Source organism: Thunnus thynnus, chromosome 3 (assembly GCF_963924715.1).
Source record: "Thunnus thynnus chromosome 3, fThuThy2.1, whole genome shotgun sequence".
NCBI lineage: Eukaryota > Metazoa > Chordata > Actinopteri > Scombriformes > Scombridae > Thunnus > Thunnus thynnus.
In genome coordinates, this window is record NC_089519.1 from 25705044 (window position 1) to 26198820 (window position 493777).

The following is a 493777-nucleotide window of genomic DNA, read 5'->3' on the forward strand; positions in this document are numbered from 1 at the left end:
GGATGTAGTCCAATCCAAGCAGCACCCCCCTTCTCAGGAATCTTTGACCGGGCACCAGAAGTTCAGCAATCATATTTTCTGTTATTTCCTAAAATGAAGGTCTAAATGTTGCTAAACAGCGCCAGGAACACGATTCTAGAGGAGAAATGTGTTGATTTCAAAGTGGTCAAATTTAAGCATCGACATAACGTCATATAAGTCTAAAATACTGGAATCAACCAAGAAAATATCGTTTTAAACTGTACAACCTGCTGAGTTAGTGAGGACATGAACTCAATGCCCTCAAAGGCAGCTGTTTAACAAAAGTGATTTTTGTTGAATTTGGTGGCAGGAATCCCTTTCAGATACTCATTCAGCATGAATATCTCCTGATCAACTTAACTGATTTAACACGGATACACAATGGTGTCTGCTCACTGATATTTACGTTTTGGATAAGTGCAGTTCAACTGCCCGTCCACCAGGTGTCACTACAGACTCATCCATTTCGTACAGTCTGCTTTATTGCTTTTTTTAATGTATACATTTGATCCTAATTGTTTAAATTGTGGTCTGTATAAGCCTATATTTAATCAAGCATCACACATACTGGTGGTATCTTTGTATATATATCTATAGAGTATGGATACAAGATACAGATGGATTTAGAGACACTGAGCTGGCTTTGTACAGAACCAGTTATTATAGAAAAGGTGATGTGAGGATAAAAATATACATCCTACATCTTGCATTTAGTTTAAAAACAGAATTTATTACCAACAACGAGACGATTTTAAAAACCTGAGAGTGTTTTTTGGGGGATTAGCTGGACATGAAATAACAGGAGACTTTCCCATGTTTTTAAAAATCAATTTGACATTCCTTTTGCCTCCATTAAACGATCATATACTGTAGCTCTTATTCGTTGAGCCTCACTTCTTCGTCCAACAGGTGGCGACATATTGTAGAGATTTACTGTATATCAACTGTGAATGATCTAATCTTATCTGGATCAAAGGAACCTACTGTATATGACACCTGTTTTTAACTTGCCTCAAAATCAACAGAATCAGACTGATCTCGCAATTCAGTCAAGGAAGACGATGAAATTTCTGGAATTCTGATCCAAATTCAGATTTTAGAAAGTGTGTCATGGAAAACTTGTTGCTTTTTCAGGCAGGACCAGACAGATTAAACAAACGGTGTTTGGCTGGATTACGATAATACATTACCATAATATTTATATAGTTTCCCACATACTAATCATGCCCCTGAAGTGATTCATACTTTTATTGAGGCCACTTATCATTTTTTCCATATCGCTATTTTTCATAAGAGAGACTACAGCATGACATATGAGAATGAAAACAGTGCTCGGGTGGATGTGGGCCTGGTTTAACGCGCAGTGGGAGGAGTTCAAATGAGGATTAGAGCAGTTTCACCTTTGTGCGCTGTGGACCAGGTTAAGGAGCTTGGTCACGCATATAATACCTCCACGCACTGTTAGGCTACTAAAGGGGGGAATTGTACAGCTGTGACCGAGATCGAACCCGGTGATTTAGTCCTTGGGAGGACATACTGAGTGTGTGTGTGTGTGTGTATGTGCGTGTGTGTGTGTGTTTGTGGTGGTTAGAAACCTGCAGATCGACGGCGGACCGACTGCTGTGCGCTCTCTCTCTCTCCGTCCAACCGGAGGATCCGTCCGTCCGACGGTAAGAAGGAAAGAAAGCTCGAAAACAACACTTAATTACCGTGTTTACACTTGTAGCTTTTACTTACCTGTGAAATTATACTTTCACCGTGACATTTCTGGCTTTTATTGGACCATGTGTGTTTTGTTGTTTTTGTTTGGCTCTGTGATTGACATGTGCGGGTGCGTGGAAGTGTTGGGTATCTCCAAACTGCTGTCAAGGGGGGGTAACCAGTGGTCTGCTTTGGTTTATTGAGGGATTCCCAGTAAAAATAACGACTTCATTTTGAAGTTGAGGCAGTTTAAAACTAAACTGCGTACTTACTTTTCTGGTCGGTTTGGCTTTCCTGTTGTGTCTTCACCATAGAGACTAAGTAGACCCACCCTATCTGTAGGCTATATTTACAATTTCAGAACCACTGCCAATATATCAGCCACTGCTTAATGACATGTTCTTAAATGTATCTGGTTTCATAATCTTGCAGAAACATGTTATGTCCTCAGTGTCATTCCAACAAAAAATATCCACGTATTGCTTTTGTTAGCTCCTGGTTTAAGTTATTTTACAGCCTATACAGGAGAGGCCTGGAGTACCTGTACCTGTCCTGATTCACCGTTCAGGCCCCGGTTCTAATGAGCTTTGAACTCAAATATCCATTGTGAGGGAGGCAGAACGGTGGTGGTGTTGAGTTACCAGCAAACATCATCAATGTTTCACGGCTGACCATCTTCTGTGTGTGTGTGTGTGTGTGAGTGTCATTCCTCTACAGGTGTTCTCTTCCACCTGCTAAATCAATGTTTATTCTCACCTGATGAGCTTTTCAAGCTGGTCTTGGGGGATAAAAGATGTCAGACATGAATGACTGAAACTAGTTTCTGTCTGTAGAGAAACCGTCTTCTGTCTGATTTATAACTCTGCTGCCAGGGAGGCTATTTTTTCCATCCTATTTGTTTGTGTGTTTGTTAACAGATGATAATGACATTAGGTGGACTGGACATTTGAATAATGAAACATATGGCTTTTTTCATGAACTTTTCCCAACATTTTTAAAAACAATTTTCTCTTGGTTTGAGCCTTAAGGTTAATTCTTGAACTTGTCTCATGACCTTGGTATGGAATTATATAATAAGTAGACCTTTTCTGTGACTATAAAAGGATAAATATATTATGAGGATTGTGCACTAATACCTTCGACTTCAGCTAACCAACCCCTAAAGTTATCCCCTAAAACCATTGGTTTCCAACCTGGTCGGGATCCCCGAGGTGTCGTGAGATGAATCTAAAGGGGCCATGGCATAATTATAGGGCTGCAACTAATGATGAATGATTTTTTTTATTCACAATTAATCGTTTTGTCTATAAAATGTCAGAAAATTGTGAAAAATTACCATCATAATTTCTTAGAGCCCTTATTGACGTCTTCTTTTTGGTCTGATCAGCAGTCCAACATCCAAAATTGATCATGTATGACACAAAGAAGTTTAAAATCCCCACATTTAAGAAGCTGCAACTATCAAATACTTGCCATTTTTTCTTAAAAATGGCTAAAATGATTATTTGATTCTAAAAATAGTTGCCTACTAGTTGACTAATCATTGCCTCTCTAGATAATTATCAGGGTCAAAGACGAAAAAAACAAAACAAAGATAAAGCTACAAAAAGTCTGTCAAACCTGTGATAATGGGTTTCAAGTATTGCATTGTACAAGAGGCCACAAGTTTGGGAACCCACGTGCTAAACTGTCCGTTGCTAATTATGAGAGCACGTGTCCTCCACAAATGTCTGCATGTCATCATCAGATGTGGCTGATGAGGTCATTGAGCTGGTCTTGAAATGCTCTTCATGTGGAGGCTGTTTAAAGCTCTGACGCACTGAGTCTTCCCTGCACTCTCACTGGAGACGGTTTGCTGCGAGGGGACAGGATGTAAATACATCAGGGTTCCTCTTTAGTGTGATCTCATAACAGAAGGTCTTCAGGCGGTGTTTGTTAATGCCGGTACTTTTAAAGGATGTGAAAATACAAAGTTTTGATGATTGTAGGGAAGTAGTTTACTGTGGTTTCAAAAAAAGCTGCACTTATTCAAGACTTTTATAGAGAAATCTCTCTGATGCTGCCTTAATTTATACAGTGTGATCTCTGCTGTTTGTAATTGGTTACATGCTGCGTAGGCTCTGCTTCATAATCTGTTCCACTCCAGAGACTACAGCAAAGATGTAAATCTGAACAATTTCTCCCACTTTTCATAACGGCATCCAAAACATGAACATAAATGCTTACATGCAGCAAGCAAACTTTATGATGTGAGTGTTTTGATATAGTTTCTGAGGAATGAAGGGAATGTGCAGCTAATCAGTCATCTGTGTGATTACTGGTGATGTTCAGATGGGACTCAGGTCTTAAATAGTGGCAGTGCTCGGACCTGCATGAAACTAAGATATTCACACACTGGATCTCTGTTAGTCTGCATCACAGCATGCTAGACTGTGAATAATGGTCATACTAATGTGATTACATGTATAGGTTCAGGTCACAAGTTAGCGATCTGGATCTGATTAGCTTCACCTTGCTTGTTGCTGCCCATAGTAAACAAAATGTTACTGAACACGGTTGAATTTTTCTTAATAGTGGTTGCTCTTAAATTAGAGTTGTTTTCAAGAATATTTGGTCATAAACAACCGGCAGTCAACTGGTGTTTTTTTTTTTTTTTCAAATATTGCTAAAATAGATTAGCAAGGAACAGTTTCTTTTTAAAATCAGTCAGAAATGACATAAAACGACAAAAACCTGTTGGTAATCCAAGTGGAACGGGTGCTGTTGTCAACACAGCAGCAGCAGGTGTGTTTGTGTGTGTTAACCTGTTTCTTCTTTCCCACCGCAGACACAGCCAGCTCAGCTCTGTCCCGTGTTGGGGATTAGCTCCACCAACCCTCCCCGCTCGCGCCCCCACACTGACCCTGAGAAGTAACAAGCAACCTATAAACTTTGTGGCAATAACATTAATGGGGGAAAAAGTGTCAGCTTTTCATATAACCATTTTAAAATTGTAATAAAAGTGTAACATTTTGGCAAATATGCCCTTTTGATTTCTTTCCAAGATGAAAAGGTTGATACCACTCCTGTGTGTGTGTAAAGTATGAAGCTGGATTAGCCTATTTTAGCATAAAACCTGAAGAATTTTACAAATGTTAGTTTTTACATTTATGTTTAGAGGTGCTGGTAGATGTATTTTTGAAGTTTGGACAGAGCCCAGCTAGCTGTTTCCCCTTGCTTCCAGCATTAACGCTAAGATAGGCTAACTGCCTGCTGGCTTTAGCTTCATAATTAATGGAAAGACATGACAGTGGTATCGATCTTCTCATCTAATTCTTGCAAAGAAAGTGATTACATTTATTCCAGTTATTTCAAATGTCGAACTATTTTTAAATGACATTTAAAGCCTTGATTTGATAGTCAAAAGTGGAGTGAGGGACAGGAAACATGGGTAGGGTAGAGAGAGGGGTATGACGTGCATCAAAGGTCTGCGGACGTGGCAGTTATTCAACTGTAGCAACCATTAGTCCCAGCCCACCGGTTAACTCACACACCACATATACTATATTGTGAAAATTCTTACAAATTCAGATTAGGGATTTATTATTGTCAGCAACTGAGATATTGCCCAGTTTGTTGGCTTTTTTTGGCTTGTGGGCCCTTAAAATGCATGAACGAATGTCTACTTGTGACCCCTTGTGATGCAAGCTGTTCAATTTGTTTCATTTGAAGGATTTTTAGATCCTTGAATAAACAAAATTATGCAGTAATTCACAAGAAGAATAAAGAGAAGAGTCAGAAAAGATCAACAAAATTTTGTGTAACAGAAATATTTTTTTCTTTCCAATGCCTTTCAATTATCTAGTTAACCCTTAGATTTTTCTAAGGGCCCCTTGGGGGCTGGGCAACACCATGTTCCAGCTTAGTACATAGAGTTGCCCTCTTTTCCCTCACAAACTCTCTGTGCTATCTTCAAAGGCCTCTCCTTTAGAGTAATGTGGAGAGAATAGAGATTGTAAGAAAATCTGGTTGAACCACTTCTGTTGTTCAAGAATGAACTGGAATGAAGGAACGTGTTATGTTCATGGAGCCTGTTGCTCTGTTTTATGTGTAAAGTCACTGACGTGAAGTAAAATTGTCAGAGGAGTCATTAGGAGTTTGCATCTCTTTTGCCTTGAAAATCATGAGGAAAAAAGTCAACAGATGGAAAATATTTTAGATAGACAATATCCATGGCAGGAAACAGATAGAAGGGTGAAGTCACTTGAAGGGAAATTTAAACATTTTCTTTTCTCAGATAAATTCTTTAAAGCTTTAAAGGTAACGAAAGTTTAGTCCTCACAATGAAAAAAGGAAACAGAGCAGAGAAAAAAAAACAGGTTCACAGTTATCCACACCCAAGCAAATATTTGACACAGATGAGCCCGAGAGGCATTTTGGTATGCACAGCATTCCTTTTTAAAACTCCATGTTTCGAGTCAGCTGTGTACCATAGATTTTTCACTCCGTTACATATCAAAAACCCTCTTCACATCCATTTGACTAATTACACGGGTGTAGCGCTGCAGCTCACTCTCGTCTATCTGATAAACATCTCTGAACTTCACAGACACGCTGTATCGTCTGTCCTCCCCCTTCCATTCCACATGCAAACACGGCTTTTTATCAGTAAGTAAGATGTGATGCAAACGAGCTACAGAGGAAGTAGCAGGAGCACAGATAGGATGTACCCACACTAAACACATTCTTATCACAGACAGAAGTCTATTGTAGAGTCGGAAAAGGCTGAGGTCTCCTCATACCAACATGAAAGTTAGAGTGATGTCACCAGCCCCGCATTGTGTACATACAATATAGTAATTTAGCTTGTGTGAGTCACAAGAAAACAGGGAAAAATTTATTCAAAGCAACACAGAGGACATGTCCTCAGTAACATTTCTGGAAATTTGTGCAGGTTTATAATGACTCAAAAAGGAGTTTCATTCTACGATGACACACATAGATGTTTTTTAAGACTGATTCAGTGTTTTTTTTTTTCAAATTTTGACACTTTTTAACCCTCATATTCTGAGCCTTCACAGTATCTCCTCATAATTGTTCTCAGTACCAAACTTCTGAGCCATAAATCTTATTTTTCATTCATAAATACCTCATCAGACATTAATAAATGGGGGATTAATCCTTAATGAAGCTTTCAGAGACCAGAGAGTGTATTCTTTAGGTTTTATGGAGAAAAAACATTCACAATCACACTATATTATGGTTTAACGTTACCTAAAACTAAAGAGAACAAAACAGCCATAATGATTTCAAAGAATGTCATTGAATGTGAAGTATGTTGTAACATATTTGAATAAATGAGGCCTTAATTTACCCCTAAATGAAAGATTGCAACTAACAGTTATTTTCATTATTTCATTAATTGTTTCGTCCATCACATTTTCCCCAAGTTGTAGTTTCAGATTAAGTTTCTTGTGATGGACTAATTGATAAATTATCTGATCATGGCAGCTCCAACACGAATAAATAATCTTATTGTTAAATTGTTATTTTTTAGAGGCTATTGCAACCTTTTTTTATAATGTGATTTGGTTGGTAACTTGGTAACTTGGTTGGTAAGCTCCAAGGTCATAGGTTACTCCCTGGGCGGTGAAGTCATAAAATCAATACACACATACTATATACACTATACACTGTACATGAATTGACAGGTGCAAACATAGATAACACTTAGACTTGAATATCCATGGCAGGAAACACAATGTCCTTAGCCCTTCCAAGTCTTATCTCTTCACTGTAGACTAAACTGAAGGAAGTTGCTGCACGTGAATCTGACCAAGAAGTCTTTGATATTAACAGTGGTGCATGTGGCCTCTCGTGTCCTCTGGCTGGCCTTTTATAGCCTTTATCTACTTCATAGAGAGCTCAGTGTTCTCTCCCCTTTCTGGTTGTTTGGCACCACTGCTGTACCGATTGAACTCTTTTACCTTCTCCTTTTCTTCCCTCCCAGCTAAATGAGGCACCTGAGTGTGTGTTTGGACATGTTAATGAATCTCTTCCTGTGATGAGTGAACAGTATGGTAGGAACATCTCTTTGAAACCAGTTTCGAGGTGAACACACCCTGTTAGCCTTCACGTGCATGTGAAAATCCACAGACGTGCAGCATGGAGCAACATGCTTACGTAATCGGTCTTATCAGCTAAGCTAGTTACAGTCATTATTCAGCACCTGTTGGCCTGGTGTTGTGTTGTTTAGGAAACAGCCTTTCGCAGGTTTTGAAGGGACTTGATATGGAAAATTTTACTGTATGTCTGATACAATGACATTCATTGGAGGCTCATTTCAGTTTCCGTACAACAGGTCCCAAACACTTGCTATTCTTACAACTATAGGAGATATAGTAGGGAAAGCAATTTTCAAATAATATTATATATTAATTTAACATTCTTTACTCTTAGGTGAGTAAAGAATATTTCTGTTATTGTCTTTTGATGGAGACCAAAGGAGAATGGATCTTGTTAACCTGTAACTTTTAATTTTTCATAGTAATCCTTTAAGGTTCTTCTCATTTTTTTGCATCAGACTCAATGCCTTACACAGACTTTAAAGCGACCATAATTTTTTTTATATTAACAATGTATCAAATGACTGTGTAATGATGTGTAATGTGAAGGGGTCACTCATGGTTATGGAACCACAGAAGAATTATCAGTCCACTCTGCAGTTTCCTTCAGCTCTGCTCCTTCAGCTTGTGGCTAATTGTTTTGATTTTCCAGCGGACAATTTTACTGTTTTTGGTTCAGCCATCACTGCTCTCTTAGTGTCATTTTTCAGCTGCAGCAGTTTTAGCAAAAAAAGCTGTAAAAACCTACTGTACTCTACCTTCAAAGCACCAAATAGCAAAAAGACACAGTAAGCAACTAGCTGGTAAAAAGCGTGGAGCAGTTTAGCAGCTAAAGAGCCAGATTTCCCTCAGGAGTTGGTGGAGACCAAAAACAAAGCTTAAAAAAACAGTGAATATTGGACTTACATTCATCAGGTGGTCAGAAACATGACTCCAAATGAATAGTAATGCCGCTCAGTATCTTCAGTGTAAAATTCTACTAAATAAACCACGTCTTCAACAGCCTTTCATGTCCACCTCCAGCTTTTTCATTGGTCAGAAGTCCTAAATGACCCAAACGATTCAGGACCGATTATGCTGCCAGAAAAACAAACAACATTTATTTGCTGTCATGAAAATGAGCTCGGTTAGTAATTAGTGAAAAATGTTTAATCTGAGCGTAAATTGCTCCTTTTGAAATTTAGTAGTTAAAAATAGTTAGATGCTGTCCAGTCATTTACGATATTCTTATCTATTTCAACTTTGGAATCTGCTCTGACTATGAATTCAATCAGAGTCTGTCTCTCCTAAAGATGAATGGTCCATCATAGAGGTCACTGCCCCGCTGGCTGAAGGGAATAATAGAGACATAGAAACTGAATGGCTTTTCCCTTCCTGCTGTGTTTTTGATTAGATAAGGGTGGTGAAGACTATAAATAGTAAGGACAGGCGCTCTCTGGCCCTTCAGTGACTTCACCTGTAGCCCTAAATATTTCAGCAGCTGCTATCACTTTAATGGGCCTGTCTGTCACTGGGTTGCCATGGCTGCCCCCTGGCCGCTGTGAATTTCTCCTCTGTGAGAGAAGAGACTGTAAGACTGGACAAATGAAACTCAGAGGACTGGCTTATGATCAAATATTTATTATTCAAAATGCCTGACTGAAGACAAAAGACTATTTTATAAAAGAAAAAGTGTTTTTGTATATTTTAAATTTCATATCTACTCTGAATGCTCATAAAACAAGCTTCTGTTCTGGAGGTTAAAACACTCCTGTTTCGCAAGAAAGATGATCTGTATTCTGAGTCAAGGGTGTGTGTTGCCTTTAAGCTGTTTGTCCAGACCACGCCTGTGTGTATGAAACCCTCAGGGATGTCAGAAAGCTGACAATGCCTGAAACCAGATAAAAAAAAAAAAAAAAAAGATGACAAAATCCCTAAAGGCGAACATTTCTCTCTCATGTTTGCTCTGTTCGCTCCTATCAGCCTGGAGCTTTATGTGTTTGTTTGTGTTTTTTGATTCGCCAGAAGCCACTTTGCCAAAACACAGAGGTGCAACACAATAGCCCACATTCTCATTTTGTCATTATATTTACCTTGGGAGTGAGGAGACGAAGAGCCTGTTGCTCTTTATGCAACACCAAACCATTTCCATTGATGTTGAATAGAATGGGGAAATTCCAGTTTTCTGCCATATTTGTATAGTTGTAAATAATTACTTAAATCGATGCACCAATTTGCTGTTGGCAATGCAGGAACAGTAGACATGTTTCAGTAAAAAATGCATTGTGTGTGACACTTGCGCTGTAATCCAAACAAGACGAGTCGGGCTTCTAAACAATACCAGAGCCATTATAGAAACAACACACAGTAAGTGTAAAAGGTTTGGGTGCATTGTATTTAGTAATTTACATGTAAATAAGACACAGAGATTTAATGAGGGCTTTATGTTTTTGTTGTGCTTACTGTCAATTACCTTAGACTCACAGATAAAATAACAAAATAATCCTCAAAAATGGATTATTTTACAAATTATGTTGCATTTGTGTCTTTTTATGTAGTCTGTATTTGAGAGCTTGAATGTCAAAGTAATTTCAAACTAAGTTTATGTTTGAAGTCCCCCTCTTCTCAAAAAAATATGATTTCCCTTCAGTTGGATGTTTGAGCTGCAGAGTTTGACACTGAAAGGCTGTTTTCATGTTTATCTGCTGAAAGTGGAAAGTTTCTCCGTGCTCATTGAAAATCTGATTTTTAAGGGGCGGGTCTATGAGCAGGATTTGTGACATGACATCACAACTATTTTGTAAGCCAATCCCGGTCCATTATGCAACTTACACAAGTGTGATGTCGAAACTTGATGCGTCCAGTGCACATACATTGAGAATGGACTTTCCAGAGAAGTAGGACACATCTTGTGTTCAGCTGTTAAACTGCTAAAACAAAAAATATTTGCATATTCATAGATTCAGAAGTTTAAGCCATAACCATATCAGACATACATTATTATTCCAAGCATAGTATTTTTATACATATCTGCAGGGGATCATTAAGTTTGAGGAGTAAATAATAAAATATTACATTTCATATTGTATAAATAGAAAATTATTTGGGAAAAGGTCAAATAAACAAATGTTGTTTATGCAAAGCAGCAGCCATTTTCCCCTCACCTCGTTGTGAGGGGAGAATTTTTTGAAGAAAAACATTGTGTCTTATTCATCTTACTGCAATGTGTTACACCGAGTTTATTTTCTGACTGATAGTACATACATCAAGGCTCATTGTTCGATTTAATATCATGATATGTAAAATGCAACATAAAATGCTGATTGGCATTGGGTGGAAGAAAGGGATTGTTCAATTGTCAGTAGTCCTTAATAGCAACATACTGCAAGGTGAGAATGAATGAAAAACACTGACAGAATGACATTTATTAGCATTAGCATTGTGCTTTCCTAAAAAATGTGATCCTGTGACATCTAATATGCTCTCATGTAGGAAAGGACGGATGTATAATGTACAGTACTGCCTTTTCTCCTGTTCTGTTTATTGTGTCCTTGGCCGTGTAGCCTGTGGAGATAACAAATATGTGTAATCATCAAATTGCCTTAATTGGATAATTGGAAATGACCAGATTGGAAGAATCCAGTGAGAGCTGTATAATGATGAGACTGGCATGCCGGCAGTTAGAGACTGTAAACACACACACACCCACACACACACACACACACACACACACACACACACACACACACACAATACTGTATTCTCATATAAACCTTCAAATAGTTTAAACTAACTCTGATGCACACACACAAAAGATGTATTTTTAACAACCTACATTTTGATGTGCGCTCTGCTTGTCCCATTTCTGGCTCTACTGTATTTTAAGCTATTTCGAGCAAGTAGAACAGTGTCTTGTGGGTAACTGTAGACTCTCCCTCTGTGACAGCATAACAGTAGGTACTGTAAATGAGAGCACGATTTAGGTCATGACTTCCAGTAATAGGCCTGTACTAGATTTGTAGAAAAAGCACATTTTTATCCTGCAAAAACAAGAGGCTTTCTTGTGCCGGGTGAAAAAAAAATGCATATTTCAAACCCTCATTGGATAATTTAGAGTATTATAAGATGTTGGTACATTGAATCCAAGTCTTGACCTATTTGGCTCATAGTTCAAGAGAAATATACTTAACTAAATGGGGCATATTTGTGAGTAGGAAGGCAGTTGTTGCCAGTGTATTGTTGTCTGAGAGGGACTAACAACTGATTACATCAGGCTAATCTAGCAGTCTGTTGTAGCACTGACAAAATAAAAAAGAAAATTAAAAATGTATTCAATATTGCAATATTTCTCTTTCTGTCCGTCAGTCCACTGCTTAAGTCAAGACAGAAATATCTCAACAATTATTGGATGGATTTCTGTGGACAAACAATCATGGACCTTAGAGGATGATTCCTAATTCGTGATCCCGGACTTTTCCTCTCTCCATCAGGTCAAAACTTTAATTTGTCAAATACTCGAGAGCGACCAAATACCTGCAAAACTAATGACATTGCATTACATTAACATTTGTCAGTGAGCATATTGACGTTAGCATTTAGCTACATCCTCACAGAGGTGATCGGCTAGCTTGTTTTTAGTTAAATCCACTTATGTGAGATGTTTAACAGAGCTGCAGGCAAAATGTGTTTTTCATCTGTTTTTCATCACTGATATTGGAGGTATGATTACACATTATGATTCAAGTTATAAATGTTTAAAATATGGCAACCATTCTGTTAAGATTGGCAATCAACAGCTGATGATTGTGGATGATGTCTTAAACCTGCTGCTTTAGATTGGAAAAGGAGTTTGGGGCGGCTGTATCTCTGTTGTTAGAGCAGGCCGACCATTAATCACAAGATTTGTGGTTCAATTTCTCTCTGTCCACGTGTCGAAGAGTCCTTGAGCAAAGACACTGTGCTTAGAAATGCTCCGAATATATGTGCATGCAACAAAAAATGTAAGCAACTCACATTGGATGTAATGCATAAATGTAATTTACAAATGAATGTAATGAACATGGGTGGCCTAAACTGTGCTGCTAGCGGAAAAAATGCATGTATGAGTCCACAGCGAGGCACAAAATCAGCCTGAAAAGCCGAAATGAGTGTTTGATGACTCGTCTTAGCACACTCACCCACACACACACACATCCCTCTCCATCTGTCTCCCTCTCACTCTCTCTGTTTACACGACATCACGCTTTTATGAAAGGGTGCTTGTTTTCCAAGAAACCCACATTTTTCAATTGCTACCGCCCAAAACATCAACAGCCGATTAAAGCATGCAGGTTCAACAGTAGTTTTATGCAGTCAGTGTATTATATTGTACATGAAAGTAAAACCTAGGTTCTGAGAGTTTTAAAGCTGCAGGGTCATGTGACATGATTCCCACGATGGATGGTGCTGGTGCTGGAGTGGGCAGTTGTATTGTTGGTTAGGGACGGGCCTCTCACAGTTGAGAAGGACGCCAATTGCATCACGGCACTAATTGGAGGGGACAATAGTGTTATTCTCCTGTGAGAGAGGGATCATGAGGATGTGATATTGATGCTAAATTCCTACAGAAATATTAAGTGCTGACATATGATTGGTTTTACTTATTTATGCATGTCAACACTGTTGTCATTTTTCTCATACCTGCTCCTTTCTCTCTAGACTTTCTATCACCCTGCTTTTCCTTTTTTACTCCTCCCCCTCCTCCTTCTCTCCCCTCCCTTCCTCCTCGTAACCTCCTCCTCTCCATCCAAGTGGCGTTCGGAGCAGCTTACTCATGTCCAGTCACTTCCCACCATGCCTCGCCTCTCATACGGACACTCACTTCCTGCGCCTCACACATCTTTGTCTTTTTTTCTTTCTTTTCTTTTCTTTGTGACAACAGGACAAGAAATGAGCTCTTCGTCTGCTTTAGCGGCCCGTCCCTGTTAAAGATGCTTCAGCAAAGGTAAGAAAAACCCATCGACACGCTCTCCACGCTGCTTTAACATTCCTTTTCAGGAATCCAACCAGCTGGCATTCTCCTTTAACCAAAAGCAGATGTTGCAAGTTTGACTGTGTGCCTTGTTATGCCTAAACTCTGCGGTTGTTGGGGATGTTTCTGTGGTACTGGGGCAAAGTGAATTCAAAAGAAGGGGGCTTGCTGTGATTGGTTTAGAGGAACATTTAGGGGCAGGAACCTCAAAGCTCTGGTTTGGTATTGTGGTGTGCAGCTGCTGCTTGTTTCACAGTTGATCCCCTGCGGTGACAGAGTCCATATCTTTCTGTATTGGGTAGTGAGTGTTAAAGTTTGTCCTGAGTTTGTGTTTGTGTTCAGAGACAGATTTGTTTAGCCACTCATTGGGAAGTTTGTTGTTAGCCACGATAGCGGTGTAGCTTAAGGGATGGCAATGTCAGTCAGTCCACCACTTAGGTGTGAAACATCTCAACAACTGTTTGATGGATTGCCATGAAATTTTGTACAGACGTTCATGGTCCTCAGAGGATGAAGTCTACTGACTTCCGTGATCTGTTGACTTCTTATCTAGCGCCACCATGAGGTTTACGTTGATATTTTGAGGGAAATATCCCTGCAACCATTGGATGAGTTGCCTTGAAACTTGGTACACACATTCATGTTCCCCACAGGAAGAATAGTTATAACTTTGGAGACTTTTAGTAGCCCAATATATATATAATATGACTGAATACATGCCAAACCAAAGACATCTAATGATATCCCCTTCAGCGTCAGTGCTTTATAGCAAACATTAGCATGCTAACATGCCAAGCTAAGATGGTAAACATTACCTCCTTAGCATTAGCATGTTAGCATTTGTGAGCGTGTTATCATTGCTACTCTTAGCATCTAGCCCAAAGCACCGCTGTGCCTTACAGAGGTGCTTGCATGGCTGTAAGCTCTTGTAAAATGTTCTTGGTTGTAGGAGGAATCATGTGTAGGATCTCTAGAGCGTGACTGCGATTGTGTGATTTCAGATTATGATGATAGTCATGAAAAACATTCACTTGTTGCAAGCAGATAAAACACATTCTATCATCCTTCCTCCTGAACTGAAAACATGTTATATTATGGAACCGGATTTAGCTGAGATGTTGTTTTAGTTCTTAATCCTCTCATATTAGGGATTTTGAAAAAGCACAACTCTCTCTGTTCCCAGTGTTGTCAAAGAAAACCTCTGTCTTGTTTTAACAAGAATCAATCTTTCCAGTAACGTCCTCTCCAAGGGAAACAACAAATTAAGTCCTTTCTGGGGCAAAATATGGGCAACTTCCAAATTTCCATGATGCCAATGTGAGTGTTGGAACTGACTGCAAAGCTGCTCTTAAACATATAAAATATAGATCTATATAATCCAAACAAGCGGTGTGAGGAAATCAGACCTCGCTTGCTTAAAATCTTGTCAAATATTTCCTCCAGAAATGAAAACAGCACATACCAAAATCATGTCTGATCTACAAAACAAGCAGTTTTCTTTTTTTTTCCTTCCCTCTCCTTACTTTTTTTAACTCTCCATAGTCAGCCAGAGTAGTTCACACCCAGTTGTTGTTCGTCTTCTGATGTCAAAAAATGTTTCTGTAATGAGAGTGATGTCAGGGGGCCTGCTGGAATCCGCTTGGGCGTCTGAGGTATTCCAAAAGCAATCTGACAGCTCTGTCTGAAGTCCAGAATGCAGGAGGCAACTCTCCGAGCCAAAGTCGAGCCTGATGTGTCTCTTTCTCTCCTCTACTGAGTCATCTGACATTGCCTGTTATTGTTCTCTTTCCTGCATGCCTGTCATAGTTGCTGTCTAGCCATGCAGAGGGAGAGAAGGAGAGCAATGTACAGCAATCACCAGTCATATCACTGCAACTATGCTGCTATTTTATGAAGCAAAAACCTTCTGTTGATCTGAGTTTGATGACGTGTTTTTTTTTGTTTTTTTTTTCTTCCTCCTCAGGTCCTCTGTGATTATTCCTCCTCCTGTGGTTATGGTTGCACCCAGTAAGCAGTCAGGAATGTCTTCCTTCTCCTGCCTATGACATGGTTTAACTCACGAATGATCTGGTCACCATGATGGCCTCCATGGTTGCCAATGGAAACCAAGACGGGCAGTCTCTGGTCTTGAAAGGGGTGGATCCAGAGACCTGCATGATTGTGTTCAAGAACCACTGGGCTCAGGTAAACTCCAGCACCAAATCAAGAATCCCACAACTTGAAGAAATAGTTTTTGGATATACATTAGAACATTTCCAGATATACGCAAATCAGCTTTCTTGCGGAGAGTTGAGGGAAATTTATGATAGTTCACTCTACACTTTTGATACATGTCACTCGACAGAAATTAAAGAGTCACATGACGTTTTCGATTTATGCTTCAGCGAAAGGTTACGAGCTAGCTAAAGTAATTAAACAAGGACGTTCGTTGCAAGTAATTTAAAATTACAAACCACAATATCAATAAGGAAGTTCAATGAAAACTACAATCTCCATGGCGACGTTAGCAACACGACCCAATCACATTGCGCGACAAAATATGACGCTGTCTGCAACATAGCTAAATTCTCCAGGTGCACAACATGAAAGGAAAATGTTGAAAATATGTTATTTCTGTCATCGACACTTATCAAAAGTGTTGAGCAACCTACTATAAATTAGGCTTTAAATGAGAAGATCAATATTACTGTCATGTCTGTGCATTAAGTATGGAGCTAGAGCAGGGAGACACTTACCTTAGTGAAGCCTAAAGACTGGAAGCAGAGGGAAATACCTAGCCTGGTTCTGTCCAAAGTCAAAAAATCCTCCTATTAACACCCCTAAAGTTCACTATTTAACATATTGTATCTCATTGGTTTAACATGGACACAAACATAAATGTAAAAATGACAATTTTATCCCATTTACACCTGGTATTAAATGTAATCTGGATATACCTGGATAAGGAAAAATGTATGTTAATGCAAGGTGTAAATTCACTGGGATCGGCTCAGCCAGACCACATTTGGAGGTGGTCAGGCTCGTGTTATGATTGGTTCTCAGCCAGGTGTAAATTCAATCTGTACAGTCACCTAGCTCTGCCTCTTCCTGCCAGCTAAAGCAAGCACCACAAAAGCTACAGCTAAGTAATAGTAGCTAGAAGTCTTCCTTTGCAAAAAGTGATTTAGAAATGAATGACTTCCAGATACAGATCACATGTTAATCCCAGGTTTAAATGGGGCCTCAGTGCTTGTAGAAGGAATTACGTGCTAGTGTTAGTTTTTCTTCACGAAAAACAGTGGTTCCCAAACTTTTGACCTTGTATTCGCTTTTAACAAAACCTCTATGTAATTTCCACTTCTAAGTGACACATCACAAGTTACACTAAATCTGCATCAGCACACGCAAAGAGTGTCAAGGTTGTTCTTTTTAAGACTCATATTCTACTTAACTTGTGCCTCACACTCTGACAGTAGAAACTGACTCCAGTGCTGTCCCAACAACACTAAACTTTGTGCGGTCACGGCCAGTGGAATCTTGGCAGTGAGACGCTGACTGTCTCAGACTCCTGGCTCTTTGCAGCAGCAGCAGCATGTGTCCCTGTTCACCCCTGTGGGACCTGGCAGCCTGCTAGACCTACTCCTCCCACACCAACATGAACAAACTTTATACGTACTGACATCAGTATAACACTAGCCAGACTTTGACGGGATAGAAAAGTGTGTTGGTACTTTAACTAAGTGTCAGCTGCATTTATGTCTACGGTAGTGGTTGTCAGTGTGGGGTCTGTCAATGAGGAGGCAGCATGGTGCTCACAGTTTTAATTAAGCTGAATTCCACTGTGGCAAGCTTGTGTGTGATTTGGTTGGAAGTTGTGTGTGTACTTTAAACTCTTTTCCTACATTCGGCTGCTGAAGGCAAAAGTTTCACTGGTTTAAGACGTACGAGCACGATTTGACTATTCTGGAAACCACTCCCGGTTCAATATGAAACTTGCACAAGTGTGAGGTGGAAAGTTGAAGCCTCCAGAAGCACATACACTGAGAATGGACTTAACAGTGAAATAGGAGACATCTTGTGTCCAGCAGTTAAACAGAAAATTACATTCATAGATTCTGGATTTTGCAATGCAGGAGTAGATGTAATTTTAAGAATATTTAACAAGGTAATTTAACTTTTTTGATGGGAAAAACTATATCATACACAAATTATTATTCCGAGAAGAGTATTGTAGTATTGGAGGGGATCTTTAACAGTTAAATTTGTTTTCAGTATTCAGCGTTTTTTTGGGTTTTCTGGTGTAACTCAAGTGCCTTCCTTGGTTTCTTGTGGAATTATATTATTTTATATTACTTTGATCAGTTGGTCTTGAAGGTTTATTATTGACCTTAGAAATAGTTCCTAAGCACACGGTCCACTTAAAGGAACTTATTTTCCATGTAATTACACAGAGTGCTAAGAATTTTTTGTCATACCAGTTTGATATTTTTGGCGGGGGTGTTGGTGAATCACTCTAGTGACAAGCGTTATGTTGGATGTATCTGTTAATGTCGAGTTCAGATTGATGTGGAGGCCATGTGCTATAAGTGAGCTTTTATTGTTTTGATTATAAACTAACATTATATAGCAGGTCACCGTGTTTAGCGGGGTTGACATTGCAGTCCAGACTAGTGACAGACTATGTGCTGAATATGATGATTGATATATATGACTTTTATTTTGCTTTTTAGGCTTCTGTTGGTGTGAAATAAAATGGATATGCTTTATCTATTATAATAATATAAAAAAACATTTTTTGTGTGTGTGTTAATAACTACCTGAATTGAGCTTAATAATAAACAATAAATTAGTTTGTCTCTAGCTGTCTGCTTGGTTTTAATTTTCTCCTTTAAGCTGAGATTGACATTGTAATCAAAAATACAAGAGACTGACTAGTCCCAGCTACTGACTGTGAAGAGAAAAAAAAAGAGAGAACTCCCTGTTCCAGATTAAAGCTTGTTTTGCTTTAGGCAAACTGGCAGCACAATTTCACTCCTGCAGAGTCTTATTTCCATGCGTAGTTAATCTGTAGCCTGATAAGAGTGCTCTTGACTTTGGTTTTAGTTCGGAAAGCCTTGAAATCCAAGTAACATGTTGTAAGTAATATTGGCCTTGCACCCTCGTAAGACACCCTGCTTGGTTCATCTGAAGATTAGGTTTATGTTCATTTGCTGTGTCTTATCTGCTGCTCTCCAGGCCTCACAGAGCTCATTGTGTTTGTTGTGACACGCAAAGTGAGCTGTCTGTTGCTGAGGCTGCCAACAATCTTTAACTATAGACCGTGCATTGTGGGCAGTTTGCTCCCCGTCACTATGGCTCTTCAGAGTGACTCACTCATACCATTCATGATTAATGCCACGTAACCCCCTAATAAATCTGTCAGTTTTATGAATGTGCTTCTGATAACATTTGTGTCACAACACCCCCATCCAGTGTACATTTAAGAACATATTCAGACCTCAGCTTTAGCTCTCAGACCCCAGACTAAACTGGACCATTTGATAGACCAAAAGGGTCAGGATCACTTAAAATGGCTTTGTCACTACTCCCATCCCTCAGGTGAAGTTACGTTTGTGGGCAAGAAACAAACATTTTCTGTTTTCTGTTACAGACAGGAAATGTCACCTAATTAATATTTGGGGTTTGTTTGTAACTGCAGTGTCTGCACCTGCAGTATAAATCAATAATTCAGTGCATTGTCTGAACGTGACACTGTATATGTCATCTAGTATCGAAAATGCACAAGATGCTTATCCAGGCTTGCACTTTACAAGCATATTAATATGTAGACCCATGCATTTTAATGAGAAACCTCCAAACAAACAGATAGTGCCACATTTTAAATGTTAAAATTCCTGTTAAGAATGTATTTATGCACGTTGTTACCTACTTGCTTGCCTGTGGCGGTTTTTCTTTAAGTGTTAAGCTCAAAATATGCTTTAAAGTACAGACTTTGGTTTAAAAAAAATGACACATGTTTCAGCATTTTCATGATTTTTCTGATATGATTATAAATCACTTTCACTTGTATTTCTTAAAACTTCTCATTTATTCAGGGAAGTTTCATAAAGAGCACAGATTTGATCTGCTGACTACTGAGAAGTTTAACCAGAGCGATTGTGGTTAATGAGGGAAGAGCAAAAGCTGCTCTTTCACTTTCCTGCACTCAGATTTATACTGCACGTGGTGTCCTGTGATGATTAAATATGAAACAAGTTGGTTAGTTTTAAAGGACAGAACCTCAAAACAGAAATATTATTCTGTCTGGCAGAATGAAACTTAATTTGAATGGCAAGAGTGGGGAAGCAGAAAAGATAGAGTCCATAAATGTGAGACTAATTTCACTGCTCTTCCTTCACATCTACAATCTGAAAAACCTCCCATGACTCACCCTACTGTTGTGCCAACACCCATCATTCACCTGGGTATGGTCTGTAGAGAGAAATAAAACTCAAAGCCAAGACCAGCCAGAGCTGACGTTGATCCAGCCTGAGCCAGGTGCTTGGTTGCATTTGTAAAGCCGTATAAACCATATTCTGACAAGTGGTACAGACTATTAACTGGCCTGTCAGCGCTCCCAGACCTGCAGCAAGAAAAAAAATCACATTTACTAGCAGCTGTTTTACAAATAACACACATACTCTACGCATCAAAGTTTAATAAACCTGTAAGGGAATGCCTGATTTTCATTTAATTGCACTTAATACTATCCCTCATACTGAATGTGAATATTTTCTTTCCTTATTGTTGAAGGTTATTTGAAAATATGAATAAATATATTGCTGGACAAGAGGTTTATTAAACCTCAACCATATCTGCAACTGACCTTGATAGTGTCAGTATCATACCAGCAGGCAGATCACAACCACAGTCTGACTCCTGCAGATGTCCAGGAGGTAAAATCCTTGAGTGAATCTCAAACTTTGGCCCCTACCTGTCACCGCAGTAATGGCTGGAAAGCCTGAACTGGACTGATGCCCGAGGCTCAGGCCACTGGGCCAGGCCCCCTCGGGCTTAGGCAGGGATTATAAAGTCTGTTCTCCTGTTTCCATCAGCCAGTTCTCTTGTGCACAGCCAATTATTGTCATGGCAGCAGTGGTAGGCTGGGGACACTGGCTCCATTATTGTTACTCTGGTTTCTACGCAGCGGACACACAAGGGAAGGGCTGGATACACAAAGGACTGTTTCACTCTGTGCTACCAAACTGAGTTTATCTGTGCTGTGCTGCTGGTCTGTTTACACTCCATATTTGTTGATAGTTAACCTGTTAGGATTAGGAAAAGGATTTTACCTGTTTAATGAATGTATTAGTTTTACTTTAACGTGGTATACAAGCGCTGTCTGAACAAATGAGTCAGTGGGTGAATTTACTGAGTAGTACATCTTCACACAAAGAGATACAATTCTACAATCTGGCATTTTTCCCATTCTGTGCGGGTGTAGTAATGTTGTAGCAGAAGCATAATTTAACTCTTGACATTCACACTCTTGTAAGGTTCAGTTCAAGTAATATCCTTCTTGTCTCTTGCTATAGGTGGTGAAGATCCTAGAAAAGCATGATCCCCTTCGCAGCAGCTCTACACTGCCCTCCCTAAGTGTCATCAACCTCAGCGGTGGCTCTAGCGGCGGCTCTCGTTTCGGCGGCCCCATCCCCGGAGACGAGGCGAGCGCTGTGCAGAACTATGTGGAACACATGCTGTTCCTGCTAATAGAGGAGGACAGCGGTCAGGTCGGCGCCATGGGCCCCATCCTGGAGTTTGTGGTGATGGAGAACGTGATGGAGCGTCTCTTTGTGTGGAGCCTCCGTAGAGAGTTCACTGACGACATGAAGCTGGAGCAGCTGAAGATGTACGAGATGCTGGTGGGCCAAGCACGCCAGCCTCTGTTGCATCACAAGCCCATACTGCGGCCGCTCATGATGCTGCTGTCATCATGTTCGGGCACGGCAGTGCCAGATGTTGAAGACGAGCTGGTGCTGCTGCTCAACCAGCTGTGCTGCGTTCTGGCCAAGGACCCTTCAGTTCTGGAGCTGTTTTTTCACACTAGCGAGGATCAGGGAGCCACCAACTTCCTCATCTTCTCCCTGCTCATCCCCTTCATCCACAGGGAGGGCACAGTGGGCCAGCAAGCCAGAGACGCCCTGCTGCTCATTATGTCACTGTCTGCTGAGAACGAGCGAGTGGCCAAACACATAGCAGAGAATACCTACTTCTGTCCGGTCAGTCCTTAAAAATAATAAGATACCTTTCCCTCTCCCTTCCTCTTGCTCTCATTCTGTGGTTTTTTATCTGTAAACCTCCTCAGACTCAGGCCCTCCCTTTTTTATTTCCCTTGTTAACTGAACCTTTTTGAATGAAGGGTTGTTTGGACTTAATAATCATTATTTACTCCCTGACCTTTCTGTGACCAGGGACTTAATAATCAGGATAAAATATTTGACAAATTAATAGATCAGATAATGAATCAACACACTCAAACTCTTGCCTCTCCTACGGACCCGCTCGAAAGATGGAGAGATAAGATATAACAGGAAGCCAAGTTTAGCATCAGCAGAAAGAAAGTGAATGAGAGAGATGAGTTAATTATAGAGGCTGATATAGGGAAAAAAAGGACAACACAAGAACATAGAGATTGCTTAACCTTTAAGGAAAAATCTTAAATTGCTTTTACCAACATGGCCATCATTTTCTCCATCTGCAGTCCATATTTAACAGTAAATCTAACTAAATTGGACATGACGTACACTTGGGGGAAAGACAGAGAGATGAACTAAAACATCTTTGGCACTGAACGTTACAAATGTCTGGCATTCATAGGATTATGGCACGGTTGCAAGCTAATCCCATGTAAATAATGCCTATTACCCACAGCCGCAGACAGCGCAATGAAAAATTGCTTTTGATGCAATGCCAGTTTAACAAGAGGAGTCTGAATTTAATTGGTTCCACTGGCAGGCAACAAGGATAATCCTATAGAGGATGTATACATAAATGCAACACTAATGATGCACTCATCCTACAGTTAAATGAGACTGCGACGCTATAGGCTCTGTTGTTTGAAATACTGCTCTGTAAATATTAAGAATTACTTCATTAAGAACAGACAGAATGATATCAACACTGGCCCTGAGTTATGCTGAAAGTATGTTGACATTAATGCATTAATTAGTGACCTAATTACCATATCACTGTGATTATGGGAAGAGCGTTATAGGCAGTAAAACACTCTGCTGCTCAAATATTTATTAAGGTCTCGGAGTTGACATGTAGGAGGCATAAATCCATATGCATGCAGTCTTACTACGCAGGGAGGAACAGGTAATATACTGTATGTATGTGAAAGGCTGCTGCAGTGCTATGCTTACATCTGCATTACATTATCCAAAAGGGGAAAAGAAGAAATCATTTCCCAAAGTGTTTTTGCTTTGTAGTGAGTAATAAAATACTGTAATAAGTCTGTTTTGTGAAGCTGAAGGTAAAACTGACTGCAGAGAAGCCGTGTATATACTGCTACATTAGACAATATACAGATTACATATGCTGCAAACCCTATGTTTACAGTCTGTTTTCTACAATACATTTAAAATATCTTATCGGTTGAATCTTTTTCAGAGAGTAGTTTTGCTGAATGGCTGAATAGCATTAAAGACAAATTAAAATGGGATTACAGTTTAGCATTAAAACACATTTTCGTAAGTGCTCTGAAAAACCTCTATAACAAATGGTGACATCTGTGTGCCGGTTCTACTGGATAGAGTTAAAAGACTTGTAAATTAATAAAGATGGTTTCCAGATTCATCATGTGGAAACTATGAATTTCTGATGTTCAGATATCTCACTGGATAAGTGCAAACTCTGCTGCTGGTGGCACTAGAGGAAAGGTCTGAGGAACACCAAAGTCATTAGAATTCATCCTTCAGGGCACCATGAATTTCTGTACAAACTTTTGTGGCAGGTTTTTTAGATAAGAGTGGACCCAAGGGTGGACTAACCAACAGACTTTCTTACTAAATGAACAGGGGTGGAACGTACAGTACCAGTAGTCAATAACATTGACATTGATGTTGACACTTCTCTTCCTCCCCCAGGTGCTGGCCACAGGGCTGAGCGGCCTGTACTCATCTCTCCCCACCAAACTGGAGGTTCCCAATGAGGAGTGGCACAGCCTGCACAGAGAGGACTGGCTACAGATGCCGTCCCTCGTCCAGTTTCTTAACTCACTGGAATTCTGCAACGCTGTTATTCAGGTAAGAACATGTGAGAGAGCTGCATGCACGATGACTCTGCCCACATGAAAAATTTATTTACACGTGATAAATGGCTACAGCCTTCTACTTCACTGCACTCTGAACTAATATGTGCTGTTCCCAGGTGGCCCACCCTGATATCAGAGACCAGCTGGTGAGCTACATCTACAACGGATTCCTCGTGCCTGTTCTCGCACCAGCACTCCACAAGGTGGAAATTCTTTCTACTCCTCTCACATCCGTGTAATTCCCCATAGACACCATGAAGCCCAATTTATATTTTCTGCATCCATGTTGCTAACGATCATGTGGGCTGATATATGCAGCGTGGAACGGATCACAATTTATCTGGTTTTAGTGCTGTTACGCATTCACTGAACGGACATTCCTGGTGTGGTCACAAAGATGGTAAAATCAGGCAAATTGTGACCTATTCAACACGCCCTGTCTGTGCTAAAAAAACATGTGAATACTCAGATATTCACTGTTCAGAACCACATTTCTTTGAGACTGTATCCATCCCTTAAATAATCCAGGGCGAAGTTGTAATCAAATATTTGCCATACTCCTCAGTATCTACAGTCCACTCATTGTTCTGGACCGCATTTTGGCTATTGCCAAAATACAGGAGGGGGTGTTTAGAAGACAAGGAAATTCCTGTGGAAAATCATGTGACACACTTCAAAGTACATTATCTTTGTCCAGATGAAACTTAAATCATAAGACAAGCCATTTTTGGGGTAATTTTGGACTTTAATAGTTATTAGAGGGACATTAATTAGTGTCTTTTGCAGTCTGAATGGGATTAAAATTCTAAATCAATGCATGCATTGTTAAAATTTTCCCCCCAGAGGAATAAATCCTGTTCTAACGTGGCTTTACTCAGTAGTTTCATTTCCAGAAGACCATTTTAAACTGCTCTGTTTGCTCTGAACTCTGCAGTGCTGCAAAAATAGGGCATGCAGATTAATAAACAGTCTGTAGTCTAATTTGTTTAAGAAAATCTACTTAACATGCAAAAATCTTGCTTTATAGACACATGCAACAGATTCTTCTCTGGCATCATGATCTTATTTGTTCTGTAAACACACACACTAACATACTCACACTTACTGCTGCCTAACGAGTCCTCCCTCTGTGTAGCTGACGCTAGAGGAAGTGATGACCACCACAGCGTACCTCGACCTCTTCCTGAGAAGTGTCACTGAGCCAGCCCTGCTGCAGACTTTCCTCTCCTTCATCCTCCTGCACCAACATGAGAGTGTCCACATCTTAGATACTCTGGTCAGCCGCATCAACACTCCCTTCCAGGTACGGGATGGACCGAATGGGCAAAAAAACACTGATGAACTCAGGTTTCTAAGATTTGAAGCTACCCCAGAATCCCTTGGAGAAACTTAAAATGTCAGCGCCCAAGCTGGTAGATTGTTGCCATGGTGATGCTCAGTTGCAGTGGCTTCTTCTGTTAATAAAAGCAGCTGATAACAGCATTCGAAAAGATTCCTATATATTGAAACATCTTGTTCAAATATTTTGCTAAAAATGAATCATTGACATGAATAAGTAACGTGTTCTTTACATTGCTGTTCGACTGTGTAAATTGCTCAAGGAGTTCCCTCCAGTGTTTGCCGACAGTCGGCTTTGACGCGCCTGCAATTCAGTGAAAAATAAGAAACATGTTTGTTTTTCACATTTTTCTCCCCGAGCCAAATGAAACTTCGATTAACATGCAGATGCTCCACATTTAAGCTAGTTTTGCTCTCCTGTTTGCCTTTACCTTTGATGCACAACAGCATTTTTAAGGTAGTCATGTTTGTTTTCCAGGTTTATGCTGCATGAGATGTTAGGTTTTTAGAGGTGTTGTGCCTCTGATTGAAAGGAGCGCTTAGAAAATTATTGGCAGATAAATATATTTAAACTTTATACTTTACAAAAATGTCTCAAAACTCAAGGCTAACCAAAGGATAAATGCCTGTACCACTGAGGATAACAACTTCCTGAATAGCTGTATTTTACAGATTGTATTTTCAATTTATTTATAATTTATTGAAGATCCTTTAGTCTATAAAATGTCAGAAACCAGTGAAAAACATCCATAAGAATTTCATAAGTCCAGAGCATCACCAACTGTCCAAAATCCAAATATATTGAATTTACAATGGTTTAAAAAGGGGAAATCCAGCAAATCTACACATTTGAGAAGCTGGGAACCAGTGCGTGTTTGGCATTTTTGCTCGATAAGCGAAGTAAATGATTCATCAATTATCAGAATAGTTGTTGATTAACTGGCTTATCATTTCAGCACTAGTGTCAAAGAAGACATTTGGAACAGTTTGCTGTCATTCACATTTGTCTCATTGTATCTTTCCATTCACCGGTCCAGCTGGGCATTGTGTCACTGGCACTTTTCCGCACTCTCATTGGCTTATACTGTGAAGACGTGATGCTGCAGCTCGTATTGAGGTGAGTAGCACACGCACTGCTCGCTTATCCCACTTATGAAGCGTCGGTACATCTAATTGGTTGTACGACGTGATGAGCTTTTACTCTCTGCCTCCCACTGTGCAGACTTGTGCTACCATCTGTCCGCTCACCCCCTCCCAATACCCCTCCCACAACCACCCGTCGGTTTTCCTAACAGGATCTGTTCCTATCTGCCTCCCCAGGTACCTGATCCCCTGTAATCACATGATGTTGAGCCAGAGACGTGTGGTGAGGGAGAGGGACTGCTACTCGGTGTCAGCAGCCAAGATCCTGGCATTAACGCCGTCCTGCTGCTCTCCCGATCACAGCCCCCCGCCCCTCCGACAGCTGGACTCCATCCTCTTTTCAAAAGGTGCAGAGACTCCCAACAACATCGGCACCACAGGTAAGAGGGGCAGGACATTGAAGGGACATTTTTAGTCTGGTTTATTACAATGTGGGTCTTATTTTTGCAGTTTTCATTGGGTTATCATAACATTGTAATCACTAAAATAATTGCTCTGATCTGAGAACACGGAGACATTGCTATAATGAAGTCTGATGAGACAAGAAACATGGACACTCAGATGATCATACAGGTTGTAAACAAGCCATCAGTTTTGCCAGATTATCTAAACCACTTTATTTGACAGTAAAACAGAAAGTTTGCACACCTAAAATGTTGGTAATAATCCCTCAGTGCACAGAGAGTTTATCTGTAATAATTTTGCCTTCTGGCCTTTGTTTAGCTAAGTGGTATTTATTTACAACCTGCCTGATTGTCTGACTGCTTTTGTTTTTTGCCATGTTGGGCTTTAGTGATGTCTCTATATTTTCAAATCTCAGCAATGAACTTCGTCATCACAATGATGTCAGATGAATTATCCAGCCAGCCATCACTTAAAGAGAGTATATGGTGCACTATATGGAGTAGAGCTAATTATTATCGTAGTTGAGGTGTCCTGAACAGACTGCAGGAGAGAGGAGAGCTAGATTTTAATAATGCCCTTGGAGACTACTGAATATTTTTGAATTTTAAAGTACTCTATGTGCTACAGAATAGTCAAAATATATGACTGCTTTTCAACCATATTTATAATCGGCTTTTATAGGTTGTTTTTTTCTTTTATTTGCTGCTTTCAAGTCAGCTGCAAGGCTGAATTCATCCAGCAGATTTGAATATTCGTAACCCCATTTGATTGTGTGCATGTTATGACCTTGGGGTGTGCAGTCAAAACAAACAAAACAAGTGGAGGATAAATGCAAAGTCATTAAAAGGGGCAGTTATATAAGTGCTGTCAAAAGCATAAGCAAAATATTTATTTACTCATATTACATTTTCAAAATCTGCACACAGTTCTGAGTTTAGTGCACTGCAAGGTGTTGATGTGCATTTCATGGGGACATGAACATATAACATGGATGAATATAAGTATTCGATCAAGTAGTGAGATTTCCTGCTGTTTCCCTGTATTACATCACTTTACCCCCTGTAGTTACATGTCAAACTCATTAGTTCTGCTCTGTGTTAGCGCTGTGCTGAAGTGCTGCACGCCAGCTTTTATCAACATATCCTATCTGTTTTTCCCAGAGGAAAAAGAAAGCTTCTCAGAAGAGGATGATGACTCGGGTAACTCCTGCACCATCGGGTCAGAAATCTACTTGGATGTCAGTTATCTTCATTACCTCTACGATGCCCGACTGAGCATCAGCAGCTGCATCCGGGCCTGCCGGGTTTGGTCAGCCCTGTACGACGGCGAGGACCCGCCTCCTGAGAAATACCAGCCGGGCGTCCTCGAGGAGCCGGTACTGAAGAGGCCGCAAACCCAGATAACTCTCAAGAGAGCTCCACAGCCGCTAGCACCGCGCCCTCGACCTGCCCCGCCGCCGAAGTCAGAGCCGCCCTCCGTCAACCAGCTGGAGCTGGAGTGGGATGATAGTTACGATGCATGCCCGGTGCAGACTGCTGAGGCTCCTGTTGAGAGTAAACCTCCACAGCTGCCTTCTGCCGAGCCTCCGAAGCACATCCAAGAGATGAGGAGAACAGCCATCATGTTGGTAAAAGGCTCATACATTGAGGAATCTGAGTTCCAGGACGACGTCATGGTTTACGATCTTGTTGCAAAGAAAGATAGCACAGATGTTGAGCGTGGTAAGCACAGACCCAACGGGTCAGAATCAGAAGAACCCCAACCAGGTTCACCTGAAGCTCCCCTAAAAAACGGACTCAGTCTAACGCTTCCAACCTCTGTGGTAGCTGATAATGGTAAGAATAGCTCGGACATAAAGGCCAAAGGTCAAACAGATTGTAATTCCAACCTCCAAAATACCACCACAACCGCTACTGCCACTGCCGCTGCTGCTGCTGAGCTGGGTGAAGACCTTTTGGCTCAGTATGAGGAGCTCATTCGTACGTTGGACACAGAAGCAGGTGGAAAAACGGTCAAATCTGATGGAGAGTTGAAAAAGCCCATCACACCCGTGGAGGCGGAGGAGGAGCAGGAGGAGATGGATTTCACCTCCTTCTCTGCTGAGACACCAGAGCCAGAGAAAGTGCATTCACCATTTGGCCCCGCGCTTCGAAGCGGAAGTACAAGTAGAAACCATTCAGTGCCTTTTACAGGTGAGTCAGAAATCATAGTGCTGCAGCAGCCTCATTATTCACCAAAAAAAAAAAAAAATTACATTCAGACTGCACAATTAAAATATTGTTTATAATTATTCTCTCTGCAGGGCCGTTTGTCAGTGTGCTTTTGTCTCGTCTGGAGAACATGCTGTCCAACTCGCTTCATGTCAACTTGTTGTTGACGGGCATACTGGCCCAGTTGGCAGCCTTTCCTCAGCCTCTGCTGCGCTCATTCCTCCTCAACACCAACTTGGTCTTTCAGCCGACAGTTCGCTCCTTGTACCAGGTAACAAAAACTTGTTTTGTGTGTGCATGTGTAGGCAGGAGTGAAGGCTTTTGTATTATCGGGTAAACTGCAATATGTTGAAACATACAGTTTACCTTTTAGAAGGGGGAGTGGAGATATGATTACAGTGAATTGTTTGAAATTTGAGCGTAGTACTCCGGCTGCTCTTGATTAACTTAACATAAATGATGGCGTGTAACTGAATAAGCGATCCTTGATTAAGACAATCAGGCTGCAATTAGATTTGAAGGTTGTGCTCATTAGGTTTATTTGCATCACTGTAACCAATGCAGGTGTGAATTGGATCCTCAGTTTCTTTTCTGTGTTTACCTTCAGGTACTAGCCACCGTGAAGAACCAGATAGAAGAGCTGGCTGCCACCAGAAAGGACTTTCCAGAGCTGATTACTGCCGCCCAACACTGGCTCCTGGCCAGGGAGGCGTCGTTCGGAGCAGCAGGTGATAATACACCCACATCTACGATCTTTGTTTGTATGCCAGCGTTATTCACACTCCTTATAACCATAAATATTTATTACTAAATGTGGTAAATATGCTCATTTTCTTTCGTTAGATTAGGAGATTGAAAGAGCTCTCATGTGGTGTCGATAATTTGAGATTGTGTCTCCACTGATTGCCTGGCTACTGATTTTTAAGGCACAGACATGAGAGTGGTATCTTGTCATCTAACTCTGGGCACTGAAGCAAATAAGTGTAATGTTTAAGTATTTGTTTAAAAAAACAGGTTTCAGTGCTTTTTAACAGGATGACTCATACATGAAAAATCCAGTATTTAAAACATTCATATTCAGTTGTAACTCTGGGTAGCTGTCATGTATTTGCAAATCTTTCATTAACTTGGTTAATTGTTACAAGAAAGGCTCATGCTCTATATTTTGACTTTTAATTAGCATATTAATATCATCACTAAAATACTCTATAAGGTTCCGATTTATTAAACTAATGTAATTGGACACCAGATTTCAAATTAATAATGTATTTTTAATCCAACATTTAGTTAATAATTAGTATCAGTGACCTGAGATATCTTTCATTATGGTTTTGTAAGATTTTGGAGCATATTTTGGTGGGACCCTGATGATTGAGTTCCTCATTAACTCATTAACATGCTGTCAAAATGGTTCGAGTTCAAAACAGCCGCTGTATTCATTGTCGGCTGTGTTTTGGTTTCTGTTGGGAAGCAGAATAAATTCTACTTGATTTTGTTAAGTTGTGTCTTTTCAGTCGAGCCCTGGAGTTTTAGGCATGTTTTTGAACTGGATTCCTCTCAGTTTCAGAGCTATACAGACTACAAAAAAATGTTGTTAGAAGAATGTTTGTGGAAAGATAAGAGGCCACGAATTTAAAAGAGAATTTTTAAGTTGGTTAACTGGATCACTCTCCTTTCTTCCTTTCTGAGAAGCAGCACTTAAGATCTTACTTTTTGGTTGAACTTATTACTTATACATGCAGAAATCATTAACAGGAATATATTATGTTTACAAAATGTCTTAAAGGATTAAGCTAGAGAAATTTTTACATATTTCTTATTGTCAATGAAAAGACCAAAACCAACAATGAACTGATCCCACTAACGAGTGTGATCTGTGTATCAAAGCCCGATACAGTGTAGATTATTCATTTGTCCCATAGAGCTCCATTGTTGTTCAGAAACTGTTAAAAACACATAAATTAGCCACACTGTTGCACTCGATGACATGTTTCACTAAATGTGTAGTAATCTGTGGCTAAAAATTGTCCCCAACAGACGCGCCATTTATCTATTTTTTTAATTGTCTGACATTTGCTAAAAACTAAAGTGCCCAGCTGCCTTTTTTAAAACTTCAGCCTTCAGGACGACCACATGGCTTTGGAGCTGAGAGCCACAGACAGGGTAGAGAACTCAACATATATTTATTATAGTTTTAAGATTGTGTGCACTGTCTTATGTTATACTGTTTTATGGCTAAATGCACAGAGCAATACTTTGTCTTCTCTGCTTCTCCTATGAAAATGTTCAACTACCGGTTAGCAGCAGGTGTGGATAAGTTATCAGAGGCGAAGCTGTGATTAAGCCTTCAACTTTTTATGCTAAGCAGATAGAAAGGAGGAAACCTCCCGGGGAAGAAAGATAAATAAGTAAACGAATTATACGAATGAACAGAAGGAATATTGTCTATTAATTAAAAGACACCTGTTTGTCTTCGCGGGTGATGAATACGGGATGTTTTGTGGTGCACGCAGCTGTACGTACAAATATGATCATTGAACTTCACCACAGCATCTTTTAGCCTCACAAGCTGTCTGATCCATTTGCAAATGTTGGTGTTGATATTGCAATAATGACTTAAAGACATCGGGCTGTTTGTGAACTCTCCTTTAGGACAGAAAATTCCCACAACAGAACTAACAAATTGTTGGATTTGGTCCTTTCATGGGAAGAACGTAGAATAACCTCAGCCTTATCCTTCAAATTCAAACATATGCATAGCATTATTATAATCACATATGAACATACTTAATGTACTGCATGTTGTTTACATTGTCTTCCTCATATTCTCAGACAAAAACAGCAGTGGTGGCTCAAAGCATGGTGATGTGGGGAGGATGTTGAAGAGTTCCCCGCCACCGAAACCCAAAGCCATCTCTCTGGACCGGACAGACGTGTTTGCCACCGTCCTCTTCACGGAGTTCCTCAAAGAACTGGCTGCCATTGCACAAGAACACTCCATCTTATCATACATTCCTATGGAAGAGTAGTCGTGTCCTGATAGGCCTCTGTGATGAGTCAAACTGAACTCTGAAAGATTTTAAAACTCTGTTTTTGGATGGTTTTCTTTTTTTTTTTTTGTTGTTGTTGTCTTTTTCAGGCACTACTCCATGAAGAAACCTCTTAGATCGAGTGATTTATACAACTATTTTTAAAATGACTATTTATTTTCCAAGCAAAGATAATCACTTTCATGTGCTTTTTAATTTCATCATTCTAGCTCTGTATAGTGTCCGGCAGCCACGGAGGAGGTCCAAACTTTTGAGCTAGAAAATCTTGACCTGCATGAGCAAATAATTTTCATAAAAGTGAGCTCCAGGTCCACCAACCAAAGACTGTAGGGAGACGATTTTTAACAAAACAAAAAGAAAAACGGCTATTTTTTAAGCAATCATCAGCCCTCGATCTGAATGTTTTCTACAACCAGCTCCAACCACAGTATGATGTCTGCTGCTCAGTGCGGTTCTATAAAAATACTCAGGTGGCCTTTCTGGAGTGTTGTTGCCTCATTGCCGTAGGATTACAGTACAAACTATAGCTGAGCACAATGTGGAGCCTCTGTTTGGCTTTGAGAGGACGAGCCTTTGAATTAGCAGCATGAAAATGTAATTTGATTATAACTGTTGTCATCACAGAAAAACATCCAAACTTAATTATTATGCAACCGACTATTTTTTGGGGGGGGGGCAAAACACGTTTGGTCACTTAAGTCTTTAAACCTCACAAAGGGGTGTTTTCACACTATCATTGTGTGTTAGATGTACATTTCTTTTGGTGTTTTTCTGTTGATTCATGATGGTACCTCAGGAGTCTTTTTAATGCACATTAACACATCTGTTCTCAGTTCTTAAACAGCCTTTGGGTAAAGCAATTTACACTACAATGCACGAGTATCTCACACTTATGGGCTCCACATGTTCTCTATATCCATACAAATTAACAGACCAGAGCACCAAAACCAGGATTATTGATGCTATATTTAATTTGCCTTACATTAGTAAAGCTTTACAATGTACATATTGTAAGAAAACAACTATGCAAATCAAGGATATTTTGGTTATAATTAAGTTTTGAATATTTTCAGAATGGGAAGGGGTATTTAAGCTTTTTTTCGAGACTTTCTATTGCCATATTTTTTTTTTTTCAACAATGTTAGAGGCTTTTTAGTTGTTGCGGTTTGTCAACACTACCTTCTATTTAGGCATTGTGTAGGGTGTTGTTTTAGTTGTGATAAGTCTTAAATATCACTGTTGGGAGAGTCGTAGTTTTGCATTTATTGAAAACCATCTCAGACTGTAACTGTTACCGAGGGCAACCAGTTGTAAATTGCCTTTATTTGAGTCCAGGTGGTGAGCACAGTTGTTATAATGAGATAAATTCGAGAGATGTATTTTGTTACAAAGCATGCCTCTTTTAAATGAATTTACCAGAACAGAAAGACTTTTAAATTAGTGCCTACATTAGGATTTTAGTTCACATTATTGCCTGATTTTAGAATGGGTTTACACAGGTGTAATACAGGCTTTCATAGGTTATGCTTACAGTTTATAGTGAAATATTTCCTTTCTTACTTAAAGCTGTCCATTGTCAAAGTGTAACGGCTGTGGGGACTGAAGAAGTGCAACATGTATTGTTTTGTCCTAATATTTCAGCCGAGTTCTGCTTTATATTAACTTTTAACTGTGTAGAAGACAAAAACTAGGAGTAGGAATAAAAAAAAAATCACTTTCCATTCATAACTTGATAGAATGATATGGTTAATATCATGTGGACAATTATCTGGTAGGTTTACCTTTTAAGAGAATTTGTTGCATGGCCATCATTGGATCCTAAAGTTTAAAGAGAAAAATATGACATTAATGGTTAAAACTGATTCTGAGATCATGGACTGCTTTGAGTATATCTAACAAAAGGTAAATGCACTTTTGTACAAACAGAAGTTATCAGAAGAAAAGAAAGATGGGATGAAAAGGTCTCTGCATATCTGGCGGTGCTGTAAAATTACACTGAATGATGGATGTTGTCATCTCATGAGTTCAGCCAACAAGATCACTTTAAATCTGGTTTGTTTTTGTTCTTATTTAAATCCATTTGGTTTCTATTTGATGCTATGCAGACAATTAATTATGCAGTAGGATCCTTGTGTGCTCGTATTTTTCTACAAAGATGGCTGCAAATATATTTCTATCAATCTATGCCATTTTCTGAATTGTTGAGTAAGTTTTTCTCTCTGGCAAAAGAATGTTGCAGAGCACTTTATCAGCCTTTATATACTACAGTGCCACTCTGCACTGAGTCATGCTGAAACAGCCCCTCAACCAGAACCGGTTCAGTCTGTGTTAACACACCAAGCACAGTATAACAATCACTGTTTGAGCAAAACGGGTATTGCAAGTTGGCAAAAAGATCACAGAGCAGTTTTTGTCTCAGTAGATTCTTATATCAAAGGTTCTTTCTGACACCATTTGGCCTCAGTTTTCTGTCCCAGATGTAATCAGGTCGCTGTTTGTTGCTGGTGTCTGAGACACAAAGGCATGCCTCTTTTAATAAAGACAACTTCTGGTAAATGAAACTGTATGCATTTGTGTGTTGACATTTATTTTCACCCCATAAACTAAATTAAATACTGCCAGATTTCCAAACCAGAAACTCAGCTACTTTGCCTAACAGCTTTCAGCTGACACCATCAATATATTGTTTCCCTTTTGACAGAGGTGGTTTGGGGCTGTTTACTCTGTGGACGTCCTCATTTAATCTACATTTACTTTCCCAACAGCCCATCCCCCAGAGAGGTTTTGTTCAAAACAAGGTCTTGTTCTTGGGTAAACACAGGAGCTTACACTCTCGCTTCATATGCACCAACTATGACACATTAGATGAAGCAAACTGTGATGGAGATGCTTTTGACAGCTCGTAAACATCCTGTGCATCATTAGTGCACAAGAACATCCTTTGTAAAGAGCACCACTTCATGCCTGGGCATGCAAACAGGTTATTACATCGGTCAAAAACAGCATGACACGGCAAGATAAATGGTCACATCATAGACTATAGATTCAGTCTGCTGGTCACATGCATCTGGCAGTGTTACAGCAGAATGTGATTTGATGTAACTCAATATTTCTGCCATGTCAAGTGAGGTAAACCAAGTCAACCCTCAGGCTACAGCTGTTGTCTTTGAAAACAAGGTCTCCTGAAACACATACAATAATTTGTAGCTAATGCAACCAAAACTGAAATCAAATTATTTTGTAATGAAAAAGCCCCAACAGCCCTCAGGGCTCTGCAGTTGCCTTGCAGACAGTCTGCACACAGTTACAGCCAACCAGAAAACAACACTGAATGACACTCTTGCTTATGAAGTTAGTGTTATGTGAAAGATTTCATTTTCTGATCTCCATGTGGGATCAGCTGCCATATTAGTTTTGGAATTACTTTGTTTGAAAATGAAATTTGAGTAAACTCAATTGAATGTACGCAATATTAGCAATTTGAAGCCAACTGATGAGGTCAGGGAATTTCCTCTATTACATATAAATCGACCACAAAGTAGAATAAGTGCAGATAAGAAGATAGAAGTGTTAAAAAAAAGTGTTGAAGATTGTGCAAAGGATCTGCACCTCTAGAAAAGAGGAAATTCATATTAAATGTACCATAGTGTGAAAAGTAATACAAGCTCAATAACATGTGTTTCAACCACAAGAGGGAGCTCACTGCTTGCTTACCTGCTCACCTCGCCTCTCTGGACAGAGAGCATCTGTCATGTCAACAGTTTTATCTTCTGCCTGTGTGTTTTTCAGGCATCACAAATGACCATAATGGCCAATATGGCAGTGGCCAGTAGAACATAGAGTTATATGGGAAGGGTTTTATTAAATTATATGCATGTCTGTTTAGACAAAATCTAAAATTTCCTGACTATCAGGACCATTTCATTGATCTGAAACATTAGATCTTTTTTTTCCACTGATGATCTTTTTGCGTCATTTTTCAAGCAGAACTAACTGTTTCAGCAGAAAAATTCAAAGTATAAGCCTAATGGTGCGTTTAATTTCATCACCTGGTGAGAATATCAAAACATACATTTACTGCATCTTTGGATTCATGAGTGCCTTCTTTTCCCTGAAAAAAATTCAACCAAAGGATGGTACAGCATTGCTACAGAGAGTAATACTCTGAAAAGCTTTATCATTTTTTTTAAACACATAAATACAGAAGATAACAGCTGTTGTTCAGTGAACACATTGTACAGTTTTTACAGAATGTTAATCTCAGAAAGTACAGATGGTCAATAGTTTTATCAACCCACAGAAGACCAAGTACCTTGTACCACCATGTGACATGATGACTGAATATCTGCATTTTCACACAGACAGAAAACATTAACGCCTTGTCTTTTGTCTTTCATAAAAGCACAGGTCACATATGTCATGATTTCACTCTCAGTCTGTGATGTAGTTGTGTCTCTAAGAACAGTCCAATTTTTATGTAGTCTTCTCCTGTAGAATCGTCCGTACCAGAACTGGATCAGCTCTGCCTTTGGTTTCTTTCTGAACCAGTCCCATCAGCTTGTTCAGAACCTTCTTGTTCCCATTTCTGATGGCGTTAACCTACAAAGAGGCACAGCGATACAAAAAAAACCCCATTTTAAACAAGATGCAAAAATAACACATATAATTGCCTGTGAGATCTTGCATTTGCACTCTCACCTCATCAGGATGCGAGTCCACCACCTTCTGGCAGATGCTGTGCAGCTTTGCAGTGTCACTAACAAGTCCCAAATCCTGCTCTTGGATGATCTGCGGGGCAGTCTTACCCGATGACCTCCACATCTCCTGGAACACCTGAGGGCGGTGCAGGAGGCACCGAGGAGGACGCAGGTGAGAAGAGGAATACAAACGAGTTCTAGCTGCTGTGTCTGTATTGAGTAATAGACAGAGGGGGATAATTGTAGGGTCGATGCAGCTGACTGACCTGCTTGGCAACTGAAGAGGAGATGTGTCCCGTTTCCTGGAGTTCCAGCAGCTCAGCGAGGGCGGGAGGAGAGACTGGGCTGAAATCACATGAAGGGAGAATTTAATTACACTTTAATAGATGGACTGAAGAATTAGAGATATAAACAGAGGGGGGAGACAGAGCGAGAAAGAGTGAGTGTCAGACTGAAAGAAGGAAAAATTCTATCAGCATTTGTGATTTGACTAGAATGTGTTTCCTATGTCTGCTTGTTTATTCCCCAGGCTACCAGACAAACAGATTAGAATATATTAAGTGCACTGCAAGCCAGACAATCCATCTCCACTCTGGAAAAAAACTGATGAAAAGTATCCATCTTTACAAGCACGCCTCAGTTTGGCCGAACGTTTATTTGTCAAATAGAGAGCTCTCATGATATTTGTGTTTTCGAATCGTTCACATTTTTTAATGTGACATTAATATAGACCTAGTGAGATATTTCACAATTCTGTCATCACGCTGTCACCATCCTGCCACAAATCTGCCAATGGACCTGCAGTGAGTTTCCCCACATAGGCAGTCATGGGTGAAAAACCCCTGGAACAGTGACTTGTCTCAGCTGGTGGAAGAGCACGGACGAGCTTTTAATGACATGTCTGGAGTTTTACCTCTCTGGCTGTCTGACCATTATTCCTCCCCAATTTCTTATTTCATTTATCCTATTCAAGGCTTTGGAGTCAGAGGGGTCACACAAGCTTTGGGCAGACTTCACAGGACAGACAAAAACAGACCTTTTACTTGATACCCAGAATGCCAGTTATCTCATTGAACTCAAAATTAGAGCTGCAACGATTAATTGATAAGACTCAATGTGCAATTTTTAATGTAATTTTTTAAAGCAAAAATGCAAAAATGTGCTGCTTTAAGCTTCTAAAATGTGATGATTTAATGCTTTTCTTTGTCATACATGCTAGTAAACTGGTGATATTTAGGTTTTGGACTGTTGGTCAGACAAAACAATACATTTTTCACTATTTTCTGTCCTTTTTTTTCTCCTATTTCTTTATTTTTTGGCGTGAGTGTGGGGTTGACCTCACTAGCACAATCCCTGTCAATTATTTATTATATATCTTGGTATTTTCTGCCTGTGCAAATAAAAACAAACAAACAAATTAATCAATAATGAAAAAACCTTATGTCGCAGGTATTCATCAGCCCTACTCTACCTAATGTTTCTTTAAGTACGTCTGAGTCTGAGTTTCTATGATTTCTTCCCTGCCTGCAGCGTTTGACAGTCCTGCTGGCCACTCTTTGTTTTTCTGTAACTCTCTCCTCCTTTCAACAAAAGCAAATGCAACATTATGCATAAATAAACACCAGCTACTTTGAGCTTTATTCGCAAACAAATACTTCACAACAGTCTGGTAGATAAAGTAAAGCTCACAGCATCCGTGCTGATGTCAGTCCATTACTTGTTTTAGTTTCATACGCTCTCTAATGACTCACCACTTTTCATTTGAAGGAATTACCATATTGCTAAGAGATGGACTCAGCGGGGTGAAGTGAAGTTTCAACCGTCGTGATCTTGCGACTGACCCTCAATCACAGCTTCACAACTACAACTCAGATGTGTCCCACCATTCTCATTTTTCTTTTAGCTGCAATCTCAATTAAACTGACATTTTAAGAAAACTACTCCAATGAAATGAGTGTTTGTTTTTTTAGTGTCACAGTTTGCCATAAACAGAAACAGTGGGAGACAACTGGTGTTATTTTCTCATTGCCGGTGGCAAGATAGGCATCTTTGTGGGTGTTTTTTTTTTTTTGGAAGCACAAGTGTGAAAGGAACCATGGCAACTTCTTTTTGCTACTAAATATTAAAAAGACTTCATTCAATTTCTGGAGCGTTTTGGAAGATTTACAAAACCCAACATGTTCCAGCTAACAGCCCTTCAGCAGGGAGAGATCAAAATAACATCTTCTCCCAAAAAGGTAATGATTTCACAAATGTAATTGGATTTGTCAAAACAGGCTTTCTCTCCGACAGGCTGTCAGGACTGTCGCAGGTGTTCTTATGAACTCACACCTTATATGGCATGTGATGGTTTAATCAGTATTTGTGAACATTAAGAATCTAATAATCCTTGATGTCAGTCACACTAGAGTATGGCGTAGAAATGGATCATGAAGAATGAGAAACTAAGGAGTAATGCTATCTAACTTAGGTTGATGTGCTGTCATTGTTTCATTGCAGCATTGTGCAGCCTGACTATAAAAAATATTCTGAACACTATAACACAGAAAAAAATCTTTATTTTCCTGGCCAAATGCTCATTAATCCAGTGCAAATCATCTTGGGGAATTGAGAGGAAACAGTTCAATAACTTGGATTTTAGTGCTATTTCATACTGAGCCAAGAACAACTGTGAGTGAATGGAGGCCTGAAATTAGACTTTTACTAAAGTGAGTTTGTTGTCTTGATTCTTGTTAATTTATACATTTGCTTCCACTTAATTCAGTGGAGAGCTACTTATTACATTTCCTAGCTTAGTAAAGTGAATATCTTTAGGATCCTGGCTCTGATTTTATTCAATATGATGTGACCTTTGACTGCTGAGCATACAGAAATGTCAGAATATTTACCGCCATTAAGTTAGTGGTACACCAATCTGGCTGTTAGACTGTAGAGGACCATATAAGACATCTATGCAAAACTTCTTTCTACCAACTCAAAAACATCTCTAAACCCCACCCATCTCCAACTCTGTCTGATGCAGAGAAACTTGTCCAAGTCTTTATCTCCTCAAGACTGGACTACTGCAATACGCTCTTCAGAGGGATCCCTGGCAGGAGCATCCAGAAGCTCCAGTACATTCAGAACAGCGCTGCCAGGATCCTGATGAGAGTACGAAAACACCAGCACACAAACACCAATTCTGTTTTCACTGCATTGCCTCCCCGTCTCCTTCAGGGTTGACTACAAAGTCCTGCTACTCACATATATATCCATCAGCGGACCTGCACCTCCCTACCTAGTGGAACTGATCACACCACAAACCTCCACCCGCATCCTCTGATCTGCCAGCAGCTTGCTCCTCCGGGCCCCCCAGTACTGAGCTCTGCACTATGGAGGATTGAGCCTTCTGCTCTGCTGCACCACACTTTCCTTATGTTGTGTGTTCTATGTTATTAATACTGTAGCACTTTGAGTTTCACAACAAATGAAAAGTGCCGTACAAATTAAATGTATTATTATTATTATTCATTAGATGTGGAGCATTGCGTTAGCTCAGGCAGAGCCCTGAAGTTGCACTTGTATTAGCTAATTGGCATCAGCTGCTTCATTTATGCCTCACAATCACTGACTCATTCATCAGCTGCTTGACTACTAGCTGACTAGTAACATTCAATCATATTCATGCAGGTGTAATAGATTAAAACTTAATGCTTCTTGTAACCTCCTTATGAGCTTCGTTTTTTGAATTGTTGATTTAACTAAGATTTAATATTCAGGTATGTGTTTTTTAAGAGGGGGGGATTAGTTCCCTCTTCAGAAACCTTGTTGCCGCGAGAGCACAGCTTCTTCTGCCAAATATAACTGAATAACCATTTGCTATAAATGTTCAACTCCTCAATGCGAGTGTCACTGACTAAATTTCAGTCATGAGTTGCAGGATATGGAGCTGATATGCCTGATATCAGATATACTGAATCACTTCTAGTTACCAATTTAGCTTAACTTGACATAAAATCGCACTTTTTCGCATGATTGAAGATTGAAGTGGTGGCTTGTAACACCTTAAAATAAAGTCCTACAGACACAGACTGTGCCAGGGGAGAGATGAATTGTTTAAGCAAGGCGGATTCATTTGATTAATTATGCACAGGATGCACAAAACTATCTAGTATTTCACAAGAATAAAGCAAATGTTTGAGACAAAAACAGTATCTCATTACCCCTAAACTCTCAAGTTAAAGGCAGCTACACTGAAAATTCAAAACTGCTGAAAAACCTAAACTGCGAGACAAACAAGTAGACGTAAATGTAAAAGCAAAGTGAAGACATGTGCCTGTATGTGTCTGTGTCTCACCTCTGGCTCACACTCATGTCTTGTTGTTTGAGGTGACCCAACAGCTCATTTGTCACCCAGCCAATCACCTTCCTTGGCTCCCTCTTGGTCGCCTTCAACACCGCCTCAAAGTACTCCACAAGTCCATCCTCATTCTGCAACAAAACGGCAAGAAAACGCTTTAATCATTTCACATGCCCATTATCTAATTAGGATCAAATTAGCCCAGCAGAGTGCTGGACTCAAGCAGAACAGCGGCCAAGCTAACTCTGCTCGGACTTGATCAGATGGCACTTAAAAGAAAGATGCATGAAACAGATTTAGTGAGGAAATCAACTTCTCTCTACCCGGTTGCTTTCGCCGACTTATAAACTCACCACCAGAGTGAAACTGTGCTCAGGCAGGATGCCGTACGTTTGCACCAGCCTGTCTCGTTTGATGCTGGGTAGCTCTGGCAGACTTTCCCTTATCTTCTGCACCACTACCGCCTGGCATGCATCAGTGCCAGGGGGCAGCGACGCGTTATCCTCATACACAATCAGAGGGGGCAGGTTGGGCTCCGGCATAAACCTGAAAGGAGGACAGGTGGTAAAAAAAAAGGAACAAGAGGAAGGTGGAGAATACTTTATCAGCAGTACAGATAAGCTGGGAGAAGAGGAGGTAGGCTTTTGTTGAGCTACTTATAGTCCTCGACATCACACTTGTCACATTTCACTTACTCCCCTAATCATTTGACACCATCATCTGTCATTCTTCTTCCCAACACACACTAAGGTCCGGACCTTGAGTGCTGTCTGTTTATTTCTCTCTATCTTGCTGTCACTCAAAGGGTCTCATCAGCTTTCAGTCCTAACTGAGGACAAGATCACCTTCTGATATCATAACTGTCGATAAACACAAGTTGTCAGGAGAAGAATGAGCACGTACATGCAGAAAGTCCACAAACTCACACTCACCTGTAGTCCTGAAGACCCTCTTTGTCCCTCATAGGAATAGTCTCCCTAGAAGACAAGATGCAAACATTATAAATGAACATGAATAACATTCTTTTTTAAAATAAATTGTTATTCTTTTTTTTAAATCGATTTTTGGGGTATTTTTGCATTTAATTGTTGGTATATAGTTGAGAGGCAGGTAGGAAATGTGGGAACAGAGATGCGAATGACAACAAAGCTCCACAACCAGTTTTGAACCAGGGATGTTGCGCTTACGTTAGATCTTTGTTTTCTATAATAGTAAATTAAATATCTTTGGGTTTTGGATTGTTTGTCGGACAAAACAAGACATTCGAATAAGTCAACTTGTGCTAACATTGAAAATTGTAAAGGGATGGCAATGTTGGTTTGTCAATCAATCATGGCCAAGACTGAGATATCTGTAACTACTGAATGGATTGCAATGAAATTCTGTACAGAAATTTGTGGTCTCCAGAGAATGAATCCTAATAACTCTGGTAATCTGCTGACTTTTCTTCCGGTGGCATCATCAGTTTATTACTAAATATCTTCAAAACTAAAGACATTCCCATCAGCCTCAGTTGTACTTTGTTTTTAGTGCTAATTTGCAAATTTTAGCATGCTAACACGCTAAGATACTATGATGGTGAACTATGATAAACATTATACCTGCTAAACATCAGTGACAGTTAGCACTGTCATTATGCGCATGTTAGCATGCTGACATTAGCATTTAACTCTGATAATTTATAGATCATGTAGTAAAGTATTTGTTGTATTTTGAACTTCATTGTATTTGTATTGATTGCATTAGTTGTATTAGTGTTGTATCTGTTTTGTCTACCTGCCCAGGGACTGCAGATAGAAATGAGCCAGTAGCTAAATACATCTCTTCTCCTTATGTGACATGGATGTCTTTTTGTTCATGGTGCCTGACAAATAAATTGGTCCCAAAACCAAATAAATTTGGTTTTATCCAAGCTGCTACACTAAGGATTGCTGCCAAACTGTATTTCATTGTTAATTACTACAATAACAATAAAGTATCTATCTATCTATCTATCTATCTATCTATCTATAGATGTAATAAACTAAACTAAATTAAATTATTTATTAATTGAGGGAATAATTGGCAAATTAATTGATAATTAATCGAAAACAAAAAATATTTGTTGCAGCCCTGCTAACTGGTAACCTCAGATGTACTGTGTATTAGAGCTGCTAATTACAAATAAATAAATAAGCGTGGGAACATATGTGAAGTGATGCCTTCCAGTCAGTCTGGCTCTCTGCAAACCAATGCAGTCAGATCTGTAGCCACCTTCACAGGAACGAGAAGAAAGAACCAATCACAGGCCATCAAACACACTATTTAACACGCTTCACCATGTAACTCGGACATGCAAGGCCTCATGGGAAGGAGGCAGAGAACCAGAAGATGATCAAGGCCTCAGCTGTGTGGGAGCTGGCTCATTGTGTGAGCTCATAAGCCTGTGAGTAGCACATAGCTCACAGATAACAGAGGACGACAGCGGCATCCAAATGACTCTATTCATCATCATTATCATGATGGTTCCTCCTCAGCAAAGCTTGGGACTAATGAACCAGACAGAGATCCGGGTGTTGTAGCGGCTAAAGCTTGGCATTACACGGCGCTGCTCTTTCATCCTCTTACCCCAATTTGGAATCATATGCCCGGGTCTCATTTTGTACCGTTCCTCCTCTCAGCAGGACATCGATCTGTCTCTGGATCTCATAGTCTGGTGATGTAAGGGAGAACATGAGCAGAAACACAGACACTTTATCCAATACAACCAGTACACACAAATATAATTTTGTGTTAAATGCCAAACATCTGCTTTCGAAACAGTGGCAATCCACAGGTCTCCTACTGCTGCCACGTTATAACTGTGATAAATGATGTTTTTCTCCATGACTTTTAAATACCAGCTCTGCAGCAGAGTAAATACAACTTTATTGATAAATAATTCAAGCACAGCCCCGTGGTATGTCGAACCTGCCTGTAAAATGCTGAAATTTCTGGCCGTTGCTCTTTGTCACCTTTTTAAGTGAGGCTCAATCAACAGTCAGTGAAGTTTGAGTTGACAGAAAATCTATGCTTTTTTAAGTGAGCAGCTGCGAGAAGCCAATTAAACCATCACGCGCTGCTTTCACATGGCTAATTGTTTGTGATTGGTTGTCAGTCCTTATGCTTCACAAGTTACTGTCAATACTAACTACGCTCCCTGTCTTAATATTTCTTCATAAATCTACACATCTTATTTTTAATTCAACAACAAACCCCCCCCCCCAAAAAAAAACAAGTAAGTTTTTGATACATGTGACAGATAAATAACTGCAGGAGTGTGTGTGTGCATGTTTTGGGCTTCTTTGTGTATGCAGGTGCTGCTTCCCTTTGACTAACAGTGTGACTTGTAGCACACTCACAATTACACACACACACATATATTGTAAGTAATTCTTTCAGGGTGACACAGCGTGCAAATGTCAAGTCACAAAAAGGTCTTTAATTTCCGATTGTGTGTATGCGAGCAATCATGCAGCCAGTTAAGACCCAGTCATTTGAAACATTGCTCACTACCTCCCTAAGTGCCTGTAGCACTCAAAACCATGTTGCTATCCGTCCTTAAACCATTAAGTTTTGAACTTTTTATGGTGCTTACCTATAGCCCTGGCCAAGTATCGGGCACTGTTGATGTTCTTCACCTCTGTCCTGATGCCAAGCGGCTCATCTGGTCTGTGCACGGACACGTTGGCATCTACCCTCAGCTGGCCCTCTGAGGAGAAAGAGTAAAAAGATGCACGCTGGGAGGGAGATAAGTTCAGGTTAGCAGCTCAGAAAAAGAGAGAGAGAGAGAGAGAGAGAGAGAGAGAGAGAGAGAGAGATAGAGAGGAAGGCAGAGAGACAGAGACGGAGAGTGATTTCCATACCAGACATGTTGCCTTGACAGGTGCCCAGGGCTTGCAGGATGAGCTGAAGCTCTCTGACAGCTGCTGCAGCCTCCTCTCCACAGCTCATGTCTGGCTCCATCACCAGCTCCATTAGACCTACACCTGATGAATGTGAAGACAGCTGTGTTTTACATCTCTGAGGTATCCATCCAATGGAGCTGTGACAAACTTCTCTCTCGCTTTGCTGAGAATGATGACATTTTCTTTCAGCATTAAAGGATAAGGCTGATGTTTTTCAGTATTTTTCTAAATCTCAATAAATTCCATGAAAAGACCAAAACCAGCAATGTGTTAATACCTCTGGCAATACTTTTCTGACTTCCCTACCCTGTGTGTGGCTTCCAGCCAGAATATATGTTTTAGAAAATGTTATTCAATCAGGAGTAAATACTGAATTTGTTGGGCACTTTTTTTCAGCTGCAGATATCAGGCTTTGGCTGAGCAGACAACACTTGTTAGTAGGATTCAATCATTGTTGGTTTTAATCTTTTGCGATTTGTTGAAAGTAAGAAAAATATAGAGTATTACCGGACTCACGCTCATTATCGTTACCTGCTCTATTGAGGTCTATGAGTGTCTGGCTGCGGAGGTCATCGTGGAGACTCTTGCCGCTGTCCTGCTCCAGCTGAATCTGTTTGATGTGGACATTTTTTCTCATCACCTGGTTCCTCTTTTTCCCTCCAAGGAAGCTGTAAGTCAACATGCCATCTACTGCAATGGGCCTCCGTTGTTGGGTGATCTGGTATCCAGCCTGATAGGAAAAATACAGCACTATAACATTCTGTACCAAAACCACAAACACCTCAAATTGCTGTACTCAAATGTCCCTAAGGAAGAAACGGAACAGTTACAATGCACCTTGCAGTTAAAAGGCAGGACGTTTGTCTGTATAGTGAGTGAATGAGGAGAACGGTGACAGCAGTATTTGCAAACTTTTAAGCCGTTTTGTAATTAAGATATAAAACAGTTCCATTCCTTTCATGTCCTTAAAACTCAACAACATCCTTTGTCAATAAGAAATACATCAAATAATGTAAGTGATAATGTGATATCTTTGAACCTGCATTAACTAATTTTTTGGCAGCAAAAGCAAGTGGCAAACACAACCTTGACACATCATCACCTTTCAAGGTTGATATGGCAAACTTTTTAGCAAACAGTTGCCAATCTGCACATCTAGCAGACACAGTAAGTGAGTAACATTCAAAACAGTACAGATGTGGGCTGGAAAATCAAAACGATGTTCTGAAAGATGCTGAACTGCACTTGCTTTCCTACCTTTATGGCCAAAGCACTTTACATTCACACAGTCATACACCGATGGTGGCGGAGCTGCTATGCAAGGCACCCACCGGGAGCAACTTCGTGTTCTTGCTCAAGGATACTTTGACAAACAGACAGGAGGAGAGGGAGTCAAACCACCAACCCTGCGGTTAGAGGACGACCTGCTCTACCTGAAAAGTACTTGTGTGATTCATTGTTTATGTTTATGTTAATTGCAGTGAAACTCCACCATTGCAGTGGAACACCAGTAATGAGGATGCTGCAGTCATGGGTCTATGTAAACGTGAGGCAGGCAGGATCAATTAAACACAGCGTCGGCTTGATTGGTTGGGCTTAATTATAATGCGGCAGGAGTGCTGCTATTTCACTCAAGGTTTCTTCTCACAAAAGCATAAGAATAAATATTTCATCTGCTCCTGTATTCCTTAGGAATCTGCTACCCCAAGTATTAATTCCCCGCGTTACTATGGCAACCACATCACAGGAACTAAACATTAATCATACTTATGCTAAGAGAGCGAGGGCGTGGGAGAAGAGATCGGGGGGGCTGTTAGTCGCTGGCATTCTGTACAATGTGTCTGATCGACATAATCAATCACTTGCACACCTCCTCCTTTTGAAACGAGTCGAAGGAAAAAACAGACAACTGGGGAATTTTCTTTTTCAATTTCTGTTCCTCATGGTGGATTCAATCTTTAAATCTTGCCGGATTTTGTAAATACTCTTGCAGCTTATCAGAAATCCCCTGTTTCTTACTTAATCTTTTCATGCCATTGAAAATGTTGTCTCTGCTGGCTGAAGCACGAGCATACCACTCTGTATTTTAGTGAGCATCTGTGTAAGTGGAAATTATTTTCATTTCCTGCATAATAAATCAACTACTGCTGCCTACATAATGAAGGATGAGGCAAGTTTGTTGTTTATAAGATCCAGGTAGCCACATTAAGCTCTTCCAATTACACTATGACAGCAGATTGAGCCCACTTCGCCCATTTTATATCCACAGTTACAGATCCATGCCTGCGCACATACTGTACACACTGGATCAGACACACATACACACACACTACAAACTAATTTCCTTGCTGTGAGCCGCTGAGTCATTTTCTGACTCATTTCAAAGTCACTAAACAAACCAGACCCAGTCGGTGGCCTCACTCCTCTCGCCTGCACACTGATGTTCTCCTCAGCTACCCACGGAGGTCACAAAGACATTCATTGGTCTCATTAAACAGATTTCAGAGATTGAATAGCCAGGCATGTTTATGTTATGCATGTTTATTTGGTAACTTAATATCTCAAGGAAATTGTTATTATTTGCTTTTGCTGACAGATTAGTGTGGAGCTGCTGGTCCATGTTATTAAATGGCCGTTAAAAACTTAACATGTGTTTTGCCTACCATTTCAAGAAGGAATGTTGTTTGGACAGCAGCATTAATCATTTAATGAGCAACTGTGGTGTTTTACAAAATGCAGTCAAGGATTTCCAGTGGAACATATCAATAATGTACAATGCAATTTACAAATGTATTTTTCAAGGGCGGAGTAATTTCTCCCTCGTTGCTGCCGCTGGTTTTGGTTTTACAAACGTTGATTACACTCAAAACTTTAGGACGAATATGAAAATATCTCATCATCTGTATAATTAAAGCCACACTGACTTCATCTTATTGAGCTGTTTCACACAACACTGGGGAAGGTCGTTCTTTGTGAGCAGTTGATGAGACTCGTGCAAATCAAATAACTATGAAGAAGGCAACAGCGGGTGTGGTGCGCAGCGTATACAGTAAATCTAAAACCTCAAATAAAGGTTCAGCATCGACCTGCTGGTATGAGTTGTTGGGGAAGTCTAAGAAAAAGAAAAACTATAAATCGGGTATTATCGTCCTTGCTGTGTGTGTCAATTACTGAAAATGTGCATCACCAAAGGAGGTGATGCACATGAGAGAACAACAGGGACCCAACAATAATCCTGACGCTTCTGGAGGGGATTTTGCTGGAAATTCAAGATATATGGGCTTTCTGGGGAGATAATGTATCTCTGCTGTGGTGATTAAAATGAGTACTGCTGCCACATTGTGATAACCAGTAAGTCTATGAAATATTAAATGGGGGGAAAAAGCTATCAAGATCTACAGAAAACTGTTGTGCACCATCAAGCCTTATCAGTCACAGTTTCACAATAGCGTCACGTTAGTTAGGAAATTAGAGCAGAAACCAACCAGAAATATCAAAGAAAGAGATTATTTTTTCAGTGCAATACAGTAATAAAAATAGCCATATAAAATAGCACAAAAAGCCTTTATTCAGTGTACTGCTTGTTACTTCATGGAGGTACTCTCATCTTAAGCCACTTCTTTCGGCAGTTTCAGTGAAATACTACCAAAGGAAAAGAAAATCTGTCTCTTCATTTCTTCTGTCCATAATTATCGTTCTCATTACCTTGCCTTAAGCTATGTTAGCATAATATCTCACCAGAGAAAGACTGACTTTGACAATTCAAAATGCAAAATTCTCTGTGACCCTTTCCCTGAGATTTTCTAGATTTATTAGAAGAAGTTTCTGCAGGGCAAGTCACCATAAAGTTCCCTTGACATTTTGTCTTTTCCATCTTAAAACATCATTCTGAGGGGTAGTGAGACCTTGCCTTACGAGCACTCGATTACAAAGGGCAGAGTGAACAACACTTGGACTGACTGTTAAATTGAAATATCAGTGTTAAGCAGGTTTTTTTTGGAATACCTTTACCACTACCTTATCAGACTGGTATTCAGACCATAGAGAAAGTTTGCCAAGAGTTTTAAGAGCAATTTAAAGTTGCACTAATCAATATTTCATACTAGCAATGGGTCAAAAAGTTATGAGCCATGTGAAAGGTGTTGCTCTAGTGATGAATCCATGGAGAATTATCACCACACTCTACCATGCCCCTCAGCTCTTCAGAGCATTTTAGTGTCTTTTAACTCATTGTTTTGGTTTTACGGCTTCCAACTTTTATGGTTTTGGTTTATTCTTACTGCTCTCATTGAACCCTATTTCAAACCACAGCAGGCAGCAATTAAAAGATCTAAAAACCCACTGCATGCCAATTGCCCAGCATTAAACTCTCAGATAGAATAAGTTAGCAATTAGCTGACATGTTAGTCAAGCATTTAGCAGCTAAACAGCCAAATATTTCCCTCAAAAGTTAGCGGAGACCAAAACAGAGCTAAAAGGAGAGAGAATATTGGATTTACATTCACCAGGTAGCTAGAAACACTGAATGAAAGCTAATATTGCTTCATATCTGCTGGATGTGTAAAGAGCCAACTGTTTGCAGTGTACTCACAGGCAACTTTATGAGGAGTTTCAATTAAGGATGAGATAGCCACCGTTAAAATACAGAGACCTACTGTAAGGAAATGGCGGGTATCTAAATGAAGTCCATTATGGGTAACTGCTGAAAATAGGAGTTGTCTTAATAACCATAAAAATAGTTTAGTTTTCAATGAACTCTTTTATTTTCATATTTCCTAATGAGTTCAGACAGTTCATAAAATATGTATTATATATATTATATGTCTGGGTGTAATATATGACACCCAGAATTGCTCAGTTAAGACAAAACTACCTGGGGTTTTTATGACTCCAATAATGATTAAAATTATGTGAATGAAAGAAAGCTATCCCCAAATTATCAGCAAAGGTATGGAGAGGGAAATGACCTGTAGATAATGTAAAACTAGAAGTGCACTGGAGGAAATGAGCTGATAAGTGAGGAAACACAGATCATTTTCTTTAACAGCTTTCTGTGTCATTCATCTGTATGTCTGGCAAACAGCATTTTTGCTGCTTCAGCAAGACTTGCTCACTGTTTCAATTAGAGCTCATGGCTGGGAGAGTTCACTGGGAGTGTTGTGATGGAGAAGCTGCAGGCAGATGAGGACAGCTTATAGCAATGCAAAAAACAATGATGCAGCATGATGTGCAGGACAATGGTGGCTCCAAAGTGCAGTTTTCAGATAAGGTACCACTACTAACACCAAATCTATTTCTCTCCCATCTATTAAACACTAGATGTTGCAAAGAAAGCAACAACTGAAGACAGGGAGTGGAAAAACTCACAGGGAGATCAGCATAGAAGTAGTGTTTCCTGTCAAAAAGTGACTTGCTATTTATGGCACAGTTGAGAGCCAGTCCTGTCATCACTGCTGCCTCCACACATCGTCTGTTGAGGACCTGGGGAAACACAGGGACATTATCGAATGACCTGACAAGAAAGGAAACAAAAAAAAATAACAACAAGGTATCTGTGCTTGAATGGAGACCCCATCACTTACGGGTAATGTGCCAGGTAAAGATGCATCGAGGAATGACACCAGGGAGTTTGGGGGTGCTGAGAAACGAACCGAAGAACCAGAGAACAGCTTGGTGTTGGAGTGGATCTGAGCATGGATTTCTAAGCCAACCACACCAACCAGCTGCTCGGGAGCACTGAGGCAGAGAGGAACCAGACATGAGACAGACATAACTTAACTTCTCCCAAACAAACAAAACTTCTCCCATACATGTGGACAAAATCAGCCAGAAATGTAGCTGTATACAATGACTAAGGAAATTATTTGTTTTCTGATTGGCTGGCAGGACGTCTAATAAAATCAGGACACCTCACACAGAAGCTATGTCCCAATTCCATATTACACACTGAAGTAACTCTAAGCAGGTTTTGAGTATGTAATGTGTGTTCACACTGCAAAAAACTTGATTTTTGAGTGTGCTGTTGATGTGAGGTACTGCTCACAGCTGCTAAATATTACAAATAAATTGTAAATGGTGGTGAGACACCTCCAGTAAGAAAACAACAGTATTCAATATTTAGAATGGTTAAATTTTGTATAATTTCTTTTAGTATAACATGGTAAAGTATATTGTTTTCTTGTAAATTGACTGCAAAAATAGTATACTATAAGGATTTGCATATGGTACACATATAATTAGCATGTAATATGGCATTGGGACACTGCAATAGTTCCTGTATGGTGTTGCAGTCTGTTCCCTCTTCAGATAAGTTGGCTGGGGTTCAGGCTTACAGTCTTTGGGGTTTACATGGTTAGGTGTTGCAGAGATGACTGGTTTAGATTAAGGCTAAATTCGGGATCAGGTTAAAGGGTAAGTCAGCAGATTTTACACATGAAGATCAGTCTATTCATCATGGGGATGGAGAGTACTATTCAGCCTGTGAAAGCAGCTGTATAATGTCCTCTATGGCTCTGGTAGGGGTGTTCTAAAGTTTGAGGAGAGAACCTAACTGATGTCATCCGTGTTATCTCAGTTTGGGCTACGAGACCACAAATGTATGACAGGAAGCTGTGTTAAAAAATAGGAGTGTGGAGTTTAAAAGGTGTGGGCTTATTGAAAACAATAAATGAAGTCATTCGTCACTTCTGGGACCAAGATTGCGGCAAGGTAACTCTGTAACATGTCCAGGGACTACAGATAAAAAATAGCCTCTTGGCTAACTCTGGCGCATTTACAGCAATGTTTACTAATGTGCACTGTAACTGTTAAATAAACCAACAAACAAAAAAGGCAGAGTAGTCTATGCAACTGATTTTTGTTGCATTGCACTGTATTCATTTGGCAGAGGATTTTGTCCACAATCCCCCCACACAGTAGGAGCTATTTTTTAGAGGTTGAGTGTCTTTCTCAAGGACACTTCATCAAATGGACAGGAGGAACCTGGGATTAAACTACCAACAATGATGACATCCACTGGACAACCTGAGCCTCGGTTGAACTATGGGAAGTGTAGGATCCAGTGTTTTTTGGGATTTGGCTTAAATTACGTGTAAAAGTCAGACTCTACTGCTTCAGTTTTCTTTTTTTTTCATTCTGTCTTTTGCAAGTCTCCAAATTGTACGGAAGTATTATACTAAATTCCTGGAGTGCCCCGTTAAGAAACACAAATTAGTGCTTCAACAGACTTTTAACGGTTCAACCAGCGATCTAATACAGTGGCACAGTGGGTAACCATGGCAACAATACTAAGTTTAAGTTGGTGCTAGCTAGTTAACTCACCAGTAAAACAAAACTCAGCTTGACAACCTGTTTTTATAAAAAGTAAAGACCATTTAACAGCTGATTCTGCTTCTCCAGTAGGTTAGCCAGTAGCCACAGACTAGTTTAAGTCCGAGGTATTTTAATATACAACGAAATATACCAGTCTCTGCGGTAGAAACGTCTTCCCATCCTTCTCGTCCATGCTTTTGAATCGGACACCTCGCTGTTTATTAACGCCTACATAGAGGTAAGTAATTCAGGTCAGTGGCGATATAACATAAACTGTTCCACCTCAACAGCTTCACATACCTTTTTGCTCTCGGCTGCGGTTGACTGTAATGTCGAGAGCTTCGTGTGCTTATTCTCCTGACTATACACGAAACCTTTGGATGCAATATTAATATATGTTTCTTCATATTATATAGCAGCTCACTTGCTGCACCAGAGGAGGCAGCCATGTTGTCCTGAATGCGCTAATGATCACAGGAACTGTAGTTTTTTTAAAAGGACATTTAACGTGAACATCATCTGTTTAAAACTACAAAACCCAGTCGGATGGAGCTTTCGATTTCCGGCATCCGCTGCGTCATATCCGTTTTGACAACTGGCGGGACTTGTCCGCATGCACAGAAGAAGAGGGGACTTCACATAGTAGCTGGTGTGAGTCTTGTTTACAGAGTTTGAAATTTGTTTGTACGTGGCACCGTTGATAAAATCGTGACAATATGATGGCTACAGGCGGAAAGAAAACTTGTGGACTGACTAACGACGAGTCATCGGTGTCCTCAAACGGCGGCAGCAACGGCGCTTTTGCCAGCAACTCACACTCAGCTGCGGTGAACGGAGCTGCACCGGAAGCTTCAGCCCGCTCCAAACTGCAGAATGGAGGAGCTGGGACGGCGGAGAGGTTTACCTTCAGCTCCGAGCCCACCATGGAGGATATTCGGAGGTTGCAAGCGGAGTTCACGGACGAGCGGGACTGGAACCAGTTCCACCAGCCCCGCAACCTGCTGCTAGCCATGGTTGGGGAGGTGGGCGAGGTGTCGGAGCTCTTCCAGTGGCGGGGGGAGGTGGCCGAGGGCCTGCCGGACTGGACCGAGTCCGAACGGGAGCAGCTCGCCCAGGAACTCAGCGACGTGTTGATTTACCTGGTGGAACTCGCCGAGAAGTGTCGTGTCGACCTTCCCCAAGCGGTGCTCCGCAAAATGGCCCTAAACAGACTGAAATATCCCGCCAGCAAGGTGCACGGGTCGGCCAAGAAGTACACAGAATATAAGGACTAAGTTTTGTGTTCAGCGACAGATGTCAATGAGGGGACGCTGGTGGCAATGATGGCTAGAGCTGCTACTATCTTCACTGAAAACATGCTGCAGCCAAACTATATATACTACTGCTGAACTTTTTATCCCATGGTTCCAATGTTTATTTTCCTGGGTTACATATGCTCTTAACTTTTATGTGTCTTTGTCAGCCTAGTTGCTTCAAGTCACATTCAGTAAGTAAGGCAATTGAGGAATCTTTTGGCTTTATAGCGGTTAACTTTTAAATCCAGCTTTTAGTCTGATCATTGATCTTCTGAACCTTTTTAAGAAGTTACTTAGCAGCAAATTAGCGCTTTTGGTTCCAATATAGAAGAGGAGTGTGACAGTGGATTGGGAAGTTGTTTTTATTGATGTAGATGAATGTTCTCCTGACCATCACCGACATGGAAAAAATGTGGAAGAGGCAAAGGAATACTTGTGAATTGTTTTTATTTTGGTATATTTTTGATGTATCCTAATATCCCATCATGTCTGGTTTGGATCAACTCCTCTTCAGTTTTGTTCATATAACAGTTACACATTTTACCAAAGTAAAAGCTTCTCAAATTCTGTCCTTTTTGTATTTTTTATTCACTTGTCAGTTTGTTTCGAACGGTTGTGGTGGGAGCAGTAGCCTTTTTACTGGCTACAAGCGAGCTCAGTCTAAATACAACAGGCTTGTAAGAGATTTACAGTCTAATAATACAACATCATATTTTAAATTTATAATGTTCTGTTTTCATTTAACCAGTTTTAGAGAGGTGCTGATTCAACTTTATGGTTATTTTGGAGGCTGTAGTTTGTGAAAAATGTTGTATTGCGTTATACGGAGAGGTATTTCTAATAATTGCTCTGCCCTCATTGATGCAAAAAGAGATGGACAAAATATTAGAGACACCTCTCAGTATAATGCAATACAATTCAAATGCACCTCTAAAACACTTTCATCATAACCTTCATGAAGGTTGGATTCATTGCAGGGCTATTGTAAACTGAATTAGCTAGGTGTATCTAATGAATTGGAGATTTAGTGTATTTCTTACAGTAATAAAACTAGCTATTGATATACACTTAGAGCCTTCTATCTGCCTTGATAAGATTCAACATTACTGGCTCCCTGAAAATGGCCAAACTTGAGTCTAACAGTAGATGATTATAAACTCACTTGCGATGTAAATTGCAGAGTGATGATTTATTTACCGACACAGAGTTTGTAACCATGATGATGCGCTGACTCGACCAAAATATTCCCACTTGGAATGGGACTCTGCTAAATCTTTCAACAAAGATTTGAAATGCAAAACACTTTGGTAAAACTATGTATGTGTGTGTGTGTGTGTGTGTGTGTGTGTTCAAGAGAGGAAGGGCATTTAGTTTAACACAGTGATGAAAACGTCAAAACATTGCCCTCAGCTGTGTATCATGGTATTCGCTCAGAAGCATGAGTCATTCACAGGCTGCAAAGGAGAACAGTCATGCATCACTAAAATGTTGCTCTGTGTGCAAGTTGAGCCTCACTTCAAAGTAAGCAGCTTTTTACTTAAGCAGATATGACATGGCATGCCACATTAAGAATGAGCAATTGTCCACTTTCTTGGTGTGTATCCAAAAACTCTGATATGCAAACTCCCCTCCTTTTCTGGCTCTGTAATGTGTAAATACATCATTTTGAGCTCCGTGTAGTGAAGGGTTATAGGAAAAAACAAGGGCTTTCCTGTCTTGATCAAAAGTAGTAGCCCCCTAATTCATGATCATAAATCCTCAGCTCCTACACCATTCCACACAAATTCTGAAAAGCTTGCTCTGCAGCTAAAAGTGAACTTATTTTCAGCATGACTTCAATCAATACAGTTTGAATGTCATTGCAAAACAGGGTGCTCTATGTCAAATGGGAGTGCGTGACACTTTGTAGGTGCTATCTCAATATACACCGTCTAGATGTATGCCAGACAGGCAGCAGCCTACAATTACAGCTGTCTCAGGAGAGTAAAATGTGTTTTTCAGTCTGCATCGCTGTATTTTTTTTAATTTATTTTTTTTTTTTGCAGTTTTCTGTAGCACTGCTTCTCTGAGAATACATAGGCACTGCCAAAAGTTATCCTGAAAAGGTTTGGCAAGAACTCTTCACTTTCGAAAAACCCCTCATGCCTTTTTTTTCAGATTGAAATGTTACGGGGATGTAGCACATTTCCACATTATGGTTTATCAAACTACTCCACATATAGTGAGTCAGATATGAAATAAGACTTTATAAAGCAGTTCCTAAACCTAGCTCTAACATGAAATTACTACCACATTACCTTTTCACATATCCTTTCCACTACACCAGACAGTCACTTCAGGCCTTTGCAAGATGAAACTTGTTCTTGTGATACTATCCAGTCACCAGGAGGTTAATTTCTGTTAGAGCCATTTGTCCTGTCAAAGTTGGGCCAATGACTACAAAACTACATAATGGCAGCACCTGCTAACTTGTGTCACAGGTGTGGTTACCAGCTGGCTTTGTCCAACCAGAATTTCAACACAAAATCAGTTTGTATCGAGTAGACAGTCACATCCAACATTTATTACAGATCTAGAGCAGTGTATTTCCCTAATCAGGGTGTTCATATGTAAAGTGCATGAATATGCACTATTTAAAACAGTAGCTGTTATTTATGTCAGTAGATGGGGGAACATGGGATCTCATTGTGTTCATTAATCTTAGGCTGAAAGGTCAGTGTAAAGAAAGCTTTGTCAGCAAAGTCTTTTGTCATAAATGAACAATGTTCTCTCTCCATGCACAAAATCTTCACTTCTGCATGTAATTCTTCATGCCTTTAGCTGCAGTGATGAGGACACTTAATGATATCCTCAAGACTTTAAGCACACTTGAGACTTAATATGTAAAGATGGATCACTGTTGATAACTGTACTTGACGTACGCTCTATCTACTATTTGATGGAAGCCGTTTATTAATAGGCTAGAGTGGGCAAAATGGCTCAGAAATGCAACAACACATTAAAGTTCTCTGAGAGTGGGAATCACCTTGCAAATTGCATGTTTGCAAACAATGCAAACATCATAAACAGGACAGAGAGCTGTGAGGTGCATCACTAATAGCATCTCAAGAGTGCATTTATTGTTAATGTGATGCATTTTTACTCAAACACGTTCACTTGTTATCTTGAGGTGCAGGCTCATGTCTCATGGTATATTTCTTGTACATATCAACATTTTAAGCTCAAGTGGCCACAACAAAAGGGAGACACGCCAGTGTTAGGTTTAAACAAAAATATGTTTTATTAAACCGAATTGAGCCAAATTAAAGAGTTAACTAAGTATGTTAAGCAGGGGGTGTGGATATCAGTAGCATCAGTGGTGTATGATGTGCATGGGTGTAAGATGTGTGCGTGTGAGTGTTCTAAGATGCAAGAAAGTAAAGCATGATAAAACTAAAGCAACATAACTAACCAAACAGATGCCTGTAGGGAGAGAGGAAAGAGAGCTGCAGCAGCAAGTCAGCCAAATGTCAGAGAGTTAGAGCGAGCTGTGCTGCAGCCAGGACCTAAACAACAGTCGCGCTAACGATCCCCTGCAAAGACACAGCAAACAGGCAGGTGAATCACGCAGCAAAACAAAGGTGACATCAGGGGTCATCACAAAACCTGAAAAGCTGTTAAAAATGTTTCTTTAGTAGCAAAAATCTGGCTGTGGGGACGTTTGCTGCCCTCAATTTCTTCATGTTTTCATGTTTTTGGAGAGTGTTAGGAGGTTCCCATGGTGCCATTCCTTGTCTGAAGATGGCGCTGAGGGCTTAATTACATTTGAAACTTTTGATGAGTTTAAATCTTACATTTTATTCTTATTCATAATGGTCAGCCCAGCAGATATCATTATTTTTTGCTTGTTGTGGGTTTCAAAGGATGTGAGACGTCTAGTTTTTTCATGCTTACACAGATAAGCTTTCAAAGAGGCATTTACTCGAGTGAACGTGTTTATTATTTTTTTTGTGTGTGTGAGTAAGCTTTGGTTTTTCCTCTTTCTCTCTGGCCACTTTCTACTTCTTTTCACTATCTGAGTCACACACACATAGACGCTCTTTTATCCTGTCATAGAGACAGCAGTGGGAGCTGTCAGATCTTACACAGTGGGGTTACCCAGCAGCAGGGGTTCAACATCACATCGCATCCCACACACACACACAGACTTTTTTTGGACCATTGCTAATGGCTAAGCATGATTTTATCCCTTTTGTGTGGTTCTGTCAGAGATAATCACATCTTAAATACCCCAACTGACCCATTCTGAACATCACACTTGGCAATGTTCTTCCCTTTTCATAAACCTCACAGCTGAGCCAATACAAGTCAAATTCCCTGCCAACCATTAAGAATGTATTTGAGTATCTTCATAGTTTACAATCAATTAAATCTTTATTGTCTGCAAGGAGAAATTTGGTCACAGGCTGTTGCTCATCTATAAAGTTCATTGCTGAAAATATATTGTTGTTCCCATCTCTACATTTTATACCTCATAATAAATAGCATCCTGTATAAATTGTGATGTGGAAAATGACTAATTGAATATAACTCTTATTGACAACCAAATGAAAAAATAAAACTTTTCTTTTTGTTTCGGGGAATGCTGGCGGGAAAATGTTTCGTGACTTTCTTTCTTTCTAATGTTGCCCATCCTGTTTTTCACAACTTTTACACCAGCTGGCACCTGTTTTAGATCACCTGTAACAAATAACTTACATTTCTAGCTTTAATTGTCCTGTATCCTCATAGCCAATATACTGTAGATATGTTTGTATCTGTAATTGGCCTTTTTAATGGCAGACACAGGAAAGGCACAGGTGTAATCAATAGCATTAATTAAAACTGCACTTCATTAAGGTGTGCTTGTTCTTGGGCCCTGGTGTTGTGCATGCTGCCTCACTGGCATGTGTTAATGTTATTAGATCCACCTGTGCTTGTCCTTATTTGCTGTGGACATGCAATTTACTTTCCCCCCCCTATTCTTATTGCTTTGTTGAACCAGCAACACAATGACAGTGACAGACTTCACCTGAGCAGATAGACAAGAATATGTAATATACAAAAAAAAACTTTAACTTAAATAACAAAGCAGAGTAAATAACATAAGCAGAGAAGTATAGAAGAATGTTATATTGTGTAATAGACCTTTTTCACAGCAGACATTTCAAAATTTCCAAGCAGGAAAAGCACAGGTGCAATTAATAACATTAACAAGGGCTGAATCCAATTTAGTTTTTTCCAAATTCAGGACCCTGGTATAGTGTGTGATGATTCACCAGTGTGGCTTCCTTGGATACTTGAATGGAAGCGGGTCATCGTTAATGTTATCAGTTCTACCTGTGCTTTTCCTGCTAATGACAAGTGAAAATGTCTGCTATGAAAAAGGTCTATTACAGAGAGTAAGTTCTTGTCTTCTTTACCAGTCGTAGTCTACACATAAGAGATTTGAAAAAAATATAAATTCTATTCTTAAATGCTACCAAAAAGGGCTGCACTTCATACTATTTGAGCCAGCCCTTGCTGCTATTTGCATTTGTGAATGAATAACCTAGCTAAAATAACTAAATTGCTCATGAGAAACTGATATTTTACATCTTTCTATCATAAGATGTCAATTCTGGCAATATCAGTTTAAGCAATATTACGATAAAAGTACAAATGTGGTCTGGAAAAGCCCTTGTTTGCGTCCATGGAGTCAAACCTGCCTCTGAGCTTGTTCAGGTAATCAGATCCAGTTGTGCTTGTCAGACTCAAATGTGACAAACTCCACTCTGGGAAACATATATCTAACGCACCCTTGATTGAAGGGCGGTCATTTTAAGCTAGCTGTGCTCCTCTCACTGCTGCCGCCTACTGCTTTGTTAATGCTTCACCTGTACTGCTGCCATTGCTCATTTTGACGTTTATAAACATGGTAGGCCGCTGAAAAAGTCTACTTTGTCTTAACTTTATCTGTGTACCTGACTTAATTAGCTGGTCATATTAGCTTATTTGTTAGCAACAACTGCACTTGAACACTGATGCATCCCTCCCCATCCTTTCCTTTCCTGTCATGTCAGTTGGCAGTTTTGGACCAAGACTCTTTCTAAGGATTGATTTTTCACTCAGCTGAGATGTCTGGATCACTGCTTCACTTCGTAGAGTTAAGGTAAGAATTTAACGCTTGTGTCAACATCCTGGCTCGTCTTTGCTCTGTCCAGATGTGTGCTTGATAATATCGGCTGTTGGGTTGTTTCTGCTGGCTGTTTGTTGGCAACATATTGTGTTAAGTTGGTTGCTAATTTCTGCTCTTATACAGTGGTGGAAAGTAATCAAATTTACACAAGTACTTAAATACAGTTTTGAGGTATTTGTATTTTACTTGAGTATTTCCATTTGGTCACATTTCAGATGTCTATGAGTTGTTAACAGCTCCGACAAATGGTGACCCTTTGGAGGGGCCCGACCCCTAGGTTGGGAACCACTGGACTAAACTAGCTAACTGTATATAAAGTAGTTCAAACTAGCTCCACCTCCAGCAGCTACAACAGTAACATGCTGCTTACACACTGATGCTTCAGTATTAATAATCTAATGATGTCATAGATAATAATATATCAGTCAGAGGGACCAAATCACTACTTTTACTGCAATACTTTAAGTACATTTTGCTGCTAATACTTACATACTTTTACTTAAGTAGGATTTTTCATGCAGGAATTTTACTTGTAATGGAGTATTTTACATTGCTGTATTGGTACTTTTACTTAAGTAAAGGATCTAAATACTTCCTTCAACGCTCTTATGCTGCTGTCATATATTATGTGCAGTATTTGCATTGGTATCATCAGTTGTGAATTAATTTCTTGTAGTGATTGTTGGTTCTTGTTTAGCAGATGGATTATGATGCTTTTTTGGAAATATTTATTTTTAAGTGTTATGGGATGAACTGGTTTAGAAGCTTATTTACCCCCCTGGTGTTGTTTTTGTGGAGTTGCCAATTGGCTCACAGCAAATTTTGTCTCACGTAGAGGATGTTATTGTTGAATGGCTTCACGCAATATCATTTATTGTATAATGGCTGTAGAAATGTAAACATAAGTCCTGCACACATCACATTCACTTAATAATTTTTCCTGTAATAATGGTTTTAAGGGAAACTCTACATGGTTTTTGTCACACATACAACACAGTCTTTTTTGCTCTACATACTTCATATTTAACATTAGAGAAGTATTTAAACTCAAAAGTATTAGCTGTGTGACAGCTTGCTTTACAATTCTTCATATTATAATTAGATTTAAACAGCTCAGCTCCTATTCAGCGGTGCACACTGCTGATACTCAACACAGCTGCTTTCATTGCCAACTTTAAGCTGCCATTTATAACTCTTGGTGACCTGCTGCTTATTAACACTATTTAAAATCTCATAGTATAAGAGATTTGTCTGCTTCAACCCATGAATTGTTGTGCTTTTTATATAGTTGCTGTTGAATAATTGACTTGTCACAAGCTCGCTGCTACATGGAGATGGATTGGTGGATTTAGACGTATCTATCTCAATTCACGGACCACAAGGTGCAATGTTGGAGAATGGCCATATGGTGAAACTTGGTCCACACACGCGAAGCTGTTCATCTTGTATTTTTTTAAGCCCGAACCTCCCTCCAGCATGCTCCTGTAGGCTCTGATTCCCCTGTGAGGGAGTCCATCATTGTCGCTCCCCAATCGTCTCTGTGCTGAGGTTGGTGTTTGCTCGCAGAGAGTGATGAGGTCAGAGTCTATAGACGCCAAATAAACTCTGTATTAATCTGTATTCATTTAATAATACACCCATTCCACATGAAGCGGCTGATTGAATGAACTTTCCTTTATTTATCTGCTATGCACTAGTGTATTTACACATTCACACAATACATATATTCTATCTAGTTTTCATTTTTGAGTTGAATCATAGCCTCCAAACCTCTGTTGCTCTGTTGAGAGCCATGTGAGTCTCTTTTACTGCCTATTGTTTTTCAATGCCAATTGTTTTGCATTGTATGCATTTGTCAGTTTTGTATTGTGCATTGATCTGTATGCTTCATGTGCACTTGATGCAAACAAATTGCCTTCTTGGACGAATAATACTAATTGTGAATTTAGCTAGAATGAATGAATAAATGAGTGTCAAGTACAGGCCAATCTCTGATTATGCCATTTATGGATTCTGAACAGTTACAGTTAAATTAATATTCTCTATTGTTCCTTTTATAGCTTTTTTTGTGGTATTAAAGTATGTTTAAATATGACATCTTGAACTTCCTGTACTCGTCTGCCCTCTCTAGCGATGAGAGGTAACTGAAATGATGTTTCGGATACCCACCAGAGACAGTGGAGTTGTTGTGGATGGTTTGTGTAAGCCTGCTGTTTATTTGAAGTGTAGCAAAATTTGGGAAAATGGGCCAGCTAGCGAAGTGTGAAACTGATGCTGTTGGTTTTTCAATGTGTGACTGTACAAACTTGGTGTGAAAAGCATTGCTGCCAATGTGCTGATTTAACAGACTTTATTGCAATTGTCAACCAGGACAAGTGTGACTGGACAAGCTGTTCACCATTTTTTTAATAGCAGAGTAGAGAGACAAACTACAGCCACAAAATATTATTATTGTTATTATTATTAAAAACTCTGTGCATACAGCTTTCATGCCAAGACTATGAGTGAGGAATAGTGCTCAATCATACAGCCTTACTGTGGTTGTATCTGGTTTTTACAGCAGGTAATGGGTACTTTAATTATGCTAATGAATTGAATTGCTGGAAGGGCTGCATATAGCATGAAGCACAGAGAAGGAGCCCCTCTGAATGCCCTTGGACTTAACATTGAGCTGATGGTTGTACCAAAAATCCATTCCAAATATATGAGGCTGAGGGTTTTTTTTTATTTAGATAAATGGGTTTCTTTCTTCAAAAGCATCAGATGTACTGATTAAATTTTATTTTACTGTTTACTTTATATTATGAGAGAGTAGACATAAAATAGGATGCATCAGTAATGTTGGTCAAGGACGAAACAATACAGTCAAGACCTTTTTTCTGTTGTGGTCCATGATGTAAAGAGAGTAAAGATGACACCAGGAAACATCACACATCCACTGATTGAACATCTGATTTTAGCTTCTAATTTAGTTTCTTCAATTATAGTATAACAGTTGATATTGTAATATTATTTGTGATTTTTTAAAAAAGCATAATTTATTTGAGACCTTATAATACAAAGTAACTAAAAGAACTGAAAAATAACCATAGCTTATACAACTGTTCTTTTCTTTTTAAAAAGCTATGAATTATCTTTTGTATGGGCCTAACATCATCAGGAAATGTGAATCAACAGTTGTCAGAACAGTGAACTTTCCAGAATTGTATCTTTTGTCATTAACTAACAGTTGTATGACTTTACATTTGAAAGCAGATGGTACAGAGACATAATATAGAATATCTATACAGAAGTCTTGAATCTCTCAAAACAAATGTAGCTGATGATGGAAAATGTCTGTCCAAGTATTCTCAAACGGCTCACCAAGATAGTGAAGCCATCTTTCTATTGATTGAAGCTCTCAGATCTGTTTCCTTTGACATCCTCCTATCTCTCTTTGTGTCAGTGAGACCTGCAGCTAAACGGAAGAGGAAGCATCAGATAGTATAGGAGTGATGTGCAGGTGAGCAAAGTGAGATAAAGAATTGCAGACTTAAAGTATTTGCAAGCACATCGTATGTGTTGTTTTTTTTTTTGTTTTTTTTTAAAGTATCCTCAAAAATGTGTTTGGCCTTCAATGTACAGGATGATGTGTGTGCAGAGTTTGACACTAGTGGTTGTTTTCACATTCATCTGTTAAAGTGGAAAAGTTTCTGTGTTCATCTTAAATCTGAGTTCAAGATGTGTACCTACAAGCATGATTTGTGACATCACAACTACTCGAGCCAATCATAGTCCAATATGAAACTTACACAAGTGTGATGCATAACCTGAGAATAGAGTTGGACCTTCCAGTAAAGTACGACACATCTTTATATCTAGTAGTTATCAGTTGAACTGGACTTGAGGACTTTGTTTTAGAATCGGCAATCATTCCTTGAGTGGGGGTAGGGGTAAACGCTTCACTAGGGTCATCAGGTTGGCACCCTCCTTCCTTGGTGTTTCGTCGATAGGCCGCCGCAACAACAGAACTTCAGGAGGATCAATCGAGTCCGGGTTTCTTCTGTCAATGATTCAGTAAATTTTTGAAATGAACAATATTTGCATATTCATAGATTCTGATTGGTTCAACGAATGAGTAGATGTAATTTTAGTCGGTGGTAGTTGTTTCATGTACATGATGCAACGGCAAAAGTGTGGTGTGATGATGCCTCAAAAATCATATCGTGGAACCCCTTCACAGTCTCAACAAAAATTAAACATTATCTTCAAGATCAAAGAGGAAATGGATTTAAAGTACTTGTTGCAAGGCTACTGCACTAGATTGCATTAGATTGCACAGGTGTTGCCGGTGTTGTGTCCAAACCCTGTAGATACTTGACATTGTGATTTGCTGCAAGTACTAAGTTGTATGAAACCATAACGGTGAAACACATCTGTCAGATGTATCTGGCGAATGGTTAATAACAGGAATGATCAAAGGTTGACAGAACAGGCACAGGTCCCATTCACGTAATGGCCACAGGGAGCCAAGAGCAACAAAGCTAATATGTGACGGTGAGAGGCAGGAGGATTGTCTTTTGATTGAACAGTGAAACATTAAAAAGATTCATGACTAGCTGACTCACACTGCCGGTCAGTGTATACACATTTCATGTGGAGTAATGGACATAAAACTGCTATCGATGTTATGTTTTAAGGATAAAGCTGTCAATATTCTGTATTTTCCTTATTGTCAACAAAACCCAATGAAAAACCAAAACCAACCATCTTTACACACTTTTTGACTTCTCTGCTCCAAACCCATTTGTTTCTACTGACGACATAAATCTTTGAAAAGGGTCTTGGTTATATACTTTAATTAAAAAAACAAAACAAAACAGCAAGGCAATGTTGTTGTTGTTGTTGTTAGCAAACATTATTCAAACATGAGTAAATAGCGCATTTGTTAGGGACTATTTTCAGCTGCGGATTTGGTGCTCCAGTGTAGATCTGCAGCGATTAGTTGATTAATCAATTAGTTGCCAACTATTAAGTTAATGGGCAACTATTTTGATAATCAATTAATTGTTTGGAAAAAATATCCAAATTCTCTGATTCCAGCTTCTCCAATTTGAATATTTTCTGGTTTCTGTAGTCTTCTATGATACTAAACTGATTATCTTTCAGTTGTGGACTGTTGGTTGGGACAAAACAAGACATTTTATTTTGCATTTTGGGTTTTGGGAAACAGTGATTAACATTTTTGACCATTTTTTGACTTTTTTTTCTGACTAATCTAATTAATCTAGAAAATAAGTAAGAGATTAATTGATAATGAAAATAATCATTAGTTGCAGCCCTACAGTGCTCATGTTCATTGTAATAGATATGTCACCCAGTGCAACAGTGTAACTCACTGGTGTGTTTCTAATAGTGTTCGGACAACAATGGAGCACTGAGGAAGAAGCTACAGTAAACTGGATCTTTGGCTATACAGGCAATACTGGTTAAAGTCTGTGTAAAGCAATAATAAATATGTGTTCTGAGTTTGTCACACCACAGAAAAATGTATAATTAACCAACCAGCCAAATTTGAATGTTTAAACTGGTTTTGGTTTCAAAATTGTGGAAAAATAAGCAGTATTCTCTGCTCTGAAATGCTGGGGTCGTGTCCGCTGAAGGCGCTGACAGCACTGCCCAACTGAACAGCCTCTGACTTAACAACACTCATACCAAACTCCTGTATAAAATTAAACAATTAAAAATATGCCTTGTTTTTAGGTGTAAGGCAAGCAACATGGATGATATTTTAAAAATAAAGTAACGTTAGGAGCCACTGTTTAATTCGGCACATATTTTGTAGGTAAATGTGGACTTATTTCAGTAAAAATGTAAATTAAATGACTAGTTAACAAGCGAACCATCACCAATTATCGTTATATTAAATTGTCGTCTTTTTCAATTGAGTTCGGTGCACTCACTTCTCTGCTGGAAAGTCCTTAGAGGCCGAAGCCGAAGCCGAAGCCGCTGGTAGCCACACCCATCAATGGTTGCTTCAGCTGGGTTTGAAATAACTCCTTGAGTGCTAAAGTTGACCGAAAATGGTCCTGTTCACCAGTAACAGCGGATTATGCAAAGAGAATCCCAGTTTTCTCCCTCTACCTCACAGATCCACCATTTCACGCCTACGCAAAAAATTCTGAACACAGAAATGGTGAAAAACAACAGTTTAGCACATTAACTCAATAATTCAGTACTACATAGTTAAGTCTTTTCACATGTTTTCAGCAATTATTTTCTAACGTGTAATATGTTTAAAAAGAAATCTCTGATTTTCCATTACATGGACTTTAATGGGATCAATTCATTGTTGGTTTTGGTCTTTTCATGGGGTTTGTTGACGATAAGTAAATATATAATATCACTAGAATTGACTACAATGTCATGACCAAACTGTTATCTTACAATACAGGTCAGTGTTTTTTTGTGTCATTTTGATTTGTAAGTCATCCACCATCTACCATCACCCTACTCCCGATTTCCTGGCATGTCCCAAGCCCAGCGCGCTCAGCTTGACTGCTCCTGGAGGGGCTGTGTAGGAGTGATAGACAGTTAGTAGTGACATACTAAATCAGCCGTATAGACTGATCAAAGCACTGCATTGTTGGACTGAAATTGGACTTTGGCCGGCTGCAGCAAGCTCAGTATGAGGCAAGTTTCTGTCCTGTCTGCTCTCATTTCGAGCTCAGCATTTTGAATGATTCATCATACGGAGTGTGGAAATGACGAGGGAAAAGTTCAAATAGAGAGTGACAAATTCCTGGTTGAGATGTTTCTACCGGAGGGGGCTCAGAGGTGTTGTTATTCAAATGCAGTCTTAAGTCTTTGAACGCTCTATACTAGCTGTTGGTGTTCTGAGTAGATTCCCCACTTTTTCCACTTGAACTTTCTTTTCTCAGACTTAACCATAAATTAGAAAGCAGCACCTGACTTTTTCCTTTTTCAGAGCCTGAGTGATACTCCTATAATATAGCGGCATGCAGTCACTCGTATGAACCATATATGAAGCCAAAAAAAGACCACTGAATTTATCCTAAGCAGCTTGCAAATGATACAATACTCCTTTACAATGTCCCCTGTTTCTAAGGACTGAAGATACACGATACTCTCTGAATGGCGTCCAAGGCTATCTTTATTCAAAGAGACTGTTGCTACGTAGGACTGTTGCTATGGAGGAGTCTTTCACCCTCTCATTGAGATGGACAGCTGTAGGCTCACCACAGGGAGGAGCCCTTTCTCTCCTCTTCCTGTGTGATGTATCCTGAGTAGTCCAACCAGAGGGAGTCAGCGGGGGTTCCTTTTTCACAATGATAAAAATAAAATGGTGACTCACTCACACTGAGAGAGAGAGAGAGAGAGAGACAGAGAGAGAGAGACAGAGAGAGAGAGAGAGATGGAAAATGACCAAGTTCAAGAAGTGACCAAAGTATACAAGTTTACAGTAATGCAGCAGATATCCACAATGGCTCTGAGCAGGTTATGGCTTTTTTAAGTGCCAGTGCTTGTTTTTCTACTTTTCATTCTCTTCTTTACATTTACATTTTGAACAGTTGCTTTGTGAATATTAAGTAAAATCCAATAGTTTATTCATTTTAAAGGCCTGAGGGCATGTATGATGTTCATAAACTTGGAAATATGCTGTAGACACAATAGATGATGTTCTGCTTGATTGCTGTTGATTGCAGTTCCTGATATTTTGTGAGCTTGTGCAAGAGGTATATATGTGTGTAAGAAGAAGCTAAAAATATGGCAGAAAATTGTTTACTGCAATTGTAAACTAACGTAACAGTTGGATGGCTGTTAACAGTCTGCACTGTCAAAATGTTTTTAACATCTGAAGCAGTTGCAGCATTTCAGCATATTAAATTTTACTGAGAGTGTAATGATTAATAAGATTGATGGTGTTGGATGTTACTAGCATCACTAGAGTCACTGTAATATTCTGTTTCTACATGGTCAGCCATGTTTTTAAATTGAATTCTTACTTCATTTTCTTTTTCATTACGACAAGAGAGGTAGTTTTTATTGGTTAGAGGGCTGGTAAGTCTGTGTCTCAGTTTCCTCATAGTTATTGTTTTACTTTAACTAAATCTATTATGGGTGCTGTATGTAAGTATTTAGTTGATTGCTATCTACAGACCCTGAACAGTTTGCTGTTGTTTAATGCTTAAGCAACAGGGTACAGGGTGACCATTGGTTCTTCTTGTATGGAGTATGAAGTACTTTTTGTATGCAGAATGAAAACAGTAGCTGTGGAGCACCTCTATGACATACTGTGTGTAGCCAACTATCTGTCATGCTTACACAGAGAGGAGATTTATTGAGTCTGTGAGAACATGTAAGCTGAATGTGGGAAGTGGAACAATTGGCCGATATAGTTAAAATAATAATAAATCGATATAATAATTTAGTTTACAAAGTACCAAAAAATTGTAAAAATTGACCATCAAAATATCTTGTAGCTGCTTTTTTCCTGACCAACAGTCCAAAACTCATATAGAATAATTTACAGTGATTATAAAGCAGTAGATTATCACATTTGAGAAGCTGGAATCAGAGATTGAACAACTTTATCCACTAAAACCATCTTGCTTTATTGTTGTAGGCTCCCTACACCACAAAATAGTGAGTATGTGTTCAATCTAATATCGTAAATGCTTTCACTACATGCATAGGGGCAAGGACTTCCTGCAGGAGCAGTAAATGTGCATTATATATTGAAGCAGGTGTTTTGAGCATTGCAGCACTGCCCCTCCACAGAGACCTGAAATCAGAGAACATCCCCGGTCATACCACTGAGAACAACCTGCTGTTGCACTCTGGCTTTTCTGCTGTGCTCAAAGATCAGGTCTACAAGGACACATTCAGCATCCCAGGGCACCTACCTGCGGCAGCTGTTGAGACGGAGGCCAGCGCTAAGCTGTGCCAGCAGCTGGGGATACAGCTTTACCCCTCCGTAGTGAAACCAGCATCGTCAAGGCAATCCTCCACTTTCCATGTGGAATAACCAGAAAATGTCCACACCTGATTCACTGGTGCCTTGCTGCCAATCCACACAGCAAGCCAACCATTGAGAATATTCAATGGATTCACTGTCTCAAACTATTTCCAATTATCAGCTATTGTTTTGTTAAATGACTGCTAACTGGAAATTGAAGCTCAAAACATAGCAAGCTGTTGTGGTGAATTTAATAACGAGTGCGTGGTTGTGAGTGCGTACGTGTCTGTTTTTTAAGATTTTATACTGCAAGTCCTCAGATGAAGTTTCCCTCAGTGAAGTTTGCCGTTAACCCCTGCTGCGACGCGCGTTTGAATTCTTGATCTCTCACGGGGCAGCAGCTGTGGGCTGATGCTCTTTGTATGAATACCACCCGAGTGTGTTTCACCAAACAGGTCTAGAATACAGATGAGCCCCGGTTAAACCCGCAAAGACCTCCCTATTAGTTCCCCTGCGATAATGTGTGCTTCCCCGCCGTAAAAGCCACACCTGCTATGGGTGTTTTTTAGTCCCTGGGTCCATTTGTCTTTCAGAGTCAGACCTCCTTCCCTTGTTTTTCTTCTTTGGTTATTACGCTGTTGCATCTCTTGCTCTTTACCCTCCTCCAGTTCCTCCCTCACTTCTCTCTGTTGATCCCCGGCTCCATCCTCTCTCACCTCGCTACTTGTCTAACCTTTGAGGAGCTTCCTCACTTTGGCCTCTAACAGGGGTCATCTGCTCTCTCCCCGTGTTTCCACTGGCAGGCTATCACTCAGCACCACCGCAGGGAGAAAAGACAACTACTAATACCAGCCACACAAAAAGGTACTAGAAGTTGTATTAGACTTTAAATAGGGCACTTTCACTTGAGAAGACTGGAATAGGGTTATGTTTTCAAACAATATTGTGCTTGAAGAGCAACAATAAAAGCCCTTTTTATGGCTCAGTTGTACCATACTCAAGAACCACTTAGCTTACCACAAGTGTACATTAGCTCTGCCAAGGTGAAGTTAGCATTGTTGCTCCCTTTTTGTGGCAAGACTTTCCCTCCCTAAGAACCCTCCATAAGAATTTAAGTGGTGTTTAAATGATCCATAAATACTTTTAAAGGGGACATATCACTTTTTTTTCTGTGATTTTTTCCGTTATTTTTATATTGTTGGATGATGTTTGATGTCTATGTTAAACATGGTCAAAGGTCCAGAACTTGAGGTGTATGTATGTAAAACGCCACAAGTCAAAAGCCCAGGCTTCATCCTGCTCTGAATGCTTTGTTTGCAATGTTACCTCGACTGCCTCCTCGTGATAATGTCATATTGTTCGCACATACCCACAGACAGCCGTACGATCCGTAGCCTTTGTTGCCAAGGTTTTTTCATGGGTTGTTCGCATTGTCCATTGGCCATGTAAAGATGTATTTGGTATATTTAAGTTTCTATTTCGAATCAAGAATGCAAAAAAGAAGTGAAATCCTGCCACTACTGTTTGTTTACGTAGCCTCCCGAGATGCCAGAAGCTGGCTAATCAAAGTGGGCCTGTATCAGACAGAGGCTGAACTGAGGAGCTGCATAAAGGGCTGGTATAATATTAAACTGTATATCATGCAAAGATATTCCAGTAGAGCCCCAAAATATAAATATAGACCTGGAAAAGTGCATAATACATCCCCTTTAACGCATCACAATGTAGCTTTAAGCACATGAAAGCTAGTTTTTCATATTGTGCATTTAAATATAGCTCCCATTAAGCATCCATGCTACATAAACAGCTTCATAATCCATTAGACCTTTTTCACAGCAGACATTTTGACTTGTCATAGTAAGCAGAGCACAGGTGTTACTAATAACATTAACAATGGCTCTCTACTATTCAAATATCCCAGTAATCCATCCGACAGTATGACAGTGAGCCAGCATGCACAATACCAAGACCTTGAATTCAAAGCAGCTAAATGGAATTCAGCCATCATTCATTTTAATATTAAAGCTACACTAATCAAAGTGTATACAACTGCATTACGGCCATTTATTGACTGTTTATACTTGAATTACAAATCCCTTTTATGGAAAGGTTAAAAAATGGTCTTTAGTCTGTTCAGATCGTTTCCTCATCTGTTCCCTTTAAAAAAAAAAAAAAAAAAAAAAGTATATGAAAGATCAAGCGGTTAGTAAATCTGGCAGAAGCCACCTCCCACCGGCCTGTGAAATTCTACGTTGGGTTGGTTGTCCCGAAGCGTTGGCCGAGGAGCACAGCCATCCTTATCTCCATTCAAACATGGCAGTTCATAGATTATGTATAGTTCATGCAGTATGAGGCCATGTCCTCCCACAAATCATGGGGAGGTAGTCACTCAAAACACACCAAGTGAGAACCTGCAATATACATGGACCACAGTCATTATTAATGGCCCTGGATATCGATGATGGGTACCTGCAGCACATTGAACCTTCTGGTGTGTAGAGTGGAATGGATTAGAGGATTGACAGAGGCTATAATTTATATAATTACAAGAGCTTAGTTATGATATTATAAGGGATATTTACTCGTATTGACAGGTATACATTATAGTTCTTTATAGTTCAAATATCATTAATGATAATTATAATTTCCTCTTCTGTTAATTACTATTGAAGATACAGAAACAGCATGGTGTTCCTGCATATTATCATGCAAATTACTTTTTCAGTCTGACATTAAAGGTTACAGTAAATTTAAACCAAACCATCAAAAATACGTCTCTTTTCATTTGACCTATTTTAAATGTGTTTCCCTGTGCTCATTTTCAAAATTATATTCCTACTTTTTCAATATAATATTACAGGGTATTTGGAGCTTCAAAGCTGTTCATTTATTCATTCATCTAAGAGCCCTCAGGCTCATTAGTGATTTCCTGTTTGAAAAGAGAGCTTTTGAAAAATAAGAATCATGTTTCTGCTTGGAACAAGAGTATTTCTCTCTTCAATCTAGCTTCATTACATCTCCAATTTGATTTTCATACCACCATCATAAGACAACAAGAAGACATTAAGTTACGATCAGTGTTTTGGTTATTGGGAAACGGGATCAAGGGAACTAATTTCACACAAAAACTTACAGGCGTAGTTGCACTCAAACATGATAATATCTCTAAATTTCTCCTTTTCTGTCAAACACAAACAAATTCTTCCATTCATTTATCAGTTGCTCTGTCTGGCAGGCTCTATTGTCCATTAATGGGTGCTGCTTAGACACCGCCCCCTGCCCTCTTCCATCTACCCAAGACCCCTACGGGAGGGGGTAGTATGTCAGCCAAACCGCAGGGCCCCACATCTCTATAGATGGGGATAAATCAGCCCTCATCAGGGACTTAAATCACTGTGGTTAATAGACTTGGTCTGTGTCAGTATGTTTTGGACCACTGGGGCCAGTAGTAAGCCCCCCGCAGGAGGACGCAGAAAGGAATCTGGGCCAGCCCTCTATTCCTGATCGAAGTGACCAAGTCCAGCCCTTCCCAATAGATCCCAGCTGCCAGGGCAGCCTTTCTGGAGAGCTGCTGAAGAGATGACTAATTATTAGACACAGGCTTCCACACACTGGGGTTCCACTCGTCTTCTACCTCTGGTCCTGGCAATTCCTTTCCTTTTGCAATTTGTGAGGGGAAAATGTCGGAGGATGCATGAAAAAGAGGAAGAAAGATAAAAAAGAAGGTAGTCATAAAGAGGCTGCGATGAGTGTCTATGAGAGAATAGAATAACAAGATGAGAGTGAGAAGAAGAAAGAGATGGGCCATAGCCTGTTTGCTGGCAGGCCCACTTAGGGTGCGCCAAGGGGCGAAGGCCCCCTATTCAGGACGTGCCACCAAGTGGTCTGTTCCCACAGCTGAACACAGGCACAGCCAGGGGCACCACAGAGGCAGAAGAGAGGAGTCCTTTCTTTCTCTGAAAAGAAAATGTCCTCCAGAGCAGGAGTGTGTCTGATTTTTTTATTTATTTTTTTTTTAAACTTTTCTTCTGCCCTTTTTTATGTCTCTTACAAGCTCTTGTTTGAATTACTACCATGGCTACTTGTTCAACACCTTTGGAAAACAGTGTTTTCAAGAGACCCTTCTTAAAAGCCCTTTCATCTAGTGGAGAAACAAATAGAAGTACTGTACACGTTTATTGCTAAAATGGAGATTTACTGTGACCATGACATATTTTTTGTGGATTTTCTGTTGATTAGGTTTGGATTTTTGGTATGTGTTATTGGTAGAACCTGAACGATACAGGATTTTTGAGGCTGATATCAATATTTGGAGGTTCTTTTTTCTTTTTATTTATAACAAAAAACAGACATTTATAAAATGTTGAAATGTGTGATTTTCTGTGTGTTAGACCTATGGGGTATTTAGTGGAACAGTATTCTGTAATCAAATTAGCATATTTGGAGGCTTAATTAAGAGAAATGTATTTACAGTACAAGCACAGTGTCTTCCTGTAGTATTAATTCCTGAATAAATATGAGTCCAATTTATCTAGCTCTCATTAAATCTATACATAAACATATAGAGTTGAGAATATTAAGATGTGTTCAGCATTTCAAAAGAGAAGCAACAGATGGAAAATGCTCCTTTTTTAAGAAAAGTAAAAAAGAGAGTAATGAGAAATGGTTGGGGAAAGTGATGGAACATTCACAGTCATGTGGAGTTTATGTTGTCATCAAATGTCCTGTCTGTCAAGGTCATTGACTGTCTATAAAGATGGATGTCATGACAGCTCCCCAAAAGTGAATCCAAAACATCTTGATCACCCCCTGGTGGCCGAGTGTAGTATAGGTCATAAATCCCGCCCCCTCCATGTTAGCGGAAAGGACATGGGCCAAACTAAAAAAAAATCAAAGTACACATCAAATAAATTTTTCCCAAAGATAGTTTCTGTCATTTTAGGTAGTTCTTATCACGCTGATGTTTGTTCAGGTGCTCATTTTTCTGATGAGTTTGTTTTTAAATAGTTATTTGACAATATAAAAAAAGGGGGTGTGACATCATGATTGACAGCTGTGACAGCCTGCTCTCAAACCTCCATCAGACAGTGGGGCGGCTGAGGGGGACGTGTCCCATGGGCTGTCATCCCACTGCCCGGCTCTACTCTGCAGACTCTGGCTCCAAATGATGTCACACAAGCAAGATGGCAGCTCCTGGAAAGGAGATATTTTGGCTTCTCTTTTGAATGTGGCAGTGGAGGCGCATCGTCCATATTTATATACAGCCAATGGTCAAGGTAGGAAGCTGGAGTGGAGTAGGGCTGCAATTTCACAGAAATAATTTTTGAACTCACTGGGGTCAAATATCCATTTTCAAACTGTTACAAGTCCCACACACCATTCTCCACTTTTATAAATGTCATCTGCTAATATTTTGTAGGTACCCCATATCATACACTGGAGTAGAGTGCAAACAGCAAGACACTGTCCCTCAAATTCTGGTTATAGTTTTTGGATTCAGTAAAATATGATAATAAACCCTGATTCTGGCCATTAATTCATCTCCTTTTGGGACTCTTATGTCAAAGATCAAACAGGAGCTTTCTGCCTCTCGACTCAAACAGCAAATTTCTGGTGTCAGCGTTCTGTGGAGAACCAGACTGTTCAGGAGCCGCTGGGGATTTTACAGTGAGTTACTGAAGAGTGTCACTTTCTGTATTGTGGATCAAGTTGAAATAAGGGTGAATGTGGTACCATAGTTCATCTCAAATACAAATCCGAAGGAAAATATTAATACTTACTTTTAAAGGCAGGCATACATTACAAGTGTTATCATTTGGGCATCAGACCAAGTTTGTCCAAGTTTGTTCCAGTCTGGACTAGTTTGTATCAACATGTTGACGTCACATAGTGGAAGAAATAATTTTAAAAACTCTTTGAAAATTGCTATGGTAAAATAACATGGTATGTTGTAAGTGAGACTGATTTTATAATACAATTCGTCCAAGACTGCTTTTGGTGTAAGAGCTCAGCTGAAGTCCTTCTCCCTCTTCGAAAAGTTCACGCTCTTCCAACCTTGTTGCTGACCAGATGTTGTTATTTTCAACATGTGGTCCTTTCTGTCAAAGACTAATAAATCTGTGTATGTGGTAGAAATATCTGATATGTCTAAGTTGTCTAGTCTTTATATGTAGGCTTCAATGATCTAAAGGTCTATTAGAAGCTTTTGGCAAAATTAGGTGGATGGTAACTTGTGATACTTCTCACTTCAGCTTGGGAGCTCTGCCAGTATGTTGCATTGTGCGACCCAAAGAACGTGCATCACTGTAAGTTGAAGTATGTCATTACTATGACACGACGGCAAGCTTGTGTCAATGTTTTTCTTAAGTATCTGTCTGAGATGCGAGCAGTATAAGAGTTGCAATTACTAACAAGGCCATAACATTTCTGTTTGCCAGAGATAGGAGGAGTTTGGACTTGAGTGTTTAAGATGTCATGCTGGGATTCATGTTTTCCAAAGGGATTCAGTGGAATGGAAAGAAGTGATGGAAACAGCAGGGAGAGGTGAGGAATAGCCTGCACTAGTTGTTACTGAACTATTGAACTGTTGAAGTTTGGAGATCCTCCAATGTCTGCAATGAGATATTTCTTACAGTCCCTTTTAAGTACAGTCAAATACAGCATCCAGACTGTGTGGTGCACACAAGTTATTGATTTATGTGTACATAAGTGCAGGACAGTTACCTTGCACTTCTACTGCTTCTATAAAATATCCACAATAACTGTTGAGTCACTGCTTGTTTTGAAGGCATTCAGACAAATTTTTCTGTTGAAAGCTGTCAATACACTCATTAATACTCAAACCAGAAAGTTTTGAGTGAGTGTTTCAGTCAGATATAATTTGATAGTTTTGAGAGGCAAATTTAACTCTTATTAATTCTACAATTTTAAAATTTTTGTCTCAATTTTGTTGGCACTTGATAAACATCTTAACCTATTCATCTTCCCTTGGTCATGTAACTGATCATGGAGAAAGGTCTAAATCTGCATCAGGTATGTCATGGCTCTGTGAAACAGGTAGATGACTCAAACGCACGACTCAGGGACTAAATAGTAAATACACTGCACTTATATAGCACTTTTACAATTTTTTTGCCTCTCATTCATCCATTTACATACACAATCACACACAATAGCACCAGAGCTGACATGCAAGACACTGGCTTGCCCAGTGGGAGCAACTTGGGGTTCGGTGTTTTGCAAAAGGACATTTTGACATGTCAACATGTGAACACTGGGGTTCAAACTGCCAACCTTGTGATAAATAGGATAACCTGCTTTACTTCCTGAGCCACAGCTGGCTCAAAAGCTGCAGAACAGGTTAAGACCAAAGTTTACTGTGTCGAATTTAAGAGCATGGTTTTGTAACAGACGAGCTAGAAAGGCGAAGCAGGCAGGAAGGCAAAAAGCCCAAAAAGACAGGTCAAGGGTCACAACAAGGAAAGGCAGCAACATGAAACAAGAAGGCTGGAGACTGCAACTGGAGCGCACAATATAACAGCTAAAGGACGTGTATACATCCTGTGGAGCTGATGAGGGGATTGAGAGCAGGCACTCAGGTGGGTGTGGCATCAGGGAGGGAATGGCAAACCCTGGAATGACAGAGGGGTTGGTGGCTGGCAGACAAATTACAGGGGTAGGAAAATTATAAACTGGCTCTCGCCATGATAGGATAAGCTTCAGGGCTCAAGCTTAAGGACCTTCTGTCATCCCAGGGCCAATTAAAAAAAAAAATAGGATCAGGGAGGATGTAAGTTAATTTTGGGACGAATTGGGGACGAGTGTTGAGGAAAAAACCCCTGCTAATATTACAATGAACAGCAATAAAAATTAAACTGCACGTTTTGTGTAGCAAACACAGTTCTTATTAAACCTTCTTGGCAACATACACACACACACACACACACACACACACACACACACACACACACACACACACACAAACGTTACTAAATAACGTTAGCTAGACCCGAGATGTAGCTACATGTTTCCCACCTGCTGAAACTTCAGTCTGAACAGCCAGAGCATCGTGTTAGTCTGCTGCAGTGTCCAACCTGAAATCATCCCCCTGCTGTCTACAAAAGGTAAATGCACGTGTATGCATTTTTAATACTGTGCCAATTTTATGCAGTTTGTAAAAGTTGTGATGCCAATCGCATCGAGTGCGTTACCGTGTTAGCGACAGTAGCATAGTATTGTATTAATGTGTGTTAGTATTGTTAAGTTAGCTAAGAAAGTTAAAGTTACAACTACATCAGTATGATGTACATGAAATTTGGGTTTATTAAAGTGACTAAGGCTCTTTAGAGAGAAAGGACCATTGACATGTTTTATCAGGATATATTTTATTTATCATAATTATCACAGTTAAAGTTTTCTGCCCCTTGAAAGCAGTTTTTATTTCACTCGTTTTCCTCGCTTTGTGAGAGTCCTTTGTTTGTGGTGTGACTGAATTAGTCCCTGATCTAATTTTTTCAGATTAATTTAAATAAAAAGGTTGATGATTGATCTAATCATTTGTATGATGTTTTGTTTATGTTAAAGGTCACTTTGAATGATTTTAACTAATGATAATGTAGAAAAAAAAAGGTTTTAAATTCAGGATGGTCCACATTAATTTCGGGAAGGATGAGATTGTATTCAGGATGGTTTTGGGAGGATGGTGAAAAAAGTTAGCTAAGAGCCCTGGTAAGCTTTTTGTCCCTTAGACGGGCACTCTACCAATTTTACACATCAAAGTCTGTTTACAGGTCTTGGGGAGTACTACTGCATATGTTGGGAAAAAAATTGCATGAAATCTTTTTTTGCTCAAGGGGGAGATGCACAAAGTCTGATAAATTACCTTAAGTGATGTCCCATCATTTAGGACTTAGATATGAAAAAAAATTGTGATGTGGAGTTGGAATGAAGTGAGGTTACCAGACCTTTTGAAGACCGCTCTTCATCTCTGCCCAAGGCTAGCTGCTTAAGGCTACATTAGGAGCTACTAGCACAACATACCTGAATGTGTACAGTCGAGTGAATCGAGTCAAGATGCATTGTGGGCCAGGTTTTGACAAGGAGACAAGGAGGAGAATGCATGGAGAAAAAAAATGTGGGTGTGTTTATCTGATGTGGGCAAAGCTGCATGGTAGAGAGGCTGAATGGTAGAGAAGCATATGGATTAATTGTAAATTATCTTGAGAAACTGCTGAGCTACCCAAGTTTTATTTTCATCTTGCGCAAAGATTTCCATTCTCATTTAATGGTCTCTCAAATTTAGAACCTTTGCTCTGTTCTGTTTTCTTTTCTTTGTTCCTCTCTCTCTCTCTCCACCTCTCCCTACCTCTCTTCTATTTTTCCTCATGTTCCAAAATAGTAATTAGTACAGAATCACACTGGCGCCAGAACACAAAACCACAAAAACATGGAATCTGAGGCTTTGGGGGCAGCTGCCTCTTCAGCAGCAAGCATATGGCAGACACCCTTTTTGGAATGCAACACACTGATTTGGGGATTGATCCTGCCTCCCTCTTTCCCTCCCTCCTCTCACTCTGCTCTTCATCAAATTAGCCCATGTTTGCATTCATCACCACAACTATTAGCTTTTTTTTTTTTAAATAGATTCTCATTAGGCCCAAATACGTTCGAATCGGTTTCTATGCTATGTTTGTGTGTGTGTGGAGAATGGGTAGGTATTAATAGTTTCATTGATGTGTGCTCCAGTGCAAGGGTGACGTGATTTTGGAGAAGATCAAGACAGACAGAAACATGCGCACACACACACACACACACACACACACACACACACACACACACACACACACGCACACACATGCTTTGGTTTGTGCATTCCCCTTGGCCTGTATGATAGGGGAATGTTAATGAGTAGAGCCTGCCTTCAAGCTGAGCTCTGTGCCATATGAACCTGCCACAGGAGTGGCACTAATCCTGCTGGCTAATTTAACCCAGGAGCATGTGTACACACACACACACACACACACACACACACACACACACACATGCACATTCATACCTATATCAGACAAATATCAGAGATTCTTGGCATCTTATTAGTGAATAGAATGTATCCATAGCTTTGCTAAAGTGTGCTGGGGAAAAAAAGATGAAGAATGATGATGAAAAATGTACAACAAACCTTTTGGTTAAACATCAGATCAAACAAAAGTTTGCAACAATAACTTACATAAATCTGTATGCGAATTGTGTTTTCATAATACAGAAACGAAGCAGTTTTGCACACACATACACAACCAACACACTGGCTTGATAAAAGTTAGCATTGTTATAGTGCGCTTTGATTTGGAGAATTTCAAATCAAAGCATTTCAGACACATCCTTGGAATGCAGAAAATATGTCCTGGATGAATAATAGAAATTCTTGCAGAACATTTGAATTTTTATGTCTACAGTTGAGTTTTTAATTCATATCCTCCTTCTCTTTCTTCTCCTTCCCAAGTTTCTCTGTCAAAGACTTAAAGGCCTGGCAGGGGGCAAGTTCCCCCTTAGCGGAAGCCAAACTCACACACTCCAAACACTTGTTCACACTGAGTCTTTGTGTGACTCACCCAGCGTGACATCCAAAGACCTGAATGTGTCGGTGCCATCATGGTTTAACTCAACTTAAAGATGTGCTTAAAAGGACTTTAAAATAGATCCCAACGTTTGGTTAACATTTAAAAGTGAATGTTGGCAGAAGAAAAATATAATGCACAGCCAAACGCTATATGTGGTGTGTTTTTGTTTGTTTATGCTCGACTTGTTTTCATTTCAATATATGAAATCAATTCTGCTATTTCTGAAGGATTAGTCACTTACCACTGAGCATTTATGTCTTAAAGAAACAAATTTGCCAGCCAGCCCCTCTAAAGCTCATTAATGAACACGTTATATCTTGTTTGTTTTTAATCCGTACAAAAACTGAAGTGTAACGAAGTGAAAAAAGTGCTTCACTATGACAACAACAGTGCAGCGAATAAGCTTATTTTCCAAAATCTCTAACTATTGCTTCAATGTTTTTTGTTTCGGTCAGCTGTGTTACTCTGAACAAACAGACCAACAACATGTTTCTAAGCTTAATTAACAGCTATGGAACTGCAGTCTGTGCAAAAAAAAAAAAGAAAAATGAACTGACAACCTGACAAATGTGACTAATTCCCACCTTTCCTCTCCGACAGTCAGTCAACAGGCCATTTGCCTACAATATGGTGTTGATATGACTCTTGACAGCACTTCAATTTCAACTTTAAGTGTATTGTTCCTATAAGGAAATTCATCTTGTATCCAGGTGAAATAAAATACACACAGACCTATGATACATATAATATAAATGTATAGAACATGCTAAAACCTACACACACATCACATAAAATGTACATAAAGGCAACAACATAACATAAAACCTGGACTATATCACCATCCAACCCAGTCTAACCATCAACCCACACGTTTCTACTCATCAGTGACCCATGAGCATGTAACAGTTGCACGGCATGAAAGATAAAGGGATCTCTTACCCTGTAGACCTGGTCTCTTGGTGGTAAAAATTCTAGAGAGGGGAGATACTCAAACTCTTGATACAGAAGATTGGAAGGACACTTTAAAATGATTCAAGCCTTTGAAATTGCTCTCTTGGGAAAAAAAATGTGAGGCAGATCAGACAGTTTAACACCGTTGATCTTACTGGCCACTCTTACAGCACTCTTTTACCAATGAAAACAGAGTGTCTGGCTTTCATCATGAATTGGTCGTCTTGAACTTTGTGAAAAACATGTGAAGTCAGTGATCAGTTAAGTTTGTAGTAAATATATTGAAAGTCATCGTAAGTATATTTTGACCATGACTGTGAAGCGTTTTCTTGCAAAAACACTTAAAATGATCCATGTCTGTTTAATGAGCACACAGTGGCAAAACTGAGGAATCCACATTTTTTTATTCAAATAAAAACGAAGTGGAATAGATGCTAATGCTAATGCAATCAGCATAAGTAAAGTTTAAAGCTGATCATCGGGGACTGCCACTGATAGTCGAAAACTGCTGAGCTCTAATCATGTATTCATCCTGATGTAACAGGTTACACAGAGCTGGGGGATAAACTGCAACATTTCTGCAAGTCAAATTTCTGAAAACTGCAAAAATATGCAAAACTGTGAGGGAGGGTTTGGCCCTTTGAGATTCTCTAATGAATTCATATTTTCCCATCTCAGTTTCATGTTAAGATATTTTGTCACTTAATTACACAGCAAGATTGCGTTTATCCTCCTCCCAAACTTTTAAATTCTAAAAGGGTCACTGGCTGCTGCACAGATTGTCGTTTTCCTTTTTGACAATAGAGCTGATTTTTGAGGTTAAGAATTAGTAAAAATCCAAACATATAAAACATTTGAAACATATGCCACAGTTACCGCTGTTAAGTCTTTGAGGCATGTAAAAAAACAAAAAAACATTTCAAGGCTGCTCTGATGAACAGGCTGGTGACACTGATGTCAGAGGTTGCATTAGTTTTTCTTCTTAGTGCTTACACAATGCACTTTTTAGTCCACAATGAGCCGAGGGATGTTCGAAATGGCAAACATTATATCACAATCATATCAAGATTTAAGTCACTATTTTGGTTAAACTTCAAGAGTCCTTTTAAGATTAAAACTCCTCAGTAGTATATTCAGAACCAGAAAAATGGCCAAGTTAGCAATGACTAAATGTTGGTCATTTTTCTGAGCTGAAAACTGAAAATCAGTTTAAAAAATAACTTTGAAAACGGAAAAAATATATTTATATTTTGTATATCTAAATCCAGTGGAGCTCATATTTTTGGTGAGTCAAGTTTATTGGTTAAAATGTCCCTTCTGACCATGTGTATCAGCAATATGTCTCATGGCATTGAAAAAAGCAACAGCATGTGGGATTTATCTATTAACAGAAGAAGAGCACATGGTAATGTTGCAGTTTGTTGCTGGGGTGTTTCCCATGACAGCCTTACTATTTGTTCCAGGGGATGTGTCTAATTGCTGTGTTTGACACTGTTTGCTTGCACTCTGTGTGCTCGATTGGATGGTGATGCTTCAGGTGATAAACTTGGTTTGTGGTATTTCCCTTCTTTGTTTGCACATATTTTGGGCTTAACAGATTACACAACCGCTCTGTTTGTTTCATGTCAGTCTTTCTAGTCCCAAATGGGACTGTTTCAGCTTCATGACCAAACAGGCTTTTAAGAAGCTAAAGTATAGCCATACTGCAGACGTGCCTTGTTTATCTACAACAGCTCTTTATGTTTAAGGTTGTTTCTGTTGTTTTCTCTGACACAAAAAGTCTTTCTACTCGACTTTTGATACCAAAACAATAGCATGTGGTGTTTTCAGCTAACTCAATCAATCCTGTTGTCCCCATTTTGGGGCCATCTTTTTCTGAAGGACTGCAATATAATTAGTTAGAAATAGCTTCTGTGATGTGATTGGTTGTTAGTACAGTATCAAGCTAAATAATGTGTCAACAGTATATCAAAGTTTGTAGTTTTCTTATTAAGGACATTTTCTGTTGCAATCAGTGTTTGTATCGTTTATATTGCCCAGCATTAGTAGAGACTATAGTAAAATGTGCCCTTGTACACAAGGCAATTTAGTTTTAATAACAAAAGAATGAGCAAGCTCAATACACAGTATGGTTTTTTTACTATATCAGGGAGTGTCTCTGTTATTTTCTAGTAGCAGTAAAATATGATAAAGTAAAAGATAAGTAATAAGTTAAGCTACCTAATTCAATTATCGTGTTAGTTTCAGCCATCTGTGCTGCCTCAGAATCACAGAGTTAATGTGAAGTTGATTTAAAGCAATTTAATTCACTCCAGTCATATACACCTCTACCTCAACCTTGACCTGAACGTGTTGATAGCATGCTTATTATATCAATGTTCTGACCCTGACGATGTAAAAACCTGCGTCAAATGATTAAAGGCACCATTCAAACACCTTCATCCTCACACTCTAAACCCTGACATGTGCCTCGCATCTATTACTGCTGATACTGCCTCTACTGGAAAAAAAAAAAAGCCTCCTTCACCGCAGCCTCCACCTGTTTCGGTTCTCCTCTGTGTATACGCACCCTGGAGAGTTTTTATTTCCAAGTTGATTCCCACCGGTGGATTTTTTTTTTTTTTTTTTTTTCAATCCTCACTGTGTGTTTGCTATTGGTGTGCTGTGGAGTCTGTTGTTATGCAGCAGGGAGCATCCCCAAGAGTACAACCATACTGCCAAGTCAGACGCTGACTGTATTGGCATTATGATACGTGTTTCTGACAGACCCACTATAGTCGTATATTCATATCGCTTGTCACAGAAAAATACACTTGTGTGTCTTAATAACTTGATTCACTTCAGTTTATTTGGTTTGTTGCTTTATTCAGTTTACAGTCGATTTTTTTCTTATGTGGTTTTTTATAAGAGTTAGTTGTGGTAATGGTTGAAGTTTTTCCAAATATATATACAGTGAAGAAAGATAATCAGCAAATAATCAAATTTGTGATTCTAGAACCAGCCAATTTTATAGATCTCTAGCTTTAATGATTAATCGGTTATCACAATATCTTTTGAAAGTTTATTTTTATGAATGCAAATCCATATATTTCTTGGATAGTTTATTTCCAAAAAGTGTGTTATATTTACTTATATTTTACTTATCAGCTACTGTGTATGTGGAAGACTCGGGAGAGATGGAACATGGATGTGGTAGTTTCATTTAAAATTAGATAAGGAGAAACGAAAGAAGTTAGAAAATTGGTTAGGAAATTGTAGATAAAGAGAATAAAGGGAGAGAGTAGATTTGAAAGAAATCAGATTGACTGGAAAAGACACACTGGCTCACAATGTAAGAAACAAAGAGAAAGACAGAGAGAGAGAGAGAGGGGATCGAGTGAGTCATATGATGTTCTCTCTGGCTGTCACACAGCCTTGCAGTGTTGCTCAGTCACAGACAGAGGCTGTGCACCCATAATTCAGTCTGATTTAGGGCTGCGATAGAGCGCTCAGGGATAATAAGCAGTATAATTTGCAGGAAGGTGTGACCAGACTGGATGAGTAGAATACTAGTGTTTGCAGCACGTCTCATCCTCTCCTTCTCATTCTCTCTTCACTTCAACGTCAATTCAGTTAAGTTCTGTTGCATTCAGCTTTGTCCAGTTCATTTCACTTTCTAATGACCATTTAATTTCAGTTCAGTTCAAATCCCTTAATTTGAGTTCAGTTCAGTTAAGCGCAGCTCAGTTCACTTCAGTTCGTTCAGTTTAGTTCAACTCAGTACAGTTTAGGATTCTGGATACAGAATACATTTTAATCGCAGAGAAGCCGCAGACTGCGACTGCTTTTCCTCCGTTTTATTTTGAAGTTATTTCATGTAGCGGAATTGAGTGGTAAACAACTCTGCGCCTCTGTTTCCACAGGAATCAAAACGAATGCAATTTTGCTCTCGCCTGGTTGTCGCTCAGACGGCATTTGCATAAAATTGAGCCTTTCTCAACTGTCTTGTTTTGTCCTTCTAAAGCCAAAAACAAAGAACAAAAGTGTATGGAATGGATTAAACAGTGTGTTCATCTGCTTTACAGGGTTACGGGTCGCACGAAAAAAAGCCCCATTCACTAGAGCACATTCACTGTGTTTCCCCACCGTCTGGAAGCCAGTCAGTCCTACATGTCATTACAGTGTAGGCTAACGTTAGCAGTTATGTCCTCCTCCTTATTGGCTTTGGGAAAGTTTACACTCCAGTAGACTCAGCCAAACTTGTTACCTGTGATAGGTTTATGTTTGCTGAACATTAGTTGATTAGTCCTCATCCCTAAAAGCCTTTTGGAAATATGAACAAGTATGTAAAGTAGTAGCAAGACAGGGTTATGTTTGAATTAAATCATCACGCTCATAACACGATGGCTAACTAGCTCTACAATGCTGTTTCTTCATTTCCGTGGCTTCTACACGGATCATCTTGTAGTACAGCATGATGTATTTAACCATCAAGTGCATATTTAAGATCCCTTTTACAGAGTTCTCGTTTTAAAATGAGCCTGGAAATATTAAAAAGTCAACCATAGATTTTGTTTTCTACCAACTCACAGAGCTAAAGTTACTTATTAGCTACACCTAGCTAGATCTGCCAGCCACAGTTGTCTTTTCAGGCTGGCAAGATTGATGGTTGCTGGCTGGAAGTGAGATGACCGCTTTTAACTGCAAAGATTTTCAAGTAGTAAATCTTCAACCGTTAGTACTATAAACTGGATATGTGCCGTGTAAAGAAAATGAACACTTGATGGATGTAGCAACCGTAACTAAGGTGGGTGGAGCTTAGAAAATGGATAATGGTAAAATGTCCAGTTAGAGTGGATAAACACTGCAAATCCAAGTCCAAATCCAACAAAATGTAAGACTTTTTTTTCACATAGTCCTCCAGGTTTATGTGGGCTGACCTATTTGTAGAGCAAACCTAATGAAAATCCCCAGCATGCTTTGACAGTTACAAGAGATCTTCAGATACCAGACCAGTGATCTTTTACTATACATGTATGCAGTCCTTTGATTATTTTGGGGATATGGTTAGAAGAATCTCAAAAAGTGCTATGCTTCCTGAGACATATTTTTGAGTAGTTTCCCTGAACATTTTATACCTCCGCTGGAATATTTTCTCCCCTCTGAATCATTCTCACATCCAACTAATTCATTGACTCATTCTTTAAATCTCCCCCCCCCTCGTGTGATAAACTTCCTTTGGCATGGCCTGACTGACTATGAGCACTTGCCACAGTAATTGCAGCTCGTTCAAGGATGGGACACAGCAATAAACTTGTCAGCGCATATTCCAATGTCGGACAGATGAGCAGGAAAGAGCATTTTGCCTTCCTGCCCTCTCATCTTAATGGCAGCCATCTCCTGCATAGCCTGTCCCCAGACAGACAACTCATTTCATCTCACCATTAATTCTGAACAGCGAGGTGACATTGTGTCCATCATGACTGCTTTATGTAAAACAGAATCCTTTGTGACTTGCTTCATAATAGAGACTACTATTCAGCTTGCCCCTGATAAAGTCATGATGATGATGTTTGATGATAATCATTTGGTGCTGCAATCTTGTTAAAAGTGAAGCTAAGGTGTGCAGTATTTGTTTGGACATTTACATAAAATGATAAATGACAAACACCAGTGACAGTGATGACAGTGAACCACAAGCCAGATTGTAAGACTTCTGACAAAACAGCTGGTGGATGTTATATTTACCTCCTGTATTTCATCTCGGGCCTGTCCTCAGGAGTACTGCTCAACTGTCCAATGAGGCTTATGCCCTCCTGTTTTACAGATGCTTTCTCTGCCTTCAGTTAACACAATATCAGCACCTGGCCTCTGAGAATTCATTAGGGAACACCTCAATCATACAGCCGAGCTGTACCAAAGGGACAGGCAGAGAGGGGCGAATCAATTTGGAGGCATGCAGGTGCCGGTGGAATTATCTGCCCGTGTGTGAACGGAAGGCCAGCCGGCTATCAGTATATTCTGTCACGGGCTGAACAAGGCGGTGGGAGGTGATTGAGCATTTTGGGTGTCAGCAGATTGGAAGGCAAGCAGACAATGTATATTGTGGAGGTGGGGAACGACTGCACATCAACATTGGGTGAAGCAGTCACCTATCTCTGCCCTGCAAGAAAAGGCTGAAATTGAGCTTGTGTAGGTGAAGTAGGGTGATGGTGCAGCACAAACATGCACAGCCTATAAACCAAGCTCAGTGTCATTACTTTAATTTTAACAAAAGATGAGCATACATGTAGCTCTTAAAATATAGGAAAGAGTAATTAAGGACAGAATGAGAATAGATGGTAAACATTTTCCAGTCTAAGAAATAAGGATGAAATCATAAATAAATGATTAGATATAATCTCATAATTGTGTTCTTTTATTTCTTAGCATTTTCCAGAGAGACTTTCAGTCTTTTAGAGACTAGAGTTGCTCCCAGCAGTCGGTCCCATCATGTTATCCCATTGAAACCTCGCTGTTCAATTTGAGACATACAATAATTCATAGCCCCTTGAAGGCCTACCTGCAGATTTTTAAAATTGAATCCTATCATCCCATTGTAGGGGGTACATATGAAAATCTAACCTTAATATTCCTGCGGCACTCCAGAGCTCAACGTCTTCACCTCTGTGCTATTTGTGGAGAGTGGTTTTGTGTTTTTCAGTAAGTTTGTGTGATGAGCCTGCAAGCGAGGGCTCAGGTGTCTCTGAAATCACACAAACCAATCCTAAATCATTCTGCCATCTTCTCAGCACACTACCTTGTGGAGGCACAATAGGAGCTTATGCTGCGTTCACATCTATGGCGCCATATTTATCAGTTTCTGACTTGTAAATAACATTTGATTCAATGTTAAAACTGGGAAATTGTGTAGTTTTCTGAAAGCTCTGATATAAATCACTCGGCATCACAATAATGCAATGCTGGATAATAACCGCTACCTGCACACGCACGTATCGGCTCACGTTTCGCTCCATCTTTTATGTGTGTAATCATGACCCCAAGTGTATTTTCTACTATTTTGTTTCGCTATAGGCTGTGTAGCGAAAGCAGCATTTTAACAGAACAGCAACAAATTCAGTTGTCCGTCAGTGTCTAGACAAGATACATTCAGGCACAATATTATATATAGTGTAGGTCACCCGAGTTTTTGCAGTGCTCAAAGGCCAACACATGATCACTGCAGTTTTGTGTGTAAAATGGAAGAAAATGGACTTTAAGTGTATTGATGGAAAAAGAATCAGATTTTTTCTATCAGACGCTCGTGAGATGGATGAGTGAAAAACGTGGCTGAAACACTTTCTGTGTAGACAAGTTAAAACTTAATTTGCCTGCGGGGAGTCTGTCTCATCGCTACTTTTCTTCCCCAGTGACATGATCGAGGCATTATCTCACAGCCTGCCAGTCAACATTAGTTTCTTCTACTTTACAACTGCTTAAAAAATCACTACAAGACCTATATATTCTTGAAAGTATCTTCTTCCTAAAAGATCTTTTGTTATTCACATTACTAAGTGTAAAAACAGAGCTTCACACCAGTGCTCTGCCTGGCTTCAAGCTTCCTTGAGCAAACTGTGGAATCCTGCTAAATCACAGCCTGTGTGTAAGCAAACATTTCACAACAGGTCGGACTGAGTTGTAGATGTGAGATTTAGTGTTTCTTTTTGTGTGTGTGTGTGTGTAAAAGCTACATTTTCTAACTTTTCCCACATGCAGTCAGTCAGCTTTATCTGGAAGCTAATCTGCCCCTGATGCACTTGACATTTTCAGCCTTTATGAATGAGAATGAAGAATTGAAATCATCAAAAACACATTGGTTATATTAAAGGAATTATTGTGGAAAACAAAATGAGCTTTGGGATAGATTGGGGTGAAGGTGGGGGCCCTCCTGTGCTGTAAAATGACTCAACTCTATCTCCTTGGTCTTAGTTAAGTTATTTGAAATTTTGAAATCTGCCACTCAAGAGCTAGCAGCATTGAGGCACAACCTGCTAGTACATCACACCAAAAGTATAATCAAATATGCATGTCATTTAGCTGGATGACATGCAAAGCAGGACACTGGAAATGTTGCTGTTGCTGGTTGTTCAGCAGCTAAAAAGTCTTTACAGCCTTCCAGAGGATAGACATTTATGTCAGGAATGGCAGAAATTCATGAGACAATCTTTCCTCCTGTATTGGCAAGTGATTGTGTGTGTGTTCTGCACATTTTACAGCCGACTGTCTGCTTAACGAGACTCAGTACACCGCAGGATTTTCAACTTTTTCATCTTCAATCGTGGAATGAAGTTTTAAAACAAGCGCACTCATAAACATTGTTTCTTTCTGTTACTCAGCTGAAGGAATATAATATATCTGTGCTAAAGCTGAGCTAGCGACCTCCTTCGTTTTGAAAAAGTTACTTTTACTTCGTTAGGAAACTTAGACACTATCTTACCGTTGGGAAACATCCTTTCAAAATCTCAACTGTGCAACATCAGGTTTTTCCCCTTCAATGATTGATCACACTCCGATTCATAAACCGGAACCTGAGGATTAATTTGAGATGCAGCTCAGTTTTTCTAGTCATAAATATGTAATACACATTGTGTTTTGGTTAGGTGCCTATTCAAATGAATCAATCAAATGAAAGTTTAGAGTGTATAAGGGCTTAGAACATTATGATGGAAGTATATGGTGGCCATTCCCATACTCAATTATGTCTCATAAGTTGTTGCAGCTATTTTTGGGTTGATACCATTTGTTACACAGCTTTGGTGCAAAATTTAATCATTTTTGACCACTCGAGCGTTGATAAAATGGTCAAAAATACCACATTAAGACACCAAGACCTTGAGGAACACCATCCATGCTGTGATTTGATATCAAAAACTTTTGACATTTGGAGATTGGCTGGCAAGCACTTCTGTTTTGGAAGTTGCTTAGAAACCCCCTTATAGTCAATATACCTATGAAAGCCATACATCCTCTGAATGCCCTTGGTATCTAGTTTGTGGTTGTAAAGTTTCATGAGGATGTGATTATTCTAGTGGTCACAATAGGTCATTTTATGCAGTGAGTTCAAGTATCAAAAATGGTCTCACTACAATGAAATGGCTACTATGAGGACTATTATCATTACACATTAGCTTTCCAGTTATACCAAATTTATGCAATTCCAAGACCGTTTAGGTACCCAAGTATGCAGAAATATTCAAATACACCATTTTAGAATAGGCGAAAATAACGCATTTATACTGTATGCAAAAAACTGCATGGTTTTTGCTCAAAACTGCATGAGATTAGGATAAAGTGGGCATGCCTGTAAAGGAGAGACTTGTGGTTACCCATAGAACCCATTTTTACTCATATCTTGAGTTGAGAGATCAAGGGACCCCTTTGAAAATGGCCATGCCAGTTTTTCCCTTGCCAAAATTTAGTCTAACTTTGGAGCGCTATCTTCACTGTAGCTTTAAAACCGAGCCCGTTACAGCCTCCGAAAGACAGTAATGTCGGCCGAGGACACCAGCGTCCTTGGTGAGTTTAAGAGATTAAACTACAAATCAACACCGGACTGTAAACTATAGATCTGTTAAACTGCATTTATCTCATCACATCTTATGTTCACTAATCCATTATCTGCAATATCTATACACATTACCTTACATTGTTTATTGACTGTTTATTATGATATATATTGGAAATAGCTTGAGATTCAGTCGGGTATGAAGAGATGATACAACATTTAAATTGTTGATCTGTCATTGTTTGGTTGTGATACCAGCTGGAAGTGTGTAGCTGCATGGCATCATGGATCTCACTGTGTGTCATTGGCAATGAGTATTTCTATTGTAGGAACAATATCTATTTTCTGTAAGCACAAACTGGCTTCTTTTTCTGACATTGACAATAAATAACTATTGAAATTTGTTCAAAAATAATGCAAAACCTTTCACTGTACACTAATATAAAAGCCTTTGTGCATGTGCAAAAGACAGAAAACATTGTGAATCCAAACTCTTGGTTCTAATCTGGTGTCTCAAATTAGTAACATATGGCCCCATATACAATGTTTATGTGTGGATTCAGAAATAACTGAGTGGCTGCACCAAGACCTCGCTCCCCTCAGAGTCATGTCTCATTACTCTCAGCCTCCCATAAGAGGGGAGGTGGCAGTGTCTCCATCCCGCCAACCCATCAAGAGAGAGAGCGTGCATGGAAATGTCACCCCCAACGAGATCTTAATTAACACACTCAATCATAATGCGATCGTGGCAGCCGGCACATAGATCCATAAAGAACCATTTTACTATTTAAATGAAGCACATACTAGGGCATTTAAAACATACCTTGTCATTTAAATGATATGTCAGGTCTTGCTATAACAATTTGTACAGAGTAATCAATGGGAAGTTAAAAAAGATGTGTGTGTGTGTGTAATGTGGTAACAAAGTGTCTTTCTGCCCGGAGAAATTGGCTTTTTCAGCTCCCTTTCCATATTTCTTCACACCCACTGTATCTTTCCTCTTGCTCGGTCATTTTTTAAATGTTTGAGGTTGAAGGCAGGGAAGATACATCACTTGAAGGCCATCGGGTCTCTTTCACTCCCCGCTTGAGAAGCAATAGTCAGGGTGTGGGCTTGTTGTAGGTTTGGGTGTGGATGCCCTTTTACACCCTCTCGGCCATCTCTGCTGCCTCTTTTTTTTTTATCCTTCTCTTAGGAATTCAACAAGGCAGGAAAGATTGATGTTCAGAATGGTTGAAGGAGTTTTTCACGTCCCTTTTAGAGCAAATGGATGGATGCAGTGTCGCCCATAGTCATTTAGCATCAGTCAGCCTATTGTGATGTTTATCGCATACAATCAATCACACATACAGTATAGATTCGGAATTTAAATATAAAGCAGTTCTCATTAACCATTGGCCATTAGTTGTAGAAACAAACTGAATAAATGTATTTCTTTTGCCGGTAACCACACTGTAGTGAGACATAAACCCCTCAGTGCTTGATGCAAAGAGGACTTCTGTTCTGCAGTGCACTCTCATTAAATGTTTTATTCAGCTATGCCAATTACTGCAGACAACCCAGTTAAGGGACCTACTGCTAATGAAGATGAGTCTTAATCTACACTGTCTGTATCAGATATCAGAAAAGTTTTCATTTCCCACTGCTTGTTTCTCTTCAAACTTCCTGGGTCAGTTTAATGATGATGGCGAGAGGATTTAAAAAAAAAAAAGTTTTTGTTTTTCAATTTGTCAAAGCAGGAAAATTGTTTTTAGATGCATTAAAACACGAACGCCAACACAGCTCCTAGAGTGTAATTTATGATGAGTGAGGCAGGAAGGAAGCATAGTTATTGTTTATGATTTGATTTCCAATAATTCCAAGGTACAGCATCCTCCATGGCCTATGGCTTCAGAGCACGCTTCAGTCTGTGAGAAAAACTAATAAAGGCTAGTTTTATGTCCTGTGAAATTAAATTCAACTTATAGCCATATTTTTTTTTTTTCCCCATTTGTTTCAGTGTCTTCCTCGCTATCCCGCCTCCTGGAATACACATATATCAAAAAGCACCTTTGGATTTCTTTATCAGCTGTGCATATTTTGTTTTATGATATATTCAGTGGCCTGAGAAACACAGAACAGTTAATGTTATGGTCTGGTAGTAGTTTGTTGATTTATGGGTGCACAATAGGCCCTTGTAGGAACGCCGGGGCTGTAAGATATTTGTTGTACCCCTGCTGTTGTGAAAGTCATCGTTAGCTTAGGAAGAAAGTAATCAGATGGCTGTCTCTGTGGTCTAACAAACTGCCCGCAGCAGCTCTCTCCATTCCTTTCTCTCTCTGCTTATCAACTAGTCTCGGGCCTGTAGCTGCAACATGAGCTGCTGCAAGTTCAGCCCTGATCTTTTCCCATCTATCCTTCACTTGCTTTTTTTCGAGCACAGACGAGAAAACTCTGCGCCGGTACATTAATAGTTCCCCAATAACAACCTGGCAACCCGATAGTGCCGTGATCCATCATAATGATGCGGTTTCATAATGTGTTTAGAATAATATAATCAAAGCTTTAACAAAAATGTATGAACGTGTTCTCCTTACCTTACATAAAAATGAGCTCCATGCAGTTCCAGATTTTTGTATTTGGGGAGCATCTGTATTGGTGTCATAATCATTGCAGGAGAAAAATGTGTTTTTGTGTGAAATGTCAGTGCAGATAAAATTTACACATACAGTATAGACCATGGATGTATTAAGAAAGCTTTTTTCCCCAGTGGTCAGTATTGCAGCGGAAAAAAAATCCCCTATGGCCCAAAAAGCATTTTTCCCATAGACCACCATTATAAAAGAGACGTCTGTAAAACTGTTGACAGGGCACCTCCAACTGCAAACAAGGTCAGTATTACTCTTTGCATTATGAAAATTTAATACATAAAGGTTTTATATTTGTAAAACTTTCCCAGAGCCTAGAAAAGCGAGACGTCATGCCAATGTAAAGTCTATGGACCGGGTGAGGAGAAACACTACTGTGCATATTCAGCGGGCCACACAATGCAGAAGAAAACCCGGAAGCCATAAAACGTTTTCAGCTTATGCACCAGGTGACCAATTTTCATCTGAGTGAAGAGCTTTTCTTATAATACATCCATGATATAGATTTTTTTTTTTCTCAGCAAATTTTTTTTGACTTGTCATGGTAGGAAAAGCAAACATGTTACTAATAACATTAACAACGGTTCTGTTTTATTCAATCGTCCCAGAACACCTTTGTCAGAGTGACAGTGAGCCAACATGCAGAGTAGCAGGACCCTGAAACTGAAGCCTCATTTACACCTGTGCTCTTGCTATTGTGCCATGTCAAAATGTCTTCAGGGAAAAACCTATTGCTCTGTTTTATTTTTAACCACTGCTATTCGTTAGTGGTATTAGTTAGTGGTGTAGTAGTGTTGGTGTTCTGCTGGTCTATTTGGATCTCCTGTGGTCGACCACGCTTTAGATTCGGGTCTTCCTTTCAGGTCATTTCTCTTTTTGTTTGCACATTCTGTTCAGGTTTTTCACAGGTTTGTTTCAGATTGAATCTAAACTTTTGACCTCTACAGTTCGTTTGCTCTAACCGGGCAGCCCAGCTATAATGATTACCGTGTTTACTGCCCATTAAGGAGGCCTGTTAAAAACACAAATGTTTCATCTGTTTTGCTTCCTGATCCTAAATGATGTGACGAAACAGTGAAGATTCATTCTGGTGTCAATGAAAGTTCAAATCACTGTGACTTTTACCACAAGGTTGTATAACTAAATTCAACCCTCCACATCACATGGCATAGGTGCTATGATGAGCCCAACTTTATAATTTTTAATTAAAGTGTGATTTATTTGCTGTCAAACATGAAAATTGAAAACACAAATCAGGAAATCCTTGAGAGAGAGAGCACTCTCTTTCTGTCTCTCTCTTTCTTTCTCTCTCCTTCCTCCTTTCCTCTCTCTCTCTCATCTCTGAGCTGTGATCTAACGTGTAATTTCTAAAACAATATCTTGTGAAGATGCTCCAGGAGAACAAAAACCTATGGAAGGTCTCTACGGTGATAACACTCAGCGATGATACCTTACTGTTGCTTACATCTAGCCTTTGAAGTTGACCAGATGTGATGAATAATACATAGTCTTCATTACTTCTCTCAAAGATAATATTACCTTTGGCAAACTTCTGCCTCTGACTTCCTCCCAGAGGACAAGTAGAAGTTTTGCACTTTTCTTTCGTAAGTAAAGCAGTGTTAGGCAAACACAATTATTCTTGGAAACTCTTTCGTGTAACCCTCCTTACTGAGGATCAAAGTTTTTTCTTTTTTTAATTTGAGCAGTTTTAACTCCAGCTCTCTTCAGGTCCGAGCTAATCCTCAGATGTAACGCTTGAAACTTCTCTTGATTACGCTGCTCTCATAAGATACTTGACAAAAACAATCTTGGGAGCAAAAGGGAACGTGGTGATCAAACACACCGTCATACTCTGGAGTCTTGAGCTGAACTGGAGTATATGTGTACAGAGAGCTGCGTACTTAATATTATGCCCTTTTGTAATATTTTACCACACACTTGAACTTTATTGCTCTGCTCTATTCCTACCGAAATAAAAGCTGCATGAACATCGCTCTGGTTTTTAAAAAAAGAAAAAAAAAGAAAAAGAAAGCATGATTCATTCTATCTCTGCAGCACAAATAATTACAGCTCTGCTTGACACGGTGATGTGGAAATGTCTCACCATCAGTCAGTTTTAAAGAAACAGACATGATTGAAAATCTGTTTATTTCTTGGCCTGTTCCTGTTGTGTTCACATGAAAATTGGACAGCTACTCTACATCATTCCTGTTGCATCATTACTACAATTCCCTTTATGCCTCTCTGACATTATTGATAGCTGTGAGTTTGTTTACTCAGCTCATCTAAACATCCCAGTTAACAAGCTTGTGTCTGTGACGTTGAAATTTGTTGTCCTTCATGGCTAATTCTCCTGCCTTTTGATAGCAGATGATATTAGCACTGTCATTATGGCCCCTCTCAGTGTGGCATGGGCAAGGATGTGTGTATGTGTATCCGCTGAGGTGTGTGTGTGTGTGTGTTGTGGTGTGTGCTGCCAGTCTGGCCCTGCCTGTCTGCAATTACTCCCCTCAGTGGAAACATTAAAAATCTACTGCCATGGAAAGATGCCACGGCTGAGACACTCATGCCCGTACGCACGTACTACAAAGACCCCGGAGTGGGCTGGATTCTCCACATATGCGTGTCCCATCCATCGACTGAGAAGCAAGAGCAGATGCCAAGATGGGAATTACCACTCCAATCAGAACAAGTGGTGCAAGAATTCTGAGTGCAGTAATGTCCTGACTGCAGCTTTGGCTTACTGCAGCTTTGTGGGTTTGTGTATTCAGGGATGTGCCAGTTTAAAAGCCCCCTTCAGATAAGAAGCACATGGGAGGCACATTGAGATTAGCGTTGAGATGAATAGGCTGTAGATATTCAAATTTTGTTATCTGAGCCATAGTGGGTCCATTTAAGAGACTTGATTATACAGAAAGAAAACAACTCTGCGTGTCAGCGAATGTGTTGATATCTCATCTGTTTTTATCACCATGCCTAAAAATTAGATTTTGATCGGCACTGATTCATCAAATTTCATCAAAAAAAATTTTTTTTGGCCTGTTTCTGCATTCACTTTAAGGAGTAAAGAGGAAATAATGATTACGCTGTCATTTTTATATTCACTCGATATGAGGCTGCCCCACAAAAAGCCAATTTTCAGTTCTAACTATCTCAAAGTGTAGACAAACATCAATTTTAAAATGTTATTTCTGTTTGTTGCCCGAGGCTACAGCTGCATTAAACTCATCTGAGTGGTATTTGCAAGTTTTGCTGCAGGTCTGTTTAAAAAAACTCATTGAAACATAATGAGACACTTGCTCAGTCTGGTTTGTAGCAAATTCCTAGTGAAGCTCTGGAGCAGTCTTTCATACAGCTGAAACAGTTGGTTTATTAATCAATTATTTAATCCACCGAAAATTAAAGGTGCTCTTTAGAGTTTTGTTTTAGAAAAAAAAAGTTTTTACATTCACATTTACATTCATTCATTGAGGTCTTAACATTTTAACAACATTTTAGTCCTGCGTTGTTTATGTATGTTTGCTAGCTTGCTGTCTTCTTCACTGCATTTGAGGGCAAATTGCTGCACTTCTTTTGAGCGTTACTGCCACCAACTGTTGATCAGTGGAATAGTGTGAAACCGACAGGAAATGTTTATCACGTCGCTTATGTGTGTGAGCAAACAAAACAAATCAAATACCCACTTCTAAAATACCAAATAGCGCTACTAGTGGTGGAAAAACTCCCAATAGGTACCTTTTTTGGAAACTATTTTGATAAACAGTTAATTGTGGAAGTCTGTTTTCAAGAAAATCTCTGGCTTAAGAAAATTTTAATAGCCATTTTTTCTGATATTTTGTCGACCTAATAACTAATCAACAAATCAATAAAAAACTGTCAGATAATGAAAATTGTTAGTAGCAGCCCTTCTCTTGTTTTCTTAATTCTTAATTCTTCTTAAAACCTGTTCATGTTATTCTGTATTTCTTCTTCACTAATCTGTTGATGTGTTTTTATGCTGTTTCACCAAAAATCAATGGTTGCAGATAAATGGATAACAAAGGAGATACAAACTTTTTTTCCTCAGGCCGACATTATATTTGAGTCAGTTTAGAGCATCTCTATCTGTCTCACATATCCAGTGTTTCAGCATCTTTGTAAGAAAACACAGCCCGGTGAATTTATTGACTTTAATACATTGTGTTGAAGTCTATACCTTTTTGCAGTTTCCTGGCAATAGGGCTGCATCGTCTATTACATCCATTAGAAAGATGTTAGCAACATAAAGACAAGCGGACAGATTTACAACCGTTTATATGAACTGGTGGTTTTCCCCACAGTCTAAAGCCAAAGTAAAGGATTCTTGCTGTTTTCTTTATGACTTGACAATATAAGGCAGACTCTTAAAAGCAGAGGGAGCCTTTAAAATGACAGTGATTGCCTGCATGGTCTTCTGTTTGCTTTTTCTTGTGGTCATGGTGGCTACCCATGCTCTCAGACTCTGTCCTGAGCAATTTGTTGTCTCCCACATCACAATTATAAAGTCTATCAGCAAAGTGAGCCTGCTTTGATGAAACAGTCTCTGTTTCAATTTATGTCATCCTACAAAACCTACATTTCTCTCTCTCACAGACAAGGAGGTGTCCAACACCTCGATGTGTAATTTCCGCTGAGTTGTGATGTGTCACGAATCAGAACTCCTTAATTGCTCCTCTGTTACAGTACTGATGACACTGTGATTCTGATGTATTCAGATATTAGTGAGTTTTCACTTTACTCTCTGTTTCTTGTCTTTGTTCATCAAGGCGGGATATTGGATGAGGCAGTAATCCGGGCACAGGTGATTGTGCAGTCTTGTTTTACTTCTATCTCCCTACACAGTTCATAAAAACACAACATGCACATACATATAGAGACCCTTACAGTCCTTCACAAATCCACATAATAACATCTGTCTTCTGCAATTTACCACTCTGCTACCTTCTCTTCCCTGTGACAACAGATGTGCTGTGCAGTTAAGGACATTGCAATAAATTATTTGCTGTGTTTGTGTTGCACTTGATGGGACAGAGCGACCACATTTCAATGAGTAAATGTGTGTCTCCTGCATATTATATATATATATATATATAGTTTCTAACACTCTTGCAATAAATCAAGTCGGTGATACTGTATGTAAACATCTTTGTGTTTCTAACATTGTGATTTCGTGAACACGTGTAGTGTGATGCACTTTAACAGAACCTCAGACTGAACTGTTTAAAATGTACAAATGTACATGACATTCACTTTTTCACTTATCTCCGGATTATGGACATTTCCAATCAAGATAAAAATGGCTGTAGATATGATCACTAGAACTGAAATGAGTAGATAATCAGTTGATTGAAAAAAAATTAAATAGTAACTATTTTGATTATCGCGTAATCGCCACAGTCATTTTTTATACAAAAATGCAATTATTTACTGCTTCCAGCTTCTCCATTGTGTGGATTTGTTGCTTTTCTTTGTCATGTATCATTGTAAACTGAATATCTTTGGGTTTTGTACAGCTGCTTGGACAAAAGCAAAAATCAGCTCATGGGCTCTGACATATTGCATATTTTTGTGTTTTCGGATATTTTATACAAAAAACAATTAATCAAGACAATAACGGCAGATTAATTGATAGTGAAAATAACCAGCCTCAATGATCATCTACATCCAAGTTTGTGTCGGTGAAGATAAACGCTGAAACGATTAATGAAAGATTAGTGCAATTATATATTAATTCAGTAGTAATTTATTTTAATTAATTGTTTAAGTCATTCATCAAGCAAGAATGCAAGACATTACTGGCTACATTTGTCTTTTTTTGTTTTATATAACTGTTTATTGAAAAGCTTTGAGTTTTGGAGAGTTGGTTGGACAAAACAACCAATTTGAGGAGGTCATCTTGATCTGTGGGGCATTTTCTGATACTTTGTAAACCAAATAATTAATTTGATGAATTAGAAAAATAACTGTCAGATAAAACTAATGAAATAAACATTAGTTGCACCCCTGCTGAAGTTATTCCACACCTGGAAGTTATATAGTCAACAGACATGCTGTGAAAGAAAAGAGTCCTTCAGCTGTAGGTAATGTAATTAGAGACACGATGTGCTACAGTATCAACTCACTGAGTCTTGCAATTCAAAGCCTGGGCTATTATTCACAGTAAATGCACATTTGTACTAATGTAATCTTACATTTGACTGTTATCAACCATATTTCACAGATGATCTTGTTAAGATTCATTAAATGTGCTGCCCATGGAGCCTCCAAATATCACCTCAGGTAACTGACTCATATTCTCATGTATAACCGGTCACATCTATATCCTAATTTATGTATAACAAGCTAGATTAATAGATAAACAGTTTTCATTATAGAACATGCTGTAGGAAGATGAGACTGAAACTTTGTCCAACTTCAAAGTGACACAAGTGAGGCCCAATTCAAATCCTGCATTTTTAAAATATGTATTATCAAAGATTTATTACAACGTGCACTACTTTTTTTTTAATGGAGAATATATTTCTGGGTTAAAAATAGTCTTGACAATAGCGATAGCATCAATTGAATGTGTTGCTGTAAATTGTGGGCTGACTGGAAGCTGTGATTGAAAATGGCCCCTTACAGCAGAGACAGGGTGGAAATTACAATCCCCATGTATGCAGCCTACACGTCTATATCAATCAAGAAGCACAGCTGCACTCACAATTGAGATATTTACATCCATTTTGCACAATCGCCACCTACCATAGGTCATTTTCTTCATCTGAAGTGTACAGTAAAGGGGAAGGAATAAAGATGGTGATTACGTATGAAAAATACATTTGGCTGTACAAAAGGGTTGTGATTGCTACTGTGGGTTGACAATGAAATGCTTCGGTGTCCAAGTTTCTGCTGGTCCACAGTGTAATGAAGCATGTGGGTTGGTTTTTTTTTTTTGTGATGGACAGAGCTGAAGCCATTACACGGCACAGATTCCCTAATAAGAGCTCATCATGTCATTGTTTGTGTCAGGGAAAGGGCAGAGTGGAAAGAGAAGCTACAGGAAAAGCATGAGGATCTCTGTCAGGTCTAAATTGTATGATGATGATGTCTTGAAACATGTTGGGCATATTTAGATGGCAAAAGATTAAAAGTAAACTACTTTGGATTGACTATTCCTCCAGCAAGATTAACAAATGTAGAGTTTTCCAGTAGCCACCGGATACAATCAGAATCAGGATTACAGACATCATTTATGATATCAGAACAGAGCCAGATAACAAGAGAAACATTAACATAAAAGCTAAGCAGCTACGTGTGTGTGCGTTTCTGAGTATATGTGTGTGTGTGTGTGTGTGTGGAGCATATGGGTAAAGGGGGGCGGTGATGGCTCCATAATCATCTTTCCTGCAGACAGGAAATGTTAATATTCGATGTTTTGATTCACTGTCTAAGGCCTGTAAAAATGAGTATGCAATACATTTGGCTTGGAAACGCCTGCTGCTCTGTCTCTGCACCATCCAGCAATGAGCACACGATGAAATGATTCATCACAGCAGAGACAGCTTCCAGAGAATGAGATGAGATGAGAGTGGGAACTGTGTCATTTTATATTTCCCAGAGAAATACACAAAGCGAAGATGAATTGTAGCTGCTGGAGGCCGATGGAACACCAACACAGTCTGGCACTGAACCGGGCGGCGCCCCACAGGTGTGATAACGCTACCGTATTTGTCCAGGACCTGTAATTAAAGAGGCAATACTCCCCTGATGTTGCCCTCTCCTCTCGGCTGTACAGAGCCCTCTGCTCAGCTTGGACAAACTGAAGGTCACTGCGAGAGACTCAGATTGGAAATGATCTAGATCTTAGCAGGTCATGCGGTCCCGTGAGTGCTGCCCCATATCTCAGTATAGGCTAACTGTACCCCAGCTAGTTCAAGCAGAAAGGGCAAAGTTTTGTTTTTGTTTGTTTTTGGGTTTTTTTTTTTTTTTGTTTTTTTGTTTTTTTTTTGAGTTTCGGATCTTTTTAGTGATGACACGCTGAAGCAGTAAATCACACATGAAAGCTCCGGGCATCAACAGTACATAGAAGTGATGTTCATTGCTTTTCTGTTTGTTCTCCATCCATTTGTATCTAATGAAACAATATCACAAAATGAACAAGGCTCTCATAATGAATTTGGGGGTGGGGGGGGGCTCACAGTGTTTTGTTCTGGCTCTGTGTTGTAGAACCAAGAGATAAATTTCACATGACTCCGACTGGATTGTGGAAGGTGCCCTCTGGTCTGTTCCATTCATTAATGCATTCCTAAAATATTTAATTTCCGTGCATGCGTGTCTTTGAGAGGATTGTGGTTAGCTGCGTTTATAAAGCTAAGGCCATAATAATTACTTTACTAATTTGCAGCGTTTGTGCTAAACCGATAAGACGCCCTCTTTCATGGGATTCAGAGGCTGCCATCAATAATGTGACTGCTTGGGGTAAAAGTGATTTAAAGCCCATTTCACACTTGGCTTCAAAAAGAGAGTGATGGCTCGGCATTCTCTGATCCACACAGCTACCATCATGACCACATCCTACCCACAAGCTCTGTATTTAATGCCAACAAACAAACAAACTTGAAGTTGGAGGAAATGTTTCTCTTAAAAGTTCTCTCGCAGTTTTTCTGCGACTCTGTTTGTTCATGTGAGACTGTAATCAAAAAAACTGCACTGCGTCTCTTTCAGTCGCTTAATCTTACATACCAGCTGAGTATCCCTAGAAATCATGTTCACATTGGAAAAAGTGTGCCCTATATGTAGCAAGACGAAAAGTAAGGGTGCAGGAGTCAGGGTGGTGGAAAGGTAGATAACTATAATTACAATCTTTCCCTTAATATGAAGGGTCACTCCACTGATTTTACACATTAAGTTCAGTGTCCTTGTCATAAGTACTATACAGCCTGTGGAAACAGTTGTATAATGTATTATGTGGCTCTGAAGGGAGTTTTTTTAGGGCATTTTTGCCTTTATTGGACAAGGGAAATGAGAGAGAGGTCTGACATCCAATAAAGGTCCCCATCTGGCATCAAATCGGGGGCGTAGCAATTATATAGTATGTCTACTGGGGCTTAGAAGGTCTTAGAAAATAACCGTCATGGTGTCATCAGGGCTGTCTTAATTTTAGCTTGCGACTTCAAATTTATAACAGTCTGTGTTACCAACTGGAGGTGTGGAGTTTGAAAGAAGAAACATTTATTAAGCTGGTGGAATCTACTGAAAGATGTTATCAAGTTGCATTATGGGTATTGTAGGATCAGGGTTTTAAGGGTGCAACTCATATCAGGAGTCAGGATATATTGGCCACTGCTGCTTCTATTTTGACCATCTTTTTTAAAAATCCAATTTTAGAGCTGAAAAATAAATCGACAAGTCAATAAATCATCATGTTTTGATAATCGATTAATCATTTTTGTTAATTTCTTATGAAAAAATGCTATAATTTTCTGCTTCCAGCTTCTTAAATGTGAATATTTTAACTCTCCCTCTATGACAGTAAACTGAACTGAAAAATATCTTTGGGTTGTGGACTACTGGTCTAGGCAAAACGAGACATTTTAGGTTGCATCTCTGGCTTTGGAAATGGTGATCAGCAATTTTCTAGAATTATATAAACCAAATTACTAATCGATTAATTGAGAAAATTGTCAACAGATTAATCGATAATGAAAATAATCATTAGTTTGCCATAACCATCATCCTCCATAACTTTAACCATACCACAGTTGGCATGAGCAGATTGTAGAGGGCAAAAATTAATCTGCAGTTTTGCAAAATTGTCATTCTTGAGAGAAGAAGATGAGAGTGAAGGACGGAGTGACTGTGTCTCAGTGAATGTACATGCTGTTGTTGCCTTTAGCAAACAAGCTGGTGGGTCAGTGACTTCATTAACGGGCTGATGGTACTCTGTGGAACGCCGAACACTGATGATCAACACAGAGCTCTGCTGATTAAAGTCCCATTCACTCAGTGTAAGCACTAATTATCTAGATTGACATGCCACTATAGCTTCTCTCTGTGCTGAAAGGTCTGGACACTCTGTCCTCTATTGTCTCCGGTCATGCACATAGGCGGCACAAAATGGATTTTCACAATGCAGCCAATACATGAGCATAAACAGTTTTTAATTTCACACCATTAGTTCAGTAAGACATTATGAGTGTGTGTGGTTGTTGGCATGGGAGGTGCAGTATTTACACATTACAACAGATTACCCAAATATTTAGCTACATATTGCAGTAGTTCATGACCTGTGCTCCATAGCAAGTCAATTTTTATTTGTTTAGCCCAATATCACAAATTTGCCTCAGGGGGCTACAATCTGTACAGCAATACAACATCCTCTATCCTTAGGCTAGACTCTCGATTTGAATAAGGAAAAACTCCCTAATAAAAAACCCTTTAACCAGGAAAAATTGGGAAATTCTGCCTTTTGCCGAAAATTTGTCCCCAATTTAAAGCTGCACTAATCAATACTTCCATATTAATGATGAATTGTAAGGTTTCTCTTTTAGTGACAAACCCACAGAGAATTATCACCTTACTCTACAGTTCTCCTCAACTCTATGGGGCATTATAGCATGTCTTAGCTCATTGTTTTGGTTTTACAGCATTGTCGTTTCAAGGCCATTTTTGGCAGAAATGATCTCATAAACCAACTGTACAGTACACTACCTGCCCAGCACAAAATGGAAAACAAACAAAGTTAGTGACTGGTGAATATTGTTGATTGGGTGCGTAACATTAGCTGCTTAATGCTCCAGATATTCCCCTCAGGAGTTGGTAGAGACCAAAACAGAGCTAAATGGAGAGCAAATATTCTTACATAGACAAAAACACAACCTCAAATGGATGCTGTTGTTGCTTCATGTCTGCTGTGTAAATAGGCAACTGTTTGCCATATTAGATTACATTCACTTTGTCAGGAATTTTATTTTTGCATCACAAGAACACTGTTTCGTTAAAACAAAACATAACATGCAAAAACATTCAACCAGACAACAGAACATATCAACTTTGTAATAATATGTCGGAGCCTGACAAGCCTGGGCAAAGCCTCTCTTCCTCCGGGCAGCTGTCCTGCTCCTGCCACCGTCTCAGACTCACACAGGTCGACGGCTGCCTCCCCAGCCTGCCGCTGGGTGTGCAGCGCTATCTACTTCTTATTTTTTCCGATTTATGGTGGGTGGCAACCAGCATTAAGGCGCATTACCACCACCTACCATGTTGGAGTGTGAACCAGAGTTATCTACTTCCACAAACAAACACAGTGCTACCTTGTCACCAAACTTTTGGGGGTTGGAAGCCCCAGACGCAATGCCCAGGATGGGTCACGTTGTAACACCAGCAATTGTCTGACCAATGAGAATTTGGTCAGACAAGAGCATATCGACCAGGAGACTACAGCCCTACTGGAATCAACAGCAGACATCAACCCAGGATGTTAATTGAATGACCCCACAAATGCATTACCGCAGCCCATTAGTGTCCATGCTGCCTTGACCTCCATCAAGTAGACACGATATGACGTCTTTAGGCTATGAAGTGTTGAAACCCACAGGACACATTTTGACTTTATCTAAACTGGAAAGCAGAAATAACCTTTTCTAAAAGTGTAGATGTCTAAATAATATGACTATCTATGCATGTATCGTTAAAACGATCACACAGACCTGTGAGGAAGAGATAAATAGAAAGATACAGCACAAACACCATCTTTGTGTAATGAGATTATGTTCACTTGGGCTGATTAAATTTGGTTCCTCCAGGCATCAGGTTCTTTGAACGTCTTGTGGCTGAGATGTTTTTTTTTCTGCTATCATCACAGAACATGCAGTACTGTACACATCACAATGTGACCAATGTTTGTAGAGCTGCAGTTTCCTAATAAGAGAAAGTTTCTGTTCATTTCCCTGAACCAAGAGTTTCCACTGATGGAAAATATGTGAGCCTTTGAAGGTGTATATTTCATCAGACAATAAGATGAAAGGGCTTCAAGCTCAATGACAGAAATGGAGAACTGATTTTCTTGGACATGTCTAAGTCTGTTGTAGGTTGAAAGGACACAGAGACGGTTCATAATCTGATTAGACATCCATTACTCCCTCGCAGGGACATGGCACCAGCACAGAGCAGGAACTCATTGTGTAAGTACAACAAATACACAATCTAGTCCATGTGCTGCTGTGAGAGAGTGTGCAGTCCCTACTGAATGTTAAAGTTACTACAAGGTATTTTCATTTTGTGTTGATTTTAGTGGCCCCTGTGGACAAAAGCAGTTGTGTTTTCCCAGATTGAACACTGCATTTCCCATGAGCACCACCGTCTCGTGGCGCAAATATCTTGACTAGCACGTGCATTTGTTTTGGAAGCAAGTGAAAGAAAGGCGCTTCTTATTTTTAATATCATTTTTCTGTTTTAAACACAGCTGTTTACTGGATGCATAGGGATGAGGTAAAGTATCTGTTTGTGGATATGTAAGATTAATAATTGTGATATGACAATGGTGAAACAAAGTAAACTTTGTTTTAGTACCGTTCATACACCTAGGTCACATGTAAGGCTGCATTCACACCAAATCCGGCAATGCGGCACCTTCCTGCAGGGTTGTGCGGAGCTGGTGACGTGTTTATTTGTGCTTTAGAAAGTAACCGCTGATTGTGACAAATGATGGTGTTGATTTTGTAGGCCTGGGACGATATGCTTATATCTCGATTTGATACCACCATGATACTTGGGGCAATATTTTCAGTCTCTTGCTCCAGTATACTGTGTGCCAAACCATTCACTGGTGTCCTTAGTCCACTGAAATACAATATGAAACATTACTGGCAGATAAGATAAATGGTCAGCAGCCTTTTTATTTTAAAAAAGTTAACTGCTCCGGGGAAAAGCCATAGCTGTCCAAGACACTGAGTGGGTGCAGCATTTTTGAGGTGAAACAGACTGAGCACCAACTTATTTTCTTTGCACCAGAGTTGGTTTAAATTGTTTAATGCTGCAGTTTGTGTTGGTCACCCGGTCTCATATGTTACTGCTGGAGTTCGCTGCGCCGCTAATGTTACTCTCTGAGTTCACAATACAGGCTACTTCGCGTTCATCTCGCAAAGGTAATTATTTAGTCATTAAATCAAAACATGCTTGCAATCGCTGCCTTTTTTGAGGATGAATTAAAAGATTACTCTATCGTGTGTGCGCTGTAGGCTGTCCGGGTGCTACGCTGCCCTCGCAGTTGAGTACCATCTTTTTCATTTCATCAACATCACATGTTGGAATTTACAACAAAGGCGGCAGCCAGTAATACAAAGGTGGCCCACCTTAGGCAGGGAAAACCCTGTCATCTTCATAAGCCAATATAATCTTGAATATAAGGCACGTTAAAAGTGTCTAATCAAAGTCTTTAATTTGATTTTTCAGAATTTAAGGTCATAAATGTCTTAAAAAGTCTTATTTTTAATTATGATAGGTTTTAAATTTTGAAGTGATGCCTAGTTACATGAGAAGTATCTCCTCACAGGATTCAGTTATTTTAATATGGTTTAGTCTTCGGTAGCGACTCAGTGCAGTCCAGCTCTTTGTTATTCTGTTAATGTTTTAATTGGTTCTCCACAGACGAAGGCAACAGGATTGTTGAAGTGCACGAAACAGTACAGATGACGCTAAGCTTAAGACTTTTGGTCAGGGGGTTTTAGAGAAGACACAAAGGTCTCTGTTATTTCTGATAGTTGCTAGAATCTGGATAATAATGTTTTTAGTGGGGAGCCACAACGGCCATTATGCAACACGAAGGAAAGGATTGGACTTTTAATTTGGTCACTGTTTGTGTTTACAGTTTAATGGACTGTTAAAGTGGATGAAAGGTAGATATACTGTAATGTGTCTGTGTCTTAATGTGGAGATTTAACTATAGCCGACTCTGAGTGCGAGAACGACCAGAACAGCCTTATTGTTTTACACAATGTTGTCAAAATGAACAATTTTAAGCAAATTGTAATTAAATTGTAAATTAAAATGCTTTTTTTTTTTTCTTTTAAAACACAAAGTTTTATCTAATGTAAAACATAACAGTGGGACACAGTCCATTGCATTTGCCATTAATTTGATTAATTTATGACATTTTTACATATGATTGTTTATATGGAGATACAAAAATATCCCTATTAATATTGTCAAGTTCAAACATAAAGCTCAGCCCTAATGTGCATTTTTTTTTGGTGTGGAAAGGGTATTAAACTTTCCCTGTCAAGGTCTTACAAAGGTCTTAAAAAACATTAAATTTGATTTCAAAAAGTTTGCAGCAACCCCGCTAATGGATTCTGTGAGACTTAATCATTTTAATGGACCAAGGAAAGTATGTAAAACAAATATGAATTGCGTAATAGCAATTTGTCCTTCAATTTATACATGGACGTGCTGTAATAAGCTATTGTGGTCGCCTTTTCTTAGTTTAAAAGTAATTCCTAAATAAAACAGTTGGAGATAATGAACCCTTTCCCTTGAATTATCATTTATATTAAACTGGCTCTGTTTTTCTAATAATAAAAAGCAGATAATACATATAATGATGTGTTGTATTAGCTTGGCAGTGAGGTCTATGAATGTGTAAACAGAGGAAAAATAATCACTATGTATACTTTAAAGAAAGAAACTTCTAATATTAGAAACTGATCTCTCACACCTATTTCCACTCAGAAACACTGAAATTACAGTCCTGTTAGACATGAAGTGAACTGCTGGTATATGCTTCAACTCATTAAACTCAACCATCATTGCTGCCATTTTATCAGCAGGTGTGTATAAAGCCGACTCGTCACGTTAAAGAAATGAACCTCAGGACCAAGGGAAGGGAATAATGAGAATATAATAAGAAGCAAACATGACAAGATGTCTACTACATGACTGCAAAATGTGATTTAGAAGAATTAGATATTTTAGGAGTGTATAAAGCTATAGCCTGCTATTTAAAAATGCACACACCAACATAATTTATCAAACTATCTTCAACCCTAAGATGGGCTTTGTACTTGTTGGACCAGTGCTGGAAAGCCAACCTTAAATAGTTATGCAGAGGTGAATCCCTGTGCAACAATATCCAAAATCCAGCCAATTGTTTTTCTGTGAACCTCTACTTCAAAGTAATATCGATTGCGATGCCAATCAATGACTTCTCCGGTTCAGTTGGCATTTCTGTCAACTTTGTAATGGAAAAGTAACGCACACCAAGGGTTATAGTGAGGTGCTTATCACTGGAAGTAGACTTGAGAGTAAGAAAAAAGTGTCGCACACTCTGGCTCCACATGCATTTCTCTTTCATTCAGATGATGTTTTGGCGCTCAGGTCTTCTTCAAGATCAACAATCATAGTAAGGCGCAGGCACTGGTATGTTATACTACACCCTAGTAATACATCTACTCGTGATTAGATGATCATGTTCCACCATTAGGGTGAGAAAAAGCAATCAAGAGGCCTTCAGTGAATTAAAACTTATAACAAACAGTGACAGGAACTACAGTTCCTGTCACCAATCAATTCTCTTCAAATAAAGTGACAAGAACCACTATGTTTCATACCACATATAGAGATTTAAACTTTCTATTCTATTTTTTTGGTTAAGTATATTCAAATATGTTAAAAATACATTTATTTTGAATAGATTTCTAATATATAGAAAAACATCATAACAACTTAATCTAAATATCCAATTAATCAAGGTGCATTACAGGAAACACTTCAAGTCATAATCTATACTAAATCCATGAGGTGACAGGGTTCTCAGATGAAGGATCCAATAGTGTTCCCTCCTGGAGAGTAAAACATCCAAGTTACCTCCTCATGGAGGGAGTGATACTTTCTCAATACCAATATATCTGAGAAAGGAAATAGGATGATTAAATTCAACAGAATGTGCTGCTACTGGATAATTTATGTTTTAGCATCTAATATTACTTCCATGTTCCGCAATACGAGTCTTCAGTGCTCAACTCGTCTTTTCAGCATATGACTTACCAGAAGGGCAAGTGATAAGATAAATGACTGACTCAGTGTGACATGAAATAACTCCTTTCATAGGGATCTCTTTACTTGTGTGAGGATATTTAAAACTGTTACAATAGAAAGTGTCATTGCAAAATGATGTCTAATCCACTCTTCTGTGCCAGACATTGCCTGATTCTTAAGAGAAATACTCATGAAACTGCATTTTTATTTGAGTGCTGATTGCCACCCATAAGTCAGCCTTTGACACATTGTCATTTCAGAAAGTCATCCATTGAGACGCCCCTAATGGCCCATGTGCCGAACCATAACATCCATGGTTTGAGTTTGGCTTTGGGACCTTTGTTGCATGTCGTCTCCTGTCTCTCTCTAACCTTGTTTCCTGTCGTACCTCTACTCTCAAAACAAAAACAAAATCATCCATTAAGGGGAAAACATCCAAATTATCATTATCCAGACAAATTGGCCACAACGTCAGCTTTCTGATCCATGCTTTATCAGAGAGGGTGTAGAGCCATGCATTTTTACCCTGAAGTCCTACGTCAGATCACTAAGGCGGATCAAAATGTAAGCTAGGTAGGCTAGGACGGCAAAACTTTGCAGCTAGTGGAACATTTTTTCTTTATTTTTCCAAAAAAAGATCCTTACCTCCTATTGGAGCTTGTAAATCTGACTAAGAACATCGCTTTGCATCACTTTGCTATGTTACAGTAGCTGCTGGTGTGCTGCTCCCATCTCGACAGAAAGGTTTGAAAAGTCTTATACTTGTTGCTCTAGTTTTCATTGAGATGGACCCATTGATCACTTCTTTGAGGTTGTATTTGTCGTCAAAAAATCTATTAACTTTTGAGGAACTTAAACATAATATGAGCAGAATGTTTAATAAAAGACACTAATTGCTTCAGCAGAAAGAGCACAATTTAAAAAAACAAAAAAAACCCCAAAACATTTCTTTAATTCAATTTCTTAGGCTCCTCAAGCTCTTTCATAGCAATGATCTTGCTCTCTGCTTTTGTCTGATGTTCATATGATTCTGGCAATCTATTGAATAAATCTGAATGAATGAAGTGCATGCTATTCATTATTAAAAAGAAACTTTTGTTGATGTTCAAGGAGACCAAAGAATGAATGAAGATAATAGCAATCCAGTTTATATACAGTATTTCTATGTATTTTAAAAAATTCTAAAACTTAACTAGTAATACCTTGTCTTTCAAAACACTTTTGAAAATATTTCTGAATACCAAACCATCACAGCAGAGAATGGTACTCTTTTACGTGTCAGTGATGGATGCTGACATATCTACTGTATGAAGTAACAAAGCTAAATTGTCCTTGAATATGTATGCTATGTATTTGGAGGCCTTGACCCTGTCTTCCTCCTCGTATCATCCTTCTTTTTTATGAAACCATCTGTGATCCAAATATATCAGAGGAGCAGGTCTCTGCACCAGTGATCACAAGACAGTGAAGTACATTGGCTCCAAGCCCAAAGGCCAAAAAGAAATTAGTTACCCATGATCATATCATTTATTCAGCTGACACTGTGTTCTCGGCTTTGTGGGGGTTTTTTCTCTTTCCCAGTCTCTTTCTCTATTTTCCTTGTTCATTTGTGAGGAAATGCTTCTTCATTTGTTTTGCGTGATTGAGGAGGGAGATGCAGGCGAGTCAGTACAGCCTTGGATAAGAGAGGGAATCCAGTCACAGCTGGTGTGTCGCTCTCCCATAATGAGCAAACGTGACAAGATGAAATTGTGTAGCATCTGCCATGTGCCACAGCCCAGGCATTTTGAGGAAAGGACAATTTAAAGGTATTCATGTGGCTCTGTAATTGTTGATGGACACGAATAGAACTTTTTTTTTTTCCTTTTCTGTCACCTATAAACTAAATTTAGAGACAATTACACAGTTGGCACTCTCTCACATAACTCTTATCCTCTGTTCCCTCTGTGTGAGTCATATGAGATAGTCATTCATGGGTTATTATCCAAGATAGCTTGCATTCTTGTCAGTGCACTAGAAGTGGTCAGAGGTGTTGCCAAAGGGTGTCTGAGGATCGAGGAACTCAATCATTTTCCATCCACTATAAACAGGTGTAATGGGGCATAAAGCCTCCTACCACCAAGGGCAGAATATCTTCTTCGAGTAAGCAAAAAAACATGCAGTAAACAGAATGCATGTCGCATATGGCTAACAGCAGCAATGCTCAACTGAAGGAAAAAGGTTTTGAAGTTTTATCCTTTCAACGGCTCAATTGTAAGACTTTGGATGTGTGAAAATAAGTATCACAGAACATGAAATGCAGTATAGTCACAAACATGGACTATTATTAGTGCTCTCAGGGGTTCCTTTTGCCATGCATTTAAAGGAATAGTTCTACATCTTTAGGGAATATGCTTATTTGCTTTATTTCCAAAGGTTGGATGAGAACTATTACTCTGTCTTTAAGTCAAGTATGTAGCTACAGCGGGGAGGCAATTATCCTAGCTTAGCATACAGAGTGGATGTGGGGTAAACAGCTAGCTGACAATAATGAGTCGTTTTGTGTAACAATTTTTTTTCGAACACTTTATTTTCATTTTCCCCATATAATAAAGAAAAGCAGCATTAACAGCAATAACAATAACAGACAAAAATACACCCCCCCCCCCCCCCCCCCCCTTCCATAACACCCCCACTGTTGCGGACAACATAAAGTACATTTGAATATTTTAATGACAGAGTAAGCCTAACATATAGCAGTGGGCTGTATCTGTCACAGATATAGGTATGGGAGTGTATTGCAAAAAAAAAACAACCCAAAAAAAACCCCTCAAAGATCAAGGCCAAGATAAACATACAGAAAATAACACTAAGACAGAATCCATGAGCAAAGATTAAAAGAATAACACCAGCAACAGCTGTACAGTACAGGAAATGTATACAGTGTAGCAGTTTCTTGATGTACAGTTTAATCATCCCAGCACTACACTACAGATTGTCTCCAGCTATAGAGTTGCAAAGTATGAGAAACTGTTTTGAGCGCTCCTGGTTAGAGACATAAAAGTCCCGTTCATGTTCTTAATAGACAATGTTATGTGAAGTCGGAGAACATTAGAATGAAACTCTCCCGACTGAATCATCAGAAGAAAAGATGAACAACTGAATATGAATATCTGGTTCTTTGATTAAAAAAATATAAAGTACAAGATTGCATACTTGAAAATGAAAGATGAAAAGTTAACTACGACTCTGGAGGTGCATTTCAATAAGAAACATCCAGTCAAAGAGCTCAACGTCCTATAACATGAGCCGGCAGGCGGAAGTTTAGGTAACACTCTTTCATTATCAATTAATCTGCTGATTATTTTCTCAATGAATCTATTAATCATTTGGTTTATAAAATGTCAGAAAATAGTGACAAATAACCGTTATAATTTCCCAGAATCAGAGGTGACATCTTCAGATGTTTTGTCTGACCAGCAGTCCGAAATCCAAAGAAATTCAGTTTACTGTCAAGTATGACGAAGAAAATCATTAAATCATCACACTTGAGAGGTTGCCGATTAATTTTCTGTCGATCGATTCATCGGCTAATCGTTTACTTTCGGTTTATGGATAAATATTTGATTAATTTGGCAACTACGGCATCATGTTTTGTTTTTGTGGTTTGCTCATAACTGCAACAGCGAAGCATTTTGACTTTGCTACGGCTGTGATTGGATACAACTCTGACTGGCTTCTTCCTCATTGCATCAGTAGCCAAGGCTTATGGGTATTGTAGTATTGAGTCATACACCATACCAAACTGATGGAAAAAAAACATTATTTCACAGAGACAAAGTTGAAGTAATTAAAACAGACTAGTGCTTTCCCCCTGCTTCTAGTTTTTGTGCTAAGCTAACGTGTGGACAGGAGAATTTCATCAGTTTCATCATATTTCAAAGTGAATAAATATATCTCCCAGAATGCCAAACTATTACTTATAATTGCCAAGATGGCTGCTGGCTTTGGAAGCTGCAGTTTTTAAAAATCTGAAATTGCCAACTATATTTAACATGCCAGTTTCTCAGCCTTTGCTGCACTTAATTGCACTCCCCTCGGTGGTGAACTTTGGCTCAAGCAAATCTGCTTTGACTCTGACAACATGTTACAAAATGTGTAGGAAAGCACTGCATGCCTGGAAATTGCTGTCCAAAATGCGGCTCTGAGCTCTGATAGCGAGACTGAGCTCTGGTGAGGAAAGTAGAGAACAAAACCGCCCAATCCCTCCTGCAGTTGGTCAACTATCTACTCTCTCCAGACATCCAATATGTCAGTGGATGGTGGAAGAAAATTGTTACAGGTGAAACGGGTGGATGCAGTGTAAGGCAGAGAACAGTGGCAAGAGCTGTGGACATTATAGATATGCAACCCGCATGACTAAAACAGGGAACTGGTTAAAACTCCACCAACTACTCCTTTAAAACCCACCGTCAGTGTACTTTAGCTCAGAATTAATCTAACCAATTTCTCTGTCTGACTATTATGAACATTTTCTCTGATACTTACAGAAACAGTTCCCCTTTAAGTAATTTGCATTTTTCATCTTTGCGAGCAATCTACAGCGTGAGATCAAAGTCCCTCTTTAACTCATTAGTGGATAAGATGGAAAATAAAATTCCCAACACTCCCGTACGTAGCTTTCTGTGATGGCTGCTATTAGCACACGGTGAAAAGGCCAACATAGAAATAATTGCTCAGTTTAATTTCTGAATGTGTGAGTTTGAATGATATTACTTTATTTTTTTAAGCAGGCTTTCCACCATTTCTCTCCCCCCCATCTATATATTCCTCCTCACTGAAATACTGGATTCAGAAGCACATAGAAAATGTATTTTTATTCAATTAATGCTGCATGTATCGAGCTCCATTCCTACACTGTAGCCACAGAGCTGACAAGTGGCTCTTGCTCAAAATAGCACCCAGGCTATTTCCCCAACTGTCACCCAACAGCTCAACAGTAATAACAATGAAACTATTTAAAACGCTCAAATCACAACTAAATCCGATTGTTGTCACACGTTCCTCCTTACATGACATTTTTTAAGTGCTTTAGCTCGAGTTTATTCATTAAACATTGGAAAAAAATTCACATAGATGTCCTGAATCAGACCACGCACGGGTTTTTCTCTTTTCTGCATCTCGTGTACATAATGCTGCTTTTCTAGGAAGAGGACAACATGGATTTTGTTACAGTATGTGCTCACATGTGATCTCATATATATTTATACAAACACACACACATCAGATCATGGTCACTTTTGGGGACATTACATAGACTTACATTAATTTCCTGGAGACTTACTCTAACCATAACCACTACTTACCTAACCCTAACCTTAACCACTGACCCAAAAATCAGCTTTTTCCCGACTACAGACATTGCTTTTGTCCCCAATTGGACAAGCCATCCCCAAATAACTGGTCTTTAGTCTGAAATTTGTCCCCAAAAGTAGCCTATGGCAGTAGCCTATGACAGACCACACACACACACATACACACACAAACATCTCATTGGGAGTTTTACCATTAGGACCAGATCGGTTTTCAAATATCTCAGAGGAAATTAAATTGGGAAAAACAATATTGATGTTTGTGTCTCTCTGTTCATGTAGCAGAGTCTCTTTTCAGCTCAGGCTCCTTCGATATAAATCACCAGAAAGAAAATCTCTTTGCTCAGCTGTCACTCTCATGTGGTACAGTACATGAGTGTTCAATCTTCACTTCTGGTACATGACAGAAACCTGAAAGTACTCAAGGTTAGGAGTATTCTGACTTTCTTGTACAGTATAAACTGTAACATGTGTTTCTGTATGGAGTAGCATAGAGTAATTTATAATGCATTACTGATCACCTGCGTTAAATTAATAATCAGTAACCAGTAGTTGGTTTCAGTTTAACAATCTGTTACCAATAGCAACCCCTACTCACACAGTTCTACAGCAGTTTAACATTTTACATTTAGAGTCATTGTGACCCAGCAAATGTCAACAAGAATCTTTTTCTACACCCGGGTTGGAGAATTGTTTGTAGGTACTTTCTTATTATTACTGTTTTTGTGATTATCAATTGGTGTTTTAGTAGAATGTAGTATTTCTGCAATCAGGACACTGCAAGCTAGCAATTATACTAGCTGTCTGAGACTGATGTGTCGCTAATACAACTGTAAAGTTTTAGTCGGTGAACCTTTACAAACAGGATGAAAGCCAAAAGTATCGAGGTATATAGAGTGGTAGAAAAATGAGCAGCATCAGTACAAGATGGATTTTTTTTTTTTTTTTCCATAGCTCTGATTTCTACCCGTGAAAATAGGAAATTACAAAGACTTCCAGAACACGTACTAAGATGTAAAAGGTTTGTGGACAAAAAACCCAACTTACAGGTTCAGCCAATTTTTAGCAGCAGAGGTGGTGTACAACCTGACCCCCTCTCTCTGACACTCAACACTGCTTTCCCACCCAGCATTTATAGTTTAGGTCCCTACCAACCCCATTACACAGTGAAGGGTGAGATACCTGCAGCAAAGACTGGCAAAAATACTGCAATTAATTAACTTTACAGTCAATGTGCATGTGTGTTTTTCACTTTTAGAGAGGGGGATGCTTGTGATTCACAAGATTACATCCTTGATAAGCATATTAAAAAACTGAAAGCAACAGAAATTATAAAAATATTAAACTCTGAATAATAGACTGCTAAGGTATTAAGCCTTATGTGCAGTGCTTGTATTGGCTTGTTTTACACTGAACTGTATGTTACAGCTTGAACTAGCAACAGACCAGACCTGAACGTCAGGCCATATGAATGGTGATGCGTTAGTTTACTGTTTTACATACTGAAGTACATTTTAATGGTGATACACCGGAGAGCCTCTCATAGTAGCCCAGCTACAATAGAGGTACCCACACAGAAACTCTCAAAAGGCCATTAACGTCTTTCTTGTGACTGTCGAGGCTCAATCAGACTCCCTGTCGTTTCAGAGTGACAGTGACAGTAGCTCCTCATGGCTGGTTAGCATTGTATAACTATTCGTGTTACACTGTGGTAGTCAGTCAGTGTGCCTTACTCACATGTGTCATATATTTGTGGCCACACCTCCTACAGCCATTTGCCCCTAGTCCTGTTTAAGGATGTAGTTATCCTTTAAGTTCTAAGTAGTCCTATTTTTGTTTTTTTTTCAAAATTCTCTCAACTAATATTTTTAAAAACAGATTTATTATGTTTTTGTCATGAGATCTCAAAAAATGTTTATCGTCTGTGACTTCCAAACTTCATCCACATTATGAGAAAAATGATGATAGAGAAAAAGAGATATAGGCCATCTTGTATGGATGCAATAGTGCATTTTCTTCTGTTCCCTTGGAAACCACAATACAGTATAACAGACAGCACTTCCTTTCATTGACAGGATGGGTACTCATGTGAAGGTCAGTCATAGTGTTTCTCTTCATCTGACGTCAATGTGACTCACTTCACTTCACACTGTATTTACACAGGTGAGAAAAGGGGAAAAAAAGAGAATATTTTTGATTTGAAATATCCATTCAGTGTAGAGTAGCTTTCACAGGTTGGTATTAATGGATAGAAATCGTCATCAGACCTTTAGAGGTGTATGAAGGTGCGTTAGTGTCACAAGTCTGAATCAGATTGGAGCCAAGTCTCTCTGAGACATATTCACAAACTGGCATTGTCCACTTATTTTGGAGAAGACTGGTTATATTTGAACATTTATAATATATTATTCTGATTTTTAGTTGAAGGATTTTCTAAAAGTTAAGTATACCTCCCATTATCAAAAATGGACTAAGTGCTAGAGCTGAAAAGTTAAACTGTGGAGGAGTCGGGTATGTGTGGATACAGTATTACTTCAATGGTAAAAATCCCTCTGACTGTTGGATGAGAGCTTCAACTGCTGTACACCAAGGCTGGATCACCAACCGGGCAAAGTGGGGAAACTGTGTGCTAATTGATTTGTGATAATTTTGTTAACTGATTGCTCTTGAGGGCAACCAAACTGAGGATGCAAAGGTGGCTCCTGCATTCTTACCGAATCTTGAGGCTCTGTGTCAAAATTCATTGTTACAGCTGCTGTCAATCAGATTTATTTGCCTTTTTTAATATCTACCAATGTAGAGCAGGCTTATACTTGCATCATTTCAAGTGTAAGTCATGTTACATTGTCATTAATGCCACAAAACCAATGAAGGACTTCAGGGTGGATGGATAATGACATTGGTCACAAAGGAAATTTTCATTCAATTTTAAGTAAAAGACCATTATACAAAGATCAAAGGTCCCATCCAACTCTACAAAAGACACTTATATTTTTACTGTAGTGATGTTGTGTTTGTCTTACTCTTGGTGTGTCTCTATCTTCTAGTGTGTGTATTGTTCTGGTGTAGTTAGCTAGCCACTTAACTGACTCTAAAACCATTCTTCATATAACTGTATTAGTATTCACTCATTCTTAAGTACTCATATCAACATTATCTGTCCTCCGTTTCAAGTGATATGATGGCCAAGTCAAAGAAAAGTTTTCCAGCCTGTCCGACTGAGCCACACTGGTTGTTTCAAAACCAGTTTGTCAGGACACCGTAGAGCTTCTGATTTCAGTTCATTTAGTATAAAAAAGTTAAGGTCTGTTTTTTTTTTGTTGTTGTGGTCCCTTTGTAAAGAAAAAAAAAAGCATCTGTTATTATCTTGCAGTATTTGATATTTACCTAATTTACCTTTGTATCTAACCTAAAAAGCACCAAGTTTCTCTGACTCTGACTTTGATCGACAGTCAGCAATTTAATGACAGCGAAATTAAATTAAGATACCTCACCATAAATCACCAGGCAGGGCCTCTAAAAGGGACACGGGAATATGGATAATAAAATAGCTATACAATACAATGTGATGGAATGGTCCAGAAAGTCATGGACCTAGGGGCTTTCGTTATATTTACTCTGGTTCAAACGAGTTCACCCGTAAACTGCTATTTAACCCCATCTCTTTGAGTCATGACTGAAAGTAAAAGAATCTGATCATCCGTGTAGCGAGTCTTCCTCGCTGGAGCTGATGTGATCTTATCTAGAGTAGCTTCCTGACTGTTGCTCAGATAGCAGCACTCCTGGCGGTGCCCTCAGATAAATGCTGCCACAGAGCATGTGCTCTGCCAGACATAAAGCTACATCAAAGCTGTTTGCAACATTAGCACCACTGGCTGCATGACTGCGCACATTAGTTATGGTTGAGGGTGGTTGATATGAAGGAGATGAAGGGCGAGGAGATGTAGATGAAGGAGGGAGGAAGGAGATGAAGATTATATGTGGGAACAATAAGGGCTCTATTTTTGTGATGGTGCATGCTGGGGTAACTGGGTCAGAGAAGTGATATTTTTGTCAATTGTACACAATTATTTTCTATGTTTGTACATGTTTGGTATTGATGTATTGATGTGAATTGCTGTGGAATATACTGAATGTCGCTGAATTTGGAGACGAGATGCAGCAATGTCGTGCTGTTTAAGATCTTAATTTAGATGAAAATGTGTATTTGATTATGTACAAAACAGTGCACCATTATCTCAAATGAAAATTTCTCAGCCATAAAAAAATGACAAAATAGACTGTGTAAGGTGTTACACAGTGTAGTAAAAGGTTTCACCTTAGTTAGGGGGATTTAAAGAATAGATTCACATTGTTTCAAATCAGAGTTATTGGTCACTGTAATTCTCCCTCCTGTCCAACCATGAAATGGTTCCTTCTTTAACATGATTCCAATGTAAGAGATAGGGATCAAAATCTACAGTTGTAATTCTGTACAAAAATGCAAGTTCAGCCAAAGGTGAAATGAGGCTTCAGCAGTCTGAATTTGACAAATCAAGGTTACAGCCATTTTATTATGAAAGTCCCTCTTTGTGTTTCCTCGTACTGTGTTTGCTGAGTTGCAAAGGAGGAATACAAACACAAAGACGCACAAAGAAGTTATTTCATACTAAATACTCATATTAGCTGTGACTGAATTTTAGAATGCCTTTTTATACAGACCAAGGATTGTGGATTTTGACCCCCCATCTCTTTACGTTTGAAACATGGTAACAATTGATTACAAACCCGTAGACTACACACAGGTGATGTGCATTTAACTAATTCTCAAACCTCTCAAAAGTATTCACCTGTTAAAGGGGGTGAATACTTATTCAAACATGTTGTTTATATTTTATACTTGTACTTGTTTGTAAGTATGTTTAATTTAGATCAGTTTGTGGAGGTCTATTTTTCACTTTTAAATCTACCTTGATTCGATAAAACTGAAAAAATCTGATTACATCTCAAGTTGTTTTTGTAGGTTAATGTCAAAAAACAGTTATTTGCTGAATATGCCTGTCCTATAGCTACAGCCAATTCCACTGAAGAATATTTAAAGTATTTGTTGCTAAATCCTGTTATTTGCACTATTGTTGCAGTCTAAATTAATTTGGACCTCAGGTTAATCTCCAGCCAAACATAATTATCAGTTCCCTCATGAAAAAAAACCTGGACCATTTACTATAATGAGCCCATTGTGCAACTATCATGAAACATGCTAAATCAGCAGAGTCAGCACGTGCTCCGTTTGTCAGACAGGACTCCAAAGCTGCGTCGTCATTTCATTCTTAACAAGCACGACAGTGATTGGCAGGCACGTCCAATTATAGCCGCAACTGGCTGACACCAGCTCAGGTCATCAAATTCCCACTTGGACCTCCAGTTGTCAAATAGTCCCATTGATCCGTGAGCTGTGGTATCTATTGAAAGCTGATGAGGAACTGTACAGGTCAGGGGAGACGAGCCTGGGTGGGTTCAATTAATGATGCATCATGGGAGATTGACGTGATTAGTTGTGGTAGGGAGGAAAGCCCTCTGGTCTTATTATGCGATACAGATTTGTGTATGTGTTAGAGAGAAAAAGAGGGCTCATTATGAATCTAATTATCATTTTATGTATTTGAAGCTGTACTAGTTAACATTTTATATTAACAATGGATCAAATTATTCAAAGGTGAATAACCAACAGAAAATTATCACCAGACTCTGCAGTTCTTCCCAGCTTTATGGAACGTTTTAGTGTCTCTCAGCTCATTGTTTTGGTTTTACGGGCAGCAACTTTAATGTTTTGGTTCACTCACCCACTGGTGTCATTAATGTCATTTTAAGACACAGCAATCAGTTGATTTCAGGGGGAGAAAAACACCTTACTGTACCTGCCCAGCACCAAATGGCAAGAAGACAAAGCTAGCAACTAGCTGGTGAACATAGAGATGCATTCAGTAACTAAAGAGGCAAATTCCTCAAGAGCTGAAACCAAAACAGCCAAAAGGAGACTGAATATTGGAAATTCATTGGGTGGCCAGAAACATGACTGATAATTTTGCCATGTGTCTGCTGGATGTGTCAATAGGCAAGTATTTGCTAACATGTTTGCTATAACAACTTTATAACAGATAATATGTCAATGATGTGTTTATATTTATTGTGTAGCGCCCAAGTGGCAAAAAGGAAATATGATATGAGACTATATTAAATTAAAAGTAAAACCCCATGAAACCAGTCTTCACTGCACTCAACTCTGTCAGGAGATGGGACATGACTCACCAGCCTTCACAAACAGAGAAAAAGACTAATAAGAGTAAAAAGGTTGAATGTTTTCAGCTGACTCATGTGTGTTGTACACTAGTACCTTTTTTAAATTGTAAGTTTATGAAGAAATCAGGGCAAAGTGGCAGCAAGCAGGCTCAGAGTAAGTGCTTTGCTCCTATTTTTTTCATTGAACTTAAATTTTCTATTGCTGTTTAACCTGCTGTTGAACTCTGAGTCTATAACTGAAATGACCACATTTGACTTAACTATTACCCTCTTGCCCTTACTGTTGATTTACAGTTATTGGGTGGATGAAATGGGGGAAAAAAGTATTGATTTCCAATATTAATATTCTGATTATTCCATTTCATTGAATTTTGACAAGCATAGCTTCACAGAAAATTGGTTTTATGTGGATCAACCCCTTTGTTTCATGTTAATGACTGACATGAGCAAAATTATTTTCCTAAACATATTTACTCCCCATTCTCTGCAGCCTTTTCACTCAAACAATGGACGCTCTGCAATCATTAGTGCAGTTCTGTCTGTGAAAGTCACATATCCCAGTGTGTGTGTGTGTCTGTGTGTGTGTGTGTTCATGCACATGTGCATATGAGGAATATTCTGCCTTTTCCAAATCAGTACAATCATGAAGAAAATACAGAAACTTTGCCCCCTCAACTTTCATGAAAATTAAATTGAAATTAGTAAACCAGTTAAATATATTCCACATAAACATGATTTGGAAGCTCTTCAGTTCTTAGTAGTAAAAAATTCTGTAAAAGATAGAAACCAAAGTTAATAAGTCACTAATTTGGCACCAGTATGAGGTTCCAACTTCACAATTTCTCTATGATTGATATCAACAAAAATTGCTACTATGCCAGTACACACTGCACAAGCCGTTCATTAGTGAGTGTGAAAGCCATTTGCAACAAGTAATTAGCTGTACTTTCTCTAAGTGAATAACAATCATTTCAAATCTTTTGGCCATATATAAGATCTCTCACTGCAGAAAAGAGTGTAGTGATATTTATTCTGTAATTTACTTCACCAAATGTAAGCATTTAGTCTCTTTATCTGTTACTTATCAATAGTGTCCTAAACAATTCAAACAAGGTGACCGGTTCAACATTTTCACGTTACAAAAGCAGGCTCAAAATAAACATTTAAAAAACAGTTAAACATCAAATTTTTCTAATTTGATTTTTAAAAGTTAGACCACAGTCTTGATTCCAAAATGAATCAGCAGCCAGTGAACAGAGAAGAAAAGACAAATGGTCCAGTTTAGGGGTGGGCGATCACAATCTTATCATGATTCTTTTTCGTGCTGGGTTTTAAGACTGTTTTGTTACTGAACAGTACTCAAGATTCAAAAAACTTTGTCGTCTATAACATGATAGACATTTTCAGGTTAGGGGCTCACAAACAACATAAAAACATACACCTACGAAAAACTCGCATAACTTTACTTTAAAACACAAACAATTCCATAAATAAATAAGAGCAGGTGTGCAAAGCTGCATTAAAAAGTAATGACAGTCTATTTGGACTTGTTTAAAATGGATATTGCAGTGGGAAACCAAACTAACAGTACAACCAGACTAATTTTACAGGTGAAAAAGCAAACAGCTTATCTTGTGTAGAAATGTTAGTGTGTGATTGCGTTTTCCACTAAAGGGGAACATGTTCAAGGTCCACTTTGACTCAGGTCAAAATAGAGTTTACAGTAGTCTAGACCAGATGAGATGAAGGCCTCTCAAAGTTTTTATTTTTATTCTAGAGATTCTCCTTTAGCTGCAGGAGAGAGGACTGAACCCTCTTGACCTGATCAGTGAAGCCGTGGTTAGAGTTCTGTGTCATATCCTGGTCTTTAATGGATGGTTTAACATACTGTAGCCAGCAGGCCACAGGCCCAGATTATCTTTTGTTGTGTTGTTAGATAGAATTCGGTGGATAACAAAGAACTAACTCTGATCCAGTGTCTGTTGTTTATTTAGAATTGTTCAGAAGAATTAGCCGTACTTGTGCACCATCCAGCGCTTATTTATTTTAGGGATTTGGGAGCTGCTGTCAATGAGGAGTGATATCAAAATACTGGCAACGCTTGCAAGTGCAAAACAGCACTGTAACGTTCACTTATCACAAAAATGTACCACTTTATTTTTGGCCTACCTACATACACATTTGTTTGTTACTTTGTTCAAATAGACATTTTCTCTCTTTGAATATTTACAGTGTTTTATTGTATTAACAGCATGACTTTCTGAAGAAGTCATTGCTTCTAATCAATCATTTATTAATGACCACATGATTGAGGTTGCTGGAATTTGCCTTCGGTACAATGACATCAAACAGGCCGATATCAGCATCACATTATGTCATGCACACAGTCATGTGGACTGTCACAACAAACAATATTCACAGATTAACACAAGACAGAAATCACAGACAATATTTACAAGACTGACACAGAGGCTTTAAGTGCAGGTGCATCTGTCAGGCTTAGTGAGATGAGTTCGGAGTCCTTATTGCAGTGGGGAAAAAACTGTTTCTAAATGATGTGGGCAGGGACCAGTAGCGCCTCGTAGAGGGCATCAGCTGGGAGAGGTGGTGAGCAGGGTCAGAGATGATCTTTTTTGCTCTATTGATTGTGTGTTTGTTGATATAGTGATTCAACTGATAGGAGAGAGGTGTCAATAATCCTGGATGATTTATTATTGACTATGCGCTGCAGTTTTTTGTGTGTGTGACTGTCCGTGCTGCCGTACCAGACTGTTAGGGCTGAGGTCAATGATGGGTGTGTTCAACTGAAGGAGGGGGTTTTGTTTTACTTAGGAAGAGCAGTCTTTGCTGGGCTTTTTTAGTAATGTATTCTGTATTGATGTTCCATTTGATTGTGTTGCTAACATTTGTGCCAAGAAATTTGAATGAGTCAGTGATGAGCATTAATGGGCAGTTGTGTCCTGAAGTACTGGTGTGAATCCAAACTGTAACTTTACGTCATCAGATCCCTGTCACATGTGCCTACACTCAAAGAGGACACGTACTGAAACTAACATCGCTGACTAAGCATGTGCTAGAAAAGCAAAATGGATGCTTGCTTTGAAGAGAGACTATGTTAGCAGATTTGTCGCTATCTACATCTCTATAATTCGTCTTTAAGGGAGTACAAAGACACACAAATGGCGTTGGAGAAATCACACAAATCTTTAGAAGAACAACTCTGCAGGCACCAGACGGAGTATCTGTATGCGTATGCAGACCTCCAATTGAAAATGGAGCTTGAGTCATCCGCTGCTTTACTTTGATCCACCAACATCTGTCATCCAAATAAGATTAGATGGAAATTTGGTGTTTCAATAATATCTTTCTTTTGGGACTGTGAGCCAACAAGAAAAAGAAAAGTTTAAACGTATCTCCTCAATGCTGATGGATGACTACAATAAATCAGTTCATTTGAAATAATTACCACGCTCCAGGTCTGATTAAGCCACTTGTTAAACAGTCTATTTGTCATTTTCAGATTTTGCACTCGCTTTCTTCATACAGTCACAAACATTTTGCCTCATAGCTGAACTGTAAACTAATATCATATATATAGAGGTGAAAATTTGACCCGTTTTCATTACTGTATGCCAATAATGGCATTTCAAGGTATTACATTAATGAGGTTTGGGTCAGTACATACATTATTATTCAGAATGGGAACACACAGGTACACACAGATGCTTAAACCTGCATTGCGGAAGTTTTACATATAAATGAACGTCCATTACATTCAAGCCCTTGCCATACGAGTTCACACAATGCTGATTAAGCCTAACACTGCCAGATAAATCTCTCTGTATTTCACATTATATGGAGTTTTTAAATTTCATGTCGGGGGCGACATTCCCGCGCTGGCCATTTGGCCGTTAATCATGTGGCTCTTCTAGACTTTCCAAATGTTATCTGACCGAATGGATCAAATTCTGGTAGTGAAACGAATCATTTTGTGGTGGTTGTGTGATGATAAAAACAATTTATCCACCGTTTTACAGATGCAACAGTAGGTTGTGGCCAGTGGTGTACTGGCTATCAGGCATACTGCTTTGGGACAAATCCCAGCGGGCTGGTTGACTCTTAGAACATATGTTTTTACCGGCCCTCTCTGTGTGCCTGTCATTCAGGGTGCGCCTGAGAGCGTGTTGCATGCTTGTGTCAGATAATCACAGCAGAGCGCCCCCCTTTACTCTCATTGCCAGAAGGGGGAGACAAAAGTCCTGCACTCCAACTTAAAATCTCAGGAAAACTGGAGCAGATTTTGGCAAGAATTCCCAGGAAATACTAGGACCAAAATTTCCAGTACTTAACCCTTCCCCCAATTCAAACGTCATTCTGTAGATGGATCATCTGCCTTTTTTCCCGCTACATCATTGTACACAGAGCACCTAAGTAAAACATTGTAAATTTATACAAACATAGTCTTGTTTCAATGAAAAGTGATGAAAAGCAGGGCAGATCATTGCGATATGTGACTTGTGCCTTGACCCTCATTTCTGCCCCCCGCTTCGGTGTTCTCACATCGTCAGCTTGTGAACCAGTCACTGTCACAGCTTCCCCTACCACTGTCCATTATGATCACTTCAGCTGACAGTGCTCCCAGGAGCTGCACAAGAGAGATGCTCCATAATGCACCAGGTTTTATTACTCAACTATGACGAGGATACACACTTTATACCCCAAATATTTGAAGCATCACCTCCTAACCGGCAACTCTGAGTCATCTTGGAAAATTCTGATTTAGGGGAAGCTCTAATCACAACCTTACATCCATTCTTCATACTGATACAGTGACCAGACCAACAGTCCAATACAAAACATTTATATATGACAAAGAACAGCATCACAACATTACCTCACATTTGAGCAACTGGATTTAATGAATGTTTGGCATTTTAGTTGATGACTAAAATGATCAATCAAGCATCAATTAAGTTGCTGATAAACTTTCTGACGACTAATTGATTAATCAACAAGTCATTTCAGCTCTAGCTAAATGTATATATGAATATGCATTGACCTCATAGCACTTGGTTGGGGTAACAAATAACCAATAAACAAACAAGAACAAGCATTGAGGCTGTTCTTTAATGTTGGGGGGAATTTTAAAGACATGACAAATCTGGCAAACAGTATCATTTCTTTCATGTTTTCATCACTGATGGCATGCTGATATAAAAAATGTAGCTTGACTCATTCAGCACTCTACTTAGAATCAGAAATTCGTTATTGTCTCTGCTTTTTGGGACTGGGATCCAACAAGAAAAGGAAAAGTTTAAAGACGTCTCCTTGAATCTGATGGATGACTGCAATAAATATGCTCATTTGGAATAATCACCACACTTCCTCCTGTCGCCTCCAACACCTCATTGGACAGATAAATTGCTTGTTTTTCCTGTTTACCATAGCTCCTTATTCTCTGCCAATTATGACAGCTATTGCTTTTTTTTTTTTTTTTTTTTTTACTTTTATTTTAACTTGATGGGTGCCTGCTGAGAACACAGGCTACATTTACAGAACTTTGTAAGTTAAATACCATAAGTCATGTTTAAGAGTTAAAAGAAGCCTTGCCTTGAGAATTACATGGACTACCTAAGTTCAGTCAGCAGCATTTTGTTAGACCCCCTGGTGGTTAAAAGATCAAGACATGAAAGATTAGGAGATCAGTTTTAAAATGCATTATTCCAGGCCTACATGGGTTCCAATTGAAATTTATACTTTGGAAAAGCCTCCTCGTTTCATGATTCTCCATAAACCATACTGTAAAAATGATGAAAATGTTGGAGATATTTGTGGGAATTGAAGCTTCCAGTTACAGATCTGTTGGGTGGGCAAGGAAGTGTATTTACATATTGATTATTATTTGGTCCAAAGGATTTAGAGAGAGGGAGAGAAAACTCGAAGATACAAAAGTTGTGCTTTATTATGTATGTTACATATCTCCATCACCTGTCAGTTTATAACCAGACCACGGTTTAATGCAGGCGCTCTATGCTACTGTCATGGCTGCAGGTGGGGAAAGCCCCCCATAAAGCCTGCCTAAAATCACATCTCCTTTCATGTGCTTCACTTCAATGTAACTTTTTCAACATTTACATTCAGATTCAAAATGTATTTAAGCGTTTAAGACAATAATGCCCCAAAGGCAGAGTCTAAGCAGCTAGATGACATGAAAAGGTTCTTACAGGAATTTGTCATCTGCAGCTTGTCTGCAGGCTGTTATAAAGGTCATCATGGTTGAGAAAATCCATGAAGACAGCAGAGCAGGTGTATGTGGTACTCTAAATTGATGGATTTAATTATTTTTCATGTGAAACATAAAAGATTCATCTAATGTAGGTACCTAGTTTGGCTCAAACAGACCCATGAATGATGCATGTGGTTAGCAAACTGGCTAGCATAACTCATCATCTTACACGGTGCCTCTGCCTCTGTAGGGGTAGAGGAATCTGAAATATGGATAGTGACATTCTGGTGAAACTTTGAAGGTCGACATGACTCCATGAAATATTATAAAATAGCATAACGTCCTCTTTCCACTCTGTTACTGAACTCAGGATCTGTTCCCAACAGTCCCCACTCTGTATCCTCATCCACGACAGCCAATTTACAGCAACTGTATTTCCCACGGGTTGCTGAAACTATGACTACATGATGAAATTTAAACAGATGAAGGCATGTGGATGTAATTCTATTGTATTGTCCTGACTGAGTGAGTCTCTTCATATTTGTGTACTTGTTAAAGTAGCCAATGGAAGAATCTGGGGCCCTTCAAGTGTAAAAAAACTGCAGGAAAGTCACCAAATATAGATGCATTTATTTTGACTATATAGTTGTAACATCACATGAGATTATTGTGTGAATTTCCCTAAAACATGAGACTGATTAGGCACATAATTATTTATAAAGGACATGACGACAAGGATTTAAAACTCTCCAGAAATGTTAAGTCACTTTAAAGCTCCAACCCCTCTTGCTGATTTGTTATCCTAAAACAACCCCTTCAGCTACTGCAGCACTTGTCTGCCACTGCAGCGCCAGAGTCTGTTGTAATGAAATCTCCTGAAATCCATCAGACCACACCCAGCATCATGAGCTTTCATCCCAGAGAGTCAGTATCCAGTCTGTTTGCCTTTTAAAGCGCTCTCCTCTGAGGGTTATCAATGAAAATGTTCAATGTACAGTAAAATGTATCACTTTTCTACCTAAAACTTATTTACTTACTTGTAAAATACAATCTGAAAGTTAGAATTGAACTTTCAATCAATCTAACAGCACAGCTGGAAGGGATCACAAAAGGATATGAAACTTCCATCTTTATTCTTCACTTCACTGCAGAGCCCCATTCACTATTGAAGCCATTCATTTTTCTATCTGTGCATCTGCCTACGAAGCCATGCTGTTTGGTTGAGGGCTGCATTGCCTCTTGATTCGTGCATCTTTGAATGCAAGTGATAACAGTAATTGAAACTGAGCGGTGTTGCCCAGCACTTCCACCGTAATTGACTCGCTACACCTCACAGCAAACAGGGCTCATACAATTCACAGCAGCATTTCAAATCCATCTCATTTCAGTCACAAATCTAACCAGTTTGAGTGTATTGTGTTTGTACTTACAGCATACAATATTATGCCTTTGGACGGCCAAAGCTGGCTTAGTGTAGTGAACGAGACATCGGTTATTCAGTGTGTAATGAGCAGAGCATTAAGTAAGTCAATGAACTAATCAAAAATAATTAAAGAGGGCATATAAGAGTTTTCAGAGAGCTGGCAGGAGGTTTTAATGGTTTCAGTTTATAGACAAACTGTATGCTGTACCTAATGCCTATTAAAAGTTAGCATTTAAAGAAGTGTTTGTAGAGAAAAGGTCATCAAACTCCATCAATTTACTGGCGGCCCATCTAAAAATGAATCCACTGGCACAGTGAGAAAAAAAACAGTGAAGTCGTTCTTCAGACTCTCCAGGGAAATGTTAATATTCTTCTCTGAAGAGGCTACACTTGGGTGAATTTTAATATTTCATCAATTATTAATAGTTACCTAAAACAATGCATGAATTCCATCTTGCAGTATTTTACAGTGATGGTTTATTTTACCATATAAGAAGGAGAAAAGTAACCCAAGAATCCTTCTGCGTCTAGCCGAAAGTCTCCGGATGTTCACTGAAGCTGGTCATTTTATACTTATTATTATCAAGGGTATATAACATCATAGCATGAATTATAACTTGCACCTACATTCAAAATGAGTAGAAAGAGTTACTTGTGACTCACGGAGGTAAGGTTTTGGTCAACAGCTGAGTAAATTATATTTCTCAGCTTAAGGGATCATTAAACAATTTTAAAGTGCTTTATAGTTATGTTAAAACGGACGGAGCTAATGGTTGGTGAGAACGCCACATTAGGACAGTTTATAGACGAGTCAACTCAGTAAATCAATGTTAATAAAGTCAACATTCTCGAGACAGGCTATCCGAGCACAACTGCTTGTTTTATAGTAGGTCCACCTTGTAAAGCAATCTGACGTCTGTCCTGAGATAACTCCTGAAAGCGCTTCTTGTTGTAAATCTTGTTAAATTACACATTGTTGGTTTAACCTGCTATCGCTGCGGTTTGCTTATTCTCATTCACTCACATATGCTCGTTTATACATGTTTGCCTCAGCTAAATGGCACATTTAATCACACGCAGGCATGACAGATTGACTGGAATCTGTTTATTATCTGTTTATGACATGTCCGCTTGCATGACCTTTTCTGAACCAATCACAGCGGTGCAACACGCTAACCAACTGCTTTATAGGCTTTACATCCTTACAAGGCATAAACAAAAACAATGCTGTAGTTCTCTAAAAATAGCTTTTGGCTGTTTTTTTTAAATTGGATTTCTGTTTCTTGTTGGTATGTGTTGGTCCTTGATTCACACCTTCTTGTACAGTATCCACCAGTCTGAATGTGTGTGTATTTACTGTGGTTGGATATGCTCTCTATTAGTGAGGGATCTATAGCAAAAGTATTGATACTGTGATACGTGCCTCTTTTGTAAACGATTGGCTCTCAGCAATCAATCAGTTAATCTTTATTTGTATAGCACCTTTTGTACAGGTTAGAGCAAATCAAAGTGCTTTACAGATGACTGACAGTACAATAATAAGACAGAACAAATGTAGACAGTACAAACAGAGACTAAGACTCGTGAAGTCGTATCAATGTGGATTCACTCCTCTGTTTTACATTAAAACAATCAAAAAATGTCTTTTATTTTATGCAAAATTTCAACTATACTACAGCGTTAACACCACCTAGGGTAAAAAAGAAAGATGTCACCTGGGCACAGTCCTCAAATCTGACAATAACTGATTAAAAAAGTAGTTTAACTTGCTTCATTCTACTGCCTGTTTAATAAAAACACCACTGACTATATTTACAGGAAGGCTGATCACTTCACTGGTTATATTATATAGGGTAAAGTTGTAATTTTTCTAAAAGAAACAGCAAGCTTCCTCACAACTCTCCACAACTGCTTCTCCCTCTTAGCTGTAGACCCTTCACTATTGACAACAGGAAGCAGGAACTCCATATCCCACCATATCCCTATGAGTTTTCCAATTCAGGATTTATATCATACTGAGTTCCCAGGAAAAAAAAAGGTTATTTGAGGTTCTTTCACCAGAGACCCCTTGATGAGAATACTATAAATATTCACTCACCGGCCACTTCATTAGAAACACCTGTGCAATCCAATACAACAGCTCTGCCATAAATTCTACTTTTATGAAGCTTATACATTTTTGTTGACATTGTCAGAAAGGTGATAATTCTACTTTATGTTTATTATTGAGGTCGTACTGGGTGATGGTGGTGTACTGGAGTGCATAAGCTTCGTAAAAGTAGAATTTATGGCAGAGCTGCTGTATTGGATTGCATTAGATTGCACAGGTGTTCCTTATAAAGTGGCCTGTGAGTGTATATTGTAATTTCTGAAAGCATTGAGTGATCTGTCCTGTGGCAGGACATCCTGAGCTTTAATTGAGGACACCACACTTTATTGGAGGAGTGAGATGATTTTTGTAAACAACAGCATGATAAAAGTCATAATATCAAACTTGGTTATATTTGTGCAGAAAAAATGCATTCTGTCTTATTTGGTGCATGTATTGACCTTCAGTGTCCTTTAGTCGGGGCACACTGTTCTCTGTTTCAGCACACACACACACTCACTCAGTGTGTCGCTGGAGAGAAACACTGATCTTCTGCATGAGCAGAGATGGTTATGCAATGGTCTCACCACAGCAGGTGCGACACACTGACAGTGGCATGTTGTGAGAAGTGAGGAGGGAGAGGCGGACAGCCAGGGCTATTTTTAAATATCGTAGCCATCAGTAAGGTCGGCCCGGATGCAGCATTATTAAGCGTGCCTGCTGACTTCTAGGAGGGTTTTTAAGTTTCCTTTGCACCGCTGTAGTTAGAGTGGTGAGCTGGGATCATGAAAATAAAATGCATAGAGATGAATATTTGAAAGGAACTTTTACTTTGATGAAAAGGGACGTGCAGGGCCACAGCTGTCAGGGATGAAACACTTCTAAGTTTCAAGTGGCGCTCTTAAGAAAAGGACAAGATTATACTGACTATAATACTGTCTTGCAGACATTATTTTTTAAAGATGCTGCATAATAAATACTCAGGGACCATTTGTTCTAGGCATACTGTCTCCCCAGCAGCATCATTTGGTGTATTGAAACCATCAGGCATCTGTACACGCTGCATTTATCCATCTATTCTTACAATAGCCAAAAGCAAATCAAGCATCTCACTGAGTTATGAGAATTAAACTTTCCTTTTGTACAACAGAGCAGTTGATTTACTCTTGTATTCGTGCCAACAGCCGGTAGCATCCAGTATCTAACCTCGGTTGCCTCATGCACTGCCAGCAGGCAACTGTGGCTGAGGACCCATTAGTTTACTCCCAGTGCCGAATTCAATTAAAGCTAGGGTAGGTCATTTTAGAAGCATTTTTTGCTATATATGTGCCTATGTGCACACACTCTGCCCGTGCTGCTCGTTCGTCGCTCTGGGTCTTGGTTCAGAGCTGCAGGTCCGGCTCTCTGACGGTTTTGGAGGCTGACAATGAAAGAGACTCAATATCACTTCAAGCAGGGGGATGGGACACTGATTACTTTGTGGTGGACTTCAAACAGGTGAGAGGCGATCCTGTTTACCGTTTTCTGTTTACTAAAGGTTGTTGTGCCTTGAGAGGAAGATATGTGTGTTTGTGAGTGAGCACAGTTGTAAACACTGTGTTGCGTGCAAGTATCGGGGGGGCGGCTTAACACTTTTTTTTTTTTTTTGCCTTTTCCAGAACACTGCCTATCCCAGCTGTAACTGCCCAACTGGAAAATGGGGGTTTGGAGAAATATAGCATGAATAGAACAAGGAGGCAAATAAACAGGGACATTACGATAGATGATGTTGTCCTGCATATTTGTTATGATTTACTGGAGCAAAGTAATGGACAGAGTAAATGTTTAGCTACAGGAGGTAGCCGTAGCAACGTCATCATGCAGAAACCTACGTCAGCTCATGTGGGAATAAGTTTTTGGAAGGACTTGGGGAAAATGGCATTTTTACGCTAAAACATATGTACCTCAACCCTTTAGCTGCTCATTTAATAACAATAATACTGTTACAATAATAATATAACCATGCACATAAATTAATAAAATAATAGAACATGATTTGTATTTGAACCCTACCTTCAAAACAAGAGAAAAAGTGTTGTTGTTTTTTTAAAATGGAGGTTGCGCATGAAAAAGTAGCAGGTCCAGATGAAATGATGAAAACGAGAGAGCTATTGACAAAAATCTGAAAAGCTCTCCTGACCACTTTGCACCCAATTTTTAGACAATCCCTAACTTCAGTTTGTCAGCTTCCTGTCAACCGCATTTTCACTCTGGTGCCAAGCTTCAATAATGGACCACGAGGTAAAAATAACACCTGTGCAACAACATCAGCCAACCTAAAAACATTCAGTTTACTATCACACACAGTTAAGACAAAGAAAATCAGCAAATTCTAATGAGGATGTAGCAACTAGGGAGACTTTCTTGATTAAAATGACTGCAACTATTAATCAGATAATCAGATTATCAGAATAGTTGATGACATTTTTCTGCCAATTGACTATTTGCTTAATCAACTAATTGTTTCTGCTCTAATTCATTTACATCCATACTACAAGGATGGAGGCTCTTCTCTACTGATGCACTTTTATAACCTCATTCCCACTGCAGACAGCTAAACAAAGCCCTCGAGCTATTAATTAAAGGACACACCTTTTTAGAGACGGTAAACAAGCTCTGTCCTGACAGTGAAAGTGATGTACATTGCTACTGTAAGAGACAGTCGACAACATCGGTGGCTGCAGGTGCTTCTCTCTGTCTGTCTCCTTGTATCTTTCGGCGGGTTTTATCTCGTAGAGGAGCGGTAATGAAACAGGATTGAAGTCATTTGGAGAAAAAACTGTTGATAGTAACACCAAAAACCGAGACTGCGACATGATTCCTCTGAGGGTTGTTTGACAGTCGCCACAAGCCGGGGACAAACAGCTGTAAAGCACGCTCAGAAGGAGAAATGCACTGAGAAATCGAAACTCTTTTTCCTCTTTTGCTACCCAATCGTCTGTGTGTTTTTTTTCTCTGCTAAACTTCTGAGTTTTGGAAGGGCAACCGACTGTGAGGTTTACATTGTAAACTTATGGGACGATAATACCTCTATTTCATCTGAAACACATCAGAAAATCTCCCTCCCTAACTCTCCCCTCTCTGTCTGTCTGTCTCTCTCTTTTTGCTTATCTGTCTTATTGCCCTCATGGTTGACCAAAAGAAAATCTCTCACTGCCAGAGGAACCATCCTAGCTTGTCCCAAAGCAATTACAAGCCTGGCTATTTCTTACTCTCAGCTAAACATATTGCAGACTGATATTGCATGACTTCCTTCTCCTACCTCTTCTACCCAAAGATAACAGTGAAAAGTACACTCATACTGCAGTGAAATTGTCTGGGGAACTTCTCAAAGACTTTGCCTCTGAAGTTAAGCCTGTGGAAAACCCTCCCTTTGATTGCGGTTTGAAATTAAGAGCCCTTACTGGCAGCCTGCATGGACAATAAGAAGAAAATCAGACCGTGCTAGTGATGGGAAAGTTAATAGGATTGCAGCAGTGACAATAACTTCTTTCAGACATGCACTTTGTTACGTAAAACGCTGCCAGTTTTATACGTCGGTCACATGTTTGATTAAGCCCCTGAGTCATTTTTCAACCCCGTCTCCTTGAAATCACACACACACACACATATATGTGTATATATATATATATATATATATATAATATATGACTCATTTGTTTGCTGGTTTTGTTTACATGCTGGTATTGTGCTTCAAGTCACAGTTGACATTTTCAACATTTAACCAATCTTCCTCTAATATTAAGTGTTTTGAGTGCATAAACATAACCATAAAAAAGTTTAATCATGCTTTAGTTGCTATGAAGAAAACTAGAGAAATACGTTATCTGTGAACATTAAGAAGATATGTTCAGTATCAACATTTTTGTGACTTGGCAAATACGTTAAACATCACATTTCGGCATTATTTTTATTTATTTTTTTAAAACCTGGGTGTCTTTATGTTGTTAACAAAAGCTGTTTGCTGTTGCAGGTTATATAAGTGTAGTTTCTATGAGACAGGGTTGCATTTTTCATAGTCTAACCCTAACCCTCAGTCTGAAGTCTGAGCTGAACACCATCACATTAACCTCAAGGTTACAGCAGCACAAGGTTGAATAAACAGAGATCTAAGAGCACTGTAATAGTTTTGTTGTTTAATTATCATCTCTTACATGTTAAGAAAACTAAACCACAAAGCACAGTGAATTAGCCACGTAGAGTAATAAGACTGTAATGTGTTTTCGCTCATCTTTTCCCATGTGCATATCCAGTAAAACCTTTTACATAAAGCATGTGAGCAAATATTAATTAAGAGTCACAGCCTAAGGTCTCGTTGCTGTTGGACTATTTATATTAGAGTGATTCATTCTGCTGCCTACCTAAGAAATGATGACTTAGATGAGAATGTGTTGGTGGATTTAAACGGTTGGGTGGACTAGTGAGAAGTTTCCATGCAAATGTAGCACGAAGTTTAGTTTCCATTCACTACTGGTATGTGAATATTAGGAGAAAAATTTGGTGTTGATGTTCCAGTCCGATGCCATTAAACCATCAAAGAGAAGGACGAAACGTGATGATGTAATTAATGGAGTGTCAAACCTCAAATGATGGATATAACCATGTGGAAAACATGATGGAAATATGGCATTTATGTTTATTACATGTATTATTTTTGAGAGACGTTACAGTATCCTCGTCGGTCTGCACATATGTGATGATTTTGTCTGCAGCTATTTTTTTTCTCTTCAGTAGAGCTGAAGTTAGAGTGATGTTTAGGTCACATGCTTCATGGTTTATTCGCTGTTTCCATTGCACTTGTTAGCATTTTGTTCTTATTGATGCACATTTTCATCTCAGCCAAGTGTAAAAACTTTCAGAGCTGCAACAATGAGTCGATTAATCAATTAGTTGCCAACTTTTAAGTTAATCACCATTTATTTTGATAATCAATTAATCGTTGAATCTCTGATTCCAGCTTCTTAAATGTGAATATTTTCTGGTTCCTTTGACAGTAAACTCAATATCTAGTTGTTGACTGTTGGTTGGCACATTTTATGGATCAAACAATTTAATTAATCGAGAAAACAATCGACAGACTAATCGATACTGAAAATAATCGTTAGTTGCAGCCCTAAAAACTTTATTGCAATATTTCACTTCTTTTTTTTTTAATTTCCAGTGTTTCCACTCAGGTTTTTTACACGCATATTGAACATTTCTCCCATGTATCTAACTATTGTGAAAGCACTGCAGCTCTATCCATAGCAGCCCTATTATGTTTAAATATATGTAGCTATGACAGAAAATGTATGTAATGGGGACTTTTTTTATATGAAAACCTAAAAGTGATAACAGATACATGAAGCTAGAAGTGTTACATATTCCATGTCTGAAACAGTTTTTTTTCACAATAATAGAGGTACAGAGATATGTTGGAATGTGGTTAAACATCCTTTGGCACAAAACGATCTACCGACATGCAGTCTAGCCTGCTCTTCATTATAAACTGCGCATCTAATTCACATGAAGGTCAGCTGACACCAGCTTTTTTCATTTACTCTTAGACTAAACAAACCTCCGGTTTCTTCTGTTTCCCGCTACCAGGTGTTGACTTATTGTTCAGGAAGACAGTTTTCCCCCGAGGGGGACCGGGTCAGTCGCTGTGCCAAGCCTGAGAGTATGAAAATGGAGGTGACAGGATGTTGATGAGGAGGCCCGAAGCGTTACCTCCAACTGCCGTGCCCTGGAGTGCTCCACTCTGCCAGCCGGTAATGAACCTGTGAGGCTCCGCTCCACTCACCTGTCACCCAGTCACCCAGTCATTCTTCACCAAGCGCATTTTCACCCCAGAGGGAGACAGAAACAGGCAAATACGCAGTATTCTGTATTAACTATCAGATGTGTTGTTTGTTTTCAGACAAACAACACATTGCGTATGCTACCTGAGTCGGTCTGACTGATTATATGAAATACATGAATTGTAAACAACAGTGGGGAAACATGGAGTCAGTAAAGAGCACAAAACAGTTGAGTGAGTGAGAAATGCAGTGTGGAAATAAAGAAGCAGTGCAGGGATACGGCAGAAAAGTGAGTACAAACGGGCATATATTCCACCAGACTGCAGGTGTGAGTTAAGCTGATAGTGAGGTGTGTGTGCGTGTGTGTGTGTGTGTATGTGTGTGTGTGTGTTTTCTCTTCTGTGTCACCCCTCTGAGCTCATGTGCCCAGCAGACTGGATCTTCCTCTCTCTCTCTCTCTCTCTCTCTTTCTCTCTCTCTCTCTCTCCTTCCCTCTCCTTCCTCAATCCCTCCAACCCACTGATGAGGAACACAAACTCGATATGTAAGCTTGACAGGATTTTCACTTTCACTCCATCTCTCTTCCTCAATATTTTCTCTTTCTCATTCCACTTTTTGGTGAGCCATATAACCTTAAATAATTCCCATAGAGTAGCAAAGGGGGGGGGGGGGGGGTATATTTTTGGGCACCCAGTGTTCTTTAAGGAAAGTCCTGTTCATTTTCATGCATAAAGATGGAGATTGGCAGCTGGAGCACTTCCAAGGCTTGGGTGGACACAAACTATACCCAGTTAAATTACTAGCGCAGAAAATGACCAAATGTGTTAGGAAATATCTGTCTTTGGTATCTTTGTTAAAAAGTCAAAGGTACATAACTGTGTATATAAAGACATAAGAGAAGCCTCCTCCAAGTCCTTCAAACTAAATGACAAAATTATCATTGCCCTCTTAAACAACCAATATGACCAATATGTGGTACCTTCCAAAACACATATGAACTATAATAAAATAGTCTTAACTCAAGGTCCTATTTATTTACAATTTTCCAGAACTTCAGTCATGTGATAACAGGTGGTTGTGCATTGGGGGTAAAAGTTTACCCCTATCTCTGTTTTTTTGGGGTGACGGCATGTGAATGAATACATATCTCTGTTTCAATTTGCATGGCTACGTGAGGTCCTTATTAGGAAAACATAAACATTTCTTTATTATTATCATAGTTATTTCTATGGTCATTTTATGTGTTCTATCAGGAAGACAACAATAGAGAGATGACAAGAAATGAGGGTAGAGAAAGATGGGGAATGATGTACGACAGTGATCTGCATCTGGATGCAAACAACAGATGTTCTGGTTGTCGGTCTGCACATAAATCTGTAAGCCACAAGGGCTTCCCAAAACCACCATTTCTGTTGTTTTTCTGGTGGAGACAGACTCTGCATTTCAGTAAAGGAACATCCAATCACCAAGCACAAAATTCTGCACAACGGCAAGTTGAAGCTAAAGATTACACATTGTAGAAACCTGATAAAACATTCAGCAGCGTAAATTAATTTATGTAAATTCACTTTCAGATTTTGGGTTGGTTTTGTTTGAATTTAGCCGTATGGTACAATTATGTTTTAACAGCAATTATGTTTTTCATAATTTCATAATTGCAACTCACAAGCATTCTGACTCACTTCCTTGCCATGGCAACGCAGGGTGAAGCTCATGGGTATAGTATTTCAAGACAGATCATTTTTGAGAATTTTAATAGCAAAATCTATATATGCATATCCATCATATGGGATTTGGGGTGATTAGCTAACCGCAGCCCATCATAGCAAAACCACATCATTAACTCGTGGATCATAGCTAACAGAGCGATATAGCCGGAGGTGTGTGTTTGGATCTTAAAAACTTTCTTGGCCCAAACTTTATATTTTCAAAGAATGCGTTGTATAATTGTTTCATTTCTCATTCCTCCAACTTCTGATCTAACAACAGGGGTGTGGGAGTTATAGATGTGGAATATTGAGGAATTTCAAGTGGTTAAAAATACATCTCCCACTTTGCAACTCTACTGCTCTCTCTCCCTTTGTCCTTTTAACCTTGTCCTGTAGCCGAGGTCTCATCAATTTTGAATAGAGAAGTTAATAGAGTAGAAACCACACTGGCTAGGCCAGATAATCTCTGTTTTTCCACATTCTCCCAGTTTCATTCTCATGTATTTCAACACTAGACTCTAATGTTGTATTAATATCAAGGTCTGCTTGAAGCCAAATTATTTCACCAGCATGGTTGCTCCCGGTAGCACTTTGACCCACAGTGAAGCGATTGATGAAGGACTGTACGCAGGAAGCCACTTTTGGCTCCGGTGGAAATGTTTACCTTTTCATAAAGCATTTTGTCCAGACAAAGTGAAATGGAATATAAATTAAGAAACGCTCTGAGATGCAAAATATGACTTGGAGGTGATTTAGTCCCTTCTGAAGAACAGTCCAGTTTACCATCCTTGTGATTTACCACAGCACTACTCCATCTGTATCTGTACTCCATCAACTGGGATAATTGAAACGTATTTTAATTAAAACATTAGCTATCAATCAAAGGCAATCCACAAACAGTAAAACTGATGAAATACCATTGCGGTATATTAGTGTCTTTCAGTGAGGTTATATGTCGTAAATAACATTACACTGTGTTGTAATTCCTAAAATGTTTTGACAAAAATGAAATTCAAATTCAAACTACACCCACACATGCAAGCTGGACTCGGCAATGCAAAGGTGTTGTGTAATTTATGGTGACCACTTCATTAACAGCTAACGCATCTATAGCAGTGACAGGGACTCAGGGTCTCCCTATGGCAATATGTGGCACTAAAATGGAAAACAATACATGCATTGGGAGCCGGGCCAGGCACTGGGCTCAGTGCAACCAAAGGTCGTTGTCTTTCAATAAATCAGTGGAGGCAATAGCAGGGATGATTGTATAGGCTGGCGGCCATAGTGAAGCTATTACTTATCCCCTTGTCAGCGTACTGGGTCCAGTCATTGTGCTCGGGCCAGCAGCGGGTCACACACGAGAGCAGGAAGAGAGACACACATTTAAACACACATACATGCACACTGTATGTGCACGTTTCATGCTTTCATATGAACACAAATGGCATAAAACTACCACTATGAATATAACAATAGTCAATTTGTGTGTGTGTGTGTGTGTGTGAGAGAGAGACTCACATCAGTTTGCTGCAGTTCCTCCTGACCTTATAAGGCCGCAGCTCATCTGCAGTCAGTCTATACTGTCATTAGTCCTGTCATTTGTCACTCTCCTAGCAGCTCATACCATCACATATTCATCAATTACTGTCTAACAATAGCGTAGGTGATTTGCAATCATAATGTAATTATGAGACGGCATTGGTGTCATTAAATTTTAATATTCCATTGCCAGACAAAGGCTGTAAGTTGTTCTTATGATGTTGACAGCAGAAAATCCCAGAGAGGATGATGTTGCACCTCCTGAGTATTTCAGAAAAAGTCACAGGAAGAGAAGAGATCGCAAGAGAATGGAAATGAATGAAGGGACAGATGTAGCGATGAGGGGGTATTAACCTACAAGTAGGGCAGTTGTCTTCCAATATCGTGGCCGCCCACACTCCCGCCCACTCCGTGTAAACTGTCCTTCAGGAGGGTCTGTACTACCAAGGTCATTTCTGCTACATCAGAGTGATTCACGACCAATAAAACCAAACACCCGAGCGCCACGGTACTGAACTGAGAGGCAGAACATGATTTTTTCCACTAGCTGGTTTTCAAGACCATTCAAAGCCCAGTGGACACAACCAACAATATATAAACTATAGAACTCAACAAGCATACGATCTAACCCACTGGAGCTCAGTTCAGTATTACTTTGAGCTTTACATATACACAGCACTTCAGTTTTTCATTTTGAGATAAATGACTAATGAAAACCATGTGGATACTGCAAAGTCATAGTTTTTGAAATATCTATTGTTAGTAGCGGTGAAACAATTGGTCAATTAATTGATTTGAAGATACAGACAACAATTTTGAATATTAATCAAAGTCATTTACTAAACAAAGTCTCTCAAATGTAAAGATTTGCTGCTTTTCTCTGTTTCTTTTCTCTTTTTTTTTTTAACATATGTTAAAATAGAATATCCTTATGTTTTGGGCTGTTGATCAGTCAAAAGAAGATTTTGAAGATTCACCATTGACATTCAAAATATGGGCATTTTTCTGAGACCTAACCATTAGATTAGCCGATAACCAATAGATAAATAGGTAATAATTAGCATTTCCATTTACACAATGTATATTAATTGTTTGTAGTTTTATAGTATATTATTTACTACTGTATACTACATCAAAAGCATACCTTCAGTATTCCCCTAATTTAACATTCTCATCTACCACTTGCCAATTATTTATGTTTTTATAAATGTGATCCACAAGTGAAGATTCCAGTTTGTGTAAAATTATTTGGCTAATAAAACTGATTTAATTAGTTTCAAACTTAAATATTATACAAACAAACCTATTAAGTATGTAATCAGGTGGGGATTTTTAAGTCAAAGAGGCAACAAAAGTCTATAATTATCTCATCTTAGAACAGTCTAGTTTAAATCACTGATGTGATGGAAGTATGTTTTTCCTTCTCTAAGCTTAATACCTCATCTATGTAAACAGCCAATTTGATTTGACTTGTGACAAATCAATGGCATCTCCAGTGAATAAACACACACACACACACCACATGTACACTCATACACAACTTGTGTGTTCAGTTGCAGGTGTTAGTGGATTAAAAAATATGATTCAGTTAAGTTAAAAACTTTGAATATCTATCCATCCCCCAGTAGAATTACAGTGTGCAGTTCAAATAGCAAAATACAATAAAAATGTTTGCTCAGTCCTCAGTGGCTTCAGGGAACCATAATGAATGTGTCACCAGTGTCATTTCTGCACTGATACAAACTTAAAACAAACACTGTTATCGAAATGTTATCACATCCATCAAAACAAAAAACAGTAGCGCTCCGGAGCAAGACATCTCAATAATACAATACATCATAAAAAATACAGATTCACATCAAAATTGCATCCTGAGGATATAAAGTAAAAAATTCTCATTACTTCTGGATCACAATCTAACTTTATCTCTCTTTTAAATATCAGGTTTGAATAAAAATTGAATAAATTCATTCAATTCATTGAAAGAATTTAATTATGGAAAATCATTACAGTGATCTGATGAAGGCTGTTAATACAACAAAAAATTGGCAGATGGAGGTCACCGTACTACAACATTTATTTTTCATTTTGGATAACTGCTTTTGAATTGCTGTGCTGTTGGGTATAGTGTAAAGTGTAATATTGGATTATGTTCTTTTTTTGTTGACATTTGGTATAAATCAGATTAAAACTGGTAGTAAGCTTTTCCAAGGAACACAAAAGTGTATCTGCAAACCTATGCAGGGTAAAGTGTTGTGGGGAAACGTAGGTTACAACACGAACACCTTCCAAATCTCAGCGATATGTCATGCAGCACTGCGCATTATGCTAGTTGATTGGTTGATTCAGTTCCTGTTGGGAGGCGGGTTATAAATGGTGAAGAAAATAAACACAAAAGTACTACATACAAATATATAAAAGAAACATCCATGAGAAGCATAATTCCAGTTTAAGGAAGGTTACAGACAACCTAAGTTAGTCATACTGTAGTTTCGTTTTTGAATTGACATAAAAAATGTAAAAAGGTTCATTTCTCCAGGTTTTACTGTACGTGACACAATTTGTCTGTAAATCCTTGGAAAACACTGATGTACACTATGAGTGTCTTTAGGAATATAATAATTATGGTAATTCTGCTGTAAGTGGGCCGGCAACCTGCAGCAGGACTGTGAAATTAAATCAATCAATCAGGAAGTCCTACAGTCTTGACAAATGTAATAGCTATGAGTTAGTTTGATGGTAAGAGCAAATATACAGGATCTAAATAGTTTTTATTTTAGTGATCAGAATATTAACTTTCTCTCCCTGGTGGCTGAATCATGGTCTCTTATAACAATAAAAATAAAATCATCATTTCAGAGATTATACATTGTGATATCTGGGAAAGTTGAGATTTATTAGATGGGAAAACACAATCCTGGTTACATCATAAACTATGGGTTGAATAAGTATCACTTCTGAATTAAATATGCTGCCAGTGATGAAAAGAAATCCTAAAATGGGGTCAGAGTGACTCAATGACAAACTTGGATCGCCTCTTTTCTTCTCCAACTGTTGCGGGAATCTTTTCTACCTCCTTAAGCTTTCTCAGGGGAGGCCGGATTGAAGTGAAGGCTGGGCGTACTTTACCTCTGCTGTCAGAGGCGGTTTCAAGATGCAAGCGTCGTGATCTGCGGTGCATTCCCCTCCCACACAAGACATTGATGCTTCACCTTGACTTTTAAAGGGGACACGTCATTGCCAGCAGTGACAGCAGACAGTCCTCGGGCCTCGGCTGCATCGAGGAGGGAGATCAATGATGAGTCTAATGATGCTGTGCATTGACTGACTCTTTAAATGCATTGAAGAGGGAGGCAGTAAAAGGTGGTAATAAAAGTTACACAGGTCATCTGGTGCAATATAGTCAGAGTTATAAAGTTAAAAGTCAAGTGTAGCTCAAAAATTAAATGTAAATAGAAAGGCAGTATAGAAATATAAACAGAATATTCAATGTGGCCAAAAAACTCAAGGGAAATTTAATGCTACAGCATACAATGATATTTTAAACTGTGGGGGCAGTAGAAAAAAATGTAAATACAACATTCACATGTCATCAAAGTTGATATGGCGAATGTGTTAGCGAGCAGTCACCTATTAACAAATGCAGCAGAAATATAGCAGCATTAGCATTTATTTGGAGTCGTGTTTGTTTCCAACTATAAGTCCAATATTCACTCCAACTCCTGAGGGAAATATCTGGCTCTTTAGCTCACTGAACAGCGTTCAGGTGATGATTAGAGCAGTGAAAGTGAACAAAAACAGTGAAGTTGAGGGATGTAAAACTAAAGCAATGAGCTGAAAGATGCTAAAATGTTCTGTAGAGCTGAGGCAAACTGCAGAGTAGAGACTACTCTCCACGAATGAGTCCTTTCACATTACATTTAGTAATTTGACCCATTGTTCATATAAGAATATTGATTAGTGCGGCTGTAAAGACAATAATGAAATTGACTCAAAGGTCAAATTGATCTACTTATTATAACATTTCATTAAAATAGACTGTAATTACGTTGTCATGGCAAAGCAAGACCAAACCACTAGTGTGTTATTGAGGTGAAGACTTGATGACGTCACTCCATTGAAGCAGCTCTTCAATGAGGAGGTGAGGACTGAAAGGTTAATGTACATGCGTGAAGCCGCTCACACATGCAGACACACACAGACACACAGACACACACAGACACACGTTCATAGACCGACAGACAGGTGAGATCAAAGCCTGAGCAGCTGGTGGTCTCCGTCCTCTGGAGACAGACAGATGGCACGCCATTAATTAAGCAGAAACCACTGTGGAGTCAGCCCACCTGAGATTGAGTCTCCCTGCCGCCCTTAAATATAGACCTCTGTGAAGAAACTGATGGTGTCTCTTCCACATGCACACACACACACCCAGGATATAAAAGAAGTCAGGGCATCAAAGAGCACCAAAAGATGCTAAGTGTTTTATCCAATTGTTCAGCGCGTTAGACACTTGCAATTCCGACAGCATAACTGAAAATAATGCTGGAAAATGTAAACAGCCTTGCCAAGAATGAATTAACTGATAACCGAATAAATGAATTAAATGATTTTGTTAATGCCGTGCCTCAGTTTAAGCGTGAAATATTAAATATGCTTGAATGCAATCCAAGCCCCAAAGTAATGATTATTTGGGAATCCAAAGGAACATTTGAATATCCATCATTGAAATGATGTGCACTTAGAATTTTATAGTCAACCTTCAGACTGCAATCATCTGTTTCAGCCAATGAGGTGTGAGTGGTAGTGTGTGCCATTTTGTTTGCTGAATGATTCCCAGTTACAAGTGGTGGCACTAATTTTGGCAGTAACATATTACTGTTACCATACGAACATGCAAAAAATGTTTCTTGAGTAACAGTGTGAATAAGCGTATTTCAAAAACCAAGCTGGTGCCTTGGCTCACTCTGTGATTGATTGATGAGCTTCAAAGGTTAACAGTTTCAAATGGATGAAAAAGGTTAATGTTTGAGTTGACTTTAATATTCGTATTTTCTGAAACTTTGTTATAGTTATACACTGAACTGAAGTAGTGAATAAATGTCGAACAGAATATCTCTGTTACAGGTTCAGGATTTGTTGCCAAAGCTTTGACTGTTTGGAGACTCTTTGAATTTCACTTAAAACTTACAAAAGAAAAAATCCCTGGTATCACAATGTAATTTGGGCAAAAATCGATGGTAACAAAATTAGAGTGATTGATGCATTTTACTGTTGTTGCCAGTGTGTTATTTAAGCCAATGAGATACTCATATATTTTGAATAATGCATATTACTTTGTAACCTTGTTAAGAAAGGTGTGCTGTAATTGAGCCTCTGAGTCAGTTTCGGTTTCAACTGGAGTTGTGCTGCACTCACACATGACACACTGTTGTCACTACAATACATATTGAATGCACACTTTGTAAGAAGGCAGCGTATTTAAGCTGACAGTGCTCAGACACTTTGCTCTGGTATATTGCTACTGCTGCACATTAAAGATGATTCAGACTTAAGCGATGACATTTCACCAAGAGGTTGACAGATGGTGGATTTTCAGGCTGATACCAATATTGAAATTTGAGAGAAAATCCAAGAAAAAAAAAAATCCAGTAACAATGAATGGCTGCTTTCTGTCATAAATATACCAAATGTTCCCAAAAATCAGTCAGAAAATATCATCAGGAATCCCTAAGATTAGTGATCCAGATGCGTGCGGAGTGGGAAATTTGACAGTTTAACAAGTGGCCTCAGGTGGGCAAACTATATCATAGAGACACTGTTTTGAAACATACTGTATCTTTGGCATTTCTTTCTTTGGCATGTACGGCAATACTAATATATTTGCAATACGCTAATATTTGCCAGGCTTTTTGGGTTGGGCTTTAATTTCACCTGTCTTTTATAGTGTATGTTTGTATCTATGAAGACTTTTGTATGACAGACTCACTAACCTGAAGTGAGTCAAAGCTTCATACACAAGAAGTCCTGGTAACCTTGTCATTACTTCTCCTTTCTTAAGGTTGGTTTATTCTTGCTCAGCACTAGTTGTTCGACCACATGAGTATCAAAAGCACACCCCAGTAGTCTACTGGTTAAGATGCATGCCATATGACCACGGATGGTGCGAATCCAGCTGTTGACCCTTGTTGCATGTCACACCCCATCACTCTCCCTTCAATTCCTGTCATCTCTGCACTGTCCCTATACTTAAGGCATAAAATACCTTTTAAAAAATATTTTAATAAGAAAAAAAGGCGGAGTGAAAAGTTGACTGTCAGAGAGGGGGGACACATGATATTGTTTAAATGTAGGGATAACGGTGCATATTCTCTCCTGTAAGGCATTCATAGTGTTGTACTCGGTTGTTGCATGAAAATTGACAGAAATAAAATGATTCGACCATCCAACAAGCAGTTCTGACAGAGTATACTGGCCCCTTTATTTTCTTAAGAAAATTACTAATTATGCATAAAGTTTGCAACAACATTCATACAGTATAAGACTGTCTGCTAGCATTTCAGTAGAAGACTGAAACACTGATTGTTTGTCGTTGCCCCACACATGTAAGTATTTATGACAAAGTCATCACCTTAGACGCAGAAGCTGAAGTCTTTGAAGTCCCGCCTCCGCCCAGCACCCACCTGTAGGTACTGATTCCCCTGTGGAGGAGCGTGTTATCATCACTCCCCAATCTTGACTGTTCTGTGTGTTGTTTCGCATGAGTTGGCTAACTGTAGTAAATATCATTATTACTAAGAGCTATTTGAGGGAAATAATAGACAGTTTCAACAGAAATGTTTGTTATGAAAAGAAACTTTTAAAAAATACATTTTGAGGTAAAGATGTGCAGTCAACGAACTGAATAACCCACCCTCCCCACCCCCAAAAGCGTGTAGGAGAACCTTTGGTAGCTGCGAAACTCGTGATAAACGCAAAAGGGCCTCTCTAGAGCCAGTGTTTGGTTAGTCCGTTCTTGGCTACTGTAGAAACATGGCGGTGCAACATGGCAGGCTCCATGGAAAAGGACCTGCTCCCTATGTAGATATAAAGGGCTCATTCTAAGGTATCGAAAACACAGCAATTCTTAGTTTCAGGTGATTATACACTAATTAAAACATATTTATGAATATTATATTCCATTTCTGCCAAGTCTGTTCTGCTAGATGCTACACACTGCACTTTCAAAGCTAGGTCATATTTGTCAAGTCACCGCTATATTTAGCATCCTATGACTACCACTCACCGCTGGCTTGTGTCTTGTCGATGCATGCTGCAATCTATCAGCTGCTCTGCTGGAGGAAAGCGCTGCAGTGAGCCCCCCCCACCAGCCCGGGAGCTCCTGCGGTGGATTCCCCACAGACCGAGCCCGTCGACGCCCCCTCGGTTACCTACAAGAGCCTGTCTCCTCGCGTCAGCTCAGAGCTGTGCAGCCCAGCTTGAAGGCTTCACCCCCCTTCGATTCTCAATAACAGGAAGGCTATTCGTGTGTGCACATCTATCAGGTTGGTGAGGAGTCTCCTGTCAGGCAGTAAACAATACGTCAGGTGGTGTTGAGTCTGGACACTGTCAGTCTGGGGTTGATGTGAGAGCAAAGGCCATGATATGACTGAGCTGTTGCTTTGTCATCGCTGAAAACAATGTGTTGGATTGTGTCATATTTGAATACTGAAAACATCTATTGTATATCAAGATATTTTATTATTTATGCTGTATTAGCTCAGACAGATGGGAATAATTTCAATTAATAAAAATATGGTAATATCAATATCTATATAATGAATTCACAACCACTCTACCTCTGTTGGTTCTTGAATACTGTATCTTGTGAAAATGTTTTTTATTTAACTGGTCATTCAAAAACCAATTATTGTCTGTCATTTGCCCTCGAATGACTCTTTGAACCACATCAAGTCAGTGATCTGAGCTGTCTGATTGCCAACACTTAATGAAACACTTCAAAATAATGGCGACTTCTTCAATGAAGCGACGGGGGAAAGAAAAGAGAGGAAAAAAAAAATGGCAGGCATGAACTGGCAGCAAATGAACTTTTAAAATGAACAGTAATTAGTTCTGCTGAACTAGACTCCCTGTGGCCTTGACGGAACCAGCCGCACACGTCGATTCTGTCAGATAATGTGGTGAGAGCTCCCACAGGTTTCGTGGTTCTTAACACTGCTGTTCTTGTCATCGCCATCACATCACAAGTGTCCCTTCAGTACCTGCCCAATTAGAAGACACTGTGGGCCTGGACCTCGAACAGAGATGTTTCAGCAGTCTGCAGCTGGAGTAGGTAGAGGACTTAAACTTGTTGCAGTTTAAATTGCATTCAGCCGGGAGAACTAATGCCTACCTTTGTAAACATACATGAACATTAATACTCAGTTAAATCAGAATGGAGTGATGGAGGGAGCTGTGGCAGCAAACAGTGTTAGAATGAAGGTATTAGCAGAGTAATTGTGAGAAGTGTCGGGTTATAATTGCTGCTGTGTATATCTGTGTGAACATGATTGGATCAAGCAGCTGATGAATGAGCCGCTGATGGTGAAGCATGAATGAAGCAGGTTGTTTACCAGTACTGGTAGCAGGTTGTTTTAACATTTAACTTGAGTGTTCTGCCTGAGCTCATACTATGCTCCATTCAATCATTTCATGAACCCAGATCAGACTCTTGCAATTTAGGGTTGCAAATAACGATCATGTTCATTATTGATTAATCTGCCGATAACTTTCTTGATTTATTTTATGATCTTTTGGCCTGTAAAATGTCAGAAAATAGTGAAAAATATCCATTAGTTTCCCAGAGCCCGGGGTGAAATCTTTAAATGGAATTTTCTGTCCAGACACTCCAAAACACAAGATATTCAGTTTACTATCACATAAGGAAAAGAAATCCTCACAATTAGAGAGCCTGGAATTACATAATGTTTAGCAATTGTATTTGAAAGATGAATGAATTGATTATGAATACAGTTAGCAATTATTTAGTCAATTGATAAATCAACTGACTAATAGTTTTATCTTGAATAAAGTATCACTCTGAGTGCCAAAACTCTGCCTTACCAGTAACACTTTGTTTTACAGGTACCACAATTAATAATTTCCAAGAAAGTTTTTTAGGACAAAACTATTTGATTTGGTACTAATTATAAGGAAGATGTAGTGTTGTGTTCAGATGTTCAGAGACAGGCGCCTTAATCATTTATTTGGGTTTTTAAGAGAAAAACAGACATTATGTAGTAGTTAGTTAGTTGAGTGAAGTGTATAAGTGCCTCTTGATTTTTCAGAAGAAATTCCTTGGAAGAATTCCCAAAATCTTTCTTTCATTTGTTGGATCTTCTTTCTCAACACATGTAGAATTGTATGCTTGCCTGTAATTTACATCTACACAAAAAGACACATTTTTATATTTTTGCATATGCTAATGTTCAATTGAGCCCTTTCTCCATTTCCTCTGTAATTAGCACCGAATTACATAGTCTTTCAAAGAAACTTTCCAAGAAACTGCAGTTACATATCAGCTCCTTCATAGGAAATTATGAGGACACTGTGTACACAAAAACATCAGCTTTCATAAGCAACACAACTACATACTGACTCAAAGGGTAAAAATCAATCAGACATAGCAGGCGGGATCCAAAATAATCCAACGTTACGTAAATTCTGTGCACAAATAAAGAAATGCAGACATAAGTCAAATTTAGTGGGCAATCTCTCTCACATGGCATGACCTTTCATGTTAAGACTGAGTCATTCACATTCCAGTGCTAAATGTCACCAAATGTCACATCAAGGCCTCGGTATTCCAGCTCGTCAAGTCACAGGCGGAGATGTGAAACATGATTATAAAGGAAAAAAGGTGGTTCATCTGCAATCTGCCTCTCCGCTGTAGACAACATTAAAAGCAAAATTGTCACATTGCTTGAAACTAAAACTTTGGTTTAGCCAATTAGGGCCCTGCGATGTTGAGAACTGTAGGGAGATGTTTAAGGAATCAATAGCAAGCTAATTTCATGCAGGGCACAGAGTATGGAGCCAAGCCTGGTGATTATGTTTGAGAACACTGAGGTAAATAAGAGTGTTTACCAGTGTATTTATACATCTCAAAAACAAAATTCCTGGCCAGGAACACAGTGGCATTATGCACTCTTAATTGAAAGACTTGACAAATAGGCTGTCCACATTCACAAGCTTAGCATTGATTCACAGGGAATGGGAATGGGACTGGAGCTCTACTGCAAAACACCGTTTTATAAGGATCATTCTCAAGAAAAAAGTCTTGAGTCGAGAGTGAGAGTCTCGTGGGCAATTCACAGTCAAGTCAGGTTTGCTGTTCAGTCTCTCGATGAGACCTTGGCTTCACAGCCTCAGATGTTTTCACACTCTAAGACCAGCCAAGAATCTCAAGTGGTCATGAAACACATTTTGATTGACAGTGTTTTGTCACTCCATCACTTTGCATTTAAACCTCAAAACAAGGAGGAGAAACATGTCAGAGTGGCTGAAAAGAACCTGGGTGTTGAAATGTAGGACAAGAGCATCAGAGACAAATGGTAACTGAGGCTTGCGGTAAAAAGGTAGAAGGCTGTTTCTCCTTCGTCAACAACTGCTTGATTGAGCTTTGTTGTGAAACTTCTTCACAAATGTTAATTACAGTATGTACCAGAAAACAAGATTTATGCTCAAAGAGGTACAGCTTGCCTCTGTTAGTTAAAGTAGCTGATTAATTAAAAGTAAATTGGGGCCAAAATAACAGATACACAACATGCATAGGACTTTTTTTTTTCAAAATAACAAAATCCTTTTTGTAAGTGCAACTACCCAAGCAAGTCATCAGGCAAGAATTCCCCACAGCATTAAAATATGTCTGATATGAGACTTTTCAAAGAAACTAACACAGCTCCACAGAGACCAAATATGTGGTGTCTGAACTGCCAGAACTTAGGTTTCCACGTCTTTCATCCATCAAGGAACAAGAAGTTTGATACTTGAAAAGTGTTCTCTGCTTGAAATAGCTTAAGACTTTTACAGAATTACAAGAAGCTGAGGAGGTAAAGGTTAGCCCCACTGCTGTTTAGATATTTGAGAACAAAATATTGTGTGTCAGTGTATGTGTAAAGTGTTTTGGTTGTTTTGTTCACCCTGTGTATCCATACCATACTGTGCCAACACACCGGCACCACAACAATCTGCCCTTGGGAAGCTTTCAATTAACACTGCAGCATGTCTTGTAGAGCGTGTGGGATGACAATCAAATGATAAAATGTCAAGACTATTGAGGTGTCTGATGAATTTATTTTCCAAGGCTTAGATTGGGATGCCTAAAATTACATTTCTTGACTTTAAATCAACTAAACAGAAGGGAAACAAACAAAACAATTTCACAGTTATTCTGTCCCAACATTCATGGACACCTGAACATTACGCCTTTTGGTATATGTGATTGCCGAGCATCTCATTCCTTAAGATTTCTGAACCTGGCTGTAGGGATTTGCTCCAATAGCTACAAGAGCATTAGTTAAGTCGGCCACTGACGTTGAGTGACATGGTCTGACTCCTTCAATTTATCCTAAACTTGTTGGATGGGGTTGAGATTGGCCAGTGGAGTTCATCCACCTCAAACAGGGAAAAACATTTTTTTATGAATCTGACTTGCAGAGGGGGCGTTTTCATGCTGAATCAAGAAAAAAGGCCTTCCCACAAACTGTTGCCATGATGGAAGAACACTATTAGAGCTGTGGCAAGTTGTCTATTAATCGATTAGACAGAAAATTACTCGGCTATAATTTTGATGATTGATTGGTTAAAAAAAAAAAAAAAATTCCAAGTAAAAATGCCAAAAATCCACTTGCATACAACTTTTAAAATGTGAAGATTCACTGCTTTTCTTCGTCTTATATTATAGTAAACTGAACATGTACTATATAGGCACTACGAGGGACTATTGGTCAGACTGAACAATCAATATGAAGATGTCACATTAGGCTCTTGGAAATTATGATGGAAGTTTCTAGACCAAATGATTAATTGATCAATTGAGAAGATAGTCAGCAGATTAATCAATAATGAAAATAATTATTAGTTGCAGCCCCACACATTATTCTCCAAATATGACTTTATGCTGTAGCAGGCCTAGACTAAACCATTAAAACAGCCCCAGACAAAAAGTACATAAAAGTATATGGAAAGGGTTGTCCACATTCTTTTGGCCATATAATGTGTTATCTGAATAATATCTTAACCTGTGATGTAACATCTTCACAACAGCACTCTAATGCATTAACGTGTATCACTTCTTATATATAATCTTTAATATATTTCAATTCATAGCTTTAAATAATTCTTATGTTTCTGAGTCTAAGAAAGGCATCTGAATTTATTAATGTGTTCCTTCTCTCTTAGGTTCTGTCCTCATGCAGCCTATAATGGCTGTGTGTGTGTGTGTGTGTGTGTGTGTGTGTGTGTGTGTGTGTGTGTGTGTGTTCAGAAATGTCAACCAGGAGGCTGCATGAAAATCACATCCAGCTGTAATTATGAAAAATGACAGCGTGTTCATCCTGAAGTGAGGCGTCATTACAGGCTTGAGTCTGTGAGACAGAGCGAGAGATGAGAGAATGAGCAGACAAGGGACAGAGAGTGGAGAGCGAGGAGAGAGATGGAGGTAAATGTGCATCCATTATATGAAGAGCGTGGCGTATTAGCTGTTGTGGCTTAGGTGCAGACCATTATGTTTCCAGCCACTTGGAAAATATAGAGCTAAATACTGGACAACCAGAGTGAAACTGCATTAGATTCTACAGTTCTCGCTACATAAAACTGATGCAGAAAACATTCACAGAGAAACAGAATGAAGAAGATGTTATAGTCCCAGAGCTGGTGATGTCAGGTCATGTGAAAGTGATGAGGAACTTGTAGATTTGGTGATGAAAAGAGCAGCTACCATGTCACCACTGTCATCTGTCTTGAGGGTAAAGTCTGGCTGGTGCTCCCTGAATTCAGAACAAAAAGCCTCTGGATTTTTAGTCAATTCAATTTTGACTTTGTCTTCTGAGTTTGCCCTCACCCAAGATCCAGGGAATTGAATGGTAAATAATTGTTCACTAATGCTCATCTCCTTACTGATACTATGCATGTCAAGCCTTCTGTAAATGGGTCCATGATTTCAGACAGAGGTAGACAAGACGAGTGCTTCTCATTTCTGGTCAGCAACCGTCCGTTTTTGCTGAAACAACAACTGTCGCTCATAGATTTTCACAGCTGTGGCTAGCTAGCAATTTAAGCTAACGTTAGCTCAATGAGTTGGTTGAAAGTATCGTCTCCAGCTGACCTTTTAATGTTTCCAACTGACTTGTTTTAAAACGAGAATCATGTTAAGGGTCTCAAATATGCAATTGAAAGGTACATACATGATATAAAGCTTAAAGAGACTGAGGCTGAATCTGCATGTCCAAGACAAAATGTCTGCATCCTCACCAGTCGATGATGATCCAAGTAGAAGAATTAAGAGGGAAATACAGAATACTTATTTTCGTTCAAATATAACCATGTTTGACTCCTCTTTATTGCTTTAATGTTTCAAACATTATGTTTCATATTTAACGTTACAAGTGAAATGTCATTTAGGATGACGTATATCAAAGCAATGTGTCTGGCAAATGTAACATCTCAGTTTACAAATTTGGCTGGGTTTGCTGAAGTACAAACTTCCCCAAATCTAATAGGACATGCTCAGTAACATTAGTTTACTCTGATTATCTAAAGCAGCTGTCATGCAGTAGGAAAAAGTACATATTTGATGTGCTGTCATAAACAACACTTTTTAAAATCATAACCTGTAACCCCAAAAAGTATGAAATGCTCCTTGGCCTTGGCTTCAATGTTAGGTTAAGTCATTATTATAGAGAAATCCACAGCTTGACAGGCCGTGCCTATTTGTGACAGGAGGTTTAGTGGATGGTCAATTAATATTATGTTTATGATACAACCAGGACAAGAGGGGGAAGGGGTTAGATAGATAGAAGCAGAAATACATCCCTATCCATCTCAGATATCATTACCTCAAAGTCATTTGCCACCTGTCAAACGAAATTGCTTTCATATTATTAGCACACCATCACTTTCTCTATTTGGAAAATTCTTCATAATGTATTAATGATCATTTTTCAAATCGCCCATTATTTTCTTAATACCAAATTAGATTTTATAACTCGCTATTAATCGGTGTGAATGAATTACTGGAAGACACATCTGACACACCAAAGAAATTTGTCAGGTAAGGAAAAGCTCCAGAAAAACTCCCAGATATTTTCCCCAAAGTTCAAGATCAAATATGCACAAAAAAGCTTGCAGTGAATATGAACTTGCATGTATTAAATGCCCCGGTGGATCTATTTGAATCACAAATAACATCATAAATTTGCAGAGCACCAGGAAGGCAGGGATACACAATGAACCATTGACTGGGAGCTAAAATCCCTGAGACAACATTTGCATCTCAATAAAAAGCCCTTACATTGCAGGTTAGGGCCTCTGTCTATCACAGCATGCAAAACATCAACTCATAACACATTGTTGACAAATAATTTGTTGACTAGGGCAGTAATTATAGAGACATATGTTCATAAACACTCGACAGTAAGCTGCATTTGTACATTATTACACTTTTTATTGGCTTAAACGTCACAACCTCAGAATCATAATAAAGACTTAAACAGTGCAGACTTACCTATTTTATATTAAAACAAATAAGAATAGTAACAGAGAAAGAAAGTCATAGAAGTAGCACACAGGCGCCATGGTTGCTCTCAGCACACTGATAATATAATGAAGAAAACTGAGAGAGGCATTAGCAGCAAGTGTTCCTCTTATGTCCCTCCAAATGTTATGAACCCAGTTATATCATCACTGGTGCTAACTCATCTTTGTTATTGCCCTGCTGTTTGGGCTGCAGCCAAAAAAGAGGATATATATATAAGCTGCAGTTACTTTAAAACAGAGCTGCTGGATTAGTTCTGCATGGTCTATATTACATTAACATTGACAAAATGTATTTCAAACAATTCAGGCCTCCTTTAATGTCAAACTTCATGTTGTTATCCTGTTTTGTTTTTGTGTTTTTTCATCAGGAAAACAATTCCTCATCTTAAATACACCAGCAGAAACATCAGGGGACGTATTCACAAAGGATTCAGTCTTACCGCTAGGAGTCCTCCAAAGTGGTGCTAAAAGTTCCTACAGTAGCTAAGAGTTTCCTTTTAAGACCGATTTCACAAAGTTGCTGAGAGCAACTACACTCTTGCTATGGATGACATCATGTTTAATCAATTAATCTGCTCACTACAGTATGTCTACAGGTGACAGGTGACCAGCCTGTGTCAGTGAATATGAACTAAAACAATATACAGGAGCAGAAATAAAGAAAGATATATAGATAGATTTAAACAAGAAACTACATAAAATAATGACATGTCAAGTAGATTGTGTCTAGCATCAAACATCTGCTTGTTGATGTGATTGTCTTTTACAGTCGATTCAGCGAATCTTCATCCTTTGAGTTAATGCTATACAGCACCAGTTTCATTGGGTAATCCAGCAATGACCATGAAATCAGCTTTATTTATTGCAGTTGTTGATCATTTAACGTACACTTGAAGAAACTACGAACAAATCGGGTTCTGAGGAGCATTCTTGATTTGATTAATAATTCTGACAGATGTCATTTCATGTGTTACTGGATTGTTTTGATTTGTTGATGAGCTGCTGAGATCCTTATGAACTCAACCACCATCTACATATCCTTTTTAAAAATGTGTTGTTGTGTATTTTTCAAAGGCATTGAGGCCAAGCAGCAGCTGACTGATTGTGAGAAGATCTCTAAGTCTAACTTCTCTCGGAATTAAAAGCCACTCTCATCGTTAAAATGTTTTGTGAATTACTTCTAGACCAAAAACATTGGAGTCCTACATTTAGTACTGACACGTCCTTATTTTTAGGAGTTTCTCCAAACACGGCCACTTGGAAGCTACTTTTAGTCTTTGGTTGTTTTTGTAAATACAGTCTCTGGTCTTTACTTGGAATACTAAGAATAGTCAATTGTCTCAAACATAAAACAGGCACACAAAACAATCTCAAGTCAGGGACAATTACAGACACTAAAAACCCTTTTAGTGTACATATAGTACATAAAGGCATGATAGGTTTACATTAAGATAGACTTGAAAAGATGTGAACCTATTCTTAAACTACAACAAATGACCTGAAAGTGATTATTCTATACAAAGCCTCTCCAGATTGTAAATGTTAAAAAAAACATGAGAATTCATCACATTTGGAGCACGTTTTGTCACATTTGTTTCTCTTTATCTTGCGGAAGGAAATATGGCCTGATGTAAATATCCTTTGTAAGTTTGTAATAATAAATCTCGGGGTTCTGTCCCTCCTTTTGTTTCTTGTTTATATATAATCAGTCTTTTGTTTTGTTTTTGTTGCATTTTTAATGGCCAGAATCGTCTTTAGGAAGACCAGAAACTCCACTAGCCGAGGTTAATGGAGATCTTACATATAAACAATAATAAGTAGCATATGATTTGGAGCAAAATGTTTACATTACAAGTAAAATAACAGAAAAGTGATCCCTTCTGTTTTTGAACCAGGTCCAACACCACCAGTCTAACAAGTCAAAGTTAGACATGATTGATTCTGAAGAACCTGTGCTGGATTTGATCACATTTGGCCCATAGCGACAATATTTCCTCATAGGAAGGAGCAAATGAGTGTGCCGATGATAAAATATTAATATATGTGAAGAGGTATAGCCGGTTCTTCCAACTCTCTCAAAGGAGACTGTGAGCACATCCTGCAGGCGCTTCATTTCAATGCCTGCCACCGCCATTGATTTAAGGCCCAGCGTCAGCAGAAGCCTCATTTAGGAAAGTCATCTGTCTCGCCTGCCTGGGCGCGCTAAAAGGTTATTTAGCCGCCCAGTGCTTAGTAGCAATAGATGGAGGCTACAGAAGAACACTGCCGTTATGTGTTTGTGTTGGCTATTGATTGCTGTGGCTTGTTCGTGCAGAGCTGTGTTGCTGGTGTGTCCACCTCTCCTGTCAGGAGGGGAGCAGGACACAAGTTGCGACAGCAGGGCCTGATTGGATGATCAGCGTTAAACGGTAAACACGATGATGATGGCGCCCATTTGCAGGGGTCGTGTTCCGATGAGGAGTGGAGTGAAAACAACACAGCGCTGTGATGCGAGCTCGTTATCATTGTAATCTACAACTGAGCTTTACAATTACATAAAATGCAAGCAGAAAGGCATCACTGGCTACTGAGAGTATCGTGTTAAATTATGCAAGACGTAATACAGAAAAACCAGAGCCACAACAGGAAGGCATTACTGTCATATGGCACTAGGAAGGAGTCTATTCTCTTCTCCATTAATAAAGAAATGTATGCCGTCTGTCAGAATACACTGAGTGCTAATGGATCAAGTATTCAAGTCTATAGAAAGTATCATTTTTCAAAAGAAAAGGAGGATATTCCTTCATTTTCATTCAGAACTGTCTGCTTCAGGTTGAAATGTGTTGTCAGCTTTCCCTTTTTATGCAGCAAACCATTTCTAGGAAATAGTAACACTCTGGTCCGTGAGTTAAGACTTCTGTCCTTTGAAAAAAAATTAAAATGAGATCGTGTAATGACTTTTCTTGAAAGTAGTTGCAAAGCAAATAACTATCCTTGAGATTGTGGCAGCAGAATTTTTCATTTGTAAAGTAATAAGAAATCTGTGAGAAACAGTTAGTCTGGTTCTTTCTGAAGTTAAAATAACACATGTATCAACAAGTCTAAAGCTGTCTTATTTACATGCTGTACCTTGTTTAACCTGTACATGGATAGAAATAATGACAAGTTGTGATTTTAGGAATAGTTTCGTTGAGCAGCTGTTCATTTGCTCAGTACATCTGTGCAGCATCTCTGACTGTATCACACTTACAATCAATGAGCTCTGCCAGTGTCGCCATGTGCCGCAAACTAGATAATAGCACAAAAGACTCCAGAATTATTATATTTCTGGGCAAACTATTGTACATTCAAATCCAGACTCTTCCAACTCTGAACTGAGTGTGCAGCATCCAGTATAAATCTGTGCCATGGGTCACAGTAAATCTGTGGAAGTTGACAGCAATGGGCTCTGATTAAAGGGCCAGGGTACATTATGCAGACTATATGGCACACTGCGTCCAAGGGTGTAAACAAACAGGTTACAGGTAGAGAGAATATTATCATAAACTGTACCAAACAAAACAGTTCAACTGAAAGTTACAGTACAGCCCCAACAGTTTATATAAGGTTGTGTGTAGTTACGGAAGCTGTGGAGAGATGTGATTGAATCATTTATGGCAGATCCAGTGTCAGTATTCCCTAATACATTATTGACATAGTTACCTACGATGATCAGGCTGGTTTCACAATATCACTATTATGGGGAAAAAATTGAAAATATGATATTAAATATGATATATTTTTAATTATTGATCATACATCACACAAAGGGCCTAATTATGGTAAAGATACAATATTTATTGTTCACCTGGCAACACTCTGCCAGCTGCTGTTTGCCAAGAAATTAGTTTCAGCAAACAAGCCCCCCCCCCCAACACCACAAATGATCTGTTTATGTTTGAGTTAAATAAACAAGATATGTCATGTCAATTGGTGAGCTGAAGAGGTGATGGTAGGCGTATTTTTTTCAGAACTAGGGTGTCTGTTTCATCCACCCACACACCCTGAAGGCACAGACATGGGATTGATGTCAATCTCCTCATCTCGCTACCTGAAACACAGAAAGAAAGTAGCACATATTCAAACATTTTGAATCATTGCTGTAATTGTTTGTTTTTTCGCAGTCAACAATGTTACAGTCAGTAATGTTATACAAATCCGTCACAGCTTTGTGAGTCTTTATTATTATTGAATTAACCACTTGGATTCAGTACGCCGGCATGTAAATACATGTTGATGAATTCACACTAATGTGTAATTCTTCTATTAGTGAAATCGGTTCGTGTCAGGATATAATAAGGAAACTATTAACCTTCATTTCTTTCTATGAATTTGGCAGTACACATCGTGTTTTAAGTTAATTGAAGCAGCTGAGTTTCTGCAACACAAATGCAGGAATCATTTGTTTGTCTCGTGTTTTCACTGAAAGTATAGGCGCTTAGATAGAAATGTGTCTATTTAAAGGTGATAGCTATAGGATTTTCAAGAGTTATGTTAGAAAACACTTGGTGCAATGTGGAACAACCACTGTTAATACAATCATTTAAAAACACAACATAAGAGATGATCCGACAACATGGAAACCAAAGTTAAATCTGCTCTGTTATTTATTTTTAAGATTAATTGGTTTAACATTTAGTCTACAAAATGTGTGGAAAAAATGCCAATCACAATTTAACACAGACAACATCTACAAATTGCTTGTTTTGTTTGAGCAATATTCAACTTACAATGATATAAAACAACACACATTTGTGAAGCTGGAACCGGTGACAATTTGACACTTTTGCTTGAAAAAATGACATGAAGGAATTTGTTGCCATTTAATTTTCTGTCTACTGAATGATCAGTTAATCAACTAATTGTTTCAGGTGTCTCAGTTCCGCATGCTGTCACACTGTCTTTTTTATTTTCCCAGTAGTTAGAGCTAATAATTAGAGCGCAGCTGAGCCACAGCTGCTGTACCAGAATCATTCACCTGACACTTCTCTGCAGAAGTGCTGAGCTGTGTGAGGTGTTTTTTTTTTTGCATTAACGACACAGTTATTAGTTATCAGATTGATTGCACTTGTATTTGAGCCTGGACAGAAGGAGATATTTGAGACCGACAAGCTGCACCTGAAACATTAAAATGAAAACTCCACCTGTTATTTCAGCTACCCCTCGAGTATAAAGAAGTAAACGCTGAACCGCTGTGGAGCTGGTGAGGTTTGTAGTTCAGGCAGCTTGTTGTAATGACCCTCTTTGATTTGCCCCATCAGCTATAGAATCTAATCAAAGACTAATCCATCCCCCAACATCCTGAAGGAGCAGGTGTACATTAATCTGTTAGGGAAATTAAGCCTCTTGTTAAACCCCTGCTGTGTTTATCTTTTAATTAAAACCTGATAGTTCACTACATTAATATCACACATACAGTGCATGTGTGATTCAATTACTGAACCTGTGTTTCCTTGTTTAGCAGGGATAAGAGGTGTCCTATTATGGTACAATTCCTACAAAGCACGGATTTAACCGGCTTTGAGAGGCTCTGCGCCGGCATGGACACTGAATGCACACGCTCGGTGTTTTTTTGACAAAGAACATTTTCTTTGTGTCTCATTTTGGCAAACAAGTCCGTCAGTGTTGTAACCACACACACACAATGCCAATATTCAGATGGATACTGCACCTCTTTGAAGATGGGAAGCAAGGCTACATCTTTTGATCAGCTAATCGCTTACTTTGCCAAAAGTAAAAAGGCTAATATGATTAGATAACAGAATGCTTTAAAGAACTCTGGCAAGTATCAGAGAAACACACCGATAATGCTCTTAGTTGATTAGGAGTGGATGATATTTATGAAAACCTCTTCAATTTAATATCCTGAAATATATCAAGATAGTGTAACAATTCTGGAAATTCTATTCAAAACATTTATAGATAAAATAACCAGGTAGGAAAATGTGTTTTTGCTAAATAAGTGAACTAAATATCTCACAAATTAATGTACTTAAGTCAATATTGCCTTAATGCAATCCTGCTTATTTATTTGCAACATTGACAGTAGCGTCCTGAACAGCCAGCAAGATATTAAAGGGAGAGTTAGTTTGGTGTGAATGATAGAGCTAAATCTCAGACGGTTAACAAATTTATATAATCTCACTGTATTCATCAACATATCACCCAGCTCAAAGCCTGTACCAGGCAAGAGTACAGGTCTTACAATACAGGTCTCTGTCGAACTCTGTTTCCCCGAACCCCAACCATGAAGGGGTTGGGGTTCAGGTTTAGGTCAGGGGGGAAAAACAAAACACAAAATCTGTACATTAGATCTCAACAACAGAGTACTGTTACGTATTATGCAGTACTGCTACTTTCATAGGAATTTAGGTACTTATTGTACTAAATTCCTACTAATTATTGTAAATGTTGGACATAATAGGCAACAAAGGATGCAAAAGTGTGCAGCTGTGTGAGATACACTATGTGCTCTAGTTCAGTTCTGAGACTTCTTGTCAATAAATTTTCTGTACAATACTTTTGATGATTTATGCACATTAATAAGTATGCCTCCTTGAACACGATGTGCCCTCGAGTGTTGATTGTGTTTGCTCTGTAGGCTGGTGTTTTGGAGCACTGATTCCCAACCTCAGGGTCAGGATCCCGCCAAGGGGATCCAAAATAAGTCACCCGATGATTAAAGGGATAAGAAAGAGAAAGAAAAACAACATTTCTTTTAAAAAAAAAGTTTCTCTAATTTTCGCTTTTCTTGTGAAATGCTGGATGCTTTCACCTCTTAAGCCCTCTAAAATCCTTCAAATGAAAGTATCTGAGAAAAAGAAAATCCCCCTTTTGGTTGAAATGTTCACAGCTCATGTCCATAACCTACTTTTACGGGGTCACAAGTAGACTTTGATTCACTTTTAGGGGTCACAAACCAAAAAAAAGGATGACACAGTTTTGGAGTACTAGCACCATTTTTATTCCAGTTCAAACACCGGCTCATCCCTAGTTGTTTTCAAAATTTCAGAAAACATGCTGCGAGTTTTGACCTTATGGCATCGCTGCCTCATTTTCCAGCTCTTTCCTTTTCCGAAACCGTTAAATCTTACTCCAAACTCAGTAAAGACAAAAGTTGCTTTATATTTACATTCAGCACTGATCCATGTTGAAGCCAGCGCTGCAGATAGAGGCTGGCTTTGTTTTACTGCGGCTCTGTTCTGGAGGCGGATGTGGTTTGTGGTGGACAAGCCATTGCCTGTGACTTCCACTGATGGATCATGGGATAATAAGTTTAGTGTGGAGTAAACTGGCAGTTATGCGGTTAGGATGAGAGAAAGGAGGATGTGAGATGCAGGTTTTGAATGGTAGAAGGGGGGAGATGAAACCTTTAAATCGGAATAACCTTAATTAAACTCGTGACAGTGATAGAACAACATGCACACAATGTACAAAGAGTGAGAAACTGACAAAGATACGTCTCGCAGAGGCTCATTAGTTCATGTGGGACCAATGTTTTCCAAACCTATTAATATTTAATATTTTCAGCAGTTGCTCAGTAAGAAAAAGTGTAAAATGAACGCCTGTAATTAAGGGTATGTAATAAAGTACTTCCAGAGCATGAAGTTTCTAACTGCAGACACTAAACTTTGAAAAGAACTGGTACCACTGCTCCAACTATGTTAGATGGTAGGAAATTTACAGTGGATCTGGAAATAGTTCACAATTAAAGTACCGCGGGAATAAATGAATTGGGCATGAAATTGTTCTGCAGTATATCAGAAGAATCACTTTCAACTTGGAAGGAATCCATGGGAGCCCTTTTTTTTTTTTTTTTTTTTTTTTAAAGATATATACATAGTCAAAGATATTTTTCATTTTTGCTGCTACAGAGAGGAAGTGGGAAAGGAGCGAGGGAGGAGAAATGTGAAACAAAGGAAGGAATCAGGGACAGTGAGGGAGCAAATGCATCTACTGTGTATGAAAAGAAAAGAGGAGAGAGCTGATACAAGAGGTGCTTTGCTCATTAAAAAAAAACAGATGCATGTCTGTATTAGAAATGGCTGCCTTTTTATGATTTGTTGGACAGATTTTTCTGTTGCTCGCTCTTTCTGATGACAAATGTTCAGCTGTGACTAGCCCCAGGTTTTGGCTCTCACATATTGCCATTTGATTTGTGTCACAGTGCTAAGGATGGTTTTTTTTGGGGGGGAAAATAAATAACTGTTGCACTCTTTGTAAAAACCCAGAAGGACATTTAACAATTCTTACTGCTGTTCTGAAGGCATTTTTATTGTCCTCAGACATTTCCAACCATCTGGATGAAAAAAATATTAAGTTTGCTGTGCGATTACAAACTATTTGTAGCTGCTTTCTCAAGTTGTGACTATCTTTCCTATGCAGGTAGCCAGAAATAAAATATCACCTCGCTTGTTTTGTATGACACAAGGAAAATAAAAACAGTACAAATAGTTATTTTGTATGAAAATATAAACTAGTACAATGTAACATCAATATAGACAAATATAACTGATGTACTACTATGTGTAGCTTTGTATTAATGTTGAATATTGTACATGGTCCCCTACAAATACAATAAATAGATGAATCCTACATCTTTTAAATTGTGCATGGACAATCATTTCTGGGTACCATCATAGTTTAGGTTAGATAACAGTGGCACAACATAGAAAAAGTGTTTTATCATATTATTCTTAAGTCTGATCATGCAGTGGACTTTTTTTTCCCATCCAGATGGTTAGAAGAGTCTTTAAGGATTTTGGAATTACCATCACATCACTAAGTTTTTTGCCAAATAACCTTCTGAGATTTCTCAAGATCTTATTTTTTATTTTTCAGAAAAACGGATGCTTAGCAGTGTGACTTGAATGTAATGGTGATACATGAGAGGCACAAACTAGGGCTAAGCTTTGACCATCTGCTGCTACAGCACAGACACACTTCCTCCTGCAACAACAACAACATGCAGATGTGAGACTGTGCGTGCAGACACTTGTTGCCCTTACACACATAATGAAATGAGTGATACTGGACCTCATAGCAGGGCCTCATGACTTTGCAGCGGCCGTCGTAGCGTCAGTGAAAATGGGCTTCTGTCAACAGATGGCTCAAGCAGGGATTCAGACAGACTCATTAGTTACCCCAAACAAAGTTGTTGCCATCAACCGCTGGACCGCTGACACCAGACCCCCATTAGTGTAGCTTAGTGGTCTGGGCGGGAGACTGAACGTGAACTGACGCAGCAAAATGAGCAAAAAGGACATCCATCTGTTATTCCCCTCTTGTGCTACAGTGAGTGCATCCATCCATCCTTTCCTCCATCCACTCTGCTTTCCATTATTTATGAGACATTAGCTCTGTATGTAATTAATTGGTACTGTTAATAGCAAATGCATCAAGTTAATGATTTTTAATTAAGGAGATGTTTTGGTGTTGTTGATTAGGCCTTCAGGGCACATATCTGCTGTGGTTTATGTAAACTGTCAAGCCCTCTTTTGTCCTCGTCTAATGAGCTAAGTCATGGTTCGAGCTGCCATACCGAAGGTGATGCAGCACGATGGTCTGTTTAATCTGGTAGCAACAGTTTATGTGTGTGTGTGTGTGTGTGTTTGAAATGCCAGATGAAATGAATATGAAGACGAGGACAAAGCAGATAATTTACTGTCATACTTCATCAAAACAAGTGGAGCAAACCATTCGTTTGTGAACATCTGAGGAGCCCTGTGACATCTCGCTCTGTTCACTGTGGCATACGTCTCGATTTTTACGCCTCCCCACCAGAGGCGTTATGTTTTCAGGTTGTCTGTCCTGAAACTTTTCTTCAATTTCTTCAAATTTTGCACAAATGTCCACTTGGGACTCAAGGGTCAAAAGTCAAGGTCACTGTGACCTCACAGGCCATAACTCAAGAATTCATACGCTAATTCTGACAAAGTTTCACACAAATGTCTAAGAGGATAAAATTATGAATTGATGACATTTTATATCCTAAAGGTCAAAGGTCAACTTCAACAATGGCGATCTGCTCTTTATGAATGCACCTGACCAGTGCCTAAAGAAGTTGGATACTGTATACCGCTTACTGGCCGTGTTATTGGTGGAGTTATTGGTGTTCCCAATATTTTGTCCACTCCATTGACATACATGAGGGGGGCAAAATATTGGGAATACCATTCAATATAATGCACCCCAGTACACCACCGCCACCCACTATGACCTCAATAATAAACATAAAGTAGAATTATCACCTTTCTGACAATGTCAACAAAACTGAAAATGCATAAGCTTCATAAAAGTAGAATTTACAGCAGAGCTGTTGTATTAGATTGCACAGGAGTACCTAATAAAGTGGCCGGTGAGTGTATATATATATATATAAAAAAACTTAACTGTGACATCATGTTCCGCAGAAACACTTTCGTGACCATTATTCACTATACACCATAACTCAGGAACAGAAGGGGAGATTGGGACCATATTTCACATTTGGTCGGAACCTGACTTGGTGACACAAATCTTGGGTTCTCACCTTGAAACTGTGGTGATTGTTTAGATCTTCTGTGCTGCCGGGTTGAAGATGTATGTGAAGTGTCCATGTTTTATGAATTTGTTGCTTTTTTGCAGCAACATCCATGTCTGAAGCATCGTCTACTGTCGTGGCTACGACTTCGTGTTCTATCAGAATCAGTTTTACTGGTCAAGTATGTGAACACATACAAGGAAAATACACTTAATACCTTTTACTAAATTCTTTCAAAGTCTTTGCTACAAATATTATGAGTCTGGACAGACATGGATGTACACCGCAACTCGACTGGTTAGCGGAGGCATACAACTGCGATACAGTATTTCTAGTTTATTTTTTTTCGCCTCGCTCAGCAGGACCGCTCTGACCTTTAGCAACAGACAACCAAATAAAAGCCCGCACACAAACACTATGATGACTATATTTCTCTTTCTCACATCTGCAGGGACAAAATTCTCATTCTTTTGCCACAGATCAAAGACTCTTGTCAAATACAATCACATCGGATCTTTTTAACCTTTTTAAAACTAAAAGCATAAGGAGGTATGGTAAACAAGGGATGGACTTCCATCCCGAGCAGCAGCAAAGAAGCATTTAGGCTGGTTTACATGAGATTAACAATTTCACATCCTGCAGGTCTGTTTAGCTTAGAGTGCAGCTCTGTTCTGTTTTCCTAGGGCTCAACAGAGAAGCTGGATCATAGAGTGAGCTGTGGGCTTTTCATCTGTGTCTCTGTGCAGTAGCTCTGTGCCTGCCTGCCTGCCTTTTTTTTTTTTTTTTCTTCTTCCTCCAGCGCAGCAGTAGTAGCAGCCTATATGAGGACAGTTGGTGCATATCAATCAGGATGCAGGGTGCTTTCTGATGAAGACCACGTCCCTCTATCTCTTGCTGTTGTTGATACATGCAGATGCATCACAGAGCCAAAGAGAGAGGCTTTGGAGCCCGGTGCTACCAATTGCTTTTACAAATGGAGTGAAGAGCAGGAAGAGTTCTGTAATTTTGAGATGATAATAGAGCTGTCAGAATGTGTGGGAGTAAGTATTAGGCTGAGCTGGTGCAAAAGACACTGTCTTGTTGGTAAATGATGGCTGTGCATGGCAGCGTGGTTGCAGCCAGGAACAGTCAGTCAGCAGTTTCCAGAATGTTCTGTGGTGTTGGTCTGTGGAAGTAGAGGCCTTGACTCCCACCACACCCCTCGTGTGTGTCTGCAGGACTGTTTGTCTTTTTAGCATTTCAGGAGCATCAATGTTTAACTCAAAGAGACTTTTTTTTTTCTCTCTTTTCTCCAAGCGAGAGCACATTTCTGCTTTCATGCTTGAATGTCTGATTCTTGAATTATGCACCCGAGCCTTGTTTGCTCTAAAATGAAAACTTCGATCTACTTGCTCCTGGGAAGCGACTCGAGCCACAGACTTTAAGTAGAGGTGCAGACGTCATACATGTGGTCCAGTCTGTGACTCAGCCGTGCTGCCAGCATGGTGGCGACTGTTTATGCCCAAAGTGGCGGCTGCGGTGGGAAACCTTTCCACCGCTTTTGTGTCTACGTGCGTCATTCAGGGCCCTGCATCATTTATGCTGCACCTCAAATGAGAGCCTTCTAGGTCTAAATAAAGGCTACTGAGTCTTATGTAACCAAGGTCCAAGTGTGCAATAACAGTATGCTGAGTAGAAGAGACACAACTTGTTCATGTTGTTCTGAAAATATCACAAGGGCGTCACTCTGACAGGCGCCATGGCTTCACTGAGATAGGTGGTGATTTAACTGATTTGACAGGAACAGCTGAGTCTCCTCTCTCAGTAGATTGTCTACTTGTACATCCTGACCAAAACTATATTTAAAGTTGAAAATGTAAAACAGGAAATTTTGTCCATTTTTTTACGGTTGCTTAACAAATCCCGAGTAGCTGGACACACGATTAACTACAGAGCACATTATGAGGCCAACACGCTGCTCTATTTTGTTTCCCTTGTTAGCATCAGTGTCACTATTAGTGCTGAGAAGCTAATGCTAAGTGAGCGGCTAATGGGTCTTTGAACAACGAATGTAGCTGCAGGATGCTGTTTTAATGTGTTAATTCTGTGAATGAGATAAATGAGGGGTAGCGGCCAGCAGAAACCTGACCAGATCACACAGACAACAATTACACCACTTAGAAAAACAAAGGGCCAGGAAGCAGAAGCTGAAGAGAAACAGGCGGACGCTTATATTCATGACATTATGGATATGAGGGCATGCTGTGGCATAAGGCTCCAGGACAAAAAAGTTATTAACAGGAAAGCACAGTGTTTTTTTTTTTTTTTGCACGAATGGAGGATTAAGGTTGCAATGAAAGCAAAATTTGGCCAGGTAATTTTTCAGTTTTCACAGAAGACTCTTTTTAAAAACTCCCTATAGTTTATTTCAAGGAATATCTTTGTGCTTATTTCCTTTTATTTGTTTTATTAAAGCTGCACCGATAAAATTATATGTAATAAGAAGTGAATCAAATACCTATGTGTAATGTGAAATGGGTTGCTCATAGTGATGAACCCACAGAGAATTATCACTCGACTCTGCAGTTGCTTACACGTTTATGGAGCGTTTTAGCACCTCTCAGTTCATTATTTTGGTGTTATAGCCCCCAACTTCAGCTGCCATACAACACTTGCTCAGCACCGACAACGACCGTCAAACTTTGAGACTATCCTTTGAAAATAGCGGTGCATTTATCAGCTAAAGAGCCAGATGTTTCTCCCAGGAGTTGATGGAGACCAAAACAGAGCAAAAACATTGAACGTCTTTCACCAGGTGGCCTGAAACATGTCTCCAAATAAAAATGAATAAAAGCTAAGTAGCTCAGTATCTGAGGGATGTGTAAATAGGCAACTGTCGGCTAACATGTTCACCACGACGACTCTATATGGTGATAATAGGTCACACTTGTTCCACTGCCCCCTAGTGGCCGAAACATCAACAAGAACAATTAATGCTACTTTAAAGGCTTATATTAAAAACTTCAACCAACAACAGCATGACAGATCTCTGAAGAATCCCCTAAATCTCCTTCCTGCATCATACAAAACCTTTAATTTCACCAATTTCAAAGTGAAGTTGTTGCACCATCTGCTCCAGTAAGCAATAAGACATCTACAATAGAGACAAACCCTAACAGGCACTTGTTTATGGTCCAACTCGACTACTTTTCAGTTGTCCCTTTCTTGTTCAACAAGAAAGAGACCATCAAAATACTTGTGACTTTAAACTGTCACGTTAATCCGCTATCTCATTCACACACACTTTAGCTTCAGCCTCTGTTTAATCTTTTCCGCTTGCGCTACTTTTTTTCCACTTAGTTTACAGTATTTTTCTACATAACCTCACATGCACTTGAATCGGAGCAATTACTAGCTTATCCCTCTGTAATAACAGTGGTTAAGACAGAAAACAAGCCCTTTCCTCTGCCTTCCTTTCAGTCATGGGATCAAAGATGGCTCGAGAGGATGTGGATGGGAGCAGCACTGACAACACCGCACACGTAAAGACTGAACTAACAGCTCTGCGCTGTCACCACCTGCCGCTGCCTCACATGGAGAATCCAGCTCGGAGGACTTCAGCGGGTCTAGGAAAACTCTGTGCACCAAAAAAACACCTTGATAACCTCTCAACTCTTGGAATAGGCTGCTGTCACCTGGCTGGTAATTACCTGCCAATCAGGGTAGTAGATGGACTCGCAAAGAAAAAGGGGGTGGCAGTCAAAGATCAGACCCAGTCACGGAGATAGAGAGAGAGAAAAGTATGAGAAAGGGATCGAGGGCGAGGTATGTGGGGAAAAAGCTGAGATAGAGAGGCTCGTAATGAGGCCTGTGAAACAGACAAAGCTGCCAGAGCAGCGGAGGGAGACGGGTCGTGCTGGTAACACACACCCTTGTTACTCATCTATGGATGCCAATTTGGGGGCTTTTATCTGGGGATGCTATTGTGCTCCATTTAAGGGCTCTGATACTGTACGCTTGCTGTTGTACAAGACAAACTGCAAGGGATACAACAGTGTTCGCTGCTGTCAGGCTGATGATTAGAAAGGAGAAGAAAAGAAAGGGGAATATGGAAACAAGGAGTACAAACTTGGCCGAATCTTGTAATAATGTTTTGCCATTAGACCGAGACTATTTTAGGAAATATGGGAGAATATCATGAATGGACACTGATGACATTATGCTCGTACCAGCGAGCTTCCTTTCAACCGTTCTGTCAGAAAAGACAGCAGTTTCTCCTCTTTGACGGCCCCGCTGATGTGCAGCAGCGCCACGTTCTGTTGTTCTGTTGGATTCATTATTTAGATCCGAAACATTAATATTGCATTGCTCATAGTTCCTGGAGTGTTGATCCCAACTGCTCATCAACTTTCAGGCACTGTCACCAAGTTTGTGTTGGCTCGTGTAGAAAACGGAAGCTCGCTCCGGCATTGTTTTGAATCAAGATTTTCATGGCTGCAGGCAGTGAATTCTAATATCAATATGTAGTCAAACACAAGAATGTGAACTTTTGCAAAATAAGAAAACTCTAAACAAAGAAACTACAAACAGATCTTCCGTGCTTGAAATAGCAATGTCGGATTAGGGATGCACTTTTCTTGCAGAAGCGAAACAAACAGATGAAACCACTTATCTCCCACATCACACGGGTCTTACGAAACAGGAAGATGGTGACCGTGAGAAGCAGGTATAAATAATGAATGGACGTCCCTGTCCTGTCCTCAGTGACACAGGCTTACTTGCAATGTTAGCACATATGAACTCACAGACTTTTGACATATGAAAACTGAAAACAGTACAATTTTAAAATACCAACACTGGGGTCTCATTGAAATAAATGTAGTGCTGATGTCTGTCTAAGCACAGTGTATTTCCACGAAGGCTCAGGGCTGTCCTGTGGTGAAATCAACCAATGCTTGAGGGCTCTCTGGTCAACTTTTGAGCCCTTTCTGCACTTTTGCAAATCATAACATTTAATTCATAGTGTTCAAAATGATAAAAAGTAAGAGCAGGGGAAATCTGAAATAATCAAAACACATAAAGTATTTTAAAAGCTGGCCTGAACAAGTTTACATGCTTATGTGAACCAGAACTGCTCTTTATTATACTGTATGAAGGCCTGATCATGTGGCCACAGGAATTCCTCTTAACATGTGATTTCACAAAGTGCTGTCCCTGTCATGAGGCATCTGGAGCCCTCTTTCACTCAGGCACTTACATTGATCATGTATGTGATGTTGTTTAAAAGAGACATATGCACATTTCTGGTCTATATTTTTATCCTGGGGCTCTACTGGAACATCTTTGCATGATTTACAGTTAAAAAAAAAACTCCTTATTTAACTGATACTGGCTCTTTGTGTAGCTCCTCTGTTCAGCCTCTGAAACAGGCCATTTTAGCCCGTCTCCCAGTGAGCTCACAATGTTCCGACTAGTTAGCTTCTGCTGACTCAGGAGGCTACGTAAACAAACAGTAGTAGTATTTCACTTTTTTTTTCTCATTCTTTACTCGAAATGGAAACTTCTCAAATACATCCATACATGTTCAAACCCGAATCTGATCTGATATATGCAAGTAGACAATGTGAACAACCCATGGAACAACAATAGCAACAAAGGCTAAAGAACAGACGGCCGTTTGTGGGCATGCATACAACAATCTGATGTCAGTTTGAGGAGGAAGCCCTGGCTTTTGACTTGCAGGGAACATTTTTACATACGTTCACCTCACGTTTTGGAACTTTGACCATTTTTAACATAGACATCCGACATCATAACAGTATATAAATGACAGGAAATCACAAAAAGCATAACACGTCCCCTTTAAAGTCTGTGACACTCATAAGAAGGGAAGGGAGCAGCATTTTACCTTGTGACCTCTTAGCCTGGTAGAAAGAGCAGCTTCCTGTTCGCAGCCTTGAAGGTGGAAAGACAGGGAGCAGGTGGACAGACTGAGGATCAGTGACCTGTAACCGACTGTGGATACACCTGCCGAAGCTGCAGGCAAAACAGGCTGGAAGGGTCTACAGGTGCCACTGATTTATGTGGAGACTAGTCTGAGCCTGAATGCGCAGACATGAAATGAGAACAGGCGGGCGGGGAGCATTAGAATTGATTCATTTTATTTCAGTGCTGCAAATGAATAATTTCATACCAGCGTTACAATAGCCAAAGGCAATAACACTCTGGAGAGAATTAGCAGCAGTGAGGTTCATTTCACCTCCCAGTTAATCACTCATCGCTTCAAAATCAGCTACGCTTGTGGTCGCTATTTTAATCAAATAACACGCAAAAACAAGTGTCAGTAATGTTGTTGAATCTCATCACATCTCCACCAGAGTGGTAAGTGGCCATGTTTAATTCATAGTTTTTCTCTAAATGATGTAGAGAGCAGAGCTTGAAATTACTTTGGACAACGACAGTCTACTTTTAAAGACGGGAAAAACTCGCTAATTCTCGTTTTCTTTCGTTTTTAAGTTCACGATCCTTTGCCGAAACCTGCGCTGGTGAGAAGTGACGGCGCTTCATTTTTAGGCCGTTCCAGCTGTTCAGATCGTCGCACCGTCTCACTCAGTCACTGCCATCTCTCCACCCTCCGCTTTGTTATCGTCTGTCTCATTATGACCGCTGTTCCTCCTTCCTTGTTCCGCTTGGCTTGCCGGCTGACAAGCTGAGCGTAATGGAGATAGGTTGGAAAGGCTGCGAGCGTCACCCCCGAGCACCGAGATATGGAAAAAAAACTGAATAGCTGTGAGAGTTATGGTAATAGATTCATTTGGACTCATGATAGTTTGAATTTGCTGCTTCCGCGTGCTCTCTTTCTTTCTCCGGTGAGACGCCAACAGGATATTGGAGATGGGTTGTTCTGGAAATCAGCAACAGACACTCTCAACAGACTCGCTGTGATTTGGAAGATACACAGAAAAAAAATTATGGATCCATTTTCCCTGTTCGGGATCTGTCTCTTTGGGTTTATTTTTTTTTAAAGTCCGGCGCGCTGATGGGCATCGAGGCATGAAATAATATTTTAACTATACATCTGAGCTGATTGCACAGTAATGTAATTTGCCACTGAGTTTGTGTAAGGATAATACACACACACACAGATGTAGAAGATGCTGCAGGAGCTCAAATAGTGAGTATTGATCAGTGGGACAGATTCACTCGCAGCCCTTTTTCGAGATTGACTGGTGCCTCTCATTAGGCCTTTAACATTTTGGCAGACTACTAAGTCTACGCCTCCTTTGTCCAAGAAAAATTGTCTCTACACTCTCTCTCTCTCTCTCTCTCTCTCTCTACACAAACACACAAACACACACACAATCTCCTCCTCTCTCTTCCTGTTTCTCCTTCAGCTTTCTCTCCCTCAGCGCCCAGGGGTGCTCATTTTTCAACAAGCTATAGTTTGCTGAGGCCGGCCTGTGCATCACACACATGAGCACACACATACACGTACGTGCAGCCGTTGCAGAGTGTTTGCATTATAGATCTGCAGAGGAAAAACAGCAGTGCCGGATACCTGGAGGTAATCATTGGGAAATTAATTTGAGGCGATACGGGCGAGTGGCGATTGATTGTCTGCCTCCTGTGTCGCTGGGATGCCCACAGGAAGCCAGCCAGCCTTCATCTGAAGCACCTCTACAATAAAAACATAGATCCACACGCACACACACACACACAAACACACTCACATATATACCTCAAAGCTAAAGCAGCAAGATGAGACGTATGAGGAATACTAACAGACCCTCGCTGGGGCTCGAGGTAAAAATAAAAGCATGCAAGCTGACATACTGCTCTCATTACATCAGGGAATACAGAACTCATGCTTCATGTTTCTGGATGGTAGAAAATAAGCAGATTGAAAAGGTGGGGACTCTGCTAGTCCCCCTTTTTCACCCGCTAATGGATAATTTAACACATATTCTGGCTTTGCATCTTTCTCTACTTTGCAGAAATACTTTGTAGAAATAGATTGCTCATTACAAGTGTCCACAGCTTTGAAAATAAGCGCTAGATTAACATTATGAGCCCTGTTTGTGGATCTTTGATTAATGATGCTCCTCCCAAGCCGTCTGCTCTCTAATGCAATATGTATGCATTGTTTTTCCTCCGTTTCCTCTGTGACTGTGAATGGACTGCAACTAATTACACACGCAGCAAAATGAAAAATACAAACTGCTCTCGCGCATTCAATTTGCATCAAATCAGTCACTTCATTTTTTTTTTTAAGCTTGATAAAAAAAAAAAAAATCAAAAAAAAAAATCTGAATAAAAGCCTCTCGTGAAGATTTTGTTTCCACAGGGGTTGTTTGTGTGAAAATTCAAATGGCTTCGTCTTCGCTTTGTTCCGCGAGACAAGCCTGACGTGGAACCGGGGTCGAGCTGGAGTGCTTTAGCCGAGCTCGGCTGAACCTCATTATAACTTTTCAATTAGAGGCTGATTGAAGTCTGGGGTGACTGCAGAATCAGAAACTCTCCAACCAATCTGGGCCTTTTTAATCATTCCCTTTGGTTCAAGGGGAAACTATGAATGAGAGAGGGTAATGAATGGCCCTGTGAACTGCATTGCCAACTGAAAATGTTTTTTTTTTTTGTTTTTTTTTACTACTAGAGATCATCCTGGTTTGAAACAAAAACAAAAGATGGTTCGTTGTCATTTGCACCCGCATACAAAATGCTCTTCCTGTCTTCCTGTGGGTATCTGAAAATGTGATCCTGCTTTTTATTCATTTGTGAGACAGCAGCAGCAGCGGCAGCATCTATCTATTCTCCTGATTCCATCTGCTCTGCGTCTGCCTCGTCTCCGTCAAAATAATTTGATGGAGTATTGGACCAAGTTCAGTCTCTAACAAAAGATTTAAGTTAGGTTTGTGCAGCCGAAACCAGGGCACCATTCTGCTTTTTCCTCTGATACAGACAAGATACACTATGTTTTATTATGTCAACTCATCTCATCTGCTGGCAAGATCGTCTCATCCCACTCACTGTCTGTCTGACTGACATCCCTCTATACAGCTTCCTGCCTCTTTGGTAGCAGCAGCAGGCCACATGGGGAAATATTGCACGTTTTAGGTCCAAATGTTTTTGCCGTTCCACGTGGGTGTTTTTTTTTTCTTTCTTTCTTTCTTTCTTTCTTTCACACAAACAGCCTCCTCCGCTTCTCTCCCACCTCTCCTTGTTCTGAAAGACTCGTTCTCCGGTGCAGTTGGTGTAAGAGCCCAGCTCAGACAACACAAGCCTGCCAACTGTCTGCCGCAGATTCCTCCAATCCCTCTTCACAGTCGTCTTATCCCGGGCCTCATTATCCCAAGGCTCTGGCAGTCACCAGCTGCACCGCAAACGCCCGCCGAATCCGCTCTGAACGGGCCCACAGCATCTTCATTTTATGTCCACCAAACTGATAGCATACATCACGGTCCACTGAGGGAGATCCTTATGCATGCCTTATTTCACAAGGATTTGATGGAGTCCTCCCCGAGAGAGAGGAAAGAGTCTATTTCTGTAAAACATCTGATATGCATTCATTTGCTCATTTGCCGTTTCTATGGTGAAACCGGCCTTCTTTTCTTCCAGGATTTCTCTTTCTTTCTCTCACTCTCTTTTCAAACGTTAATCTTCACATTTCATTTTTTGGGCCTTTGATCAGTTTTGTGTGGTGCACATCACCATGCAAGTCGTTTCCCACAGCCGGGGGCTACCATCATTATTATCAATCAAAATAAAAGTCCAGGGAGTTGCAACACGTCAACGTCCAGCCACAGTTTTCTTAATTATACATCACAAACAAAGACTTTGCAGGCTTCAAAAGGTGAAGGTGTGTTTGGATGGTGCACTGTGCACCCTATGTAAGTAGACTCGAGCACTCAGGTGTCTCCTTGACAGTGTTTCAGGGCAGCAGTCCTCTCTCTCTCTCTCTCTCTCTCTCTCTCTCTCTCTCTCTCTCTCTCGCCTTTCGGCTCCAGTTTAAATCCTGAACCTTTATACTCCACTCCCTCAGACGCCCTCAGCCTTCTCTCTGTTCTGACACGTTATGCCTGCCTGTGTTTGCCGTCTTTCTCTCTTCTCACTCGCCCCTTTGAAGTCGTGCTTTCCCGACAGTCTGAGAGCTCCTACACTTGTCATTAGGAGCAGCACTCCCCTCCTTCTCCCCCCTGCATGTCTCATCTCACCCAGGGGGGTTTAAAGCCTCACCCAGCGACTAGCTGATCTACTCCCTGGGGGTGTAAAAAGTGAGATATTGATGTGACGCAAGCCTGTAGTGTCACTGTAGAGGAATGAAAGCAGCACAGTCTTCTTCTTCTTCATTAGTGCCTAATTATATATCCCGCTTATAGAGTGAGACTGTTCCTTTGATGTAACACTAATTAATTGAAATTTCCAAAAAAAAAAAAAAAGGAGGAAAATACAACATTTCTACAGTAGCTTTGGAGAAGGATTAGCAGAAGCACCGGCGTTATTATGGTTGTGATTATCTGCTCTCTAATAAAGTATTTTACCAATTAAGGTGATTAGACAAAACGAGAACAATGAGAATCAATAATGATTACACAGCGTTTCAGGGTAAATCACTTGTCTTGGAAGCTTTATCATTCTGCTGGAGAAATGCATCACATCCCGCAGACTGACAGAAAGCTGTTTGGCAGCAGAAGTAATGTAGCAGAGCCCAGAAGTACAGTAACTTCAGGTCACGGTGAAGTCACAAGGGGGGTCGGGATAATTTATTGTTCTACTGATGCTCCTCTATCACCTCTCGTCCTCAGCTAAAGTCGCCTTCTGCTACAAGATCACAATGTCATCATAACAAGCTATTAAATTAAGCGTGAAGGTTTGTTTTTTGACTTTGACAAACAATCTTCGCTCATTGTCAGTTTACCAGCTTTTCACATAAGCGGTATCAGTACCACATAACCTTCCACAGCAGATGTAGGTTTGCCTACTTTTCCTCCTATAAATCTGGATTTATACATGACACAAAGGGAAATCCTACCATAATAACTAAAGTGTAGGTTTTCACTCATAGTTCATCGCCAGCGCAACACCAGACGGATGTATCGTACATGATCAGGCCATATCGCCCATTAATTATAGACCCTGATATAGATCAGCAATGGGAATATTCACCTTGTTTCACTACTAAACAGACTTCTGCTGTGTAACTGTGTTGTTTCATTCACTGTGATAGACAGCGGCGATCGCAGCAAGCAGAAGGTTTGCAGTATCTTTGCTAGATATGTGTTACTGAGCCTTTCTTCAACTTGTTGTTGTCCATGCTGTTAACAATCTTCTATGTTGACAATCCAACTTGTGGTAGAAAACATGAGCAGCTCAAGCTGACCTATTACAGTTATAGCAGTCTTCATGTGGTATCTCATAGCTGCTGTGGTCTTTATATTTTTTTTAGGAGGTGCATGTCCGCTATGGCAGATACATAAGCTTTGAAGCTGCGTTATGACCCCTTAATGCACAACTATAAATACCTCTAAGTTTGAATCTTTAGTCACTATAGTATAAATAGATGAAAGATGATAACCCCCGTCTCTGATCGAGGATGGCCTCCGTGATCTTTCTCTAGCTGCCCCCTGACTCCTTCCCAGTCGATGCTGTGTTCAGTTTCGGTCTGGTGTTCACAGACAGCTGATGTCTGTTTCTGCTGTTCATTCAGTTTCATTCAGGGTCCTTGACAATGTAGAGTTCCCCACAGCTGCAACTAATGATTATTTTTACTATCGATTAATCTGTCAATTATTTTCTCAGTTAATCAATTAGTTGTTTGGTGGATAAAATGTCAGAAAATGGCGAAACATGTCAATTGCTGTTTCCCAAAGCACGAGATGACGTCCTCAAATGTTTTGTTTTGTCCCATCCAACAGTCCAAAACCCAAAGATATCCAGTTTACTGTCATAGAGGAAATATTCACATTTTATTTTCTTTAAAAATGATTAAAAAATGACTCAAAACGATCATTTAATAGTTGACAACTAATCGATTAATTGACTAATCGTTGCAGCTCTAGATGTCATACACCACACCAGTTTTCATTGGGGCGTGAGATCAATTAACAGTTTATTATGTTTGAAATGTAAAAACAATAATCTGCGGTTTTGAGTGCAACTGTTTCTTTGCCAAACTAATCAAATCACCCTCTGGCATTATCTTATTAGCTTCCGGCAACACACAGGAGAGAGAATGATATCGATCTTCTCATCTAACTCTCTGCAACAACACAAAAACATCCAGCTGTTCCTTTAAATATTTTTGTCAAATATGCTGTTAAATGTTTAAAATCATTCAGTGCTCTCTATCCAAGTTAGATTGACTCTTTTCCAAACCATCATCTAGATTACCGCAGTTCTCCTTCTCGCTGGTTATTCTTCACAAACCATTCATCGGCCATATTATCCTGACTGGGACTGACAATATCAGCCATAACACTCTCAAACATCTCCACTGGCTATGTGTTAGTCACAGAATTGACTTTAAGATCCTGCTCCTGGTTCTTAATGGTCTGGCTGCAGATTATATGTCTAAAATGCCTCCAATTTATCAGCTCAACAGATTTCTGAGGTCAGAAGACAGATGTCACCTCCAGATTCCCAGAGCTCATTCTAAATTTGGCGATGGAGGAATCAGCGTTAATGCACCTAAAGTCTGGAGCAGCCTGCCCGCTGATTTGAAGTTTGCACAATCTTCCAGCTTTCAGTTTGCATGTATCTATGTTTTAAACTCTTTTTTTATTGTTATATCACCATGCGAAGCGCTTTGACTTGCTTTTGCATGTATTGATGCTCCAGAAATTAATTTGAAAACGTGTATTAAACTAATTCAATGCTGCTGTGACCTCTAAGAGGATAATAATCATACTGGTACACTGCAACACTTGACAGGAGTCATTTGCAGTCTGGTATTGGTCCCAAGTTGGATGGAAGCGTTCCTCCGTGGGGAAAAGTGTGATCATGATGAAAATGGTAGTCTTGGGAATCAGTGCTGCACAGTATTTTGCAGATGGTGAGTAGAATTAGTGTCCTGGTATTAAAGGTACTTCCAGTGGCTGCTCCATTGCTTTCTTCCTCTCTGTCTTGATGATATTCATCCTAGATAAAGTAATTTTAAGCATTTTCTTCATTTATTTCACTTACACACTTGAATGATTTTTGAATCTTGCTTCATCTAAAAAAGAAAAAATCTGATTTATTTTGATTTTATTTTTGTAGTTTTGGCCATTATTTATCCGTAATGATAACATTGGAACTAATGGAGTTAATTTACGTGATCATGGGTGAGTTTGGATAAAAAGGCTGCTGGTACTGTGAACCATCTCAAAATGACTCTTGGAGATTTTCTTTGAGTAAAAAAGTCGGTTGATGTACTACAAATGACCTCACTGCATAAACTTTGAATCATTTGGATCTGCTCATTAGTGTGTAGAAGGTCAATTACCGTCCTGGTGCTGTGTTGGAAGATTTAAATAATAAATGGAAGTATCCTTGCCGTGCCAGCTGTGCATAAAATAAGTAGTTGATCCCTTACAAATGACTCGGTCTGAGTGTCAGAGATGCAAAGGCACATAATCCATTAAAAACATTGAAGGTCCTTCACAATCAACATGATTATTGAAGTTTTTTCCATTTTTTTTATTGATTGTACTTGTTTTTTTATTTATTACAAAGACATTTTTGCAGGTTTTTGTTTTTTCTACTCTGTACTTTATACTGGTGTGTACCAACCCAGTTCAGTCACTAAGTGATCATTCAGGTTTTAAACAAATCCTCAGGTTAGTCAAACTTATTCAAAAGAGGAAAAAACAAAGTAAAAAAAGTATAATTTTTGTAAACATCCATCTCAGACTGACTTCGTGGTTCAAACTTGACCTCCTGTACTGTAGTTGTCTTAGTTGTGTGTGTGCTCAGTTTTCCTGTGCAGTGAGGGGTTATTATCAATACAATATTTTTTTTGGATGCACTCAGGTTCGAGTTCACTGCCAAATAAAGTGGTTAACTAATCTGGCTAAACTGCTGGCGTGTTCACAACCTGCGTTATCGTCTGACTGCTTTTGACCTCATGACTTTGATGTCTCTGTGGTCGCAGATCTCAGCAATTACTTTTGATTACGACAACCAGGTGCCTCTTATGTTGGAGAACGGGCCAGCTGATTAGCCTGGAGACTCCGAAGCTGCCAGACGAACACGAGTATTGGCATTGTTGTTGCCTGTTGGATTGGTGAGGGGAACAGATTCACCTTCGCGGTCCAACACAGCATGAACTTGTTGCTCTCGTTCTCTTTGTGGCTGTCGACTGGCCCAGTTCCTCTGGCGAGCCGGGCGTTTCATGCTGGCCAGAACTAGCGGTGCTTTGTTAGTGGTTCAATTTTAGATGCAGACAAAACTCAAAATAAATCTTTACTCTTCGGGAGCAGCTTCTTTCATGTTCTAACCGTCTTACTGTCTCGTCAGTGTCGGGGTCTTGTGCACCTGTAAAATAAAAAGGGTCTTATCCACACTTTGGTGAGTAGAATTTTATCATAACTAATAGAAGTGATGGCCCAAACTATAAAAAAAAAAACTGGAATTATCCTTTTGAAGGGTTAAAAAAATATCAGTATGGGACACACATAGTTTAAAAAATTATGCAGGAGGTCAGAACATTAGGAAGCAGTTTTTGCATCCGGACTCCGTTGAGTCATAAGCGTGCTCCAGAAGGGTTTGTCATGCCCGAGCTCTGCCTGCGGCACTCTCCTGCTCAGTAGCTGTCAGCGGCAGTGTCTCCCTGCCAAGCCACAGCGGGCGAAGGCAGGCACATGAAAGCACCAGCAACAACCTCCGCGCACACAAACAGGAGCACACAACTGCACTACATTAAAAAACCAACTTAACTGCATTTTTAAAATCTCAAATCACTTAAATCCTTGAGTTTCTCTTCTCCATATTCATACAAACATAATAAATCTGTCTCTAAAGTGCTCACCCATTCTGTCCTCTGTTGCAGAAAATTGACCGCATAATTAACACTTGAGGACGACACCACAGGTGAATTTGCTTACTCATCTCCTCTGCAGATAAATGAGAGCACACACCGTCGCACACCTTGTGCTCATCAGTTACCCAAGTGAGACAGGTGGTGCTGGATAGTCGGGTGTGTGTGTGTGCCCTCTCCATAGCAGTATGTGCTGGCATCCTCCCCTGCCATACTCTTGCCGCCTACGCACACGAGTGTTGCAGATGGGCTCTGTTGTAGCGTGAAGCCGAATGCTCCTTTACAGTCCGCCGCGCTCTGAGAACACACACACACACACACACACACACACACACTCACTTTACCACCTTTAAATCCTACAAACCAAAGGTCACAATACTGAGAGAGGTCATTAACAAAACACTAGTCCTACTGCTGAAACGATTAGGGAATTACTCTGTGAATTAACAACCAGCTGATTCATTGATTTAGTCATTTATCAAGACAAAAGCCAAACATATGACAGTTCCAACTTCTCAAATTTTGTCAGTTTTATATCTGCGTGAATTGAATATCTTCAGGTTTTGTACTGTTGGTCGCACAAAACGAGCACATCAGCATTTTTCACTATTTCTGGAACAATTAATTGGAAAAATAATCAACAGAAGAATTAATAATGAAAAAAAATCATTAATTGCAGCCTTAGCTTGTCCTGAACAATCATTATAAAGTTCACAGTAGATCAGTGGGTCAACATGATTTAAATTGGAAGCAGAATGAAACGAGGCGATATCAGCGGCAGCATCGGTTTCACCAGATCCAGTATGATCTTAATAGTGACTTTAATGATTTGAACATTCCCCTTAAATTTATCCTTTGGTGCGTAGCCTCATTAGATCCGACATTTTTCCAGACTCCAACATCAGACATATGTCCTATATCTGCTCGTTCCAGCCCTTAATTTAAAGTTACCTCTGGTTTCATTTAAATTACAGACTGAGCAAATAAAACCAAAAGTATCTACAGTACAAAGAGTAAGTTCGGAAATGATATTTCTCCGAACCGTTAAACCTGCAGTGGGGAACTTTTGTCTCCCCCTTCTGGTAGTGAGAGTAATTACAAAAACACTGTTGACATGCTTACATCACAGGCTCCTCCGTAGCCTGCTCCATCGCTACTGTTGCTGCTGTAAAACAGCAGATTAATTGTTTTGAAAGTCACACAACCTCTGCGAAATGACTCAACTCACTGTCAGAATTTGATCCATTCAGTCCAATAACATTTGGAAAGTCTAGAAGAGCCGCATGATTAAATTATTTTATCCCCATTCAAGTTAGCAGAGAGCTAATCAGAAGTTAGGCGCTGGGCTGGTGAAAGTCTCTGGTGTGCATTCGTTCATCCAGCCGGCGCTGGAATGTCGCCACAGACACCAGATTTAAAAACCCTGTATACTGTGAACCACAGAGAGATTTATCTGGTGATAGGATTCATCAGCATTGTGTGAACTCGTTTGGCAACGGCTTGAATATAACGGATGTTCATTTATATGTTAAATTCCTGCACAATAGCTTTAAGCTCTGTGTCAATTGACACACACTGTGTGATAACAGCGATCTTGCAGTTTCATGTGTCTAATAAAATATAATCTGTAAGACTGCACAATATGAGCTTTGAGGCTTTTCAGGTTGTGCGATGAATGTCTGATGAACTGTTGTATTATGATGTGGATAGAAATTAAATATACATCATCATCAACCTTGGCCCTTTCCCCCCCAAAACTGATGCTTACAGTGTTGACCGGTGTGTTCTGTGTTACCTCCATAGACTGTATATAAAGATGGATGTATTAAGGAGAACTGGATGTGAAATAAAAATAAAAACAGTCTACCATGTTTCTGAGGGCTTTGTCATGCTTCAGTGTTTTTGGGCCCATGTGTACAAGAGTCCTTCTCCAGCACGTCTGAAACTTCCACTGACCGAGCCAGCAGACTTCCTGTTGGACTTCTCATTGAGACCATAATGACCGAAAAAAATGACTGACTTTGTAGTTCTAGAAAGAAGTTGAATGGGAGTCATTTGGAGCCAGGGACTTTTTGGAGTTGGTGACATTGCATTTAAACATCCAGCACTTCAGAGTTGACTTCAGCTTCAAGCAGTGGTAGTTACAGCTCGGTCGCTTCATGTTGTATTCCAGTTAGTTGGTTTGTTGGTCGTGGCAGCCTCATCGTGGGATTTTGGTCTTAAATTTATGAAACTGTCAGAATTGTGATGCAAACCGTCTTCAGTCACAGAAGCTGTAAATCGGTTAGTGGACACGTCTCACAGTGAACGTTTGACCGCGTCTCTCTCATGACTGTCTGCTGCGATCGTCCGGGATAACGTAAAGATACCTTTAGTCACCCAGGTCACAGGATTACTAGAAGTACTCCATCACAGATATTATCGCCCTGACGTCTTCTTTCCCCAGGCAGCTTTATACCAAATCACACCATTATTCATGTGACTCACATGACTGCCATCAGAGTCACACGTGACCTCGATGACCCTCGGGTGACATCGACATGTGAACGCCCCCAAAAAAGAGGTCACAGTGTTTGGGAAACTGCACCAATCAGGACGAATGAAGAAGCCACTTTCTGTATGTACTGGTTGAAATATTAAAAGATGCCATATTTGTGTAGATGTATCTTTAGGGCGAAAAACATTTTTTTGATGTCTCCTACATTATTTTATACATTTCTCTTTAGTTCAGCTTGATATCTTTGATAATTTATTGAGATACTGGAGTCTTGACTATAATATAAAATACACGTTTTGCGTTGGAGGTCCACGGGACTGACAATTACATGATTGAATGAACGACCCCTGCAGTTTTACCTCCTGCTGTCAGGTTCTTGATACTGAAGAGGTGGCAGTCAGGCATGAATCCCATCAAGGCAATCAAAGAGATCGAGCTGGTCTGATCTGCCTCATATACAGCCGGGTGTTATTAACTGCACCTGATTTTTTTTTTTTTTTAAAAAGAGAGAAAAGGTGAATGAATATTTCTGCTTCTAGCTTTCTTGTACAGGATTATTGTACTCGGGAATGCCTCTGACACATCTCATTACGAAACACAAGATGTGATTTGATGTGCGGCTGAGCAGTGATCAAATGCAGGAATTCATTCGAATTTTCCAATTTTACAAATGACAAATCTGGCATTTCAATAGGTTTTCATGAACTGCAGCTTTTTGTTGTTTTTTTTTGGTTTTTTTTTTCTGGTGCAAGACGAGTGAAAAGGAGAAAAAGGTCAGACTTGTCAGAGCTGGACTCTCTCTCTCTCTCTCTATCTCACACATACACACACACTCTCAGCCACAAGGGAGTGATCCCGCTGACCTTACAGCCTTAAATGTATGTGCTTATCCAGAGGGCAACCGTCAAGATTAATAGCTGACACCAACATCAGCTCATGGAGGAAACAAAGACATTTTAGACCTACAGTATGTGTGTGTGTGCAGATCAATGCTGAGCTACAATACTGTAACGCCATTCCACATTATCCAATGACAGCGATTAAGTCCTTTTTCCTTTTTATCAGTTCTCAGGCTACAACAAAGGTCCAAAATAGGATTAAGCAGAGACGTGGAACACTACCACTAATGCTACAGCCCTTTGAGAATCTGCTGGCAGTGAGAAGAGCCACAATGCTGCAGGGCAGGATTACTGAACAAAGAGATGGAGGGATATGAAATGAGGTGTGGGAGCTCCCCTCTCCACCTCTTTTATCTTGACATCCAAACCCGTTAAATGCTTCCCATACCATCAAATTCTGCTCGGTGAAAGGGAGCATCCCTCGTTTGTTTCCATCTCTCATGTCCACTGCGTTGTTTGTTTGTCGCCGGGTGAGTTAGTGCTGAGGGCAACGGCAGACGTGGTTCGCTTGAGCGGCTAGAAGCGAGAGGAACATTCATTCATCAAGAGGAAGTGCAGCGCAATCGAGGCAGTAGAGTGTAAGGTAGATAAATGGCTAATAACCTCGAGGAACGAGATGATTCATCACTTCCTAAAATTAAGTTCATTAAAGGATCGCCTGTGGAGATCTATCAGTGTCTTCTACTCCAGATAATCTTGTTTGTTACAGTGTATGAATCCTTAAAAATGTTCTGAGAACGTTTTATTTTTACAAATATAGTTAAGCTTCAGCTACTCAAGTACTGTACTTTTACAGTTTACAGGTACTTGTAGTTAACTTAATATTTTATACTTTTACTCCAAAACATTTCAGAGGGAAATATTTTACTTTTTTACTCGACGATATTTATCTGACAGATAGTTACTTTTCAAACTGTACATAAAAATCATATGAGACATTCATAAAATACAGCAGTTTGTTGGCTCCAAACATTTTTGGCTTGTGAGCTCTTCCATAAAAGCAGCATCTAGTTTCAGATGTCTGTGAGTTGTTGGCTGTTTCACCAAAGAGACGTTTTCCCTCTAAACTTCTATGAATTTAAATAGTCATTTGAGGCCCGAATAGATAAAATGATCCAATATCCCGTTAAAAAAAAACTCTTAAATATTACAGAAAACAATAAGAATGGAAAAATGTGTAAAAGAACTTTTTTTTTTTTATTCCATCCAACCCTCATTAATCATCTCATGACCCTTCAGATTTGTTTTGTGACCCTTTGGAGGGGCCCGACCCCTAGGTTGAGAGCCACTTGACTAAATGACTGAACTGTATGTAAATGAGTTCAAACTAGCTCCACATGGAGCAGCTCCAACAGTAAAATGCTGCTAATGCATTGATGCATCAGTAATTATATAATATTATATAATTATAGTCACAGGCGTCATTTTTCTCCAACATGAATACTTCTACTTTTGTATATTTAGCTGATATTATTCCTCTACTTTTACTTGTGGGATTTGAAACGCGGAAATGTCCCTTGTAACGGAGTACTTTTACATTTTGGTATTAGTACTTTTACTTGAGTAAAGGATCTGAGTACTTTCTACACCAGTGTTTTCTCTATTAACTGTTTTGTCTAAGATAAAGTTGAGCCCAAGGTAACGTCTTCAGATGTCTTTTTGTCCAACCAGTAGTTCAAAACAAAAAGATATTAAATTTAGAATGATATAAAACTGAGAAAAGCAATAAATCGTGAATGTTTGATATGTTTTCTTGAAAAATAACTGGAACAATTAATCTAATGTATTATCAATGTGTAGTCAGTGTTTCAGCTGTAACTCATAGATTAGTTGTAGCATTTTGCGTCTGCATATGAAACTAGAAACATATTTATTAACAAATATTCTGTTCCAAACAAAAAAAAGGTCTATTAATATCCTCCATGATCAGCCAGTGGAGCAGAGCTGCCGCTTACACAACACACGAGTGGAGCCTGGGAACAAACAGGCGCACAGAGTAACCTTGCCAACCAAAGTGGAAACTCCCCCACGCGTCCATTCATGTGAGGATGTACAACCCTCACTGCTTCCTCACAATGCCGTTTATACTGCGAGTGCACACTGAGCTGCGCGGCCGGGCCAGAGACGAGCCATCGCTAGGCAACAGGCGGGAGGGAATCCGCAGCGCAGCATAGACTGTTATTGCTGCTACAGTGTGCTGTGTGGGCTCATGACAGATAACGGTCTGGATATAATTGACACTGAGCGGAAAAAAAAAAAAAAATAAAACCAGAGGGTCACATTCAAATTGCTCCCCAGTCACCTCCGTAGTGCTTTAGATACAGCTGAGAACAAAAAGACGACAGCACGTTCTTCTGTTCTGGCTTCAGTGAGGCTAAAAATCGCATAAATTTAGTATTAAATGAAGGACTTAACAGCATAAATATCCCGCTGACATGTTTTCATGGAGCAGATTCATCTCTTTCAATAAAATCAGACTTCTTGATAGACAGAGATTCAAAAACATGATTCCTAATGTGAACAAATCTTTTGGCTGCCACTTCGATCTACTTTAAGTCATAGTTTTTAGGAGAAGCCAAAGAGAAATGCATAGTAAAAAACTAAAAGGAAGACAATATATACTTCTATCAAGGCTGCACAATCTTCTTATAAATGTGTTATTGGAAGATTTTTACATATTTTTAATATGAACCTAGATTTTGATATGTATCAAATTATACATACAGATAGCGATGGACAGTAACTGTAGAATATTGCTATGTATATTTGACTGTCACAGGATAAATTTTTCCGCAATATTTAAGGTTTAACTTCTTTCTTGACTCATGGCCCCGAGTTTAGGGCTGCAACTAACAATTATTTTAATAACTAATTAATCATTTAGTCTATTAAATGTCCAAAAATTGTGAAATGAGTGTGACAATAGTCAATCAAAAGTTCCCAGAGGCCACGGCGATACTTTCTAATTGCTTGGTTTGTCTGCGAAACAGTCAAAAACACAAAAATATTCAATTTATGATGATATAAACAAGACAGCAAGCCTCACTTTTAAGAAGCTAGAATCAAAAAATGTTTGGTTTTAACTTGACAAATGACTTAAATAATTATCCTGCAATGTGCTGTAAGACACAGAACTGAGGTTGTAGCTGAACTGTTGGTGTCATGAGCCTGTAAAAACTAACTTTCTACTGTATTGGGCAATTTAAATAAACTTTAAGGATCAGTACAGTGCTTTAAAATGCAGCCTTCTGCTCAAAGGGACGACACACCCGCTCGATGTGGAGAATTTAACCTGATAAACACTAACAGGTTTTGGCTCCATTATAAAATGACTCTATAGGATAAATTTGGACGATAGGATAAACCTGCACTGCGGTAAATATTAAAATTATTCCCTCGTGGATGTACATAACCAAATAATTAGCTTTATTGAACATATAAGATGCCTTCACACAGGTAACAAAAACAGACAACTGATATGCTTGAAATGAAAAAAGAAAAACCCACATTTTATTGCACTTAAGTTATAAGAAAATAAAATTCTAAGTGAATCAAACAAATACACAATCCCTTTAAGGTTTTTTCTGTCTGTTTTCTTTTTTGCCAGGCAGTTTACATGAACTGAAAAAATAAAACACCTGCAACAAATCTGATTTCTCAAACCAGATCATAAATTAAACAGATGGAGAAAACAACGAGGAGATAGAGCAAGATTGTTTTCTTTTTTTCTTTTTTAATATACAGTGTTATACCACTTTCACAGTTCAGCTTGAGTTGTGACTCTTGGAGATTGAGACGATTTTTCGTTTTGGCTACAATGTTTTCTGTTCACCTTTGTTGCCTTTGTGTTTTTATTTTTCCCACTGACAATCCATGAGGCTGCTACCACTGCAGAGCAGCCGCCCCGGTGATTTTAACTGCAACACATGTAACACTAAGACTCCTGGCAGCTCTCCCTGTCAGTTGATGCTTGTGATGGTCTCCTCTGTTGCTTCAGACATCTTTGAATGGAACAACAATCACACACGGATACGGACAGTTTCTTTCATTCACGTGTTAAAATCGATACATCTGCTAGTTTTTTTTTTTTTTCTTTGCCAGTCCACACAGCATTTGTACATTTCCCCAAAGAACAGGCTGAAAGAGCGTTGTCCCAAGGAATGTGTTTACAAGTTGCCCATTAACACGCTAACACACGCACTCATGCACGCACACACACGCACGCCAACAGTGTACATCCCCCCCTTGTTTCCTCTCTGCAGGCAATCCCGTCAGTATCTGTCGGACACGCTCCCTCCTCTCAGCCTCGTAGAGGCACGTTTGGCTCAAGTTTCAGTGGCAAAAACAGACAAAATAAAACAAAAATGTTGGATGTTATCTTTTGTCATCGTTTGTTTTTCTCTGTGTCTTAAAGTCCAAACATATAGAGTTCAATTTGGAATTTCGCCTGGGACTAAAACGTCACAGCAAGTAAAAGTTCCATCTCTTTTTTTTTTTCCCCCCATTCATCTAGCAGCATAAATACAGTTTGGCCACTGGGGGAAAACACTAAAGGGGAAGGGGCTGGAGGGGGAGCAGGGGCAATAATCCACAGCGCTTAGAGCTAAGAAACTTTACTTCCTCTCCTCACAGCACTGGCATCGAGGAAACCACCCCAGCTAAACTCTGAAAAATTCTGGACAGCATTGATGTTTATGTGGAGACGGAGCCCCAAACCCAGGTATGTAGAAAACAGAAAGGAAGAACAAACAACTCAAATGAAAAGACAAAAAAAAACCAAAAAAAAAAAACCCTTGTGACATAATGACAGCAAACCTAAACAGAGTGGGTTCTAATACTGGGATTTGTTGCTGTTGGCAACGACAAGGAAAGAAAAAAAAAAAAAAAAAAAAAAAAAACAACAACAAAAGAGAAACCCCTTTCATATGATAAACCAAAATGGTATTGAAATTCACAGTTGTGTTTGTGTGCGATATCGTCAAGAAATCAAAACTACAGGAACCGAGTGGAGAACAATAAGAACGGAAATGGAGTGACAAGAAACGAGCCTGATTACAGGCTGAACCCTTCACGTCTGGAAGCCAATCGCTTTCTCTCCTCTACATCAAGCAGCTCTTCAGGTGTAACTGTGTGTGTGTGTGTGTGTGTGTGTGTGTGTGTGTGTGGAAATTCATCTCTAAAACGTCTCCCACATTCCTCAATCGTATCCTAAGGTCAATGTTTACCACTTTGCGGTTGGCCGCTTGAGTGTATGTGTGTGTGTTTGTGGGCGCGCACTGATGGGAGGGGGGGGAGGGGGGGAAGGGAGGGGGTTGTGTGTTGGGGGGGTCTTTTAAAAAATAATATATCTCTGTACATCTCAAAATCTGTCCGGCTTGAGCGAAACCAAGTCTCTGTGCGAAGCTGCCCCCTAACCGAAAGGGTGGAGAGTCACTTCAGAAGAGTTCAGTCGTTGTCAGTCGTTCCTTCCTTCCTCTTCTTTCTCCCAGCCAATCGGGGGACAGATCGGTCGTGCGCCGCGCCCCCCTCCCCCCCTCCCCCGTTTCCAGCCCGATCCCCTCCGACTCCACCTCGTACTGGTGGTAGGGGGGGGGTCAAAAGCAGGGGCTGAACACATGTGAGGGTCTGTGGCTTTTGTCAGTAACATTTGCCCAAAAGGGGACGGGGAAGGTAATGGTAGAGGACAGGACAGCCCACTGTTGGTGGTGGTGGTTGTAGATTTGCGAGTTTGGGTGAAGAGTTCTGGGCTTTGGGGCCCTCTGGTTTCTAGGTGCCTCATCTCGCTCCCTCTCTATTCCTTCCTCTCCACGGTTTGCTGTCTTCATGCTTCCCCACTGCGTCCCCTCTCACTTCATGTCCACGTCAAAGTCCAGCACCAGCAGCTTGGTCTCCTCTGTGCCGTTGCGGCTTCCAACCGCACACACCAGCTTGGTGTTGGAGGCCCGGATGCGCCACACCACACCGCCGCTGCCACCGCTCTCCAGAGTCACCAGGTTACGGATAAACTCGCCCGTCTTCAGGTCCCACAGTTTCACCGTGCCATCGTCCGAGCTGGTGATGACAAAGTTCTTGTTGAATTGCAGGCACGTGACGGCGCTCTGGTGCTTGTGGGGACCTGAACACAAAGAAACACACACATGGGTTAGAGTTTCAAGCACATTTTAACAGCAGGGAACTTTTTCAGGTACCGTTTTTAGGAACTTTTTAGAAACCAGGGTTTAAATTAAGTTCCTGCTAGAAAAAGTCCCTTGTGTTCCAAATAATGTCAGTTTTTAAGCCACAGTCTAATTTGCATCATATTCAAGTTTTTTTTTTAGACATGGTGAAAATGTAAACAATAAAACAAACTTTTAGTTCCTGAGGCTCCTTAGTTCCAGGAACTATTTTGTCATAAAGGTTAATAGTTCTTGTCCCTGAAAAATTCTTTGTACCGCTGCACTATCTTCTCAAACACAAACCTTGAGGCTGCATTTATTTACATAGTAAGCGAGCACTGTTTGCCAGCAGAATCAAAATTAGGAGTATGGATCAGAATTCTATGTAGACTTTGAAACTAGAAGTAAAAGAGTGAGCAAGCAAAACAAAACTTTAACGTGGTGAATTCATTGCGGTTCTAAACTAAAGCAGAAAAAATAAGCAGTTCGTTGCTACTTCGGACGCAGGGGTCTTGATTTCCGAGCGTTTCTTCAGTCTCCATTTCTACCTTTGTGTCAAACATGCAGCAGCAAATTACAAAAACATGATGATGATGCTGTGTCGTTGTTGTGTTATGTGCAAAAAAAAAGAAGTTACATCTCAAAAAGGCTGTCAGTTTTCGGTCCAATTAACTTGTGGTGAAAATGCAAAGAAGAACGTGCAAAAGGGACTTCAAGTTCCTAGTAAAAATATGTCAAAAATAGGCATTTGTTATAGATAATAGTAATAGAGTGGGCAGACAAGTGGTGTAAGTGAATATGAAAAGGAAGGAGAGTAGTGGTGTAAAGACAACAGCTACAGAAAACAAAACCCTCTACAAGCCTGGAAACTAGGCTCTTTTTTTTTCCCCCTGAAGCTGTTTTGACAGTCTGGTAAGGTCTTCCTGCCGACGGGAGGCTTTACAGCGGGTTGTAGCGAGATGCCAGAGCTCTGGCCTGTCACTGTCATGGAGGCTAAGCGGCTCAGCTTCACCTACGACTGGTGTGTTTGTGTGCTGGCAGCTGGCAGGAGGCCACACAGTCGAAGCGAAGATGGCGGCTGCGCTGCCTACATCGAGGTGACTTTATTTGTGACTGTACGTGCGCCGTGACTTAAGATTTCCCTGACGGCTTGGAAAATGATATCTTAATTAAAATCAATCAGGGTGACACGAAAACACAAACAAGCACGGAATCAAGTGCTGCCAAATGAACTGCTTTACCGAGGGTTGCTATAGCAGCTATTTCATTTCAGACACGTTTAATTTTCTTTTCCGCTTTCACAAAAACCACTTGCAGAGGAAATTTGTTGAAATCTCGCCGACGACAAGCTTTCACATCTTTTTACATTTCTGATTCTGGTTAGTTCAAAGGCTGCGTTATTTACCCGAGCAGACAATACTGCTCTGCGCCAACCCCCCAACATTCCTCCCTCCTCTCCCCATTACCACAACAAAGCAGCGTGCTCCATCATTACCTATACTCTGAGGTCCTCAGCTGACAGTGGCGGCCTTGTTGTCAGCCTATTGTCTTATCAAAACACACTAATGAATAGGAGAAATTGTCCGCTGACCTAATTATATGACCTACAAAGTTCCCCGGTCTTCATCCCCTTCACTGTAGTCACTCCCTCTTCACAGAACAGACAAACATCCTCCCCCCCGGGGTCTTACCCCTCTCTCTCTCTCTCTCTCTCTTAAGGCTCACACTGGGGCATCCCTTTGTTCAGTGTGTGTGTGTACTGTGTTTGTAGGACCAGCATACGCGGTTGTAGTTTGCTAATGAGGGCATTTAGGGGTGGGGTGCTGATGGTCGCTGGTGCTATTCAGCAAAGGATTTCCAACTTCCTGTGAGGCACCAGAGCTGCTAATGGAGTTGGAACAATTCAAACAGACACAAAGGAAATGAGACTGTAATCTCTACCAGCAGGCCCACAAGGTGTCGGCTCCGTACTGCCACACACACACACACACACACACACACACACACACACACAAACACACACACACACAAACAGGTCATTAAGTACGGGTTTTAATTGGAATGTCGGTATCAAGCAAAGTCTCATCTCGTGTGCTTTTTGTTGTTGATCAAAGCTGCTGTTGTCTTGTTTCTACGCTTACAGTTACATATTTAATGTCCTATGTATTTTTTTTCAGTTTATTGTACGTCTGCATGGTTCTGCAACAGCTGAATGCAAGTAAACTGCTACACTGCAACTAGTTAGTTTCACACTAAACCTGACATTTCGCTGACCATCTCTACTTTTGCTACAATACTACTAATCAACTGTAATCAACATATTAATGCAGAGTGATATTTTACCTACTGTAGCGCATTGTTGAGGTAATATGGGCCGGAAACGCAGTGATGTATGATATCACGTTAACAAGCTAACATGATACAACGCATGTTTGTCCGTTACCTCATTAACAATTAAAAGATCTCTGTTGTATTTTAATGCTTTTTCCAAAGGTGAGGATGGATGTTTCACACATAAACATAGTCACAAATTATAAAAACATCAACAGAAGTCTCTGAAACACTTGTATCTTCGCAAAAGCCATAAACACAAACACTGTCGTTACACGTGTGAAACAGAAGAAATGACTTGAAGCGTAAAAATATGCAGACGGGCGACTGAAAAACTGTTAGAAGATGTTTCACACAGCAGATGCGACAACCTGCTGGTACGTTAGACTCACCTTGCAGTGTTTGCAGGCACTGGCCCGTCTTGATGTCCCAGATCTTGACAGTGGAGTCTGCGTTGCCTGAGACCAGGATGTTGTCTTTGAGCTCCATGCCGCTGGTGAGGGACTGATGCCCCGTTAGCGTGTGGATGCAGTTGCCCGTCTCCACGTCCCAGACCCTTATAGACGTGTCCAATGAGCCGCTCACTACGTGAATCCCATCAAACTGAAGACAGAGAGGATCGAGAGTTCAGTCCGCGGCAATATTTTGAGAAGAGAAGAAGAACTGTCACCTTAACTTGTTCAGCTGAAAGCATGAACAACTACGCAGCGGTGTTAATTTAGTTAATGAATCAACCATTTTACAGAAAGCACGTTAACGTTAATAATGACAACAGGGCTTGAGAGAAAAAAACAAGCTGATATTTGGGCCCCATTTTCATTATAATGAGGCTGAGAAAAAAACAACAACCCAGAATGCACTGCTTAATCAGAAGGGAAGCACTGTGGCCATAAAAATAGCTGTTAAGAAAACCACAAGCCTGAAGAGACACATCAAGCCTCACCACGAAGAAACTGAGGCAGGTTAATGTCTCCGTGGTAACTAAAATGACAGAAAATGGTTTTTAGCTAGACTAGATTGACTGAAACGTTCAATATATCTGAAAAGATTCAAATGTCAACAGTCTTTATTGACTAAAATGTTACTTTTTTTCTTACAGAAATAAGACTAAAATACTCAGACTTTCAGTGAACTAAAACTTGACAAGATGAGGTTTAGAAATATGATAAAAACATTTGACACTAACACTATATTTTAAAAAAAAACAGCTGACAAAATGAACACTACTCCACAGCGTACTTTGTTTCTATTAGCAAACTTAAGATTAAGCTCATTGAAATGAATGAATTTTATTGATCTGTGAAAGCTTTTCTTTTTTTGTCACCGCGTCTGGTAGTCGAGCACCGACGCTTTAAAAGCCTAACGATGCAGCGTGGTACACAAACCAATCTATCAGCGCAGTAAACAGCCTCCTCTCTGAGGGTGATGGCACCGGCCAAAGTGCACCGTCATCACACAGAGCGAGCGGGAGGACATCTTAGAGGACACAGGGATTCATGTTTTCACGCAATGAACAAACAACCCCATGCACACGTATCTGGAAAGGTTCAATATATTTAAAAAAAAAAAAAAAAAAGGAAAGTAAAGCGAGAACATTTTAGAAAAAATATTAGTGCAATCAGATTCAATTTGAAGTCTTTGAGGCTTTTTGTGTGCTACATTGACAAGGGAACAGTTTTAGCCTGAAGGAGGTTTCATATCATAGAGTGAATAAAGTTTTTGAACAGATTTTGACAGTGATGCGGCTCATTTTCCTGAAAAAAAAGACAAGCATGTTCTATGGAGAAGACTTGATCCACTCTTTAAGGGAAATATTTGTATTTTCAGTCTCTTTTTTGTCATATTTGTGGCCATACTGACTGTGTGTCAGTGTAGCTTTGCACTCCGCTGTGCAGATTTGGAAAACATGACAACTACAATACAAGATTTTATCTGTGCGAGCCTCCTAAAGCTTTCAGAATTAACATCAGCTTTACATAAATCAGTTCAAAAGCTGAGTCTTACTGGAAGTAAAGAGACAGTAGTCCCCTGCTTTGACTTTTGTAGCTAAACGTGTCAAGAATCTACGTTCTGGCAACTAACTTAACAAGACCGAAGTTGAAAAATACTGGAATTTACCTTTAAATGTAATCTTGTGACTCCTGAAAAAGTGTGTCTGAAGCTGCTCACCTGTAACGAGTAAACTCTGTTGGTGTGGCCCTGCAGCGTGTGGAGGCAGGTCTCCGTCTCGGGGTCCCACACTTTGACCATGAAGTCGTAGGCACCGCTGACCACCCGTCGCCCATCGTACTGGACGCAGCGCACGGCCGCCACGTGGCCCATGAGGACGTGTAAACACTGACCCGTCTCAATGTCCCAGACACGCAGCGTGGCGTCACGAGAGCCACTGACCACCCTGAGAGGGAACCAGACACGCAGTCAGGTATTTATAGAATAATATCACGTTGTAGGAGACGGTCAGGGCTCGGTGCCACATACATTCATTCAGTCTTTATGGTGAGCTGCGCTTTCCCCCACAGAAGGAACATCTCCCTCAAGTTATCCATTCTGTGAGATTAAACTCAATAGTCTGCACAACACTTCATTCAAACTGTGGCAGCTGCACTGACAGAATAATGAGGCAGGTATGAACATTTTCTTTTCACTCCTTTGACATCGTGTAACCTACAGTGTCAAACTCATGTTCATACTCGAATATACAAAACACCTCTTTAACTCAACTTTCAGCCCCCGAGCGGCGTCTCCTCCCAGAATGGAGAAGAAAAAATATATTATAGGTTATGGAAAGGAAACTCCCTTTAGGGAAGAATGCTTACTCAAGTTTTTTTTTTTTTAGATTATTACTGGAAGAACAGTCTTAACCAAGGATATTCTTTTAAGTTAACAAAAAAAAAGGGTCACTAATTGACACTGCCTACTGAATATCCACCAGACTCTCAACACTTCAGTAAAGACCGAGAGACTTTCCTTTAAAATTATGAAGTTATCTCTTTTAGAGTAGTTACACACCGCACATACTCTTTATTTATAAAATGCCTCACGGTGCTACGGAGATGGAAATCGCCAACATGTTATTCACTGTCTGCCTGCAGCTCAGTGCTTCCGCTGAGTGAGTAATCAAATGCTACACAAAACCTTGGTGGGCCCTAAGGCGAAAAGAGCACTTTGAGTCTCCGGAGTGTAATACTGAATGAATGAGTGAGCAGCAGTTCACTTAAGACGGCTCACAGGGTCTGTTTAATCACTATGAGACCACATGCTCACTTCAATAGAGATACTGTCCTCATAGTATTGCAGTGATGCTCTTTTTGCTTGGCAGGATCACTGTTAAGTCAGCTGCTATGATTCTAATAATAACAGAGTATGTGGAACATTAAAGGAATAGTTTGACATTTGGAAGAAATGTGCTTATTGGCTTTCTTGCAGAGTCAAATGAGAAGAATTCATCTTTCATCATTTCATTTGCTGACTAATTTTCCGTCAATCAGCTAATTATTTCAGCTCTAGATTTATTGACTCAATATACATCATGTCAGAAGCACTGATGTGCAATAAACACTCTTGTTTTTTTCCCCCCCAACAGTTTACCGCAGGCGTGATAATAAGGCTCACTGATGAGATTGCTCCATACCTTTTCTCATGTAGGTGCATGCAGCGCACTGTTGAGGTATGCCCATAGAGGGTGTGGATACATTCTCCTGTCTCTGCGTTCCAGACCTTGAGTGTGCGATCAGTGGAGCCGCTGATAATAATGTTGTCCCGCATCTGGGATGACCACACGCCGCCCGTGTGGCCCACCAGCGTCCGCAGACACTGCAAAACATCATAGAAGAAAGAAAGAAAAGTCTTCATCAGTACACTAACTCAATGCTACTGCAGGTTTTTGGACATAAGGAGAAAGAAAGAAAGAAAAAAAAAAGTTTCAAAGACATTCAGGGTGATTTTATTCATACATATCAAAATTGAGTTTAAGAGCTCGCATATAAAATCACATTTGGGGATTTTTTTGCCTATATGACCTATTGCCTTCAGGGGGAAAAAAAGACAAGTTAAATGAAATTTCTTTGACCTTTTTAGGTGAAAGTACAACTCAGTCATTCCAAACCTGCTGCTACTGTACTGGGACAAAATCTTTCTCTGAGCTCTCCCCAGACTTTTATAATTGCTTTTGCTTATCTGTTGGAAAAAAAAAAAAGACGACTATTCATTCTGTTTGCAGAAAGGGTTGACAACTGTCTTCAATAAAGAAATGCACCCATTCCTCCTCATTAGGGATGGTAGATTAGCTATTGATTACGGCAGTTATGGAAATCTTTCTGATCAATTGAATTTGCGTCTCCACAGTTTGTCTCATTTGTCCCCTCGATTTAATTATCCTGAATGCATTAAATGTGAATCCTTTGGGGGAGAAGAAACGAGTCGACTGTGGAAGCGGTTACGTCAGGTTCAGAGTGGAGCGTGTCGTTGAAGTGTATAACATGTGACCCCCTGACTGCAGCTGATAAGCCGCCGAGCAGTGAGTGGTGGTGGCGCAGGGCGAGAGGGTTTTATTGCAAGCGAGTGACAGAGGAAGATGACGCTGCAGCCAGTCCTTCCTCCCTCTCTGCCCTGTGATAAAGAGAATCACTTCATTAACTGTGGGCCAATGTGACGTGACCTTACAATCAACCTCACTACAGTGTTAAAAGTCTCTCTTGGTTTTTTTTTTTACAGCAGTGAACAGAAGAATAAAGCAGTTTGACTACATCTGACTTCTGTTTATTGTACATTAAAAATAAGGGAGGTTCTGTTTGCTTATGACTTCAGAGACCCATCAAAATACTTATTAAGTCTCTAATTACCACCACTGAAGTGTATTTTCTATTTTCATTTTATTTGATCTCATTTGTATTATCATTATCATCATCATCATGTGGGTTTTATTTCCCATTTTATGTTTTTTAACATTTATTTATTTTAATGTTTTTATGTTCTTTTTTCTTGTGAAACACTTGGTGCATGTAATTTCTTTTGTTGAGCTGTATTTCTTGTAGGAAAGGTGCAATACAAATAAAGTGATTATTATTATTATTAAAAATATGTCACAAACATGGTTCATTTGTGGAGTGGAGTCAGGATAATTTAAAGATGTTCTGACTTTTATAAACATCTACATTTGTGATAAATTATCTGCTGCTTAACTACAGGCCTGCAGTTTATAGTAATGATACTCTCAAGGATGCGAGATTTTTCTAGTGAATCAAAGCCAGCGGTTGACGTTCCAAGAACAAGAATTGCAGTGTGTGATTAGAGCCTACTCAAACACTGCGTGGGAAGAGAGAATATCTGAAATGAAGGGCTTAGGCGTCTTTATCTGCCTGTGAAACATAAAATAACAACAGGCATAAAATAACAGTGCGCCTGAGAGTGAAAGAAGATTAACATTCTTTAATGAACCTGTGAAGGACCTTTTCTGAACACATGAGGGTTTTATACAATGCTTTACATTTGCATTGTATTTCCTCTTAGTTTAAATAAAATAAAAAATAAAAAAAAACAATGTGGGAGTATCTGGTATAGCAGCCAAGAGCTCCAGACAATCAAGGACATTATATACTGTAGTTTTTCCTACATGTCCCTCGACATTAGCAGGAAATATTAGAAAATAAGGGCCAACGGAGCTTTGCAAGAGTTAACATAAACAACCTCAGGTCAAGCCATCAGATTGTGATAGACTCTCACTGCATGATTGAAAGATTACCCAGCCTACACTTCTTTCTTCAGTATGTTTAACAGTTTTGCTTTACTCAAAGGGGGACATAACATGCTTTTTTTTTTGTGATTTTCTGTCACTTTTTATGATGTTGGATGCCGATGTTAGCCTGCTCTGAATGCTCCGTTTGCAAAAGTTACCTCTACTTCCACCTCAAACTGACACCAGATTGTTCACACATGGCCACGAACAGCCATCCGCTCTGTCGCCTTTGTCGTGAGGTTGTTCCACAGATTGTTCACGTTGTCTGCTCGCATATTTTGGATCAGGCTCCGAGTTGAAAAGCAAGAAAAAGAAGTGAAACTAACACTGTTTCAGCTGTCACCGGATGTTACAAGAACTTGCATGTGTTTCTACTTGGCTGACAGGCATCTATTTACCACACCTCAAATGTAGATCCAGTCAACAATTTCTACACAGTGAGAGTGGAGATATATGCTACATAAATGGTGAAACACCCAAAAACATTAGGACAGTCTTCCTGTTTGGCTTTCTCAGAACAGCAGCTGCTGTAATGTGTGATAATGTACTCTGAGGTGTCCTGATGTACGAAGTAATGATCTTGGCAGAGGTAAAAATCTTCGCTGCTGCCTCCTCTTTCATTTTCTGTTTTGGTCAATTTTGCCAACTGAGCCACCACAACGCCCGATATGAAAGTGCTTCTCTTGGCATGATTTTCCCTGCAACTGCAAAAACTGACCGTGGGGGGTTAAAACAGAAAAACGCTGGTGGAATAAAAGGAGGAAAAATGAAACCGGTGAAAGCTCGATTCCACTGGGCACGGCTGCATCATGTTACGGTTGTGATGGGGCAGCTGTACAAGTTAGCGTTTGACTCTTTTTTTCCCCCCTCAATACAATATTCCTATTATCCACAGTTCAAAAAAACAATCTCAAAAGTGAGTATCCATGCAGCTAAAGCATCAGGCAGAGGACACCTCTCCCCGGATATGACAGCAGTCCACAGGTCTGCCATCTTAGATCTGGCTGACAGCTAAGGCTGCTGCTGACAGGCACCACCAAGGACATGCGCTGCTCTGTTAAGCACCAGACAGCCACCTTTGAAACAATGAGTTGTGTGCGGCTGTTTGCGCACCTGGACGGGAGACTGACATCTTTCACTCAAACTGGAGGACATGCAAAGACAAAGGTCCATCAGATAAAGACAGCTCCTTAAATGTTGACCGAGCTGCGGCTTCTTCAGCGGGAAAACAAAGCGAGCTTCGACAGACGCTCTAATATCACTTTAATTTTAAACTATTGTGTCTCTTCGATCTCTGATGCAATGTTTTCACCACAATCAAATCCCCCATTGTCTTACATGATTGCTAAGCAACGGCCCAGTTCTTTCAGAGGTGGAGGTGTGGAAAGCATTTACATATAATGTGCTCATATAATAATTCCCTGATTGCCTCACAGCAAGAGTTCAATTCACTTCGCTTTTATATAACGAGATAAATCAACAGCAAGACAAAACTGGCAGCAAACTTGAAAAGCTGCTGCAGTCTTGCCAAAGTTTCAACAATACTCCCAGAGTATCTGATGAATATTTAATTTTGAAAATTAAGCCAACCTAAAAACCTTAAAAAATTTGAATTTCAGACTTGTGAGTTGTCAAGATGGGATATTTTGCATCCCAAGCTCTTGGCCAAAAAAAAAGACATTGGCTAAATGACTTAACAATTAATAGAAACATCAGTTTATGATTTTATCAGCATGAAATCTGCTGCAGCATTTAGAGATGGGTTGGGGATTCTGTGGGTGGAGAGTAATATGAAAATATTTTGAAGCTGAAAAGTGATGTAACACCACTTGATTCACCCCGCACTGTCCCATCACAGGGGAATCCTTATGACAAGCTCTGAATTGTGGAGGCTGAACAGAAGGTTTCTGAGGAAGGAGAAGCACAAGTGGCGGAGAAGACGTGTTAACGCTAACCCTACCTCTGGCACAGTTTGCCTACGCTGGCCACCGGTTTCTTTTTCCGTCCAACCAATTTAAATCCTCTAAAAATCGCCGGAGGTGCATTTCAAATCTCTCCTCTGAAGAAAAAAAAAAAAACAGAAGTAACCGCTGATCTCTAAGAGCATGAGCCTATTTACCCTTGTAATCTATAATCGTCCACCAAACTCATTACTGATTTGCACGACTGCTTTGTTTGATGAATGAAAAGCGACTCGAAATCAAAGTATACTATCTTTTCGGAGCACATGGGTGAAGGAACAAAGAAAAGTCAACCGCATCTTCTGTCTAATGGCATCAGACTTCAAAAGACTGATCATCTCATCTACGTTAATCATTGTGCTGCTGTGTCTTATTGATCCAATTCTGAGTAAGAGCCAAGTTCTGATGTTGGCGGTTGAGCTGTGGAAGAGTACCCTGAGCTTTCATTCATGACGTTGGGGATTTATGTGAGAGGTAAAAAGACATACCAAGGTCAAACCCGTCACTTTTATAAAGAAGGTTATGGAGTAGATATTTTTCTACCATCTCGGAGGACATGAGAAGAGGAATGGATATTGGTATGTGGGATTGGGAGCCACAAGAGGCTTTCATCACAACGGTGCAACGCCTCAAGATCACTGATAGCCACTTTACAGGTCTGCGTCTGATGGGGGACGAGTTCCCTGCGAGGAAAACGTCGCAATCAAGTCCTCAAACAAGCTGGCAAAGACTATAAAGAATGTTGACACCGGGGAGGAAAAATAAAGGCAGGTGCTGGTAACCCTATTGTATTTTTACCTTAAAGTTTTACTGGCATCGACAGCTACTTCACCTGAAATGGTCGACTGGGCTTAATTGGCCATTGCTCTCCGGCGAGGGATTCTCTCTCTGGTGTTGAGAGTTAAGGAAGCAAAGAGATGAAATCCACAGAGGGGATGTGTGCACTGAATACAGCACCCAAACAGAAACAGGATTTAGGCTCATCTCTTCTTCATGATGTAAACAATTCTGAAGCAGATTAGCGTTGTCGAAACCACGGACAATAACGCCGTTTGTCTGTGACGTCGGTCTGAATGCAGGGTGGTTTTCACAAAAGCACTTGAGCCTGCTGACGACGTGACTCATCACAGATGTTCTGACTTCCAACATCAACACGAAGCCGCAGCAGCTGTAACTCAACAACCTGTCATCTCGATATTAGTTATTGGGTGCAGGAGAGCCAATTTGTGCTACATGCCTATTGGGTGACCTTGGCGAGATCTGTTCAGATCAGCAAATGCTGTGACTGATATGCGTGTAATCACCACTTGGCTGAATGCCAACTTTACTATCTTTTAGAGCGAGTCTTTGCAGCAGTGAAAAGCGAGCTCTCTGGTCAAACAGAAAAAGAGAAACCTACTGCAGTGTGATCGTGCAGTATATCAATTTATCTAAAAGCTTTTCTTTGAATGTGTTTTTATTGTTCTGTGGTCCCAACCTCATCTCATATATCCGCTTAGTAGAAGTGAAAAGAAATATGCAATAAGAGTACAGAGGATTTTTTAGTGAAAGCTCTACTGAAAATGGTCTCCAACACCGTGTCATGAAAGTACAGTGACTTATGACAATCTCTGAACCTCCCTCCAACACCACAGTACAACCGCTGCCTTTCTTTTTAATACACAGCGTAAAGCTGCAGCACAACGCCTGTGTGGCTGCGCCGGCTTCGGCTATGAATACTAACACTGCTTGCGGACATGTGCTGTGTAACAAGTCTGCAAAATGGCTAAAGGTAAGAGGAAAGAATAGACTGAGAATGCCAGGATGTTTTTTTTTATGCGACAGAGCGAATGTTACCGATCACTAATCATCGGATTAGTGAGAGCAGTGAAGCTATAAACAGATGTTAGGCAGCTGTTAATATTTCTCTGTGCACCTTCTTTTACAACATGCTACAAATGAACACAGGAAGTCCTTGTTATAACCATTAGGCTAGATAACTGTCTCCTTCACTTCCCGATCAATAAGGCTAAAAAATTCATACTTATTAAACTTGAAACTCGCGCAGGAAGTCTACAGTCCATTAAGATTTGACTAAACGACAGCAACAAGCATGCAGAAGAAAACAAAGCTGTTAAGACTGGAGGAGAAAGGAGGGAGACAAAAAGTAGTTAACGCTTACCTTTCCCGTGATAGCCGACCAGACTTTAAGCGTGTTGTCGTCAGAGCCGCTGACGATGCGGTTGCCACAAAACTGGAGGCAGGTGATCACGTGGTCGTCGTGACCTTTCAGCACCTTAGTGATGGGGGCAGATACGGAGAGATGCAATGAGACAGACGTGGAGGAAGAGGGGAAATAGAAGGATTGATGTACAATGACAAAGCAAAAGCCAAGAACTGAGGCTGACAATGACAAGCCTCTGGTGCTTTGTACATCAAAGTGAAAAAGAGATAAGAGGAAAATGTCATCAAGTGCTGCAGGTGTACACAGCTCTTTAGGCAGAGCTGTATGCTGTGTGTATGTGTATGTGTATGTGTATGTGTGTGTGTGTGTTTAATCTCTGCTGGCTAATACTGGGTCACAGGACTGCTAGCTCAGCAAACGACAAAGCACACTGCATATGCAAAGGAGAATGAAGAGCACAGTAACCAAATTTACATCAGTGGTTGCCCCCGAATGACCTGTAGCTGTTTCAAAAGTGTTCAAGGCCCGTTAAGAATCTGCTCTTGCATGCAAGTCATGCTTGATGGGAAACTTCTGAACAGGCAAAAGACAAACGGAGTCTTTAGATTAAAGGAGAATAAGATCATCCTTCGCTCAATTATCATTCAGCATGAATACTGCGCAGCACGGACCTGACCTATCACTAACTTTCCACCAACTCCACACTTTAAACCCTTATTGAACCGTCTTTCTCTGACTCAAAGACATGTGATATCAGATCTATAAGATCAGTGAGGAGTTTGAAGTTAGAAGGCAAATGCTACCTTGGGTGATTTGAGGTCCCCTCTCCTCCAGTTAGTGTCTATTCTGTGCTGCCTGATGTAGGCACTCTTCCAGGGGCTGTGAGTGAAGCCGGGCTTGACGATTTTCCTCTTCTTGAGGGGCAAAGGCTCATCAATGCCTGTTAGAAGAGAGAAGGAAGCTGATTGGACTAACAGGGCGGATGTTCTTGCTCTAAAAAGTTTATTTCAAAACAGGTAAACCATAACTTTAAGCACAGCGGTAGCTCCAGACTAGGCCCGCTGGGTGACTGTATGTTGTCCCTGTGCATCTGTTACAGAGACTTTAGACTCACCCTCTTCCCTGCATTTCTCCCTCCACAGCAGGTTGTCTTCTGCCAGGATGCGCCAGTAGCGACACGTCTGCGCTGCTTGGAGGAGGTCCTTCGGTTCCAGGAATGACAGCACATACAAAGCCAGCTGTTGAAAGACAAGGACGAGGAATGTGACAGGTGTAAATGGAAAAATAAGACACACTGATGACCTATTATCTACTACAGCGGGTGTATAAAACACTACAAACACTTCATGAAAGAGGACTACATTTGAAATAACTCTATCACAATAGAAAATAAAACACACTTGTCAAACAAACTGTGCAACAACATGAATCTGACAAGGCTACACAATAGCATTACCGCAGCATCAAATCAACATTTCTTTAGAAAGCCTAACAAAAAATATAGACAATAGGAGCTTCTCACTGCAGATAATAATGTCCGGACTGCAGTTTATTAAGCCAAAGCACGCAAATAAAGATACAAAACCTGGTATAATGAGCTCAAATCTGGACCCATGAGCGATGGAAAAAAAAAAAACACTGCTGTGGCAAAGTGATTGCTCTGCATCATCATATAAAGGGTAAGGATTATGAGTTCAGTTTAGGGGATGAGGTGTAACCCATTGTGCAAATATTGTTCTTTCATTATATTACAATAATCTGAGAAGATAATGACCCACAGCAAACTGTGTGACAAATTGACAGTGTGGTTTTATGAACACCAGGATGGAGTCAAATGACAGAGCTGAACATCCTTTATGAAAAGTTCTGGGGTGTGAATTGATTTGTGAAACGATTCGGGAACCTCTTCCTGTCTAATATCTGTTCAAGACTGATGTGACTACAGCCAAAGGACGACTGAGGTCATTAGTTTGCATTCATAAGGATTTAGTGTTGATCTGACCCTGAAGGTTTTCAGGTGTTACAGTTAAGTTAAAGTTTATTTCGAACCACTTGCCCCAGACAGGACCGCTCACAAACCCCCGACATGCATCAATTACCTGAAAGCCTGTCTAAGCCGGTAGTCATTACCTGGCCTGAGGATTTTTCTTAAGTTTTATGAATGGACCGAGAGTCGGTGATTGCTTTTTAAAACCTGACACACAATCCTCTGCAGAATCTGTTCATAGTTTCAATTTCAACTGTATCTTTAGTGCGGCCCCCCTGGGATCGTCCTGTTAAAATTACTTGACAGCACCACCCAATATATTTCCAGCAGCTCTGGCAGAAAGGAGAGATGGGTTTGTCAGAAGATGTCAGAAGGAACAAGACATAAGAAACTGCAAAAGGGAAAACAAAAAGAAAGGAGGGGTCGTGTCCTATTGAGAACGTACATGATGCTGTTTGTATATTTTGGCTTTGGAGCAAATGATGCCAACACCTTGAAATGTTGCATCCTATTGCTTCACTCTCTACTCCGCCACCCCCCCCTCTTAATCCCAACACCTGTCAGACACTGACAAGGTGTTAAAAGTATTTGATCAGCTACACCAGATGCGGTGGATTGAGGCAGTTTTGTAAGAGTCCCTTATGTGATCTTATCATCAAGGTGGCACTTCAGATTGTTTGTATTGTCATTTATGATGCAGAGTAAGAACAAGACACCCACTATGGCTGCTGTTTGTTACGAATGATGTGAGGAAAGACTATGACAGGATTAGGGCTGGAGAGGAAGCCCTTTCTCTGTCAGGTATGTTCATTCAAGAACAATCTCTACCGCAAAGGATGCCCGTAGGAGGAAGGAGGAGGAGGAGGATGAGGGCTAGAGAGGAAGTTGTGGATTGATTACAAAGACGGAGGATTCAGGAACTCACCTCTTTGGGCAGCAGGGAGATGAAGTCGCGCTGAAACTGCGGCTCAATCACCTGCATCATATGCTTGACTTGTGTGGGCTCACAGCTGTCAATCAACTCATCCAGCGCCAGCAGCTTCTCTGGGCCAGTCCAGCTCTGGAACGAACAGCACAGAGGACATGAGTTATAAAAAAAAAAAGGGCTTTAGTTTGACTAGAGGTGGTAGCATCAATCATAGCTGGTATAAAGTGGCAGCAGGCGTCAATGGACAAAGAGCTCCATGGGTTGACAGTTATGTAAGATACTGATATCATAAACCTTTATGAGAGCTCAACACTGACATCCTTCAGCTTTTGGAATTAAATTTATGCATCTTGTTGGTGGGAACCAGCAACAACAACAACAACATCAACGACGCAGCATTTCAAACAATACTTTTCAGAAGCACAACATCCACTTAATTTTTCATTTCAAACTAGAGCTGCAACTAACAATTATGTTCATTATCAATTCATCTGTTGATTCTTTTCTCAATGAATCTGTTGTTTGGGCTATAAAATGTCAAATAAACGGTGAAAAATGACGATCACAGTTTCCAAAAGTCTTCCAATATCTTCTTTTGTCCTGACCAGCAGTCCACAAGCAAAAGATATTTAATTTACTATCATAGAGGACTAAAGAAACCAGAACAATTATCAAAATAGTTGGGGATTAACCGACTAATCGTTGCAGCGCTATTTCAAACCACATGTAATATCCCTGTAAGGATTTACAAAGTATTTAACTGGGTTTAGTGACTTTGCAGTGACCTTAAAATACTTTCAATTCTTTTGCATAATCTCTAACATCACTGTAAGACGCTAAAATATTCCTATAGTGACTTAAGCCCCTCTGGAACTCAGTACATGCATTCAAAATAGTGACTTATGCGACTTTTTGAAGTTTATCTGCCAAATCATATAGCAGCATATTTTCTGCTGTGGCTGCTCTGTGAGACTTCTTCTCATGTGGTATCAGCATAACATTATAACATGATAGAGACTGTTTGATTTGTATAGTAGTGTATCCTGCTGGCTTTTATTGCAGTTCATTTCATTACAGTCTGTACTCTTCTCTCTGTAATGTCCTTTTCCAGCAGCTCTCAAAGTAAAAAAGGAAGAAATACTTTTTCACAGGTGGCAATGCACTAGTTGAGCAGTGTCACCAGATTATTCATAACACATCCACATCTGGGTTGCACCACCCAGTGCAGCTGTAACATACAGTGCTAAGTGGAAACTTAACACTTGGGCGTTACAGGCTGATTGTGCAAGTTGACCACAGTCACACAAGAGGCCTATGTGTGCTTATATAAGCTTGTTTTTTTTGCAAGTTTGTTGAACATACTTTTATTGGAGCGCCTTGGAAAAATCCTTCCTTGTGTAGTTTGTCTGTAACACGTTAATGTTCCCTACGTGCCCTCTGTGCAGCACAGACTTGCTCGAGGCACCTGCCTATTTCTAGCAGCCAAAACATGAGTTTGAACATCAGGAAGTAGACTATCAACAATCTTATTAGAAGTCTGAGGTTTTTTTTTTTTCCTCTTGCTTGATAACTCAATTGTATAAGCTGGCTGCTGAATAGCACTAGATGTTGGACCCAACAGCCGCAGTTGTTTTCCTCTGTGCAGCGCTGAAATCTAACAATGATTACAGACTAGAGCGCTGAATGGAAAATCTGGCAGACGCAAACTACCTGTAATTTGGCAGCTAAAAGCTTTAGCCAGAGGTGCTGGCTCTGGAGGTAATCAGGGGGTTCAGAGAACTCCTCCCTATCACAGGGAGGACCACGCAACAGCTACTCATGTGTTACATCAATTTTCTGCCGAAAATTATTTGTACTTTTGTTCAAACAGCTTCGTAAACACCACAGGTTCACAATTCCCTACCTGAGATGGAAATTGTCTGCTTACTCTACAAAAAAATCCCTCCAGCAAACAAATACACATTTATAAATGTAGCTGCCAATTTTTCAATATTAAATTTGTGTTTGAATGTTTTCTTCTCTCTATGTTGGTACAAGTTTAAACAATTGTACTTGCAAAAATGGAGAATAGTGAAAATTAAGGTCTTTAAAAGTTCAAGACTTTTAATTGATAGTTGATAAAAATGAAGTTTATTACTTTGTAAACCAATTTCCTCGTCAGTCTACCACGTCTGCCTCAACTTCAGTTAAGTGATTTCCTTTTTTTTTTTGTTAATGACTATCAATAAACCTGAGAATGGCTGTGACAAAAACCAGAAGGTAACGTGTGATCACAGAATTGCTGCTTCAATCAGGAAATTCAGGCCAACTTACTGATGCTCAAGAGATACTCTTTTGATCAACTAATCATTAAGATAGGGGCTGCTGATAAAACTTCAGACATTCAGGGAAACTAAATATCTGCTGAAAAAAGTCCTACTTTATTTCATACATCTGAGAATGAATTCTTCAGCCCTCAAAACGACTGCAACCAGACCACAGATTTCTGTGGTTTCTTTAAGCTACAAAGACATTTAAGAGACGAATAATAAATCTTTAAGGCAAGTAATAATAATGACTGGATGTGCCAGTATGAAATATTTTATCGAGATGCATTTTAATTTAACGAAACTTATGTAATCAAAGCAGATGACACTGCATGTCGGTTATATTATGTAATATGGGACTTTTCCATGACCATGTTTCAACTTGTCTTTTTAACGGTGAAGTCCAAATAACAGCACAGCTGTGCTTTCAGTAGTTGCTTCACCTCTACTGTGAGCTACAGGCTAGGACTGGACTGGGGAATGTACAGAATGTAGTTTCGAGGTTCACCTGCTTTTAGACCGAGCTGTCAGATTAAAGACAGTAGAGTCTGGCAGGTCAGCCTGAGGGCTAATATATGTAAAGTAAACACAGAGGTGTCACAGGATGGCTAAGCTATTCCACCATAATTAGTTTAATCTCTCGTAGGTAATGAAATCCATGGCATCCTATTATATAGGAATTCAGAGAGACCCCATCAAGGCCAATATGTTTAAATGACATCTTATTTCCATTAAGTTTGGAATTATTAGAGCTGAAGTTGAGAATGAAAGAGAGATGGCTTCATCATGTTGCAGCAGCATAGACACTGATAATAAGAGGCTATTTTAAATAAAAATAGGGTAAAAGATTATATGTAAAAATGTGTTAAGTATCTCCTTAATCTTATATCAAAGGGTCTCATCACTGAAGTGGTTGAATATTAGATAAAAGGGGGTCAACAACAGGCTAAAGTGATCCTGCAGTACCTTATACCTCTCTATAACAGAAGACAACATCTGTTTAACTTTACATACAGACCGTAAGTCTACAGTAACTGCTTTTTAGTCCGAACAGGTACGGCTAATTCCAATTCCACACTACAGTGCCTATGGTAATGTGGTGGGCCAGAACAACAAGGCAGCAATCATCACTGAGACTAAGTGAACATTGATTGGGCACAACATCTGCTTTTTTTGATGAGCGTTTTGCTTGAGGGTTCAGAGTCGCCCATGGGAGACGAGTAGAAGAAGAAGAAGAAGAAGAGTAGAAGAAACCTCGAGCTTGCTCACCTGAAATGTTCGGAGCCATTCTTGGAGACCCGTAGGTGGCTGAATTGAGGTGATACGCCGTCTCTGTTGCCCCTGACCGTTGGCTGTTCTAATGTGACCAAATGTGGTGGGTGTGGCCGGACACGGGACGATTCCTGTCGGGCTGCAATTTACAGGAAAAAAAAAAAAAACATCTTAAAAAATCAATATGATAAGAGGCCTTTACAGGAAGATAGCCAACTGTGGTCATTAAAGGGAAAATGTGAAAGCACTGCTTGAAACATCAGGCAAAAACGGAAACATTACAAAAACATTACCGGCATACTGAGGATATAATATTAATGGGAACAATAATATGCTCATTATGAGGCTTTTATTCAGACAAGGGTCCATTTTGCTGTAACTTTTATAACTTTGATAGCGACAACAGATATAACACAACAGATGACCCGTAGATGCTGTAGTTTAATATTTAAAGCTTCACTATCAACTACATCTTTGCTTATTACTGATTTGACTTAGCAAGAAGAACTGAAAGCAACTGTATTCTGCTAGCAAACTACAATAAAAAATATACTTTTTTTACTTTAATTCCTCAGTGTCCTTCATTAACATCCATTTATTCTAATTATGAACAGACAATGACCAAATAAACTGATGTGATGTTATAATCAAGCTTAATATTCCATTTAAAAACAGCCATTTATTGCCCTCAGCTATAACAGAAACAGTTTGATAATCCAAACATAGTTGTAGCCTAAAAATGGAACAAAAAATACAAAAAACAATAACATATAAACTTTAAACTACACCATTGTTACTTCAGTACACTAATTATTTTATAGTTTGAAAAAATGATGTAACAAAAAGGACAAATTTGACAAAATTCACATGATATACAGTGAAAACACACACACATACACACACAAAAGTCAGTAAATATATGCTTGAAAGCACTCCATAGGTATAATTCTAACTCAGAGACTTCAAAGTATGTGCAGGCCAGACTCCCCTGTTGTAAGAACCAGGGTGTGAAAAGCATTGCAGGACTTCAAAGGGCATCCATGTATCCTTGTAATGTAAGGGCAGCAGGAGAAACCATCCAGTAGGCAATTTCAGTACTTCAGGATTCTGCTTGCTGACAGCAAAATGGGAAGCTGGGGGTCTATTTCATTATTGATTCATTTTTAATGGGAGAGGAAGCTGAGACGGGGACCGATACATGGCAACATTTATAGTTAAGTGTCTGTGTTCAGTCTGAATTTTAATGTGGCTACATGTGAACACGTGCATTAAATATTCAGGGTTAGAGAAACATGTGGGATTGCTGGCTGGATGCTGGAGATACAATGTAATGTGAAGCATCATTCTCTTTGAAGTCACATGATACAGCATCTTTCATACTTATTTATTTTAATGGTATTTTCATTTAATATGTGTGTTGCACTCAAATAAGGAGATATGGCTCTTTAAAATATGACTTCTATTAAAGATACTAAGGGGTGAAACAAAATCAGGATACTGCAGTTCAAGGAAATTTGGGAGTAGGTGTGCTACTCTTGAGCAACTAAGAGGTCTTATGGGTGAAATGTAGTTTCATTTACCTGGGATACTCTGTGCCTTTGCAGGGCTTTTTGCCTGAAGGGAAAGATCGGACCTCAGGGCCATGGTCCAACTTTCTCTTCATCTGAGAAAGAGAGAAAAGAGCAAAACATTAGAGACCTTCACAACAAAAACACTAAATGAGAGTGAATCCAGTCAACGCTGTACATTATAAAATCCAAATAATTTCATCTGAAGTACATTCACCACCCAGTTAGACGTACTGAAAAAATAATATTTAAAATTTGCATAATTCACAAAATATATTCCACAACAACTATGGCTATCAACTGTGGATTTAACACTGTGCTCTTTTCATGTTTTTCACCCCTTTCCTTCAGATAAACTTTTTGAAAAACGGTGAACAAGTCCCTTTACTTTTTAGTGAGAAGCCATCTTTTGAAAACCATGTTCAAAGAAAGAACAGAGGTCATGGACTTCTTTAAAAAAAAAAAAAAAAAAAAAAAAAAAAAAAAAAAGAGGTGGGAGCAGAAAATTGCTTTTGCACGTTACAGACTGTTAACATTATGTCTGAAATCCAGCATATTAAAATACAGACGCCACAGTCTTGCAACAGATTTATGCAGATGGGAAATTAAACTTTAATGCACAGGCTGGAGATTCAATTTATTAACATTTTCCATAACAAAGCAGAAAGGTATGACCTATCTGTAGACGACGACGCAGCTCATCATTATGGGATGAAGTTGGATGTAAAGCAAGAATAATGTGCTTTATTTTCATTGTTCCATGTTGGAGTCACATGAGCAACCAGATACCCCATAATATATCCATTGGGGGGGAGGGGGGGGGGGTGACGATGCATTCACACCCTCCTAACCTCCGAGAGCACAGCGCACAAGATAACCATCAAGTACAAAAACTTGTTCAGGGAGGGCACGGAGTACATTCTTTGACATTGAAGATTGATTCATACTCATACTTGAGAAAGAAAAACAGAGCGAGTCAGTTCTTTTATCATTCTCTCTCACCTGCGTGTGCACACAACATCCAATCCCCGCTTACACCTACTCTACTGCGCAAACAAAGGAGTCTGTGTGAAGGCCCGGGCAAGCCAATTTTTCCTCATCCCATGCCTGCCGCTCTCTCTGGCAAGGCTTCTTCTTGCCACACATGCAAGTGATCACAATCTCATCGCTAGTCCCTCATGAATAAACAAGCTAACAGAATACCTGCATATTGATTTGAACTGTCTGGCCAAAATAAGATATATACACTGTGACAATCTGGCCTTGTTCCTTGATTAATTAAATATGCTTCATGTTTAAGTGAAAACTCAGCTACATTTGATCACGACCCTTCAGTTTCAGCTTCAAGTAAAGCCACTGAGACGGCGTCAGACGAGAGAGAGAGAAAAGATCTCAAATCTCTTTCTGATCTTCACTTTTAAACCACCAGCGGTCCCAACAAGAACACATTTTAACAAAGGAAATGTCCTTGTGCACATGAATAATTTATTGTTGCGCTGTAAAATGTACCATGTTTTTCAGATGAGGTTCCTCTATAGTGCTTGTGGCACAGCAATCCACTTTTTGCACTTTCATTTAGAGTCAAAGGCGTTTGGCAACAGTTTGTCTACAGTCCAGCCTGTTGTGTTGCACAACAGACACAACCTGTACTGGAAAATGTGAAGCAGAACTCCTTTCAGTCTTGCTGCTACTGCAGACACTGATAAAGGCTTGTAGAAAACCAAAACCAAACTTAAATTTAACTTTTTTTCTCCCTCATTTAAGGCAAACAATCCTCTATTGATGCATTTATGTTATTGTAGTGTTATATGCTACAAAAGAGAAGAGCTCTGTATATTTGACTCCATACTGTCTGGCTGTACAGTGGCATGATTACATGTCTCTCCTCAAGATTTGTGTGTTTTTTTTTTTTTTATCACTATAATTTGGTGAGTGTGTGTTTGTCTTCTCAGTATTTTCAGCCTTAGGGGCACTTTTGGGTGTTGAGAACAGCGTATAATATATCAAAGCAGTGATGAACCGAGGAAAAGAATGTAGAAAAACTGTTTCCTTTCTAACCTCAGAAATGCTGAATTATATGCAGGATATCAGCTTTTGCAGTGATGTGTTAGGTATCCATACAGTGCCTCAGTCTATAATGTGGACAGCAGAATCAATGCACAACACTAAAGCCGAAGTTGTAAGAAGCATGAGTACATGACTAGCACATAAACATGTGCTTCAGGTCAGGTGCCCCCCTCTGGACATTAGACTGTGATCTGACCAGTGAGTTATGATCTTTTCCTGACATGTGAAGCCTGAGTGGTACTTCAGGCCTTGCAGAGAGGCTCTAAAGCCATGAAAACCTTGAGTAAAATTATAATGGAAACCTAAGAGTAGAGAACAGGCACTGGGATTTAGAGGAAATTAATTCAAGTCCAAAATGTTTTCAAAAGCTAGGCAAGTAACGTAGCTTGTTTTCCACTTGTCCACGTTTAACAAATCTTGAAGGCTTGTTTGATTGCTAAGGAATTGAAAGAGGGGGGAGGTGGAGGTTATAAGATATTCCTGCTTGTTAAGATCCGGCTCTTAAACCCAACTGCCTTGTTCTTAAAGCGGTGATCTCACTGCAATGGCAGTTCAGTAGCCAAGGAGAGCCTGGGTGTGTGTATGCATGCATTGGGTGTGTGTGTGTGTGTCTCAGAGTGTGAGAGAGAAAAGGGGGAGTGCTGGCTTTGAGTGTGTGTGTGTGTATGTGTGTGTGTGTGCCTCTGTGTGTACATGCAAGAAAACCTCAAACTAAATGCGAGCGTGGAAGAAAAAGAAAAAAAAAAACAAAAAAAAACACACAGCGTGTAACCAGCCTCTTCTTGTGTTTCAGCCTGGGAAAAAAGGTAACCAGACAACGCAGTGTTTGTAAATCACCACTAATCAGTCCACCCCTCCTTCCTCCGGCTTCCCCTTCCCCTATCTGGCCAAAAGCGCGACAGATGGATACAGAGACTTAATGATATTTTAAAGACAGCAATCACTCTTGCATAATGTGTTGATTCATTTCAAACGGCGACTACATCCTGCAGCATCAGTCGCTCGAAAAATCCTTCTCGTTTTTCAAACAGTGTTTCAAGCAGACGTCAAACAGTTTCATCATGTCAATCAGCGTCGCTAGAAGACGCAGAAAAACACTCGCATCCAAAAACTGGACGTTTCTTTGGGGAAAGAATTACCAACATCATCAAGTTTTCAAGGGTTGATACCACAAACTGTAATGAGACCAGAAGAAAACCATTTGAATTTGTCGATAAATCACTCAGTGCTTTGATTTCTGTGGCATTAAAATATTCAAGCTTTAAGGGCAAACTTCAAAATCTGCACATGTTACAGAATGAGCACACTGAGTGACCATTCAAATCTATTGATTAAGTATGACATTTTCACTTAATGATTAACACTAATTCAGTAAAAGCGTAAACACTACTCAGTCAGAACCACACAAAAAAATCACCAGGAGGGATTTTTCCCAGTCATCCCTTTGATTAACAAATTTGTAACAGACTCTCCTTTCATATTTTTGTTTGTACTCTGCATTCCCAACTAAGAAAAGCATCATTTTATGGCTTCCATCCAGCATAATACACCCAACATCCTTGAGGATATTTCTACCTCACGCAGTCTGACACAGTGACCCATTATCTGTGGTTGGGGAGCCTGAGGCGAGTGCACAATGTCAGGGAATGGGCTACTCCAACAGGCAACAGCAGACGGATCACATGCATGCATCTCGAGCAGTCACTTTGGTCAGTGCGAGATAACCACTGCTGCATAATGTAGAATCACAATAACCCTGCAAACCGGGGAGGATTTCAGGGGAAACCGGCTGTTTTTGTTGTTTATTTTCCCCTGGAACATATAATTCTTTACAACAGTGAAAGCCTGCATGTATTAAAGCATAAACAGAGGTGATAAAGAGGTGATATCTATTATCTATATATAGTATATATGTTACAGCTGAAGCGTCTAATAGGTTATGTGAAAAAGGAAGGACCACAGTTGATGTACAGGTGCAGGGAGCATAAAGCCAACGCTGAGGCAAAATGGGCTCTTATGCCATCCAGAAACGGTTCATTCAGTAGTGTTTAAAGCAGGAATAAGACATATTTTCATCCGGCATTGCAGAATTAAAAAGTGCCAATGCCATCACCCCCCATTTACACATTCAGTGATTAGCTCTGAAACCACGGCGTTGGCGTTATTTACACACAGCTTAAGTTACTACGAACGGAGAGGATGCCAAATCGTTGATATTACACCATATAAACGCAGCGCTAACATATCATAACATAACATTTAAATATTTAAAAAAAAAAGGCCCAGACAATTAAAAAGCGGCGTCTCTGGAGGTCTGCTACACTGCTGTTCATCCTCCGCAGTGGCCGCACAATCTGCCTGCGAGAGGCGCGTCAAAAGATAATGAAGGCGACAGAGCGGAGTCAAACATTAAATAATGAGAAGAAGACGGGAGGAGATGGGTTGCTTTGGAGGTGACACTGCAGCAGAAAATAAAATATCCTACTCACTTTGTAGAAAATCATCTTTAAAGTGCCGTAGAACCCCATCCTTGTAATCCGGTGTGTTTTCTCCCTTTCTTTTTTTTTTGGTGTGTGTATGTATGTGTGTGTGTTTTCTCTCCTCCTCAGTGACAATCGGTGAAGTCCAAATCTGTGTGCGCGGCGGGGAGATGGCTCTGACAGTGAGAGGGCAGCGTACTCTCAGGTAAATCCGACGCCGTCTCTGATGTGAACATGCTCGGGCACGTCACCGGACTGGCGCGCATGCAGTAGATTCCCCCGGTAAAGGCATTAAAAACACAGAGAGAGGAGAGGAGAGGAGAGAGAGAGGAGAGGAGAGGAGGGGGGACAAAGCTCAGCCGTGTCACACCGATTTAAAAAAAAAAAAAAAAAAAGAAAAGGGGCTCGGTCGGTGGGTGAACAATGCGATGCGACGATCCCGGAGGCTTGTGGTGCTGCCGCCGAACAGCCTCAACCGAGCACAGGGGAGTGAACAGATGAGAGGAGAAAGAGGGTGACACTCGGTAGGAAAGGGGGAGGAGTGGAGATTGGGGAAGAGAGCGTCAGAGCGAGCAGAGCAGTGCCCCCTCCCCCCCCTCTCTCTCTCTCTCTCTCTCTCTCTCTCTCTCCCTCTCTCTCCCTCTCTCTCCCTCTCTCTCTCTCTCTCTCTTCTTCCTCTTCACAGGCAGGCTGCACGACGGCGGCTCCTCCAAAACAGGATCAGATTACAGCCTCCCCGGTGGAGATGGGAGGAATGGTGCAGTCCAACATTCAACACATTCAGCGCATCCTCGGCGAGCAGGGGTACCGGGGGGAACATATGCGTAGCAGAGGAGGGAGCACACAGAGACCGGGTGGGGTATGCACTTGTCTTTTGCCATTAAAAAAGGTGGATGGACCCCCCTCACACACACACACACACACACACACACCCACTTGTTGCAGCAGCAGCAGCAAAACACCTCCTCCGTCCACCCAGCCCAGGAACATTCAGTAAATGCTTTGCATCAACTAGATAATATTAAAGTAACTGAGTATATTTACTCCTCCATAGTCCTTCATTTATTTTTAAGTACTTGTACTTTCCATTTTATGCTATTTTATACTTTTACTGTACTACATTATGGAGGGAAATGTATTTTTTTTAAACACTTTTTTTTAACTTCATTTATTTCACAGCTGTAGTTAATTAAGATTTTACATTGAAAATACTGTATCATTTAATCAGATTTTTATCAGAGTTTTAAATATTATGGTCACAACTAACAATTTAAAGTAACCTGATGATTAATCAATTAATCGTTTTGCCTATAAAATGTCAGAAAATAGTGAAAACGTCTATCACGATTCCCCTAAAACCTAAAAGTATTTCTTGTACTATCATGTAAGACAAAGAAAAACAGCAAATCCTCACATATGAGAAGCTGAAACCAGTGATTGTTTGGTATTTTTGCTCATCGAGTGACTCAAACAATCAACTGACTAATTGAATGATGCATTGTTATTGATCAGACTACCCTGATGTATTTAAAAGCAGTTAAAATCAGCTCAATCACAACATTACAATGCTGCTTACATGTTAATGAACGCCTATCAGATATCATTACATAACACTGACAGGGCCAGTCTGCAAAAAGAGCACTTTTGATACTTCAAATGCATTTTATTGCTAATATTTCTATAGTGTAGTAAAAACATTTGAATGCATGACTTTTACCTGTAATGTGGTATTTTTATTGCACGGTATTTCTACTTTTACTGACAACAAGTGAACGATGTGAAACCGTGCTCCAGCGCCGCATACGTACATTGAACAAACTGCATCGGAAAAAAAAATCATTCATCAGGCGACGGTGTGAATGGATCCACATCTGACGCACCTGCTCATTTGCACATAAAATGAACAGGCCAATATTTGCATTTCACTATGGCAGGTAATGGCTGATTGCACCTGCCCACATGCACTGCTGATGGCTTCACAACTTTCATTACAACTAGAAGAGATTCACAACCTCAAGGTGGCAGCTTTATTTATTTATTTATTTATTTTTAAAATACAGCAACATGAACATTTAGTGCAGGTGAATGTGATGTGTCACGACTCCAACTGCGTTTTCAAGGGGACATAAAAGATAAATACACTAGAGGCTTCTTGCTTTTCTAATTTGGACACACTGAGAGCGGAGTACAATAAACAGCGTCTCTGGTCAACTGTGTTAATGTCACTGTGCTGCAGGAGAACCAACTGAAACACATTTCATTGTTAGACTGACCGGTTGCCTTTTTTTTGTTTTTTATAAATGGTGACATTTGTGTGAAGTGTAAATTAAACACTGAGCATGTGTTTGTTGGCTTCTGCACATTTTTTTCCCCCCGACTTGTGATACCAGTCTGGATCGTGCCGTAGTTTCAAAAAGATCTTCAACATTTGCTACCCTTGACCTCACAAGACATCGACATTAGATCATCTAAACGAGAGGGGGACACAGGGGTCATGGGAAGGGCTCTATTCTCAGGTGATGGAGCGTTGAGATGTGGCAGCCTTTCAGACATTTCTGACCTACAAGTGTAATAACTGAGTAACCGGGCAGAGGGTGAAATTTTTAGGGCTTGTGGAACTGAGAGGAAAAACATTTGAGAGAGAGAGAGAGAGAAGGAGAGAGAGAGAGGGAGTAGAGAGTTCTGGTCAAATCTGCCACAGTTTGAAATAAAATTGTTGACTTTTGGACTAGAAATTAAAGGAACTGATGTGATACGACACCTGCTTTCTGCAAAACCCTGTAGCTATTCGCATGACAGTTTACATATGTAAATAAAATATAATCACATAGGATACAAGATATTACAAATAAAGTCTGGATGAATTTAGAAAAAGACGTCAATCAGTGGAAGCCTGCCATGTTTTTGTATTTCATCTGAGAGGATTGGGAAGGTGTTGAGGGCTAATCTGGGCATTTTAGTCACACTTTCTCAGCAAAGTAAGACAAACGGAGGTCTGGGTGCATCAGACAGAATGGTTCTTGAGCTTTTGTCTGTGTGTGTTTAAGGTGGCCCTCATGAGAAAGGCCCTCTCTCGTTCCTCTCTGCCGGCCCAACCTTTACACAGCACGCTGGAATGCTTGGCATGCAGGAGGGGTTGCACTGTGGCCTTTGAATAGGCCACGGCCTCCTTTGTCGCTCTCCTTCTGCCAGTTGGTAAAGCATTAACAGGCCCCCCCACCCCCCCCTTCGCCCAGCCTCGATACTGACCTCCTGCTAATCAAAACCAAAATCTCGGCCCGGTCAGACGTAAAGCTCCACAAAACAGGCGTATCTCAAAACAAACTCATTTCTGTTTTCCTATTATCAACAACAACAACGAAGAAAAAAAAACCCTTTCAGGTAATAGCGCTCCATCAGATATCGGCTCCTTTTGCTGCAATATTCCAACAGCAGAGGATGTATAAAAATACACTCATTACATCGCAGTGCAGCGGATAGCTTGTGGGGAAATGCAAATGCCGTCTCATTTGACTGTGCACAAATAATAGACAACATCAGTGCCAAGGTTTCAGCGTACTGACTCAGATACTGTCAAGCCTGCAGATAAGTTGAGCATCCTTGGATATGTGAAGATAAAAGAAAGCAGTTTATGAATGGATGGGGATACAAATATTGATACGTTTCTGTACCTGTTCATTGATTATTTTATACATTACAAACAAAATGTTGCCTTCATATTGGTTATTTTATCTTAGCGCAACAACAGTTACTTTGTCTTCTTTCCTATGCAGTTAGCTGCTGCTACAGGCGGCTAGTTCCTGTGTTTACTTTCGTTCAGATTAACAAACAAACTTCTAAGGCGACTCATGTAGAAATCAGATTTATTTCTAAAGCAGTAGGAGGCTGACGGAGGTTGCCCCGATAACCGTTGGTAATGCGAGGCCTTGTTCGCCCGAATTTTGATCTGAATCTCTGGAATCTCAATAACGGAGCTGCAGAGAGCTAAATTAGCAGGAGTCACAACTGCCATATTTATGTGAAATACATCAAACTGGAACTTTCCTTTAAGAGAGGCAATTTTCACTTTTTCTGACAGCTTTTAGACCAAACAATCAATTAAGCGAGAAAATGATAAGCAGATTAACAAAAAACCGAAAATAATCATTAGTTGCAGGCCTAAACTGATTATCCAAACTGCCAAATGCATTTCTGTCAACCAACTAATGGAATAATCCTTTCAGCACTAAAAGAGGTAAGCGAATTATAGGTTTAACACCTGTCTGGTAAGATTGGAGGGATGTGAAAGGCCTGCTATCCCAAATCAGCAGCTGTTGGTGGGAAACGGCGAAACTACAGGAGAATGCAAATGTTTAATGTGAGGTGGTGAACTTGAAGGAGGCAAATACTTCCTGGGCAGTGATGCATCACTAAACGGGGCCATGTCATTGTGCGATTGTCCTCTCTGAGGAAAAAAAATGAGGACTAGGGGGTCTCCACTCCTCTCAATAGATTTTTTTTTCCTGAAACGGTGAAGTGTGAGCCCCATTCCAGGCTGGACAGATGCAATGCGTGTGGGGGAGGTTTGATGAATAAGGAAACCATGGATCATGGCATTCTGCAAAAGGATAATAATAGCATCATCTGCATGGAATTGAATTAACATATCCTACAGCCACCCACGCGACTACAACATTCAAGTTTGAAGGGGTCAGGTCAAATAAGAAATTAAAGCAAGAGCCACTGGTATCCCCCCCTTGTGACATCAATGGAGTCCATAGAAAATAAATGGAGAACAGAGGTCAATATTTGCAATTATTGGCAATCATTTAGAAATTGGGAGTTTCCAGCAGATGCAGCATTTAACAATGTATACAAGTAGAGAGGCGCAGACAAAATAATTAATCAACAATGGTCTGAACGCTGAAAATGAAAACAAATGTACAAAAGCTTTCAACGGTGACGAAAGAACGGTGAAATTCAAAGACAGACCGTATCCAGTGTTGTTGCCTCACACGCTCATCAAACATCAAAAGCAAATGGGGTTGTGTCATAAAATACTGGGAAAAAAAATTATTATTTTTTATTTAAAACAGAATCTAAATGGGAATTTTTCCCAGTTGAAGAGAGGCGAAGGTCAAATTGTAGCGTGATTAGATTCTGTTCTTTTCTTGTGAGAGGACAATAAGTTCTACTCCACAAAAAGACATTTAAAGATTTGATTTGATTTATGCAACCACAGCCCATGAAAAATACAAACAGTCTATTTATTTTCTGTGGTTTGAAGCAAAATACTGAAAAAATATGTCACTTATTAAAAAGTACAACTCCACAGTCTCTCAGTGGGACAGGAAGCTATGGGCTTCTTAATGGCCTCCCAACAGAATTACAGTAACCACAATATATTCCTTTCTACCACATCTACTGTAGTCTATGTATACACTCACAATGTCAATCAAACACAGGAACTGGTGCTGAATTTAAATGTACAGTTCAACTCCGACATGGAAGCTACAGAACAGGTTGGACTACAGAGATGAACCTCTACATCTCCAGCAGAAGTGGGATGTCAGGAACTCTGTTCTGTCTCTTGTCATCAACCATAATTATTTGGAACAACAGCCTCCCTGTCTCCTTAATTAATAACATCTACTGCTACAACTGACCATTGATCGCGAACCTCAATAAAAGACCAAGAAGTTGATTTCCTGATGAGAAATAAGTTCGTCTGGTTTGAGTGTTGAGAGAAGATGATATTGACATTAAAGCCAAATATCTGCTTCACTCTCAACATCTGCTGTACAACAAATGTATAAATTAATGTTCTTCAAACAGGGCTGACAACTGGCCGAGCCAAATTCAGAGCTTTACAACTCTGGAAAAGAGCTGCAGCATCTGGAAGAGTATGGTTTCTGACAAAAAAGGTGTCAAGGTCTAAATATTTTGCTTTTGGAGTCCCCTGATTTAAACTTGAAAAATCCCCCTTTGTATCATGGTTTGAACTGTTGGATGTGCAGGGGGAGCAGGATGTTTGGAAGAGGACCATCAACTAAGGAGGAACTTAGGTTAGCAAACTCATTACCTTCTTTTAAATCAATCCTCAAAACTTACTTTTACAGAAAGGTTTTTCTACAGTAAATCTGTTCCTCATCTATTTTATCTGTTCTTTTTATACTCACTGTTTTATCAGGTGTGTGCTTTTATTTATGTTATTATTTTTTATCATGACTGTGTATTTTATCTTATTCTGTTAAGCACTTCGTAACTATGTTTTGAAAAGTTATTATCAACAAATAGGGTCAAAAGTACAGCTGCATCTTTCCTATCAACGTTCACTTCCACAAGACAATGGTTTCAAGTTGTGATGGCACATATTAATTTCAATTTTCATAAATTATATACAATCAATCTCATCAGAGAAAATCAAATCATAGAGATGAGGATAGAGTTGGACACCGCATCACTAGTTTTTCCTCAAAGATGTTCAATTTGTTGCAGCAGAAGTAATTAAGTCCAAGTAATCAATGAATGAATGTGTGTCTTATCGCATTTTAAAGACTTGAATTATGCTGTCAATCGTTATGTTGTCCAACCACGAACATCAATCCCAAACCCAAAGGCCATCAGCAAAGCGTCCAAAGCATACAGCTCTCTGCCAGTATCTTCAAACAGAGATGTGTAACCCTCTCTCAGCCTCCTTCAAACTGATCCTCACTACATTTGACCTACGGTATAGCTGCAAAGTTGGGCAGAAAGTTTGGATGGCTCCGAGTGACTTCTCTGAACTGCATCACCCCCCTCATTTGAGGAAAATATTATTTAAATATCCCAAAATCACAAGTTTGTCACAGAAGACTTTACAATCTCTACAATATACAGTTTGATACCTTCTATCTTTAGATCGTTGTTATGGACGAAGAAAAACTTAAACCAGGAAAAAATGGGGAAGTGACAACACTCAAACAATCAGGGCTGTACAAATATATACAGTGAAGATAGTAGAAGCAGTGGTAGAGCTGCAATTTTATATAAATAGAATGTAAAGTATAATATTAAGTCTAATATAAAGTAAACATGATTAAGTGTAAGTGTTTAAGAGTTTCCAGCAAAGGCCTCAAGCTACATTTGAAGTTCTGAAATGAGCAAAAGTCAACATTTAGTCAGAACTGTGAGTTTTTAAGCGGCTTTTTGAAGAGGAAGAGTAATGAAACATGGATCTTCTTTAAGTCAAATAACTACTCTAAAAATCCTTATACACTATAGAGTAAGTACCTCAGAGGGAGGTCACGTAAATATACCTTCTCAAGGATAATTGCGCAGGTAAAATTTCACCATAGAGGTATTTACATTTTCCTCCATTTCTAATCCTTTTCCCCAATGATAAGCCTATCTGGTTTTGCATTTGGATGCAGTCTGAGCTGTCATATCTCATTCAGAAATGAAAGAGGGTTATGGAAATGTGTGTGATGAGCCAGGTGAAACTTGGCCGGGGCTGGCATCAACATTTACACAGGAACGAATAAACCTCTTTAATCATCCAGAATTACCACTCTGCATCCCCGATGAAGCAGAGCGAGCCAAATTGTGCCTGCTGGGTGTTGCCTGTCATCTGTAGATCCCTAAATATGCTTGAGAAGGTGTGGGAAACCATGTGGGGACATTCTGACAGTGTCGTGTGCCTTGACCTCATCTCGCTACAGAAACTCGCTCATCACGCTGGCTTTGGTATTTTGTTTCTCTCTCATGATGCTGATCTCATACTACCCTTTATTTATCGAACAACAACGCGGTAATTTGCATGTTTGCTGTTCCAAATACAGGCTTTCAAAAGAAAATACGCCTGAGTAACCTCTGAACTCAGGTGTTACTTTAATCTAAGCAGATCTGAGATCAGAGAGCGCTATTTCACACAGTCTGTTATGAGCAGTGAAACGAGCAAAATATACTAATCATTTACGCCTTTTCTAGGCATTAACCTCAGTTTTTATCCATCAAGATGCAGAAATACAGACGGCAGCAGTTTGAACTGCATATTTTCTGTATAATTAACAGTGGTTTGTACTGTAAGCTAAGTACTTCTGATAAGGGTTCAACCAATTATGAAACCTTGCCGATGTGTTTATTCATAAATGTTAAGCTTCCCAGATGTGCGCAAGTACACTGGAAAAACAAAGCATCTAAGCTTCTGTTATGATGGAAAAGGAGCTGTGCGTTTAAAAATAGGTCAAAGTTAGATGCCACTGGCACTACTACTAATACTAATATGCGTTCTCATTGAGGCTGCTGCTAGAAACCGAGGAAGCAGATGCCATTGCCTTCACAACGTTCCTCAAAAAGTTTCCTTGAAAAATCAGCCAGTTCTTTCTGTGTGAAAGAGACCCTAAACTTCATTATAGGACAGACTGTCTTCCTCAACATAACAAACAGGTGAGGAACAAAGGAACAAAGCGTGCAGGGTCTTACAACCTTCACTGCCTGGTAAGATAAATGGTGGGATACTTTTAAACAACCCGTAGATTGGCAAAGTTCAAGAAATAGGAAGACAGGAAGGAAGAACTATCAGGGAAGGCTGTGAAAGCAATTTTGTCAGGAGGATGAAGCACTGAAGCCTCTCTCTTTTCTGATGATTAAACCAAGGTGAATCCTACTGACAGGTGGGTCTGACTGATGAGGTAATCTGGAAAGAACTCGGGTGGAGCATGTTGCAAAGTTTTCCCAAATTGAAAGTTGGAAATGCTGCTTTTATTTAGTCAGACTTATTCTTTACAGCCATGTTAAGTAGAGAAGTGGCACAAATGGACAGTGACTGAAAAAAACAAAAAAAACAAACATTTGATAAGGGTGAAATACGTGACTGCCATGTTGATTCACAATCCAATTTCCAGAAAGTGAAGGGCACATTTGATCTTGTTTAGATGTGTCCACTGGCCATGCTGTGAAAGCAAAGGCTCTTGTCTAAAGTGTCTGTTTGGGATTATTGTTATCTCGGATGGACCACCAGCAGAGTCGGTGATAGCAACCTTTTTAGTGCCTGACTTGACTGCTATCAACTGCCATGTCTGATGGCACAAAGAGAGACTCGCATAACGGCTTTATTTCCAAAGAGATCAAAAAAGGCGGCACATGAAAGTCTATATATTTATTCGTGAGTGGATGTTTGTTGGTGTAGATGAATGATGCGACTGTGGAGTGGACATGATCAGGTTTTATTGAAGTATATGTTAACTATATTAAATGTCAATAGGCCAACACATACTGTAGGCTATTGTCAAGAAGAGAATATACTTTAAATGCTGGTTGACCAGGTCAAAGTGGATATGTAAATGTGTTGGAAATAATTATTCCATGATCTCAGAATAATGTACTGCAGGCGATCATTGAGTGGGTTTGACAGTAAATATTTCTACATGTTCCTCTTCAATCTCCTATTATCTATGAAAATCCAAGTGGTGAATGCATCTATACTGAACAGTTATTTACTTAAGGATATATTAGTTGTATTAGCTTGCTATAGTTACTGGGGCTGCCACTTGGGCTGGGTACTGATTCCCAGTTTCAATTCCAATATGGTAGAAAAAAAAGAAGGTCAAATGTTAAGATAACAAAAATATCTTTATTCTTTTAAGCGTTTACTTTGACTTTTATCATGTCATTATAAAAAGTAAATTCAAAGTCTTTTTAACTGAACACTCTGCTTTAGTTTTCACTACTTTCTGTCTTCACATTTGAGAAGCTGGAATCAGAAATTTGACTATTTTTTCTTTAAAAATGACTCAAAATGATTTATCAATTATCAAAATAGCTGGCAATTAATTTAATAGTTGGCGACTAATCGATTAACCGACTAATCGTTGCAGCTCTAACAGTTACCATTGAATTCTGTCAGTGGTGTACAGAGAATCAAAACAGGCGATGAAATGCATCTTGCAACTCTCCATATTAACAAATACAGACACTCAAAAGCTTAACTAAACAAAAACAGCCTTTGGGAAACTGCACATTGCTTGTTCATAAGTAATACAATGATTTGGTTCATGAGGTATACTGTGCCATGGGATCATATTTAACATGTTTAATCTGCCATACAGCTACGACGGAGGATCAAGTAGCCTGTTTGGCAGAGACAAAGCCAGTTAATAAAAGAAGGAATCTTGGTTGGAATTTTTTTATACATGATGAGGAAAAGAGTGGATCTGGATTGTTGTGACAAACACCCAGTCGGTGCTACAACACATTAAAAGGCATATTATTGAACACAGTCAGACAATTTTTTAGTGTACGCTTAGATGGATGAGAGGGATGTAGAGAGAGATGTGTCTGCCAAGATTTAAACTGCTAAAGGATGACACGGGTCAAGAGTGATAAATGTTTCATTTCAGGAAGGGCAGAGGAGGCGTGAACCCTGGATGGCTGGCAAGCATGTTTGTTTCACCACACACAGACTGCACTGATAATACTGCAGCAGATGTAGATAGAAGAATGTATGTATTTATTGATGAGTGAATGTGCAGGATAGAGAAACTACCGTTAGTGCTGTACTCTTCAGCATCACATTCTTTTATTGTTTTCTAATTATTTTCTTGAGTAATTGTTTTACTGTAAAATGTCAGAAAAATGCTCCTTTAATGTCTTAGAGCTGATGGTGATGTCTTCAAATGTCTTGACTGTCCAAAATCCATAGATATTCAGTTTTCTATCATGTATGACGCAAAAAAAGTTCGAAATCATCAAATTTGAGAATCTGCAACAAGCTAATTTTTGATTAATTAATGACTAAAACAATTATTCAATTATTAAAATAGTTGCCAATTAATTTTCTGCAGATCAACTAATCGCTTAATCTAGCTCTACTCTATAATGGAGACAATTCAACCATAAATAAGACTAACACAAGGAAAATCTACCAAAGCTATGAGGTGAAGAGTCTTCAAAATATGATGTTTATTCCAAAAGCTTCAGCTAAAAAGGACAGAAGTGTTAAAGTATGATGGATGTACGAACTAGGTCTGCAGCAATAATTGGTAAGGCTGATGTTATAGGTGGTTGCCATATGTCCACTGAATCCTGAGGTGGAAATCTGGCTGTGAGGGTAAGCAGCATGGGGCCTCTGAGGAGTTACATCCCATGCTGGGTTAACATGGAGACAGACGGAGGACAGAGGAAGAAACCAGCTGCTGCCAAAAGAAAAATCTTGAATGACTCCACATTTCATTTTCATTTCGTCTAAAGTCAGACCTTATGTTACAGATATACCTGCCACAAGAACTTGGCTGACTGAGGTGCTAATATGTTAGCATGTTAGACGTCATTTTTTTTGTTCAAATAAACTGTTTAAGGCCAATGTTCAGCAGGGTTTTAGTCAGCATTTTAAAGTTGCTTTATACACTGGATGCAGTGGTTTCTCTCTTATGGTTTGATTCAGGCTTTGCTGCAGTCTTTTCCTTCTCCCTGCCTCCGACTCATACAGCGTCTGACACATACTCCTAGAGTACGCCTACACACTGAAACTACACAGAAGGCACCATTCTACTTCCTATCTAGCAGAGAACGGATAGGGGGGACAAGAGTATATGGGGGTCATTTGGAAAAGTACCTCTAGTAGCTGGGGGTTTGTGTTTGTTTATTGATTTGTTGTTGCTCATGTGTAGTGCTTTATGGCATGCATAATAGATACAAGAATTCCCCGAGAGCCCCGCAACACGAAAATACAACAATGCGTAATCATACACCAGGCAGTACAGTGCAAGTCTTGGGCACGGGTTGATATTGATAGTGTATACGAGAAAGTGGTTCAATGACGTTCTACCTATAGTAACTAATTCACTGCTTGAATTGAATATTTTGTTCAGTGATTTTCTTGGTTAAAAAAAAAAAAGCACTGGGCTCTCAAAATGTGTAGGTGTGCAGTGGTTACAACACTGTGTGTATTTTACTGTTTTGAATGCTTAATTAATTTTGTTTAGCACAGTATTTTTTGTGTTTCATGTTAAACAACGCTTTCTGTAAGCTGCAAGTTTCTCTAAACTAACCTAAATCACACAGAAGATCTGCTTTTAATTTTCTATGACCATGTCAGTTTTTTAAATAAATCTTTTTTTTTTAAAATAGTTTGGGCCTTTTCATTCATACAAACCAAAACAGTAAAATGTTCAGGGATGTTTTTTTTTTAAATTTTAATTAACACTGGAGTTTGATTGACTCTTTTGATGTTCTGGCTACTTTGTGTCGCTCTTTTTGAGTTAAATGGACTAAAAGGATTTAGCTGCCATTTTCCATTGGTTATTTGTTCACCATAGATTGCCTGAAATAACAAAGAGCAATCATTCTATCGGTATTTTCAATCAGTCTGATGTCAAGGCCATTATATTCACTGAAAAAAATATCTGTCAATTCAACATGGAGGTCAGGCTATAACATGCTATAATATGCAAATGTTCACCTTGTGGCAGGAAGTGTATTGTTCGTTCAAGCTGCCAATTGTCCCCTTTCATTCTCCGAAACCTGTCATTCATCTTGATGAGCTGTCAACGTTGAAACGACATCTAGCCTGAGGGTGAGCTAACCGGCATCTGTAGAGCTACTGGAGGCATCGAAGCAGCAGATGGCATGAGGAAAGTAAACATGCCTTCCTATTTAAATGGCGCAGGCACTCCTGGGGCCGACCAGTAAACACTCCGAGTTTCAAAGTTTAAAATACCGGCTTTTAAATTTAGCTCTGCGCATCTAAATTGTTAAAACTCAACACAATACCTAAATAAATCATGAGAGTGACAGAGCAACAGCTGTCTGTAGTATCGCTTGTAATACTGTAAACATTAAAAATGTCAATATTCAAAAAGCCTATCAAATATCTTCAAGCTGCTTATTTGGCTGGATAGCTGCCACTTCTTTTTTTTGTGTAGTTGCCATGTGACAACTTCTGTTTCTTGCCATTCCCCAACTTTTCCCAACAAAGAACCCACGCAGCCAATTGGCCAGTGAATGAACTGAGCACAAGAGCGGAAAATGGAAGTGAGGTTGGAACAACTTCCCAAAAATAGACTTCCCTCAGCACACACTGTCATAGTCTCACACCACAGCACCATGGAAGGCTGTAATGTTTTCCTCTTAGAAAACCACACTGTCTTCGATAGGGGATCTTGGCCTGAATTTCAAAAATAGTGGAACACAACTTGGGGGTCAACGCTGCTCAGAGAGGAAAGTAGAGTGAACTGAAAGCAGCACAGCTAGCAGAGTGGGTTATCCAAACCTCATCTCCACCTACGCAGGACACACATTTAAGTGGGTGCTGACATAAATTCAAGTTAATTCATTCAGAATAGATGAAATGTTTATTTTATGAGATTTAAAATTGATAAAGTTTCTGCATTTTAAGGTTGAAGTAACCTTTCATGAAGCTTCAGTTCAACTCCAGCAGAGGTTGTTTAAGGCCACATCCACACTAATACATTTTCGTTTTAAAACGCATAACTTTTGCTACATTTACGCCTAGTGTCCACACTACTCCGGCGACTTTTGAAAATGCTGCTGACCCGTTTTAATTTGAAAAGTCTGGGATTGCGCTTTGGTCTGGACGGATGGAAACGGAGACAAAACGATGACGCAGACACCCGTGTTCACGTCCTGATTAGGTCTTATCAGTCACGACATGTCCTTCCCTGATTCGTCACTAACAGTTCCACCTCGTCGTCAATCTAAACAGAGAAATCTCTAATCTTACTTTTCGCCATTGCTCATTCCTCTTCGGTGTTTTCCGCAACTAAGCAACCAATGGCAGAGTGGAGAGCTTCCTGTTTACACTGGCACACGCATGTCCAGTGTATGTGAATGGTCATGTGATATGTGTTTTCAGGTATGTATGGATGGAGATTATTTCTGAAACAGTGCTAGAAGACTTGTGTGGATCCAGTCTAAGTCAAAGGATTACAGTCACTTTCTATTTCCTCTGCAATGTTTGAAGACCTTTAAGTCAAATCCAACCTGAAATTCAAATTTTCAAATGTCAGACAAACCAAGATGATGTTGCTGATTAAAATTGAGTTTCCTGACAAGATTTGATGTTTTGCATCTTATTTCATTATAGCGGTCCGTCAGGGTTTTCTATATGGTTGTTGTATTTAGTTTCAAAATGAATAAGAAGGTTTATTACAGACTAAACATTATGGTTGATGAGCCAATGCACTAGAAAGTGGAGGTCATAGCTTCTTGTGTTCTCACACAACGTGACACTTTTACTCAACGTCACTGTACGAGGGAAGTGCTCAGGGTCAATGGAGATTCTCTGTTCAAAGGTAAAAGGACACACACGGACTCAGATTCTGTTGGCTTTAACAGTTTTCTTTTTGCATCTATTTCATCTCATCTTCATTGTTAAAATGCTTTTCCTGCAACTTTGTACTTTCCTGGCTTCCATATAAAGGTTTTCCACTTATTGTAATAAAGCCTCTGTTTGGTTTAAAAGGCTGGCAATATTCTATATTTTTCTTACTGTCAAAAAATCCCATGAGAAGACCAAAGCAACAATGTGTGAGTCCATCTCTCATTACTTTCTGACTCCCCCTGCTTGTCTGTCACAACCGCACAAAGCAGCCGTTACTCTTTAAAAACAGAAAATGTATATACCTTTGCTTTTAAAAAGGCTAAGTCATTTCCTAAAGTAGCTGTAAACTGATACTCAAACTGAAGAAATTGTGCATTTTGTGGGAAACTATTTTAAGCTGCAGCACGCTAGTCAGTATTTGTGTCACCAGGACGAGGACTCAGAATAAACTACGGTGCCTTCGTGCATCTTTATGATGGAATGTGTACCAGTGCAATATTGTGGCTAATTGATGTGTTTTTATGACAAAAATATGATACTGATAGGATACTGTATGTTTTGTTCTTTTCATGGGGTTTGTTAACAATAAGAAAAATATAGAATATCACAAGACTTGCATATGATGTAGCTAAAAATATTGCATTTTTTCACCCAATTTAACCTGCAGTCGGACTCTGACTTCCCCTTAGCACACTGTCTACTGATGAATATTCCTGACAAGCCAAAAAGCTATCATTAGCAAAAGCTTCAGGGGGGCGGGGTTCACCACAGCAATTCAGCCATGAGACCCTATAGATGACCTTTAAATTTCACAATAGGCAGCCCACAATAGCTGCCATGTGCCTAGTGGTTTAATCTCCACGGCCCATCTGCTGTGGCTGCTGCCTGTGAGTTGAATCTGGGAGAGGAGAGGGAGTACCCAGTTTCCCTCTGAAGCTCATGGGTGTCTATCTCACTACATCCTGTGAGACAGCTGTATGTTAATGTGCACAAGAGGCCGGGGACAGCAGCAGTCACTGGGATTGCCAGGCAGACACAGAACAAGGAACCCCTTCTCAGTGGGTAGCCAAAGGCATGAACTTGGCAGATTAGACATTCAGGAAACAAATAAGGCTCCATCACAGACGGCCACCGCAAATCAACAAAAACAACGAAACACACAAGCCTGTAGAAAGAGGCCAGGAAAAAAGAACTGCTTAAGCTGTTTAAGTGATGAGACTGAAGAACTGCCTGGTTTTCCTCCTCTTGGAAATGAAATACATGCTGTAAATAGAGTAGACTGCATCAAGTACAGCTATCTTATAAGAACTTCTATCCTCAAGAGTCCTTACATAGTAAAAGAAAACACAGAATTAAGCCTATCAGAATTTTTATCTGTAAAATCAAGAGGACTTACACTTTACCCTACGTGCATGACAAGTGCTGGTTTTATTTTTGTCCTGCAAACAAATCAAGAAATAGCAGGATGGCGGCCGGTGACAGCTGATGTCAGATATCTCTGGTGGGACCAGCACAGTAAAAGCTTGATGCTTGGGGGAAAAAAAATAATCAAATCAATAATTCAAGGCCAGGCAAGTTGCAGATCTGATCCTGACGTGACGATGACGAAGGACAGGCAGGGGCGTGGGCAGCAGTAGAGGACCCCGCTACTAGTCCTCCCCCCCACCCCTCCACCCCCCCCCCCCCCACCCAATCTGTAAACTGTTGCCTGGCAACAGGATTCGCTCTCACTGGCCTCCAGGCTGCAGTGTGCTGCCTCTGGCCTCATCCAGGGATAAGGCTCTTGTTTGCTATTAGAGTCAACCAATTCTGGCAATGGATACAGGGGCCTGTCATTCAGTAATGAATTCTGCAGAGGTTTCTAATGAAGGCTTCAATTTTTTTTTTTTTTTTTTTTACCAGAAAGCCAATTTTATCTCAATATGTAGCAGAAAATCATAAAGCAGGGCTCGATATGTAACAGTAATTTCTTGCTGTGTGTATTATCACAATTTGTCACTCACCTCATTCAGCCAACAATACCGTGAACATCAGGCAAAAGTCCCAACAGGCTGGAAACAATCATCTTTAAAATAAAAAAATAAAAAAGAGCCAAACCTCTAGAGTTTCTCTTTTTCCCTCCTGTATTGGCCATGCCATCTGCCTCTGATTCACTCAGTGACGATGTTGCTTAATTGTTATGCAGGGGAGACGTGCTTACAACAAATGGATTGTTACCAAGCCTTTAGCCAGTCTCTGAAATAGCTATATCATCTGTGTTTTTGTAGTGTGCTGACAGTAATAAAGAGTGCATCATTAAGAAGAATGCTTTCCCAAATAGTAAAATGACTCACAAAATATATTCACTGGAAGATAGAACATAGCAGACAGAAGGGAGAAAGATGGTGTGGTCGGGATAAGGAGGGGAGACTTCCTCTTCATTGAGGCTGAGAGGGAAAGTTGACATGTCAGAGATTCCTCTTTTGAAGAAGGAGCTGTGCTGGACAGACTGCCGTTCCTACTGACACTTCAAGTTATACTGTGGAGGGGTTTTGTCAATGTTTTGTTGAATTGTCACCTGTTCTAGCTTCATTAGAAAACAAGTGCTGAGCTTCTCAGAAATGCAAATGTGGATACACCTGGCATTAAATAAAACAAATCAACTAAGCCCAGAGTTATTTTTGTGTCAGAAATGACTCTCAGCTAATATTTCCCTTCACTGGTTACTAATTAGACTCAGCACAAAAAGGATATGGACTCTTTTTCTTTATAACAAGAAGTCGGAGTTTTCCTCAAAGTGCGAACAATTCCGAAGCATCTTTGAAGGCGAGTTCGAGGTCTATGATAGACATACATAGAAACCTCAATTTCAGTAACAACCTACTTAGACATCAGCAATCTCAGTTTCCATTTTCATGTAGCAAACTGCTGCTCACTGAAGTCCAATGGTCTCTTAAATTGCTTTTTCATATCCTACCAGGCAATTACAGTTACATACACTTTGTCTCCTGTGGGTGAAATCACTTTCTGATTCAATGAGTGTGATGCGAACTCAGAGGTCTCTGCACTCTGAGAAGAACAGAGAACGAGTGACGTGTTCTCAATTTTCAGCTCACAGTACAAACAGCAGCTACAGATATTCAAGGACTGATTATGTTCCAAGCATCAGACCACGTAGCGAAAGCAGAAAAATATGCTCCTTGCAGGCCTTGTCACTTTCACAATAAGCAACGACACTTAAATCTTCTGGAGCAAAGAGGTTAAGACGCCAACCAGGAACCGCAACATCACCAGTTTGAATCCACCCAAGGACCTTTGTTGCATCCCTCTCTCCCTCATTTCCTGTCAATTCTCCATTATCATTATCTCATTATCTAATAAAGGCATAAAATGCCAAAAAAATAAGCAGAAAGGAAAGAGAAAATGACATTTTCCTGCTTTCATTATGTTGTCTGAATATTTGGGCTTTAAATTAGTTTATGTGTGTTTGTTTTTGTCTGTTTTTTGTTTTTTAAACTATGGCTACAAACAGTTGCCACAGGGTAATGGTACCCCCATGTGACAGAGACGGTTTGTACAACGTGAATGTCCGACCCTCTCAGACATCAAAAGTCTTTATTCCCGAACAGCCACTTTTGGAGACTGAGAGAAAAACAGTCCGTCACACAGAGGGTTGTCACGGGATAATCATTTAAAATGGGGATAACAGCACACATTTTCAGACAGTCTCTCCTGGAAGGCATTCTTAGTGTAAAAAAGTGATTTCTTTGTCACCGCTGCGTAGCTGGCCAATCGCGGTGTGAAGTGACTGATTGTCGGTTTTGGAAAGTTACAGAAATTGTCACATGTAGCAACGCAGGCTCCTGATTCCAACACTGGAGAGGTGTGACGGGAGGACAAGCTGTTCTGACGAAGTATACTGGGACCTCAACACTCTGGTTACTCCGGATATAATATACCGCTTATCTTTTTAGTTAGTTTTTAGGATATATTTACATTGAACATAGTGTCATTAATAAGCATTACTTGACTGTTTTCCAGGATTTCACTTCACTTAAATGTGTAGATCATGTTTGTTTTGAAAAATATACAATATGTGCAGATTTGGAGCAGAAAGTACTCAACAAATACAACAGGGTTTTTCAATAATATAATGAAAGTAATCACATTTGTCCCACTATCCAAAAGGTATAGTATAAAAACACACACTGTTAAATTCAATCTCTTGCATGCCTAACTTTGAAAAACTGTTTTACGACATAGTTTCCTGTTTTACAGTTTGTTAGGGGTCCATAAATGATCTAAAATGCCATAAAGGTCTGTCAGCTCTAGGGGCAGTAAAAATCTTTTTCGAGTGTTAAATCATGAATTTGTATACTGGGAAAAGGTGTTAAGAGAACTCACGTTAAACCAAGTGATGCGACACCAACCATCTGTGACCTAATAGTACATAAAGCCTGAGGACAACTGAGGTGCTTGATTAAGAATATTACACACAGCAAATATAATTCAACAATGTTAAAATAATGAGTTTATATTAAATAATAATTTCATCAATAGAACCCAAAGAGAGTGAATTTTCATATCCCTCTATGGGTATAAAAAGAGGTCAATTCTAAGCTTGCACATTCTGCTCTTCCCGGTAGCGGTGAGAAGAGAAAACCGGGTAGCAGGCGCTGACTTGGCAGGTGCAACCTACAGCTGTCTAGGGGGTATGGAGCAGCAGCACAACCTGGCCACGACGCTCTCTGGCGGCCCCGTGGGGTCCCAATCTCCCACGCTCATCACAAATTAAAAGAGGCCAGTCAGACCAAATCAACACTTCCTCTTATCCACTGTAGCATGCTGATGTTGTAAGGAGGTGTAAGGGAGGCCCTGAGTAGATCAGGGGAGATGAAGCATGAAGCGCACATGTGGGTACTGCGAGCCTGAAGCGACTCTACTACGTCCGGGGTAACTCCATTTCCGCTGACTTTGTTAAGTCTAATGCGTAGGCTGTGCATGAGAACTTCTTAAAAGGATTTTATGGTGTTGATTTCGTGGTTAAAGAAGTCAAAGCTGATATTTGACATCACTCCGGTGTTCCTGACAGCACTATAACCCCACTGTAATTCGTGCGTGTGAATTATCTCGGAATATGGGAAAACTGTTTGGCGCCATCTCTTCCTATTAAGTTGAGTTCATCCAGTAAAATTTATTCATAGCTTCTCAAATGACCAAGCAGAAATCTTATCACTTTACTATCCCAAAATAGCAGTTTATACCATTTTAAATCAAACATTAACAGATGGCGACACACATTGCAGATTAAAAGGAATTCTTGGCTTTTGCCAAGGTAAACTTGTCAGGTATAATGTGTGTCAATATTCATGATGGAGCTCAGTTACAACTCTGCCATAAATACCACTTTTCTAAAGCGCGGACTGAAGTTTCTCAAACAAGGACTACGGATGCATTGATACTGACCTTAGGTGGATTATGTATCATCCTTTGTGTGACAGGACAGTTTAATCATTTCAGATTTCAGGTATACATATATTTAGTCATTGCAGGCTGCACAGTCAGATTTTAGTGTTTTTTTTAGGTTTTAAATTTGTGAAAGACGGAGCAGTTGGATCTCTGGATTGCAGATGGTGTGAGACCCCCTTTGTGGACTTGTGAAGCCCAAATATTTGGTTATTTTAACCAGTCAACACTGCTAGATGGAAAGTGGGGATTAAAACAGAAACTTGGAGGATTTTCAACTCCAGTTATTGAGATTCCATGTCTGTAATGTAATCATTTTTCACTTAAGAAAACCAGGAAAACACTGGTCCTATAAAGCTACTGACTTACTTTTGTTCTTAAATATTTTTACAGAATCCTGCATAAGTCAGAGTACAACTAAAATGCCTCAAATGTCTTAGAGCTACAGGATATTCTAGTGGAGGTAATGCTTCATTAAATCCTGTTACAGTATATTCTATTATAGAAGAAGCAGTCAGCAAATACTAGTATGGACCTGAATTCCAGTAGGGAAACAGCTGCTCCTGTTCATTATAGCTCCAGAGGATAAGAGGAAACTTTACAGGGTAATTGTAATTTAATTTTAATTCTAATTTTTAAACTTTAATTTGGCTAAACTTGAAATCTGTCCCCCATCATGGTCGTGTTTTTCCACTTGACTAATGGTAAACAAGTGGGAGGGGTAAGAAGCGATACCAAGTAATGAGGCCGAGCTAATTACATCAGAGCTCAGTTTAAATGAAAGGCTTTGGATGACGCTGCCCATTTAGGAGACGTAGCTGGAAAATCTAATGTAGCCATGGAATCTCTTTCATTGTCATCCATCACAGTAATACAACAGGCAAATGACACACTGCAGCCCAGATGAAAAACAAAGCTCAGAAGATCCAGCTGGTCTGTGTTCCTGCATGTATGCATCTTTGTGTTTGTGTGTGTGTGCATATATGTGAGGAGTCTATCATTGATTTTCCATTTTGTATTAGTAATTAATCCCTACAACGTGCCCCCCCTCATATCCTCATTAGAGGAGAGGATATTGATTGCTTTGTTATACTGCCTTAAGGAGGCCTTGAATTGCTAATCAAAATCCACCTTCTGCGGGGAACTGCATGGAGGTAAATATTCAGTTCCCGGCTATGCAAAATATACAGAGTGAAATTGTTGGGGGATTCGGAGAAAAAGCAGCACAGTCAAAAGTTGTGACCTCCTGTAATTTGTTTACATTAATGTGAAAATCCAGGAATGGTTATTTTTCCGAAGGCATCAAACATGGAAACTTATCCTGGACAAGACTGACTTTTGCCCAATCAAGAGTTTTAACTAAACAACCTTAAACCCCTTGGTGCTAAAACCAACTCTGGTACATATATATTCTGCTTACAATTCTAAAAATAATCACTGTTCTGCATAGATGAAAACACATTTTAAAGCCCAGATACTGCCAGACTGTGCATATTTAAACACAATGAACTTGAGCTGAAAGTCCACAGACAGATCACACAGTGTGCATGTCGTCTTGGCAGAACACAGTATACAAAAATTACTGGAGACATATTTTTTCTGGTCTGACACTTAATACCACCCTTCGGTCTAATGTCTGAGCTCTCTGAGATGGTGATAACACTCCAGAGAACACTGGAGTGTTTGAAGTACTGCTTTTACACACACACACACACCTCTTTCCAAATGGTAGTCCTCCATTATTATCCCTCAGCAGCAAAATAATTTTCCTTTTCATGCTGAGATAAAGCGTGTATATTCTGACATATGCACTCGGGCAGTTGGCTGAGTATAAGAATCGATATGAGAAGCTGAAATTAAATTCTGACTCTTTCCTATGTGGACAATGCTCTTATTCAACGTGAAGTCAAAGCTGTCCTGAGCAGTCAGACTAGACAAAAATAAATACCATCAAGCTGGAGAGGGAGCTACATTAAAAGGATAAGGCTGGCGGTGCATTTCTATATATTTCTTACTGTCAACAAATCTCATGCGCAAAGCCAAACCAACAATGAACTTTTCCGACTTATGAGTATTATGTGTATATCTAATACCTGATATATCCTATTCCCCTGCGCCGTAGACTGCTGTTATTGTCCAAAAACTATTAAAAAACACATCAACGAGCCACACTGTTGTACTGTGGGACATGTTGCTTTGCCCCGAAGATGATGGTTACAATAGTTTGTGTAGAAACGGCTCCAAAGACTAGTTTGTTGTGATGAACTGACTTGTTCGAACTTTTCAGTCTCAGGAGACTAGTTCTTTGTATGGCAGACGCCACTGAGCATGCGCAGGAACACGATTCTGTTTACAGAGCTTCGCTGGCTTGTTGTGCTACATATTATTACCTCTTAACTTTGTACTGTAGTTCTTTGATAAGTGTACAATGTAGCACAAGGCACACAGGAATATGATATATCAGGCTTTCGTACACACACACACACACACAATACTTGTAAGTAGGATTAGTTCATTGTTGGTTTGGTTCTGCACATGAGATTTGTTCACAATAAGAAAAATAAAGAAGATCGCCAGCCTTATCATTTTGACTTCCAGTGGACACCAGTGTATAGTGAGACAGAGACAGATGGGAGATCAACAGGGACATCCCTGCTTTATTCTTTCTGTGTAGCCTGATATGATCTTGTAGACACCTGACAGAACAAAAAAAAGTCAACATGTTCATGGAGTTGCAGGAAATATATCTGTAAATGTGGTGCTGTCCAGATTGTTACAACGGATATTAAGAAGATGCTGCATTTCATTTCCCTTTAAGCAAGATGGAGATTTGAATATGGAAGATATAGATTAATAAGCTTCCTTCAAGACATAGCACAAGATTGGGGAAGGGTTGTTAGTGACGGCCTTCACAAAAGATAAATTAGTGCAATACAAGGCATCTTGTTTACTGAAGTTTTGGAGACCATTAAAATGAGCAAGAGGAATAATTGAGGCTCACAGCTGTCAGTTTTTCTAACAGTTTAAACTGATTTTCATCCAGATTATATGTCCCACCCTTGTTTAGATAATAAACTAAAGTGTTTGCAACACAAATTACATTTTTTATCTGATTTTTATTGCGAGTTTTGTATTGTGGATGTTTTAACAATCAATTTTCACCTCCGTTTTAATATTGAAAATTAACCTCGGATAAAATTCCAGGTTTTACTTTCTAAATAAATATTTAAAGTGCTAATAATGAGCCCTAAAATAAAATATATGAAAACTGGACAGTTAAATTGTCCCCATCGTGAAACTAATTAGCTAAGGTTTACTTGTCTCACCAGTCAAGTACTAAATAATTATATTTTCTTACAAGCAGAAAATAAGCAGATTTGTTTAAAACAGACTAAACTCTGGTGAAATGAGTGTCTTTGCAACAGAATCATTTTGGTCTGAGAAAATAAGTGGCGACATAGTTTGTTAATGCTCCTTTAAGATGATATAACTAGTATATACAGTTTAACAAGAGACTCTTTCGACTCAAAATGAAAATTAGTACACAGGCAAAACTCTGACTTATGCAACAAAGTGGAAATGTGACCCACTAGGCTCTTTTATACAGAGATCCTGCTTTATGGCTTCAAAGAAGATCCGCCTTAGCTTTTTTACACTAAACCAAACAAAGCCGGCACAATGTCGTCACAATGTGTGCTTTTACATAGCATGCCAGCATTCCCGATTCAGAGGCATGACGTGTTGCATAACAGCGTCAGCTTCCTGTCCCGCCATGCCAGCTTTCACTTTTACACAGACTTTGATCTGGCTCTGTGACTACCTCTGTAGCCAGCTTATTGGCGGAGCAACTCTGCCCCTCCTACTCTATGTCTGTACCTTTTATACAGAACAGTGAGGCGGAATAAAGGCGCAGCATTCCCGCCTTGAACAGACTGTATAAAAGGGGCTACAGTCAGCCTTCTCTATGGCACAGACAGCCTGCAATGAGTCAGGCGCACTGAAAAAATGATGAGATGTGGCATTTGACCCTATGCTGCCATGGAAAAACTCTGATGCACTGATGCTGCACCAGGTCCTCAATTATTCCTGCACCACTTCATGTCATGCCCAGTTATGATACTGACAGCCACTTAACATCTGGTGAATCGTGCCCCATCAAACTCTCGCACACCAAAGGCTGGTAGCTGAGTAATTTCACTTCAAGACCCCAGGCAACATTTCATTAATCAAAGTTAAAAAAAAATATTACAGCTGCAACTAACAACTGTTTTCATTATAGATTTATCTGTTGAGTGTTTTCTCAATTCATTGATTAGTCATTTGGTCTATAAAATATTAGAAAATGTTGATGACGATCACCGTTTCCTAAAGCCTAAGGTTATGACCTTAAATGTCCTCACCACAAAGTTTGCTAACATAGAAGACTCAATAAACCAGAAAATATTCACAGTTAAGAACTGGGAATCAGTGAATCTGGACAATTTTTCTTAAAAAAAGTAGCAATTAATGGTGATTAATTGACTAAACATAGCAGCTCTAAAGAATATAATATAAAGATATGTGCCAACAGTCAACGGCACCTTTATTTTGATTAAACATTGTGAAAAACATGTGGGATGACATGCATTACTATAAAAACAGATTAAATAATGATTCTCTACTTTTAAAATATAAATTTGAATGGAAGGTTGGCACTTTATGTTTTAGGTTGCTGTTTCAAATTCAGGTTGTTTCTTAAAGCAAAATTGTGACAAAAGCATTTGATCGATCTTTTAGCAACGACCTTCTCAGGAATTGTTTTCCAAGGATTTTCTGTACAATTGCCACTGCATTAAACATGCGAACATGTGCAACACTGTAAGAGCCTCTTCAGACTCTTAATATAGTATTGAGTGCTGCACTCATAGTTGTTAATAACAACCTGAACATTTACTGGAGCTCTTAGCTGGGAGTGTTTGCATGTGGAAAATGAGTGAAGAGGAAAGACTTGGTGCTTCAGAGACAGCAGATGTGTGTCTGAGGGACACGTGAGCTCCAGATCTCTAGAGATAGAGACTGAAAACAGGCACAAGAGAGGAGACTGGTGAGTGTCTATGGTTTCACAAACCTAAAGCATAACCACAGCGAATCACAAGAGCACCGCTGATACAAAAACAAGTGCAGCGATAATCTGCAGGATCACGTTCATACTTGCCACGAAAATATCCATAACACCCTTTTTACTTGTTCATCAGTATCCAAGCAAGAATGAAACACACAGGGCGCCAATAGGCATGGCTCTGATAAATAAAACCCTCTTAACAGTGCAGGATGGGGAAGATCCTGGGTGATGCTGAGCTTTCAACTGCCCCAGTGCTCATTCAACTTTTAGTTCATGCTGCCCCCTAGAGGCACCAACACGGCATTTTGAGTTTTTGCAGACAACACTCCAAGGACCAGAGAAGAAGAGCACCGAGGGATTGTGTTTAGATTTTCTGTTGTGCAAGAAATTATTCTTCTCTAAAAATATATAACGGATGGTTTTGTGTTTGTTATAGATTAACATAAAAGTACTTCAATATGAAAAGTGAGGTTTTGCTTACCTGTGTGTTCAGAGCGTTCAATGACAGGGGAGGAGGACATAGGAGAGAAAAAAAAAAGAACATTTCTATTAGAATAAGACTCTTTATAAAAGATAAACAGCATGAGAAAATGACAGGTGTGATAAGCTGTGAAGTGTTACAGTCACTTTCAGTCAAAACAACGTGATGCTATCATTTATTAAATCAAACAGAGCCCTGTGGTAGACGTTATGGTTGTATCAACTGTTTCTATGTGGGATAGGACTCCAGCTCCCCCATGACCCTGAACAGGGTAAGTGGTTTGGAAAAAAAGATGGGTGGATAAATGGAAATCTAACAAACCAAATTAATTCTGGGTGAACTCAATATTGACAGACCCTGTCACCTTGCAATGAAAAGCTTTTAGTGGAAACACTTTGTGCAAAGAAATAGTCCAAATGTAAACTATTAACAGTTAAATCTGTGTGAATACAAATACTTCTGTAGAGTTTTGGGCACTTTAGATGTTTAGACTCGTATCCATCACGCAATACCATGAAGAGACATCTGATGGGTCCCAAAATTTATTCTGCAGCATGACAATGACCCCAAAAACATACAACAAGAGTCATAAAGAGCTATGTTCAGTGACAAGAAGAACAAGGAGTCCTGCAACAGATGGTATGGCCCCAACAGAGCCCTGAACTCAACATCATTAAGTCAGTCTGGGATTACATGAAGAGACAGAAGCAACTGAGGCTGCCTAAATCCACAGAAGAACTGTGGCAACTTCTCCAAGATGCTTGGAAAAACCTTCACAACTTGGTAATGAAGGTGTTTGTTGTGGGTGTCTGATGTAATGTTGTGTAGGCGATGAAGCAATTCTCATTTAGTTCATAGAAATCGATTTCAGTCTCTTCATTTCTCTACCAATTGTAACAGCTGAAATGGTATCAGCACCGAGCCTTTTACTGCACAAACAGACTTGAGCTGAAAGACAGAAAAAAAACAGAAAAAGCAATTTCTGTGTTTGGCTTAAAAGGAACAAACCAGAGCTGAAACAGTCAAGAGCAGTGATAGTGTGCAGTTGTTAATCTGAAGGCAAAATGTGAAATCTACAACTCCCACGCACAAGTCACAGAGGTTCACATGCTGTGCGAAGACAGATGCATCTAGTCACAGAGATGAAACTGCACTTATTTTACTTTTTCTCACTTAAACTTCTTTCTTACTTACTTTTCAGTTTCAGTTTTTTTGCTTGCTCGTTTTAAAGTTCTGCGCATGGCATGCTCAAACCAAAAATGCTCTAAACATAAATGGTCAAAAAATGCTACAGTCATTCCAAACATTTTCTCAGAGGCAGCTCTTTTCTACTTGCTCATCAGAGAGACCACGATGGACATGTCAAAAGGACTGTAAAGGCTAGATTTGTGGAGTCATTAATCCCACTATGAGTGGCTGACTCACTGCTTTGTGAGCTTTGCTTGATTATTATTCTGCTTCACACAAATTAACTACTTGATCAACTGAGTAACTAATTAAATGGTTTATATAAGGTTCAAAGGCTAAACAGCATCAGCAACTTTACTTCTAATGTCCACTGGATGTAAATGTATTGCGCTCCAGGTAGTGTCAGATGCATCTCTGTTGTGGTTTCACTGGAGACATTTCAGAAGCAGGGCGTCTTTAAGAAGAAGTCTTCAGCAGCCTCATCTCTATATATTCTTTTACCAACATTTTTTGTGCTTTACAAGCATACTGAATACACGTTTGAAGCTCATTTAGGTTATAAAAGATACATTGTGGCCTCTTACTTTACTTATTTTAATAACTGTACGCAGCATGTCATCATAATTTTCCCTAAATAGTGAATATTAAAATGCAGCCCAAACTTCGTCCATATTAGCGGAAGGAAAACTGGAGCATTCCCTCTAAATTTTAAGTCAACTGTCAATAAATATAAAATAAAAACGTCAATAAATTTAGGCATTAATATGCAATATGCGAGTAAATTTCATGCTTCAGAGACACAAGCTGCTCTGACAGAAATAGACCCGGCATGTAAAGACCCTGCTGTGACGTCCAGTGGATATTTAGGTTATGCCAAAGTCAAAAGTCTGGGATTGCAAGTCTAATCTCAACTAGTCTCTCCAAGCACACAGCAAACTCATTTTAAAAATCGTCTTAGGGCTTTTTTTGGGGTTGACACGGCCCTTTGACACTATTTTAGGGAAAACAGCACAACTCAAGTGTTTTGTGGGTCTTTAATGTTTGTGCAGATGAAGAATTTCAATATCTTTGGCCCTCTTTCCAATAAAACAAAGACAAAGGTTCAACACTTAAGTACTGCCATTCTTATAAATACTGGATCGCAATATTGACCTGAAGGCTGTCAAATTCGCACTAAAGTATCTTGAAAAGCTCAACTGAATCATACTTACATGACAAAATAACCCCAGTTTATACTTTCTGGTGGTGTTAAATAGATTGTTTTCTTGCCTTTGTCTCCACACACTCGTCATATAGATATGGATGTTTAGGATTGGCATTTTTATGATAATCCTTTTTGTTTTCTTTTTGTTTGTATGGTCTCATCTAGTCTAAATTCAAGTATAGTAGTCAAAATGTGCCACTTTCAAAAAAGAGATATTTATGTGACCAATTTATTTATTTATGTTCCAACACTGTGTCTTATATTTCTGACAGGAGAGGATAGTGATGAATATCAATTTATATATGTTCGGTCGTTCTGGTTTTGGCAGTGAGAGAAACGGATTAAACAACATTATTTAACAATAATAATATCAAATATTTAACCATATTTTGTATAATAATAATGAGTTATACTGAGCATTAACCAGAGTTAAGTTATGCTAATTTATCATTTGCATTACAGTATTATATTTAGCTGGCCCACAGTATTGATTAAAAGTTTTTTTGTGTGTGTTAGTATATCCATACACCTCCTTGAGAGGTCATCAATAGATTTCAACAGATTTATTGTTCATAAAGTAATCCATACTACAGTATCATCTTTTTAGACAGTTGAAATTTCAAAAAAATCAATCATTGTCTTAATATTCAGTCTGAGTGAGTCATCTGCACTGAGAGTAAATGTCTCATTTTAGCCGGAACAATAAGCAGCCCATCGAGTGCGAGGAGGGAGGGTGCTGATTCTGCTCCTCAGAGATAAGACGAGGAATCATCTTTTCCCGACAGAAGGAAAAATTGAATGAGTGAGTGAAAGAAAAGGCTGCGGTAGGAGGATGAGAGAATGAAGACATTGATATAAAGTAGGCAGAGCAAGAGTTGAGGTTTTATGAAAAGTGAGTCAATCATCTGCCAGGCATTCAGCCATACTCCCTCTGTTCTATGCCCAGAGAGGGTAACTGAAAGGGAGCTATAATTTCTATTTTGTTATACTGTTAATGACACAAAGGAGAGGTATGTCCTTGAAAGAGTGGGCCGACATATTTCTGTATAGACATGAAGGGCTTCCTGTTATTCTTATTGTCTATTGATGGAGATGAAACACTATGTGTATGAACTCTGAACTCCCTTAAGCCAGAATTATAAGAGAGTATTAAGTCATTCATGTATTATTCTTAACACTCCTGTATCTATTCTCAAAGACCCTATTAGTTGATGTATCCTTTGGCCATGTGTATATAATTTTTTTGATGTGATATTTGTCTACTAACAGTGGATAGGAGCATATTGTACAATACTCTAGCACAGAGAGACCTGAGAGAGATGGTCAAGACACTATTATTAGTGATCCGAGTCACCGCATTTACATTAGTATGAGCACAATAATAACGAATGCGTCCACCCCCTCACAGCAACAATGCCTTGATGTTTTGCATGATAAAATGCAGGGAGTCAGAAGGGTACAGGAAGACTAATTTAATTGAACAAGTCTAAGTAGACATTTTTGAAGCTTTTCATGCTGTGTGGGCAGACAGGAAAAAAAACAAAGTTAAGAATCTGGGGAGTAATGTCTTTGGCTGCACTCAGACTGACAACAGCATGGCCTCAAAAACACAGCCTTCTCATTTACTTCAGAGGGCCCTCCATGTTGGCTCAGAAGGACTCTTGAAATAGGGCTCTGGCAAACCAAGGCAGAGTCACTTGTCAAGAAAGTTGAATCTGATTCATCTTCTGCTACAATTCAATGCGATGACATCAGCACCACGTTGCAAGAAGCCCCCCCCAAACACCTGCAAGCACAGATTCCTGGGAGATTACTTTGTAACATTAACAGTCTTACACTTGATTTATGGTTGTAGGTCACAGAGTTACAGTGAACCTGACAGCTACGTGCAAAGACTCTATAGCAACAGTCTAACCGATGTGCGCCTCCTTGAAAATGTGACCACACGTCAAAGCTTTGGAGACACCGCATGAGGATGGCAAAAACTGACCAGTCAGCATTGTGTTTTCTTCCCTCAGGTTTCCGATGGCGGTAGAGATTGTTGAGAGTGACAGGAACATAAAGGAAGTTGAATAAATAAGCGAACTGGAAGTTTCTCTGTCACTCTGTATCACAAAACAACAGTAAACAGTTACAGGGGGAAATATAATTAAGCACAGTGCTGCCTGAACATGTAAAATACATCCGTCTAGTGTAGCAGTGGTGCCATCAGTGGCTGAAATCTGACACTGAACAATAAATTAAAGCAAATATCAGTGGGACCCCCATGAACCCCTTCTATTGAGCATAAGTCTGCCTTAATACTACGCTTTACCTCAGGAAGGTCAAGACAAAGGATCAAATGATAACTGCCATGACATCTTCCCAGCGTTGTAAAATCCTGGCTTGTAGTTATTATAAACCACTGTGCAGTGTTTTGGCATGTGATAAGTCTTCAAACTCATAAATGTATTCCTCAAACTCAATCTCCTGGATCATTTTTCACCATCTCACTGGTACCTGTAGCAACATAGGACCTTGCGGATTTTTTAAGAGGGCTATTTTTGGGCTGAACACAGCCTTACTTATCAGACCTGGAGGTACACAACAGCCAAGGTCATCTATAAACTGTGCAAATAATAAATTCGGGTGTCATGGTCTAAACCTGGCAGTCATCCATCAACACGTGCGCTATACATGCTGCTATTCAATGTCAGATAATAAATCAGGTATCACATAGACTGAATATGCTACCATGACCACTGGCTGCTACAAGATGAGTTACTGTACATATCTGAGTGGATATTGTTGTCATGATCATCTACGACATAATTTCCACTGGGGATGAGGGACATGTCAAAATCCCAGTTTTGCCCTCTACCACATTCCCAGTTCGGTTTCCAGTTTGAGTGACTGAGTGAGAGGACTAAAACCACTTTAAACAGTGTCTCCTTACTGTCCAGCTGTCTCATAATCCAGATGACAGATGCTCTGACTTGATGAAAATATAGATACACTCATGTGGGTCACTTTGTTAGTGTGCTCACAGATATAAGCCTCACCAGCAGAAGCAGAGAGGGCATTGGGGGACTTTGTTGCACTGGGTTTTCATCTCTCAGGATGAAATTTTGTGATTTTATCATAATGTGTAAAGTTGATATAATGGCCTATAAATGCAGGAAATTGAATTCAAGTTTCTGTTTAGCTTGAATAGTTTGCACCGGTAAGAAACAGATTGCTTTCAAACTAATATTTATCGTTTGCATCCAGCGTGGCCTCTTTTTGCGTCGCCTCTTTCGTATCACAAATGCTAAAAATACAGCTTCAACAGCAGCAGAACTGTAATGTTTCAGAGCAGCATCATCATAAATGATATTCTCCTTCTGTCTTATCCTTCTCTTCTCAAAGGCTTTCAGTGATTCTTGCTCTATTAGAGGCCTTGCATTCTACAGAGCGAGTAATCCTCTTGTTGCTGAGCAAGTATTAAATTTCCGCTTAACCTCCGAACAACAGACCTCTGTCATAACCTCTAAGGTATGCACATGCATACATGCACCTACAAAACCTTCTCTTACAGCCATGAAAGTGATAAAGCACTTGATACTCCATCATTTAAATATATCATGACAAAATCCCTATGTTTACCATATTTAGAGGCACTCCCCTCCTTCTGATGTTAAAAAAATGTTGGTTTGTTGGGTTATGATAACACAAATACAATCTTATAACTTTTTCACTACATAATAAAACCAAAGTGAAACAACTTTATAACTTGACACTCAAGACTGACATTTCTGCTGCAGTTTGATGGTGCAGGAGGCATGGACTGCAGCAAGTGTCCTGACGGCATTGCAGTATATTAGAAGTGCACATCAAAAGCAAGGAGACCACACACTGTGAATCAGACAGCAGGGTTCATACACAGATTAGACAAACTATGCAGACGGCCGCATCAGTTACAGCCAGTCAGCCATCCATTCACAGGCTGTCTTCACTGATGACCAGATTATAGCAAACAGGACACTGTGAAAGGCACAGGAGCCACTTGTTGAAGGTCAGTGGTGGGAAATACTGATCCTATGACAGTGGGAGGGGGGGAAGGACCAGACACAATGATTCACAGCTCACATTTCTGGAGGCAAATCACAGCTTAGTCTGGTGGAACGGCTGATTGTAAAGACAAAATTACACCAAAGGGCATCAATGCAAAATCAATGATGCCAAAACAAATATTCTCACCATGGTTACAGCCATCGATTGAACAAGCAACTCATCTGTGTGTACATCAGACCTTTTAGTCACTTACAACCATTACATAAAGGAATTGTACATGAAGAGTTATTTTTCACTTATGCAACATTGCTAAAATTCGGTTCCTTCCTGCCCATGACTGATGCGGAGACTCAAAAGCCTCTTACACACATAGTTCCTGCTAAATTACTGGAGTCACATTAGCGATTTTCACTATTCACACATGCACCTACATTCAGGAACGTTTCCATCTTGTGCCTTTTCACACATCCCATGGCAATGCTGGAATAGATGAGGCAAGGGACAGTCCAGCAGATGGTGGTAATGCAACACTTACGGATGCCAACCACCATAAAACTCAACAGAAGAAGAAGAAGATGGGGCAAGGCCAGATGTACGTGTACGCAGAGGATGACATCTCTTATTACCGTATTTTTGGGAACACTGCAGGCGAGGAGCTGTTCTTGTCCAGTGCCAAATGTTCTTGAAATAAATTTGTGAATCTGTCGAGTTTCCAGCCATTCTTGAGAAAAGGAGGTTGTTTGCAAACAAAGGAATTTGTATTGCTTGTTAGTGTTCAAATCACCAACGAAAGCACTGGCAAGACAACCGGAAACAAGTTACGGATTCAAATATGTCATCAGCCGAGTCTTGTCATTGGTTCACTTGCTCTACATGAAAGCGTCTTTCGTTTTGTGATGACATTGTTGCCGTCTTGTCATCGTCTCGCTGAAGAACATATTCAGTCATAGTTTTCTTTAACGAAATTAACAGTTACCCAAGTGGCTTATTAAGTCTATTGAACGTGTCCAATAGTGTTGAATTATGTAAACATGTTGCCATGTAGCGCAACTGAGATGAATAATTTAGCTGGAAGAGTAATGTACTGTAGGTGTTTGTATGTGTGAAAGATGATGTTGTCATATAGCTTCACATCTTCATTTAAAGGGCTATGTTTAGGAGCCGTCTCAGCTCCTAAACATAGTGTGTATAGTGTGCATCTTTTCTGTTTGGGAAATGTCAATGCCTTCAGGCAGCCCTGTGGCAGGTGGGAGCACATCGCTATCCAGTGTGCTCTGTATGTAAAGCAACACAACAGTATAACACTGTACACCCCCCAACTTGAACTCAAGCGGTATTTAGATCAGGTTTAAATTCACTGGTCACATGCTATGTCAAAATGCAAAGGCTGCTCGGTCATGAACGACAATTTGACACTTTCAACTGCTGACTATAGAAGAGCTATACAGTATTAGTGGCAAATGATGTACAGAGTGCAAATTATTAAAAGGTTATACAATATTTTAACATCTTCCTTGTACATTTATCCCATTTGGGCATACATATTAGAAGGCCCAGGTAGAACGATTTAATCACAGCAGAGCAGCTTTTTTGACAAGATAATCCTGTCTTTTGGCTGTCACAGGGTTTGAGTCTTCATTTGAAACGGGGGTAAATAGAACTGTTTGGCTGATCTGGGCGCTGGCTAGCTAGCCGCCTGGATCTGTATGCTCTCTGGAATGGGTCTGCTTCTCAGAATAGCCAATGGCAGATGCCTTCCTCCCCTCTGTGTTATTTGGAGCCCAAGGGCAATGGAATCCAACCTCCTGCAGTGTGCTGCGGTGTGGTCCTTACTTCGAGATAAGGGAGAGGGGCTTGAAGTTGGGAAGACGAAATCAGGCATCTTTCAATCATTGACTCATCGACTAGCAGACTGCATGTGCTTTAATAGGTTCATATGCATCAAGGTAACGTCATCGGATGACTATTTGTTTTAAGGTTAACTGAAAACATTAACATGGCACAGCAGCTGGTTAGATCAATCTATAAATTCAGCCTCTAAACCAGCAGAAACCCAAGTAAAACCAAATTCTCATGATTGCTTAAGAGAAAGGAGAAACTGACTTAATCAGTCTGATATTCTAGTTTTTCTGGGATTATCCTCTAAGACAGAATTTAAAACTTCCAAACAAATATATCCAAATTATATATAACAGTTCAACAGGAAGACCAAACTGAACAAGGGATCTCTCTTCAGCTTCATGCCAACTTGACTCCAGTGTGTTACAATATATTGCATCAGTAATGGAGTACAAAAAAAAAAAAAAAAGAATAAAAACTTCAAAGATTAATTAGTTTCTTGTCCTGTCAAACACAATATTCTGCATCTGTCCAGCCACAAACAGGAGAAAAATGGTTAAAACGCCTGAGTGATAGTATTGATGGAGCAGCATGATGCAGTCAAGGGAGCCTAAGTTTCTTTACAACACTTATCTACAGAGGCCGACATTAGTAAAGGCAGCTGCTCCTCCGGGGCAACCGGCTTATCTACAGTGATACACGTATTGCTACTGAACAATGAAGAAGTCAGATAGAAACAGCAAAATTTGTACAGCACATAAAAGTTTTAAATATATTTTTTGTACATATACAGGAGACTCTGAGGAGGTTAATTTCAGGTTCTTGTTGACTTGTGCGGATTTAGTTTCCTGTGGTGATTGATGTTGTGGTTATTTTTTATATATATATAAGCACTAGAGGAAACTTTTTTTCCCCCATTGCACATTATTCTGCAATTCATGTTGCTTGGGAAATTGTTTATCCAGCTAATATTCATTTCAGATTACCCAGCTTAATGATAATGTTTGGTACTGATAATGTTTTGTTATTTAATTTGAAAAGCAACCCAATGCTGATTGTCACTATAGGGGCCTGAATAATTATAGCACATTGACAGCAAGATGCATTTTTGCAAAACTATTAAAAATATGAGACAAAACAGAAAAAGCAGCAAAGACATTGTGATTGTGATGCTACAATTAACTAAGTACAGTCATGACACTAAGTCAGTCGTTAGGAGAACTAAAAGTTTTGGAAAACAGTTGGTTTTGAAATATGAATAGTAAAGACGCCACAAAAAACACCACATGAGCCACTATAAGATCATCTGACCTCCTAGTAGCAACGACCGGAGCGGTATCATGTCACACTGTCACGTACTGGACAGGGACACACAACCCGAATCAACAGTGCACACCGACCACCTCGTTGTATCCAGGCATTCGTTCTCAGAAATAGACTGTAAACAAGACTAGGTCAAAACCTAGAATATGACTGGACCGGGTATGAAACGTTTGAAGATATGTGCTTGGATCTGTTTCTTTAAATGTAATATAAGATAGTAACTAAGAATTTCTTTTTATGAATGTAAAATTTGGCTAAAATAATGAACAAATTAATGACATATTGTTCATTGCTGGCAAAATTAGGACTGTTGAGTATTACTAACAAATCATGCTCTTTAAAATTTCCTTCCTTGCCAAAGATCCAACTGAAAATCAGCCTGAAACATTATCACATGTATACACTGAATAAACACATATAATTACAAAAAGAGCATTTGCTTTCTATATTAGGAATATACGTGATAAGCAACGTGATGGGCAAATAATGCCAGTTGACAATGTATTAATTACTGTGCTATGCCCACGTTGGGAGACAGGAACACTATATTTCTCCATAAAATATTCATATTAATACAGAAGACCTTCACAGTCAAATAGCAGTTTTACAAGCAATATGTTGTTAAACCAATTTTCAAAAAAATAATGATTTGCCTCTGTACGTGATACTGACATTATTCCATAAATAACATTTTATGGAGGAGAAGAGTTGTGCTTATATAGAAGAGACATGTAAGAGCTTGCCTATGAAAGTTGGAGAGTTTGATAGGAAGTTTACTGACAGCATAAAAGCACATTCATAAAAAATTAAGACCGCCTACTTTTATAAACAGAAAGTTTGGGATAATATTCCACACACTCTCTGATTCTTTTAGACATCTTTTGATCTAGTTAATTTTGATAATATGGTTGAAGGAAAAGAACAAAATGTTAAGACCTCCCTCTATTAGAGACAGAGACATAACCTCCTTTTTTTTTACCTTGTGTGGCTTATTTTTCAAAATAAAGTTAAAAAGCCTGTCTAAATGAGGTTTAATGTTTGGTGACATCAAGGGAGGAAAAGACATTTGAGGCTCTTGTTTCTATTTAATGGGCTGTTCAAGCGGCCCACAAACCGACCGGCCCACCAGGATTTCTCCCGTGCTCCCGATGGCCAGTCCAACTCTGCCCCGGGATGACGACAGATGTTGACTGGTCGGTCATCTCAGGAGTCAGTGGCTGGCTGCTAGCAGCTGAGATGACCGGCTGGCACCCGGCCAGCAGCTCCGCACATCTCCAAAAATTATGATTTCCAAATAGGTATTATTTGGATAAACTGACCACATATTGGGAATCTAAAAGGTTACTTTCTCACCTGAAAGAAAATATTACAACTTAATAAAGTGACATATTAACAGTCCTATGGCAAAATTTACAACAGCTTTTGGCCTGGCTCACAATTGCTGCGATTTGATGCAAAATACATTCTGGGATACTTGGCTGTCCCAAGCTTCGGCGGCCTTTGGCTGCGACGGACAGACACGTGGGTTTGTAGGGGTGGTCCTGCTGTTGCGGTCCAGCCAAAAACTGTTGATTCAACAGGTGATATGTGTCTTTTTTATGTCACTCTACATGTGTCATCATGATGACATTTTACATATTTAATCATAAAATTATGCAAGAAAACCTACTAATTAACTAATAATACTTTGCTTATAGTTCACTCATTTGTTTTTAAGAGTTTAATTGTCATTCTACCGTCATTGAATAGTTGACAGTAGAGAACTGTGGGAAACACGAGGGAAGCAACAAATGAAAGGCATGCGACAAAGCTGCGCCTGAGACCCAAGGGCCATCAGGACAACTACAACTCACAATCCTAAACTGACAGACTAAAAAAAGCAACAAATTGAACATCCTCGTGGCCTACTCGTTGGTACAGCAACATTGACAGTTGCATTTCAGCCGTAGTAGTAGCAGCCTTTGTTACATGTCATATCCCTCTCTCTGCCCCTCTCTCTGCACTTTCAGCTGTCAATTAACGGCAAAAAAATGCCCAAAAATAATCTTTAAGAACAATAAAGGAAACGCATAAAGCAAGCAGAACGCGAAGCAGTAGTTGTGCGGCTCTAATGAATGGTATATCACAGGATGACAGGATATCCGAACTCACTGAAGAAAGTTGCAACACACCCGCAGCACCTGCTCAAACAGCAAATGCATCTTGCTGATATAGTTGTTGATACAGACATAGCTGCTATGGGCACGTCCAGATCACCTTACTCAACAGGCCTGCCGTGCAGGGCGTGGTGGGTGAGAAAAGCAATACCGCAACTAAAATGTCCTGCTGTTAATGTTCTATATCTTGATAGCTATCTACTGCAACAGCTGGATGCCCATTCTGGCTCCAGGAAATACAGTAGAGTCTCCTAGCCACCTTTTTAATTGAAATCTAAGCCCTGACTATTTTTATCGGTATAAGTTTTGGGGCCGGTGTAGATCTCACTGTAAGTTTCTCAAGATACAAGATAGATACAATGAACAACACTCCCTTATGGAAAGCTTGAAGGTCCCTGTCAATCGAACACTTAGAGAGAATCAGAGTTACTGGAGAAACAGACATTGATGGGAGAATGATAAAGAAGGCAATACGTTTTTTTCATAAAAAAGTATTTCAAGCAACAAGATGGTAAGTTGAAGCATAAAAAATGTATTTTGCTGTATCATTGGTTCCGTCTTAAGAGATAGTTTCAGGCGACTTAAGTTGTACCACAACGCAGAGACCCTGAGAAATCCTTGCTATGCCATTCACTGGAGACAGCTGCCACATGCACAGCAGAGTCCACGTGGCTTCAACTCTGCACCGAGCAACAACCCCATGAACTGGCCTTGTGGGACCTTTCATTTAGTTCATGCAGCAACACAGACTTTGTAAACAACCTGAAAGGCTCAAGATCAATTTCTTCACTCTAAAGCCTCCTATATTGCCTTTTTAAACAATGAAAGCAAATAATCAAAAAAAGAAGAGTTCTTGAGCACAAACACAGATGCAGGAAAAGTGCGTAATCTTTGACAATATTTAAGACCCCCTCCGTGTGATGGTGCCAACGGCATCTCAAGGCTTTGCATATTCCAAACTGTGTCTTCTCCTGTGTTATTTCTCTCTCAACAGTCAAAACAAATTCCCTCCTGTTGGATACAGGGCTAATCTAACCAACCCTTCTGCTGTTATCGAGAGTACTATACTGTATGAAGAGTATGTTAAACTTGAGGACCAGGTCTGGAACCCATCAGGGCATATCAAATATAACTCAGTACATGAAAGAGTCAGGGTCCCAGATACTGTATTTTAGTACAAATCTTGGAAGTAAAGACAAAATGTCTTTGATGCTAAATAAAAGGTATGACTGCAACATATAAAATTATACAGTTTGTATGTAGAGACGGTAATTAGAGATGATATATAACATTTTACGGTTAAAAGTGTAACACAACTCCTGCATGTGGATAGTAGTAATGCTGTGCATAGTCCCTCTAATTCTTAACATTGTAGATATACTTTCTGTATCTCACTCTTTGTTGCGAGGCAAGGTAGCACTGATTTAAAACAGATAAAGATCTGACTGGAGATTTTTAAAGCCTGTGGCTGCGTAAACTAAAGAAATCTCCTGCTGTGGTCCCTCTCAGCTTATCCTTTGAACTGACTTGTATAACTAATGCATAAACAGCCCTAATTAAGACTGAGTTACCATGATAGGACTTTTGTCTCAGAAAGCTCATCAACACAGCAGCTTGCTTTGATCTGAGAGAAAACACAAGAACGGAAAAAGGACAGCCAGCACTCGCCAGTCACTGTGACATCTAACCTTATTTCTATTTTAGTCTTTGCCCAATATTTCACAACCCTTTCTCCTCACTAAGCGTCTATCTCCAGATTTTTCTGACTCATTGGAGGGTGGTATTTTTAACCGCGTATCTTTCGTATATCTAATGACATTACGAAAACAGTATCAGCAACACTGTAATTCAGAGGCTAAATGTAGAAGTATAAAAACACTTATTATCCTTTTGCCAAGAAGTTCTAGGCTTCATATTTTAATTTGCTTGAATAGACCTGTAAGGATTTCAACCAAAAAGCCTGTTAAATTTTGCTTGGTCATAATAAGTATACAATTCTTACACAGGGTACCCATGAAATACTGACAAATACTGAACTTATGATAGAAAGATTAGATGAGTTACTCCACACTAAGTAAAAAAACTGGGGTCTTTAAGTGGAAACTGCAGTCCAAGTATTATGTTGCATTTCCACAGGTCTCATTGAATTATTCTGAATTTAGGAGCTAAATATCACGTCAGAGAGATATAAAGTATTGTCACCTGGAGTATAACACCACCAAAAATAATATATTTCCTGACTTATATATTTTAATATACCAGAACTAAAATGTAGCTTAAATATTGACAATATGGATTGATTTACATGGAAAATTTCACATTTTGAAAAAAAAAAAAAAAGTTTTTTTAAGTCACCCACCACATAACTTACAAATTAGTTAACAGGACTATATGTTATTAAAAATAATAAAATTCTCACTTGCCAACATAAACAAATGCTTTATAAAATATATCTACAGAAACCTGATTAATTAAATTTAAGACAATTCATTATTTATTCATTTTCATTTATTTCAGTGTTGTTAGATATGATATACTATGAAATAAACATCATTTTTATTATAATTGTTTGATTGTTTTTTGTATTAGACTGCCAGTGACAAGACATGGTGAAATTAAACAGTCATGCAGAGAGTTAATCTGACAACTAAATAAATGTCCGTCTTGACATAGGAGTCTTATTTCATTAAATTCCAAGTCACATTTAATATTATGCCTAATTAATTCAGCACCAGTGTCAAAGGAGACTTTTAATGCAAGTAGTGTTGCTTTTCCAGCCACTATCAGGCAGCCTAATTTACTGTCAAAGAAGAAGAAATTACTAACGTCATAATTTGAGGGGGCTGCTGTTTTTGTTAGTTGTTCAACCTTTAACTTGCTCTCAAATTGGAAAAAGGGCCAGTTGTTTCCACCAACGGCTTTGTGTCTGCTAATGCAAATATACCTCTTTGGTTAATAAAATTAAACCTCCAAGTAAACATTTGTCCAGAGGATCACGATTTTAAAGAAGGCATGAACAACTGAAATTAGTTCAACCATCCGTCATAAGTCAAACAATTGGACCTCCCTCACTGGCCGCTACGGATGATTCTGACAGATATAGGCTATTTATTTTATTTGTAAACATGTTAATACATGCAGACGGTTGTATATGAATCCATAGTTAACTATATTTATTCATCTGCATATTTACAAAATGTATAAATACGCATATTTAAAATAGAAAAATGTTTTAATTACTCCATACACAGAAAATGCAGAATGTAATGTAAATGTAATTAATTACTTTGTGTGTGTGTGTGTGCGTGTATATCCATATATATCTATATACACACATATATATATAGATGGATATGAAAATTCACTCTTTGGTGTTGCATCACTTGGTTTAATGTGCGTTCTCCAACACCTTTTTCCAATATACAAATTCATAATTTAACTCAAAAGATTCTACTATCTATAGACCTTTATAGCATTTTAGATCATTTATGGACCCTTAAACTGTAAAATAGGAAACTATGTTGTAGAACCGTTTTTCGAAGGTAAGAGATTCAATTTTACAGTATGTGCTTTTATACTATACTTTTTGGATAGCGGGATACATATTATATATATATACCCATAAATGTACATATACATATATATATATATCTCAATTAATGAATTTATATCTTCATCTCAATACTTCACCTAAAAATAGGCTCATTGGCGACGGCCTTTTTAAGGTTATATGTCGGTGTCCATCCTCTGCCATGGGTGGAGCCGTGGCAAGTGAACTTTGTACCTATGAGCGCATGGAAGCGATTGCATCTGACAAAAGGAATTGATAAATATAACTTCATCCAATATCCACCTTATTCATCTACAGACAGTACCAGTCAAAAGTTTGGACACATTCATTGACTTGAATGAGAATGTGTGTCCAAACCTTTGACTGGTACTGTATATCTTGTTAAACTCATCACTAAACACAAAAATTCTGCCCTTTTGCTGCATGTTCTATAAAAAAATCTTGTGGGGGATGTAACATTAATCATAAGCTCAAATTTAAATCTGCAGAACTGAAAAAGATAATTTTTCATTTGCCGTTTTGATAACAGTTACTCAAAGCAACAACAACAAGGTTGAAAGGGGATGAAAGTGTTGGATGACCTTTGACATTTTCAGGTTCTGTTGTTCAGTTCAACCTACGGCACACGATTGGTCTTAAACATACAGTACTCACCCGTCTGCGGCAGAAAGGCAAACCCTGAGCAATGATGTTGATACTAAATATCTTGAGTACTTTCTGAGGTGGTAATGGTTCAGGGACGACGCCTTTGGTATCAGCCAGGTCGAGTGCCTGGCTCTCCAATGGGACGGGCAAACTCTTCTCTTTCCCATTTGGCATCTTTTTACGAGCACCAGCAGACGAGAAACGGGGAATAGGGCAATGCCGCAGCATTGCAAAAACTGCCGTCTAACAGATCATATCCCAGAAGGAGCTCAGAAAGCAGGCCGACCAATGTCGTAAGCAGGTAACTTTTCTTAAATGAATGTAGTATCTTCCGTGGACATCACAACCATTGTGCAGACGGCTCACTACTGCGCTGGTTGAAGCTCTGCACCTATCTACTCAGAACTCAGCTCCCTGCTGACTGTCACCCTTTAAAATATCTCTGGGGTGTGAGGTCACTGTTGTGCCCAAGCCAGCGGAGCAGCTGCTTTCATAGCCCTGAAAAAGAGGATGGACAAACTCAGCCTCTCCCCCCTCAGACAGGCACTGGGGAATCTGCTCTCATGACCCCTTGGTGGTGGAATGTGTACCACCAGTCGTCCGACGCAGCACACGTGCCCAGGGAGCTTCCTCATTGTGGTCATTCTTTGACCCCCCTCTGGTCCTCCCAACTTAGTGGCCTACATCATCACTAAGCCTAGTTAACTATACTGCATGAAAACTGACAGCATACGGAAAAAACAACAGTTTACTGTATTCTCATTTGAGTCACAGTTGTAGACAAAAGTGTGACACCAGGATTTGTTAACCATCTCTGACTCTTTCATGAACCAAGGTGTTCAGGAATGTCAATAACTCTGTCTATGTTAGCAAAGAGGCTGAAGATATTTCAGGAGACAATCACACAGTTACCAAATGTTAGTATGTGTGACACATGCTGTTAAAACAAGGATGCACTCGACCAACTATCAAAAGGGATATACTTTTATGTCTATCAAATGTGTTCACATGCAGCTACAAGAAGAGAAGAATCAGCAGGATGTCTGTCTTTTTCAATTAAACCTTACTACACAATGAGGCACTAATGTCAGAGTTGCAAAGGTTTGAAGGCTCATATGTGCAATAAGCAGTGCAACAGCAAAAAGTTAAAAAAAAAAAAAGAAAATTAACATGCCAAAAAAACAGCAGCCCAATCAATGCTAAATATGCATAAATCTACAGATTGAGCGAGTGGCAAGAGACAACTTTCCCTGTGTGCATTTAAATGTCTGAACACATGGTAACAAAAAGATCTACTGGGCTTAACCTCTCTTCTATTCTCACATCCACCATTGTTTGAGGAGGATTACAGCGCCAGGACATCTATCAGAGTAGACTAAGGGCCCTGACACACCAGTTCCAAAAGCCACTGGACGCCATTGAGTGTTTGTGGCTGACCAACGCCCATAGTTTTAACAGTATGTTCAGCACAATTGGAGCAAGTTGGCGCCTTATCGGCAGCTGTTCAGCCAATTGAGCATGTTGAACTAACAGCAGAGGCAGTCAGTGAGAGAGAGAGCTGTCTGACTGGACAATCTGCCTTGCAAATCAGTGATTTCACCCATTTGGTGCTGTTTTTCCTTATTTTTCCTCTCCACGAGAACATTGCAGTACCAGTGGCGACTTTTTAATCACACTTATCTTCAATTGGTATTCCAAGCATTTAATGAGACTAAACAGATTCATAGTGGTGAAAAAAAATAGTTTATTCTGTTTGTCTTTCACTGATGACAGATCACAGACAACATGAGGCAACATTAGGCAACATGAGGCACATGAGGCAATGCAATTTGTTTGATCTGTTGGCCTTTGTTGGTGCTACTTTAGTTTAGCTTGGTGTGTCAGGGTCCCTATACACCTTTGTCCTCCATCTTTCAAATGCACAAATGCAAATGGAAAATAAGTTAGAAAGTAGAGTATTTTCCTACAAGAAATAAATATATCTGACAACAGGCAGGATGTAATATCCTAGAGCGATGCATTTCTAATTTTATTTACCTGAATGATTGACTAATATTGTCATTTCATTTTCCCTAAGAGTTTGCAAACCGAACAAATCGTGACTGACAATAGTTCACATGCAGTGTGTAATAACCAATAGGGCACCTATGAAGGGCAGCTTGTTTTTGACATGTCCCAGGCCTTGTAGAGGTTACTTGAGCTTTCAGACTAATCTTAGGCCATCAAGCTATGTGACAGGCACACTGCTCCAGTCTGCTACAACATGATCAGCCCAAAGTAACTTGTTAAATACCAAACCGTGAAAGCATATTTAACCTTGGATCTTCTGCAATTCTCGTCCCCTATGATTGGTAGAATATTTCCATTAACCATTATCTATTATGCTATTTTTCATCAAATGATACAGGAACTAATATGTTAAGGAATATGATTGTATTCCTGTTTGCTTCCTGTGATCAACAAACCCACAGCCGAACCCAAAAGAGATTTCTCTGGTGGAAAAGGAGGATAGTTCTAACTTCTAACTTTTGTGCAGTGGAGAAGGAGCTAGTGTTATGTCTTCTCATGGATCTGTTTTGTGAGTATCTTAGGAGTTTTGAAGTATGAAGCTATAAAAGGTAGACAGAAACTCACAGCCCCGCTGAGCTCCGCAGTAATCAAAGACTACCCAAAACATACAGTAGATGATCAATGCCAGTGATAAAACCGAAGACTAACTTTTTTATGATCACAAAGTTACTCTTGTACTATAGCCTATAATACGCTCATAAAGCACAGTAACAAAGCTATTACAGGGGAAATTATTTTGTCTGCTTTCTCTTAACACCGTGTCACAGTATTACTGCCTGGTCATTGAGGTTGCGATCACTGACAAGACATCCCAAGACTGCCCAAGAGTGCCAGAGATAAAGAATGTTTGGCTTCTAGTAACTCAGTTCACTTACAAATCACTCCCAGCCTTTCAGAGCAACTGAGATCATAGGGTATGGATGCAGACCCTTTAAAAAGGGGAGAGTGTAGCTCTTATGTGAACTGTTAATGCTGCGGGCCAAACCTGCATGGAGCGCTTCTTGTTTCTGCTTATGATCAAAACATCTGAAAGAATCACCTCGTCTCCAAGTGAGAAAAAATGATATTAACATTCCTCAAGGATCATAATATTTGAAGAAAAAATACATTCAAATGGATGTGAAAAGTGCAAAGGAACTTCTTGTGTTTTCAAACTGATATAAATTATCATACAAAGGAAAATTATTGTACCGGAATTATAGTAAATGTTTGTAGTCCAAACCACTGTTTAATCCGAGCTATAAAACAAGCTAATACTCACTATTTTTTTTTACTAGGAACAGTAATAAAATTTATCATTTTCATACAATTTTTGTTGGTTCAGTGCTGCCAGTTTCACTCATAATCCATCACTACAGCTCTGAAGAATGTGAAGTGACTCTAAGAAAGGAAAATCTTTTAAGAAACTCATTGAGATGAAATATCAGGAATAAAAGTCATAATAGCAAGTTATGATCAGCCTGTGAATGTAGGGAAGGGATAATATAGTTTAGTTGTCAGTTCCACGACTGTAATGAATGATTCAAAGGCAAACCATCGCCCGACACAAAAGGGAGGGGTGGTTTATTTCCTTCAAATAACCACTGCATAGATATGAAGTGGAAAATCAAGCATGTCAGTTAAAAAGTTATTCTCCCATTCTCATCTTATTTATCCCCACACTGTCTTTACATCAGCCAGCAATGAAGCTACAACCTCGGCCAAACACCAGAGGCGTTACTAGATAAACTGAACACATGATCACATGTTCATTCACTTGCACACACTGCTGGTGTGTGTCCACGTGAAACAGGCAACAGTTCATTACTACTGTAGGTAAAGCCTGCAGTTCAGCCAGGGCACAGATGCAACACCCACAACCTGTGGACCACAGATCACTACATGCACACTGATCAAGACCACTGCCTCCCCCTGGTGTCAAAGAACGAGACAACAATGCTGCAATGCAAAATCCCCAAACACAACAGCATGATGTTAGAGGCAGGTTTTAATGAACTATGTTCCATTTTACTGTTGCAAACATATGACCCTAAAATTTGTGACTGTGGTCGTGATCTCATAAAAAATACAACCCAGAAAGTTTCTTAAGACCTTCAAAATCTGCAATTAAAAATTAGAGCTGTACAATACCATGAACACAATAACTCAATCTGCCAGGTATAATATGACTGTATTTCTATGGAAGGGCAAATCCTTTTGGTCCATGTTTCTTTGTCATTACCTTCTAAAGCAGGAACAGCTGCTGACAAAAACAAAACATGCTGAGCAGGCAAGAGTGATGGGAAAGCAGATGTAACATCAGAACAACCATGTCTTTGACCACACATGCAGTTTCATCACTTATTTAGGGTGGGGGTTTGTAGTATTTTTTCAGCAAAACCTACCCATGGCATCTATTTAAAGTCTATTGTTACTATTTTTTGACACCAATTAGCACAACACTTGTGTTTAGACAAAAAGTTGGTTAAAAATTCTTATCTCAGCACCCAGACAGCATATATGAAAAGCAGCCGAAGTGTCTGCATCAAATTTGTAGTAGATAGTGGGAAGCCAGTGTGGGATCATGTCCTTGCTGCAACATAGACTCCTTCTGGTTATTCAGGGCACAAGCACATAGAGAAGCAGTGAACCTAGCGACCCTGTGTTAAACCAGTGAGAGCATATCTAAAGTAGCAACTATAAAACTATGTAGTTTCCAAATCGTGATATCAGAATTGAAAGAAATAATAACGGTTTTCATTTTAGCCATAATTGTGTAGCTTTAACAGAGTGAGTGAAAAGAAGACTGAAACAAAGATTGTAGTGCTCACTTCAACAGGCCAGCGGAGGTGTATCAGTAAATAATGAGGGCTTCTGTGACCAAAAAAAAAAAAAAAAAAAATGTTGTCAATATATTGGTGGTGACTCAAACTAGTTGCTTTCATGCGTGAGAATGAGAACACTGGTCTTTTGTGGCTCATCTCTGCCTGTGTGACAAGGCCAGCGTGTGGGAGATGCCACCTAAAATAAGCAAGCTGCCTTTTCTTTGGAAAAAACATTTGATTAGTGGCAATGAATGTAATGTGTATATGAAAAAGAGAGGAGCACCGCATGTACCTCAATTTGTCCCAAATATAGCACAATAAAAACATTTTGGTGGCAATTAAACCAAAACAGATCTTGAGGTTTAGTTCATATTCTTACAGTTTAGAGACATATTGCTCAATGCCATAAAGCTTAATGTTCTTGTTGCTGTAGCAGCAGAGTAGGAACACCAGGACGAAGAATAGCATTTCAACCTTGTATAAGTCATAGTGTCCCCAATGCCATTAACCCACGAGTACAGGAGTGAACACACGCCCTCTCTGTCTTTTCATATGTTTTCACCACTATTTATGAAATAAATTAGAAATACCAGCTCACGGTTGAATGCCTCCGTCGACCAATCAATAGCAGTTTACATCCATGTCTGTCCAGACTCATAATATTTGTGCTGAAGACCTTGAAGGAATTTAATTAAAAAGGTGTTAAATGTATTTTTCTTGTATGTGTTCACATACTTGGCCAATAAAGCTGATTCTGACAGAACACAAAGTTGTTGCCACGACAGTAGACAATGCATCAGATTATCGATGTTGCTGCAAAGAAGCAACAAATTCTAAAACGCGGACGCACAAACATCTTCAACCCGGCAGCGCAGAAGATCTATACAATCACCACAGTTTCAACGTGGACACCCAAGATTAGTGTCACTCATTCAGTATCCGACCAAATGTGAAATATGATCCCAATCTCCCCTTCTGTTCCTGAGTTACGGCATTGATTAATGGCCAGAGACATTATGATGTCACAGTGAAGTTGACCGTTGACCTTTTAGATATAAAATGTCATCACTTCATCCTATTAGACTTTTGTGTGAAACTTTGTCATAATCAGTGTACGAATTCTTGAGTTATGGGCAAAAACGAATTTTGTGAGGCCACAGCGACCTTGACCTTTGACCACCAAAATCTAATCAGTTCATCCTTGAGTCCGAGTGGACGTCTGTTCCTTCACAGGAATGGGACGGACAGACAACCCAAAAACACAATGCCTCTGGCCACAGCTGTCGACGGCGTGGAGGCATAAAGACCTTTTCGTCTGGGTGTTTGGAAAGATTTGGTCAACCTTGGAAATTTGATAAGACGTGACAAAAACAGGAGAAAGAACAACAACATCCGAGCAACTATAGTTGATACAAACAGAGTAGAGTTTTACTCCCGATTCAGTGATGCTCAGATGTAGATTTATGTAAACATGGCGTCACCTAACTACAGCCATTCCTGGTATAGCGCTTTACATATCAGAGACACACCTCACTATACTAATCCAAATAAATCAGTGCTTAATTCAGCCAGTGTCAATGTCAATGTAACACTCTGCCCTCATCCTGCCCTCCTGCTTTGCCTTATCATAGCTCTGCAGATCCATTTGCCACCAAAGGTCCCTGATGAGTCATTATGAGACATCTAATCCCTTAAGATCACAAAATGCTTTAGTCATTAGTCATGAGTGACATGTTAAAATCAATTCCAAGACAGCAGCGTAGTGTAGGGAGCCTAAAATGGGCATAAAATGTTGCCGTTTATTCTTAACACATATTTAAATAAACTATGACAGTTTAAAGTAACTTAATTAGATTTGAAGACAATGATTTGGTTTGAAAACAAATGTATAAATGATGTGTCTCTTCACTCTGCTGTGTCGTAACATCTTAGAATGAAAAGCTGTTAAAGTAAAACACATTTGATTTCTACACTTGGACAAAAGACAATATCAGAAAAATAGTAACACCTGCCACTTCTCATTGCATACTATGAATGCCGAGTTATGGGAACAGAGAACATTAAAACACAGTTCTTAAATCCTTCAACAGTCCAACAAATAGAAAGTAGCTTTAATGTTAGTTTTCTGCCATTTTATCCATCTTCTGAAGCTGAGCTGTATAGAACATTTAAATCAAAGTATTTACAGTAATATAAATAGATACAGTGGCGATAACTGTACATTTACAGCTTTTGGAGGTTCCAAATGAGCTTCAGGTTTAATCGTCGGTCTTTACATTGGCTAATTTCAAATTATTCATACTGTAATGTGGTTCCTCACATTTGTCCTTCTGAACAGCAAATCACACTCTGTGGAATTTCTGAATGCATCAAATATTGTTTCTTATTTTTGAAATCTCTGAAAGAATGGTAGCAGTGGGAGTAATTAGGCGTAAACCATTAGGTGTGGGGGCATTAACAATTGTCTGTCTAAACATGTTAACTCGTTTTTCTGTGTTAACAACTTTTAACATTTACCTCAAACAACCTTAAACATTTTTTCCACACGCTAATATCAAATAACATGTCTTCCCAAGGACTAATGTATATGGCACAGTATATAGATATCAACACCTGCTACAGCCCAACCTCATGTTAACTCAACACCATATATTCTGTCATTCAACGTGTGAAAATATCATGTGGTGCATGCCCTTTAAGTACGTATGAGCATCTGCTTAAAATGTAAATCTTAATGAGGTTTTGATTCACCTACAGAATATTTTTGCACATAAGCCTTTCAGGGGATGTTAATGCACAGCCTGCATATTGATTCATGAAGCTCTTGAAGAATTTAAAAGGTTAAATGATCAGTATAACCCCCCCGAGTATCACCATGTTGGCGCAGGGCCAAATGACAAGAGTATCAAGTAAGAAGAGGAGGTGAGGCGTCTAATTCTGGTGACCTGAGCCTACAGCACCTGGAGCCCTGGAAACACAATCTGGCCTGATTGGGGGGGGGACATGCTAAGACATACATCGTAGCTGAAGATAATCATATTTAAAGTTCTTACAATGCTACATTCATCCTTTAACTTCAAACATTTACACATCTAGTTGTAGTTACACATCTAGTTCTTTGCGTTGGCACACTTCTGCCACACTACGCAGTGCATGTACATATCACCTAACCCCACATGGACCGGCACATTCTTCATCCAAACATGGGTATGGATACTCCACTATAACTCTGTTGCGCCCTTGTTTGACATATGCAATCTGCAGCTGTCAAATGCACATATCATGAAGGCTGCATGTGCTCCACTTGAACATTTACACTACCTTTAAATATCTAACTCAAAATGAAGGCGATCTACAGTACCTAGTGCTGCTAATTTAAAGTCCCCCTCCAGTCAAGAACGTGTTTTTCTTCCTGTTCCTCCGGTTGGATGTTTGAGCTTCACTGTGCAGAATGATTTATGTGCACTAGAAGGCTGTTTTCACATTCATCCGTTCAAAGTAGAAAGTTTCTGAGCTCAATTTGAATCCGAGTTTGAGACGTGCACCTACGAGCATTATTTATAACACCACAACAATTTTGAGGCCAATCGTGGTCCAATATGCAATTTACACAAGTGTGATGTGGAAACTTGAAGCCTCAAGGGCACATACATGGAGAATGGATTTTGCAGTGAAGTAAGAGACATCTTGTATCCCGCAGTCTAACTTTTGAAATAAAAAATATTTTCATATTCATAGATTCTGTATTTCCCAACGAGGGAGAAGAAGTACAGTACATGTAATTTTGAGGATTTTTTAGGGAGGTTATTTAACTTTTTTGTGGAAACACCTTATCAGACACAAATTATTAGTCTAAGCAGAGTATTTTTATACATCTTCAAACATGTCTTGAGGGGATCTTTAAGGTTTTAGTGAAAATGTAAACTGCAGGTTATAATCACAGCAAATATTGATGTTTTCAATTTCAGGTTAATTTTTTTTTACTCCAACTCATCAAGAGCTAATCAAACTTGTGTTTTTTAATATTCAGACATTTAACAAGGAAGGACTCATGGCTATTGGCGATATAATGGATCAAACACATAAATTAATGTGATTATTGTTTTGCATCTTACAATATATTAGAATACTGCACATTTTCAATGTTAGGTAATTAGTTTTTAATGACCACAGCCTGTCTGTCTGACACGAAAGTTGACAATCTTGATAGAAATGTGGTAAAAACCAAACAACGGTCCTAGATCACAGTGAGACTCATCTACTGACGACCAATTTGGAGCTTTGGCGACCAAATACAGCCTGAGGAAAAAATCTGATGGTGTCAGAAATTTTAAGACCAAATTCTCACAATGTGACTGCTGCTACGATCCACGTCTACAAACAAACCAATCACAATACAACACGAAAGGACACAGAATACATTGGCCGGCGTGACATTTAATGAGTGCAGTTTTTTGAATAAAGGTATATGGATGACGCAGGCTGATGATGTTACAATTGTTACAATTTACGTTGTAGTGCTACGATTCACCATGCATTCATCGCACAATCTCACATGCCATTTCCAAGTTCTTTGCAGAAGATAGTGTACCTCTTGAAGCATTTTTGTTCTTAAAGCTGTTCTCCAACAAAACTCACAACTAAAAGAGAGAATTTGCAGCAATTGCCCTGAAGAATGAGAGCAATTTACATCACTCTGTAAGAATAGCTGAATCCAGGCTAATATGTACACTTTGTCTTTTAGATATTTCAACCTGTTTTACTGTTCTGCCCGGTTAGTTTTAGTGTCTTCTTTATTGTTCCACCTCCCTATGTTTAGCTTTTATCCTTTACGTCATTACATATTAATTTTCTTCACTGGTTTGCATGATCACATCTGTTTTTACCTTCTATGCAGCAATTTCTAAACTATAGAAGTGTGCAAGTAGTCTAAAAAGTCTTGTGATTTGGAAAAATGGAGGCATGGGTGAAATATAACAAAGCTGCAAAGTAACACTGGAGCAGAGATTCTGATAAATGGTTTTCTGAGGTTTCATTATCCTAAATTCTGTATTTCTCACTTGAACTGGCAGTGAATTTTGATATTCTCTTTCTGCACCACTCCTAATTCCAGTCATACAAGAGCCACAGCTGAACAAAATGTGTACATTCGACATCAAAGCCAGCTGGCCTCCTACAGTGACTAAGACCCTGACAAACCTATCTGACAGCTGTGTCCGATGATGAGAGGCACACTGGAGCAAATTCAGACTAACCGCTATATTTAGGACAATATAAGCAGGGGCAGAATCTGCATCAAAGCCTCCGACACATATAACATCGCTCTATATTGAGACCCCAGGTATGATATATAATCGGAGTACAATTATGTCAATTAGCACACAGAGGGACATGATCTCCAGCAGCAATAATGCAGCTTGCTTACTGTGCAGCTTCCTGCTGTCAGATGGGTATACTGGTCATCAGACCAAGCTACTGACAACAAATCTGACAGAGCCATTACTGTTTGCTGAGATGGGAGTAATAGATCTGCGGTCATCCATGTTATATCTGGTGCATTAAGAAGCATCAGCACAATACTGTAAAATGCTGTACACTCTAAGTATTGGAAAATTACAGAAAATACAAAGTGTCTGCCTCTAATGTAATTTTGAAAAAAAAGAAAGAAAACCACAGTATGAACTGGACATATGTAGAAATTAAAACCAGGCAAATAGTGGATTAAACCTGCAGTGCGGAGCTTTTACATATAAATGAATGTCTGTTGCATTCAAGCCATTGCCAAACGAGTTCACACAATGCTCATTAAGCCTATCACCACCAGCTAAATCACCATATACAGAGTTTTTAAATCTCATGTCTGGGGTGACATTCTCACGCTGGCCGTTTGGCCATTATTTGTGCAGCTCTTCTAGACTTTCCAAATGTTATCGGACCGAATGGATCAAATTCTGATAGAGAAACAAGTCATTTCGTGGGGGTTGTGTGACGCTCAGAACAATTTATCCACCGTTTTACAGCCACAACAGTAGGTTACGACCAGTGGTGTACTGGCATACTGGGACAAATCCCGGTGAGCTGGTGAACCATCAGAAAAGTGGACAGTCAAGACATATTCGCTTTAAGCGGCCCTCTCTGCGTGCCCGTCATTCGGGGTGCCCATGAGAGCATGCTGCATGCCTGTGGTCAGACGGCCAATTCAGACCAAATCAGGCGGCACGGCGCACCGCTGCAGAGTTGAGTGGAGGTGTTGGAGGCTGTAGGCGTGTTTATTTGTACTCTAGAACATAACTACTAGGAAACAATCAGAAAATAACGTTTTATTGATCTGATTCACAGGCTTTCTGACTAATCCCTCTCTTCATTCACTCTCCAGCTCACTCTACCACAGTTACTCTCTCTCTTGCTTGCTGGTGCTCTCAGCTTTCTCTCTCTCTTTTTCTCTCATCTTTTTTAAAAATGAGTCAGGAAGCCGACAGAAAAGTCTAACTTTACTTTTAACGTTATCAAACAAAGAGAAATGTCCTCTCCTTGTCCTAGTAACATCTTTGTATTCAGGCAATCACAGCCAAGCACCCCCCTTTACTGTCACTGCCAGAGGGGGGAGACAAAAGTCTTGCAGTCCTAAAGTTTAGTCTGTAACATAGTTGAGAAAAAAGAAAAGTAGTGTAGGGAAGGTTCTCAACAGAGTCAAACCAACATCTGCTGAACTGATTGAAATGATTCTGCTGCTTTAATTCGGTTTCTAATTCTATTAGAAACAAAAGAGTCACGCATAATGTGTTTGTGTGCATGCATATATCTACATTGTTATGTATACTTTTTTTTTTGTCTTCTTGTCCTTTGTCTTTTTTTTTTCTAACTTTGTGCGATTTATGTTTAAAAATTAGTTTAAAAATATTCCTAAAAAAGTCCAATAGACAAATAATGTCATTTTCTAAATTGCCCCTGTAATGTTTCAGCTTTATGTACGTTTTTGACCAACATATACACTCATATAACCTATATCACCTATTAGCTAATATTTAGGGATATAAACCCTTTGATTTATTGGTCTTACTCTTGTCAAAAACCATGTCAGTGCACTTCAAACACACTGCAAAACATGAACATCATCGCTAGATTCCAGAAAATCTCTTGGCAAGTTCCATTTCCTCTTTTAAAAACACAGCTGAGATGAAGGCCATTTACACATAACTCAACAAACATCGATGTTATCAGTCATCGCTGAAACAGGACACCCACCATTCAAACACTGGTGCTGTGATACATCAGAGCCTTAAGAACCGAGCACGTTAGTTCTGTTGCTGAGGAATGATCTGACAATCTGTTACACACACACACACACACACTTCCTGTGAACATCATGCTCTGCTCTGTTTCAGGCTACAATCGTCACTCATCGTGTCAGCGATCAATCACTGAGGCATGAACGTGCTTGAAGCTTTAACAGATCCTAAAACAGGCATCTGTACATTCTACACATGAATGAAGTATTCACGAGCAGGCTGTGTAAGCTATAATTATTTTGGACTGTGCTGCCACTGTTTAATCACCTTGTAATCACACACTGAACTTAACGAATGGTCATGAAATACAAAAGGCAATAAGAGACTGGTGAAACAAGATGTCAAGAAATACCATCCTTCTTACTTCCTTCTTCTCTTACAAGTTATTACTCATTGTTACTCTGTTTCTTCAATTATTTTGCAACCACGCACTGCGGCTGTTTTACTGTCATCAGTGATAAATGTTGCAATTCAGCATTTATCCAAAACCTCCCCTACGTGTTTGCTTGCACTGAGTTTTAGTGATGACATCCAGACATCCAATGACAAGTTTTATAACAGCTTCCCATTCAAACTATCTCTGTATGTACTGTATTTTATCTTGCCCTTCAGTGACAGCAACATATAGAAGGAAAATGCACCTGATGTATTAATAGCATTTTCCTCTTTGTATTGTACTCACAGTTACCTAATTTTAACAACAATCATTCAATTTATCGAGTAATTGATTGACAGAAAATTCATCTGGAACTATTTTGATAATTGAATAATCATTTCAGACATTTTTTCTGAGCAAAAATGCCAAAGAAATACTGGTTGCAGCTTCTTAAATGTGAGAATTGAAAGCTTTTCTGTGCAATACATGACAGTTAACGGAATATGTTTGGTTTTTGCACTTTAAGTCCAACAAAACAGTATATTTGACCTCACATTAGGTGGTTTTATTGGGCATTTTTTACTTTTTTCTGACATTTTATAGACAAAACCATTAAATCCAGGAACCCGCAACCAGGAAAAAAATTGATAATGAAAATAATCGTCAGTTGCAGCCCTAGTTGGGTGAGAAACTAAAGGAAAAATATACAAAAGTCTCTTACTAAGGCGTTAGGGCACCACAAGCTACCAGTACAACATTTATCCTCCTTAGCATACATTTTACAAGACTATGAACTCTCAAATGAGGATGAGACACCATCTCCCAAAAGAAATCATGTAGTGTTTTGATGATAAAACTGTGGAGCGCTATCTAACATGTTGGTCCTATATGTGTCAAACTGAGTTGAGATCTGGTGACTGTGACAGCCACAGCATATGATTCACATCATTTTTATACTCATCAAACCATCCAGTGACCCGTTGTGCCCTGTGGATGGAGGTATTGTCATGCTGGAAAAGCCGCATTCACACCAGGGTAAAAAGGTTTCATAATAGCATAAAGGTGCACATGTAGAATGACTTTCTCCTGATTTGCAGTGACCTTTCCCTCTGAGTGAGAGAAAATGCCCTCCATCTGTATGGAAGCACTCATTTATTTAAGTTTGGCCTTAAATTTGTCACCTATAATATAGTTTCAATATCCTAATCCTCCCACTAGGAAGATTATAGCCTATTAATGAGTAGACAGTATGACTCTACAGTGCAGTAACCGATTTATGCCAAAAGATGGAGCTACTGTTTTAAAAATAAACATGCCTGTGAAGAGTTGTATAGCAGTGACAGATGTGATAATAACCAAACACTGTCTGTGGGCAACTTCCACTGAAAACGCTGTTTCTGCTGCAGAAGTATTCTAAAAAGTCAGTTCACCCAAATTACATATTCTGCCACTGAAGTATAGTGGTATATAACCATGCAAGTTTAGAGATTTCTGCCTCCCCAAACTACAGCACAATTTAAGTGAAAATAATTCAATTTTGGTGCTCATATCATTGAAAAAAATACATTTAAAAAACAGAAACAGCATCCCTGTTGCTCTGTATGATCCACAGAACTCAATGTGAACAGTTTACACCAGGACATCAGTAGAAAGTGGCTCCGATGAAAACTGTTAAAACAAAACAAAAACAAAAAAAATCAGCTGTGCTTCTTACCTTCTTGTTGGAAGAGCTTTGGTGTGTACAACCCGAGTCCAGGTTGTTATTGGGGGCAGACACATTGTTCCTGAGAGAGGGAGACCGCAGCCCGTCCTCCCCTTCTCCTTCCTCCTCTTCCTCCTCCTCCCTCCCACTCTCCACCGAATGTTCAAAGTCATCACTGTCTTGGTCCATCTCTTCCTCGTCCTCATCCTCCTCCTCTTCCTCCTCTCCCTCTTCCCTCTCCTCTTCCTCCCTTCCCTGCTCCTCCCCACCCTCTGTCCTCTCCTCCGCCTCCTCCTCCTCTTGGTGGCCGCTGCTGTTGTTGTTCTCCTCCTCTTCCTCCTCCTCCTCGTCTTCGTCGCCCAGCGGCTGGCCTTGCAGCCGCCTCTGCTCTGCCCCCCACACCCATCGGGCTCCTTTCTCTCCTCCGTTCACCTCGTTTGGTGGGCCTTCTACGTCCTCTTCCCCTTCCTCATCTCCCCGAGGGCCGTTGCTGGCTCCCGACTCGCTGGGCGCCCATGGTTGTTCTCTCTCGTCGTCAACCTGCGATGCCTCAGGCTGGAAAGAGCCAGACAAAAACAATGTAATGCTTTTGAAGAATGGTCTAAAAGAAAATTTAATCTGTTGCAGTTATACTTGCCTAAAAGTTCCTGCTTGGCTACCAGCTCTCTATTCCATTTCACACCTTTAAGATGTTATTTCATATGCTTCTGTATCACTAGAATGCAATTTGTTGGATGTAAGTTGAAATTACCCTTTGCTGCAGCTGCTCGTCCTCCTCTACTACCCGGTTCATGTGCTCATCTTCATCGCCCTCCTCTGCCGCCTGCTGGGGTGCCCGGGCCGTGGAGGAGGCGTTACCTCGCACTGCCGGACCCCCCGGCCCCCGACTCCGCCTGCTGCTGCTGCCCCCCGACAGCAGATCCTGGTTCATTTCCAAAAGCCAGCTTGCTACCTCCTGGACCTTCGCTAGGCTGTCTGAAGAGGAGAAGGGCTTGACATGCTGCAAAGAGACACAAAAAGAGACACAGACAATAAGAATATGTTCATGATTTGCTCCTGTTCTACACTTAATTTGTGGTTCTATGGCAAAAAATCAAAGAACTGCTGAGGAAGAGAGAGAACAAGACTCATTGGAAATCAATCTGTACACACTAATGCATGCTTAATTGCTTACTTCCTCCCAAACAAAAGTGTGAATATCCCCCTCTTCATGTTCTATACTCGCTTCTGAATTACAATAATGGACAATAAACATTTGCTTTTGGAGCAACACTACTGCAGCTCAGCAGCAGACAAGGAAAAAAAAAAAATAAGGTGGGAGTGATTGTGTTTGGCTTCAGATCACACAGCATTGGATGCTCTGCCTCACATGAGGATGGATGGGCAGAATAGCCTTGAGAGCTACTTGTGTTCCAACGTACAACAAAGCCAATAAACAAAGTACAATCTGTCAAATACAAAAGCAAAACATGTCTTAAATGTACTAGCAGCCTGTCCAACCATTGTCCTTAAGATTTGTATAGTCTAAAAGCTTTGGGGAAAAAAAAGACATTCTGTTTATCCTCTAAATCCACTGTGTTGCTATGCATTTACCAGAAATCCATTGAATAAACACATTAGTCACATAGCTCGCCTCTGATATGTATCATTATATGTAGAATTCAAGGATAGGCACCAGAGCTTTATCTACAATGAGACAGCTTCTCCCTCTAACAAACAATCATAAGAGCAGCAATGCAGACAAGAATCAGTCTCAAGCAGCAGTCTAATCTGTCAACATCAAACCATCAAGTGTGTTGGGCTGAAGTTTCTTTCAGTCCATATATCCTTGCACCTGACTAAACATATGATGCTGTAAGGCATTAAAGGGATAGTTCGCATTTTTTTGAAGTGGGGTTGTATGAGGTACTTGTCCATAGTCAGTGTATTACCTGCAGCAGATGGCAGGTCCGCACCCCGCCAGTTTGGAGAGACAGGCAGGAGTACCGGCATGGAAGCTAAGCAATCTACTGCTGTGGACGGGGCCCATCAGCAAAACATATTTTAGCCACCTAAAAAAAGGCCCAGCTAAAAAAGAATCAATATCAGTTTAGCCGCAACAGCACTTTCTGACCCAAACAGCTGATCTGCAGCGTAATACAGTGGGCAGCATGCACCGCGGAAGTTCTGCGGTTGAGAAAATGTAGAGCCAAAGGAAAGAGCAGTCTGACGGCAAGGTAAAGTGGTGAAAATATTCTAAATATAGCGTACACTTAAACTGATATTTTTTAGGTGGGCCTTTTTTTAGGTGGCTAAAATATGTTTTGCTGCTGTAAACTATCCCTTTAATACACATCATCCACAGATTAAACTCAGACATGATGGATAATGATGTGGGGAGGAGACAGAGTGAACATCAGACACACTGGATAACAGGAATAGATGCCAATGTTGCATTAGCTGCACCAATTAGAGATGCACTGATCACACTTTTTTCGCTCCACATACAGTTTCCTACAGCTGAACCAATATCATAGAGTGATCCAATAACAGTCTTTTGTTCTTCTTCAAATTACAATCTGCACACTTTACTGTGTGGGATCACTGGGGTCACATGAGGTTGTAACTACTGTTCACATCATTTGTGAACTGTGAGTGGAGATGATGTTCATACACTTTGTTAAGCCCTGTGCAAATTTTAACTGTACTATTGTAGAACTATTATAGAACTGCAATGCTACAATTTTATAATGATACAATCTGAGAAACCGTATTTAATGTGGATCAGGCACATCTGGCTGATACCACATCTTTTTAAAAGGAATAGTTAAGACTTTTTGTGAAATACACTTATTCGCTTTCTTGCCGAGAGTTTGAGTGAAGATTAATACCACTAATGTGTGTACATTCAACAGGCGGTTAGCTTGTAATTAACACTGGAAGCAGGGGAATAGCCTAGCTCTGTCCAAAGATCCACATCTAAAGCTCACTAAATAACATTTATGCCGTGTTCACACTACGTCGGATGGATGGGAAAGATCGGAAAGACTTCCATGTTGAGGACTTGTGAGTGCTGACATCATCTGACAACCTCAGGAAGGGTGTATGATAACTGTGCTGGTTGTATGAGGGTTTAAAATACTGTGCATTGGAAAAAAAAAAAAAAATCACATTATATCCATTACATTTGGGTTTGAGCCTTTGGCTGACGTGAGGCATCCAGGTTCGCTTGGTTTTCAGGCGCTTCTGTTTTAATAATCGATAAGATACAGATATACTGGAGCTATATCCTAGTTCTAATGACAACTTGAAGGCCATTTACAAGTCGGAATCTAATATTTACGGTAACTCAGACATGACATGAACGCAGCATTAATGTTATATTTTGTTTGTTTAACACCTACAAAAAAATGTAAAAATGAGTTTTGAGTTTATGAGTTGTCACCATGAGGTTGCCAGTCAACTTTGTGCTAAACTAAGCTAATCTGCTGCTGGCTACAGGTTCATATTTAGTGTACAGATGTGAGAGAATGTTCAGTGTGTCGTACGGTGATAGTGACAGCATTGTCACCTCCGCCATTATCACAGTTGTTGAAACTTAATGTCTGACATAAGAGACCCCATAAAAGTCGCCATTGTTGCTTCATGTCAAATCGTTTCCCCTTTTTACTTTCCAAATTGGGTTCTACTCCAATATATTAATCTACTCTTCTGAAATTTTAGTAGCCAATTAAAAAACTAATAGGCTATTCCACTGGGAGCACTGCTTTATTACATTTTGGATTATTCCATTACACCCTTCAAAACCAGCAGTTACACACTTTTATCATACAAATTGTTAATAGGTCTCCCTCTCATGCAAGCCTCATACACGATCACAGGGCAGCCAGAAAAGTCAAAAGGTATTAACAATATTTTAGACACAGTATTTCTCTCCATGACGCTCTCTAAAGCGAGCTTGTGATATTAGGCTACACATATAAACATAACTGACTCGACTCCTTCAGATATCTGGCCAAGCTACCAAATAGGAGACAAGATCTCAGTTGCCAACGTCACTACCAATCACACTGGATTTAAAACAGCAACAAAGCCATAAAAACACAAGATTACACAAATTACTTCATTCTTGCATCTGAGGCCACATCACAGTCTGTTTATCTGGTTGCACAACTGAAAAAGGAGGATGGTAAAACGTGGTTTATTTCTCTCAAAAGAAAATACTGGCACCCAAGACAATCCTTCTTTAAATAGATGGAAGTTTTACTAGTACTAGAAGAAAAGTTTTTATTTACACGTGATAAATTTCAGACAAATCAGCTTGTGGAGTACACATATTGAATTTGCTAGTCAGGTTTTAGCACAAAGTATCTTTTGAGCGCTGCACTTTGAGCGCTGCGTTTGGCACAAACTTTTCTAAACAGATGCTGCCTTTTTCGCAGATACATTTTTGTATAAGAGCGATGTATGGTTAGCTTTTCAGTTGAGTCAAAATAGCGCAATATGCACTGAGATTCAGTGTTGTAAAATGGACATTTACTAAGGATTTGCAACATTTTTTGGCACGCTCTAAATGGTCAAACAGTTCTCTAAAATTTGGAAATACTGTGAAAATAAGACCCACACAGTTCTCAAAAGAAATTTAAATTGATGCACAAAATTTACTCTACTGACTCAATATTCAAGTGGCCAAAAAAAGGCTCCAACAGTACAGTAAGTGGGATGTGTGACTCGTGGCCTTGTCTGCTCCAAGAGGTAGTAGGCTGAGTAGGTAGCATGCAAAGCAGTTCTTCAGGCTTTCTAGTAAGAATGACTTACACGAGCAGCTGTCAGACAAGTTGCAAACATTCTTTATGCGAAACCTCCACATACATGATCGGTAGCAATGAAGTACTGTTTTTCACAATAATAAGACCAAATGAAAGCCATGTGACATATTCCACAAGTCAGAAAAAAGCATATAAACTAAAGATTAATTTACAGTGTGTCACAACACAGTTACATCATTATAGTAGATCACACAAGTTCTTTCTTTCACATTTCTCTGTTTATTGTGATTTACACCCGTAAATTGGGGGTGATGTTGCATAAATTTCTCCAAGTTGTCAACAGTAAAGATAAAATAGTGTCTTCCAAAATGTTATTTAACTGTGAACCAAAAAAGGAGAGAAGAGGAGGACGGTTTGGCACAGATTTCTCAGCCTAACATTTCATTTGTAAAAGCAAGTCTTTCTAGTTCTTTTGTTTTCTTGTGGACTACCTACATATGACAGTTCACTACTGCGCACGTTAGGTCAAAGATTCACTACTGGTCATACACTGAGTGAGAAGAAGTTTATTTCTGTCTGTTAAATCTTACATAATCTTGATTAATGTAACTAAAGGTGCCAATTGGCTTTTCCAATGTCCACATGAGATCTCTAGCTTATCTCGCTAATCTTAACTGTGACAAAGTTGACAAAGCTTTGCAGCCTGCAGTTCCAAATCTCCTCGATGCACTACATAAGAGATAAGAAAATATTTTTAGTGGGCTCACATACTTTATCTGTTTCAGTGGAAACCAATTGCTTTGACCTTGAGGAAAATGTCACAGGTCCCTTTGTAAGGCTTCTTCTCGCCTTTGCTGTATAGTCCCCAGTGCTGTGGTGGGAAGCATTAGACCTATCTCGGATTGCACAGCCCCCCTCGGGACTGCCAGTCCATTGCTGCAAGCTCAGAGGAGGAAGGACTATGAATAGCTAGAGTTGTCCCTGCCTTTTACTGGAATGGCCGAGGTTCCGTAATTAGTTTCCTAAACATGGCATGAAATTTGTTTGTTGTTATTGTTGTTCAAACAATTGTTAGCAGTGCAAACAGGGTGAGAGAGACTGACTGATGCTGATGAAATGGGGAAAATGTAACTCAGTTCTTTATCTTTTTTTTTTTTTTTTGACAAAAGCTTCAGTGTTCTTGTACTTTAAAAAATGCAAATTATACCTTAAAACAGTTTCTTGAAAAAAAACTTTTCTAAACATGTTCATATCATTGAACATTTTCCATTCATTGACAGTCAAATAGACCTGAGCAGAAAACAAAACAATGAGTTATACAAGCAGTTCTGTTGTTCAGGCTTATATAGTGGTTGAATTTGTATTTTGGTGCATCCACCACCAAAGACAGATTATTCTAGCAAAACTCATACTAAGAACAAAGAATTGGCCTTTAGTATAACATACACAAATTTAATTCATAACCCTCCATTCTTAAATCTACAAGAGCAGTGAAGAGTACAAAAATAGCTGTGGGGAGCTGGGGAGGGCAGGTGTGAATTATATCTCCTGAAGCAAACAGGTGACACAGGTGGCCGGAAGATTGAGAGCCACTGAGAGCAAACACATCAAATTAGATCAAACATCAGACGTCTTGTTTTCTCTCAATTTATGGTTTTAAAGATCAAGAAGAGGCGTGCTTGGTTTAGAGTCAAACACTCTGCTTAGTTCATCTTTTTAACAATACAACTATTTATTTGAGGAACATGAGCCAACCTTCTTTTGAAGTTAATGTGAAAGGGGTCGCTCTTGGTAACAAACTTACAGAGAATCCATAGAGAGGCTCCGCTGAGCTCTACAGAGCATTTTAGCATCTTTCAGCTCATTGTTTTGGTTTCCCAGTGCACAAACTCCGCTCCACTCATCAATCTCATTTCCAGCCACAGCAAACAGCTATTTAAAAAAAGCTTTGACCAACCTGCTGAACGCTACCTGTCCAGCATCAAACAACAAAGTCGATGTCTAACTGGTGAACTTATGGAGCACTCAGCCATTAGCAGCTGATGAAACAGATATTATTCTCATTGGTCAGGAGATCAAAGCAGAGCTAAAAATGGTGAGTATTGGACTTGTATTTGTCAGGAGGCCAAAACCTGCTAGATGTCTAAAAAGGCAAATGTTTGTGAACACGTCAGCCATAACAACATCAGAAAAGTGCTAATATATCAATATTGCGTTTACAGCTTTATCCACAAAAAACAATGACTGTAGCTTTAACAGTTCAATTTGCTAACCAGTTTGTGACATGCCAACTTAATCAATATCTCTTTAATTGTGCCCTTAAGCATATTATTTTAAATGCGTACTGGCCAAAAGATTACCCACTTTTCTTAAAATAAGATGTACATAAACCAGACCTGATAGTGTATGCCCAGCAGTCTGGCAGAGCAACATACATGCAGGCAGCCCCTGGTGTAGCTGCTGATGGGGAAGGCGGGTTGGGATTTCTTCAGTGTGCTGTGCCAAGCTGGCACTTCACAAATAAAGCCACAGCTGTGGCAAACACATTCAGGACTTGAGCCTTGTGCACAGACTCAACATGGGGCACTTCAGCAAGAGTATGCTTCTCTTAGGTGGATTTGGACAGAATTCCCTGCATGCTGTGATGGGTGGGCAACAGGCATGCATTAACTTTCAATGGACAGTGTCGGACCAGCACAGGGTTTTTTTGTGCGTCAATTTCCAGGCCACCTCCATCAAAATCAGGGTCCCTACAGATCCTTAAAAAGTCTTTTTATTTTTTTTGTAAATCAAGGTCTAAAGATGTCTTAAAATATCTCTCTCTATATATATATGAGGATAAATATTGTAATGTTTCTAGTACTGGGACAAGACCACAACAAATAGAAATAATGTCCGACCTCTCACAGAGAAACCACAGCTTACATTAACACATAAATGCAAGTTCAAAGAAGCGTGATGTGAACTTTGTGAAACTTCCCTATTCACCAAAATGCAGGTTTTGTTTTTGTTTTGTTTTTTTTATTATTATTTCAGCTGTCATGCTTTCAGATATTTCTGATTACTTGTAAGATTAAATCGACTGGAAAGACCTTCTGAACAAAACAAGGTACAGCGCTCCATGGTTTTATAGAAGACTAAACAGATCTAATCATAAATTATTGTGATTGTGAACGCTACATGCAGGAAAATCGCATCGGACTATTTAGAAATGCTCTCAGAATTACCCTTGCATTGTGTAGTCTATAAGTTACTCTAAGAAGATTTCAAGGGGGAAAACACAAGTAGGTCTATGTACAGAGTTCCAGCAGCTACGTTCAAATTCAGCCATATATGCCTGATGTTATTCATCAATCATACCATTTAATGTAATCACAAACATATAGTGAGAACAACAGTTGCATAACCCTCCCTATGTAAGGCTTTTATAGTTTCAAGGGCAAGGCCCACATTGGCATCATCTATTCAAATTTTATATATACATATACACACACACATACACACACATACATATATATTTAGCCTAAACGATCAGTGTCCGACTACAACAACTGGGTTGCACGAGGGCCAAAAGAAGGCACGCACACGTGCACACAAATGGTTTTAAAACTATGAGTTACCACCTCCAATGCTGATTTGGGGCCAGGAAAAACCTGCCTGCCCTACCACACAGTTGGCATCCTACCAGTGCAGAACTAGACCTGAGCTACAAGTCAGTGAAACCTTATTTATGAGCTACGTTTACAACACCTCAGTGTTTTTCTGACAGTGCATGGCATTGTTCAAACAGCTGCAGCGCTCCATCACTGCTGATTCAAACTAAACCCAAAGGCAGTATGAGATACAATCTAATCACGGCTGTAAAGTCTTATTTGAAATTAGCTGAACATTTGTTTCACAAATTGTTGCTGTTGTAGATTTTGGTGTTTATTTTTCAACATCAAAATGTCTCATTCTGCACAATATATCACAATTCTTTTAAAAAACAAATTTAAAGAATCCTAATCAAAAATGTTTGTCTATGTTATGTGTTTAGGAATAAATGACATGTCAATATATCTTTAGGAGATTTTTTTTCAATTCTGAAATATAGATATCAATAATAGTACAACACTATGCCTCAAAAGGTGGCAGCACTTCCTGTATTTAAAGTAATTTATTTTCCTGCCTTAAATTGGCTGCCAGTAAATAACCGTTTTATTCCAGTTGGTTGGGAAGTCACTGTTTTAAAAAGGTAAAGAGGGACAAGGGACAAGAAAGCTTTTTCTCCCATCAGAGAGTTTGGTCAGAGGTGTAATTAGTTTTCAAATTTGTGCCAAAAGCAAAATAGTAGAATCCCTTGAAAATGTTCCACTATGCAGCACAGTAAAGCCTTTCTGTTATTAAAAAATGGCGTCATGGTGTGTGAAGAATCTCATCATAGTTCAGTAATTGAGGTAATATGGTAGCCTGAAATAATTTTGGCCCAGATAATCTTACTGATTTCATACTTGAAACATTCTTATTTGTTATCCTGAATTATAAAAAAAAGTGTGACATCTGGAAAAAAATAATAATTCAAGTTAACGATTAATATGCTGATGAGATTCTGTGTTTGATGATGGATTGAGAAAACTGAGATCCTGGGGGGGGGGGCTGAAGTGTGACAATTATTTCTAGCTTTGAAAAAGGGGCGACAATTATTTCAAGGCTACTGGATACAGCTAAACCTTGTTGAGAATAAAGAAAAGAAAATCACAAGGCTGAGCTGAACATCCCCAAATGGCAGCGATAAATCACACCAATGTGACCTTAATAGAACAGTGTGAGAGAGCAGAGAAGATATTGGCTGTTCACAAAGCACATAGTAACAGATATAGATCGAGCAGCAGATGTAAGTGCGGCGAGCTCCGCTTAAGCTTTCAAATATGAATAGTGGGACGATGGTGAAAATGGAGCGAATCACAAGTGGTGTCTGGAAGCTGAAGGACACCTTCTACTGTATTATAACTGCTTCCTTAGCGATTTTAAACATGTGACACTAAAACTAATAAGAGTAATGAGGGTTTTAACATGTCGAAACGCAATATAAGAGTTAATTTTCCAGGACTCAGACAAAGTCTTGTAATCCTATAAATACACCTACATTTGTTGAACCCTCTGTCTCCAATTCAACACAGAGGCTATTAATCGATGGTTCTATTTAGAGCTGGTGCCCTGTGATGTCTCAAAGGAAGAAAGTGAAACCTCAAACCCTGGGCTGATTGACAGAGGGACAACATTTTTCCACATTCACTTCACAGTGAAGTACTTCATTCTGTGACAATCCTTTATGAGGAAAACAAAAAAAAAACGACTTCCATTCAACATAGAAGTGACATTAAGGTTTTGTCTATAGCCTCCTCTAAAACTGTCATTTATTATCTATCTTTCATTAGAGCCGTTGCCATGCAACAGCCAAATAATACAACGTTTTCCTTCATGGATTTCTATCATTACTCGTGAGAGCATAAATCTTCTTGGACACCAAGAGAATCAATCTTCTCTACTGTGAAAATGGCCTGCAGCCAGAAGGACTCTGGAAGGGACTTAAAATCCCAGTCAGTGCCAGCCAACTATTAAAACAATCATGAGCATAACAAGCAGTGAAGCAGGGGGAACCCTAGACGCTATAGCCATGAAATAGAGGCCTGTGTTAGAGCAAAGTCATTCACATACACTGGCAAGTGCACGCAAGCACTCAGACGCACACAATCTTGTTTGGCTTTTATTTGTTCCATTAGAAAAGCCTTTTTTCTCCAAATGAGGAAGGGCAGCAATCACTGTAAACCGCAGGCAGTCTGAAGGCATCCATTTAAATGACTCTGCTAGCTGAAAGCCAAGTCCACTGTTGTCAAGGCAGCAAGACAGCCATTAAATCACCTGTTTCCATTAGAGAATCAATTACTGCGCTGCTCTCCCTGGTAGCACAGTTATTATACCTGAGAAATGGTTTTGGACAACCAAAAGAGATAAACAAGGAAACTGGACACATGGTGCTTTCTGCAATATGCTGTCAGGGCCCCATATGTTTCCTGCATTGCACACGGGTGATAAACAAACAAATAGCATAAATGCTGTCTGCTCAGGACGCATGGAGACACAGATGTGGCTGTGTCAGTGGGCGCTGACGCACTGTTACCTTTGGTTGAGGTGGGCAGCCAGTGGCCAGTCGCTGCAGCTGTTCTGAAGTATGGCTGCAGGAGAGGAGATCTGAGCAGCAAGCTGTGCGGCCCAGTCTCTTCATCAGAGAAGAGATGATGCTGCAGCCACAGCCACACATCGACTTGCTCATTAGTAGCCTGGCTGTTCCTGGGTTAGAAGATGTGTAGGAAAAAAAAAAAGACACAAGCTGCGAGCTGTAGTCACTTCCTGGTCCTCGCCGAATCCCCTCAGTTGTCCTCACAGCTGATGCTTTTATTGTAATGTATTCCACATGCTGCTGATCCACAGGTACTCCGTCACCGAGATCAGGTTGGTTTTATCTACAGTCAACGTGATACAGATGCCGACGCTCACCTTAATCCAAACTGAGGGCACTTGAGTTGGAAAGTACAGTTTGTCGGTCCATTTCCCTCGTGATTGCTTGCCACTTACTCCACTCCCTCTTGCTGTACTTTTATCTCTGAGCAGACACACAAACCTCCTTCTGTAGCTCCTTTCTTTTTGCCAAACTCACTCCCATCCACAAAAACACCTTCACCTGATATTGGAAATAACACACAAGATGCAATGTCTGCTACTACTCCCTTCTGCCTCCCACAATCTCCATCTGTTTCTTTCCACTCCCTCCACTGCCTTCGGCTGCTGTGCAATGAGGATGCTATCCCCGTCAACGCTGCTGCCACCACCACTGTACACACACACCCCACCACCACCTCCACCTCCAGCTCCAGCTCCAGCTCCAGCGGTAAACCACTCAGACTGAGCTCCTCCAACTTGCCGATAAAAGTGCTTCCCTCATATGACATTCGAGCTCCTGGTTGTTCCATTAATTGAGGACGCAGTGGACAGAATATTATAAGAAATCAGAGCCACTTTGCATGCACCAGAAGGAGTGATAAGCAGGATACAGTCAGGATGTGGTGGGGGAGGGGTCCAGGCTAAGCATTTAGGGAGACAATAACGGAGCAGACAGGATTATTATGGTAATAATCTGTCACTGCGGCCACGATGCAGCTGATGACTGCTGTAATAATCAGGGAAATAAAAACTGTCACTTTAAAAGGCTGAAAAATCCTCACAATCCTCACATTGTGACAGCCTCCCTAACACTGAACATATCAAGGCTGCAGTTACTGAGCTTTTATTACAGTTATTTACAGTTATTACGCTTTAATTATTCTATCTCGATATAACACATTATATGGTGCTATAGTTTAATATGTCTAAGATTGGTGACAGTTCAAATATTTGCGGTGCAAAGTGCATCCTTTTTTTTATTCTCTTGCCTTCCTTCACTTGTCCCAGCTTCAGTGACACTGCACATTTAAAATGTTTAACCTGATAAACCTGGTGATGCTCAGGGACGACATGAAGCTTATAGTTACCAGAGCTGAGGAAGCCGGGAGGCCTCGGGAAGGGAGGGATAGCGAGTTGGAGAGGTGGTGTTAATAGCAAGGCAAAGATAGGTTGACAAAAAACTGAGAATGGGTTCTCTGTTAAGGGAACAGCAGCAGTTTGCTATTAATAGCACACACACACAAAATAATACTGATGACTATTCAAAAACAGTGTCTCCTATAACCACTGATATGAAGGGAAATGGTAATGACTATGCAGATGCTGCAGAAATATTAAAATTAAGCACGCATGGCTACAAGAGGATGCTGACTTTTATAGATTAGTATCACACAACAAGAATGTATTGACTATGGATGTTTCAATCAATTTTTTGTTTTGGCCCTGAACTCACAGCTCTTTAATAATGGGTATCTGCTTATTTACCTAAATGGCACAGTTGCCAAGCGCACACTCGAGCTACAACCTGAAAATCATATGACAGAATTTAATTCATCCAGAAAGAAATGTTGTTGCCAAAGATATTCAGTATGTCTTGTAAAATACTTGTATACAAAGCAACAAAAGCTAGCAAAGTTGTTATATGCATCTGGCACATTAAAATCACAGCTGTACCCTACTAAATCTGGGACACCTGATTTTTCACAAGCTTCTTGATCCAAATACTGGAGTTCCTGGTTCAAAACTAATTACTTCATATCATAACTATTCATATATGAATGAAAGTGTAGCTGGATGAAGGTGACTTCTGACACTTAAATGATGCCATGAGTTAGATCCTTTTGCTTGTACAGTGGTTTTACAAAGTGACATTTCTTCCCTAACAAAACGATTGACCGAGCGTTGACACCAGCTCGCAGAGAGCACACAAAACCGACACAGATACCGATCCTTAGCATCGGCTTAGGATATCTCAAGTACTGACTACTGACAAGAATCAGCAGGGATTTCCAAATAAATCGTTGTCTGTGCAGAGCACTTCAGTAGAAGCATGTCTTCAAACAGTTAAGAGTATTACTAAATAATCAGAGCTGCACGTAGCAACAATCTGTTGCCAGGCAAAGTCAACACGTTGGCTGATTTTTTCTTTTTTTTGGTGAGGTTTCAGGGCGTTTTTTAAACTGTGAAAAACTAAACTAAGTGGCAAAATGTTTTCTTTCTAGTGGGCAGGTTTTGTTTGAAGTTACGTGTGTGCTGGCATGCATCACATAGATACGCAGCATCATCATCCTCCATCCTACAAGTGCAACAAGTGAATCTAAAAATAGAACAGTTGTAACTGAAACAAGTTTTCCCTAAACCCCAGTGAGAAGTTAGCATAAAAAAACTTCCTTTGTGTGAATTTCACTGCTGGAATGTTTTTTTGCAATCTGTGGCCAAAGTCAATGTTCTGACTGTGTAGAGATTAGCTGTAGCTAGCTAGCAATGTATGAACTGACTGACACTCATGTGTCTGTGTTTATGTGACCACTTCAACAACTTTAAGTCTTTTTTTCTATTGTTAGACTCGGACAGATGCTTCATCTTAATTCTAGCCACCTAGAATGAATTTGCATCTATTCACCTCTCCACATTGACTTTATATACACGACTATACTGCTTCTAAAATTTGCTCTGTGTTCAATACATAATACACTTACAAAGAGGACAATTAAAGTGTACATCCACAGAGAGGACTTTGCACCTGGGCTGTCCATCCTGTTCAGTATTCAATGCACTGGCTCAAAATCGCACTCTAAATTCGACTGCCATTAGCCTCTTTTCAGGGGGATATTGCAAAAATGACAAGAAATGTTATTGCTCCATCCATTTATTTGGGTGAAGTGCATCATGCTTTAGTGTGCAGCTGTGACCGACTGCCGATTGCGCCCAACATAAAAGGTGGCGGGGTGGGAAGAGTAATAATGAAGCACTTAAAGCTGTTCTCTGTGCTCGCTCACTGGCACATCTTTGTGCTGTTGATAGTAGTGCTACTAAAAGGTGACACCTCACTGTGATTCACTGCAACAGAGATTTCCTGAAACACCAGGTTGCCATCTCCCCGGAACAAACAGTACATCAGGGGAGAAATTGAACAAGAAAGCACAGAGACTAAATCATCAGAAACAATCTAGTATGTCAAACTGGAACAAGGACAGAGGGTTGCATTAATAAAGTCCAGCCTTCATTTAATATATGCGGCAGCTTATTGTGAGCTGAAGCAGCACATCAAGACGCCACAGTGTCTTCATCTTAAATCACAAGTGTTCCATAAGCAAAAATAAGCTGCGTTTTCACCGTTTTGCTCTTTTCTCATCCAAGACTGAAAGACAAGGCAGGGTGAAAGGGTGCCCTGTTCATTATTTATGAATATTGCTTATCACTGTGTCAGCTCACTGCTTCAATATTGATCCATAAAGCGGAGACTCACTGCACCATAGCAGAGGGTTTCAAAGGGAAGACATTACAACAGAAAGCTTTAACATGCAGCAACTATAGGGAGCATTAAACCCCTGTGGGCCAACTAAACTAGCATATGATGTGACACGGTATTATTATTTGTCTTATGAAAAAATGACAACATAAATTACTATATAAACACTACAGTCTACCAACACAACCAATAATCAGTACTGCATTAACTGAACAAAAGCTGATCAATACTGTGCTCTGTAATGATCTGTGGGTTTTTTCTTGCAGTCAATGAGAAGACTCAGTCCTTGGACAAAGCTGTTAAAGAGTTTACAAGAAGTGCAGTGTGCAAATTATATTTTTTTAAAAAACTTTAAAATACCACCATTATTATCATTAACTAGATTAAAAATTAGGAAAAAAATCTCACTATATGTATAAGAAGGCCATGAATGGATGATAACCCTCTGAGACCTACAAGATTACATTAAAAATGAAAGGCAACTAGATTAGTTTGAGGAATCCATATGCAGCAGATGATGTAAAAACAAAACAGTAGCCCGAAGGCCAATCGCAGCCTTTTGTATTTTAAATTCAACATCAATGACAAATGAAGTCGACCCATGACCTGCATGATGATAACTGAGCTCATTTCACCACAGACAAGCGCACTGCCGCACGAAAAAAAAGCTGCGTCATCGTCGTCTCATCTTCCATTGTCTACTAAAAAGCGACATCATTACAAACGATCTCTTCATACATCACTGTCTTGAAGACTATAGCGCTCATTATCAACAAAAAAAAACAAAAAAAAAGACTCACATTCAACCTCAGTTATTGTGATCAACACATGTATAACCTTTAATTAGCCCAATTCATTGCACTTTAAAACTGTAAATTGATGTTTCTGCATTCACGGTTTATTAAATTGGATATTTGCTGAAAAAAGGGAGCATTAAAATGTGTCTCAGCATGTCGGAGGTCTGTGTCAACAGCACAGACAGTTTGTGATTAGAGAGAAATCTGCCCGATGTGTAAGAGATTCAAAGTTTTGTAGCTTCAAAAATTATTTTAGCACTCCCAGAAATACATTAATAATTCTATTTCCAAAAAACTTTGACTCCAATTCACTTTAAGTTATCCCTAATTATACCCATATCGGGCCTCTCGCCATTATTCTTACTGAAAGATAACATTTTATTACATAGTGGCATTTAAACCATGAATATTTACTTCTGAGCTGCTTCCCAGACTGCACAAATATGTTTTGATGTACCAATTACACTTTTTTCTCTGCCAACAATGATTCTTATACTTAAACTCTGGGTATAAGCTGATAGAGAAGGCTAATCCAGCACCAGGGCTCTTCTTTATTATAAAAGCTATATATCTCACTATATGGAACTAATTGTACTAATTAATAATATCTGATTGGCATTTAAATAAGCTGCAAAAACATGCTTTGACTATTACTAATGGTCTACGATATCTGATTTGACTTGTGTTTAATAAAGTCAGATTTAAAACATGTTCTTAGCAGCATGTGTGACAATATCTTAAACATTTGAGAAATATTTTGTTCACAGCTCCTACCCACACAACTAAACAAAACGTGTATAGTTTTGTCATAAAATCATATTGTGTCTTAATATTATTGCATGTCATGATATATATGTAAAGTCATTTAAAAGCCTATTACTTCTCCTATGTATAAAGCCGATTCTGATTGTCGTGACTGATGTCCAGTAAATCAACAGCGTGCTCTCTATTAAGAAGGTTAGTGCAGCCACTAATGAGACATTAACAGTGTCCAACATAACATTTTTTCCCCCAGTAGATCAGAGTTTTACTGGCCCCTTGTATATTCTCACACACCCAGCAGCCAAAAAATGAAAATAACTCTTTGTTTTTCCCATAATTTTGGTGATATATTCATTGTATACATAATACATACAACAGTTAAGTTCTCTTTATATTTGGTTATTTTCCGTTAGTTATAGATATGTTATGTTGATATATTATACAAATATGCAAAATATAAAATTAGGCACATATTGGATCAGTAAATGAATGCATAAATGTAGGTTTCTCCATATTTGTGTAAAGCCAGAGAGTATGGAATCGATATGGAGAAGAGAAGAGAATTTACGATAATAACATTTCAGCGAGTATGGATGACCTTGATAATAGACTCTTGTGTCAAGAACTAAAACAACGTACTCATAAAAATAGAACAGTGACAGAAAGGACATAATGGCGTTTGTTTGTGTGCGTGTGTTCACTCCAAGCTCCTTCTGTCTGCTTCCACAAGCCACCTGTCCACTACAGATATGGAGCTGAACTGTAATGAATGAATGAAAAGGAGAAATGAAGAGGAGGAGGAGGACGAAAGGAGGAAAATGAAAGATAGAAGAGGAGGAAAATGAAACGGAGACTAAGAGCATCTGTCTCTGCAGTAAATCATCTGTTGAGTGTTTGGTTATTTATTTGTGCTTTAGAACGTAACCGCCGTGAAACAATCAGAAAATAATGTTTTATTTTTCTCATTCACCGCTTTATTCTCTCTACTGCTGCTCGCTCTCCTCCTCTCTCTCTTTTTACAAAATGAGTCAGGAAGCCAACAGCAAAGCCTAACTTTACTTTTAAAATTATCAAATGAAGAGAAATGTCCTCCCCTCGTCCTAAACTGTACACACGTTGCTCTGATTGGCAGCCACTGGCCCGGACGGACCAGTGACTGCAAACCAACTTGCCCTGCGTTAACTTTTACTGGACCCAGGCCATCGGACCATCAGTTATCTCGAACCCTGATTAAGGTAGACTGTTGTATCCAGTGTGGACAAAGAAAGAATCTATAAACTCCCCAAACAAAACAACAAAATCATTAAGTCAGAACCAAGAAACAGAACTTGACTAAGGTAAATTATTCTCCAAACATTTAGCTCATCTGCAGTATTTAAATCTCCTAATGCAATGCACTTCTGAAAAAGCATAAAGATTTGGACTTGTTGACAAATTATTTCTGTGGTTAATCAAGTGGCAAATGGGCGGTAATTACCGTGGCGCCATTAATCTCCTCAAGCCAATTAGTGGTTGATACATTTAAGTGGGCTCGCAAATTAGGCCCTCAATTATACTAAAGCTCCCAAATTCTGACACACTGAAAGGAAGAATACTGATAAAGTTGGGTGTATGGAAATGTGTATCCTCAGTGTTTGTGTTGAGTTTGTATCCTGTTATATGAAAGGAATACATCCGGTATCTGTTTAAACAAAGATAAAAGTGTACAAATTAAAACACAAATAATAATTTGTGTGTCCTCAGCATGACTAGATCATATGATGGAGCTGTCAGAGACTATTTTCTCTGAGTAGGCTGCACTCTAGTGGGCAAAGACTGAAAACTCAAGCAGGATTACAACTAACTAACTGTCTCTCAAAGGGCAAATTTGTGATGTGATGAAGGTGGTAGCTGTGACTGTTAATATAAATTCACATATAACATATATAAAAACATAAACAAATATTAAGAAAAGTCAGCATGGCTTGGCAAAAAGAGGTCCTGCTGAGTGACAACTTCCTGCCTCCCCAACACAGGGACAACGTTGGTGGAGTTTGTGTTTGGGATTTCCTGTTTTCAACGGGGTCTCCGATGCATGAATGACTGAGAGAGTGTCAACCACACCCTTCAACGGACGATACAGATCTTCACATTGACACCCATCTGTTGTTGTTGTTGTTGCACTTCTAATCGTGTAATATATACTACAGCAATACTGGCTTCAGATAACAATGAGGAAAAAACTGAACTGTGAATTTGATTATGGGCCCCCTCACCGGTCCAACAACACAGTGGTGAGCTAAAGGCTTCAACCACAAAAATCATTATAGAAAAGAATTAAAGCTACAAGCTGGAGATGTGTTACCTCCTCTCATCTTCTGTGTCAGCCATCACTTAGTCAAGTTAATATTCTTGGAAGGATATCATTAAAAACTGCAGTTTTAGTCCACATAACTATACAGGACGGTTTAACCTCATTAACAAGGTGACTACTGTCTCTTCTGACCCACTGACAGAAGGTCATGACTCATTTTCATACGGTGCGCTTACCCACACAGACAACAGTTGCACTATTTGTTTAAATATAATACATAGAGCACCTTATTTATCTTCAGTTTTACATCTGCCATACACTCCGTTTACTTTAGCAGTGTTTAATTTGTGCTTGTGGGAATTTACTCGCTGAATATTTTAATACAAATTTAATGTTATGATATTAACTGTGGTGAAAGTTATTTAAACTTTTCCCGACTTCTGAAATGTGCATCAGCAGCGATTCTGACTGTCCCCAGCCATCCTCCATTATCAATTGTGTGTATGTTCTTCTCTAGTGCAGGCAAAAGGTTGTTCTGAATTATTTACAGAGAATGAGTGGGTGAGAGGTGTGGGACTGATTAGGGAGTGACACAGAGGATAGCTACAGTAAATCTCAGTCTCTTTCAACAGTCTGCTTAGGAAGCCGTTTCAAATTTAAATTTGTCAGGAAATGACAGCAGTGCACTTCTTCCTACAGGAAGTATACTGCAGTATACAGTCACCTTTTCACAGATATTATTCTTCTTTTCCAGAATAATATATTCAACCTCAAGAGCTAAATCTCTTCCAAAGAAGGTAGCAAGCAGAAGCATGCACAGCTCAATGACTTGGCAAATATCAAAGTTATTTGGTTTCAAGATATTTATTTTTCTGAGAAGATATTTGTCTCTTTTTTGGCACAGGACATTCCTCCCTTTAACAGACAAATTCATCATCCATGCAAAGAATTTGGTTTACCAGATTATAGCTGCTGCATGCAGACCACAGACTCCACTGAATAATCACATGTTTAATGACACCTTTGCAGCTGCTTTGTATCTTCTGTGTCGCAGGAGTGATACAGATCAACAACAAATAACTTGATTCTTATTCATTTTATCCTTTACGGACAGTTTTTTTTTTTGCCAGAGGAAGGTAGGAAGAACCTGCACTGGGATACAAACGGGGAAGTTGAACTTGGCTGAGAATTCAATCCCAAACCATCAGCCTGAATTATTCAAACTCCGTATCAAATTTCCTTTATCCGGTCCCTTGGACAAGGGTGACCGTTTTAGGAGGAAGACGATGTTAACATTTTGACATTTGAGTGCCAGTCCACACTTTAAAAATGCAGCAGCGAGCCAAGCAAGGCGCTGGTATGTGCTATCACTTTACCTTTAATTCACTGGTGCGTGCCTCGGATGAATAATTGAAGACTTGCGCCACGTTCTTGGCTTTGAGTAAAGAAAAAAAAAAACCCTCACAGCTCTGAGCAGTGAATACATAGTAAACACATTCTTTGAAATTAACTATATGTCTCGGGTCCTGGAGTAACTTCTGACAAGACTACATGTGCAGTACACAATAATCTGTGTGTCATTATTGGACAAGTTTGATTACTTTGCCTTTGTACTATGCAAGATTCCCTTTCCAAAAGATAAAATTATCCTTGCAAACGTCCCAAGTACAGACATAAAGTTGGAATACGAACTTTCTCAGGAATTATCTTGTCTTTCCAATTCCCTGCTTGCACAAACACTCTTCCACAAATGACCAACATACACCAATAATGTCCCTGAATGAATTCCCCTCCTGTTAGTTCATAACAACTCCAACAACTTCCACTGTGTCTCGTGCACAAGTGTGAAAGGTCAGCATCCTGCCTGCGATGCTGACAATAAAACACTGGGTGGGGTCTTCCGTATATCCACTCAGGCAATCATTTTCTTGTCCTCTTTTATCTCTGTGGTACTTTTTTTCCCCCCTGTTCCATTAAATGACACATGGCTTGCACATCCTCAAAGAGGGAGATGGCGTGCCATTAAGGCCTCTAATGTGAAACATATTGTACAATCGAGGCTTTTGTTACAGTATAGGGTTTTTTTTTCCCCAGCTCTTTAACTTTTGACCACACATTTCGCATTTCATAGTAAAGTAAAAAACTGGGAAGGAATAATCACATCAAGATTGAGATTGAAGTTTTATGCAAGTTACAAAAAGGCATGTGAACAGTTCTGAAATACATAAAATGTATCGCTAGTAGCTCTGAAGTTAAACGTGGTTTCTGCTTTTAATCAACGACATGTGGTTGTGCATGTGGATTACTTAAAAATATAATCTTTATCTTCATTTTATATTTTATAATTTTATTTTTGGAATCATAAAAAGAAACCAAAGAAAGTGATTCAGCACACACCACCAGTCCCCTACTGTTCAAAAGTCATGAAAAACAAGGCTGCACAACACTGTCTGAGATACTTACACTAGTGTAAAACACTTCATAGATACGTTTTCATGTACTTGTTTTGACTGTGTTCACCTTCAATCTTGTACTCACATGATCTTAATTGTACATGTTTCTTTTCTCATCTTGCGCTTCTAATTTTCATGTCATCATATAGTCTTGCTAATGTATTGATCCCTTTTTGTAAAGCACTTAGTGGATTCTGCTGTTACATATCTGACAAACTGTTCAGTAGTTTATTAAAACCAATGTTTCCTGCAGGTTGAGAGGTGATGTTTGGTGGCTGACGACGTGATAAACGTGTGATAAACTTGTTAACAGCTAATATCATTGTAAATGTGTTGCTTGGAAACAACTGGGTGAAAGCTCATATCCTGTCAGCTGTTGACAAAACCTAATAACAAACTCTAACATTTTAACTTAAGCCTTGTATAATGTATACCTATAAACCTATACATTGACAATAAAAGCACAAACTTGGAAGTCTGCTGGACTACTTTTCATTGGAAGAAGCTCCCATATCGGTTATCATCCTTTTCACAATATCCATGTTTACTTTGTTCAACACCTTCCAGGTTTTATTTCCTGAAAACATTGCTTGTCAACAAAATGCTGTTCATGACTATATAGCTCTCAATTTAGAGAATATATGACAGCAACAAAGCAGAGCTGAGAAAGGGGCTTTGAAATCTGCAGCCACTGCATATTTTGATCCAACACGCAAACAAAGATTCAGATATGCTATGATACACCCAGGAGCAATTTAGATGGCTTCTTTGTCATTTACAAAACAATACATGTGCACTCTCACTCACTCAAAACAACCACAACTCTCACTAGTCCTGTGTGTAAACTTATGCGATAAGCACAAGCTGCATACACACACAAAAAAACTTCCTGACCCCTGACGAGTTCACACAGTTGCAGTGTTTACTTACAGTTCTCTCTGTCTGTCTTTGTTCAGGCCACAATTGGTCTTCTCCACTCCAGATCCCACTCTAAGGCTTGATTCTTCCTGTGGACAAAGAGTGAGAAAAAGCCGTCAGTGCAGCAATCCCAGAGGTCATCAAAGGGTTAAGAAGCCATGGGGCCGTGTGGAATTCGAGAGGAGAAAGCAGCAGGGCCCGAGTAGTGAGATAAGAATGAAAGGATTTCGCAGTTCATCCTCCAAAACCCTGACAGAACACGCCAATTCTTCAATAGGTTTGCCAACGACTCTACAACACAACAATTCATCAACCTGGCACAACATACGACACCTGCATCAGCACGTACGAGTGAGTCACCGCCACAGATGTGTCAGTTCTTCCTCTGTCTCGTCTGATGGGAAGTGAACAGGGGGCAGCTGCTGGCAAAACAGCGTACGACACACACAGTATTAACATGATGCTGCCCTTTTTTTTTTGGTTACAATTTTAAAGTCAGAGTGAAATTTAAATGCTCCTCACTCTTTGTGTTAGGAAGTATAAACTACAATGGGACTGCAGCTGCTGTGCATGTTTATTCACATAAAGATAAAACTATTTTTGGACACATTTGTGGAAACATGCTTCAAGACTTCTTGGGTTTGGCTGGGTTTGGGCGTTACTAGGAAACACGCTGTAAACTTCTGTGGTGCTCTACTGCCTGTAGCATGTCATGGCCCTGTACAGCCTACAAACACTAATGCAAGACTTTATTCCCCGTTTTCGCATACCGCTGATTATCAACAGTTGGTGATTACAACATTTGGGAGGAACTATTGTGCTGTTAAGTTTGTATCCCACTCTAAAAGTGGAAACGAGTTAGCCTAGGTTGCTAATGTTACCACTGTTTTCCCACTAAATGTTACTTTTTGTTCTTGTTGAGTTATCGGCAGTATCAGCAAACTCGGTGCTGTAGTCGTCCCAAAAAGGACAAAGTGAGGGTGTGAGTTAGCTAGTTGTCCGTCTTTGATGGGTCCAGTTATGGTGACGGCAAATGACCAGACTGTAAAAACTTACAGCAACGAATATTCCTTTAACCCAAGCACTCTGTAGGTTACCCTGTGATTCAACGCACGGAGCAACGCACAGAGTAACACACAGAGTAACACACAGAGTAACACACAGAGTAACACACAGAGTAACACACAGAGTAGGGCTGTTACTAAAACATTTTCATTACTGATTATTTTCTTGATTAGTCGTTTGGTTTATAAAATTTCAGAAAATGGTGAAAAATATCACCGTTTCCTTCAGGCCAAAGAGACATCCTCAAATGTCTTGTTTTGTCCCGACCAACAGTCAAAAGTCCAAAGATATTCAGTTTACTATCATGGAAGACTAAAGAAACCATTTGTATTATATTATTATATATATATGTTATATATTATAATGATTTGAGAGGCTGGAACCAGAGAATCCTACCTTCTTTTTCTTAAAAAAATGACTAAAAATGTTTAATCGATTATCAAAGTAGTCGTTTAATTTTCTGATGATTGATTAATCGATTAATTGTCTAATGGGATGATGGGACTAAGTGATGGCTAAGAACAACGGCCCCACAGCTGGTTATCTGCCTGCTGGAACTGAACCAATATAACCAACTACTTTTAGAAAATGCATCAATCAAATAACAACAACAACAACAACATTGTCAGTAGTATCAATCCCCTGAAGAGCTGCAGAAAAATGCATAAAACTTACATGTCTTGTTTTTTGGCAATTACAGTTTTGACCAAATACATACACAAGTCAGCACACACACCAAGAACTGACTTCTTAGTAAAAATTTATTTTAATTTCAGTTAGACTTTAAAGTGGAGACAGCGGTCACTTCTGGATAAGATCTGTTTCTGGCCATGAATGAGTTAGTCAACACCCGCAGAGCTACTAGCACTCTTGTCCCAAGAGTCCTTGTGATCCTTCTAACCCGATCCATATGCTCAAATGTTGAAATTCCCAAACTTGAATCAACACCGTACAAATCCTTGAATAGTGATTAGCTTGTTTCTGTACCCTTGGGTATAATTTGCTCAACAGGGGGTCAGAACTCAGATTAAGGTGTTTTAATGTGAGAAATTGAGATGTTAGTTTTGAGCAGCTGCCTGCAAACATAATTAGGCCCACTAGACTCCCCAGCAGAGCCAAGGAGTTGGCCTGTGTAGAGAGAATAGGATTTCTAAGTTGACGTAAACAAAACTGGATATGGACATTGAGTTCTGGGAAATGAACAGATGCCCAGACAGGCTATCCAGCTGTTTGACATTTGATAACCGTGAGACAGAAGGACAGTTGACAGACGGAGAGCCTGACAATTCAAAAGTCTGAGCCATATAAACTTTATTTGCAATGAAATGCAGGACTGAAGTTGCAAAGAGGCTCTTTTTTCAGTATACAATGAGGTTGCACAAAGCAACTGGTGGATTTTTCCAGATGTGATGAGTGTTACCAGACTGCGAAAGACAGTAATCAGACTTGTTTGTGAGTTTTAGGGAAGACATTTTTGTTAAATGAGCATCAAATGAACAATACGACAATGTGCAATTTGCAATTATTTTTTCACAATGTTCATTTACCATTTTTTTGTTAGGCAGACCACTTAAGCAACAACTGGGCTTGTGAAAAGTCAACACAGCGACTATAACACAATAAAAATGAATCTTTTAAGATACAATAAGAAAAAAATAGACATTTTTTTCAGAAAAAACACCAAACAGAAACACTAAAACATGAAGATGACAATTACGTGTATTGATAACTCTGTCGTTTTTCAGTGTAACACCAAACTAAAATGTTATCAGTGACTGTGCTTCCTACACTAGAGCAAACAGAGCAGCACAACACATGAAGCATTATTACACCCTCCTGGTTTAGCCATAAATGAAACACACAGAGCTGAGGCGAGGTGCACATAGAAGGCCTACTGTATATCAAAGTCTACTTTCAATATTAAAAAAAGATTTAGTACCCAGCCAGAGTCAGTGTTCCAACAAGTATACATTTATTCATGATACTGGGGGCTATACTAGAGAGCTTGCTCTCTGAAAACCTCTTCTCAATAATGGATATGTTGGAACGGGCATGGAGAGGTCTCTAGTACCAAAAGGAGCTGCTTCTGTCTTGCCCTCTCCATGAGCCGCATGTTGACCAACTCCTGTGTTCAGAAACAAAATAAGCCACTTTTTAACTCCTTTGTCAGGTGGTATAACCCAGAGCTTTCTAGGAAAAAAAAAGTTCTGAATGTGTCCCAGAGGCTTTGAGTGAGGCAAGTGCAGAGGTTATGGATGCCTGCAACTTCAGTCTGGGTCAGCTGTGTCTGGTTGTGCCAAATAAAGTGAGTCCACATGGTGGAATGCAACTGCCGTGTTTTCTGGCCTCGGTTCAGTTTGAGTAACTCTGCTCAAAATATGAGAGAGAAGGACAGAGTTATGCAACCGTCTTCAGTGAACAAAATCATTGTGCTCGTTTAGAGTTTGCCCTCTTTTAGCAGAGAGAAATGGTTAACAATGCAAGCTGTGAGAACTTCTCCACTTATTTCTTTAGAGACGAAATGATAGGCCTCTTTTTCAATAGTCTGATGTTTGAATCTCTTACATAACAAAAATACATATAATTGTTATTACATAACAAAATAATGACATATTTTACATGCCCAAAATAAGGTGACGCTGAGAAGTACCATGACATACTAAAAATCAATACAAGCGTAACATAATTGCACTGGGCTTTCTTCAGAATAGAATGGGGCTGCAATTATTATATTATCTTTTATAATCTGCCAATTATTTCAATATAAATTATCATAAAACAGAGAAAAACACCCATCACAATATGCTGCAGCACAAGATGACATCATAAATTAATATTAATAAGGGCTTGTAGTTTAAATAGCTTTAATTGTGTTGCCTTTTGTGTTTTTTGGAGGATGTACAATGAAATATAATAAGAATATCAACTCCTCTCCATGTAAAACAGCCTTTTAACAATCCTTCTTTGGAGTGGCAAATGTGAGTGACAACATTGGCACAAAATGTTTCAACTTACTGTAATTTACCTTGTTGCCTGTAATTCTTGTATGATCATCATATTTGGCACTTTGTCTGAACTCTGCTGCTCCAACATAGTCAAGACAACCCTGAGAGTTGTTGCAAGAATGTCTTTAATTCCTGCTGCAGGTGTGAACTTCAAGCCCAGTCTGGTTGACATGTTTTTACACGGCGGTGCTAGCCGGAACAGATGGAAGGTAAGAGTCTCATTCAGATTAATAATAAAACAGGCCTCATCTAGTCACATGGGGCCCAGACTTAAGATGTGACTCAGTCTGTAGTTTGTCAGGATTTAGTTTGAAGCGCTGTGATCCACATGAGAGCTTCCTTGGTGAATGAAAACCACAGTCTCAAAATTTTGGGATGCCAAGGGGGGGAAAAAAATCTGTTAGCTTCATTCTGCATAAAGCTACACAGGGGCAAGATGTGGATGATGGATTAGTGAAAAGCAAAAAGGAAACACACGAGCGAGCCGCCGGTGAATCATAAAATTTGCAGCATTCACAACCTACCACCCAGTATCAAATTTGCTCATATGGCAACTAATGACTTCCTTTCAATATTTAGGCTGAGAGATGGGTTTAGCTCTACTGAAGTCAGTGAACTGTCTGGAGCAGCTGCAAACTAGCCAACAGTACAAAGAGAATGAAAGACACTTCATAAATCACTGCAGGAATGCAGCCTCATTTCCTCTCCAACCCCACCTTCTCAACAGCTTCTTCCTCCAAGTTCAGGAGCTTTCTACACCACGAAACTGAGACCTGACCATCACAATCATGACACTGTCTGCAGCTGTGAGTCTGTTAAAAGAATGATTTCCGCAGCAAACATGCTCACATTTCAGATATGGGGAGTGAAAAAAACAAAAAAAGCAAAACAGAAACTAATGAGAGAAGATCCTGCATGTTTGGCTGTTGATTCTGAGTTTATTATTATTGTTGTTATTGAAAGAAAAAATAATGTGAAGCTTTGGCAGACAGAGTTTAAATGAGCCTCCACTAGTTGATCGACCATTTTTGACACTTTGAGGGTGAAGCAATGATCAAAATGAAAGTCGTAAAAGTAGGTTTTCTCTGTATGAATTCATAAATATGAGCTTAGATTCAGTTAGATGTTCCATGAAATTCACCAGAGTTACCGTAACTTACAAATGCTGCTGAAGGTAATTTATTGTAAACATTTAACAGTAAATTATTTGCTAAAAGCTACAGATAATGAGCCATAATTTTAAAGATGAAGAAGTAATCGGAATGTAAAAATCTAGAGCTGTAATGATAAGTCGATTAATCGATCAACAGAAAATTAATTGGCAACTATTTTGATGATCGATTCATCGTCGAGGTCATTTTTCAAGCATTTCATTTCTGTTGATCAACTAATCGTTGCAGCTCTACTTGATTGCTTACATTTTTATCTAGAGCTGCAACGATTAATCGATTAATCAAGTAGTCGTAGGAATATTTTCTGGTTTCTTTAGTCATCTGTGATAGTTAACGGAATATCTTTGTGTTGTGGACTGTTAGTTGGGACAGAACAAGACATTTGAGAACATCATCTTGAGCTTTGGGAAACAGTGATCGACATTTTTCACCATTTTCTGTCATTTTAAAAGACCAAACAACTAATTGATTAATCTATAAAATAATCAGATTAATCGATAATGAAAACAATTGTTTGCTGCGGTCCTATTTTTATCAATTGAATAGTTTTGGGGTTTTGACTGTTCGTCAACATTTGATGACTTGACTGAGCTCTAAGAAATTGTGGTGTAATTTTTTTTTTTTCAGATTTTTTTTTTGACCAAACAATTAATCAATTAATCAAAAATATAAAAGATCAAATAAATAATAAAACTTAGCTGCAGCCCCATAAAGAAATCACATATAGCAAGATAATTATCTGAAAAAGCAATTATTCCTATTTTTTAAATATTATAGAATGAATGATCTATTTGCAAGGTGCTGAGAAGAGCGAGTACCAACATGAGTCGACTAGCAGAGAATAAACACACATAACTTGACCGTCTTCAGTCTTCTTTTGTTCAGAGTGGGGACATTTTCCTGTAACTGCCAAAAACTAGTTAAGTAAAGCTATTATCAGAGGTTACACAGACCTTTCCATACATTGTTTTACAATTCTTATTTTCTCTACATCATGACATCAAGTGGTGCTACTACCACCACTGTACTGTATATTACATATTGTTTGTATGTTTGACAAGATTCCATCTGGTTTAAAACATTCTGGTGCAGCAGTCTTGTATCACCAGAGACAGGTTGTGCCCTAGAAATCCACAGGTGGACAAAGATGGTCCTGGAGAGCAGCTTAAGAGGCGTTTCATCCCAGAGGAAATCATGAGGAACCTGAGCAGCGATGTGCTGCTGCCATGGAAACTCTGATAAGCCAACAGATGCCATGTCTTTGAGTATTAGCGAAATACTTCAGTAGTCTAACATAGACTTCACTGGCGCCTATCCATGATTGTCCAGTGTGTTTGTGGGGGTTAGGCATTGACATTACAAGATGATTTGATCTCAGCCTACAAAGAACTTTTCAATTATCATCTCAATATTAAGTCACTAGCAGTATGGTAAATATTTCAATGTGCAAGTCCAGTTTTGAAAGGAACATTTACTTATGAGACATAATTGGTGCCTTTTACTGGGTTTAATGAAGAAGCATTCAAAACAGGAAATATTAATTGATTTGGATCAGATAAGTCATTTCTAATCTTAAAAAAAAAAAGGTACAATCTGTGACCCAAATGTAAACAAAAGGGTAGACATCAACACCAAAATTAATGTTCTGTCATCAGTCCCAAATATCTTGATAGTAGAGGTGTAACGGCACACAAAATTCACGGTTCTGTATATACCTTGATTTTGAGGTCCTGGTTTGGTAAGACACTGATTGGTCAAAACCACCGGTGGTTCAGACACAAGCGCATAACTTTAAGCCTGACAAGATTCTCGTGTGATCTCGCGAATATAGCTGCCTCACAAGGTAAGTTGCAACTATTAATGAAACAGTTTAGTTGTGCTGGAGTGGAAAAGAAAAACAACTTTTCTGTTTCTTGCAAGGAGTCAGGCCACCTGCTGACGGCTGTTTTATGCTGATTTATGGTCACTCAGAACCGGTTCTTACAACATGTTGTCCGACCACGTTGGAAATTAAATGTGTTTATAGTTGTTCTGTGAACGGCTTTACTCAAAGGCAGAGTGAAAAACCGACCATCACAGAGAAAGGAGGGGGACGGGGAGACGTGATTTTGTTTAAATACGGAGATAACTGCACATATTTTAATAACAGTGTTGTACTCAGTCAATGTCATGGGAGGATCGTCCAGCTCTGGTCTTTTGTTTGTCACTCTGACGGCAGTGACGCTACATGAGCATGAGTAACGTAGCCAGCTAGCATACAATGCGCCCTAGAAGTATCGTTCTGCATGTCGGAGTGAGTGCATTATTAAACTATTTTGACAGCAATTGTTTGGGTCATGGAGCAAACCAAACCGAGGAAAGTTGCGTACTGAACCGAATGTCCTCTACCGAACGGTTCGGGACGAATACACGTACCATTATACCCCTACTGTATAGATATTGTTAATGATATTTGCTAGTATTCACCACATGTGAAAAGAAATTTGAACACTTGTGCATCCCATTCAACAAACTTCTCTCATGCTGTAAAAGGTTTGGGCCTTTAAATAGGTAATACAGATCAGGTGTTAAAGTCCTGACCAGGGTATCTCCTTTTTTCACAGAAATAATCTTAAGACTCCACCTATGTGAAAAGAGTACAATAATAGGCCATAAAACTCCTAACAAAATACCAGCAAGTAACTCCTTTTCATCTTGTCCAGTTCCCCAACTGCATACAAATGTTGCAAGGGGACGATGTAATTCAAGTGTACATTCAAGCCTGGGGCTCTCTAGAACAATGGAAATTGTGGTCAGAGAGGTGCTGACGAACAGAAAATCCACTAGAAACATCACTGAAGAAAAAAAAAAAAAAAAAGAGAAGTAGAAACGGTTTCCTACAAGACAAAGAAGGGGCCAAACCTGTCAGTTGAGGGACTGCGTAGGGGCTCTGGAAAGACCTTGCTGGTGCTTGAGGGTACAGCGTGTTATCTGCAGCGCCGCAGACCTTCCCCTTTGAAGTGTTGCTGAGACACCAACTGAGCCAGGGGCAATGAGGGTGGAAGGTGGGAGGCTGGAGAAAAAGCAGAGAAAGCAACAAAGGTGTGAAACAACTGTGAGGTACAAAAGATACAGAGAGGGTAGAGAAGTAAACAAAACATACATGCATGTTAACTTTTTTCCCTCGTAATGTCAAAAAAATGTACCTCAGACACCGTTTACAGAGATTGTGGTTCGACTGGAGCTTAAACCTTGAGATCACACAAAACCTATGTGTGCTCCATGTTTATGTCTTGTTTAGGGAGGCCATCTTTCCTTTTAGGGGAGTAATGAAGAAAGCATATGGTGGCCATGTGTTGGAGGACGACTGGCTGCATAGGTGGAGGCGGGCAGTACTAGGGACATAATCGGATGGCAAAAGTGAGGAAAGTGAATCGACAGACTGTTTTGCTTGCTCACTCTGTTCACTGCAACTCTCCCCTCAAGGATTATCCTTGCTAATAGACTTAAAGGCACTTTAACTGAGCTGCCAGCTGTCTGCGTCCCTGGCGGAAAGCCACCCAGGTCAGGTCTGAGGGAGGATATCCTACCATGACAATGCAACACATTCCTATAGTGCCTTAAATTCTTCATCACACTAACATAATCTACTGCTACTCTTAGACATACTTACTACTGAACTTAATGTAAACAAAGACAGGGCAAAATATAATGTAACATTTAAAATGTATATAGGGATCAGGTATCAAAACAGTCTTCATTCAGAGCTGGAAAAAATCTGCTTAAAGCTGTCAACTTCTAATCAGTTCACACACGATATCTTTTAGAGCTACAGTAAGTGTGACCAGAGCAGTACCAACAGACACGCTACCCGCTTCAATTTTGATAAACAGATAAACAGTAAATAATTCATCCAGAAGGAGGAGAATGTGGGCCAGCGAACTGTGATCTACATTATTTCAAACAGAAATTTCTAGCATGTTTTTGTGTTGTACTACAGAAAAAGTTACACACATTTCAGCTAATAAAATGTATTAAATCCCCAAAACAGATAAATAACAAATGTTTTAGACTTAACTGCCACACATGCTAGGTTGGGTTGGTTAAACATAGATATTAGCAGGGAAAATTTCTACATTACAGTGCACATATATGAGAGAATATATAATGATTTTTTTTCCCAAAACACTGAAATCACACTTTTAATCCCAATTTCTGGTCGGAGAGAATTTGGAAACAGTATGAAGGGCAGATAGTGAAGAGTGTGCCGAGTTCTGCCAACTGTAAACACCCGTGAAGCAGGGATGACACAAGGACAGGAAGCTGCTGTGACTTTGGATTTTTTTGGTGATTTAACTGAATTCGGAGATAAATAATTAGATCACTGGTTCTGTTCTGGTTCACGGGAGACTTCGAGATGTCTTTTCATGGACCAATTTAGACTTGTAACAAATGCAAAAGTGGACACATTAACAAGCTCACTGTGGATATAAACCATCATTATGTGTGCTATTTCTAGGCTGCTACTCATTTACCTCCATCCTCTAAATTAGCAGGTTTATCCATTCTGATTCCTTTCAGCTGATGAAATGACAGCTAATTATATATCTGTTGCTGTTCAATACTTGACACTGAAGTGGCAGGAACGGCTGCTATAATATCTGAATAATCAAGTGATTGTGATTGTAGAAGCCGAGTGCTCTTTGTTTTGTGTGACTACGATTCTTGTCATGATTCCATACTTCAAATAAATGCAAATAATCCTCAAGTGGCCAATATTTATACCATGTAATCAGTGGGTCGTAACCTATGTTACGGTGTGGCTTGTTGTTTCAGGACTAGAAAGGATGAGAGCCAACAGTAATTGTGAGGAGCTGCACCGAGTTCCTGAACAGGAAATTTGTCTGAAGATAACTGAAAGCATTCATGTCCAACAGTATTTGGTAAAATATGTGAAGACGACCAGTAGTCCAAAAGGTCTAAATAAGAGTTTTGAATCAACTTCGCCATGCAATGAAACTACCCTGTGAGAGTTTATATTGACTGTGTTGAACAAATACTGGGAGAGAAGTTAGGCTACACTGTGGGCTTGTTGTTTAAGGTACTAGTCAGACAATGAAATACATTTCAGGAAGTAGAGTTGGAGCTACAGATTAATGTATTTAAATGCTTATCAGATACCAAAACCCTGCACGGCGGTTTGTAACACTCACAGAGAGGATTTTACAACTTTGAAAAGTTGTAACAGCGGCAATCTTTCATTGTGACAATTGCAAATATGTCACAAAGTAATCCACCAGGAATGTGCGCTTACATGTGATTGGTCAACGCAGCACCTTGCCCGATGAAGTCACGTTGCAATATAGCAAAAGTTCAGCCATATTCAACTGCGTCAATGCACTGCCCCAATTTAAATGAATGAGAGGGCTGCGTTTTTTCATGTAAAGCTAATGTCGGTCTGAATGCCGCCTGAATACTTCGCTCAGATTTATCAGTCTAAGGCAATCCATGGCAGATGAACAAGGCACTCTAGAGTTGGTGTCATTTTAACACTAAACTTAAAACCCGCAGTAACACAACTGCAACAATCTTACAACAACACTGCAGAAAAACCACAAAGTGAAAAAAAAGCACCATCAACCAGAGAGAGATCCAGATTTAGTGAACCTGTAAAGATTAGCTTATGAGAGGTCTGACAGGTTCCTCTTGGACCACGAGACAGTGGGAGACCTCTGACCAGGCGTGTAAGAGAAGCCTCCATTCACAAAGAGAGCCGTTTCCATGCCAACAGGACCTCTGCTGGGAGAGGCCTCCTTTCAAACGGTTTTCCTCCTGCACCTCTGCTGCAGTCTCAGAGAAGGACTGGTGGGTATTTTAGAAGGAATGAGTGGTGGGTGGCAGTGCAGAGAGATGCAATTGTGTTAAAGGCAAGATGGGAAAGGTCTGAGCTAAAAGCCCCAGAGTCTTTGCAGTCTCTGATAGGAAATCACGCCAAAGCTAGAGATGGCTCTGTGTGCTGGGAACTCACTTTATTTCCCTTACAGTTGACACGGTGACGCAGGAAAAACTGTTTGCTATCAGTTTGAACAAATCAGGGCTGCAAATAACAGTTATTTCATACAGAACAACTGAGCAATTAATGGAGAAGTTATCAAAACCATCATTATGACTTTCTAAACAGTGTAATTTCAGTCACATATTAAATGTTCAATTAATAGTTAATACCAGCAAATATTTGGCATTTATGCTCTTAAAAAAAATGACTAAAACAATTAGTTGATTATTAAAAAAGTTTCTGTCAATTGACTAATTGAGTAATCGTTGCAGCTCTAGTGTAAGAGCAAAGCCTGAACCTTGTAAACCACGAATGTAACATTGAAAGTTCAGTAAGAGCAACAGTTTGTCGGAAAATAAATGCTACAGCTCCTCAAAAACTGAGCACAGTTCCTGAGTTTTTAAATGTGCTTTCAATGACGCACATCTGAAACGTTGGAGAACGAGGCAGACTCTAGATCTTACGGGTTCTTACAAGTTCAGCTATGGGAAACAAGTCCACTCAAAGCTCCAGGTTAGGGGTCATCAAGTTCCCGTAGCGGAAAACACTTAATACTGAGTTGGAGAAAACTGTGGGACAAAGCAAGATTCTCCTCCATTCTCCTCTCTATAGTTAAAGGTTTTCTTTGAGAGACAACAAGATCGTCTGCAACAGCATAATTCTGGACTAATTTTGGAATACTGTCTTAAACTACCGCTTCCTCTTGTCCCTGCACTGTATCACACAGTATTCACATTATAGCCCACATCAAAGCAATAAGCCTGGGAGATTCCTCCCTGTGTTCATTAACCAACTCGGAGCAACATGGCACAGCACTGAATTATTAACATGCTCCTTGTGCCTCACAGATACAGAGCAGAGGGCCATTCACAACTGCAGAACACACCCACGCTCTGCTGTAGTTGCTTGTAAATCTCCAGCAAACCCTCAAGAGTGAATTCAAACTCATTAAGAAGGGATATTAAGAAAGTACAGAAAAGAAGACGCCATCACATGATCGATGATGGCCTAAGAGGTGGATAAATTGGACGATGAAAGCATTTAATATCAAAAAAAAAAAATCTAATTTTAAACATAGAGGTTAAATCTTTCAGTTAGTGTAAGAGAGTATGTCTATAAGAGAAAAAGAGAAATACGAGAGAACAGAGAGAGGTTGCAGGGACATTATGAAAGAAATTAATGTTTGAAGGCGTGAGGAGACACAATTAATCCAGAAAATAAGTGTTATTTGCAGCCCTTCCTTGGGCTGTACTACAACATTGCTAACTTTTACTATGACATTAACAACCTTACATAAATGCTTCAGTGAAGATGTTTACGCAGGATGAATGCAACAGAATATCATCTGATTAATTGCCAACAATTCAAACTCAAACCCAGGATTTCTCTTAAGACACTACAATGGTGGCTACCTTTATAAAATTGCCACTAAAAGCTAAGTTATAGCTTACTAGCCAGACCAGCATTACTCACATTCAAAGTTATAACTATTTATCACATTCCTATATTTACAGAAAAAGAACTAAGTTTGCTTTTTAGTATCAATAACAAACCGTAGGCAAATCCCAATCCCCAGGCTGTGGACCGGTACGAGGTCATGGGAATTTTTGCTTCCGGGCCGTATTAAACAATATGATTCAAGCTGAATTTAGCCGTTTTGTTGTAATTGCCTTGAACTGAATCTTTCCTCGTCACTCGCTCTCACGCCCACAACAACAACATACTGATTTTGAACTCAAGTAGGTCGTCAGTCAGTCAGTCAACAACCACTTGGCTACTCAATCTGCTTGTGTTTTGTTCCCGATGCTGCTGTAACTAGCTATTTAAGACGAGTCAAAAACACACACAAAAAAAAAAAGAGAGTTCGAGAGCACTTTAGAGTTTCTTCGAGGAGGTAGGCCAGATAAAAGGCATACTTAAAGCCTAATATTTCTTTAGGTTATGTCCTGCCACCCTTGATGTTGTTTGTCGATCGTTGCCCCAAAGTTCAACGTGATGTTTCTCTTAAACAGAGCTCCTCAGATTTCCTGGAGATGGGAGATCTCTTTCTTCGAGGTGACTTACAGCACCTCCACACAGAAAAGCCCTTTAATTTCCTCTTTGCTTGATCTCACTTTCTCTCAAGTGCCTCTTTCCACACACACACACACACACACACACAAAGCTGACGGCAGGCTGGACTTTAAGTAGAGCCTGCTCCTCTAATCTTTTTGCTTCTCCTCCTCATGCTTGCAAGCACTGTTTTATTTCCATCTCCGTTTCCCCGTCTACTAACACATCTAAATACATCCCAACACGTCTTTCCTCCACTTGCTCGCTGCTGTTCTCTTTCCTGTTTCTCCCTTCCGCTCTCATCTAGACTTTTCCATCTTTCCTTAACAACAACAACAGGTTTATCAGAATTGTTTTAAATGAGCTGAAAGAAAGTGGTGCATGTTTGCCAACAAGACTTACTCTCAAGTAACACGCCTCCCACTTTGAGCGTATCCTTTGCTTTCATATCTGCATACTTGTACCTCTTGAAAACCTGTTGTTCTGCAGGAAGATGCCCTCAATCCCATCTCTCCTCTCTGGACTCTTGATGCTTTCCAACTATGATCATCAATTCCTCACTTCCCTCAAACCAGCTGATGTCAAGATCCACTCACTCTTTTTTTTTTTTTCCTGTTCCACTTCTGACCAAATGTCCCAGTATGTTTCACTAAACAGCGTTCTGGGTCCCAAAAAAAGACCTGGAAGACTGCCCGTTCTAATCAGACTGCACTCACTGCGTTACTAAAGCACTCCGCTCCAACACAGAAGCTTCTCTCTTTAGTCCTCATCTTTCTAGTGCTCCGCTGCATCCAACCCCATCAACCAGATGGTCCTTGCCATCCTCGTTGACCTGGGTTAGCCCCGATGTACTGCCATGGCTTGCTATGTTATTATGCAGTGTGTTTACATGACAACTACTCTAAATACAAAGATTAAGGTATTAATTTGGATTAAAACATGTGCATGGGGGCGCACCAATGGAAAATGAGTATATTTATTACCCTCCGCTGCAGTGTCAGACTGAGGGTCTGATTCCCAGTAGCTGTTCCTCTGGTTTGGTTTGGTGTTCCAGCTGCACCAGCAACTCGTTCGTTGAGGCGCCTACAGGGGCAGGATTTGGGGTGATGGCATGAACCTTGTTTACAAGCTCCATGTGTCACCGAGGATCACATTTTGGGTCGAGGGGGGGACCTTTGTTGTATGTTTCTCCATCTTTCTTGTTTGTCTATACTAGCTATGGTCAGTAAAAGCTAAAATGTACACAAAAACTGCAACTAATTATTATTTATCCATATTGATTCATCTGATGATTATATTCTTGATTAATTGTTTGGTTACAATTTCCCAGAGCCAAATGTAAACATCTTATTTTGTCTGACCAAAACCAAAGATATTCAGTTTATTATCATGTATGACAAAGAAAAAGCATTAAATCATTACATTTGAGTAGTTAATCCATTATCAAAATAGTTGCTTTTCTGTCAATCAATTAAAGGATCACAGTAGAAAACAACCTTAAAATCAGGAGAAACCAGAGGAAATAAAGCAAAAATGTTTACATGGTTGCAGTTTCCCCATTTTCCCAATAACACAAGATTACATGATTGGTTTCATAACTGGGTTAACGTTCAGAGGGATATGTGGTTGCCAACAGGAAATATCTCGTCAGCACAGCCTCACAAAATAAGTTAAATAAGTCCTGATCAGCATAAAGTTGTCTTGCTTAAACATACAAGAGTAAATATGATGATACTGATTATAAAATATTCACGTAAGAACATACTCGTCTCGAAGAATATATGCCACCTTCTTGAAACACTGCCCACTATATACAGCCTTAATACTCAATCCCTCTTCATGTTTTGTCAATACGAGCTTCAAAGCCAGGAAATCTCACTGTCCATATGAGAATGGTTTTAGGAAAGCCCTGGGGTCAGTAACACAGCAACAGTCAGAGGAGTGTGGGAATGTGAAGCTTTCTGCAAACAAAGTCTAGGATACCCCTCATCTCTCAGTCTCTGAGGCCCTGTAGCAATGATCACAGCCACAAAATAGTATTAAATCACAAGGATCCATGTGAATTCAAAGTATGCCGTTCCTGTCTCAATACTGACCACTTATCTTTATAATCTGTCACTTACATTCTCTCACTTCTCCAATTCACACTGCCTCAGGCATACTCATACAGTATGTCACATACAGTGCGTCACATACAACTCTACACATTCAACTGTTGGCTAGTAAGAAGTCGAGTAAATGCTTGTGTTGTACTTGTAAAAGGGATGTTTTACTGGGCATTTTGTCTCTAAAAGACAGTTGACAGAGTTTGGGTGACAATGAGAAAACACAATAAAGTTGTGGAAGATTAAGTGAGTTCTGCAAATGTGGGGAAAGAAACACTAGTTTAGTTTGTAGATAGTAGAACCGTGATGATTAATCGATTAGCCAATCGACAGAATATTAATCACCAACTATTTTAATAACTGTTTAGTCGTTTTGAGTCATTTTCTGACATTTTATGGACCAAATGACTAAATCAGAAAAACAGAAATCAACAGATTAATCAATAATAAAAAACATTCTCTTCTGATTTTAAATCCAGCACCTGCTTAAAACCAAGACAAGTCCAACACTAGTTTAGAAGAAATGTTGAACAGTAACACGTTCAATACAAGAAACAAATAAATGGACATTGATCTTCACAAATACTGTTTCTACTGTTCACCTGTTTCACTCTCTCTGCTCTCTGAAAGCTTCATTAAGGATCAGTCGCCCATTTATTAATGACTGATGAGGTATTTATGAGTGAAAAACACATTTGTGGTTCAGAAGCTTGGAATAGAGATAACAGAAAGTTTAAAATTGTGTTTATAATATTGGAAACAACAACAAATCTGACCAAAATTTGGCCATAATGTTTACAATTGATGAGTGATTGATTCAGTTTCTTCTCTTACAAAAGTACTGTTAACAAAAACATTAGATGCTTTCAGGAGTAAACTTTTAAAATCAGTTTTTTCTTCACACTTCCCAAAACTAAGTTATTCCCAAAGTTATTGTAACTTAAAAACGCTACTCATGAGCAGTCACTATAATCAGCACTATGAGCCACTTTTCAAATGAACCATCGATACATTACTGCTTGAGCTAAAGGCAAAACTGAACCGGCTGAACTGCAGAAAACAAAGTGTTTCTATTCTGTTGGCTTTAAATCAAATACAGACTAAATTCCAGTGACTGTGACTAACACGTTGTCCTCAATGGATCTTTTCTACAAGTTCTGCTATTGGCATGCACACATACAGTATATGGCACTTTCTTAGAGACAAAGTTAAGAGTCTTTATTCATCCCATTTGATACCCAGCAATAACAATAACAATACTGATACATTAATAGTGCTGAATAGCCCAAACCGTTCTTATCATAACACAAGCATGTTGGGTTTTCAGAGCTGAAAAGAACCACAATCCCAAACTTAAGCAATCCAGAAACCTGTAAATGTTACAGGCTGTCCCGACCATTTAATCTGTTACACAAATGCCAACCAAAGCGCCCTCTTTTTTTAACAGTATGATGCCAGTATTTACACTAAAATAACAAAATAATAATAACCTCCAGTACAATGTTATGTAATCTGCAATCCAATACAACAACACTGACATAAATGCTAGCTTTATGAAGCTTCTTGTGTTTGCGGTTTTGTCAATATTGTGTCACAAAAGCATTGATTAAACTCTATAGTCATTCTGGAGCCTGTTTGTGTTAAATATTGTTTTAAACTGCATTATATGGAAAGTTGTTTTTTAAATTCTCTATGCAGAAAAGCCTTATTAAAGTGGTTGAAGATTTAATTTGACAAGTAAATAGTGAAGTATCTGTCTATTGACTGTGTGTAAACAGTTGGATTCTGTGGTAAGGCTTTGCGCATTACATGGATCTTGTGCATAAAAGAAAAGCCCCTCTGCAGTTTCACTCTTGTAATCCAAGTGATATAAAATGTTTCTACAAGTTCTCACCCCGAGGATGTTGTGTACAAGGCATAAATCTTAGTTGACACAGTGCTTAAGAGACACTGCCCCATACAAATACAACTGACATAAAAAGGCATGACTTGTTACCTTTTCCTTTCCCTCTTCTCTTATCACACAGCTTTCATACTGAACATAAAGACAACGACGGTAAGCTCTTCCATTCACGGCACATCTTTTATTCCTGCTGCTTCTGAGAGACTTAAAAGGACAAGTTCAGTGTCACTGAAGTTTTGTTAAGAGATACAAAAGCTCAAACATCGTTAACTTCCTCACAATTCTATCACGTTTTTTTTTTTTTTATTGAGTTCAGCTATTTTGTTCTGCTGAACTTCCAACTTCTCAACTTGCTGCAAAACCACCTAACCTCTTATTTTGGAGATTTGGTAGCGTCAAAATAGCAGCCACTGACAGGAAGTTAAAAACTGGAAGCTAACAACTGGGAAACAGACAGAGGAAGCTTCTCATCATGGTAAGCTACACATTTTTAATTTTTTTTTTTTAAAGTTTCTGCACACTTGAATATGTGACAGATGCTTTACAAGGAAGCAGAGCTTGAATAAAAATGAGACAAACTCCGTCTCACTTACAGCTAGAACTCTTGTTAGTTTGCAATATTTCGGTCTGTCCAACCTTCATCAGGTATAAGATGAAACTTGATGATGATGATACACCTGATGAAGATCGGACAGACTCAAACTTTGTTAACTAGTAACTATTCCAGCAGTGAGCGAGAACTTGTGCGGGTGTTTTTCCTCATTTTTATTCAATCTTGCACCTTTTACCAGATTGTTCCTGTCAAATGGAAAACCAGTTGCAGTGTTGCACCCACATCACAGGTTCTGATCACAGCTGCTCACTTTACCACACAGCACAGATAAACAAAGGGCCAGTAAATTAGACACTGCAGGGGCATGGAAAATATTGCAATTTTTTTTCACCCAAAACACAACACACTCCATCCACAAAAATTAAGCTTTTAATGCAAAGCAGATTACAGTGATCTCAACTCCGGCGTAAACATTAACATACTTCAGATTTTCAAGACATGATTCAAAGACTGTTCTTAACAACAGACTCACTTCTCATCTGCTGAGGACTCAGAGTTATTGGGAGTGTTTTCCTGTAAGTTTCCTGGTCATTATCATGTTTTCAAGGCTCATGTCAACCCCATACATGGATGAGCTCACTCGCTCACTTGCTTTTGGACCACGTCAGTCTTTGCCGTCTCACTGGGGACAGATTGAGACCTGAGAGGTGAAGTGAATGTGGTTAACTAGCAGGTAGGGTGGAGAAGCAGTAGTCCTCTCCTGGAGAGGAAATAAAAGAACCCTGTTCAAACAGACACAGTGACGTAGGTTAAACCTGTGTTGGCTGTGCATCCTAATCTGTCAACATGTGTCAACTGACCTGACTCCACAATGAACTGAACTTGAGTTGAACAGTACTTTTGTGAACTATTAGGGTTGGTAATTTTTTTCAATGTTAGTGACATTTAACTGACTTCTGAACTGGACCACAACAGACAGGAGAAAGACGCCATATAAGAGAAAATAAGGGTGTGGATTGAAGTGAAACTGACACTTTATTCGGTATTTATGTAACGTAACTGTATTTTTTTTTGTGGTAATGTGTGATGAACAGCTGCAAACTTGAGTCTGTGTGAAAACATGCCGACGGCTTTGTCTAACCTTAGACATGAAAGAACGGGGTCAAACTCAGGTTGAGAGGGAGTGTGTTGAAGTAGTGTTGCGGTAATGTGTGGCTCATGAAAACATAATACTCAGGTATCAGGAACCTTAGAAAAGACTTAATCCAAGTTCGGAAAAACACAGATATGCTTCCTGGTGAAGTGCTGCATGTAAATATAAACCTTATCCAAGACAGAGATTACTTTCTGTCATGTGTGCAGGTGCATCTTCAACTAATGTTACATTGTAATTAGTCTGTAAAACAAAACAAAAAGGTCTGACAGCTGAAATGCACACGATAAATTGTTTTGATCTTCCCTTACAGATGATTACACAGAGAAGCTAAATCCTACAGAGTCAAAAATGTAACAGAGTCCAAGCAGCCAGATGCCAAACTGGGCTCACCCTCTGATGTTGAGGTAACTCAGTCGGTACAGAAATTAGATATTTGCAAGATGTCTATGAGTCAAAGACATGTGTGCACCAGAACAGACGATCAGAAACCAGAACTATGTATACAATATATGAATAGCCAGGTTTATCTCTGCTTTGTGTAAACATCATATCATGAATATATAGCATATACACATGCTCAATGTATTCAGTGAATAAAATGACTGACTAAACATACACTCAGTTGTAGGGCTGCAACTAACGATTATTTTCATCATCAATTAATCTGTTGATTATTCTTCTTGATTGAATCGATAAGTTGTTTGGTCTATGAAATGTCAGAAAATGGTGAAAAATGTTGATGACTGTTTCCCAAAGCCCAAGACGCAACCTCAAATATCTTGTTTTGTCCCGACCGACAGTCCATAACACAAAGATATTTAGTTTACTATTATAGAGGACAAAGGAAACATCTTAAATATTCACATTCAAGAGGATGTAACCAGATAATTTGGGACTTTTTCTTTAAAAAATGTCTCAAGATAGTGTGCAATTATTTTTTTTCCCTTCTGATAAACCCCTCTGAGTATAAAGCAATGCCATTCAACAGCACCACAGACTACAGCCTCCAGTATGACCACAGAGATCAATCAACACCTCCCTCAACTCCTTGAAGGAAGGATTTATTGCAGGTCTGATGTACTATATTATTCTGCATTAGCTCCAGCTATGTAAACCTACTAAACTGGCACCTGTGTACAGATATGAGACAGATATCCTGTGCAACAACCAGCCAACCCAATGTTATTATCTTCTTTTTACAGTACAACTTCTCAGAAAAATCAGAGCGGTGTGTGTAAACCCACAGTGTCCTCCAACATCTCAAATCCTACAACAACATATAAACAGTGCTGGTTATCATTGTCATAGTTGATTTTCTGGCACCCGGCGCCAGAGCTACATAACCGGAGTCAACTTCGCATGGGGTCAGCTAGCATTAAACCCCGAATAGCAGAGGAAATAGCAAATAATTCAACTGCTAAATTGCTCCTTAGCATTTCTTTTGTGCTCGCTATGAACACAAGCAATAAAGCCCACACTTCTCGAGTTTGTGCGCTTCGTATAACTAACATGTTGCATGCGGATTGAACTCTTTGCACTTCGCAGCTTTTGGCTTAGTTTGTGTGCAGTTTGTTTAAAAGAAAAGGGGGCACAGTGAGCAACCGAGTGAGACACACAGGCAACAAACTCGCCCGGCTTGTTTCCCTTGGCGCTGGTTACATTACAACAAAGTACGCAGAGCTACAGCGAGCTAAATCTGCCACCTTTAACTTCTTTCCAGATCGCTAAGAAGCTCCACATCAACAGAAAAGTGCGTTAGCGATGCTAACACGGTTAGCTAACGAGCTACGCGTTTAGCTGGCTAATGCTAGGGCCCTCTTCCACTGGTGCTTTGCTGCAATATTCCCCAGTTGTGATTGTAATTTTTACACTTGTGTTTACCTCAGAAATGTGAAGATGGACAAAGACAGCAGGCCTCTCCGGCGGCTCCTTTGGCTCGTGTATCCAAACCGAGATTTGTAAAGCTAACAGTAGAGGCTCCGGTGAGGTAACAGCTCCTTCTTCGTGTCTTGGTTTCCCAGCAGCAGCAGTAACAGTCAGTGTTTGCACCCAACTAACAGCAGCTAGCACGTTAGCAGCAGAAGAAGCTAACTAGCCTCTACAAGACAAACCTCAAGCCGAGTTCGTGTGATGTTAGCGGGCTAGTAAAACACCGCTAACGTTAGCTGCTCTGTCACACTGACGAGACTGTTGGTCGACCCCCGTTTGACTCCGTTACATTTAGCGGGCGACATATGACGGTCTCGGAGAATTACAAGAGGGAAAACACATCCACTGAGACCAAACAGCGTGTGAGTGGTGAGAGATTTTGCCGTCCACAGCCTCCTCAACAACCGCCAGGTTTGTTCGTCTCCACCGACTGGAGAGAATGGCTGTCGCAATATGATGATGGCACGGTTTTTTTTCTTCAAAACTTTATTTATTTTCAACAAAGAGGTATGATAACAATTGACATACAAAAACAGTAAAACATTTTTTTAAAAAGCAACTTTGTACAAGTCAGAGGTGTCCGAAGTCCATTTGTTGTGACTCACTTTCAAATAAAATGTACTTCTTTAAAATATTGAAAGTTTTTAGCTTTTTTGTTCTCCCTTACTGCGTGTGTTGTGGAATTTACCAATAATGATCAGCGGCTGCTTTATATAGGTAGTTCTGCTATCCATCCTAGTGAATACAAAATATAACATCACATTGAATACATTTATCTGTACATTAATAACCACTTTTCTACTAATGTTTTGCATATATGTCCAAAATAAATTGAAATGATCACAGTGAAAAAAAACAAATTAAATATTGTTTCGCGATACCTGAACTGCAAAAAACACAGGTATAATCTATATTTAGTTTAAATCTTTGCGACACTTCTTTAACAGGGTAGATTCGATGTAAAATCTTGAATTTACTTCTTTCACACTATTGATGTCACGTTTTTGTTTGTGAGTGGGCGCTCGGCTATGATGTCATAATATACTTGGCAGAGGGAAAAAAGATGCTTTTTAACTTTTTCAAAAAGACATCATAAGTGCACCCTCTGTCTCATCATATTGGTCCACTTTTGTTGGAGATATTTTTTCGGGAAAAATTTGGCCATTGCCACATAAGTTGTTTTTGACTAACAAAGTCAAAGAGATAAAATGGTTCATGGGTTTTATCCAACTAATCATTTATTCATTTTATTTTATTTGCACACACATAAGACAGCATACAATCCAGATAATAAAAAATGAGAGCTGTGTCAGGAGAGGTCAAGAAGCCACAGGCTTATACAACAGACTTCCCCGCAAATTAAGGAGAAAAACAGACAATAACAAAAAAAAGGAGGGGAAAAAACTTAGCTAATATAATTTGGGAAAACACAACAAAAATAAATGACAACAAGAAGCACACAAAATGAGCAGAAAAAAACTAACCAACCAGTAGACAACAATCCAATAAAAACAAAGACATACATTAAAAAACAATACTGGGAAAAATAAGTTAATATATATATACTATATATAGTATATACACATCAAGAAAAAAAAAAACATTATTTGCAGAAACTCAAGAAAGACTTTGGTGTAAGATGTACGTTTTGTGGGGAGTTCACAGAGAAACGCTGGTACCCTTATTTTGGTCTCGCCCACATGCAACTGTGGAGTAAACTGTCGTTGTTTACTGCTGATCATATCTACCCTCACTTTTTATTACTCTGGTAAAAATCTATTTGGATTCACTGAATATGACAAGAATCTCCACTTGTAATTCCACTTGATTGATTTGCTGACTATTTTGAACAAATTCTATAGTATATAATCCAATCCAATACATTTCTTCAATATCTGAATGTACAAACAAAAAAGCTGATAAAACGTCTTATCACTCGCTTTACAAAATATTGTTGTTGTTTTGATTAATAAAGTCTTTTTTTTTTGAAGATGCTTTTTTATCTTGTGGAATAAACACTTGTGTCATGATTTTTTTTTATTTTCAATTGCAGTTTTTCTAAAATTATATTCATCTTTATTATTTTCCTTCAAGACCAACTCCCTAAAATTGCATCAAAGCAACGAGTACAAACACAATGAAAGATATTTATAAGTTATTTATAAAGAAAATTACAGTAATCTATAGGTCTTTACATTTATACTGTGCTATGACATCTTTAACACACATATTTAAAGAGTGCTGATAACACTGAAAATGTCCATTATGATCAAACAAATGTGATACAAAACTGATTCCAGTTTCTAAATAATATGGATTTGTTTTTAACAAGATGAATCAATTGTTTCAATTATTAATATTATGAGAACTGAAGTTGTGAACAAAACGTATCGTCCACATCAGTTGTGCTTGTTGGTGGTTTTTAGATGGTTTTACAGGTAATTTATGGAGACAAAAGTCACAAGATGATGAATAATATTAGATTATTAATATTTTTATAGCTAATATGACTTTACATTAACATTTGCAAATGTTGTTTTCCAAAATAATCCCCATGTTTACCATTTTCCTTTAAGTATTAAGTATTTATACATAAAAACAAAAAGATTATCAACACAGCTAAATACTGTAATTACATTTTTGCTCTGATTGTACCTCCAATTTTTATTGCTTAACACTTTTGTTATGGTAAATGTAAAATAGACATATATTTTGACAATTAAAGTTTGGACCAAAAAAAAAAAAAAAAAAAACAGACTGAGAAGGGCAGAGACTCCAAACCTAATTTGCATGGTGTGTCAGAACTCATGCTGGATGAAAACGTAGACCTAATTCTTTCCAGCATATTGAGCCTCATTTATTCATAGGCACAAAACAAGCTATCGTGGATTAGTGTGCTGCTGCTGTTGCTTAAGTTAGCCCTGCAGTGCCAGCCATGGTTAGCTTTGGCTCACGGTCATTTTCATGCCCTGTATCTGAATCCTCCAGGGACAGTCTGAAACCCTGAGATATCACTAAGCATCAAACATGGGATCCTGAGAAGTGTGGAATTGAGACTGGCACCTGGTCAAGGAATACTGAAAAGCACATAATGAAAACAAAGCAAGAGACTGTAAATATCCTCAATTTGGCACTAAATACACTCAAATGGGAAAGCTGCTGTAGCTGTGTGCTTTTATGGAAATTATTCCTGTAAGTGACTCCTCACAAAAATCTGACGTCTTTTTTTAAGTTTTCTATTAGTGTCATTTGTACTTGTTTACTTCCAGTTATTTCCTACTTTAATAATAGTTGTTTTTTTTTAACTTTCGTCTAGCCCTTTTTCTCATTGTACCTGGTCAGCTACTGGAGAATTTGTACCACAGCTCTTTTTAAGTCATTGTCCTCTGATGCTTGATTGCCTGGCTTCACTTGTAAGTCACTTTGGATAGAAACATCTGCTAAATGACAGAAATGTTAACAAAAAAATGAGATTTTTCAGTTTGTGATTTTGCTGAAGTCACATGTCCAAATACCCCTCTTCTACATTTTTCTTAAAATAACAGAAAACAGATTATTATCTTATAGTTTTTTTGCATCTTTAATTAATTAAACTGTTTTATTTTATCTTTTTTGTTTGCTTGTCTTTTTATTGTTTGAAAAACAGTTATATGTCCCAGAGTTTCCCTACATGATAGTTCAGAAACTGATTCTCTGGAAAAAAAAAATGTATTTCTGAATTTTCTTGGTCTAAAATAGTCCAAATCATTGGCACCAAGTCCAAAAAATTGAAATCCTACCAAGCATAATTTATTAGGTTATAAAATACAAACTATACTCCAGATCTCTAAATTCCCCCAAATACCAAACACATGACCCCAGGGGTGCAGTTTTAGCCCTTGATGACATTTCTTTTACAGTTTTATGAAATGTGTCCAACTGGTGCAAGAGGCAATCTTTGATGGGAGGCAGAGGAAGGTTTCACATGGTTTAAATAGTTTGTCGCGAAACGACAACAAAAGACAGAGCATAATGACACAAACACACACCCAGATTCCCTGGTGAACGCTGTGTTTTCCACTCAGCGATTGCTCAAGAATGAGTGAATGCGATGATTGCGACAGACGGACGATGCTCTGTAACATCGTGGCTCTTGAAGGCACACGGCTGCTGGTGTGGCTGTGAAATGGAGCTGATGGAGTGTGACAGGCAGCAACAGTGCCTGCTGGGTAGACAATGATTCAGTCCACAGAGCTCTCAGAGAGACAGGTCACTGGAAATATGATGTTATGAATGTGTCATCCAGGGGATTACATCACATTCATATTCACTGTGAAAGATGCCTTTAATCAAAATTATTCCAGTCCTCCCACATGCCAGCACATACACTGTACCTGCTGCTAAGACGTCTTTGCCACTTTGTTGGGTTTTAGTCAGCTGAAGGTGTCTCATGTTATAGAGCGAGGTTTATCTATTACATATTGGTGAGAGTAATTGGTGTTTTATTTACATGTAAACCAGTTTAGCTAGAATCTAGCATTGTGTGACCAACTGTGTTTGCAAGTGGCGCTGCCTGTGCACACAGTGAGAAAAACCTGCTGCTGCTGTTGTGCATCTCAGTAAGTTTTACTTGAGTCAAGTTTAGAAGTAAACCTTTACTTTTACCTTCACAATAAGGTATTATTATATATGATTATGTAATAATAATGATTATATTCTACTAATCTGTGAGGCACTTTTCAAAAGTAAAATCACATTTGCTTTACACAAAGCAACAAATAAAAACTGCAAGTAAACAACTTAATGATCAAATTTTTAATCTGCAGATAAATGTTTCAATAAGGCAAACAACTTATGAGACAATAAAGACATTTATTGTACAACCAGAATAAAAAAGGCAAATTAAAACAAACAGTTACACAACATCAAAGATATAAAGATAACTCAAGTAAAATAAAAAGTTATAAGAATTAAATACACTCAGATATAATCAGGATAAGCTCTCAGGTGAAAATATGTTTTAAGAAGAGATTTAAAAGATGATATTGATTCAAACATCATTATTTCTTGAAGCAGACTGTCACAGAGCCTCAGAGCCCTGACTGCAAACACTCTGACCCCTCTAGTTTTAGACCAGGACACTAGAACAGACAAAAGACCTCAGCTCAAGGATGTCAACCAACATACAGGTTTATATGATATTGCTCGAAATAAGGCCATAAGACCCTTAGAATAGCAGTGCAGCAATTTAGTATTGCATTTCTGTGCAGTCTAGGGGACGTATTTAAAGAAGAATGGTCCAAATTGATTCAGCAGTGTCCTCAATATGGGTCAAGCTCCAAAAACACTGCATTCTATAATACAACTCAATAGCATCTTTCAAACTCCACGCCCTCCGTTTGTAATAACAGGGTTTGTGCCACCAAGCTCAAGCCGAGAAACCTGCGTGATGTCTGATATCTGATGTCAGGCTTGAAAAAGCTCCTGCGGAGCCACAGAAGACATTACACAACTGTTTTCACAGGCTGAGTAGTTCTTCTGACGATGAGTAAACTCACGGTGACATGTAAAATCAGTGGAATACCCCTTTAAACATAACCAATAAGATCATGAAATTATAAAATCAATCCTAAATCTTAATGGGAGCCAGTGTAAAGAAGCTTCTTACATTACAGAGTTCACTGGAGTCTGTAGTTATAGTTCAGACAGGTGAGGTGAGTGACAAAAGAGTTTGTTGCAATAATTAAGGGGTTAGAAGATGAAGACATGTAAGATTGTTTCTATGTCTCAAAAAACCACCTCAAAAAAAGTATCTCTAAGATGATAAAAAAAATGACTAGAGAAACAGTGGCATATGATTCTTAAATTACTTGATGAACTTAAAACTATCAAACACTAAGATTTCTGAAAAGAGGGTTGATTCATCTGCGTCAACAATGAATCACGCAGGTATTTTCTTTGACGTCAGTTGTCGATTATGAAAATGTCAGTGTTCATTCAGCAGTGTCTGACCAGCCGACAGTAGTGACGATGCAGGCATTGTTCAGTCTGTCACTGCAGACAGAGCGGCCGTCTGGAAATCTTATGAGACAGAGATTGAAAAGGAGGAGAAAAAGGATTGAGAGACTTATTTTCACATTTGTATTCATTGTTTTGAATGGATCGTCCATCATTGCTCCCACAGACCTTCTGCTGGTGTGAATTCCATCAGCTTTTCATTCATGTCCATCACACATACAGAACTCAAAGAGAAAACCAGGCCAGACTGATCAGTGGATTTACAGCAGCAGACACAAGAGCTGAAGAGTGCACAGTGACAGAAACACATGTCGGACAGATGAATCATACCTCAAACAGGCTATGCTGTATTTAGAGTATCTAAAAGTTTTAACCTTGTGTAAATATAAATTTCATGTCAAATGATTTGAGTTGGAAACATCATACAACAATCATTTTAGTGTAGTATAAGTTGCATAAATGGAATATACAATGAATCTATGCAATGCATTTTTTAGACTTTATTCTTATATGGCACCATATTCAATAAGACAAAGATTCTGCAGTCATGCTAGCAGCTCTGTGAGGTTGAAACTTAGGCAAAATGGTGAGCTAAATGCTAACATCAGCATGCTAACATTCTTCCAATGACCATGCTAGCACATATACTGATCATCATCTTAGTTTAGCTTATGTTAGCATGCTAGAATTAGCTAATTAGCATTAAAAGCTGAGGCTGATGTTTTACTGGTATTTGCTCATCATAAACCAAAGTATTGTGTAAAATTAAATTTTGATCTGATGATGATACAACATGAGAAGTCAGAGGATCACCAAAGTTATAGAAAATCATCCTGAAGGGGACATAAATGTGTGTACCAAATTTCATAGTATTCCATCCCATAGTTCAAGACAATTCACTCTGAACTGAAAATTTCAGTTTCATGGTGGCACTACTGAATGTCAGGGATTCAGCAAAGTCATTAGATTAATTGTCTGGGAACCAGCGGTGGAGGAAGTACTCAGATCCTTTATTCAAGTAAAAGCACCAATACAGCAATGTAAAAATACTCCATTACAAGTAAAACTCCTGCATGAAAAATCCTACTTAAATAAAAATACATAACTATTAGCAGCAAAATGTACTTAAAGTATTGCAGTAAAAGTAGTGATTTGGTCCCTCTGACTGATATATTATTATCTATGACATCATGAGATGATTAATACTGAAGCATCAGTGTGTAAGCAGCATGTTACTGTTGTAGCTGCTGGAGGTGGAGCTAGTTTGAACTACTTTATATACAGTTAGCCAGTGGTTCCCAACCTAGGGGTCAGGCCCCTCCAAAGGGTCACCAGATAAATCTGAGGGGTTGTGAGATGATTCACGGGAGAGGAGAGAAGAAAAAAGTTCTGATACACAAATCTGTTTTCAGTTTTTAGAGTTTTGAAATATTGGATCATTTGAACATTTATTGAAATGAAACCATGTGAGAAGTTTAGAGGGAAAAATCACTATTTGGTGGAGCTGTTAACAACTCATAAACATCTGAAATGTGACCCCAACTACACACTGCTTTTTGTAAGACGTCACAAGCAAAAAACATTGGAAACCACTGGTTTCATCTTTAACCATGTGTTGTATTTTAAAAGCTTGTTATATTATCCATTGTGTCAAATCTTCATCTGAAAAGTAACTAAAGCTGTCAAATAAATGTAGTGGAGTAGAAAGTACAATATTTCCACCTGAAATGTAGTGGAGTGGAAGTATAAAGTAGCATCAAATGAAAATACTCATGTAAAGTACAAGTACCTCAAAATAGTACTTCAGCACAGTACTTGAGTAAATGTACTTTGTTACTTTTCACCACTGCTGGGATCCATTAATATCATACGTATCAATATGTATAAAATGTTATGCCAGTCCATTGAGTGGATGTCAAGATATTACACTTTAAACTGTGAGTGACACCAGAAGAAAAGTCATCAGGATTCGTCCTCTGAGGAATTTGAATGCTTATACTGAATTTGATTGCAATCCATCAAATAGTAGACATTATTATAGACATTTCCATTCAAAACCCAAACTCAACCTCATAATAGATTTTATTTATTGAAATCTTATTCAAAACATCAGCTGAACAACAGCACAACAGCCTTATTTGAAATATTTACAAAAGGCATTTCTTGAAAATATCATCTTTTGGTATACTGTATTCTCATATTTACAGTGCAACATACAGCAAAATACTGACTGACACTTTCAGAAAGTAGCGCTCACATTTATATCAGTGTCACGACTGCTTTGATTCAACACTTTTAAGCGAGAATCGGTAATTAAACATCTAAACTGCATCTGTAGCTATCAACTATTTAGTCAGTGAGTTATTATCTATAGTGAGATGAAAATCTTATCAGTAGCAGCTTTTAGAAAGCTGTTCCAGCAACGGGTAATAATTTGTCTAAAGACTCGGGAACATAATACTGCTGATTTCACGCTCCGAGTGTCTGAATAAAAACACTTTCTCCGTAAGTCTTAACCAGCTCTGCACAGGAATGAAAAGGAGCGGTCTTCTCTGTCATGCATGCCTACAATCCTCAACAGGATATTTCCCCATTAAAACCTGCAGCTGGAGAGAGTCACATAGTGTAAAACAACAAAGAGGCTTTGAGCTGAAGAGAAGCCATCAGCAGAGACTATGAGCAGTTATATCTGTGAGGGGTGGAGACGGGTATTGACCTAATGCACTTTCTGTTGACCACACACTCTACAACAACATGAATCTGCAGAACAGGGAGTGTTTGGTAGTCACAGCAGTGGGGGTTTTTTTTTTAGGTTTATAACTAAATACTTTTCACTCTGGCTGATTCATGGAGACAGAAAATACTGCACATTGAAATTTCAGTAGACAAAAAAACAGGCAAAGCATGAAAAATGAAAGGCACAACACTGATCATTGTCATAAAGCACAACACATCCTTATCATAACAAAACAGAACAACTATTTAACATATTTAAGTCCAATGCTGCCTGCTGAAGACGGCAAAGAGTTGAAACAAGATTGCCTTTAGAAAGCTTTGAGATATGTATTTTTTGTAAGTGTCCTTTAAAAGTTGTAAGGATGTTTTCTGACTGCGTGGTCAATAACATTGCTTTAATGTTGTGAGATGATTGTAGAACTTCAGCGTTGGCAACGATGCATTGTTGACTGCCTGTCCTTGCATGCCGAGAGAGCGTCCTTTGTTAACCTGCGGTAAAGGAATCATGGGAGAAAGAGGTGACAATGTCAGAGTGCGAAAGGTCATTCCTCTGTAATCTCTGAACTCTGGTGACATTAGTGAGGGGTGGTTGCGGATTTTACAGTCATATGCTCAGGGAATAGTTTCACATGACATTTTGTAGAAGCTTACTGATACCTCAACTACATTTATATTGTGATTTAATCTGTAAAATTACTTTTTTGTTCATTTTATTCCATAAAACCAAAGAAAATATTTCATTTTGAACCTGTTTATTTACTGTAATCCAAACAATTTTCTTTGATTCTGACTGCAGTGAAGACATGTCTAATCAATAGCATTCACACTGTGTATTGTACAGTCTATGCATAGTCTTACTACTGTCGTCATCAGCCTTCTCACGCATGAAAGGGCGTTCACACACAAGCGTCAAGGACTACGGACGTAATAAACTCATGACATGCTCCAACAACAAAACTAACCACGCCACAACCTGCAAACTTTCACTTGCAATCATTGTAAGCCAAGTGTGAACTCATTCTGCAAAAACACAAATCCAAGAAGCCAACTAATCTGTGACGAGTATTTGGCTGTGGTTGAACATGTTTTGTTTTTTTTGCAGAATTTGAAAACTAAACTTCATTATTTGTTATGTTAATTAGTTATAAGTGTTGATAACTGTTATTTATTAATAATATTCAGATAAGTGAGTAATCCTGCTTTGTGTGGTTTCTTGTATACTCTCTGGAAAGCAGGTGTCCAGGTGACAGCTATTCCTTGTGTTTTTCTATGGATATTTGGCTATTTTTTGTGTGTTATTGGCTGGCAGAATGCTCAAAGATGCACTAATCAATATTTTTTTATGAACAATAAATGATTATGCTTGCTCAAGTGCTTGCTCGTGGGGGAACTGTTGAGTGTCTGTAAATGAAAGAGTATTGAATTGAAAAATTATGTGTAAAGTGCAAAGGATTGCTCATAATGATGAATTCACTGAAAATGATCACCCAACTCTGCAGTTCCCTCAGCTCTATTGAGCATTTTGGCATATTTCAGTTCATTATTTTGGTTTTCCAACCAGTAACTTTACTGCTTTGTTTCACTCTCAGCCAAAAAAGTTCTGATAAACCTACTTGTACGCTACTTTCTCAGCACCAAACACCAGACAGACAAAGTTAGTGGTGAACATAATGGGCATCTAGCTGCTGGAGAGACAAATATTTCCCTCAGGAGTTGGTGGAAACGTAAACAGAGCTAAAAAGAGAGTGAATATTGGACTAACATTGGTCCAGTGTCCAGAAACACGACTCCAAATAAATGCTCATTTACTCTGTAAATAGGCAACTGTTTGCTACCATGTCCACCACTACACCTTTATGAGACGATATTACGTCAATGTTGTATTAACAGTCAGCTTTTGACTTCATTTTGTCTCAAATAGTGTCTGTTTATTTTTGAAATTTAGTTTGAATATATTTTCTTAATATTTTTTACCAACATTTTCTCGTGAGAGTAGTTCTATGGTTCAACTTATTCTAATGCAAAGTAATTAATAGCTTTCAAAACTTGATTTCAAAGCAGCTTCATTGCATATTGTGTGTTTTCTCACTTAAATCTATAAATCTTACTATTGAACTTCATAGGTCTGTCAAACAAGGCACAGCTGCTGCATATAGACAACAAAACACAGAAGGTGGCATCACATTGTGCAACTGCAGCAGCAGCAACATCACATTCACTTCTGTTTGGAGATCTCTTGTGTAACCTAATGTGTACAGAGAGCCTCCGTGTTGAGTGAAAATACCCTCTAACCCTTGCACAGCTTTGGAAATAAAATCCTGAGAAAAAGCAGTGTGTAAATGACGTTGGTCAACAGTTAGCGGAGCGGACCTTGACCTCGCTTTCCCAGCCCTTCCAGTAAGGAGACTATCCTGAGTTAAGTTGCGCCACACTTCCATGCATGCCTTTTGTAATCACTAACAGATGTTAGGAGTGTTTGTGCTTTCAAACAGTACCATGTGTAATGACAAAAGGGTCACAGTTCATCAGTCACAGCTATACTGAAACCAGCTGGTGCATCACAACAAACAGAGGCTGGCAGGAAAAAGGAAACTGTTTGGAAAGGCTTCGTATTACCAAAGTCGACTGTTGAGTTAGCATTATTGTGAAACAAGCTGTATGTAACAGGTTGGTCGTAATACTTATGGCATAATGTGTACTCCCCAGTGAATAGATATTCACTTTTTTATGTGTGTAATCATAATGAGATAGCACTTTATAAATGGGTTATATTTACACCTGCTGGACCATGTCGCTGGTACAATTCTTGCTTAATAGAAAAATATTACATTCTCCTATACTGCCTTTTCATTTTAAGCATTTTTTAGAGTTCTTTAATTAAGGAAGTCACCAACCTCAAGGCAAAATATTACCAAATTTGAAATAAATGTAAAGCAATTACATGTTTTATAAGGTAGTCAGGAAAGATCACTGATTATAAGGAATAAATGACAAGAAATTGAATAAAGTTTGGATGTTTTCATTGAGTAGACATAAATATAACAAATGTAAAATATGCTCACCATAAGTAGACTGAGGCCTATGCCTGTTTGGAGTCCCCTGCAGTTTCACCTAGAACAAACAAACCAACAAACAAACCTGTGAGACACATAAATTCACTAAATCCTCACAAAATGTGATCATTCATGTCATGAAGATTACAAGCTAATTATTCATAAGTAATTAAGTCATAAGAAATATACAGAATTTGCTGACTGACTTCTGACATGACAGTGACATTAGGTACTGTGCTGTATGTTCCCCTCTCATGAAGCAACTCTGACCTCTGCTGGATAAACTGCATCAACTCATGTTAAAGGTGCAGTGTGTAGAATTTAGTGGCATCCAATCAGGTCAGCTCCTGGTCTGAAAAGTGAAGCCAATGCAGAAGTTCCTTAAACCTGCATTTTTTCTAATGGCCATCAGTCGCCCCCTGATGGCCATTAGAAAAATTTTTTGGCCAGCATAATGATGGCATGATGGCCATTATGGCTGATGGCTTGCAAAAAGAAGTCCAATTATATAGGAATCTATGAGAAAATGACCCTACTTCTCACTTGATTTATTATATCAACAAACACTTTCCTGATGAGTTTATGGTCTCAATCACTAGTTTCAAGTCTTCTTCAATGCAGCATGATGTTCATTTTGTAAATTATGGTCCCATTAAAGTAAAATAGATGATAGAGCAGCATATGCTTTAGGGCATTGCTACCTTGTGATTGATTGCCATGGCAACAACATTGATAACGTAATGTAACTATGATGTAACCTTAGATTCACAGAATAAGCATAGCCATAGCCATCGCTATTTTGGTGTGTTTTCAGTTCATGAAAGTTAATTGTAACATTTTGGTCATCTAAAAAAGTCTTGTTCAGCATTTGATTGTACTAAAAGACCCTCTAAGGAGTCGGATGTTCAGTTTCTCTGGTAAGTACATTTAGATTTAATGGGTTTAAGCCTGTTTTTCGCTAGTGAAAATTAGCATTAGTATTATCACAGTTAACCATAGACTGTAAATGCACTGTGCTAACCAAGTAAGCGCTAGGGTCAGCTCCACCCTCTCATCCAAATATGGTCACATCTGGCTTCAAAAATCCAAGATGGCGATTGTCAAATCCAAGACGGTCAAATTGCTAAACTCCAGGCTTCAAAACAGTAGTGCACAAACCAATGGGTGATGTCACAGTGAGTATGCCAATATTTTTTTTACAGTCTATGGTGGCATCTGGCAGAACGGACTTGGCAGAAATGAATATAATATTAGATATAGATATGATATTCATAAGTTTGTTTTAATTAGTGTATAATCACCTGAAAATAAGAATCGTGTTTTCGTTAGCTTAGAATGAGCCCTTGATATCTACATAGGGAGCAAGCCCTCCTCTATGGAGTCCAGCATTTTGCACCGTCATGTTTCTACAATTTCCCAGAACGGACAAACCAAACATTAGCTCTAGAGAGGGTCTGATGCATTTTTGGCAAATTAATTTCACGGCCGCCATAGGTTCTCCTACACGCTTGGAGGGGGAGGCGGATGGGGTATTCAGTCAACCTCACCGCTAGATGCCACTAAATCCTACACACTGGTCCTTTAATGTTTTCCATAAAAAATATTTTTGACATATTTTTTGAGCTACTAAGATTTTATATTATTATTTTTATATTATTTCCTCTTATGCTCATATGTTGTTATTTGCTGTTTATTTTACAGAACCCTACCGTCTTTTTTCATCCATTGGTCCAACTCTTCCATCTCTAACTCCAAAACAGAGGGCACGTCTTCTTCAAACATGGGCCTAAAAGGGACACAAAATGTTTGAGAAATCAATGAGACTCAAAAACCAGACAAAAACTGTTCACCATTATCTTCTGCCACCAGCAGTTGGTTTCAGCTGAACATTGTGTTGCTAGTAGCAACCACTACTGGCCATTTTGTCTTATCTGTGTTGAAGCAAATATTGACCAGCATATTTCATCTACTCCACAAATGGCTCTTGTTGTAGCATACTCTTTTTTAATATAGCTGTTTTGTGTCTGCTGATTTGTTCTTTGTTAATTTAGTTTTTCTGCAACCAGTTTAGGCTACAGCTAACCAAGCTAGCCATGAGCATTAAGCTAGCTGTAACTTATGTTGCTAATACAAAATAAGTTAATTTTCTGTTCGGCTACTTTTGATGTTATGCATCTTGCTCTTTTTGCTGTTAGTCCTCTATTTACTAGATAAATTACTGTGTTTTACTACTTCTTATGGCAACTTAATAATGTTCTTTTCTCCTAGCATGAGGGACAGTGTAGGCTAATTTGGGTTGTGAATCAGTTTCCTTGTTACTTTGCCAATTTGTTTTTACAATACTCTCAGTCTAACTCCTGTTTATGGTATCTTATCTTTACTGATTTTAAAGTCCCATCTTTGAATTAATTGTGTTTTATGAGAAACTGTTTTCACAGTTTCTCAATTGCTTACAGTGACAACTTTAAAGGCCACCCGCTGTCTTCAACTGTTATTGGAAGTATGTTTAACTCTTTGCATAGTTGTGTAACTCTGCACATAGCAAGCACAGATGCATAAGTCTAAAGACAAAAGCAGTTTGGTCACATTAGCATCAAGACTTAGTGATGTTTGATATGCAGCAGATGTCAGAGGAAAGATACAACACCACGTGATATGACTTGTGGTTACTTTGTGCTATTTAACTATGTAACTCTTAAGCATATGTAACTCAAACATCCGTCCGTTTTGAAACAGAACATTAGGCTACAGGTTGAGGGTAAAATCTTCCTAAGCATTGGCTGGATATTGAGTGAAATGTATTTCAACATTTTATGTTTACCAAAAGTTAAATTAGCAGCTGCAAATTAATTTTCAGTACTTACATTGGCACCTTCTCTGCACTGGCATCCTCCAAATACGGATCCTCTTTTCTTAGATCTATAAAAAGAAAACATGCTTTAATCATCTTTATTATGATAAAATGCCTAATAGTACCAATTAAAAATGTACATGTTTTACCTTGGAGTTATAAAATACAATTGTTAAATCAGCTAATTAGCTTGGTTTTACTTTTTCAATATCAATTTAATGTAATACAACAAATCAGACTCTCCCATTAGTTTCCCCAAGTCACAAAAAATATAATTTCCCACCATATTGGTATCTCGCTGTGCAGATAGTTATAGTATTATTTGTCAGATTCACAGTACATTTGACATTTAATAACATAATCCCCAGATCTCACTGTGGACAGATGCCATTATATCTATGTATTGAGTTTTCAAATCTAATATTGTTCAATGCTTTAAGGACCCAAAAACAAAATTACATTCACCCCACATTTGTAAACCCTTGTAAATAAATATGTTTTCCTTTTTTTTTCTTTTTTTGTGACTTGAATTGTGAATTGATCTTCTGTTTCCCGTTATGATGGACGCACCTTGATTCTCCACTTTTTTGTTCCACCTGCGTTTGATGAAAATACAGACAACTATGATGGCAATGATAACCACCACCAGCACCACAGGGATCATGATGATGATGGGACTCAAACCCCCCTCATCCACTGGTGTGGAGGTCGTAGAGATATCGTCTGTAAGTATGTCTGAAAAGTCGGCAGTTTTGTGATTTAGTTATTTTTATGATAAATGTGTCCTGCTGCATTTCTGCAAGTCTATCAAAATACAAAAAGGTCTCTGTTTGAATCAGATGACACAGATTACAGTTCAGGGTTTTGTTGTCATTTAGCTTTCATTTAGCCTGAGGATTGTTACAAGTATGAAAGTGATGATTTTGACATATACCATTAGTCAGAGAAAAGTCATGTCCTGGTATGTAGTCTGATATACCTGGGTTGTCAGAGTATGCAGAGCCTTCTCCATCTGAGTTCTCATCAACTGGAAACAATAAAAGAATCGATACATGATTTTACAGAAAGGTTTCAGTGAATACTGTCTAATGTACTACTTTTGTTTCTTCTTTCCACTATATGAAGCCAAGACGTGATGTCAGATGGTATTGGAATATCAAATGCTGACAACTGAACTTTAAAACTTTTGTGAAATTCTCTTCCTGAAGGTAGATGGAAAGATATTTCAGCAAAAAAAAGCACCATGTAGAAAAAATGCTGTACCTATGACTTCACTGCCATCTGAGGAAGGAGGGATTGATGTTGGAGGGGCTTCAGATGGCTGTTCCTCTAGAAACCCAGACAGTAGCATGTTATCATGATTACCAACATATTCAGGTAGTACAATGTGTTATAAACAACGTGGCCAGAAGTATGTGGTCACCCAAACGTTACACCACGTGGTGGCAGACATTGCAGCAATATGCCACAACAACAGCTTTCAATGCTCTATTTGTGAACCTGAACAACACTTTTTCACTAGGGTGAGAAGGCACTAGTGAGAAATAGAAGTACAAAAATCAAAAGTTAATCAACCGTAGTCTCGTTAAAGATATAATATTATAATATCAGATCACAGGACACGTTAACATTAGCTGTACCTCTTGTTCACACTTAACTTGGAAGAAGTGCATTCAAATACTACACTGCGTACAAATGGAAAAAGGTTACACTCTCTAATTTCACTTAAAGATTTTAAAAGGCTGTACTTATGTATTTGCAATCCCAGTTGTAATTGCTTTCTTAATGTGACAAAATAATGTCTAATGTGTGTCTATAAATTATCTGTGCGCCTGTCTATGTTTAAAATGCATATATACGTTGATCCTTGTACACAGGTCTCTCTTAAAAAAAAGATCCCGATCTCAGTGAGACTACCTGTTAAATAAAGGATTAAATAATTACAATTAAAAAGGAACCAATGTCCTCTAATCACACCCCACTACCACCACCACTTAGGTAAACGACTTTAGCTTCTTCACACAAACAAGGATGCAAGAGTCTAAGTGAAAATCAAATATTTTCCAATTGAATGTGATTTCTGGTTTGACGGCTGCAGACTGAATGACACTTTATGTTAAGGAGAAGCTCTAAAAACAGCCATAATTTGGTTGTAAGTGTACATTTATGTGTGAGAAATATTCTAAACCAAAATCCAGACAGTGAGCATACAGTACTGTGCAAAGGTTTTAGGCACTTTAGATGTTTAGGTTCTTATCCGTTATGCAAGGCATCTGATCAGTCCAAAATTCACTCTGCAGCATGACAACGACCCCAAACAAACAGCAAGAGTCATTAAAAAACTATCTTCAGCAACAAGAAGAACAAGGAGTCCTGCAACAGATGGTTTGGCCCCCACAGAGCCCTGATCTCAACATCCTGGAGTCAGTCTGGGATTACATGAAGAGACAGAATCCACAGAGGAACTGTGGCAAGTTCTCCAAGATGCTTGAAACAATCTGCCTGCCAAGTATCTTGAAAAACTGTGTGCAGGTGCACCGAGGAGAACTGCTGTTGTTTTAAAGGCAAAGCGTGATCATTTAGGTTTCTTCTGTTTACTGAACTTTGTATGAAGTTAACTGAAAAATAAAAACTATTCATGACATTATTTTTGAAAGCATCCTCACTTTGCTTTTAGTGCCTAAAACATTTGTGCAGTGCTGTATATACAGTATATAAAATATGTGATCTTTGTATTGCATTATTGCATTGTTTTTTATGCTGCCCACTCACATTTTTAAATCTCAATAAAAATTTTACTTGGTTAAATGAAAATTAAAACATTTCTTAATTAGAATTAAGGCACACCCCTGTCCACATACTTTTGGCCACATCGTGGATTATCATTTCTGGAATTTATTTTATTGATCATGTCTCACCTGTCGCTTCAACTTCTGGGGACTCAGTTTCTGTAATTTCTTCATCATCTTGGCATAACACTGCAATTCAACACCGTTCATTACTTTATATCATGGTAATGTTACATTGTTGAGATAGATAAACACACAAGTGAACGAACAGAGTTATTTCTGCAAGAGATTTCATCAGCAAGTTTCTAAAACCACATCTGCAGCGGGGCAAAACCAAGCCCTGTTTCTTACCTGCACATAAACTCCACGTCAAATTCAGAACATACAGGAACTTAAGACTTCCGTGCTCATGATTTTTACTGTAAGCAGTTTCTACAAAAATCAAAACGGTTGCAAAAATTCACCTATCAGACAGTGCAGAGGAGGTGGAGAGTTTCAACATGTTGTGCAATTTGTTCCCGACAGAGCTTTGTCATGTTCACAATGCGAAAAAATGATTTCCTTGTTTAACAGAAAATGAGAGCCAGTGTTCATATTTTAAAATACTGATATACTATAGGGTGAACATTTTTTGAAAGGTTGTGTAGGCTGATGTTAGTTTTATAAAACTTAGAAAAGATGAATTTGAAATGGAGGAGGGATTACTACACATGGCAAAAGTCAAGACAAAAAATGGATTTAAGTAAGACGACCGAACACAAAATGTTAGTACTTTGGATCCTAAGTACTTTAGGTATCATGTTATTCATGATAAAAGTAATAAAAGTTGTGTAATATCCACAGTATCAGTAAGAAGTTACAGCCACAAGTCACAGTAAAGCACAGAAGAGAGATCAGGGAGGGGACGGGGAAAGCACTGTTGAATCAATGAGTAAAAAAAGTCTTACCTGTCCCAGTCAGTGTGGTCAGCAGCAGCAGCAGCAGCAGCAGAGGGGTCTTTACTCGGGGGCCTCTCATGTTATCAGGCCAAGACGCAGACATAGTGCCATTGTGTGCCCACTTCCTTCTCTACTGTCACAGCATCACACTTCCTGATCTGACTTAACATGTTAAACGGGAGGAAAAGAAAAAAAAAAAAAAAAAAAAAAGCCCTCATGCACACACCCTCAAACTCACTCAGACAGCTCACTCGGATGTGATGCAATCAACTGTGTGCTTGTAGCCACAAGTCTGACGGCTCCTCAGCTGCAGTACAATCACATTCCTGCTGGTTAGGTATGCGGCCTTACAGCGTGAGGGGGAAGCTGAACAAACAATTTGCATGAGCTCAGTGAGTCCCAGCTGGTGAGGTATCTCTTGAGAAAATTGTTCAACGTGTCTAGCAGCTGAAAAATAACTCACAATCTGAGGCTGTAAAAGTTGCTGCGTATTTGTTTGTTGATGTGATACTTGATATGAGCGCAGACGAGATTATGAGTCATTCTTTGTGTTAAAATACTGATCATGAATTTGAGGGTCATGCTGTTATGATTATCTATGGTTGAAGGCTGTTGGCCTACTTTAAAAGACTACAATCTTTATCTCTCAGCAGAGACATAGTGGTTGTGGGTTTCAACATGATGGGTTTTTAATGTCTTTCAACTGTGACTCTTATCAATGTGTCAAAAATACTTTATGCCTTCCTCTAAATACTGGTAGTTAGTTCTCAGAAGCCCATTGTCAAAAGATCATTTGGCGGTATCTGTTGATTCTTACTGTGCACGTACATGAAAATCAGGCTAAAGGGTAAAGTAACCCGGGGCTGCCTTTTAAAGAACAAAAATCCTTTATGAGTATAACTTGAATATCAATTTTATACAGTATGAATATAAACCTAAAAGTAGTTGCCTAAAAGTAGTTGTTGTTGTCTGTTGTCATATGACCAAATGATTAACTGTTGTTTTTATGTTTTTGTTTTTCTTCCATATTTATCTTTTTTTTTAGATTCTTGTTTTTATTTTCATTATCTTCATGAATGGGCAAACTGTAAATTTAATGCTGTGCTAAGTCTTCAAAGTCAGCAGGAATTTAAAACTTTTCTCATGCTTTTTTTAAAAAAAAAAAATCATTATTGTTAACAACTTATTTTCTTATTTTAATTTATTATCAATAATACTCTGTATTTGTGTTCTGTTGTAAAAAATTTCTTGGAAGGACCCCAGGAAGACTAGCAGTCATTAAATTGGCAGCTAATGGGGATCCTAATAAGACAAGAAACAATAAGTGTGTACAGCCATGCTAGCAGCTTTAAATGTTAAAGTCAAGATGAAATGAAAAAGGCCTTTTAACTCTTTAGATGTAGTTGTCATATTGTGCACCTGTTAACAATATATGCCAAAAAAATACAAAAAATCAATTTCTTTGTATTCTTATATCAAAATCCAATCATGTTTTCTTCCTGTAAAACAAAATATGTCATGTGCTTACATAGGCTTGAACCAACCAATTTCAATTAATAATATCATGACATCCACCCATCAATCAATCTTCAGTTTTTAGCGGCACAGAGCTAAGATTTATTTCAATGCTCAAATCAAAATTCTTCCCAATGCTACTTCCTGTCTGTCTATCCTGTTTCACTCGGAAATATGTCACGATACAGAAGTTAGATACTCTCAAAATGCCGTTTCATCTGGACCTTAACATCAGCATGCTAACATGCTAACAATGACAATGCTAGCATACCGTTAGCAGGTATATTGTTGACGATTTTCACCATTTTAGTTTAGCATGTTAGCATGCTGATATTTCATAAGTAGCACTGAACACAAAGCACAGTTTTGACCTGATTATGGCGCTAAATGAAAAGTCAGAGATTGACCTACATTAGTGTTATTTATCCTGTGGACAACACGTATGTCTGCACCAAATATTATGACAATCCATCCAATAGTTGTTGAGATATTTCATGCTGAACCACAAATGTGAATCCTGGAAATTGCTGATCTCATTACAATTCATCCTCTGTGAACCATCAATATCTGTACAGAATTTGGTAGCAATCCATCGAGTAGATGTATAAATATTTCACTGGATAAGTGAGAACTTTGACCTGCTGGTGTTGTTAGAAAAAGGAAAAGTCAGTAGTATTCATCCTGAATATCTGTACCAAATGTCATGGAAATCCACCAAATAGCTGTTGAAAGAGACTAAAGACTAAAGAGACCAAAAATGTTGACCTCATTGTGGTGCTGGAGGAAAAGTCAGAGGATCATCAAGGTCAGTTGGCTTCATCCTTTGGGGGACATGAATGTCAACATTTCATGGTTATCCATCCAATAGTTGTTGGGATCTTTCAGTCTGGGCCAAAGTGGTGGTCCAACATCGCCATCCCTGGAGACACGCTGCTAGCATGGCTAAAATAATACCACTTTATGAGAAGTCAGCCTTTATAAAAGGTTTATAAGTTGCATAGATCAATTGTTAACTATTATTAAAACACATTTTGGGTTGTCAGATTGTGAAAAATCCCCTTGGCAGGTGTCTATTTGGTAATAATGCAGTTATAAATGTTGGTAATCCGTTAATAAATGTTTCTCACTTTTTTATGAGTCATGATGTCTGCAGTTGTAAATGTTAATAAGTCATTAAGTGTCTAATTGTCACATTTGAAAAGGCTTTAAAAGCTTTTTTTTTTACAAATCCATAAGCTGTTTGTGACAGGCAGGTTTAGAGCGCTGTGCTACTTCAAGACAAACTTCATTTGAAAAAAACACAAACAATAAAATTAAATTAAAAAATGGAAAAACAACAACACCGAAGCAGCCTAACGAGACAGATTTTGTTTGTTTTTCATCACTTATCTGAGTTCAGAAGTCATGCACACGCTGTATAAAACATTAGTAAATTATCTTTTAACTGTTAATAAAGCCATAACTTATGATCCTTTTGTAACAGATGCCTTATTAGAAACTGGATCAAAACAATATGTATATATATATGTATATGGGATTCAAAGTTCATTCCTGACCTTGGGAACAGCAGTTAAGAAAAAAAGACCCATTTAGTAGCTGTTCTGGAGCTTTCAATCATATATACTTTCTTTGTTGTGTGTAAGCATCACTTTGTTTATTTAAGGCTTTATCACACATCATTTTCTCTTTTCTTCTCTTGTTGTTGCACTCACACAAAACTTTGAGCTAACCAGCAATTACATAAAACTTCAAAACACAGTGATTCATTTGGTATAAACATTACGTTGAATTAACAGCTAAAAGTTTACACAGCATAAACTTTCTGGAAAGAGAGGACGATAGAAATTATACAGTAGAAGACGACGTGACAGCAAATTAAAGCAATGACTTGGACTTTGTGTAAATCAAAACCAAATGTTTTTTTTTCCCCAAAGAAGTGGGTTTTATAAAACGAGTCTATGTCAGAGGAGTCAGCTAACACCGTATGACTACTGTCTCTCCCTCCAGGATTTTATTTATCTAACTGAGTCATACAATCTGACTCAGTTAAAGGTCAGTCTGTTAAACTCACTTGATTTAGACGACGTGACAGTTCACCATGAAGCCTTCGTTATGTTCTTTTATTTGTTTTAATGATATGGTGTGATGGTGATAGTGGCATTTTGAATTATTTTCTGAATCCTGTCACACTCCTCAAACCATCACAAGTGGTAGAAAATCAAATGAATACATTTACTCAAATTCTTACGTAATTGTACTTTATTACAATTTTGAGGCAGGTTCTGAGGAGTATTTCTATTTCATGCTACTTCATAATTCTACTCCATCACAATTCAGACGAATATGTTGTGCATTAAGTGTATTTTGCATTAATATCTATCTATCTATTTATCTTTTGGCTTGTGATCTCTTGTGAATCATCAGTGCCTAGTTGTGAGAGGATGTCTATGAGTTCATAGCAGCTCCACAGTACTTTCACTTTTGATATCTTAAGTACATTTTGCTGATAATACTTCTGTACTTTTACATAAATACCATTTTCAGTGCAGGACTTTTAATGGAGTACTTTTACATTATACGTACTTTATAGGTAATTTATTGTACAACTACTTTTTATCTAGGTATTTATAAGATGTTTGATGTGCATTACTGTTGAATTATTTGTTACTGTACAGCAGCAGTGTTGTGTGTCTGAGGAAAATTTCCCTCAGGGATAATAAAGTCTTTGCTTTTCTTATCTTATAGTTAGTTGTATTGGTACTTTTACTTAAATAACTGTTCTGAGATCTTCTTCCACCACTGTACGTGAGTGAAGTGTGAGGATTTTCTGGAAAACTGTCTTTGACATGTGATATTAGGGCTCAGATCCTATCTCCTTGGACTTGTTTTTTTCTGCTCATGTTGGCATCGTTTAGGAGTTCTGAAGAAATCTGAGATCACTGCAGATGTAATGTGACGTGAAATTTTCTGTTACAGCAAAGGAAAGTACAAGTTCAGACATACATATTGTATAAACTTGATACGTGATTATCTTAGTCCAAAATCATATGCACTAATGTGCTGTTATAGCCGCTGTTCTGGCTGCAGGTATTTGGCATTAATGAGGTTGGATGCTGGGCGATAAAGCCTGACTCAAAGGTAACTTAAGTTTTTCCACATCAAACAGGAAAAACTGTTGCTTCACGGATCTCACTGTATACATGGCAGCGTTATTTAAACAGGAAAGGACCTCACGTAAACTGTTGCACAAAGTCTGAGGTACACTGCTGTCTCTTGGTATGCTGCTGCACTTAAATTTGAAATAAACTGCTTAAACAAACCTATAAAAAACAGTCCCAGATCAAAAGTACATAAAAGTAGTGGTGGAAAGTAACCAAGTATATTTAGTGAAGTACTGTACAATCTTGAGTTACTTGTACTTTACTTGAGTATTTAAATTTTATGCCTCTTTATACTTCCACTCCACTACATTTCAGAGGGAAATATTAAACTTTTTACTCCACTACATTTATTTGGTGGAGGAGAAACAGAGAAGCAGAATAACCACAATGATAACAATAACAATAATAATAATAGAGATATGACTAGCAACAACAAACAGCAGCAATAGCTGGAGAAGGACACCAACAGGACTGCAAAGGTCAGCCTGGATTCTTGGGTTTCTTGCGAGACAAAAAACTCGGGAAGAAGGCAAGTTAGTAACTTGCATTAATGGTAAATTAATGCATACAGATGGAGAGGAGGAGAGAGGAGCTCAGTGCATCATGGGAAGTCCCCTGGCAGTCTAGACCTATAGCAGCATAACTAGGGGCCGGTCCAAGGCAAGCCTGGCCGGTAACTATTTTATCAACAAGGAAAGTTTTAAGCCTACTCTAAAACGTAGAGAGGGTGTCTGCCCCCTGGACTGAAACTGGAAGATGGTTCCACAGGAGAGGAGCCTGATAGTTGAAGGCTCTGCCTCCCATTCTACTTTTGGAGACTGTAGGAACCACCAGTAAGCCTGCATACTGGGAGTGAAATGTTCTAGTGGGATAATAGGGTACTATGAGCTCTTTAAGATATGATGGTGCCTGACCATGAACTTGTTGAGACTTGTTGGGGCAGCCTGATAATAAGGAATTGCAATAATCCAGCCTAGAAGTAACAAAGGCATGAACGATTTTTTCTGCATCTTTTTGAGACAGGATGTGCCTGATTTTTGCAATATTATGTAAGTGAACAAAGGAACCACTGGACTAAACCAGCTAACTGTATATAAAGTAGTTCAAACTAGCTTCACCTCCAGCAGCTACAACAGTAACATGCTGCTTACACTCTGATGCTTCAGTATTAATAATATAAAGATGTCATATATAATAATATATCAGTCACAGGGACCAAACAAGTACTTTTACTTTAATACTTTAAGTACATTTTGCTGCTACTTATGTACTTTTATTTAAGTAGGATTTTTCATGCAGGACTTTTACTTGTAATGGAGTATTTTTATATTGCTGTATTGGTACTTCTACTTTAGTGAAGGATCTAAATACTTCTTCCACCTCTGCACAAAAGTTATGTAGGTAGGTGTGTCCACATATTTGTGGCTACATAGTGTTTCCCCAAACAGCAATTTTGGCCACAAGAGAAGAAGAATATTGCCTCATCTCAGGTGATACCACCAACAAATACAAGTTATGGGGGAAAAAAATCACTCTTTTATGTAAGTCAGCTGTTCCTAATTTTGGCAGATTTTAAGATGATAATGTTTAAAACATACCAGAGCTCGCCGCCCTGCCTCAAGTCTGATCTGTTAACATATGAACCAAACAAAGCCTGAGGTGCTTGAGGAGCCTGACTGGTCTCAACTGGTCCCACTGAAGCAGTTTGAACCAGACTGATCAGTATCATCGTCTCCATGCACACATGGACGTGATCATCTTTTAATAAATTACGTTCTGTTTCATTAATTATGCAATTTTGACTTTTTTATTCTTTTTATTCTTGTCTTTTCTTTCTTTCTTTCTTTAAATGATATAATTTCATGTTTTTGCAGAACACTTTTTTAATAGTTGATTGGAAAGTACAGTGAGTGAAGTATATGTAAAGTTTATTATAATAAATCGTACCACATACAACATTTGCTGTAGTCTTTCACCAGCTCATCTGTCAAATTAAATATCATCAATGTCATTTACACCCAAAGTAGGTAAGTACAATCTCTTGTTGAAGTAAAACAGTGTGTTGCTGTCGAAACATCACTCTGCTGAATGTGTTTTCTATTCGTAGTTAATATAAAGGAATATAACACGCGATATATTTATTTTCAGAAGGAAAGGGAAATAATTGATAGCCCACTTCAAGTTCCTTTGGTATGTTTAGATAAAATGAACTCCATCTGTCTGTTTTACCAATGAAAGAATCAAGTTTTCTGACATCACGATATCAAGTATGTTATCGTTTGAGCATTTTTCTGATGTGTAATTTTTATGTGCTTTAATTCTGTGCTTGCATTGTGGATCTGATCTCCCTCTCGGGTTCTTGCTGTGGTGTCTGCGTGTGATTGGATGCAGGTGGGTTGGGGCTAATTGATTGTGACTGTGCGAGTGTATTTGTTGTTTCAGGGAGCTGATTGGTTCCAGCCTCTGAGCTCGCTAGTTTTAAGACCAGCTTCTTCCAGCTCCTGCGGGCTCATCTATCTCCACTTCCAACCAACCTGCCAGCCAACATGTTTCGATGTGAAATGTTGTATGTAGCTTTGCCTACGTGAAATACCAGCCCGGGTTTTTGTAGGGGTGGATAGCAATTTTGTTTAATCCTATTTTCTCCTGTTTTTTGTTAAGTTAGGAGTTAATATCTTTTTGTTCTTGTTTTGTTTGAGTAGGTAAGTTTTGGTTGTTCAGCTTTAGTTCACTTCCATTTGTTATTTTGCTGCTAGCCCACCCTGGAGCCTAAAAGATTTTAAATAAAATCTTTGAGGAGGCTGCAAATTCCTTGTTGCTGGTGGTTATTGGGGGCTGGGGAGAGGGGAGTCTCATTCTTTTCATGTTGTGCCAGAGTTTCCCCCTCGGTCGTAACAAGTATTCATTCAAATAAATGACACTATAAATCATTTTGTAACCACACTTTTTGTGGAATAGCGGCAATCTCTTTTTTAAATAACACTCTTCAAGTCACAGTTGAGCCTCATGTTTGAACACTTGTTGATGCTTTAATATAAAACATGTTCACCTAATTACTATTTATATTATAGGTCACTAACACTTTACTTTAAGTCCCCCTATTGAGCATTAAAAGCAGTGTATAAATCATTTACAGTAATAAATGGTTTACAACACACTATAATGTAGTTGTTAGCAGATATAAGTGTTAATTAATGTGTTTGTCAACAACTACAACTCCTCCTGTGGGCATAACTGAAGGTTAGACGTATAAACAGACAATGAATAAAAATATAGTAAAACACAGATGTAATAATATAAAATGTCTTCATAGGAGAAGTTACGATTGCTGACAAATATTGTACATTAATAAACATTTTAGAATATATCTGCTTACAGTAAAGTGTTATGTATAGGTCTGTATTTTGGTAACAATAATGTACAATTATGAAAAATAGTACAGTAAGTAGTTTTCTTCGCAAAATGTAAAGACAGACAAAGTAAAAACAACCTCAGTCCTGCAGGCTCATAACTGAAGAGAGCACAATTACAGTATAACATTTTCTTTTCTCTTTTTGGTCACTTTTTGTGACATATTTGTACCAATGTGACATATTTGAACTAATGTGTACTCAATGCCGAGCCATCATTAAACTTGTTAATGTATTATTTCTAGATGGCATCAACATGAATTGCGACACATAGATGGAGAATCACAAAACAGACAATAATTAAATAGATTTTTTTGAATTGCAATTAAATGTGTCTGAAAATCAAAATTCAAATGGAAATACAACATTTTGTTGTGGGTCAATATGCAACTTACACGTGTTTGATGTGGAAACTTGAAGCCTCCAGAGCACAAACACTAAAAATGGACTTTACAATGAAGTAAATTCAACTCTTGAAATAAAATATATTTTCATATGTATTGATTCTGCATCTTTCAATGAGGGAGAAGAAGTAGAAGTCACTGTGAGGATTTTTAAGTAAGTAATTTAACTTTTTGTGGAAAAACTATATCAGATACAAATTATAACTCAAAGCAGAGTATTTTTGACTTGTTTATGTTTTCTTTCTCTCCGTTCTCTTTACTATACAAGTGGGTGGGTTACTCATTTCCCTTTCTGGAGCTTTTTTTTCTTCTTTTTTGTGTTTGTCTCTTGTTTTTCTTTGTTTTGTTTTTGTGGGCTTGAGCTTTGAATAGTATAAAAAACATTTAAAAAGCAGAAAGTATAGATGCACCCAGGTGGAAAGTGCACATCCTGTAACCAACCAGAAACAGTCCAACATGTGGAAAATACAATATCAAGGGAAATCACCTTCTGCAGTCACTGAAGAAGGCAAAATACCACTTTTCATTTTCAGGGCTCTTGTGGAAAACAGCAGGCAAGATTTACTGTGACATTATTAGGATTTTAAAAGAAACTGGCTTAGCTAAAAGAATCTAGAGTTGTTGTTTTTTATTGATTCCTGCATAATCGCTTCTTCCACACTCCAGTCCAGTTGGTTGCAGTAATGCGCCTCTAAGCTGGTTTGCCAACTGTCATAAAGAAGAGGAAGAAGAAGAAGAAGAAGAAGAAGAAAAACTAATCAAAGCTTGTTTAACTTTTGATCCACTGAGATGCACAGTACTTTGATTATTAATATTAATATTAATACTATTAGTATAATATGTCTCTGTCTTAACTGACATTGTTATATATATAGTATATACTATATATAGTCTATATATAGTATATATGTCTCGAGGGATCTTTAATCTTAATTTAATACTGAATTTAATACTGAAGCTTTAAAATCTTAATTTAATACTGAAATTGAGAAAAAATGAAAACAGGAACGCGTTTCTTTGACACACATCCGGACATAATTTGGTGACGGACCACTTCACTTCCGGTCCGGTTGTCAACAGAAGACAACCACGCGACTTCAACGCAGATAAAATGGTAAGGCTGGTGTGGAGTAGCTCCATAAATGTCTCTGTCCGTGTTTTAATGGTTAATCAACATAATTTTAAACATCAGAGTTTGTTAAAATTGTAGCTGAATTACTGACATTGTTTAAAAGCTTCATGTTATTTTTGTTATTTTCAGCCAAAGGCTCAGAAAGGAAAAGTCCCGGCGAAGGTTGTTCACCCGTTCAGCAGGAAAGCTGCTTACTTAGCCCGAGAAGAAATCAGGCTGAAAAAGAAAGAAAGGTGTGTGGATGAGAAACAAAACACAGCAGCCGTGTTTGAACAACAAAAACTGGCTACATGTGGAACAATTACTGTGTAACATTTCTCACTTTTACCCCGATAAAAACAAATACCCGTAGCTCTTATCCAGTAGAAACAGTAAAGGTGGCATTTAGTTCTGTTTTGTGATTATAGTTACATGATGTGATTGTGGAGACTTAAAGGGCAGGTTCACTACTGTATTTTTCACGTCTCTCTTAAGGTGCCCAAACAAACACTGAAACAGGTTTTTCTTGCCATAATCATCCCTCCTGTTCATACCGATCATTAGAAGATCCCTTCATGATGCACTTACAGTGTGAGTGATGGAGGCCAAAATTCACAAGCCTCCATCTGTGCGAAAATGTATTTCAACGTTTATCTGAAGCTAATATGAAGTTTCAGTCATCCAAATGAGTCAAATCAAGTAGATATCTTTTAACGTTACAGTCTTTTTAGTGTCAAAGTTCCTCTTATTGTTACTAAACTTCCAGCGCAGCTCAACAGGGAAACACAAAGAGGGAATTTGATGCTAAAAGACTGTAAATGTGTCAGATATCCACTTGATAAGACTAACCCAGACTGCTGAAGCCTCATATAAACTTTTAAATGCATTTTTGCACGCTGAAAGAGCATTTGAACAGCCAGTATGAACAGGAGGAATGATTACAGCAAGGAAAACCTCTGTCAGTGTTCAAATGGGCACCTGACTGTTGTTTTAAGATGGACTTAGAAAATTGTGAACCTGTCTTTTTTAAAGCATTTTGAAATGTGTAATATATTTTCCTTTTAAATGTATTATGAAACCTCTGATGTGCTTTAGGAAGAGAAGATAGAGAAAATACAGGAATGCAGAAGTGAACTGCTTACATATTAGTCTCTTTGTCAAATCCTCCCATGTCCCCATTACTATTTGTACTTCCTGTTCACCTGAAACACTCCTGGGTCGCTGTACTTTTTACCCAAAACACATCCCGAGGTCTCGTTACTACCACTGCTGTGCTTTCGGCAACTTTTAGGGCAATAAACAATCTCTCTTTTCTTCATGTTGTTTCTAGAAAATTATATTTGATAGTGTTTTTAATTAAACAAACACTAAATATTCTAATTTAGGAAGGCCTGACTCACTTGAAGTCAATGAATGACGCATGATGCAGTTTATAGACACTGATCTCTACATTATATGAAGGAAATGAACTTAGTACCAAGAATTAAATGAGACACAGAAATGCAAGCTTGCTCTTATGTTTTCTTTTATTTCATTTCAGATAGCTACATGTAGAACACACACCTTTTTAAAAAGTTAGGATATGAATTAAATTAATTATTTTCTTTGATACTTCAGGCAGAAAAATGACAAAGCCACACGTCTGAGCAGCATCGGTAGGCTGGTTTTTCTTTTATTTATTTTTATTTATAATTTTGAGCACTTTCTTTATCTCTTGTGTACCAGCTGGAAGGATAAAATCATCTCTGTTAAACATCGTCTCCCTACACACACACACACAGGTGAGAAGCTGCTGTGGTTTCAAGGAGCGCTGGATCCAGAAAAGACGACTTATACAAGAAAAGATGCTTGTGACATCATTGAAAGGTGGGAGTTACATCAATTTTATGATTGTAACTGATTATTTTAAGTTTACATTGACAAGTCTTAGACAAGTTTTATTTATTTAGCGCCAAATCACAACAGAAGTTATCTCAGGGCACTTTTCACATAGAGCAGGTCTAGACCGTACTCTTTAATTTACAGAGACCCAACATCCCCCCCAAGAACAAGCAAAGACTCCCCTTTAATGGGACAAAACCTCGAGCGCGGGCAGGCGACTGCCTCGACCGCTTGGGTTGCAGTGGGGAGATTATTTTCATTATCGATGAATCTGCTAATTATTTTCTCACTTAATCGTTTTGTCTATAAAATGTCAGAAAATAGTGAAAAATGCTGTAATTACCTAAAACCCAAGCTGATGTGTTCAGATGTCTTGTTTAGTCACATGACATTCATCACATTTTAGAAGCTGAAACCGGTGAACGTTTTGCATTTATGCTTTAGAAAAAAAAAACTAAAACAATGATTTGACTAGCAAAATAACTGCAGATTAATTTCCTGTCAGTCGATTAATTGACTAATCCTTGCAGCTGTAGTCCGCATGGAATCAAAGTATTTTAATCAGGATGTTGTTGTGAGCGATCACAATGTGAACATTGTGTGTATTTTAGAGAAGTCACTCATTTTATGGGTTTAGCTTCATTATTTTGGCATCGATCGAGATGTTTTATTGTTTATTATATCACAGTTTGTACATGAAAAAGTACATGTAGATATTTTCCCGCAAATCTCCTGCTATTCTTTTTTCTTTGTTCAGTATTTTTTAGAATTGTAACTTTATTGTTGTTGTTTATTGTAGTTAAACCTACAAATAATCAGGTTTTTCTCTGTTTACAGGGTTAGAGACAGTTGTTGAATTCCAAATGATCCTTCAGTATCTGTTATTCTCATGTTTTTTTTGGTTAAACACAGTTTTCCATGAGTAAAAAGCCACTGAGAGAACGGAGTAATTAATGCGTTCATATACAATACATGTGGGGGGATTTATGAAAAAGAAAACTCCTCTAAAATAAAGAGTGAAAATACACAAAGCAGTCGACACCCAAAGACACATCTTAATCACATCTTCTTGTTTAGTGAGCTTCAGTGTTTCCTGTTTGTGTTTCAGGTACCTGCGGAGATTCGATTCTGAACTCGAGCAGATTGAGCTGATGAACGGGATCAAAGGCCGGCAGGGTCGTCTCCATGGCGCCAGAGAGGATGTCATCAAACAGACCGTCGAGCGAGAGCGGGCACAGTATGAGGGCATCGGATTTGGTGAGTCCTCTTTATAAATATATATATATACACACACACACTCAGAGTTTGAGATTATGTTACAATGTTGTGTGTTATCTTCTTCTCAGAGATCCCAGACATCATCAACGCAAAGCATTTGAAAACTTTCAGGTCAGTGAAGTCGACCAACATCATGTGGCTTTAATTTTTCGGTGTCAGTGTTCAGTGTGTGTTTGAAATGAGCAAATTAGTCAATGTCTCATTTTTGACTGAATGTGATCACGCAGAAGATCAAATTAGTCTCTACAGCCTGATAATGCGACTAAATTTCCTTTTTTTGTTTCACTTAATTATCAGTACAGAAGTCCCAGCTGTGTTTGCTAGGAGCAGTAAAAAAAAATGTTCACACTACTCAAAGAAATGTGCTGATTTCAGAGTCGTTATTTCTATAAGTTAACTTATAAAACCTGTACAGATGAGTCAGTCTCATCCACACTTTTTTCTGGCATTCTTCTGTCATATTTTTCTGGCCGTGGCACAGAGTCAAATCTTGCCTACGATGTTTGGATCAGCTCGGTCGTTTCCGATGAAAACCAGAACACCAGACGTGTTTGAGTTACTGAAAAAAATCAGAGATGTGGGCGGCAATTCAGAGGCCAGTGCCTCCATCTCTCCTCCTAGTTCTCCTGTATTTTCAATAAGCACATTAGATATAAAGGACTGACATGACCAACAGTGTGAAAAGAGGAAGAACACGTGAACATTCATGAACATACTGTATCATAACATTTGATGTCTTTTTTTTTTGTTTGTTTTGTCTTGGCAGGGAGTGGACCGGAGATCTGAAGAAGCTTCCAAATATTAAGCTGCGAAAGGTGTCTAACAAAGGTCTGGACACGAGTAAAGAAGGAGAGGAGAAAAATGAGGCAGAAGAGGATGATATTGAGGATGAGGATGATGATGATTTGGACGATGAGCAGTTGGATGACATGGTGCTGATGTCAGACTGAAACTAAGGCTCCATACGGGAACAGCAGCCTGTAACAGTGTGTTTCAAATATGGGACTGAATGTCAGACTGCAAAGACTTTTTGTTACACAGTGATTTTAAAACGCTGCTACTCCATTACTGTCCAGAAGATGGTGCCAAAACCTCACAGTAGAAACTCAAATCTTATCAGTCTGCCCTCCTGTTAAGTCTTGTTACCGAGTAACTTCACACCAGCCAGATGAGGGGTTCTACGCTCATGTTTATTGCACAGACAAATATGCATCATATGTAACCTGAATATTCCATTTGATCCAATCAGAAATAGAAAAAAAGGTTTTGACAAAGATATGGAGTGCTCTGATATTGTTGTGGATGTAATGACAGAGAAAACCGAATTTTCCATGATGATGTGACAGTGATGCTGATTTAAAAAAAACCCAAATTAAACCTGTAGAAAAGTGGAGTGAAGTGTAAACTACAGCCGCCTTTAGTAGACTGAGGGGTGAGTCGCTCACACAGTGTCGGATCTAATGTATAAACGTTAACGGATGGCAACCATGAAAGCTCTAGTTTACATCAACATATAAATAACGGGACCTCGCAGAGCAGGACCACATAAAGCTGCAAAACGTCAACAACTACTTGAGATTTGCTATTTCAAGAAATATATGAAACTCTCCTATGACAGTAAATAACTTCATCACTTTCAAAACATTCAAATTTTGGATCTTAGACTGAGCTAAAGATAGAGTTTAAATAATAGTATCTCAACTTATAATATTTCTTTGGTGTCTGAAGACCTGATTGTCCAAAAAAAAAGGAGATTAAAGGCCTCAGTATGCTTCAAACCAGGTGTTTGTCGGAGCGTCTGAGGCCGCGTTCAGACTGACTTCAGCCCTGCGTGAAAAAACGCAGCTGAATGAGACCAATGCGTTAACATGATGGTGTGACAACATAGATGGCAGAAAAAAGTTGAACCGGGCTCAATTTTTTGCGTTCTCCGTTGCCTAACGCAACAAAGCATTAAACTATAGCCTCTGTGATAATTTTCCAGAGCAGTAAAATACTGTTTCATAGTGTTACAAACCACTGTGCAGTGTTACAGTGTCTGATAAACCTTCTAACTCCTGAATCTGGTACTCAATTTGGACTTCCTGGGTCGTGTTTCATAGTGTCACTGGTACCTGAAGCAGCACGTCTCCCGCCAGTGGAAGTCCCTTGCAAATTTTTTTTTTCAGTTTTTTTTTTTGGCCTTTACACCCACTAGCTGCGTCTAAAGCAACATTTCTAGTGGCAGGAAATGAAGGGGTTGCGTTAGACGTCAGAATCCAACAATTAAGCCCATTTTAGCAGCAACCGGCCAGCGGTCTGTTTTACACAAGCAGTTTTCATGCACCGCTTACACTCAAATCACACATGGTGCCCTGTTTCACAAATGATTGTCGGGTGCAGATTTCAGATAAATGCGTGAGTCCGATAGTCCCCTTGCATGCTTGGGGGGGGGGGGGGGGGGAGTATGGTGCTTCTTTTGACGAGATGTAACATATTTCATCTTGCATGTTGCAGATTTGGTGAAACGTGCTCCAGAAGTGTCAAGGTGAGAAAGAAAGGGGTAAAAGTTCTCTCTCAAACTCTCTTTTTCTCATTCCTCACACAAATACTTCAGTTTGTGTGCTGAGAGCAAGACCATGAGAAAACCTTCAAGGAGAGACTGTTCGAAAGCACCATTAGTACAATTCATCGCTCATCGCTCTCTGTGACAGCAGCTGTTGACTCTGAGTTTGGCCTTTCAGAACACGTATGAACACGTTTGCCTTCAGACTTGGTCAGACAAACTAGTTTGTTTGAAGCGTACTGACAGCTTTAGTTAATAGCGTCCAACGGGTGTTCACACCTTTAAGTCAGTGCAGTTTGAGAAAGTGCGTACAGGAATAAAACTGTCAACATCACCACTTAACGACAGTCTTTACAAGCTTCTCTTTGCTGATGGCTTTATTTTCCGTTTCATCTCCTCACTCTTTGCCTGCTCTTCGTCACTCTGCACCTTCGCTTCACTGCAGCCCTTTAACATTTAAAACTTTCCTCGATCACTGACGGACTGGATTGGCACTTTCGCTGTGAATCCGTCCATTGTGTCTCAAAAGATCAGTAATCACAGGAGCTGAGAGGAACAAAACACTAAAACACTACGAGTCTGACTCACACTGTGCTCACGCCAGCTTGTGTTGTTGCATGAGCAGGGTGTGACTCAGGACTCTGAGCGGGAGGAGAATCAGTCAGACAGGGTTTTGTACGGGCGCCACCGCATCCTCCACTGACATGTCAGAGTCCATCTGTGGCTCCGGAGCCGGGGCCGGGGCCGGGGCCGGGGCCGGGCTGACGGGAACCTCCAGCGTTTCATGCCTGCCGTTGGGCTGGGCCTGAGAGTTGTGCAGGTTTTTCTCGGGGCAGTTCTGCACAGTGATGATGCGGTTGAAGGCCTTGAGGCGGCGCCACAGCTGCAGGTAGACCTTACACTGGATGTACATGAAGATGAGGCCGCCTGTGAAGCCTATGGCCACCACAATCAGCTTGGTCCAGAAGGGCCATTCCAGTATACCTGAAGATGCACACATACACGTTAACAGAGCGGCTCTCAGTCAACCTGCGGGCCGTGTGATGGATCATGATGGTTGGTGTGTGCAGAGCTGCGCTTACCGTTCGGCTCATAGTACTTCAGAAGAGTAAATCTCCATAATTCGTCTGCAATCAAGAGCGAGTGTAATTTCTCTTTATTTCTATGTAGAAAAGTGTTCTACGCTATTTTTTTTAATGATACATTATGAATTTAGATTATACCATGGCCACTGAAAATTCAGGATTCTGATTGGTAGGAAGGTGTGGGTTCCCTTTCAGTAACTGGATAGTTTAACTGGATGCCTGCGACGTCAGGTGTTTGCTGTTCTAAATTAATGTGCCAGTATTTAACTGTTGGTAAAGATAGCTCAACAGTGAGGCTTAACTTAAGAGTTTGGAGTCAGAGTTGTGTAGCCACCAACTACCGATAATTAAATGAATATCCTCAGTCGCACATTCAGTTTCAAACATGTTTGATATTTGCATTAAAGGTATAATATGCAGGATTTTCCTAAAAAACAAACAAAAACCCCAATGTATAGACTCTACAGAGACTCTGCCCTCTGCCTGTATTTTCTTATTATTTTGATGTGTTGGGGACATTTCTGGGCGTCAACTTTTGGGCGGTGGGTGTGTAGCGTTCAGCCAATAACAACGCGCAGCTGTGAGGTCTTGTAGCTTAGCGACCAGGTTACATCGCTATCTCCGTCTCTCACCTCTTCATTTACTCCCTACCTCGCTCGACCACCTCTGCACAGCTCGCTCCGGCGTCGTTGAGCCGGGAAGGAGGGGCCAACTTTGAACGGTGTGTTTACAAACAGCAACCGACAAATCCTGCATAGTATACCTTTAAATCTACATCAGTTAGCGTTAATAGATGAGGGTGAGAAAAGAGCGCCAGCTGCGGTGAAGCTGCAGCCTGCAGGTCTCAGGGACAGCTGAGAGAGGACAAGCGACCGAAACTGAACAGAAAATAAAGAGATGAGGAAAGTTGCAGGTAAGAGTGAGAGACTTGTGCTAACCAAACGTGTCTGTGTCAGGAACGAGGAGGGGCAGCGCTCTGTAACGTTTTAATACTGTCGTGTAGCAGGATGCAGTGCTATTCCTTATTTATTTTCAAGACTTCAAGGCTCTCAGAAAAAAATCTCCATCTTTCAAGATTTCAAAACTTTTTTTTAAAACCTGTATGAAGCTTTTTCTGTTCTTCCTAGATGTTGCCTGGCAACGCAAACAGCAGAGATTCTGTGGCCCAGGAGCAACATTTATGACATTTTCAACAGAAAGTTATATAATAGTAGTATAATAGTTTTAATAGAATTTGAACAAATTATATTTTTTAATTTGGTGACATATTGCAATTTGTTGGCAAGTGACCATGGTATGAGGGGAATAATACCCGCCGAGGTGTAAGTTCAATGATTGTAACTTATTTCATGTAAACCACCTGACACATCAATCAGAACTTACGTCAGGTATTATCCCTTTTACTTTTAATGTTTATATATATAATATATATATATAAAATGACATCTATGTTTTCTGCCTCTACCTTTGGATTCTACATGATGAGAACGATAATACAGACTATGATCACAGCACAACACACCACACCATCACTGAACACAACAACAACAATGAAAACACTGAGGGGTCAATTGTTACTTTTGTTAATGATGTAAATGGTAAAAAACTAAAATTTAAGCAAACGTGTGTGTCAGACTGTAACAAGAAGATCCCTGGTTCTATTTATCACTGATCATCAGGCGACCTGGCAAAGTGTCAATCAAAAAGTAATTAAATTAAATTAAAGGAACATTCCAGTGGTTTTGCATGTTCTAGCCCATTAACCTAAAATCACATCTACGTCACATTACTGAAACTATTTTTCTACCTTCAGTCTCACCTTCCAAAGACGCCGGTTTCAGTTGTCAGTGCAGTATGCAAATCAGTTTGCAGAGATTTGAAACTCATCTCATCAGTCTTATTCTTATATTGGCTTAGTTTTTTTTGTTAAATATGCAGTTTCAACTCATGTTAATGAGATTATCAGAGACTGCGTTGAAAACCTTTGCTGAAACCCTTTTTCCAGCCACATACTGAAGCTCTTGAGTTAAATGCTTTTCACTCAAATCTTGGTTGTCACAATTCCTGTAAAACTTTGATCTAAAAACATGGATAAGATAATTTTCTAATAAACAACTGCTTGAAGGCAGGAAATGTAGTTAAAAAGTTGGTCTGTAATAATGTAAAGTTTACACAGCATGTATTTAATTAACTAAAACATGCAATACCACTGATACAGCTAAAAGCCCTAAAGTCTATTACATATTTCTTAAAGGTTGCCAGTCACAACATTAGTATATGGAATACATCTACAAGTCAGTGTAGATATATAAAATAGTTTTTTTTAGGTCAAAGATGCAGCAGTCACTTTATTTTCAAAGCTAATACACATTGTTGTCTTATTTTAACAGTATGAGAAAATAACTGAATTATGTGATATAAGTCTTTGAATGCATCATCATGTTAAACTGAATAAGATTATAGATGAATTTGACTTTGATGATGTGCATTTATTCAAGCATATTGAAGCTGTCTAAAACCAGTGTTTTCACTCTAGAGCCAGATGACTCACATGTGGAGGACTGGACGATTTATACTGTTACAATACACACAAATTCTTCACTAGTTACACTAGATTTAGACAACACATGAACACATGAGTGACTACACAGAAAATCTATCTTCAAAACCACAAAACCAGAGTGAAACAGGTGCAGAGATCACCAGGTGAAAAGCTTAAAGGTACCCTGTGGAGTTTTTGACCAGTGGAGGTGCTGTAGAGTAACGTGATGGACTACAGGAGGATAGCGATGCACATTTCTGCAGAGTGCAGCGGGCAGTGATACGTATTAACAGATAGTTGCGGTATAGGAGAAGAAAACTGCGAGCTGATGTAAACGATGCAGTTTTCTAATGTTTTTTTGAGGTTGAAAATGCATTTTAATGTCATACATAAGGATGCTCACGATGCCTTTAGGTGAAAGGGTGAGAAAAAAAACATAGTTTCACACAAAAAACTCCCCATGGTACCACTATGTTGCTATGGATCATGATACTGTCTTGTGGATCAAATGGTTTAAAAGTTTCTCTCTGCATGTCTGGTTTATGAGAGGGGGGAGCGGAGAAAGTACTGACCGTTCTTCCCGAGTCTGATCTCTTCAGTAGTTCTCTTGACCAGAATGTAGACTGACCACAACATACAGACTATTGCTATCAGGTGAAACAAAACTGAACAGAAGATCTTTCTCCTCTCACTCTTCGTCATGTGTAGCCTCTCCCACTGGAAGACAGGAGGGTGGAAGGAGGAGAGATAGAGAGAGAGAGAGAGAGAGAGAGATGGTGTTCATTATAACATCCTGACAGTCTCGTCTGGAGGTATCAGCCCTGCTCGCCATCTCAAAAAGAAAAATTTGTGTGTGTGTGTGTGTATACCTTCCGTAAAGGTTTGAGCTTTGTCTCCATAATGAAGTCGAATTTGCAGAGTTCACAGCAGCGAGTATCTGAGGATTTGATCCACTGGTTGAGACAGGCCTGATGGACGAAACTCAGGCTCCCCGTGCAGCGACAAGGCATAATCAGCGGGCAATCTTCATCCCCCTCACAGTGGCAGATCCTACACACACACACACGTATCAGGAGAAGTCAGAGATTCATAAATTGTCTCTGTCGTTAAATGTTCTCTGTCTCTGTAAATGTTTTGCACCCCTGACTTTTTTTTTGGATAATGAAGTTTTAAAGATAATGAAGTGATAAACACACGTCAGCTCTCAGACACTCACTGACCTGCAGACCTCCAGCTCAGAGTCATCAGAGCAGTGCTGGGGCATTCCACCGTTCACACCGCAGTGTGAACGCGGCGTGGGCACAGACATGTCCCCGCTCCCTGACCCTTTTTCCTGGTATCGTTTGGTGATGAGCTCCTCGCCGTCCTCTGCCAGTGAGGAGCTGCCCCCCGGGCTGTGTGACTTGTGGCCTCTGCAGCTCTTCTCCTTCTCTCTGCTCTGTGATCCTTCCCTCTGTGACGCGTGGCCGTCTCTCTTTGAGCCCCTGCCGCCGTGCCGCTTCTTAAGCCCTCCGCTGTCTTCCACCAGAGGCTGGCTCTCCTTCCCTTCATCCGAGCCCACCGACTGCAGCTCCATGTCCCCTTTGTCTTCCCTTCCCTTGCTTCCGCTGCGGCGGCGCGCTCTTCGGGCTTTCTCTTTGCTCCAGCTGCGGGCTTCGCGCTTCGCCTCGTCCTCAGAGGTGGAGTCTGAGTTGGGGGCACCTGAGCAGCGGAGGCGGGGTGGGAGCTCCCTCCGGTTCTTGAAGGAGCGGTGCCTCTTCTCTCCCCTCTCGCTGCGGTCTGAGCTGAGGCTGCGGTCGCTGCGGTCCGTCTGCTCCTGTTTGGCGTTGGTTTCCACGCAGTCCAAGGTGGTGCAGCTGTTCCTCTTGCGGCGGTGACGGCGCTTCACCTGCTTCTTCTGGGCCTGAGCCGATGAACCCAGAGTTGTGCTCGTGACTGTCATTACAGCTGTGTGTGTGCGCTTGCTAGTTTTGTGTGACTCAGAAGCATCCTCCTCTAAGCGGGTCAGTTGGCCAGTGCTGAACACACACACACACACGCACGTGCAAACAAACACACAGAGATGGAGACATGAAACAAGGATAAATGAGATGGAAAAGACACAAATGTGATGACATTAACAAAACAAATGGGCTGAAATTGGAGCGCAGGCACTTAAAGGGTCAGTTCACCCAATTTAAAAAAACCCTCATTATTTTATCAATTACCTATCGAGCCATGATCACAGCTGATTTCTGCCTCCTTCACTCCTTTACAATGGATGTGACTTGAATCTTATCTGTGGTGTTCGCAGCATAAAAAATTCAACAGCTGTATCTCTTTCCAGAATCAGGAGCTCCGTTACTTTGGATAATCCGGTTTTAATTGGGACTATTTAATCAGTAAAAAGTAGTTCCAGTGAAACTGTGATTGTTTCTGGAAATACACACTGCTGATGAATTATTTATAGGGCTGCAAATAATGCTTATTTTCATTATCAATTAACCTGTCGATTATTTTTTTCTATTAATTGATTAATAGTTTAAAATGACAATCACATAGAGCACAGTATCATCCAATGTCTTCTGTTGATCGACAAAAATAGTAATTTTAAGAATCCATCAAATATTTGGCACACTTGCTTGAAAATGAATTAAACGATTCATTGATTATCAAAATAGTTGCATTAATTTTCTGTCGATCGCCTAATTGATTAGTTGTTGCAGCTCTAACTATTTAAATATAATGAATTTAAATATTTATTAATATTAACCACAAAACAAATTCCATTCACATTCATTATATTAAAGGTGGAGGCAGAAATTTCTAAAAATCTGTGTGGAAAGATACATCACAATATATATGAACTCTTACTGGCCAGTATCCTCCAGAGCAAATTAATATCAGGATAATATCTGCAGTTAACAATTAATTAGTGAATATGTAATGATGTGTACATGGTTATGTGACAAATGGAGTTCCAAACACTCACATACAGTAAACACATATCACATGTGTCCATACTGCCACACAGTGTCCTTTCATCCTTGAAACCGCATCGCTGAGCCTGTCAGCGTCGGCATAATAAGTTGAAAGATCCTATTTCTGCAACAAGTCATCTTCCTCTCATTGATTGCGCTATGGGAGCACCGTTGCATTTCAGCATCCATTTTAATTTTGTTATGCCCTTGAGGTGCAGCAGACCATACTAATTCAGTCCCCCACTCAGTGGAGAGAAGAAGCTTTAAACCGTGCATGTTAATATCACAGAGAGACTTTAACAGACATGGTTGTGTTTGCAGTTATTCAAGGAACAGAAAGGGAATAATAGTTTTCCTTCAGTCTTGCACATTCTATCCAGGTAACTATAATTGTGAACAATGTTTACCTGCATATGTCCTGGGAAGATGGGGTGATTGATGTCCTTGAAGTTGTAGTTAGTCCGGTTGTAGAGTTGCTGGCCTGCAACAACAAACAGACTCAATTTAGCTCCCACATTGCTGTAGCAGTCAGTAATCACTGATTTATCAGACATGAGAACATCTTTGCGCACTTTCAAATGTACATATAATCAAAGTAATGATTAATTTATATCATATTAAAGGTACATTAATAAATTTTTTTGGCCACCGGGGCAGAAGAACTCCAAAACAAGCTAATGAGCACACAGCCCTGACAAGGCGTTTTGAAGTTGCTGCTAACATGTTTGCCTACTTACACATCTAGCAGCCATGGAAGAACATTTATTTTGAGTTTTAATTGGGACCAATATTCACTCTCCTTTGATGTCTGATTTGGTCTCCATCAGCTCCTGAGTATCTGAGTCATTAGCTGCTATATGTTTGACTTTTTTCATCAGCTAGTTTCTACCTTCTAACTTATATTTATCTTAATCTTTGGTTAATCTGAGCTTCTCTGCTAAAAACAGCACTGAGACGGTGAGACATACTGTACACACTGTAAATTTACAGGCTGTTAAACCAAAACAATGAACTAAAAGAGGCTCAGTGGGTTTGTCACTGCGAGTGACCCCTCCACATTTGATTTATTGTTAATATTAAAAAATAATGATTACTGGAGCTTTAAGCATAATTTAGTGTTTCACACGTCATACAACAGTGTGCTCAAAGTAAACTCACATTGATTTGTTAGTAACACACACAGCATTAGCACATTCTTGCACATTAGAGTCTGCTTGGATAAACAATGCTAACATACACTATGGACTATGACCTTGATGTTGGCCCTTTAAGCTCTCTGATATTCAGCGGTTACCTTGGAGATGTTGCTTGATCGACTCCCAGAGCGCCCAGGGGCTTTCTTCCCCTGCGGGGAGAAGGAGAGACAGAAAATCATTACCGTGTGCCCAAGAACACAGGAAGTATGTGATGCTTTAATGGCACATGACACCAGTGTAGCCTGAGATGTTTCAACCAGCGCTTTATCAGACACACAACACCAGAACAAAAAATATATTACAACAATATTTCACTGTAGTCACATCACTACAGAGACTGAGGGTGCATTCATCTCACCGTAACACTTTAGTGTAATCTACTGATGGGCTGCAATTTTATTATGCATTTTAATATACATGTTTTTGGTAAATCAATTAATTGTTTAGTCTGTAAAATGTAAAAAAAAAAAAAAAAAATACACATCACAAGTTATCAAAGCCTGACATGATGTCTTCAAATGTCTTGTTTTGTCCGACTAACAGTTTACTAAGCAGCTTTTAACATCAGCAACATGTTCTATACTATTAGTAGCTTGTAATTTCGTCCGGTGCTGAGTTGATTGGTTGAAATCCGGCATCAAGAGTCATGCCATGTGTCCTTGTTATTCTTTGTGACCCCAGCTAAAGCCAGTCAATCCTATTACCTGGCTGTCCTGCTAAATGCAGAAGATGCCGCTCTGCAATGTGTTTCTATTTAAAGTCAACTTTAAGCACTTTTTCTAGGGCTTCCTAGAGCGCTGATTGTCTCAAGTCAACAGTAAGACCTTGACATCAACCATCAGACGCTTACGTCTATGTCCTCATTCACTGCCTGCAGTTTCACTTACCAGTAAATGGCAGTGTGTGGGAGTTACCAAGGATTAAACACAAGATGTTCTTGTAAATCATGGTGAAAACAAATATCTTAACAGGTAAGTTATTTTCCAGCCACCAACGTACTCTCAAACCTGTCCAACTTATATCACTGTACATACAATTTTATATCAAAACACTGATTTAAATCACGGTATAGGAAATTTTCTGGACAAATCGACTATCAGTTCTCTATTCAAACTGTATTTCTGTGTTCTTGAAATACATGGGCCCACACTGATTGTACTATTACTGCAGGGATTCGGTGTATTTACTATTTGAGAACTTCAGAGCATTTCTAATTATTTTAGGACCTTAAAACATCTGAATCTCTTGGCAGTTGTCTGACCAGAGAATGCCCACTAAACCCTTATTTTGTCGAGGCTGGGAAAGCTACAGTTATAACAATTTTCTTGGCATTTTTGCTTTAATTTGCCATTTGAAAGTGCAGTTGGAGACAGAAAACATGGGTGGAGAGAGGAGTCTGACATCCGTCAAAGGTTTGAAGCTGGAATCAAACCGTTGTGGTTGTGGTTATGTGTTATGCAAATAAAACCAGTGCCTTAGAAACTGCAAGGTTTTTAAAACAAAAGTACAGACCAACAGGACGGATCACAACAAGAAATACTAATCAAATATTTGTCTTTTTTCCTCCTGTCCTTGTAAAATCTACTTTTCTACATCACTGTCTTCACTTGTGGCCTGATAATCAGACTGATTTTCCATTTTGTCAACAAATCAGAGACGCAAGCATCAATTTAAAGGTTTGTAAACAGGATATTTCACTCTCAGCCACACAGCTGATGCTATTGGCAGCCAGTTATATTATGTGATTAAATACATCTTGTACCAGACGCACACCTCCAGCCCCAGCTGCCTTTACTGTGGTTATGCGCTATGTGTGGAAATCAAATTAGTATCTGACAAACAGGATAGACAATCTACCAACTGTCTGGTGTTGGAATGAATGCAAATGTGGAAAATAAACTGAAGAATAAAATAAAGTGATAGATATGTTGTAGTCATATATTCCCAGGATTTAGTTCAAAATGAATCTCTATTAAAATACTTCACGGCTCTAATGGCCTTGAGGATAATACAGAGGCTCATTTTCCATCATTCTGATGGATGAATGTGTTAACAAATTTAAATTTAAAATGAGCACAAGTTGTTTTAATACATGCTTAAGGTCTGCCTTTCATATATGTTAAATTTAAGTATTATAGTATATACATTGATCACACCAACAGTAGGTTTAAAAGTATGAAAGTGGCCGCTTTCATGAGATGAAACTCATAAGCCGTATGTATCTTACAGGATATTTACAGGGTTCAAAGTTGATGTTTGGAATGTCTCATGTGGGCGGCCTCTTTATATTTTTTTAACTTGACATATTAAAAGCAAAACAGAGCGTGTGAGAACCAGCCCACACAGAGACACAGTTGTGGGTGCACTCTGTGCAAATCTGTGAAATAAATAAGAGACACTGAAAAGTAGAAGACTGCATCATCTGATGCCCACCATACACTAGAAGACTTTGACAAGAGCTACAGTTTGACACACTCCCACATCTAAAGACAATGCGTCATAGGTTACTGAGTTTTTAGTCACAGACTAAGATTTTGCAAAGACTAGGGATCTTGCAGGGTCACTACTTGCAAGACTACAACTAGTTACATCTTGATATTATTTCCCATCCTCCTCCTGGTGGCAATTGACAAAAGGAAAAACTGTTGAACAGTGGAGCAGAAACAGAAGCAGCGTTTGGCCACAACTCCTTGTGTGTTCAGTGGTTTGTTCTGAAAAACCAGCCAAAAGAAAATGTAAATTAATAAATTAATTCAGTTACTGAACAACAACTGTGAAGAGAAACAACAGCTCAGCTAAGACAATCATATTTCAAAAGGTTTCGTCCAGTACTTTTATTTTTACAACTTTAAAACTACACGGTTTACACAGCTGCACACCATCTCCAACACCACACCACCTTCAATCATTAAGTATCTGGACACAGCACTTTCAGCTGCTGGATGTTGGATTATTTCTGTTTTTAAAGCCTGCAATCTGCATGAAATACAGTAGAAACAGCAGCAACCTGGATAATAATACAATGGCAGAAAGTCACAGGTTTAACTCCTCTAACTGGCCTGAAATCATGTGTGAAAAACCAGTAGATAAACTGCAGACACACAGCAGCTGACAGAAAGAGAAAGTCATATTATACAGAGAAATACTATGTTTTTTCTGGGTGAATAAAAGATAATGTGACTTATAAAAAGGAAAGCAACAAGAATGCTGAGCTTTAATTATTAATAACACCATCAAGCACATCATGTTAGGAGGTAGTTTAAAAACATGCACACATTAGGCTGTAAACCATTTATAAAACCAATAACTAACAGCAGTTAAAGTCAGACAACCTTATCATATTTTAGCAGTTACTTAGTGTTTCTCTAGTGGTGACAAAACATTAAAAATATACATATTAGCAGTTTGAATTAAACTGAAGCTCCCTGCGCTCTCTGGAGAAAATATTACACCAAACTCCCTTAAAGAAATCCACAAAAACACATAACTCTAGAAACACAAGATAAAAGGCTTCATATGTCGACAGTCTTGTCAATTCTGCATCAGTATAATCCATAAAGATAAACTGTATTTCCGTACAAACTTTACATTTTGGTTTTTTTTTCGCCTCAACTTGCTACCAGCCTCAATTGGTTAGCTGCACTATTTAAGTGGGAGAAGACTGTGAGAATGAGAGACAAGCTGTTGGTTGGTGGATCAGATACACGCTGAATTAAACACTGACTCATGACGCTGTTAATTCATCGTCTTTGAGGAGTTTTTTCGGCCATTAGAGTCGCTACCTGGTTTGCCGCTTCCTGTTTGGTGCTGGAGAGAACCTACCTCGTTGTTGACAGTGTTCATTAAGGGTGTGCCCGAATCCAAATATGTTATTCAGCAAAGCACAAATAGTGGGTTTTTTACAAACATTTATTTTGTATAAATATTTTAAAAATGATTTGTTTTCGGGAAGAAAAAAAAAACCTGTGTGTCAAATACCAGCGCACAGGTCGGTTACATTGCTATCTCAGTCTCAGGATGTAAAAAAATAGGTAATAAATGAAAAGTTCAAAGCAATAATTGCCTTTGAAATTCTTTTTTTTCTGTTACACACTGTGCTGTCTCTGTGTTACGGGTGTATAAATAAGTACAGGTCTGTCTGTGTATTTGCAATGCACTTGGTTTTAGCTCAGTAGTCAGTGCAGTTGTCTATGATCTGGGAGACTCAAGTTTGAGACCTGGTGTTGGGACCTCCTTCAGAAGATAGTTCATTCATGAACACTTTAACACTTCAATATCCTAAAATTAAAAGTGTAAACAGTGTAAAAAACAACTGTATTTTACACCTATTTCCACTTTTATTCAAATACAAATACAAATATAAATAATTTTGCTGCCTCAACAAATACAGATACTAATACAAAGACTGGGTTCTCTGCACATCCCTAATGTTCATGTCATTGAACTTCACTATTTGTATGAGCCCAGACTAAAGACTTACAATAATATTAAACATGTTTGATTTTATCAGAACGTCAAGACGAGACAAAGACTGACTTAAGACAGCTTTGAGTTTTATGACCACATTACACCAAATGATCGAGATGATGGGAGCGCGCCACAACTCTAGCAAAAACTCTCATCATGATTTTATTCTGACACTGGAAATTAGTCTGCGACAGTGAAATCGTTTGAAAAGTCGTTGTCGGTATAAGGCTGGCATAAGCTGATCAAGGGATTTGCTGATAGCCTTGTTTAAATTAGTAGTCCTCTGTGGAGTCAAAGCAACAACCTCCTCTGGGTGTTAAGAGGAGACGGACACATGTACAGCACTTGTGGTGTCAGGTGTGTGTGTGTAAGGATGGATCAGTCATTCATTATGAGTCATGAAATATTAAATAACAAACTATCTGCCAATATATCACATTAATATATTTATAGCAAGAGATCAATTTCTTATCAAAAGTGACAAGTCAGTGTTTCGTTTTATGACTCAAATTTTCATAACAAGCCTTTGATTTTGATGCCAACCATTGTGCATGTGAGCACAGGAACACTCAGGAGATTTTGCGTTAGCTTGAATTGTCTGTCCAACTCTGTCATGGCTGAATATTTAGCTGATTTTGACAACAACTCAACTCTTGCAAGATTTCAGAACGAGACTTCTAAAGTTTCCCTTTAAGACTTGAAAAATGTCCCTTTACAGTAAATTTTGAACAGAAAAAATACATGCGATTAATTTGTGATTAATATGGACAGACATGCAATTAATCGCAATTAAATATTTTAATCGATTGACAGCCATGAAATTTATAGGAAATGTTCATTACTAAATTCTGTCATTGTCAGATCAGACATTATGCCCAAAAACATAAGCAGCCAAACACTATTATATTCACAGCTACATTGTCAGAAAATAAAACTCAAAATCAAACAATAAAAAATGCTCATCATTAAGATGATAGTAATAATTTGGTAGCTTTAAATTAAACAATGGTGTTTAGCTCCCAACTGTCAAGTCAAGTCTAAGTTGGAGGTTTCCAGAACACATGAACACACTATAGTACAAGTGCCCGAATTTGTTTTTGGAAATATATATAATTTCATTTTTGTGCATTCAGTGGAGAGATTGGTTTTGTAAATTTCACATTCAGGCACTCAAAATGAAATGTTGTGCACTATTTAGCAAACAGGAAGTGATTTTGGACACAGCCTTAGATGTTGTATCTTGTTGGCTAGTAAGGTAGTCACCAATATTTCTTAAGTCACCTGGATGTTCTTCCGTTAGGTAAGAGTGAAAAGCTGGCAGCCTCAAAATGAGTACAGGCTTTTTAAAATACTTTTGGGGTTGTCGGAGGACACCTTCAACAGAGACGGGCTAACTGTTTCCCCCTGCTGCTAGTCTTTGTGCTAAGCTAGGCTAACCACATCTGGAACAATCTGAACACACAGAGATTTGAGTGATATCAATCTAGCTTTCAGTAAGAAGGCTAGCAATCTTATTTCATAGTCATAGTCTGTATTTAGCACAATAAGTTGTACTAGTGATGTCTGTATATATCTATAGTGGCGTCGAATAATTTAAACTGTTGCTAATGGGACAACGTAACAAGATACTCTGGACGCTCTGATTATCTTTCACTGCCATACCAGACAACAACATACAAAAATGGATTTGGTTCAGATCTAACATGAGGAAATATGCAAAAACATGGACAGGAGGAGTAAAGAAGAAACATTAATTTCACTATTTTGCAACCAAGAGTCTAGCAGCATCAGGAGGACGGGGTTAATAAACAGGGCAGACTGACTCAATGTACAACATGAAAGTGCTATATTAGTTTCTGAACTGAAAAATCTGTACAATAGCAGCATCTGCTCCGATTTTACAACCTATTGGCTCACACCAAATAAACATAAACTGTAAATGTTTCAAAAAGAGCAAATATTCTACTTCCTTATATGTATGAGCCAGTTTTTAATTTCATGCTTCAAGTCAAAAAACCAGTCAGACAAGTGAGTCAACGATTCAGTTGTGTGTACTTAGAGGAAAAGCAGACACAGCACATACAGTAGACCAAGTTCCTGTATGTGTTTTCATTTCATCCCCTCCATGTGCATGAAGAACTTCTACCTAAAGTAAGTTACTTTTAGTATCCTGACAGGACACAGGTTACAGCAAAACACTTGCAGCTGCCAACTTCTAACTGCCTTTAAAGAACAGTCAAAGCAAAAGGTTAAACACAAGCCTAAAACACAAGCATAGTAACCAAAAACACACAGTTCCTTCCTGCTGGAAGCACTAATAACCAGTGAAGTGTTGTTCCAGAGCTAACATCCTGCTGTCACTTACCTGAGCGCCTGCTCCTCTGCCGACACTCTGATGACTCTGATGCACAGCAGAGACTTTGGTGAGTCTATGTGTGGACATGTGCATGTTTCGGTAGAGGAGATTAAGTGATGTAGCATGGACTGAGGGCTATATTTTGGTTCTGTACTCTGGCTCCAGATCAAAAACACCTAGAGCCACATTTAGACAACCAACCATGAAGCTGCAGCTGCACTGTTTATAGTTGGTCATGACATGTTTTACAGAATCTCAGCTTTAAAAGGACCAAAACACCTGGTTTCAAATCCAAAATATTTCTTTATAGCATGAAATATTTGTGATTCAATAAGCTACAATCAATTAAAAATAGGACTGTGTTGTTGTGGTTTGATCTGATTGACAGTAGCGTCTCCATGGCAACATAAGCAGAGCCAACAACTGTCATCAGATTGTGATTCATGTATTGTTCAATTCAGAAACCTCTCATGTAATGAAATAACCAGTATTGCTCTAGATTGTGGCAGATAAATTTATCTTCACTCATTGTCAGAATTTGATTAATAGGTGATAAATAAACACTTTGTGATTTGTGAACAGCTGTCTGTAGATGCCAGACAAGACTTTTGCTGTAAATATCGGTTTCAATCATGAAACTTTAGCTTATGCAGCTAAATTTCTAAATATTGAGTAGAGCTTCAACAACTTTGATATGTAGTTCAAATAGATTTTTAAATATCATCATATCTATCATAGCTCTTCAGCTATAAATCATGTCAACTTTATGTTTTTGCTGACCATTTTCGGTACAGTTTTGGATTTTTTTTTTCCATTTCTGTACAGTTACGAGGATCCACTCTTGCAACATGAGCAGTGATACTGATTTGAAAAGTCACTTTAATGCACTTTAATACCTCATAGCGATAATGTTTGAGAGTTAATTCAGACTTGATGTTCACTGTGATGGATTACACAAATCAAGCAAGTTTCAAAAGCCTGCTATTTTTATATCATACAGATATAAATAGAAACCAACAGATGCCTGGAAAATATGTCAAATTTTCTGTAGGTTTTGTTATAAAGTGATTTGTAGAAAATGGGAAATGTGCTCGGGTCGGGTCGGTGAGGGTTGATTAGATATGTACAGTATGTAACTTGGTTGTGATTGGCCAGCAAACTCAGTCCCAGAACACACATGCTCTCATGCGCACCCCAAATGACACAGAGAGGGCTGGTAAAAATGGATTTTTTGATGGTCCAGCAGCCCACTGGGATTTGCCCAATGGGTATGCCCAATGGCCAGTACACCACTGCCTGTAAATGGACTGCAAATGGACTGCATTTATATAGCGCCTTTCTAGTCTTCAGACCACTCAAAGCGCTTTACACTACATGTCAACATTCACCCATTCACACACACATTCATACACTGATGGCAGAGGCTGCAATGCAAGGTGCAAACCTGCTCATCAGGACATTCACACTCATACACCAATGACACAGTCTTTGGGAGCAATTTGGGGCTCAGTATCTTGACCGAGGACACTTCAACATGCAGACTGGAGGTGCACACTAATGTTTAGAAATGAAAACAAATATGGCCTATGCTCTGATGTTATCAGTTCGGACAGAGTTGGGAAAAATGCTTTTTAAATAGGCTAGTTGTTCCATCTGACCATTGTACAGAAAGAACTGGTGATTTCAATCAATCAAGTACTCCACAGATTTAGCATTACACCTAACTGTCAGACACTTAACTGTCATGATTATATTCTTTTAATGAAAATTGATGTGCCAGAACCACAGAGATATCGTCTTTTTAATTCCACTAATTCTTCTTCCTCGGCGCCTACGTTACCCACAATGCAACTCAATTCAATTCACTTGACTGTAAAGATTTGGGTGTGTTATGCTAGCAGTGGCTAATGTAGCCTCGAGCCGCTAGCCTCAAGCAGTGATGAGAAGTAACTCCAAGCCCCCAGACTTTTTTAAATTTTCAAACCTGTAGTCTTCAGACTAAACTGACGTGACTTAAGTGACATCACTTGAGGCAGCTACCTTTACTACATTTTTTCACATAAGCAGTAATAGTCCCAAAGACCTATAAACAGACTTTGATGAGTAAAATTGGTTCCCCTTTAAAGGATCTGGATATAACACTCTTAGTTAATGTTTTTGCTTATAATTTACTGCTTTTACTTTATTTGGATAGCTTTAAAAACTCTGACACTTCATTATGTCATGCGACTTGATGCCAGACTCTACAGATAATGCAATTATAAACATCACACGCACCCTGTGATGTTTTTAGTTGCCCTGGTAGCCTACTAGTTAAGGCGCATGCCACGTAACTGTGACGTCTACAGTTAAATTCTGGCAGCGGACCTTTGATCCTATTTAATAAAAAAATATTTTAGAAAATAATAATAAAATAAAAACATCAAACCCCAAGTGAGGGAGTGGTGATAAAAGGCTGCTGAGTACATCTATACTGTATGTGTGACTAACTGAGTGAGTTGAAAAGACTGGAGGCTGACACACACACACACACACACACGCACACAAAACCTCCACTACAGTCATCACGATCAACGTTCAAGGGCCAATCAGAATATGTCTACCCTCGGACAACACAAATAACTTCTCTGGAATCTTAAATCTTTCTTATATGACCAACTTAAAACTATTTCTTACTTCAACCATCAAAAAAGAAGATAAAAAACCTTAAGAGCTGTCACCGACACTTCAGAGGATGAAGACAGAGTCGAGGGGTCAGAAACTCACCTCGTTCTTGTCTTTGGAGCGAGGAGCACTCTTGCCGTTGCTGGCTGTCTCCCTGGCCGGAACCACAGTTATCTGTTGTATTGGCATGCTGCTGTTTCCAGGCAACGCTCCAGTGTTACTCCCACAGCATTCCCAGCACGCCGCGTCTCTGAACCACGTCCCTGCGTGTGATCCGCTGTCCCATCTGTGAGAAAAGGGAACGGAGCTCTGGAATCACTCTCCTTTATCAGCCCAATCCGGATCATCAAGGAGAGCCGAGATGGAACAGGATCGGGTCACCGTGGCAACAGCTAGACAGCTCTGGAGATGGTGGGGTGTGAGGTCGTCATGACGACTAGGAAACTACTGAACAGTGCTCACCGCCTCCTCCCCCGCCCCCTCTTCTTCCTCCCCTGGCCTCCTGCTGAGAGAGAGAGAGAGACGAGAGAGGAAGAGTTTCGATGAAGCTGAGCAGTAAACAAGGAGGCGGGCGAAATGTGTGTTGTAGTGATGTGTGTGTTTATGTGTGTGTGTGTGTGTGTGTGTTTCAAAGGGGGGCGGAGCCAGGATTTTGTCGTGCTTACTGGGTAATAAGCATACGGTCCACGAGGATTAGGGCTTAGACTAACCTCAATCTCCTCCTCTGACCAGTGGTGCTGTTAATAAGCTTATACAACTTGTGCACATGGACAGCATGCACGCGCTAACACACACACACACACACACACACACACACACACACACACACACACACACACACACACACACACACACACACACATGCACACTGTTCAGGGACTCCCGGATGACTAACAATGTGTTGATAGATACTATCAATTCTTGCATGAAAGGCACTTTACTTGTCTGACACACCATGAAGTGAAAAACCTGCACAAGTGTGTGTGTGTGTGTCTGTGTGTGTATGTGTGTGTGTGGTGAAGGTGTAATCCTATTTCAAATTGTCTCAGGTCATGAGGATTATGATTGATATAACTGGAAAATGGGTGACTTCAAGTGATCACTAAAGACCAGCGGCTGACTGAGGTGAAGAGGCAAATAACTCAAGTGGAAAATTGAATAAAATTTCTCCAAAAATGTTTTGGTTTACAAAAAGTAATTCATTCCCACTGCAGCTGGAATCTTAAACTGGAAATGTTGGTCATGTTCATTATTATTTTTCTGGATTGCACTCCGCATATCAGTGATCCTTGTTTGGCAGTACATGTTATTCAAATCTTGTTGATTTTTTGGCTTTTTCACTTCAAAGGTGTGGTGTGAAAAGTCAGATTCCAGACCTTTGAATCCTTGTCCATGACTCAGATTTTTCCAGTGATTCATATAAATCTGATGTTGTGCCCGCTGACGGCTGTTCCCTTGTTTGGAAAAACAACCGAGCCAATCAGAGCTTTGTCAGTAGGAATAAAATTGCAACAGAAAAAAACGCCATAAAAATGAACAAGCGTAGATAAGATGGACTCAGCTGTACAGATTTTTGTAAGTCAACATACAGAAATAACAATTTATATTAGCACATTTTCACATTTGTTCAAATAAGGAAAAACTCCCCAAAAAGCTTTAACGGCGAAAAAAAAAAGGAAGAAATCTCAACAAGATCAACAGAGAAGGGATCCCTCTACTAGGATGGACAGACATGCAGTAGATGTTGTGTGTGCAGCAACAGCATTGAAAAACAGGATGTCTCAAGATTTACACATCCCCTCTCAAGTCCAAGAAAGAGAAGTCTAAACCTGGTTTTAGTTTTTGACACTTTAAAACTTTGCAGTTTTATATATTTAAAATGTGTCAACATTTATCATCAGTGTCAAAAAGAGATTTACAAAAATATTCTGTATGATTTTACTATTAGTAGTATTATCATAGAAGTTAACTATATTATCCAAAACAATGTATTTGTAGGCTTCAAGACTTCAAGTTTGTCTTTTTACAATGAAAAGATCAAAATAGTAAGTGGCACTTTACTGTAATTAAAGCTACTTTTAATCTTTTCTCTACTTTGATGGACACTACCTGTGTTTTGGTTGAACTGAATTCACTGTGACCGTCTGTCTCCACTCTGCCTGATTGTTTTTTGCCTCCCTAGACTGAACAGCTTGGTCAATAATGTTGACCTTGTTGACTTTCAAGATCACTGAGCCGTGGACCTTCTCAAATATATACCTCATATATATTTATTTCCTCATATCTTTGCAGGATTTAGATAATGAGCTGTACATTTGCATAAGGAACATTCAAGAACTTGTTTGCAACAGCAGAAGCAGCAGCAGCAGCCCTGTTTTCACCAAAATGAGTTGTGGTCAAATAAGTGTCCCACATATGTATGGCCACCCACATCCTTTTCACACATTCATAAGCACACATACTGTACACTCAGCTTGTTGCAATACCATTAAGTACATTATAAATGGTGAAGTGTGATTGCTCTTATTTTATGATCTCTAATCTTAAAAAATAACTGATTTACTTACATGTATGTGTATACTGAAAATGAGTGTGTGTGTGTGTGCGTGTGTGTGTGCATGTGGGGAGTGGGGTGGTTGGCAGACAAAATGATTTGTTCCATTTGAACAGGAAAGCAACCACAACAAAAGTTTCTTGCTAAAAGAAAACCAGAAAACCACTTGAGCTTTATCCTCTACAGTGACTTAGTTTCAGTTTCAGTGCCGCGGCCAACTGCAATCTCATGCACTCCTACCATCTAGAGCACCTGAGAGCACCTCATAAATCCTACAATTAACACATTCATACATTTCACACGGGGGCATTTGAACTGCTAAACACACACAGACACAGACACACATAGAGGCACGGGGCCCATTAATAATTAGGGTTAATATGATCTCGCTTGAACTTGAGAGGGGATGTGTAAGTTAGCTCTTCACAGTTCTTGTTCGCGTGTGTGACAGAGAAAGAGAGAGAGAGAGAGAGAGAGAGAAAGAGAGAGAGAGAGAGAGAGGTGTGTGTGTGTAGTGTCATAAAGCAGCTGTGTGATGGTCAAAATCTAAATGCTGCTGTTACACACTCTGGGGTAAGTGCTAATCCTAATTTTTTAAATTTTTTGTGTGTGATGGGAGTCACCTTTGTTGGGAAGCAGGTGACAAAATGTTCACTGTCAACACACACAGAGCTGTTGGCGGGCGTAGATGGCATCTCCATTCACTGAGCTGGAGGTGTTGACGATCATGTTCTCTCTCCTGGTTTTTGCCCTCTTCACACTTACCGGGATGATCAATGAGGGATGTGCACACTCCAATGGTACGACTGCAAACACACACATATACACAAATGTCTGAGACGTTATCCATTTACTCCATTTATAATTTTTTATTTATTTATCACTTTTTATTTATCTCTTATTTAAACAAAATACACAGTATACTTTTCATTTATGATATCTCTGGATTTTCAGGCAGGTTTTTTGCAACACTGTAGTACTACCAGGGTTAGTACCAAATTATTACACTAAAATGGGTGCAAAAATAACAGAAAAATCTTATAATTGTACACTCAGTTTATTATGTATGAGCTAAAATGAATGCTTCAATAAATTCTGCCTCCATGAAAATTGCAATATCCAATTTTGAAACTGTTTCAGAGAGGTGTCGATTCAACTTTGTGGTCATTTTGGAGGCTCTAGTTTGAATTTAGCACAATATAATTCTACAGCCTCCAAAACATCCAAGATGAATATATATACTGGATATGTTTTGTTTGCTTTGGGTGCAAAAAAGAAACAATCTGAAATATCCAGGAATGTGGAATTAAAGCAAAATTTCTTTGACACAAAGTCATGATCATTCTTTTTAAATATTGGCCTAAAATTTTTATAGAACATTGTGGAGGCCCTTTCGTCTTTCTGTGTAACTTAATGATACTTTTCGTTTTCTGTTTTTATCTATCAGTCATGTGTAATATTATCTTTGCTATAATTTTGCTGTTCTACATCCTAACTAGACGTCCACCTTCATAATTTAATTCCTTTGCGTCTAATGCTGCTGTTTATTTCTTTTATTTCCTAATGGCACTCTGTGTCTTGTAAGTGCATTTTATGTATCTTTCATCAGGAGAGCTATTTGTGCTTCTGCCTTGCAATATTAAATTATATTATTGCTATTAGATTGTACATGTGTTTATGCTGGTGTTGCTATATTTTAACTATACACACACTGCATCTGATTCTTACAACTCTTTTTAGAGGTTTTAGAGGTTGATTTTTGACCTTTGGAATAGCGGTCTGACAAGATAATCTTAACTCAAAGGTCCATGTGTTAAACCACATTTCATGTTCCTCTTCAGCAAATGGAAATGTCTCATTATGCAGTTAAAAGCTTCAGATTGAGATGATTACATTGATTTTTAAGACTAATATGATATATATGTATGTACAGTAGCAGTCAAAAGTTTGGACACACTTTGTCATTCAAGGGGATGTTGTGTCTAAACTTTTGACTGCTTCTGTAAAGCCCCTTTCACACATGCATTTCAACCCTGAAGTTCTCCATGTATGTGTGAATTCAAATGTCCGAATCAGTCGGACCAGACATTAAATGGACTTAACTCTACCGAGTACAAAGTCTGTGTAATGTCTGATTGAGCCCATGTGTGAATATAGCAGGTCATTTTAGAGAATTCACAGCGAGTGAATGGTCGTGTTGATGTTGTTTCTATCATGTGGCTGGTGCTTAAAAGCTTAAAAACGCAGAATTACAACTGCAGCGTACTTTTTGCGTCATGTCCTGCCTCCTGCATGCTCCGACCGGGTGTATCGAAAGCCAAAAGGGGTCACAATTCATCTCAATTTCCCCAGCGTTTATAAACACCACCGGGCATTTAAAACGTGTGATGATAATGATCTCTAACCTGTGGTTTTCACAGCCAGTGCATCTGAACTGCAATCACCCAATCAGTAAAGAAGAAAGGCAGGCCACACTAACCAAGCATTGATCTCCTTTGCTGTTTGTTTGCGTAGCCTAAAGAAAATCCCAAGAAGGCTATGCACTTCGGTGTTATGTTTATTTATTTATTTTTATTATTATTAATTTATTTATATATATGATTGTATGCTCAAATATATGAAGTAGAGAGTAGTTATATCAGCTGTTTAATAGGTAAAGGCTGTTCATTCGTGCTTCATGACTGGGATAAGCCAGCTCGCCTGTTGTTACTGTAACAGGACCACTTACTGTATATAATGGTATATATTCCCTTGTAAAACACTATGACCATTTAGATCATGAAATTAAGTTACACATCTTTTCTATTGTAAGGAATCCATCTCGTTTTGATATACCTGTGTAGATATTGATGTTATAGTGTTATTGATATTGTAAAAGGTACACAGTTAATTTATTGTGTGTGTGCGTGTGTGTTGTCCTAGTCATTATAGGTGCAAGAAATGACATTCAGTCACACTGGATGTCAGCAAACAACTATTTGCTATGTAAAGATATAGTGGAGTCATGGTGACCTGAGCAGTGAATGAAATCACACTCCCTCTGTGTGTGTTGTAATCCGAGCTTCTCTATTGTTTGTTTTGGTAGCCAGTCCGGCCGTGTGTGCACGTTAGTGCATGTGAGTCCTTCAATGTCCTCCACGTCCATTTCCAAGATGGCAGCCGCATAACAAACTATCTCAAATTACAGTTAAACAGTAGACTAAGATATGTTTCTGAAAGCATTTGAGGCGAGAAATAGACGATGCACTAACAGAATCTCGATTCATATTTGAGTTTGATCTGACTTTCGTAAGCTGTCGGTTCCACTTTCTTTTTTTTCTCCAAATTTACTGAGTAAATGAAACACAAAATTTTTTGGTTGTGAAAACCACAGGGCGAAGATCATTATCAAAGGCCACCAGGTGTTTATAAACACTGGGGAAACTGAGACGAATTGTGACCCTTCTGGCTTTCGATACAGGCGCCATCCCTGGCCTACATTAAACAGTATTTCAGTAGGTGAGAAGGCGTCTCATACAGACAATCTTGTGTTGTGGGCTACATGTGTGAAAGGGCAACTCCGGAGTTCATATTAGAAAACAGCATTAGTGTATATACACTGAGGGTGTTGTTTTGTTACTATTGAGGTTTCTGTTTTTATTGTTTATTAAATGTTGAGGTTGAGTGTTGTCTAAGTATTTACTGTATTTGTGTTGTGTCTTTGTTTCGAGGTGGAGTTGGGGAGGTAGAGATGCAGATAGATCCTCATGTATTTAATATGAAACGATAATAAAACATGACTTAATCATTATTCTATATAGTAATTATTTTTTACATCACATTTTTATTTCTGATTTTTTTTCTATTTTCTATTTTTTTATTTTAACTACAGCTTAAAAACAGCGCCAAAAAGTGCTTATCATGTTGATCAGTAATTTAACATCTTGTACATGGAGGCAGAAACCCAAAGGAAGTAACAGCTTTTATTGATTCTTCTTCTTAAGAAAATGCACAACCACAGTGTGAGGAGCTGATCGTCTGACTCCAGAAAGGAGGTTCATAACCAAGACTGAAAAACCTCTTCGGACCACATGAGACTTCCTGTTCAGGGCTTTAAGAGGAGCGTGTCAGCCAAAGCCTTGGAAACTGTGTGTGTATATGTGTGTTATCAGTTACCAGAACAAAGTCTAACTGCTGACTGGACATGTGTATGTGTGTGTGTACTTTGTTCTAGGATATACCATTCTTTGTCTCCAGGATGAGGCACAGAGGAGTGGCCTAGATGGTACACTGTAAAAAAAAAAAAAAAAAAATTAAATAAATAAATAAATTACCACCTGCTTCAACAAACTGTGAGGAGACCGTATCTAACGCCTGCTTTCTTTCCTCTTTGAGAGTGTGTATGTGTGTGAAGACAAGTCCTTTCATTTTGATCTTGAGATCTGAAAATACCTGCTGTGACTCTCCTTCTGGTAAGTCTCTGTTTTAACAAAATCTCGGTTCGACTAGTCTTCTTCTTCTTCTTTCTTTTTTTTTTTTTTTTTTTACACATTCCTTGTAGTGCTGTTTGATATTTCTCAACAAGAAATGTGTGTCAAACAAAGGTCAGCTCTGACTGAAATCTGTAGCTCCGGAGAGGTTTTTCAAAATCTAGGTCAACAAAAGGTGTGCGAGAAGAATTTTTGAGTGAGCTCTCGAATTATTCTGCAGGAATGAGACGTCTGAATGAATCACTCTTGTCAGGGATCACAGGGTGAAGCTTGTGTGAATGAACAGATCTCCGGCAGCAAGAAAAATGTGTGAATCACAGGCCATCTGTGTTTGTCCATTATGATTCCATCAGCCTCTCAAAGATTATATAAAACTACATGGTGCAACATAAATGATACCTTTAAATGTATTATTTCAAACAGACATGAAAATGAGTAGAAGGATCATAGTGTAGCTCCTGACCTTCTTTTGCTGCAGTTCTGCATATTTTCATCGGATTTGCTCATGAAAAATTTACGCCGAAAGCAAAAATTTGGTTAAAGTTGACAGCCAAAGTATTTAGGTTAAAGTTAAGTTTGGGCTTTAGAGGAAAGATCTGATCATAAAACTGAAAACTGCTGAAAATGAAAAATTTATTCACTAAAGAAAACTTCTCTGAGTTCGCTGAAAGTTCCCAAAACTTCAATATCTTTACTTTCTTCTTTGATTTTCCTCACTGACTGCTTTATTCATGTGAGTCCTGCCTCCTGTTTCACCCAGTCACCAATATTATGGCAGTATAGTACTTTTTTTGAACTTTGTAATACATAAATGCAGCAGCTGATACTACTGTATACGACTTTTACAGGGGGCTGAACGTGTACACTCTCACCTACAGATAGTTATATTAAAAGTCATGTGAACTGGACAGATTATTCAAATGTTTCAGGCTGAAAGTGAACTTGAAATACAAGATTCTGCAATACAATGTGCTACAGTATAAAGCTCAGTCCAGACCAGGAAAAAAACTCAGTAGATACAAATAATACTCAACAGATACAAACCAGACTTTTAAAATGAGAGCACTGTACGTAGTCTGAGGAGAGTGACTCATTATACAGTTTACCATCAGCTGACAGACGTCATGGTAACACAGTTAGAAGGCCCTCTGGTGGAAGCAGCTCAAACTGCACCCTGTACTACTTTTTCTGTATGTGATGCATAAACACTACTGTAGCTTCTGAGCTGGAAAATACACTTTATTGTAGTGTATAGATCATGTGCATGATGGACTGTAGATGAGCCCACTCCTAATTTCATCCATATGATGCATGTATAGCAAGACTGTAGGGCTGCAACTAATCATTATTTTCATTATCGTAACTTATGGAAGCCCTGAGAGGCAAATGAGAAAAAAACATTCTGGTGATCCATTTCCTAAGTCTGACCTAAACTGTTTTCTCTCCTGTGTTTCTGACTTAAAAACAGGTGAAAAAAAGGTTTTGCCAGGATAATCTTTCTAAATTCCTTAATTTTTTTCTATCTATGAAAAATGAAAGCCCTATGATCTCTATCCCACTGTATATGAATACAATCAAATAGATATCCAATCTGCTTCCTTGAAAAGACTGCATAAGCTACTCGGGTTACCCTGATTGGCTGATCAGTCAGTTGTCAGTAACTGTGAAGGATATGTAATATGTAATGTATATGTACAGGATATCAGCTTGTTAGTCCACAAACAAGTAATGAATGTAGTTTGCTACAATTTAGTTAATTTTAGTGTTTCAAAAACATCCACAGCTACTGCGACAATTTATCCATCACCTGCTAGCACGGATTAGCCAATGTTAATCTCCCATAGCAACAGATCACACTAGTCCCATGAATTTGTTTACAGTCAAAAGTTTCATGTATTTGGATACTAACTTGACAACTCTTTCAATGTACAGAGGGTCATGCCACCTAAACATACTGAGAGTTGGCTGTGCTCAGAGCGGGTGCACTAATACATCTATAACAAATCAAATGATACATCTGAAGCTGAAAAAAACACAACACTCCTGACATTAACATTCAACAATAAGCTTTTTTCTGACTGAATTAACATCATTATACTAAGTCTTTGAGGACTGGACATTTTATATTATTTACAATGAAATGGTCTAAGCAAAGAAGCACATTTTCAGTGTCTCAGTCTGAAAGAATCGAATAGCATCTTTATTGGTAGCATAAGACGACCTTCTTCTGTGTGAATTGGTTGTTAGAAAGCCTCATTTACAGAAGTATCAGCCTTCTGGTAGACAGTTGTAGCAAGTCTCCAGTGGTGTTGCAGCAAACACATGCAAATTAGTTTTGTGGCAAAGTTCTGTTAGCATTCTGGCTAACACTTGTAGCAATGTACGCTAAAAAGCGTTGCATCTGTGGTTTCAATTGTTTGCTGACAGTTTGCAACACAACTGTGTTTGTGGTATTTTTTTCTTCCATTTCTCTGGCAAACACTTGTTTCAACATTCAGGTTAACAAAAAACAAATACAATGCCGCACACATGCTTGATATTGTACTTGCCATGGGTGCTATTAATTCTGGAGCAGTCAATAGATAATGTATTTGGGATATGTTAATCTTCTCTAAAATCAGCTATGAGGATGCTGGTAACCAGAGACCTTGTGGCAGAAACCAGTGGGTGGTGCACGCGTAAAAACCGAACTGAGTGGAAACATTTCTCTATCAAAGAAATGTCTTTGTTGCAAAATTTATTTACATACCGACGACAGGGGTCTTTTAGTCTTTAACTTAGTGCCTGACTGACATTACCAACATGGAACCGACTTGTCATTAAACAGACTTTGGTTTAATTATGTAATATCTTGTCTATAAGAGATTGCATACAGTTAAATTAGTCAGGGTGTGTAAATGTCTGATTATGTCCCCCAAAAATATAGATACAACTGGAAACTTGTCATGTCCTCATCTGATCAAGTTCAGGTACTACCAACAATGAAGCCTTCAGGTGTGCTTGGACCCTTGAGACTGTATTTTATCAAGAGAAAGAAAGATTAATTTAAATGAAACGACTCTACTCCGATATGCAATAATCTTAAATATTATAGCAAACAAAGGGAAGGGGAAAATCCTCTACTTAAAGTGAGAAGCATAGTTATTATGTATTGAGAGGGTGAGCTAAAATTGGGTGTTTTTAATGCACTGCATGTTGTACAATCATTACTGTGTTTCACCTAGAAGTATTCAGGCGGCAACAACACTTTCTTATTTTAAGTTCAGCTCACTGCTCCAGTATGCTTGGATAGCTTGGGTCATACTTTATAACACTTTACCTACCTTTCACCTGTTTTCACAGATGAAGAAAAAGTAACTTAGAATACACTGTATATACTGTGGTACTGTATATATGATTAAAAATTTAAGTACAAATAAGACTTTTTACACAAATCACAAGCTGCTGTTGTAAACCTATTTTGGATTGCATTTGTCTCTGTAGATTTTAAGGATCAACAAATATTAAGTCACATTAAGACAGAGAAGATTAAAAAATGTCAATTTGCTTATGCTGGAACCTCATGTGCACATTTTGGCAATATGCAATGAGCTTATTAAATGTCTGTAAGACACATGTGTGAAAAAAGATCTTTACTCTTTTTAAGTCATAAATCTGGGAGATGATACAGGTGATACATGGTATAAAGTCACCCTAGTTATTAAAAACATACCAGTGTATGTCCAAGCATGAGTGAACTGAAGCCTACTGTTGCAGATGAGAGCATCTAACAGACTATGTTGGGTGTGATGTTTAAATTTAGCAAAACAAATACCACTTTTAAACATATAAGATGTCACATCTGCATAAAAATGTATCACACACTAAAGTTGTCCTACAGTATCTCTTGGAGGCCGGTGTGAAATACAACATAAGGATGAAGTGAAATGGAAGAGTGGAAAGTAGAAGATGAGGATGAGATTTCCTATTTGGTCAGTTTCTGTGTCATGATTATGTTCTGCAGTCTTTGTGTGAGGATGTTTGATAACATAATTGCCTGCTTTGTGTCGTGTAGCTGTGTAGATGGAACTGCCGTTTTCTGGCTTCGAGTTGACCTTCATCATTGTTGCCTTCGTCATCTTCTCCCTCTTCAGCTTGGCCTCAGTCTGTATCCAACCAAACGAAGACCAGCCAGGTACAAAACTCTCCTTTGCTGTCAGACACACACACACACACACACACACACAGACAAATGTCAACTTTTTAACGCTGCATATATGTTGTGATCTCTTTCAGAGAAAGGCGTCCGTGAAGCAAAGAAGTCACGCACATTTTACAGGAAGCAGAGAGTGATCACCAAGCAAGCTGGACAGAAGCCAATAAGTAAAAGATAGAAATCTCTCATTTGATGCTGTGAAGTTCACACAAATGAAACGACTAAAAATAAAATGAAAACTTTACTTCCCATTTAGTTAGTTTTTAATTAGAGAAGTCATTAAGACAAAAGGTGTTGAGACAAAATCCATAACTCTGAATTTTATCAATAAAATCAAGGCAACAATAAACTCACTGCCCCATGAATGAGACAGACTGAGTTTAATGATGTTCACAATGTTATGTATTAATAAATACACAGTTATTTCATTAATTGTTGTGTTACCTGAATTTGTTTTATAAAGTACGTAATGTCATTTGGTTTTGGGCCGATCAGTAAATGAAAAAGTTAGTTAAAAAAGGAGGTAAAAAACTCAAAATTTTTCAAATTTTCAAATTGTGTATGTATACATACATGCATGCAAATCCTGCCTCTGTTGCTGGTCCTAGATCTGATCTTTGCCATCTATAAAATAAAGAATTTGATTGTTGGATCACATTAGGGTGTTTTTCAGAAAGGAATTAGATCAAAAAAGTACAATTCTCTATCCACTTAATGTTTTTGTTAAAACAACAGACATTTGGAAAATGATTATATGTTGCATGAACATGTTGGCTTTCTAATCTGGTCTACATGACCCCCAGATACTTTAAAATGTTTTCTATAATCAAACCAAGCGGGTAGTTCCGGGTCCGAAAAGTGAAGTCAATGCGAAAGTGCCTTAAACCTGCATTCTCTCTAATAGCCATCAGGGGGCGACTCCACTGGCTCCAAAAAGAAGTCAGATTGTATGGAAGTCTATGAGAAAATGACCCCACTTCTCACTTGATTTATTACCTCAGTAAACACTTTCCTAATAAGTTTATGTTCTCAATCACTAGTTTCAAGTCTTCTTCAATACAATACGGTGTTCATTTTGTAAATTATGGTCCCACTACGTTGTGATTGACAAGTCGCTACCACTGCGAAAATTTTGGTTAGGTAACGTAAACATACTGTAACCCCAGATTCAGACTATAGGCATAGCTGTAGCCTTCGTTATTTCAGTGTGTTATCGGTTCACGAAAGTTAATTGTAACATTTTGGTTGCCTAAAAGAGTCTTGTTCAGTGTGTATTTGTACTAAAAAACCCTATAAGGAGTCACATGTTTTTTTCAGTAAGTACATTTTGTTTTAATGGTTTTAGGCCTGTTTTTCGCCAGTGAAAATTTGCATTAGCATTATCACAGTTAACCATAGACTGTAAATGCACTGTGCTGACCAAGCTAGCAGCTAATGTTAGGGTCAGCTCCACCCTCTCATCCAAATATGGATACTTCCGGCTCCAAAAATCCAAGGTGGCGACGATCAAAATGCCAAACTTGAGGTTACAAAATGCAAACCGATGGGTGACGTCATGGTGGCTACATCGATTATTTTTATACAGTCTATGATTCAAAGCTATGCACTTGTTCTTGTTACGTAAATGTAGTGTTCACTCTTTGGCCCCAACTGCAGTTTTCACAGAGAATCACATCCACTCTGCATGAATTTCTGAATTTCTGAGAGGGACCTTGAAACACAGAGCCCAAGTTAAATGAGACAAAAGTGAAACATTAGCAGAAAGTTGATGCATTTCTCTGTGTACTTTTTGTATCTTTATCCACTGCTGCGTGTGCCCAAGAACCAGAACGACACATACTGCACTTTAAAAACTGAAAAGTCTAACCACGGCACGGTCGCTGGGTTTGTGTGTCCAGAGAAGCCGCCATGTCTGGGTTAGGATTTAACAAACCAAGTGACTTTTGGCCCCTGCAGCCCTTGTGGGGTGACATCCTGGGGGGGTTAAAGGCTGCTCCCTGTTGAGTTTGCCCCTTGACCCCTGAGCCCTCCGTCACTCCTCCACAGTCAGCCGTCTAGTTGCCGACACGGAGGGGAGGAGGCGCTCCAGAATAAAGACGGAGAGGTTAATCAACTGTTGTAAGATTCTATCTTTTTCTTCACAGAACTGCAGGAGAAAAAGAAAAAACGCTCATTTGTGTTGTGACTCAGGTTGTGTGATGTGTCCTGATGGGTTATACTGTGTGTGTGTTTGTGTGTATTGGGTGTGCACTGCTGTTCATGTGTATATGCATCCATTGGAATCTGGATTGGGCAATTGGAGATAAAGGGTCTTAAGAGTAATTAAGCTCTGGCTGGCTGCAGACCCTCATTAACACTGACGACCTTATGGCATGACAACAGACTCACTATCACTCTAACGATGGACAACAAACTGACCCATCATAGCACAATCAACACTCGTACACACACTCACGGACACTTGACGACACCCCAGAAAATTCAGACAACACGGCACATTTAATTTCTCCGACTCATTCTCAAACAGAGACTCTCCTCTGCTTCCACTTACATGAGTATTCATTTAAAAGACGGGTGACAAATGAAAGGGAAAACTGAGATAAACAAGTAGAGAAACATAATTCAGTCAGATTTTCATGATATGTTATGTTTGGTTTGGTGCCGAGCAAGCTTGACACAGAGCCTGAAATAAACAACACTTTATGAATATAAGCACATATTAAACGAAAACTCAAAGCTCACATACAAGAAAATGCTAAAATGCAAATGTTAAAACCTTCTCAACTTTCACTTAAAAATTAGAAGTAAAATGTAAACAAGGTTTTAGAAATAGAAAGAATAACAAACAGAATCAGACATCAAGAACTGGAGTATTTGAGTGGATTAAATGAGGCCTATGACTAAACGATACTGAGGAATTTATTCTAAAAGGAGGCAGATGTAGTGCTATAAAATAAGGATTCAGTCTTGAAAAGTAACAGCTGTAAACAATTCAGTGTTTAATATTATAGCTTAAAGTATTATTTTATGTGGCTCGATGAGGGTTTTTTGTTTTCTTTGCTATGTGTATATACTGTTTATCAGTAACTTCTTTCTCTTTGCTACAATTTTACTATCTTTGTTTTTTCCTTCATGGTAAAATATATAAAGATTATATGGACAGTCTTTCCCAACCAGGGTTACATACAGTATATCACAGGGCTTACTTCTGCAGTAGTAGGTATGTGGAAATATGATTTGGTAGAACATGTACACAAATATTTGTGTTTAGGAGAAAAATAAATATATAACTAGACAATGAAGATTAAAAATTATAAGTAATATACAAGCTACAATAAGATAACTGCACAAAACATGAGTCAGCTGTAGCACCTTAACACCACTGCTGTGTCTGACAGTTGATGAAAACTAGTTAGCAGACGAGTTGAAAAGTCAAAGTAGATATCTGAAAGTGATGGATAAATGACTGAAACATCCAGCTTCTCCTGCTCCACGTCGTAGTAGCACAAATGCAAACTTGACCAAACCTTAACACTGACAATTCCAGGATCACTATGTCTGGTATGAAAAAGATTATTCATAATATCATAATATAATTAATATTCATAATAACATTCAGTTTAAAATTAAATCAAAGGAGCTCACTTTAAGTATGACGGGTGGTGTTGACGAAGGGAAGCTCATCTGGTAGAGCTCTGAGGATAGGTTTGACACAAGAGATTGGACATTTATGACTTGAAGGTGTATTCAAGGCTCCATTGAATGTAGATGCTTCCATACAGGGCATGACTGGGCTCACTGTAGGGTTTGATGAAATTGATTAAAATGATGTGAATCATGTGCTACAGCCTTCACAGTCACCAGATCTTAACCCTGTTTCAGCACATATTGGAGAAACTATCTTTTGGAAGGACATTGAAGGTGTTAAGACACTTAATGTTGGGGATTTCCTTTCATCTACAACCTCTGTCTATCTGTATGTATATAAGTATTTAACGTTCGTGTGTACATACAATAACGGTCGGCTAAGTGGAAAAGAAACAGAGACATTTTATGATGCACTGTTCTTCTTAACAACTTTTATCAGAGAGGAAGTTCTTTATCAGGGGATCCTGGTCAGGAGATGATGGGAGAGGAAGAAGAAAGTGAAAATTCAGGAGGGGAGGAGAGGGTGAAGCTTCCTCTGTAGTCGTAAAGATCACAGCTACAAGAAAAAAAGGCCATGACAGCAGCTCTGTCCAACTCTTTCCTTTGGTACAGTTGTACAATCACCCAAATGACACTCGTGTCTTACATACTATAACTGACATTCACTCGCCAGTCATCCTATGCTCTGTTGCTGTGCAGTATCACGAGGGAGGGTTGAGTATTCGGATAGATTCTGGGGCTTGGTATTTGAAATGTTTACAATACCAATACAGATACGATACCTGAGATTCAGTACCGATACTGACATAATGCTTCCCACATACTGTCAGTACTCAGCGTACTACAGCAAAACTTTTACATTTTGTGCATTCCTGTGAGAGGGACGGCGCTCGCTCCATGTCGTCTCCCGACAGTTCGGTCCTCACCTGCCTGCAGTGCAACAAGACCCTCTTCTGCATGTAAACCCTGGTGCACGACGAGAAGCCATTCAACGGCCAAAGATAAGATAAGCAATGTGCAGAAATTGATTACTTTCTTTGGCATTATTTCATTTTTCTACACACCTGTTTACTTGGTGTGCATTACAACACTCAATTTCATACCTTATGTTTAGCAATGTTAACATATTCCTCTACAAAACCCCTTTTTCCATTTAACTAAAGAAGCCAATGATCATGACACTTAAATGTTATCTAAATGTGAGCAACTGCACCAGAACTTTGCCTCATTACAAAAGCCCTAACCCTAAAATTCTGATTGAAATCTGGAGCAATCTTTGTTGATTTATTTATCATTTCACTCATTTCTAAGCTAAAATTGTAAACATTCATTGGTTCCCTGCTTTTCAAATATGAGGATTTGCTGCTTTTCTGTTTTCTATCATTGTAAATTAAATTTAATATCTTTGGGTTTTGGACTGCTGGCTGGAAAAAACAAATGTTCATTTGGACTGGAAAATGTGTTGTGGTCATTATACAGACTAAAAAAATCATCAATTAATCAAAAAAATTATCAACAGAGTACTCAATAATGAAAATAAGTTAGTGAGACGGACACATTTTTGGCATTTCCGTAAAAGTAGGTTGAACACCCAACCTCATCATTACGCATCAAATATTCTGTCTTTTAGAGTGGATTAAGCTGTGCGGGGCAGCCCTGCCAAGGTACTGAAGCAGTTTAATAGGAGGTTGCCCTCTGTGTGTGTGTGTGTGTGTGTGTGTGTGTGTGTGTGTGTGCCTCTCTCGTAGGGGAGTGTTTGAGCAGGCTGGGTAATCCCTGTCAAGACGTAAAATCCCCAGGAAGAGCAAATATTACAACATGCTCTACTCAGTCACACAGAAAACCTGGTGGGGAGAATTCAGTGCGATTCACTTGTTTCTGTTTTGAAGGGGAGATAGAAAGAAACTCAGAGACACAGAGAAAACAGAAAATTTGGCAGCAGTTAGTGGGCAATGGATACCAGGTGGCTCTGAATGACAATTGGGCTGAAATTAGCATATTCAAATAGGGAAAATAAAAGTTTTTAAAAGACAATGGCAGCTGATATGCAAAGTGCAGCTCGCAGCAGAAAAAAAAAACTACATACCTCAGCAGAGTGTTTGCAGTGGGATGAATGTGTGTGTACGTGAGTGTGTGCGCTTGTAAATTGGCCAAATCCATGAGGAATCTCTGTCATTTCGAGAGACATTTTTGCAAACACTGTAAAGCAATAAAGGCAACATTTCCAAAGACATAATGACACACACACACATACACACACACACACCAGTAAAACCCACAATCAGAGAGACTCTGTCCTCTTTTGTCTATTTTTCAGGGCTAAAGAGAGCCGATGGTCCAGATGCTTGTTCAAAGTTTCTCTGACCATTTCGAGCCCCTCGGTCCATTAGTGTCCTGCTGCTTCTCTAATCCTCATTCACATGTAATGGCTGACATTTCATCTTAATGTGTTAATTCATTAGCTGGGTGCTGAATGGAGAGTCTCAGTCCACAGAGACGGCTGTAAGCAGACACGCTAATGAGTCCCCACACGTTGCAAAAGCCACCGGCAACCGCAGAGCTTAATGCCAAGTGAACAGGGTTACCTGCTGCAAGAAAATCCCCTGATGTACCACCAGCTGACAACCTGCATGAGGAGTAGGGCTGGCTATTGTTCCTTTCCAATCTAGTGAAGAAACAACACCTGAGTTTCAGACCTGATTCATTTTGACACCTCATTTTAAGAAATATAAACACATTTTCTGACAAAAAAGTTAGCAACAGAAGCCAAAGGTCTCAAATCTTAAATGTTGACTAAACACAAGCTGCCACGCAACATATTAGCCTCAACAAAATGGTCTAAAATTGGCAAGATTTTGATGTAAATCAGGAACTGTCTGATCAAAGAATCAGTAAACAAGATCATAAGTCTGACAAGAAATTCGATCCCAGCTTAGCTTTTAATACCTGACAAATTTTGATATTGCTACAAACATATTTCAGCTGTGAGGCTCTACACCTAACTGATGCACACCAAAAGTGATTGATTAAAGAATAAATAATCAAGAGAAAAGTGTTATCAAGCGTTCGATGCATGTTTTTGGTTGTAAAGTTTTCATTTCTTGTAGCTATAGACACATTTTGGTCACTACCAGAAAAGTATTCAATACACAGCCCCAACAGAAAGGCTCCAACTAACCAAATTTTTACAGACGACAATGCCCTAAAAGCAGAATTCACCGTCAAAAAACTCACTTTAAGGGTTGCTTTTAAGAAAAAAACAGAAACTCAAAGATTTATCCTTTCAAATAAAGACAGAAAGGAGCAACCAAACATCTACAAGACACTCATGCAGACAGACAGAGACGGTAGACGGCATCCCAGACAGACAGTCAGACTTCTTTGGCTATCATTAAGTCCAGCACATCTCTGGATTTTATTCAATCAAGACCCCTGCCCCAAAATTCTGGGTGCAAACACCCTCCTCCTCCACCACCACCACCAATACCATCCCACCACCCAGAAGCCCCAGATGTGTGTGTCCTCTCCGGTGCGGGGGCAGGGGACATATGACGGAGGAGGGACCTGCTACTTTCAACTCCAGCTTCTTAAATCTGTGCTCTGATGTTATTAATCAATACTGCCTCCTTCTTCCGCTCTTTAAATACAGTATATCAATCACTCACATTGTTGCACACACACACACACACACACACACACCTACATCCATGCATACACAAAATGCAGCAGCATGCAGGAGAGTGTGTGTTCAAGGGGCATTTGGAGGGTAAGGAGGGGGCTTCCTGTCACTTGAATTACCCTCTACATGTGGGGTCAATATGTGCAATGCTGAAAGTGTGTGTGCGTCTGTGTTTGTGTGTGTGTGTCAAGGGGTTGAGGTGGTGGGGGCTGCTATGGGAGCTACACCCCCCCCCCCCCACCCCCTCCTCCTCCTCTCCCTCCTCTCCAAACTGCTGCCCCCTCCCTCTAAAAGGCTGTATAAAGGAGGTGGGGGGAAGAGCACCTTTGTCACTTTGCTCTCAGTCACAGAGACAATCACACTCTCACTGGACACACAAACACTCTGGACACACACATTCCTCAGGGACATACTGATTATCTTGAGAAAAGAGGTACTTCTGTGAACTGGATTCTCCCCGCGGTGGCCCTTCTGGACTGAAAGAGACAAGGAGAAAGAGAGAACTGAACCACACTGAGCATCATCACTGCAGCCGGACTCAGAGCCAGAAGGACTCAGAGCCAAACTTTTGGGGGAAAAAAACAAACAATATCATTAACTAACAAACTGCTGCAGCTCTTCAGAAGCTAACTGAAGTCCAGACATGAAGATCTTCAACCTGGTCTACCTGCTCTTGCTGCTCGCAGCTGTTGCGGCACCGATGTCCTCTGCCAGACCAGGTAAGCATCCCGAAACTTTACTGTTCCTGAATGGCTGACAGGTGTCCTTAAAATCTTAAAACGCTCCGGTCAGCTTAAACATGTGTGAGGTCAACTGTTTAACCGCCAGTGAGCAAAGTACGTTAAACTGCAAGTAACCATGGCAACAGTAGTTAGCGTTAGCTAGTTGGTGTTAACTCTCTCTGGTGAAACAGACTTATTTTAAATACATAATATTATACGTTTTCGTTTCGTTACGTACTGACTACAAGCTTAAAAAACAGATGTGATAAATGTATAAACGAAATAATACACTCCGATTTAAAATAACGGTCGTCAATCATCATGGCGAGGTGAAATGTACGAAATCCTGAGAGAAGTATGCCGCGTTCAGGTCCTGTCCTACAGCCCGTTAATGCGATGACCGACTGGGGAAAAAAACGTTACCGTGAGCCTCATTGTTTAAAGAACTACATAAAAGTCAACAAAGAAGAGGAAAATAGCCACAAAGTCATTGTAACCAGCAGTAAAATGAATAAAATCCAATAGTAACCTAAAACAAATACTATCGATTCAGCTTGCTGACTAAAAAGGGGCTAAAATTAACGCTGTTTTTTATATTGTTGCCCAAAATCGCTATTTATATGTATCACGACAAAATAGCTATTTTAGGTTTAATATTTATTTATCTGGTGTAACAATTAATTACCTGGGAGTTACAAGTTTAATGAAAACCTTTCACTTTATTCCAATTCTGCCGACATGGCATGAAAGCAGCGAAAATTTACGCACAAAGTTAGGTGGACGGTCGGCACGTTAAGTGTAAATTATGGACTTTTACTATACTTTTATTAAATCCAGAGTCTGGCTTCAGTCGAGTAAACAACCTCTATCAGGCTAAAATTTTAATTTCGCCGACTAAAAAGGGAGATATCGTGTTGCTTTTATAACTTATGTTGCAGCAGGTGCGCTGTGGCGGTGCGCAAACTCGGGCTGGTTTGCGTTTATTTGCTCATCGGCCTTGAGGCGGACACACAAACAGCTGCTGTGACAGAGGGAGGCTTCGAGGGGCTCGCAGGTCGTGATTAGTTTAATGTGATGATGGAGAAGAGAGGATGAAGGGAGGAAGATGGGGAGGGGACGAGGGCGGAGCGCCGCCGGGGGATCGCACAGCGGCCCCGGTGAGCCCCCTTTTGTCCCCGGCTGGAAGGCTCTCCGGCGCGCCTTTGTTAATCACGGTGTTAAAACGCCATGCAAATACCCTGAGCTCTATTAACATGACATGGAGTAGCAGTGCCAAGTGTAAAGAAGCCTACCTTCAGGCGTGGGGAGCAGTTTTCTTTCAGAGGTACTCAGGAGGAGAGAGGGGGGAGGAAGAGAAGGAGTCATAAAGTCATCTGGCAGTTTATCTCTTCCTGGGCTTGGCTGGCAGTCTGTGAACCGCGGGAGTCAAAGTGGATTTATTAGGGACGTTTAAAAATAATCATGTGCTAGGTCTATGTGTCCCAGTTTATTAGAAGGGGGTCACCCTGCTGTTGGTAAATTGGTCCAAACAATAAAACCCATGAACGGTCAGTAGCCATAATTAAACTTTGTTAGTGTCAAAATTATACTTACTTGGAAAGTGGTGACTGTAGGAGATGTAGTTTTATGTTTCTGGTGCTAAATAGGCTGAATTTAATCTCCTCCATTTGGGTTTAATTAGGCCTGTCAGGTGATGCATGATGGGAGTATGCAGGGGTCCAACTGGAGACATAAATCTTGCTTTTTTTTAACATCAAAATACAGTTTTTGTAGGCTACAATAACTTTGTTAACAGCCTTCTTGTCCAGTGGTTTAATTATACATAATAAAAGTCAAAAATCTATTTCAGATTTCCTGAACATGAGGAGAAAATACCACAGACACCACTGCCCACACAGACGCTGCCTGCCTCTGCACTCCAGAGTACCCTTCCCCTAAGGTAAGAGACACGCGAACAACAAAGTGCACACATGTGTTTTCATACATGTGTTTTCTGTGTAGTGGAGGTTATGAGCCCAGCTGTGTGATACACGAGGACAAAACCGGGTTACAGAGCCGGCAGGTGGCACTTAAGAGGGTGTGTGTGATTAGTGGCAGAGGTGTGTATTCACACAGAACAGGAGTCCAGGCATAAATTTCACTAACGATGAAGAGGAAGGCTTTATTGCCACGAGGAGTGTTTGGAGAAAGAAGGGGGGAGTTTTAGCTCTTAATTTGACTCCTGTACATGCACACTTACTCAGCTGTTGTTTAAGTTTTTAGTCTGATCTAGCAGGTCACTAAATTGTGTTTTTCTATTACAGGTTGAAGCACAGGAATGAGGGTGACCAAAGGAGAGAGATATGAACATGAAGCAACTGCAGCGTGTGGCCCAAACATCATGGATGGATCCCAACTCCAAGACATAGACTAGATGAGGAAGAGGAGGAAAAAGACTGTGGGACACCATGAAAATGCCACCCAAAGACAGTTCATATAGCTGTTTCTACACACAATCTGCAGAAAAAAAAACTACAAGCAGCTTCAGCTTGTGCATAACTGACTTTTCATTCCTAACAAAGAAAAATATAAATCCTGAAATGTTATTGTACGAAGTTATTGTGGCGCACCTACAGATTTGTCCAGCTGCAAGCACCTTCCCTCTTCGTCTTCAAACGCCAATAATCAGAGGGAGCTAAAAAAAACATCTGTCTTTAAGTATGTTACACACTCGACTTAAAAGCTACGGACCAAAGAGCTGTAAACATGTTAGTTAATGCAGCTATGATGAACAGCATTCCCATACAATTCCTACAGAGTGTTTATAATGCATGTATGCACTTCAAATGTTTATTGAATAACGTTTTAAACTTTTTAATAAAAAATGTATAAGTGTAGTGTTTTGTTTTTTCTCTGTGAGATTCTACTTGTGTCTTTGTGTGTTAAAATATAATCCCAAATAAATGTGGCAAAAAGGTTAGAAAAGAGGAAAAGTCAAGACTTCATTTACATTTTGTATAATTTAATAGCAGATTAAGAACATATCATTATATAAACTTAAAAGTCACAGATCAAAAAGGGTTCGAGATACCTGCCGATACCTCTGGTTAACTCAGGGGCTCCCAGCAGAAGCCACATGGGAAAGGAGTCGTAAATGCGGCGCTCCCTGTGGAGTTACGGACGCCAGAGCATAAAGGAATCACAATGGGGAACAAACACCAAGGGCTCAAATGACGACCTCGATATTTCGTTAACGTAGATTCCCGTGACTGTTGAAATTTAACACAGATGAGGTGAGGCGGGAAAAGGTTTTCACACCAGCGTATGTTGACACTGCAGTGTTTTCATTTGTTTGTGCTCTTTTTTTTTTAAGCTTTTTCGGCACATTATACAAAAAGTGTGAGTAAAAGTAGCTCTCATTCTGAAAAAGGCTCAAAAATAAATTCAAATAACAAAACAATAGAAGATTTAAGATTTATTGGAATCAAATCGCAAATAAACACACTCGGTGATTTCACAGATAGAAAAAACTCGACAAATAAAGCCTTTACACATGCACGTACACACATTCAGACAGATAAAATAGCACTTGCAGACATTTTACAACGTTATTTGATCTCTTTCTTTCTCTCTGGCTGACCCTGATAGCCTTTCTCTCCCGTATCTCCTACTCCTTCAGTTCCTCCTCAGTGCAGATGATCTCTAAAACAATTTCGCCTCCTCTGTTTCTCACAGTAACACAAGCAGCAGCATACGTGGGTCACTTGGGGTCGTAACACAGTGATAAAAACCCCTCACCTCTGATCTGTGACCCATGACTCCTCTCCTCCTCCTCCTCCTCCTCCCACCTTGATTCTTTAACTGTCCTCCACTTTCAGCTCACCTCCTCCTGCGTTATCTGTCCATCTCAGGTGAGGATGCCTCCCGTCTCTGTCTGTGCGTACAGGTGCTTGCGTGTACACAGGGATTTCCTTACTTTTAGTCTTTACTCCAGTGCTTCTTCTTCTTCTTCTCTCTTTAGTCCCCTCTTTCAAACTCACAGATCCCGTCACTCTCTCTCTTTTGTGTTTTCTTTGGAGAACCGGGTGTTAAAATCATCAAGCTCTTTCTCCAAAGAGGGAGGAGGAGGTCAGACCGTGGTCAGTGCTGAGCAGTGAGGTTGAGCAGCCTCTTGCTCAGTAAGGTGTTGTGCTGTTTCAGGTACTCTATCAGGTCGGCCTGTTTCTCCACCACCTCTTCCAGATTGGAGCCCTCTCTGTGACACAAAAAAAAAGCACAAAAGCCCTTTATAGACTTCATGGATGGAATCTGTAACATTGCTGGATTCATGTGATATTCTTTTTCTTTCATTACTGTAAACAAATCCCAAGAAAAAACAATAATCCTGCTATTGTCTGTGTATTCAAAGCCTGATTCTTCCTCGCCATAGACTTCCAATTTGTGGCATCGACAAACTTAACTCCTTTGTACAGAAGGTCAGATTTCTTGAGTTGTATCCCTTCCATTGAAGCGTTCAGATGACACTCTGGTAGATTTGATCTACTCATCAGAGGCTCATTCAAGTAACTCAACCTGCAGCCAGTGTTCACCTGTTACAGATATGGCTGTGCCTCAAGTTTCCAGCAGATCATTGATTACTAAGTAGCATTGTGATAGTGGGAAACATGGCATCAGAACTAAGTGATCTGAGCATCAAATCATGGCTACACTAATGGTTTCTAAGGGGACAGTGCATGGAAGTCTAAAACGCTTTGCAGAAGCTGGATCAGTTGTATCCAAAGCACAATCAGGTTGACCAAAAGTGACCTCACCATCAGAAGATCAATACATCAAACTTAGTTCCCTGAGAGAGAGAAAAGTAACTTCATCACAGATACAGAATTTGCTAAATAAAGAACGCAAGACTCCAATCAGCTAAAATAATGTCAAAAGAAGGCTGTGTCTCAGAGGACGAGTAGCAGTTTCTAAACCACTTCTCAAGAGGGGAAACAAGGCCAAGAAATACCAGCACTGCATAGTGGATGACTGGATAAAAGTCCTATTCACTGATGAGACTTATGGCAGTAACAGAAGGGTGTATGTAAGGAGACGAACAGGAGAGAGAATGATATCGAACAGACAGTGAAACATGGTGGTGGGAATATGTTTTACCTACTCCAGAGTTGGACATCTGCATCTCCCTGGAGGAGGATTCATACTGCAGCAGGATATTGACCCCAAACACACCTCAAAGCTTTGCAAGAACTACTTGACTAGACCAAAGAAGACCAAGAAGTCCTGACTGTCATGAACTTTCCTCCACAGTCACCTGACCTCAACCCCACTGAACATTTATTTCACAAATCAGGCTAATTGGACTAATTCCTAATGGGTCACAAATGACGTGTATAAAGCGTTTTGCTAGATATTCACAATATAAGCAGCCAGCATGGAGCAAAGAAAACTGTACATTTAGAGACTGATGTTCTAATGATTGCTGTGATTTTATAAGGATCTTTTTGGAAAAAAAAGGATGAAAGCACATTTTTGAGACTAATCATGAGAAGTGTCTTTTTAAAACTTCAAACGGGCTCATTCACAGTATTTAGTGGTTTATGAAATACATTTTCTTTGTGCATAAGAGGAGAAATGACAAAAGAAGCATCTCTCCCTGTTTATTTCACCTTTATGTTAATGCTGTGGCATGAAATTCAGACTTCAAACATAAAGCCGACACGTATTTTGTGTGTGTGTGTGTCTCTGTGAAATCTGCGTACCTGAAGCCAGTCTCAGTCGGCAGGCTTGTGATACTGTAGTTGTGTGAAACTTCTTCTTGGCTCACGTCCGGTGCGGCTCGCTCTCTGTTGAACCGCATCACTTGGACTGGAAACACAGACAATTCAAATCTTCAGTTACTTTTCTAATTAAAACCATAAAATCAGTGTTTTGTTGCACAGAAAGACACACAGACATTATTGAGCAGTGAGAGCTTTCCTCCCCGACGTTAATCACTCAGGTGAGAAACGGCACACCTTTGGGTTTTTTTTACCGTTTTCCATCCCTCTCCCTCTCTTAAACACACACAGGCTGTTATATCCTGCACTTAGGCCTTATGGGCTGCCATATCCTGCACTCAAACCTCTAATTCTCACACCCTAAACATACACCTTTACACAAGGGGTGGGTTTAGCGGCGAGGTGTGGGTGTGGAGCATACAGTAGCTGTAAGAGGAGCCAGAGCCAAAATATGGGAGATGGTTTCAATCAAGATAAGGCTGCTGTGTGTGTGTGTGTGTGTGTGTGTGTGTGTGTAGGGTGAGTGTGTGAGGAAGGGCAGAGGGAGGAGCTGCCTGAGTATTGATAAGACTGAGTGTCATTAGCCAGAGGAAATTGTCAGGGAGGTTCTAAAGAGCGCTATCTTTACTTTGCTACAGTGCAGCATCTCAGCATCCACACTCACACACAATCCAAAGAAATACTGCAAATTCCTGCATAATGAGGCCCTAAATCTGCGTGTGTGTGTGTGTTTGTAATAGTAAGCAAGTATGTGAGAGAAGAGAGAGAAGGAGACATTCCAGAGAGTCAGAGAAACGAAGAGGTGGAGTACAGAAAAGAAGACGGTTAGGGACGATGTCACATATTTAAAATGAATTTCTAACGTTTTCAAAGCTCGTTATGAGGCCAAAGTCTCTTTTTAAAGGAAACAAATGTTCTTATGCACAAACATCATCATCAGAGTTAATAAATGTCCGGAAAGGATGTATTGTGCCATGCAGGAAGTATGTTATTAATGCCACAAAATGATGGATTTACGATTACAAATTTACAACTTTTATAAAAACATAATTTTTTCGAATATCCGCCACTGTTATCAGTGTTGTACATTCATTGCTTCTCATGCATTTCACTGATAAACTTGTTGTTTGTCTTTACAACCATTTTTCTCTGCTGTACTGGGTGATATTACATAAACAAACATTTATATTATCAATTGTACTATCCTAATATCTATTCTATCTATTTTCTATCTGTGGAGAAGTGTTTTAAAGCTACTGGAGTGTTTCCTTTGACTGACAATCAATTTACTAAATTCCTTAAATGTTATTTTTGAAGGCCACATTGTATTTGGGAACATTTTGAAAGATGGGAGGTTTATTAAAGTTGAGATTTGGTAAAAAGAACACATTTGATTGTAGTGAAACATCATTTAAAATAGATGCATTTATTTACTATCTATTGATTATCCTGAGACACTTTATTTTAGCAGTTTTTAGCTTCTATGCTCTGCGCCGTTGAAACAATCTGAACGAGGATCTGAGAGCAGCTGAAAGTGTTGATATATTTAAACATGAACTTAACACCGACCTCTTTAGCCTGACTTTTCATTAGCATATTTATTTTATTGTGTTTTAAAATGATTTATTCCCTCTTATATATTGTACATGTCATTCATTGTCTTTTATCTGTTTTATTCTGTTCTAATTTTATTTTAAATTTTATTGAGTTTGTTACATTTTCATCTTTGAATTGCACTAACAAATCATAAAGTTTGATGGATTTGACTGATTGATGATAATGACATTTATCTGAATAATGTGAATCTTGTTCACATCTAATGTCTAATGCTGTTAAGTCTGATGATACAGTTTATGTGTTTATGTTTTTGCTTTATAGGTTTTGGTCGGGTTTGTCTGTTTTGAGTGATCTTTGTATTTGTTATTTTTATGTGTTTTTATCCATCTTTACTGTTGTGTATCGTTTGTTTTATCACGTTTCATGCTACTATTATTGTGGCCAGCACTACGATAAGTGCTGCCATAAACTAAAATAACTTCTTGCATCTACTTCAAACTGAACAGTGAACTGTATATTGCTGTATCCTGCAAATGAACCAACATCAAAAACACACAAAAACACCACAAACAAAAGCAGTTTAAAGTTTAAAACAGTTGACTGGAAATGACTTTAAACTCAGCTCAGTGTCTCTTTCTGTTAGATTAAATGCATGTTCTGATCAGTTTAAGGTGTTAATAGCTACATATTGTTGAAGACTTTTACTCACTTAACCATAAACTAGACGCATGTCAGTAGGTCGACTAGCTAATATTAGCACAGCAAGTCATGGCCAGAGTGGCTAAAGCCAGACAGACAACTGTTACCATCCGAATGTTTTCACCACAGTATTTAATAAAAACGGTACACTGGCATGTCTCTGATGTTGACTATTGAAGGTCTGTAAATCAGGTTATTCTTACTCTGATTTCAACCTTAATTCCGCTCAGTTTACGCACATGCAACAAGCTAAATGTTGGTTTAAATACAGAAAAGGGTGACATGTTTAGTGTCAGTCAGCTTGTTCAGGAAGATCTAAAGTCTGGTGTGTAGTGCAGCGTATTACAGTAGCGGGGGGTGAAAAAAGATAAGAGATACCAGGATGGATGGATGGAAGAAGCAGTTTAAAGGAAGTGACGCATTTCACACTTCCCTGTTAGAGACACTCACACGACTGGACAGACAGTGCTCAGACCTGGTCTACGCAGATCTGAGAAGCTTCAATCACCCATCAAGAAGTGCACATTTCCAGGTGATAACAGTGAGGCTGCAGAGGTGCTAAATCCTAATGGTGCTCCCGACTATGTAGTGCTCGAATTCGAATCTGAGCAACCAGAGTGACTGATCTCCAGACTTTGAATAGAGTGAAGAGGGGCAGCGTGAACACCTTTTAGTTGCAATGTTGGACATTAAAAGCACCCGAAGTAGTGTGGAAGACTAAAATAAATCCTGCTGATGAAACAGCGTCTTGTGTAGAAGCTGCAGATGTAAGAAGAGCTTCAAAGACGAGGATCAAGGAGAAAACTGAGGAGATGTTCACACTGTACTAATCTGCAATGCTCTATAGAGAGTAAAACTTTTCAAAATTCTAGACGATATAGACGAATAAAAAAAGACTAAATTTCTGTCAAAGAAATGAACATATAATGTTGATGCTAAACTCAAATATCAACAGTAACTGGAGGCAGAATTTGCTGTCAGATTTTTACCAAAATGAGCAACTATGGATGATTAGAGCTGGTAATGTTATGTATAACTGGACTGGTAGAAAACTGTAAACTGTAGTAGAAGACACTAGATGGACTGTTCTGACTGACTGACACTTGACTCTGCAACCCTGATCCTGACCTTTTGGTTTTATGCAGGTCAGATAATGTTTGACTATGCAATGATTTTTGCATATAAGAGGGAAACAGGTTTCTAGAAAGAAGAACATTATTGCACAGTTGCTAAAGGATCATTTAAAGTCCTCATTTAGTTACTACTAACTTATTAATATTGTGGCAGTAAAGTGTAAGTTTTTCCTAACAAAGCAAGTTTCTAAAGACGAATTAAATAAAAACATCAATCTGTTAAGCAGATAATAAATTATGCTGAGTCTCCAGATCAAAAACAAAGCAGCAGTAACCAGTTTTAATGCTGGTGAAACATGTTTATAATTAGACCTTATTAAAGGGTCTGGTATAGTGATGTACATGAAGTAGGGACTCATTATAATTCTATATAATTTTCCCTCTATATAGTCATATTGTGACAAACTTCTCATATCAAGGTATCAAAGATCACAGTTGTCATGTCTGAATAACCTTAAGGGAGTTTTTTTGTTTAAGGGAGAGTTTAAAAAACTTTATACTCTCAAGGATGAACATGACATAAACTTTTCAGAAAACGATATCGAGAAGTATATACCGTTAAAATATCAATATTAAGATTAGAGCTGAAACAACTAGTCGACTGACAGAAAACTTGCAAAAATATGATTATCAGTTTATAATTACAACACATTTTTGAGCCAAAATGTCTAAAAATCCACTGGTTGCAGCTTCTATAGTGTGAATATTCACAATTTTCTTAGTCTCCTGTATGGTGGCACATTTCTGGCCCATTTGGTGACCCCCCCCAAAAACAGAAAGACGCCGCAAATCTAGAACACAAACACATGTTTTGTATCGCAGCACATTTCTGTATTAGCCGTGTTTTTCTCTAAATGCTGTCATGTTTTATCAACCTGGTGACGATGTTTTCTTCATTTTCTTCTGTTTTGTCTACTTGCGTGTATTTTCTAGTTGCAGTATGTTGAGCTCTCAGGGCCACCATACCTACTATGATAGAAAACTACTTTTTTGTTTTTTGGTTTTCAACTTGTGCTCATTTACAGCATTTTATAAGCCAATATTTTATCGACATTTATGAAACATCCAACACTTTATAGACCAAACAATTAAAATAATTGGCAGACGGTAATACAAATAATCATTAGAGGTCTAATTGAGGTAATGCTGTGATAATTATTGTGATATTAACTTTGTACATTTTGCCCTACAGTTATGTAACAGTGGTGGACAGAGACAACCAGGTATTTATAACCAATACAATTATACGATATGATGTTCAAATGTGCATTAATCGTCTCTTACATGAGTCTTATATACCTCTCATGTCGTCCACAGGTTTGTGTGTGAGAAGGGTACAGTGTAGGTATCTGTGTCGGTGTGTGTGTGTGTGTGTGTTAACCTCGTGCCCTGCAGTGCTTACGCTAAGTTCTGGCCAGGCAGAGCAGAGAGATGTATTCTAAGTTAAGCCTTTGAAGGCCAAGGCACGGCTTTGATGTGCATGGAGGTCTATAGAGGAGAGTGTATTCATGTTAAAATGAGAGGCAGAAACATACAGCAAACCTCAAAGACACACACACACACACACATATACATGCACTTACAATCAGCACGCACTTCAAAGAGAAGTTGAACGAGGCCTTCCTGTATGGACTTCATAGCTGCAGGCATTATATAGCTCTCCTTCACTCTGCCTCCCCCAAGAGGAGAAGTTTAGTTTTCTCCTCATGAACTCATGGATGTCGCTCCTGACGGTTCATTAGTGACAGCGATGTGTGTTTGTGCTTTAAAAGGTTTGCCCTGCGAGGCGTCGCTCAGTTTGTGTTGTGCCTGACCGCACTGATCTGAACTGGAATGCGGCCGGTGATCACAGATACCCCCCTTCACACACACACACTGGATCACCCTGACTGTAAACACCGGGACAATGTGTGTGTGTGTGTGTGTGTGTGTGTGTGTGTGTGTGTGTGTTTCCCTGTGTTTGGGTGGAGTGGGTTGAGGGCTACCCTTTGGCTAAGCTAAATCCTAATGCCTCTTATCTTCTCTCTTTGCCTCTCTGGTATCTTGATCCTTAATATGTGCCCTTCAGCTGCCAAACACACCTTTAATATGGATTTCCTTTCAATAAAGATTCTTCAATATCAATATCCTCTGATACAGCATCTTTAACAGCAGTTTTCCCTTACATAGTTAGTGAAATGCTAATGTATCAGCCTTCATCCAATATTCTGGGAAATATACTAATATCTATTATTTACTGTAATGCTGTGTTAATGTTTTTTAAATATTAGGAATTGCAATAAACACGTTTTAGTGTCTAAGTTAAAAATACATGAGCTGGGTTTTGAAGTCATATTTGTCACATAATGATTTCTGTAGAGCTGAAACCATCAGTCTATTAGTCAATTAGCTGATCGACAGAAAGTTAATAAGAAAAATAATCACCAGATTAATCAGTAATGAAGATAACCGTTAGTTGCAGCTCTGGATTTCTGAAATACTTTTGTTAATTTCAGTATCAATAACCAAAATGATACTTTTATACCAGACTGTAAGGAGTTTAAACATGTTATTCAAACTCTTTTTTCAATTAAATAAAAAAGTCAAACTTCTCTAAAATATCTTAGTTGAACAAAACAGCTGTGAAAAGAACTTTGCCATAATAAAATACAGTGTAAAATTAGCAAAATGATGTACTTGATTGGAGTTTGTATTTGCCATGCAGTCCAATAAAATAGCCCACTGAGATTTAACTGGGATTTTCCATTCCGAAATAGACTAACTTTGACTTATATTTTAATATTTTACAACTCTATTGCAGGAAAACATCCCGATAGAGCAGTGAGGTGCATCTTCTCTAGGTTTTTTTGTTGTTTTTAATTTGTGGCAAAGGTGCATTTTCGTAATTTTTTGTAAAATCGAGGAATCCTCGACCCACAGGAGTAGCCAACAAACAGATTTCATCAATGAGACAACATGTAGGAGATTTCATGTTTACTAATACATGAATAAAACTAAATAAGAATGCTTCATTATTAAACTATTACAGGCCCAACACTGAATTCACACTTACACAGACTAGAAACAAACAGCAAATCTTCACATTAGAGAAGCTGGATCCATCAAATATTTGGCAATTTTGTTTGATAAATGACTGAAACGATTAATCAATTATCAAAATAGTCGCTAATAAATTTTCTGACGACCGACTAATCAGTTAATTAACTAATTGTTGCAGCTCTACACTAGAATAATACAAGACATCAGGCTTCAGGGAATGCTCTGTCTAATTTATCCAATGCTAAATGACAGACACAAACTAAACCTGACGGCTTTAAGATGTCACCTGTCTTCATTTAGATCATGTACACAGACGGCGTCACGGCTCATAACAAATGTCTACAAATATCTAGTGTTTCTGTAAGTAAATCTGTCACATAGATTTACCATTTTGACCTTTTTTCCCTTATTAATCCTGACGTTTGATTGCTTTTCCACAGAGATGTTTGTAAAGAAGAAATAACTACAAGAACACAAAGAAATCTTTCTGGATGAATCTATTAGGTTGGATCATCCAAATGAACAACGCTAACTGGCTCCAGTACTTTTCCGCATGCTTTCGGTTGCTTTATTCTCCCTAAAGCTGTGACTTATAACTGCTAATGAAGCACAAAGCTACAGTGTGGCCATTTACGCTCCGAGCAGCGTTGCAAAGGGAGCCTTTTTTTTCCAGATAACGTTTATAACTTAAGGTCATTTTCAACAAAGCTGAAGAAAAACACCGGAGTTAATTTAAACTTAACTGATTCGTTCCCGAGCCACATGGTGAAGAAAAAGACAAAACAGACAGACACAGATAGACGGGTATGAGTTAGTTTGTATGGTGTCGCTATCAGAAGCTGAGAATCAGCAGATCAGCAGAGACAGAGAGGAGGAGAGAGAGCTGAATGGATGATTGTCATGCTGTCGAGTCTGAAAAGGGCAGGGCAGGTATTGTGATGCGAATGTGCTCAGATAGAGTGGGGGGTTGTGTGTGTTTGTGTGTAATGTAATCTTCAGGGTCCATCTCTTTATATACCACTACTGATATTATGACCAACATCCACAAAGAGACCGGTTGAACATTAACGACATTGCAACAGAATGTCATAAAAATACATTAAATCTGATTCCAGATTCTCAAATGTGAATATTTTCTGGTTTCTTTAGTCGTCTTTGACAGTAAATTGAATATCTTTGGGTTGTCGGGACAAAACAAGATGTTTGCGGACGTCATCTCGGGCTTTGGGAAACAATGATCGATATTTTTCACCCTTTTCTGACATTTTATGGACCAAACTACTGATTGATTCATCAAGAAAATAATTTACAGATTAATTGATAGTGAAAATAATCTTTAAGTGCAGCCCTACTCAGCATATAAACTCCAGATGTAAAGCAGCTGGAGAAATGTTTCATTTAACTGAGTTTGTCATATTGGGATCTGACACGACTGTTATCAGTATGATTCATTTCACAGACTTAAATATTTTAATGACAAGTTAGATTAAATATTTCCTTTTTAAAACCTGTTATGTCTGAGATGTAATAACCCAGTTTCATTGGCTGTTATGTCTCCTCTTTATATAATCTCTCTATCTTATGTAATATGTTTTCTCCAAATCCTGCCAAATTCAGACTAGTACAACCTGAACACGAACTTATTTAATTAAGTTTGTTTTTATTAACCATAGTGTTGAATTTTTAGATCAATATGTTTATTGGACATAAAAGAATGTGCTGTTTGGAGATATTTTTTTTTATTTTTTTTACTAGTCACAAGATACTTTTCCCAGTACGACTAGTTCATTAGTAGATCGACAGAAAATTAATCACCAACTATTTTGATAATCAAAATTCTCTTTATCCAAATGTGAATATCTATTATTATTATTATCATTATCTTCTATGATAATAAACTGAATATCTTTGGGTTGTGGTGTATTTGTTGGAACAAAAGAAGACATATTAGGTTACATCTTGGACTTTAGGAAACAGTGATCAACATTTTTCTGACATTTTATAGACCAAACAACTAACTGATTCATCGAGAAAATGATCAACAGATTAATGGACAACATTAGTACAATGAACATAAACTTGAAACCAGATGTGTTTCAAGTTACTTTTGCTGTGAAGAATTCTAAATTATTTTTTATTTTTTCTAGTTGCTGTGTTGTATGTGTATTAACATCATTTGAGTGTACTTTGGTTTATATTTTAAAAGGTATATATATGTTCTTTTATGTCTTCAGTCACTTTTCAGTGTAAATGTTTTGATTGTGAGTATTCAGGGTGGAACTATATGTGTGTTCATGCATAAATGAGCAGCTGTGTGTGTGATGAGGTGGGAACAAAGAGTTATTTTTGGCCACACGTATTTTTTTCTTTTTTGAGGGGGGAGATCAGTGTGTGTATGTTTAAAGTCTATAAATAAAAATATATAATTACGCAATAAAAACCTTTTTAACTACACAAAGGTCTGAGGTATAGTGCTGTCCTAAAAATGAGTCAATGTACAATCCCAGAGTGAAGTTAATTCACTAAATATTAAAGGACGAGTTCACAAGTTTTCAAGTCTGTCTTAAAACAACAGTCAGTTTCCCAAATGAACATTAAATGAGGTTTTTCTTGCTGTAATGATTCCTCCTGTTCATTCTGATCATTAGAAGATCCCTTCATGATGCACTTACAATGTAAGTGATGGGGGACAAACTTTCCTTGTTGTAAGAAAATGTATTTAAAAGTTTACCTGAACATTATATGAGCTTCAGCCGTTTGAGTTATTCACGTGGATATCTTCCACATTTAAAGTATTTTTAGTAAAAAAAAATCTCTTTTTGTCTCTGACAGTGTTTCCCTGTTCAGCTGGAAAGATAGTGACAAAAAGAGGGACTTTGGCACTAAAAAGACAGTAATTCATAAAGGTATTGACTTGATTTGACTCATTTGGACGTGCTGAACCCTCATATTAGCCTCAAATAAACGTTTAAATACATTTTTGCATAGAAGGAGGACTGTGGATACTTCTAATGGTCACTATAAACAAGAAGAATGATTACAGCAAGAAAAACGTGTCGATGTTAATTTGGGCACCTGACAGACTTGAAAAATTGTGAGCCTTCCCTTTAAGAAATGACAACTGACATCAGGTTACCTGTGTAATAGATCACGCACGGCAAAGACACCAAGAGCTCCAACCCCAGAACGCTGAGCAGCATGTAGGTTTGCACAGCTGGTGACATTCTAGCAGCCAGAACAACCAACACCAACACGTTTCCTACACACACAGAAACACAAACACACATTCCTTCCTTTAGCGTTGCTGCCATCTTGTGAAGAAAACTGGCCTCTACACATGCAGTACAACAACACGTGCACGTACCTGTGGAGTATACGGCAAGCGGCAGGGTCTTCAGCCCCTGCGTCTGTCTGTAGAATCGCAGGTAACCTCTGCTTCTGGCTCGACTGTGATGCTGCTGCACACTGCCGGTGAACAGCAGCACCAGCAACCATAAACACACCTTCCCGAACACGATGACGCTGTCACCGTGCACATTTCCCAAAATATTCACACATAGCTCCTCTTGGCCGAATTTCAACACACACAGCACTGCAACACACACTGACAATGCGACGTAAATGACCTGGAAAGAATAAGAGAGTAGTAGCAGTGAGACAGATGGATCAAATGTGAGAGACTTTGGAAAAGCTGCACAAACTATGAGTATTATTACACATAGAAAAAAGAAAAAAAAGAGATTACTGAGTGAATAAAAGCATTTATATTTGCTGTGTTAGTCTGATTTTCAAAAAAGGGCTGTCATGGCATTGATTTACTACGTGATTATCATGGCAACAAATATCACAATAAGGACGTCACCACAATATTAAGATTATTTCACAATAATCACCATTAAAATATCATCATATTAAACTTCATCTACTATCTTTATCTTTTTAGCTTACTGGTTAAGACGCATGTAACATAACCACAACATCTGAAATGTGATTCTGACAGTAGACCTCATATCTCTCCCCTCGTTTCCTGACATCTCTCTACTGTCGCTATGATAAAAGGCATAAAAGACCGCAAAAACATATATTTTTAAAAAGAAAAAAAAAAGTGATTAAAGGGTTTAAAGTTAAAAAGATCCTCTATATAATAAAAAGGAAAAAATCAATATAAAACTGCATTTTTTCCCCGTTATCGCATTGTAACAATATCTCTTTGAACAAAACTCATATTTTAAGGCTCTCGTATCACTAACTTTTTTCAACTTTGTTTATTTCAATATGCCAAATATCATTTGTCATTACACATGGTAATTTTTCAATAAAAATACAAACAAAAAACAAGGCCTCGAAAACTCGTCTAACAAGCATCCTAGTAGATCATCAAATATACAAATACACGCTTAGAGAATAGAAGAGAAAAAGAAAAACAGAGAAAATATTAGTGCAGTATCTTAATCTTGAATAATATTAATGTAAACAGCAGAACAGCTGGTTTGTTAAGTAAGAAACAAAAGTGTTGCCAGCGACTAACTTTTGACAGCTTCAAACATCAAGATAAATAAGAGCCACATACAATTATAAAAAGTTTCCCCATCTCAGAAACGTCTTGAGAAAATAATTAGTAGATTAATCTATAATGAAAGTAATCGTCAGTCTGTCTTTTTCAGAGTCATGTTCCTACTGAATTTGAGGAGTAATTGTAAAACTAAAGTGCATGTGAACATATTTAGTGTGTATAGATATGTGTGTGTATCTTACGTGCAGCAGCGACAGCAGGCAGGCGTGGCACGGTGTCGGTAAAGTCTGAAACTCTCTTCTGATGGCGGAGTGAAGGGCGTCAGCGGAGATCAGAGGTCCATCCACCAGAGAGTCTTCCTCCATACTCCGCGTCATATCTACTGAAGCCCCCGCCTGCTACAACAAACAGTAGATGTGAGAATATTTAACATGAGAGAAGATGAATTTACCATCTGTCAGTACTGTTTATACCGCTGCAGCTGTCCCACTATGTCTGGGTGTTATATAAACTGTGTTTTATGGAAATGTTTGATGTTTTAAGGATTTGTGCATTAGTTTAATGAATTGTCTTGATTTATTAGGTGTTTAATCAGCTGAATTGATCCAAAACAGACATTTGTGTTATTTCACTTTTATCACATCTAACATGTTGCGTTACACGAACACAATTTTTTGTATTATTATTATTATTATTATTTGCACATTGCATATACAATTTACACTATTAACATTTGCACATTCCTGGTCAATATTTTGCACATGACATTCTCTCTAATTTAAATGTGTAACAGCTTTGCTAACTTAGATATATTTTATAGAATAGATTCTGCATAAAATTTAGCTTTTAAATTGTAATTGTTTCTATCTGTTTATTTTTTGTCAAGTGGCTGCTGTAACACCTTTTTCCTCTCTATTCTTCTCTCTCTCTCTATTTATCCATCTATTTTACATATTTTTATTGTAAATTTTATATTATTCATGATTACTAGATTTTTGTGTATTTTTCGTTGTTAATCAACAAGACAAATTCCCTTTATGTACAAACCTGTTTCTGATTCTGATCCATTAACAACCTCTCAATTAATCTTCCAGACTATTTACTAATAATCAATATTGCAATATTAAACTACATATTCTGTGTAAGAGGATGATTTCTGCATATCATTCACTCCTAAAACACAATATTTAACTACCCGTAAAACATTTTAGACCTGTCGTCAACTTCAAAATGCTGATGTACTTGACAAGTCTGTCACACTGTCTTCAATATTATTGTCTCATATGTAAAGATTATGTATGGCGCTGCAACGATTTATCGATTAGTTGCCAACTATTAAATTAATCTGCCAGTATTATTATACTCAATTAATCATTTTGAGTTATTTTTTAAGAAGAAAATGTCAAACATCAGGATTCCAGCTTCTCAAATATTCATTTTTCAGGTCTCTTTAGTCCTCTATGATAATAAACTAAATATCTTTTGGTTGCAGGCAAAAGAGGACAGATGAGGATTTCACCTCAGGCAGTGATTGACATTTTTTGCCATATTTTGCAAACAACTGATCGATTAATTGAGAAAATAATCAACAGATTATTCGAAAGTAACAGCCCTACTGTCATATGATATATGTAGAGAATATATGTAGAGAAATTATCTCCCTGTACTCAGTGATATCTCATCCCCCATTAAAATACTAACATTAATTAATCGATTTATAGACAAAGAGCAGAAAAAACAACCTGTCAGTTTATATTAAATATCTGTGTATGACTGTGTGTTAGTGTCCGTAAGTGAGACGGATGTTTACTTATCTTAGTCAGCAGTGTGCATCACAACAAACGGTATTAAAAACAGGAAACAGATGAAAAACCACCGAGATAACTGATTGCACAACAGGTTTGCTTGCTAATCTGATGATCTGTTGAATTTAAGTGTTAGTAAAAGACAGAAATAAACTTATAAACATGTCTGTTTTGGATATTTAGCTGACAGCTCTAATTAGCTTCGCGGCTAATAACAGTCAGTGCGTAGCGAAATAAGCGTTGACATGGCAACCGGTTAACGTTAAATGACGTGTACATACTGCATATAACGAGGGTCCCTTTGAATCCATTTAGTTTAGAAGTTCGACGTTTTAAAAAGGAGAAAAGACAAAAAAACACATTACACAAACAAACATTAGCTTGTAGTAAAAGGGGCGGGCTGAGGTGGGCTTCCGGTGGCCCAGTTTGCTGGTCCCGTTCTCTGTTGAACTTTGGTTCCTAGCACAATAGTTCCGGCTGAGCTGCATTTTAATCAGTTTAATCAAATTTAAAAAAAATCCTCAATTAAAGTCCTATCTACACATCATTGTACTGATGATAGTATTACAATAATGTAACATAATATATAAAATAATAACACTGAAAGCACCCATTCTGCCTCAGAGTACTTTTACTTTTTACACATTATTTACATTTTGCTGATAAAACATCTGTACTTTTAATAAAGGATGAATGCAGCCTTTTATTTCATTGTACTTTCTTTGAATGCTCTCATTTTTTAAAAAATGCATTATTTACACGCTTTTTTGTGTGTTTTGTTTATAAATGTAGACAATTTTAAGCACTTTGAAAATATTTTTAAAAAGTGATATATAAATAAAGTTATTATAATTATTTTACTTGTAAAAATTGTTTCTATGTAGTGGTCATTTTACCTCAGTAAAGGATCTGAGTACTTCTTCAACTTGTTTACTATTTTAAGACATTTTTCTATACAGTCAGAGTGCATTCATCACTTCATAGCCCACTTAAAATGCATCTTAATAGTAATTTAAAAGACAAAAGTAAAACACCAGGCAACACCCCATTTAAAATATTTTATTGATAAACATACACTTGCTATAAAAGACAATGAACTGAGCACTCTATTCCTCTGAGTGATGAAGACGCATGTCAGGTGACCTCCGCTCCAGATACAAGCAATGACACAGAGAGGACAGAGAGCTCAGACTCTGGGGAGGCAACACTTGTGATAGAGGCAGACGAGGAGAGATTGTAGGACATTGTGAACTGACATAATAACTGGGAATAATTCACAAGGAAGCAGCAAATAATGTGTCATTGGTTTAGCTCATCATAGGAAGGAGTGGAAGAGGACAGCAGGTGATTAGGAGACGCTGATCCGTTTTAATATATATATATATATATATATATTTTTTGCTGGTATGGAACTGTGCTTCAAGTCAAATCACACACTGCATACATACTTATACATGCGTGATTTCTTACACATATGCACACACTCACACACTCACAAACACACACACACACACACAATGTGCCTAGACTCAGAGGTCCGTGTGAGTGTGAAATACTCCTGCACGTACACTAGCATTCATTACATAAGGCACTGATTCGGATGCAATCAACCTATGAGAGAATAAACGATGGCTAAAACATCTTAAAAGGGAAAATACTTAAAATCCAAAGAACAAGTATTATTAATAACATGCGTTCTCATTCTTGTAGAATTAATTATAAAGAAAATGTTTGTGTAGCCACAGTTAAGAGTGACTGGATAAAAAGTCAAAACGATGATGATGATGATGATGATGATGATGATGATGATGATGATGATGTACAACATATTAAAGAATACATAAAAGTTAAACTGTTGAGAAGATAAAAACCTACATCAAACTCACACGTTTCCATCTGAGTAATACTCACAATAACTTATATATGTTCTTCTTTCATGCAAAACTGTAAACACAAAACCCAAAATGAATGAGAAGGTATGAGTAAGGCATTATAATGGTCAAGCTACTTCAGGTTGTCCAACCCGAACCACATTACGTCACACTCAGTGAGTGGAGTCACATGATCAGTGCAGAAGCAGGAGTTAATGAACGGTTAATGAAACTTTGTTCAAACATTGATTCTGGGACTGATGTGTTACAGACAGTAGTGTTTAGCTCGTAGCGTAAAATATTTAGCTTGTACTGTAGTAGAACAGATTATTATTCTAGTCTTTGTGCTGAGTATGGATGTGCAAAGTCATAAACACACTTATTTCTTAAGTCCATGCTACACATATTGAAAAAAAGTGTATACATGTGTACAGTTAAAGTCCCAGTAAAATGGAAAATACATTTTACCAGATTTAATCCTGTGTCCTTGTATTAATTGTTCATTTATCTTGTTATATGCCAAATACATTTCAAAAAATCAGTATCAGAGTGTTTTTACATCAAAATCCCTCTTTTCTCTTCCTGTAAAACGGTTTCAAATATTTGATGAATCATCCTGCACTCAGGGGTGTTTACAAAATTAAACTCTGGGCGAGTAGCCACAGCTGTTATATAAAACCACACTTCACCGTTTGCGGGTCATAGTAGCTAACAGAGCAATATGGAGAGAGATAAGAGAGAGAGATGTGTGTTTGGATATCAGTGGGCTAAAACTTTGTTTTCATTTCCAAAACAATGTGTCTAATTCATTCATCTCTCCCTCTTCCTCCTCCTGATCTAACAACAAGTGAGGGAGGTGTGTGTTGAGCCAACAGTCCTCTGTAGCTATGTTTCTCTCTGCAGCTTCTTATTGCACTTAACTCTGTAAGCTCCATGCACTTTTTTGCAGTCCAATCAAATGCAAAGGGTTTGATTTAAATCTCTCTTGTAATCTGTACACCGCTCAAACATTCCATTTAACTGGGATATACATCACAGCATAGAAGCTGAAGACGCTGTAACTTCCGTTTCACTGGGACTTTAAAATGCATGTACTGTACTTGATGTGCATGTGACGTTAGTCCAGTTTTATGTTCAGTATCCATGAAGTTCCGAGGAGATTTGAGGGTTAGGGTTCCAGAATTTTCCAGACTGTGCAGGATGTCATTCAAGGTTCTAGAATGTTCTCTGTCCAATCACTGGTAGTGATGGTGGGGGTTCCGGAATATAGGTCATCATAGAGTGGTTGGCTGTCCTCTACCTGCAAACACATGACAGTGTGTTTAAAGTCTGTACAATGGTCTCCTGTCATAGCTTATTATATGGTTGTTTGATGGCCGTATCCACAGCCACACAACTGAAGGTCTATGGTTTCACACACACACACACACACTCACATCATTACCACGTATTCAGTTACTTTCATTTGCAGTCACTTAAATTACATGAGACACAATCAGTTTGTTTGGTTTAGAATGTGTTTATTAGCACATTTGACACTACACGTTTTTCTAAATGAAGCATGTACATCTATTTTACATTGTTTTGTCATATTACTATTTTGTTTAATTAAGTTATATTAATTTATATGTCTTTCTCTCCTGACTGCTGAGTTCTTCCTGGTCTGACAAAAGATGTGGCTTAGGGTGGAGCCTGGTTATATGCAGAGACCCAAGCCACGTACCAGACCAAGATCTCTGACAGCAAGGGGGGGTTGGGGTTTCTTTGTAGCGTGTTTCAGTTATTGTCTTCCCCTGTGTCTGTTTATTGGTTTGATCAGCCAGTATATATGTTTCCCTCATGTCTCATCCTGTTATATCTGTTAGTTGAGTCAACATCTCAGTTTTCAGCCGACTTATGTTTTAAGGGACTTCATTTTAAGGGCCTAATAACTTAGTTACTGACCATTTATTCGACATGCTCCCATTTTGGAGAAGCAAATGGAAGCTAAGCAATGTACTGCTATGGACCTGGGCCAGCAACAAACGTGTTTTAGCAACAGCTCCTTGGTAGAGGGGGTATGACACCATTGACATCAATACATCAATAGCTGTGTAGGATAACTTGTACTGTACGCATGATGATGATGATGACTTCCACTTTATACTCCTCTCCACACTTTCACATGTGGTGGTCGACATATCACATGGCCATGTCCTTTTTAGGTAAACAAATGTGTTTGATGGGGTGTTCACACCTATATGCATGTCAGTCTCGGTTTGTCTTTGCATGTGTGTGTACGTGTTCTCACCCCGAGACGCAATATAGCAGTCGTGACAACTCAGCAGTCCATTACGAATCCTCACGTCAGTCCCTGCTGTGGCGTCACCCAGCTGCCCCTCACACACTCCACACTGAGGAGAGAAATACGGTTAAAAACTAATATCATACACAGACAGGATAGTTTTAGACAAGCTATCAAATGGTTACTAAATATGAGGGTTGCCTTTCACTCCTATAAGTTCAGTCATTTCTTTTTTATGTTGGCACAATACCTTGGAGTTCATTTAGATTTAGTACACATGCTATACTTACATTTACATCATCCAAACCTTTATAGAGAAGCCAAATATGTTAGTGCTGCCAACTGTAGATAACTAGTAGCACTGTCTTTAAGACTGTGTGTGTGTGTGTGTGTGTGTGTGTGTGTGTGTGTGTGTGTGTTTGTGTACTAGAATAACACAGTACCTTGAAACACTGCATGTGGAAAAACAGTCCCAGTGTGTCGATGATCATGGCAGCTCCTTTTCCCAGAGGTTGAGAACAACCAGTACATAGTCTCTTTCCACTGACACACCTACATGACACACACACACACACACACACACACACACACACACACACACACCAGTGTTAATGACATTTTTAATGAATTTAATGAATTCTAATTCATTACAGTTAAACTCTCTCATTATTCCCTAAATCAGTGAGTTTTTTTTCATTTGTAGTCATGTGTATGTGTGGATGTGTCATTACCTGCTTGGCGAAGGAGGCTGAGGTGATGATGAGGAGGACTGCTGGTTGTCAATGACAGTGTCATGGGAACCAGACCTGTGGGCACATACCAAGAAACATAATTAAGACCAATCCCAAGAAACATAATTAAGACCAATCCAAAACATCTGCTCAAAGAATTAATTATCTAATTTCTAATTTTCTGTGAATACAGACGTTAATTATTTATTCAAAATTCTGTTAGGGTGAAAAAGTAAAATGTGTATTTTTCAAGGCTATGGAAAAGAATAAAAATGCTGCTTAGCGAATGAACATTTTTCACCATAAAAGGGTGGCTCAGGACACATTTTTGTCACCTCTATCTATCCAGCCAGCAAATTATTGTCATGACACAAAACACATGCGGTACATCCAACAATTCATTAAAATCTTGGCATTTAGTTCAATAAAAGTCACATTTGAGACTCATTTTTTTGATAGAAAAGCAAATTCAAATACATTTAATATGCAGCAGCATGTGGTGAGCTTAAAAAGACAAACATGTACGGCAGACACACACTAAACATCCTGTAAATACCTTTTAACAATATTTGCGTGGATCAGCTGAGGGTTGCGGTCCAGAGAGGACGTCTTCCACAGTTCCTGTTTCTTTGAAGGCTCACCATCACAAGCAGAATCTACAAGAATACATCATAAAAAATCATCATTACAGAAACTCTGAGTTGACACCTGCTACATACAGTATCAGTGTGTATTTTACTTGAATCTCACCCTGGAAGAAATGCAGCTTGGAAGCATGCTGATCCTCGTTCCCTGTGGAGATTCTTTGGCCGTTTTGCTGCAGTGGAACGTTTTTGCCCTCTATCTCGCTTTTTTCTGGAGCTGATGAAGTCATCCCTGTCTGGCCCGGCTGCTGGATGAACAAGCCGGAGGGATTGAGGGGTGTTACAGTCTCCTCTAGAATCTTTCTCTCCTGGAAGATGTACAGACAAAACAAAGAAACAACACATAAGACACACAAAAGCAGGAAGTGACGTGTTTTGTTTTCAGTGTACAAAGGAAAAAGATAGGTAGCAACATTTAGACCATCACAGTCTTTGTGAGGCAAATATAGAAAATGAATGAAAATAGAAAATGAACGAAAAGCAGGCGATAACTTCAGCCTGCTCTCGTGCTATTGATGGCTTCCGGGAAATTTTTGGGTCCCCTCTTGTATATAAATATACAGAAACATGATTCAAAAAACACCCATATCTCAAAACAATCTACTATGTATAAAAAACCATATAACTTAAAGATATAGCCAATACAGGATATATGATACACATTTTTAAAAATGTACAGTGAGATAGATTTTCTAGTACTATATGACAAGTATCTGTGTATAGCCTAAGTTAGGGAGACATCTCATCTAAAGGCTTGACATTTAATTGTGTTCATTCATGTTTTAAAATAAGGTTTTATGTCAAATCGTCATTTAAACCACAATGTTCAGTTTTTATATCCAAAAAGGTTCCTTTGGGAGTAGATTTTTTTCCAAATCACATCTCCTAGGACATTTATGAACTTGAGTTATGAACATGAGTGTGGCTGCAGGAGATCACACCATGTATATATTATATTATATATATTATATATGTCTATATTTTATTTTTAGTGAGTCAGTCTGTGAGAGTTTGTACCTCTTCATTGTGTTTTCGCTCCTCTTCCTCCACCTCTAGCTGTGCTTTCTCCCACTCCTTCTTCAGCTTCTCCTGTTCTCTCTGGTATTGCTCCTGCAGAGGCACAAGGTGTGTGTTAAATACTTAAACACATACACTTACACGTATTTACACACATCCATCACTTCTGTGTTCTGGTTAACATTCATGGAGCCGTACATGCACACACACCATTCCACCAGTGTACCTGTAGGAGGCGCTCCTGCTCTTGTTGCCACCTTTCCAGGCGAGTACGCTCTTCATTAGGGTCCCAGACCCAGTGATTAACACGTTTAGCCAAGTTCAACATGGGGGTCTCAATCTACCCAGACCCAACCAACAATCACACACATGTATACGGACCAAAAGGACAGAAAGAGAGGAAAGGTGAGAGGACAAGTCTGACTACAGTGACTACAGCTACAGGAGACGAAGGGTCAGGACAGGGTTAAATTTAAGAATGAAGGAGAAACAGAAATAACAAGCTGGAGCTGGTTGGAAATACTCACAGTCACATTGCTCTCCTCGAGTCCCTCTGTAAATTAGGAAGAGACAAAAATTTACAACTGCTAAAACAATATCTGCAGGGAAAATTAATGCTATAAACAATACTTCTGTATTATTTACAGAAGTCGAAGTTCTACTTCTGTAAATACTTGATTGAAAATAGTACATCGAGGATAAAGCAGTTTTACCTGTGACAGTGGGGGAATATTCCTGCATGCTGCAGGGTGATGCAACTGGTTGAGCCTTTTTTTCCTCTGCTGATTTTCCGAATGATCCCATGGTACCATTGACCTGAAAGTTAAACATTCAGATAAATGAACTGGAAACAAAGTGGGTCTACATTTATTCTGTCTCTATTTATCCATTTACTAAAATATTTCATGCTGTTTTTGAATGTTGTGCAAATCACATCATACTTTAATTACTGCTGACCATTTTTCAAAAGCATACCAAAGGACTTCTGATTTTTCCTGCCTTGCAGGCAGTCGCTGGTTTCAGTTCATGTAAATGCGATATCAAAATCAACATGAAGAGAACTGAAACTTGCTTTATATAGACAATCTATCACAGTGAACAACTGAGGGTAGTTTCAGGTCCTGCTCATATTCTGCACTGTGAATTTCAACCTCTTCCTTCTGGCAAAAGATATACAGTCCTGATGTAGATCGAACCACTGCTAACATGCTTTTGTACCAAGATGTGTTGGTATTTTAAAATTAGGGAGTTAAAAGATGCAGCTGGTTTAGTGTCTGATTGTGTGTAGTACTGAATGTATGTGTGTAACTATATATTTTATTTTTAATTGTGTTTTGTGATGTTTTATGTGTCTGAATTGCATATTGCAGTTATTTATCTTTTTGGAAGTGGAGCGCCGACTCAAACATATATTTTCCCACAGGGATATTTCTTTTTTTTCATTCTCTCGCCTTTCTGTTTGTGTTAGCACTTTGTAGATGTGAACGGAGATGAAACAATGATTTCTGTGGGAGGAAACTCCGCTGTGTAGATATATTGAACTGCTTCCAGGACAAGAGTCAGCTGCTGAGTTGGAAGAAGTTATTAAAGGCAAAAAGCAACATGGACATGGACATTTCTTGAAAATAATATTGTGAATATCACAATATTATTTTCAAGTAATGTCCATGTTGCGTATTGTTTGTCTCCTTGGTTTAAGTAATTTTCCATCAACAGAGCTCATGACTCTCATGGATCAGCACCTGACCTCTTATGTTTCAGATGTCACAGCTTCCTGTAAACACTCAAATGCACCAGCACATGAACATTATCAGCACATTCCACATTTTCACTTGAATCTCCATGTAGCAATAAGACAGGAAGTTGTAGTAAATTGGCAAACACAAGCATCCTTTAACATGTCACTTGTGTGTTACCTGTCCATTGCTTTGGACATCCAGGGGATGCGGCTCCACGTGAGTCTGCGTGAGTTCTGTCACAATAGTTGTCGTGGTGACGCAGTTTCTGCCACCAAGCAGAGAGCTGATGGCAGAGCCAGAAGACGAGGTTGGTTTCTCCGTCTGTGGAGGAGGCGACTGCTCCGCCGTCTCTTGACTGGCTGCCGTCTCCTCGGAAGGAACTTCTGATTCCGTGTGTTTGGAGGTAACATCTTTGTTCTCCTCTGACGAGTGCAGAGGGGAGGCAGGTGGAGTGGAAACAGATAAATCCTCTGTGGCCTCTCCGTTCACTCGCACCAACCCGTCCATCTGAGTGGGATACACACATAGAGGTCAGGATTAAAGGGATAGTTAGATCTTGGAAATTATACTACAGTGTTTTTCTTACTTAATGACAGTCACACAAACACATGAATGCAATGTATATGTGTCTGTGTGCAGCTTGAGGAGCACAACCGAGGTTTAAGGGATCAGTTGCAGCCACTGTTGAACCACATCTTCTCCAACCACTTTAATTTATTATTGTACTTTTTTGCCTAGCATTACATTTTTCTTAACAATTGTCCTCAAAAATACATAAAAATCTTGCAATATTGTTTGGAACTATTTTTTAAAGGTCCAAGGTGGAGCGAGCATGGTCTGCCACATGAGTATCAATCAAAAAAAGAAGTATTTTCCATATTTGTATTCATCGAACATGTCAATAGAGAAATGATCAACCCTAACCCTGACCCATTAATATGTGGATTACATGTCAGTAAGATGAGACATCCTCCTTTGGAGAAGTTAAAAGATTCATTCCCCTTTTTGAGGGAAGTTGATTCTTGATCCTGCTCACACAGCTCAGCATACAACACAGCTACAAACTGCATACAGAGAACTAAAGAAAGGTATCTATGACTTTATGTGACTCTGGTTAAGAAGTAAAACTTCCTAAAAGCTAAACGACCCCTTTAATGAGAGCATGAGGTCAGGTAATGAGGAGGAATGGGGAAGTGTCAGACGATACTGACAGGATCTGTTTCGATATCGAGCCCTCACCTTGACAGGTTTCTGTCCAGACTGTGAAGTCTTGGGCTGGCAGTAGGGTTTGGCCGCCAGCAGGGGAACAGGTCTGGAGGACACAGATGGAGGGGAGGGGAGTGTGTGTACAGGCGGTGTGGTGTGCGGCTGCACTTGTGCAATCTGAGGCGGAGTGTGTTTGGTTTGAGGCTGTGCATCTACTGTCATTGGTTGTTCGTGTGTGGTTGGAGACTCAGTTGGTTGGGTTTGAGGTTCACGAAGTTCTTGGGATTGAGGTGGCATGTTTTCTGAGTGTGTGACAGAGGGGAGGGGGCTTTTAGGTGTGGAGGAGCTGGAAGAAACAGCATCTGAAGTCTCTTGTTGAGCAGTTTTATCTATCTGAAGTATTTTAGAGGGGACAGGGCTTTTAGGTGTGGAGGAGCTGGAAGAAACAACATCTGAAGTCTCTTGTTGAGCAGTTTTCTCTATCTGAAGTATTTTAGAGGGGGCAGAGGGGAGGGGGCTTTTGGGTGTGGAGGAGCTGGAAGAAACAGCATCTGAAGTCTCTTGTTGAGCAGTTTTATCTATCTCCATGTCTTCAGGTTTTGTGTGCTTCTGGTTCGTCATAACAGTTGATTCTGGTTTATGCAGAGGGTCCAATGTCTCAGAGTCATGAACAGGTTTGTGCTCTTTGTCCACCTGATTTGGGTCTGGTTTGGATTTTGCGGTGGATCTGGGGAGTTTTAGACTGTCCAGTGTTGCGTCGCTGATGGTGAAGCGGAGAGCGTAACGCTGTAAAACCATGGCTGCCTCCTCTGGACTCGCTGCATTCCTGTAGGCTTCACACAACTCTGCCTCTCTGCGCTCCCTGGAGTAATTAGGGAAACACAAATTGTTTAACTGTACATTACATTTCTAAAATATAACAAGGATACGGGAACAGCGCAAAGTCAAGAGGTTGTGATATGTAGCACAACAAGCTAGCTAGATGATATATCAGGCTTTGGATACACATACAATACTTGTAAGTAGGATCAATTATCTGCAAGAGATTTGTTGACAATAAGATAAATAATTTGACAAGCAATGAAGAACCCAGTTTGTCTTAGAATACATATTTTCAGAGCCATGTTTAGTGCTAAAAGGACTTCTCTTAATATCAGCCTCCCGTCCTTACTTTTCCTCCACGATCTCTTTGTAGGTCTTAATGCTTTTCCTCTTGTTGCAGTCACTTCCCTCCTCCTTCATCCTCTTCTCAATCCTCTTCCTCTCTTCCTCTTTTTTGATCAGCTCTTGTGACGCACTGCGGCGGCGATTCTTCCAGCGAACCAATTCCTGTAACAGGTACACATTGTCAAATAATGGCAGCATTTATTCAGGATAATACTGTTTTTTTTAAATATGCTTCTGCATTTTAACACATTATTTCCAGAATTTATATAGCGAACTACACTCACTGGCCACTTTATTAGGTACACCTTGCTAGTACTGGGTTGGACCCCCTTTTGCCTTCAGAACTGCCTTAATTCTTTGACAAATAGATTCAACAAGGTGCTGGAAACATTCCTCAGAGATGTTGGTGCATATTGACATGATAGCATCACGCAGTTGCTGCAGATTTGTCGGCTGCACATCTATGATGCCAATCTCCCGTTTCACCACATTCCAAAGGTGCTCTAGTGGACTGAGATCTGGTGACTGTTGAGGCCATTTGAGTACAGTGAACTCATTGTCATGTTTGAGATGATTTGAGCTTTGTGACATGGCGCATTATCCTGCCAGAAGTAGCAATTAGAAGATGGGTACACTGTGGTCATAAAGGGATGGACATGTTCAGCAACAATACTCTGGTAGGCCGTAGCACTTAAACAATGCTTACTTGGTACTAAGGGGTCCAAAGTGTGCCAAGAAAACATTGCCCACACCATTACATCACCACCACCAGCCTGAACCATTGATATAAGGCAGGATGGATCCATGCTTTCATGTTGTTTATGCCAAATTCTGACGCTACCATCTGAATGTCGCAGCAGAAATTGTCAGACCCGACAACGTTTTTCCAATCTTCTATTGTCCAATTTTGGGGAGCCCTGTCGAATATTACACTCAGTTATCTGTTCTTAGCTGACAGGAGTGGCACCCAGCGTGGTCTTCTGTTGCTATAGCCCAACTGCTTCAAGGTTTGATGTGTTGTGTGTTCAGAGATGCTCTTCTACACACATCAGTTGTAACAAGTGGTTATTTGATTTACTGATGCCTTTCTATCAGCTTGAACCAGTCTAGCCATTTTCCTCTGACCTTTGCCATCAACAAGGCATTTTTGCCCAGAGAACTGCCACTCACTAGATATTTTCTCTTTTTTGGACAATTCTCTGTAAACACTAGAGATGGTTGTGCACGAAAATCCCAGTAGATAAGCAGTTTCTGAAATACTCAGACCAGCCCGTCTGGCACCAACAACCAAGTCACGTTCAAAGTCACTTAAATTACCTTTCTTCCCCATTCTGATGCTTGGTTTGAACTTCAGCAGATCATCTTGACTATGTCTATATGCCTAAATGCATTGAGTTGCTACCACAAGATTGGCTGATTAGATATTTGCGTTAACGAGCAGTTGAACAGGTGTACCTAATAAAGTTGCCAGTGTATGTATGTCACTCTGTTTCATATCATAAGTCTCTTACGTTTTGCCACTGATCTTCATCATCCTGGAAGTTGCTGTACTGTTCCTGCATGCGCTCATAACGTGATTGGCTCAGTTGCGGCAAGTGCCCCACCTCGTCATCGTTAAGCATGTCACTCATACTCACGCTCCTAAACAGGAAATAGAAAGAAAGTAAACATGTGTAAAGCACTGAATCACGTGACTCAGCGTGTTAACTTTGTCCCATTCGACTCTGGAAAACAGCAAATATTTAAATTAGTCATTGAACAAGCAGCTGAACGAACATTCAACATTCAACTTAACAAAGTGTATTAGTTGAGATGTCTATATATCTATATCCAAAATAACAAGCAAACAATAATAGCATTAAATAAGAAGTAAAACTAAAATGTAAAAGATGACAATAAAAAGTTGGATGTTAGTAATGGGTTGCAGCTTGGCAATGCACAGCAATGAGCCTGAGGTTAGCGTGTAGTATATTAATATATTTTGGGATTTTACTCTTCAAATTGAGTGTGCACAGTGTGTTTATATTGTTATCATGCAGGAGTTCATCCAGATCCCCATCGATAAACTTACTCAGTGTCCTCAGACATAAAAGCAACTCGTCGGCTCATCCTAAAACAACAACAGAATAAAGTGAACAAAAGGAAAGAGCGAGTGAGGCAATGTGTAGCAGGAGTGCTAATGTCACACTTCACATCTCAAGAGGGGAGACATCGATTTAACATTTGCCATCATTGCAGCACAAGTAGAGAGTAATTGTTTGGTTCTTGCTCACTTCCATTTTCTTACAGATCTTACAAAAGTAAACAAGTGCGTAAATGCAGACTGGCACTGCTAACATCGTATTTATCAAATCTGAAAATGGAGGTGAAGACACATGCATTACGAGGTCAACAGGCATCTCACATCATTGGAGGCAGATCTTCGTCCTCCAGCCAGAAGGGTTTCTTTCGTGGTTGCTCATTTACATCCCCCTTTCTCTCTTCCACCTTTTCCTCAACTCTCTCCTCCACAATCCTCTTTTCCAATTCTGCCTTCTCTTTACAAGTCGGGGCAGTAGCAGGACTGGGCGGAGGGGTGATTGTTTTAGAAGAGAGAGGTTCAGTCACATCTGTGACAGAGGTGTTTGGGATTGTCATCTCTCCCTTTTGCTTTCCATCCTCCTCCTCCTCCTCCTCCCGCCTCTCCCTCAGCCCTGCACTCATCCTGCGTGGGGCTTTGGAGGGCGAGGCCTGAGATTCTGCTGCCACGGTAACGATGCTGCCAAAACAACGATCCAGTGACAAAACCAAGATTACTGGGGAAAATCCAAACGGCATCACAGTGAGCAAAACACTGCAGCTGATTTACTCTCTATTAGCTGAAACCTTTAACCATGTTGCATCTCTGAACACACCCCAGTCAGTGATGTAATGAAACAATGATGATGAAATCAGGGGTCATCAGCCATGTTGATGCGCCTTTTTGTTATGTAGTGCAAGAGTGAGAAAACCCATTTAAATAGAGTACAGGCAGCACATGAGGCAGCAGGCATGACACTGAATTCCCATCAGCTGATGAGCACAAAGCAGAAAATACTGTAGATGTCGTGGTAACCCTTTTATAGTGGGTATCAGCTGAATAATTATTAAAATTACTGAAACAAACTATAAATTGGTAAATATAAGGAAAATTTTACATACATGTTACTGTCAACTAGTGCAACTATTATTGCAACCAAACTTTAATTCCACCTTTAGAATTTTAAATGTTGGCAGAAACAGTGCAGTAACTTTCCTATTGGAAAGCCTTATTAAATACATGTGGATACAAGTCTGCATTGTACACCTGCTATTTTGTATATTTACTGCACAAGCCATCAGTTTAAGTTGGCATAAGTGGTATGAGCTGATTTGTGTGCTGAATTAAAATAGAGTGGAAACCTCGCCCAACACAAACAAACCAGCAATGTGCCGGTTTGGTTTTGGAGCACACCTGAAGGCAAAACACCTGCTCTGAGATCACTGTGTGGGGAGTGGAAAGAATATGCTAAATGGGCCCAGATTACAAAAAAACAACATATTTTCACTCTTACCTGTAATGGGATCTAGCCATGCAGATACTTTCAGTTTTATCTGCTGAGGTTCTGAGATTTCTGCTTCTTAATTTGTCGAGCTCACAGCAAATGACATTTAAGAAATTCAACAGCAACACCTTCTCAAGAAACAGTGTCCCACAGACCTCGTGGTAAAGAAAAACGAATTTCTACTGAAGAGAAAAGTCTCTGTATAAACTGTTGACAATACGTTCTGTGGATTATTCAGAGTAATGAGGCTACTAAAGATGCTGCTGTTGATTTTTGTAAATGTAAATTTTCAATGCTGTGACCACCACAAACCTGAGCATATTAAACCAAAACTAGAGTAGCTGAGTGGCTAAATACTACTAAAGGTAAACAAGAAAATACTTTTCTGTAATTTCAGTTAAAAGTTTCAGCCCTTAAAGTGTAGCGCATCAGTGTGATTCAGCAGTGATTTACACTTGACATACATTGATAACAGTCAACTGGTCCAATCAAAGTCATACCAAACAAAGCCAAGGTTAGAACTCACCAACAGAACAAAAGTCAAGATTAATCAAAACCAAATCAAAAACTACAGTCATATAATACAGGCATGAGCTGAGCCATGTGAGCAATTTGGACCACAACAGCAAATCAAAGTCCACCAGTCCTTTGAAATACAAATCGCATAAATAAACCACATCAGTCATCCAGCTGGAGGGACTGAAAAATGCTGGCATGAAACCATAACAACAGGATCATCTCTAAATCATCTACAGAGACACATTGCTGTTAGCAAGGCAGGCCATATCACTTGCAAACATGATTTAATCTTCGTCTTCTTTACCAGTAAAATGAAGCTATGTTAGATGCACGATCTCGTCATCGAACGCAGGTCATACCTTTCACTTGCCATCTTTTCTGGGAGTTTAGGTTTGTTGTGTAGTTGCTTCATGCCAGACACTGGGGCAATGTTATATTTGACTGATCCTGGTACTGGCAGGAACTGGCTGAAGCACTGATTTGTTCTGGCTGCACCCTTTTTCTGGGATGATCCCATCCTTCGAGCCATCATATCATCCTTCTGTACGTCAGGCACAGGCTCATTTTCATCATCATCATCATCGTATTCATGTTCACTGTGAGAGGTGGATCGGATCACCTCCGTTACAGGATGCGGTTGAGGTGTTTCCATAGGATCCCGCGGTTGGTGTTGCTCCACTCTATGAGAGAAACTCCTATAATTGAAATAACTAAACATCAAGCTGGAGAATCTTTGTAAGGATGCACATCACACCAAGGTTGTTAGTGGCCTCTGCACACTGTTAGAAACTGTTCCACACAAAACTCAGCCCACCTGACATTCAGTTTCTTGCTCCTGTCTGTCTGTACTTCCTTTTTGTTCCTCGGAGCAGCATCAGTGGTGACCACCCCTTGTGTGCAGCGTTTGGAGGCAGGCACAGGCAGAAAGCGGTTGCAAGTCGCTGTACTGGTGCTTTGTTTATGGAAAACTCCTGTCCTCCTCGCCATCATGTCGTCTTTCTGAAGATCTGGGATCCTCTCCTCTTCTTCCTCATCCTCCTCCTCTGCTCTCATTTCATACTGAGCCAGACGTGCATCCAGTTCAGCAGGAGAGGGAGTGGTATCGGGGGTCCACGGTGGGAGGTCAGCAGATTTTGGGGCAGTTTGACTGAGATTATCTCCTTCTACCTGGCTGTGAGAGCATCATAAAAAGCTCTAACTGCAGCAACGAGAGATGGATAATGCCTGGCTAACTCTATACACAAACATCCAAAAATACAATATATAAATAAAATTAAATGCACACAGAAACATGCAGAGAAGCAGGCCAGAGGTGATCACAAGAAGTAAAGAATACAGATTGCAAAAGTATTTTTAGTGAGATCAGAAAATTTCATACAATTCAAAGGAATATTTCAGCAACAAACAGCCGGAGGTTGGAAAAGAAAACATGCAAAACTAATGCAAATCTGCAAACAGCCCTCAAAGCTCAGATGAGGTTTTGACCTGACTGGGACACTTTGACCACAACAGTCATGTGAAAACCTCCATCTATGAAGTGCAGCACTTTAGGCAAACAGCCCTCAAAGCTCAGATGAGGTTTTGACCTGACTGGGACACTTTGACCACAACAGTCATGTGAAAACCTCCATCTATGAAGTGCAGCGCTTTAGGTCTGACCCAAAGATCTTTCAAAAAGATATCAGAAGATTGTGTGTTATCTCAGCAAACTTAATAGAAATGCATGGTCTGTGCTTTTTCTTCTGCTTATCAGAGCAAGACTGATAAATTGGCAGAGGCAAAATAAATCGGCTGATATTGGCTTATCGCATATGTATTAGTGCTGTTGTATATGTGTATACGTAACAAGAAAATCACAGAGTTTGTGTACCACAGTCCTGAGAATTTTATTTTTCAACTATAAAATGTCCCGCTCAGTACATATGTGTCACAATTCCTTAAAAAATACAGTATATTTAAGGGATCCTTATAAAATAAAAGTTTTGTGTTTATGTAAAAAATGACTACTGGTCAATATATCCTTATTTATGTTTTTAAAAACTCTTAAGTATCAATATCAGCTGTAAAAATCAATTGTAGGTCAGGCTATATGTGTTATCATAGTAGGATATACATGCATGCATCCTTGTTTGTGTGTGTGTACCTTTGTTTCTTATTAAAACTACAAGCAAATCAGTGCAATGCAGAGGGTGCATCCAAACTACCTAATTTACTAATTCAAATAGGCCTGCATGTAAAACATGTTCCAAAATGCAAGCAGTTTAATTAAACCATTTAATGAGTAGTGGAATAGAAAACTATTCTAACTATTCCTCAGTACACTTCATACTAATGCAAGCGACTTTGTATTCGAGTCAACGCTGTCTCGTATTTGGCCTCGTCCATACCTGCGTTCCCGCTCTGAAAGCTGGGAGCCCAGGCCAATGGTAGGCATGGCTACAGTTGCCTTGGAAAGGAGTCGTCTTAGCAACTCCGTCTCCTCCCCTTCACTTGACGTGACTGTATCTATTGGCTGCCCGATCTCAGTCACGCCCCCAAAGGTCACAACTTTGCTTTGACCTCGTCCAGCCTTTGCTGATCCGCTGAAAGGACTTCCATAATTTTTCTCCAGACAAGCCTGACACACAGGGGCCGGACTAGCCTCACTGTAGATACAATCTCACACATGAAGAACACACACACACAGTAACAAACAAACACACACACACACACAAACAACAACAGCACACAAAAAAAGCAGGAGGGGAAAGAAACAGGGTGGAAAAGAAATCATGAGCAACTACAGACAGAGGATCAGATTGTGAAGACAAAGGAAGGATGAGGTGGAACTGATGAATCAGACAGGAAGTGTGGATGGACAGAGGGGGTCAAAGCATGGGGTTATGTACTTAAATCAATTCAACACACATGTACATTCACACGTACACACACAAGCTTTTTTTTATCTACTCTAGGTAGCAACATTTCCCTGGTAACTGCTGCTGCTCTGGGAACACAAAAAACTCTTTATCCTATCTAATGACATCAGCACAGAGAAGGAAAACAAAGCCTTAGCGGCGCTCACAGCCAACAGTCGCCTCTTTTCTTTCTTTGGTCACACACACAGAGTCTCACACATACCGGCCAATTCCCTAATCTGTTTCAATGCCTGTCAAAGAAGACTGAAGAGGACTGAAGTGCAGAATAATGAGGAGAATAAACAAGCAGATGAGAACATAGGGAGCGACAGAGAAAAGAAGGGAAACTTAGTCTATGGAGGTTTAAAGCTGCTTACAAAACAAGATACAACAGACTTAAGACAGAAAAGAGTTGAGAAAATATTGACAAGATGGAGATTATTTTTTGAGGTTTTTAAAATATTTCTGATCATGTTTAGAGTAGTAAACTTTATTTACTTTGATGGCTGTAACATTTTCATTATGGTTAAATCCATAGAAAACGTTTTGATTAATTGATTAATCATTTAGTCTATAAAATGGCAGAAAACTGAAAAACTGTCAATCATGATATCCTAGAGCCCAAGAGGACATCTTCAAACAGTCATAAAACTCAAAATATTATGAAAAGCAGCAAATCCTCATATTTGAGAAGCTGGAACCAATGAATGCTTAGCATTTGTTCTTAATAAATTATTTCAACAGTTAAGTGATAATAAAAGGTGTTTCTAACAAATTATTAAACTGATTAAATGAGTAATCATTTCAGCAATATTACTCTTGACCTAGGCTTTAGATAATTGATTATTCACTTGGACTTTTTAAAAAATTTTTTTAATCATCTTAACAATCGCACCCCTTTTGAGGCACAAAGCCCAAAGTAATTGCACTTGAACCATTTTGTTCACACTTTTGATTTGGTCTCTTCAGAAAAGTAACTCTTTGGAATTTAAAATCAATTAGACAGAATTGGTCTGAGTCATACTGCAATAAATTTACAGAAGCACAAACATTGCTAAATGTTTTCTCACCTCTTTATTCACCACCTATATTTTTATTTTACTCTTTTGGCTTGTATGTAGTTCTATTACAAAATAAACAACAGTTGTTGCAAATATACTGAGATTTTTAGATGGTTTTTATAGAGGTTTGTTGGTTCAGCTGGATGTAATCCAAAATAAATCTTGTACTGCAATAGAGGACCACAATGGAAATAAGCCCTTGAGCTTTTTTGTGTATTTTAATCCTCAACAATTTTAAAAAATCTTATATGGAGTCTGTCTTTGTGATCAGTCTGTCATGTATGTTTTAAATTTTGTCAAATAAATCCATCTATCTATCTATCTATCTATCTATCTATCTATCTATCTAAAGTACCAAACCACCGACATATGCCGGCGCTGTTTGATCAGGGACTTCACAAACATATCTAGAGAGCCATCTGGGTTGTATTTTCATATGAAAGTTTGCTTGGTTTCATTTTTGCAGATTAATGACCCTCATCTGCCTGTAATAAAGACTAAATAAAACTAGAAGCACAAACACACAAACACACAAACACACACACACACACACACACACTATCTCTTTGAAGCACACATTCATCTACATTCCACACACTTGATATACAGCAGCATTTTAGTGCTTTGTACAGCATGTGTGTAAAACAGAGAGTGTGTGTTGGGCACCTGGGTTCAGTCATCTTGAGTCTCTCCCACTTCTCCATATCTGCCTGGCTCATGGCGGCAGGAGCAAAGCTCATTGGTCCATCCCTGTGAGGGATTGGCCTACTCTGAGCCCGCCTACGAGCCAGGTCATCCTTCTGCTTATTAGGTATCGCCTTAACCCTTCCCTCTTCTCCCTCTTCCTCCTTATCCTCCTCTTCCTCCTCATGGCGAGGGGTGGACTTTAGGAAGGGGTTGTCTCTGCGCGTAATGATGTCAGGGACAGCTTGATTCTCACTGTCCAATCACAGAGCCAGTACAGTGACATTACACCGCACACGTTACAAAGTGAAACAAACACACCAAACCACAAGTGACCACGACACCCAAGGAAAGAAAGAGCAGGAAAATAGGAAAGAATATTTAGCGGCAGGTTAGAGGAAATTGAAGAAAAACTGCAAATTCACACACACACACACACACACGTCTAACCTGATCTCCTTCTCCTGCAGTGTTTGCTGTGAGGCTCGTCTAATGCCCTCCCAGCGTTCTCGGTCTTTGTTGCTGCATACAGGCGGAGGGATAAACTGATGCACCTTGGGAGCGACGGGGCCGCGGGGAGCTCGTCTGGACGCCAGGTCATCTCTACGAACATCCGGAACTTTCTGCACCTCTGCCTGATCCTCCCCGTCAGAGGAGGAATCCCACGCAGATTTCTGAGAGTTCAAAAAGTCATTATCGCGGCGAAGGATGATGTTCGGGGAAGGCGACCTCACTTTCTGTTCCTCCGTTGTGGGAGGGCTGAAGTTGGAGATGGGAAGGCGTGGCAAAGTCATTTCAGAGATGCTTAAAAATCCATCGTGCCAGAGGTAGTGACGTGCAAAGATCGGACTTGACATGCGCCCACGATGATCATCGATTAGTTGCAGCGAAAAGTAAAACTTATCTTTGTGTGTTAGAAAATTCACATCCACTGAAACCTCTATTTCAAAATGAACTACTGTCAAGATTTAAATCAACCTCTCCTAATTCTTCAAACACCAAACATGAGCAAGCAGTTAGTCTGATCCGTATGCCAACACACAAAACTCACAGCTACACAAAGCTAAAAGTGAAATCACACCACCAGCGTGATCGAGGCACACCAGAACACTATTTACCATCACAACTATTCGTTAGTGAACACGACCAAAACTGTCCAATCGCAGTGGCAGCATCTCTTATGCTCGTTCCTCTCTGACCTGCTGTAGCGAGCGGCAGCAGGCAGAAGTTTAATCCCTGCCTTCTCCAACTTCTGTAGCCTCCTCTGCTCCAAAATGTCCTGGGCCACCTTCTCCTCTTCTTGGTTTAGTTTTTCGCCATTGTTCTCAGGTGCCCAGGTGACAGTCTTTGCGGTTTTGAAGTGCAGTCTTTTGCCCTCAACCTGCTCTGGAGTAGCTTGACTGAGGAACGGTGTGTGATGGCAGGGAGAGATTAGGGATAACGGAAATGTGTGTCTTGTGTGATTTACTTCAATCTGCTCAGTGTTTGTATTTGACATCGCAGCACTTATTTTCAATGAAAAATCATTATGAATACTGAATAATTTATTGTACTCATGTGTTGGTCATTACCTCCGCTGCTCTCCTTCCTCCGTATGTGGTTTTCGTCGCTGAGTGGGGATGTAGGAGCTGACATTGGTTCGGTTGGGAAGAAACTGGTTAAAGGGAATGGAGCTTCTTGATTCACTGCTGGCAGTCCGTCTGGCCAACATGTCATCCTTTCGCACATCTGGCTTCCTGCTGGGGGCGTCGGCCTCTGAGTCGCTGCCTCGCCCTGGGCAACAAAGAGCGATAGAGCATAAAAGGTAAAAGAGTCAGGAAGGTTAGAAAGCATGTCAGGACTGTGAGCAACTATTCTTAATTGGTCCTTGCATAATAACCTCTGCATATGCTAAACAGTTGTCAAGGCATATGGCTCAATGTTGTTTTTTATTCACCAAAAGTCCATTAACAACTTCAGGTTTCATGTCAGTAGATGCACATATTGTCATGATTGTGCCTGAATTTGGAAATGGGATGTGCCTATTCATATTCTCGATACTTGAAAGCATTTTAGCCATTTATTGCGACATGACTGAATTAATTTAGCTTTGTTTTTGCTCAGTGGCCATTAAAATTTCCATTTTATTAAAACCATGGTCTACTTTCTTGTAATTTTGGCTATCATTCCTACCACTGACAATAACATTTTACTCACAAATTGCTGACATCAGGGAACAAGGCAACCTTACTAAAAAGAAGTCCGATATTCAGTAAACATAAGCACTCAGATAGACAGACAGATTCCAAACAAACTCCCAGGTTAGCAAAACCTATTTGGAAGGTAAAACAAGGGTGAACAGTAAGATCACTACATAAATTGTCCGTTGTAAACATCCACCACAGTTTACAGGCTGTTTTACCATGCAAAGAGGTATTACTAGTAGCATTTTGAGTGTGCTCACTTTCAGTTTTACTTCAAAATAAAGTAGTTTAGATAATCTAGCTAAACTGTCAACTTGTTTACGATTTGTATGGTCACCTGACTGCTCCCAAATCCCAGCAAAACTACAAAAATCAAGGAAAATTATGATTTAAATATTACGGCAACACAGAGTACAGTATAGTATGTAGCAAGTCAGTCAGACACATTGATCACTTCTTTTCTTCCTAACCTTTTTATGCATAAATCTATTAAGTATCCTGCAAACAGACAGACAGAATATGATAAACTATAAATCTTTTTCAACTCTGCTGGTAGGAAATGTAAATGTTTCTCGGAGGGACAGCACACTTTCTCTGTGACCTGTAGGGAATGTGGGGAATGAGTTTATTCCCGGCTCTGGAATAGTGTTTTTCTTGTCACCTTTCTGCAGACACATTACACTGTCAACATAAAAGACACAAACAGGATGCCTGTGATGCCCCACTTCAAACACACACACACAGACATGACAGGCAGGATGTTGACCTCAGTCTGTATTTCCCAGGTCCAAATATCTAGTGATTGCTACTGAGACCAACAGCTGCTGCATCTGGGACACACACACACACACACACACACAAACACACACACAGACAGGCTGAGACGTTCAGCTGTTGTCCACAGCCGGCCTGCCTGGCCATAACATACCAAGGTTAAAACCCTAACATGCAAGAGATCAGCAGACTATTTATGGAGAAGTGGTTTTGTATTGCTGCCTTAAAGGACTCATTTGACATTTTGGAAAAAATGCTGATTTGCTTTCTTTCAGAGAGTTAGATGAGAAGATCGATACCACTTTCATGTCTGCCTGTTAGGTGTGAGGCTATATAGCCAGGAGGCAATTCGCTTAACTTAACATAAGGACTGGAAGCAGGGGGGGAACAGCTGGCCTTGCTCTCTCTACAGTTCTCCAAAGTTGAAAGACATTTATCAGAACAAACCATCACTGTTTCCTCGATTCACGACATCAGGGGAGGGACTGTGCTGTGAGCGAGAGCCAAAGGAGTCCAGACTGTCAAAAACAAAATAAAACATATTACAATTTCACATTGTAGCAGCTAAATTCATGCATGGGACATTTACATTTTTCCCCCCAGTTTTTTTAAATTAAATGTTATAATCAGCCTAAAAACAGTTTTAGTATGTATGACTGTGATTATGAAGAACCAATATTGAAATTAGATGTTTTTAATCTAAAAAACATCAAAAGTTAAATTCTCATGAGTGATCTGAAGTTTCTATAGTGTGTGTGTGTCCACATATTTGGGGTATGTGTGTGTGAGTGTGTGTGTTGACAGATGTCTCTCACCTGTCCAGGGAGTTGTCTCGAGTGTGTCGTGGTGGAGAGAGAGAATCACTCCTCTCAGAGTCCCAGCAGTCATAGCCGCTGTCTCTCACACCGCGCTTCTGCGCACCGTCCCCTCCTTCCTCACTTTCCTACAAACACACACAAAATACATGAGCTACAAGGAAAATATGTGATCAACTGCATGAAGTAGGAAATATGCATGAAGAACTTCACTGTGGAGCCCTTTTCAGACATGGAATATGTATCGTTGCTGGCTTCATGAAGCTGTTATAGTGACGGCTTTTTGTCATTCAGACATAAGTGACTTTTACGTTAATATTCCTTATGGCTTTATTCAGACATGACAGGACATTTACAGAAAGAGACACTAATGCTTGTGTGATATTTGGCACCTGGTGCGCAAGAGGAAGTATCTCTGATGAATTTTTAAACTTATTTTGCTGTTGAGGCCTTAATTAATGACCATTGTGAGTCTCATCACAGCTTCTCTGATTGAATCCACTGACATAGTTACGCATCAGTTTCATTAATTAACCTTACTAGAGAGCTAATTCTGTTGCTTGTTTTAAAAAGTTCAAGAATGCACAATCACTGAGTGACAGAACGTTAAGTTGCTATTTTCATTTAATTCTTATTAGCTCACATGCTGTTTGTAAAGCGTTTTGCTGGATAATCATTTATTCAACAGCTGGCATAAATGAAGCTCTGGTTTAATTATTACTGTGTTTGTTTGATGAGTTTTTTAACCTCTTCTGCTCTAGTTGCCAGGGGAAACGTTTTTATAAACTGATCTGATATGAGAAGATTGATTTCCTCCTCAAAGCTTTAAAATTGTCTCTTTCACAGTGTCTCCTAGTTTATTAAACCAATTTTATGCATAAGAAATGATGACTGAGATGATAAATTTATTTCACTGATGTTAGATGGTGAAAGAAAAGACACGTTTCCACACTATACATATACTCCCCGGCCTTAAGTCTTCACTAGTACTCCCACCTAATAAGATTCCTATCGTGACTGTTACGTGATAGTGACCAGGTTGCTTATTTAGACATAAAACCGACATGTTAAACAGCCATCAGATTAACGTAAGGAGGTGCATGTTTGAAAGGTGCAAAAGACAAAGAGATAGAAAAGTGAGGAACAAGATGATACCAGGTGTTTGTATCTTGTGTAAAAAAATAAATAACAGTAAAGATGAACTGATTTGAATGGACTTCCAATTGATCCTAAAGATAAAACAATCAGAGTCAAACTTCTTTCTTAACTCATGTCCTGTTTATCCCCTCTATCTCTCCCTGAAATAGGAGTAGGTGTGGTGTAACAAAAACAAAAAATGTGTTTGTCTCCAGCCTAGCGTGTCTCTCCCGCACCCCAACAAAGACAGGAAACTAACAAATCCATCCCCCCACACCTCCTCCGTGCCACTAATCTGTTTTTTCTGTTAGTCCCCCTCTCCCCCTGCATGCTCAGCCCTTCTCACTTTGTTCACTCACCACCTTCATTTGCGCAAGCAGCCCTTCAAACTCCTTGAGGTTGAGAGTCGGGCCGCTGTAGGAGGCGCAGCCGCTGGCGGCCTTTCCCAGCCAGAACACTGTGTTCAGCACCTGAGAAAGAGACGGATAGAGGAGTTTGGTGTGTATTTATAAATGCTTAACACCCTGACGAAGAAGATAATGTGAGAAACAAAAACAATAAAACTCACATTTTTAAGTTTGCGGTTGCAGTCGGAGTCCCTAATGAGAGAGAGAAGTGTGTTACTGTCGAGTGATTCAACATTAAAACGGACATAAACAGGAATAAAAAAGCCACAAATGCTCATTTACTTGAGGTTGGCTCGTATGGAAGTGTCTTGCAAGTCTCCGGGGTCAAACAGCTGGGAGCCCCTCAGGCCCAACTCCTCACAGCCCCGCAGGAAGACTGACAGGTTGTCCTAGAAGACACAGCAGGGGACCACAGACAGAGTTTATCACTTTGACGAATAGGCTGGTTTGCAGAGATGAATGTCACGCTGGAGAGTATCTTCTTACCAGCCCAGCGATGGGGGTGGGCAGTCTGTTGATCTTCTTAACCAGCCCTGGTTTGATTGCACTCAGCAGTCTGGTTGGAGGAAGGGTGGGGGTGGGGGTGGGGTGGGGGGGTGGGGGGGGGGGATTTATTCAATGTTAAGGGAGTTTGTGTAAGTTGTTGCTACTTCAGACATCAAAAAGCCCGAAAGGGAGTGATGTTACAAGCTTACTCGCATAACAGGATGCCGTTCTCCAGTGCACTGCGGAAGTCCTTGTCTCCAAAGCTCTTCCCCGTTACAGCCTGGGAGGGAGGACAGGAAGAGACAGATGTAACAGAGGTGGAGTGGAATTAGGTCCGCAACTAACAATTATATATTAATCTGATGATTCATTTTGGATTAACCAATTCATTTGTCTAAAAATGTCAGAGAATATTTAATGAACATCACATGTTCCCAGAGCCCAAGTTGATGTCTTCAAATTGCTTGTTTTATCCAACCGACAATTCAAAGTAACGATTATACAGCACATAAAAAGCACAGTTTCTCACATTTGAGAGGAGGAACCAGAGAATCATGGCAGCTCCAACTTCAACCAGATTAAGTATGTTTCTTTTAAAAATGAATAAGTGCAAATATCACTTTTTTATGTCCTTGATTCATTTCTAACTCCAGGATCTGACACTTTCAAACTTCACGTTTCCTCAGAAGGATGTGAAATATGTGACAGTACTCATAAAAAAGCAATGCTGAGGGAACGAAATGGAGCAGAGAGGAGGAAGACAGACAATGGAGAGTATTTATGACAGACTCAAGTGACATTGTTTTCAGAATTTCTTGCAAAAGAGATTTTGATTTCAATTATATTTTCCTATACATACTGTAAATATAAAGCTTAACTAACCAATTCTAACCCTGAAGACGACGCTGTGCTCTGTGAAAGCAGTAGCCTCTATTGTTGGTCATGCTGCTTATTAGAACATAGAGAGATTAATATTGCCTAATGCTGAAATGATTAACATTCATTATCAAAACTCAATTAATAATTTAGGTCAGTTATCAAGTAAAAATGCCAAATATTCTCTGGCTTCAGCTCCTTAAATGTGAAAATGTGCTGCTTGTTTCTGCTTTTCATTTGTAACACAAGCACTTTGTAGACGTCACTTTGCGCTCCTGATGGGCATTTGTCATCATTTTTGGACGTTTCATGTTTTGAAGGATTTACTGGGTCATAAAAGAATTGACAGATTAAGAAGCAAAGTTTAAGCTCTAACATGTTCACTGTCATTAATAGATAATTATTCTATACAACACTGATGGAGGTTTAATGGATTGTGCTTCACTGTGTCCCTGATGGAGGAACCTGCTGCTGCCCGGTTCACCCTTCCCCCAACATTTTGCTTCAGTAGAAACCAAATTAGAGTGACGCCAGGGCAATGACACACTGCTCTGTGTCCTCATTCCATTTTCCCAAAATGCACCCACACGCACGTCCCTGATTTAGATGCATGCCGTCTTGGCTGGACAGAGTTGCAACGATAACCTTAATCTTCTAACCTGGACTCCAAGTTGCAGCACGTCCTGTACGGGAGAATCAGGAAGCGGCAGTGATAACAACCCACACACACAAACACAAACACACACACACACACACTGCTTTCTGGAGTTGTTGTGTAACCAGCAGCCAAAGATGAATGGAAAAGTGGAGAGGTTTGACTGACGCCTGTTTAGACGTCTAATCCAGATTAGCACAGATTATAGTTAGCACCAAAACTGTTAACTGCAGGCACACACTCTCTCTGTCTCCACTGCTCATATGTATGCTCCTGCACGACCATCTGCAAACATATTACACACATTTGTGAGTGGGACACTCACCACAAACACTTCATAATCTGAGGGTTTAATACTTTGGTATTAAAGCATTTGATGCTAAATATTCAAGATGCTGCTTAATCTTTTCTTCCTCCTTTTGCTTTTCTCCTTTTTTCTCTTGTTAGATTCATGATTTCTTTCTATTTCTTTATGTACAGTTCTGATGCAGATGTACGATATGTACAGTATGAGCGGAAAACACACACATCTGCATCTGCAGCTATGAAAACAGCCTATTGTTTTTTTTTTGTTACATAAGTGATGACCAGATGTTTCCCATTGGCATTCCCTTCTTTTTATTGTCTTTCATCGCTCTGCTGTCTCACACACACACACACACACATCATGTTTCGACTCCAGGTCTTTGAAACATTTACACCATGGTCATGCATAATTTACTTACCAAGGACAGTGCTGTATTGAGGGAGAGCAGCACTACTGTGTTTGTGTTCGCACTTTGTGTAGGTAGGCAGTGTGTGCGTGTGTGTGTGTGTGTGTGTGTGTGTGTAGGATGCAGGACGCAGACAGTGAGCGGAGGGTGGAGGCGGTTAAGGATGTGTTATTGGCAAAATGCTGAAACTGAAACACAGCAAGTAGACATAGTGACTGATGTGAACATACATGTTTCTCATTAAAATTTTAGCGCAGGAAAAAAGTTGTGACGTTTGTGCTCGAGTGTGTGTTTTAAAAAGGAGAAACAGAGTGTGTGAAGGAGAATGTGTCTGTTTAGTGAGCATTCATGTCTGGCCAAAAAACCAGAGCAAAAAGCCTTGAGGGTATTTCAGCGCTAGCAACAGTAATTCGACTCTCTCTCACTCCCTCCCAGACCTCATGGTGGATTGCTCTGTTTGGCCTCGGTGAATGGCAGCAGCAGCTACCATTTAAACCCCTGAGGTGGGTTTGAGTGTGCGGGGGGCAGAGGAGAAGAAGAATTAGGCCAGTGTACCCTTTACTTTTATTCTAGCAACTGTAAAAAAAAAAACAATTGAAAGAATGAGAGGCTAGAAAAACAGAGAGAGCAGAGAGAAAGATGCAGTTGGTGGCGATTCGTGGCGTTTCCGCTGTAAGGATTAAATTCTCTGTTTAGTGCCATGATGCTGCATCTTACACAAGTTGATATGTTTAGCATGTGACAGTTTACTGGGCTGAATGGAGTCCCAGTTTGTGTCTCTCATGTATTACTGTTACACTTGAATCACAGAGCTACAGCAAGCATCTGTTTCTCTTGAAAAAACCCTTGAAGGCAATTTAAAGTAAATGTCCACAATGTCTGTTAAGTCACTATCTATCACCCAATGAGGTAACACAACGGGGATTGAGCCTATGGTCCACTGATGAAAGCTCTTGCATTTGCAGTTTTAACGAACTGGCTGTTGGTGGCGACATTCTCAGGAAAAACGGTGTATATTTAGTGACACGTTTTCCATCACCTAGCAGTAATTGGTCCGACAGAGAGGGTAGGCGGAGCAACAGACTCGCTCTTCAACTGCCAAATGACTGACGTTACACAGGCGACACTGTTTGTATCACTGAAAAGTACGAAACGGAGATCTTCGAGATTGTTACTTAAAGAATCGTAAAAGACTCCTCTAACTACGTGGATTAAAAAATATTTTTCTCTGTTATCGTTGTGTACTCCACTACATATGTGTGAATATATGTGTATACACATAAAGATATTTACTTTTATATTTGCCATGTAAGTACACGACTTTCCATTTCTCATAGGTGACCAAATTTATGTTCTGTTTTTTGTTTTTATCTCTTCTCTTCTAGTTGTTCTGTTTTATAGTTATGTAAAATCTGAATGGAAGCTCAATATGCTATTTATCTGTTTTTTTGGGGGGAACTCGATAAACAAAGTTTTGATAAAAAACATTTTTTCCCCCAGAGAACAATTAAAAACACATTTTTGCACCAATTTCTGGAAATTAGTAATATCTTTTCGCTTGCAAATAATATCATTTCTGGCTTCCATTTTTGTTTGGATTAGGAGTCTTGGGAATCTTTTATTGTTCTGCAGTGGCATAAATAGTTTTTTCATCCAAATGGTTTCAGTTTTAGGGTCTTTGAAGATTCTGGAAATATCTTCAGAATAGCAGCGAGTATTGGTACGAGCCTTCCTCCTGGGTTTTTCAAAGATACACACAAACTGGGGCTACGCTGAATCATGCTGAACTATCTGTGTGCTTCCAATAAAGCCAGTCCTGAAATTAACTGCAGGATATTGCAATATGAGATGGAGATGTGATGAAAAGACCACTGAGAGAGGTTTCTGTTTTAATACGTGGTGTTGCATAAGCGTTAGCTCTTTGCATACTGACGACCATGTGGCACACAAAGTGTAAGAGAGGACAACGCGGAGGAAAAAAACAGAAAGAGGAAGATGGAAAGACAGAGAAATAAAGTCATAATCCAGATGCATTGTAGATTTGAGGATGAGTTTAATCTGGATCAGAGTAATTAACCAGAGTGAGTCGACACCAGACAGCACCAGTCTCCCCATCAGCTGACAACTGATATTTGTTCAGTATGATGAATAAAAGCAATTCCTTTGTGTAATTCCAGTACAGTAATTGTACTATATATTTTGCAAATGTATTTCAAATGAATTGCCAGTACACAAAAAAATCTAATTTAATATATCATTAGGCACTATAATAGCGTAATGATTGCATGATATTTTGGTATTTTTAATTTGATTTAAATATATAAAATGTACCTGTCACTTTATACTGTACATAAACATGTAGTAATAGTACATCAGTATACCAGCTGTAGTATTTGAGCAATGATGTAGTGATATTTTGAACTTAAGGTTCAGGAACTTTTGTGCAATTTAAGTAAAAAATTACTTCAATTATTTTACCACATTTTACGTATACTAACTATAAGTCTGTTTGCATGTATATTTCAGTGTATTTTGCATCCTAAAACTGTTTTATGAACTGTTTTTTTCACATGCTGTTTCTCAGCTGAGTGTTGAAACAGCACAAACTTATACTACTTGAAAATTTTGCACAATGCTAATCAAAGGCAATCAATCATATCATGATACGTTGATAGTTTGTGCGCTGCCATCTAATACTTCACAAAAATGATCACACACCATGTTTAGCTTTGCCTCTGGGAAACTATCCTAGCTTTACCAAAACTTGGCATGAAAGACATCTTTGTCAGCAACAGCATGTGTGTATCATCATTATTTCACATTCTTTCATACAGCGTTGAACGCATGTTAAATCCACAAATCTCTACTCTCACACTCTCTCTCGTGCAGACACAGCTGGCTGTCTGAGACCATTGGAGTTAATCTGCCTCGGACAGCTGTGACATCTGGCACGCACACACACACATACATACATACACACACACACACGTGCTCGGTCACACACATTCTTTACTTTATTCCCTGTACGTCAGACTTTAACTCTTGCTATGTACTGTCTGTCGGTGACAGCAGAGGTTAACTGCTGTCACTAAAGTTAACTTTGTGCGTCTCTAAGCTCCAACAGGTTTAAAGCACCTTCGACTGTGTGTATCAGCATTGAGACAGTCTAGTCTAGTCAGAGTCTTGTCTCTTCTATAAACAAATAAAAAGGTCTTGTCTGTGCCAGTCTAATTTCCTGCTCGGGTCATGTGGCGATACATAGCCTACTACTCTACTGACCACCCGGAAACAGTGACACCTGAGATCCTGCCCATGTTATGTTCCCATAGCGACCAGTGTCACTCAACCTGGGTGTGTTCAAGGAGTGTGTGAGCAGTGTCATGCATAGCTGATCGGCATGTGTGTGTGTGTGTGTGTGTGTGTGTGCATACGCTTTGCATACTCTTACAGACATGGCAGCCACACACACAGACTGAAAATGCAGCATGGAGCGAAGGGAAGGGTGTTTAGCCCTGAATCATCCCCACCTGTGAGAGTGTATAAATACTGCACTAGAAATAGAGTCAGCCTGACCAGTCTGAAAATAACGGGAGAATTAGGAGGCAGGAAGACGACAAAGCAAGAGGAACACGGTGCAAAGACCCAACAGTGCAGGAGAGATTACCAATTAGAAGCCAGCATTAACCCAGACGCAAATGTCAGTGCTCAACCGCTGATGTTACGTGGACACCATCAACAGGCCATGAATATCAATATTTTTGGAGTGCCAACCAAAATGTGTGCATAGCATCAAGCATTCATTGTATCGAGAGCCATGTATAGAAAGTGTTGATGCCATTTTTGTTGAGTTAAGTAGATTACAATTGCTTTTTAAGGGCAGGATTAACTTCAGTTTAAAGAGGAATGTTTTGATGTCAGCTGTAGATTGGTTTAGAAATGAGTGTTGTACTAGAAAGTCAACTAGAGTCAACCTGTTGGCCCATAAATAAGTTACGATGCTGGTAATGTTCTTAATCTCTTATTTACTTTTATATTTCTTGTGAATATTATTCCATCTACTGGGAGAAAATGTTTGTAATTCTGTGAAAACTACAAAAGACTAGAGACACTGGCGATTTCCACCAGCTGAGCCGGCTAACTTCCGGTTAGCTCTCTGCTAGCCGCAAAAGTATCATATCGTATATCGTAAGTAAGTGTCGACAGTGTTTTTGTAATTACTCTCACTGCCAGAAGGGGGACAGAAAATTCCCACACTCCAGCTTTAAGGCTCTGACTGTCACTTTGGAATAAAATCATCTATGCAAATGAATCCCTTAAAATTAGCCTAAATGGGTCATTACTCTCCACAGGAAGTGATTTTTTACGAATGCTGATTTTCCTGCACTGTATGTGGGTTACTGACAGCTCTGAAAAAGGTGGATCAGAGACAAATGATCTACTCTGGTGGCCTTTGAAATTCTAAAAGTAATTGTGGTGGAAAGATGAAGCCCCAGGCGATCCATGGATGGATAGATAGATAAAAGAATGTATTTGAGGAAGGGACTGATATTTGATTGAGACGAATCGGCTTCAGTCAGTGGTTGGCTTTTGACCACAACAAAGCAATCTCTACTAACGAGCCAGTGGATGCATACGTCTACTCGTTGGTACCAGTTCAACAAAAAAGTGATTTTAGTGAACTTTTAGAGGCCTGAAGGGGGAAAAAAATTATGCTTTTACTGCCATTTTACTGCCCGTCCTGTTTATCATTTAGTGACTGCCAAGTTTGGAACCAGTATCTTAAAAAGTAAGTTTAATTTCTGGTTGGATTTTAGCCATATTGGTATTTATATCCAACTTCTTGGTAAAGAGATGGTTGTTAATGTTGTAAGGTTGTCTGATTTACAGGTTTTTTTGTTCAGTTTTGCATGTTTTAACCTGTCTTGTCTGACTTAAAGATCTGTCATATCTATAAAAAAAAAAAAAGACCACAGTGGAAATAATTGTTACTGATTTTTTTAAATCCACAACCATTTTAATTGTAGACTATGTCAGGACCTGGCGTATGCAGTCTATTTTACCTTTAATATTGTTAAATATATCTATCCAACTTTTCCTCTATCACAGCCTGTAGTAAACTGGCTTGCGTGTAAAACAAGCTGCACAGATTGTGTGAAACACTTGGGAAACCACAGCCAAGGTGTGAAGCTAAAGCCAGTTTTGTTTCTTTTAATATAAAAATTAATTTCGTTGTAACTACGACCTTGTAAATGTCCCCTGTGTGAGACTGTAGTTGTCAGGTAGCTAGGCTAAAGCAGGGACAGCACTGTGATGAAATGATAATAAAAATAGGTCATAACGCAGCTCCAAGGGGCAAATCATGATTCACCACTCAGGCTTATAGAGAGAGGCGTTTATAGCCGACCAGATGATGGTGGGAGCGATGAAGCAAACCGCAAATGATAATCTCATCCGATGCTATCAACTGTTGGTACAGTATAGCATCTCGTGCGTGAACGTTGGCCCGGTTTCATAACCATGGCAACCGGAATCCCCTCGCGCCCGATGAAAAAGGGGGGCGTTCCTCCTCCCGCAGTGAAGAAAACACTAAACAAACGGAAAATTAACGGATATCTTGAAGGGTTAACGTCATGTTTGTCGTTTATTTCCTTGCTTAGTCGGTGTAAAAAAGTCTCAACAGCACACGTACGTGTGTTAAATTTCTTTAACAGGCACACATGTGTGAAAACTTTTAACTCCACGCATGTAGCGGAGCCGTTGTCCCAACACACAGTAACCCGACACTGCTGCATCGTCCCCCTCCCTCGAACAGGTGACGATGCACCGGTGCTGTGAGCTTATGTATTTATATCCCCGGTCACAGTATATGACAGTATGGCCCGTTTCTGTCCCCGTTATGCTATAGCAGCAGGCCCCCCCGCCGCCTCTCGGAAACGGTCACTTCTCTTACCTCTATCCATTTCTGTGCCTCCTGACAGGCCGGTTCGGGATGGTTCGGCTGAGGCTCCGACGACTCCGGCTCGTCCCGCGGGGCTTTTGGGACATCTCGACCTGCTGCCTGGCTAGCCATCTCCGGGCAGGCCGTTTAAAACGAGGACCGGGGGAGTCTGTCGGGCGGTGATGATACGTGATATGTGATAAAGCTCCCGTCCGTCAGACGTGCGGTGGTGGTGGTGGTGGTGCTCCCCTCCCCGCTCTGTCAATCCGTTATCCTCCTCCTCGCTCTCTACCGTTGCTCCGCGCGCGGGTGCGTTGCGTAGTCCTCAAACTGAGATGGAGAAAGAGCCTCTGGCGACCCCGGCGCTGCAACACGAACCAGGTGCTAAAAATAACGATTTCTTCCACGCCGAACTGAGCAAGACTGACGCCGTCCTGTCCCTCAGCCACCACCGCTGCTGTTGCTGCTGCCGCGCATTTTAGGAGACGTGAACGCGCAGGCAGGAATCTGTGCGGGGGAGGTCGAGAGAGATAGGAGAAGATAGAGGAGAGAGAGAGAGCGAGAGAGAGAGAGAGATGAGGGGGATTGCAAGAGATGTCCCGTTATTTCTCATGCGTCAGCTGGAAGTGGCTGTTTGAGGAGATTTGCTTCATGCACCTGAGCCATAGAAAGTCTACTGGATTTAAGATGGAGAGCAAAATAATCAAGCAAATGTCAAAAATTAGAAAGGGAACAGCTCATTTTTGAGTCCATGGGAGATAGTTTTAGCCTGTGTATACATTCATTTAACACGCAAATGGGACAACGATACCTCAAAATCTTGTTGTAACTTATAATTAAGCTTCTTAACTTCTTAACTCTTTAAAATTTATTTCCTAACATTAAGATCTAAATGCTGTTTCAAAGCCTTTGCCACAAACTGGATTAGACCCTCAGGGGCCCCAAAGGTCCCCAGGTTTATGGTTTGTGGTAACTCCATCAACTGCAAATTTGTTTGGAAATATATTCTACCATTATTGCAAAATATAAACTGCATTTTTACCTAATCCAGAGGCCCAATGTTGACACGAAGGTGTCATATTGTGCTTACGTGGTGCATATTTCTAAATAATGTTGTGTTTAATAAAATTACCAGAAATAAACTCCTACACAAACAACCTGGAGAGGTGTAGCATCCAAACAACAGGAGGGCTGTTTGCCATCTAGAGTGTGCTCTGTGCCTGATTGGAACATAAATGCAAGCTGATGCATTTTTTATACTATCAAAATGCTTAGCTCTTTAAGGACATTTAGGCTTGCATTCAGCTTTTTTCTACCTTTTATACTTTTTAAAATGTTAAGCTTTTATCAAAAAATTTCTGCCACTGAAATTAAGGGACAGAATGTTCAAATCCTCTTCAACCCACTCCACTTTGCAATACAACTACTTCCACATACTTCCAGCTAGAGACTTAATTTCAGCTTCAAACGGGTCACAAGACTTTCAGCTATTAAACTTGTATTCAGCTTTTTGATATCTTTTACGGTGTTTACACAGTCACAGTTCAAGTTTCATGAAATTGTCATTAGTGTGTATAGCGTGTAATGTTCAGACCCAGAGTGAGTGATGTCACTCACAACATCACACACTGAATGTTCAGGCCTTCACATTTTTATCAAAAATCTTCAAAACATTATGATCTTACTTCCACCTCTTACACTCTACAAGCACAATTTATACAAAAAATGTATACAAACTTATCCTGTCTCATCCAATGTTACTTCCATTAAAATAGAGCTCACGGTTTTTGAATAAATTGCCCAAAAGCGCAGACAGTGATCTCTAATATGTCCAATGTTATCTGAGGTATGAATCTTCCTCAGAATCAGAGATAATGGGTATAAGTAAATGATCACAGCTCCTTTATTTTAGATCATACAGACATATCCTACAAGAGTATCACCACTGAAGTCTTGGGTCACTCAAACTGAAGAAATTTTTTCAATGTGACTTTTAGTTTTTGAGTTATAAGAAGTTGTTCATGCCTGACTTTAGCTTAGAAACAGCTTGTCACACCCGTCTTCACTCACTCACAGGGGTGTACTGTCACCATAGCAACCTGTGTGCTGTGCTGTCAAGCAATTTTTAGATCTGTTTTAAAGGTTTATTCCACCCAAATACTACTCTCTGTCTAACTTTTTGATCTTATTTATTTATTGGGACCATGTACAGAGTTAAACATAAATGTTACCATTTGATGTACTGTACCAGATTTAGCTTATAGCTCATTTTCATCTACATTCCCTTTGGAAAGTTTTTATAGTTTAAAAGGTTTATTCCACTCAAACACTGCTTTCTGTCTAACTAATTATAGGTTTAAAGGTTTATTCCACCTAAATACTCCATTCTGTCTAACTAACTATAGGTTTAAAGGTTTATTCCACTCAAATACTGCTTTCTGTCTAACTAATTACAGGTTTAAAGGTTTATTCCACCTAAATGCTACTTTCTGTCTATCTTTTTATAGTTTTAAAGGTTTATTTCACCTGAATACTTCAGGCAGAAGTCAGAGGCAGAAGTTCACTGCGGCTGGTCCTGCTTTTCTTATGGGGAAGTATTGGAACGTTGGCCTGGGTGCTGGGAAGGCAGCAGCTAGCTGTGGCTGGTCCCAGGTGCCTGACCGACACTCACAGTTGCACCCATGAGCACCGGTACTTGAGTGGGGGGGGGGGGTCCTGGAAGGTAGCAGTTCACTGCAGCTGGTCCAGGATACCCTCCTACCTGGATACAATAACAACGCCCTAGAAGTGCATGCTTCTCAAAATATACGGCCCAAATGTTTTTCAAAGGTTTATTTATGATATGGGGCAGGTGTGGGGAAACACAGAGCAGGGCAGGGCTAACGATGCTCGATGCAGGTGGGTAGATGGGCAAAGGAAGCACAGGAACACAGGAGTGAACACAGCAAAAAACCCAAAACTCTTCATAATAAACTGACCTACATAGAACCGCCACAGAATAAACATGAATACAACTCAAATACCCAAGCAACAATACAATCTCTCATCTGCAACAAACAAAGCCAAAACCCCAAAACACAAAAAGTCCAAAAACAGAGTCCATGACAGAAAGTCTATGGGAGGAATGTTTGCAAGGTGGTATCTCAAAAACTAAAAGTGCTTAAGTATTCATACTACATGTACAGGTGCCCCATGAGAAAATGCTTAACATATTAACACATGGGACCAATAGCGCCACCATGTGGTCACTTATTAGGTGTCTTACATAACTTGCGCCCATTTGCGCCTGGAAATATTTTCTGCAATTTTTTTGCTTCTGTTGGCAAATATTTAATCTAATCTTCACCAAACTTAGTAAATACCATATTTAGATGACCCCAGACAAAACTTACACTTACTGTTTGTCTGTAATTGGTTGCCAAACTTTTGAAGTTTTTTTGAACTCTTCAATGCTTAATTGGATTGCAACCAAATTTGGGAATGTTGTATATAAACCTGCACTGCACAAGTGCAACATTTGATATAATTCTACCCACAGTAAAGTAACATTATAACATGATATTTCTGCAATTATGTCTTTAATAAAATTAAACTTGGTATACAAGTTCTTCATGAGTATCTGCATGACATACTGAATCATGGCACCAATAATCCCACCCTGTGATAATGAGTAAAACACCACCATACCACTTATTACCTGCCATATCCCTAAATGTAGTATAAGATGGTAACCATATTCTGCAAAGTTGCACAGATGGGGATGCTGAACAAGTGTTTTGTATTTGCAGCAATGCTTTGCAAGGTATTTCAGCTGTCAGCATTCACAGGCATATAGCCTATAAAATATCCACCAAGTGATTGTCAGGTTGCTGAAATCCCCAAATCCCCTCCAAAACACAGACCTACATGATAGTGACATGAAGTACACGTTGCACAGCACAAAATCCATATCCTATTACACAAATTTCAGCCTCGACTGCATTTTTGACACTGACTCAGCGTTGCAAGCAGTCAGTGAGGATGATAACAGTTGCACACATGATTAGGTGTTGATCACTCCTGACCTTTAAGTGTTGGATGCAAAAGTGACCTTTTCGAATGGCAGGTCAAGACTTTAATTTTCTGTTCATGTTACTTTGCCCAATCGCCTGAATGTAAGGGTATATATGGAAGATTTAAAATAACGACATTTTTCCTTATCATAATATTTCTGTGTCATAAATAAATGAAAAACATACTGTATGTTAAAAGGACTATTATTTATCTTTTTGTCTTTACTGAACTTTAATTGCTATATAAATTTTCCATAAAATCAAATCACAACACAGAAAACAAAATGACGATATGTATTGCGTTCCAGTGTTGTCCAACAGAGGGCACCGTAGACCTGACTGATACTAAATACAAAGCACTGTAATTAGTTTTCATTAGGAGGTGATTTTTATTAGGAGGAGGTAGTAGGAGGAGGTTTTCATTAGTTTTCATTTCAAGATGGAGTGTTATTGTCAGTGCCAAAATGATAAAACAATCAACTATCCAATCACAATTTGGGGGCTCGACTGTGGGCGGAGTTTGTCATTGCAGTCAAGAGCTGATGGCAGCCATGAGAGACAGCCTGTTTTCCATAAAGGCATTATAAATCTTCCGTACATGTTTCTGCCCAGGCTGCTTTGCTACCACATGGGTATTGGCCTCTCTTTGGGTTTTAGTGTTCCTCCCTAACTCTGAAAATATCTGTGCATTTCAATGAGTGACATAACCCAGTTTCAGAATAATGTTGTCAAAAATATGCTTCATAGACTACTTTGTCACACTCCCTCTCTTATAAATCTCTTTATATCTTTATATATAATCTCTTTATCTGTTTTGCAACAGAGAGAGATCTTATTGTCCCACAGTGATGAGTAGAGCGACCAGGTTATCTGCTGTCAACTTTTTTGTCGTCCTTGTGTTTCCGCCTTTTACAGCTAAATTGCAGTCAGGAACAGTCAGAGTGAGCCCCAAAGCACTTCATATGACAAAGTATGAGTAGGTGTAGGTTAAAATGATAAGATACTGCTGACCGGAGGAGTCAAGGAAAGACAGATTACTGTGGTTCAAACCCATAACCTCATATTTAATTATGGGCTAAACAAGTTTAAGAAGCAGTTACATGACTATAATAGCATATTGGGGAGAATATCATTTGGGGTTTATGAGGGGTTATATACAGGCCTCAAAAATTAAACATCCGGCTTTGAACATTTGACATTACATACTATAAATCCACTATCACTCACAATAACTGATGCAGAAAACAGGGCAGGTAGACACTGTAATTTGTCTACTAACAAATAGAAACACACCAGGAGACGCGATTGAAGTGTAAGGGTTGCTTTATTGAATTCCAAACAGCTGCATCACCAATAGAACTACAGCAACAGAGTATTTGCAAAAAGGTAAACAATTGGTACACAGCCTAGACATACTGTACTATCACCCTGCACGGCACAATAATAACCCAACAGAGAGTAGCACTTTATTCGGATGATCCCTACCTTGTTTGGAATTTAGAGTTTTCCGAACTTCCACACTAACAGTGCTATTGACAGTTTGAGCATTTTGTAGATTGTTAACTTTATTTCAAATAGAAGTGCAAACAAAATTCGAAACAAAAGGATGATTGTAATCCCGTCACTGTCGCCATCATTTTGCTCTTCAAATTCAAACTCCTCAAAGGAAACCTCAGTTTTTCTGGGAAATGTCAGTACAACACCCGAGGACACCACTCAAAAGGGTTTTTTTGCAAGCTCCGAACAATGGTTAAATTATTCCTACGGACACATTTGGGCTGTTCTGAGGAATGTCAAAACCTTATAAACTCAACCACACAGCAACTGGAGGCATTCAGAGAAAACAGGCAGAAAGTTTCCCCATACAAGTTTTCTGCCTTTTCCTTCCCACTCTGATTGGTACAAAAGGCATTTTAAGCATCAGTCTTAGTTTGACACAGATGCACCAGTGATTACATACAAAAAAAAAAAGATGCAAAAAGGCAAATACACACATGCGCACAAGCAGTGGTGAGATCAGTTCTCATGTTTTACAATTTTCACTGCTAAATGATGTCACATACAAAGGGACAAGCTTGTATCAGTTAAGTGTTAGCAGAGGAAAACATGTTCACTGTGTTTGTGTGTACGTGTGCTAAAGAATGCTTTGTTCACGAGATGAGAGTGAAATATGTGGAAACAATGTGTGCTTTATAGTGCATAGTGTCTGCAGATGTATGTGTACACGTGGTTGTGTTTGCCATGTGAGTGCTCCGGGACATTTTGGTTCATAATTTGGTTCTGTGTCTTACGATCTAGCTCTGACAAAAAGCCACGGCAGAGAAACGCACTTCGCCTTGCTCTCTTTCCATAAATCCACGGCACACTTTGGCTGCATCCTGGACATGGATAAAAAGAGACACAAGTACATATGTTTATTTAGGTACAACTGTTACATGGGATTTTGATGTTAAGTATCATTTAAATGATAATACTTTTTATCCACTATACTTCAATTAGAAATATTGTACTTTGAAAATGGAAATTTGAAAAATCCACTTGACTGACACCTCAGCTTACAAGTTGCAGAGGACAGAACGTCCCAAAGAAGGCTGATTTTGATCTTATATAATATTCAAGTACATTCCACTGCTAGTGTGTTTGTATTCTCCAGTAGGGCTGGGTAACCTCACTAAAATATTAATATTGTAATAGCTTAAAACATTGTATTTTCCAGGTTTGTAAGGCCATGTTTTAAGTAAATCCTCTTAACTTATTACACTGTTCAAGCTGAGTGAAACGAATGCCTCTGTTCATAAAATTTTGTAAAAAAAAAAAAAAAAAAAAAAAAAAAAAAAATTCTGTAAATAGCTTCTGGCAGTTGGTCAAAAAATATAATAATTATAACTGATTTTATAATATACCATTTTCTCAATATTGCTCATCCATACTCTGAGGTAGAATTTTGAATCCTGGACTTTAACTCAAATATTAATTTAGGGAAGCATCTCTACTTTTACTGCAGAATGTTGCAGTTTCATTGCTAATGCACGTGGAGCCCTCTAGTGGCTGTTCGACAAAAGGCTCGGAGTTGAATAGACATGACCCTCCATGACTTGCATTGCAAAACAGAAAACTGACTATAATCAGCATTTTTCCAGTCATATCAGCCTTGTTCATTTGGCATTTCCAATAGAGTTTGAACTTTATGTTAATAATATGAAAATTGTATTATTTAACTGGCCTAGCCTGTGGGCCACGACAAAGTGTTAAGTGAAACATTACTGGCAACAAACAGTATTACTTAAATTCCAACTATCTTTATATTTAAATTATTGTAGACATTGATATTTAATTTGCTTTTAACTATATTCTGAAGTTTAACAGTGATCTTCACAGTTCCCTACTTATCTATTGGAGATATTTGAGAGGAAGCATCAGCAGAGTTTATTGATTGCACAAAGACAGGCAGGAACTGCCACTCCCTATTCCCGTTTAATACCATGACTCATCACTGATCATGTGCACAGAGGGATTGGTTGGCTAGAGGTTATATTTTTATATATCCAGAACTGAACTGACTCGTTTGCTCTACATACCGTTACGAAGGACTCATCTTTGGTTGCTCCATGTTTTACAGGTCCATTCATTCTCCCATCTTAAAAGCAAATGAGACTGTTAGGAATCCAAAATGTGAAAACACATACAGGAATGTGCATAATGAGGATATATATATATATATATGCTTACCGAATTCATACAGCTGTCCATTTACATTGACAAAGGCAATAAAGTGGAAGTTGACTTTATCTGCTTCCGGCTGTGTAAATTGGGATATTGGGAATAAATATTTTGAATTAATATTATGATACAAAATGCTTTGGCAAAGACAAGCACCTCAAAGCAAAATGTTGCTAACACTACATCTCATATAAATACACAATCTTACCCTACACTGGCCCTGTACTGCAACCTCATTATGAGCCTCTTGGATTGCCTGGAACAGAAAAATGCAGAACATGTCAGTGTAATATCGCCACACTCACTCTACTCTCTACACTAATGTACATTTTTGGTAGAGAAACTTCACATCAGAAATAAATTCAGGACAACAAAAGCATACATTTTAAAGATAATGGTATCCAACAATTATTACGTATTAAAATAACTGTCCAGCAGCCCCTCTAGAGACAAAGATTCGGTGATGTCTGATGCCCCCAAGTGGCTCAAACAAAATATGAAGGTAATACAACGCCACAGAAATTCTAGAAATTTCATTTTGTTTTGGTTTATTTCAGTTTTTAATGCACAGCATGTTTTGTGGATTACTCATTCAACTATTCAATTTATCAAGTAAAATTATCAAGGTCATCAGATATGATGGGATACAGTATGCTAAATTCTCACTTTTATTCAATGTTTCATTTATATGTTATATTCATATTGGACAGTAAACTTATACAAACAAAAGTAAAAAAAAGACATAAAAGAGGAAACTTATAGGCAATGGAGCCTCAGTGATATCATAAATGATCCTTTACACATAAAGCAGCTTCAACTGTGTGTGTGTGTGTGTGTGTGTGTGTGTGTGTGTGTGTGTGTGTGTGTGTGTGTATCTTACCTGGTTCTTCTCCAGTTGTTTGGCACGGTCATCAGCAGACATTCCTGCAGTATCATCTAGAAACTTCTTCAAGGCAGAGTTACTATCTGAAAAGACCAAGAGCAGAATTAGCTTAGTCACTAACAAATACACCATTTATTTACATTGAAATATCAGAAATCACAACCTGCCACACCAAATAAATGTATCCTCAGTCCTCATCGAATACTTTTAATATGGGAATTAAGAGTAGTACTGTCCATTTAAAAGAAATGACCTTATTTCTCTGCCCAAGACAATTCAGCAAATATTTATGAGGCCCCATTTGTCAACCCATTTGTGGGCCAATTCTTGCACCCTTATGAGGTTAAAATTCAGGTTCATACCTGTGAACAATACATCTGAGCATAAACTTTACTCTGGAGAGAAATCTTAATTATGAGTAATGCCATTGTCACTGTATAGAGCAGTCTATGGGCTTGACATCTCAGCAACGTCACAAATTCAATGGCTTTTTATTTCTTTATTTAGATTCTACTTGGATTAGACTCTATAACAAAGAGTGGTGCAAGTTTGGTGGTCTTCTGTGCATTACAAAGCAACTGAAAATATACATGAAAAAAAGGTAGTGTGCAGGTTGTAATCTGAATTATGAATGCCACATATCTCAGCACTTTGAAAAGAAACTGCTGAGTCATTGATAAAATGCTAACTTTATAAATAAATAGTATTAATTGTAATATCAATATTAGTTACCAAATGTCAATTTGTTTTTGTTGTTGCCGACTGCATGCAGCAGGGCGATGGTGCCACAGGAATTGACCACTGTCTGCTTCAAGAAATAAACCTCAGAGCCTCCTGTCACCTTGTCTGCCTGTTGTTTTCTGAAAGACTCATGCTGGCACACACACAGACAGACGCACAGGCACACACGCACACACACATACACACAGAGCATGGTCATTGTCATCTGCCCACGAGAACACAGTGTGCAGCCAGTTATGCCACTTGAAAATGTGCACATGGATTATGACCACAATTGGAAACGTAACAAACATGGCAGTGAGGATAGTTCATTTTAGAGCTTTTTTAGTCCACAGAAAGAAAGTTAATTGGCAAAATTTTGATGAGTTGGTTTAAATAATATATGAGGCAAAAACAGCTTCCTAAATGTGATAATTTGGTACTTGTCACTGTTTTATGTCTTTGTATATTGCATCAAGTTGGGTTGTGAACTGTTGTGGGCTAAGCAAAGCATTTGAAAACATCAACCTGTACCCTAAGAAACTGTGGTGGGCATTTTCTGAAATTTTGTAGACCAAATGATTAATCATTTAATTGAAAAAAACATAATTGTTAGGATAATTGATCATTAAACTTATTTTTGTAGCCCTTGTATATTTCAGATAATTCTGACTCAGATGTTGACGCTTGAGATGTTGTCTGGCTCACTGGATAACAAAACAAGCAAATCCATAGCCTCAAAGATTTATATTTGGGTTTGACAAGATAATTAGACTTCACAGTGGAAAGGAAGCTTCGCATCTGCTGATTCAGTGCCTCTCTAACATCCCAGCCTCACTTTATTCTACCCATCAAACGACATTACATCTCTTTCTCCCTCTCCATCCGTGCCCTCCCTGCACCTCAGTATCACCCCACCCCTGACAGCCTGTATCACCCCACCCTTCCACCACCACCACCCCCATTATTACCTGTTGTGTCAGAGGGAAGAGCAGCATCAAGGCACAGCATGGTTTCGGGACGGCGGAGAGTTGGTCACCCTCCAGCCCGAGCACATCCACGAAGCGCCAGCTTTCACCCACGCCTAGCTTATTCATCATCTGAAACACACAGTCAGTAAATAAACAAAACACGCTAGCTTAAATAGATGTCAAACAGTTGAGGTTACAGTGGCGACATCCATAAATTACTCCCTGTGTTCAAAGATGCTGCGTTGTGCTGGTCCGGTCAGACCACACCCTTTAGCCCAGACACTGAGGAAGGATGCTGCCGCTCACTAAAATGGGATAAAGGCTTCTCCTGTTTGTGATAGCATGTTGCTTTTAAAAATTATCCAACTATTATTACACTTAACAGTTAAAAAAATACCACTATAACCCACGTATTCATATTATTGTTTCGACGTGGTGGCCTGATGGCGTTTTAAGGTTCGTCACAATAACCGTTTAGCTGATCTCATCACCATAGCAACAGTAAAACTTACCTGTCAGTTAAAGAGAGAATAACGGTTAACAATATGTCGCCATTACTCAGTGTCTAACGTTTGTTACGCACCTTGTTCAGCATCTGAAACGACATAAACAAAAAGATAACAGGTGAGCTTGTTGTCTGTGAAAACGTTAGGAGACAAAGTTAAAATAACACAGCTATTATTCCCACCTCAGGGTTGATCTCCATCGCGGTCCACTCCATTTTCACAGTCTTTTCGTGCTGTTTGGTTAGTTGACTTTGTGTCTGTGCTCGCTCGGTTTCTGCAGCTGTCAGTTGAAGTTACCAGAGTGGCCGCACTTCATATGCTGCCGGTCATACCACTTAGCGGCAGACAGGGGGGTGGCCTCAGATCAAATAACCCGTGGTGTCCAGATTTAAAAGGGCTTTCTGACAAGTATTTGACAGATTTATGCGTTAAATTTTATTTTCTACACGTTCAGCTATTCTGTGACACCCTAGAAAGCGCATTATATCCTGATAAAAAAGCAGATTTAAGTTAAATCACACCACCGAATGACACATCAGTCTGGTTGAACACGTTCTTTCTAGAAAGAAATATGTGACGTATTATTCACCCCTATCAAAATGGTTCTGGTTACTGGACTTTTGTGGACTTTTGGGTACCAGTTGAACGATTATTAAAAAAAAATTTTTTTTTAATTTCTCATAGATCAGATGTTAATAAGTCAGGGAAATAATAGGCAATTTTTAATTTTTTTTATATTTTATTATTATTTCTTTAAAAATTTCTGTGTTTTTGTGTTTTCTGTTTTGTTGTGTTTTGTGAAATGTGTTTTTCTTTTTTTTGTTTTTAAAATGTCAATGTGCTTTTCTTTTTGTTGTTGTGTTTTCTAATTTGTTAATGTGTTGTGTTAATGTGTGTCTGTTAAGTTTTGGAAGTGAGCCATGGCAACTATAGCTGCTGCTAATTACAATCCTCCTGTTTACTCTATACTAATTGCTGTTGTTACTGCTGCCTGGATTATCTGTATCAGATTTGGTTCCTGTGTAGACCTACAGGCAGCATGTAACCTCCAGTAATTTAAGGATGTCTGTGGACTTCCCTCTCCCCGTAATATGGCTGCATTTGACCCACACACAACTGCCAAAAGACAATGCCCTGACTGTGGTAGTGCAGGAAGTACACTTGAGGTACACAATACAGTATTACTGATTCACTGTAATTTATTTTTAACATCCAATAATGGGACAACAATTAATTACTTTTGTTCTTGTATAAGATACAACAACAATGGAGACACAGAAATAGTTGCACCTCCAATATGAAACAAAAACAAGTATTTCAGAGATTAAATTAAATTATTTTTTAATCATGAAAGAATGACAGTGAACATTTTTTTGTCAAAATATCTAAAATGTATGTTCTTTGCAACATCAAACCATAAACTGTTCAAAGACCTTTACATACCGTCGATGCATCAGACATTTGGAATATTTTGAATATATGGAGCTAAAAAAGGGCACAGTAACTGACTTTATGGTAATCATAGACTGTACAGTGGGTTTTAATTTACATAAGGATGAATCCAGTGTTTCCTCACAGTTTTGGAGATAAGAAAAGAGGATAGATATAAGTTCTGATCACATAAGATGAATTTTCCATCATGGGAAAATGAAATCTTTTAAAATTGGAATGGAAAATAAATACAAACTTGCTGTAATCATGCTTCAGTGCACCGTACTAGCATACATATGTATGCATATATTCTAAGTTCAATGTGCTGGTTACCCATCAGTTCCAGCAAGCAGGATCAAAACTGCAAGCAGCAAAGCTTTTTCTCACAATTCCTTAATTTTCTGGAACAACCCCAGTGTTGTGATTGTGATTTCATGTTCAAATTCTACTGATGTCTTTAAAGCTCTCTCTGATATTTTCCCCCTCTGATATTTTCCCTATATTAACTTTAAATATTTACACATGTTTTCTCATACAGGTTAAAGCATTAAATTTAAGGCCCTTCAGAACTGCCTGTCCTGATATAGAGTTTATTGTATAGTGCACTGGTGTGAAATATTAGTGCTCATGAAGTGATTCATTGTTTTGTTTATAATGAACAGAAATATTAAAACGATATTGTTACTAATCCGCATGTGTTTTGCAAGATCCAGTTGCCAAATTTGACCTCAGTCCACCGCTATTGTGCCATATTATCATATAAAAGCGTTAAATGCAGGCTTAAATTAATAGTCTCACATTGAAAGGGACTGTTTCTTTGCTGCCAGCAATGACTTTAACAGTGAGTCTTGTTGTCACTGTGATAACAGAGTCTTTGTGAAGCTAAGATTACAGTCTCCCGGCTGTAGCTTTGTGTTTCATAGAGATAGATATGAGAGAGGTATTGATCTTCTCATCTATTAGTTTTTAAGAGAGAACAAAAATCACTCTTCATTTGGACTGGTCAGTTAGTACCACTTGTAGTCTGGTTTCAAGGCAGTTAGATATAAATTTATGTGTCTTGTTTTCCCAGTTCTTGTGCAACTGCTTGTTCACCTTGATGTGTTTTTGAAAGTTTAATGGTCTGTCTGTCTGAGAACCTGATTGTTCATGTTGGTACGTGTCTGTGTCAATGAGAATAATCAAGTGTGTAAATGATGTCATATTTGTGCCCATGCTGTGTGTGAACACACACAATGGTAAATGAGTGTTCTGTGTGAAGGGTAGTCTTTCTTGTCTTCATGTTTTCCAGGTTGTGATTATGTGGCTCTCCACTCTTACTTCCTCCTGATGTAGAAACATAAACCTATTTGCTCTCATGATGATCAATATGAGAGCAGTGATGGTGGTATCTGATTTAGCTTTGATATATGATAATCATTTGTTCTTTGCATTTTGTCATGTTTCCATTTGTTATTGTATTCTTTTCGCTACATGTTTATTCTTTTTGCATACGGTATTCTGCCTGCTGAGCCCTTATTTAATGCCTGACAGTCCCAGAACGAGGGCGCCCCCTCTGCGACATCCTTCACAAGGTTTCCATTGTCAGGGAGAGGAGCAGGAGATGGACGCAAATGCAGGACGCAGCAGCCAGAATGTGCTAAAGAATATCTCTTTAATAAAGATTCAGGCGTCCAGGCACAGCATAACAAAATCGAACAGAACAGAACAAAGGATCCAACAAGACTGAACTGAAAACCAGGAATTAAATGCAAACTGAACGAATGACACAACAAGGAACAGGTGGCAAGACATGAGGGCCAGCTGGGAGCTGATTGTTCTGGGAAGACACAGGGAGCAGGGCAGGTGTGGAGGGAAAAGCAGGATGGAAACACAGGAGGAAAAACACAGAGCAAACTGAAAACCAAAAACCCAGAATACACATGAATATAACTTAAATACACAAGTCAAACTGAGCAGAAACAGCAAACACATCTCAACGCAACATTGACAACCTTTAAAGGGTCTTTAAGGAGCTCAAACATACATTGCTATTGACATAAACATGAAACATAATAAGTTTGTCGGCCTGCGTGTAACAACAAAAAAAGGACTGAAAGACAACTGTTGCTCTGAGTTTCTGAGTTCACTTTTGCTCTTAGTTTCTATGAGGATCAGTGTGTAGCGAGCAACAGTCCTCAGTCACATTTGCTTAAGTAAACAACCAGTTTGAAAGCGAACTTCAATTTCCTGTAGGGCCTTCTCCCACTAAGTCCAGTTCAACAAATAGGGAAAAAATCTGGGGCATCTGGTGAACTGGTGGAGGGACACAGAGCCAGAGTGGGACATGACTATGACATCCATGTTGTTTTCATTAAAGATTTGTCTGTTATTATCAATAGTCTAAGGATGGGTGTGTCATTTTAATTTACTGTTTCATAAAATAGATGAAGCCTTGACTAAAAGGGCTTTTCCAGATCAACTAATTGGCTTTACCAGACTTTTAATCACATCATTTATTTATTTAATTGGAAACAATAACAATTTCAACAACACAACATTTCTTTTATGCATATGTAGCAAGTGGAAATTGCTGTAATTTGATTATATGACTTCAGTATATTCTATAAATTAGATATGTTAAATCTGTCAGTTGGCTCTTAGTGTTGCACTGCAATTGCAGCACAACATGCATGTTTTATTCATGCAGGGTGGAGTTTAAAAATATGTCTCAATCAGAAGTGAAGATAGCTCGACTGTGGGAGTTATCGATCATACTTACCTGGCCTGCAAGGTGAAGTCAGTGGCTGCGTGTGTGTGTGTGTGTGTGTGTGTGTGTGTGTGTGTGTGTGTGTGTGAGAGAGAGAGAGAGAGAGAGAGAGAGGTTGGTTGTGGATTGATGAGTTCATAGGTCAGAGAGATATGGGTAGCTGTTGATTTATTCATCGATTTATTGTGTCCATTTGTCTTTCTGTCTGCTTAATCGATACATTTGTTATTGTATACTTTTTGCTATATTTTTATTCTTTTTGAGTACTGTATTCTGCCTGCTGAGCACTTATTTAATGCCTGACAGTCCCAGAATGAGGGCGCCCCTCTATGAGGTCCTTCACAAGGTTTTTATGTTCATTAGAGATTTGACTGTTATTATTAAAGGTCTCACAATGAAATGTCTCATTTTAATTTATTGAAGTCTTTGAGACCATGACTAAAAGGGCCTTTCAAATAAACTTATTGCCTTTACCACACTTTATTCACATAATGTATTCAGCAAAACAGTAATTTTAACAGCTCAGCTTTCTTTAATGCATATGTAGCAAGTGGAAATTACTGTAATTTGATTATTTATACCCTAAGTACTCTACTCTATAAATGTGTCAGTTGGCTCTAGATTTTCAAAATGCATAATGTTGCACTGTAGCTACATGAATGTTTTATTATGCAGGGTGGGTTAGGGTTAGAAGAATCAGAAGTGAAGATAGACCACTGCAAGAGTTATTGATCATACATACCTGCAGGATAAAGTCAGTGGCTGTGTGTGTGTGTGTGTGTGTGTGTGTGTGTGTGTGTGTGTGTGTGTGTGTGTGTGTGAGAGAGAGAGAGAGAGAGAGAGAGAGAGAGAGAGAGAGATTGACTGTAGGTTGATAAGTTCATAGGTCACAGAGATATGGGTAGCTGTTGATTTATTCTAAGTGTGTCCATCTGTTTGTCTGTTTAAAGGGTGCATGTTTGGGTGGGTTTAAAAAGAGGCGAACAACAGTAAGGCAGTGGTCAAAAGAAGAAGAAGAAGAAGAGAAGGGAGGAGAGAACTCCATCTTTATTTCGTCTTTTGATTTTTCTCTGATTGCATTTCAGATGTGGATGAAGCAGTCAGATGATAGAGAACATCATGAATCGTGCTCATAAGGTATTCAATCACACTCTGAGACAAAATTGCTATCAGACTTGTTGCTATATGATCACAATCTTTGCTCTTTTATTTGACTGAGAAGAAAGTTGATTGCAGTCATTATTTCCTGCTACAGATTGCTTTTTGAAACGCAAAACTCTGTACTCAGGCAGGGGCTTCAGTGGATGACAGTGGTCCCCTGAAGATTCACTTGGCGGACAACAGAACTGGGAAACCTTAATGGAAGCGCTGTACATCACCAGCACTGAAGTCCACGTATCATCTCCTAGTCAACAAGGAATTAGAGGAAATTAGTTCAGACATTTGATGCCCGTGCACACCAACATGCCCCTACCTGCAACATTTGTGGGGGTCGGTGGAGAGCCTCCTTTACCTGCAGGTTGGGGATGGAGCATAATGGTGTATTTTTGTCTGTTTGTGTTTCTCAGCGCACTGCTTACGCTGTTACTCTGGTTCTTACTTCAAGAGTCACAACGCTACAGATACAGAAAGTGACGACACACTGTGACCTTCACCTGCTACCTCAAAACAGACAGTTTATGTGCAGATGTGCTTAGAAGCCTGTGTGTTTGAGTTCGTTTCATGAATCTGTAACATTATAAATATTTAATCTATATGGCAGCATAATGTTTGAAATGTTTTTCTTCTGTAATGATGCAAAAGTAGGGCAAAGTTTTCAGAGGGTATCTATCTTCATTTACAGCTGATCTGTTTAGATGCACGCTATTATCATGATGTTACAGTTTTGACCACACATTAGATGGATTTTATGTTGGTTTTCAGTTCAGTTTTTCAGTTTCAGTTTTTGTGTTTTATAGTAAAAACTCAATCAGTAAAAATGGTGTCAGACCAAAAAATAAATCATAACATAAAGTTCACTTATGTTTTCTTTATCGGGAGCTTTAAACCACATCTCTTGTTCTTCATCAGTGGAAGGATTTTGCTCTGTTGTCATGCAGAGAGTTGCAGAGTTGTTGTCACATAACCAACGGATGTGATATGAAGAGCATGAGATGTGGTTTGTGGACTTTGTGTGGACATTTTTTGGCATAATTCTGCTTCCAAGGTCAAGAATGAACTTTCACACTTTTGTTGTTCTTCAATTTGTTGTGTAATCTATTCAAATTTGAATTAGCCTAATTTTATAAAACTATATATGTGTGTTTTATAATTGTTGAACCCACATTCTGGCCCTATCTTTCACTCTCGTTGTTGAAATGTTTAGTCTCTTTGTTGAAATTGATCTCTGGGCTTTCAGTTCAGTTCACTCTGTGTTTTATTTGCATGACATGAAGATTCCTTTCATGCCAACACAGAAGGCAAAAGAATGAACAGTATCCATTGCAGAAACAATACTGCAGGTGCAGCACACTTTGTTCTTCGCTCTGTTTATTGTGTGATTGTTGATATTTCACCCTGTAATATATTAACTTTAGACATTTACACATGTTGTAGTTTTCTCATACAGGATAAAGCATTTAATTAAAATTCCTGATGTAGAGTTTATTGTATAGTACACTGGTGTGAAATATTAGTGCTCATAAAGCGATGCATTGTTTTGTTTATAATGAAGAGAAATATTAAAACAATATTGTTACCAATCCACGTGTGTCTTGCAAGACTCAGGCAGCACATGCTTGTTTTTTGCCTTCACATTATCTGAAGTAAAAACAGACTGTAGTTGCCAAATTTGACCTTTAGTCCTCTTCGTTCTTTGTTATTCCACATTCTGTTTTTGGATGTTTTCCACTGCTGCAACTTTGTAAATTTGAAACTCAACTGCTCAGACATTTCTTATCCTATAGACCCCATTCAAACCTTAAAACGTCCACAAAACTTTGGATCTTCAAAGTTGTATTTTGTGTTGTGATACCTTCTGTATTTTTGGAGCAATTTAAGTCTAAAGTGAGGGCTTTTACTGCAGGTTTCAGACCTCATCAGTATGTCATGTGATCAGAGGGGAGAGCAGAGATTCTTTTAGACCAGAAAAAAAACTCCTTCTAACTCCCACAATTTTAACTCCTCAAGCACATATCATACCTTGAAATGTTGCCACAAGCCTCCTCTCTCTCAAAATGTAAATATATAGAGCAGTTATAGTTTTTGAGATCTTGTCAGCCATTACGTCCTCTCCTACAGGGGCTCATCATCACTCTCACACACAGTGTTAGAGGTGTGTCCACTTTACTGATTACACCTCTCGTCTTTGTAATGAGTACAGACAAATACTTCATACAAACATGGGCTTTACTCTGTGTTACATTCTGTGTTGTCCGTGTTAACTGCTTCGTAAAGACTGAATACCTCTGCTACATATCATATTAATGCTCGGTTTATCTCTGGTGCTGACATTTTGAAAATTTTCAAAAGGTGGTGTGTAGAATTATTGTGAGTCACTGAACCGTTTCTACATCCTGTGTATTCTCCTCCAAAAGAGCACATAAGATTGCTAAACTTTGAAAATAAGAGTCCCAATGAGGTAAGAGGAGCAAACCAGGAGGCTTTGGAAAAGGCTAGATTTCTAAATAACATGCACAGACAGACACACACATAAGAAATAATAAAGAAATAATTACTAACAAATTACCCAGCTAAGTAATTTACACTCAATCAATCAAACTTTCTTTATATGGCACCTTTCAGACAGGTTAGTGCAATTCAAAACACTTTACAGATGACAAGTTGATAATAAGAGAGGACAAATGTAAACAGTACAAATAATTGGGACTAATATAATTGACTGATGTTGAAACTAATGCACGTGTGGAAAAAAGAATAATAATAAAAACAGTAAAATAGATCTAAAAAGAAATCAAGTCTAAATTAGATTGAACTGATAAAAAGAAAATGACGATTAAAATAGATAAAATAGGTTTAAACATGAATACATTAAAATAAATTTTAAGTTTTAAGATATCAACACTTTCAGCTGCTTTCAGATCTTCAGGCAGACTGATCCAACAGCTCGGAGAATAAAACCTTGAAGCTGTTTCACCGCTTTGGAACAAGACTCGAGCCACAGGACACGAGGGACTGTCAGACAAGTCGGCTGGTGCAAGTCAGATGGTTTTCTGTTTGATCAACATTCAAACATTTCAAACCATGATGAAGACAGATATGCACTTTACTCACTTGCTGCATTATGTAACACATGTGACTTTCGTACAACTTCACACGTAGGTGGTGTTACAACATCAAAACAAGGGGTTGGTGGAGAAGCAGCTTGTAGCAGCAGCTTGCAACAGCTGGCAGTTTAATCAGCTTTCAGCAATCAGCGTTTTCTTCAGGAAATGCACACTCAAGTTTGGCACTAGAGTCCATATGTAGGGCGCCCACTACTGTCACTACAGATTATTGCATTGGTGGTGTTCAGTTTAACCTTTGTTCTTAGACACTGGTTGGCCTTTGGTCACAGTTATTCCAGTCACAGAGGTGAGTCAGTATTTTAGAGAAAATAAATGATAGCAAACTTAAAACACTTGAAAATATCCTGTTTCTATTAGCAGTGTCTAGTAGCCATGAAAACACTGCTTCAATAGTGAGTTACTTCATTAATAACTTCACCCTCAACCAAGTCAATTATTTCTGGCAGTTAAAGCCACAAGAAGCACATACTTTGTCTCAGTTTATCTTTCTTTCACTCTCTTCAACTTAATATAAATGCTATGTAAATGATTATCATTCCTAATTTAATGCTCATACACAGTCTGACACACATAATATGTCCAAAGTACACAGTGTCACTTGGATATTTACCCTGAGAGAGCAGAGTTAAACTTGTGGGTGTGAGCAAATGTCACACACAACGTCCTGTTGACTGTCAGAGTGATGTATGGACCTTAAAGCTGCACTAATCAATATTTTATTAACAACGGATCAGATGACTATGGGTAATGTGAAAAAGTCCTCTCGTGATGATGAATCCACAGAGAATGATCAGCCAGCGTTCTCCTCAGCACAATGGGGGCATTTTAACATCTTTCAGCTCATTATTTTGGTTTTATAGCATTTGTTTCCATTATTAGCAGCAGGCAGCTGTTTTCAGCAAATAAGCTCTGATAAACCCACTGTCTGTACACAGTGTGGTAGGCCTTCTGTTCATAGCTGATAGGGTGAAGCCTGTCATAATGACATTTGCAATATTTCATTTCATTCATTTGTTCCGCTCATGTCGATGCACAGCTCCAGATAATATGCGATTCATGAACAAAATGCAATTCAATTTCCTTCTACACATTCCAGGACTGAAAAGGAGCAGGGAGAAGAAAAAGAAATCTATTGTTTAAGATATCTAAACAATAGAAATAGATTCCAGTTGATTAACAAATATTACTTACAACCAACGTGAAAAAAAAGACCATTTACTACAAACTAAGAGAGGCTATAATTTGTCAACTTCATATAGTCTAATATTATTTCTATATACATTTTCTTGAGCTGAAAAACATTTGAACAACCCTTTAAATTATTCTCTAAAGCAGTGGTTCTCAAACTTTTTCACCTCGTGGACCCCTAAACTGACACAAATTAGACCACGGTCCCCCATCTGATAAGATTTTTGCTTTTAGATGTTTTATTATAGAAAGTGTATGAAACCCATGACCAAAATAGTCATACATTCTGTCATTGTGTTACTTATTGATGGAATTATAGTGAAAATAAATGATTCCCCTTTTTTGCTGGGGACCCCTGGAACCCCCTCAAGGACCCCCGGGGGTCCCTGGACGCCACATACTGAAATGCACATCTGCTTTAATATGAAACAAGAACTTTTAAAAAACTTTTCCTCTTTTTTATTTTTTTTAAACTACAGCTCCCTGTTTGAATCCACAGTAGCTCCAGAACATCAAAAACAACATTTCCCAGAGGGCTTCAGGAGCAGAGCCGTGCCAGGTCTGTGCGCACCTGGGTGTGGCTCACGCACGCGCGCGCACACACACACGATCACGCGCGCGGCGCAAAGTTTATCCGAGAGTGTTTCTGCCGTCCCTCCTTCTTCTCTTCCTCTCTTCTGCTCTGCCGGATCTCTTTGTCTGCTCTCCGAGTTGCGTCTCGTTCATCTCAGCTGTAACTTCCAGGTAAATAAATGTTTTCAGTAGCATCTGTTCCAGGTGAGCGGTGAGGACATCCGGGGTCCACCTGTGGACGACAAAAGAGCCGTGTCAGTCCACTATCCGTGTGACAGCTACTGCAGGCTGGACTGGACACTACGAAAACCATCCAGATCTAGTTAATACAGATGTTTAGATGAAACACATCTGGTCCTCAGAGAAAGTTTAGTATTTGTCTTGTTTAGTTGCCGACTAACGTTTTTCTTCCTTTAATAGGCACAACTTTCCTCTCGTGGAAAAAAAACATCCAAGACTGTCAAAATGGTGAGTCATTTTCATTTCACGTTTCACTTTTTTCCCTCCTCCAGCCTCCATTAATCTAAAGAAACATCGTAAATTTCTTCCTTCTTTCTGGACCGGATGAATTAAATCTCCAGTTAGTGAAGGAACAGTCCGTTATTTATGCAAATGTATGACTCATAAAAGTTTTTACTTTCTTAAGTCTTGAAGACAACGCCCACTTTATTCCACATTATGTAATAAGATTTATCTGACTGGTTGGGATAAGTGAACAAAAAAATGTTGATAAACTTTTGATACGTTTTCATTAAACATAATAGCTCATTATCTTCTATAAATGTAGTCAAGGGCATGAGATAAAGCAAAGAACGGGCTCTGCAGCCATTTATACACAGTTCAATACGTACATTGTTGTTATAATTAAGTGTATTTAGGCACAGAATTTGTCAGTTTAAACATTTTACTACGGAAACTTTCCAGTTTGTTAAGTGTGGGTGTTTGTATGGGTGTGTGTGTGTGCTGAGTGCGCATGCCCATGGGGCTGGAAAGAGGTTTTCATATGGGGAAGTTGAGAAGTTTGGTGTATGAGTCATGTGGGCTCTATTCCACTCGGGTGGGTCACTGCAGTCTCTCCACCTCTCTTTCTGTGTTTAATACAGTCATTTCCACGTCTAGCCCGGAGTTTAAATCCACCCCCCTCTCTCTTAAAGGGGAAACGGTTCTCTCTCTCTCTCTCTCTGTGAGTCAGGGTGGAGTGATATGTTACTATATAAAAATGTGATTCATGATAATAATCAGTCGTGGTGACGTTTCGCTGCTGTGCCCTGCAGACAGTTTATTGTTGGGCCGTAAAGCGAACTGCTCACAAAAGTCAGTTTTAAGGGTTGGCTGAGGATGAGGATACGACTAGTGATGCTCTATATTTTTTGTGTTGTCAGCAAATCCAGTGAAAACAGCAAAACCCACGATGAATTGATCCAGATGTGTAGTCAAAGCCTGTTATGGTGTGTCCCTCTGTTCCATAGATCTCCATTGTTGTTAAAAACACATCACTGAGCTGCACCGTGCAGTATGTGACATGCTTTAGGGTGCTGAAAACTCCATCCCGGAGCTGTCAAACCTCACTTGTACATTGTGTTTGTGGCTGAAAATAGTCCCAAACAAACACACTATTTTGATTAATGTTTGTAAAAACTACAGCACCCATCTGGTCAGGAAATACATGACCTTATAAAAGGTGGCTTTGGGCCAAAGCTGTACACAGGATTTTAGAAATACTGAGGATGTGAGACCAAGCAGCCTCCAGATGATAAGACAACTATGAAAAATATGTAAAAAAAAATCTGTTAGTTTGGATGTTTTTCCAGATGAAATTAGTGCAGTGGCTCCCTTGATACACATTTTTTGTAAATTTCTTTCATCCATCTAAAAACAGCTGTATGTCCTAGTTTCTCTACATGGTGATCTAAAAGCTATTTCATCTTATCCGATTAAGAAAAATGTTAAATTTAGCATATTTATACATTTAAAGATTCCCTCCATACATACTAATACTGTCTAATATCGAAAAATAGAAAAAAAGAGTAGTAGTGTCCAGCTTTTAAAAAACTATTAAATGTAGACTATAAAACATAAACTGCACTTTAGGTCACAGAAACAAACACAGAGGGTGTGACTGCTGTGTCATCAATTGTAGCTGCTGTCCTGCTCGTAGAGCCACTGACAGGGTAGGAAAGTATAGATTATACAGAAAGACGGACTTATATGTTGTTAGTTTTGTTTTTTTCGTTGAAATTAAGTAAAATATTGAATCATTTTGGCCTCATTCTAAATAATATTCACATCTAAGCTCAACAGTACTGACAGTGAAAGCAAATAATGGCTGCATGATAACCACATCACCACCACACACAGCAACAAAATGCTCGATTTTTAACATTATAACGATTTTCCTTCACGGAAACATGACAACAGTAGGTAGATTGTGGACGGTATGCATGGCAACCACAGTCCATAAATGCAGGAGGGGGGATTGATAAGTGGTGTCACTGTCTCACTGCTTTACCTGCTGTAACAACCTCTGTTTATCTTCGGAGGGTCAAAATACCTCCATCAGCAGGCCGCCCCCTCCTCCGCCTCAACTCATGTCTGAACTCGCTCCATAAGACTCAACTTATCTCTCGCTATACGCTCTCAGTCTCTGTCCGACATTCCAGCGGAGATGATCTACATTGTGTCGGGTTGTTGTCCAAATATCTCCGTGTTGAGCCGTCTGCAGATTGATTAGATTTTGTTTAACTTGTGAGGCTGAGTGTGTTTATGAGAAACGTTTTGGCATCGTCTTTCCTGCACAAACAGACTTTTCTTGTTGTGAATGGCGAGTTGTTTTTGAATGTTCCACTTTTTTTTTTTTTTTTATAAAACTCCAGATTTTCAGGGTCAGAATTCCAGTGACATTCCCGTGGTTTTCCACTCTAAACATCTCTGCTCTGAAACAAGAAGCAACCACTTGGCTGTTTCATTGTTAATGTGTCACAGTTTGAGGGATTGTCTTGAATGAGAGCAACATTGTTTCAGCGCTTTTCCAAAATCAATCTTAAAGTTAATGTTTAAGATTCTTACTATCTTGCTGCTTTGAAACATTTTTTTCCACATTGAGAGAAATGATTAGCTTGATAATCAGACTGAGTCGCCATTTCGTCTCTCTTCATCCATCATACTTGAACCGCCAAACAAATCTGAGACGGAAATTCAGATATCTGGAACCGTAACTAAGAAACGATGTGAAGGACATGCTGTTTATATGAGGGGAGCGTATGAATAAAGAGGTTTAATGCGAGAGCTCGTGTGCACATCTGTATGTTTTTTAACGGGCCTGCAAGTCTGGAAGTCATTAAGTTCATTAAATGCGTCTTAAAGGAGAAGTCGTCAATGAATGTATGCACATCAGGAACCTGGGAGATTTTATTTTATACAGTATTTATGTAAGCACGACTATAAAGATTGATTTAATGCAGTCTGTGATTTTATAAAGGTGGAAAGGGAGAAAATCTTGGATGAAGTTATGTGCATAACGAATCTTAGACATGTTATTCAATACAGTATTTATGTAAGCATGAGAAGTAGTAGATTGATAAAATGTGATCTGCAATGATAGAAGATCTTTGAGCTTTTTGCATGCAAAGAATCTGAAATAACTCATATTTATCTGAGCGTGAATCTACAAATTGATTGAGTAGGATCTGCAACGGTAAAACATTTACTAAGTATCTGATGATAAGTCATAGAAAGCAGACACATGCACTTCACTATAAATACAGTGTGGAAAGTTTCTCCTCTGATGCACGCACTTTTGTTCAGAGCTGAAATGATTAGACGATTAATCAATAAGTCAGTGCACAGAAAAGTTAATCAGCAACTATTTTGATCATGGGTTCATTGTTTAAGGTGTTTGTCAAGCATATATGTCAAAGATAGTGTAGTTCTAGCTTCTGAAATGTAAAGACTTGCTGCTTTTCTCTGTTTTACATTTTTATTACTATATTTTATATAATATATAGTATATATAGTTTATATTTTTAATATTTTTATTCATGTAAATTAAATATCTTTGGCTTTGACTGTTGATGGAACAAAACAAGATATTTGAAGACACCTTGGCTGTGGAAATTTGTGACATTTTTCACATTTTTCTGATGTTTTATAGACTAAACACTTAAAATGATTGATAGTTTAACATATAATGAAAATAACCGGTAGTTGCAGCCCTACTTGTATTGGCACAAATTGATAAAACTTGCATAAAACCATCGCTGTGCTCACAGTAACATGTAACATGAAAGAATCTACACCAGGATAATCCTCCTCTGTCCACATCTTTCTTGTTGCAGGCCAGCAAAGGAACCGTGAAAGCCAGCGGAAACTTCAACGCCAGCGCGGATGCTGAGGTCCTGTACAAGGCCATGAAGGGTCTCGGTGAGATGCTCGTACATCTGCTGTCATTTGATATGTATGAAGGAAGGCGTGTCAGTCAGTAGTACTCCTCCAACAACAAACCAATGAGAGAGCTTCTCTTGGAAGTTCCTCTCTGAACAATTACTGTGGTAATCCTTTCTGCACCCAGACGGCGGTGAGTCATAAACACAAGAACGGAGGTGAAACTTGAGACGCGTCATTGTGAGCAAACAGACGCTGACTGTGACTGGACACTGTAATCATGTGGATGAAATATCTGTAATCACCTAGATAGCAGCGTGCTCATTGTGATGTGATATGTTCATCACGTGAGAACAGTTATAAATAAACACTTGTGGCTTGCCGGCTGAGTAACTATGGTGCTTGTTGCTATAGGGACCGATGAGGATGCCATCTTGCAGCTGTTGACTGCTCGAAGCAACGGCCAGAGGCAGGAGATCAAGACTACCTACAAAACTCTGTTTGGAAAGGTTGGACTGCTTCATTAAACCACCTCAACACACATATTATCAGCTTAAAGGCCTCAGTATGCTTTAAATGAACAACACGACCAACGCTACAGCAAAAGTGTTTATACTTCTTATGAATGGCCTCACTTGATACACTGAATTATATTTATTTATAGTAGTCTTACTGACATCAATGACGTTTGAAAGGATGTGCAACAACATGGCTTTAACTCCACTGATGGATCTTTCTTTCTAAGTACATTTAATCTAATCTATGCACATGTTGTCCTGAAAGGAAAATGATAGAAATGAAAATCACTCACACTGCATGTACAAACCTTTATGGTATATTTCAATGATACATTATAAGTGTACATTCATGTTGAACAGTATTAAAGACAAAAAAAACAACATGTGCTTAAGTGTGAAATTAGAATAAGAGGGTCCTATTCAAACAACACAAACAAGTCCAATTAAGAAAGAAGTTTCAGGGCATTTCTGTCTGTCATATATTGAATATATTGAGTTCATTCTTCCATCTATTGATTGGTTGATATTTACATCTATGAATACAGTGTTTACCCAACAAATCAAATTATTCACCAGAGCTTTTTGTCCTTCATAAGTACTCCAGCTCTGAAATGAAAGCCAGAATTCCTCTCACAGAAACGATGGATTGTGAAAAGTGACAGAAGTAGTTGTGCAAGGAATAAAAAAAGAGCTTAAGAGAGGTTTAATTCCCGACAACTTTCAACTTTCAAACCTGCGGACACTTGCCCAGTCTCTGAGTGGAATGGAAAAAATGCAACAAAAGTTGTTGGACGCAGCCCTCTGAAAGATCCCGCTGTCAGAAAGGAGGCTTCAGATGCTGTTAGAGGATCTGACAGGATCACTTGAAGCATACTGAGGCCTTTAAACCTAGTGACCACACGCAACATCAAAGCTCCAACTTTGACACGGTCAAACTGTGACAGTCAGTACGGAAAAAATCATCAACCAGAAAATCATGACAAAATTATCCAGCCACACACAACAACCATTAAATCTTTATCTGCAGTGTAGTCACACACAGGATTTATGCTACACCAGAACTAATTAAAGTACATGCTCTGTCTCCGTGTCAGGATCTGATCAACGACCTGAAGGGAGAGCTGGGTGGTAAATTTGAGACTCTGATCGTGGCTCTGATGACCCCACCCCTCGCTTACGATGTGACATGCCTCCGTAATGCCATCAAGGTAGGTGCTGCAGTTAGTAGATGTGAAACTGATACAAATTTAGATGTATTTTAGATAGTTTCTACAGACAAGCAGTCTTTCAGTCCTTCTTCAGTCAAAAATGTGTTTTCCTTCTTGTTCCTTCATTAAGCAAAGTGATGTATGTGCAGAGTTTGATACTAAAAGGCTGTTTTCACTTTGATCTGCTGAAGGAGGAAAGTTTCTCTGAGGTCATTTTATAATCTGAGTTTAAGAGGTGAATCTATGATCATGATTTGTGACATCACAGCTAGTTTGGAGCCAATCCTGGTCCAGTATGCAACTTACACAAGTGTGATATGGAAACTTGAAGCCTCCAGTGCACCAATACTGAGAATAGACTTTACAGTGAAGCAAGAGACATCTTGAGTCCAGGAGCTAAACTTTTAAAATGAAGGTTTACCTGCTGGAGGAGATAATTGACTATTAGACACTAATTATTATTCAAAGTATTTTATACACATCTTAAAACATGTCTAGAGGGGATCTTTAAATATCAGGTCTGTAACATTTATGTTTTTGACCTGTAGGGGGCAGGAACAGACGAGAAGGTCCTGGTGGAGATTCTGGCCTCCAGAACTCCCCAGCAGGTGAAGGACATCGTTGCTGCTTATAGACAGGGTAACACACACACACACACACACACACACACACACACAGACATACTAAATATGCATAATAAACTCAGTTGTCTAAGAAAAGAGTCATGAACATGTTTAATTTGGATTTATTCTATGTTTACATGCAGTTTAATTTAAACGAGTAATGTTGGTGTTAATGTTTGCTACAGTATCTCTTAAAACTGCCCACTGAAGTGGATGTTCAGTCCTTTTTCGTGGAGTTTCACTTAGCAGCATCTGAACTATAGCAAACAGTTTCACTCCTGCAGCAGCTACTGTAGGAAGCTTATTGTCTCATAATGGGCAAGTGTTGATTTTTGCTGAAACTTAGATGAACTTTTCATCGGTTAAACCATCCATCTATTTTCTGCTGATTGTCCAGATCCAGGCTGCGTTAATTTAAGTAATTATATCATGAGAAATTATTTGTGAAAAAATATGATGTACTTTTTCAAGATCAGGACTAAAATAAAAGCTAAAAAAACATTAACATTTGTGTTTCATGTGTCTCCCAGAGTACGATGATGACCTGGAGGAGGATATTGCAGGTGACACCTCAGGTCACTTCAAGAGACTTCTGGTTATTCTGCTCCAGGTGAATTTCTCCTCTCCTCTCCTCTCCTCTCCTCTCCTCTCCTCTCCTCTCCTCTACTCTAACAGAAATGTTTTGTCTCTCCTCAGGCTAACAGGCAGAGGGGGATCCAGGAGGGAAATATACAGAGCGACGCTGAGGTGAGTCAGTTGTCCATTGCAGATGAGTAAATATTTCAACTCTGCTCTGCACCATCAATGAGGTCTTTGTCTCTTTGTTTGAGGGTGTGACTGTCACATGTGTTTGCTTTGAAGCATGAGTGTGTGTGTTTTTAGGGGGTGGAGAGTGTCAGTTTGTGTAGCTAATCTGTAATGATGCAATGATGCCCTCTAGTGGTGGGAGGGAATCAAATGTGTTTGAGGTGTAATAGTTTCCTCCTACAGATAACCGATACCCCCTGCTGCTGTGGATAAAGCACCGACAGACCGCTGTCTTCTACCTCTGACCTAGGTGTCGAACGTAGTTCCCAAAATCTACATGCAAGACCATCAAAGCCTTGCTTAGAGAACCAAATTCAACCTGGCTTCTATAATGACCAGCTGTCGTTGAACCACTACCAACAGGCCTATTTAGTCAGGAATCCTAACAGCTGGGGTCACAACGAAGTGTATTGGTGCAAATAGGTGTTGGAGGTTTGAAAGTACTCCAACATGGCCTTCTAACAGGTCATCTCTGGAGGAGGCCCATTCTGGTGGTCGAGGGCACTTGCCCCGTTTTATAGGGCAGCCTCAGAGCCCTAGCCCTAACAGTTTAGCCAATTATTACCAAATAATAAATCTTTCAACCCAATTCTGCACTGAAATCATACCTCTATCACATGTATAGCAGCATGTTGACCTCAGGCATTAAGTCTAAACCATTCATGAAAGACTGAAGTTGTCATGAAACAACTGGTGTCAGCAGAACCAAGTTGTACTTAAGTATAGTACTTGAGTAAATGTACTTCGTTGCTTTCCACCACTGTCATTTGCAGTTAGTTTATTAATATAAGAAAGTAGATTATGTTGGACTCTGAGTTTCCTGGAAGTAAAACTGTACCAGTGCCTGTCATCCAGGTCATGGTCCATCCAAACATGTTGAGTCAAGAGCAGCTGGACTTGTGGTAGAAGATGTTTCACCTCTCAAAGAACTGAAGAAACCTTTTGGATGAGAGTCGAAACGTCTTCAAGAATCTACAAGTCTTGTTCCTCTTGACTCTTAACTCTTCTGCATATGCAGCAATGCAGAGGAGAAGATTAGTTTGTACATTTTTTCCAGCTACTAATCCAAAGTAGTTGCATTTACACTAATAGATTTTACACAGTAAGGTTTAAGAACATGCAAGAGATGGGATCAAGAACTGGTTATGATATATTTTTTATAGGGTGCATTTTTCAGGATATTTTGTATACTGTATACTTAGACTGGGTATTGATTGCGGGCAATTGGACTGTGAACATTATTTATTATTCATTTAAATTGTATATTGGGACTGAATACTGTAGATGATGTTTTATTATATTTCATTTAGCATTTTTTTTTATTTTTTAGGATATTGTGTTGTTGGCCTGTGTGCATGCTTGTGTATGCATGTGTGTGTCTGTTAGTTTATGTACATTACACTGTGGTTTGAAGCGTATATGACTACATGAAGTTCTCCTAATGGGATAATAAAGTTTACCTTGATCTTGACCTTGAAACAGAAATGCTTGATCCTACATAAATTCTACACCCCCAGTTTGTAACATATGCTTAAGAATTAGTAGTCTCCAGACCTGAGCTGAGACACCTGGATGATCACTTGAATCTCTTTTTCTCAGATTTTACAAAACTCCTCCAGAGCGATGAGCCGATTAGTGACATGTTAATTGACTTTGACATATAAAAATGCTCCTTTAAGACTTTAGTTTGTTTGCTTTTATGATTTTGAAACCACGTCTGATCGGTTTTTGTGTTTGTGGCTGCAGGTCCTCTTCAAGGCAGGAGAGCAGAAGTTTGGCACTGATGAACAAACGTTCGTCACCATCCTGGGCAACCGGAGCGCAGAACATCTCAGGAGAGGTTGGTGTCTGTGTGTTTTGGGTTTGAGATTAGAAGTATTAGAGATCTCCTGTAATTGCTTTGCAGTTTCACAAAATCACTAAACTGTTTCTGAATGTGTGTGTTTCAGTGTTTGATGCCTACATGAAGTTGACTGGATATGAGATGGAGGAAAGCATAAAGAGGGAAACATCTGGATGCCTGAGAGACCTGCTTCTTGCAGTGGGTACGAAACTACACAACACAATACAGAAAGTGATGCTGACTTTTAATTTCTTATAATGACAGTTTCTCAATCACAACTCTTTCTTTTTCACTTTTCTTCTATAGTGAAGTGTGCCAGGAGCGTTCCAGCCTATTTTGCTGAGACTCTGTACTATTCAATGAAGGTAAGACAACATCAGTCAGTTCAGGGAGGAAAAAATACACATTTTAGCATTTTGAAGCAAAGTCTCATTATTTACAAGCAAAATTGCTGAAATAGTCCTACCTGCCATTATAAAATCATTAATGTTTGATCCTGAATTTTCTGCCAATAGATTTAAAAATATTGTGTTAAAAAGTGGAGAGAAAAAAATCATAGGTAGGATACATTTATAGAGCACAACGTATGAGTGTTTAAAGCACAGATGGCCATTATAATATTTAATCTGATAATGTTAATACCTTTTAATATTAGAAAATGAGGCCATGAACTAATGAACAAGTGATTAGTTCCAATTCTTAATAATTGTAAAAAAGGTATTTTCTTATAAACTACTGCAGTACTTACTTAAATATATAAAAGATGATACATATACTCTATGATTTTTTATGACTTTATGAATGAATTCATGTTTTTGGGGGTTTTTTTTGTGTCATACTATTAAAAATTATTCATCCCACATGGGATTGGATGACAATATATAAAAAACAACTTCCAGCATTTAACATTATGCTCCAAACAGAAACAAATCATTGCTGCAAACCACATAATGTATGTATTATACATACTGTAGTGTATATATACTGTAGTATACAGTATATGGTGACTGTGAAGGCCACATCAGTAGCATGGGGAAAAACATGCTTCACACAGAAAAACAATACAAACGCTACCAATATAAAACATTTTTACTTCATGATCAGGCATTTATTTGATGTATTTTAATGTAAATCAGGATCCAGGTGCACAACAGTAATTTCCAAACATTGTCAACATTGACAAACATTATAATGTTGCTGTCTTGGTTTTTTCTGTACACATGGCATCTTTTACGTGTCTGTCCATCCTTGATGAGGGATCACTGTTCTGTTGCTCTTCCTGAGGTTTCTTCTATTAAATGTTTTTTTAAGAGAGTTTTTCCTGATGTAATATGAGGGTCTAAGGATAGAGGATTTCCTTTGGTTGCACAGATTGTAAAGAAGCCCCTTGTGGAGAATTTGTGATTTGTGATATTAGGCTACATGAATAAAATTTCTATATTTAAAGTAACAAGTAGAGAATTGAGCAGCCTTTCTGTGTTCTAGTTTTAATTAGGTCTATATGTCACCATGAGATATTCAGTAGACTGTAAGATATCAGTGCTCGTCAGAAAATGTGACGCTGCTGTCGATTATATGTTGTATGTTTGTGGGATTTGTACTCATATTATGTTTGTGTGTTTGTTGCAGGGTGCAGGAACTGATGATGACACCCTGATCAGGGTGATGGTGACTCGTAGTGAGGTGGACATGTTGGACATCAGATCTGATTTCAGGAGGTTGTTTGCCTGCTCTCTGCACTCCATGATCAAGGTACACACACACACACACACTCATACACACTCATGAATGAATACACTACTAAACACACAAACACACTTACACCAGTTGACATCCACCTACGAGTTTTTTTTTTCCCCTATTCATAAACTTTTTGTTGTTTTTTACAGGGAGATACCGGTGGCGACTACCGTAAGGCTTTACTGTTGATCTGCGGAGGGGATGATGCGTAACCGTGACAACAAGCGCAATAGGAACCACACCTGAAGTGCCTTTTTTCCTCTGAAGTCTGTTCGCCCACCGAGACGACAGCAACAAGCTAACACAGTTCACCATAACAAAACTTGCTTGTGAGCGAGAGACGGCCCATCAGGTCCTTTTTTAAACTATGATTCCAATTAATGTCTTTGAAAGGTAGCTAACATTTTGTTCACATGAATCTACATTTAAGCAGCTTTTGGTCAACTAATATCTTCAATATGACTTAGGGCTGGGTGATATGGACAAAATCAAATTGACCAAATACCTCGATATCGATATCATGACAGTATTGTAGGACTATTTGTGTTTCCACAAAATATTTACACAGTGAGATTTTTGATAAATAATCATCAATAATGTGAATATAATGACTAAATGTTTAAAGGTAAATAGTAGAACAGCTACAACAGTCTGGTGAGTTCAAAAACATCATTTTACTGTAATATAGCCTTTAAAACCAGGAGAAGACAAAACTTATGGCATATCACCATACTACAACATCCAAAATCTAAGACGACATCTAGTCTCATATCACGATATCGATATAATATCGATATATTACCTGGCCCTAATGACTTATGTGTTATCATTCATTTACAGTAAGATATTAGAATGCAATTGTTTTTTGTTTGCACTTTGTACGGCAGAACCAATATATGCAATAATAAACATTTCACTTGATGAAGTAAATCTTTACTTTTTTTGTCATGTCTCAGCACTTCAGTATAAATCTCATCCTGCTGGTTTCTGTTGGACCTGCACTGAGCTGCCACTAGAGGGAGGTAGAGCAGCTTTAATAAGAGGGGAGTTTGGAGTCCAGGATATTAAAGCACCTCAACATTTCCCATGTCAAAATTTCTGAGAGACATATGTATCTTACTTTTACTCCACTACATTTATTTGACAGTTACAGTAGCTGCTCACATTGCAGACTAAGATTTTATCATCTTTTATCATAAAAGGGTTAATTATCACAGTTTAAGCTACACAACAGCTATATACAAAGTATTTTAAACATTAAGGTGCTGTTTGTACAATAATGCATTAAATGTAATCCAATGATAAATAATACATACAGTTATACAACACCCTGAAAAGGTGTATACTGCATAATAAGTAATTTTTATTTTGTTGCAGTATTGCTTAGATACTGGTATATAGTTTACTGATAATTGTTCTATAAAATTAAATTAAATTATTACTATTACATTTTGAATGATGGGATTCTACCTGTAATTGAGTATTTTTACAAGAATGATCTGCTGCTAAGACTGCTTGTATTTAAAAAACTTCACTTTCCACACATGGTGGAATACATGTAGTGAAGAGCCACTAATATCTGAAAACATCTAGCAATTCACACAAAAATAAATAAACAATCGGAGCAATAAATAGTGTTGAAATGACAAACTCTTTGCCTTGGATCCTTGGTACAGGATCGTTTATGCAGATCCAATACGGTTTTATGTGTTTGTTAAGTGAAATTCATAAAAAGCCATAAACAGATCCAATAACAGATTTGAAGAAGATTTGAAGAGAATATATGTTAAGTTTAGTTTAGTGATATTGCCCTTTAAACATCACATATATGAAGCATTCACCTCGTCATGTTGTTCTGTAGATTATCTCCTGTCATCATGATGTCGTGCTGCAGAACAGCACAGTTATGGAAGTGTTCAATATTAGAAAGACATCAGGAAATGATCATATGTATAAATGGTGTAAAAATAGGTATTAATGAATCAACAATCTGTGAAATGATGAAAGAAATATTCAAAACTCAACTCAATAAATATATTTTTCATCATTCATTTTCATAGTAACTGAATTTTATGGGATATAATTTTTATTTCATCATAGACATTTTTTTTCAAAATGCCCTTTTTCAAAAGTAATTTTTTTTCTTTTCTTTTCTTTTTTTGTTTACATAATGGAATTTTTCCCAATGACACTTTTATTACAAATAAATACAAATCTCTATTATGACCTAAATTAAGTCATAAAACCTTCTAATCTAAGAATTGAATAACAACAACAACAACAACAATAATAATAATAATAATAATAATAATAATAATAATAATATGATATTTATATCAATCAGTCTTGATTTTTAATGTCTTTATATATTTTACCCAATTTATTCATGTGATTATTTTATATTTCATTTTGGACACTTTGGGCCTCCATACAAAGTAACTGGGCAGTAAAATGATTTCAAAGGAAAATGTTTTTGTCTGTGTGCTTCTATGTGTGTGTGTGTGTGCATGTGTGTATGTGTGTGCATGTGTGTGTGTGTGTGTGTGGTTGAAGGAGGGGCCATCCCAGGTCCTGTTACACTACTGTCTGTTAGTCTTTTCACGGTAGCAGTTGCTCTTGATTGTTGCCACAGAAACAGGCAGCCAATAACGAGGTCTGAACAGAAGGGTGTGGGGTCAGGCCACCTCGAGCCACAGGAGGAACAATACCTCCAACTCCTCCCCCTCACTGCTCTGTGTGTTTTTGGGTACAGGAGCTTGTGGGTGAGCACGAGTTCGGTCAGCTTTGTAGGTCAGATCTGTGGTACTTAGTGGAGCGTTGAGTTGTGATTTGATGTTTTTCCGCTGCTGCTGCTCATGCAGCCCCTCCTCTCCTTCATCACACCGGCTGAGGCTCTGTGAACTTGAATCAGAAACACAAAGTGGTTCAAGTTCAAGTACACTCTAATTAGATGTTTGTTTTCCAGCAGGGCTTCTAACAAGTATAAGTTAAAATGTAAAATGAGAGAAGCAGGACTGAATGACGAATGTCTTTTGATTCTTTGCCTAAATGAAACTTTATCCAGCAAAAGCTTGTTTGTTATTGTCTGAAAGCTGGTTTTAATTGTACTTGTCAAAGCCTCACACATCTTCTTGCACACAATTAGCTGTTTGTGTATATTTATAACCACTTTTTGGTGTTAAACTATGTCAAATCATCAGTTACTATGAGCTACTATCAACAGCTTGTGAAAAGTTTCAGTTATAACATCACAGGATTTGATGTTAATGTTTACATACAGATGACAGGTGGCGAATTAAAGGAAAAAATTGAATAAAAGAGTGTAGAAACAATGAATTCAGATGCATAACACAACTAAGAAAATGAACATCCTTTCAGGCTCTTTGAGACAGATGAAAGTGTTGAACAGGCCTAGTTGACCCCAATTTTGGGTGAAGATGATAAGAGAAGATGTAAATCTAAGATGTTTGACTAACGGCAAAGATGCACATTGAAAGCTGAATAACCCTAACCCTACAGAGATGTGGTCTACAGTCATGCTAACAGCTCTGTGAGGCTGTAATTAGGCACACAGTGCTTTGAGCTAAATGCTAGCATAGGCATGCTAACATGCTGATGTAATGTTTGTAATAAAGTTTATCATGTTCACTGAGGGATGTGAATGAAGTGGCCTTCACAGTCACCAGATCTGGAACACATATGGTAGATTTTGGAGCAACATGTAAAACAGCGCTCTCTAAAACATCACATGAGGGAAGAACGATGTTTGTCCTTCCAGTCAAGTTCTAGTAATGTGTAGCATCTATACCAGGGATCATTAAAGCTGCTCTGGAGGTGTCAGTTGATGTTGGCCATCCATTTGTGTTTTTGCATCTTAACGGGATGTAAGAAGAAGATGATCAACGCCTTCATGTTAGTTTGATGTAGCAACATACAAAATACCAAAAAAATAAAACATAATTCATTCAGACATAGATTAGCAAAGCCTCGCTGAGTGCTACCTTCTAGGAAAGAGCATGAGAGCCACAGGCGGCTTTTCTCAGCTGCTTTCATGACCTGACATAAAGTCGTGACTACAAATCCGTAGATTTAAGAGTAATCAGGTGATGGAAGTTGTCACAAATCCATAACACCCAAATTCCTGAAGGCGTGCTGGCAGGCTGCTCGGAAACAGCCTCAGGTTCTTTCTTCAGGTTCTTCATCCCATCATATAGGTTTTAATCTCTATTAATTTAAAAGACTTTGAAGTCACACTCAATGGAAATTTAATTTCACCAACCAGCTTCAAATGTCATTAAGCGCCTTATTAGAAAGAAACCACAGACATAACTTACAGACAACAATAAAATAAAAACAAAAGTAGACCTGCAAGCAAGGTGACCATCACTGAATGTAGATCACATAACAATAAACCAGAAACATGATATAATATAAACTAACATTTCCTAAACAACAGAAAGATTAATGTGCTAATTTGGATTCAACATCAAATTTTTTGCAAGAAAATTCAGTGTCCAATGAACTGTTTATGTTTTATCTGTTGATGTTGGTTGAAAATGGGTACAAAACAGCAATCAGAGCACAGTCACTTCTTCAAGTGTCCACAGGTCTTAAATCCAAAGTAGGGCTTCAACTAACTCTAATCTACTGATTATTTTCTTGATTAATTGATTATTTGTGTGGTTCATAAAATGTCAGCAAACTGCAAAAATGTCCACGCTAATGTCCCAGAGCCCATGGTTGTTCTTCAAAGTGTCTTGTTTTGTCTAAAACCCAAAGATAATGTCTTAATTATCATAGACAAGTATGAAAACCAGAAAATATTCACATTTGGGAAGCTGGAATCTGGAAATTTTTGCCATTTTTGCTCAAAAGATTGCTTAAATCAATTATCAAAACCATTGCTGATTAACATTTTGTTGTTCGACTAATCAATTAATCAACTAGTCGTTGCAGCTCTAATCCAAAGTGAATAAGTTCTGAAGTTTCTAAAGTTCAGGAGCCACTTTTAGGCCTGGAGGGAGGAACAACCAAACAGGCCATCATCATCAGAGCCTCAGAGACTTCCTGGTGACACAACGCTGCAGCAGCTCTCTGATCTGAAAGTGATCACAGGAATGTTGAATTAGATCTTATGTGGAACCAGTGTGAATAAATTTAGTTACTGTAGATATCAGAGGAAACCTTTTAGAGGTGTGATTCCCAACCAGGGAGTCAGCATAGTCAAGATATTAATCTCAGGGGTCATGTGAAGAGTCACAGGATAGAAGGAAACAAAAAATAATTCCTGATACACAAAATTCACATAATATGTGCAGTGAAATGCAAAGTGACGTATTCTTCAGGCTGTGCTAAAAAGGCTAGTGTAAAATTAAGTTTATAATATAACAAATTGTGTTTATTTGTAACACTTTCCTCTAATATTTGCCTTATTCTTGTTAATTACTTGATAATCCTCCACAAATTTTAAAAATCAATAAAACAAACAAACAAACAAAAACACAACTCTTTGATTGTTACCCGGTTTCCAAAAACATCTTAAGGCTAAGATCATTTTAGCCTTGAGAAACTTTTGGTCAACAGCTGCTGACACAAAATATCTCAGCTGAAACATAAAGTAGCTGTTCTATAATCTCAGTCTCTTTGTAAACGAGCGTCCTTGCAGCTCATGAAACGATGACGACTTGTTGACTCTGTTGCTTTTTCTTGTTTCTGTTGATGGTAGCATAGCCAACAAAGCCTCCCTTGTCTTATATTTTCTCCTTCTTTGTATCCAAACTGTGGCAAAGACCAGTTTCTTTGAAAGTCTGGAACTATAAACACTTAGAAGAAGAACATTCACATTAAAAGAGCTACAGAAAAAAAATCATCAGGCTTAAACCCTCAGAAACGTGTTTGCACATGTTTCATTCATCAGGAAAAAACACACATGGATTTTATGTCTACAAGCACAGGATGGACTGAAGACAGAAGAAAGAAAACAGGTGGATCTGCTGTCTACTTTGAGCGGAGGAATCAAAGGCTGCTGCTGACACAGGTGTTTAGTTTGTAAAGCACTGACACTACCTCCCTCAGAGAGAGACAGAATCAAGACGAGACATGTACCTGTTACACCGGATATGAGCTAGAAAAGGGCAAACATGCCTAAATATGACTCAGATGAGCTGGGATGTCTTCACTTGTTACAGGATATTACAAGGTTGGAGGCAGTTTGTTGGTATTTGTCTTCAAAGAGCAGCTACTAGTGCGTAGTAGCTCTACGCATCAACAACAAACAGTACAGTATGTGATTAAAGGGGCACTCCGCCAATTTTACACATCAAAGTCAGTTAAAGCTATAATATGTAACTGTTCCACATTAAAATGTCTAAAAACAACTAGACCTATGTTATATATTTTGTCGAGTTGTGTACTTACATTATCCCAAATGTTTCCAACAATTTTCAAATCCAGAGAAATCTGTAATTTTAATCAAGGTAATGGTCTGTTTCATTTGATCGCCTGTCAATGGCGTCATACTCCCTCTAGCAAAGAGTATACCCATACAAGAAAATACATTGGTGTTGTGGTCGATGGACTTTTATTCAGTTTTAAGCCACATTTTTATGATAAACTTTTTAGATCTTGGTTGATTTTAACTGTATCTTTTAACCAGATGAAGAATTTTAGTCATTGGACTTCTGGATCTTAAGTTATCAGAGAAACAAGCTGAACAAACGTTAGTAGCAGCTTGGCTAGCAGCCCCTCCCAGAAGTCTGGTACTCATGGAACATCGTCGGAGAAACACTGATTTTTTACGTGAAACTGTTTTATTCAGTGTTTTCACCTGTTTTAATGACTGGGTCCGTTTGTTTTGGAGTGGAGGAGACCTCTACCGATAATTCAGCTCCCTGTAAAAATCTCCTGAACGATGAACACTGAAGTAATCCTATCCCGAAGAAGCCGATTGTTTAACAATGAAGTCAACAACTCCCATGATCCCACGCTACTTCACAACGTCATCACACTCTGTCTTTTGTTATTGTTTTGATTGAGAGACCCCTAGCGGCTGAAATTACATATTGTGTATTTAAGTATGTCATGGGGAGCGCTTAACCTGTAAAGCTATCGTACGTATAATGTTTTTTAGGCTCAGGATGAGCTTTGAAAAGTCAGAGAAAAATACCCAATTGAGTAATCTTGACTTGACTCTTTTTTAATGAATGAATGCATTACAATCTCTGAGTGTGAAGGTTGAAAGATGTGAAGCTTTAATGTAAGATGAACTAACTATTGTATTTGTCGTATAGATTTGAGGGCAGTACGACGTCGCCTCTGCACCTGGACTCCTGCATCAATGTTGTCTTTACATCCAACCCAATCGCCAGAATAAAACATTGGCATTGTACATTTCTGCGAACCACAGATACGTTGAATGTCTATGTTTCAATGTCGGCCGTTATCAGCTGAATAATGATGTTTTATGATGTGACAACACTGTGGTTGAGGTCTGGTTAAGTTTAAAAACCACTTGGTTAGGGTTAGGGAAAGATCATGGTTTGGACAGCTGCAAATGTCCTGACGTCTAGCTAGAAACACCCGGTTTGTCGGTTGAAACGGGTAGCGGGCATCGGTTTTGAGGTGATTTCAAGGTGGTCTTGAATCGTACTCTCTGCTGATTTACAACTTTCCGCCAACAAACTTCCTAACAATCCACCGACCTCTTCTCCTCCTAATAAGAAAGTCACTTTTAGAAATGGTGATATGCTACATATTACACATGTTGAAATGTAGATATTCAACGTATCCGTGGTTTCCAGAAAAGTACAATGCCAAAGTTTTATTCTGGCGACCAGACTGTTACATCAAGGACAACAATAGAAATAAGTCTTGGAGTTTCTTGTGGGATTCTTGACATTTTGTAGATATGTTTGACCTCTCTCTCTTTCTCTTTGATTGTGTCAAATAAACAAAGGTAAAATAACATGGATGTCGTACAAAATACAGAATGAAAATGATGTTTTTTTCCTCCCACTTTGATTATTATCTACTTTGGAGCAAAGCCTCACTGTGATTTTGAAAATTTGTGCGTCTTTACGTATCAGGGTGCACAAGTTGATACTGCTTAAAATCAAACATGTCACTAATCTTACAGTCAAGTAGTTGTTTTTATCAGTGTTTAACGTTCTTTCATCAGACCTGCTGACCTGTTGATGTTTGAGTGTGTGAATCAAACTGCCTTAACGCGAACAGGAAGCTACACCATGACCACACCCACCCCACATGTAATGACTCTGTAATGAGGTCTGAGGTTTGTTTTGCTCAACTGCATGAAAAAAATAGAACATTTGTTTTTATTTTAATTCTATTTTCAGTCACAGTCACTCTCTTTGTTTTTTACTATCACAGTTCTTTAATGTACATACATGAAAAAGCCACAGAAACCACTTAAAGCACTTTTCTCCCACAGTTCACTACAGAGGGTCTCCTATAAGTACCGACTCTGGAGTCTCAGTGATTGTGGTTCAAAGGCAGTTTTCTGCTCTGAGAACGCACACACAGCGAGGTGCAGACCAGTGTGACCAGTGTAACCAGTGTACACTTTATTCACCAAATGTTTTTGGCTATCTCTCCTCCATCAGGGTGGTGTCTGACGCCGTTTCTGTATCCCTTAGATACGTTTCACTGATTCATCATGTGACTATAAATCACTATAAATACCACATCATAAGCAATCCCTTGCCATAATGTTGTCTTTCATCTCGCACAAACACAGTCTTTTCAAACATTAGGATGGTCCTTCTAGGAGTTTAAGAGAATCAATTATTCCGTTTTTCTTTTTTTTTTACTATTAATTCATTAACCATTTGTGCGTAAAATGTCAGAAAATAATAACAAGTGTTCACCACAACTTTCCAGAGCCTAAGGTAATGTCTTTAAAGTGCTTGTTTTGTCTGACCAACAGTTGTAAAACCTAATACAGAAACAGACAAATCGACCAGAAATCAAGTTAATATTGTTGGAAATCTGGACTAACTGTCCGTTGGAGATTAGGTGTTAAAGGTTTGGTTCACGTCTGTCTTAAAACAACAATCAGGAGCCCAAATGAACATTGAAACAGGTTTAGCTTGCTGTAATCATTCTTCCTGTTCATACTGACCATTAGAAGATCCCCTTTAAATGTGCTTACAATGTTAGTGATGGGGAACAAAATCCACAGTCCAAATCAGATATTTTCCACAGTGGAAGGATTGCAACAAAAAGAGGGACTTTGTCACTAAAAAGACTGTACTGTTGAAAGATATCTCCTTGATTTGACTCATTTGGATGGCTGAATCTTCATATTAGCTCCAAATAAACTTAATACATTTTTGCACAGATTAGGACTGTGGATTTTGTCCCCCATCACTTACATTGTAAACATGTTTGGAAGGGATCTTCTATGAACAGGAGGGACGATTACAGCAGGAAAAACATGTTTCAATGTTCATGATAATGGGAACTTGGCTGTTGTTTTAGGAAAAAGTTGAAAAATTGTTGACCTATCCTTTAAAGATGCGGTTACATACGCTATCTGTCAAACACATCTATCATGTAACATGTATATCTTCTACAGGAACAGGACGGAAATCGGTCTGGTACTCAGGTTACTCTCCTTGCTGTATTTTATTTGTTTGTTTTCCTGTTTTCTCTTTCTTGCTTTGTTGTAATCATACTCAGATGGCAGAGTACACATACTGTATGAGCACAGTTAAACATTATTATCCAAGTCCACAGCTAAAAACTGCAAAACTCAACCTTTTGAAGTGGAGTTTGGGTTAAAAGCTCCATCCTGAATGTGATTTACAATGCCGCAGTTCAACCACTCTCTAAACTGAACTGATCCTGGAGTACATTACCCCGCCAGTGGATCTTCTTTTGATCAAAGAGCCAGAAGATAAAAGAAATAAACCCACATGACTCGTAGTAGTAGAGGTGGGGAGGAGGCGTCTGACCCTTACAGCAGGATGGTATCCTCATTTCCTTCTTCACCCTTGACCTCTAACCTCTAACTACTTCCTCCCCGCCTGTGTGGTGGTGCTGGAATGTGTCCTTCAGTTCTGGAGAAGTGGTCCGTAAAACAATATGTCTACATAAATCCCTTTTGTGCCATCAAAGAGAGCGGACTTCCGTAAAAAAAAAAAGAAAGGTGGAAATCGTTCTCCAGTTGGCTTTTTTTTTTTTTTTTAAAGTGTCTGTCTGAGGGGACAAAGAGCAGCAGGTGAGAGGTGATGAAGGTCAAGAGCCGACAGGAAAACATAAAATCCACATCTGGGGTTGCACTTGTTCCGGGATTACACATTTTACACACACACACAAACACACACAGCTGGATTAGAGACGTCTTTACCTTCAATCTTCCTTTATAGAAATGGTCTCTACTCTAATGCAGCTGTGTTAGTGATTAAAGAAGGAAACTGGAGGAACAACCCCTATATTCAGCCGCCGTGTACAATCGCTCCACTTGTGTGTATTAAAAAAACCCCAAAGTGTTTCATTATGTGTGTGTGGTGCTTTAATCTGATGGCAGTGGGTGAGAAGTCTGCAGAAAAGCATGTTTGTTACGTCAAACGCTGAACTAAGCTTGAGATGACAGGAAGGTAGATGATGTTTTACTTTTGCTCTTGATAATATATGATGACACTGCTAAAAGAAAAGCAACTTTTGTTCATTATTAAGTCCTAAAAGTGTTATTTTCTTAAAACAAGTGAAAATTTTTTTAACTATTTCATCCTGTTTCCAACACAAATCAACTTCTTTAAAGAGTTGCTGTCATTTTTCTTGATTTCAGTGCAGTGATCAGCCTTATTCGTCCTCCTTTTGAGATACTAAAAGTCATTTTTAGAAAATATTTGAAGTTTTTTCACTTGTTTTAATAAAACCTGACTCAAAAGGGGCTCAATAATAAACTAAATTTGCTTAATAAAATGGAAAATGAGTAGTTATGTGTACACAGTCACATGTTTCATACTGGTATAGAAAACAAAGCACATTGTATAAATAGAAAATATTTATTTGTAGTGCATATATACAGTGATGTTTATATGCTAATCGTGGTTGATTGATAAAATGAACCAGAGGTAGAACAAACTACAACTCTACATAATCATCAATCTTCATTTCTGTGTGATAAACAGCAGTGGAAAAAGCATTCAAGCTCTTTACTACAGTAAAAAATAGCAACACCACAAGGTACAAACACTCCATTACAAGTAAACACATTTAAATTTTTCACTCAGATCCAAGATTCAAAACCTTTTCAGAGCATTGAGTCATTTTGTCATTTTGTGACATCACAAGGCGCCATCTGTGTTTAGTGATCATCTTATGGAGTCACATGTAAAACCTGAAAGACGTGAGGGGTGGTGAACGAGGCACTGAGAGATTTACACTCGATCAATGGTAGAAACCAGCTGATTCATTATGGAGGTGTTCACCAATCACACTTATCAAAGTCCAGATTACATCTTTTATCTATTGTGTTTTAGTGACTCTGTGTGTGTGTTTGTTTGTAGTTTGTTATAACTGCATCGTGTCTTCTGCCTCAATATGTTAAAAACTGAAAAGAAAATGTTAAAAATATTTAAGTACAATTTGCTGATGAAATGTCTGCAGCTTCACTTGAGCAAATGTTCTTTTTAACATCATCTTTTGACTTTTTAATGTATTGTTTTAAGTGTTATTTGTGTATATATTACATTATTTACATCATACAGTTTGTAAACAGGATTTTAATGGCATCATATAAATCTGATTTTAACTGCTTTATGAACTTTTGTGTCGTTAAATCTATAACAATACATCATAATCTCAATGGTATAAACTCTGAGTAGAAGGATAAAGTAGCATAAAGTACAAATAAATGAAGATCTGCTACTTTCCACCACTGGTGATAATTTACTATTTACTAATATAATGCAAATTATAAATCTTCAGTTCACATTTGCTGAGCCACATTCACAGCAGAACAACTGACAAATACCCGTTAATATGCGCAACTGCGTGAACTTGGTGACTGAGAATCATTCACTTCTGCAGTTTGTATTGATTACCGATTAAAATGTGTGTGACGTATGCACTTTCTATAAACACGAGGAGTCCTGAACGGGTTTCTCTGCTGTCAGTCATCTCATGTCCTCACGTCCTTCCTGAAGTTAACAGTCGTCACTTTGCAGCATGGAGAAAAAGAAAGAGCACACGCTGGCCCACGCGTTGTTGCAGTACTCTTCAGCCTTCTGCCGGTGGTCCGCGCGCCTCGTGCACGCTGTCGATCCGGCAGGAGCCGCGGTGGAGGCGCGTCGAGGTGGCGGCGGCCGGGGAGGCTCCACATCTCCGGACTGAGCGGAGGCCACGGAGCTGGAGATGTCAAGTTTGAAGTGTGCATCCCGGGGCGCGCGCTTGCACATGCCGGTCCTCACCAGCGCGCGGTCATCCTTGCACAGTTTGCCCTTAAGCTTTTTGAGCGCGCGGGCCACCTGTTTCCAGAAGCCCCTGGGGTCGGACTGGTAGCCCGGGCAGCTCTGAGGTTTGGCGTTGTAGTCACACCTGAGCTCAGTGACTCCGCCTTTGACGCGCGCCTCCGGGTTCTCGCATTTGACCGACAGCTTCACGGTGTCACCGACGTCTCTCGCCCCCCACGTGCACTGCATCTTGTCCTTGGTGGAGAACTTCCCGCGGCCGGTCGCTGCTGCCGCTGGTGCTGCGCTTTTGCCTCCGCTCCTCTGCGCTCTGCCCGGCGCTGGAGTCACGGTCCGGTCCGCTCCGCGCTCCTCTGCAGTGCGTCCTTTACCGCGCGCACCAGAGGACAGAGAGACCTGCTGCGCGAGGAAGGCCATCAGCAAACACGGAGCCAAAGTCCTCAGCAGTAACATCTTCTTACAGTAGATAAAGTCTCACCTGGAGGACAGAGGATGGTTAAAGACGTTTAGGGACCCCGGTGACGCACGTGGTTAATAAACTGGTGTGATGTCATTATTGAGTACAAAATGTTCAAAAATGCAAAACAGAAAATATAAACGTTTTTTTCCCACTAAAGACGGCATCCAGAGAAATAAAAAGTGATTTATATAAGAAATTAGTAATAAATAAATGCTGTTCCCCTGGCTGACGATGGCGTTGTGCCAAATTACGCATTTAAAAAGCTGCAGATCCAGAGCTGAACTTTTAGAAACTGTAGTGAGGAGCAAAGATCCATACATACACAGAAAGTCACAACTTCTCTTTTTTATTCTACTCACCAAAAATAACAAGTGTCGCTGTGCGTAAAGCTGCTGCTTGTGGCTCTCCGTGGTCTCGCACATGGCTTTCATACATAAATGCTGCGGCACGCCCACCTCTCCCGCCCAATAACACACACACACACACACACACACACACACACACGAGCACGCAAATCCATTGAGAGAAATCTTTGCAGTCATGCTTTCAGGAGGAAGGGAATGCGGTGAACTCCCGCCTTCCTGACACACAAAGTTCATCTGAAGATCAAAGAGGCTGTAAACTGGAACTGATGATGGATGTGCGTGTTTACACAGGTTATTGTGAAGAGTTTAAAAAGGCAGATTACCACATTTTAACTCCACCTCACACGCATGCGCAGGCACACGAGGACGCGTCTTGGGGGGCTCGACTGCGACTCTCCACCAATCCGCTGCTGCGCTCAGCCGCGAGGAGCTCAGATATTATTATTAGCAGTTGGAAGAATATTAATCAGCGACTGTTTTGATAATCGATTAGTTGTTTGAGGCAGGTTTTATTTATGTAACACGTTTCATACACAAGAGCAATTAAAAGTGCTTTAATGCATTAAAACGTAAAACAAATGAGAACAGCTTAAAAGCATTAAAATGTAATTTCAAAGAAACGTTTCAAAGGAAATTAAAAAGTTAAGAACAGAGTCATTTTTAAAGCAAAAATGCCAACACTTTAATGGTTTCTTAAATGTGATAATTGGCTGCTTTTCTTGGTCTTACATGACAGCAGATGGAATATTTTGAAGTTTTATTGGACAAAAAAACACATTTAATGACCTCACGTCATTCATCTTAAACTTTCTGTTGGTCTTTTTGCTGTTTTATTGCTTTGTCCGCATAGTTACTAGTCAGGCCCACAGCTGGTAATGTTTTTTCATTTTTTTCTGGAAATGAAAATTAAATGAGCACTTTCCTATGTATTAAGATAGATACACAGACAGACAGACAGACAGACAGACAGATAGATAGATAGATAGATAGATAGATAGATAGATGTACTTTATTGATGTACTTTTCTTGTGTTACAGCAGCAGGCTATCCACTGCACAGGAGAGTAAATACACAGAACATATACATATCAACACTAGAAGAGAGAAATATATATCTATAGAAAAATAAACACAACATATAATTATTGCTTTTAGCAGGAAAGATTTCCTGAAGCTGAACCAGTCTATTAGAGAAAGTGCTCCACTGTCTGTCCAGTAGGTGGTGGAGAGGCAGGTCAGGATTATCCATAATTATTCAGTGTCCTCCTTTCCACCATAACTTCAAAGGTGTCTGGTTTGCAGCCAATTACGGAGCCGGTCAGTTTATTAAGTCTGTTGGTGTCGCCGGCTCCCCCAGCAGACTACAGTGAGGTTCAGTGCACAGACCGGTAGAAGATTTCCAAAATCTTGCTGCACACATTGAATCATCTCCGCTTTCTCAGCCTCAGTGTTGGTCTTCCAGTTCAGTCTGCTGTCAATGTGGATGCCCAGGTAATTGTAGTCCTCCATCACGCCAACATCCTCTCCCAGAATGCACAGGGGTTGTGTAGCCGTCCTCTTCCTTCTGAAGTCGATCACCGTCTCCCGGATCTTGGCCACGTTCAGACGCAGATGATTTCTTCCAGACCACTCCACAAAATCATCCACCACTGCTCTGTACTGCTAATACTGCTATGAGAACCGCACTGCTCAAATAATAAAACAGAGGAACTTCTTTTTTATGGTTCTTTAACAGGCTAATTATAGGAGTGTATAAACTGGAGAGAATCAAACACTGGAAGGAAACGTGTCTTGTATATAGCAAAAGCGTCTATTGAAAAGCCTTAAAATGACTGAAATGATCTGATGTCAAGGCCTTAAATAGTCTTGAATATACATATATATAAAATATATATATATAAAATATACAGTTTTAGGCCTTTTTCATAGCAGACAGTTTGACTTGTCATAGTAGGAAAAGCACAGGTGTTACTAATAACATCAATGATGCCTCTGCAAGTGTCCCAGTAAGCCATGATAGTGTGATAGTGAGCTGGCATGCACATCAGGACCCTGAAACTGAAGCAGCTAAATACACCTGAGCTTTTTCTACTGTGACAAAATGTCTTCCTGTAAAATGTTTATTAAATTATAGCAATTTCTTGTGCAAATTCATCGCTGCTCTGGTGAAAAATTACACCAGTCATGACTGTTTTCTGATTGGACAATTGCTTTTGAGGATATTGGATATAGTACACTGAATAATGTTTGTCTTGTCTTAGCAAGTTTTTAGAAATGTCTGCTTTCACACTTTGGCCTTTAGCACCTCTGTCTATCAAACATTGACACATTTACCAGATGTCCGTCAGCTCCTTCTCTCCCCATAAACTCTCAGCTGGTTGTCCATAGAGTTAACTCGTTCACAGCATTTTGACATTCAGTCCTTCCTGTATTTCGTCTTGTCACATGGTGGAGCCTTAATTTTTGTTGGCAGCGTCAGTTTCAAATTTTTCCGCCTGTTAATGACAACACTCATTTTCTATTGTCAGAATCCTGAATGCACATGCCTAAACTAGTGTAATCCCTGTTCATCAGCCTTTTCTCACAGAAGACATTGCTGCTTGTACAACAGGTGTGTCACTAATAACAAGGTGTTCCAGGTCCAGAGCCCTGTTATTTTGTATACTGGTACTGGCAGTACGCATGACTTACGGGGGCACCTCAGTGGACCAGAGTCATCATTAATGTTATCAGTTACATCTGTGCTTTTGGTGTGATATATGAAAAGTCAAAAATACCCAGAAATCCACAGGAAAACAGTGGGAAAAGGCTTCCCAGTGAGCAGTGTCTCTCCATGGACTTTATGAGCAATTAGATCTGTGTCGTTTCATCTAACCCCCTCTTACAATATATGTGTATATAGTTCTGTATATTGTGTCTGACCACCTTGTTTTGACTTAGTGAGTGGGCTACCACCAGACTACATATGTTCTTGTATTTGATATGTCACTAATCTTAAAAGCAACATGTTGAATACTCTTTATCAACAATATTAGCATCCTATCATTGTTTTGTATACATGGTTTCACAGTTTGATGTATTTACAACATCATGTCCTGCCTTTTCCCTGTTTCTGGAGATACTTTAACATAAAACTACACTGCTACACTGATGAAGAGCGCCAAGCTTGAAACACGTTGCAATCCAGAGTAGCTTCTGATCGAAGCCTTTTCTGTGTTCTTCATGTCAGTTGGTGCCCGTATTCGTGTACATATTGAGAATCTTATGGCTCCCTCCCTTTTTTCTGAATTTTTTTCTAAGTATCTGTAATGAGAAAGACGTAGCAGCCCCTGTTCCTTCATCTACAGCATTTCTCTCTGTAGTCGCTCTTTCAGGAAAGTTGAAACATACAGAAGTTTTGTCTGTATGTTAAACTAAATGTCCTTTTCAGATTACAGACCAAACCAAGGATTTGTATTGATTAAACACCACTAAAATTGGCATGTTTGGATTAATATAGGAGTGAACATGCAGACTTCAGTCTCATTATAGTTTTTGAACACTGAATAGAAAGACACTGAATGAATTAAATATTGTGAACTTATGAACTTATGTACCATTTTTGGTGTTATTTACACATCATTTACTTTCTACAAGGGAAAGGCCACCCCACCCCGTCATCACCTCTCATTACAGGAATGACACAGCTGCTGCAGGTAGGAACAAAGACTTAATAATAATGAGGAAGGAGCCACATAAGTCTCACATGGGCACGTGTCCAGTAATCTTACGAGTAGTTTATCACTGTGAGTCACTGTAGTTAAACAGTAGTAGAAGATTTAGTGAAAGTAAACAGGGAAGCTGTGAGTATCTTTCTGTCTTTGTGAGGACAAATTGGAGTTTGAAACCATCACAGTGAGGACATTTTAACTCATAACTTCAAAGGGATGTTTGAGGGTAGAGACTTGGTTTTAAGGTTAAGGTAAGAATTAGGGTCAGGTTCAAGTTCAGGTTCAGGTTCAGGTTCACGTTCAGGTTAGGCATGTAGTTGGTTAAGGTTTGGGTAAGAGGTTTGGGAATGCATTATGTCAATGAGGGACTAATTAGAGTTTTAGACCTTTGAAATGATGAGATTTTTGGAGAGTGAGGACATTTAGGCCAGTCCTCATTTTGAGAAAATGTTTATACATTTTCATTTTACGTAAAAAATAATAAACCGTTTTCTTAAATAAATGAAGACAAGAGCTGTGCATCAGATAAAGGAAAGCACAAGTTAATTTATATGCAGTTAAATAAGTAACTTGTTGCAAAATAATAGAATTTGTTATTTTAACACATTTACTAATGAGACTGTGCAGTTTGTTAAGTGTGTGTGTGTGTGTGTGTGTGTGTGTGTGTGTGTGCGTGTGCGTGTGTACTTGTTTTACTCATGTTGTGGGGACATAACACATTTACACAGTCACATTGTGGGGATTTGTCTTCCTTTTGGGGACAAAGATCAAATCCCCATAACATAAATCATTAAATTTTAAGATGAAGTCTTGGTTTAAACTTAAGATAAGGTTAAGGTAAGTCTCCAGGAAATTAATGTAAGTCAATGTAATGTCCTCTGAAGTGATGGAAACATGATTGTGTGTGTGTAGGAGACAGAAAAATTAAAACAATTTTAAAAATCAACATGTCCTCCCTCCATGTCCTCTCTGCTCAGCAGCACCATCTTGTGGAAGCTAGAAGTTCAACAGCAACCTCACCCTGAATTAATAATGGTGACTGTGTGTAGCCCAATAAAAATGTATATATAAGCATACATACATTATACATTACATTACATTAAATCTTGTGCCCTTGATATGTTAACCAGAATGCTTAAGGCACACTGTACAATCAGTGCTGCTTGAAAGTTTGTGAACCCTTTAGAATTTTCTCTATTTCTGCATAAATGATCAGATTTTTACAGAAGTCCTAAAAGTAGAAAAAGGGAACCCAATTAAACAAATGAGACAAAAACATTATACTTTTTCATTTATTTATTAGGAAAATTATCCAATCTTACATATTTGTGTGAGGCAAAAGTATGTGAACCCTTGCTTTCAGTAACTGGTGTGACCCCCTTTTGCAGCAATAACTTAAACCAAATGTTTCCGGTAACTGTTTATCAGCTCTGCACATCAGCTTGGAGGAATTTTAGCCCATTTATCCTTAGTGGGCTTCTTTGCATGAACTCTCTGCTTCAGGTCCTTCCACAGCATTTCTACAGGATTCAGGTCAGGACTTTGACTCAGCCATTCCAAAACATTCACTGTCTTCTGCTTTAACCATTCTTTGGTAGAGCGACTTGTGTGTTTAGGGTCGTTGTCTTACTGCATGACCCACTTTCTGTTGAGCTTCAGTTCACAGACAGATACCTTGACATTTTCCTGTAGAATTTGCTGGTACAACTCAGAAAGCATAGCTCCTTCAGTGATTGCAAGCTGCCTTGGTTCAGAGGCAGCAAAGCAGCCCAAACCATGATACTACCACCACCATGTTTCACAGATAGGATAAGGTTCTTGTGCTGGAATGCAGCGTTTGCTCATCGCCAAACATAGCGCTTCTCATTCAAGCCGAAAAGTTTGATTTTGGTCCCATCCATCCACAGAACATTTTTCCAGTAACCTTCTGGCTTATCCACGTGGTTTTGAGCAAACTGTAAATGATAGTAATGTTCTTTTTGGAGAGTAGTGGGTTCCTCCTTGCAACTCTGCCGTGCTCACCATTGATGTTCAATGTTCTCCTGATGATGGACTCATGAACATTGACTGTAGTCACTGCAAGAGAGACCTTTAGTTTCCTAGACATTACCCTGGGGTCCCTTGTGACCTCCTGGACTATTATATACCTGCTCTTGGTGTGATTCTTGTTGTTTGACCACTCCTGGAGAGGGTAACAATGGTGTTGGATGTCTTCTATTTGTACACAATCTGCCTGGCAGTCGACTGGTGGAGTCCAAACTCTTTAGAAATGGTTTTGTAACCCTTTCCAGCCTGGTGAGCATCAGCAACTCTTTGTCTAAGGTCCTCAGAAATCTACTTTGTTTGAGCCATGACACACTTCCACGAACCTGTGTTGTAAAGCTCAGATTCTGCAACTATTTTGACAATCTAATAATCTTTTTAGGCACTTTTTTAAGCAAAAATGCCAAATATTTGCTGGTTGCAGCTTCTCAAATGTGAGGATTTAGAACTTTTCTGTGTCACATGACATTAGACTGAATTTCAGATTTTTGATCAGACAAAACAAGACATTTGAAGACATCACCACTGATGGGCATTTTTCACTTTTTTCTGACAATTAATCAAGAAAACAATCATTAGTTACAGCCCCAGATGCAACATTTATGGAGAGCTGAAACTTCAGCTCTAAAACAGTATAAAGTACAGTATAGTTCCTTTACACACGGTTTCTCATTAAATACTTTTAAGATGGTTAAAATCATCTTATTCCACACTCTCTGACACCATCACATACTGTTTATTCTGTATCAGCTTGTTCAAAGTCTTAAATGAATCTACATGATGTTTAAACTGAGTGAAATATGAAGTATTCTGTTTTTAATGGCTGCATCATTCCCTTAAAATATTTTAGATGTCATGTGCATCTTTTCCTTCTGACATTTTTGGTCTGATCTTTGGAAACTTTATTCAAATAAATTATGTGTGTTTGAACAATGTTTGGTTGCACATCATGAGACTGAAATATTAAAAGACAGGCACAGTGATGAGAGTAAAAGTGCAGGGCTGCAAGTAATGATCGTTTTCATTATCGATTAATCTGTTGATTATTTTCTCGATCAATCGTTTGGTTTATAAAATGTAAAATCATTGTTTCCACAAAGCCCAAGAAGAAACCTTAAATGTTTTGTCTTGTCCTGAGCAACTGTCCATAACCCGAAGATAATCAGTTTATTGTCATAGAAAACTAAAGTAAACTGAAAATATTCACTTGTGAGAAGCTGGAACCAGAGAATATGGAAAATTTCTTCTTAAAAAATTACTTAAAACAATTAATCAATTATTAAAACAGTCGGCAACAAATCGATTAGTCATTGCAGCTCTTTAAAAGTGATTTTCTGCTTCCACTCTCACCCATTATGTGTGTGTGTTGGGGGGAGGTGGGGGTTGGAAAACAACACCGGTGGTTCGGTCACTTTCGTCTTTGGCCTCCACACAGACCCCCTCTGTTCCTGCACACGGTGGCTCTTAAGACTCAATTCATCAGGTCATACAAAGAAGTGTTTAGCTCCACTCAGGCACCTTCTGTGACTGAGCTGTATTATCTTTACTGCAGTCTGGGTTCACTCGGACTGTTAACAACTTCCTCGGCCGGCAGCAGACGTGTTGTTACAGCCGGGCGATGAAAAGAAACAAGGACTCTTTTGAATAAATGAGTGTGAAAACTGCTGCTTGTTTGAGCTCAGCAGAAAGAAACAAGAAGCGACACAGAGGAGGAGAGTTCACCACTCTGACTTTATTCTCTTTACCTTCACAATTTCTCTCCTGAAACATTTCCCTGCATTTTTATGTGACATGAGGAGGAAATATCACATCATATACAAACATAATCACATGCCTGCCATAGTTTCTCTTGTCTTGCTGTGAGTTGATACAAATGACATTTACACCACATGACAGAACATGCAGTCATCCGCTAAACGCACACAGCAGTTTTTTTTTGGAGATGCTCAGCCTGTATGATGCTGCAGTGTGAAGGGAGTCGGACATCACGAGGCGACAGAGTGACCCCCAGAGGCTCCCACACAGATCCTGGAGAGGTCAAAGATAGACGAGAAGAGTCGCTGGTGTTTCCAACCTGAAACAACAATAAAAAAAGCACTCAGGAACACATCATACATACCTTTTAAATTTCAAGATTAATTCTAAAATGTAAGTGAAATAAAGGTTTATTGCTCCATAAACTCAGACTTGATTTTACTGCAAAATGTCTAAATTTAGTTCATTCATTGAGGGAATGAATAACATTTAATCTGCCTTTTTTGCAAGTCATCACTCCTTCTATCTATGTTTTCTGACTTTGTAGTGGTTTTCATCATAATACATCCACAGAAAAACTACTATTTTCTGTCTTTGTCCCCCTTTTAATTCCAACTTTTTCACTATGCCTGTTGCCAACTTTTCTCTGTAACATCACCTCTTCCCCTTCCTCATTTTTCCATCACTCACCTGTGTCTGCAGTGTCGTCTCAGTTTTGGAACCAGCTGATGAAGTAGCTGCAGATGCCGTGGAAGCTCTTCCAGCAGTACTCTGTGGCGAGGCGGGAAGCTTTGGAGTCGGGCTGCTCTGTGGGGCGAGTAGTGGTCTTCCCAGGCTTATGGGTAGTTTTTCTGGTCTGAGTGCCCTTACTTGGCTGCTGGGTGCCCTTATTTGGCTGCTGGGGCTTGACGGGCTGTGGCTGAGGCTTGACAGGTTTAGGAGTAGTGACGGGCTTGGTCTGGGAAGGCACTGCTGGTTTGCGCGGCTCCTGGACGGGCTTGGAGGGTTTGGGGGTGGTGGTCTTGGGCCAGGTGGCCAGGAAGGTCATCTGGGCCTCGTCGGGGTATTTCTTACACATCTGTGGGCGGTAGATTTTGGGCCCCTGGCAGGCATGGCTCAGCTTCCTCAACTCCCACATCATCTGGGTGAAGTAGTGGCGAGGGTTGAGGTTGTAGGCACGGCACAGGTTGGGTTTTCCCTGGAAGTCGCAGTAGTAGGAGCGTGCTGGGCTCTGACCCTGGCTCGGACCTTTGCAGGAGACACGCAGACGAGTATAGTCCCCGGCTCCAGACACTACCATGGTGCAGGAGTCCTTGGCCTTGGTGCTGAATCGGATGGGCTCATCCCAGATGCTGCGCTGCTGCTGCTGCTGCTGCTGCTGCTGTTGCTGCTGCTGCTGCTGCTGTTGCTGCTGCTGTTGCTGCTGCCTCTGCTGCTGCTGCTGCTGCTTGTTGTCATTGTTGCTGTTGTTGGTTTGAGCAGATGACACACAAACTGTCACTGCCAGGAGCAGCAGCAACACTCTCACCCCGGCTCTCATGGCGTCGTTAGGTGTCGGTGATGGATGGATGTGGGTATAGGATGATTTAAGTATATATATGTGTGCACATAGGATTAAGGTGTGCAAGGGGAGAAAGCATCTGAGTGTGACTATATAAGGCCAAAGCTCACAAAGAAGGTATTATTCAGGTGAGCCAAAGGAGTCAAACTCCTCCTCTCGCTTTAACTCCTCCTTTAAACCACATACATACACACACACACACACACACACACAGCAACCACATGAGGCTTGTGTGATATACTCAAAACTAAAAAAGTGATGGGTGCAATGGATGGAAGGAGGGGGGAGAACCTAAACTTGAGGCAGGAGGAAGAAGGGAAGCGGTCAACGGGTCTGTGGGAGCCGAGGGGGGAGGGAGAGAAGTTAAAGCTGAAGGACGTTACACACATGAAGCCAAATGTTGTGAAAAAGCTTCGTGAGACATTATATAATCTCACATAGGAGGTTCTTTGACTATTGATGAGGGGGAGACGAGGAGAAGAGGACTGAGGGTCCTGAGCACAAACTGCAGCCTGAAGGTTTTTTTTTGCTGAGGAGTTAAAGTTTGCCTGTGACCCTGTAAAAATAAAAAAACCCCCATCATGTTTGTCTTAAGATGCAAAGTTAGACTTTGTTGCTGTTTTACCAACAAAGTCACAAACTAATAATGAGCAGCCAAACTTCAATGTTAATTGTTCAAAAACTGGAGTTGTTCAATGTTCATGTGGTTGAGTGTAAAGTATTATTATTAGGGCTTCAACTAACAATTACTCATTTTCATTATCGATTAATCTGTTGATTATTTTCTCAATTAATTGATTAGCTGTTTGGTCTATAAAGTGTCAGAAAATGTCTCCCAAAGCCCAAGATGACGTCCTCAACCCAAATATATTCAGTTTACTGTCGTAGAGGACTAAAGAAACCAGTAAATATTCACATTTGAGAAGCTGGAACCAGAGAATTTGTTTCTTAAAAAATGACTCCAAATGATCAATTGATTATCAAAATAGCTGGCAATTAATTCAGTAGTTGACAACTAATTCATTAATTGACTTGATTAATAGTTGCAGCTCTAATCATTTTAACCTGCGTATTTAGCGTTTATAAGACACCGAATAAATGTTGTATAACACTATAATGTAACCTATAATGCATTGACAACTGGTGTAGTTAATGAACAATTGATAACTCAAATATGATACTATAACACACTGTAGCTGTAATCATATTCACTGATTCATAAGTGCCCATTAATTACAATAAAGTGTGACTTTGTCTCAAAAGCCTGGAAAAGAAGGCAGAACGATCTGATCTCTCCAGTATTATTTTATATATATTGAATGAATTATGTTGTAGACATCAAAGTTTGACAATCTGAGAGTGAAAATTATTGAAATGGCTTTTCTTTGTTTTTAAACCCTTGTTTGTTTGTGTGTGATGTATATATATGTAAAATTCTGGATCTGGCTTTTATTAATGTGCAGGGTCTTCTAAGCCCATGCTGGCCGGGTATAGTTGTATACATGACACAATAATAACAACTTCATTCATTCATTCATTCATTCATTCATTCATTTATTCGGTCATTCATTCCGTACAGGCTCAACAAAGAGCTGGAGTAAGTCGAGATGAGTCTGTCCAGCAATGTGGAATAAGGTGATTTTAACAACCTTAAAGTGAGACTATGTGACTGTTGATATAACTACTAACTTTCTCAGTTCAATACAATCTGGAGTTTTGTAGCTACTTGGTCTGTTATGACCAAATTGCTTATGGTGGTTAATGCTAGTTAATGAAAATACGTTAGTTAATGACATATTTTTCTGTAACTGAAAATCAGTTTGCTCACTTTTTTGATCTTTACTGTACTTTTGCTGCTGTTACTCTGTGTTTTATCTTTGTCCCATAATGTGGCCACTTTCATCATACAAAATTTATGTAGTCTCGCTTTAAAGGCTCTTAAAGGAACAGTTCCACATTTATTTATCGTTTACACAAGCAAGATGTTAAATAGTGAGCTTTAGAGGTGCTGGTAGACAGATATTTTTTTTACCTTTAAATACAGAGCCAGGCTAGCTGTTTTCCCCTTTTTCTAGTCGTAATGCTAAGCTAAGCTAACCAGCTGCTGGCTGTAGCTTCGTTTTAAATGGACAGATATGAGTGTGGTATAAATCTTCTCATCTAACTCTCAGCAAGAAAGCAAATGAGTTTTTTTTTTTTTTTCAAATGTTTGACACTATTCCTTTAAAAAGGCTAAAGTTGACCCTAGAGAGTTATCATCCGACTCTGCAGCAAACCTCTACTTCTTTATAGCCAATTTCAGCTCATTGTTTAGCCATCTGGCCACAACTTTACTGTTTCACTCTCACTGCTTTCATAGCCTATAGGGTTTTGTTTTTATCAAAAAAGCTCTAAAAACCCACAGTACACTACCTGCTCAGCATGAAACAGCAAACAGACACAGTTAGCGACTACCTTGAGAACATATTTGAGTATTTAGCAACTAAAGAGGCAGATATTTTTCTTGGGAGTTGGTAAAGACCGTTGACTGTATAAGATGGATGTCATGACAGCTCCTCAAAAATGAAACATTGCACGATCGCAACTTAAAATGTGATGATAGGTCAGTGTTGTGTTCACAGCTTGTTTCTGCTGCCCCCAAGTGGCCAAAAAAATCAGTTACAGTTGCATGCTCAATACAACCTCCAGTCATGTATGTCCATGTCCTACTTCTATCAAAAGACACTCTATGTAATCATTTTGTACTCTTCATCCTGTCCTTATCATATACTGTAAAAAATATGGACATAGTCAGCGTGATGTCACCCATTGGTTTGCGAACTGCCTTTTTGAAGCCTCGAGTGTAGCGATTTGACCATCGCCATCTTGGATTTGGCAGTCGCCATGTTTGATTTTTGGAGCCAGAAGTGACCATATTTGGACGAGAGGGTGGAGCTGAACATAGCGCTAGCTGCTAGCTTGGTTAGCACGGTGCATTTACAATCTATGGTTAACAGTGATAATGCTAATGCTAATTCTAATTTCTGCCAGCGAAAACAGGCCTAAAACCGTTAAAACAAAATGTACTCCCCGGAAAAACTGATCATATGACTCATTGATGGGTCTTTTATTACAACCAAACACTGAACACGACTGTTTTTAGGCGACCACAATGTTGCATTACGTAAGCACATTGTCGCTGTGGTAGCGACTTGTCAATCACAACGTAGCCACGCCCTAAAGCATACGTTGCTTTGTTGTCTATTTTACTCTAAATGGGGCCATAATTTACAAAATGAACATCATGCTGTATTGAAGAAGACTTGAAACTAGCAATTGAGACCATAAATTCATTAGGAAAGTGTTTACTGAGGTAATAAATCAAGTGAGAAGTAGGGTCATTTTCTCATTGACTTCCATACAATAAGACATCTTTTTGCAGCCAGTGAAGTCGCCCCCTGATGGCCATTAGATAGGATGCAGGTTTTTGGCACTTCTGCATTGGCTGCATTTTTCAGCCCCGGAGGTTGCCACTTGGTCCTTATAGCCCTACAACAACACTGAGTTCAGAATTTAACTCCCTCCAGCTCATCAGCCTCCTCCTGTATTAAAGTCAGTTGGTCATGAATTGTTAAAGATCCCCTCAAGACATGTTTTCCACAAAAAAAGTTAAATTATCATGTTAAAGTCCAAGAATCAATGAATATGCAGATATTGTTGATTTTTAAAGTTTTCCTGTTGGACACAAGATGTCTCCTACTTCACTGTAAAGTCTATTCTCAGAGTAAGTTGAATACTGGACCAGGATTTGTCTTCAAACTATTTGTGATGTCAAAAAACATGATTGTGGGCCCCTTAATATCAGATTTTTAATGACCACAGAGAAACTTTCCTCCTTCAGCGGATAAACATAGAAACAGTCTTTTAGTGTCAAACTCTGCATATACATCGTTTTGCACAGTCAAGCTCAAACATTCAACTGTAGGAACAAGTTAAGAGGGACTTAAATGTTTATTATTTTATGTTTTCATGTTCATCAAATGTTGTGTACTGTATGTCAGGCTCTGCTGGGGGGTTTGTGAGCTCAAGAACAGATTTGTTCTGGAGCATTACATGAACAGAGACAAACATGTTTCAATAAATGGTTAAAATCTTGACCTCAGTGTTCTGACTGAATTGCAGGTTTATCTAAGCGATAACTATAACCCTAGTGGGATATTGTACTGTTACAGCAGCCAATAATCACAAAATAATGAAATAATAATACTCAAGTAGGTAGATAAGAGACCAAATTCAATTAAATTAAAGAATTATGAAAAGAAATCTCAGAATAGAGACTGAAATAAAGGTAAAATTGTGCTCCTGAGTTCAAAAGCAGGCCTGATTGAAATCCACACAGTTCTTAGTTTTGGTACTGAGCAGAAAAACAGACACTGCCTTTAAAAGAAACTTATTCCATATGAGCTGGCAGGGCTGGACAGAGAGCGGAAGAAGAGAGTGTATGTTTAGCCTGCTACTGTGTACAAAGTCACACACATGTGTTATATGCACGCTTGCCCTCAGTGCATTCAGGAAGTTTTATTTTTATAGCCATCAATCTGGTTGGGAAGAGGAAAAAAAAAGACCCTGTGAGAGACAAAGTAAACATGTGAGAAGTGTGTGTGTGTGTGTGTATGTTGTCTGGAACAGATGTTCTCCTAAATTAAGTTTAAGTAGTCGTCCTCTGATAGGATGTAACAGCGTCACGCCACCTCAACCGCCGCCACCCCCCTCACCCCTCACCATCTCCTGCAGACCTGTCAACCCCCCAAAACAGACCTGAACCTTTTCAGCTGATGTGAGTGCATGTGTTGCACATGAATGTTCTTCGCGTTCCCTGGTGTACTGTGTGTTTTGGCAGACAGATTATGTTGCTTTGGGAGCTTGGACGTCTAACTTATCTGAACATTTGCTTCACTTAA

General features: G+C 39.2%; 13 protein-coding genes and 3 long non-coding RNA genes across 34 annotated transcripts; 7 read left to right on the forward strand and 9 right to left on the reverse strand.

Moving 5' to 3' along the window:
* The first annotated feature begins 1395 nt into the window (after positions 1 to 1395).
* fhip1aa (FHF complex subunit HOOK interacting protein 1Aa) lies at positions 1396 to 34800 on the forward strand. 2 transcript variants are annotated; one of them, XM_067584987.1, is made up of 13 exons: positions 1396 to 1691; positions 13726 to 13788; positions 15779 to 15999; positions 21369 to 22052; positions 23922 to 24080; positions 24205 to 24291; positions 25224 to 25391; positions 26464 to 26543; positions 26747 to 26949; positions 28135 to 29166; positions 29277 to 29455; positions 29792 to 29912; positions 32017 to 34800. In XM_067584987.1, exons 3-13 carry the CDS (start codon positions 15892 to 15894, stop codon positions 32211 to 32213), a joined length of 3018 nt encoding a protein of 1005 aa, XP_067441088.1. In that variant the 5' UTR covers positions 1396 to 1691; positions 13726 to 13788; positions 15779 to 15891; the 3' UTR covers positions 32214 to 34800. The 2 variants fall into 2 exon arrangements, with proteins under 2 accessions (XP_067441088.1, XP_067441089.1); XM_067584988.1 differs by lacking the exon at positions 13726 to 13788.
* A 1591-nt stretch (positions 34801 to 36391) lies between these two features.
* gatb (glutamyl-tRNA(Gln) amidotransferase, subunit B) lies at positions 36392 to 53043 on the reverse strand. 2 transcript variants are annotated; one of them, XM_067584992.1, is made up of 13 exons: positions 52808 to 53043; positions 50779 to 50932; positions 50564 to 50677; positions 45728 to 45926; positions 45155 to 45277; positions 44887 to 45000; positions 43878 to 43962; positions 42203 to 42247; positions 41624 to 41816; positions 41268 to 41401; positions 37198 to 37276; positions 36933 to 37067; positions 36392 to 36833 (listed from the first exon to the last, which is right to left on the reverse strand). In XM_067584992.1, exons 1-13 carry the CDS (start codon positions 52954 to 52956, stop codon positions 36708 to 36710), a joined length of 1650 nt encoding a protein of 549 aa, XP_067441093.1. In that variant the 5' UTR covers positions 52957 to 53043; the 3' UTR covers positions 36392 to 36707. The 2 variants fall into 2 exon arrangements, with proteins under 2 accessions (XP_067441093.1, XP_067441094.1); XM_067584993.1 differs by lacking the exon at positions 52808 to 53043 and adding an exon at positions 52659 to 52702.
* Positions 53044 to 53094: 51 nt separating this feature from the next.
* On the forward strand, positions 53095 to 54371 carry dctpp1 (dCTP pyrophosphatase 1). The gene has a single exon (XM_067584995.1). It carries the CDS (start codon positions 53224 to 53226, stop codon positions 53779 to 53781), a length of 558 nt encoding a protein of 185 aa, XP_067441096.1. The 5' UTR covers positions 53095 to 53223; the 3' UTR covers positions 53782 to 54371.
* Positions 54372 to 57089: 2718 nt separating this feature from the next.
* On the forward strand, positions 57090 to 202435 carry LOC137179920 (uncharacterized). Of its 5 annotated transcripts, XR_010927888.1 has the most exons (6): positions 57090 to 59222; positions 59883 to 59971; positions 135700 to 135863; positions 151665 to 151838; positions 187495 to 187582; positions 202350 to 202435. It is a non-coding gene; the product is annotated as an uncharacterized lncRNA (long non-coding RNA). The 5 variants fall into 5 exon arrangements; XR_010927887.1 differs by lacking the exon at positions 151665 to 151838 and having other exon boundaries at positions 57102 to 59222; XR_010927891.1 differs by lacking the exons at positions 135700 to 135863; positions 151665 to 151838 and having other exon boundaries at positions 57113 to 59222.
* Positions 186268 to 312693, reverse strand: fbxw7 (F-box and WD repeat domain containing 7). Of its 3 annotated transcripts, XM_067584989.1 has the most exons (15): positions 312190 to 312693; positions 299407 to 299557; positions 291276 to 291352; positions 270092 to 270340; positions 269353 to 269895; positions 209281 to 209363; positions 207698 to 207839; positions 204120 to 204254; positions 202322 to 202445; positions 202011 to 202147; positions 201205 to 201318; positions 194980 to 195161; positions 193518 to 193743; positions 191741 to 191951; positions 186268 to 188977 (listed from the first exon to the last, which is right to left on the reverse strand). In XM_067584989.1, the coding sequence occupies exons 4-15, from the start codon at positions 270269 to 270271 to the stop codon at positions 188709 to 188711; spliced, it is 2346 nt and encodes a 781-aa protein (XP_067441090.1). In that variant the 5' UTR covers positions 270272 to 270340; positions 291276 to 291352; positions 299407 to 299557; positions 312190 to 312693; the 3' UTR covers positions 186268 to 188708. The 3 variants fall into 3 exon arrangements, with proteins under 3 accessions (XP_067441090.1, XP_067441091.1, XP_067441092.1); XM_067584990.1 differs by lacking the exons at positions 269353 to 269895; positions 270092 to 270340; positions 291276 to 291352; positions 299407 to 299557; positions 312190 to 312693 and adding an exon at positions 255109 to 255513; XM_067584991.1 differs by lacking the exons at positions 269353 to 269895; positions 270092 to 270340; positions 291276 to 291352; positions 299407 to 299557; positions 312190 to 312693 and adding an exon at positions 213825 to 214383.
* A 7611-nt stretch (positions 312694 to 320304) lies between these two features.
* Positions 320305 to 330826, reverse strand: tmem154 (transmembrane protein 154). Of its 2 annotated transcripts, none has more exons than XM_067584996.1 (9): positions 330611 to 330826; positions 329793 to 329852; positions 328138 to 328203; positions 327809 to 327901; positions 327445 to 327609; positions 326888 to 326942; positions 325733 to 325809; positions 324033 to 324081; positions 320305 to 321459 (listed from the first exon to the last, which is right to left on the reverse strand). In XM_067584996.1, the coding sequence occupies exons 1-8, from the start codon at positions 330702 to 330704 to the stop codon at positions 324050 to 324052; spliced, it is 642 nt and encodes a 213-aa protein (XP_067441097.1). In that variant the 5' UTR covers positions 330705 to 330826; the 3' UTR covers positions 320305 to 321459; positions 324033 to 324049. The 2 variants fall into 2 exon arrangements, with proteins under 2 accessions (XP_067441097.1, XP_067441099.1); XM_067584998.1 differs by having other exon boundaries at positions 327854 to 327901; positions 330611 to 330820.
* A 9245-nt stretch (positions 330827 to 340071) lies between these two features.
* tma16 (translation machinery associated 16 homolog) lies at positions 340072 to 344738 on the forward strand. The gene is made up of 7 exons (XM_067585012.1): positions 340072 to 340205; positions 340353 to 340456; positions 341820 to 341857; positions 341984 to 342068; positions 343192 to 343340; positions 343430 to 343472; positions 344128 to 344738. Exons 1-7 carry the CDS (start codon positions 340203 to 340205, stop codon positions 344309 to 344311), a joined length of 606 nt encoding a protein of 201 aa, XP_067441113.1. The 5' UTR covers positions 340072 to 340202; the 3' UTR covers positions 344312 to 344738.
* A 1527-nt stretch (positions 344739 to 346265) lies between these two features.
* Positions 346266 to 384226, reverse strand: marchf1 (membrane-associated ring finger (C3HC4) 1). 6 transcript variants are annotated; one of them, XM_067585003.1, is made up of 12 exons: positions 382389 to 382696; positions 382135 to 382197; positions 374236 to 374391; positions 366354 to 366536; positions 363279 to 363678; positions 353788 to 353838; positions 352901 to 352974; positions 350754 to 351551; positions 350403 to 350583; positions 350106 to 350250; positions 346989 to 347033; positions 346266 to 346890 (listed from the first exon to the last, which is right to left on the reverse strand). In XM_067585003.1, the coding sequence occupies exons 5-12, from the start codon at positions 363363 to 363365 to the stop codon at positions 346568 to 346570; spliced, it is 1704 nt and encodes a 567-aa protein (XP_067441104.1). In that variant the 5' UTR covers positions 363366 to 363678; positions 366354 to 366536; positions 374236 to 374391; positions 382135 to 382197; positions 382389 to 382696; the 3' UTR covers positions 346266 to 346567. The 6 variants fall into 6 exon arrangements, with proteins under 6 accessions (XP_067441104.1, XP_067441106.1, XP_067441110.1 ...); XM_067585005.1 differs by lacking the exons at positions 382135 to 382197; positions 382389 to 382696 and adding an exon at positions 383736 to 384226; XM_067585009.1 differs by lacking the exon at positions 346989 to 347033.
* LOC137179927 (uncharacterized) lies at positions 360507 to 370180 on the forward strand. Its single transcript, XR_010927893.1, has 3 exons — positions 360507 to 360589; positions 366419 to 366530; positions 369714 to 370180. It is a non-coding gene; the product is annotated as an uncharacterized lncRNA (long non-coding RNA).
* LOC137179926 (uncharacterized) lies at positions 374254 to 374822 on the forward strand. The gene is made up of 2 exons (XR_010927892.1): positions 374254 to 374373; positions 374475 to 374822. It is a non-coding gene; the product is annotated as an uncharacterized lncRNA (long non-coding RNA).
* Positions 384227 to 385769: 1543 nt separating the features above from the next.
* Positions 385770 to 401381, reverse strand: tmem192 (transmembrane protein 192). 2 transcript variants are annotated; one of them, XM_067585010.1, is made up of 6 exons: positions 401224 to 401381; positions 399380 to 399535; positions 397989 to 398250; positions 397761 to 397883; positions 388179 to 388284; positions 385770 to 386677 (listed from the first exon to the last, which is right to left on the reverse strand). In XM_067585010.1, the coding sequence occupies exons 1-6, from the start codon at positions 401251 to 401253 to the stop codon at positions 386563 to 386565; spliced, it is 792 nt and encodes a 263-aa protein (XP_067441111.1). In that variant the 5' UTR covers positions 401254 to 401381; the 3' UTR covers positions 385770 to 386562. The 2 variants fall into 2 exon arrangements, with proteins under 2 accessions (XP_067441111.1, XP_067441112.1); XM_067585011.1 differs by having other exon boundaries at positions 399380 to 399532; positions 401224 to 401377.
* Positions 401382 to 401985: 604 nt separating this feature from the next.
* On the reverse strand, positions 401986 to 434785 carry LOC137179922 (LIM and calponin homology domains-containing protein 1-like). Of its 4 annotated transcripts, none has more exons than XM_067585000.1 (31): positions 434322 to 434785; positions 426337 to 426407; positions 426128 to 426197; positions 425924 to 426030; positions 425803 to 425833; positions 425594 to 425704; positions 424098 to 424225; positions 423730 to 423800; positions 421897 to 422098; positions 421525 to 421725; positions 420776 to 421084; positions 420308 to 420580; positions 418071 to 418328; positions 416498 to 416854; positions 416043 to 416363; positions 414006 to 414359; positions 413673 to 413711; positions 413113 to 413242; positions 411606 to 411763; positions 410468 to 411296; positions 409406 to 409735; positions 408203 to 408305; positions 408017 to 408042; positions 407716 to 407829; positions 407490 to 407582; positions 406579 to 406780; positions 406385 to 406484; positions 405829 to 405903; positions 405541 to 405649; positions 405104 to 405206; positions 401986 to 404113 (listed from the first exon to the last, which is right to left on the reverse strand). In XM_067585000.1, exons 1-31 carry the CDS (start codon positions 434439 to 434441, stop codon positions 404088 to 404090), a joined length of 5421 nt encoding a protein of 1806 aa, XP_067441101.1. In that variant the 5' UTR covers positions 434442 to 434785; the 3' UTR covers positions 401986 to 404087. The 4 variants fall into 4 exon arrangements, with proteins under 4 accessions (XP_067441101.1, XP_067441100.1, XP_067441103.1 ...); XM_067584999.1 differs by having other exon boundaries at positions 416043 to 416378; XM_067585002.1 differs by lacking the exon at positions 418071 to 418328 and having other exon boundaries at positions 416043 to 416378.
* A 4881-nt stretch (positions 434786 to 439666) lies between these two features.
* On the reverse strand, positions 439667 to 445474 carry uchl1 (ubiquitin carboxyl-terminal esterase L1 (ubiquitin thiolesterase)). The gene is made up of 9 exons (XM_067585013.1): positions 445344 to 445474; positions 445239 to 445250; positions 444656 to 444784; positions 443697 to 443838; positions 442962 to 443047; positions 442290 to 442337; positions 442091 to 442160; positions 441940 to 441998; positions 439667 to 440739 (listed from the first exon to the last, which is right to left on the reverse strand). The coding sequence occupies exons 1-9, from the start codon at positions 445374 to 445376 to the stop codon at positions 440656 to 440658; spliced, it is 663 nt and encodes a 220-aa protein (XP_067441114.1). The 5' UTR covers positions 445377 to 445474; the 3' UTR covers positions 439667 to 440655.
* Positions 445475 to 455334: 9860 nt separating this feature from the next.
* anxa5b (annexin A5b) lies at positions 455335 to 467443 on the forward strand. Its single transcript, XM_067585014.1, has 13 exons — positions 455335 to 455559; positions 455809 to 455856; positions 459723 to 459807; positions 460183 to 460277; positions 461381 to 461494; positions 462043 to 462133; positions 462648 to 462727; positions 462814 to 462864; positions 464671 to 464764; positions 464874 to 464969; positions 465074 to 465132; positions 466397 to 466519; positions 466657 to 467443. Exons 2-13 carry the CDS (start codon positions 455854 to 455856, stop codon positions 466717 to 466719), a joined length of 954 nt encoding a protein of 317 aa, XP_067441115.1. The 5' UTR covers positions 455335 to 455559; positions 455809 to 455853; the 3' UTR covers positions 466720 to 467443.
* A 10075-nt stretch (positions 467444 to 477518) lies between these two features.
* On the reverse strand, positions 477519 to 479848 carry fgfbp1b (fibroblast growth factor binding protein 1b). The gene is made up of 2 exons (XM_067585015.1): positions 479764 to 479848; positions 477519 to 479422 (listed from the first exon to the last, which is right to left on the reverse strand). The coding sequence occupies exon 2, from the start codon at positions 479395 to 479397 to the stop codon at positions 478681 to 478683; it is 717 nt and encodes a 238-aa protein (XP_067441116.1). The 5' UTR covers positions 479398 to 479422; positions 479764 to 479848; the 3' UTR covers positions 477519 to 478680.
* A 7385-nt stretch (positions 479849 to 487233) lies between these two features.
* On the reverse strand, positions 487234 to 488971 carry fgfbp2b (fibroblast growth factor binding protein 2b). Its single transcript, XM_067585966.1, has 2 exons — positions 487967 to 488971; positions 487234 to 487595 (listed from the first exon to the last, which is right to left on the reverse strand). The coding sequence occupies exon 1, from the start codon at positions 488814 to 488816 to the stop codon at positions 487986 to 487988; it is 831 nt and encodes a 276-aa protein (XP_067442067.1). The 5' UTR covers positions 488817 to 488971; the 3' UTR covers positions 487234 to 487595; positions 487967 to 487985.
* Positions 488972 to 493777: the final 4806 nt, after the last annotated feature.

Bases quoted from the DNA above. Each gene is read 5' to 3' on its own strand.
- fgfbp2b (XM_067585966.1), bottom strand. From the start codon at position 488,816: ATGAGAGCCGGGGTGAGAGTGTTGCTGCTGCTCCTGGCAGTGACAGTT.
- fgfbp1b (XM_067585015.1), bottom strand. From the start codon at position 479,397: ATGTTACTGCTGAGGACTTTGGCTCCGTGTTTGCTGATGGCCTTCCTC.
- fhip1aa (XM_067584987.1), top strand. From the start codon at position 15,892: ATGATGGCCTCCATGGTTGCCAATGGAAACCAAGACGGGCAGTCTCTG. The intron at 24,292-25,223 runs GTGGAAATTCTT...CCCTCTGTGTAG, and splicing joins TCGCACCAGCACTCCACAAG to CTGACGCTAGAGGAAGTGAT. The intron at 29,913-32,016 runs GTGATAATACAC...TCATATTCTCAG, and splicing joins GGCGTCGTTCGGAGCAGCAG to ACAAAAACAGCAGTGGTGGC.
- LOC137179922 (XM_067584999.1), bottom strand. From the start codon at position 434,441: ATGGCTAGCCAGGCAGCAGGTCGAGATGTCCCAAAAGCCCCGCGGGAC. The intron at 409,736-410,467 runs GTGAGGGCTCGA...TATCCCACTCAG, and splicing joins CTGGACAGAAACCTGTCAAG to ATGGACGGGTTGGTGCGAGT. The intron at 407,583-407,715 runs GTACACTGGTGG...GTGCCTCTGCAG, and splicing joins AGCAGGAGCGCCTCCTACAG to GAGCAATACCAGAGAGAACA.
- fbxw7 (XM_067584989.1), bottom strand. From the start codon at position 270,271: ATGAACCAGGATCTGCTGTCGGGGGGCAGCAGCAGCAGGCGGAGTCGG. The intron at 195,162-201,204 runs GTAAGCGTTAAC...GATGTTTTGCAG, and splicing joins GGTCGGCTATCACGGGAAAG to TGTCTGCGGACGCTGGTGGG. The intron at 188,978-191,740 runs GTGAGTCTAACG...CTTTGTGTTCAG, and splicing joins GTGCCTGCAAACACTGCAAG to GTCCCCACAAGCACCAGAGC.
- marchf1 (XM_067585005.1), bottom strand. From the start codon at position 363,365: ATGCCAATACAACAGATAACTGTGGTTCCGGCCAGGGAGACAGCCAGC. The intron at 353,839-363,278 runs GTGAGTTTCTGA...TTCTCCCCGCAG, and splicing joins GCTCCAAAGACAAGAACGAG to GGGAAGAAAGCCCCTGGGCG. The intron at 351,552-352,900 runs GTAAACATTGTT...GTGTGTGTTCAG, and splicing joins TCTTCCCAGGACATATGCAG to CACTGGCCAACTGACCCGCT.
- tmem154 (XM_067584996.1), bottom strand. From the start codon at position 330,704: ATGTCTGCGTCTTGGCCTGATAACATGAGAGGCCCCCGAGTAAAGACC. The intron at 329,853-330,610 runs GTAAGACTTTTT...GTTGAATTGCAG, and splicing joins GACCACACTGACTGGGACAG to TGTTATGCCAAGATGATGAA. The intron at 325,810-326,887 runs GTAAGTACTGAA...TGTCCCTTTTAG, and splicing joins AGTGCAGAGAAGGTGCCAAT to GCCCATGTTTGAAGAAGACG.
- anxa5b (XM_067585014.1), top strand. The intron at 461,495-462,042 runs GTAGGTGCTGCA...TTTGACCTGTAG, and splicing joins GCCTCCGTAATGCCATCAAG to GGGGCAGGAACAGACGAGAA. The intron at 462,865-464,670 runs GTGAGTCAGTTG...TTGTGGCTGCAG, and splicing joins ATATACAGAGCGACGCTGAG to GTCCTCTTCAAGGCAGGAGA.
- tma16 (XM_067585012.1), top strand. The intron at 340,457-341,819 runs GTGTGTGGATGA...TTGATACTTCAG, and splicing joins AGGCTGAAAAAGAAAGAAAG to GCAGAAAAATGACAAAGCCA. The intron at 343,473-344,127 runs GTCAGTGAAGTC...TTGTCTTGGCAG, and splicing joins AAGCATTTGAAAACTTTCAG to GGAGTGGACCGGAGATCTGA.
- tmem192 (XM_067585010.1), bottom strand. From the start codon at position 401,253: ATGGATTCAAAGGGACCCTCGTTATATGCA. The intron at 399,536-401,223 runs GTATGTACACGT...TGTTTGTTGTAG, and splicing joins AGGGACCCTCGTTATATGCA to CAGGCGGGGGCTTCAGTAGA. The intron at 397,884-397,988 runs GTACGTGCACGT...CTGTGTGTGTAG, and splicing joins GCTTGCCGTATACTCCACAG to GAAACGTGTTGGTGTTGGTT.
- dctpp1 (XM_067584995.1), top strand. From the start codon at position 53,224: ATGATGGCTACAGGCGGAAAGAAAACTTGTGGACTGACTAACGACGAG.
- gatb (XM_067584992.1), bottom strand. From the start codon at position 52,956: ATGGCTGCCTCCTCTGGTGCAGCAAGTGAGCTGCTATATAATATGAAG. The intron at 45,927-50,563 runs GTGAGTTTTTCC...TTTTCCTATCAG, and splicing joins ACTTCTATGCTGATCTCCCT to GCTGGATACCAGATCACCCA. The intron at 42,248-43,877 runs GTAAGAGGATGA...CTTGTCTTCTAG, and splicing joins GCATATGATTCCAAATTGGG to GGAGACTATTCCTATGAGGG.
- uchl1 (XM_067585013.1), bottom strand. From the start codon at position 445,376: ATGGAGTGGACCGCGATGGAGATCAACCCTGAG. The intron at 442,161-442,289 runs GTAAGATTGTGT...CAATTTACACAG, and splicing joins CAGTACAGGGCCAGTGTAGG to CCGGAAGCAGATAAAGTCAA. The intron at 440,740-441,939 runs GTATGTAGAGCA...ATCCATGTCCAG, and splicing joins AAGATGAGTCCTTCGTAACG to GATGCAGCCAAAGTGTGCCG.